Genomic DNA, 476,513 nt, shown 5'->3' on the forward strand with positions numbered 1-476,513 from the left:
AGCTATCATTACTAAGTTTAATTAATTAATGGATTGCTTGGTTTTGCTTCTGAAATACAACTGAAAATTCAGACCAAATATAAAAACAACAGTTAAAATATTCAGCTAGATGCTTTTCACCAACTGTGCTTTTCTCAGTTCTGTATTATGCTCAGAGAAGCTGTGGATGCCCCATTCCTGGAGGTGCTCAAGGCCAGGTTGGATGGGGCCCTGGGCAGCTGAGCTGGTGGGGGGCAGCCCTGCTGACAGCGGGTGTTGGAACTAGATGATCTTCAAAGTCCCCTCTGTCATTCTATGAGTCTATGTTGCTGTTTTATCATTTTTTGCCTACACAGTATCTTTTCCAGATTTCTATCTGATTATGTAATATGAAATCTGCTCATACTTTATGAGCTATTCTTTTTTTTTCTTTTTTCTTTTTTCTTTTTTTTTTTTTTTTTTAATAACCCTATATAGATAGTTCTGAGAGCTAGGGAGTCCAGCAATAGAATAAATCCAAATTGACTCTTCTGCAGGATGTGATTGATGGTTGAAATGAGTTCTCGGTTCATAAGCTTGGAAAGATGAGAGGGGTACGGTGTGATAATCATGAAGAAAAGAGAGGAAACAAAATTTTGGGGGCTTAACCACATTTTGCTCAGTCCTTTGCTCTGTTTGTCAAGGACTTGTACTGTAATGTAGGCCCCGAGGACAGAGCTTAAAGAATTTCAGTCCTGTACTGGTGTGTTACAGAGATGGTAGAAGAGATCACCACAGCTGTTACTGACAAAAAAAAAAAAAAAAAAGTATTGAAGTAAAGCGTAGGCCTCAGGTAATTAATTTCTATAACTCTATTAGTATAAATGTTTTAAGAGCTGATGGTAACTATTTGCATAGCTTTGTTGGCCTGTCTTAAACTTTTTACAAAATTTTCTCAAAGTGAACTTCCTAATTTAGGGGAGTAAAAGGATAATTTTTAGATAACCTCAAGCCTGTGTACTGTTGTTTTTAAAATATGCTAATGTAGGTTTCTACCAGCAAACAGTTGTGAATTATTTTTTTATTTAAATTTTCACATTACTATTGTTTCTCCTGGGCTACTTCAGATGAGTTCACTGCTGAAGAGGAAAGCTCTAAGGCCCATTTAGTTTTTGAAGAAGTGTCTTTAAAGCATCAGAAATGCTTGCCAAACCAAATGTCATCTAAATACTATTGCTTACAAATGCAAGTCTTTTGCAGATTGTTCTTCAAAGTTTTGCTATTGTGCTGTTCTTCAGGTAGTTCTTACTCAAGATTAATTTTGCAACTAACAATTAAGATGGGGGAAAAGTCCTTGTCCTTTACCATGTCTGCTACAAAGTATTGTTTTTCGTGATTTCACTGTAAGTCTCATGCAATCTGGGATGTTAAATGCCATGTCTCCTAGAAAAAATGAATATAAACACACAGTTTTAAGTGGTGCCAGATCTTAGTAAACTAAATGTCTACAAAATTAGGCTGCAAAATATGAACCAAGATCCAAGAAAGCTATAAAGCACATTAAACTAGTCCATGAATTCTGTTTTTAAAATTCACACATGACTTCTTGATGATTGAAATAGTACTATGGAAAATACATTTTTGCAAGTAAGCAAAAGGGATCCAGGAAAGATGACAGCTTTTACTATTGTCTAAATAAGACAGTAGTTCTTTTTCTGCCCCTTTGTGGTTACCCAGATGTTGGCTTTAAGCTTTTCATTATATTTCAGTCTAAGCAGATGGAGCTGAAATGGGCCATACCTTGGCTCTTCCCACCGTGATTGCTACTCAGAGCAACAGAGTAACAGCAGCAGGTGCCTTTCTTCACTGCTGCTACAGACCTAAAGCTGTCATTAACTTCTCAGAGATTCTGCAGGAGGGGTCCTGCAACTTACAGTACCTGTTGATGCAGTTTACATACATAGTCTGTCACATTCAGGTGTTTCTAGATGTGTTTATTTCTTTGCAGGCTTCACGCAGTTAGTCTTCCGTACAGTGTGATTTGCATTAACAGATCTCTTTCTGAATGCTTGCAAAACTACCCAACTATACAAGCCAGACACCTAAAAAACCATATTCTGCCTCTGCTAATTAATACTAACTGTTGCTAAAATTAGATCAAAATGATGCTCATTTACAAGGTGACGTCCATCCATCCTGTGCACTGGTATAGAGTCCCAGGAATAAAGTCATGCAACTGCTTAGCTAGAAGGTGACCTGAAGATACCCAAGGGAGAACAAAAACATGGTTTTAATTTTGCCAAGTGCAACATTGAACTGTCCAGTGTCAGCTCCACACACCTGGGGGCTTATGATGGTATCAAGGCAACTTTGTATGAGTGGAAGAATTAGGTAAAGAGGTGTCGAAGTATTAGAAGATTGATAATTAACAGATGCATCTGTACTACTTATTAATGTGTGGTGAGGAGATCTGTGAGCTAACACTGATGGAAATAACTTACTGGGGTGTACACTGAATTAATGTGTCTCTCAGAACTGCTGCTGGTGAATATCTCTTTGGAAATCCAGCACGTTCTCGGCAATGTGAACCAAGCCACAGTCCTTTCAGTGCTGTGCACTATAAGCCTTGTTTAACACAGGGTATACATTCAAAACTGGAAAGATATTTCTGCAAAGATATGTTCCAACCAGTCCTTCCACGCAGCCCCAACCTAAAGGCTGTTCTCATTGCTATCAGTTCAAATTATCTCTTCCATAATTTGCACAGGGAACTAAGTGAGCTTGAGAGGGAAGGGGAAAATCAACATGACCACAGTGTGTGACAGGATCACCCATTCTTGTTTTCTATGAAGTATATGAAACGTTGTGTAGGTTTTATCCTGCAGTCCATTGCTGCTGCTTCTGCAACTGCCAGAGGATGTTTCCCCACTCTACAAGCCAGCTCCACGCAGCCTTTTTTCCTGGCTCACTCTATTATTCTACTCACAGTGGTGATGGAAAAAACCTTCCTGCAAACTGGCAGCTGTGGTTGAATGCAGCAATGTTCTTTAATGGAAAGCAGCAATAAGAAAATAAAAAGGTTCATGGAGCATACCCCAGCAAAGCGTGACTTACTGTAACAGTCATTAGAGTCATTTCCATTTCTGTGTTTTAGATATTAAGACATAATATGCTGCTCTTAGTCATCCTGTTTGTGGAGATTAATAAAATACAGCTCTTAAATCACTAAAAATTGCAGTGCATTTCTGAGTTCCTGTGGTACAGAAAGTGTCTCACTACCACTGCAACTTGAAAGCTATCCGGCAACTTTGTTTATGATAAGAGATAAGAAGGCTTTGTTTGTGCACAAGGATATCTTCCTTTCTGAAGTAAGACCTTTTCCCATGCTGGTAGCTGAACTGCATGGTATTCATGAAGTCGCAGCACGCTGAAAAGGATTTAAAGCAGTTAATTTCTTCTCTACCTGCTGAGTTCCAGACTCTACCCTTACACTCATTTTTATTTTGGATAGAGAGTTTACAGCTAGTTAATAATTAACTGTCTGCTTGCTTTCCTGGGGGAAACAGTTATTTTATAGTTTCACAATATGCTGAAATCTACTGTCTCAGAGATTCAGCTGCAGGATGGATCCTTGAGATAAAAGTCATTACTTTGCAGCTAGGGGAGTAGGGAATTATGTTGTATCTTTCTAATCTGTATTTTCCTCTATCATATTCATGTGCAACAGGATCAGTTCCTTCATGGGAGTGACAGCCTTCAAAGAATTAGATCAGTGTAATGGATGACCAGGCAAAGTGACTGCCAGGCTGCGTATTGGACAGGATGAGGTACGTGTGTGTGTTTGGAGAGAAAGAAAGGAAAGCGCATGGGAGTGTCACAGGAAAGTATGTGTACAATAATCACAAAAAGTGGAGTGCTGTAGGGATACACAGAAGTGAATCCATGGTAAACAAGCTTTAAAATCTTCATGGATTTGCCTTGATATTACTGCATCACTTTATTTGTGGAAAACAGTGCTACACATCAGAGTTGTAGGACCTCATGCCATTGGCAGCTTTCACTGCTCTCTGTCTCAACACCAGTGACAGAACAACAGGTACATTTCTGCTTTTTTTTTCTTTGTGACAAAGCTATGTGCAATGTTTGCCTAATTTTTCACTGCAGTCAGACTTGTGTAGAATGCCTGCAAAAATGCTGGATTTAAATACAAGCCAAGTGCACCAGTGAACTGCAATTTTATTGACAAAGTTTCAATGCATTACTGATTTGCCTGAGAATTTAAGATATGTACAGGTGTTCCTTATTGTCTTTGCTGTGACAGACCATGCAGCTTTGGCAGCCTTAACTACTTGGTGGCTGTAAAGCTGTTCCTTTGTTCTCATGGATATAGTGAAGATGAAAACATACCCAGCACCCAAAATAGAGAGCAAACGGCTCCTTTTGTTGTCACTTGGCTGCTGCTGCGCTCCACCACCGCCATGTGCCATTATGCTGCCACTTGTCCTGCTGGCACATGTCAGGACAAGCCGTCTGCAATCAAGGCAGCAGATGGTTCTTTGGGTCGCCTAAAGCCAGAGTTGGCATGGACACATCGTTCCTGACGCTGCTAAGAGAGAACAACATGTTGGCATGGACATAATAACAAATCTCTGGATAATGAAGGCATCCCATACCCTGTTAAGCCATTCACTGAGAGCAGTTGTCCTCAAGTTTGTGAATAATGTTTTTTTTTTTTCTCAGTGTGCTTTCCTGTTTCATATCTGGTGGTACGTATGCATTCAGTCTGTAACTCATCCATTTAAACCCAATTAAAGGAAACTTTGGGGAATATTTCAGGTTCTGACAATGGCTGTAGACAGAACAACACAAGTTGCCTTGAAAACATCTGTGACTGCTGGGCCAGCAATAGAATTGCCAACACTGAATTAATGGCCAGTTCATTTCTTTCTGTTCTGCCAAGCTCAAAAGAGGGAAAACAAGACATTTCTGAACAGTGGTTGACACAACTGTTAAAGCAAGTCCCCCCAAATGTTTCAGGAATGCAGAAATTTCAGGAGCCCACTGCTAGCATATTCCATTTCCACTATGATATTTCCAGTAAAAAGGAGTGAAGAGGAGAAAAAGACAGACCTACTTTCTGTGTGTTAAACTCCACATCACACACACAAGTATTTTCAGGAATTTTTTCCCTGCCGTAGACCATTTCATGTTTTAATGTTTTAATGATGGGCTAGTATGTTGTCTGAGAGCGCTCCACAAATGTTAAGCAAAGCAAGGCAATGAATTATGGTAGTTTGCATTACAGAACACATGCTCTGTCAGCCAGATTGCTCGTTATGGCCAAGTGTGGATATAGAGTGCTGATACTGAGTGCTGCACTTACATTAATCATGCAAACTTTCCAATCAGTCCTCCATGCCTTAAATGATCTGCAGTTAATATCAAATGACTTTCAGGATGCGTTTTCAGTTCAACTCTGAGGGAAGGCCAGTTGTCAAAACTCAGATATGGCACAAGAGTGTCTTCTCAGAGAGGAAGGAAAAGGACAGCAGAGATGATGTTCAGTAGTTTTCTTTTCAAGGTCAGTGCTCCCTTTATTCCTGCTGTATTAAGGTCCTCTTTATAGTGGAGTCAGGTGGTCAAGATCACAAGGGTTACAAAAGAAAAGGGGCAATGGACCTAAATACATATGGCTAGCAATCTTTCTTATTCAAGGAGCAGAGATTTCTTTCTTCTACACCTTCTCCTGTTCAATACGTCTTTTGTTATCTCCTACTTGTAGGCAGACCAAATACTGCAGTCTATGCTGTGCCTTTGAAAGAGCTGCCTGATGGATCTCATGCATCTCTATCAGTTTACTAGCTGTTATATCTGGAGATGGGTAAGAAGAAAGTAAAAAATCCTTCTTTGCCTCTTGAAATACATTTTCCTTAAATTGCCAGTCCTTAGCTTTTAAAAACACCGAGTTTTTAGCAAAATAATGTATGTTGCATTACTCCTCCCTCCAAGTTTTCATCCTTTAGGAAACACTGCTTCTAGCTTGCATCTGCAAAATGCAAAAACCACAGGCTTACTCTTTGCAAGGGAGAGGTGAGGTTGTCATGACTTCATGGGGAAAACACCAAGGAAGACAGACTGAAAAAATGCTGGACACATCACAAAGATTCCATGAGATTGAGCAGCAGCAGCAATGCCAGCTATAGCACCTCTGTACCTAAGCCTAAGCACTGAAATAGATTCATTTAACCTTTCAACTCTGATGCTGTCTCATCATGTGTAAATGTACATGTACAACTACAATTTTGGTGAAGGTTTAAAAACTGATCTTTGAACTGTAGATATCCCAGGTTTTAATGCTTAGTAGAAGAGGGAAAGAATACTGTGCTTTAGAATGATGGAATCACGAAGTTTGGAAAAGACATCCAAGATCATCCAGTCCAACTGTTTGGATATCCATCAGTTTCCCACTAAACCTGTCCCTCAGCACAACATCTAGATCTTTCCTGACATCTTCTCTGAGGTCAGTGACCCCACCACCTCCCTGGGCAGCCCATTTCAGCACACGACCTGATGTTGTTTCAGGAGTCTAATGACTCTTGAAAAACACTGCTGTGAAAAGAGGATCGACATGTGACTGGATCTTGCAGGATATTTTCTAAGCCAAAATAGCTTTGTCATTACACTTGTGAGGTTGCAGCACTGTCTGAGCATAATTGAGACTTTGAGAAGTGTCTGCTGAAGGTCACATCTCACTTCCATACTCAAGTACCACTGCTGCTTTTTGGGTTTGTTTGTACTGAAAGTAAGTTTTAGGTGCTGAAAAGTTCATCTTTCCACACACAGGGAGGAAAAAGGAAGAACAGAGGGTGAGAGCCCCCATAATCTAATAGGGAAAATAGAACCCCTGCCAACGGTGGTTCCAGACATACCTGAGCCCCTTGTCCAGACAAGTCAGTGGGAGAAGTGCTCGTATGTGTGTCAGTGTGCAGCCAGGGTGCAGCAAGGACAGAGCTGGGGTGTGGGGCTTTGGCTGCCTCGCCTCATCTGGCTTGGTCGGCTCCCATCAGTAAACCCAAACTGTGGAGAGAAATAAGCCTTTCCTTTATGAACTACATTTCTCTTACTGTGCCAAAGATTCACCAGATATTCTCCAGCTTTGTAGTTTAATATGTGATAAGCTCCATCAAATGTTTTCTGTTATCTGTTACTGAAGGGTAGGTTGAATGGTTGCATAAGACATATAAAAATCACTCCATTCACTACTTTTTGCTTTTTGTAAATTACTTCAACTAAAGTATTTGTTTTCTTATGGATATCAATCAGTGTATTTTGAATGACTACTGCTATGGGGATTGGTCTCCATTAACAGGAAAAGAGTTTGTAAAGTGTTGTCAGCAGAACATATCTTAAAATCCACAAATTTCACAGTATTAAGAGCAAATTTTATCCAAGCTGTAATATTGCTAAGCTGGATTTCTTTAAAAATAGTGTTGAAGCTTTTATACAAGTGAATAACGAGAGCAACATATTCCACAGGTATCACTGCCTGTTTTGTTATGCACAGTTCTGTATTCCTCTATGTAAAACCACGAACCAAAATCTCTGATCCAGCTGTGCTGGGCCACGTTCTCCTGAGACCAGCAAACAGTTCCTGACTCATTTTGTTTGCTGATGCAATGATCTGTACTACTTCTTCACATCGACATGGGAGTAGGAGAAAGGTGGCAGGAAGAGGCAGCCCGGAGATTGCAGGATGACATGCAATGCCTCTGAGACTGTGTCAACAGTTGGGCACCTGAGCTCAGACACACACAATAATTGTGGGACTTGGCCATACCTCTTATAGTTTTTTGTTTTAATTGCTGTTGGTGATGAAGCTTTATTTATGCCCTTTGAACAATGGCATTTCGTTTAGCAGCAAATGGAAACATTTGCTATCTATCCCTTTCTTATCTTTTTTGGGCTCTAACTGCCTTTAAATTAATGATGATGCTCAAATTGGCTGTGGCAGTGCAGCACCAGCCTCTCACAAAGAAGGATGGATATGAGATCAGCAATTTGGAAAAGGAGAATCAGCCATCCATCATGTGTTAGACCCTCAGCACGCCCATAGCATTCAGCATAACAAGAGGAAGTACTTATGCAGTAAATATCACAGGCGATTTGCTCTGAGATATCTAAAGATGACTGGAGAACAACTAATTAGTTCTGCATTTCTCAGGCCGTGAGGCACAGCGCTCTGGTGAGGAGCGCTGCTAATCAGGCATGAGGCATTTCCCGCCTCAGACTCAGATGACACACATTGTAATGAAACTTGAAGATCCTTAATCAAGTGAGCTCTTTGGGGAAATGAAGCACAACTGAAAGGTTCAGAAGGCACTGAATTTACTCATTTGAGACTATTTATTAATGTTTATAATCCCCTACATCAAATACTAGCAATAATGTTGTTAATGACAGAACTTCGAGGTGTGCCCTCTGTCAGAATCCTGGATCTTCTTGCTTCTCTAAATTAACACAATGCAAAAAATGATATGTAACAGTCACTTTTTTTCCTGCCTGCCCAGGAAATAGTAACAATTTGGTAATATTTAACTAAATATTAGTGAAATTAATGGAATACAGTCTGTTTGTAACGTACTGTACTATTATTTTATATATTATTTTTCCAGGCCCAATGATAACTACTACTAGTCTACTCTGTGGTACTAAATGGAATTGTATAATTGTGATTAAGATATTTCCTCAAACAAATTATGTTGCAGCCAAATCCAGTGATGAAATTTTATCTGTGCTGTCGACAGCCCCATTTACTCCTGCATTCAGTCTCCCGCTGCTGAACAAGCCTGGACAGATCAAAGCAGCAGAAACTAGCTTGGGTTTAGCATGGTTAGGCATCCAGTACAGAGGAACACAGAGCATGTTAGGATTTGTGTCCTGCTCTTCATGTTGAGAACCGGCTCAGGCTTCATCCTTGCACAATGTTGTCTAGGTTTGTATGATTAAAGCATTTTGTGTCTAGATGGGAACGTTGTTACTGAAAGAAGTGATCTAACCAGAGTATGACCTATCCATGCTTAACTCTGGAGTCTGCATAGAGGTTTAGCTGCAGATCTGTATCCTTTCCAAAATCTCTACGTAAGAAGCTGCTGTGATCAACAGCAATATTTCACATGAGAACTTCTCACTCCATTTTACTGCAGTGGCATATATTAACCTAAATAATATTAACAAAGCATCTTTATATTAGATCAAACAAAGTAATGTCTTAAAATGTTAGCTTGAACTATTCAAAGTCATTTCTAAAATGGAGCTTCTGAGTGAAAGATGAGGAAATCTCGGGGCAGACCAGAAGGGTGGGAGCGTGCACCAAGGCTGTGCAGAGCAGAGGGCAGAGAATAGCAATCTATTGCACCCGGGCGGAGGGATCAGAAAAGAACAGCCCCCACAGCCATAGCCAGGAAGCATGTAGAAAACCCAGCTGATCTGGTCTGAGACAGTTTAATGTAAATGTATTTTTATGCAGTAAATAATTAATTCCATATGCTTCCTTCTTCGTACTGTTTTCCTTGCCTTTACTAAATCATGTCTCAGTTTTAAAAGCAAACAGAGTGAAGCTAAATGTCAGAAGAGTTTATTTCCAGATGAGTGATGCAATTATTAACAAGCAAGTAATCAAGCCCTTCGTAATATAAAATTCAGAGCATACCTTTAACATTTTGACTGGAAGTATAAAAAGTGCAATGAAATCAATGCACTTCCCTAATAGGGTTCTTACATCAAAATTGTGCATGGCTTAAACTAACTCATAATGATTTCATTCAGTTTTTTAAATTACATTTGATCACTGCTATCTGTTTCTACAGCAAATCAGTAATACTCTTTAGTGAAACTGGTTATCTATTATGAAGACTGTCATATCTTATTAACAAAACTTTTCAAGGAAATATGAATGTATGATAAATTTCAGAGGCAAAATTACACAAAGGTGTCATTAGATAATATACAAACCAATTTCAGTAAGCCTAGGTATATTTCATGCTCAAGAAGAGCATGCATATTTTTGTTTCAGGTTCATAGGCACAAATTGTATCTACACTGAGAACTCACAAAATGTAAATCAGTGCCTAAGAAATAAGTACATTTGGCAACATGATTTTTCCTCACCAATCACAAAGATTAAATTAAATTTAAAAGCTGCTGTAGTTTTCAATTAAAATCACACCCGTTAGTGTTGTTTTAAAACATCAGAAAGAAAATATAATCCAAGAGTTTAAATCCCTGTTTTCTCTCTTCTATCCTCCATTTTATTTTCACATCATCTGGCAGTTGAAGGAATTGACACACTACACCAGTACACCAGAAAGTATGTCACTCATGCTCAATTACTGTTGAGCAGTACTGCTATATTCTGCAAGTGCTGTTGGCAAGCTGAAATTCACTGAAATCTTATGCAAAACTCATCAATTTGACCTGCCGTTTTAGACTAAAATTTTACAGTAAAGCGACTGTTTTTTGAAACGAAGCTGACCATAAAATCATAGGATCACAGAATGGCTTAGGTTAGACAGGACCAGGACATTAAAGACAAGCTAGTTCCAACCCCATGCCTTGGGCAGGGCTGCTCCCACAGATCAGGATGCCCAGAACCCCAACCAACCTGGCCTTGAACACCTCCAGGGATGGGGCATCCACAATCAGTCTGGGCAGCCTCTTCCAATGCCTATCCCTCTGAGTAAAAATTTTCTTTCTACCATCTAACCTAAATCTCTCCTCTTTTATTTTAAAGACATTCTCCCTTGTGAGAGAGGAGACCATGAAACTTCCTACAAAACAGTCTGATTTGATCTCATTCTCCTGTTTCTTCCTGATGTTTCTCAAGAACAGTTTCTCATTCAAAGGTTTGATTGTAAATCTGAACAGACAAACTGAAGATGAAAAAAAAACAAATAGACAAAATGGCTGTGACACATTTGAGAAAGAAAAGCGCTTTCTTGTTTTCCAAATAAAAAAAATGTTTTTGAAATATATTGTTTCCAAACAGGCAGGCTTAGAAACTACAGTTTAAAAAAAGAAATGATTGTGATTGATGAAGGACCTTGACCTTGCTTTGATTGCTCTTTAGAAAGGTTTGATTGTTGGTGTTACAGGGACTGAAACCTGATTTTCCCATTGGAATACTTTGTCAGTAGAGGGGTAAATACTGTGGCTCTTTGTATCTGGACTATTTTTTCCTGCTGGCAGCCACCTCTTATGCTGTCTCCAGTAATACCTTTGTCTTTTTGTGTTTGCGTTTGAGAAAATCCCATGCTTAGATTCACCACTGCTGTAGGGACACGGTAGGAATATTTATTGATAGATATTTGGGAGCTGTAGTAAGAACAGAACTAATAATTTAAGCTGTTGGTCAGGATACTGTAAGTATATATTTGAAGTGAACTTGGGCAGAGGAACTTCTCATTGATCATACTGGGAGGAAGCTACCATCATTTCTGCTGTGCTCAGCTTCTCAATTAATATGTCACAGATAGGTAGTTTGATGGAGTATATAAAGCAGGGATCCATTAGGTCCCTTTTTGATGAGCATAGTCAACATTTGCTTGTAGAAGGAAGAGCTGAACAAACAGCAATTAGGCCCTGTTTCAAGACATGCTTGCAGGAAAGGAAAGTATGGCATTGTTTAGAGAATTGTCTTGAATCTTCCACTAATAAAAGGTTAATGAGAGGCTGTTTTCTCTTGTTCTGTCTTAATGTATTTCAATAAGGGAATAGTGACTATGGCATGAAATTGGAATTGCAACAATATTTAGGAGTGATGATAAATAAAATGATTAAAAGGCATCATACGGAGTCTATTAACTACTCTGTTATTGATATTGCTAAACCAAAAGTATAGGAAATTCACTTGCAATAACCACAGAAGTGATTATGCCTGTTCTTTAGTGACCATCTTCCTACCTTTCTAATGTCTTTTGTATATGTGATGCCTGGGCCCTAATTATAATTTCTCCGTGTTGATGAGCCTCTTATCAGAAAAGAAAAAAAACAACTATTTTGGCTGGAGCATCACCTCAATCCTGATGCTGTTATTTACCCTATGTGGAATTATAGACCCATGAGCCCTGGTGAAAGAAAAGTCAGAAGGACAAAGGAGCCCCAGGAGCACTGCCAGTAGGCTGGAGGAGCGTGCTGGGGGCCATAATGGAATGTGATGCAGGCATGAGGCAGCAGTGTGGAGAAGAGCAGTTTGACAATGCGCTCTGTCATATGGTCTGATTTTTGGGTGGCCCTTTGTGGGATCTGCGGTTGGACTTGATGATCCTTATGATTTCTTGGGATATTCTGTGATTCTGTGAGATACAGGGAGGTCTGCTTGCTTTGCAAGCACATATGCAATTCTATAGATAATATGCAACATGTAGCTTGATGGCCATAGTATAACTGTTTTGAATGGTGTTAGGAATCACTCCTGCACCTTTGTACTCCCAGCTGAGAAAAATGCAAGATAGCTTAGAGTTACTTCAGTTCCCTGATGCCTACTGGATCATTACATTCTTTATTATGCCTGAAAGGTGCACAGCACAGCTTATCTCCTGTGTCAAGAAAGGAAGGGATATAAATGTACAGCAGACTAGCTGTAATTCAGTGAGGATAGCATTTGCCCTGGAAAAGGCAATTCTTATTTGTTTAGATGCTCTTCTGGCTAATTCCTAAACTTGAATGCTGAGTGACCCGTGCAGCTGAAGCAAATCACTCCTCCTGACATGGTAGCAGAGCTGCAGAATGATGGCCTTCAGGGCACAGTGCAGGAAATATTGTTTTTTTAGAGCAGCTGACCGACTAGTTGTGGATATTTCTCTTGGTTTTGTTTGTGCCAACAGCAAATCTCATTTGTGACTTAATCTTTTTACTCGATGCCTAGCTACCTCAGCAGTCCCCTTTATGAACAAGCTTCTGAAATATATACATTGTCTGTTGTTTGCAATTAATCACCCATGATTATGCTGTGTAATTATCTATCCTATATAATTTAATATCAGTGATGGATGAATATTAAAGTTATTTCTGCCATCTGCATCTTTTACTTGCCAACTGCTATTCAGAGAGCAGCTTTTTAAGGAATTTTCTGAGCAGAGTAAGATAGCCATCTGCTAGCGTTGACCATGCACATGTTTTAAGAAGTGTTGATTAGATTATATAATGGAACTAGAAATAGGGAACATGATAAATGCATTTGAAGATTCATGCAATACATGCAATCAATCTATTGATCAATAAAAAATTAAGCAATTTCATACTGTTTTCAATTTCTAAGTTGTCAGGATTTCCCATTTCTCATTTAAACACTTTTGGAGCTTTTGTTTCCTACTCAAAGTAAAAATGGTAAAGAGTACATTAGTAAATTTCATCACTATGAAAGACACTTTAAAAACTGATTTCTGAAACATTACCCAGTAATCACTCAATTATTTATTCATTTATTTATTGTGTTCAACAAAAAACTGTTACAATATAATGCCAGTATTCTTAATTCAGGAAAGAAAGGCAATCATAGAATTATAGAATGGCTTGGGTTGGAAGGGACTTCAAGGATCATCAAGCTCCAACCCCCCTGCTGCAGGCAGGGCCACCAACCTCCCCATTTAATACTAGACCAGGCTGCCCAGGGCCCCTTCCAGTCTGGCCTTGAACAATGGCAATCAGAGAATACTGTAATTTCATACCCCTTTTTATCTTTCTTTCTTCCTTTCTTCCTTTCTTTTCTTTCTTCCTTTCTTTTCTTTTCTTTCTTTCTTTCTTTCTTTCTTTCTTTCTTCTTTCTTTCTTTCTTTCTTTCTTTCTTTCTTTCTTTCTTTCTTTCTTTCTTTCTTTCTTTCTTTCTTTCTTTCTTCTTCCTTCCTTCCTTCCTTCCTTCCTTCCTTCCTTCCTTCCTTCCTTCTCCTTCCTTCCTTCCTTCCTTCCTTCCTTCCTTCCTTTCTTTCTTTCTTTCTTTCTTTCTTTCTTTCTTTCTTTCTTTCTTTCTTTCTTTCTTTCTTTCTTTCTTTCTTTCTTTCTTTCTTTCTTTCTTTCTTTCTTTCTTTCTTTCTTTCTTTCTTTTCTCTTTCTCTCTTCCTTCCTTCCTTCCTTCCTTCCTTCCTTCCTTCCTTCCTTCCTTCTATCTATTCATTTGTTTATATCTAGGGAAGGAGAATGAACCATCTCTCATAACATTTGAGTTGTTTTCTGATTCTCTCAGCTTTGTTGAGCAGTCAGAATTCTGCCCAGAACTCTGCTGGCTCTGGATCCCTCCTGATACCCTGAGAAACCTGTCTCAGGTACTTGATCATGGATTTAGTCAAGATTTTTCTCTGGCATTTCATTTATCAGCATATAAAGAGCAGCAGAGAAAGACGGAGTCATTACTTGAACAGTCTATGCTGAGAAGGCCACTTGTTTCTTCTGAATGTTACAAACTACAGCTGCTCCAAAGAATGTACTGTATCTGTTTAATGCAATCATGAGTCATGATGGTTTGGTCTTACTGTACACATCTCTTTCATTAACAGAATCTGTGATTCAAACATAGCTTTCCATGGGTAATTACATGCACACATTTTAACCAGTTATCCTTTTCATGGAAGCATCTTGCTCTATGTTCACTTTTTGTTTTTCTTTTTTTGTGTGGATAATAAAGAGCTGTAATCTCATGAACCAGTTGCTTTCCCCAAAGACATACTATATCTTTATAAATAAAGTCTGCAAAACACCAATGAAAAGATTTAAGAAGCTACGCTCAAGAGCAAGGCTTGGAATGTTTAAGTACGTCATTATTTTTCCTTTACGGTGTATTAAAACTTCATTATTTTCCTTTCATTAGATTTGATTAATCTTCAAGTGGTATAACATATATGGAGCTGACATAAAATGCTACAGATGGGACAAGTAACAAACAACCTTTTTGTTGTTTGCCCAATTGTAACCTTCTATGCCTGTGTATGTGTGCTTTGTCTTTTCACCATTAGAATTGCTAATCTGCCAGGAACTGAGACCTAAACCAAATGGAGCAAAGTCAAATAAATAAATGAAAAACCGTGTTTGATTTTGAAACTCAGTTGAGCTGAAATAGCTCTGATTTAGGGGAAAGAAAAGGCTTATTAAAGCCTTCAGGAAAGTGAGCAGCATGGTTAAATAACTTCAGTATGCTGTACCGCATTCTGAGTGCATACAGAAACAAGATTTGATTCCTAGTGATACTTCTGTTCCCAATTCTAATATCTACATTCCAGTTAGTCTCTGATTTTCAGCACAAATGCTCTGGATTTCATGAGATTACCTAAAATAATAGACACAATGCAATGTGGAGATAAGCAAGGCACCCTATCTGAATGTTGGTAGTGTTGCCATATTTTAAGGAAGATACATTTAAAAAAAAAAACAACAAGAAGGAAGTAAATAAATGCACCAGAAGGTTGTCAAAGGGAACAGAAGTAAGGAAGAAAGGACATAATTTTATAAGAAGTATTTATATCATAAAAACTGTCTTCTAGTTGCCCATTGTTCCCATGAAGTCAAATAATATAAGAAAATCAAGACTAAGAGGATGACAAAAACACATTTTTGTAACATTTAAAAAAAGCCTAGTGTGGACCTAAAAACTACTGATGTCTGAGAAATGAGAGGCCAGAGCCACAGGGGTACTTCTTATAATAGAACAAGACTGCTTAGCATGAGTTGGAGAACATTTTTTAGCAAACTTCTTCTGTACCTGCCTGGGACTGGGACTTATATGGGAAGACTGCTAGCAGATCAGAGCAGTTTTAGATAACAAGACGCACAGTTCAGTCCAAAAAAAGTAACAATTATTAGTTGTTTCCTCAGGAACTGGTGAAAACAGACGTGCCTAAAGACTTCTGCACAAGTGAAAAGTGGCTGGGCACCAACAACTCCCTGAATTTAGATCTCTAAGTTCTCCTTAATCCTTGCATTCAGCCTGAAGGTGCTTATATAGATCCTAAAAACAGGATTGAAAGAATCCATCACGTTAAGAAAGAGGCCACCTAGACCAGGCAGCACAACTGTTAATAGCTGGGAAAACCACCAACACTACTTTGGGAATGACTTTCAGGTGGGCCATGCATTGAGGTGTGAGGAGGTTGGCCTGATTTGCAGCTCCTACTGAGTCATAGGTGCGGAGAGGAGCAGGGGACTGTATGAGAGTCTTAAGGACAGAAAATTAGGCACCCACAGATTCTAACAGAACAAATATTCTTTGGTGTGGAAAAAAAACTGAAGCAAAATTTGTTGTCAGAGAATGCTGTTGACTGAGTTTTGATATAGAGCATCTAAAGCTCCCATGGGTTTTAGACCTACAACCCCACCTCTTTACTGCTTTGTGCTTCTGTAATCATTTCAAGTTTGGCTAAGTGTCTTATTAACTTCTAGCAGTGCCTCGGAGCCAAAACAGCTGGTTCTTATAAATTAAACTTAGTATAAAATTGAAAGAACGCAGCTAGGTCAAGGTACTTCTTTACTGGCTTACATGCTTTAGACCCCAGAGATGCATTTTGACACATGTCCACGGATGTATATCTGCTTATTTTAATACTGGAGCCTGCCTTGTAAAAACAACAAACCCAAACTAAACCGCTCTGCATTACCAGTTGAACAGCTTGAGCTTTTAAAGAAGGAGAGTTTTGTTTTGTTTTGTTTTGTTTTGTATTCACAAGCCCATTAGTGTTCCCCTGAGGATTTTCAGTTTGGTTTCACTGTAGTAACGTCTCAGGGTTATTCATATAGACGGGGGAAAAAAAAAAAAAAAAAAAAAAAAAAGAGAAAAAAAAACAGCTGGTACTGTCAGCAGAAAAGTTAAGTTTAATGATGGCTGAATGTAATTTCAGGTAATCACTTACACTGAAGCAAATTAACCTGACCTCAGGTATGGCTGTTACATTTTCAATCTGTCTTATCCCCTCTCCTGAATCCATAAGTAGTACCCTTCACCCCACGCCACAAACATACTGGCTCCCTCCTGCTTCCATGGTGAGCTCATCCCAAAAAATAAATGATCAAAGAGCTCATCCATTTAAAAATAAGAAGCAAGTAATTTTCTACCAGTACTTTGAACAAATTCCTCATATCCAACAAGTGGTTCGCAAGCCCAGTACAGCTATGGCTGGCTGACACTTAAACTGCTATGAAAAATGTTTGCTGTCTTCTGAAGTCAGTCCCAGGTCTTTTTGACCTGCTGCAATGATGAGCCGTGTCATCGTATTCAAGCTGATGAGAATCCTGGTTTTATAATACCTGGTGGTGTTGAAGCGAATGAAGTTCATTGCTCATGTCTGTAAAATTAAGCAAGTAGCTGCTTGATCAAGAATCGCTGGGGAAAAGCAGTCAGCTGTATGAAGCAGATGGAAAAAAAGACTTCTTCCTCTCATCTTGTTCAGCGTCAGAAATCTTACAGAGTACTTCTAACATCTGTGTATAGAAATGTTTCAGGAACAACATCCAAGATTGTGTACTCTTCTGTTAATCAGCTTAGAAAATGCATTCTAATAATGCAAGATGTAGTCAGTTGCTTTTTGCTATCGTAAAAAGAGTGCATATAACAGCTATGTCTATGTCATGAAGACTTTCATGATCCGGTGGAAGAAATACCTAAAAACTGCAGGGAAACTCAGAGCACCCTAAGATATTTTCCTCAGACACAACAGAGGTGTACTATTTAGCATTATCAGCCACATCAGAAGAGTCAAGTAAAAAAAAGTAATCTGCAAGTGTGGCATAGATGGAAACAACCACCATAAACCTGTATAAGCACACGAACACTTCAAAAAGGGACTTGACCAGTGTGACAGGTGGAAAGTGGTGGATGTTCTGGGAAATGATGGGACTATACCAGCAGCTTTCTATTTTCTCTGTTGCTCTAATGAAATATTTTTACTTGCACACGACTTATCCCTAAACTTAGGTTCCAGCTGTGAGAGAGGTAGACAGGCTGGTTAAAGTCAGTGGAACTCTCCCACTGAAGACCAAGAAGGGGAAAAATGGACCGCAAAGAATATATGTGCAGCCAGCTAATGGAGATTAAATCTGCACTTCTGGGATTTAAAAAATATCTAACAAAGAGAAAGTTTTCAATAGACGTTGAGCAGATTTTGAGTCTATAACTTGCTTAAACAGCCTGATTTCTAGCAACTATTATTAGGGTTCGGTATTGGGTTCACGTTCCTGCCTTCTTTATACCTCAGGCCATGTTAGCAAGTTACATGCATCATGACTCCAGCAGAATTTTAAAAGATTTATGCAGCAATCTCATGTAAGATAGCCAGAAATAACCACTAAATTGATCCATGGAAGTATTATTTTACTTTCTCCTTTTATTTTGTTATTGAACTGTGTTCTGAAGGATATAGTTTTATGGAGTTGTTTATGAATGTATTTCCTAAGAAATGCTTGGTAAATAATGAGATTATTTTCTTGAGAGTACTGAGCCTTTGTGCAAGTCAGCCTGCAAGGTAAGCTTAGCTCTACTGCCTTCACAGGGCATGGCACCTCCTAGCCAGAATACTGCACACTATCATCACTCATCAGAATGAGCTAATTGTGCACATGTCATTCATGGGACCAGAAACTTTACTGTTGCTGCATGCTTGTTGTCCTTCACAGGCAAATTGGGATCAGCCTTCCCTGGAAGTACATGGCAATGTGGAGCAGTGTTGAGTGCAGTATGGAAACCAGGGCCAACTTCAGGGTCCTGCAGCAGGACCGAAGAACTAGCATGGGCGGGTGAGAGTTGAGGCTCCAGATTCTTGTACTCTGTGCAGCAGCTGTCCCCACATGCACCCATTCCGTCCCCAGGTGACAATGTTCCATTGTCAATCTCCAATAAAATACACAAGAATAAATTCTGCATATCAAAATCTGTGAAGTCACTAACAAAGAGCTCAAGAGTTCAGTCATTCTCTCTGCTGTCAACAATTTACCCTACCTTGGTACTTGAAAAAAGAAATAGGGTATTAATCCTGGAAGAAAAAGTCTGTTTAAACAGAAGAAAAGTCTGTTTAAACATCTACATTACTTCCACCTCATGCATCTAGAAGAAATCCAGCTTCCTGCTGTATCATATGTATTCACATTCTCTCTGAGATTCTTAACGTGCATGCAGATTTATTCCCTACTTCTTAAAGCAATCCACGCACTTTGATACTGTTACTAACATGATTTTTGAGAAATACTGGTAGAACCTTCAGGTCCATGACTCCTCCAGAAGGTTCCATAGCTTGGGCTGACTGGGCTGACTGTACCCCAGCTGTGTGCATAGCAGGTCCAGAACAAATAGATAAAGATGGCGGAGAACATGGCCCACAGTTTTGGTGGCCTCAGTAAACTTGTGGTCCTTTTCTATTTTCAGTATATCAATATTTCAATATATTAGTATTTCATGCATTTTTATGCATTATTATTGGATCATTTGAAAAATGTGAATATATTTCATAATGATTCAGCTACAATCCTAAATACAAAAACATGACAAACCCATAATTAACACCCTCAAAAACATTTCTTCGTACATTTCTTAGGAGGATACAGGTAAGATCTTGTCCTTATTGGTAGGTCTGAGATACCATTCCAGCTCAGAAACATACATTTTAATTATTTTACCTTAATTACTTTTTAAATTTTCAGTGCAATGAGTCAGCCATTGCTACATCTGATGATAATCCATTTCTGTTGCAATGTTTCACACATCTTTGATCTTTACCAAAACACATCTGGAGTGAAAGACTAGATTTACTAACATTAACTTACTGAACAGTTTACATTAATGCCTGAAGACTTGCAATGAGAGCCCAGTGAGTCATATCTTTGGTCATAATGTGAGAAGATTGCATTCAGAAGACCAAATCTTCCACCTCCATGCACTTCGGTTTACTCATGGGGTTGACTTGTAGCTACAAGCTCATCTGTGAAAGAATCTGGGTTTTGTAACATTTTGCAAACCATATGTCACAAGGACTTATTAAAGAAATTACATCGGGCACATTAAGAAATCAATGTTAGTCTTTGTAACAGGAAAAAAAAAATCATCCTTTACTCCTCCAATAAGGTCTGGATTAGGATTCTGCCACAGCAGAATCAAAGCCAGAATACAAGACTGATCGCAATTATAAAGCTACATGCTGTGGGCACTAGGATATAAGATTTCTCTCACCTCAGAGGTTCTTACCAGGGGCACTTCCAGCCAGAGGCACCGAGTCACCACTCACTGCATGTGTGCAATTAATCCTCCCAGTTGCTGTCCTTGCCCAAATACTACCTGGGTAGCTTGTACAGAATGACACATCCTCCTCCTGTTCAGCATGAGACATGAGGAGATAATGGAAAATAGAATGGAAAATAGAATGCGTGACTGAAGTCTCTTCAGTTCATAGGCCAAACCCACCTGAATGCCATAACTGCAAACAGTAACACAGCCGAAAGATAATTATGCATTATCATCTCATAATCTATGTAACTCGGCTTCTAACACTTCTTCAACACCTTGCAATTTGCACTTTCAACAATTTGCAATTTCTGTATTTTCTACAAATTTCTTCACTTTTGTTCCATTTTTTTTCTCCTTATAAGGTAGTAAAAGGAGATAGTTTGTAATGAAGCAAAATAATGTGCATGATTCTTACCAATCTGTGATTCAAAGATTTTTACAGCAAACCTCTTGTATCTTATCTGTACTCAAATGTATTAGAATGCATTAGATATATTGAGATGAATTTAAAATATTTGACTATAGGATGTGGCTGAATAAAAGGCATATTAGAATAAAAATAATTAGATGACTAATAATGATAAATCAATTAAGCTATTTGAATTTCTAATTGTCAAGAAAACTGTTAAGATGACTAATGTACAGGAGTATTACTGTTGGATGATTTACCATGTTCTTTTACTCACACAACAAATACACAGACTTGTGGCATGTTACCTTACACCTGTACAGAAAGGAAGTGGGGGGAGTGGGTAGGAAATGCATCTGAGCTGTAAGAAATAATATAAATAAATTGCAGAAAAAAGACAAGTTTTAAACATTCAAAAGTATTTTCAAAGTGAGTTTTTGTTGATGAATCCAGATGCCAAACTAGATATATTCCTGAGTCATACACATCAAAGCTATTCAAAATAGCTGCCAGTAATACCTACACATTTTATTACCCAAACACTTGGAACATATGAATAGTTTAGAGCTTTTTTAGTTTCCTGAAAATTCCAAATATGTTTATTCAGGCCTTATAGCAGGTCTGACTTGGAGCCAGCTTGGTTGAGGGGAGGATGCTTCACTGAGCCTAAATACAATGAGGATGTGTACCAAAGGTGGAAGTGGGTCCAGGCTACCCTGGAGGAGCGTAGAGGCAATGCCCAGGCATGCAGGGAAAAAAGCAACGTTCAGCTGGATTTGAAGTTGCTGAGAAGTGTAAGAGGCAAAAATGGCTTCTAGGGGTACATCAGGAGCAAAATGAAGATCAGCAAAAATGTGACTAGCTGCTGAATGGAGTGGGTGAAAAAGAACACGGAAAACAAGGTCCCTTCTCTGCGTCAGTCTTTAGTAGCTAGGTATTTGCTCAGGCATCTAGAAGTCTCCATGCTGACTGATTGAGTATGGGAAAGAGAAGTACTGCCTGTAGCAAAAGAGCACTGATATATGGAATGCTTATGCACATTGGATATAAGGAAAGCCATAGGTTTAGACAGTATATTGTGAGAACTGGCAAGCAATATCATGAGACTAGGCTTCATGGCCTTTCAAAGGCGATGATAATCAGTGGAGGACCTCAGTGACTGGAAAAAGGCCTCTTGAAAAGAGCAAGAAGGAAGATTTGAGGAACAACTGGACAGTGGCCTCAACTCATTCCCTGGGTGTTATGGAGCAAATTGTCTTGGAAGCTATTTCCAAGCACATAGACTGCAAGAAAGTGATTGGGAACGACCTGCATGGATTTTCCAATAGGAAATCATACATGACCAGCTTGATTGCCTTCTATAACAAAATGGCTGGCCCTTTGGAAAACAGGGAGAGCAGTGAATGTCATTGACTTGACTTTATCAAGACTTTTGGCACATTTTGCTCCAACAACCTAAATAGCAAATTGAGAAGGTTTTGTACCAGATGAGTAGACAGTAAGATGAGCGTAAAACTAAAATCAAGAGATATGTACTCTGATTGGTGGCTAGTTTTGAATGATGTTCTTCATGGACTGATACTGAGGTCAAAACTGTCTGAAATGGTCTCTGATGATGTTGATGGTGAGCTGGAACACACCTTCTGGTAGAATGAGGAGGAGGAGGAGGCTGAGGGAAGACCTTATTGCTCTCTTCCAATGCCTGAAAGATGCTTACAGGGAGAGTGGGTTTGGTCTCTTCTCACTGGTGACAGGTGACAGAACAAGGGGAAATGGCCTTAAATTGTGCCAGGGAAAGTTTAGGTTGGATATCAGGAAAAACTTCTTTACAGAAAGAGTTATTAAGCACTAGAATAGGCTCCCCAGGGGTGTGGTTGAGTCACCATCCCTGGATATATTTAAAAAACATTTGGATGTGGTGCTTGGGGACATGATTTAGCGGAGGGTTGTTAGAGTTAGGGTAGTATGGTTAGGTTGTGGTTGGACTCGATGATCTTTAAGGTCTTTTCCAACCTGAGTGATTTTATGATTCCTCTAATGTGCAGAAAAAAACAAGGGAGGGAATAGTCAATATGCTGGAGGGCAGGGCTGACTATGAAAGAGACACTGAAAGGCTGGAGAAATCCATATGAACCAAAACATCATGATGTTCACTGAAAACATATGTAAAGTCTTGCACCTGGGATACTAAAATATCATACAATTATACAGTCTAAGAACTTACTGGGAAGAAAGCAGATTAGCAGACAGGGACCTCACAAACAAGAAGTTGGACAGGAATTGGCATTTCACCTCTCTTGTGAACTGTCCTTGTTCCAAGACAGATATTGGCATACCTGAGTGAATCCTGGGGAGCTATTAAGATAGTTAAACTTCTAGAGGCCCACTGTACAATGAGTGGCTGAGGGAGTTGGGATTGTTTGGCCCAAAGGTGAGAAGCTAGGAAGCTCACCCAAGAGCATGATTGAACATGATAGAGCAGTGGAATAGAAGCTCACAGCAGCTGTGGACAGTCTCTGTGGACAATACCTGCCCTCAGAGAAATTCAAAACTTGACTGTACAAAGTCCTGAGCAACCTGATTCAGCCTGTGAGCTGGCTCTACTTTGAACAGGGAGCTTGGCTCACTAGCCTCCAGAGGCCTCTCTAATAATCCTGTGATTCTGTAGTACTCTAAAATTCTTATTCTAGATTTTACTGGTTTCAGCTTTCCATACGATTAATTTGTGCGAGAAAATCTATGTAAGCCTTGGATGGTGTGATTCACATGACATACTTGCATGAAATCTTCAGCTTTATGTTAAAAATACATTAAAAAAACAGACTCTGGAGGTACCTATTCATTTGTCAAGAGGCACTCCATAAATCTAACAACGATTTCCTCTGTGAAGAATGGGAAATCTCTGCCTTTCAAGATTTGGCAAGTTCTTTATCACAGGAAAGCAGTGGTTGACAGCCCTGGGGCTGACAGGGGTCTTGGGCACAGAGTAAGGTGTTGGGAGACCCAGAGGGGTGTTCACAAAGAGTCAGTGTTGGTGGTGGCCCTAGGGCCATGAAGCCTTTCTTCATGGCACCAATCTTACATTATTATCTATTCAAAATACACTGAAGCTTTTCTTGCTGAAAGTATTTTCCTCTGGGAAAATTTTGAAATCTTCTCAAAAGCACTGACCACTCAGTATCTTCTACCAAGGTTATTCATTATCAATACATGATTTGTATTCTTTTATAGAAATCATGTTTATTGAAATGTTTGAGATAGTATCTCTCTTTCAAGACCACACATGCAAATGTTGCATATCTCAACACATGCCACATAGTAATTTTTTGGTACTCTTATTGTGTGAATGAATTTTATGTATAGCATAGCAAGCTGCAACAGTGGTTACTAAGAAAAATAGCTATTTTTGTTTGAATATTTATATTAGCTGGGGAGTCAATTTAGCCAGCTGACATACTCAAGCCTTTAGCTTATACAACTCAAACAGAAATGACTCACATGACACCCACTCTTTTAAGAGAAAAAGAAGGTTATGATAAAAGGATAATGCATTCTTGAACAGCTACTTAAAAGTCAGAAACCATTAAACTGGTGAGCTGGAAGCTTTGCACGGGTAGAGTTATTTGGATTTATTTGAAACAGAATCTCAATTTAAAAATGTAAATCTAGCTCATTTGAATGCAGTTTAAAATAAGAAACTTTACTGAAAAGTTGATTCTTATGGTTTCTCTCACTTTCCTGTATCATAGGTAACATACACAGTCAATGAAGAATATATGGATGACGAACTATATAGGTTATCTGTGACGTAGCTAATAGTATATGTATTTGCATAAAAGAATTTATTTAGTCCTTCTAAGGGACATGGCTTAGTGGGCATGGTGGTGATGGGTCGACAATTGGACTAGATGATCTTAGTGGTTTTTTCCCCCAGCATTAACGATTCTACAATGCTATGGTTCTATAAACTGTTTTGGGTATTTATGTTAAAATGGAGATCTTCTTTTTATCTAAGGAACAAAGAGATTAGCAGTGGCCTCAGGACCAATAATTGGATTTCTGTCCCATCCTCAACTTTACAGCTTTTGTTCCACCATCTCCCCATGATGTCAGGATTTGCTAGGCCTCTTCAAGAACAGACACTGCATCAGTACTGACTTTCTACAGAAGGATATGGAAAAGAGGGAACTGTATATTCCTTGCAGCTCCTAATGTATAATTTCCTTCAATAATAAAACAATCATTTTAAGTAATGTTGGTTATGTTGTTTTTTTTTCAGTCACAGTAGTTTTTATATCCAGCAAGTAGATTGACCTGACAAAACCAGAGATACAACTGAAGTTCCAGAAATAAGAGCTTCCAATGGCAGCAGCTATTCCAGCTCAACTTGCTGCTTTTGTTTCTCTGGGACATGTATGTATTTTAGCTCCTTTTAGATAATTTGTGCTCTAATGAGACAGCCCATTTTGCCACACATTCATCCCAGCAAGTGAATTTAATTCTAGTCCAAGTATGGAAAGACAACTCTGCAATTTTTCCATCGAGAGTCATTAAACCTGTCTTTCCATACATCTCAAAAGGCAGCAGTCATGGAATGGTACACTACGCAAATACTAGGTTGGAAATATTATTTTTGTATTAACATTAATTTCTGTGTTAACTAAAGAAAAGCTAATCATGAGCATTTCTCAATGCATTTTCTCTTCTTTAATTTTTCCATTTCCAGATTCTCCAGCTTTCTAATCAATACTACCCAAGCAAAGATTGCACAGCGAGGGTTGCTTTGGAAATACCAACGTCAATTTTATTTCACCTAGTGGCCAATCTCAGTGATAACATAAGCATTCACCCAAAGATACGTTTAATCATTTAGATACTAACAAGACAAAAAATCTTGCTAAGCCTGCTGTATTTCAAATATATTGTATATTTGGTGAGCACTGATTTTTTTTTTAATTTAAATCATTCAGCATGTATGTATTTCTATAAATTTATGTATATTTTAAATAAGAAAGCAGGGAGCTGCCATAGGAGATCCATATAGGAGAAAGCTGGCTGTTAATCAATACTTGTTTAAATTGCCAACAGTACTGGCACACTTCTGCTAGAGAGAAGAACAGCAGCAGAAGACATATAAAAAAAAAAAAAAGCCTATTTCAGAGCTGCAGGATGCCACTGTACAGTGATAGCCTCAGCCCTGCTCCATGGATGTTACAAGAGAGGCAGTGGGCCAAGGAAGAAGTGCAGCACTCTGCAACTTGAGAGTGAGACTTCTGTCCTTTGCAACTACATCAGAATTGCACTTCCACAGTATGGGAATTAGATGTCCGGAAACACTTTAGTCATTAGGCAGTGCTGACAGGAAACTTTGACACTTTGAACTCTCCTGAGTGCTACTATCTCCTCAGAGTGTACTTTATTTGATCCCTTGCTCTGTCAGGGCAAGTCTTCTAAAGACGCATGGCTGTGTTCCCGGTAGGTAGCTAGTTAACTATGCGTCTCATTAGTATGCTGCACAAAGGAGCAAGGGGATCTTCAGCCAATGCAGTGAGTTCAAATAATAGCTCCTTTAGCGTGGAATCACCTCATTGAATGAACTTGTACATCTTGACTGTGACTCATAGGCCTCTTGTACTTCATGCATAAATCATCCTTTCATGGTTTCACTAAGTCACCATGTGAAGGGAAGCAAAAATTGGAAGTGGATAGGCTTTTCGCAGAGATAACACCCAGGTTTTATGGGGCCCTTTTCCAACAACGGTAGGATACACTTTGCATACAATTGCACTGGCTGACCTTATCACTCCTGCTCATCCTCCTGGCAACCGTTTGCAGGGAGGAGAACAACAGGACAATTTACTCCTAATGAAGCCAATATTCCAGGCTAATATTTCAAGAAACAGGTAGTCAGTTCTATTTTTAATCCTTTCTTTATATCCACACAGAACGAGGAACATTTCTTTTAACTTAAACACTTATACTGTGATCTATTCTAGTGCCCCTGGGCCTTGCCCAAGATTGTGAAATGACACCTCCTTCCTTCACACCCCTGCTGCTATATCACATCTTGGCAATGCCTTCTCCAGCTCTGAGCTTGTCTCTATATCTGCATGACTCAGCTGTAATTACTCTGGATTTTTATATGAGGACTTTAGTGCATGAATCAGTCATGACTTAACAGAGGAGTTGTCTGTTTCTTACACATGAGCTATTGTTTCTCGTTGTCCTGTGTTTATAAGACAAAACACATCTACCTTCACCTACACAAATCTACCATCACTGTCAACACAACTTTCCTATTCATGTTTGTTGCTTTCTGCATGTCCATGCAAGGCACACTTATTGATGCATATACATGTTTGCACACTGTGGTGAGGCATGGTAGGGACAGAGAAAGGAGGGAGACCAAGGACATGTTGTGAATGCATGAGGGACTATGTTCACCTCCTTCATACATGCTTCTTTGCATAACTGCTTTTCCATGATCTTTTCACATACCCATCACATAGTGTTTTAAAGAGATAAGTAAAATGCTCACATAAAAAGGTTTTCTACTTTCTTTGCACTGATGGAATGATTCAACAGGAGCATCCATATTCAGGTAGATCTAAAAGGAACATCTCAGGAAAGTCTTTTCTCTTGGTGAAACAATGCTCTTTTTTTGACTTTTATTGTACACTGAAATGCTGTTCTGCTGTTTTACTACCTCATCTTTTCATATGGAATTTGTATTTAAATGTCATTTGTATAGTACAAGTGAAAGAAAAGTTGCAGAATGAGAAAATAAATATTATTTGTATGGAATACAAATAATGACCACAATAATGGTCAGAAAATAGATAACAGGTACAGCCGTATTATCTCTTAAGAAGAGCAGTACATATGACACACAATGCAGAAGGCCTTGGGTCAGCTGCATACATCATTCCTTGCCATATATACTATGAAAGTCTCCTAAGAAGAGGTGTCAGGAAGAAGGATCCTCGGGCCCATGCCAAACTAGGCTGGATGGGGCCGCTTCTCCCTCGGCACCTGTTTTTTCAGTGGCATCATTTCAAAGTCCAGAAGTCCAGCTGTAAGATAAAGGGATAAGGGCAATCTTTACAAACGCTTTGTTCAGCAGCAAGGAAGAGGGGCATTTGGAGGAATGATGTTGTTTTTCCCAATAAATCATTACGCGTGATGAGCCCTGCTTTCCTGGAAGTGGCTGAACATCTACCTACCAATGGGAAATAGCAAAGGAATTCCTTGCTTTGCTTTGGTAGCACATAGGGCTTTTGCTTTACTTAGTAAACAACATCAACTCATGAGTTCTCACACTTTTACCTTTCTAATTCTTTACCCCATTCTAATGGAGCACAGGGGAGAAGTTTGTGCAAGTGAGTTGGAGGTGCTGAGCTGCCTCATGGGGTTAAGCCACACCAAGGGGACTTAGACAAATTTTGGATTGACACAGCAGTTAGGCAGCTGACCAGCATTCCCACAAATTGGGAAGTGGAAAGAAGGTGGGAGAATTCCTGCAACTTACAGTTAACAAATATCCTATCATTAAAGTGTCTCTTCAGATCTCTTCTTAGTTATATTAATTTTCTTTAAAATTCTTATTCACGTGGGAGTCTTTCCTTGGTTCTTGCTATTTTTGTCACCTACTTCTAAATTCTTTTCATTTCTGCTTGATTAAAACACCGTCATTTTATTCAGAAATATATCCCCATGTTGTTGACAATGTGAAGTTCTTGCCATCGGGTTTGCTAAAAGAAAAAGAGAAGTAGGTCAATAATTATTTAAATGAGAATACAGATTTCTTTAGGTAAATTAATTTCAATAAAATGCCAAGCAAAATGGTAATTTGCCACTGTGGAAGACATACAAAACAAGTTATCTATGAATCCTGTAATAACAAAGGCAGCAATTTAATAAACCTGTCTCCAAGACACTGTCTCAGCATTTGTATTCAAATTAACCGATCTCTGGATATTATAGATTAACTTTGGAATAATATACTTTAAAAGTAAGCTTGAAAAAATGTCCCTATTTTTGGAATATAAATGTAAGCTGTGGGTATTCTCATCACAGTTTACAGAAAACAATTTCAACCTCTTGTCTTAGGTAAAAAGAGTAATGCTAAATTCATTAGAAAACTAACAGCATCATCAGCTCCCAAATGACTTGTTTTCCAATGTTGGTACTGCATATTGTTTTTGGCTCAAGCAGGTAATCCCTCTCTTTCTTTGAGCAAGAAGTGTGCATTATACTCACTCATCTAGTAAAAGCATATCGAGATTATAAATGCCAGCTTCACTTAGAATAAGATTGCTAAGAGCAGAAAGATGCTCCAAGACTCTGCTGATAAAGCAGACTTTTTTTTTCAGTTTTTCTTCTTACCATATGATCTCCATAAGGATTTCTCTCAATATGAAAGCAAATAAGTCCCTTCAGACTTTGCACAGACTCCCAGGTTGTTCAAGTCCCCAGTCAACAGTGGCTCCTTTGAAGTGAATATTTGGGATGTGCAATGAGCTGAAACATAAAAGGTAACTTAAATGGGATCTGGAGCGTCAACCAAATTTCCATTCTAAAAATGTATAGAAACATTCTTCCAAAGATAAGGAGAATATTGCTCTGATGGATGACTTCTGTAGTCTATCCAACAACATAATGTGACAGCCTACCTTCATTGAAAGGAGAAAAGCAGAAGTACTGGGAGTTGTAAATCTAAAATGTCAGTTTGATAAAGGAAGCTTTAGAATGTAATTGAATTGCAAGATGGAAAAAGGACAGGCAGCAGTAAAATGGCTGGCAGTCTTCTGAACAGATCCTGGATGTAAGGCTGAATATTACACTGTGCAAAAGTGTAGTACTCTAAACAACACTGAACAACTTTCCTCACAATACAGATTTTCAGCAAACTCTAAAGAAGGGATATACAATGGACCCTGAAAACCTTTTTACTCTGTGAATTTAAAATTTCAGATCCTTTACGTCAGCACTAAATTAACAGAAGAGGAGGCCCAATGGGGAAGCGGGGTTATGACAGAGGATAAGTAAGTCTGTACTATTTTGTCACAGTGATTCAAACACTATATATTAACTGCAGTCTTGTTAACAAAAATCTTAAATACGCTTCTATGTGATGTAAATAAAGAGAAAATATCATATGGTCCTCAGTCTGTCTTCCACGTATCTATGTTGTGAATTTTACAGATGCATACCTTTTTAGTATCTCACTGTTCAGAAAACCACCACTGAATTGTTTATGATTCTTATAAAAGCAAAAAGCAGAACAATCTGTGCAGTATGACTTCTCAAAATACTGCAGGCTCTACAGGCGCCTAAGAGTTCAGCAGTTTTGAAAACTCTCCGTGGTAATGGTTTCATTTTCAGTCAGAAAGCATTGTGTATGTGCAGAGATCATAAGCATTTCTAGAAATGCCCAAAAGGCAAACTTGACTGAACAGATATAAAGCTCTACTTGAGTTGGCAAGGGCATTAGATGCTATCTTCTAGGAGCCTGCAGAGTAAGTGCAGGCACTAACATATAGCTTAATATCTAAAAACTGATGGAGGAAAGATATTATTAGATTTTCTAATTATTTTTTTAATAGACAGAAGTAGCTTACATGCTGATTTTTATTACATATATTGAACTATTGCAATGTTGTTACTGCTGTATACAGGAGTGCAAGGCAAAACAAGCACTGCAAATACACAGAGCCATCTTAGGAAAACAGTATTTAGAATCTACCCTATCTACTCCTCCTTTCCTTACTGCATGAGTGAAGGGCTTCACTTTCTAAAATTTTCAATATTTTATAAGATTACAAATGAATGGGTGGAAATCAGAAATTAAAATCAGGACATATTTCTTTCTTTCTTTTTTTTTAAATATTTTTCCATAAATATCATAATTAAAGGAATTTAAATTAAATGATTTTTTTTTCAATCTCAGAAAGAAATTACTCTCAAAGAACAATAATATCTTTTTCATAGGAGATTTGTGTTTACATTTCAACAAATAGAGTTAGCAATCAAGACTTTTTACAATTCCATAGCATGGATATTAAACGTGGCCTCACCTGGTTAATTAAAAGGGCAATCACAGAGAATAAGGCGTTTTGCTACCACAGTTGTATTCATCCAGCAAAAGCAAAACTATTGGGTATAAGCTGTTGCTTCCAAGACCACCTGAAGTGTGATTACAGCATATTCCTGCTTCAGTTAAATGGAGGACTGCCGGTGAGAAAATCAGCATATGATAGTAGACAAATAATATAATTTATTTTACTGAATTATACATTTGGTGATTCATATATAATCATCAATGATCACTATGAACAATGGATATTCATTTCTGAATTCCTCACACGGTATTTTGTTCTTTGTCTTTCAAAGTTATGATTTTTACCTTACATTGCATGCTGAGCTTATCTTTTGTCACAAAAACACATGATGGAATCTCCAATGCAAACATTAAAAAATGAGAAACAACCAATATTTGGCCTCAGTTTCAGATTTGAGTAGAGAGATGAAGGCAGGTCTATGAAACATGTTCAGTAATTCAGAAAATTCAGTAATTACAGAACAGTAACTTCTTTGATTTCTTTCTTTTACACATATATGTATACATATTTATAGAAGAAAAAAAAAAAAAGACTAAAATTCTAGTCCTGCTAAAGACTGGATGCTAAAGACTGGAGGTGTTCAACAGATTTCAGTAAAGTCAGAATTTAATCCAAAGGCATTTTAACTGAGAATAGAATCAGTCTGGCCCCAGGCTAGGGTAAGCTGAAATTCTGACTACAGACCAAGGTTATGTATATCCTGGAGAACTGGGGAACATTTCCAGGCTTATAAATTCAGTTGCATCCCCTGATTTCTTATGCCTTACCTCTATGACAGATTGGGATCTCACTAACAATGCTTTCCCTCACCTCCCCAATCTTTATTTATCATGCAAATCCTAATTTTTTTTTCATGAAGAAACTTAGCTCTAAGGGCTAGAAGGCAGTAGTGGCCTTTCCAAATGAGGGGCTGGGAGCTAGCTAGTGTACTATGTGCATCAACGTGTTAGAGTATCCCAATTAAACACAGCACTGCCAACTGATAGAGGGAAGGGATTGTCTCACTCTGACAGCGCAGCCTCACCTCTGCAGCTTTGTGGAGGTTTGGGTACTTCAGTATAAGAAGGCCATAAAACTATTAGAGAACATACAGAGGAGGGCTACGTATATGGTGAAGGGTCTGGAGGGCAAGACAGCTGAGGTCCCTGGGTTTGTTCAGTCCAGAGCAGAGGAGACTGAGGGGAGGCCTCATGGTGGCCTGCAGGTCCTTGTTATTCACCAGAGGACGGCGGGCATGGAACAGGCTGTCTAGGGCAGTGGGCATGGCCCCGAGCTGCCAGAGTACAAGGAGTGTCTGGACAACATTCTCAGACATAGGGTTTGATTTCTGAGTGATGCTGTGTGGAGCCAAGGCTTAGGCTCGGTGATCCCTGTGGGTTCTTTCCAACTTGAGATATTCTATTTTTCTAAGCCAGAGGGTCAGGGCAGTGTGTTGTATCAGCCAAGCAGTTGGTTTAGGTTAGTATCTCTGGCTCTATACTAGATCTGAGCATGAAGTTATTTAATAAAACAGTCAGCAAGCACTATGTGAACCAGTTATTTGCTATGTTTTCTTGATAGCAGCACCCAATTTTTCCTGTGGTCTGAAGTTCCACTACCACTAGAGTAAGAAAAACATGAAAAATAATGCTACTCTTTCACCATATGCATTTAACTAAATCTAAACAGGAATTGGTCTCTCCCTGTGCAGTCATCTGAACATGATTGCTTAATGAGGTTGTTTTGTAACACTACTTTTTCTAGCAACTAAAACTCACTTTCTAACCACAAGCCAGAGGATGACAAAATAGATTTATAGTACTGCATGATGTATGTAACACAGACTTGCAAAATTTTGCCACAATAACAGAGACAGCTACAACTACATATTCAAAGAAGCCTGTGATAATCTGACAGTCAAGAGTAAAAGGCAAAAACTGCAGAGTATTTTGTAACAACTGTCACCAGAGGCAATCTGAACTTTGACTCAGACTTTGCTACCTATACCATGCAGCATTTGGCTGTGTTGGTTTTGATCTAATGCACTACGATTTCCCTTAACATACCCACCTCCAGCTACACTGTTTAGTCCACACTAAATAGTGAGTATGCTTTTTTACCCTTCCTTTCATACAAATCATTATCTGCTGACCAATTTGAAAAGCTATAGGAAATGTATCTAATGAAAGTTGTTGGGAACTTTACATTCATCAATTAACACACAATGTATAGGTATTCAGTATAGATATCCACATTTTCTTGGGCCTTTCCAACTACTACTTGCATCCTCTTCATCATCAGATACTGTAAAGACCAGCATATCACCTTATCATATATCATATGTTCAAGATTAATTAATACATAGTATTAATTCCATGATTGTCAGGGGCTATAAACTTCAGTCCCACTCTCATGGGCAGTAAGTTGAGTTTTACTGTCCATACGAGGACAGGCTGAGAGAGCTGGGGCTCTTCAGCCTGGGGAAGAGAAGGCTCTGAGAAGACCTTATGGTGGCCTTCCAGCCTTCCAGTATCTGAAGGGGGCCTACAGGAAAGCTGGGGAGGGACTTTTTATAAGGGCATGTAGTGACAGGACAAGGGGAAAGGGATTTAAACTGGAAGAGGTCAGATTTAGACTAGGTATTAGGAAGACAGTCTTTTCTGTGAGGGTGGTGAGACACTGGAAGAGGTTGCCCAGCAAGGTTGTGGATGCCCCCTCCCTGGAAGCATTCAAGGCCAGGCTGGATGGGGCTTTGAGAAACCTGGTCTAGAGGGAGGTGTCCCTGCCTATTGCAGGGGGTTTGGAACGAGATGATCTTCCAACCCAAACCCATTCCATGATTCATCATGGAATCTTCATCACTTTTAGCTGTAATGGTCTCTATGATGGGAATTAACATTTAATGACTGATGGATCTCTTCCAGTACTAAATTCTAAGAATTGCACTGTTAAAAAGCTGCAACTAGAAGACCATATAATAGAGAATTGCAAAGCATTCTGGATGGCCCATTCATTGTAAAGTGCCATCACGTTATGAACCACCCTAGGAAAATAGAAGCCATAATAAAACATGCTACATTTTCTGAAATTGTTACAGACAAAATAGACAAGAGAGAAGAGATCTGCGGAAAGAATAAATCCTACAAGTGGTGGGACTGTATGGAAACATCCTCCTAGTTTCATGATCTTCTTTTCCATTTCCATGTGGAATGTATCTAGTGACCCACAGTTGGGAATGCCTGCTGGGCTGGACTGCCTTGGTCCCGGACCCAGTGCCAGGTGAAGTCCTGAATGGAGGCTGGAGGAACAAAATATGTGATAGAAAAAAGGGGAGAATCTTGAGGAAACTGAGTGAGGCTGAGCAGTGAGACTATAAAGAAGGAGTAAAGAAAAATGTATGAGTTTAAAATCTGAATTAAAATATACTCCTTTTTCAGCATGAGAGACTGTATGACACACTGGAGTATAACACAATGGTATGTGAACAAATGCCTGTGATTAAAGCTAACCTAACACTACATAGCTTCTGCGGGAAGAATTCAATGATCTGTGTGTCATTTATTTGCTAATGAAAAAGATCACAGTGAATGTCTAAAATTATTTTTGCAGTAACAGTAAACACGCTTACCATCCCACAACTTCTCCTCTCTACTTAACAGGTATACAGGCTGAAGAAAATATGAGCTGCTGAAATTGAATTGCCCTGTCTTTCAAAAAGCAGTGTACAAATTCTTTGCTTCATTTATCTAATTCACTATTGCTCAAGGTCACTATTTTTCAGTTCATAGAGTTTATTCACTTGTGAGAAGGCACAGCTAAGCTTCATGAGCATTACTGTAGTGTGTTTTTCCTTCTCAGAGATGTGGTTTTGTTAGGATGACTTTTGTTTGAGGTAGGTATTATTGAGAGATCACCAAACTTTTTAACAAATAAACTCAGTATCTTTTTCAACTGAGTAATCCAGTGCTGAAATTTATGCCATATTTTATCATAAAAATTGTTTAAGATTTTCACGAAACTTTTTTTTTCTGTTCTTTTCCCCCCAAAAGATATGTCACCCAGTAACCAGTAAAAAGTGTTTAAGCTTTGCAAGTTTTTCCTTTTTCCTTTTTTTTTCCATATCATTAACAGATTGGCTCAATGACTTCAGTTTTCACTGTTACAAACATATGTCTAACAGCAGTTTTAGAGTGGTGCTGATATTCCTGGTTAGGCTTGGGGCACTCAAGGGTACTTCGTGCCTCATGGACCATAACACTTTAAATGGTATGGTGGAAAATATGTGTGAAAACTTAATAGAATATCCATGTAGAGGGATCTGATTATGAATATAAAATATCAAGTTGGTACATGTTTTTTTTTTCCCTCCTTGGGAAATGAAAATTTTAAGATATTATAGAGGCTTGATCTGGGGGTAAATGATTTAATAATAGGGAAAAAGAAGCTGAAATGCTGAGCTTGTTTAGATGCCCAATGACAGGTATCCTGTGGTTGCAGATATTATATAGTATTTGGCACACAGCTCTTTCTGAAAAAGAGAATTGCACAGACATTAGAGAGTTCAAAAGATACATATACAGGGAAAGAATATCAATAATTAATTAAAAAGATTTGGAAAGTTATTAAAATAGTCTTGGCAGAGTGAATATTGTATGAACCTCCTCTTTCAAACTCATCCTTATGAATCAAACATACATGTGTACTTAGCTTTCACCTTCCTTTTGCAACATGAATCCAGATCCTGCATGATGTTCAGTCAAATGAGAAAAGAACAAGAAAAATGTCCCCATACCATTATGTTCACCAGATACTAAGTCTCAGGAAGCATTTGGACAATTCAGACACTGGGTTTGATTTTGGGTGATCCTGTGTGGAGCCAGGAGTTGGACTCAATGATCCTTGAGGGTCTCTTCCAACACGGGATATTCTATGATTCAGTGTTTTTTTTCTGACTTTAACAATCTTTCAGACTAGTCAGGAAGTAAGCATCTTCAGCATGGGAGACAGGAGTCCTGACAACTTGTAGCAAGGAAGTAATCATTTGTGTTGTCTCTGCATTATTCTACCTCTTCACAACATACATGACCATGTTATGAATTTGAAAACTACAATTCTCTCAACACAAGTTGTCAGGACTCATAGCTACTGTGTTGAATTTACTACTGATACACTGTCTGATCTTCCCTGTTGTTTTCATCTGTCAAACTAAAATAAAAATTCACTCCCCTGATGCACTATTTTACTGTTGTTATTTTCATTTGTAAAATTAAATTAAAATGGTTTATATCATAAGGAAGAAAGATGACGCTATTGATGGTCTTTTTCTTGTGCTTAATGTCAACAGTAACCAATGGTTTGAAAACCAGCTGTAAAAACGTAGTAGTATGTGATGGATACCAAATGCTTTCAGGATAGTGAACCCATTATCAAATCAGGTGGGATGTGTATGAAAATTGCTAAAAATTTGGATGAATTTTCTGCTTTGCCCATCAATATGAAGGCAACAAAGAATTTTAATACTCCATAGCAGATTTTAAATTGCAGGTGATTTGTTTTGCTACATTTTATTACTGATAAAGAAAGTGGAAGTGATGTAATGCTATTAGTTAAAAGCTAGTAAGCATCCCCTCTGGAAAGACCCTGTGGAGTTTAATAGGTAAGAAATCAATAAAGAAGTCTTTTGTCAGGAAGAGATAAGATACTGAAATTGATCGAGCTGTCTCTAATGCTATCTCTTCACAGAATCACAGAATTGTAGGGGTTGGAAGGGACCTCAAGAGATCATCAAATCCAACCGCCCTATTAAAGCAGGTACCCTACAGTAGGTTGCACAGGTAGGCGTCCAGACAAGTCTTGAATATTCATCTCTATAGAAGGATACTCTGCAACCGCTCTGGGCAACCTGTTCCAGTGCTCCGTGACTATTACTGTGAAAAAATTCTTATGCATGTTAGTACAGAATGCCCTATGGTCAAGTTTTAGGCCTATACTCCTTTTCCTATCATTACACACCACTAAGAAGAGCTTGGCCTCAACCATTTGTCTCCAGAGCACTTTCCTTTAGATTTTTATAAACATTTATCAGATTCCCCCTCAGTCTTCTGTTCTCCAGGATGAATAGACCTAGCTTATTCACCCTTTCCTCATATGGGAGATGCTCCAGGCCCTTTATCATCTTTGTGGCCATCTGCTGGACTCCTTCTAGGAGATCCCTAATTTTATAATAATAACTGGGGAACCCAGAACTGGACACACTACTCTAAATGTGACCCCACCAGGACAGAGTAGAGGGGGAGGATCACCTCCCTTGACCTGCTGGCCACGCTCTTTTTAATTCATCCCAGATACCATTGCCTTCTTAGCCACAAGGGCACACTGCTGGCTCATGGCCAACCTGATGTCCACCAGGACCCCCAGGTCCTTCTCTGCAGAGCTTCTCTCCAGCAGCTCATCCCCTAACCTGTACTGATGCATGCGGTTATTCCTCTCCAGGTGTAAGACTCTACATTTCCCCTTCTTAAACCTCCTCAGGTTCCTCTCTGCCCAGCTCTCCAGCCTGTCCAGGTCTTGCTGAATGGTAACACAACCTTCAGGTGTGTCAGCCAATCCTTTCAGCTTTGTATCATCAGCAAACTTGCTGAATGCGGACTCTATCCCTTTATCCAGATTGTTGATGAAGATGTTGAACAAGACCAGACCCAGAACAAACCCCTGGGGACCACCGCTAGTTACAGGCCTCCAATGAGACTCTGCACCACTAATGACAACCCTCTGAGCACGAGTCAGTCAGTTTTCAATCCACTTCACTGTCCACTCATCTATTCCATATTTGCTAAATTTCATAACAAGAATGCTGTGGGAGACAGAGTCAAATGCCTTACAGAAGTCAAGGTGCACAACATTCACTGCTCTACCCCCGTCTACCTAGCCAGTGATGACATAGAAGACTATCAGGTTAGTCAAGCATGATTTCCCCTTGGTGAATCTGTGCTGACTACTCCTGATAACCTTCTCTTCCAATTGCTTGGAGATGGCATCCAGAACAAGTTGTTCCATCACCTTTCCATGGATGGAGGTGAGGCTGTCTTCTTCTTAAAGGATTCTAATGAGTTCTGCAGCAGAGATACATATTTTTTTTAAATTTTATATTAAAAATTATAACTATTCTGATTAAACTTCATATATAAGCATACAAAGTTATGTAAGTGGGGATCAGAATCATGCATACTATAAATTATATGTGGCTTTGTCTGTTTACAACACTGTATAATTAATTTGAACCAAAAATACCCACTGAAAATAAATAGCATGAATTCCAGTTATACAAATTTGGAATCTGAACATAGATAAGTTAAATGAACCATTTCAAAAAAGCCAGAGAACCATACCAGGAACAGAATTCAGGCATGCCTCAATTCTAATCCATATTTAAACTGCTACAAAAACTCCCATGTCCAGAAGAGTGGTAAAAGAAAAAACAGTATTAAAAACACTAGCTATCACCAGTAGAGGGGAAGCATATAGGTCATCGTTTGTGGCCTTTACATCTGCTGATTGACCAATATTTTGTCCTTAAAAAAGCTGAGAATATGTATTTTATGTTTTCCGATACTAAGGGAAAGTTTAAAAGAAAAGAAAGACCTAACCATCTGACACATCAATACAGAAGGAATAAATATGCACTAAAAGTAGTTACAAATACAAATTATACCCGATGATAAGATACTTCAGGAAGAGCATCTCTTTTGGCTCATGTTTCTTTTCTCCTTTTCTGTGGTGTGTCGCTTTTGCTTATCTCTAGCATGCCCTTGCTGAAAAAACACCAAAAATAGCATACATTTATGGCCACTGACTAATGCTTAATGTGGTTCTGTGTGCATTGTTTATTTCAACTGATTTTTTTTTCAGATAAGTATTATAAAGTTTATTGAAGCATTTATTACTGAGGCCATTTCCAGCTGCCTGTTTGCAGCTGGAGATCACTGTTCATATGGACATCGTTATCCATTTTAGCTCTTATCCTCAGCATGATAAGGGTGGACGAGATGACTTTTACATGAAGATTGTTAAGTTTTTATGAAAAATTAGCAAAGTTCTTACTGTATTGCCTAGGCTAACAATAGAAAAGCATGTATTTCCTTATGTTATATGGGACGTTCATCCAGCATCATTTCATGCATTCTATTGCAGGTGAAGTTCAGATGTATCCTTTTCTGAAATGCATAAATACTGATGTTCTGGATAGATAAAATTATGAAGCTCTCATTTGGTTAATCAGAAAACAGGCACTATTCCCCTGTCTGCTTTTCCGTATAGAAGTTTTATACGTGCATGGTGAGGTGCAGTGGTTTCCATGGCAACTATAGGTTTGCGGAGTATTCAAGGAGCTGCAAGTTAAAATTAGCTCAGATGGTCATGCATAGATGATAAGGGCCTGGGGCTGCGCAAACTATTTTTGTGGAATTTAGTGGAAGATATTGCAATCCAAACCCAATCTATTGTATTGCCTGAAAGGAGTTAGATCTGGAGTGAATGTAAAAAGGTACAGAAAACATAGGCAGATTTGGGGGATCTAAAATGGATTGGCAGTTAAAAGATATTTTAAAATAAAACTCAAGTTTTAAACATGCTGAAGAATGGCTGAAAATGCAGTCTGATTAATTGGAGTTAACAAAAGTTAAATGGCTCAGGTGCCTCCTTGCTGTCATTAAGTTAAACTACTCTAACTATCATTCCTGTTTACTCCTGGATATTTTTCCCTTGCCTGGACATTGTTCTCACCCATGGTCTGTTGTAGGCTTACTCATTCATAGCTATAGAACTATATATTTGGAAAAGGCCTCAAACAGAACACAGACTTTTGTCCCCCGGGTCTCCATTTAGAGTACAAACACAGCAGGAAGGCAGGAGGCTTCAGATAACATTTCTGTTTTAATGAATCTTTCTCGTAATACAGTTTTAATTGTGGGAATTGGAGTAACACTAAGGCTAGCTTGTTCAAGCTGCCTCTGAGCTAATTTATCAATAAAGCTGAGTATTTAAATGTAGAGTTAAGTTAAATTTATGGAATGGAATCATTTGTATTACATGCCTTTGTCTTATTTTCCATGTTTGTGCATCCTAACACAGGACAAAGTCTTGTACTCTGAAGACATTATATCCTGAGGAAATAGAGATAGGATGTTTGGATGTTTCTCTGAAACAGCTCAGGAAATATAAAGTAACTTAAAAGATATGATCTATTGCAGACACAAAGGTGTTGTTTTCTGTCTGGTCACTGCTTTAGGAGGTTCTACTTACAGAACAGTTACATTTAATCACCTGTTTTCTATCCAAACAACATATATATACATATAAAATCAGAATTTTAAAAAGAAGATGGGATATGTCACTCTCCCTTTCTGCTAATGAAAACTGTCTTTTAAGAATTCAGCTAGCTGATTGAAGATACTAACATTGGAGAGATGGAAATGCATGAAATACTGCAAGGAGAGATGTTCGTCGTCCTGATCTTATTGCTCTGATAATTTTGATAACACATGCATTCTAACAGTGGAGTTTACTCAATATATTTTTTTTTCTTCCACAATGATGATTTCTGTATTGCTTCAAAAATGTGTTCAGGAAACACTGAAGTTACACAACTGACTCCATCAAAATAAAACTACCTAGAATTCAGGCTGCATTGTCAATGTGGTATTGAATATTAAATTACAGGCTTGCCTACCGTCTTTTATCAATCCAGCAAGAGACTGACATCTCACTGTGAAAAGAACAACCTGTAGCAAAAGCTGCATCATGCTCACGAGCTGCTAGATAAGAAAAACAAAAACATATTAAGACTTTTTCTTAACATATTAAAAAAAAGGATGCAAACAAGAAGAGAAGCCAGCCATTAACCAAAGCAGTGATGCATCTTCATCCACATGCAGTATACTATATAGATCTACCTCTGAGATACCATACTTTATGCTCACAAAAGGATAAGAAGAAGGATAAAGGTCTTCAGGACAAAGACGAGCGTACACGATAAAAATGTTTGAAAAGTCCATGTAAAAGGGAAGTATGTTAGGATTTCTATTCTTGTAATATAACGAAAGAACAAGAAGACAATTCATTGCTTAATTTCCCCCTTTCCAGCCTACTGAAAGGAAAGCAGCATCTATCCAATCAGTGCTTTTTTATACCTTCTCTGTAGATTTCCTCACACTCTGTTGTGAGTGATAAGGAATTGTAACCAGGCAAACACTTAACAATAGGCCATCATCAATAAGAGTAGGTATAATTTTTCATCCTTCCAAAGTTATCTGCCTGCAGAAACAGGAGGAAAGGGCATAAATCCTGATCAAACCTTCATCTGCTCTATTAGCTCTGTAGGACAGCTACACACTGATATTCAGTTTCTATACCTAAAGCATAAATATATAGCAATTTTTTCCATTCTATGCCATGTTGTTCATATGCTATACAGAAACAAAAAAAAAAAAACAAAATTTCTTGAGAAGAACTAAGATGCTGCAGCAAAAAGCTGCATGGTTCAGTGAGTTGTTTGAGAAACAGTAATTGGAGAAAATGTGTGATTATATTGGCTGTGCACTTGTGTAGTGTTTTTTAAAATATTAAGTGAGCATTCTTAGGAAAAGATTGCTTTTGCACCAAGTATTATTTTCAGCAAGCTGTAACTTGGCCAGATCTAAACTGTTTCTCATCAGCAAATTGATATACTTTTCCTCTGTGAGGGCTATTTTGCTAAGAATCAATTTTCTGGCTAAGTACTTACTATTTAAAAGTAAAAATATGTCCTTATAATCCCTACCTCTCTCTGTCTTTCTCTAACCCTCTCTCTCTCACACACACACTTTTGCACACTTCTTTTCTCTGTTTAGATTCATAACTTCTTTGTTTTGGGCTAAAGATCCAGACCAAGACCAGCAGCTAAAAATTTCTGGAACAAATATCTGGAAAAATGAAGATTCCAGGAGAAAATGTTGACATCTAGAATATTATTGCTCAAAATAGCACATTGTTACATGTTTTCTGCCTGTAATGAGTTTAACTATTAAAACTCCAATTAATTAGCCTTCATTAGATCGGGTAGAACTTGAGAATATTACATACATATACATAGGTTGCTCCAAAAGTAATGCATTCTATTTTTTCCATGTAAACTATGATTCTCAGTAACAATACCACTTTTTGATAGAGCAAACTCTCATCTACAAAACTCTATTTTTCAACATAGTAATCATCTTAGCTATGCATTTTTGCTAACTATAAACAAGAGCCTGCATGCTATGCATGTAAAAATCTGCATATCTGTCTGGAACGTAGCTTGTCTTTCAGGTCATTGTTGCCACTGCTGAAACACATCACCACCACCTCACCAAGCCAGTATCTACTGTTTAGTCTTCATCACTGTTCAGAAAGCATCAATGAATATCAATGAGTGCCATTTTTCCCCATGGAGGAATTCAATGACGCACTTTTCCTTCATATGCACGTCAGGCGCCATGTTTGTCACACTGCCTCTCTGCTGCTATCTGTCATATGGCAACAACATGGAATGGAATATTGTTAGGAAGGTTCAGCCTTTACTGCCTTACCACCAACATCCGCCTCTGATGTTGTGGGCCAACATAAGAAAATAGGAGGCATTACTTTCAGAGCAGTCGAAAGTAGAGGAGAGTATCCCATACAAAGTAAATCAGATGTTATTTAAGATCATTTTACTTAATATATTCTGTCTGCATCAGCAAGAAAAGCACATGAGGATCTTTTTGTAATATTCTTTAAGAGGAAGCAAATGACAGAACAAATCCTAACAATTAGGCCAATTAAATCTGTATCTTAAAGGATGGTCTTGAGCGTACGCAAGCTGTACAGCTGCAAGGCAGTCATAAAGCAAGTACTGTCCACCTTAATAATAATAATGATGATGACTTAAGAAGAAATAGAATGTGACTTGTAGCAAAGAAAACGTGCATGATGTAGGGAAAGTTTCCATGGGAACACCATCACGAATTCTAAAATATCTCTGTCTTCAGCGAGAAAAATTTTGGTACACATGAGCTTCTCTCACAGTGCAGTGCTTTTGACAGTTAATGTGCTCATTGAATACGTGGCTGCCCAAGCCCTGCTGGTAATAAACCCAGTTGTGATAAACCCAGTTGTGATAAACTCAGTTGTCTACTATCCTTATCTTTCCTCAAGCAAATCTTTCAGTGTTTGCTGTGCAAGCAGCAGATGGGATGCACACGATCAGAGCAGACACACCCAAAGATCTTATTTTTATTCAGGGGGCTTTCATATCCAATATTAACAAGCTATTTTGAAGCATGTATTCCTGGGCCAAATTCTAGCTATGTTTACACATTGAAAAATCAGGAATACTTGAATTGAATTATATGGACATAGAGGAGACTAACTTGGGAACAGAATAAGAGACAAGCAGTGAAATGTCTAGGAATATTCTCTGAAATATATGCATCTATTGTAAACTGCACTGTTCTGGCTAGAAATTAGTATTTCTTCACCAAGCAACTGCAGCAGGAGCAATGCAAAAATTATGAATACATCTTCCTGGCTGGGTTTCAAGTGCTTTATTCTTTTTTTTGACTTTTATAACTCCAGACAGTTTTATGTTCCCTGATGTTCTGTCTTCCCATGCTTTGCAGGCTGTTCCCTTGAGTCTCCTTCTACCCCCTAGCTTTTCTTTTAATCTTTCTCATCATCCCTCAGAGTTTCATTTTTGTCCCCTAAACTATTTTTTGGCAATTTATGGCCATGAACATACAGTGGAACATGCTTTTCTAAGACAGCAATCCTAAAATATACTTCTCTCCATTGAGGGGAAATCTTCTTTACAATCTGGGTAGCACAGACATCTTAAACTCAAAGTGGTCCACTTGTCTGTGAGAAATGCTTTCTCCAGAGCTCCATTCTCTAGTACAAATCACTTTCTAGGGATCATATTAATTTTGTTTTCTCTTACTTCTCTCTTATTTGTGCTCTTCTTCCCTCTCTATAATGTGTTTCTTTGAAGTTTACCATATCCTTATCTCATCATCCTTGTGGTTCTGCTGTTTCAATCTATTAATCTTTTAGCTACTAAAATATATGCCTCATCACTATCTTTCCCAGATGCTGAAGTTGCATGTTTTTCTTCAAGAACACCCGACCTCTTTTGAGTCACGTCATACAGCTGCTTATTGAAATGTATCTGAAGTTAAATCTCCTCCTTGTTCTCCAGGTTTTAAACAACAAAGTCTACAAACTGCCATGATGCTAAAATGAGTCAGTACAATAAAGTCCCTCCTAGACAAGCCATTCCTTGTGGGTACTTTCCTTCATGTGTCACAAACAGGACTGTGAGGGCTTTATGGAGTCACACTATCCCTGTCCTGCCAGCCCTTGCTCTACCCCTGGCCAAGGACCCCACTTCACCCCCAGGAGTGTCATCACCTGTCCCCGCAAGGCTTCAGCTCTCCATAGCTCTGCTCTGCCCAGCTCAGCCGTGGCCTCTGCACAGCCAGGCCCACCCATAGGCTTATATCCTAGCCTGGCCTTGTCCTATCCCCGTTCCCACGGAGTTGCTCAATACCTGGGGCTGTCTTCGTTCCTCTGCCTGTTCAGCTCCTGGCTGAGGTACTGGGACAGGACATGTTGACAAGCTTTCCTCTGCAGCCCTGGGGTGCCCCCACTTCTCCCAGCCATGGCCTCAGGGAGCAGCCTTAGCTGCTGCATACAGACTCCTCAGAGGCCCTGCTCCCTTCATAATGTCAAGAAATCATCCTATCCATATCAGATCTCTGAGTTTGAAACACGTTAAAAATTCAACACCATCAATCTTTTTCTTCATTTTTAGTTGTAGTCTTTGGGAAAAGAAGTTGCTTTTTATGTTATTTCTACTTATCTTAAATGATGAGTGTAAAATTTATATGAACCCTGAATGCTTAAAGAATAACATTACTTTCTTCTTTCCTACTGGTGTGGAGATGAGCAGATTCCCTACTGGATGGATTCTCCTCTCTCTGGAGTCCACAGTCATTCTGTCTGCAACCTGTCCTCACTGCTCTCTGCCAAGCCCTGGCACCCAAGGGAGCAGTATTCAATATCCAGTATTCAATGCATATCATTGCCACTTCTCTTCCAGAAGTCCAGAGAAGTGAAAATCTCAGATGAATTGTGTAATGCTGAATATTCTTTCAAGTATCTTTTATGACCTGTAGGGTAATTGGTAATGTTATAAGAAATAATATTGACTGAATTTGTACAGAATCTGTTGAAGGTTTCTGTATGCCTTCAAGGGTAAAAAGTCAAGGTGGTTCATTGCTCATGGGATTCATTTGATATACCTACACTGCAAAGTGCAGACATAAAAACATTTCCTGTCCTAAATGCCATGTGTCCACTCTGCCTGGACATCCATCATCATTCTCAACGGTCAAAAAATGACTTTCAGGAAGTACTGGAGAAAACTCATACCCATGCTAGTCCTGAGTACATATTTATCTATAGCATAGATGTGCCACTTCACTGCTTTGCTAGGTTGCCCCATACATTCTGCATGCCCTTGTGACAACTGCTACAGAGCTGAAAAGAGGGCTTAGGTCTTTCCTACAAGAACTCGTGGTATATTCTACTGCATGGCAGATGAGTTTTGTTGGCAGCTTGAGCACAAAGCTGTCACAGATTGTTCAAATGCTTTGTAGCCTAAGAGCCACAGGCAGCAATCCCCTGTCTTGGTTAGAGAGTCCAGGGCAAGGAAAGGGTTGATCAATGCCATTGAGCACCCACTGCTTTTGAACTATCATAGAGAGAGCACTTCACCTACATGATCTCCTGTGAGATACAACATAAAAATAAGACAACCCTGAAATGCACCTAGGGGAATTTTTTTGTTCTCTATCCAGCCTAGTTCTAACAACTGCTGCACTATGGATCCTTTAATTTCAGCAGTTCAGTGAAATCCATATTTACCCAGGAAGAAAAATACTATGGATCACCATTTCACAATACTTGGCATCCTTCAGTTATCAACATGTTATCCCACCAAATAAGTAATGATGGACGCAGTGTCCATATATCCCAATATATGGACACTGTATATTATTTATACATAATATATTATTTATATAATATATTATACATATATTTAGTGCTGATAGAGTAAATAATAATAAATACAGATATAATTTAGTGAAGAAAATGTAATTCCAACTCCTTTTTGCTACTTGCAATAACATGCTAGACTACAGCATTTGGATCTGTATACAGTGTGGCAGGTGGTTATTAATTTTCTGACTTGCAGCATTTGCAGTATTTTAATGGTGTCTTTGCTATTAGATACAAATTTCTATCCAAGTAATTTCTTTTTCTAAATGTAAGAGAGATTTCTAAATTATTGCTGCTTGGGAACATGTGATAATTTACGGACTTGTCTATATCTGGCTTTTATCCAGATCAATATACCTGGTTTAAGAGAACACTCACAAGGAAGAAAACCTGCTAAAGTTGCAGTTTCTTAACCTTGGTTGCAAAAGGGAAAGACATGGTTAGTAATTGAACATTCATTCTTTTATTTAACATTTTTTTTTTACATTTTTAGTAGATGATTGAATAAACGTTTAGGATGAATTCAACAAACATTATAGAGAAGTTCTAGATACTCTACCTCACCTAATTGATGTTTTCCATCAAGCCCACTTCAGAGATTTTTCTTTTTTCCACACTACTTTAATGTATTTGTACAAAATGTAAAGGAAATAAATATCACGGGCAAATTCCAGAGTAAATGCAAAAAAATTATGTAATGACTGAAATGTCCAGAAAACTTAAAAAAGTAATATGAACTAAACAAAACTTCTAAATGTATACAAAGTTAACATTTTACTTTTAGGACCTTACTCCTGGAACAGAATTCATGTTTCAGAATTAGTCATCTGCTCATCCTAGGGCAGAAGGAGAGGCTTGCATACCTTAATGCCTACACTCCAAAATATCACGTTCTACATGGAGAACCAATAGGGAGTGGTAACACAGGAGTACATTTAAAATCCTCATCTAGAGCCAAAGAACCTGACTCAAGGCTTCAGGAATTTGCCTCCCTGCCTCTGTGATTCATAACATGGAGTCCACCCCAGAGATTAGATATTTATACCTTATCTTTAAAAGAATAATCAGGGCACAACCTTTTCAAATCAATAATCAGGATGGTTACTGATAATAGTACTGCCACACCTAGTTTGTGTGTATTTGTATCAACCAGCACATGTGTTCAGCTGCCATGTGATCAAGCTTCCGTTTCTATTTGTGCTGAGACTGACTGAGACTCTTGTTGCTCTAGGTGTGCTCCTGGCTACAGTGCATGAAGGGTGATGCAAGATTCATTAGGTCATATGGAGAGCACACAATAAAGAAACATGACTTAAACATGAGGCTTGGGAACTAAACCCCAAAGGAATGGATCTAGTTTCTGATAAGGCTGGGAGCGGCAGTCAGTCTGTTCAGTTTATGATCAGTCACCTCGTTATTACAGTTGCATTAGGTTTTAGGTAGTTTTACAGTTATAGTAAGAGGAAGATTCTTTGGCAAAGTGAATGAAAACTCAGTAGAATGCAAAGTGTAAAGCAAAAACACAAATAAGTTCTTGGCTTATTAAAAATATAAGACCACAATGTGGAAGTTCCTGAAATATCTCTGTATAGTTACAAAGTTTTGACACGTCTTACTAATTCTCCCAGTCAAAGGGGCAGAGAGTGCAGAACATTCTGAGGGACCATTTACAATAGATGAATAACAAGCACTGTAACTCAGGAACATAAACCTAATTAATATTTGATAGAACAAAGTGGTTTAATATTTTTACAGTACAGTTCTTTTTAAAAAAGGTGTCTGTCTAGATGATAATGCTAGAGTGCTTGAAAGCAAAAGTTTAAAAATCTTCTTGAATATCTCACCAGTGTAACTAAAAACAGAAATAGCTCTACTGACATTGAGTGTCTTAACAACCTGCATACTACATAAAGATAGAAAGGGCCAATAATACATTCATCTATGCATACATACATCTTGCATTATCAATATTAAATAGTACTAATACGTGGTTAGATATCATTTAATCTATAATGAATGAACAGTATAGCAGGAAAATCTGAGCATTGGTGATTGCAAAACTCCACCTATCGGACAGAAAAGTTACTTCAATAACCACTTTGCCACAGACATTATAATTGTGCTCAGTTAAGCTTGGAGAAAGATTAGCGAGTTTAGATCGTTTCCTTCAAATGAAGCTCTGCATTTCCTGGAATGGGTTATACCAGCTCTGCAAGTGAAATACACTGTGCAGATGAATCTCACTTATCTGACATAACTGTATGTATATGAAGACTTCTCCAGTATAAAAATGTCACGAGAAATCCCACATTCTGTCATTATTATGCCAGGAAATGTTTTTCGAATGTAGATTTGAACTTAACCTTAAAAAAAGTTTCCCATATGTGGCATTAACTGGATTACTGAAGAAGCTTTAAAGACAGAGCCTGAAAATAGGAAAGTTTCTGTAAGAAAAGAATTGAAATTTCACAGAACTGGAGACACTGCATCAAATTTGTACAGCACTACCTTGAAAATTATATTCGATGCCCTAGAGTACTCTTCCCAATTACATCAAAGAATATGAAGTTCCCTGAGAAATGTCCTAGGAGATAGCCTGAGTGACAGCACATTTAGAAAATGTTCTCTTGTATTCATAACACTGGAATTCTTTTGGTCTGGGAATACTACCTAGATTAGCATGAATACTGTAGATAAACATATATGCATTTTTACAAAGTATCTGTGGAAGAAAATAATCAAATAGTGGAACCAGTTGTCCAGAGAGGCTAAGGGATCTCCGTCCTTTGGAGATAATAATACCTTGCTGGGTTTTGAGCAACACGTTCCAATCTGCAGGCTGGTCTCCCTCTGAGCAATGGGTTGGATCTGATGATCTTCAGAAATCCCTGCAAACCAAAACTATTATATGAAACTCAGCTATATTTCTGATAAATTCATTAAGCACCAACATGAACAAGATATTTGTGCTATTAGGTCAAGCATGTGAGCTTTGTAAGATTTGGCTCTAGAGAACTCATTATTAAAATGGTCCTACAAATTCTTAAATCTAAATATTCTTAAGAGTAGCACTCAAACATTACTATCAGTCCTCTGATTTTCCTCAAAATCACTAGTGCTGGGGAAGCAGCTGCCTCCTCACCCTTCCCCACCATCTTCACCCTGGGAAGAACTTTGTTAGGAGAGACACTGTAGTTTGTTTTTCATGCTTGATTAATCTTAGGTTTTCCTACAACCTTCCAGAAGGGATAGTGATTTTGTGGTTGGATGCTTGCCTGCCAAGGGCAGCCCCGTGATCAAATCATTTTGCATGGACTAGCAGACACTGGATAGCAACAACTTTTGTTCAGCTTTGCATAAGGTGTGACTCAGAGAAATGACCTGGAAGTGGCAGAAGTCCTTTCCCACTGTTAATCCTCCATACTTCTGTCTGCCCTTGAACACGTGTCTGGCACTCTGAACTATTTAAATTATGCTGTAAATCTTTTCAGTAGCTGGCTGGCTACAGAGTGGCTGCAGTCTGCATAACTTGGGTTAGATTACATATACTGCGAAGAAATGTGACATTCAGAGCATTGTAGTTAGATTACTTAGTTCCCAATTTTTTTGCATAGCTCCCATTGACAGGGATGAGAACTCTATGTAAAAGGGACATTCCTAGTTAAATTTCATTGTGAATCATTTGGCTCTTGATTTGCCAGCTGCAATATCAGGCAAATTTTCATTATCACCTTCCTAAATGTCTGTTATTGGAAATTATTTTTTTTTATTGTGATTGGCTTTACAAAAAATTTTTATCTCAAAAAGGTATAGTTGTCTGCATTTATAAATATCATGGATTTATAAAGACATAATTTATAAAGACACAAGTTTTGGGAATTAACTGTAAAGTGCTTAGTTTTAGGAATGAGTATAGGTACCATTATAGCACTAAGCAAGGGGGTAAATAAAATAGTTCTGAGACTCCCAACACAAGAAGCACATTGGGCTATTGGAACAGGTCCAGAGGAGGGCCATGAAGATGATCAAAGGGCTGGACCACCTCTCCTACAGAAACAGCCTGTGAGAGTTGGAGCTCTTCAGAGAGAAGGCTCTGGGGAGACTTTATAGTGGCCTTCCAGTACCTGAAGGGGGTCTACAGGAAAGCTGGAAAGGGACATTTTTATAAGGGCAGGTAGTGACAGGATGAGAGGAATGGCTTTAAATTGGAAAAAGATAGGTTTAGGCTAGATATTAGGAAGAAAATCTTTACTGTGACGGTGGTAGAACAGGTTGCCCAGAGAGGTTGTGGATGATCCCTCCCTAGAAGCTTTCAAGGCCAGGCTGGATGAAGCTTTGAGCAACCCAGTCTAGAGGAAAGTGTCCCTGCGTATAGCAGAGGGTTGGAACTAGATAATCTTAAAGGTTCCTTCCAACACAAACCAGTCCGTGATTCTACTGTTCTATGATTTATCTTCAGATGAATTACTACAGTTGCTATTAAAAAAAATACATTATTTAGCACAACATACAAAAGTTAACCAAAAGAGATCCAGAAAAATGGATTGGATAATGCAGCAGTTCATTTTATGTGAAGTTCACTGGTGGGATTAAAAAAAAGAAAAAAAAATATGGTAGTAACAACAGGGTTCTTGGGCAACCAAACTATAGGATATACAAAAATAAATGAGAAGGCAGCAAAACAAGTTCTGTGACATTTACAGGAGTGACTAATTTGCAAATGACAACAGGAAATTTCTAATCATGTCTGATGAGATACACTTCAGAGCGTTGCATCAAAAGCATGAGAGACAGAAGCTGACGCTGCTAGATAATCAGCGTAAATTTATTTATAGGCACATTCCATTCCTTCTTAAATGAGCTACAGTAAAACATTTACCATTAAAAAAATAAATCAAGATGATAAACAGTATCCTGTTCACCCTCTATTTTTGTGGTTTTGTTTCCTAAAAACAGTTCTCATAGTTCACATTTTCCAGAAGTCCACAAGTTTTCCAGAAGAAATATTCCAGATATCACTGGGAGATATTTTTTCATTTCTGAATTCTATCTCGCCATACATTCCTCTTTATCTCCCTGAGTACTTGATTCTTGCAGCACAAATATCTACTTACAGCTATGCAAACTGGACAGAAACTAACTACTAAGTCACTTGCTTCTGATAGTGCAGGCCCTTCTCATGTTTTTTCTCAAGAACGAGATAGGGGAGAATGAGGCCTAAAAACTGAGTTCTAGCACAGGTACTGAGATGTTCATAAGCTACAGCAGTGGAAATTCTGTTTGAATGAGCAGAAATTGTCACCATGATAGTGGGTAAGACCATGTGCAGTTGCTCTAAGCAGTTCTGAAGCCTCTGACCTCGGAAACACGCAGATCTCATTCAGCAAGGCCCTGAGCAACTACTCTGACTTTGAAAGAGATACTGCTTTGAGCAGAAGTTGGAACAAGTGACCTTCGCATGTCCTCCCCAGTCTAAATTTTCTATGCTTTCTATGCTCCTTGGATTCTTTTTGAATGTACAGTCCGGTATGTGATCTCTGAGATTTCTCTACATTTAGAAGAACAAAGCTTCCATCCCAGCATCCTGCATCTTGGAGAAATTTAGAAACAGATGAAGGAGACTCCCTTCCTTCTTAGATCATGGCTAGTTTGGTTTTCATTAGTACTGCTTGATCTGAGTCTTCTGAAACTTGTTCTGATAGTACAAGGAGATATTTTCCTTTGTGAATTTTCAATATTGCAGAGTATTTTAAGTATTAAAATATAAGATCACCTGTATCAGCTCAAACCAAAAGTCCATCTGACACTGTATACTTCCTTTGGTATAGGTATTAATAGTAGATGCCTAGAAAAGTATGCTTAGAATGAGTAAATTGTAACTCTTCTCCAAAGTGCTTTCCAGCCTGCCATAACTTTTAGTCCAGTGCCTTTGTGAATTGGAGGTGGTCCCTAGTGGATTTTTCCTCCATTCTGTCATGTCTCTTCTTGATAACTTACTACCTTTTAGCATTCACAATGACTACCACCTATATACTGTATGGAGAAATACAGCCGATTGTTTTGAATCTCCTGGATTCAGTTGGTAACCTTAACCTTAGTCTTTCAACACCTGTTCTCTATTTGCTTTTTTCATGAAGTTCAGAATTTATTATGCATTTATTATCTCTCTCCTTTTTTAATCAAAGTTGAAGGGCCCTCATCTATTTAAAGAATTACAGAATGAGAGAGAGATAGGACTCACAGCATCTCAGAATGGTTGGGTTTAGAAGTAACCTCTGGGTCCATCTGGTGTGACTCCAGCTCCAGCAGGGACACCCAGAGCAAGGGGCCCAGGACCATGTCCAGGTGGCTTTTGAAGATCTCCAAGGATGAGATTCCACAGCCCATGGACAGCCTGCACCTGTGCTCCATCAACTGCACAGCACAGAAATGCTTCCTATAGTTCAGAGGGAACTTCCTGAATTCTAGTTTATACACAATGCCTCTTGTCCTAGCACTGGGCACATCAAGCAGAGGCTGGCTCCGCCTTCTATGCGCCTTCCCTTAAGGTATTTCATTGATAAGACCCTAGCTAGAGCCTCTACCAGGATGAAATTCTTATTCATATTGAAAGCAGCTCAAACCTTTGATCATTTTTGCTGACCATGGTTTATATAGCAGCAGTATGAAATTTTCTGCCTTTTTCACTTTTATTTTCCTAATTGCTCCTAATATTCAGTTTGCATTTTTGCCTACAGCTAAGCTGACCTATCTTTCTAAAAGAAGCTACCATGAATTAAAGACTCTTTTTCTTTTTTTTTTTAAATAATATATATATATATGATTATTTCCTGCTAATTTACAGGGATTATAATCTGATATTTTATCAAACACTTGCAGAATATTTTGATACTTACCCAGAACTTCACAGCCTTAGATTTCATCTTTATTTTTCTGATAACTTCCTAATTTCTGCAGGTGTTACAGTTTTTCCATATTAGGTAAGAATATGTTGAACAGTGAAGGCCTTTGTACCTATCTCTATGGGATCTGACCAATAAACCTCCCTCTGGTTTGAAAATGAGTGTTAATTCTACCCCTTGTTTCTACTCCACAGCTGCTATTTTGTCAGCATGTTGCTCAGAACGACGCTGTCAGTCATGACATAGTGGTGGACTCACTGAAAGGAATAATGAGGACAAGTTTTGCTGTTAGTTCCATCTGAATAAAATTCTGATCAGAACATATTTTTGCAACCCATCCAATAACCATGGGTAAGTGGAACTGCAAAATCAGTACAAAGGTTATATAGGCCCTGTTATAAATAATTAAATACTCGCAGACTGATGGAATTATATTTCATAACATTTTGTTATTGTGTGTCATAGTTATGTGCTTTATGTTTCTCATAGGAGAGGGAATAACTGTTAAATTTTGGCACAGTTTGTAATCTGCCCTAATATTACAACTTAGTCTGTAGTATGAAACAAATTCTCTGTCTAGCTGTCCTTATCCCAGAACTGTCCAGATGATACTAGAAGAAATGTGAACCTATGCAGTGATGCTCTAAGTCTGAAAAAAACTTGAAATATTTTTGGGAAAGGTCGTGGACTTTGGGAACATCCACTCTAGACAAAAAAATTGCTACAGAAACCTCACAGTCTTCAATACTGTAAAATTTGGCATTTTTTTACACCAGCTGTTACAGAAATCAGAATTTGTGCCATAGAATTTGCTTTTTTATAGTTAGCAGAGCTAGAGAGGTGATCATCCCTCTATATGTAGTACTGGTGAGGTTGTACCTCGAGTACTGTGTTCAATTTTGTGTCCCTCAAAATAAGAAGAACATTGAGGACCTGGAGCGTGTCCAGAAAAGGGCAAAAAAGCTGTGAGGGATCTGGAGCACAAGTCTTATGGGGAGGGGCTGAAGAAACTGGGATTTTTTATTCTGGAATAGAGGAGCCTCAGGAAAGACTCTTCACAATGACCTGGAAGGAGATTGTAGGGAGGTGGGTATTATTCTCTTCTCCTGCGTAACTAGAGATAGGACTAGAGTTAGTGGCCTCAAGTTGATCTGGGGAGGTTCAGACTGGATACTAGAAAAAATTTCTTCTCAGGAAGAGAGGTGATGAATTGAAACAGGCTGCCTAGGGAGGTGATGGAGTCACTATCCCTGGAAGTTTTCAAGAAATGTGTAGATATGGCACTGAGGAACACGGTTTAGTCGTGGACTAGATGATCTTAGTGGTATTTTCCTACCTTAATGATTCTATGATTCAAGGAGTATGTGGAAATGAGTATTCCTCGATTTTCCTGCCCTGTCAAAACCTCTCATGCCCTGCATGAAATAACCATATGCTTAATTTACTTTAATAAATATTTTCTATGAACTTTATTGCACCTATGGTTGTTTAAGAGAGGGAAAACCTGATACTGTGTAAATCAATTTAAATTTTATTTCTGCTGTTAGCAAGGACATGGCTTATCTCAAAGAAAATTTAATGACAATAAAATAAATAATTTTTGCTGCAGCAATTTGAGGTAAATATTAATGGAACTAGGTTCTCCCATGTGAACAACTAAAAAAGTTCTAGTTTTAAGATCTGTAACTTGTTATCAGATAACATAAGTTTGTCTGAAAAGAATCTGAAAATATTTAGAGTCATACTGTTATTTTCCAGCTCTGTAGAAACATGAAGGAACTTGTCTTCTATCACCTAAAATGTTGCAGTGGTGGGATAATATCTAGGTAATTTGCAGTAACAGGAAAAGCTAATAATGTAAAACAATATTGTTGAAACTTATTAAAAGTGATTGAAAATACATCCAACATACATACATAATATGCGTACTTGTATATATGCACATCCAGTTGGGTAGAAATGTGAGTTTTGGAAAACAGCTCTTAGTAATAATACTTGCTATTGCAGATTCAAAATTATTCACATTTTATGCTAAGCTAACTAATGAAATCCTACGTCTATTTCTGATCTTATTTCGGTTGTTGAGGATCAGTAAAATCAGTGTGATTAGTACATCAATGAAGATGCATGTTGTGTGAGTTCAGAACCATGATTTCTGTTGAAACACAACAATATTTATTGCAATATTAGCATGCTTCTGCTTGATGTCTGCTTTACTTTTTATTTTCTCTGCAATTCCTCTAGAAAATAAATTCTGCTATATTTAAGATAATTGGAATTACTGGCTGTAACATTAGGGGATAATGGCTGTCTGGCACCCCTGGAGACAAAGTACAAATCTTTTGACCTAGAAAGAAATCAAAATAGAAAAGATACCTTAATCTCGACTTTCATCCAAAGGTTTGGGAACAGTTAATCTTAAGTATAGGAAGAACTGCTGTGGCAAGGGGACATGGAGCGGTCATGCAAGTTTGCCTGGCCTGATGTCTACACCATCTCTGTTTGTGCTCCATGAAGACTCCACAGGGATTTGATGAATTTTAGAGACCGGGCTGGGAAAGCCTAGATGCTCACAAACTGGCTTCAGTGATGTAGTAATGATGTTAGGTTGGAAAGATGACTTGTACCAAGGAGATGAGAATTTGACCCAAGATGCTTCCAGATTTCTCTAAGCAACTTCTCCTGGAAAGAAATTGTTTGGTCTTTATGAAAAATGAAATCTGTCATCTTGGAAAGAAAAGCTGTTTTTCTTCCCATGCCAAAATTCATAAAATTTTGGACAGAAAAGTACATTTTTATGATGAAGGTAAGAATTTATTGGATAATAAATTACTTGTTAAATTGCAATGATGTGTTGGAGCCTGACAAGGATTACAGTATAGCTGTCCATTCAATTACCCTGCTCTTGTGGATGGTGGTTTAATTATTTGTTGTTGGTTTAACTAAAAGGCGCTTAAGTCAGTGCAGGTTTTGCCCCTGATGTCAATGAGATCAGTCACGGGTCTAAGTTGTCTTAACTCTTAGAGTGATTAATAAGAAATAGTCTTTCAAAAACACCATCAATCATAGCCACACACAGTTAATCTTCAGGTATCAGTGCCAAACACACTTCAGCAATGAACTCACATGAGATAAATGAGTAGTATGTGCTTATATCAGAGTCTGCTAAAAAGAGTAAGAGAAGAGGCAGCAGTGGCCTCTATGTAAGAATGATGAAGACTGAAATGTATAAAATAGATTTTATTATGAACTGAATAGACAATGTGACCTGAAGATACTGGAGTGAAATGGAAAGAATGAAAGCACAAATGAAAAGAGAACTGACCACGTGGTACAGAAGTAACATTCCATGGAGCATGAGATAAATAAGAAGTGACTTCTCTCTAGCCTTCCCACTGCCCCCTCCCTCCAGCTGTGTTCAGAGGTGTAGGGGTAAGCGTGGGGCCAGCAGCCACTGCGCCCTTGTGAGACTGCTCACTGGGGGAGAGGCCTCACTATAACAAAGCAGATCAGAATTTGGTTCTTCCAATTCCCAAAGACCATTTGTGAGCTGTCAGTATCTGCATGTATGCCTAAAATACTTTTCAGAGGAAGAACAAACTTTCGTAGTCCCTCATAAAAATCCTTCTTGAAAGTACAGGCCAGTGACACTGAGCTCTTTCGAGCCTAAACAAACAGTGAAACACTAGGAGATGGCTTAACTTAGCCATCCTAAACTGCACTCAGTCTGAGCCTGAACTAAGGAACCTTTTTCTCCGTCACATTTAACAACTCCTTCTGAGCCAAATTTGGTTTCTGTGGTTTGTATTGGATTGAAACTTCTGAAAATCTAACAACATCCAACTTACTAGAAGCTTTTTCATCGCAGAAAGCAAGGCTTTATACCTGCAGAAGCTAAGTCCACCTGATGTATTTGCTGTTTCCCTGAAATCCAACCACAGTCTTACTAGACAGCTGTACAAATGCACACTCACCAACACAAGCTACAGGTAAGAACAAGAATATGGAATCAGGTATATGAATATAAGAATGTGAAGTCAGGTATGTAAACCTTACATGGCTTGTCCTCAGGTGATATTTGATCGAAGTCACCATACCTTAGCTAAACCACAGAGGTGTTTTGGAAAATCCCATTCTGTGTTGTTTAATTAATCTACTTCCAAGGGTTTAGTATAGTTACTGTTTAGACAATGATTTCCTAAGTGTGTACCTAAACAGCAACTTCATGTGCCCTAGGATTTTCTGGAAAAAAATAAAAAAATAAAAAAGAGCATTAGCCTAATTCATTAAAAGACAAAATTGCAATCTATACATCACATATGTATATGTATCATCTAAATGGGAATGCTAGTTAGACAAGGACTGTCTCTGTGACATTCAGTTTACATTTACATTATATGTTTAATTAGTTTTTACTGGATCATGGTGCTATTAAATCACAAAACAAGTTTCACCCATGAGAATTCCACAAATGAAATGCAAATGAAAATAAATTATAAATTGTTCAGAAACTGAGTATGTGTTCTCTGAATTTCTCTGAACAAGACCCTTCTCTTTGGAAGGTATAATGTGTGTGTGAACAACAACTGAATAATAGGAGTTTTCTTAGTAATGTCTATGTGTATTCCTTGAAGAAGTTCAAGTTTAAGCAGTAAAAATCCTTTTAAATAATTGATTTTATTCAGAAGAATCAACTAGGACGCTACAGATTTCTCCTGAGACCATCTGATGGATAAATCAACAAGAAATGAAAATATCTTCTTTATAGGACTGACGTTCTCTTCTTGTGAAAGTTTTTAGCTTTAACACCACACTGGTGTTAAACTGGAAACTGGAAGCCACCAGTTTCCTCAAAATCCCTTGGTACATGTTATTCTTTTATCTGCCTCACTGAACAGCAGCCCCTGCCATTTGGTGACTGGCATCACTTAGCTCACATTTTCTTAATCTTTCTACCCTGATGCTGGCACAAGCAGCAGCCCTTTCTTTGCTCTCTTAGCTTCTTATATTCGGCTGGCTCCAGAGATCCTCCCTCAGACCCCATCAGGATACATACGTCTGTCCAGCCCCCACCTCCTTCCCTTTGCAAGATTAAAACCAGCCCAGCAGACTGCACCTCCCTCCCTGCTGAGTCCTGCATGGGGCAGCAGGAGCATTCTGCACCCATTCACACTCTCGTTAACAGGACTTATGACAGGGAACCAGAGAGTGTGAATATATACTCCAAATATTCCCATGTGAGAAGTGAAGAAAACCAGCAGTGAAGATGAAAAGCAACTGGTAAGAGAACAAGTGGGATTTAGAGAAATCTGTAAATAAGATATTAGAACAGTTGAAGCTGTCCTTGCCACTTGGCTTCTTTGTTGTTTGTATATATATGTTGCACTGTATGAAATAAATTATAAAGAAAGAGTCTTGCAGACATGTTTTTTTATAAGGACAAAGATAAAGCGTTCTCATAAATTGTCTTGTAATGTCTGCTGGTAAATCCTTAACTCGTGATTTTATACACTTAGTATGCATGACTGAGGAGAAAGTCAGCAGCAGAATCTGTCAGAAACTGTACATTCTCTATATTCACACTGGAGTTCTCTTTCTGTTTACAGGAAAATTACAGCTTTCTTGTATATGTGTAGTTTTCTGGGGTCTCTCATCTCGGCTACCATCCAGCAGCAATCAAGTAAGGACATGTTTCATCTTTCTGTAATTCTGACTGTCAAAAGAATTATTTGGAACTTCTTCAAAATTAAAATCCTGTCTAACTATCTAACACAGAAAGACAGAACTGTGTCTATGTATGTAGGTAGGAGTCTACATATACGTATAGAAAGAGGGAAAAAACAACAAAATGTGTATTATTTTAAGTATGCAATTAGATGTATTTTCAAGGTAAGAATTAAAATCTGCATATAAGTGATAGATACATGACACAAATCTCTCCTCATCTTTCAGTTCTTCTAGTTAGATATTATTCTGCTACATGTGGCAACAAATTGGTTTCACTTTATTTCCTGGGCATAAAATGTAAATGGCTGGATGTCAGCCATGTGTCCCATCAAATAATATAGAATGAGGCTATTTCTAAGGTGTAACATGTCAACATGAATGTTCTCTTTAAGTTTGTGTTTTTAGAAGGAAATCCACATTTATTTCAGTGTTGAACTCTTGTAGCACACAAGAGGCTCTCTGTAGGTTAGAAATGCATATCCTTCCAGTTTGAATTCTTCCCCATCCAGACTAACATTTTCCAGATTGACCTGATACTGGACTTGTGCAGAACTCTTAAGTTATTTGAATAAATGTTTATTTTCCCTTCCTTCTTCCTTAAGCTAGGGAAATCATATGAATCTTCTTATTCATTGTACAGCTTTCTAGCAGATAATATTCAGACAAATTAGATTTTTAAATTTGCTTTCCTCTAACAAAATTTCTTTTACTTTCTTCCTTGGATCAATAAAAAAATGTCAGTAAATCCTTCTTCCCCCACCCTATATTTCATGAATGACTATTCTCTGATCAAACATGGCCCAAGAGAAGGTGGGAATGCCTGAAATACCAGAGAGGATGGAAAAAGTGCCAGCAATTTCTTTTCTTAACACACTCTTCAGTTGGCAAAAACCTTGTTTAAGTTTCCTTGGGACTGGGGAGAGTATTGATTTAAGCACTGATGTTTTTTTTTAACATTTGCTTAAACCGCCACAAGTTCCAGACCAGAAACTTCTTACACTGCAAGCCTTATGCTGGTACAACTATTCCTCCATAGCTCTGATAGAAAAGAAGCATTATAAATTATCACCTAAAGGATTGAAAAAAAAAACAGGGTCAAGCTCTCATTTGTAGTTTGGAACTATCTAGAAACAGGTTTTTCTTTCTTTCTTTAACTTCTGACTTTACTGCATGTACTTTAAATTTATTGTTGTATACATATACACCTGTTATTATTTATAGTTCTGTTTAATTAATATTCTTAGAGTTGTTTCACTTACATTTTTAAGGTGGTCTCAAGCAGTGTCTGACAAATTCATCCCCTTTTTTTAGGATTACCAGTCATTCTGGGTGCTCGTCAGAGAACTGATCTCTGCCCAACAATCAGGATTGGCCAAGATGACTTACCAGGCAAGAAGCATATGACTTTTTAGGAAATAGCTGCTGTTTAGAAACTGCTGTGTTTAGGTTATATTCAGCTCTGTCACTGTTCAATGCTCCAATTAAATTAGAAGCTATACATCAGACATATAAATTATTTTATACATATATCTTTTTCTTGCAGGCTTTGACCTGATTTCTCAGTTCCAGATAGAAAAAGCTGCTTCTCAAGGAATTGTCCAGAGAGTAGTGGGTTCCACTGCTCTACAAGTGGCTTATAAACTGGGACCCAATGTAGATTTCAGGATTCCAACCAGGTAATGCTTTTTGCTATTTGACTTTAAAAGATACGCATTTCAAAATTTTATTTTGTAATGGAGAGATCCTCTCTACAGCTGGATGATCTCATTTGCAAAGTTTCTAGAAATGGAAAAATGTGTTAAACTTTTTTTTTTTTTAATTTTGTTATGTTTTGCTGATGCTATCAGACTAGGCTGATTCCATAACAGCAATTTCAGAGACTTCTACTTTCCTCTATCAATGGTATTGCTCAGAGTTCCTGAAGTTCTCCTGAAAGAGTGAAATCACATATAGGGAGTGAAGCCAAAAGTTTTAGTTAGGGAGGCAAAGCAAAGAAAATAAGAGGAGAGTAAGGAAAATTTTCTCAAAATACTGAAAGAGATCTTTTTGATCATGTAGGGATTGCAGAAGGTAGGAAACTTTCTGTTTGTTTTGTTGCTGTTTTTTTTTTTATATATAATTGGTACATTCTCACTGATCTATAATCATTTAATATCTACTGGATAATGAGCATTACTTAGCATGTCACCAAAAAAAAAAAAAAATAAAATAAAAAAATAAAAATCTAGTAATGGGGATTTAGGAATCAAATTGTGTTTGTTCTTTATGAGCCAGACTTGGAGCAAGAGAAGGAATAGATAGATAGTACAACAGCACAGAGAAGTCTTTGCCAAACTCAGACAAGACCGGATTCTGGTCCAGCATTTTATGTAATTAAGAATGCCTTTAATTAGCAATTAACTGGCAAGGCCCTTAATTGGAGTGCTGTTTCAGCTAGGAATAATTGGAGTGCGAAGTATTTCTGCAGCTATCACTGACAGGTTTCTTTTGCTGAGTTCTCCCTGACTTCTGCCTCCCTAGCCATTAGGTTAATCTAATTTCCAGTTTAACGGGCTGGCTACACTGGACTTTCCCTCAGAGTGGCAAATCAAGGTTACTTGTGAGAATCCAGCCATGGAGAGTAATGAGATCTTAATTTCATTGAAAACTGGAGGATCTCAGACCCTCATCCGGTGTTTCTTAGCTCAGAAGTCTGAGATATCAAGATTTTCATTTTTAAGAAAGCTGTGATGTATTGCTATAAATAGCTCTAGGGATATGTTTGACATACACAAGTAATCACTAATCAAGCCTATACCAGCTGTATTAATATGCTGTGACATCTAAGCTAACTACTGGCACTGAGCTTGTTGGTTTGGTATGGTGCTGTTGTATAATGGATTTATCACACTCAAGACATTGACTTTGTATTCTGTAACAGTCAAAGCTGTGTGGTTAAACTGCAACACTAGCAAATGTTATACCTCAGCTTTTACCCCGAATCAAATTAAAGTAATCTGCACTTGAGCTGAGCCTCTTGTCACATCTAGGGAATATGTTAATGCTTGAGTCCTGACAGTGCTACAGTGTGTTGGCTTGCTTCTTCTCTGCCACTGAGCCTGATCTGTGTATTCTGTTCCAGTATTATTTCACAGTGTGCCCCTTGGTAGTTGACTCAGGAAGTCAGTAGTAATTAACTGAGGCTAATAGTACAGTCCTAATAATTAAAAAAAACAATAGAACTTCACATAATCTATATCTAAATTATATCTATAAGGCACGTTAGCTGTTTTATTTCTGATATGAATTTAAGATGATTAAACGCCTGAGAAGTAGGAGTTATTGAGTTATTCGGGGCACTTCGAACACGAACTCAGCGGCCTTGGTGGCACAGCTTGGTTCTGGCTTTGCCGGAGGCTGGCAGCGCCGCTGTCCCGGACTCCCGCTATGCTTCCTCAGGACTCTCCATCGCTCGCCCTGGAGCTGTCCGCGCCCGTGGTACTGAAACCCCTCCTAGCTGCAAGCCCCTCAGGCCAAGTCTGGAGGGCCGCCCGCACCGCTGCGGGGATCCCTCCTGCATCAAGGAACACTTCTATTAGTACAGAGTTGCCCGTCGGTCATGGACAGTGAGGTCTCCTGCCTCATGAAGCAGGAAGGAATTATACTAATCCAGACTAGCCAATGTTACCGTTACCATGATATGGGAAGGGGAACTCAATCAGATGGGTATGGCTCAGTGTATTTATTCACTCTTTGCGTAAGTTTCCCTAAAAAGCTGCTAAGTTTCAGCTTGGTCTTTTTGTTGCTTAGTACATTGCCGAGGTCCAGAAGTATATCCCAGAATGAGTAGAAATGATTGCACAGCCTTGACTTAAGTTTCTCTTGTAACCCAAATAAATTCCCATTGGCCTATGATGCTTCTAGTGGAAAATCAGCTAAAGAATCAACATAATGTTCTCAGCATAATAAGACCTTGTGAGAATGCTGTGACTCATACCCATTTTCATTGAATACAGGAAACTCATCGTTTTTCAGTGTAATTTATGTATTTGATGTAGGTGTCCACCAAATAGTAAGTAAAAAATTAATATTGTAATTTGGGATAATAACTATAATAACTGTATTTTAATTTCAAGCTTAAAAATATACATATATTAACATAAGGGAATATACTCACGATATATTTTTAATGGAAGGAAATGCACTGGATGAAGTCTTAATCCTCTGACTTCACAAATGGAAATCCCATTGTAGGTAACATGACATAAAGCCTCTAAGTCAACACATGACTAGATAAATTAATGAAAATAATGCATGGCATTTACACATTATCATCTATGCTGTTAGATTATTATACAAACTTTTGGAATGATTTTGGTCCAGAATAATTAGCACTCTTTAAATGACTCCTAGACACAGCTTGGAAATTAGCACAGGCCATAAGTGCCCTTGCATGTGATCACTGTGTTTCGGAAGTAAGAAGGCTTAAAATTCTTATTGCCAGGTGAACTTAGTATCAGAGAAAAAATTCCAGGCACACTGAATTTTGTAGTAGGAAGGTAGCCTATGAGTCTAGACATGACATGTTTTTGCCTGTAGTTTCCTCTCAGTAGAAGTAGAGCAATGTAAGAATGTAAGATTTCTTTTGAACAGTGTTTGTATTTGGCATAGTCATGTACTGTGGACCACTTTAATAGGTGACTTGACAAACTTCAGACAGTTGCTTCTAAAAATGCAAAATGCTTAGCTGATTTTCTTTTTTTTTTTTTAATTTTATTTTTATATTTTATGTTTGCCAGATAGTTCTTGATAGGTCACCTGTGACTCTAGGAAGCTTCAGGATGTGCAAACACTGAATATCCCATAGCTGTGGGTATATCTGATGCTGCATTACCATGAAGTTGGCCAGAGGGATTTCTGCAGCCATTTCTAGCTGTTTGTATTAATGTTTCTGAAAACTTTATCTAGAAAGGAATGTTATCTTACAGGGAAATGGAGCTCACCTAATAAACTCTGAAATAAATTTACTTAAAAAAGCAAGCAGTTATTTTGCAGTATTCAAATCAGTAGTTAACATTTAAAAATACTCTGCTGCTCTTGATGAATTCTGAAGACAGCAATACTATTCAGTACTTCTATTGCCTAGTTGGACTCATCTTTGAATTCTTAAAGAAATATTGCTGATAAGCACTCAAGTGTTGGGATTAGTAAAACACTCCTAGGTACTCATGGGAGAAAAATAAAAGAAAAAAGAAAAAAGGAAAAGGAAAGAGCAGTGGTTCAGAAATTCCCTTACAAATGTTTCCAGAAAACGAAGCAAAACTAAATAAATAAATAAATAAATAAATAAATAAAATCACAGTTGTATTTAAAAAAGAAAGAAAGAAAGAAAAGCAAGTACTCAAATATCTGATAAAATATTGATCTGATTTTACACTTATACATTCATTTCACACTTAAAGCATTAAATAGTAGTTCTCAATACACAAGGGAAAAAATGAATGGAAACATGATATCCCTGGCCATTCAAAGTAGCTAAAAAATAGGTCAGGACTAAATTCAACCTGTGTGCTTCGAGTATTTTTGTGTATTAGCTTTTCAACTACTTGCTCCTGTGTTGAAAATTGCTTGATTCTATTCCATAAATCAGTGGAAAAGCATACATATATGTTTGAATTATTTACCTATTTTATTATGCAGTTCTCCACGGTTCAAGAAGATTACAGAATCCAACACTTGACTTTACAGTTAGACAGAGGAATAGCTTCTCAACAACTGTTTATTTAAGTATAATGATAAATTTGCCATGGTTTCCAAATATTTAGCATTTTAAGCTGATGACTTCAGTAGGTTTTGCCTATGTAAACATCACAGGCTTTGAGAAAAACTGTACTGAAGCACAGTGATAAGACTGAAGCCAATGGAATTGCTCTTCATTATTACTGGAATAGCTAAGATGAGAATTTTTTTCTCTGCTTTACTTGCTGAATTATAAATCTTACACTGTTACAATCTCATGCAGAGTAGCTTTCTGATGTTGGGTCACGCTGCGTTTGGTTAGGCTGGGTCACCTTACTGATATTTGGTCTTTAGTCTAATGCCAGCAGCTTTTCTGTTTTGTTGTTATTATTTTTTTTAATATAAGTATTTGTTCATATTTGTGTACTGATTTTTTTACTGTTGTATATACAGTTCTTATAATTCAGTTTTCTTTTACTGATGTCACAGTAACATCTTACACATGTTCTCTTCTTAGTCTAACATTTGAAAAATATATTTCTTTTCTAGTTTAATCTTCTAGAAAGAAGGACCCATGTGATGGCTTGTAAAGCACTAATTCTACAGCTAAATATGGTGCATAGAATCTTTTTGCCAATCTGGCATAAACTACTTTTAATACATATTTAAAATAATAATAAAAAAGTAACTGTGTTTACTTACTAGTTTTTTTTTTAATTGAATTTTTATTTATTTATTTATTTATTTATTTATTTATTGCTAGTATAGTTATGGTGGGCCGAGAATGTGCTATTCTAACCAGTATTGCCACGACAGTAAAACTTACCAGTGCAGAGAAAGAATGAAAGACTCTTCTCAGAGGACCTGGGATTAGTAATGCTTTCTTTAGCTGTAGAGCTGGGTGAATCAGATCCCCTAGAGCCCTAAACTTGATAGTAAAAAGTCATGTGGTTAAAAATTACTTAAAAATAATGCCTTCGACACAGTAGTAGCAAAAACATCTGTTGTGCAAGAACAAGAAGGGGATTCAGCAAATGAAGAGATAAATCATTCAGATGTGCTAAGGTTTTAGCAGTAGAGGAGATTGAAACGTTTGCTTAGGAGATATTATAGAAGAAAGACACAGAGGTCCGTGAAAGATGTGCTGAGTGTATCAGGAGTTTAATGTGCATCAGAAGAAAAACAAGAAGTGCATTTCCAGACAAGGAAGAATATGCAAGTATGATGTGTAAGCTAGCTAGAAGCCCAACAAAAGGAAGAGCAGTGGATAGCAGTAAGCACTATAAAGTGCTCAGAAAAAGAGGAGAGGTAAAAAGTCCACACATTCACATTTGCATTTAAGATGGTAAGAAAAAAAAATCATAGCAAAACAATGAGAGAATACAACAAGTTAGATAAAATGCTATTGAACAAAGCCAGCTGAGACAGATTATTGCATTTGTAGTCAACAAGGAAACAAGTCACAGCAAACCACAGACAATTCAAAGTTAACAGCAAAAAGCCCCCTCTCCCACCTTTGAGTATCTCTATGTGTAAGGAGATAATCTTCCATCAGAGCATTCCCATTCCTCGTACAACAGCTTTGCCTGCAGCTGCATTACATAACAAAATTCAGACTCAAATGGAAGGAGCAGAAACGCTTGCAGTCTGGGCAGATTATTCTTAAAATGAAGTTATTGCTACTGCTGCCAGGCTTTCCTGGTTATTAACCTGAAGAAATCTTGGTAGGGCTGTACCGTCGCCTGCTGGAAGAGGTTGGCACTACAGCTTTGGGCACCTTCGTACTTCAGACAGCGGAGATTCTGTTGTGCCGGCTTACAAGTCGGCAGTCATCCAGGATGCAGAATAAGAACCAGTTTATTCTGGTTAAAATTTTTTCTTTCTTTCTTTCTTTCTTTTTCTTTTTCTTTTTCTTTTTTTTTTTTCTTTTTCCTTTTCTTTTTCTTTTCCTTAGCCATAGAGATTCACTAATGGCTAAATTCTTCCTGAGATAGGATTGATCTGCTACTCAGAAATTCTTTGTTCAAAATGCCTACTTACCTGAGAAGTTCTTTGAGTGAATATTGGTAACAAAAAGATTTGCATGTCTCCATCTCTGTGAAATTTAGTCAAATACATACTTTTCCATGTGACATTCTTAAGAGTGGAGACATGGTAAATTATGTGTCAGTACCAACTCAGTTAGGATGCAACAATTTCACCACACAGAAAAACTGAAAAGACTTATTTTTAAAATATTGCATGGGATCCACCGGTACATCTGAGCTAAAAATGACATAATTATTTTAGACATTAATACAGCTGTGTTTGTGCTTTCAAATCTTGGATGTTATAGCAGTGGCAAAACAATGAAATATTTTATACGAGGAAAATCTGTTCTTTGCTACTTGTAGTCTTGTTAGCGTAGGTTCTTAATATCTGTATGATTATCAGTTAATGTTTTGTTGAGTGGTTTCTGCTGTAGTGACAGATAATAGATTAACAAAATGGATACTGTCAGGGTGAACAAGAAAATACCTTTAAAAAAGACATTCTTATGCCTTCAAAATTAAAACTCTGCACTATCTACCCAGTCAAGCAAAAGTCACACTAAGTTGATTGATTTTGTAAGTGTAATAAAAGCATCATAATTGTAGGATATACTTTCTAAAGGTAAAATACTAGTCTGCTGTTCAGTCTGCTGTTCATTATTTGTAGAAAGGGTTATCATAAACAATTTACAACAGAGGAAGAAGAACCCACATAGTTCCTACAAAGCTAATGCCTCCAAAGGATATGTCTTCTTCAGGTAGAAAGCACAGATAAAAGAATGTCTGCAGTATGGCTCTACTGAGGAACTGATTCTGTGTGCAGTTTTACAGAACAAATACACAACAAATTTACTGTATTTTGATCTTACACAGTGCAATATATTCCAATGGATTGCCTGATGAATATTCCTTTCTTACTACTTTTCGGATGACTGGAGCCACACTTCAGAAATACTGGACTATTTGGCAGATTCAGGATTCTTCAGGAAAAGAACAAGTTGGAGTGAATCTCAACGGTCCAATGAAAAGTGTTGAGTTTTCTTATAAAGGAGTGGACGGAAGTCTCCAGACTGCATCATTTTTACATTTGCCTTTCTTGTTTGATTCCCAATGGCACAAGCTTATGATAAGTGTGGAAACAAACAGTGTTACACTTTTTATTGACTGTATAAAAGTAGAATCCCTAAACATAAAACCAAAGGGGAAAATCAGTGTTGATGGCTTCGCTGTGCTTGGAAGACTCAAAAATAATCCTCAAATTTCAGTTCCGGTAAGTTTCAAAATCTTATATTACTAAAAAAAAAAAAAAAAAAAGTTTCGTACTTAATCTTTCTATGGAACACATCTTCAGATACTTTCTTAAAACACAGATGGCAGAAAATAACCCCTGTGGCAGGTAAGTACTAACTCTTAATTTCAAATTTTGTGTGTATACAAATAGTGGCAGGTAAGGGATGATTCAGGCTATGTCTAAGTTTCATCAGTGAATTTTCTTAAACAACCACACATCTGTCATTGGTCCTATTCTGTTTGGATATATCAGCTCTATGTTCCCTTGTTTGTATCATATATGGAGCTCAATCTAGAAGGAAGTCTCAGGACATGGGCTTGTGGACTGTACCTCACATCAAAGAGACCAAAGCATTCATTGAGCAGGAACTGGGATCTCTCAATTGTATGTGCACACAAACTATAAGCTAGAGATGATTAGTCCTGTCTCAGAATATTACATGTAGTTACTACAAAGGGAATATCTCCTACATGAGATCGATCAAAACTCACTATGGTGTGTTCCTTCATTCTGTGTGACAAAACAGGCAGTTAAACGGTTATTTTATATCCTGTTCGTTAATTTTATCCTTAAAATATCCTCTTCATTCTACTATAGTGAGGAGAGAGTTGTTTTGGTGGAGAAAATCACACTGAGAGTAACATATGGAAAATATTGAATGCTTTTGTGCCTTTCTATCAACAAAACTGAAGATGAGAAACCTCAGGGATTTTATTATTTGACGATCTGATCTAGTACCCAATGATTAATATAAAACACAGAGAAAGTGACATAGTCATAACTTCTGACTTAAGAAAACTGCTTGTAGCTGTTAATCTGCATTTTTCCTTCTAGACATCAATGAAAGTTTCTTCTCAGCCAGAGTTTTTTCAGCTAGTGAGTCATACTGCTTTTTATGCTGAATAATATGTTTCCTTTTTTTCAAGGATCCTCTTTACATGTCTTAGGAACACATAATATGAACAGCAAGGCACTCATTTCAGAATGAGTTGAATGGCAAAAGAGAATCTCATATTTAATATTTAGTGAACATTTTCCTTATTACTACACTGCAGATTTGCATCAACTTTGAAGTAAAATGAGTGAAGTGAGATATATCTTGCATTAACTATATATATCTCACATTATTTGCCAAAAATGTGTAAAATTGAAAAGGCAAGTGTTGCAAGAAAAGTAACAACTCATAATTTGTCATATCTGTATGCATAGGTAATTATATTACACTGGATAGAAATCAGATTTTCTTGGAAAATGGTAACAGAGGTTTCTGAAAGTCGCTGCCTAGTATGTTGCTCTCAGTGTGGATTAGGATCTATCAGTATCTGAAAAGCAGTACTAATTCTGCTGAGAACAAAAATTGATCTTTGAAAATATCATTCAATATCATAATGCTGGAGTTGATACTGTAATGATTAACTGTACATTTACTGACTGGTCTGAGGAATATTAGTGGTTGAGTGAATGGATGGCATGATGAAAATATTACATACTCTAAAATATTCTACATATTTTAGCGTGAAAATCCACAGCCTTTGAAAAGATATCTAGATTAAATGCACAGAGAGATGTAGGCATTAATGTAACAGTACTGAAATGTCCAGTATGAAGTATTACAGCAAATCACGCCTTCAGGTTAGACGCATTTAAAAACAAAGAGGGTTCCTGTTGCATGATGAAATAGTGGTTTAAGGAGGCAGCACACAAACTAGGAGAGAGTTATGGTTTTAAGCCGATCTTGTCAAGAACTTGCATTTCCCTCATGCCAGCAAGCGTGCACTTACAGCCCAGAAGGTCAGTGATAACCTGGCTTCTATCAAAAGAGGGATGGCCAGCAGGTGAGGGAGATGATTATCCCCCTCTGCTCTGCCCTCATGAAGCCTCACTTGAAGTATTATGTCCCAGCACAAGAAAGTCATGGAGCTGCTGGAGCGGGTCCAGAGGAGGGCCACAAATAGCTGCAGCACATCTCCTGTGAAGAAAGGTTGAGGGAGCTGAGCTTGTTCAGCCTGGAGAAGAGATGGGTCTTGGAAGACCTTTTTGTGGCCTTTCAATATATAAAAGGGGACTTGTAAAAAAGATAAAGACTTTTTATTAGGGCGTGTAGTAACAGGACAGTGGGCAATGGTTTCAGATTGAAAAAGGATAGGAATTGGGTATAAGGAAGTCATTTTTCATGATGACAGCGGTGACACGCTGGAATAGGTTTCCCAGAGAATTTATGGATGCCCCACCACTGCAAGTGCTCAAAATCATATTGGACAGGGCTCTGAGCAACCTGATCTTGTGGAAGACGTCCTTACCCATTGCCGTGGACTTGGACTAGACGATCTTTAAGATTCCCTTCCAACTCAAATCATTTTATGATTCTGTGATTATAGCTACGATTAATGTAGTCAGAGCAGAAGAAAATTAGAATTTCATCCTCCTTCCTCTTCTGCCATTTTTGGGTGTTTTCAACTCTGTGTTTATCAGAGACGTGAGTTTTAAGTGAGGTATACAAAGAAAGAACAGCAAGTAGGCTGGACATTTCAGACATTTTGTGGGGAAAGTGTCTTGCATTAAGTTCTGCCTCATATATGTTCAAGCACTCACATCATTAAGCATTAATGTGAAGCTATGTGGTGTAGTGGGGAATGTTAGATATAGGACACCCTACTTCAAGGATGAAAGAGCAAGATGAAATTAAGTCACTTTTACAGTTCATCATTTATTGTGCAAAATATTTCTTTATATCTTTGAAATGTTTATGGAAGGATTCACGGTCAATGTATTTTTTGAAAAACCTCAAATCTTTTGAGTTAAAAAGTCTTTAAACTGAGGAATATGTTGTAGTTTTTGACAAAAAGAATAATGAAGCACTGGAAAAAATTGTTGAGGAAGAAAGAAGGTAAAAACCTCATTAAGTTTTTAAATCAAACCTAGACATCAAAAATGTATTTTAATTCAGACGGAACTGTTGGCTTGACATAGGACACCCTAGATAGGATTGCATGGCCTGTACTATGAAGTCAAAACTGACAATTGTGGTGGTCCAGCCTGATATTATAAAACTGTAGATTAAGGAAGACCATATACTTTGGAATTATGATAAAGAAAATATACAAGCAGATAAAATAGATATTTTAAAATGGCTTTATATATTGTACACATTTGTGGTTTAACTTGTGTATTTGTTTTCTCTTTAAATTGAGTAAAAAAAGCTATGGTTAGGTACATACTTGTCCTTTTACTTGCTTGACTATACTCAGTTTAAACATCTCATCAATCTTGGTTATTTAATATGTCCCAGGCATGATTTCTGATTTATTTCCAAGCACTGTTAAAGTATATTACTTCCAGCAGTATAATTTTTACAGGACATAAACTATGTTTCCTCTTCTTGTTTATATTTTTTCCTTCACTATTCTGTGAGTGCTCTCTTTATCTTGCAGAATAAATCAGTTTCTTATGAGTGCAAATAATACATATCATTTTAAAAGATATTCTTTATTGCTTGTTGTTACTATGATTGCCTTGGAGGGATTATATAGAGTTCCATTAGAAATAACGTCTTGTCTTTGAGCCTCTAAAAGGACTTTTTCCAAGATTTCTGGAATGTTTTATAGGGGGCAAACTTTTATACAGGTTTACAGCTTCATTTTATGTTTTTTAAATAAAAAACACACAGTATTTTTTTTTTTTAATCTAAAAGTAATTCAAATGGTCCACTATAAGCTCTAAGTAATAAATATGAGATTTATAATCATTTCAAAACCAAAAAAGAACCTACTTCCTGAATTCCATGCCTGTTATGAAAAGGGCATTAATTTCAAATTGCTCAAATATTAACTGTTGTAAGATGATAGAAATTACCTTAGTTTCCTTGATTTCAGAGGCCCAATTTCTCATAACTGACACTAAACACTTCATTAGAAGTGATCCTTGGTCATTATTTAATTGACATTTAATGTTTTTTACTAGACTATTGCAGTTATCTGACTTGTAACATCTGAGAGGAAAGTAATTATGAGTATTTGCTGAACAGGGATGAATTTACAGCATTGCACAGATTATGCCTGTGTAAGATAAAAAAATAATGTCTTATGTCTTCTTCACCCTGAGAAATCTCACAGAATAAAATGATGTTTTAAATACATGTAGCTTGTTACTTGAAAGCAAATGTACAGATAGTAAATGATAGAATTCCCTTAGAGCAAACATAGATATCATTGATTAAAAGTAGTAGAGGAACTCCCACCTGAAAACGGATCAGCTGAACTGTAATTTCCCTGAAGGGCTGTCTTTCCTTGAATCGTCCCTGAGGCACCAATTACCCAGCAGGGCACAGGGAGACAGCTTGTCCAGAAGGCAGCTGCAGACATGCTCTGATTTAGCCCCAGAAGAATGTCAGAGTTTTTCTTAAAGCCTAAGTACTGTTAAATGCTTAACTATGGACTTATGCTACTGCAGATATTTAAATCTTATTTAGATTTTAATAAACCTCCATATACCTAATCAAAAGCACTACTAAGACAATTGAATTGCATAAGCAAAACTGTGAGCAGATATGAGCATTTTCATAAAACTTAAGAGGACAAAACAGTAAACAGACAAACACAACTAATTGAATTATACCTGTTCTATGAAATTAAAACTGAACTGAAATGCTGCAGGAATTCTGGAAAATGAATATTGAAATTATTGACCTATAGATCTTACACATCTACGGGTCTTAAAAGATTAAATTTTAATAGCTTTGCTTTATGATTACCCCTGATTTATCTGAGGTTAATTTCTAAGATCTTTGTAGCTGCATTTCATCCTTAATGACACTTTGCACTGATTTGATAGATGATGTTAGATCTTCAAAATGGTGGCATTCTTTTAATCAGCTCAATATACTCAGAAAGATCATTGTGAAATACTGGCAAGGAAAAAGGTACCTTGATAGTAAGGCCAGGTCATATTTGCCTTTCTCTCTCCTCCCCTAAATGAACACGAGGTGAGCCCCACCCTTTTACTATTTTTCCAATGAAATGGTTTTATTTCTAATTTTAAGAAGTCAAAGAGGTTTCACTTCACTTTTTGTTTTACATAACCTTAAAGCAATAGAAAAAGCAAATTAATTACAAAGCAATCTGACTAAAAAAATGTTGCCTGATCAAGTAATTGTCAAAGACATGTTAAATTATGATGGCTGCTCTGAAAGTAATACCTTCTATTACTGTGTTGGCTCATGACATCAGAGGTAGATTTGGTGGTACGGCAGTAAAGGTTGAACCTTTCCACCAATATTCCATTCCATGTTGTTGCTGTGTGACAGATGGCAGCAGAGGGGCAGTGTGACAACATGGCCTCTGACATGGAAGTGTGTATGAAGGAAAGGTGTGTCACTGAATTGCTCCATGGGGAAAAACACGGCACCCACTGACATTCACTGATGCCTGCTGTAATTTATGGAGACCATACAACAGATATTAGCACAGAGAGATGGAGGGTGATGCATTTTAGCAGTAATGAGAGTGACGTGACAGACAAACCACATTCCAGATGGCCATGCAGAATTGTATAAGCGCAGCATTCAGGCTCTTGTTTACTGCCTGTGAAAATGCACAGCTAATGGTGGTGACTATCCAGAAAAATAATTTTTTGTAGGTGACAATTTGCTTTACCAAACTGTCTTATTCTGGTCTTCTCATTTGTTGTAGTTTCCATGGAAATAAATAGGAGGCACTACTTTCAGAGTAACCCACATACTTGTGCATGTTTCAAATATTTTAACTCCTTTCATATTCACTTTATGGTACAGTGATTTGTAAACAATGCTAGGTGTTTTTTCCTGTATGGGATGCCTCCCTCTCTTGTTCAGACTTATTTTTGTTGCTTTTTAATCTCATGAGAGTACCAGGTCTTACATAGTGCTCACCATTCAAACTCCTTCTTGATCAAAACAAAATGGTCAGTTTTCTTTAGCCATTCAAGAATGTTAGAAGAAAACATGAGGCATTAAAGGGATTTCCTGGCTCAGAGAGGAGGCTCACTGCCTGCAGCAAGTAATCCCATTTTAGAACCTCATTATAAATTTTCTGTTTTAATATTGACTTTGTTCAAAGTTGAAAAATTTGGTTCCAACTTAAAAAACGTATAATACTCATTTGCTAGTAGTATTCTCTTGAGATGGGTTTGTTGGCACTTGGAGAGTCTTGCATTGAAGTACAGCCCAACCCAGTAATTAGCATTTTCTCATCTCACATCTTTCTCACCTTAATGCAGAAGCAAAAAAAATAATAAAAAAAATAATAATAAAAAATCAACAACAACAAAATACCACCAGTCAACAGCCCCGCCACAAACACACACAAAGAAGTAATTATTATCTATATATGAAAAAAAGCAAAACAATGTGTTGATGCAGATATGAGCTACTGGTATGGTTTTAAAGTCATTTTTCACAGTGTTTGCAGATATTGTAACTCTTTGCAAGTTGAAAATACAGCTCAAGACTATTGATTTCAGTTACATTTGTTGTTGATCAGACTTTCTGCATAACCTGTACCAAGGTACTTCTATTCAAGCAACCAGTCTTTCCTACTATGGTGCAGAATGCCATCTAAACCAGCTATTTTGATTTTAATAGTCAGTACTCTATAAGAATTATGAGACAAAAGCAGGAGTATAAGCCACTCATCCAGCAGTATCTTTCTGCCTTTACCACAGAGCAACCCTTTCTTTTTCTGTCACTTTTTTCTCTTATTCAGTCCCAAACTCCAATTTTTACAGTACATGAACTTGCTCATTTGATCTGGTGAACGAAGCAGCAAGCATTCTGAGGGAAGAAGAGTAGAATCACACTCATCCTGGTCAGATACAGTGGAAGTGTTTATAGGCAACCTTAATTTTAGTATCTCTGAGCTACTGAATGGATTACCCTTTAGTTTTAGTACTATTAAATGTTACTAAATTTCATTTTAACATTAAGACAAACAGTAAAAGAGGAAATTGTCCCTTTGTACCATGTCTATCCTTTTAAATGAGGAATAGATTCTTATTTAAATCAGAAATAGATTAAGTCCAGCTTAAGCATTCATTAAGAGCCAGTTACAAACTCCTCAGCCTCTGCAAGTGAGCTTCAGGGTGAATAATTCAGAGAGTCAGGACTCAGAACTGAGTAGAATGTGATGAAATAAATTATCCAGGGGTCATTTGGTATATTTTATGCTTTTTTTGTGAATCTTCAGATTCCAGATACACTTATTTTTATTATTGTATTGCCAGCTATTAAATTACAATATACACTCAATACTTTTATGTATATTCTGTCATTCGGTTGTCTATTATCAAGGATTGGGAAAGGTTTTAAAATGAGAATTGAATAAAGAAGATAAAGAATGGACTCAGATAATGGTGTCAGATAACACAACAGGTAAAAGAAACTATGATTCTGCCTCCTTTGTGCTGTTCAGAGCACTCCGGAGGCTGCAGTGACTGCAGTAAATAGAAGAGTGGAGATGTGATAGCAAGGATTTCAGGAGTGGCAGCACTGAAGTGGAGAAGGTGAAAGGAAGAACAAAAAAGCGACTTGTTTGGACAAGTGGACAAAACTTGTGGGTGTTTTGCAGAAATCTTACAGGACTTTAAACATTTTTTAGCTACAGCACTCAGTATGCAATTAAGTCAATACAGGGAAAGTATCAGGAGAGGAAAGCACCTCAGTTCTCTCTGCATCAGCCACAGGCTGGGACTGAAAAGAGCAATGAAATATCCTAGCAGGAGCGCAGGAGGTAGCCAGAAGAAAGCACGAATATATTATATTGTGGGAGGGATGGTGGGAAGCTACTTCAGCTCTATAGAATAAGGAAGATTCAGAGGAGCAAAGAAATAAGAAGTGAATGCCCTTGGATGCTCACGTTTCTATTTTCAGCTTCTCAAAAACAAATCACAGTCTTTGCTACACAGAACTCTATGCTGTTACAAGGTAAAAAATAATCCTTCTTCCTCAATTTGTCAGCCATTCATAATGAAATGAAAGGAAAAAGCCTGTGAATTTTATCATTAAGTTAAGGATTCACTGAACAAACCACTCATTTGTGAGTCAAAAGCCAAGCTGGTACTATATCAGACGGAAGACATTAAACCTTGAACATAATAACTATGCACAACAGTTATTATTGTAATATACTTTTGGTACTTAAAAATCTACTTGAGGCATGATATATCAGTGGATATGCCTCTGAAGATGTATTTGAGCTACTGAACAACTTTTAAGAAAGGCTAGGTAGTATTTAATCTACATATGCAAATCAAGAAAGACTCACTGACATTTTCTGAGAAGAGCTTGCCTTAATCTGATGTCATTTTCCAGTGCCAAATAAAAATTCAAGGAATATGTGAAATTTCACAGATGTGTATTACTCAACTGCAGGGTTTTGCTAGTATACATGTGATCCACCTGTCTGTACTCCTACACTTAGACCATCTGTTTCTGTTCTTGGACCTATCACTCCTCATGGACACAACTGTTTAGTCAGAAGAAATCTTTTTAGGACTGTGTGTCCTTCAATAAAACTGTCAGTATAACATAATATGAGATAACTGCCTGTGTACTTATCAACTCTTTAAAAAGGAATGATGAATCTCACCTTCTCTTTAAATCTCTCAGCAGGTTTATGCTCCCTCTTTAAAATGCCTCCAGACGTTGTGTCTGCAGGCATGCAGAGTGGTGATCTGCTCTAGAAGAAGCTCCAGAGGTTGAGCTAGTCCACTCCTGTGGCCTGTGCTGAACAGCAGCACCCCATGCACTCACTCATCACTGCACCAATTAGTGTTAAATGCCTACCTTTCAAAATATACCGTTAGCTGATCAGTCTTGGTCCTATTAAAACTTTGTCAAGTGTGAGCCCCTATTGAATTAACGTTGTTTTGTCTTCCCTACCAGTTCGAAGTCCAGTGGATGCTGATTCACTGCGATCCCCTGCGGCCCCAGAGAGAAGGCTGTGGTGAGCTCCCAGCCCGGGTGAGCAGCGTTCCCAGCCTGACAGTGATGAACCAGGCTGCCACTGAATCTATGGAGTTCACAGGAGCTTCATTTTTTCCCCCTCTTTGTCCAGAGAAGTCTATTTCACCATACCTGACTGAAATTTGGTGCCTTTAGCAACCCAGCCCCCTGGAGTAGCAGCTTCACTTTAACTCTTCCATGCCTTCCTATCTTTTCCTTCTCAGCCAGTGCTAGGGTCAGAGGCTTTTGAAACTGTCCCTGACAGTGAAGAGAGACTGCTGTCTCCTTGCAGACTCCTGGTCAACCTGAGGGAGGGAAACCCTGGGTGGGAGGTGAGGGAGGGTGCCCAAAGCAACAGTGAGCAGGGCAAAGGGTTAAAGGAACTGCAGTCATTCAATCCTCTTCCTCCCAGCCTTCAGCTCTCCTCCAATCCCACGACCCTCTCCCAGGCAGTTAATAAGGAGCTGTGAGGGGTGCCTTGCAGCCCAGCTCACCTTTTGGCTGTAAGGCACATTTTGGGTTTCTGTGTATCGTAGCACCTAGGTGGCTGCAGAAACTGTCCCCACTATGGCCTGGGCTGCATGGGGCCCCCTGCTTCTCGTGCTCTTCTTACAGACTTTTTGCCTCTGCTTTGCTCAAGTAAGTTTATTCTGACTTTATCCCTGTTTTTCTCCCTTACAGATAAGCCAGACAGTGATTGAGGTGAGTGTGAGGGAAGGGATGGTGCTGCATGCTAAGGGAAAGGGTCTGTATGAAGAGGGGCTGAAGGCTGTTTTTTGTCATGCCCTGGAATTGACTCGCTGGACGGTTTTTGACCCTTTTCTCCTCCATCCACAAATATCACTGGATAGATTACTGCTGGAAAGTCTGGTGTGGGGAGGCAAGGCAGTCAGAGCAGCAGCTCTGTGAGGAGCAGGGCCCCAGCAGGCCCTGGGCTGGCCTCCCTCTCAACAGAGTGCCTTTGTGGGGACAGCCAGAGTTGGCTGCGGGTAGAACAGAGACCCTCATTATGGGACGGAGACCTGTAAAAGCCTTTCTCTCAGTTTCCACATGCCGCGCCTCCTGCTTCTCCCCTGGGAGCCTGGCACTTGGAGAAAGTTTCTCTGTAGATGCTAATGTAATCCTGTGGAAACAGGGCAGCCTCTGAAGCTGCCACCGAAGTAGCGAAAGGGTTAGTTTTAAGCTTCCTTCCTTAGCACAAACTCTTGGGAAGACTGTCTGCTTTATACTGGCTGGAATTAGAATAACTCAGTGAATTTTAGTGCTTGGTTTGCGAAGATCACTGTCTTTAATTTTGCCACTTTAATTTTTGCCACTCTAACATTAGCACATGGCTGGGGCAGGGAGTTAAGTCCCCCTGTGCCAGCACCATGGGAGCAACAGGGCATCCAGACTGAGGAAGGGGTTTAACATATCATCCCTGTGCTGACTGTGAGAGGTGTGTGCTGGTATCACCACAAAAGCGAAAGCATAGGGCCTGCTGGTCCTGACATGGGTGTGGGGAGAACACAGACCACCAGTGCTGCTATGACCCCCTGAATAACTCAAAGAAGCCCTCACTCACAGATTGGCTTTTACAGATTTACCAGGATCTAATTGCTTCTTCTTTTACTCCTTGTCAGAGAGGTCTCCCTGGTCCACCAGGCCCCCCAGGTCCACCAGGGCCACCAGGAGTTCCTGGCATTGATGGCATTGATGTAAGTATTTCCTAAGCATTGCCTAGAGAACAGGTGATGCCTCAAGATGTACCTGCTTTGTCCTCTGCATTTGATTCTGGGGAGAACTGGCAGGAGAACTGCACAGGAAGTGATGGATATTATATTCTGTAGCAGGCTTGAGGGGTGGCTTTTCCAATTCTCTCTGATATTATAGAACATCATAGGAATTTTTATTTTATGTAATCATGGTCATATGCTGTGATTAATTGCCTTAAATAGGGTGTAAGGATTTTATAAATCAAACTGCAAAAGGAATTATGTAATATCACCTTACTAAAGCATGCTAAGAAGTGGCATTATTTCTGATAGCAGCCACTTTGTATTTTCCATTTCCTGACAGAACTTTCTTTGATTATTTCTGTTAGACTGTAGTAGAATTCATGCAAGTTTATTATTCATTTCCTACCAAAAAAAAAAAAAAAAAATCAGTTTGGGAATATTCCCATTAATCTGTATTTCTCACGAGGGTCCACAAAAGGTCCCTGTAAGTCTAATACCTTCCCTTTTGTCCCCCGTTAGGGAGAAAGAGGACCTAACGGCCCCCCAGGTCCCCCGGTAAGTGCTTTCAGTTATTTTGTGTTTGCTCCTTGAGAGGAGAGGTACAAGGTTTTGTTTCTGCCTCGCTTTTTGCAATACGCAAAATGTCTTCTGCATTTAAATCCCAAAGGGTCCGGATGGGGATGCAGGCAAAGCAGGATCCCCAGGCCTGCCTGGAGAGCCGGGAGCTGATGTGAGTATGCTTGACTTTATGGAATTTCTTTAAAAAAGAGCGCTTGGTTTTAGTCTATTTCTGTAGAAGCATGACCTTCTCCTGAGGTCTCTGGCTTCCTCACAGCTGCCAGCTCAGCGCCAGCAGCACAAGTTAGGGAGAGGCACTTCGCTCCAAGCTAAAACGTGCTATCTGGAAGGAACACAGTTCTGTGTCCTCCCTCCTGGAGTGAGACAGACGAGGAGCAGCGTTGGGTGCCGCCACCCTGCTGAGGAGAGGGGCGCCTGTGCTGCAGGCAGGCAGAGCGCCATGCTGTGCCGCGCGGCCCGGGCGCTGAGGCGAGCCGGCTCCCCACGCGGTCGGCCGGCAGGGGGCGCTAAATCTGCCTCTAGTTGTCACCGCAGCGCGGCCGCGGGTCCCTACGGGGCGGTTGGCTCCTGAGGAGGGCGAGGCGGGTGGCGGTAATTCTGGGTGTCGTCAGTTTACTGTGCCCTAAACAGGGGATGTGATCACTTAGATCTTAAGCTAGGGTGCACGCTAGCTGATGCGTGGCTTGCACTGAATGGTTTTATAATTTTAAACATAAGAAGTACAGATAAATACAATACATTACCATATTAAAGAATACTCCAATAGAAATAAATTAAACCACTTAATTTTATTGATGATTGAAATACTGTTGCAGGATTAGGGTTTTTATTTTTTTTCTTTCTTTTTTAAGGTATTAAGTGAACATGGAGTTGGAGAATTCTTTAGTTAGGCTTCAGAATTTAAGTCTGAAGGATGAAATGGGCTCCCGTTACTTTCAGTATTCATTATCAGCTTCCTTTCTTCCTGATAGCAAAACAGGACCAAGACCCACTTGTATATGTCAAAAACCCATAAGAAGAGCTGCAACTTTTATAATTCTCAGTTTAGGCATGATTTTCTCTCCCTTGCCAGGATTCATGGTAACACAATCAGGTGAAACAGAACTTTTAAAACTCAAGTCAGCTGTTAACACTCATTCACACTTGCCTGTATGCTTATGTTTATCAATGAGTGAAACTAATACTAAAACAGTATATTCTGAAATGGTAATCCTTTTTCATTTCCAGTAAAAAAAGGAAAGAAAAAAAAAAAAAAAAAAAAAGAAGAAGACTCCCACTGAGCATTCAACTTTTTCAACTTTTAATTGGGATTTTAGGTTTATAATTCCTTTTTCCTTTTCTAATTGGTGAGGCGGTTCTGACTTCTTAAGTTCTTGCTTTTCTTTCACAAACTGTTTCAGTGTCAGGTTTAATAGACTGAGTTAAGATACTGTACAGTAATTGCCTGTAATGATCATGTAAGCTTTAGAAAGAAAATTAGCAGAGAATACATCCCTCTGGGTGAACGTTGACTTGCTGGAAGTGAACCAAAAGAGGAAATTACTGGACAAACATAAAAGCAAGGCATTTCTTATGGCTCTCTGGAAATTTCTAAACTCTCTAAGCTGATTAGAATTTTGGAAATGAAAGTAAACAAAAGAACCCCAGATGAATTTGCAGTTATAGTATCATTATGGCTTTTTAATTTTAGCTAGGTAAACAACCTGCTTTTTTTGTTCAGAGTGATTAATATAAGTGTGTTCCAGTTCATTTAGACAAGGCAGTCGCAGTAGCTCCTTTTCCTGAGAGGCGGAAGTTTGTGAATCAGTTATTCCTGAGTGCTGTAGGTGGCTATCAGGAAGCTGGGGAGTGACATTTCCTTAAGATCCAAATTACAGGGAACAATTGTTGATAAAGTGAACCAATGTGATCTTTAGAATCAATCCTTCAGTCACTGCTGACAAAAAGGAAGGAGAAAAACTATCTCCAGGGTGGTCTCTGGTACTAATATTGAACTGCTACTGCTTTCGTCCTCAGAAATTAGTTTTTCTCTTGAATTTGCAATTCAACAGAAATGATCAGTGAAAGTACATAGAATCTCCATAATTATGTTTCTACAGATTGACTTTAGTAATGCATGCTTCTCAGGGAGACTCTGACAATTTATTTTAATTCCTTTTGAAGTGCACATGATTAGAAAGTGGAAAAAGGTCTCTATAAAACTAGTCTTCCTTCTGTTATTTCAGATACCAACTTACTAGTTTGAGAGTCTCGATGCTTCTTTCAATTTGTAGTTATGAACAATTCAGTTGAAATGGAAAACACAGATGGTTGTTTTTAACTTGAGCTATAAACGGAATTTGTCAGTCTCCTATCAGAATAAAATATGATCATTTAAATTCAAACGTGAAGTTTAATTATAATTTAACAGAATCATTTTTGAAGGACAGTTTTTACAAGCACTGATTATTTGTCACCAGAAGCTAGTGCTTTAAACTTAGGCAGTGTTTAAACATACACTGGAATTGTATCTTAATTCCACCTGAACATGTAAATAGGCATTTCAGTGATAAGTCTACTGCATTTACTCAACTCATCTAATAGCTTACTTATTGTATTGTTTAGATGTTTTTTTCTGTGATCAAGAAAAGCGTATGTAACCTGTACATCTTATACATTACTCCCAAAGGGGTTAACAGGTCCTGATGGATCACCAGGTGCCACAGGACCGAAAGGACAGAAGGTAAGAATAATATTATATATAAAACGACTTAGGGGTCCTGGCTGATGAAAAATTTAACGTGAGCCAGCAGTGTGCATTTGCAGCCCAGAAAGCCAATGGTATCGTGGGTTCCATCAGAAGAGAGGTAGCCAGCAGCATGCGAAAGTTGATTGTCCCTGTCTGCTTTGCTCTTGTGAGGACCCATCTGGAGTACTTCATCCAAGTCTGGTGACCCCAGCACAGAAGAGATGTGGAGCTTCTGGAGATGGACCAGAGGAGGGCCAAGAAGATGATCAAAGGGCTGTAGCACCTCCTATGAAGATAGGCTGAAGGAACTGAGTTTGTTCAGCCTGAAAAAGAGAAGGCTGCAGGGAAACCTCATGCGGCGTTTCAGTATTTAAAGGGAGTTTGTAAATATGAGAGAAATCAACTTTATACAAGGGTAAATAGTGATAGGACAAGGGGAGACGGTTTTAAACTAAAGGAAGGAAGATTTATATTAGATGTCAGGGGAAATTCTTTGCGGAGTGAGTTACAGCACAGTGAAATGCTGGAACAGGTAGCCCATAGAGGCTGTGGATGCCCCATCCCTGAAGGTGTTCAAGGCTGGATGGGGCCCTGTATAATGTGATCTAGTACTTGATCTAGCTGTTGGCAACCCTGCCTATGGCAGGGTTGGAATTTGATGACCCTTGAGGTCCCTTCCAATCCAAGCCATTCTGTGATATGATAGTTATTTTAGTAGGATTTTTGTTTGTCTCTGTGCAACTAATAAGATGATGCAGCCTTTCTTACAGTATTAAAAATCTGTAGGATGCAGTTTCATAGGCCCCTTTCCCGCAGTCCAAAGGAACTCCCATTCTCTCAGCAAGCAGTAATGAATGGTGATGTTACATAGATGGCATAAAGATTGAGCATCTTCAGTAGCTATGAAGCTCTTCACCTCCTATTTGATTGTAATAATTTCATAATCATATGCAATGGGAACAAGAGCAGAGAAACCTGACTTCATCAGCAATCAGACAAATGAAGAATACATCAGAAATTATAGTAACTAGTATGTTTGAATTGATTTTCCTGAGAAAAAAGACCCAATACCTTATCTTGCAGAATGTGTCACTGAATTATACCCATCAAAAGATTATTTTCCTGTGTGTTGTATACAAAACTTTGTTCTAATTTCTCTTGAAAAACTCAATTTTTTATCTTTTGAAGGGTGAGCCAGGACCTCCAGGTGCTCGTGGACTTCCGGTAAGTCTTAAGTTTAGTACCTGAGGAGGCTTTTTAGACCTGAAATCTAAAAAGCCAAAAACTATTTGAGTTTTCAAAGAACTCCTAGAAAAATAAAGTAGCCTGAGGAACCTTTTATCATTACATGAAAATGTGGAGGTATTAGTGAAGAGGACGCATTTGATTTGTATATTGTAGAAAACAAAGGTATGTCCTTGACGTGGTCATAGTTTTGGAAGCATTGCCACTGTTGATTTCCATCTACTTGTCAAAATGCTGTAGAGACAAGATAGCCCATGATTTATTTGGATAAATTTATTTACCTACAGTCATACTATTTCAGCTCTTCATCATGTCTTTAAATAGCCTCACTGAACTTTAAATTATGTATAGGACTTTCTGTGCCATTCCATATGAGAGCAAGACAACATATGAGAAAGGACATGCAAAAAATGTTGTTCAAATTGACATACAGATGAATTTAGCATTTATCTTTAGGGTTTATAAAGAATTGTGAATTCCAGAAATTTAATGAGGTTACAGAAGTGAATAATGTTTGGTGTCTAGAAACTTAGATGATGCAGGGAACCAGGAAAATGTGTACTGGAACAACGTGAGTGGTGTAAAACTGTAAAAGGGCTACACATAAAGAAAACTTAATTAAGGTTTAGATTCCTTTTGGAGATTATACAAAGGGGATTATCTAAAGGAGGCATTATTTTCCCACATAATAATAATTTTCATGAAATTCTGTATCTTTTTTTCATTTTGATATTTGTCCATAGAGGAAATAGCAATGCTATTTTTGAAGAGGTTACATTATAGAAATGTTCAGACCTAAGATGAATCAATCTATCTGGACATTTGCATTTGATTTTCATGGATGCTGTTTCTTGCCTGAAAATATGAGCCCGATTTAAACATATAATACCTTTACAATGGCTGGAAAATCTGTAGATTTGATGTTTAAGCTAAACTTAGTCACAGATAATAGCAAAACTGGGATAGCTTTTGGGTAAAATGAAAGGCCTGAGTTTCCCTGTTAGTTTTTTGTTGTTTTCATTTTTTGCTGTCAAATAGTTGGTGAAACTATTTGCTGGTAATTTTCAGTACTTTTAAAATAAATAGCTAGGATGGAGAGTCAGATTATCAGATTTGTTATTCAGATGACATGGGAAAAAGCATACGTGAAAAGAAATATATAAAAGAAAAAGTAGGGAACTGTAAAGTGAATTAGGGGTTAAAATACTGTAGTATGAACATGTTCAGAGGAGGACCACAAAAATGATCCAAAGGATGGAACAGCTTCTCCATGAGGACAGGCTGAGAGAGGTGGTCTGTTCTGACTCGATAAGAGGAGGTTCTGGAGAGACCTGAGAGTGGCTTTCCAGTATCAAAACGGAGGCTATGAGAAAGAAGGGGACAGGCTCTTTAGCAGGGTTTGCTAAAGGTGGTCGGATGGAGGGAATGGTTTCAAACTAAAAGAATGGAGATTTAGATGGATATAAGAGAAAAGGTTTTTACAACAAGGGAAACAGGAACAGGTTGCCCAGAGAGGTGGTGGATGTCCCATCTCTGGAGACATTCAAGGTCAGGCTGCATGGGGCTCTGAGCAACCTGATGTAGCTGTAGGTGTTCCTGTTCATTGCAGGGGAGTTGGACTAGATGGCATTTAAGGGTCCCTTCCAACTCAAATGATTTTATGATTCTATGAATTCAAATAAGAAATAACTTGAGGAAAGTATGCAGTATTTCATCTTATAATTAACAGACTAATGTGAGATGGAATCATTTATGAACCTTTAGAAAAAATGGATATGTAAAATATACATAAAGAAGTAGAAATAGAGATGTTACTATGAGAAAGCAGCAAACTGGACAACTTAGCAAAGTGAATGCTGATTCCACTCAGAGTACTGACTCGATTCAAGTCCATATTCTGACCATATTTTTTAGGCTGTAAAATCATAGATCTGCTGAGATTTTGAACCACTGTTGAAAGTTCATCAACCTTTAGAGCATCTCTCTGCTTTGGTGACACGCTTCAGTGATCATCAGTAGAGATTGCCTCCGGAGTTGTTCTGCCACTACTTAACAAGAAGTTGGACACTGTATTTAAAGATAAATCTGCAGGAATATTTATAGTGGTGAGAATGAGAATTGTCAGTCATATAAAGGTAAAGCGAAGACGGTAATAACACTGGAAACTGTCATTACCCTTGTAATGAATAAGGCTAAGGTTAATTCTTAGTCCTCTGATTTTAGGAAGGAGTCCAGTGTTTGATTTTCTGGCTTCATGATTAGCTTCCATATGCTGAATCTGTATGGAAAGTTTAATGCTTTTAGGGAAATTCCACATATATGGGCTTTTGTTTTGATGAATGGCTTTAAGCTGCTGTAGAAATAGAACTGTTAGTGAAATTTTTTAAATGCCAGTCGTCTTGCCTTTAGTGAGATTTAAACTTATTTTGTGCTAATGAAACCTAGAAAGAAAAGAAAGCAGGGTTGTCAGAGTGGGAGTGCTGGAGTGTGATTATTCTAATTCTCAGATTCAGATATTTTTTGAGAAACTATCATCACATGTTTGAAGCTGGTTTTACCTTCAAGGGTTTTTGGCTTGATCTGAGAGAGTTCATTTAACAGAAACATAGAAATGAGTCTGCATACTAGTTGAATGATTGTGTGTTTAAGTGTAATTATGCCCTTTTTGAATTCACTCAGTGGTCTTTTGTAAGTAAGGGCTGGATCGTTATCCAAAGACCCCATTTCTCACAAGAATAAACTGTTTTGCATTAAAATGCTAGGTGCAAACCAAGTCAGAAGTCTTAGCTGTAACATTTATTACTTATGCTTCAAGCTTAGCCAGTGGAATTTGTTGTCAAAGTCAGAACTGAAATAAAAAATATGAAGTATCTGGAGTTTTAGTGATAGCGTTTCCATTTCTGCTTCTGTCACATTTTGTTTCTGGCAATCTCAGTTTCCTTTTATTCTCCCTTTCCTCTGTTCTTTTCCTGCTTCATCATTTAATTTTAACATACTCCTCTTGTCTCATCTCTTTTGCTGATAATCTCTCAAATGACACATTTACAAGCTAAGTAGAATACTTTTGATCAGTTCATAATTTACCACCAAATATACTAATACCTCTAATGTGCTCCTTGCCAAGAGACATGGGGGGTGTGCTAGATTCAATGCATGTATTACACCCTTTGGTTCACTCTCTCTCAGGCTCCCTCTAACTTTTCTACTAGTTGATGTATTACTTTTATTTTAGAGATACAAAATACTGCTAGGACTGTGAATATATAGTGTATTAAAAATATTGTAAAGTCTATCAAAGCACAGCTTCTTGCACTGATTGCACATACAAAAACCAGTCTGTGATTCTGCGGTGGGTGGCAGCAATGTGGATGCACTTAGCAGATCTGTGGGGTATTTTCTTCTGAATAGGCAGTTACAGATTGGAAATTACTGCCTAAGCCCATGCACTCCATGTGCCCCGTGGAGTGTGCTCCTTTAAAGCTGGTGGCAGGGACCAGACTGTGTGGATGTAAAGGGGCTTCTCTTTAGGCACAGGCAGAGGCATGAATGGAGGCAGTTGTGAGAGGTCACTGGTTGCTGTGTGTAGGTCCTTACTGGCTGGAGCTTTCAACTCCCTAACTGGCTCTGCTTGTAGGGAGTTTATGGCCTGAAGAAGCAGGGCAAGGGGAGAGACATGGATTGCTGAGGGCAGCACTGGGCCCCTGCTTCTCCTAGTTAGTGGGTAAGGAGATACAATGGAATGGGCAGCATGGGAGCAAGTGGCTTCTCCTGGGCTTGTGTGCAGCTCACACAGTCAGTAGCCATAATTGTTTTTCTGTATCACTGCCTTTCACTGTTACGTTATGAAGGTGATAATCAAATTGTCAAAGTGATGCTCATTAGGAACCTGCATGTACTTGTCTTCTTTCTTGCAGTGGCAGGTGGCATAGTGTAATACCAGGTATGCGAAGCATCGAGGGTAGGATTTGTATAATTAAATATAGGCAATGTAATAAATTGCAGGGAGTACTAAGTAATAGCAAAGGAATCGTGTACATTAGGCTAGATGAAAAAGTTTATTTTCTGCTGTGTGTTAAGTGAATAAAATGAAAATACTCTCTTAAATAATTGGAATTTTCCCTGTGTTACATCAGTATTTCTCAAGACAACGTTGCAGATGCAAATTCAGTTTGGTATTTATGGACTTTTAAGTGCCACTTAGCCCAGGTGCTTCATTATATCAAATCTACTGAAGCAAGTTTATGATTTTTGTGTTCCAGTGTTTCGTACACTTTATTGACACTGTTCTCCTTAAATATTCAGATTTCTTTAGAAATGCAAACTTAGAGATCTGTTTTTGCAGAGGAGAATCATTTTCCAAATAAGCAGAAACACGTTTGTTTGTTGGATATTTCTCATTAAAATGACTCAGAGCAATACTAATAAAAAATGTAAACATGAGAAGTTCTTTCTAGCTACCAAAAAGCACCACTTCAATCAATTTAGACCTTGGGGAAGTACAGGCAAAAAAAAAAAAACAACAAAAAAAATCCCAAGAGTTTATTTTCTTCCCTATTATCAATTTAAATGCCCTGTTAGTAGAATATGATTATATCATAAATGTGTCTATTTTGCTGTTTGACAATTAGCTAAGCTCAAAGGCTTTCATTTCTACATTCTTTTGATGATGCGTGTGTTTATAAATATGCACATAGAAATACTAGCATGCTAGTGGAAGGAAGCTTAATCAATAATTTATTTTTTTCTTCAGATGTCGATTACCTAATGATAAATGCCTAACAACTGGTTAAACGAGCTTTCAGAATCATTCTGCAGAATCAAACACCAGGGTTTTCATGCTTTTTACTGCCACGTATTTTCTTTTTCTTGGTAAACAGCACAACTAGGTGTGAAAACCTCTCCACATTTCTGACTTTTTTTCATATTTCACAGGGCAAGGGTCTTCTTGGACCACCTGTAAGTATCATCTTTACAATTCATAAATATACTGTTTATTTTTTTAAAATCTGTTAGATAATTATTCAGTTTAAATAAAGTAATACGAAGAAAAAAGGGACTGGTTTATTTCTGGTGTTCTATGTCTGCTATATATACTTTCTTCATCTGTTAATGTCATTGGGCAAGAATAATGGTGTCTGAAGGCATAATTTGTTGTTTGAGAAAATGCTATGTTCACTCTCCTCAAATGCTTGTTGTACAGGTATTGTATGATATAAAATTACTATTTAACTTGGTTGTTACAGGGTCCAGCTGGTGCTGCAGGACTGCCTGGTGAAGTAGGCCGTGCTGGCCCGCCTGTAAGTACTGCTGTGTTTGCTAAAAGTTTTAATTTTATTTCTTCTGTCCTTCTGTAGTAAATTCATAGATCATTTCTGTTATTTGGTATGAATATGAGATTATTTGTTACCATTATGACTATGAATCAATAGAATTTTTTTAATTTAGGGAGATCCAGGAAAAAGGGGGCCGCCAGGACCACCGGGACCACCAGGCCCTCGAGTAAGTGTATTTAATATGTGCTAACGTCTGAGTTATATACTATCAATGCTGCTTGAATGAGTCTTCAACTTAAGTCCCACAACACAGTACCAACTTAAGGATTTCAGCAAAATACGTCAAATCATACATTCTTGTGTTCAAAATCTGCAGTACAACTTATGTAATGATATCAATTTGTCTGCTTCCACTTAGCATATTTCTAGTCCTTCTTCTTATGAAAAATATTTTGAGATGCAAACACTGCAATTTCTGTGATCACGTATTCCCATTTCTGCAAATGGTCTTAAACTGTAACTTTTGCAAGTTTTAAATTTCCCTGTGTGTTATAGTACATGTACTCTTTGTTGGACTTCAGCAGTGGTAGTTCTGGTAGAGGCAGACTACTCTCTGCTAGAAAAGAATTATTTGGCTAAAGAGTTTGAGTAATGTATGCTTACAGGTGCTACTTATTTTTTCTGTTGCCCGCTACTTGCAAGAGATGTAAGAAAACTACATCAGTTTTACCTCTCTAGGAAAATGGTTGTCCTCTCTGAGCCTCTTAGGAAGAGGAATGTTTGTTATGCCTTTATGTTGTGGCTAGTTACCTGCCCAGGGAGCATCTGGCAGGCACAATTGGAGGCTGCGGGCTGTGAAACGCAAACTTGAAGAAAAGTTTGTCACACTAATACCTCTTTTAAAGCTGTACTGTTTCTCTGCTGAACAAACTCTTAAGTCTATAAGCTTTATCTAGACCTTGTCTCTTGTCTTCATAAAAGTTACCAGAGTGTTGAATGAGACATGGTTTAAAAAAAAAACAACAGTGAATGATAACATGGAGAGGGGTATTTAGGAAACATAAAAAGACAGTTAGAAAGGAACCCTCAGTAATTGTGTATGCTTCCTCTATTCACTGATAATTTTGTCATCAAGGTTTCTGAAGTTACACAGGTTCAATCCAGTTACTGATCCCTATCATACCTTCATTTTTTTTTTTTTTTTAAAGTCCTTTTGTATTAAAAGACAGTAGTTCAGTTCTTAAACTCCCCTGCTCCTTTCTGAAATAGTCTTCCATTCTACTGAGCTTTGGAGAATCCAGCAGCTGCTGTGAAGTCATATTTCTCCCTGTTGTGTCTCATAAGCCTCCTATGAACTTCCATCAATTATTTGATTTAATATGAGAAATGGCCTTTCTCCCCCCAGCTGAATCCATCTGGTTGTACAGAGGTCTCTAGTTTACTGCAGTTCCAGAAACTGGCAGGCATGTCACTCACCTACCAGTTCTTGCATTGTGAGATTATTTTCTCTGAAAAGATATGTTTGTTTTTTTTTTTTTTCTTCTTGAATGGTAGTAAGCTTGAAAAATAAAAGTCATCCTGACCACAATAATTGTTTTGGATTCTGTTTGAAATCTACAGAGTTTGTAACTTCACCTTGTAGTACTTGCCTAAATACTGAAACTCAAATTTTGCTTTTCATTATATAAAAATTTTAGGAATAATCTACCATGGATATATAAAACCTCTGGGACAAGTTACCACCAGATTGACTACAGATATATTAGTAAATCAAACAGTAGGTCTGTGGAGTTTGCTATTTAAAGGAAAAGATGGACAATCTAAGTATGTTTTAAATAGCTTAAGAAAAAAAAAGAAGCTTTTTCTTCAGAAAAGATGTTACAACTTAAAGGATGAGATTCTTGGACTTGGAGTCTTACAATAATATTCTACAGTTTAAGTTGTCTTCATATCAGAGATCCTTTGGTTAATTATACTTCTGATTCCAGCTTCAGATAGTGGTATTTTCCATTTTGTCTGATGCCAAATGGATCAGGGCTGTTTAATTTTCTTTTACTAATTTTGATTAATTTCATCTAATTTAGGGAACAATTGGTCTGCAAGATGGTGACCCATTGGTAAGATTTATCCACAATTTTTAAAAAAAACATTTAAAGACAACCTTATCCAAGCTATCTGGTGCTGACAAAGTGAATGTTTTTCCAGTGTCCCAATGCTTGTCCACCTGGCCGCCCAGGACATGCTGGCCTGATGGGAATGAAGGTAAGAGGGAAGTCTTCAAACATTCCTTACAGAGATACCATTTGAAAACACTAGGGAGAGTACATTCTGACTTTGAAGAAGTGCAGTTTGCTAATTTAAAAAACATTTTAACAGAGTGAAGGTATTCTGAATATTTAGTACATAATAGCCTCTTGTCAAAATCTCTTACTGATGCTCTAAATTTCAGAGTAAAATTTATATGTCTTGAATATCTTGAAAAGGTTAGAATATGTGAGAGATTTCTTCATTCACTTTCCTGAGCATTTGAAGTCTGGCTCCAGTCTCTACATATTCTCCCAAAACTTTGTCTTTTTTCTGCTTTTTTTTTTTTTTTTTTGGTCTCAACTTTATCAAACAAATTAAAAGAAACTCTCTTTGATTCTTATTCTATTAAGACATTTTATGTATTCTTTACTGGTTTCTGAAAAGACTGATGACTCAAGGAAATTGTTATGTGGTAATCTAATAAGAAACACCGAATCTGTTGAGAAATACAGTCTTGTTAGATCCAAGAAATGATCTTTTTGAGCATGGTGATACTTTATATATAGTATTAAATGTATAGATGAGGAAGTGTTGGTGAATGAAGATTTGCAGATGAAACAGAAGAACAGAGTCTGTATCTGTTTTGTATAACTCTGTATTTTTATCTGAATAATCTCTAATTTCTCATTTTTGTTTCTATGTTTATTTTAGGGACAGAAAGGCTCAAAAGGAGAATCTGGTGAACCAGGAAAACAAGGTTACAAGGTAAAAAGGAAAACATAAATATAAATATAAAAAAAAACTACTGCTGTTTTTAACATAACGGTAGTTTAGCCCATTCTTCAAAAAAGAACATGAGATTTCATTAGAACTACCAACAATTTTTATGTATGAATGTATGAGGAGATACTGCATATCATAATACTGCAGAGTAACTAAAGGCCCATCTCTATTCTTCATTCTCTGACTTCTGTATTTACTAGAATGCAGAAATCAGTGATGCTACATTGTTATTGCTTTTTTGTTTTGATCATTCAAACTTAATTATTATGGAACTTGAAATCTAGTTTATTAATAATAAAACTTTCAAGCATCTAAATGTACAAGAATTCTGTTGGCTTACTGTGTAAATTGCTCTGTGGCACAGCTGAGTCATAACAGGAATGACAAGGAAAAATATATTTGAGAGGTGAAGTGTAAGATCAGAGGGAAGGACAAATTATTACTGTAATAAAGTGGCCAAGTATGATTCAACTTGAAGACTGAAATGTGAACTTTCTAAAGATGTTTAACCTTATTTGATTTTGGAAAGTTTATATCAAAGTTGGGAAATTTTACATTGCCTTGGTGCATGGTTCAGTACTGGTTGAAAAGAAAAAAATTAGAAAAAATCCTTTCTTGAAACAGCAGTGGCAACAAAAAGCTAAACAAAAGAGCACCCAAGCCCACTCTGTTCTTAACTACACTGAAAAAAATATTAGTTTATTAGATCCTTTTTCCCCCTGGATCATTTCATGCAAATTGAATTAGCAGTAAATACTAGTTTGCTAGTGTGCACCACTATTGCATGAGAGAGGTTATCATGTTACCAAACTGGAGCTTAACCAGCTGGTGAGATGTTTTACCATTTCCGTTTTCAAAAAATTCTGAAACACAACGTGGTATTGTGAGGCAGAGCTACTGGCATATCCAGTCCTTTCACATTTATAAGTAAGCCTTCATTACACATTTTATCCAGAAGAACAAAAAAGTCTAACAGGATTAACACTGAAAGTGAAGGAAAAAAAAAAAAAAAAAAAAGAGCTCAAGAGTACAATATTATTTTACTTTATCCTGCAGTGTCTTTGAAATTACTTTTTTGGCTAATAGTAAAATGACAAGCTTCCTTCAAATAGGACAGAGTTTCAGAAAACACTAAGTAGTAGATGAACCTTCTGTGTTGAGAAGACAATATCCAGGGTATTGATAATCAACAGTGTATTCATTTTGCTTTCCCAGGGTGAAGAAGGGGATCAAGGACCCATTGGTGAAGTTGGAGCTCAAGGCCCTCCAGTAAAGTATTTCCTTTTTGAATAGTGCTATGCATTTAGTTTATTATGTTCTATCTATTCTTACTGTAAGAGAATGGATATCACAGATACTTCATGCAAGTTTCTTTTTGTCCTGTCATACTGCTTATGAGTGACAGTAGAATTAGTTAAGTTCATCCAGCATTGTTGCATACTTATTTTAAAAAGTACACCACGTCATAAATTTTCTAATGTTTGAACTGTACAAATAGTATTTTCCCTTGTTTTCCTTTCCATAATTTCAGTGATGCTTACTTCAGCCTTGGAAAGGTAGTATTTATGTTTAACTGTGAAACTTGGACCTTGCTAAGACTTGGGGATGAAGTGTCTGCCATGGAAGAGCAGATATTTTCAACTTTCTGTCTTTTTCCATTTCAAGGAAGTAGCCTTTGGTCATACTTCAGGTTTTGGAGTAGCTTCCTTCTGTTCCTCCTCACTTGTTTGTTCTGACATATAATTCCTCAGCCTGTGTTCTCATGAGGAGCTTTTATTATGCTTCCCACAGTTCAACAGGCAATATGTAACAGACATCAAGGGATCATTTTAAATAAGAGAAATAGACATTAGACATAACACATTTAATTTGTATAGTTTACTTTCTAATGAATTCTTATACTTCCTTCTTAGGCATTAAATTATTTCTTTAATTCCACTGGTGTCCAGATATGACAGTATTCAGGAATTTACTTTGATGTACATGACATCCAAATCGTTGATTACAGAATTCTCTATAAGCACATGGCAACAGAACATTCTATATTAGGACCAGAGAATTACTCATTCTTCTTATACTTGCTGCCAAAAAAGCATCCCTGGGTACCTGACCCAGAGAAAGCAGCTGCCTAAGATGCTGCTTCTGCTTCCTGAAGGGCCTATGTGGTCACAAGTCACTTTGGAAAGGTTCTTATCACTGTGAAAAAAAACCCACAATGGGATCAGAAAACAATTTGGGACTGATTTGGCTTTCATTTCACTTCACTGTTTCACCAGCTGTTGACTTCACCAAACAAGCTTTAAAATTCTTTATTTATTTTTTAAAGTTCCTTCTTAAAATATGGGATTTGTAATCTACAGAAAATGATGTCATATAGATGCTGTATGGAAGAGTGTACGGCCACACTTTAGAGAGACAGGCTGAGAGGCTGTAGAGTTTATACATTTTTTTTTTTCCTGCATTTTCCTTGCACAAAAAAATATAATGTTATGCTATAGAGAAAGAATTAGGAATCTGTTCTCTGCAGCAGCACCTAAAATCTACCACATCTACATGATGCATGGATGGGAAGTCTTAGATAAGATATTCCAGTCTGGGAGAGATGGTTTTTTGTTTTTTTTTTTTGATAGAAAACTGTGGATACTGCAGTGTCCCTACCTCCATATCTGGTCTTGGAACAAGTTTTAGACACTTGGTCTCTCTCATGTTGGGCTGCAGTAACTGCTGTTGCAGTAACATGCTTTATCTCATGTTTCAGACTGAAAAAGCTCCAAATATTCTGTTCAGGACTCTATCTAGCTTTACTAAGAGCAAGTAAAATGACTCCCCATCTATTCTGTTCAAGGATTAGGTTTGCTTATGCTTCATTCAAGTGCCTGTAGTTTTCTTGTTAACTGTTTTAGTGCATTCTTCCTGTTGAAAGGCATGCATGTTACAGCTCATGGTTTGGTCACCTTGCAGAAGGAGAGGTCATGTAGTTTCTCTCTCTTGGGAAGAAGAATAAGTTGAAAACAACTTTCCCAACTGACTGTATTTTGATGGAAATTAATGATAATTATGATGCATTCTGCTGCACTAGAATGTCTCTGAAGTCCAGGCTCTCAGATGGAGGCACATAAATTGAGCACTTGTTCTTAAAAAAAAAAAAAAAAATCATGCCCAATTCTTTTCTACATTTAGATTTCTATAAAACCTTCTGGAGCTTTTGCCTATATCTGCCCTATATCCCACTTCAGACAACATCAGCCTTTTCTCAAATCAGGCCTTCATGTATTGCTCTTGTACAGACTGCACAGCTTTGTTTCAGCTTTGTGGTAATTTCAGTCCTTAAAGCATATTTGTGATTGTAGCATTCAGCTAAGTCTTTGTGAAATCTTAGATTACTTTATGAATTTAATATTCAAGTATACTCTTTCTTTTATGCTTAGTAGTAAAATATAATGTACGTGGAACTATAAGGATACTTCTGTCTGAAAACTGGAGTGGATATATAAAAAGATTTAATCATGATTTGAGTGTACTTTTCATTTTCAGGGCATCCTAGGTATCAGAGGTATAACTGGAATAACAGGACCTAAAGGTAACAAAGTGAGTATTAACCTTTCTTGTTATAAAATGAACTGGATACAAAAATACATCCATTAATGTTTTCAACCTTAATTAAATTTGTCTCTTTTATTTTTTTTTTCCTGCATTTTCTTTCTTATGTCAGCTGTATTTCCATAGCTTCTGTAGGAAGAAAGGCAGCGTGATCTTTCTGATTAAGTGCACATACTTTTCCTGCTGTTCATTAAACTATTTTGATCTGTTAATCCAAAACTGTTGTTACATTTCTACTGTTATCATCTTGCTAAATCAATATGATAAAAATGCTGGGAAGGAAAAGTATATTGCAGTCATGCTGTATCTCTTCCTTCAGAAGTGAAGCCATGGAAACCTAATTCTGTGGCCTTTTATTTTCAGAAACAACAACAAATTTGTCCTGATTATGACTTCTCATGCATGATCCTTTCTAAAATCTCAGATATTTTCTGAACTATTACTATCTTTACTTTTCTGGGTTTCTTTTTGTCCTCTGAGTCTTTAAAGTTACTTGCTTACTTTTTTGAGCTGTCCTGCCTATTTGAAATATTTACTATGTTTGCCAAAGGAATTTATTATTTTCCGTAAACCCTCTGAAAACTTTTTTTGCTCTCAATTAAAAATTGTAGGGTAGCAATTATATTGTTTGCTTGAAACAGTAGAGATAATAATCTGTAGTGCACTTCAAAAGTTCTCCGATTTTGATTCTCTTCTATTATCTGATGATAGAAATAGTATTGTTAAGGACAACAGAGGCATTTTCTGAAGCTTTTAATCTCTCAGAGCTTCACTTTATTGTCTGATGTTATTGTCTTGTTTTGTAGGGAGCTCGTGGCCTTGATGGTGATCCTGGTCCCCAAGGTCTTCCTGGTGCACCTGTAAGTAAAATGTGTGCTAGCCAAATGCTTCCCAAGGTCTACCCAGTCAGGTATTAAGTCTGGCTGTAAATCAGATAAGCCTCTGATCATCCCAATTCAACTGATGAATAAATGACATAATGAATCACTGTTTTCAAAGAATTGCTATGCTGTTGTACACTTCAGCTTTTCAGTATTGTAACCTCTTTGTTTTGAGTGCTACTATGTGCTATATTTTTTAGGGTGGCTTGAAATTCTTCATTATTTTCTCATCTGGAAAATATTCATTTATTAGAATGTAACCTGTACTGGATTGTTTGGTGACTTCCCTCCAAACTAGCTAGAATTCATACTTGGATTAGTCAGTAGCTGAACGGGTTAGAGAAGTGAATACAGCACACTTTGCTTAAACACTTCTGGATTTCTAGAGAATGGCTTTAGCTGAGTTTTAAAACATGCCTGTCAGATTAGGTTTTAAAAAAACTGCAATTTTAATATAGATTGAGCTTAAGATGCTTAATTTAATTGAAAAAAAGCACCTATTTTTCTGTTTCTATAATTGGAAAGAATATTTGGGAGGTATTAGTTATCATTGTAATTACTGCTACTACTGTAATTGTTAATGTATGTCTATCAGTATTTTGAGCAGCTGATTCTTCAGGCTGCCCATATTAATTGACAATTAAAGAGAATCCTTTGTGTAATGCAGTACAAAATGTACATTCCCATAACATCAACCCAAGGTCTGGTTTGTCCCTTTCATAGATAACCATACAACCATATGCTCTTTTATGTGAGAAGAGCCAGCAGTGCTTTTTGCGAAGTAAGATAGCACAAATGTGGTGTATGTTTTTCTGCCACTCTATGTTTTTGATCCTGTGGGGATCATGGACTAGACTCAAAAATCAAGGAGTAAACTCTAAAGTTACATCCAACATCAGTGTGAGTTAATTTTTTTTTTCCATTTTTTAGTGTTTTTTTTTTTTTTAATAAATACATTACCTCCTATAAGAAAAACATGACACAATTAACTCCTTAGATCAAGTTCTTTTTGTAATATGCAAAGAAGGAAAGAAATATATGCAGTTCTTTAGAAGAGCTCAGTGCAGATTAAGTATCTAAGTTGTCTGCTCAGCAGTGGTTTAATTCTGATTGATAGATCTTGTAACTAATTCTCTGTGCATGTTTTGTGTACTGCACAGTGCAAATCCTCAGTGCTGCAAATACTGTAGGTTGTCTGAAAGTTCTAACTGTGCTTGTGTGAGAAAGGTTTGGGATCCTTCTGTGAAAATGCTGCAAAACAACTTGTCAGGTAGTGCCCTTGTCCCCATAGCTGCTGATGTTCCTGGTGGCTGTTATATGCACTATGCTATGTCAGTCTGCATGGTGATAGATGCAGAAGGCCAGTGTAGATTCACTTTGTCTTGAATAGTATTTACTTGTGCGTAAAAGATACTGCAAGTAAATCCTATTAAAGGGATGAGGGATCTCTGTGCAGATTCTAAAGCCCAGCTAAACTCTGAATTTGAGTAGCCACAGGACCAAGGAGACCACAGAAAGATTCTATTCACTAGAATGAATTAAACTGTTGGTTTAAGTTAACGAATCCAAGTAATTTTACACTGATTTATTGCTCAACTTTTTTTTAGGGGGATCAAGGACAGAGAGGTCCACTGGGAGAAGAGGGTCCAAAGGGAGAAAGAGTAAGCACAAATTTCAAATCATGTTGACTTGCAGATGTCGAGAGTGCCAATTGTACTTTATAAGTTGTATATAACCAAACATGCATATCTGAATAAATATAGGTTGATATTCTTTGAACCTATCATTTCAATGTATTTATTTTCATTTTCCAAAATTATCATTCTTAGGGTCCTCAAGGGACAAGAGGAATAAATGGTCTCCCTGGGCCTAAAGGAGAGTCTGTATGTATATTTCTTCATTTATGTTGTGTTACACTGATTTGTACAGCAAAGTAGTTGAGTGCAATCTCTCCAACAATATGATTGTTTCCTTTTTCAAGGGCTTGCCAGGAGTTGATGGCCGGGAAGGTATCCCTGGAATGCCCGGAGCAAAGGTAGGGTACAGCTGGTATGTAGGTTTATGTAGGTTTGATATTGCACTAATTTGTGTAGGTTTGATATTGCACTAGATTTGTTCAGTCACATGGCTTTTTATTGTGCCACTGCCTATGATTTTATGCACATATGGTTATTAAATAAAAGTTCTCAACCTCCAGTTTGAAACGTATTTCAGCTCTGTGTTCCAGAAGCAAAGTATTCCCTTAGCTTTGATTTGCATAAGTTACAAGCTAAAATGTTTTTCAGGGTGAACCAGGAAAACCCGGTGCTCCAGGTGATACAGGACCTCAGGGTTTGCCAGTAAGTGTCTAGTGTTTTTCTTTTGGAAGATTCTACTGAAACCACAGAAAAGCTGAGTTTGGTACTCCTGCTGGAGTAACTTGAGTGAAAATCTGATCAACTGATGAAGGAAGAGTAAATCTAGTGCAGGGCTAGATTCTGCTTTGTGTATCCAAAATTGCTCTGCACAAAAATTTTAATCTCCTTGTGTTGCTGTAGTGAAGAACTGTGTACAAAAGTTTGTGGCCGGTGTGCAGTTTTCCTATGTTTTCTTTTATCTGAGACCTTTTTGATATTTTTATGTGACTCACAATTAGAGCTGGTTGAGAATTAGAATTGCTCAGGTTGGAAAAGACCTTCAGGATTATAAAGTCCAACTGCAACCTAACCACACTACTCTAACTCTAAAAACCCTCTGCTGAATCATGTCCCTGAGCACCACATCCCAATGGTTTTTAAATACATCCAGGGATGGTGATCCAACTTCCTCCCTGGGGAGTCTATTCTAGTGCTTAACAACCCTTTCTGTAAAGAAGTTTTTCCTGATATCCAACCTAAACTTACCCTGGCACAATTTGAGGCCATTTCCCCTCGTCCTGTCACCAGTGAGAAGAGACTAACGCCACTCTCCCTGTAAGCACCTTTGAGGTATTGAAAGAGAGCAATAAGGTCTCCCTTTAGCCTCCTCTTCCCCAGACTAAACAGCCCCAGTTCCTTTAGTCACTCCTCATAGGGCATATTCTCCAGGTACTACACAAGTCTTGTTACCCTTCTTTGGACAACTCTTTTAGGGGCACACAACTTTCCAGAGTGAGCTGGAAGAGCTAACCTACTAGTCTAGCATCCCCCAGTGAATAATCACCTTATTTTTATTCTGCTGGGCCAGAATATCTAAAATGCATCACGTTTTTTTCCAAAGAAATATTTTCCATTGTACATCCCTACAATGTGGTTGTAGGGAATTAGAAGTGTTTTTAGACTATTTTTGAAGATACTTCTCTTATGTTAACTGATTACGCTTGAAAACTGTGCCAGTTGTCAGAAGCCAGATAGAAACTTGATTGAAACATTATGCTATTTGAGTAATTGCTGTGAGGATATAATGAAAAGGATGTATTAAAACAGAATTGGAAGTAGATTTATAAAATGACATGAACTCTTCAGTTTGGAAGAAAATTTGGTGAAAGCATACGAGCTCTTTCTCAAGTGAGGAGGGCAAGAAATGCGTACAAGAAGTATCTGTTAGACTCTACACCTCTAGTATTAGGTCACCAGGGTGAAAAACTGTTTCTATTCTAAGCCAGAAAAAATCATGACTCTTCACTATTCCATGCTATTTTTGCCAATTTATGAAGTTCCCTTTGACTGTTACTCTCTGAACAGGAAAAATTCAACCTTTCCATCCTTGGATAATAGTGCTTTGATACAAAGTAAAAGGATTAGGAATACATCGTTGTGAGATACCAATTATTTAACTGTTTCCAATCCCCTTAACAACAAAAAACCACATGAAATGTTATTTCCTTTAGGGTTTACCAGGCTCTCCGGGTATGAAAGGGATTCCTGGCCCAAAGGTAAACCATATTGAGCATTTACTTTCTTATAAGGCTGTAATTGTGTTTATAAAGTTTTAAAGTACTCAGTTAATTTTTCATTGTGATAAGTGACAAACTTTTGGCTAGAAGAATCAAGTAGATTCTTTTGTCATCTGTAGTTTCATGTTTTTTGATTATTCTTTTCTTTTGTATGATGTTTGTGATGATTCCTGGTGCTAAACAGTAATAAAAAGACCAATTCCTTTTAAATCATGGAAGTCATTGCTAGAGGATATGTGTGACATGGGTAGCTCAGAACATTTTGAAATGAGGAATCTCTGAAGGATATTTATAGCTGCAATAAGTTGATTGAATCACAGATACTGTGAGTGTGTCTATAAAAAAAAATGGCAGCACCAATTCCAATTTTGCTTTAAAAAATCATATGATTGAGAGTATGGAATGTTTTAGATCAAAAAGTTTCAGTCAGTTTTTAGCAAATGAGAATGAAAACTAGATTAAGACCTAAATTTCAACTGAAATTACAAGGGGTTCTGTTATCCATTTGTGATTTGAGAGCAACTAGCAGCTCTATTTGGCAATTGTCAGTACAAATACAACAAAATAAGAAAAAAAATTGACTTCTGAAAAATTATACAGAAGGCATCACGTGAAAGTTAATCTAAAACCAAAATAAAGGTGAAAGTTAAAAATTAATAAATACTGGTGTTTTTTGTTTTGTTTTGTTTTGTTTTTGAGCTTATTCTTGTCTTTTGTCCAACAGGGTAATAGAGGTCCTCCTGGAGTGCCAGGTGTGATGGGAAATTCTGGCAAACCGGTAAGACCATTGAACTTATTCAGAAGATCTAGAAAAATGAAAATCTTGCATTATGTAAAGAACTGTTTTTCAAATTTGTTGCATCATTCCTATCCCCAAAACAGGGTGAGCAGGGACCAGAGGGAGAAGCAGGTCCAACAGGACCCCGGGGACCACCAGTAAGTATTGAATACATTTCTAGCTGAGTGTATTTAGTACTGCAGTGTCCCAAATTACTGTTGGTGCACCTAACCACCAGTTACAGATATTACTCAGTTCAAGTAATAATTTTTAATAAATACTATTTTTTTTTTTTAAACTTTGACCTATAGCAGGTGGATGGGCATTGTCCTGCAGAGAAATCCATAAACAGATGTCTCAGAACTATTTTTGGCTTTGATGATAAATCCAATTCTAAACCTTTGCTTACATTCTTCTGATCTTTCTTCAGCTAGAATGGATTTTTTTCTTCAGAGTCTCTGATATGGTGCTAAGTTTTTGGCTTGAGAAAAACAATGCTGCTAACACACCAGTGTTTATAATTTCTGCTTAGCAGTGTTGTACAGATCCAAGGTCATTCTCAGTGAAGGGCCCAAGGAGTTTGGAGGGAACAGAATTAGGACAGCTGATTTAAACTTGCCAAAGGCATATTCTATACGATATGACATCGCATGGAAGGAGTTTTGAAGGGAATGGAAGTGTATAATGCTCTCTTCCACTGTTTGGAGGCAAGCTGGGCACTGGTTGGTTTTGATGAGCAATTGCTTGTGCACCACTTGTTACATACATTTTTAAGTATGAATATATAAATTATATAAATATATATATAAGTGTGTGTGTGTGTGTGTGTGTGTGTGTGTGTGCATGTAACTATATAACTGTTATACTAGTCTGTTTTTAAATAGGCTGAGCTAAAGCCTGAACAGAGGGAATGAGGGTGGTTTGTGACAGAGAACTAGAACTGAACTGCTGTTCTTTCACTGCGACTGTCAACTTCCACCACTAGCATTGAAAAGTTTGTATGCATTAGCTATCAGTAGATCACTTACTCTTTTATTTGACTGTTACAGCTATAAAAAGTCAAATGCTGAGACTATATGTTACAAGATAATGAACTTTGGACTAACGATTCAGAATGTGGCTACTGTTGCTATTACCAATTTTTAGTACAAATAACATGAACAGTGAGGCACAGCATGGAGGAAGGCTAGTTGCCTGTCAGAAATGCCAGAAAATGACTGGTAACTTCTTTGGCCCTTTGAGTTGACTGGCATGACTTATCTTCATACTGCTATTATCTCTAAATACCAACCCTCTCATATTCAAGAGCAGGCTACATGCTCTCAATTTGCATGCTGGAAATATTCTCATGCCTGTGTTCCCAGGACTGTTCCTGGGCATTGTCTAGGAAAGTGTGAAGGGGCTTGAGCCAAACAGTTTTATCATCGATGATGATGGGATGCTGCTTGGGCCTGTGCCTTGGCCTTTCTGGTTTGCATTATGAATGAAACAGATGTGAAGTATAGCGTTTATCTCTGCTTAGAAACACTTTTGTTTTACTGGCATGGATTAAAGTCACATGAGGCTGTTCTAACTTCCCTTTTCTGATAATCCTCCTGTGGAGGATGAAGTGATCAGGGATTCAAAGAAAATTTTGATATAGCAAAATTCAATCTGACTGCACTGACAAGACTCACAAAGTTCAGGGCTCTATGAGCTATTGCTTTTCAGGTTTCTTTCTTACCACTGATATTATAGGAATGCTTTCCTGGAATCTGCTGAGCTTCTGGTATTGTACTTAGGTGATTAACACTCTTGCAATTGTAGGAATATCCTCATACATGGTTTAGGGAATTACTATCTGGGATGTATTTGTAAGAGTATTTCATGTCTCAGGAGTATATTTTCTGAATTAACACTTTTGTGTCTTTAAACATGCAGTAACAGACAGTCTTGGTTTTCTTCTATTTTCTTCTATCTTTGCATTATTATGTGACAATTAATTCATGAGATCACATGGATTTTAGATTGAATCTTTGCACGATTCCTGCTGTGCCCACATCTACTTAGGAGAGGTATATCAAGGGGATTATAGAAGCATATGCTCTCCAGAGTGGAATACAGTATCTCGATCTACACATATCTCCAACTCATAAACATTTAATTTTGTTGTTTGTGTTTAAAAGTGTTGCATGTACTCAATTTTTTTTTTTTTTAATTCTTCTTCAGTTAGTATTTTGTGTACTTGTAACAGGAATTATAACTGAATCAGGCCAAAGTAATTGCCCACTCTGATAATGCAAGGTAATCTGCTGAACTATGCTTTTAATCCTCTCAATGTGAACATGAATTTACAAAATCAGCAGTCCATACAAACAGGAGCTGACATGCAAGGTTAATTATTTGTAACCCTGTAGTCAGACAAAAACACCTAATGCAGATTAAATACAATGAAGTTTCTGTTTATATCTCTAGAGACCAGCAAGACATCTGGATAACTTACCATTACTTTCTCTGTCATTACAAAGTGCATTTGTTTCAGAAAATGTGAACATCTGAGCGAAGTCAGAAACTAAAACTTTTAGTCAATACAAAAAGAAGAAAGAAACTGCATTACTGATAATAATGCAAATTTGCATATAGAGCATTAAGTAGTATTCTACTCATCTGTAGTTCCTTTGAAGTTAAAAAGAGCCTTGAATCCCCCTTGCAAGTACAAGCGATGTATTGCTAGAATAGCTTTGTTTTTCTTTGGGCATAGAGGAAAGACATCTCTTCAATGCAGAAAACTGAAACAAAGGTTTTTTTGTTCAGGAAGAACAAAATGTTGGATTATTGAATCTCATTAAGGTCTGGTCCAAGTTGAGTTTGTATTTACTTTCAGTGCAGAGTAAAGATTATTTTCCTTCTGTAGTAAGTATATGTAGTAGGTGTATTTAAGTCTCTGCTTCAAGGACTCTGCCCTTACATTTCTAGGGAAAAAAAAAATATGTCAGCTAAATAATTCTGCACCCCGACTTTTTTGAGTTTAGAAAACTGGAAATTTTGAAAAGAAGCTTAGAAAAGCTTTTATAATTACTCTCAGGAGACATTTTTTCTTGTGAATATTTTTGTAATTTTTCGGATTTTGAAATTTGCTCACAACTTCAAAGTTTGCCAATTTCTGACCAGTTTCATTCCCAAACACTTTCAAAGCCCGAGGATTTTATGGTTACTCTTCCAGTGCTTTCCCTGTCCTTTTCCTTCCTATTTCAAATTATTTTCTGTAATGCTCACCTCAGTTCATTTCTTTCTCCTTTACCCTCTGCTCTATTTCACTCTTGCTAGTAGAATACTCTGGCCGAAGTCAAGAGAGAATGGACTTCTTCCTCAGAGTTGGAAAACTCTTAATATTTTGCAGGTTATGGAGAAGAACTTCAGTTAATTTCTGTAGTGCTGCATGGTGGTAGCCACGTAGGGATCCTCTTGATGCTCTCATTTCACTTACCTCTGTTCTCTATTTCATTACTGAGGAATGACAGTGTGGCTGGTGGTTTCTGAATGGCCAGCACTCTGATGTGGAGATCTGTGGAGGCAAACTGGTTATGTAGGGTATAGGGAAATATGTCTATATTTATTTTATGTTAAAACTTTGCTTGGCTATTCAGCTGCTTGCAAAAGACAACTTTTTGAGAGAAAATTTAATTTCAACATGATGGAGCTTTAAACTTTCATCAGTGACTCAGTTTGTGGGGAAAATATAGTACTTATCTACTGTTTTCAAAATACTCTGGCCAAAGCCTTGCTATCTCAGTGTAGCTTTCATTATTAAGCAACTGTTGTAATACAATCAAAATGTTAAAATTTGGGCTTTTTGCAAGTCTGTAAACATTTGCAATTTCATAGAGAAGATAGTAAATCACAGAAAACAAGGTAGGTAGATGTAACAAAAAATAAGAAAACTCACATTAGGAAATCCTTAGCTGACTACTAACAACTTTCCTTAGAAGAAAAATGCTTTCAGAAGTACCATTTTAGTCAATCTTTCCTTTTCCTAGGAAAAATTAAATTAGTAACTAAGGGGGAGGGGAGGGAGGGAAAGAGTTTTATATTGTTTCTTTAGTTTCATATTCATCAGTTCAGCAAAACAGAAAAAGAACTAGAGAAACATGGAAATTTTGCCTTTGTTTCTAAATCAAATTCCACTCAAACTGTTTGTCAGTTAGCTTTGTTTCATTCATGTTATAGTAGCCAATCCAAGTAATTACCAAATTCATTTCTGATTTCAATTTTTCTAAGCCAGTTATCCTGGCAGGTGGCCTGAAGGAAGCAAATCTCAAACATCAGTGTGTCATTCCTAATCAGTGGAATATAGCCATGCTTCCCGAGCTGCTTAAATACCTCTTTTCTTTTTTTTTTTTTTTCTTTTCTTTTTTTTTCCTTCTCCTTATTTGTTGAGACGTAGTAAGATTTAATTTGTCACGTTTTTATTTACAGGAAATACAGGCACCTCCTCTCCTCTCCCCTTCTTCATCCTTTGTTTCTCTTCAACTACTTAAGCTTTAAATCGCTTGTATTAAGAAAATATAAATCCCATCCTATGGTCTTGAAGTGAAAAGAGAGCTTGAACCACTTAAATTCAGTACTTGCTGAGTAAACTGAGCAGAACATTGCTGCATATGCAGACAAACGTGTGTTTTTGCAAAATTTTCTTGATGTGATGTGTATTCTCCTAACAATAGCAGCAGAGTTTGTATGTCTAGGTTCAGAAAACTTTATACCATGCCTGCTAATGAGAGACTTTAGAGTGTGAGTTAGAGTGAATATTCAGACTGCTTGGGTTGACTTACTCTCTGGAGATGCTTTTGTTTCTCTCTTCATTAAGAAGGAGCTTAGAAAATAGCTTGATTTGATGCTGAAATGTTGAATGACCTAAATGGAGATCAGAATACTCTTCTCAACATCTTAGATTACTTTCAACTTAATCATTTTCTAAGTCTTAAACAACAGTTGTCTTTGTCTGACCTATCCTGAAATGTGTATTTCATTATCTTAAAAATTATAATTAAAATCTGGTATTACTGGGCATGTTTTGTACATATAATTTCAGTGGTGTTTCACAAGTGGTGAGTCATAATTTATATTTAAGGGAGTTAACATTGCATGATTTATTGCGCAGTCAAAAGAACAATGTAGATTTCCATCCTGCCAGATACACTTTGTAACAAGTAAACCTGAGGCATTAGATGACTGTAACTATACCACTCTGGAAGCATTCAGGGCCAGAGTGGATGGGACTTTGGGCAACCTCTTTCTTACTTGAAGGGTGGTTGTGCTGATGGGGGGGGTTCGGCCTCTTACTGGTTCTCCCAGGTGATAGAACCAGAGGGATTGGCCTCAAGTTGCACTGGTCGGGGTTCAGGCTGGATATTAGGAAAAATTTCTTCTCTGAAAGAGTGGTCAGGTGCTGGAATGGGTTGTCCAGGGCTGTGGTGGAGTCAGTGTTCATGGAAATGTTCAAGAAATGTTTAGATGTGGTACTAAGAGACATGGTTTAGTGGATATTGGTGGTAGGTGGACAGTTGGATGAGATCTTGGGGTCTTTTCCAGTCTTGGTGATTCTATGATTCAATGAATAGCTCTGTGAGAATCTCAACTCAGGGCCATTTCAGTCAGGTATAGTAACTTGGGAGAAGCTTTACAGTCTTAAGTTATGCCATAGGCTGGGGTGATTCCTGTTTGTTCTTTGGTTTACAGTTCCTCTACTATATAAAACACATCACCTGTAGGTCCTCCAGTGTTGGCCCTTGATTTGTTGTAATCTGTCCTTACAGACATAATGTCAACATTTAGGAGAAACATGCCATTAACTATATGCTATACATTTGCTTTGTGGTTTTCTGTTCTTTACTATTTCAGAAAAACACTGTTGTTTGCAGAAGTACTTACAGTGTCTGTTTAACAAAGGATTTTTTACATTTGATGTAAAATGAAAGATTTGATTGTATTCTTTTTGACCTGCAGAAACTTTGGGGCGCTTGAGATGCTTATTATGAGTTAAATCCTGTGGAAGGAAGATTTTGTTTTTATGGTTGTATAGCATTCAGACATGAGTGCTATGACACACACAAGGAGAAAATTTTTAATACCGATCATATTTTTCATCCTTCTCTTTCCTGCAACAGTAACATAACAGTATTCTGGGTCAGAGATGTACTACTGAGCTATGTGATTAAAAAACAGATTTTCAAAAGTGCATTTTCTGAGTAGTAAAATGAAGGTGGTTTGAGGGGCTTTTTTCTTTCTTTTTTCTTTCTTTTGTCCTTTTTAAAAACAAAAAAACACTTGAAAAGGCTTCTAGAAACTGTACAAAAAGTACTTGAAAAGGATAGTGACTTTAGCATGATCGGATATTTTGGAGGAGAAGAATGGAAGTCTGTCTGTGTTTTGTTCTCTGATCTCTCCAGGATACCTAATTACTTCTGGAATTGTAGGGTTCAATTCTTCATTTGTGACCTGGAGTAAAACAAATTTTTAAGTCCGCCACCTCCTTCTATTGTTTTGTATGTCACAATATTTTCCTTATTATGAAGAAAATAATTAGATTTGAAATTATGCATTGTATACATTACTAAAATTCTTAGATCTGCTTTTATTCAGTTTTCTAAGCTATATATACCAGGTTATCTACATGCATACCTAATAACTTTTATTCTTCATATTTTATGATCTTAAATTATACATTATGCTTTTATAGCAAGTACTACTCATGTATTTACTAATCATGTGGAAGTCAGAGGAGTGTCTCAAGTGAGATTTAGGCTTGAATTGAGTCAGTTTTTGAGTTTATCAGTACAAGTGAGAGTAGAAAGCTTATTAAGCTGACCTAAGAAATTTTGTAATAAGAGACAACCCTTTGAGAAAGGTACTTTATTTCAAAAATACCTTAGAAAAATTGATTCAATGTCAGGTTTACCCATAATATATATTCAAATGGCTGTATTAAAGGATGAAGTTTTAGCACAGTGTGTATGCGATGATCTGAATGCATTCATGTATTTGAAGTGAAGATATAAAGTAAAAATCCAGATAAGAGCATATTTCTATGTACCACTACTGTGTGAATGGGAATTTTAAGTTTTCACTTCCCTGTAACAGTCCAGACTTACATAGAGAAGCATTTTTACCTATGTGCATTTGCTAAGCATGACTTCTGCGTACTTTTGTCAGATTTGGTAATCACAATGTGGGATCATGGGACCTCTCAGATTTTAAAGATGGCTTTTAAGAGATTAAAAGAAAAATATATGCTCATCTGATGTTTTTTGACTGAGTGTAGAGCTTGTAAATTATGCTTAATTGTGATCATTTGATGGAATTAAGCATAAACTTAAAGCTGTGTTCACCTATCGGAATGCCCATTAGAACTGTCTTAGTGAGATATGTGCATTCCTAACAGGTAACTTTCATGTGCAGATCCACGAAGGAGACTCTATTGTGAATAATCACTCATCAGAATTAATTAGGTGAATTGTCTAATGCTAACTAAATATTATGTGCCATTGTAACAATAATTTTTGCATTTCTCAGTCTTTCAATATTTGTAACGCACTTGATTTTTTTTTTTTTTTTTTTTTTAGTAATAAACATAAATCTTGATTAAAGCCAACTGCTAGGTAGTATAACTCACTAAACATTAAGAAAATAATCACGTTGTATTCTGAGTTTGCCAGAACTATTTTGGGAGGTAACAAGGTCCTTCTGTTTCCTATAAGGGCAGCAGAGGAGAGCCAGGTCCTGCAGGTCCTCCAGGTTTACCAGGGAAATGGGTAAGCAGTTTATTTCCATATTCAGTGCTTGTGTTTACTTCCAAGAGGCTGTAGTATCAATTGGAATTACACCTAGCCATTATCTATGCAGGGAGCTGAAAATAATGTTGAAATAAGTGATTGCTGAGTTTCTTATTCGGTCCTCTCCAACTGTGCTGGTATTAGCAAATGTTAATTTGAAGCATATGGTGATGTGGTGACGTGTGACTTTTTCTACTACTTAAAAAAAAAAAAAAAAAAAAAAAAAAAAAAGAGAGATCTCAGTGATGTGAGAGGTTGGTCAGTGCACCCCTGTGTGGTCTGTGTGCAGTTGGGGAACAGGAGCAGTGAAAGTCAGTCTTTCTGCTAACAGCTAAATGAAACTATCGAGTGGAGCAGATTATGAATGCCACCTTTTACTACTGCTCCAGCAGTATTTATACAATAACTGTCAGAAGCAGAGCTGGGGAGGTTTTGGCTGAAAGAGCCTGCTGTTACAGAGGAATGCATAAATCACAGAGTGTAAGATCTTAAAAAGTATCTTTAAGGGAACCGGGCTGCAGTTGAGGGACTGAAGGGTGGAAAGCTCTGTTAGCCCTTTCTCTTATGTTTGCAATAAAATTATAATAAGATGCTGCTTAAAAGGATGCATTTTGGATCAGCTCTATTTTGATCAGATAATCATCTTCAATCAAATTGGCACTGTACTGGGAATAAGATTCTACCCCATCTCTATGTAAGGGTATGGCTCTCAGTTGTTTATTCTAGAACAAACTGGGTAAGTTTACATCCTTAATTTGTTTTCACAGGGTCCCCAGGGTGACATAGGACTTCCTGGACTGCCAGGTCCTCCAGGCCTACCTGGTGGTAAGGGTGACCGGGTAAGAAAAGTGCTCATATACACCACCTGGGCTTTGACATCAGAAGTAAATACAGTAATCTGGGCATAGTTTGCAGTTTTTTACATGAATTCATGTCTTGTTGCTTCTTTTGAATGTAGATTTGTTAGGTGCTGTTTAGGGCCCATTAAATACTTTCAGATCATAAAATATGTAGGGAATTACATGACAGTACTTAAGAGATTTACTTACTATTATTAGTGTGTGTTTGTTTGTGTATTTAGAGTTTGAAACACTCAGGGCCTTAAATTACACTAAAAATCATTGACTCAGTGGCTCAGCCAGATCTGAAGTCTGTACAATCAGGCTCTCTAGCCACTAAAGAACTATGTGGAATCTCATCCCAGTTCTACAGTCGATACAATGTCTTTTACACGTGTTTTAGGATCTGCTATAGTAATGTGCTGAGTAATGCAGTAACTGCGACACCTGTGTATGCAGGCACAATTACAGCATCTAAATAGCTCCAGTAGTATTTTGTTAGAAGAATTGGGCTTCAGCAAGAAGGTATCCCAATTTGTTGAACAAATGCCAATAAAGACTTCATAAAACTAAAATGTCATTGATCTTCCCTTGTTAATAGGAGTCTAGAGAGGATGTAATTCATCCTTCCTATTTCAAGCATCTACATCACATGAAATGAATTGCACTTTAATGTTCCTCTTACTCTCCCCTATGATCAGGGAAGCACAGAGCTCTTAGTCAAGTGTTGGTGTCACTGCTCTAGATATTTTTTCTTGTACGGAGGAATCCTGCCCTTGGATTGCCTATATACAGTAAATCAGGGCTTGCAGTTGCTTTTGTCAGGTTTCTACAGCTGCTCAGGTACTTACAAATGCTTCAAAGCGGTCTGTTCTCCTTAAAATATCTTCATGTGGATTTTTTTTTTAATGTTTAGATCAGAGACATGTTTCTAGTCAAATGTAAGTTGATACAAATACCTCTTTTCTTATTAGATTGGCAATGATTCATATGTTAACCTCTTGTTGAGGGAGAATAAAAACACTTAGAGAAGCAAATATGGAAGGAATTTATTATCTGTTGCAATGTTGACAATCTCCTTCCAAAGATGCCTGTTTCTCCTCATCAGTCATATAAAGGGTCTTGACTTCTAGGATAAAAACAGAATGTAAATGCTCTGTATAGACTCGTTCAGATTTAGGCTACAGCCAGGAGATTTCTTTTATCTTCCTAGCAGTTGACAATATCTTCTTCTTGGAGTTTTGGTGGTGTTTTTTTTTTTTTTTTTGTTTTTGTTTTTGTTTTTTGTATTCTAGGGTTAGCTTCATGCCCAGTGCAAGCATCTTAAAGTCCAGAAAGCTACCCTACCAGTGGTCTCATTCTATAAGTGATTTTTACCTTTTTTGTTTTGAGATACGTGTCAACTGAATTCACTTGTCCTTGGTTCAGTTTTTTTCTTCATTCCCATAGAGACTGGAGTGAATATTTTGAATCAGGCTTGATGTGGCAGGAGCTTTGCTAGGATGTATGCCAAGTCACAAGCCTAAAGAGTGATCAGACCATGCCACTCTATTATTTCTCTACCCTGTTGAAATTGCAGCTGCATCTGGTTCTGCCTATGTTAGTAAATTAAATAGTACCAGACCAAGACCCAGAGATTGGTGTTCCTTGATATGTTCCCCAAATATGTTCCTTGATGCTATTAAATAACGCAGCCTCTGAAAAAATTCTTAAGCAAGATTTGGGAGGGATTTTTACAAATAGATAAATAGTATGTCAAAAAAGTAAGAACTTTCATATTCTGATATCTTACGCTATTGCCTCAATTGAAATTTTGGGAGACAATGTAATAGGCTCGGATTGTTTCAGCTGTGATTTTTATGCTTGCTATAAATATTACAGATCATGTTGCACAAAAACGAAAGCTTATCTCATTCTCATCATCTCTTTGCAGTTTTGTTTCTCAAAGGAAAAGTAGAGAAAAACAACACAAAGACCAGTATGTTAGGTTGGAAATCAGTGTCTTTTTGTTTGAGTAATTGGAAAACCTTAATAAGGTGTGATTTTGAGAATACTTTAGACAAAATGGTTTCTGTGTTGCTTGACAGAGTCTGAATGTTAAATAGGTCTGTGGTTTCCACTGCTTAGCTCAGTGCATAATTTAGTATTGGCTCTTCATCCTTGTCAACAGGAGGACAAATCTGAATTTGAGAAGTTGCAGATGTTAAACCATATCCTCTGCCTGTACCTTACAGGAATTAAACGGATCTCTGAAACTGCAGAGAAAGTACTGCATCTGCCTATTTTAGGGGGAAAAAAAAAAAGTACAATTTTTGTAATTTGGAATGAAAATTTTTGAATGTACACAGTTTGCAAACAAAAGTAAGGACAGTCTGATTGTTTTTCTAACAAAATACAAATATTAACATGTTTTCAAATGGTACATTGTTCTACAGATGAAGTACTTCCACTATAGAAAAGAAACTATTTATTCTCAAAATGAATAAGGTCATTAATTTGGTTCATGCCTGTCCAAATAGGTACATTTTAATATTTTTTGCAGGATTCTAAGATAAAGACAATTTAAAAAGAAAAGGAGAAGGGGATGGGCAGACTGTAAATTTTAAGATGCAGGTAATTTGGTTTTTGTTGTGATAAAAATTCTACAGATAATGCTGCTCAAAACCACTGAAAATTAAATAGCAAGCAAGACAAGATTATGACAGAAATTGTGGGTGTCTGGATGTGTTTATTCCACAATACCAAGGCCCATATGCCTTACACTTACACAGAACACTTCAATAGGGCTGGAAAATAGGATACACTTACTGGGTTTTTACTTATAACTTCAACTTTCAGAGTGGTGTTGTAGCATCTGCAAGAATATCTGCCATATGAGGGAGAGATCAGCTACTGCTTGACAGTTAGAACCTGTACTAAGCAGTGTGGCAGCATATTGTATGTTCCATGCTATTACTTTCCTTCAGTCTGCCACCTTAATCATCTAGGAAGATTAAAGTTCTTTCGTTATCATTCTTAAAAATTTACAACTTTAAAGGTCTACTGCATTAATGCTAGATAGTTGGAAGGACTGAAGATAATTTAGTAAGCTTTTAAGCCTGCTCAACATTTTTTTCTACCTGACAGTTTGCACCAGGAAAGTGGCATTAGAAGTTTGGTTGTGAAGAATCTTTAATGTTTTCCTTAGTAGTGTATGGAAGTCCTGAAGGCCTGTTATCTTTCCCAGTAGATATTACTAGTGAGCAGATCTAATTTTCCTCCTAAATGAGTATGATTTATGAAGGCACTAAAATATTCCTAACTGTGTTACTCATGATATAGTATACGACTTCTGAATTGCCTGTTCTAAATGCATTCAGTAAAAGGAATTAAAAAATAGAAAATGGAGACAAAAGTTGTTCTGAACAGACCGTGACCAGTTTAATTGCTGCTTAGTCTACTGTACAGAATAGAAGAAAAACTAATTAAATCTTTGTGTTTCACATTGTAAAATATTTTTGTATCTTTAACCTTTTAGGGTTCAGCGGGTGAACCAGGACCTAAGGGTGAACAAGTAAGTCATGTTACAGGTCATAGTACTTTCAATTTACACTGCCCAATGCTGCAGTACATTGCACTGACTAAATTTGAAGACTGATAGCATGTTTTTATTTTATGGTTTAGGGTGCACCTGGATCAGAAGGAGATGCAGGAGAAAAGGGTGACTTAGTAAGACATTCTTTCTTCACTGGATCTGATGTTTCTTTGTTGTTACTTAAAACATCAAAATATTGTTGGAGCACTTCAAACACAAGGTTTGATCGTTGGAAATACAATTTCAGTTGTGTACTAAATGGGCATCTTGTGGTGCACAGCAGTTCTATTAGTCTGATCATATATTTCAGCTGTTTTAAAGCTCTTTGAAATACACATATTCTTGGGATCTGTTTATGTGCATACTCCGAGTATTTATATACAAAAAATATATATGCATATTCACACAAATGTTTGTGTGTATGTTCATATATAAATATATATAAATTCTTGGTTTTTGAAGCAGTAAGGATGAAGAGGTTGTTTAATTCTGGTGAAGCAGGAGCACAGGTAATAATTAACCTTAATAACATAGATTTGACTGAAATGCACTGTATTCCCTTCATCTGTGATAACAAGCAGAAGCAACTGGCTGTTAGAGGAAGATTGGTCTGAGAAGAGGCAGTGGCAGTGTAATACTACTGAAGAAGTGAGGCATGTTGTGAATTCACATGGGTAATGTCTGTGGCATGTGCCCTTGGGTATTAGTTTTCCTAGAGAAAGAGAAGTGCACTAATACAGAGTCTATTGTCCCTTGTGAGCCTCTACCTGAAGTAATGTGTCCAAGTCCAGGGACCCCAGCTGTTGGAGCTGGTCCAGAGTAGGGCCATGAACATAATCAGTGGGTTGGAGCACCTCCCTTACAAAGAAAGGCTGAGGGAACTGGGCTTGTTCATCCTAAAGAAGAAAAGGGTCTTGGAAGATCCTTATTACAACCTTTAAGTATTTAAAGGGAGCTTACAAGCAGAAGGGAGACTAACTTTTTTGCATGGTTTGATAGTGATAGGACTAAGGAGAATGGCTTTAAACTAAAAGAGGGAAGATTTAGATTAGATATTAGGAGGAAATTCTTTAGTCAGTGAGTGGAGAAGCACTGGAACTTGTTGCCTAGAGAGCTGTTGGTGCCCCATCCCTGAAGGCATTTGAGGCCTTGTTGGATGGGGCTCTGGGCAGCCTGATCTGGTGGTTGGCAATCCTGCCCATCCAGGAACTGGATGAGCTTTAAGGCTCCTTCCAATCCAGGTTAGTTTGTGAATCTAAACTGATAACTGTCATTTCTATTTGACTTAAGACATATTAATAGACAAGGTGACCTTTCTGGCCTTTCTAAAACTACTTATTTTAACAATGCCATTTAGGAACTGGTAGAATATAATTTTCTGAAATATTTACAAGGGTAATCCAATAACATCAAAATGGAGGAGTTAATGTTTCATAGGTGAACCAAGATTTTGAACCAAAACTCTTTTTAATTTTAATTTTTTATTTTTCTAATTCAGAATGAAAGATGTAAACTTTTCTACAGTGAGATTGTTATTCTCAGACAAAATGTCCAGGGGTTGCTGGAAGCCAGGAGCTATGTTGCTGGGAATGGAAATTTCTAGGGGTTTGATTTCCCTGTAGCACTCTGAGTAGACAACTGCCTGGTTTCTGTTAACATCTTTTCATGCCTAACAAACACAACATAGTAAAACATCTGTAATTCTGACAAATAAGCAATACAAAGCCAGTTGTAAGAAAAATACTTTCTTGTTTGTGCCATACAGAAATTCTTATAAGAAAGGAATCTTACAGAATAATTTAAGATTTAAGTTTTATTTCCTAAATTGTAATTAATTTGAATTATTTTGAAGTGCAATTTTACATAATCAACAAGTGCCTTGGATGTTAAATATGTGAGCTTTTTTACTTAAGTGGGAAAATAATGTGAAGTTTACTGCATTTGTGATGACTGTTACAGTGGGTACTCTTTCCTAACAAAGTGTGTGCTATTTTTGTTTAGGGTGATATGGGATTACCAGGTGCAAAGGGATCTGTAAGTATAAAGAACTTCACTGTTACAAATATACAGATCTGGTAGATAAAATGGATAGTTTTCTGATGAGCTCTCACAATTAAATCAAATGTGCTCCAACAGCATTTCTTCTTTCTAAATTTTGAGTACAATTAAGATGGAAATAAACATGTTCTTTGTGTAGTAGAGGAGTGGTGCAGCAGGGTGCCCAATGTAATGGCTGCAAGTAGGGTATAGTCTTTACACTGTAGAAGAGTGGCAGTAGGACTGTGTTGTCTATGTGAAAGGACTTCTGGCTCTGATTCCTTAACTGCTTTCACATGGAAGGTGAGCAGAAGCTTGTATGTCGCATAAGAAACAAAATCTGAGAGCTGAATGGGTTCTTTTGTTTTGGAGTCACTGAAGAGCGAGATTATTGCAGCAGCTGACAGCTTGGGCTATAATATCAGCAAATCAGCAATTCTGCCTATGGGGAATTGAGTCTGAATGTTACAAAATGAGCTGTGCTTGTGTTATTGGTGCCCAGTATGCCTTTGGGGTTAAGAAAATGCATGCTAGACAGCAGTTACTGCTAGCTAAGATGTTATAGGAAGGACACAAGGAAGAGATGGAGTAGGAGAGGAATTTAGTTTTCTCTCTTCACTGCATGAAACCCTAGAATGCTCATCATCCTGGTGAGCACAGGGATGAGTAAACCCGACAGCTTGCCAGACTGGGGAAGAAAGAAGTGATGGCTTCCTGGTTGTGTAGCTCTCAAAAGGAATTTTGTTCTTATAACAGTGGAATTATATTCTCATGGACTTCTGGTGACAGGGCTCGAAGTGCAGCATAGATGGAAAGGAAATGGCTCCATCTTGTGGATTTAACCTATACTAATAGGCCATGGTTTTGAGGATCACTTTCAGCGGGTGGTTGCTTTGTGTGTTTGTTTTTTTTTTCCTTTTCTTTCTTTTTTCTTCTTTTTTTTTTTTTTCCCTTTTTTCCTTCTTGACTGGGAGACTTGGGGAGCTGTAAATACATACAGATTTTGTTAAAAAAACTTTTTTTGTGGTTGTTTTTGTTTTCACTACTGTTGGTTAACAGTATTACAGTAACTTATACAGAAAGTAACACAGAATTGGGCTAGGTCTCAACTCTGCATTCTATTTAATCACTTATAGCTTTTGCTCCAGGAAACATTTTAGCTTATTTACTAGATTGTACTTCTATGCTGATATTAATGTAGCCATATCAACCCCTCCATTTCTCTGGGAACAGGATGCTTATACCAGTAAAACTGCTCTTTATATCCATTCCCTCAGTACAGTAAGCTGGAAGTGCATCTGTTGTGGCACTGTGCCAACAGCACTTGGAGTGAGGGTGCTCCTTTCCCTATGACAGCACAATGAAGCCTAGGCCCTCTAACCTGTGTGCTTTGAACTCCGACACATAAACAAAGCAAAAGTTTGTATTCCAAAACTGAGCCTGGGACTAGATGATGCAAGACCATACTGTGGTACTCTGTGAGGCATTTGGAGCAAGAAGGGAGATGAAAAGTTTCTATCCTAAAGAGCAAGTAATGTCCAGAGAAGTCATATGTGACATGAATAAGGGCAGAAGTACAAACCAAGAGACTGTTCTGTGGTAAAAACATTGTCTTGCACATGTTACTACAATGAAGGCTCAGTCTTTTTTTTGACAGAGTATCTTATTTTCCCAGATCCTTTCTTGAAATGAAAGGAACTCTTTTTAATTTTATAAATTGCACAATCACTGACTCTAGATGCTTATATAAAAAGAATCTACGCACCAATTTTCTGCATGCCAGTGGCTGTTACTTTGCATTCATGAATAGCCCTTGTCACTATTTGGACGTGTCAGAATAAGTCTACCACTAGCATAGCAGTCATTTAAAATTCTTTCATTGCCAGGTTGGTAATCCTGGAGACCCTGGTTCCCGTGGGCCAGAGGGAAGTCGGGGACTGCCTGGCATGGAAGGGCCACGAGGTGCACCCGGACCACGAGGCTTGCAGGGTGAACGGGGTGCTCCAGGACTGCCTGGTAGCCAAGGTCCAGCTGTAAGTACTGCTTTCATGTAATTGATTTCTTTTTGAACTCTTAGCTGTCACTTGCACCACTCCTTTTCTCACATCAGGAGATGCATGAGAAGCCGAAATACTACAGTAGGGTTCAAAATACACTGTACCTTGCAATACCTTGCAACTGACATATTTTAACAAAGGAGAAATGTTAGGTTTGTATATAATTAGTCCTTTGGACCTCAGTGTTCAGTTTACTTGTCTTTTCTTATGCTCACCACACTCCTGTGGTGTGCATGTACCATGTCTTAGACATGGGCGCGTCACACACACGCAGTACATACCCGCCTGCCTAGTCAAATTGATTTCAGCTGGAGTAGTGCAGGGACTGGAACACCTTTTATTGAACAGCCACTGTCTTTAGCATAAGTCATACTTTCAAACTATACTGTAATGTCAACTGTTTTTAAATTATTACATTTTAATCCTAGGGAAAAGAACCAACCGATCAACACATTAAGCAGGTCTGCATGAGAGTTATGCAAGGTAAATATGCTAAAATGTATTTGATGTTTCTTCAGCATTTATGTTACAAAACTCAACTGCTGTGGCAGCAAACAAGATTTTGCCAATTTCACCTGGAATAAATAGTCTGTCCTCAAAGGGCATGCTGTGGAAAGTTTCTACATGTGAATGGGCTTGTTCAGGAAGAGAAGGCTGTGAGGAGACCTCATTGCAGCCTTCCAGCATTTAAAAGGGGATTATGAAAAGGCGGGGAATCAACTTTTTACAAGGGTAGATAGTGATAGGACAAGGGAGAATGGTTTTAAGCTCAAAGAGTGAAGGTTTAGGTTGGATGTCAGGGGAAGCTCTTTACAGAGAGAGTGGTGAAGTGCTAGAACAGGCTGCTCAGAGAGGCTATGGATGTTCAGTTCCTGGAGGTGTTCAAGAGCAGGTTGGATGGGGCCCTGGGCAACCTGGTCTAGTGCCAGATCTGGAGGTTTTTGGCCCTGACTGTAGCAGGAGCACTGCAACTTGATGATCCTTGAGGTGCCTTCCAACCCAAGCTGTTCTATGATTCTGTGATTGTAGACACCATATGAGAAACTAGTGAAGGATCTGGAGCGCAAGCCTTATAAGGAGCAGTTGCGGGAGCTGGGATTATTTAGTCTGGAGAAGAGAATGCTCAAGGGAGACTATATAGCTCTCTACAACTATCTGAAGAGAGGTTGTGGTGAGGTGGGAGTTGGTCTCTTGTCCCAGGTAACTGCTGGTAGGACAAGAGGGATTGGCCTCAAGATGTGCCAGGGGAGGTTTGGGTTGGACGTTAGGAAACTTGTCACTTTAAAGACAACCATAAATGAAACTCAACTCCTCAGTAGGCCTTGTCCACAGATTGCTATACCTAGCCTTCCTCATTTTTCTGCTGGCCATAGTTCCGTTTATTTCAGATTCTGTTATCCCCTATTATCTTAGTATTTCTGGATTGTGGATGCGAAACAGCTATTCTTGTCAAGTCATGCAGAATTTATAGCAAATGTCATATGGGACTGTGTGTGACTGTATCCACAGGAAGTTTTTTCTAATGCATACTGGAAAGATGGATTTGGAGTCTGGAAGATCTTCAAGGAAAGAGATGACAGCTCCGTACTGTTATAGAAGTGGAGTGAAAGGGGGAGGAGGAAAAGGAAATAGCTAGCGTAGGTCATCCCAAGGAATAGCAAGTTGATTTTATGCCTAATGAATGATTTGAATTCTCTTTGTCAAAAACTTCTGCTATGTTGATTCACATGATAATGTCATCAATGTATTGCTGGTGTTCAGGATCTTCTCCATGTTTCAGTGCGGTCTGTATCAGCCCATAACGAATGGTAGGGCTATGTTTCCACCCTGGGGTAGTTGATTCCAGATATACTGTATGCTTCTCCAAGTAAAAGCAAACTGTGGTCTGCACTCTGCCACCAAAGAAACTGAAAAAACTCACTGTTGATATCAATTGTGGCATACTAGTTGTCTGTCTTTGACTTCAGTCGATATTGAAGTTATAGCATGTCTGCTACAGTAGCACTTGGCAATGGTGTGACTTGAGTCAGGCCATGGTGGTCCACTGTTAGCCTCCACTCTCCAATGAACTTTCGCACTGGCCATATGGAACTATTGAAGGGTGAGCAAGCCTTGCTGATTACTCCTTGGTTCTCCAGCTGGTGAATCAGCTGATGAGGAGGAATTAGGGAGTCCTGGTTGGTGCGATGTTGCTGCTGGTGCACCACTGTAGTAACAACTGGCGCTTGCTGTTCTTCTACTCTTATCAACCCCACAACAGAAGGCTCCTGCTGATCTGCCTTAAAATCTACATCGTAAGATGATCAATTATTTACCAGATTTGAGTTCGTGAGCACAGATTTGAGGTGTGTCTTTCTTTTGAAAAATAATGCCTGCACTTACTTTACAGGCTCACTGCAATGAGAGATGATTGTCCATGTGCTTTTTAGCTGTTCTTTCTTTCAAAGATCGATCTTAACAACTATTAACAAGTAGTAATGAAGAAAGAGATTTGCTCTTCTTAGGGACAGCAATTGAGTAAGTTTTCTTATAGATGGTTGAAAATGAAATAACAAAATTATAAAGACATTTCTAAATAAACTGCGTACATTTAAGTTATTTTGGACTGCAAACATTAAAAGATGTAGCTTCAGATTGACCAGTTCCACAGTGCCTCTGCAGTTTACCACTGGTAGGTCTGAGATAGTAACTTATACATAACTTACTTTATAAATAGCATTTTACATAAGGAAAGTTCTGTATTGTAATCTGTCAATTTCCATAACAAAGAACATACATTCTTTAGCAAACTAGTATTTGTTTATCTCCTCATTCAGGTCCCACTTACAGCTTAATTTTGTCCTTTTGTTCATTGCAGAACAACTCTCTCAGCTGGCAGCCAGTCTTAGGCGGCCAGAATTTGGTGCTCCAGGTCTTCCTGGCCGACCTGGACCTCCAGGTGCTCCAGGGCCTCCTGGGGAAAATGGCTTCCCAGGACAGCTTGGACCCCGTGGCTTGCCTGGCCTTAAGGGTCCTCCTGGTGAGATTGGTCGTAAAGGTCCTAAAGGTAAGTAACTCTGTAACTGGCTTTTGGTTATTGACTGGAAATGCTTTTCTTGTATCTGGGGATATTTATATATAAACGAAGTTCAGCATTCTCACGTTACCTGAATTAACATCAGTCTTGGCCTTCAGAGTTTTCTGTGATGTATAACAAATGCTTCTCAATGCCAGAGGAAGTCTACATGTAAACCACCCGTTATTTACTATCGACAGCTGAACTACAGTGGAAATGAAGTTTTTCTGACCAAGTTATGGAATAAACTTCCTGTTTATGTTATTAGATTGTCTCAGTGTAAATCCTTTGAGCTAGAGATTTCAACATCTAAATTGAAAAAAAAAAAAAAAAAAGTTGAACCTTGGGAATGATTTAGTTGTTTCTGTTTATTTGTTTTTCCTTTTTTGATCACAGGTTGTAGATGAACATTGAACATTGAACAGGTTGTAGATGTACATGCACAAAAGACTGCATTAGGAACCTAAGTTGTTTTTCTGTAGTTTTCTCCTCAGTTGCCCCAGTAACTTAAGGACACATTTGCCTGGACTCAGTAAAATTTGTTTATAGATCTGTATTTTATTATCAAATCACTTACACAATATGGGGAAAGGAAGAGCACCTGCCTGCCTTGATTTAGAAATAAACAGTTGAATCAATTTCCTAATATTAACTGCCCTCCTCTCAGAATTTTGAAGTTTTTCATATGCTGAAAAGTTTCAGCAGTAATTCTCTTTTCCTCTGCCCTCTCTCAGTCCAGTTCTGAACTTTACTTTAGCAAGAATTCCAGTCCCAAAGGTGACAGAAATGGTCAAATCCATTCACTGCTGCTTTTCTAAGTCTATCCAGTTTTTATATTACAAATGGCTGATAACAACGTGCCTCATATTTGGGCATAATACTTGAGCCATTCTTATGTTTAACAGCCTCACACCATGTAATTCATTGGTCCTTTGTAAAAGACAACTCTGTAAGAAAATTGACTTGACTTACCTTGTGCTTCACAAAAAACATCAATTTAAGTTAATCTCTTTTGTTCCTGTCTTAGAGGGTTTATATGCATCCAAAGGGTTATACAGTACAATTTTCTGCAAAGCCTCCTGTGCACTCTGCATGTATTATTCTTTCTATTCAGCAGTGGTTTCAATTTGTTTTCCTGAAGGGAGGTTTTGGTTAAAAAATTGTATTTCAGCACAAAGCCAGTCTGTTGTTGGATTAGAGCACTTACTTTTGTCTCAACTTTTGTTTGAAAGAAAAATTGGAAAAATCTTTGAGAGAGGGAATAGAATACAAAGAAAGCAAATCTTATCTGCATTGTTGCCGTAGCTCTGTTGCTGTTTTATTTAATGTGGTGTCATCTATACTCACAGAAGCAACAAATATGGAAAATACAAAGGTGGTCTGATCTGCTGATACTGATTCAGCAGACAGCAGGCTGTACTGCGGTGATATTTTTAAAAAATATTTACAGAGCACATTAAGAAAAACTACCTTAAAACAAGCAAAAGGCTTTGTTTCCTATCATAATTGCCATCAAATTTCAAGCAACCTTATAGAAAACCTTGAAACAAGATTGCAGACACCAAAGAGGTGTGTGCTCTCAAGCATGACAGTTTTCATGATGGCACTTTAGGATGCAGAATAGAAACTTTCTAGCACTTCAAACAACTGCCAACAGGTATAATTAGATTCTTTACATTGCACTGCTAGGTTAGTTGGGTAATTTTACAGTCCTCGTATGTGAGGCTGTTGGCATGCTCACTTCAAAGTAGTCTAGGCATAGGACTGGCACCTGAAAGAAGTATTCAGTGCTTTTTCCAGCCTTGTTGACACCAATCATTATCCACTTTCGTGGTTACCTGGTGAACAGATAGTGTGGGCTATTCAGTTCCTCCCACAGTCAGGCCATTCCATGGCACTGCCAGAGTACGAGGCCGAGGTAAGATGAGAGACAGTGGTGGAGTAAGTTGTCATCAGGGGCTTTGCTGAAGCCAAATGACTGGACTAGGAGAATTAAATTACTTGTTTTACGCAGAATCCACTTTGATACCTTGTGAAAGATACCACAGACAGAAAGTCTGGGATTATATTATTTATGATCTTGATAGCTGTGTGTTTTGTGGCATGTGGCAGGAACCCTGAGAAAGATCTTTATTACCTCTCCTTGGATTCCTTGTAGTCACTACAGTTCCACAGATCTATTAGAGATGAACTGACATTCCCCATCCATTTGGGAAGCTGCCTGAGATGGGAGTTAAAGGGAGGGTACTTAGGACGTGTTAAAAATGGAAGGAGGAGGAAGTTGAGAATGGTTTAGGTCATGATAGAGGAAATAGAAACACAAGAATGCGTGGCCATGAGATGATAGAGCAGCAGAAGATACAAAGACACAGTGACTTTAATAATATCAACAACGACAAAGTCGAAAAGACTTTGGATCACAGAATAAGAATCAAATGAAGAGTTTAAGTAGGGTGTGCACAACTGTAAACACGTGGACTGTTGAGGAGTGTATAGAATTAGACTTTACAACTAAAACAATAACAAAATCAAAGCTTCCTCTTACTAAGATGCTTTCTGTTTGGAGCTATGTATTAGTTTGAAGGAAAAATGGGCATCCATGAAAGAAAAGTTTATGTAATAGCAGTGTGTGAGAACAAAGTAATTCATTTTTACTGTACCCAGTATCTTATGTGGATGTCAATAGAATACTGTATTCTGAGCAAATCAACTTCTCTGCAATAGCTGTCTCAAGGAACAGCACTTGAGAATTTTTAGCTGTTAGCTGAGTTCACTTGGTCTTTCAAAAGCCCTCTGACAGTAACCTCAGGCCATAATCCAGAATAGCCCTTGTCATTCTTGAGCTTGGTTTATTTCTGCTATATAGGTTATGGAACATTTCATGCAGTGCTTACTGCCCTGTCCCCATTTTTTTACCCCCCCCTTCAGTGTCTGAGTATAACTCAGACAGAAAGAGGGAAAGAAGGCAACTCAAATCCCAGATCTTTTACAGGTGTCAGGACATCGTTCAAAGGTAGTAAGAATATAGTAAGAATATATACAGCCAGCTGAATTCTCTCCTTATTAGCTGTTTACTTTGGAGGGATAGCTTGCTGAAGATAATACTCCAGGCAGGCTCTAACTAACGTTTCATAAATTTACTTTAGGTGAAGCAGGAGAAAGGGGAGAAAGAGGTTTTCCAGGCAGAGGAGTGAAAGGTCTGCCGGGACCAAGAGGTCTTCCAGGTAAGTGTAAAAGGGTGAGGATAAAGAAGAAAATGAAGATATTTGTAATAAAAATTTATTCAGAACTGATACTTCAAGCTGCCTTGAAAAAAGGTGTCCATTAAGCAATTAACTTCCAAATAACAGTACTTCATTATTTTTACTTTGTTGGTAATGATAAAATCAGCTCTTTCCTAAAGTGCTACTGCTCCACTCCATTTATGTCAGCATAGAAAGATTAGAAAAAAATACATAGAGAGCATTAAAATAGAGGAAATTATTAAAAAAAGAAAAAAAAAGAGCAATAGAAAGACAAGATTCAAACATCAGACAATCTTACTAGCAGGTCCAGCAGTCTTCAAAATCTCCATTCGTAACTTAAGACATTCAAAACACAATTATTTATTTCTGTTGTAATTAATTGCAGCGATAAGCGATAGAGGTCCAGGATGGATACCTACTGACCTCTAGTGGCCAACAGTGAAAATAAGCGTTTCCATAAGCGTCTTTGTACGGCCTGTTTCTGTATATACATAGACAGAAGCTATCAACATTTGTTCTCTTTGTAAAAAAGGAAAACAATTTCACTTGAGTATATACCGATACTCAGAATGTCCGTGACACTCGGTGTTCTCTCCTTTGGAAATTTATGGTTGGAAGAGGCTTACTAAAATCACTGCATTGTTTAATCTCTTCATTGAAGTCCTAGAAAGAAAACATTAGTGCTCAACCATTCCACTCTACACATCAATTCTTCAACATATCTGAATGGAGAATAAAAAGAAGTTTTTGATATGTATCTTTCTGGAGTGGTAATATTAGTCTGAAATAGTGAGTAGCGTTCATGAACATCACCAACAGTTCTGTCTGCAGTTCCTCCAGTCAGCTATGTGGTCTTGATTCTTATAGTGGCAGATCTGTACCAATGCAACTGGAGAGGACTGTTTCATTACTATAGATGTGTAAACACAGTCTGGTTCTCTGTTAAAGAATAACTGTCCCTCTGAGTGGTCACCTCTTCTGGGAAGATACTGAGAACGCTAAAAAGGGAACCCCATCTTCACACAGCTTTTAGTAACAGTTTTTAGTAAAGCTAAAAAAGTGGTGAAGCCAGGTCTGTACCGACTACATCATATGCTCCCAAATTTAGACCCGCATCCGCTTTTCCAGGTGAACCAGGCAAACCCAGCTATGGCAGGGAAGGCCGTGATGGTGTACGAGGTCCCCCTGGGGTGGCCGGTCAGCCTGGGATTCCTGGCCCTCCTGGCCCTCCCGGCCCTCCTGGGTACTGCGAGCCGTCGTCTTGCCGAATGCAGGCTGGACAGAGAGCTGCTGGTAAGAACATGAAAGGGCCATGAATGGGCAACGCGAAAGCCACAGAGCATTAGCATCAATTTACATCCTGCACAGACAGCTGAAAATAATAATAATAAAAAAAAAAGGAATGGAGGAGAAACACAAGCTTGCACCCAAGATTTCAGTAAGGCATACTGAACACAGTGGTTGTACATTGTTTGTAAAGGCGTTCATAGCAACACAAGTTGGAACAACGGTGCTTACAAAAATACACAGGAGGTCTTTTGGCTCTTTCTCCCTTTGGGAAAATAAAGGCGCTTGTTAATTTAATATTTTTTTTAAATAAAGAGTTGCCCTGAACACTTCTTTACCCATACTTAATTTCTTTGTGTGATATAAAATGAAAGAACATGTCTTCAGCTATAAAATAAAATAAAAAAAAGAATAGTTTATTTCCTTTGGTTGTAGCTTTTTTTTTTTTTGTGCTTGTAAAATAAAATCTAGAGCTCCCTTGAGCAGATTACATCACTTCATTGCATGTATGTGCTGTACAGGATATGCTATAAGCCTCCCTTAGCTCTTTGGGTCCATTGTAGAAATGCAATGGGAGACTGTTCTCACAGAAAGCTGCCACTGCTGCCAGCTTTTATGCTGTAAATCTGTAAATGTACGATCACTGGGTTCTTGTGAATAAGCCACATGGAATAACCTCCTCATTTTCCACTTCAGTTTGTGTTGCATTCTGAATTTCAGATGAAGTCTATTCCAGCTTGACTCCTTCTATGTGAAATTAAAAAGAAAAAAGGCAGGAAGCCCCTGTCAGGGAAATGTCCCAGAACTGTACCAGTTTGGTAGCCAAGGTTACATATTTTGAAGTCACTTCTGTGGTTGTACAAAAACCCAAATAAATAATGTCTTAATTCCCTGTATGCTTTGGTATGTATGTTTACTTCAATACCAATAAACAGAACAGCTAGACGACCACCTGAGTTGCCTTTTTTAGAGAAACTGAATTTTAGAGAAAAATATGCAATGTGGATATTTTGTTTCTCTCTGTATAAATTAAAGTGTGTTTTTGACTTACCTTCTCTGAAGCGTGTTCTTTCTTAAAGATGACAATGAAACAATCCTATGGCATTTTTTTTTCATTTTGCTATTAGCCACCCGAATTTTAAAATACAAATTTTATCACTCTTACTTCGGGAGTTTTTTTCCTAGCCCTTCGTTGTCTACTTCTATTCAAAATTGCTGACTCGTAGGCCATGTGAAAATAGGAAGTAACACAAGCAGCTGAGCCCTGCCTGTACCACACAGTAGAACATTTAGGTAGAAAAAATATGATGTATGCTAAAGGGAATTATTGAAAAAGGAATGCATAAACCTTCCCCCAAAGAAACCTGATGCTCTTGCTGCTTTGAGTTGCTTCCCTGCAACTCACCTGTTGACAGAAAGTGCCTAAATAGGATCATGAGGGGAAAAAAGGTGTCTGATCACATTAGTAACTAAAAGAAAGTACATTTGCACATCTATCAGAGACTCTTTGGCCAAACTTTCACATAACCAACATCTTCTACTTCAGTGCTACAGGATTCATCAGAACAGATGATTGCAAAGAATTTCAGTCTTAAGAAACAAATCCGTTCAATTGCACACCCAGTGATTAACTTGTTCATAAAGAGCAACGTTCCACAAGGTTTCCAAATCACAGAATAATAGGGGTTGGAAAGGACCTCAAGAGATCACTGAGTCCAACTCCCCGTGTGCTGGTACCCTACAGTGGGTCACAGAGGTAGGTGCCTAGACAGGTCTCAAACATCTCCATTGAAGGAGACTCCACAACCTCTCTGGGCAACGTGTTCCAGGGCTCTGTCATCCTTAGCATAAAGAATGAGGTTGGTTCTTACTGATTTAGGTCATGGTCTCCAAAAGCAGATAACATAACAAATAAAACACCACTGTTATCGACAAATTGTAGTTTCACCAGCAAACTTTTATTTTGATTATAAAGTGTGTAAAACTGTTAAAAAGAAAAAAAAAACACCTGATAACAGAAAGAATGAAAATATTATTTTCCATATGTAATGCATAAACAGAATGAATCAAAAGAATCAAACCCCCCAACATTTAAATAGAAATGTGAAGTGCTTTAAAAAATATAGCCTGAAAATGCATGGAACTCCACAATGGAGAGAAAACATTCATATGTAAAAAAACAAATCAGAACTATTACAATCAAAGAGATTTAACACTGAGGGTCAATTCAATGCAGATGTTATGTAAGTGGATAGCTAGGGATTGTGTTCATTCAAAAAATGACAGATTGCTTACCAAAAAATATCAGAAAGTGGATTTTAGTACCAGGATGTTCAATTGAAGATTTAATTGTAGAATTATGAAGTTGAAGGCACATCAATGATGGTGATACAGGGAAAAAAAAAAAAAAAAAAGTAGTGGTAATTTAAATAAAAATACTTTGATGGCACAAAGCAAAGAGATTGAGAGGTACCACAAGCCATTGGCAGTGCTGGCAGTTCTGAGCAGACGCTCATGGATTCTCTCTTGCTGAGATCCCACGGAAATATTGTTCTCCTGTCTTCCTGGTTCACCATCTGAAGACACAATGCTGTTTTAGGAGGGAAGACTCTGAAAGCCACTTTCACCCCTCAGGATCTCTGCTGCCACTTGTACTTCTCAAAGTGGCACTGCACTGTGACAAACACGTGTTTTAGCTTCCCAGTTATTTGGCTCAAATGTGGGCAGGAACCATGGGGAAAATATTTAGCAACTGTCTGCAAAACGACCACCAATTCCTCACAATCCAATACAACACTTAAAATGTTGACTGCAGTGCTTTCCCTACAAGGCTACCAATAAGTATTAGGGAAACTGCTGCTGCATGCTACGCTATGTTCTTATGTACTAATGTATAGCATATAAAAAAATAAATTATATATATATATACATATATTTTTATATATCACATATATAAAAATTACATATATATATTTCACACACACACATATATATACATATTTATAGTTTATATGTGTGTATGCATTTTAAGTTTTCTGTCACAGCCATGACTGCGCTTGGGCAGCCTGGAATGAACTGGTACCAAAACCCTTTTCTGAATGCCTTATGAAGGCTGAAGTCTCTCTCCAGAGCACAGTTTGGAGCAACAAACAGGGAAGACAGCAAGGCTGTGGAGGTTACCCCAGATCTGGCTTTCATGAGTACGCCAATAGCAATCTGAGTCTACAAAGGGCCAAAATGAACTTCCTTCATAAAGGGATGGCCAGCAGGTGTGACTTCAAGGTTACTTACAAGACAGAGCCAACAAGAAAGTGGGTCCTATAGTTTCAGAGACAGCATAGCAGAACAGCACTCCACACACAAACACATGCCACATTTTTGTAAATGTTTTAAGATTGCTGAAGTAATTGGGCAATGCATTTGTTTGATCTGGTTGTTGGATGCATTGGGAAGATGACGACTGTCACTATTTCTAGTATTATCATATAGCCATATAGTTTCTGCTTCCTTTGCACTTATGGTGCAGTCCCTGTACCTCCTCTGCTCCCAGACAACAGGCAAAGAAGGAAGGGCCTTCCTTTTGTAGTGCATGTAACTCTCATCTCATTTGCTGTAACCTCAGCTTTATTCCGTTCCCCTCATACTTTCATTTTTCTGTGTCTGCATTCAAGAGGACCAGTAAAACTCTGCAGCTTTAGCAAATATATTTACCAAGCCCGCTGGACCCACCATTAAATTTGAAGAAAACAAGTTGTGCCAGTGGTCAAATTACTGCCTAGCATTCTTTCAAGCGCCACTGGTCTGGGAGGTCTGTTTTTCCCCTGGGAGAATTAGACAGTAAGAGAATAACAAAAATGCCCAAATTTACCTGAAGTTAACAGTTTCTTGAATGAGACTGTCTTATTTTATACTGGAGCTCAGTATAGCCAAAAGCAACTCCTGCTGGGTTCAACAGCCCTGGACTTGCTGCCCAGGTGCTGAATGCCCACTGGGCTCACTGCCATGACTTCCTGCCCTTGTTTTCTCTTGCGGTTGCGTGGGCCTTCTTGAGATAAGAAAGGAAAGGCCACCATACATGATAGAGCCACAGTTCCTTTGGATGTACAGGAAATATGGGAAACATTCCCATTTCCACCTGGAATCCTATTTTGCAGATATCAGTGGCCACATAGTTAATGTAAAAAGCTTATTTTCTATCCACTTAATACATCCTCATTGAATTGAACCTTAAATGTTGCAAACCAAAAAGTACAATGAAGAAGCTACCAGTGTGCATGTACTGTGATTAATTCAGTGACAGATGCGTATCATTCAGAAATGAAATAAAACTAAGGTATGCCATCAAAAATCTTCAAATATATCAACTGAAGACAGAATATATACACATTGAAACTTCAGTAAATAATTAAATGTATTTTAAACCAGCAGAATTAAAGATAAACTGCTAAAAAAAACACATGTAGACTACATTCTTTTTAGCTACAACTTATTTTGGTCTAGAATCTGTAATGTTTGTTAGCAATTATTATTTGAAAACCACATTTTCTTAAAGATTGGTGAAGCTTGAGTTTGGCTTTGTCAATTTCAGCAACAACCAAGGCAAAGTAATAATTAAACTTGTTTTCCATGGTCTACACCAACCTTTGTGTATGGAGATGGATTTACAAACCACCCAGCACAATCTGGTTGTAATGATCATGACAGACTTCAAGGAAGCTCTGCATGACTCCATATATTTTGAATCTATCTAAAGCAATAATTAAAAAAAAAAAAAAAAATCAAGAAAAGCTAGGATTGTTTTGTTTCCTGAGATACTTGTTAGGTTTTCACATGCTAAGCTGGAGCAGCGCTTCTACCAAGCTGGTAAAACAGAAGGTCAGTGGCTGGCTTTATGCCAGCGTATTTGGAGAAACAAGTGTATAAAATGCCAACGTAGCCCATGGGGTTTTCACAAGACTCCTATGTAAACATTACAGAACAAGAAAAAAAAAGCATACACCAACAATAAAACATAGCATTTCACCATTGTGAAAAATAAGTGCCAAAATATTTTGTGTGATTATCCATTAATTTTAAAAATATGCATATTTAACAAAGCTGTGCATATCTAACATGTCATAATACACAACAAAGGGAGGATTGACAATGGGCTCAATCCTGTTTCCTTATCACAGTGCTTTTTTAGTATTGAAACCAAATCCAGTTTAAGACAAAAATATTGGATCTTAAAACATTACCAAGCAGGCTGCACTGCTACTCGACTGCACAACCGTGTGATTGTACAACTGTGTGATTGCACTGCTTTGATTTTTATTAACCTTGCAGACTTGCTGCTCCCCTACAGATACTGGCAGAAAGGAGGCCTGGGGGCAGCAGGTTCTGCTACTGCTTGTTCTTCTGTTACATTTACATAAACAAAACACAAATAACCTAAGCAACACTATTTGAAAATAATTATTCAAGAAAGGCAGTACTTCTGCATAAACCACCATGTAAAAATAAATGGATTTTAGGATAAAATACCAGGCTCAAGAAGAAAACCAGGAACACAAACTCTTGTGCTGTGCACCTGCCCAGCACCGCGTCATTTCTTGTGCTGCTGGACTCAGCCTTTGCCTCCTCATCTGTGCTGGGATGGTGTCCTGAAGCCCCCTGGAGGGCAACAGCACTGAGCTGCAGCCTCAGAATGCTTCACCCTGCCTACATTTGTTATTGCTTTCTTCAGGCAAACTGGGTAGTTTTGTCCTAGGCTTCATTTTTAAGAAAGATTTGAACTATTTAAATACCTTGTGCTACTGAAAAAGTAATCATCCCTGTTTAGTCTCTTGAAAAGTTTACTGCAGCACAGACTGCTCAGAACAGATACAAAATTGATGCCATGGATGCCCCATCTCAGGAGACATTCAAGGCCAGGCTGGGAGGTATAGAGTGAGGTGTACCTGTCCACAGAAGGAGGGTTGGAACTGGACGGTCTTTAAGATCCCTTCCAGCTCAAGCCATAAAAAAGTGAATCAGAAAACAGATGAACACCTAGTTGCCCTCCCTGGCTCCCTGGCTCAAAACCTAAGACAGCATCAGTCTGAAACTGCAAGCAAATTTCAGGAACCAAACACACAAACCACCCAGACACATGTTTCCAGATACAGCCTGCTTTCAGTTCTAAACATGCTGTGTTGGAGCACCCAGTGTGATGGGAAGTCATGCCAGGAAGAACTCTGTTCACTTCAGGTGAGGAACATGGTATCTTAAGGAAAGGTACTGAGATAGCCCATATCACAAAATACCCGTTTTCTCACATGAGAAAATTGATTTAGGCTTTTAGAAAAATAAAAAAAAAAAATACATCAAGTATAATTACCTAAGCAAATTCAAAGTTTAAATACATTTTAAAAGACCTGTAGCTTTGAACCCCAAGAAAAGAACAAGGCATCTGTAGGAAACAAAGATGAAAAAATAAACTTCTTCAAATACAAAAAGTGATCTACTTTCTGATCAGTTCAAGTAAATTAACAAACAGAAGTAGCATCTGACAAGTAACAAGTGCTCAGTTTCAGCTAGCCAAAAGCCCCAAAATATACACATAACCCAATAGCACGTGGCAGCCTATGTACAGCATTCCAGGAAGAGGGCTGCGCAAAGACCTTTCAGTCCTGTGATGTTCCCTAAAAGACAGCACCCTTTTTGATATTGTCACAGAAAATGAAGTTTATAATTAATGCATAAAGTAAAAAAATATTTGGATTTCACATAAATTGGAATTACTAGAGAATTGAAAAGAAGTATTCATGCAGGACACTTGACCAGCAGTTCTTTTGAGTGGACTGAAAGCAGTGTGCAGGGCCCATTTCAGGACCCAGCAGCTGTTGGTGCACACAAGAAGCCTCTCAAACTGCCTGACCGCAGTGGCCTGAGAACAGGAGACCAGCCCTGGAGCAGCTGTAACACTGAAGAGAAAACAAATCACGCTCTCCAGGCACAGGAGATGTGACAGAGAAGCAGTGGGTGCTGAGCTGCACAGCAGAGGGATGAGCCGTTTCTTGTGTGTCTCCACAAGGGTTGGGCACCCACCAACTGCAGAGCAGGCCTGGGCCAGCCTCTATGGAGGGATGAGCAAAAGAGGAGGCTGAGAGCTGAAGGATGTCCATAAGGCTTTGAATCGTCTGCCTCCATGCTCACCAACACACATGTTGAGCCCCTCAGACATGCCCCAAGCTGTTGGCATGCTGCAGTTCACGGATTCCCTTCAGAGAATGGTTTCATGACATGCCACAGGTTTTCTGGCACCCTCCTTCTAGCCAACCTCTCCTGCCCGAGGTGACCACGTGTCAGTGTTCCATTCCCAATCATTTAAACATCTCCCTTGTGTCATTCCCTCAAAATATCTGACTGATTAATAAACTAAGTAATACCCAGAGGCTGCTCTTAGGGTTAGTTCTCCTCAGAAAGTATGCCTGAAGGCTTGCCATGTTCTCAGGCTATCTAACATAACACATCTTTCTCCTCTTGGACTAGATACAAGTGCTAGGAACTCTATTCAGAACAAATGCCAATACAATTTTTTTAAAGTATCTATTAATTTCTTACCGTTTTTAAGCAAAAAGAAACCAGATGTTAATTTCTCAGAAGAGCTTCTCCAGAATCCATCACTTCCAGTCTGGGAATGCCTCCCTAATGGCTGATGCAGAAGTTGGCTCCCTCAGCACTTCTGCAGCATGAAGGTTATCAGAACCACTCAGTGACCTACAGTGGGCCAGCACGGCCACCTCCCTAGCAACAGCGCAAGAGGCTGCAGTGCTGCTTATGTGCTATGAGCTTGAACTGTAGCTGCCCAGAGTCTCTTAATAGCACTTTCCATTTCTATTACACTGTAGCCAGTTCCTTAGGACTAAATTAGGAAACAGACAAACCTAGACATCAAGAGTGAAACTTAATCCAACTCTTCTCCCTCCTTTTCAGAATCTGCCTCTGTACAAATCGGTTTTCTCCAACTTTTCTTTTTTTCAGTCCCCTGAGCTCCGTAGGACTCACATTTTCTTCTCTTATGTTCTTTTTCAATAGTGTCTGGTCTTGTAGGATTTATCCTTCCAATGTTTGCAAGCTGAATGCAATCAAGCTCTACGCATGACACCTGTCCAAGGACAGATTCCCAATCTTTCTGAATCTCTCCTGAACTCAAGTTATTTTTGCAGCTAGTTACCAGGAACTGCAAATTTTGTATTCTACTGTTTTCAAGTTCTTCTCAAGATTATTTCAGCATGTGCTTATAGCAAGAGAAAGAGGAAAATTCTGCCATTAGTAAGAACAGGGGTTTCTGAAGGCTCATCCTTTCACTGTCTCACTGCTAATAACTGTGCTCTTGCTAAAGCCAGACATCTTTTTTTTATAAGCAGACATAATGGCAGAATAGCTTAATTGCAGGCAATGACAACATACTTGCTAAGTTCATATCACCATCAGAAAATGTGCCAGATGTTAGTTAAGGACAACACCATGAGTTCTTAGCAGTTTTACACCTGGAGTTATGCAACCATGACTAAACCAAAGCTCAAGTTCTCAGATGGAATAGCATTCACCTTCCTTCAGGTCGCATCTTGTTTACTGCCTGTCAGTATGAATCTGAATTGGATGGGAGAGGAGAGGTCATAAAAATATATTTGCTTCCTTCTGTAACCTCTAGAAAACTACAGAAACAGTAGGTAGCATTCATGACCCAAACCTGGTTCAGAGTGGGTGCTGGAGCCTCCTCAGATCAGTAACATTGAGTTAAATAGAGTTCCCAGCACTCCAGCTAAGATCCTACAGTCACCACTGAAGGTTACTCTTTAAAACTTCATAACAGCATTCTCTCCACCAGTAAGGAACATAAAACCAGCCTATACATTGAGGCACACATTCTGTCTTATCTTACAATAAAACATTTTTTTTGTTGGAAGAAAGAAGCTGATAAAAATTATTTGGGCCTATTTTCTTCTCTAAGCAAAATAAATATGAGAAACATAACACATGGAATGCACTCTGGAAAATAAATGTTATCGTAATTATGACACTGCAAATAGAAGAGACAAAGGCTCAATTCTGTGCCTTATAAATTATCTATAGATCATGTAGTGTCATGGGGACAAAAAATGCACCAACTATTTCAAAGATTAAATTAACTTATCAAGAAAAGTGAAAAGTGATTGTGAACCCAAGCGTCTATGGGAGAGAGTTTTATTTCCCACTGGTGCGTGGCCGGGTCTGTGACACGTGGTAATAGCAATCTGCTGGATTGCATCTTCCATTGGGTCCAGGTGGCCCCTGTGGTCCGGGTGACCCTGGAGTTCCTGGAGGGCCTGGCAGGCCAGTAGCTGGTAAAATAAAGTCAGAATTAGCACAGTCCTCTCCAGAGCACATGCAGTGTCCTTCCTGCAACACATCCCTGAATGTTAGCTTCATACCAGCTCGTGTGCAAGAAAGTGGGTGTATCCAACCCCATGCTATAGCAAAATCAGAAGGAAATTCCCTGATGTAAAACTGGTGTGAGAACCAGGAGAAAGGCATGTTAGTTCATAAATAACAATAGCATAAAATATATCTGCAGACTTGTACCTGCATGGCCAGGAGGTCCAGGATTACCAGGCAGTCCAATTCCAGGCTCACCTCTTTCCCCTTTCTGTCCTCTATAACCTACACAGAAGAGAGATATGAAAATAAAAGTGTCCTCTTATTATAAACAGTAATCCTCTGTAGACTTTGTTAACAAGAAATTATCAAGAGAAACATAATTGTGAAAACACTACTCACTTCACTTTTTTTCCCTGATACTAGCAATGTTTTCTGAGACACTTACTCCATTCCTATATTCTTTCTGGAAAACATGACAATTTCTAGCTGTAACTGTTACATCCTCTGCCAGAGGACTCTTGCTATGTTTACTAGCCCTTTCTACTAACCTTTCCCAAAGATTTTAAGTTACCTTCCTGAAGTTCCTGTGAAAAAAAGGTAAGAATGTATATTCTGCTCCAGTGTTATCTGTTTGATGATGTGATACAAAGCACCAACCAGAAGGACATCTGAGTTCCAGCTGGAAGCTGTGTGCTTGGATATTCCGCTGTATGTGCGAGACAATCTTCTCCATATCTATTGTAATGCACCTGCCCTTAGAAGTTGTTTTTGGAGCTTGTGCAAATTACGGGTTCTAGTACAGAAAGCCTTCTTTGACCCAAGTACCTATCACTGTTAACAAGGTGTGACTGTGTTCCTTCCCAAACACCCCAGAATTTGGCATGTAAGGTGACAAATATTAAAGATTATTTTGCCAACTTCTGATCACACTTGGAATTAAATTAGCTCTGGTTCCAGGACCAGTCTATTTCCTGTATCCCATATGTCACACAAGAAACTTCCTCTTGTGAAGAGATGTAGCTTATTCTGAATTAAAAGAGAAGAGGCACAGCTGACCAGTCAACATAGTGGAGTCAGTCCACCTACTGTCTCATGAATGACCAGCAGATAGAAGGCAAAGGTTGTGTGTCAGTGTACTGCAGTCTATGCAACAGTGGTACTTTACACGGCAATCTAGAAGGAAACTATTTCAGTTGCTGTGGGTACAAATGCAGGCTTGTTACAACAGACACAATGCAAGAGGAAAGGTACACAGTACTCAAACTTTCTGTTAAATGCAGGCTTACTACAGATTTTGGTAGCAGGTGGCATTCTGGATTTCGAGATGGTGTATCAAGTATCCTTTATTATCTCAGCACTCCACAGAGGCAAAAACATTATGAAAGGCATGCAGGGTGACATGCACAACACAACAAATGGAAATAAAGTGTTTAAAAACATACAGAGAAACAAACAAATCATGCATTCTGGTTACTCAGTTGTGTTAAACAGAAGTGCATAAAGCATATAGGCACACAGGCTATAAGAACTCAGAAAAGCCAATGTGAATGTGTTTGTACTCAGCTGTGACCACTGATTTTCTCCTCAATGACTGTAGCAGTGTTTATAACTACAGCAAGTTGGTTGGTTTCAAAAACCTTGTGTAACACATAGTAGTGGCTACTGCTTGAGAAGCTCAATCACACAACCACAGGATCTATTACATTTCCTATTTATTATAGATCTCTGTATTTCTTAGTTTACAATAGATAATTACAGTACATTTCTCACTACAAACCCAGTTAATTGTAATTTTACAAAGTAGTGCTGTCACTAATCATTGTTTTGGGAAAAAGAGAGAAATCACATTTACGATGCATCACATTTACAAAGTCCATGATAACCATTACTGTAGATATCTGACACAATGCAGTTGAAAAGGGATTGAGATAGATAAAAAGTTTCTGCAAACAACAATGGAATTCAAGACAATAAGGAAAAAAAAAAGTAGTACAAACAGCAGCCTGACTATGCAAATGTATGAACAAGGGTAGTGTAAACAATTACTGGCTGTATCTGAATATATATGCAAAGTTGTAGGTGATACATACTGGCAGATGTTCTGTTGACACTGAAAGTTAATACAAAATTTCCAGGTATGTTTTCTAAAAATAAGGCTTTATTTAACAAAATATAAGCATATTAGTAAACAGGCCTGTACGTAAGCAGTCTAACAATGCAATATGTAACCTTAGCAGTAAAATATTGGATTTTAAATGAGGTATATTTACTCAGAACTAGGTCCATGATTACTCTTCTAGAAGTAATATCACCTTCTCTCTGAGCTTAAAGTGACAAACTCATACATAGTTAAAGAAAAATATTACCAAACACTTAAATTAGATTTTGATTTATTGTTTTTAACGTAAAGGCACATGTCTATTTTTACTGGTAGAATTACAATTCCAGTAAGAGGAACTGCTCAATTCAAAAGATCTTAGCAAAGCCTTTCACTTAGGTTCTAAAAGTTTTGTTATAATTTCTGCAACACAAAAGTTGCATGTAAACATGTACCCAGGATGGGTAATATGGTAAACACTTGGTAGTGGTATGTAGCAAGGATGTATGTTAAGAGAGAAGCATTCTCCTTGTGTTCATAGATTGAGCGGCCACAGCTAAAATAAAGCTTTTGGTTCAGTGATAACAGAACTATAAATTTGACAGTCAGAACGTCCCTGTCGTAACACTCTCAGCTTTACTTGGAAATGATGCAAGTTTGTGTCTATGCGTTATGAAAGTAAAAAGCCATCACATTTAAACAGCTCCAAAAGTGTTCTAACTACATTACTGAGACCTTGTTCTACAGAGAGCTGAAACCAGCCTGCCAGTATCTAGAGAAATCAGAGGATTTTTGATACAAACATAAGCAAACACACTAATGTGACAAAGAACATTGGTTCTGAAGTATCCACAGTATTACACTGCACAAATACTCTGCATATCACTGCAATCTTAAAAGCAAAAAACTGCAAAGCAACCTTGCAGCTGAGAGGTAGCAACTGAATGTCTAGTCAAAGTAAACCAAGTTAACTTCACCCCACAAAACAAAAAGCAGTTTACAGGAGGTAACAAGTTAAATCAGTGCAGCTATTTCAGAAGAGTGACTGTGCCTGGACAACATCCTCTACAAGGGGTTCATGATGTCAACCACAATTTCTAGATGCTTCCAACATGTAAGTTAATAACTGTATTAAAATACATACATTTTATAACAGGGGTCAACAAAAAAGACAAGGAATTTTCACTATTTATCAGACAGTATTTTTCTTTCCTGTGTGGGGATATTCAATTCCTTGGTGCTATTTTGATAGAAATAGTGAAGCTTAATTAGGTTGAACGTGTCTTTTTGTTTGAGAAAAAGCACCAGATTAACATAAAAGACAATACATCTCTGGGCTGCAAAACTCTCACAAGGAAGTTTTCTCTAAAGGACTGCAATTAACATATAAATTAGGGTTAAAATATCCAGTTAAATAAATGCAGTCAATTGAACAAGTTCCTGTAACACAGTCTTGTCTGCTTCGTCCTTTGTGGTTGAAAATGAACTGAAATATGCAAGGATGCTTTTCAGTCTGCTCAGAGATGTGAAATTGTTGTAGCTGTTGGTGGTAACAATGACACGCACAGGCACTACTGGGAAATGCATGAACTGTATTTGTAAGTGTGCTTCTCTCACGGTAAGCTCTCTTATAGTGTAATAAGGAGGTAAGACAAATTTTTGGTTTTCTTTCCTTCTTTGCAGTACAGTTTCATATATCTTTTGATATATCAAATGGAAAAAAGTAATTTTCTTTTATAGTTATAGAAAAAGAGAGGTAAATGCTTCTCACTTAGTTTAACTCTCAGTAACGTAAGAAGAGTATTGAGTATATTGATAAAAGAAATGGGAATTCTGTGTACTACCTTTACTTAAGCATAAGGCACAAAAAAGCAGCTTTATTTTCTTTTTTTTTTTTTTTTTTTTTTCAAGCATAGCTATCATCTTTACTCTTGATGCTCACTAGCTGGAAATGAAGCCTAGTACAATGCTCTACTTCCCAGAAGCACCTGAGACTATTCACCACATACATTATCACTGATAAATCTGCCACTGACATAAAAGTCTACTGTTTACAGTGATCTGAATATTCAGTTAATGATGAAGTCAGTGTTGTAAGATTCTAACACTTTTACTGTTTTCCTTGATCCTTTATTCTTGTTCTTCTCATTCTGAGCTTCTGTCAGGGGTTTGCGCTTATCAATGTTAGTAAGTCCTTATTCTTCTGATAGCTTTAGGATCCACACATCTTCAGTTTTGCTTTCATGTTCTTCATTCCAGTCTGACTTGCTCTGACTCCAGAGCAGACCAAACTAACAAAAGATAATAATAAAGAACTACCTACAGATAAACTGCAATTTACATATTGCCCACAAAATATTATTAATCTGTAAATTATTTTTTTCTTTTATTCTTTTTTTCTCTTTCTTTTAATTGTGGATAAGCTGAGCCTACATTAGAACACAGTTATGATGATCTTGGATTCCTTGAAGATAAGTTTGCAACGAAGGACAGTTCAGTGGAATGAGAATCCTATACTGTCTTGTCTGACTGCATTGCATTCTACAAATTACCATATGGGGCAGAATGAAAACCTGATCACTCTGAAATTGATTTGTGAAAATAGATTACTTCACAATAAGAAGAATGTGTATTGTAATATTTCAGTTTTCACTGCTTGTTAAAGAACAGTAATTGCCTTCAATTTTTCCTCCCATGTGCTGTCTCAGGATCAGAGCTGAAAGCACTCAGAAATCAAATTTTGTTTCTTAAATTAAATGGTCTCTCAATATGGGACATAATGTAAATAGTTACAACAGAGTGCTGGCTTATTTTTTCTGAAGTGTTCAATTATTTTGGAGATTTCTACACTACTCCAGATATCTGCCAGTTTTAGACATCTGTCAGTGATTAACTTTATCATTTATTAGAATAAAATGCACTGATTAGGAGTTTTAAATCAGTAAAATCCACACATTTACTATGGGTTAATACTTAGATCTAGTCTGGAAAAAAATAAGTACGGTTTTAAAAGTTAATCATTAGAAAGCTAGGTAGGTAATCTTGGCTTATTTAATAATCATTAGCAAGTGTATAAAGATTTCAAGATATAATTTATGAGGCCATTATTTGGAATTCCTACCTTGAATCCCACGTTCCCCAGGTGGTCCTGGCAAACCATCCTTTCCTGGGGGCCCTGGTAAGCCGTCTTTTCCTGGGGGTCCTGGTTTCCCATGAGCTTGAGAGGCAAGCAATGCAGCAGGCAACTTCAACTGGGACATAAACTGAGCCATCCTTTCTTCAATAACAAAGGACACAAAAAAAAAATGGTAAGAAATCTGTTCACAAAATACATTATAATAAAAAATTCCCAAAGCTCCAGCCAAGTAAATTTCTGGAAGTAAGATGTTTAATTCTCCTAAATGTCAATAGTTCAGGGTATTAAATGCTCCAACAAGTACCAGTTCCAACTGACTTCATATTTGAGTCCTCACCCTTTGCGATAATCTCAATGAATTTGCACAAAATTTGTATTGTATTCTGTTGATGTAGTTCAGTAAGGACTTCTAACTACTGTTTGTGGAAGTATTTAAAACATGTGAAGACAGAATAATTAGCATTTAACATCCCTATGACAGGGTATCTTTATAACTCATATCAAACCCCAAGGTAGATCTCGAGTAATGTGAACAGTTCTTGGGATGTGCTTAAACCCTAGAAGAAGTTGTAAAAACAAATAAACAAAACAACAACAGAAAAAGAAAACAACTCAGCAAACATTACTACTGCAGAGATTTCAGCATGAACAGTGTGAAAGCATTTTAGTGCTCCTTGGATGTAGACCTCCATAATTAACCTGGAAACCTAACTAAGCATTCCACACCTGATCTGGCATTTACTCTGGTGGAATTTTAAGATTTAAGATAAGAATTTCAGTGAAAAAAAGAGTGTGAGTATCAAACAAAGAAAAACAAAGTAAGATGACAGAAAACAGAAAAAATGAAACAAAGCCAAAACCAGAAGATATCTGGCAACAGCTGGTGAGATGTACAAAATGGAATATGTACCAATGTGTAGTTGGAGTGACACATGCTTATCTTTGATAGCAAACTATCTTTTAATGCAAATCTTTTACATAAGGAAGCACTGCGTAACATATTTCAACTTATAACTGTTTGAACATAACTGTACTAAGTAGACAAACAGCAGCCAAGCATACCTATAGCAACTCAGCAAGTACTATGTACCATGTAAATTAGATGATGTAAAGAAATGTATAAAAAAGTTATTGGAAAGTAAAAACATTTAGAACAGAATTTAAGATTTGCATCTAGCTACACAAGACTTCTTTGTCTTACCTTCAAAAACCTTAAGAACCTCTTGTTTGATATATTTTTTTAGTTCTTCAAGTGAGACAGTATCAGTCTGATGAGGAAACAAAAAGGTGATATATATTGGAAGATACATGCAGAGAACACTATATGATGCTACAAAAATAATAATTAAAAAAAAAAAAGCTGAAATCAGCTCCGAGCTGATTTTTATTAATTATTAAATTAAATATTAGGCTAAAATTAAGCATGCTAACATTTATTTTACTCACTTAGGTACAAAGTTGACTTTACTGCAAATAAATTACAATATTATAAAGGCAGTCACCTATCTGGATGACCAGCATGTACATGTTATGAAAATAATTTGCATAGGACCGTAAGGAAGCCCAGTGACGTTTCTTTACCTCAGCAGCCTTTTGTATAACATTTCCCAACTTCTCACCCCCACTGGGACAACTTTCGTGCAAAGACAATGAAATAAAACTGTATCACAGGACCAGTAATTTAGTTAGAAAAGATTTCTAGACCTTTATTCCATCTGATTCAGGGCCTCTTAATAACTGAAATGAATTCACCACATCTGTGCATACATATGCTTACATGGAGACAAACCAAAGTATATACAGCTGACAGGAAGTACTTCACTGTCTTTTCAAATGCCTGTTTCTCTGACACCCAGAATCACATTTTGTGACTATTTTTCTTCGGCATTTGCAAATATTAGTCATCTCAGTGATATCTTATTTTTTTATGGCAATGTAGCATTGCTTGATTGAATTCCCACTGCTCAACACATGCTACCTTCATCTCTTCCGACTTCACAAGCAACTAACAACAACTTTTTATTTTCTTACCAGGAAACCTGGGGGGCCTGGTGAACCTGGAGGACCTTGATGACCTGGTGATCCTGGATGGCCTCTGTCTCCTGGTGGCCCAATAGGCCCCATGGCCCCCTTTTCTCCCGATGGGCCAGGCTTCCCTCTTTCACCTTGTGGACCTTTGTCTCCTGGAATACCCTGATCTCCCTGAGTAAAATAAAATCATAAAGAAAACCACTGCAAACACTGGAACTAACTGGGAAGAACTGCCAAGAATCCTAAAGAGTAACATTTTTCTTGTTTAGAAATTGATTTTTATTAGACAACTAATGATTTACAGGCTGATCCTTGTCTCTGAAAACACAGCAAGTGATGTTTTGTTTTCTTGGACTTTTAATGTTGAAGCCAATGACAAAATGTAGCTAGATCCTGCAACCCAGATTTCTAGTAGAGAATTTTGGTGGGGAACATTTATAGACTTCATACATCTAGAGATGTCAAATATGGTACAGGCAGAATTTGGGTGCTCAAATTCTCCCAGGCATAGGGTATTAGTTGTTTTTTTTTTTTTTTCCTTCAAATTTCCCTAGGTGCATAATATTTTATTTTTGCCTGTATTCAAACCTGTTAATCAAAGAAACAATAGATATACACATGCACTTCAAATGAGTAACTTCTCTGCAAATAAAATACACTAAATGTTGATGCTCTGGCTAGCTTCTATCATGGGCTGAGATGTAATTTAAATTTGTTTTATTTGCAATGAATTAAATCTTTTAGAAGGGCTTAATATATTAGCTGTTAGTTCACTGAGCTATATCTGTGGAGCAGAGTGCAGCAAGTCATACATTCAGATAGTTAACAAACAGCTGACATCTCTTATGGGTCACCGGTTGTCCTTGCATCACTTAAGCTATGTCAAGTTCCACCATAAGGAGCAAACAACAGTAGGAAAGGCCTGCATTATTACAAGATAAATCTAGAATCCACATTTATGAGGAGTAAATAAATGGCATGAATTGGATTTTTAATCTACAGCAAGTACTGGTAAACTTTATTTAAATCTGAAACATCACTAACTGATAAAATGATAAAAGTGTAGTTACAGTCACAAGTTGTATTTACATGACATGCTAAGATTGAAAAAAAAAAAAAGAGATGGAGAGAAAGGTAAGGATGAAAGCAGGAAGTTATCTACCATTTTTATCACCCATCTGTCCTCCAAATCTGTACTATTTCCAGTGAATCAGAGCTTATTAACAGCTATAACTAAACTGTGCTACAAAGACCACTGTCACTTGAGTTGCTTTATTGCATTTGCATTTGTGACATGCAAAGATACCAGGGATGAAATGAGGAAAGCTTTATAACTTTCAAAGTTTGACTACATCACACACAAGGGGATTATCTACTTTCTAACTTTCATCAACAATTTACACTGCCCAGGTCATCTGCATTAGAAGGTCTGTAAAGGTGTTTTTCTCTAAATGCAGAAAGCAATTCAGTTTCTCACTGTGGTTCATGGGATGCTTTTGTCACCTATAGTTCACAGAAAATTAATATGTTGGTTGTGACTATAAAACATGTGCTAATGAGGTGTTTGGATACTCAGACAAAAGGAAAGAAGTTATTAAAGCAAGGGACTTACACGTTCTCCTTTGGGCCCTCGGTCTCCTGGCCTCCCCACAGCACCCTGAAAAATTGTTTTTGAAAGAGTTTAAATATATTGCTTAAAGGCTTTGTTGTGTGTTCATCTATCAGCTGAACTGAAAACAACTACTAGGATTAACAGCTGCATTATTTGTGAACAATTAAATATACTAAAATGCAAAAGCACGGTTTCCTACCGGAGGACCTGGCAGTCCGTCTTTTCCATTGATTCCCTATTAAAAAAAAATATCATATTTTAATAATTATTTATATGTATTTTGAAAACAAGGTGTAAAGCTCACTGGTTAGAGATGGTATCAGTACACATTCTAAAGCTGCAGTCAGAAGTTTGCATGGTTACAGTGTTGAAACACTCACAAACAGTCTTCAGGAATGCGTTGCAAAAAAGCTTGGGGCCATGCTGAACGGCAAGCAGATTACATTTGAACTGAGAGAGCAGTGCAAAAAATATCTTCAGTGACAAGACAAGTATCAATTACAATGAACATGCAACTTTAAATGACCAGCTACAGCAAAATTCTGCAAACATGTGGAATATGGAGCTGTACAGATACTCTACAAGTCCTAGTTCATTATACAATGACAAGAGATTCATTTTATGGTAGACATTAGCCCTAAATGCCCTATTAGCCCCTGCTGTTACAGAGTTTGGACCTCAGTAATAAGTGTCCAGATCTATTCATTGGCCATTAGGACTTGTGACATGCCACAGCTTCCACCTGCTGGTCGAAACGTTTTTTCCTGCCCAAAAGAGGGCAGTCTTATTCAAAATGCACACTGAAAGTAGCCTCAGGCTCACGTTTTCCCCCAGCCTGGAACATGACATTGTCTCAGAATGTGCTGGGTGGCATGGGCCAGATAATATCACAGAGTAATTTAACAATTGCTCAACACCAGGTAAGTGCAGGATAAATGCTCTGTCACTATTTATTTTGATGGGATATACAAGGCCAGAACCTGAATACACAGAAAACTTAGAGCTGTGTTGCATGAGTGAAAAAGAAGACCTGGATAGGCAAAGAAACCAGCAATATTTCCTTCCCTTTCATACTGCAAAACATGGTTTTGAATGATTAAGGTCATTGTGGACCTGCATCTCTTGCCGGTGTGTCCATGACCCCATCTTGTTCCTGCCCTCAGCTCAGTCACTTTCTCTTGCAGAGCAGCTCACTGTTGTAGCATTCTGACAGAGCTCATGAAAGCAGGCACTTTAAAATTTTATTAGTGATACAGATTTTCAAGATGTTCCTTAAATTGGGCCACTTTGCTGCAGAAATTACAAAAATTGTCTCTTTCAAGACAGAAGAATAGAGTGGAGATGTGGTTATAATCCAAAATGGTGCACTTCTCATTGCTTGTCACTGCAACACCGTGCTCCGGGGAAGATAGTTCTGAGCTATCCTAGCTGAATTACTTCTGGAATATGAAGTAGTCTGTTTTAAACTAGCTCAGACAGTGCTACAATACACTGCTGACTACAGTGCATTTTAAATAAGGAGGTCAGATCAAACATATTCTCAGAGAATAGTACGTGCTTCAGACATGATGTTGCATTACCAGTAAAAGAACAATAATGTGTATACAGAGTCATGAAGCCAACAGTTCTCTGCATAATTGAAACCATGAATGCATTTTGTTGCCCTGTACTCAACAGAGTGTGCTGAGCTCTTGGGTTAATATTCTCATTTTGAAAAACTGCTAAAGGAACATTCAAGTCAACAGGATCCAAGTGACATTCAAAATGATCTCAGTTACCTCCAAAGGATCTCAGTAACATTGGCTACTAAAACATAAATACATCACACTCTATATGAAAAGAATTCTTGACTAGATGGTTATATTGAGCACTGTAACTCTAGAATGTTCTTCAGAAGTTATCAAGCCCAATACAAAACAGGACATACTCTCATTTGAAACTTGTCATAAACTAAGATGCATGTTTTCTTAATGAATGTAGATAAAATTGCTTACTGGTTTTCCTTGTGGTCCTTCTGGCCCAGGGAAGCCTGTGTCTCCTATGGGTCCTCTTTCACCCTAAGTAAAAAGAAAACACAAATGAATCTGCATGTAAAATCTTGCATCCAATATTCAATATATTTTTGTATTAGCATGGTAGTCTAGAACTCAAATCTGTACTCACAGGTTCTCCTGGCAACCCTGGGGACCCTGGAGATCCTGGCTTTCCCTGCAAGAAGAGAATATTAGAAATTCAAGTTGCTATGAAGTAAAACATCAATTTATCTTAGGTCAAAACTAAGACAGGATATACATTTGAGTGAAATGCTCACGTTACAGCTCAATCAATGATTTAAAAGAGAAAAAATAAATCTTAAAAAAACGGAACTTCTTAGCATAAAATGGTAAAGCAATTTCTTTTCAATGGATCTTACTAGAGTTAAATGTAAGCAATAGAACGCAACTTCATCAGTGATGAAAGAAAGTCAATAACTATTTCACATTCAACTAGAATAGAAAGCAACAACAGTAAGACCTGAAACATACCCAGTGGGAAATACACAGGGAATGAACAATTATGATGAGCCTAACTAGCTAATGCATTATTGATTCACAGTGTATGTATAATACATTACAGAGCAACAAACTTTGAAACTCTTACATGGGCTATAAAACTCAGAGAAGTACTTATCTTCTTCCTTTAAATGTGACTTTTTACCTTGTTTTAGGAGAACTTAACTACATTAAGCTACTTAAGCTAATGTTCTCTCTTAGAAATCACAGTAAATACACTAAATTAGGTGCTAACGGAAATGGGAGTGCATAGATACAGACTTCTCTTTATTTCATGAAACACATTTATAATTTAAACACAGCTCTTGAATGGATTGGTAGCTGTCCAAATTTAATAATGAATGTATTTGAATATAAATAGCTTCATACTGCCTCCTGAAATACAAATATATATACATTGATTAAACTGTGAATGCAATCTAAAGCAAATTTATCTTTATTTCCTTTAGGAACACAAATGAACAATTATAATTTCAATTTATCATTAGTTACACTTACTTTCACCTACAACAAAGCTTCAGGATGACTTTCAGAAACTTCTTGAATACAACATGTAAATAACTATCAAAGTATGTCCCTTAAAGCAAATGTTTGATTGATCTGAAATGCAGATTGTTGTGGATTGCATTAACTAATGTTCATATTTTTTCTTTGTGATAGAAAGATGCCTGGAAATTTATGTATGCCCAGGAACACAGAAAATGACTTTATAATTTATCTCTATAAAGCTGAGGCAATGAGAAGAATCTTTCTTAAATGAGAATATGCAACTTCAAATTCAAGCTTTATCACGTATTCACTCCATTTCCGAGCCCTCAGAAGTCTTAAAATTCTAATTCTTTTAGGAAAAATATGCCATTTTCATATCTGCCCATATGTCACTTGTTAAGAGCTCCCAGAAACAATGAGTAAGATTACAGCTAAGCACCTTGCTTGACTTTTTTTCAGGTTCTTATAACAAAATGAGATTTCTTTAATGAATATACATACTGGTATCCCTGCTACTCCTGGTGTGCCAGCTGGTCCACGGTCACCCTGAAGAAAAGATAAATCATTGTTTAAATGGTAACACTGAAAACAGGAGTTCATTCATGGATCCTGATTAAAACCTTAGGAAGAATTATGCAGTGAACTGAAATTGAGGACAAGAGCTAGGCTCTGCTAAACGCTAGCATTTAGCTCTGACACTCATTTTACAGACTTGAGCAAGTAACAGAAATCCTTTGTTTAGCTTCTTTTGTCATAACGTACACCTTATCCTTTACATTCTGTTTGAGCCCTTCCTTGAAAAGGGATGATTTATCTGAGGCTTTTTAAGTAATAATCATTTGTGGTCTTGACAAGGAGCAAAATTAACACATTGCAATTCACTATCCTATCAAGACCCTCCTATTTAAGATTCACCTTTTAAAGAAACTTTTGCCTTCCTGCTATGCTCTCAGCCTTTTCATGCAACTCAGTATCCTTGATTTGCTTGTGCTGTGGTCTTTTAAGCACAAAGTTTCCTTTATCACAGAGATACCTTCATCAATAATTTAAGCTAAGATAATGGATTTTGTGCTGGAGTTGATGAGGTGTGAGTGCAAATTCATCTTTATCTCCTGTGAAGACTATAAGTCAAAGCAGATGGACGGAGCTGACCAGAGGTGAAACTCTACAGCAAGATTTACCCTATCCCATTGCTGACATGCACCAATCTGTAAAAATGCACTTTGCTAGCATTACGTTGTTTAAAAATGTAAGAAGATCAGACCCCAGGTTTCTATAATCATGTCAGGAAAGCCCTGACACAGCTGAAGCCATACAAACAGGAGAATATTTTCTGAGCTGAGTTTACATTGCCCAGATATTTTTTGTTTTGCAAAAGCTCTGCCAGCATAGCTATAGTCACATTGTTTTGAGTAGAAAAGCTTGAGGAGATGTTTTGTGTCATTCTCATCATTTTGTTCAGGTGATAAAGCAATAATGCTTGTAATTGGAAACACTTAACTACATTATAAATAGCATAGAGAGAAGACAAGTTAATGTCTATAAACAGTTTTGAGAGCCTCACATCAGAGCTACAGTATAGGGAAAGATATCAATTCTAGGTAACAATAACTTCTCAGAGTTTTCTAAACTCTGACTAAACTCTGCAGCACTAGACTAAGAAATGCAGTGCAGGACTGTTCAAGACAGATGAATACAAATTCTGTTTTGTTTTTACATTTAGGGTTTTCAGACCTCATGACAACAGCAAGGAACATATTTCAAACCTTGCCGCCTATTACATTTGTGACAGAACAACTGCAGTACTAAAAACTTGACACTGCCTACATAACACCTAACTCTGAACCAAATAAATTGAACCTGGCTGAGGAGCTAGAGGCTGGCAGCCAGTTTCCCTGCACTGGCAACTGGGAGTAAGCTCTACAAATTAGGAGTGCTCTCCGATTTGCTTACCAGCCCAAAGGGATTAGTTAATGAAAAGTGCATGGCCTTGCAGGGTACATTCACTCTGACACACTGCCCATGTAATAAAGCAGATCAGAGCAGTATCACCAAATGAAACCAAACCAAAACAGATGAGACCTTGGGTCCAGAGGGAAAAGCTTGCTCACAGTTCAACCTCTCTTGCTCAGGAGACAAAGAGAAGTCACATAAAACAAGTTTCCCTCTCAGTGAAAAATTTATGAGCACCTTTAGAGCAGTCAAATACTTGTGGTACTTAGCAGGGCTCATTGGCTTCAGCAGTGCCTCCATGCTGCATGGTGATTCCGTAACCAGAATTTATATACACAGTGGGGTTCATTAGATGCTGGCAGTGTGTGAGAGTTAAGCCAGAAATCCTCAGCACTTCCCTTGATATTTTTTCCCCTTGCCCTGACTGCATTTAGCAATGTGATGCACAGCACAACTGCAAAATCACTGTGTCAGCATAGCTGAGGGAAAGCTAATTTTATCCTGAGGACACAAATGTTTTCAGCCAGCTCATGACATTATCACAGAACTACAGCCAGCACTGTCTATGCAATAAGGCGTTCTGCTGCACTGATGTATCTTGTAGCTCTAAATTAAAAGCCAGCATGCACTGTACTGTTGGGAATGGCAGGCAGACTCGGATTCTGTTAATTTATTTGCACCAGAAGTGTGGAATTCAGACTAAATTTAGTTAAAGAAAGGGTATTTTGGCTTTGGGAAATGGCCAAGCATTCACTTAGCTTGTTTATACAATCTGTTCTGTTACATTTTCCCTTTATTTAATTCTTGTCCCCATTTTGTCTCTGTTAGGTTTGTAATACCTTCCTGTGTTTGTTCATGCTAAAATTAGGTTGTCCTTAATTGCTTGTAAATTGTAGTCTTCCAGAGCAAGAATTATCTAATTTAAACACCTAGTGTAGTCACCTACCTTGGTTTGTTATCCTATAATCTCTGCAGAAGTAGTAGAAACACACAGTAATAGTATGGATAAACTTTTGATTATATGGCTTTTTGATGAAAAATGTCACAGTAAACTATATTTATATTAAGTATTTTTTTATATTATTAAAGTATTAAGTATTAAAGTATTAAGTATTATATTCATATTAAGAATAGCTTACAATTCCCAAAAATGGAGTGTTTGAATTGCCAAAAGATTACTATTTCTTCTTATACTTAAAAGATACGGGTAAAATCAAAACAAAGTGTCTTCGCTGACAGAAAACATGTTTTCAGGGCCTTTTTATTTCTCTAGTGGGCTTTTTATGCTTTACAAAAAGCTTAATTTTTTTAGCATTTCATAATAACCTTTACTCTAAGTTTGTATCAGCCTACATAACTGATAAGTGAAATGCTGAGACATTGCCAGCTCAAGGAAAAAGTAATTTCCTAGGACCAGAATGCACACTTGAACAAGAAGGCTCTTGAGATTGTGACACAGTTCAGGATGAGCTATGATGGCTTCATACAGGCAGTGCAATAAGAAAAGTAAAATAGAAACAAAGGGTCTTTTTAGAATAATGAGCAATAGAATTGAGAAATCAGTTTTGCCTTTGCCTTCATAGGGCCTTCATATCAAACACTGTAGGGAATAGGGAATCAGTGTCTTCTATTTCTAGCATTTCCTCTATCTTTATACTCAGCTGAAATAGTCTTTTTTTTTTTTTTTTTAATGGAAGTTTTTCACATACTTGGTCTAGACTAACTCAGGTACAAATTTCGATTCAGACCTGTAGCTATGCCCAAAGTGTTAAAACAAGCAGACAGACTCTAAGCATAAGATGATGCTCAGGGAAGAACAAGAATTAGAGACATACTACAAGGCTTTCTACACATTTCCATTTGTGGAAAATGGAATTTTATATCAGGTGAGTAAATGATTTAGATGTATATTTAAGGAAAAAAAAAAAGGAATGTGGATAAATATACAAATCTTTTTCACACAGAAACATTAATTTTCATAAAAAATTCAAATAAGGTTTCAGAAATCAGTTAGCTGCAGACAGACCCATTAAAAAGCCAGAACTTCTCCTTTAATAGTCTTACCTTTTCTCCTGGGAGTCCTTCTAGACCTGGTAATCCCATTGGTCCTGGATCGCCCTGATTTTTTTTAAATTAAAATGGATTGCATAGATTAGAAACTCTAAACTGTTCAAGAGAAATGTGGAAGAGTAAGCAAAAGCAGAATATTTAACTTGAGATTACCAAAGTAGCTAACAGTTGTTAGGTGAACAGATTTTACTATACTGTTTTAATTTTGACTAAGAATTAATCTGGAAGACTCCCCTCCTGTGTTTTTTCAAGCCTACGTCAGCTCTAAGTCACCACTTTCAAGCTCTAAGTCACCACCTTCCAGGAACAGCAGAGGCACGTGTTGTGAGCATATTCTATCCACCACAGAACTAATATCCAAGCAATTCTGTTCAACCTCCAATTTACTGTATCAGAACAGAGCTCTATTCCTTGCACAAACCTTTCTCTGCAACAAGGGGCACACAGGCGAAGTCTCTGTGCAAGTCTTCAGGCTTTGAATGAAAACCAGAAAACTTCTGCACTGGAGAAATCAGTTTAACTGGGAAGGTTCTATTACTCTTTTTTCCTTTTTTTTTTAAGACAGTTTATCACAGAAATCTGAACTACTGTTAATATTTTCAGTATTTCAGCTATCTCAGTTAAATCAAAAAAACACAGCAAATTCCTTCTGCAGATGTTGTGAATTCTTTGACAGATTTCACTTTCCAAAGCCTGTACAGGAGAAAGTACTTCTTGAGTAGAAAGTGGTTGCTGGTATAGAAAGACATATTCAGCTTGTAGGCATTAAGAGCAACTGTAAGCCCTCTGTAGGCTGGCTGAATGGAGATTGTGTGTCTTCACGGTAGATTAAGTCTTAGCTAAATCTTCAAAATGTTAACTGCCCCATCTATTTGGGCTTGTCTGAGTTAAACTGAGTTAGCTGTGGCTAACACTACAGCTATTTTTGTGAGTGAAGCCAGATACTCTTAGAGGTCAGCAATTAACTCTCTTTATGTATTTCACTCAGGAGTGACAACCTGAAGGCAGGACAACAGCTGGAGAGATAAAGAGTCAGCTTAGCGGCTGAATGAACTCCTGAAAGCCCTAAGGAAACACTTGAAGATGTCACTTGTTTCATTAGTAGCAGACATAGCTGTTTTCTCACTTTGTCTGGTGAAAGGGATGTAATATTTTAAAAAAAAATGATCTCTCCAATACTTCGCAGGGTTTCCCAATCTTCATCAATAAATCAAGGGGAATCGTACTTAGGCAATCTCTATTATGACCAAAAAGTACATACCACTGTGCCAGGATCTCCTTTTGGACCCTGCAAAGCAAACAAGAAACAGACATACATTTAGAGAACTACGCAGTGACATGGTATTTTTTTCTATATTAATACATTATAAATGTAAATTGGCAATGCAGTGCATTTACAATCAGTACTTAGTCCAGTCCTCTCAGCTGATTAATTCTGCCTTAAAACAGCTGAACTTGCTTATGACACTAGTAAGAAAGAGGATTTAAATAAGTACAGCACACCTTGGGCTTTAAAGAACCAAAACAAGCTGGGATATCTGCACAGGGCAGCTACTGCCTGGAAAGACACAATCTCTGTACTGCTGCCATATTCACATATCGTTCTACACTGTAGCTATAGGCAAGGAATCAGTCACAGAACTGCGAATTCATGAGTTTCTAATTTCCAACAAATAATTTAATCCATAGCAAGATCATCACTAACTGTAAGGAGTATATTGTGCAGTTTAGGACATTAAGTTACTTTCAGTCAAGCCCAATACCAAGTTATGCACTGTTTTTTGCAGATTTTACTTAATATTCAGCGTAGCTTTAGAGCGAAATATTTAAATCAAAATAAGCTACTCTCCCAGGCTAAAATGTTTGATCAACACATAAAACTACATTTATATATGTTACTATTTATTACATTTATTACATCATTTCCTAGATGAGTTATAATTTCTATCTCTTACATATAAAATCCAGTTCCATGGTACTCGTCAAAACTACATGCAGTTAAATGTCTGTTATCCTTCTGTTACTATTTTAATTAATATTAGAAATTAAGTTACTATCAAATACTTACTGGAGGTCCTGGTGGACCTGGATAACTTGCGACACTTGCACCTCCCTGTAACAGCAAATTTAAAAGTTGAGTTGGACCAAAATTAGGTGTTGATTGAAAAGTTATGTATATAAGAAAGAAATACCAGAAATACCTGGAGTTTATATAAGCTGCTCATTCCATTTCTTTCATTGTAAGGCACACCCTTTAAAACATAAATAGCAAGTAAGCACCACAACTACGAACCACAGAGGCAGAACCATTGCCCTGTTTTACGTCCCATGCATCAGCAAAACCATGGTTTCTAGACGAGTTTTTCCACATTTCCAGGCATTTCAGTAAGAACTTAGGATACACAAGTATGTAAGCTTGGTACTTCATTTTTGCTTTGTTACAAAACCAGATACTGTAAATTCCCAGTGTACATTCCATTTCAACATTCTTATATAATAACTGGTCAACAGATAGAAGCAATGACAGCACTGTTTTCATCTCCATTTGAAAATCTGTGTTAAACTAAAAAGTAGAAAGCACCTAATTTGTTTGCCTCAAGTGTTTTGAGAACATAAAAGCTTGAATGGTAAACCTAGGTTAATACTCTAGTTAAATGGATAAGACTGTAAAGAACTAAGAAGAAGAGTGATTCAGTAGCTGAACTACCAACTTACATTTGCCCCAATGATTTTTAGTGCACAAAAAGCTCAAACTACACAACTGTGTTCAACTTATTATTAAGTGGAATTCTTGTTTTAAAAAGATATCCAGATATTTCCTCAAATTCAAGCCAGTTAATATTTAAAGTGGACTTAGTAAACATGAGTGCTAGCCATTCTTCCTGTACGAACGTTTACAAATCATGTGTGTAAAAATGAAAACATGAAAACCAAAAGAAAAGAGCAGACATTTAAACTCAAAATAAAGTCCTAAAACATGTTTCCAGCATAAATTAACTTAGCCGATGCTCTAAAAACTTTACATATTTCAAGACTTTCAAGACTTCAAGATGAGAAAGTTCTCATACATAATTAATGATGCAAATTAATACAGTATGCTTTACTTTAGTTTTGCTCTCAAACTTCTTTTATGTACAAAACCTGGCAGATACAGAAAGCTTGTGCTGCAACAGAAAGTCACAGATCTAGCTGGTTATTCTTGCATTACTAGCTACAATTTTTATCCTGGTATCCTGCTATCCTTATACCAATTTTCTGAGAATGTCCTGAATTCTAAACCATCACTTGCTCTAGAGTATTTTCACGAGATACAGATTGAATTTAGAGAAGCAAAGACTGAAAAATGTACAGTCCTCTAAGCTAGAGTCAGCTCTCGGGTTAAATTTGGGGCAGAAGCGAATGATTTTTTTTTCTACAGCAGGCTAGAAGTAGGATGCAGTTGAGGCTGGAGTATGTAAGAATTATTAGAGTATAGCTAGATTCTAGAACCAAAGCATTCCGTGAATTATGGTAAGGAATGAGATTTCTAAGGCTGTATATAGAATAAAGGATTGTAGATCATCCAGTTATTAATTCTTCATAATTAATTTTGTGTTAGGTACTGTTCCAGTTAATCTCCAGTTTAAAGCCTTCCATGGACTTCCCCGGGTTACTTGATCTCAGGTATCCAAAGTGAATAAATTAACCTCAGTGCTCAAGGTTTTTAGAATAATTCATTTGACCAGATTTCTAAGATGGCACTGGTGACTTGGATTTAATGATGAATCACAAGAAAAAAAAAGAATACTGAACTATTCTGCAATAAGACTTTGCTGTCTTCCTGCACAACTAATATGTCTTAGAGAGACAGTCTACTTCTTGATATCATAGAATCATAATCACAGAATGGCCTGGGTTGAAAAGGACCACAATGATCACCAAGTTTCAACCCCCCTGCTGTGTGCAGGATGGCCAACCACCAGACCAGGCTGTCCAGAGCCACATCCAGCCTGCCCTTGAATGCCTCCAGGGATGGGGCATCCACAACCTCCTTGGGCAACCTGTTCTAGTGCATTGTCACCCTCTGTGTAAAAAACTTTCTCCTAATATCTAACCTAAACCTCCCCTGTCTCAGTTGAAAACCATTCCTTCTTGTCCTATCACTATCCACCCTTGTAAACAGCCATTCCCCCTCCTGTTTACATGCTCTCTTCAAGTTCTGGAAGGCCACAATGAGGTCTCCCTGGAGCCTTCTCTTCTCCAAGCTAAACAAGCCCTCAACCCTTCCCCATACGTGCTCCAGCCCTCTGATTATCCTAGTGGCCCTCCTCTGGACCCACTCCAAGAGCTCCACGTCCTTCCTTTATTTTACTTATATCATTCTTAACATATCACAAAAATGTAAGCCAAAATCTCTTACCGGAGGTCCAGGTGGTCCAGGCTTCCCTGGAGAGCCTTCACTACCCTAGCATAGTGAGAGATGTATAGCTCATTTAATATAACTGTTGTTCAGATCTATTCCATTCCCAAATTGTGATGGCCATTATGACAATAAACAAGAGATACAGTCAGTAGGACTAGTAATGTCAAGAATGAATCATCCTGCTTAAGCTTTAGGCAAATAATTAATAACCGTTACTTTATCCTAGTTCTTGTTTTGTTAGTTATTGATGCTTTACGCGTAGTTACTTCCTCATGGCAAAATAGTAGTGGCAATAGGGTAGTGAAATACTTCATATAAATTCATATAAATTTCTAAGCAATCAATAGATAGAAGCTGTAATTCATTTTATGCTTTGAATATTGTTTTGCTAAAGACAATCCTCAATTTGATCATTCACAGGTAAATAAAGAAGAACAAGTTTATTCAGAAACATGTTGGGTAAAGGAAAGATCTTTATTAAATGTTATAATGAATATCTTCTCGACTTTTACTTCAAAACACTTATCTGTAGCTGTAGTCTGTTTTGCTGAGATGCACTGAACTGCTTGTATCAGTTTCTTAGTTTTTGCCCCAGCAGAATAGTGGGTGCTCTGAGCAATACAGACGTTTTAATGTCAAAATTACCAAGCAAGATCTTTTCAAAATTTCATCACAAAGATTCAGTTAATAATTCTGTATAATTTGAAATAGGTCTATCCAAGTTTTTCACTCACTTCATTGGATTTTAATAACATACTTCGTTGAGACATTTAGGCTGCAAATTTAGAATTATTAAGGTGGAAAAAGTCAAGCTGAGCATACGACAGTAATGATTAACTCACCATAAGTATATACATTTTTAATTACAATCATATTCAAATAATTTCCAAATCATCTTGTGAATGAAATGTCAAGCTACAAATTGAAGGATTTATAGTGTTTCATTAAGAGAGAAAATACTCTATTTTAGAACTTTTCAAATGTGGTCCTCAGATAAAGGAAGGAGAATGTACTGGCTATGGCTATGGTTCAGTTCATCATTCTTAAATGATCTGACTTCTGGCCTTTTCACTCAGTGGCACACTAATTATGGAGAACTGACTTTCTGACTCTCAAATGCAATAATAAGAGGCTGCCTTCCCCTGATCTTTATGATGCATAATTAAAGAAACAGCTATGATTAGGTCTCAGCCAAAGATAGAGATGTACATGCTTCAAGAAGCTGGTCAAACACTGCATTTCTAGAGACTTTACTCAGTACTTTGAAATTGTAAACATGGAAAGAACAAAACCTTAGGGTTTTTTTTTGCAGTTTATTACTTAGAAAAGAAATACCTTCAGTAAATTATTTCTATCATGGCCAAGAAGGAGATAGTTCTCAACTCATATTTTTATGCTGAGGATATTTCATAGCTTTCCGAAGTACAAGTTCCTTTTCTTATTCATACCACATTCAAAGTTTTATAGAGTATTAGTATAATCACAGTCTATGCACTATGGCTGGAAAAGCCTGAGCCATAGCTAAGAAAAAAAAATTAAGAAATGTATCCATGTAAAAGATGTAGAAATTGTCTCAAAATATATTTTGATAAATCAATTTTTCTGCTGTATTTCACTGACCTGTGGTGCCCAAGAAATTAATTTGACCTTTTAGTTATAATGGAAGCACTTGATAAAAGAATATATATAAAATTTATAAAAAAGCAGTACTATGACAGTGTAAATTAATTATAAAGGAAGCTTTAATACTTTTGCAGAATATTTGTATTGTGTAACTTTTGAAGCTTTTAAGTTTGACTAATACATTGGAAAAAGAATGAGAAGCAGAGCAAGTAGTAATTCATAATACACTACTTAACAATGTTTTTTTTTCAATTTCTTAATTTTATATAACATATTACAGTTGGAAAACATTCCCTGAAACTCATATATACCACAAGGTTTATTCTTCAAAATAGAAGCCTGTATGTTTGTTTGGAGAAAGAATTTGTAATCCAAGACAAAAAATACAAATTCATTTGAAAATGTATGTCAAACTCATGTCTGCATTGTGTTAAAAAAAAATCAAAAACACAACAATAAACCAAAATAAACAAACAAACAAAAAAAAAAAACAAAACCAAAACATGGTAAAAGGATCACAAAACCTACACAGATCTTTACCAAAACTAAAAAGAAGGAATACCTTTTCGCCTTTTGACCCAGCAGGACCAGGATGCCCAGGTCTTCCCATGGCTCCCTGCACAATACAGTATCAGTTTATATTAGTTAAGAAACATCCCAAAACTGCAATTTGCGCTGTAGCTTAGTTTTCAAAACTTGTACTTTCTGAAGGTCATTTAATACTAATTACACTTTTCCTCTAGGTCTCAGTATTTCTCTTCTCTGTCTGATGCAAAAGCTGTGTTCTACTTATAAGCTCTGTGAAGGGTAGAATTTGTGTTTGTGGTTGTATTTTCACCTTGTACAGACTAAATGCTCTGCCCCTAATTGGTAACTCTTGATACTGTGAAGAATCATGTTTTTTTTGCTAAAATGTTAATTTATGTATTCCACATTAAGCTTCCAAAATGTGTTGCAATTGGGGAAGCATTAGTACTGCCAACAACCCAGCATTAAGCAATGATCACACTAACTAAAACAGTCTCATTGTGCATGTAGAAAATTTAAAAAAAAAAAATCCTAAGAGAAGTTTTCCCTAAAATACCAGTATTTTTCAGGATTAGTTTTTCAGTGACTTCAAATAGCAGGTTAGTGTATTCTCAGACTTTATAATTATTTGGTTTCTGCATTTAATGTTTTGAGAATGCCCGGTCAGAAATATTTTTAGATTTTTATTAATAACATTATTACAGTAACTAGGGTATAAATACTTAATTAACTGCTAGTTTGTCCATCATGTTTTTCAACCTCATGAAGTCTCTAGTAAGGTCAAAACACTAAAAGCATTTGAGTTACATAAAGTTTGAAACCAGACAATGATCGTATTTTCAGAGACATCAACTCACAACATAATTTATTTTAATACAGCCACTGCGGGTAAGATTTTATTGTCACTCTCCTAAAAGCCAAAAGGAGGTGCAAGAAGCTAAGAAAAAGAAGTTCTGATATGTAATTATAGCAACCTTTGTAGAGAGAAATTAGACAACAAATGATACCACATGCTTACAGACGGTCCACTGGGTCCTGGTACACCAGGCAGTCCAGGAACACCTTGAAGGCCCTGAAAATGAAAGGTGCATATGTCAATTTCCTCTCTGATGTTATAGCCTCAAAAAACTACTTATATTTAGCACGTCCATTGCTATTACAACAATACTGAAGCACATTTTCATCTACTAGGATATCATTATTTTTTGGAACAAAAACAATATACGTGAGGACTTCAGACAAGTCTGTGCATTGCAGAACACTTTCCTCTGATCCACTGGGCTTAGTCAGATGAAATTTTAGCTATATGACAGCCATGTATATATATCTCTAAGCTAAATTGCTCTTGATTCCCCTTATATTCCATAAGGAGAAGTAAGCTCCACCCAACAGTATATAATGGAAAATACTGCATGTATTTTAAATTCAGACTCCAAATATTTTCTTATTTCCACTTAAAAGTAATTGCTGAAATTACTATTCCCATCAAACTATTTGCCTTACAGAATATTTCTCAAAGTGAATGCTAAATAGGAAGTAACACAATCAAAGCAAATACCTTATAAAATTAAATATTTTGTGAAAATATTTGGCATTTACTTTTTTATTGCTTTATCTCATACTCTTAAAAATTAGCATTTAGATTTATGCAAGGCATTAAAATATACAAATGAACATAAACCTTCACACAAATATGAAATAGATTTTACTTATTTTAATAATAGTGCTTAATCTTGTTGAAAACTTAGATTCAAGGGCTATCTGCAGTAATACATTATTATCCCAGCAGTTTTAAATAAGCAGTTTAATATTCTATGCACTTTCATCTTGGTCTAGATTCATATAATAGTGTATTGGCTACATAAATGAAGTAATTTTACCTCATCACCCTTCTCTCCAGCAAGTCCAGGAAATCCACGTTCACCTTTGCTTCCCTATGAAAACAACATTCACACAAATGTTTTCTATTAGAAAACAATGAATTTCATGCTATGGAGAGCATGAAATTTTATGACCCACATTTAATATATACGAGTACAAACATAAAGCAATAGTGATTAAAACAAGAAAAAAAAAAAAAAAGCTCAGTACTACCCGTGAGTTTTAAAATGGATGCCCACGAAGGTGAAAAGAAAGTAGTATTTTTTACCTGATAGGTAAACTGGCATAAAAAGACTGATGGAGATAAAGTCTTGTCTTACAAATACTAAAGAGTTTAAATGCTTGCCCCGTGGAGAATGTATACATTCAATTAAGTTCTACTACAGGAAATTTATTTGCCATGCCATGAGGTATTTTATCAGATTACAGTAAAAAGAATTTTGATTGACATCAGTGAAAGTTCCAGTCCCAGTGAAACTGCTGAGTTAGTCCAACAGGGAATAATTTGCAACGGCACAGAAGATCCGGTTGTTACACACTTGAGAGAGAAGTTTCCTTCTTTACTGCAAGATTCCTGCATGACTGACTCACTTAAGCCAATAGATGGCAATGCACTACTGGACAATTAAATCTGAGCTAAGTTTAACTAACAAGACACAGAAAGCTATACTGGCTAGGGATTCAGTTCCCAAGCTGTTTAACTCACTTCCCAGAGAGAAAGGGCACACTAAGACATGAAGAGGACTAAACTGCAAAAACTGTCTGAACCTTTAAGCTGCTCAGATGCTACAGGAACAGGGACCAGACGAAAAAAAAAAGTTAAGACTTCTCTGACAGAAAAATCTGGCTTTTGATTTTTAACAGCAAAGCAGAGTAAAATAAGTTCTTCAAAAACTTACCTTTGGCCCCTCCCTACCAGGGATGCCTGGAGGACCTCTTGTGCCTGGATCACCCTAAGGAAAAGACACAAGGCAAAGTGATAAATAAGCATTTTAGTGACAGGGTCAGAAGATCTGATCTTTGCAACCACACTTTCCTGCCTTTGTTACCATCCAAAGGTGACTCTTCCATTTATTCTCATGGAGGCCGATTCAGGTTCACTAATTCAACCATTTTTTCCAAACATTTTATATGCTAGAGATAGAAGCTTAGTATCAATAGTTAAATCAAAGCAAAACTTTCTAAACAAATTGGAAGAAACTAGTTATTAAAAAAAAAAGAAAAAAAAGAAGATAAAATAAAGCAGATATGAGTTTTGAACATGTAGACTTGGCAGAATAATGTTTGAATGCAGAATTTTAGTTTAACTGTTTCCAGAGCTCTTGGTGAGACCATAGAGATGCAGGAAAAGGAAATAAAATTTACAGTACGTTAACATAATTATTGTTATTGCTAATCCTTAACTTTCCAGTCTAAACCAGTTTTATGAAACAGTAACACTATTTCTTTCAAAAAGAGACACCAGTGCATTTTCAGAAATTGAAAATGAGGTGTTCTACTATCGTTTCTACAACTGAAAGTGGATAGATGTAGACTGAACACAAAGAGAAAGGTTTTGTTGAAGAGGCACTAGAACAGGTTGCCCAGAGAAACTGTGAAAGCCCCATTCCTGGAAGAATTCAAGGCTAGATAGGATGGGGCCCTGGGCAGCCTAATCTGGTGGCTAACAATCCTTCCCACAGAAAGAAGGGGTGGAGCTTGCTGATCTTTAAGGTCCCTTCCAACCAAAACCATGTTATGATTCTATATTTCATTCTATAACCTCTGAAAATGTTTACCTTCAGTATAGTACCCATGTCTCCCACTAGTGGCAGTGCAATCTGAAATTACAAGAAACACTTGCGGTTAATCTTTTACACAATGTTACCAATTCAAATAGGTGCTGATTTTTTTCGGAAGTTTATATGGCAACTCATACAGCTGATCATACACATTGGCTGAGATAATTTTTCTATGAGAACTCTAAAAATCAGGGCATTCCACATAGTTTTAAAATATTAAATATCACTGTCAATCCAATCTACCAATATAATTTTTTCTTGCAGTTTGAACAAATTTGACATAACACTTATCCAAAAACCAGTACATTCTATTTTCAAGTAATAATATGTAATTGTCTTTATAGCATACCAACAACAAATCATCCTCACTGGAAATTCTCACAGCCTCTTGTCACCTATTATTTTTAATGTTTTCCTTCTGCTTTCTCCTAGGCTTTGACTCTAATCTGAACTAAATTCTGAATTGTAAAGATGCCAAAGCTAACTTCATTAAATTAGCTAGGTACTGGAAATAATCCAGCTGCGGTAATGTGAGCAACATAAGTAATTTTTTGTCCTGCCTTTAAACATTAAGAACCAGTGCAAGAGTCTGTGATGCCACAACCAAATTACTAACAATACTAAAGATAACCCATTTAAATCTGAATCAATAGGTAAACACTATGCTGCAATATATCTGTATCCTCCGATTCCCAAGTGCTGTTATTAGACTTACATTTAAAGACTTCCTATAAAATCTGATTGAGTCGATTGCTCACAGACTTCAATTATCAGTGCTCATTTCTTTTTGCAAGTGCTAAAACAAAAATAGCCCTGGGCATATGATAAAATTAGACACATTCAAAATTTGTCACTGCTTTTGTTCATCTATGGGAATCAAACATCAGTTCAAAACAAGAACCACTAAATATACCCAATTTAAGTATAATCAGGAATAGACTATTTACCCCATTTGAAAGCATGTTGAGAACAACTATTCTAACTTCTGTTCTGTTTTAAGACACAGGACTCAAGAAGTGCAGTTTGAGAGGGTCCTAAAATTCAGTTGCCAGGGCACACCAGTTAAGAGACTAGGTCTACTGCACTTGTGACATACAGCTCATGTGCTCTGTGAATATAGCAAGTCCAGTGTAACTGCACACATAATGTAAAGCCACAGCTGCATATGTGGAGCTCTGAGTAAGTGCATGATATACCCTGGGCTTTTAAAAATGTTAAAATGGCCTTAATTTTTCTGGTTGCTACATCTTCCTTGAAAAAATGTACCCTTCAAAGAGAAGAGTATTCCAAGTGCAATAAATGCCATTTGTATGTTTTAGCATTCAGATCTGTTGTTTAGTAGTGGCATCACATTTTTTACTTAGTTTTAGTTTACAGTGCACTGTGCCTTCCAAAACCTATTCAATTTATGGATTTTGTTTTTCATATTAAGCGCTTTATACTCATCGTCTCAAGTTTCATCTTGTTGACTTCAGAATGTCTCTGAATTTTAGACATTGATTTTATCTACAAAAACCTAAACAATCTTTTCCAGTTCAATGGCAGTTTGTATCTACTTATCCAAATAAAACAAAAACACTGAAAAGAACCATGCATGGGAGAGACCTCTCTTTCAGAGTTCTACAAATGTCTGCTGATAGACACTGATATCTATATTTTTGATAAGCACTAACTATATGGCAGTTACTTCAGAGCACTTTTTGCTTCCTTATGAAAACATCATGAGGAAAGTTTCAAAGTTTTAAGCAAGTCAAGATACACAATAGCACTATTTCCGTGTCCTTCCCAAGAAAGTTAACCTTTCAGAAATTGAATTTATTCCATGATTGATAACAAAATAATGCCAGCATTCTTGTATTTCCATGTAATCATTCTTATTATTGCTTAGAATTAAGAATACATATATCTAAAGCAATCAAGCTTGTTTCATCTTATCTATTATAGTTAGGTTCCTCTCTCTCTCTCTCCTTTAATGAAGATATGCTCTCTGTTCATACCTCTCCATTCCTCAAAAGCCCCATCTTTCTTAAAATACACAGAGGTAACTGCTAATCACTTAGAGACTTCTTTGTTCATCCCTCAGGTGAATTTCACCAGCTATTCATGCTGTAACTAAAAATCTTTAGTTAACTCTTTTTTCTATTAAATTAACTAAAATTTAATATAATGTATTTTCCAAAACACAGGGTTTTTTTTTTTCCAGTGGATTGTGAAAAGCCACTGAAATACTTGGCTTTCTCTGCAGAGTCTGTAATTTGATCTCCTTGATTATTAACTATAAGACTGTTCTAACAATTGCATTCAAAGTGCATGTTTCTTGGTTTTACATCCATTCCTAACAGTAGATCAGTTATATCTCAATCTTTCTGACTTGAGTTCTATTTCTGTACTCACTGCTAGTATGAAACCTGCTTTTGCTTGATGATCTTTGTCCTCTGGGAGCTACAGATGCTGTCAAGTGCCTTTTAAAGCACTGGAACTGTTGCTGCTGTATGCTCAAGGACTGCTTCAGACATGATTTAAATGGGGAGAATGGTCCAGCCATGTAGTCAAAACTGTATCATACAACCAGAAAAGGCTTGTTCCATTGACTGATGATAATATAGGAGCCAATGGCACCATTCCGAGCCCAGATGATCAAAGCATGCATAATGGCTAGATTCCCAGTCTGTCTATTTATTTATTTTTTAGAAAGCTGTTCTCTCTGAGACAAAATCTTTGTGTGATTTTGTGTCTAGTTTACTCTTCAATAAGCTTCCTGCTCTCAGTTCTTAGGCATTGTGGACTGCTGTGCATCTGTACCATCAAATGCTTAATTGAAAGCACCGTTTATTTTACTGCCTAATGCATTCCTGCAGCTGTTAAAAGCTCTCAGCTCTTCACAGGCTGTCAGTAGTCCGCAGACCAGCTTGGAAATCCCTGCATGAGATTTGCATGACTGAACACTTGGAGATGTAAATCATTCCTAAGACATAACGTAAGTCTCTGCATCTGAAGAATACGTACGATAGTCAGGTATATGAAGAACTGTTACCTCAAGCCACAGACAGACTGAGGCCACTGCCTTTAATTCAATAAGAAGGCCAAATTCATGCCTTGGCTAGGAAAGGAGACTTTGCCAAAGGGCAAATATTGAAATGTGAAGTTTAATTTTCTTTTATATATATATGTATATATATAAGCATTATTATCACTGAACATCACTGTTTTAGTTTTTTTTGTTTTAAATTATGTATTTAACTAAATACTAAATCATACTAAACCAAGATCACAAGTGAGTTTAGTAATCTTTTTTAAATATTAAACTCTAGTTTTGATTTCTTCCAACTAACTGTGGCTTTTATTCTGCTAATGAAATATATTCTAAAAATAGCCCAGGAAAATTGGAAAATGTTGTTTGGCATTATAAAAGCTTCAGCAAGCATTTGTTTCTAGACAAAAGTTTGTTTTTTGAAAGCTCTAATGTAGCAGTGAGGGCTCAAGATAGGAGCAGGAATAATGACTGAAGAGTCTCCATTTGCAAACTTAGCAAACATGCACATGGGACTCTCTTGACTCCCATATATAATACTCACTAATCTCTAATGGTACCATTTGGCCTGAGGCATATGTAGATCTTTTGGATTTTGCAGTGTTAGGCTTCACAAAATCATAAAGCTAGCGAAGTTGGGAGGATTGGCTGACACGCCTGAAGGCTGTGCTGCCATTCAGCGAGACTTGGACAGGTTGGAGAGCTGGGCAGTAAGAAACCGGATGAGGTTCAACAAAAGCAAGTGTAGGGTCTTACACCTAGGGAGGAATAATTGCATGCACCAATACAGGCTGGGGGATGAGCTGCTGGAGAGGAGCTCTGCAGAGAGGGACCTGGGCGTCCTGGTGGACGACAGGTTGGCCATGAGCCAGCAGTGTGCCCTCGTGGCCAAACAGGCCAATGGCATTCTGGGGTGCATTAAGAAGAGCGTGTCCAGCAGGTCGAGGGAGGTGATCCTCCCCCTCTACTCTGCCCTGGTAAGGCCTCATCTGGAGTACTGTGTCCAGTTCTGGGCTCCCCAGTACAAAAAAGACAGGGATCTCTTGGAAAGAGTCCAGCGGAGGGCCACAAAGATGGTGAAGGGCCTGGAGCATCTCCCCTATGAAGAAAGGCTGAGTGAACTGGGTCTGTTTAGCCTTGAGAAAAGAAGACTGAGAGGGGACCTGATCCAGGTTTATAAATATCTGAGGTGTGGCGGCCATAGTGGTGAGGCCAGTCTCTTTTCAGTGGTACGTGGAGACAGGACGAGGGGAAACGGACATAAGCTGCAGCACAGGAAGTTTCGCACGAATGTGCGTAAGAACTTCTTCACGGTGAGGGTGACGGAGCACTGGAACAGGCTGCCCAGGGAGGTTGTGGAGCCTCCTTCTCTGGAGATATTCAAGTCTCGCCTGGACGCCTACCTGTGCGACCTGGTGTAGGGAACCTGCTTTGGGTTGGTCTCGATGATCTCTGGAGGTCCCTTCCAACCCCTACAATTCTGTGATTCTGTGATTCTGTGATAAAGCTGTAACACTGGTGCATATTATATCCAAGAGGAGACGAATATCTAAAGCATATTGTAGGATCAGAATATTTTTTTCCCTAAAACTTACTTTTTCATTATTGTTAGAGGGAACTTATCACATGAAAGACTGACATCTCAGAATTTCTTTGAAAATTATTATCTTCTGTAGCATAGTAAAGTTAGCTTCAGAATACAAAACTTCTTTTTTTCTCATTCTTTTAAAGGAATTAATCAAGGTCTGCTTCTGAAAATTTGCATTATACACATCTCCTTCTGAGGCTGAGGAACATGGTGCCAAGTTATGGCCCAGCAGAACTGCTAGTATACAAACATTCAGATAAGACCTGAAACAGGGCATTTATCCCATTGAAGTCAACATAACATTAATTTATACAGCAATAAACCACGTAAAAGTAAACAACAACAACAACAATGGATATAATCCTAGATTAATCAAATTAATTTAATAAATTGGACTTTCAGGCTTTACCCGGTTATCTCCTTTAAAATTAAAATATTCTCACCAAAGCAACTATACAAGCTTTCCACATATACATACTGGATCGCCTGGAGGGCCGGGTAGTCCTGGCTTTCCATCTCTTCCTGGAGTGCCCTAGAAATAAATTGAAAATGTGTCAGCCTTAAATCATTGACAGGGGGAAAAACTACTTTTTACTGCACATAGGTACTTACATTAATACCGGGGGTACCTGGAGTTCCTGGCAATCCTGGAGGCCCTCTGGGGCCCTAAAAGCAGGAAAAGTCTTTTAAGATTTAAGAATACTTTCCTTTTACTGTAAATCTCTTTAAAGTAATGGCTTTGTTTTGTTTTGCTTTCATGTTAAAGAGAAAGCTTGTATCCTACCTGGATGCCTGTAGATCCAGTTGGCCCTATAGGACCCTATAATAAAACACCAAATAATAAATAATCAGTACCTACCCTTTTTGGAACAAGGGAGATAAAGCTGATTAAAAAATACACTCAGTATGGGATAATGGCTCAGTTCACATTGCAAGAAACACTGTTTGTAAGGTTTGGCTTTAAATACAGATCTAATTTTACCTAAATTAGAGAGATCATGATTTTTCTGAGGCATGATTTTAAGGGCAAGTAATGGCAAATAAGAATGATCTATAGTAAAATGTGTTTTCAGCAATTCATAAGATAAAAAATTGTGGAGTAAAAAATATTTAGATTATTTAAACATAATTGAGAATGAAAATACGTATCTGAATAAATTATTTTAAATTGTATTTAAATTCAAATTTCAGCATAAATCTCCAATCTCTTTTCTCAAACCTTTCCTCTCTGAGTCCTGCTAATAAACTGAAATGTACTGCTTGAGTGTACTGGCCTAGTCTAATGAGAGATTACCCAATTCACCACAGTAGAACTCATGTAATAACATCTTCAATCTCTATGAGTACTTTTTTTATTGAATAATCCTCAGACAGTGTAGATGTTATATTACTTAAAGGCACTAGAAAGAAAGAAAATCGAGAAACAAACTAAATACTTGAAACAGTTATTACAAGTTTTATTTAGTTTGAATTATTTAGATACCAACTTGTTTCGTGTTTGAATTTAAACTGCATAGAGATGCATAAGGAAGGTTGTACAATATGAGAATTTCACTATTTCCTGACATAGTATCTGGACACTGTAAGGTTCTTGTTTATAAACAGTAGATTTAAGCTTGTAATTAGCAGTTATCACAAGTGCCAAAGCTTGAAAGAGCTGATGTAAAGCCTCCCACATCTTTTCCATGTGTATTTGCCTCTTCCAGTACTGGCACGGGTTTCAAAATGCCATCATGTGCAGTGTAGAATAAACCTTTTTTCTTGTACCACTACTCACTCTGGACTTTGCTGACAACTGCAACCTATGGCTGCTTAGAAACAAACACAATTAGTCTGAAGGTGTGTCAACATCATTACTGGTTTGCCAGTAATACACCATTGATTCTCTCATTTCTTTAGGCTTATAGTTTTCAGTGAGCACTAGATTAATGTGGGTCTAGATAAAAGGAAAAGTTGCTGAGCTGTGAATTGAGTAAGAATGGAGTTCATGTTATAGTTTCTCAGTGATGCACAGTGAGAAGCCCAAATTCTGGGCACCTGGTATACTTACTGGTGATCCCTGAATGCCTATTCCAGGAGGCCCTATCTCTCCAGGGGCTCCTTGTAGACCAGGCAGTCCTCTTTCTCCCTAAGAAGATTACAAGGCTTTCAGTTAAAACAGGCCTGAAAATGCAAACTGGTTTATTATCCTGTATTTACAGAAACAGTAATAACTTTTTATACCTTTGGTCCTCGTGGACCTGGGTTTCCGGGAATACCAGTGGAACCCTAGGGGGAAAAAAAAATCAACAAAAACAAAACAACAACACAGCAAGAAAACAAGAAAACACAAATTATGTTTTGAAGTGAAAGAGACCAGGTGAGTTTTATTGCCAAAACTAGTCAGCCTTTATGAGTAAACTATGGTAGAGTTATATATGCCTTCCTTGTTAATAGTACTGTCACTAGGATCCCTTGTAGGTCTTCTGCTAACAATTACTATATATTTTAATGTACTTACAATAACACTATAATGTATATTTCAAGTTTGAAATCACATCTGAATATTTCTTGTTCTTATTGCATTACTTTCACTGCACAATGAAAATTCTTTAACAGTTATCCCTACAAGAAATAAAGCCACAAAAACTTTTTCAAATCACAGACTTACTGGTCTTCCAGGCAGACTTGGTCCAGGAGGCCCCACCTCACCTTTTGGACCTGGGTGTCCAGGAGGTCCCATGATCCCACCAGGGTCACCCTACAAGATAAATATGAATCATGAATCAAAATTATCAAGATTATCCTAGAATGTACCTTGAGAAAGTACTTTGAGAAAGAAAATTTGCAAAGCTTTATACAGTCCTGCATTTCATAACCTACAACTGTAAGTAATGAGGCTGTGCGGCTATCAAAATCATTACCATAGATTTATCAAATTTATCACATTTAATTCCACAGAGGTTCTGGTCCCTGCATCTATAAGAACTCAGCTCTCAGGAGGTAAGGAAATTCTGTGTGTTATTCTCCTAGTGCATTATTTGCAGCTATTAACAAACTTCTGAAAGTGCTACATGTGCACGTATGGAAAATATAGTCAAAGCCTCAATTTTCTATCAAAAATATATTTCCTTCAAAAAGTTACAGAAAAAGAGGCATGGACCATAGCACCCATAATAGTAACAACATTTTCTCAATTTTCCATGCTTGTAATTTATATGATCTACATTTCTTATGTCCCTAGCTCCCCAGAATGCAGGTTGTCACTAGGCCCTGATGATTTCTCCAGGGTAGGAATGTCACACTCACTCCCTCTTTCTCTATCCCTCTTCACTGTACTCCTGTTCACACTTCTCATTTCAGTGCATGCAGCACATCTCGTTCCAAATCTCTACAACTTCTCCTACTTACACATGTAAATCTGTGCCCTTTATTATGTTGTTCATGTTGCTGCATAATTGTCTGTGGTTCTTTCTGATTCCACTACTTCCCATTTTGAAAGATTAGTATGCTTTTTGTAGTTATTTCCACAATTATTTTTCCTCCTGCCTTTTCATCAGCTTGCTTTTTTTTTTCTTGAAGCTGTTAAATGATTTTATTAATTTCCTCTGTATCCCAAGATGTATAAATATCATAACACTTCACATAGCTCACAGTGTGCCTGTACAGTATCTTTTCTCCCCCTCCCCACATACAACATATACACACATAACTCTTGCTGATGAAGCTGAATTCCAACCAAGAGGCTGTCTACCCAGCACAATACAATGCCATAAAGAGATCCCAGACTTGGCTCAGGTCTGCCTCAGTGCTCTACCAAGATAAATAAGTCTGGCTGTGAAGCATGATTTTAGACATTAGCCTCGTTAGGGCACAACACTGAGAGGGTATCCTATTGTCAGAATTTAAACTGGTATTTCTGCATGGCACGTTTTTATTGTAAGAGTCCAACTTAACCTCTCTTGAAATAATACTTAAATTATGAATCTGAAGAGCAATTGGGTTGACAAACTGGCCTGCAATATAACCATGGAGACGGCAATTGCTCCTTGTACACTTCTAAATCAATTCATTAAGCTGCTGCACAGATGCATTACAGATGTATTGAAACAGTCTTCACAAGACAGTCTAATAGCCTCTAATATACCAATCTTAATTAGGAACAGTTAGAATATACCTTTTCTCCTTTAACTCCGGGCATTCCTGGTAACCCATGCTCTCCTGGTAAGCCCTGGAATTAATCCAATAATAATAAAAATGATAAAATATTTAAGTGTATATATATAAATAAAATTGAACATTTTTATATCTATACTCTTCAAATCTAAAATTACAGATGAAAATGAGCTTAGACTAGATTATTTACCATACATTAGTACTGACCCATAATGCTGAAGAGTACAAATTAAATAATGCTTCATTTAGAAAATTTCTGAATCATTTCTTCTTTAGATCAATATTTAATAACCAACGTGATTTCCTGGACCCTTTCAGGACAGAACTGCAGAGGCTTTTTTTTTTTTTTCTTTTACTTTTATTTCAAAATGTTCCCACGTCTTGAAACCAAACTTTTTTTCAAGGGAGCTGGTTGTAGATACCAACTTGAGTTTTAAGTAACAGATTTGTCTTATCTTTTTCGACCATGAAGAAGTGTGTAGTCCATGATGCACTCTTATCTCTTAAAGCCTCAGTAAATTAATCCTGCATATTCTTTCATAATTTCTAAATTTTCTTGTGACTTTTCACATTTTAACTTCAGTATCTTCTGTTGCCCTTTTATGAAAGACTTCTTATAAATACAGTAAAATGAGATGAAATAAAAAAACCAGAAACTATTTGAATACTTTGGAAGGTTAAATCAATAGCAGATTCTCTTACTATGCTTGAATAGATACAGGAAACTTCTGTCATAACTCTTCTATTTTATTCAGCCAACTATTGTATCAAACTTTTTTATTTCCATAGTAAATGTCAAAAACTGATGAAATCAAATAGTCACATCTAAGAATGGTGTTTAAATGCAGATGGAAAACAACCTTTCTGAGAAGGACACAGAAATACATATTGCTTTTACTGTTTTCACAATGGAATAAATAGATTTATAAACATCTGTATATGAAGTATGATGACATATCCATGCCAACAATGAGGATTCAACAGCTGTGTTCACTCTCTCTGTTGTATTCTGTCTTTAATATAGACACCTACTTGTTACAACCAGTCTTTTAAATTAAAAGAAAGAAAAAAAAAAACCTGAAGAATATTCTGCTTATACCAAATCACTAAAAAAATATATGCAAGTTTAAATTTATTGACTGTAGAGCAGATTCCACAGGCTGTGGTCTCATGGTTCAAAATGTCTGTATCCTGCTTGTGACATCACTTGACAGCCTGTAGTGAATCTGGATATTGGAGTTTAAGTACAGCTGAGATGAGAGCTTTTGTCCTTCTTGATTATTTCACACTCTCACTCTCTTGTTCCTCTCTTAGTGTTACATTCATTAGTTGTTGACCTTCATTTCCATCAAGGAGAATGCTGTTCATTCAAGGTGGTTGGAAAGCAAGTTGCCTTCATTACCAGTCCTAATGGTTAAGTTCCCTGAGTGTTTGCTAACAAATGTTTCCATGCATCTCCCTGATCTCCACAGCATTCACTGGCTTCTAGAACCATTATTCCAGCCAAGATCTTCCATCTGAGCACAGCTCTTCTCAGGAGCTCTTAATTTTTGACACTACTTCTTCTTTCCGGTACTCTCACCCCTTGATTGTTTCTGTCCAAGTAGTATATATGTGTGCAACTGATGATCAGTCTCCACACTGATGAGTCTCTCTTACGTCTCTATTAACTGAAGAACCCGTTTGAGTAACTTTTATTTAGTACAGGTGCTATCAGAATTAAAAAGCAGATCCTACCATTGCATTAAGCAAGCTGTACCTTTCTGATTTGAGAGGTTCAGGTTTTGACACTCAGGCATACAAACACGCGTACTATCTGCCACCTGTCAGTGTTCCCTATTTAAGCTATTTTTCACCAACAGCAGCCATAAATGGCTTTCAGTGCTTTATGACTGTCAGCAAGTCTCTATACATTTCATTTGAAATACCAATTGGCAATCGTAAAATTAATCTCTTTTTTTCCACTCTACAGGAGTATTTTAGTAATTTACCAGTAATTCAATAAAAGAGTTTTCTGTTAATTTCTTCCCAAGTAATATCTCTACTCTGTTTAAACATTTAATGCTGCTCCTGTTTTAAAAGAATTAGGTAAAGGATGAGTCCTGTTCTGAATGAGTTTTGCTCGTAAACTTGGCCTAAATGTTAAGACAATAAACACATTTTTTTTTTATTCTGTTCCTCTTATTAATCTTTGCCCTTTTTTTATGAGAAATATCCGGATATTTGGAAAATATAGATAGAAAAAATAAGGAACACAATGTGCTTTAATCCTTGGAGTATTCTTACGTTCCCTACTTATTCTCGTTTTGCTCTACACACTGTTTTTCCAGCTCATGGTTATAATACGTTTTACATTTTGCCAGAGATTTTCAGTTTTCATCTTATCTTGTGAGGTAAGAGAAATTTTTGTAGAGTTAGCTAACTGTGAATTAAAAACAAAAAAATAGTATCACCATTCTCACATACTCATGCAGACGGTAACACAAGGACAGAAAGAACATAAGCAAATCAAAGAACTTTATGCTGAGGTGCAGAACCTCACTGTGCTTTGGCAGCTGATTTCTATAGTGCCACTCAAGAGAGGAGGATCTATAGTCACTGTGTGACTAGCTAATTGCTCACATGCCACACTTATACAGTTCAATGAAATTACACAATACATACAACTTCTCCTGGCTCTCCCCTGGGTCCTATAGGTCCTGGAGGTCCTTGCAGTCCCTGTAAGATGATATTGTGCACACTTGAGATAAAAGTCATCACTTTGGAAGTCAACGTGTACTTTCAGGTACAGCTACTGAAATAATTTGTTACTGTTATGGAAATCCAGATCACCATCATATTTTATACCATCTAGAAGAGGCTTGTAGAGATCCAAAGGATCATGACAGTTTGCATCAAGTCATCTTTCTATCTCTGCTTTGCATTCCCATTTCTTCCTATATTCTGGAGTCTTTTAGTGCTCTAGTCTGTCTCATTAGCTCTTTTCCGAGAAGAGAATGAACATCTTCCACGTAATTCAAAAACCACTTCTCTGTTTTCTGGGAAGACTACAACTTGTTTTGTCTCTTATAATGCATATACTTATTATTATTTATGCTTATACTCCAGTCTAAGGAGTTTACTTAGTAAGAAACATTTTTATGACTACAGGGGGCTACAGGTCTGTGGACTCTCATTTACATCACCTGTGATGCTTTTTGATGATCTAGGGAGCTTGGGTATCAGCATATAATGAAATTCATACACAGCATACAATTAAGTCTGTAGTTACTATGTTAATTCTACAAAGATATTTTTCACATACCTTAGATCCTGGATTTCCAATGACACCAGGTGGTCCACGGTCTCCCATTTCACCCTAATGATATTTTTTGAGAAAATAACAACTTTATTGTTACATCTCTCAGAACCAGATATGTATACTAGAAATGTACTTAGTATGTACTAGTAAAAAAAAATACCTTATTTCCTTTAGATCCCTCCATTCCAATTTCTCCCTGAAAACAGCAAATATGACCATAAGAAGTAGAAACTTAAACTAAGATCAACTAGTAATTCAACTCTCTACCCTAAAATATTACAGTTGCAAACTTAAGAATTATTGAGAAGAGAATTAAAGAATTTCTGATGCCTTGTGGAAACTTTCCGCTTTCAAACTAATTCTGCCTGCAGGTTTTGCTAGAGGTTTCAAGAACAATTGCTTGAATTGTTCACTTGAGATTTTCTCCAGTCTAAAGCTTATTCTTTCCCAATAAATCACTACTTGTGACATAACATTCATCTCCAAAACAATGCATTATTACAGTGTGCCTTATTTAGGTTATTATAACATGTTTATCAGAAGTATCTAAGCAACCTTCAGTTGTGTATGAAAAAATATAACAAGCTTCTACCCAATGTCACAAGAGAGGACGATAGTTAATTTAAAAAAGCAACACATGTAAACAGTTACTTAAAGAATAATTGTTCTTAAAATAACACCCCCAAATAATGAGAAATTATGAACACATAAAATGGCTATAAAAGTACTGCCCACTGTTAAATGCTACACTATGGGAACAATTAAAATAATGGCCCACACATAGTTTTGTGAAATAAATGGAAGAGAGAAAAAACCTTCAGGAAACAAGAAAAAAAAAGTGTAGTTTAAGCTCAGTTCAGGGACAGTAACAACTGACAATCCATGTGTCTCAACAGAAATGGTGAAAAACTGGGTACTGTGCCACATCTCATTGTTTTATTTATAACTGGTTTGAATTTGATGCATGTGTAAGGAAACGATAAACATGCTATGATACAAAATCACTGAATCTAATGGAAGCGTACAAATAAAAGAATTACTATGTGAACACCATACAAAAAAAAAAAAAAAAAAGCAACAAAACTCATGAAATGTAAATTATTCCCATAGACAGTTAAAAGTGTAGTTATACTCACTGGATCTCCCTTGTACCCCTTTTCTCCCTATGAAAAACAAAACATAAAGGAAGTGATAACATAGGGTTATTTTCAATCAGTAAACAGTGAATGTGTGTCTGTTTTTGGTGAACAACTCTTGAAACAATGTTGTCTTTTTTTTTAACCTATATAAAATATATAAAATATAAATATATGGACTGCAATAGTTTCTGTGAGAGATACACATCTATCTATACACATCTATTCCTCAGTAAAAACATTCTGAGAACTTCAGCTGAAATGAAATGTTATTGAACTAAAGATGTTACTGAATAGCAAAATTAGGACTGTTGTGAGCTGTTGGAACAGTGAAATTTACTTGCATTTGTAAATATTTTCTCAAGGTAGAACTTGAGAAAATTACTAGGGGCATTCAGAAGCTGACATCTTTTCCTAAGCTTAAATAACTTTCTCTTGACATTGAGTACATTCTCCAAGATTTGATCCATGCATTTAAACCGTTCTAGCATGACACTGAAGCACAGAAATAATGAATTAACTTACCTTTTCACCCTTTGCACCTGGCATTCCTATTTCTCCTTTCTGACCCTTTAAACAAAATATATTATATTTAAAGTCTTTCTATTCTAACAAACAGAAAACCCCCCCGTTTGTTTCATTGGTACTCTATTTTGTGTAGGGCACAAAATCTTAACTTTCACTGCAATGGAAAATTGTGATTGAAACATCTCTAAATTGATTTAAACAACTACATTGTACAGCAGATCGGTAGGCTTCTGAATATGAATTGCTCTCAGCGCTGTGACAGTCAAAGTGCTTTTATTTCTTTTCTTCTTCCAAATTTAAAAGCAGACAACTGACAAAAAATCCTTCTACTGATTAAACAGGACAAATGCCTACAGACAATATAATGTCATATGGTCAGAATTTGACCTCTACGTAATTCTTATAGGCTGATAGTGTTTTTGGTATAGGAAATTCCATTATTACAGAGAAACTACTTTTAATGGTCATGATTTACTATTAAAATATTACCTGAATTTTGAGTTATTTGGAGGCTTTTGCCCCTAGCAGGCAGGCCATCTCATTTCAGTTCTTCTCAGACAGGGCTATGGAAGCCACACATAATTCTTCCTGTGTTTTCCATTTTTGGCTATCACAGGTTAGAGGGCAGAGGTTTACATGCAGTACCTGCAGGACGGCATACCATCTGGACATTGGACTACACCAATCAAAGAGTGACATGTCTAAAATCTATTCCTTCAAGGACCACTGTGATTAGATATACTATCGTAAAGGTGGCACAGGTTAGATAGCAGCTTCAAAATCTCTCCAAATTTCACCCGAAATTCTTACAATTTCTCCCTTTTGGCCTTCAGATCCAGGAGTCCCAAGTAATCCTATTAGTCTTGTATCACTCTGGGAAGAAATATCATAGCAAAAAACATGTCAACATTGATGTAGGATTTTGTTACCATAACAATTGCATTCAATTTACCAGTACATAAACCCAGAAGTCCTTATTTACTATCAAAGAAGAGTACTAAATTCCCATACAGTACATGTAAGTAACGTACTGCAGCAACACATACTTTTTCATGCATTCATATTCCACTCACATTTGCAGATCACATACAAAAGCATAAGAGGCAAATATCTATGCTGAATATTGCTATGTAAATTTGTGATTTTTTTCCTCTTAAATTAGTTCAAATAATATATTTTTATGTTAATTATTACTGTTCTTTTCTCAAGTATGTTTGAAAAGAACAGCAAACAGAACTATGACAAAAACACAAGTCTTTTTTGTCTGAGCAGCATGGACTTCTATTACAGCAATGAGACAGAAAGAGGGAATTAATATGTTCAACAGACTGCTCACACTGCTTCTCATAGAAAACAGATCTAAGGAACAGGAGTTCAGGTTGTATGTTTATAAGGTACTTTTGAACTGCACCTATTTATTCTTCTGCACAAGGTAAAGACACAGTGTAAGACAAAATAAAGAATTACATCTTTACAAAGCTTAGTCTCAAATTACCTATAGGGAATATGTTTTCTTTTAATGACAATGAAAAAGCTACAAAAATAGCGACCCTGAAAAATGAGCCTTGGTTAGGACTGAAGGAATCTAAGCCTTAAAACATCTGCCACTAAGCTGAATGGGAATACTAAGCAAGTCAATTTCCCTTGCTATTTTCTGGTTTCTTTGTCTGAAAAAAGGGAATTACTACAATGAACGCAAATAGATTTACACTCTATTAACATTTTTGAAATATAGCTGAACATAAATTGAATACAATTCAGTTATTTAATAAACATTAAGGTCCTGATGGATCTTCTGCAGTGTTAGGGTTTGTAACAGCTACTAAGCTAATTACAAAAAACAGCTCCAGAGGAAGAAGATACTGAGAGAACATGAGTACTGTTGAGTAGAAGCTGACTACTGCTTAACCTCGAACAGCCTAGGTGTCTGCCATTATGTAAGGAGTAGGCTATAAGTTATGATTTATTCTGACCTGTGCATTTCTTTTGCATACATGGAGAAATATAAAAGGTATTCCAACAAAAAGCTGCTTTTATGCTCTTTGCATATTTATAGTCATTCACTCTTTATAACAAAATGCAAGAAAAGTATGCTGAAGAAAAAGCCTTCCGAAAGCAAAGATGAATTATTCACAAATCAATGTGTAATTCTGAAAAATTTCCAGAGCAGATTGTGATGTAGTTTCAGTTGCTTTGCTTTGTTGTTTCATTTTTGTATGCTGGCAAACATTTCAGATTAAATTGATCTGTATGCCCTTTCCAAAGATGTTTAGAAGCAGGGCTGACTGAAGTGACCTTATACCTGAGTATGGTAGAAAGTAAATTAAAAAGATGACACAAAGAGGCCTTGAAAGCCCAAGCGAAGGATGATAACAGGCCCGAGAGCATGTAAACACACAGCATGAATCATCGTTCACAGGTCACCACAGAAGAAACATAAGGTATAAAGCAGGGCAGAAACAGTCTTTGGCATAACAAATGAAAAAAAATGCAGGTATCAAATGCATGCAAAGCATCTCTCTAAATACAGTGAAAGCACAGAAGGAAGGAATATAAAAGCACAAGAAGAAATATGAAAATAAGAACAGTCACACAGAAAGAATGAAGAGGAAAAAAATGTTCCAGCACTGTCTCCCACCCCACTAGGGATCAATGCCTCTACTTATCTTCAGCAGAATCCCCCCACCTTCATTATAGAAAGACTGATGTATTCAGTTTGCCATTCAGCACAACTTGCTCCTGTAAATCAGGAATTCTATTCATAGTGCTCTTTTACTATATGCATAGCTCAAAAAATTACACATCTGAAAATGTGGACAATAGCCTCCTTACTTGGTACATTGATTAATATTAAGCCAGAAAAAGCTTAGCTGCAATGAATTGTACAAATACACTGCAATCATGGCAACTCATTGGTACCACACAGAAATCAGAAGAAATGCAAAAGGCTTAAGAACCAGATAATATGCTCAGAAATAGAGAAAAGACAGAAAAAGATTATTTTAATTTATGATGAGACTTCAGATCATCTCTCATTGATTTCCCACCTTTCTTGCTGGTAGTGTTTGTAATGACTCCTAGAAATATCAATAAAGGAAGCTGTACTAACACTCTCAGAAAAATCTGATTTTAAAGTCTCTATAGCTATAAAAATATGGTCGCAATTAAAAAAAACTCCACAAAAAAATGCCTGTGAAATCTTTGAGAATATGCATAAAATGTTACAAAAAGACAAAACTTCCCTGTGGTGTAAGAAAACCTCAAAAAACCTCTGACTGAAATATCATCTCATAAATGCTAACAATCAAATCACACTGGAAATTATATACTTGAACAAGAAAGATTGCTTGGTACCTTTGAGATTCATTGAACAAAATCAACGCTCACCACAGTATGCAACAATGTAAAAAAAAAAAAAAAAAAAAAAAAAAAAAAAAAAAGAAAAGGGAAGTTAATGTTGCATACATCTGCCTAAATTAAAAATCGTGGCAAAGTAGACATGTCTCTGATGACTTCCCTGATGGGAATATCCCGTTCCATCGTAAACTGTATAGAAACTAACATGTTTGCTGTTGCAGTTGGAGACTTCAGTTGACCCTAGCAAGATCTGAACACGTAGTAGTAAAAAGCCTGTGTATTTAAAACCTGTTACTTGAATCAAAAAGCCATCATCTCTCCCCTCTGAAACGAAATCTTAGCACTTTCTTTTAGAACAGTTAATTGCTCATGACAGAGTCATTAAAATCTTTAAACTAGACAGCTGAAGGAAGAGGAATGTTAGTTAGTGGTTCAGAATTTATGAGACAATTAATTTACAGACACAGAGCAGCTGGTCTACATTTTTCCAGAAGATTGTTAATTAGGAAATGTAAGACACCTTAGGAACATTATAGCCATGCAATGACAAGAAATGGGGTTCTTGGAGACAGATGCTCACGAGTTCCTGAAGATCCCCAGGGTTTGTATTCCCTGATACAGAATTAACCTTAAAGGGTCTCTCAGGGTAAAAAAGATTAATTAGACCAGAGGTAGAGAATGAGCTACAGTAAATATGGTATTGATAGAGAAAACAGGACTGTTATCAGCAAAAGCTGTTTTTGGAAAGAAAAAGAAACTAGTGAAAAAAACAGAAAGTATAAATACAGACTAAATAAAACTTAGCCACATACATGTGAAATGGTAGATCAAATCTAGAAAATAAAAATATCCAAAATAGCACACAAAATCATACCTAATTCTTAATCCAAGCTCTATATTTATAGACTGATAAGGAATGGAGTAAAAGCCATAAATACCAGAGATATCAAGTCAGTGACAAAAACAAAAAGGAAGATATGTTTGACATGAATTTCACTCCAGAATCTTTTTGTACTCATCTGGATATGTTATATAATAAAAATAGTCTGATTTCACCTGCTTTTAATAGTTACACATTTTAACATTGAAGGACTTGAATATCTTCCAGGTTTGATATGCACAACGTAAAGCAGGAAACACACATTAGCCTCTGTATTAAGCAATTCTTACAATAATTCTTTATAAACCTTTGAATGAAATATGACTTCTTATTCAGATGAATTACGTACTCACTTCACCACCAATTAAGAAGGCTTGCATGATCTGTGAATCACAGTGCTATACAATGGCAGATACTACAACTACATAAATGATCTGAAATATCTGTGTAAGAGTTTAAAGGAGAAAATAGCAGCTCGTATGCTATTTAACATCTTTCCATGAAGTGCTTCTAGTTGTGAAATGTCATGTAATTAAGACAATATTCTCATTAGTCTACAATATATACATATGGACAATTCTTACAGATCTCTAGTAGACCTTATTTAATTATCTCCTTGCCTTTCTGTTCTATTCTTAGGATCATGTCAAGTTAGGGAAAGAAAGAGGAAGTGTCACATATGATTTAGATCAATTATGTTTAGAGCTGGGGAGCTAGTGCTTCATACTAACAGCTGGGTGGTCCAGCTTCCTCCTTTCTGGGTTACAGCAGTCAAAAATAGAGGAGTATGAGACATGGGAGATAAGACATATGGCAGCAGGATAGATGACATAGAAGGTATGCAGACTGAACCTATGGAGGGGTGCAGAAGAGGAGTAGGGAGAAGTGGAAGGATTAACTTTTCAGATGAATTCGGAATGTGGTTTGCAAAGATCAAAATTGTGGTCATTTCTATCTTAGATGCTTCTTAGCCATTAAGCACACAAACATGGACAGACAACTCAAATTTCCATACCTCATTGTAATGTTTGTTCAATGAATCCAGAATTCCTTCTAGTCCAGAAGGACCCTGTAAGGAAGTAAAATGTATCAGAAGATCATTTTAATTTAACTAACGTTATGTTTACCTACCTGTACTTGAAGAGAGCTCTGTTCCTGTAAAGGGATTTCAATTTTTACTTGCCTCCACAATAAACCATTTTCTATAAACTCATTATATCCTTTTATTTTTTTTTATTTTTATTTTTTCTCCAGGCACAATGAGAAACACAATCAGCTTCAAATTCTTAGAGTTTTGAAAACTGGCAACTATTTTGTAGAGAATCCATCTGTCAGAGAAGGCAGAGATGACATTCACATCAGTTCTAATAGGAACCTTTTCTGCTATGAACTGAATCTTCTGCAGCATTTTAAAAATTCTTTTCACTAACTCAAAGCACAAATTTTGATGTGGAAGCAGCTTCAGGTTTGACAAAACAGTCAGATTTTTTAACTCCGAGTACTGAAAGGGAGGGAAATTGAGGAATGACAGATTTCTCTGAGAGATTTTCTAGTTTTATTGGCTATGCAAGTTTAAACAGACAACTTTCACCTAGAATTTCAAAAAAGGAGAACATGCTTCTAATATAATGCAGGCTTAGGTTGGATATATATATACTTATAATATACATATTAAAAAAAAAAGAAAAAAGAAAAAAGACACATTCTGCCACAAACCAGGCCCTTAATAAGATTTTTAGGTCTTGTGAACCAGGGCAGAACACAAAAAGTTGAGTACAGATCTTATGAAGTAAAACTTTGGTAAATTTAAGAATCAGAAAAGTATCTCTCTTAAAGCTGTGGTTTACACATCATTCAATAAGAACTACAGCCACTCATGGTGCTGTAAGAAACATTTGGATACATTAATGAGATAAAAATATCTGTTCAAATCATCTGTCTGAATGAACAGCACTTAACTGAGACAAGGCACAAAGGCAACTCTTGTTCTGTTGTGTTATAATTACAGACAATTTACAGGAGCCTGCAGCTTTTGTGTTAGTAGGAAAAATGTAGCTGGCATAGTGTAGGTGTTCCCTAAAGATTGCTTCATGAAACTGAACTCTGTTCAGTTTTGGAAAGAGTTGTTCCTTAAGAAAATAGAGTCTGCTTATCAGTAAGACTCTGTGTCAGACATTAGAGATTAGTCAGAGAATTTAATCACAGATTTATACTTTTATAAGGTCCTTGTTAATTGTTCTGTAAGCCTTGTTATTACACACACATTGCATTCGCTACAGACGTACTCCGGAACGCCTTCTAATAGGAAAGCAGCTTTCTATATTCTCAGAATAAAAATCTGTTGACATTTTCTCCCATTTTCAAGCTAAAGGCACTGTAAAATTCTTACAAGAAGTCAGAAGTCAAATTACATATCACCCATGACAGCAATTTGTCAAGATGAAAATATAAGACTTCTTGAACAAGAACTGCTGCCAAACTCACAGCAGTACGGGACCAGGATTCCAAAGTATTTCTAGACAAATTGAGAAACTGTCCACTGATTTCATGTAGAGACCCAAGGAAAATACTGAAATGCTAAGAATTAATCTGTGCAAATACTGCTGAAAGTTTTACTGCCGAGCAGTAATAATGGTGTATTTGTTACTTCTACTGTATATACCACATGAAACCTTACAGCTGCTTCATTTCCTCTTTGCTCACTATCATTGGAAAATACATAAGCCCATCTTTGTTTCTATTCATTTTATTTTGGAAGTGAGTTGTCACTCTTGATTTACAATGAAAAATAATATAAGTATTGTGATGATGTTTTGACTGAGATGTTCCCTCAATTCTGATTTCTACAATTAGTGGCAGAATTTATGCTCTGATATCCATATTAATGATGACACTCTATACTTATTCGATGTCTCAATCTCAACACTGGAAGGTTTTAACAGTGACTCTCTAATGTGGCAAATGGTCAAAAAATCAGAATTTATCATCCCTTCTCATTTGCTACCGTGTTGTCTCCTTCAATTTTTTTTTTTTTTCAGTGGAAAACCAGTAAAAATGAGTCTGCTGCAATAATAAAACAAAAGACGGATCACATGCTCTATCTACCACCAACTCCGACCTCTCAGATATTAATTGTGCATCATATAAATCATTTCTGACAAAATCGGAACCCTTTTGACATGTCATTGTTTTGAGAAAATTACATAACCTCAAGAAACCCCAGAATTATCTTGTGACTGAGGCAGCTGAGGGGAGCTCATTGCATATTTAGGTTGCATTCTTGACAATGTCACAGGTTTTGGGTTACCAGAGGTAAATCACCTCTCTTAGTTTTTTCATTTCCAAAAATTGACATAAATTTAATAATTCCATCAGCTTCCATAATATAATGAATAAAAAGAATAAAATTTTTCTACAGGAACAGAAAATTGTTTCATTCAAGGGTCTCTTCCTAAACTCTAGCCTCTGTATTTCATTCCATACTGTTTCACTCTACTAATGTAGCTGCATAATCCACTCTTGAAATCTCCACAGGAGATAAACAAACCAGCAAAACTGGCTTGCAAGTAAATAAGCAATAAAATTAACACAGACTGAAGAACTACTGTGCAGGAAACTTCTGCCTTTCGAATGAGAATTTTGCACATCTGCCATTTTGGATGTTTTTCAAGCTTTCTCCTATGGAAATACCAATTACAATCTCACTTGAGTAGGGTTTTTTTATTTTTTTATTTTTAATATTGTGTATCATGTTCTGTAATTGAGGTAACTGAAGCACACAGAGAATACACATATATAGATAAGAAAAGAACTGAAAATATCTCCTAATTATTTATGAAAATTACAAACAAGTTTCAGATGTAATTTCCATTGTCAAGGTGGGAACAAACAGTGAAATTACGTTGGTCTATAATGTATTTTCTTTCCTTAACTTTTGTATTTTGTTTGTGTTCTGTGATTGCTGAGAAGTGTACCCATTCTCTCAGTCTACGTAGCAAAACATGTAACAAGTGAATTGCAGTGGTCGCACCTCTAAAACTGGCCATTTCTGAGAATGCAGCACTGAAAGTGACTCAGTGTAATCTCTTTATTCAATTATTTCAGGTCTACACCTAGTCCTGAAAATAAAATACCATTTTCTGATGGCTATAATGTAAAAAAAACAGAGAACTGATCAGTGTAGGTATGTAACATTGAAAAATTATTCCAAAGATCAAAAAGAAAGAATGATGATGTTTGTCACAATAGAATATATTAAATAAATTACATTTTTATATGAATGTTAAAAACTTAAATGCATAGAAACAAACCACACGACCAGTCGTTGCCAGTTACTCCTCTGCTACCATTTAGGCATTTATAATATTTTTCTAAAATGCAGCAGAATGTCCAGCAATACCAGAAATGCTACTGACAATTTTCGCTTACCACTGCTTTGATTTTCTGTTTATTGTAATTAAGTGATAACATTCATTCACTTGCAAAATATTGGTAGAATGACAGTACTTCCTGAAGCAGAGGAAATGAGATTTCCAACGCAAGCTGCTGGCTTCTTACGATAACTGCTCTGGTGGCACTGACATACATATTGAATAAGAGGGACCAAAATTGTATGGAATTAAATGAAGGAACTCAAGTAGGCTGTGAACTTCTCCACTGCCTCATATGGAACACAAACAAAAAATAAACCTTACTTCAATTTAAGACTTTAAGGAGACTTCATGCTAATCTTTGAAGAATGATTTCATTGATAAAGACAGAAAGTCCAGCCCCTTGTAGAGAGAGATGAACCCTGCTGAACCAGTTCTTGATATAAAGAATTTGACGTTTCAGATCCCTAGTTAAAGAAACTTCTGAGAACACAGGAAAAGTGAAGTATACTCATTCTGGTTGCAAACAGTAACTTTGAACATTTTGATAGAAAATAGCAGAGATATAAGAGGATGAATAATCTAGATTGCAGTGTGTTAACCTATGATTTAGGTGACTCAACATTTATTTGCGTGCCCTGCCACATACAGCTTCTTAGACAAGATGACACTTGGCCAAATCATATGCTTCATGGCTTTAAATAATAATGTTGACGGTATTTCTCTTCTGCCAAACAGTTACACTGGGCAGAAATCTTACTCTGACTCACCCCAGAGAATATTGCTATGCTTGTAGGAATATGTAGAACAATTCTAGCTTGTTGTTCTTTATTTCTGAAACAATTTGATGATCTGCTGTAATTGGAACTATTTAGAAATGGAACTTATTCAGTCCTAAATGTTCCAGCAGAGACAGAGAAAATTGGAACAGAAGAGATCAAGTTAACCCTTAGTGGAGAAACCAGAAAAAAATCTTTTTCTGTCCTACTTACTGAAATAAAACAAAAATATAAACTCTATACCTTAGAAAGGTATACCTTAGAAAGGTATTTCACTAAATTCATAATGTGTCCTATATTATCCTGTTTCAGTGTCAGTATCTCCCACGAACAACCAAAATATGTAAAACAATGCCAGATGCCATGCAATTTAGAAACACAATAGAATCTCTAGTTCGTAATAGAAACACAAGTGACCTTCCTTAACAGAACTCTGAACAGAAGGCAAACAGTGATTCTTCAGGCCTTGATCAGAAAAGCACTTTGCCTAAGTCTAAGAGAAGGTCACAGAATTTGGCCAGTGAATTACTAGGCCACCAACATATAAATGTTAAGTTCATACACCTTCCATACATTTAACTACTGAAAGTACTGGTGCTGTAACTAGAAAAATTATGAATTAAACACTTCAAAAAACATGTATGCTATACCCCCTTCTGTGATGCTAAGTCCTGCAGATATTTTTGTTAGCAACTACTACAGAAAGCTCTCAGTTCAGCTCTGCCATAAGATCGAAATGCTGTACTTAGACTCTCATAGCATCCTACCAAGAGAGTAATTTTTTTTTGGTTTCTAAAATCATTGCTTTCAATTTAATATAGAACCATGCAAAATAGGATTTTAGAAGAAAATGTATGTAGGAAAATGTATGAAATAAATTTGAAATGTATTGAGATTTTTATTTCACACTCATAATATCCAGAATGTTTCTGAGGGAGAAAGGAATAGCATAATTTACAGAAGCTTTAAACAGTTCTCTAGACTTTTTAAAAGGGAGAAAGCAATCAATAAGCACTAGAGGGAGCTGCAGTTCTACTTAAATCATTTGGTCTCCTTGTTTTCAGCTTAAATTGTTACGCACCGGAGTGTGACATGTGAGAGCATACATCTCAGCTTTCCAGTAGTAAAATGATACGTATGATACTCAAAAACAACATCAGAAAGCATGAATTCTGAACCAGAAGGGAATAACAGTAGATTTTAAAAGTCTACAGTGTCCATCAACTGGCTTTTGTGGGCACAGGATTTATCATAGAATCATAGAATCACAAAGTTGGAAAGAACCTACAAGATCATCTAGTCCAACCATCCTCCCATTACCATTGCTACCACAAGCCACTAAACCATATCTCATAGCTCCTCATCCAGACGCCTCTTCAACACTGCCAGGGACGGCGACTCCACCACCTCCCCGGGCAGGCCATTCCAGTACCTGACCACTCTGAGAGAAGAAGTTTTTCTTATATCTAATCTAAATCTCCCCTGGTGCTACCCATGGCCTTGTTTGCACCAAAAGAAACTTGTTTGCACCAAAGGAAAAAAATGGCACACATAAAAGGACTCCTGGAAGAAGATGCACAGAGAGTCCCACTTAAACCAAGTAATTCAATCAACACTTGCCAATAGATCTACATTTCTGGCACAGTGATGCAAGTTTTTAACCAAAGATGTGTAGATGATAGTAAGATGATAGAAACTCACTACAAACATCAATTTTACTAGGGGGAAAAAAATCCCCAGAAACTAGGCTATCAGAAAAAAGAAAAAAGAAAAAAGAAAAAAAAAAAGGATAATTGAGAAAGCATTAGAAGACTTAGACTGAGAATACAAAGCAAACCTTTATTGCTGCAATGCCAGAAGTAGCTGAAAATTAATTATTTTGATTTATCAAAATACATACCCCTTAGTAACATCCAATTTATAGCCCTTTGGGCTGCTCAGAATGTGGTTTATACCCTTCCCCTCCCTCCTTTTTTTTAGCACTGTGCTTTACATCAAGCCCCTTGAGTATCCTAACATCTGTTCTCCGCTGTCCTCAAGGAGGCAAAATTTTCCATCTCACAGGGTTTTTTTGTTTGTTTGTTTTGTCATTCCTGAGCACCTGGATGTTTTTCTAATATTTAAGTACCACATAACATGAACAGATAACACTCAGCATTTACCTGATCTAAAAATTAATAATTTAATCTTCCTTTTCTGAAATAAAATTTTCTTATTTTTCTGAAATATCAAACACCAAGTTTACGTTTTTGGAGAAAACTACAGACTGTATTGAGCTTAATATTCACGTTAAGTCAATTTGTTAAGCATTTTATACCCTATGCAGGCCAAATTTATGATAGCAACCAGCCTGTGGGAGTGATAGTTCTGAGGCCAAAGCAGAGGCCATATCCATATTCATGAAGAGGCTGCCACTACTGTGTGAAGCAGAGGGGTAACAGTAAGAACCATACAGCAAAATCCAGTGTGTTCTGAGCCTTGAAAAAGAGAGGACAAATGACGAATCCTGTTAAAGTCTTTTGAGTATGTACAAGTTTCAGCACTTTAAATATGGGGATACTGCCAATGCATACTAATAAGCATTGTACAGCTTGCTTTTCATAGATTATTTTCTCAGTCATGGAAGAAGAAGTCAAGATGCTGGTGTAGCTGTATCTAAAATAAGGACTGTATCAATATGGTTATATCAGAAAAAATTATCTTTAACCAAAATCTAGGCCATGAGTGCTTGAGGAACGCTTGCCTGATAAAGCAGTGCTAGGGTAGTTCCCATACAGCTCCTCAAATGGATCCTACTATGCTGAAAAAGGGGAGCTTTGCATTGCTGTAGGAAAACCTGAAATAGGCTTAAATAATAAAAGTGCAATTTAGCATCCACTAATTTTTTCTGGTGAGACTATCAAAGGCCACACATCTTCCCTGATCTGCAAACACGCCTATGATGGCAGAAATCTGTAATAGACCTACAGTTTTTCATTGGTTCATAAAAAGTTAAGCATCTTGTCTCTTCTATGCTTTTATTTTATATTTGTTTTTATTTTAAAGGCTATTTAATTGTATTTGTATTAAGAAAGATTCTGCATCACTTCTTCTCTCTGTTTGGACACCACTGAGTCTGCAATATCATTTTAGCAATAGTAGCCCCATGGTGTATAAAACACTCAAACAAACAAGGCTTCAATATGACAACGAGTAGCAGAGGAGAAGCAGGAATTTTTAGCTATTAAACTGTATGCAGGATAAATGAACATAATTTTCAATTTCTTCCTGAGCACTCTTTTTTTTTTTCCAATGAAAAAGGGAAATAAATGTGATTTGTAACATTTAAGGAGTTGTGTTTTTAGATCATTGTAAATGGTATCTATTTCAATTTATTAATTCTATTTAATGCAGCAAGATTCTATTCTCTAGAAATAAACCTAGAAGTTTTCACTGGCTGTAAGCTTGAAGTACACAAATCAAATGTTTTGACATGCAAACTGCTGACCTTTATCTATTTCAGACAAGCATAAAAAGGAATCATGAAATCCTTGTTTGATACTGTGAATGTGAAGCAGCAGCTTACCTATTCCACAAATTAACAGCTGTTCTATATTTGTGCACAATAGCGTTTTTACAATATAATATATAGGGAATTTTATAAATATGACCAAGTCTTTCTCTACCAAAAGAAGACTGCATTCATTATGGGTTAAGATAGCCCAGATTTATGCTTGATTTCAAATTTGAAATCATGTATCTCTTAAAAAACAAATCCCAAACCTCTTAGATCTGAGTTAAAACCGTTAGTGCATCATATTATAAATCCTTTCATAGAGTCATGTATTTCCTAATCTTTTTAATTCTTCAGTAAACTCATCTGAACCACAGCTGAGTGCTCATTCCAGTGCCGGGTATAATCCTCCCTGCCATTCAGGCAGTTGGCACATACTTCACAAAGTCCTTCATCTTTCAAATTACCCCTCTGAGACAGAAATTATCCCATCTTCTACAGAGCATCACATGTTCTGTAAAGTGAATGAATGCACAGTATTCCCATTTAGTATACATGGCTGGTCTTTCTTTGAAATGCCAGACATCTTCTGTTTCCTCCACAGCAGTTAGCATCTTGGTTATTCCCTTCTGTATTGTTCTGTGCATTCTCTCATGTTTGTGGACACAGTCCTTTTATCTCTACTGTATAAAAAGGCTGGGTCTAGTAGCCATCTGATACAGCAGAGCACTGATCAACTGTTTTCAATATAACAAGGCTTAGGCAAGCTGTTTAAAAGCACTAGCAAAGATTACTGTTCCAGGATGGGGTGGATATTTCCAATCCCCTTGCTTGATACTCACGGGAGGTCCCGGCGGCCCCGGTTTTCCAGGGAGGCCTGGCTTGCCTCTTCTTCCCTGGAAAAAGAAAAGAGCAGCAGATGTTTATAAATGTTACTGCTAATGACTGATCAGTAATTAGAGCTTTGTTTAAAAGAAAGATTTACTGCCTTATTTAGTAGCAAAAAGGTCAAAAATTACCCAGACTGAATACTTATACAAGTCACTGCAACACCACCTAAGTCTACAACTTCCAGGATTGTTTTTTAAAAATTACAAGAAACGGTGTATTTGCATCTCTGCAACATTTACTGTCACGTTTTAAAGCTACGTCTCAAATGTGACTGCACATTGATACAGAATCCTGATGATGTGTAAATGAGTTATATTTCATCTGAATGCTCCAGAGTTTGAGATGCTAAATTATGTCACAGCAGTAGTCTCCCTGACTCCCACTGTCAGTAAAAATGTGCAACATAACCCTATTTACAAACACCCCCACCTTTCTCCAGTATGTGAGAACAAGCAGAAAATGCTCAGAGATTTACCTGGAAAAACAGTTCATCTTCTTCATGCAATTAGTACTAGCTGTATACATACTGCAAGTGCAACATCATTTGCATTAAAACTTAAGGTCCATAAAAATCTACTTAAGTTAACAGGAGACTTTCAACCCAGTCTGAAAAACATGCACATGTAACTAATATGATATTTTAGCACTGAGCTCAATTGGACAACTGCTGTTTTCACACACACATTTCTTTTTAGGAAGATAACACAAAAATGGAAATAATTCACAGTAATTTACATCCTCATTACCAAGCTGAAATCCAATGCACTTTTTTAGAAACAACAGCTGGGAATATCCAATATCTAGGTGTGATGGAAAAAAGAGAATTATATACACACTGACTAATTTTTCCCTTGCATATAGCAAACATAAATTAACAAAAAGATTAGGGGGATGTCCTAGTGAAAACTTGGCTTAAGAAGCCAAAAAAAGGAAAATGCTTGTTGACAGCTCACAATTAGCACATAGGGGATATTTCTGTAACTGATGTTTCCTACATCTAACACTACTTCTGTATCTTATTAAATGATATCACACACAGTGCAGAATGAAACCTCAGGAATGGAAGGGGAAACCTCAGTCTAACTCTCTAAAGGTGAAAACCCAAATGTGTAGAAACCCCTCACGCTCTGCCCCTCATTAATCATGAACTATCCTGTCATCATCTTGTTCACCCTCAGTAACGGTGGAAAATCCCGTTCCTCATAACCTGCAGCTCACCAGCATAGTCCACTGCTCAGATGTCAGAGGTGCTTCTAAGAAGCAGGACACGAGGGTGTGAAGCCCTTCAAAGTGAAGAAAGAACCCAGCAAGGACTGTGGGGACATGCTTCGTCCGCCTGGTTGTGACATGGACAAGTGCTCTACCACCAGTTTTATGAGTCAGTCAGTGTGTTTTAAGGGCAGTGTGAAAGAATAAATAAATTAAAAAATCAGCATATTTGGAGTGCCAAATTCCTGGTCTTAACTAGCTGAGACATATGCTATGTACTGAGCTGTTTAATCCTGTCAGCACTCGCACATGCAGAGCCACAACTGGGGCAGCCCAGGGTGAACGTTCAGAATCAAAATATGGCACCAGGTGTCTATATTGGGTTCAAAGCTCAGCACCCACCCCATGATATGTCCTCTGTTGGCTGGTAACATAGACTGTGCAGCCATGAGATGAACCAGAGCATGTAAGTCAACTGGGTTAAGGACAGCTCAGAGAAAGCCCACTAATTTTTAACTTAGGTCAGGATTCAGCTCACTGGAGCAGCCTTGTAGTCAGCCCAGTATGAGAGGATACAGTTCTGGGAAAGGTGTGCATATACACTCCCCCCAAAAGGGACTGTTAGCTATCAATGCCACTAACATCGCAGTGTGCTTCTTTGGGCCTTCACCCTGCATGCCAAAATCCCATTTAGATTTTAAGTCTCACAGTTGAGATGTGTGACTGATCTCTACTTCATTAAAGACAAATGGAAATTAATATTTCCCAGCTCTCTTGAAAGACAGTAAACTTTCCTGGGAAAGTATGAAAACCAGCTTGAGATAATAATGAGTAATAACCAAAAAGGAACTGCTTCGTACTTTTGAAATGTTCCTGTGAGTTATTACAATCTATACTGCTGACTTCTTGAAGCACCTTCCTTTTCCTGTTTGGTCTTATTTAAAGCATCCTGAGGAGACGCATAAAATCACATCAGTATAAACAAAGTATCAAGGAAGTGTCTCTGGGAAGAAGGCAGGGCTGTGACTGGCAGACACAACTGTGAATGAGGTGTTAATTACACAGGAAAACACCAAATATGCTCGGAAGGCAATTCTGCCTTTATTTACAAGATGAGCTAAAATGTGATTTATGACATATTGCCAAGTCAAGACTTCAAAAGCTTTCTGAAAAAAGAAATCAGTTATAAAAAATAAAATAAATAGAGACAGTTATTTTTCACTGCCACTTACTGATTGCCAGAATGCTTACGTGCTGCTACGCAGAATAAATGCTTGCCCTACATTTTGTCCAATCACTTTAACATCAGTCATTATAACACGTGCCATGTGTACACAAAACATGTAAAACAATCATGCATTTGTATTTTTAGCATTCCATTTTTGCATATTTAAATGAAAATACTGAAAACTAAACATGAAATGAAAATGCTGACATTCTCCCTCTTTGAGAGGATGAAAATCTGTAAGAATTCGAGTCATAAGCTTCCAGATTTATTTTTTCATTTTTTTTAAATGATATCATGCATTCTTCATTTTCCTTCTACTTTCACAGCCAGTGTCAAAGGTAGAACTTTTTTTTCATTGCTTCATAATCATAAACACACTTTTATTAGCATGAGCACTTCTGATCGAGCTGTTCTATGGTATGCAAATAACACCATAACACCATGGATATTAGATCATTCCTCACATCTTAAGAACCATTATAGCCAGTGCAGTGATCATCACAAATTTACAAAATAAAATAAAATAAAATAAAATAAAATATAGTATTTCTGAAGTGAAACATTTTCTAGAAACTTTTTCTAGCTTTTTCTAGAGAAACACAAGTTTTAGAGATGCACACACCTACTTCTTTGCAGTCCTGCTTCTCCATAACTTCCCTGCATCAGTATGGGAATAGTTAGTAAAAGTAAAGACAAATAGTTATCATTTTTTATTAGAATAATGTGATTTAAAAAGTTAGAAGAATTTCTTTTGATAAGTCAATTATGGTCCTGCTTTGAGCAGATCATGACCCAGTCTGTGATTAAATATTTACATTTTCATTCTAAATCTTCCTTCTGGCAAGAAAGAACTGCAAATGCCTTGGTGCCCTCTCGGGTTCACAAAGCGGGCAGAGCTTCAGCTCCAAACTCCCTTTCAGAAGCGGGTGAAAGCCATACCCCTTACTGTGTTACTGTGTATGGGGCAGAGAGCTGACATATGCAGCTGAACAAACCGTTCCCCTGCTCCTTTGCAAGGATGTGTAGAAATTAAAATGCACTTAAAAAAGCATTAACTAGCTGAATAGTGTTATTTTCTGCATTCAGACACTACCTACAAGTGATAAATTTAAAGTGAAATTCATTATCTTTGTTGAGTTTATCAAGCAAACATTCAGGTTATAGAACAATTAAAATATAAATAACCATCCCAGCACCACATGGTTCCTTTAAATTAAAAAATGCAATATCATCTACACCGACTTAGAAAAATAAAAGAGGTAAGCGGTGTCATCAGTTGTCTCAAACTATTTAGAAAAGCACATAAGGAAGATAAAAGCAAAAGAGATCCTGAATTTCATGCTATATACTTCTTTGTTGTTGTTGCTATTAGCAATCGGTACGATAAGAAGCTATCTAAATGTTACTGATATTTTTGCCCATCCTCCTGACTCCTGAAATGCCTTTGGACAGTTTGGACAGTAGGCTCCTTTCCTCTTTTCTTTAGGACTAACTTCAGCTATGATACAGACATAAATCATTTAAACAACAACTGCTTGGTCAGGGACAAAAAGAATGAAATATTAAAAACAGAATAAATGAGAAATTATATGCTCCAGGAAACCCCAGCTGAGTGCCTAGCTGAAGAACACAGTCAGCTGAACTCTTTATTCCTCTCTTCCTTTACTCTCTCTGTTAATCAAAATGACTTGACAAGTTTTGCCTCACATTAGATTGAATGCTCTTCAGAAGTAAGGCTCTGTGCATCCTTGCACACGTCTGTACCCTGACTGCAGCCTCTGGGCAGGCTGCAGCTCCAATACACAATGGAAGAATTCTAAATCTATATCGCAGCTCCCTGCTGTATCATATTACATCCATCTATTCATATATCTCTAAGTATAGAAGAGTAAGACCACTAATCCTAGAGCCTAAAATAAACGGCAGATTATTTTAGGATAAAATCGAGCAGAGTTATGTAGGAATACTGACAAGACTTATGAAATGGAATTAATAATTTAAAGAACCTACACTTGAATATGAAGGCAAAAGTCCTTAATTAAGCCTGTGTGAATTTTAAAGGAAACAGCTAATTAGCATTCCCTGAAACACATCATCATATTTCAAAACAGAAACTGGTTCTAGAGAAAGTAGGAAGCTGGGCTTTAAAGCCCTTACTACTACAGTTATTGGACAAGATTAATGAGGCTTATGTAACTCGTTTGCCAGGATAAACTGAGATCCTCTTGCATAAACCTTAAAAACAGACAAAGTGGGACAGATATAACCAAAGCAGAAAGCAGGTGCAAAGCACAGACACTGATGTTAGTGTCCACTGCATGAACACCTCAACAGCTTCTCAGGTACCTAAATGTAGTCATAAAGGCAGGCTCTGAGTAGATGCTGGATTGTCTCTCCATGCACCCAAAGCTGCCTCCTAGAAGCCTAACAATCTGTAGTGTCTGCAGTAATTCAACACAACTTTCCTTCACTTCAGCCCTCTCAGCTGATAAACCTAACCCTTATAAACTCTCCTATTTTCCCTCTCTGTAGTCATTACCCTATGCTTCCAGCTGCTTACTGAGTCCACCATAAACCCACGCTGATCCAGGGGAAGAACAGGTGGAACTGCAATAGCCCTCTACTGCATGGTTTCCCATGGGCTTGCCAAGCTGCCACACCAGGGCACAAAGACAGATGTCACTGTTGCTGGAACAGGCTGCCCAGAGAGGTTGTGGATGCCCCGTCCCTGGAAGAGTTCAAGGCAAGATTGGATGGGGCCCTGGGCAGCCTGGTCTAGTATTGAGTGCAGAGGTTGGTGGCCATGCATGTGGCAGGGGGGTTGAAGATGCATGATCCTTGAGGTCCCTTCCAACTCTGGCCATTCTGTGATTCTGTGATTCAGTGATATCACACGGCGATATCAGTAAGAAAGCTGGTTCAAGAAGTGCTGAAAAAGGAAGAGAACTAATCACAAAAATCAGAGCAATCACAGACTGAACCCTGTTTGCATCTTCAACTGTGCCATAACACAATTTCAGCATCTACCAAACGGCTGTGTGACAGGAGGCTTCCCTGAGGTGTCAACAAGCTATTTAACAGGTCTCAGTGTGAAAATATGAAATCTACAACAAATGTGCAGTCCCAGTGCAGTCATTATTTCCTAGTGTGCATTTAAGCAAACTTTTAGTAATATTTAAAGATGTCTTTGACATTTAATCATCGAACCATCCAAAAGATGGACTTAATGATCCGTATGGGTCCCTTCAAGCTTAGGATATTCTATGATTCTATGAACTCTTCACAATGCTGTTAATAGTTTAGTCAGTAACTTTGATAGTGCTGCAGTTATATTTATTTTTAGTCCTTAGAAATCTTATGGTTTGAATATTCTATTTCCTTAATAGGAAATCCACCTTCTAATCAGTGAAACATTGGTTACTGCAGTAATATAATATTAGGACCTGAATATACAATTTCTTCACTCCTCTTAACCTTGGCCATGAGGTTATATGATGGTAACTAGATTACAGAAAATTAATCTCTATATTAAATATTAAATGTAAATAAACTCACAGGAAATAAGAAAGCTGTTTGCAGAAAACAAGAGAAAGCCTACAACTCACATCCCACTAAGTCTTTCACAGAAACATGGCTTACAAAAGCACAGAGCTCACAAGGTCCTAATTCTCTGTTTCGGAAAGGTAGTCACCAGGGAACGCCTTGCTAATGCATTTCTTCATTTGACGTTGTCTTTCTAATTTTAGGCATGATTTCCAATAAAGACTACTTTTTTTTGTATTTATAAAATGCTAAAAGAGATTAGCTAGTATTCTCTAATGTGTTTAATAAGCACCGAAGTAATACTTAAACAAGCACAGCAATGCCAAGAAGTAAAATGCTACAACCTAAATTCTGTATTGCTTCTAACAAATCTCTACACGAATCAGTCACAATTGTTCAAGTGTACCACAGAAATGCATTTTCAATACAAAATCACTTGTAGAGGTATTTTTCAACTACATTTAGATTTTTTATAATGAACACCTTAATTTTTAATTATAATAACTTCCTATTCTCTTGTTATACCTCTTGCTAAGAAATACAAAAGAACTGATAAAAAGTATTTGGAAAGTAGTTCAAAAGTTCTAACTGAGATCTTAAAGCTGAAATAAATTCTTTCCACTGTTCTCTGTACTCTACCTTAGTGATTCCTTATTCTGCTTTTAATTCAGAAACACCCCAGAAAATGTCTCCCTCTTTTACATTAACCATTTCAGAATGTTAAATAGCTGAGTGAAGGAATGTACATGACTCCAACTTATAGAAAGTCAGACCAAAGCATTACATACTTAAAAACAACTTACATCAAAGTCAGGAAGGACTGAGAAGATTAAAAGAGATTTTGAAACTCCAGAGCTATAGCTGTGAAAAATGTTGTTTGTGCTGTGCCAGGAGCCTAACCTACTATGCAGTAATTATCATTGCTCTGTAAAGCTTGTTTTACAATTGGTTGAGTACAACATTTATTCACTGAACTAGAAAACAAATTACGTCAAAGAAAAGTTTAAGTTCTATAAATCAGATAAATGCAATCTGAATTTAAATTCATTTTCATATTTGTATGCCATTTTAAATAATTAAGTTAAGAAAATCTAATAATTCTCCACCCAATTATTTATTTAGGAAGATGTTCCCCTGTGCCATAATAATTTTATTCATATTTGATTAGAGAAACTTGTAATCTCAGACAGTAAATTGATTATTTAATAGGGAAATATTGCAATTTCACAAGGTCTCTCTAAACACACCATTTTAGTGAGATCACTGTTGACACAGGAGATAGCATAGCTCTAAGGATTCTTGGTTTTATGATGCATTTCACTTATCGCTGAGCTAATGCTAAACAACATCTTCCCTAAAGTATTTCATTCTATAAACATACAAACTGGAAATAAGGGAAGTTGTAAGGAAGTTGCTTCAAAAACATTTACTTCAAGACACCTGCAATTTCCTAAGGAATAGAGTCAATAATATGGTTGTAAAATAGATTTGTAAATGTTTGAACTGAATTCCTCACTGGAACCAAGGCAACCACCATGGTGGAGAACTGGTCTGCTTAAGTACACCTGAAGCACTTCCAAAAATCTTGTTAATCTATAAAAATGAAGATGTTTGTCAACTATGCTGAAAGTACTGTTTAGAGATTCTCCAAGGATGGAGGCTCCACAACTTCTCCAGGGAATATATTCCAGTGTTTGGCAACCATCACTGTAAAAAAAAGTATTTTCTTTTTATTGAGATGGAATTCCCTGCTTTTCAATTTGCACCCACTGCCTCATCCTATCTGTAGGTACTGCTGAAAAGAGTCTGCCTCCCTTTTCTTCAATGCCTCATGTCAGCTATTTATACCCATTCAAGGATTTATATACATTGATAAGCTTCTCCAGAACCTTCTTTTCTTCAGGCTGAAGTCCCACCTTTCTTTGCCTGTCCTTAGGTGAGAGATGCTCCAGTGCCTTTAACCCTCTTTGTGGCCCTTTGCTAGACACATCGCAGAAACTGTATCTTTCTTGCTATGGCCTTGCCAGTAACTAGTAGAGGGCAATGATCTCAATGATGGCCTACTAATGGACTTTTTTTGACATGTACGTGGATTGCTGATTCATAGTCTGCTTGTCCAGCAGTCTGGCATCAGTGTGTGCTGATGCCATCGGTTTTTACTCTCCAGATGCAAGATTTGTTGAACTTCAGATGATTTATTTTTATCCAATTCTCTGTCAACTTGCTAAGGTATGCTCTACCCCATTCTCTAAATGAATGTCTTAATGAAGACACTGGCTCCAATATTGAGCCGGGGGGTATACCATTATCGACTCCCTCTGACTGCACTTTGTGGCACTGATCACAAGCCCCAGGGCCCAGTTATTCCCCTGGTTTTCCATAATCATTGCTGCTCCCTTTATCTAACCTGTACTTTGTCACCTTGTCTATAATGAAGATACAGAAGAGGACATCAAAATTTTTACTTGATAGCAAAAATACACACTATTCTCCCATTCATCAAACTAGTCATTTAACTGCAGAAGGCAATAGGATTGTTAAGCACTATTTCCTCTTCTCAAATCCACACTAACTACTTCCAGTCACTTACTTGTCCTTCATATGTTTGAAAATGGTTTCCGGGAGGATTTTCTTCATCACATCATGCCTGTAGATCCCTGGATTTTCTTATGCTTTGTGAAGATACAAGTGATATTTTTGTTCTTAGTCTTCAGGATCCTCTACCATCTGACACAATCATTTGAAGACAATCAAGAGTCACCTTGCAATGATGTCAGCCAGCACTCAGCACATGTGTGCAACCTTCAGACTCTAGTTACATTCACTTTACTTAGGTGCTATCCTCAGACTGGAGAAGTCTTTCCTCCTTCAGACACTCTAGCTTTCAGGAGCTGGGATTCCTCAAGGCTGGTTTTACTGGTAAAAACTGATGCTGTGCAGACCTTGTCCCACAGCTTTTTCACTGGATGGCACAGTTCTGCAGCATGTCCCAGCTTCAGTGAGAGGCCCCAGGCATCCTTTCCACCCCAAGGTTCATTGAGCTGCATCCTCCTTTTGGAGCTGCTTGCGTCCAAGAAACTGACAGCAAAGCAACAGCTACTTCAACACTACCTGGGTCATATGACCTGTGGCCATCATCTAAGAATGTGTATGCTGGGCAAGGAAAGTTTGCTAGTCACTTGCCAGAAGTCTCCAGATTCTAAAAGGTCAGGAAAACATCAAGAAGATCTCAAAAAAGCAGAGCACAGAAACTGCTTCATGAGCTGTGGTGTCTGTTAGTTATATTTTGGGCCTGGCTCCTACATATGAAAATGAAAAATGACAATTTCTGGATTTCACAGTAGAGCTGTCTGACAAAATTGCATTTATGTTTTCTATTAAGAGAATTTTTGGAATTAAATAATGTATTATATATAAAAAAAATCACTTTCAGGAAAAAAAATAATTAAATGCATAAAGTTCAGGGAAAATTAGTGCCACCAAGATACCTAACTGAAGCTAAATGTTAATTTATAACACCACTGTCATTATATTTTGCAAATATACATTTCATTACATTTAACATGGAAGATGGACTATCCATGACTCCACAGTATATATTTACAAAAGTAGAAACTTTGGAGAAAGTACAGCAACATGTCAAAATTATTTGGAGACTAAAGAAAATTCCTTACATGGGGAGCTAAAGAACCTTTGTTTTCTCATTTGTTTTCTCATTTTCTCTATTTGTCCTCCATGGTTTAAATTCCATGCTGAATGCTAGGATAGCATTCATACTTTCTATTTTTTTCTTGATGAGGGACTTTTCTGAGTAACATGTGACTGCTTTCTGAAGCTCCTCATGTAATTTGAGAGATGGTGTAATACTATCAAGTGCTATAGCAGTAATATACTACTCCTAATTCCTGAAAGCAACAAAAGGGAGATTGAAAAAATATTCCTATCACACAGGAAGGAGGAAGAGGAAATTGTATCTATTGGTCCAATTCTCCCAGTGACCGGAGCTACAAATGACGTCTCTTCCTTAGCAAGGCCTCCTAACTAACACAAACTACTTTGTTAAAAATTAAAGAAAAAACAAAAAACACATACAAAGTTACTAGTGGTAGAGCAAAAAGAACTACTGGCCATTTCACAAGCAAAAGTTTGTGATGACTGTTGATGACTTAACTCTGTTACTTGGGTTCACTCAAAATAATTTATAAGATTAAAATTAGTAAGTAAAAACAACATAATACAGGCAAGAAACATATATAAGTATTTTTTGTTACTAAATTCTAGAAAGCATGAAAAATTCTAGAAACAGCACAACATAGAGACAGCAATTTTTGAGGAAAAAACAGTTTTACAATTGATCAGATTTGAAAGAAGTGCACCTTGAATATTAAAGAAGGGCAGAAACATAAATTTGGGGAATACAATGAATGAGAATGATTTTTCAGAATAAGATAATAAAAATGAAATCATTTCAGCTCTCAAAAAAAAAAATCAGTAGAAAAAAAATCTTTTTTTTTTTGTTCTTTCACTTGGTGTCTACTTCATGATCAAATTAGATCCTCTCCTAGGAAAGTTCATTAGCTAGGCTTAAACTATGCACCTCAAATATAAATGGAATTTGTGCTACATTTTATTGCAAAGACTAATGATCTGACAACCTCATAGATGCTTAACATCTTCCCTTTTTATTATACAGTTTGGTTTCTATGGCAAGAAACCAAAAAAAAAAAAGAAATACAAACACTTTAATTACTGTTGACAAAAACCCCACACTTTAAATTGATAATGGTTTGCTTGAATTTGAAAGTGCCTTACAGATAGCAATTCAAATGAAGATGGACAATATCATAGAGATAAGATCTATCTATTTTGGATAAGGTTACTTTCCTGGATCTTTTATAGCATACCAAAAAAAAAAAAAAAAAAAAAAAAAAAAGCTTTCTATCAAAGTATTCTTGAGCAACAAAAAATAACAAAAACATAAAAAAAAAAAAAAATAGTAGATTAGGATGAATGCTTCCCGCTTCCCTCATCATAAATAGATTTTGCACCTCTCCTTTAATTTTGCAGTTTCTTTCCATTATATTTACTGTCAAATAATTGTTATTCCATGATTTTATTTTTATTTTTACTTTATTGGATGGAAGAGCATGAAATATACTTAAAATACATGTACACTGTACCATATAATTCAGCTCACAGAGGAAATGAGAAGGTCCATATGAGCTGCTTTAAAAAACAGTGGAAAAGGAAAGGGAAATTTAAGAAAGTCCTGGAAATGAAACATGAAGGACGTTACTGGTTTTGGTAATCAAAGGGAAAAGCAGAGGCTGAAGGAACAGGTATAACAAAGGAGATGCAAGAAGAAGGTCCCGGTACGTGGAAAAAAAATGGGAAGTAACAAATTTACTCTCATAAACATAACTAATACATTTAAAAATACCAGACTGCTAGTTCTTTTGTGTTCTTTTGAGTTCTTTTACTGAGAAAAATGTATATATATTTTTCTACTAAAGCAAAGAAATAATATGCAAACAAATCCAACCTTTATTTACTATTGCAATAGATTTTCATGGCTGTACCACTTCAAATTTTCAGTGGGTTTGGAGTTTTTTCTTAAGCGACCGCAAAGCACTTTCAGAGTCTCACCTCCCCCATTCTCAACGATCTCCCTATGCTTCATTTCTGTAAATATATTATATTAGTGTATACCACCTTCTGCAAACTCCTTCATCATTTGGGATACCTGGAAAGCATCCAGAGAAAAGAACTTGAACAGAAGGATTTTGCACACTTCTGTCATTAAATTCCATTGTTGAGCTATGTTTGTACCATCATTTACAAGCCTAAGTCGCTTACCTAAAGCACCAGCTCTGCCACGGATCTTTTACATGTTTCTTTGAGTTTTTGACATATAATTATCAATAATGTTAATTTTCCTCAGTTCCTTAGATCCTTCTAAGTAGTCAATGATCTCTAGCACACACACTTAATGATTCTCAATTTGCTATTAATAGTAGCTTAATTTGCAAAAGAACTGAGCATTTAAAAATACTGCTGAGCTGGGAATTAAAACTGAGTATGACAATGTACAATGAAACTGGAAAGTGTAAGAAGTACAGATTCTCAAAGTTGGGCACTCAAACATGCTTATTTTTAAATCTTTTGAGGTGCATTATTTATCCCTAATATGTTTTAGTTGTAGCCCATAAAATGGGCACAGCAGCATCTTTGCAGATGAACAGAATGCTGAAAAAAAATCATCAAGTGTTCCATTTTTTGCTTTAATGTTCAAAAGAGAGCCCATGACTAAACCAGTTCTTCATATAATGTGAAAGAATTGGAGTACCTGCTGGAAGTAGAACGGAGGAACATGACATCCATAATTAAATAACAAGGAATATTTAATAGCCATTAGATATGTACTGTCCTGTTTATCATTAAATAGAGCAAAGTTCTTGGTACAAACAATACGTTATTGTGTAATTAAACGTATTGGAAATGCAAACGTACATGGGAGTTGAATGAAAACTGCAAACTGTGTTATTAATGGTTGGGTGGGGAAGATCAGCAGAATGAGTATTGGGAATATCTCACGGGCAGTAAGATAAGGATGGATGCTGAGATTCTGAAGTCTACAGTTCCTATTGTTTGGATCAAGGCAACTATGTGCATGGCTTAGATTATAAAACAATCATCACTCCTGTTTTTACATCTCCTGGAGTGAGACAACAGTTCAATTTTATGTGTGGATAGGAAATAGCCACGGTAAATTTACCAACGCCCTAGTTTCCTCTGCAAAATAATAATAATAAAAAAGACATCTTGAAATTCATTTATACACAATTGTAAATAATAAAACATATTTGCTCTGAACGTTGGCCACAAAAGATGTAAAATTCAAACAGAAATGTCTCTAAAAACAATTATATTTACAACTGTTCCTAAATGAGAAGCAGCAAACTGTGCATATCTGAAGATTCAACACTCCATATAAAAACATGCTAAAGCATGCTAAAACTGAGTATCTGTAGCTTCCTAGTATTCTGAATATCTAACTGGGTAACAGTAAGACTTGTAGAAATTATAAAATCCTGAATAAAAAATCCATAATCCCATGTTTATATTTGCCATGTAACTTTTTATTCTGCCTTACTCTGTTGACTTTTTCTGAGAGGACTCACTAGTCTTACTTTGAAGTGTAAACAACCTCAGCTTTCAACTTCATGTTTAACTTAATAGAAAGTCAGTGCTATTTTTATAAATTAAAGAAAATAGCAATGTAAAAATTTGAGTAATGGTCTGTAGGTCTCAAAACTCCCTCTTCAAGAACTGATCTTACATTATTATTACCATTACTAGAATTATTAAACTAGCTTTTAATATTCATTGTGTTTGACTAAGGTCAATGATGAATGATATTAAAGCCTTCCACTTTAGATAACTTAACTGAAATACTAAATATTATGATACCAAAATTAAATATTTTCACAAACTTTTAGGAGCAGAGTAGATTTATAAACTCTCAAGACCAAATAATTTCTTCATATATTAGCATCATAAATATTCATTATCTGTTTCACTGAAATACCCAAGTCAGTAAGTACGGGAAAGAAATGCTTAACATACACATATAAATCCGTCAATTACTCCATTATAATAAAATTCTCAATAACCAAACATTTATTTAATGAGCATAACATTCAGTGTTGCTTTTTTAGCTCATAGCTTCTTTTTTATATATATATATATATATATATATATACACACACTCAGCATGGACACTGGTACAGTAGCATCTACAACAAAACTTGGGTCATTAGTTCTGGTTTCTAATGTTGTAGATAATACCCCTAAATGCATATACCCCAGAAGTAGTAAGATATGGTCTATTCCTGCAAGAAAACTAAAACTCCTGAGAAACGCTAATATTCTTTCACTTAAAATTACAGTGGAAACGTTGCACAATGACAATATCCACCTCGGTACTGTCAGTCATTAAAGCATTTTCTATGGTTTAAATTGTTAAATCTCCTTCAACTGAAGAGAAACATCAAATGTCAAAGCTCAGTTCACTGTCAGCATGCTTCATACTCAGCTGCTACCTTTCAATTTTTTATCAGTGCTTAGAAAGAAGTCACACATCAAGGTCAGTAAGCACACATAACAGTTGTTCACAAAGTTTACTCACCCTTTGGCCTTCTTTGCCAGGTGGACCTTGGGGACCCTCCAGCCCTGGCAAACCCTGAAAATGCAAACATTAAACAAATATAACATTCACTGTTTTCTCTCTTTATTATTCAATACTAAGCCAAAGAGCCAGATGTCAATACAAAGCATTTATTTCTAATAATAAAAACAAATTATTTGTAATAATTTCTTTCATGGGAAGGTTGTATTCAGGTGTGAGGAAAAAAATGCAACAGCAATCATTAATCATATTCCCCCATACAGAATCATTTGAAAACAAGGAGATAAATCAGCATTACTTAAGCAGAATTGTAAGCACAGTTATCTACTGTTTTGCATGAAGATCTATTTATTTGGTGGAGTTAGAATGCTATAAGAAAGCAAACCATTTATATTAAGTCAGTGACAGCTTTATAACTCAAATTCAAATATAGGCACTGGAAGTGGGGTGAGGGAAGGGAAAAGAGGGGAGGGAAAAGGGACTAAATATAGCAGGCAGCCTTATGCTTTCTTTATTGTAAGAATTGGTTCTATGCAGTTTCCTCTGTGTGCCTGGGCTGGGCTTTTCAAATCATTCAAAGCCACTTCTGTCTTTCCCTCTCCTTAGAGGAGGTGCAGGAGTTTGGAGTATCCTGAATATACTCTCAACATCTGAGCCTTCCATCCAAACTTGCGCAAGAGCATGCAAGAGTGACTGCAGTTACAGAATCACAGGCTGCTTCTGAGGGATGAGGGTTTTAATTTTGTATCTGATTAATGTACAATATATCATAAAGCCTTGTCGTAACAGCTTTGTGCTTAGAAGGCTGCCCCTCCTCTTAATTTATGAGTCACCTTGGAACATTTATATATTTTTTAAATGACTTCAAGGAAACTATCCAATTTCCATTATAGCAACAAGAAATATGAAATGAATTTCAATGTAATCAGCAAAGAGCACTGGACATATCTACTTCCTATAATTTAAAGAAAATTGAATTTAATATATTGCCTATTCTTATAGGGTATCAAAAAATCAAGATTTTGTGTTCAGCGTAAGAGTTTGAAATAGTGAAATACTTAATTCTTAACTATTTAAATTACTATTACTTGTGTATTGCTTCAATATACTTCAAGTTGAAATATTTGAATGTTTGTATGTTTGGCCAAATTCTGAAGTCCTGTAACTATCATAACTTTAAAAAATGCCCAGATTTCTAGAAAAGAATTAGAGAATTTCATTTATGATCTCTAATTCCCAAAATAAGCTTGCAAAAAAGTGGACATGTAAAAGTTGCTAGCTTATAATACTTTAAAGGATATTTTCAGCCAATTTGAAGGAAGGCTGACAACAGTCATAAATGAAAGCAGTCTGTTCAATAGTTATTTTTTCTCTTATCTTTTCTCTACTCTCAAACACTGAATAGTCATTATTTCAATTCCGTATAATAGAAACAAGAAAAGGTTTAGAATCTCTTACAAAATTTAGGCACGCTATTTCCTAAAAGTTTATGGAAGTAGAATTTGCAAGACAATTTTGTGTCCAATAAATCCCAGTAAATTAAATACAGCGATGTAGCTTACACAGGCACAAACACATACAGCAATACATGAATATGAACTCTGTAAGCCTTTTCTACTGTCTCCCAAAGATAGTTTAAAAATTTGCTGAGAATTCTTCCTACCAACTATTAGCAATATTCTGTTTTGCAGAGAAATTCTGGGAATTCAGGAAGAGCTGAAGTTCTGTTTTGTTAGTACTTCACTTTTAGTGGCAATTTTATGTAGGGGAACGAAATGAAAGCCTGCAATGTCAGTTTTATGAAGGAGGAAATAATGAGCCTCACATATCTGTACAATAAGGTTCCAAGGGAATAGGAATTATACAACAATATAACTGCACTATAACGATAATTAACAGCCAACATTTTTGTTCTAGGCCTACTTTAATTCTTTTTCTTCTTTCTACAATATTATCGTAATAAAAAAAGGAACCAGATAAAAAGGTTTATCTGCAAGGAAAGGGAGGAGATCTGCTTACAATTGGTAAGTAGGCAGGGAGGACTACTCTGTACAAGGAGCCATATCCTGACATTGAATCTGAGGTAAAAGTTCACACTACCTTCAGTGGGATCTTCGGTTTAAAAAGTGATAGGACAATATGGGCAATGGCTGTAAAGCTGCAATAACTTAGCAACAGTAATGTCTTAGCAATGCTTAGCATTCAGCATTCATTGGATGAGATCCTGGAAATGTAACTGAAGAAGAAACCCGCAGAAGGAATGAAAATAAAACTTCTCAACGGTGAAATCTCTCTAATGGGATGAATAAAAAACCTTGCTAAATTCCTAAGAAACCTGGCAATGAATTTAACAGTTTAGCAGAGAAAAGTATAATTTTTATGAAGGCAGATCACAGTTTCTATTTAGATCTTTATCCTCTTCAACTTCTGGCTACCTCCCTCTGAAGACTAAAGGGCATATTCTTCACTCCCTCAAATTACAGGGGGCACAGACAGTTAACAAACTCTACTGCAGACAGAAAGGAATAGGTTATATATTGTCACGTGGCTTCAAAGGACATGCTTTGATTGTGTGGAACAGCATGCAAAGTAATTAAAATGATACATTATGTATCAGCTTTCAATCTAATAGTATTGCACTGGTAACAGGATGGGTATGGCAATGAAGAAAATATAATGTGTACTTACAGATGGCCTAAAACATATTCTTTTTCCTGACTCCGTCAGGCCACCATTGAGCTCAGAATATGCTGTCCTTTCAACTATTTCATTGAGAAATAAACTAAATATATGCAATCTATAGGGCCTGTACCTTTCATTGACCACAAAAGTCTCTTGGAGTTGTCTGCCTGAAGAAGCTTAAGGAACATGGAGTGGAAATGTCTCAAACATAAAATAAGCCTTGAGGGAAAAAAAACACCAAAAACACAACAACCAATAAACTAAAGTGGGCTCAGATGCACCTGAAAACCTCTTCTGGCAGCCCAATGGGCCAGTTGTACCCTGATCACTCTCTGATCCTTGTGGGCCCTTTCCAACTCAGGGTGTTCTGTGATTCCATGAACTCATAAAATCCACTATAATGAGTAAAAATAGCTACAAAAGATAAAACATGATATACTAGCAGACATTAAAGAATTATACAAGATCCAGTGGCTCTGGGCAGCCTGCTCTAGTGGCTGGCGACCTCGCCCATGGCAGGGGGGTTGAAACTAGATGATCTTTGATGCCTTTTTCAACCCAGGCCATTCTATAATTCCATGATCCTGGAAATGAAGTTAAGAATGGAAATCTGTGGATTTCTTTATAAGAGCTAGATCTATGTTAACGTTGGCAAAGATGTTGGTTGTAAAGCTAAAGAAAAAGCAAGTAATATGTAAAGCACAAACCCACAGACAAATGGCCTTTAAACAAAAAGATCAAAACAGATAAAGGTTTAGTCAACAGAAGAGAGGAAAACTACTGTATTTAAAAAATTATACAGTAAAATAAAAGAACTTTTAAACGAACCAACATTTAATAAAAAATGTCTGTAGGAACTAGCATTTTAAAACAGTATTTTTGGCCAGTAATGGGAGATAAAACTAATGAGAATTATTAACCTTGAGATGGTAGAAGAAAAAATATGTTTAGAAGCGATAGAAAAATCAACCAGTAAATTCAGTCAATTAAGCAATTTTAAGTTTCATAAGGTATCACTTTAAAGTGTAACACGTGACACGTAACCGTCAGAAATTGCTCATCACAGAACTGAAATCCTGTCACGTGACCATGCAGGTACAAAAACATGTTAAATTACCTGTTATATCAAGACATGTTTCTACAGAGATATATGGTGGAATCCTAAATGATATACTTAACAGTTCAGAGTAACCGCTTAACCAAAGAATATGATGAATAAAAACAAAGTTTTTTACCATGTTCTCCTGGTGAATTGAAAACCAAAACAAAATGCAACAGCTGAAGTGGAAGAGTGAAACTGAGGTTGTTATACTTATTACTTCCTCTGGAAGCTTATGACTGATACCAAAAGAATACTGTAAAAATATTTCACAAGCCAGCGTATTTTTGCTATTCTGAAAGTTGTCTGAAAATGTAGCTGATTGTTTCTGAAGCAGGCCTATACAGCTACCTCATGCACTCTTAGGTAGGCCTGCTGAAACAGATTTATGTGCACAGCAGCCTTTCTTTCTCCTTAAAAATGAAAAATACTATACAAATACTAACAATAATAAGAAACGTCTAATCATGGCACAAAAATGATAGTTCATTATAGACCTTTATAGACTTTCTGTCTTGTGTACACAAACAGCTTTCATCCATTTTTTCCTTGCTATGTACTTCAGCAAACATATAACTTAATTTTTATGGAATAAATGCTGCTAGACAGGGAGAAAGTGCATGAGACAAGTCAAGCAAAGACACAAAGCCTGAATTAGGTATGCAGAAGAAACATGCGGCAATATAAGAATGGCTTATTTATTGCCATTTGAATACGTGAGCTTTTTTAATGAAAAAACTTGTTACTTTAAAAAGACTCAGCTATAATAGACATTATTTGGCGACTATAGTAGGTATAGTTCTGCTGAAATAAAATCAACAATAGAATTTTTATTTATTTTTACAAGCAAGTCAGTAGGCAATTCCCACGGCAGAGACTTGACCTAATTCTTCAATACACAGTTCTCACTAGGATATAGAAAGGCTGCCAATCTGATGGATTTAGGTACATAATGATCCCTTTTAAAATTAACAAGTAGAGCAGCATAAAATCACAAATCAATACAGTAAGAAGAGACTACCAATCTGACTTTTTAAGTAACTGAATGTGTGATTGTGGTAAGCTCCTGCAGTCTGAAGTAACCAAAAAGCATTGGTCACCTGCCAAATACTGCTTTTAGGATCATAGAATTACAGAATGGCTTGGGTTGGAAGGGATCCCAAAGAACATCAAGTTCCAACCTCCCTGCCACAGGCAAGGCCATCAACCTCCAGATCTGGTACTAAACCAGGCTGTGCGGGGCCCCATCCAACCTCATCTTCAATACCTCCAGGGATGGAGCATCCACAGCCTCTCTGGGCAGTTTGTTCCAGCACCTCATCCCTCCCTCTGTAAAGAATTTCCCCTGACATCCTCTTTTGAAGGATGTTACTGCTTTTGGTGCATTCATGCAAAGATACAATTCAACTAGATCTTAAAGTCAGCTATGGATCTGGAGGTGTTAGCAGCCAACAAATTACTCCACAGCTCATGATTTTCACTGTGGCCCCGCAAAGCTATTTTGAAGGTATTTTCCTCCTTGGCTTGCTTCTCTGATACGTAGTGGGGAAATCAGTGCTTTCTTCTTGAAAGAATGAGCTATTGCTCTCAGTAAGCAGAAAAGCTAAAATACAAACACCTTCCTAACACCTTCAGTTTTTTCTCTGTCAGAACTGCCACCAACCTATTTACTTCTCTGGGAAAGGAGACGGCATTTAGGAGTAAATTTCAGACTGCAAGAAAACATGTTCAGACATATTTTCATGATAATTGAATAGTGATTCAAACAGAAAATGGATTCTCATCGATCTCATTACTTTTGGTGTTTGATGACTTCTGTAATTCTCTGGTAACTTCCCTTGAAATTTACTTCGCTTCAGAAATGATCATTTCAAAGAAAAATTGGAAGTCTAATTTCACAGAACTTCACACTTCATGAATCTAGTACTTTTAATAGACTCGGGCTTAGAAAAAAAAAAAAAAAATCACTTAAAATCCTGAAAAGCAATTTGAAATTACTCTTTACATTGATGCCTGCTGTGAATAGAAAAGCATATGGGACTATTCTCTAATCATTCCTCTAATGAAAGACATATAAATCACATTCATGAAAAAACCTGTCTATACTTCATTTAATTACAAATAATTAAAAATTAACTAAAAAGTAATTAAATAAATTTAATTACATAAATCAAAACTTTACAAAGTAAAGTTTTCCTTAAGCTTATAACATTACCTGAAAAGAATGAGAGGATAATATTAGCTGGGATACCTATTGGGTATGAGTCTTTGTCCCTTCTCAAGTAACACGAGTCATCCACAGGAGATGAATCAATTGCAGAAGTCAAGATAAGCAAAATTTGGTACACGAATTTTCAAAAAGTATCACCTGAAACACTGCAGCCAATTACAACAGGAAAAACAGTACATTACCTCTGCAGAAGCCAAACAACTGTAAATGAATCTGTGTAGGTATTTCCAAGAAAATATTTTACTAGGAAAAAAAATGAATTACAATTTTAGCTTTACATAAGTAATTATAGAAGCTACAAAAGGGAAGATGACTAATCAGTCACTGTTGTTTGTTTACCAAGGAAATAGTTAAAAGTGACCGCAGTACTTGCCTGGGCCTGAACCTAACCTGCACCCTGCAGACAGCTCCATGCTGCACTTGTACACCAGCTCCCTTCAGCTCGATTTAACCAGCCTCGGAAGCCAACATTCCAACTATCTGTTTAGTAAGCAAGTCTTGGGAACTTCTGTCTGTGGTCGACTTAAGCCTTGGCTTCTGCGTAAACACTTGGTGCCATCTGGACGACTGTTTCATAACTCTTGAAAGGGATAGGTTCACAGGAACGTACAGACGGACACTCATTTTCCTCAGGAACTAAAAGCAGCATATCGAGTGTCAAGAGAAATAGTTATAATATATTTTACAAGAGACTGCTGCACTACCTTCCCTCACCTGTCACTTCTCTGACACGGCATGCACAGACTTAAGCTGTGGATACCAGAAAGAGGGAGCTGCTTAGCCAGCTGTATCATTTCAGAAGACAGCCACTAGCTTCTCAAACCAAATGCCACATTTTGACGAGACTGACCGACAAAATAGTACGGTCCCTGCTTTTTATTCTCTGAAGAATCCTTGATTATGGTACAATTTATCAGAGAACATATTCCTGAATTATACCTACATGAAGTGGGTATAATTAGGGAGAAAATTTCAAAATGTATTCCCAAGTTGCTCCATAATAAATTTGAAAAATACTAAAGAAGAGAGATCTAGTATTTATACATCGCTACAAAAAGTTAAAATAACAGAGAAATAAATGTTATCAGAAATAAAGGGTGAGACTCAATCATGACTTCGGACTACTCCTATAAAACAACTACCAGAACTAGTGAGATAAATATATATCTCAACTTATGTAATGTTAATTCATTTAATGGAAGCATATACAAACTTAAATCCTTACTAAAAGTACTTAAATATACGTGTTGTAATTAGTAATCTGAGTCATTAAAATGTGTTTGTATTTATAATGCATGAATCAAATAAACTTAAAATTTCCTGTGATTACTGATTTCAGTAAGATTCTATGTAAAACCTCTTTTTATTATTATTATTTTTTGCAGCTAAGCATATTTTGCACTACAGTACTGTTTCCTTCTTCTCTACCTCATCATGCCATAATGAAGAAATTGTATTAATGAGTTTCCATATCTGCCTTAAAAAACATACTGAAACACATGGGCTGTAAATCTAATCCCAACTCTACTAACCATAGAAACAGTCAGGCATATATCTCAATTCTGAATTCCTGCTATTGTAAGAAGATATTTTATTTGATGCACAAACTTTGATTTTAGTAGAGATTTACTATTAAATGACATTAAACAAATTCGGTCAGCTCTAAGTGTATTTTTCAGAACAATGAACTTTTGATCTATGAAATTCCTCCTTGAAACTGATAACATAATTTTTGCTTCTTAAAAGCCACAGTATTATTTCCTCTTTCATAGCTTGTCATACGCACATTCACTTGTCAGGTTTTTACGTTTATTGAGTATTTCTGATTTCTGCCATATACACTAAACTGGAGTAGCCTTCATTCATTAGGGAAGCTACAGTTGCTACACCTGTCAATCAAACTCTTTTAAAAATACTGTCAGATTTTTCCTCAATGAACTGATAATTTCATTCTCTTCTGCATGTTCTCACATTGGAGGGCAGAGAAGTCTTACTACGCTTCTAACAGGATTTCTCCTCAGGATTTCCTGAGCCCTTTTAGACACAGGGTCACTCACATCACTTAGACTTTCACAATTCCTGCTATCTCTGACTACAGGCTTCTGTAGATTAACTCTAGACAACTTCATGTGAACCCAAGGACTACCATGCAGCTGTTTGGGAGTCACTGCAGTAAAGCATTCTCAGCCTTTTTGTAAAGCTCATGCTGCCCATGATGAGGACAGGACTACAGTGAAGGTCTGTGTGAGGGAGAACGCTCTGGCCCTGCACAGGACTGCGGGCATTTTGGTTCCTGCTGAGATCAGCAAGAATATTTGTCCAGCTTGTTTCACTACTTGGTGATTTCTATGAAAATACATACAAATAGTAGAGCTGCACAGGGCAGCAGAGCTCTGTAATGTCCTTGTGATGCTCTGGAAGGCAGATGACCCAGGCCCACTATTTCAGCTTGACCAAAGCCAAACCCTTTTGAGTATTTCCTCCCTCCATGTCCCAGTGCATTTCAGAGTTAGCTCTAACAATGTTAATACAACATTATTTTCACCTCTCTTCCTTCCCTTCCCCAAAACAAAATAATTCATTTTCATTTTGATAAAAAGAAATAATTTTAAAATTAGAAAAACATTAAAATTATGATAATATATGGCTCATATGTTTATGACAGTACAGATGAGAGAAACAAATGGAACATTTTATAACTTCGATTTAACAAGATTCATAACTGAAACACTGATGTCATGTTTTGGCTGTAACAACATGAATGGTCTTGACAGAGTTTTTGTTCACTGACATATGAACCTTGATATTATCTGACCTATTACTTATTTTCAGCAAGACATCTTCCTTTCCTGGTCGTATATTCTAGAAGTCACGACCACACAGAAGTCACACAAGTAAAACAACTCTGAAGACTGGATTTTCCCCTCGCTGCCACAATTCATGTCATTTATCTTCTTAAGTTCTTGCCAATAGAAACCCATGACTATTTACAGTGGCAGAGAAAGACTTCCCGCTGGGCCATATTTCCCCAAAGTGTTGTAATCTGTCTTCAGATTGCTAAACTAATTCATACTCAGTCTCATCCCTTCTGTCAGTTAACAGCTACAAAAATGTTTCAGTGCTTCAGTTACTTCCATCTCTCTGAAGACTTATGTCTCCTTTTCTAAAATTTAAATGTTTCACTTATATTAAAATAAAACATATGCTAAATATGAAGACAAACATCAGCGACAGTATCAATGTACTGCCATCTTGCCATGCCAGAATCAACTGACCTGAAACATTTGCATAGCATTTTATAATCAAAGAAGTGTAATTCTTTGACAGTCTACTTTACAAAATGTACAGAAAGCGTGAATTCAGTCAACCTGAAAACTGTTTCTGTTTTTCAGTGCTACTAGCCTCTGAGTATGTCTTTCAGGAAAGCCAAGTGAACACAGTTGGAACCAGAGACAACAGACTTATTTGCATTCAGATCCTCTAGAAACAGGTGTAACATACTCAGGTGCTGCTACAAAAATAGGTATAGTTGCTTTTTCATCAGTTACACAAGAAATGTTCCAAAATACCATACAGGCATCATTAATTGTTTTTCTTGTGTCTTATCCTTGAGAGTATCCTATTCCATTTCAGTGATCTCTTTGAGGTCTGTAAGAATCTATTTGAAGTAAAATCTACTTCAACCTATTTCACTAATTCAACATACATTTTGACTGAAGAATACAACTGTAACTGGTACTGTTTTTCTCTAGTGAGACATGAGCTTCATTAAGAACTGATCTTGGGTCATAGCACTAAATTACCACAGGATACTGGATATTTAGATTTATTCAACCTAAAACAAATACCATAAATAACATCATTTAATTTTGGAATCTTAGAAAAAGGGTATTTTTATGGTATGAGTCAATAGTTACATTCTTCAACGTAAAGGAAATCTTTGCAGCCATGATCTTGGATATTAAGAGAGTGAAAAGGTACAGATTAATCAATAATGGTATGAATGATAGCTCTTTTGATGTATATTTGGGACGTAGGTTTATTTAGAAGTAGTTCAAAATACTGACTCTGGAATAACTATGCGTGTGCTGTTGAATAACAGCCTAGGAATTCAAGAGTTTTTGTCTTCATTTTCATTTCTGCCACTCTCTTTTGCAATGTTTTCACCTGAATGAACAGTCCATACAGAGATGTTCCTTCTCATTTCAGTTTGTGAGTAAAATTACTTGGATTGAGACACAATTTGTTATTTTATAAAGCAAAATGCCCTGGAGAGTAATAGGGAGAATTTCTCGCTAGGCTCTGTACATTCTTGGGGCAAAATCATTGGAAGAAAATTAAGAACATCTATTGTCTTCATGGCACTATCTAGCCAGAGTACAACCAATATACAGGTCATGGAATCATCAAAATTTTCTTTTCTACTGCACAGGTACATATCAGATCCTTGCAAAGAAGCTGTGTTAGATCCCTACTCAAGAAATCTTTTTTGTTTCTTGAAAGTCAACTAACTGTCATGTCTGATATCATTCATTTTTTTTTTTTTTTCTGGTGAGTTACAATAAAGGTAATAAATGAACTAGTAATAGAATTTGCAACACTTCCAAAATCTGATACACAGACTACTTCTATAAACAATGAAAAGAGGGTACTTCACATTTTTTTCCCCACTGTGAAATATGTAGAAACAGTAAAAGAAACTAAATGACTTAAATGGTGTGTTGTGTAAGAATCCTGTAAGTGGCTTTCCATCATTGTAATATTACACTTTTTTCTTTCCAGTCTGTGTTGCTATGCATATCTGGTCATTATGTAAGACAGAAAGATTACATAAATGTCAAAAGCATGACATATAAACACCTAATTCTGCAATGACAAATTCCAAACAGCTTTCTGTATGAAAAGAACTTTGCAGTCATCAAAATTCAAAAGGTGTATCACTAAGCTGTTAACTAAAATTATTTTAGTAACTTTTATTATCAGTAGCAGGATCAGCATGAAAACAAAAACAAAAAACAAACAAAAAAGAAGCATATGATGTGCTTCATGAAAGAATCAATTCAAAATGAATTATACAGAACCCATGTTAACTTCCAAGTGTTAACCTATGAACTCTCAAACATTTCTGTGTATGCAGTAAACTTCTTTCTATGGTATTTGCCTTGTTTTGATAAGAAGGTAGTTACCAAACGTTCAAAACTTAAAAAATATACTTTGAAATGGATGGTACTAGATGAAGAATAATTCACATTTTTCAAGAACTGATGAAAGCACTTAACTAATTTAATATAATGACTATCTAACTACAGTGGCTAACAATGCACAAAGAATTTGGCATTTGTTTGCACCTAAGGGGATAAATTGCACTCCTGATTCAAAATACTTTCCTTTGCTTTATATGCTTTGTAAAAAATGAAGACTTCACCCTCTCCTACAGAACAGTATTTGAACACATGAACTTCTGTTGTTACCGCTTTATCACTTAAAATCTATGAGATGGTGAAAATAGTATTTTAATGGCAGCTAATTAAAGACTCTGTCTGTCTTCACAAGGGAAGACACTACAATACAAATGGCAAGATTATGTGATCACAGTAGAATTAGAAGAATATACAGTGACAAAAATCATTTACACAAAATATTTGGCAGCTAAAAAAGGTTGGAAGAACATGAACACACAATGAGGCAAGAAGAGCATGTGTGTGAAGGACTCATCCTACTGAGGGGCGTTACTATGTAGAGGTATTGGATACTTAACTGGATGCAGTGAAATAAAATTTTTGGGATTGCACAAGAGTTAATATGGGATGTTTAACGGCAGAAACAAAGGCAGGGAATGACTGGGGGCTAGCAACTGGGTAGAGACCAGAATTAGGGGCAGTTAATGTGTAGGCTGTGTCAGCCCATCTCCTGGAGAGATGCACATCATGTATGTATTTCCCATTACCATGGTTTATCCACTATTATGATTTACCATCATAAGTCAGTCAACGAATAACAGTATAAGGCTGCTGATGCTGTTTGTGGAAATGCTGAGTGCCCATCTGTGCTGACTTTCATGGCCACACATGTATGTGCATTATATGGGTTTTTATGTGCCTACTGGGACTGCACGCTCAGTCTAGTTACCAGCTGACCTGGGTACATGAAGCTGTGACTGCCTCACCTCTATCCACCTTCTCCACCCTTAACTTTCTGACAATAAATTCCTATACATCATTTGTTTTCCAAACTATAACTGAAAAATGGTTTTCAGTAAAAATAATAAGCTAATTTTACCCTAGTATTTGTTGGGAAACACAATATTTTAAACATGCTTATTTTCTTTGCATTTATATATTTCCCTTTTTTCTGCTTCACAATTCACATAGACATTCTTAGTAGAGAGGCTGGACTGTTAAATTAAATAATAAAAGTATTTACATGGCAAATAAGCTAAAAGCGGCAGCATTTCTGAATGATTTCTTCTGTTATTGTTGGATGTGTACTCACTCTTAAGGCAGTTGGTCCTGGAGGTCCTGCTTCCCCCTAGTTAAAACAGGAAAGTGAATAAATGAGCAGTCTCTTTAGTTCCAATTTTTAACCTCTAAGAGTTTTAGAGGATACATATCATAGTATAAGTAAATTCAGTAAAACTATCAAACATGCTCTTTGTTACAATAATATATGGGTAAAGAATTTTTTTGGGGGTAGTAATTTCATAGGTGTACACAGTTTACCACAAGTTAAATAGAAAAACAAAACAAAACAAAAAATAGGCAGGCCTCTGCATAAAATGACTAGGTTAAAAAAAAAGCAATTCTGGAGAGACATTTGTGTATGTGAAATTACAAGCTAATGCTTACGTGCTTAAGGTGGTCTCTGAAGTCAGTGTGACTGCTCCCACATAGTAAAGGTATCTGACTATGTAAAATGTTCACAGAATTATCTTGTTGAGTTCTGAATTTCACTGTAAGACCTTCAATTGCAGTCCAGCAAACAAATCATAGAGCTCCAAGAGAGCAATTCAGAACAGCTAATTTAGGCTTCTGATCTGAACTGCTTTCAAAAGGAAATTCTGCCCGTTTTATAGTGATAAGTGTTCATCTTGTGTATTTACAGTTCATCTCATATGTACTCATACTATAATCATTAAAGTAGACAAATGGCAGCAATGAGTGGTTCACCACACATAGGTAAGGTAGTGTATTACTGAAGAAATACCACACACACATATCAATATAAGCTTAGAAGTAAAAATGAGTACCTTTTCTCCTTTAGGACCAGCCACACCAGGACTACCAGGGTCACCTTTTAGTCCCTGAGCAAAAAAGAAGAATGTATATTTGTCAGCATCCAAGGAAAAGTGTTGGACAAATTGCTCTACTGCTGTGAATCAGAATATACATAAGCAGCTCTGAAAGCAATTCTTCCTATTTATTTCCATGGAAAATACAACAGAAACAAAGAGCACAATAGCACTGTTTGATAGACAGAATTCTCAGTTACAAAACACTATTTTTCAACACAGTCATCATCATTACCTATGCATTTTTGCCAGCAATGAACAAGAGCCTGAATGCCATGCTCATAAGTATCTGCAGCAGTGGAGGTGACTTGCTGTCACTACTGCTGAAACATGCCACCCACCACCTCACTGTGCTCACATTCACTGTTTGATCTCCATAAAAGTTCAGCAAGCATCGATGAATGTCAGCAGGTGGCATTTTTTCCTTATGGAAGAATTCAATCATACTCTTGCTTCATATGTACTTCCATGTCAGATGCCATTTTGCCAGACCGTCCCTCTGCTACCATTTGTTGTATGGCAACAAAATGTAATGGAATATTGTTGGGAAGGTTCAGCCTCTACTGTCATACCACCAAATTCTGCCTCTGACATCATGGGCTGACATAATGAAGCAGGAGACACTCCTTTGGGAGTAGTGCTCAAATAAATAGGCTTGAGAGTATTAGGAAATTCATAATAATAATATCTCAGAATTCTTCATTTTCATTTTCCCCGTCTACTCAGCTCTTGTCCCCCTCTACTTGGCTACTGTGAGTCCCCATCTGGAGTACTGCGTCCAGGCCTGGGGCCCCCAGTACAAGAAAGATGCAGAGCTCTTGGAACAAATCCAGAGGAGGACCACTAAGATGACCAGAGGGCCGGGGAACTGGGCTTGTTTAGCTTGGAGAAGAGAAGGCTCTGAAGAGACCTCACTGTGGCCTTCCAGTACTTGAAAGGAGCGTATAAACAGGAGGGGGTACATTTGTTTACGAAGGTGCATAGTGATGGGACAAGGGGGAATAGTTTTAAACTGAGACAGGACAGATGTAGGCTAGATATTAGGAGGAAGTTTTTCACTCAGAGGGTGGTGACACACTGGAACAGGTTGCCCAGGGAGGTTGTGGATGCCCCATCCCTGGAGGCATTGAAGGCCAGGCTGGATGTGGCTCTGGGCAGCCTGGTCCAGTGGTTCACAACCCTTCCCATGGCAGAGGGGTTGAAACTAGATGATCATTGTGGTCCTTTTCAACCCAGGCCATTCTATGACTTCATGATTTATTCTACGATTACGAACAGTGAAATAGTCATTGAAGATTACATACATCTTCAACAGAACATTAAATACCCAAAGACAAACTATCGACCTTGACTGTGCCTCATTAGAGCAAGTAGCATGCAGAAATGCAAAGTTCTCAAGTGTCAGTAGGTACGTGTCTTGTGTGGTCAACAAATATAAGTAGGATGCCAGCCTCATACCAGAAGTAAAGGTAGACAAAGCTCTGTGGTTTCTATGTTGCAATGAGCAACGTTGAGCTGGTGAACTGCAACAGGGTACAAATCAGAGAAGCTGCCCCACACTCTAACACTACTTTTTACCAGTTTGAAAAAGGAGTTACCAAAATAATCAAGTCCCTCATAACTCTCTCTCCAGTTTTGTTTTCAGTTGGAAAAGCAGAAAACATTATCTACCCCTATGTTTTACAAGTACAGACAACTATTTCACTAGCATGTCTCACCAGAAGCATCCTAGAAAGAAATATTTTATCCCTCATAATCTGTGCAGTCTTTTTGCTGCAAAGTAAATGGAAGAGCGGGAGGTTTTGAAATATATTCAACAAATTCAAGTCACTCTGAAGTAAGGAATGACTTTGCTTCTGATGTTGGAAAAAAGCTATGAGGAGCTGCTTAAGGCAAGAGGTCTCTCTTGTCCATTCTTTCTGATCACTATTTTAGAGACACGGCACAGAACACTGATGATGCGAGTCAGTGAGAGCTCTAAGAGTTCAAAGATTTTACTTAGAAGACAAATAACAATAATGTAGGCAGTACGGGCACTACAGATCATAATTAGACACTTAACAAGTAGGCCAACATTGTTACTACCATGGAGATTAAACGAGTCTAGGATAGAAAAGATTCATCTACATCTGAATTAGGGTTTACTAACTTAACTTCTTCCCAGCCCCCTTTTTGCCCTTGCAAGCTCTGTTCCTTGCTTAGCAATAATTGGAAAGATAGAGACAACTGGCATGAAAATGATAAGCAACATCTGTGCCTTAGTGGGTACAGAAACATTAAATCAGTGAGTGTTCTAAATACTGCATATTTGTGCAACTTCGCTTCCTGATAAAATTGCATTAATTCACCATCTGGAAGGAACATCATTTGGAACTGTATGAGCATTTAAGTACCCACTTTGGATTAAATTTGTGGTTGTTGTAAATACCCCTGATTTAGCTTTGATTTGTCCTTTATTAAGCTTGCCAAATATGTAATAGTTAAACCAGAAGTAGTTTTGCTGTTTGAACTTAAAAATGTAACAAGCAGATGGATTCAAAAACCAAGCCAAAAAAATTTCTTTCTTGTTATGATTTGTGTACTTATGGCATAGTCTTGATATTGTCTCCATTTACCACATTTTACTTTTCACCTTCTAATGAAAGATGGCATGAAACACTCCATGTACTGAAAAAGCCATCAAAGGATTCAGGTATGCAAAACATGTGGATCTTGTCAAAGTCAGTGTTACAGCAGTGCAACAATAGATTTGAGCCTAAGGAATAGTTCTGAGGCTGTATATTTACAAAAATATATATATATATATTGGAGAAGATAAAAATAAATCTGCATCTCACAGGAGATATAATTGTATGTGTCTCTAATGAAAAGACAACTCCAGGCAAAAGATACTGAACTGAAGCCATGTGTTGTCAAACTATAAGCATCATTTTTCCCTAATTGTTATGTTTATAGCTTTTAGCAGTGGACCTTGGTGAGATATGCACTTTGACAGCCACTGCGGAGCTGATGACCAGAGAGGTCATCCTCACACAAAAAGGACAAGGGGAAACTACATATTTGACAACAAGCCTTACAGTGGAGCACAATTTTTCAGTAAGGTTTCAGGAAGGTTTCTATGTAATGTATTTATTCTACAATATTTGAATTAGTTTTCCTTTGCAGTTTATATCTCCAAAAAAGATAAGTAATATTGTAAAAAAAAATTTCTCCTGAAGTTATCCCATTAGAAGGGTTTCTTGTTCTTTAACACGTTATATATCTTTTAAAGATATTATTATCTTAGTAAGTTCCAGACATTGTGAACACTTGGAAAAACACATCTGGTACTATATCACGCCTGTTCTTCTCTACAGCCACCCTTTTAAAGCTGCTCCAAGGTTTAGTTGCTGCTGACTGTCTCTGAAATGGCATAAGAAATAAGAATTCCCATAGTATGTAATATCTGTAGCCCATTCTAGTACAGTACAATACAGTATCCTGTCTCTGGCAGAGACCAGAACAGGATGCTTCAGTAAAATGGGCACAGCTATCTGAACAGATATAATTGGGATGATTTTTATTAGGCTTTCAATTAGAAAAGCTCATTTTCTACAATATTTTAGGAGACAGAGTTCAGCCTTGAAAGCCACATGCTAATTTCTATTGATCTAAGATTAACAGATCTGTCAAATTCAAGAACTGAATAAAAATTTCAATAGCTCACATAAGAAAGCATAAAGGAATTACTGAAGTCTATCCTCATCTAATTCTATCTTTCCCAGAACACCGCAACAATGAACATTTGCAAGTTCATGAACTTATTAAAACTTCTCATGAACAATCTTCAGATGCTACCTTTTTATCTGCTGTAAGGACTGAAGATTTGTATTTCTACAGGTCAAAATAAACATACATCAAGGTTCCTAAATGGATGCCAAAAAGTACAGTAAGTGTTAGGACATGCATGCAGGAGGCTGACCCAATGGTAACAAGATAGCAACATGAGAAATGGCAGAAATGAGAAGCATTTGATAGAACAAGACATTAGATAGAACAAGACAGGGAGTGAGTGTAACAGAAATGCTGGCCAAAAGAGAAATTACCGGAACAAATATTTCACAAATATCAATAAGAATGTAAAGTCAGTAAAATTGAGTACAATAAGGGAATGAGAAAACTAGAGGCTCTTTGTATAGAAAGTGAAGATGGTGGTACTTCTTCTGAGAGAAGAAATTTAAAGGAGAAGTCATCATATTGATTGACACTACTTTTGATAAACCTGTAATTAGATTTCTTTCTGATACTATCTTACTCAAGTGTTGACTAGCCTACTAAATCAACTGGATTAAGGAAAAGAACACACACAAAACAACAACAATTCTGCCCTAAAACTGTAAAAAGGAACATGGCTTTATGAATTCTTAAAATCGTGAAATGTTATTAATGGTATCACAGCATTACTGGCATAAGATGCAAGAGCTTTTCTATACAAATTTTCCTTTTAGACCAGTGACAATCTCATACAATACATGCTGTGCTCTGGAGTTCCATGGAGAAAAGAAAATAACTTAGTGATCTGACAAATGTTTTCCTTACCAAGTCTGAGAACATTTTATTTGTTCAAAAGAAGTGTCAGGTATAACTGGAGCCAGAACACTAAACAGTTTTTCAGTTCCTATGGTTTTAGTCATTTGGATAAGATCAGAACAGTCAAAGAATTTGAGAGAAAAAGGAACTGAATATTTTCCTCTATGCCAAGTGGCCTTGACTGCAATTCTTTTGTGACAACATGATGATGCACAAACCAATACTCCTAACATTACTGGCAAAAAGGACAAAAGATGAACAAAATGGAGGATTCTTAGCTTGCTGCTTATATTTGGGATTTACATCTTATATGCCTGCAGTGTCTGAGAAACCATATGATAAAGGAATTCTATCCAATAGTAGTACTATTTAGCCAGCCCATCAAACAACAGGATCAACTTAAAACACATACTCTTGTGAATACTACAGAGGGAAACATGGCTCTTGATACTTGCACAGGATAAGGAAAATGTCACATAATTTAAGAGTCTGCTTCTGTAAATTAGATTTTTGTGCAGACTTATTTGTTCCTGTTAACCTTGACACTGTGATGTTCATCTGGGTTTGAAAGCAACATTGAGGGTTTATAAGAGTTTAATGAGCAGGCAGTTCTGCAGCTAAGACCAAGCAGCTGGAAATTACTGTACTAAAAACTCTGCAGTCCAAATGAGGGACCGGAATTGCAGGCCAGGACGGTCTGAAGTGTACTTTCAGCAACCGACTGAAAATGAGCTACTCTGGGAGCAAACCCAGCAACCTGAAGAAAGTCAGGGTAAGTAAAGAAAGTTTACTGGGGATCTGTTGCAGTGAAACTGGAGTTTCTAAGGTTTATGCTGCTGGAAGCAGACAACTGGACTGAAGAGCATCCACAAGGACTGGAGAACCAGAGGGACCGAGCAAGTGATGAGCCAGGGTTCTGTTTAACAGTTCATTGGTGATACACTACTAGGATATAAAAAGAGTTATCAGAAACAATGCAAACTTCACCAGCAGCATTATATGACAAGGGCCTGCAGCCTTTTCTCAGCTACCATTATTTAGTTATCCACAGCTGGGAAATATCTGAGAAATCCATTAAGCTTTCACCCTGAGACAAAAGTTTACAATAATAACAGACACGAATTTGATCAGAGAAGTCTGAAAAATAATGTCAGGATAACTGAATAGTTAACTTTGCATGAACTTATCAATAAGAAAACTCTTTTTTTCAGAAATGTTAGAAGAATTGTTAATGTTACATTAAGTGTTCTCTCCAAGTAAAACATGCTTTTGGTTCCCTAATGCTTTACTTGATGAATTCTGACTTACTCTTATCAGGCTCACTAAGGGCCTGAGAAAAGTGTATCATACATTGAAAATCTTCTCTGAGTTCTCCACAGCTAATGCTTCTACATCATGACAGAAAACAGATGAAACAGGTAAAATGCATTTGCATCTGGCAATAGGTGCTCTTGTCTGAGAGCAACCAAGCTGTTCTATAGCAGCCACATCCAGCCTACTGGAGATGTACTCATTTGTCCAAGAAGTATTGCACTGCATGCATGAAGCAATGAAAAATTCTTCAATACTGCCATCATCTTTTGAGGAGAACAAATCTTTCAGTCTACAAGAGAACTATTTGGGAAGTACCTCCAGTTTTATTTTTATTGCTGGATGAAGAAAATGTTTTCAGATTTTCTTGCACATAGTCCCTGGCTTGCATGAAATTCATTTAATCTCACATCAGGCTAAAATCTCCTAGCACACCACATAATATATAGAGTGCTGAAAATACAGTAATCAATCCAACACACTAACAAAGAGTGTCAAACCAAATTATTATGGATCAAATCAGAAACTTTTATGGAGAAGTAAAACTTGGAAATACTCCAATTAGTAAGACATCAGAACCACATTTTCGCCACAAAAATTTTAATTCAAGCAACAGCTTCAGAGTCAGCTGTACAACATCAAGCTGTATACACTGGGATAACTTTTTTAATCTAAGAGGCATTTTCAGAACTTCAAATAATAGAATACACCTTTTTTCATTTTATACCTCAAGTACTTTTAAATGTTGCCATTGGTCTTTTCCAGCTAATGTCATTCAAAAACTTCAGATGGCTACACTATTCAAATGTTTAGATCTTAAGTCTACTGTTTCTTCATACTTTTGCTCCTAACAGAATCAACAGATATGAGATTTAAGTAAATAACATTAAAATTTTCACACTTCCAAGTAGTAGGATTCTTCTCTTATCATTTCCTTATTTCCTTACAATGCTAAGACAGTTCAAGATTACAGAGTAAGAGAAAACCCATGAGAGTTTGAAGGTAAATGACTGTTACTACCACATCAAGAGAATAGGTTCTTTTGAAAATGTTCATATTTCTGTTCATTTTTACACAGAAGCAAATAAAATGACCCAATATGTGTAGATTTCACCTTCTTTACACTGAAAACTTGTGATTTTCTTATTGATCACTTAAATTCATAGGTCCTTTGATATTTATTTATGTAAAGGAAAATAGTATTTTATGTGGAAACGTTTTTATACAGTAATTTAGAGTACCACCTTTCCCAGTAGAAGAAAAATACTTAATGAACTAGCTTGTTAAACTATGTAGAGATTATACACTAGATTTTTTTATTTATTTCTTTTCCTTTCTTTTTTTTTCTTAACCAAATTACACTAGAGTCAGGCTTCCCCCAGCTATGCATGACACATGCTGAGAGATTTGATAAAACTTCCTGGGCCTACTTACTGTTGCTAAAGTACTTCACTTATGTTAGCAAAACATCAAGTATCACATGGTATTCATTTTTGCCTGCACCACTGATCAAGAAAATTACATGATTCCTAAAGGAGTCTAGAAGTTTCAACGACTAAGACTTACTTTCAATTCACACTCAAAAGAGTGTGAATATCACACTCATCTTACTCCATGGTAGTAGCAGATGTTCATATTGAAAATTTGTCCTTATTCCATACGTAATATGACCATAAGTAATTGTATTTAATAGGATTTCTCTCAGACAGTATGTGCATGAACATCCATTTGTTACTGCAATAAAAATGATGGCATTATTAATGTCAAGTGGCTATAAAAGTCAAGGAATATAACTTAAGAGAAGAAAACTGACTGTTCATATTATACAAATGGCTGCTTACAGATGTAATGTGAATACATACCACAGGAGGACTATATTAGTAACGTGCAAGTTATTTATAGCTGCTTCTTAAGAAGCTAAAAACAATGGCAGCCACTAGTACTTATAGTATTTATAGTGAGTATTTGTGTTGTCAGATGGATTTTTAAGTCTCAGATGGGGATATAGCATGATAGACCTTGGCTCAGATTTGCAGAGTGATAATCTAGGAGGTGTGCAGAGCAGTTAACATTCCTGCAGTTCCTGCATCCAAACCTGTTTCTGAATGAGATTCTGACTGACCCAGTTAGCACAATCTGCAAGGGATGAGAGAGAGGGTTCATCATTCTGGATAACCCATCAACACTGTACAAAGCTAATCTCCAAATCAGTTTTGACTTCCCCTGTTATCTGACTTTATTCTAGCCAGAACCTTTTGTGCAGTTAAGAAAACAAAAGCAGTAACAGGAGAGAAAAAAAAAAAGGAATTTGTTTCTGACACCTCTGTTTCCTGATTTTGATTAAAATAAATTCAGATTTATTTCTACCGAAATGTTCAGTCATCATTTTTCCTGTTCCTCATCTATGAGTGCAGAAGCCGTCTTTCCCCCAGGCAGAGACAACAGCTGCCAACAGCCGACACCACTAGCTTTGAGTGTTTTCAGCTTTCTTTCTACACCACTGCAGATTATGCCCATGTAAGCAGATTAACTTGATTATTTCGGAAATATCAGATGCTACATTTATGCATGTGAAATGAGTTCAAGAAATACTGATAGCAACCAAGAGTCAATGACACAAAGTACTTTGCATTTAAACTTAATGACTGGCATCTCCATGCACTCTTATAGCTGAATCCAAAGCATGTTTTTTTACGTGTTGTTGAAAAGGAATCACGTGTGATTCAAGCAATAAAGTGTTATATTGCCTTGTGCAATTCCGTTTCAAAAACATTTTAAAGCCAGATCCCACGATGATGATCCACCAGTTTTTTTTTTGACACATTAGAACATTTCACTAAATATTCTGATTTATAAAGGTTTAATATTTTACACTTTCAGTGCCACAATTTCAAATATGTTCTAGAGTTCACCAGATACGTGGTATACCTTACTCATCCTAAAAAATCTGTGGAACAAGATGCCATGTAGTAAAGGAGATCATGTAAGACCAACAGAGAAAAGTCTCCACAGCTATGGAAAGAAACACAGATGTGTTTTTCCATGCTGTCAGCAAATATATATGCATGACAGAAATATATGGTTCACCTTCACAGACAAGCAGGCTACAAGAGAATACCTCTTTGAATAACTAAACACAGTTTCAGCTCAGTACATAGTATATGTTTCCACACAGAGGATATCTACCAGTAGCCAAAAATAGCCTGATTTAACAAGCATTAAATTATAATAACCTAAACTAGAAAAAAATATTTTTTATTACTTTACTACAGTGTACATAAAAAGTCACACGACAATAGAAGTGTCAAAATCTTGTAGATGGTCTTAAAAACTGTATCTGTAGCTCAATGCAAATAATTATATGCATTGCCTGTGCTCTTAGCAAGTCCAGCAAGACTGTCACAGCATTTAGGTGTCAAAAGCTGAACCATCCACTCTTTTGGCAATGCTGGCGGAAAAGGCTTGCTGAAATTTGTTTTCCCCCATCTCATTTTTTGTCTAGAATTCCAGTGATAATGTGAACTATTCCTCAAAGATTTAGACAGACTCAGTCCCTCTGTGAGATACTTTCTGCCTTCAGCTGTGATGTTTTGCAATTGGAGAGCAACATTATGCTTTAGTATCAAAGCCTAAAGCCAGGCTGACCTCCAGCTAGGTCAAGAGGGAGACAGGAGGGGACAAGGGAGATTAAAAAAAAAACTGATAGCTTTCTTTTTGTTTTTAAATGTTTATGTCCAAATGATACTACTTTGCCATTTCTGTAACACACTGACAAAACTCTTAATTTCTGCCCTCTTGTCTTAGTTTAATATGTTTGAAGATAAATAAAAAATTAAATCAGGCAGAAGTGAGTGTTAACACTGATCAAGTCTATAGTGCTAGCTCAGGTTCAAACATGGATGTGAACCCTATCACCAGTACTATTTTTAACTTAGATTCATACAACAGCTCAAATATGGACCAGGTCAATTAACTAATTAGGAAGTGAAATCTACTGGAGAAAATAAGTAAAAATTTAACTCAAATTCTCTATTACATGAGCCACATAGAACAATGAATGTCCCATGGCTCTTATCCAAAAATGGTTAACAGCCTGTGCACTTTCTTTTCAGAAATTAAGGCTCCGGGCCTAGCCTTTGCCTCCAGAAACACCCTCTTTTTTAATCTCTGCTGTGCTGCTTTATCATGGAGGGTACCATATGCTTATCTGCAGCTCTCTTGTCCAAAATTAAGACCTAAGAATTCATACCTCATCCGAACACACTTCTTTTTCTTGCCCATCATATTAGCTTTCCAAGCACATATATTTTCTAAATCCATCGATCTGGCATGAATTCTGAAATTCACTGCTTGACTATTCCCCCAAAAGTCTGCAACTTCAATGTTTTATAATCTTCAGTTTACCTCTCTTCCACGAATGCCTTCTGGTCCTGGTTCTCCCTTTTCTCCTTTTTCACCCTAAAAGAATGAACATGCAAGATAAATACTAAATGATGACTCTTTTTTAACAGGAAAAATATTTTAAGACTCTTGTATGTTCTACATGTAATGCTACAAGTACATTGTTGACTGCACAAGGAGAATTATTTCTTAGATTCCAAAAGAAAGAACTATGAAAGCTAATGAACATCCATAAAGACTTATCATAGAAAAACATGCTTTAAGAACAATGTGGTTAAATAGAAATTTAAGGTGGGGGATATGTAGCATATTTCATTTTGTTACTGCTTTTCAATAAGTAAATAATGTTTTAAACATCTGATAACAGAACTGTCATCAATATTATCTTTGACTCGTACTGCTACATGGTTCCTTTACTGTAGTTGAGAAAGATTGAAACAATTTTTGTTATTTTTTAGAAGGAGAAATGTGACATACATCTAATTTATCTAATTTACTAATGAATAAAAAGGAAAAAAAAAAAAAGCAGAAAGGAATCTTCAGAATGAATGATATAGTTTAGTTTTTGGACTTCCATATGAAACATAACATTATTTGTAAGATAGAAGAAAGGATTCAGTTCTGTACTATCTCTACCTACCATGCTATTCTAGTTAGTACAGATTCCACTAGAAGTTACCAAAATACATCTGTTTATGAAGCATAATTTAAGGGGAAATGCCAGAACCAGCAAGTATAAACAGCTCTACAATTCCATCTGTGCCACTAGACTGAAATTTACCAAACTATAAAAATAACATCATTCTGATAAAAGTGTGAGGACTGACTTATACTAGAGTCCAAGCTCTTCATTAATTAAGCAAAGGAACAGCCCCACACTGTATTTCAATGATCTCCAGTGGACTACATTTGTTTGAGCAGAACCTATTCATTATGTCAACATAATCTTCATAATTCTGTTAGGTAAATGGTACTGAACTGAGATCAGTCAGCTAATTCCATTTGTGACACAACACTGATTCAAAGCTATTCCTCCTGTGGCAATGACAGAGGGCATTTCATCTAATAATCTGCCTTACAAAACGAGTTTGTATGAGCTTTCTCAAACAAATAAAGCCTACTAACAAATTAGCAAACAAAATGTAAATTTAATAATCCCATGCAAAGGATGGCTTTGGTAGTTTGTTGTTTCAATTTTAATATGTCTTGTCGATAACAAACCAAATGCTATATATTAGCTTGAGTGATTCTCTTTTTACCTCAAGTATTGTTTTATTCCTTGTAAAAACTCTAACATTTTAAACACGATAAACCTGATCGCAAGATGTTTAAATGATTCCAAAAAGTTGCAGAAATATAGCACTGGTTATTCTACTATTTTTAATCTATCATGATCTCTTTGTTCTCTGGATTAAAACTTTGTTTGAGATAGTAAAAATCTCTATGAGTTTAAAGAATAATGGTTAAAGTTCCAAAGTTCTTATTCTTTTATTTTTTTTAATCCCCCAATTAAAACTTTTAGAAGACAATGAAATAAAATGACATTTTAGTTTTCATCACTGTGACACAGTGGGCAATCAATACTTATTTCAGTACCTTCCAACTGGTTTCAGATCACATTGCTACAACTCTGCAGTACCTACAAAGGTACAGTTATATATTTACCTCATGTATTTAGCTATATATTTAACTCCTAATAATAAAGCATTTCTAGGAGATTTTAAAATATTCCAATTTATGGAGCTTCTTCCTTCTATGGTTTATCTGCCTACATAATCTACGAGAAAATGGTATAACTATTCACAGTTACGATTCAGAAGTAGTGATAGCAGCTTGTAAATTCTTTGATGTATATGTAGAAACCTCAGTTAAAAGTAGCTTTTGATAATTTATTACAATGCATCTACATTTACATAAAAGCATGCATTTACAGAGCCTTAAACAAAAGAAGCTCGCCCCTTGCCCTTGGTTGTCATTTGCCTTGATGTTAGATTAGCAGCACATGTTGGAAATCCTGCCTTTTCCATCTTCAACAGGCAAACAGCAACTCTAAAACGTTGGCAAGTTATTTTAGGCACATACAAGCGTAGCTGGTGAAGGCAGGGAAGAAAGAAAATCTTCATTTGTTATGATTTATGAGATACTCAGATTTAAAATGTTTGTCAGTAAGACAAAATGATAAAAAGCACTCTTTTCTAATGAGCCCAGAACTGCACAGAACCCCAGCGCCCTCAGGCTTCCTGCCATGTATGCCATTTTACAATGAAAATATTCTGATTATTTATTAGAGTAAATTATCTACACTTGCCAAGACTATTGTGTGGAATGTTCATGTTCCTTGTGAAGCAAAAATTCAAATCTAACAGAGATCCAATTCTTACAATTTATTCTTCTGTGAACAGAGCCAAGTCACGCTTGTTTCAGTGAACTACTCTGCATAATTAACAGCTTAAAATGTAGCAATTTGCAGAACTGCTGAAGCCACTCTGCAGTGTAGATGAGGCTGTTAATAATCAATATTGTGGGTTATCTCACAGATTAACAAAAAAGAAAAGAGAGAAAAATGTGTCAATGCCATTTCTGTCTGCATTCCTGCCTGCATATACTGTATTCAGATGAGACAATAGAAGACTATTTGGGAGGTAATTGCAAAAGCAGGCTGGCAAAACTCTGGAAGTGCCATGTCTTGTTTATTAGCTTACTAAAACTAATCCAATATAACACTGAATTATTTGTGTTGCTTTGGGTGCATTCTGCTTTCAATTTCCCCAGTGGAACAAGCTGGTGGGGTTGCTGCAGTGTGAGTACTGGGAGGGATTCAGACTCTGGCATGCTATGCTGGATACAGTGAACTCAGTGGTAACATTCTTTAATTAGAGCCGGGGGTTTGCTCTTGGTTTCTGCAAGACTAAAGCATCAGCCTCAAGCCACTTGGCAACCTTAAGGGTGCCAATTTTCCTTGCATACTATTTTCTTCCTTATTATAAAAGCAAAGTAATGTATTTGGAAATAAAATGCATACATACCTAAAAATTACCTAAAAAGGTAAAGTTTATTTTTGCAGTGCTGCTCTGTTAATAATACTAATCCTGAACTCCTGATATCCTTTGTTCCAGGCATTTTTCAAGTACCATTGTTCGCAATAGCTGAGATATTCTCCAAAGTATGCAAGGCATACAGTATCACTAACTCAGCACTGATACTTCATAAAGTTTAACTTCTGAAACTCTGTGATTTTACCCTACTCAGTCTTTAAGATAATTAAATTTTCATACATACACACCCATATGACTACCTCTCTTTTTACTGACGGGTTTCTAATAAAGCTGGGGTTACAAAGGGCTCCATCCCAGTAACACTGTTTCTGACTGACCTGTGAGCCTTTGTGTAAAAATAGGATACCATGCTACAAGGAAGCAGCAGCATTCAGGGAGAAGTACTGCTGAAGCATTATGCCATTTCAGAGAAGCAGTTATGAAGGCAAACTAATGATCCTGTCTCAGTTCAGTCTGGGAGGAACTATGCAAGTAAATGGAAGAGTCACAAAAGCAGCTTATTTCCAAACAGGCTTTAACTCACATTAAGCTGTTACCTAAGCAGGGTCAGAAAGAGACTGTGCTAAAACATGACAGAAATATACATGAAGATCAACAACTTTGACCTGGAAGGATGTCATTGTGAACCCTGTGTCTTCCCAGACCCACCTGGGATATACAAGCACAGCATAAAAGCGAGTATGACAAAGCTTCACAGGCACCAGCAATATGAAGAGCTGCACAGATACACTTATCTAGAAACCGTGACCAAAACACTTCTGGTTCCAAACTGTGACATCACTGTCTAGTGCAAGAGCCACAAACAACAGGTGTCGTGACTGGCCAAGTAGGATAATGTGTCAGGAGAAAGATGTTTCCTTCCTGCTTCGCTTAGCGTACACTGGGCAATACTGAAGCACATACTGGCTGACTGCTGCTTGGTGTCACTCACTACATTTCTAAGCAAGCTCCCTGAGAAGCTATATAAAGACAAACTACTACGTCAATTGAGTTAAAAATCTTAGGCACAGAATGAGCTGAAGACAAGCCAATCCATGGATCCAAACTACACTGGTGAGCTCTCTTTCCCTGTCAACAGGCACGAGGCAGTCATCTATTTTTATTCTTTATAGGAAAATCTTAAAAAGCATAATGATCTCAGTCAATAAGGACTGTCATGAAAAGAAAATCAAATTCAACAAATGCTACAGTTTAGTGCTCTCTAGCTGGAGAAATCAGATGCACGAGTAACAAATAACTTGTATATCATTTGCCGCAGAAAAGGACACACGGATTACTGCAGATCATACAGTGAGTGGGAGTCTGTAACACAAAGCTATTTTTAAAAGGCCAAGTTCCACTTTGGGATGAGCCAAAAGCAAATTGAAAAAAATCCATACAATTACTCTAGTTTACTTGTCACTGATGAGAATAGTGAAGGACAGTGTCCAGTTCAGGGCATAATATTTTGCACTGAACGCTGCCAGCTTTCAGATACCTGCTCTTCTCCATGATAGAAAGTATGAAAAAAGTCTTCTCCTTCTCCATGATAGAAAGTATGAAAAAAACAACCACATGAGAAAAGAGTGAACAGAGGACGAGCTAATGACTATGAAATATGGAAAAGAGTGCTGTACATGACACAAGAAGTTTTTCACAGTAATTCCAGTAAAAGTTTTCATTTGTATTCAGAAAGTTTAAGGTTTAAGGATTGAAAACCTAAAGTTTAAAAAGTAAAAAAAAAAAAAAAAATTATGGTAGCAACTTATTTAGGAGGATAACAGAACTGCCTTCATTGCAGATTTTTCATAGTAATGCTCTAGATATCCTTGATGATATCTACTGTATTTGCGTGTAGGAGTGAAGCAGGTACAACACTGTACACACTTCCAGCCTAACATTTCCTTTAGACTGCTCCTTGATGCTGGTATCTTGGAAAATATGACAAAGCAATGCGTTCAAATAGAACTCACTCTTGGAATAACATACTTGCTAAGTAATGTTTGCAGGAAGCATGTCTTAAGGAGTTCAAATGCTTTCATTTAAAAAATACATTCTCGCTATTTTTTATTTTTATGAGGGTACTGAAAGATAGGCAACTGATTTGAATGACAGCAATATACATGGTAATAAAGTGACTTCATACACCATGCCAATACCTACGTGCACAGTGCCTAAATAATTCAGAGATGAAGAACAGCAAAATAAAAATCAAACCAAAGGACACTAAGGAAACATGAGAGGACAGATAGAAGTAAACAAAAAGTAAGAATGAGCAGCCTCTTTAGACTGAAGGAACACATTCACTTTCAGTCAAGTCACGTATTTGCATCACAATGTTACATTCTTTGCGAAAGCTAAACTCTCAAATTACAACATTGACAAACACCAATTTCTAAAATAGTTTAACAGATCCATGGCATACCAAGTGGCAATAAACTGGCCTCAGCTGACCTTACTGAAATCCCCATTTGGGTGACCTATAGAACTGTGACATACTTGAGAACTAGGCCTTCAGAGAACTCCAATTCTATGTATTCACACCTTGAAAATACTACAGCATGTTGCACCAGCAACACCTTACTGAAAACACTACTAAGGAATCTTTTGATCTCTTAATTCATTTCTCACAGATCTCTAAATCTAATCTCAGTCCTTACTGACAGTGTGACATTATCTTACCGAAATCAAAAGGACTTCTCAGGTTTCTTGATGAGGGCCACAGCTATTAGTTGAGATTATTAATGAACACTGAAAGGTACTAAATAATATTGTAATGAGCAGAACAAGTAATCTATGTGCATGGCATAGTAGGTCTTTTCATCTAAAAGACTTATCAGAGTGAAAGAGACAAAACCACAACTTCAGCCTTTTGGGTGATATCAGCCAGTGCACGAAGAAAAACTACTGAGATTCCAGATAAATCCTACTTGCTACAATTTATACAAGACTCGTCACAATCTAACACAATCAATGTCACTTTGATTTCAACAACAAACGCCCCAGACTATCTCTGGTCAGGCTCAAGATGCTCATGCTACCTTTGCTTTTCACAATATTGAATTTTGAAATTGTGATTTGAAAACCTTGTTCTGTATGCTATCATTGCTCATCCTTCCATCACCATTGCACTTTTTTTTTTTTCTTTTCTATAAGCCTTTCAATGTCAATGAGAAAAAAACAAAACAAAACAGAAAAAGAACACTGCAAACTATATCCTTTTTAGTATTATTGTTTGATCATATATTCTCAGAATGTAGTGAAAAAATTTTATCCCAAGGTTAAAGTTTTATTCACAAAAATCAGGCAAGGTGAAACATTATATTTTATATTTTTTACTTTTTTTTTTTTTTTTTTTAAAATCAATCAAGTTTGCTCTGTAGGAATCCATCTTCTATCTTAAGTTCTATGTCTTAAATATATCTCTGTACTGTCCCTAGCAGAATGGGATCATAATACTTCTCCTGGACTTTCACAAGTATTTGCACTTTTACAAAATTCTAATATTTTAGTACTCTAAAGCAGAACTAATGGTTGAATTTGGCTCCAAGATGCCAAATACACTATTTTTTTAAATTTTATTATCTTGTGTGTCTATCAGTAGAATAAAAACTGAAAAGAAAAAGCTGTCTGATTTAATTAGCACTCTATTTTTTCCTTCCTTAAGTAAATACTACAAATGGCTTTGACTTTCAGCTGCAGTTGTTTAAAGCTCTGTCTGCCTTTCAGTGGGGAGGTTTCTGTTTATACAGCCTTAGTGTTAGTGTTGAATGAAGATTTTTCCGTAGGAGGAATAAACCAGCTTCTTTTCAGGGACTGTCTCCTAAGGAACCTAAAGCCAATCTGTTCTTGTTAGCAGCTGACAAATAGTATTGCTCTCACAGAACATAGTATTTTTTAGACACCCATACTTTCATGATTTTGGCAGGCTACTGCTATTGTTATTTAGATTCTGAGAGATGTTGTGCAGCTGGTTACTGTAATGTCAAGTGTTTGCACAAGTTGATGGACTGCTATGTCTGTTCTGGAAAGGCTACATTTCTATTTCTACCACATGACAACCAAAATAATGTCATTTTCTGTAGCTAAGATTATTTCTGAGTTGTATTCATCAGACCCATAGAGACAGCAGTAACATTTAACTCCATTTTCTCAGGCTACATTAAGTTTATTATGATCACAGTAATACAAACTTTAGACCAGGAGCTCCTTGAAGTTTCAATAAAGTTTGCGTGATATTTTCAGTCTTCTGATAGATACATATCTGAGAAGGAGGCTTGATATGTACTCAGAATACACATACCTTGCTCATACATTATTAAGGGTAATTCAAAACACAGCTAGAAAAATGGTTGTCTTTGGAAAAACACATAGTAATTACAGCTTTCATGTAAGAACTTTACTCCCTTGTTGGGAGGATCAAAATCCACAGCTATCACATCCCTGGCAACACTTGAATAAAACTATCCCATAGGATATTGTGCGTGAAAACAACTGTCATCTTTCTATTCTAGCTAAGTTACAATGAACTGTCTAGACCAAATGTGCCACAGGAAGCTTTGTAGCCCATTGCAGGGGAACAGGCACATTTAGAAAGAGCATCCTGGGAAATTTGATCTGCATCTGCCAGACAGCTATTGACAACAGAAGCAAGTTTAGGTTAACAATGGCATTCTATAGGTACTCATACATGAACGCATGTCAAACTGTTTCTGCATGTGTATACTGGCCACGTCATATCAGGAAGATCAACATCATTCCTTCCCTCACCCCCAGAGACATCTGAGACAGCTGAGTCACCATTTACTGCCACAGACTCTCTGAACTTTTGTGGTAAATTAACTACTCTTCTAAGCTAGCTTCTTCAGTTTCTTAAATAAAACACAGTCAATGACTGCAGTGTACAAAATAGAGGCACAAAGCTGTGGATGGAGTTAACTACATAAGACACATTTGCATACTTCAGCATTATTTCCCATTTTTCTGCTTTTGGACAAATGTCTGATAACATCCTCACTATATCCAAACAGCACTATTAGCAAACAGCACTGCATGACAGAAAATGATTTATGGAGCAAATGACGCAGAGAACTAGATTTTCACACCATACATATTTTGGAGGAACTATTCCAAATCTACTTCAGGGTCACTTTAGTCTGTTTTCCTCAACCCAACAGCCATTATCAATTGCGGCTCCTTAGGCTGCAATGGATCTTTCAGTTTAGCTTAACTTAATCATGTTGTTCTTCTTCAGCCCTTAAAAACATCCATAGTACTCTAGTATCTCCTGGTCATTCAAATACATTTGTCCTTCTGAAGGAATTGTTGCTGAAGAAAAGCTAGAAATCAGTCTGAAGACACAGAATCTGATGAGATACAAACCAGTACACAGAAGCTGTTTTCCAGTCAAGAGTTCCTTGATTTATTTGCCTTCCTAGGTGTCACACAGTGTTGTAATAGCACTGTACAGGGACACTGAAGGTAGGAAAAAGCAGCTGGAAAGGAGATGAAGGAAGAAGTCTGTTCTTCTCATTGACACTATTACCACAACAAACATGAACTACTGGTAAAGGGAGAAGAAATAAGTACTTTGGAGATTACTGAACATGCACATTGCTGACTTTTCAACAGTCACAGACATATCTGTCCTTGCAGGTTGTGAAAAGATTTCCCTACTTGCATGAAATTTTATTTTTGTTATATTCACGAACAACAGTCCTCTTCAACAGTGACCAATGTGATCAATCATTTTCTCTTTTTTCCTTTCACCACTCTCTCTTCTTGAAGTCTGATTTGTATCCTAACTGTAAAGAATGGTCTAATAAGATATTCATTCAAAACTACAGGCTTGATATAAATCTACAGAGTTCATTGATTTAACTACAAGTATTTCATCTGCAAATTTTCTTTTAACATTCATGTCTATTGTAGAAATATCACATCAGAGAATTGTTTAGAAAGCTGTTTCAAATGAAGCTAAACTTAATAATTACAAGGCTACACATGCATATGTGTGATTCATCATAAAATGATTCGGGTTGGAAGGGATCTCTAAGATCACCTAGATCCAACCCCCTGCTATAGGCAGGAACACCTCCCACTAGACCAGGTTGCTCAAAGCCACATCCAGACTGGCCTTGAATGCTTCTAGGGAGGGGGCACCCACAACCTAGCTGGGCAACATGTTGCATTGTCTTGTCACTCTCACAGTAAAGAATTTCTTCCTAATAGATAGTCTAAATCTGCCCTCTTCCAGTTTAAAACCATTTCTCCTTATCCTGTTGCTACCTACCCTTATAAGAAGTCCCTCCCCAGCTTTCCCGTAGGCTCCCTTCAGGCACTGAAAGGCCATCATAAGGTCTCCTTGGTGCCTTCTCTTCCCCAGGCTGAAGATCCCCAGCTCCCTCAGCCTGTCCTCATAGGGGAGGTGCTCTAGCACCTGCTCCAACAGTTCCATGTCCTTCTTGTACTGGAAGCTGCAGAACTTGATATAGTACTCCAGCTAGGGTCTCATGAGAGCAGAACAGAGGAGCAGAATTGTCCCCCTCAACCTGCATGTCACACTTCTCTTGACGCAACCGAGGATATGGTTGGCCTTCTGAGCTGCAAGTGCACATTGCCAGCTCATGCTGAATCCTTCATCAACCGACACTGTCAAATCCTCCTCAAGACTGCTCTTAAGCCATTCTCCGCCCAGTCTGTACCTGTGCTTGGGATTGCTCCAACCCAGATGCAGGACCCTGTACTTGGACTTGTTGAACTTCATAAGGTTGGCATGGGCTGATCTCTCAAGTCCGTCCAGGTCCCTCTGAATAGCATCCCTACTCCCCTCATGTGTCAGCTGCACCACTCAGCTTGGTTTTGTATGCAAACCTGCTGAGAATACACTCCATCCCACTGCCTGTGCTGCCTGCAAAGATGTTAAATAGCACCAGTCCCAACACTGATCCCTGATCCACTTGGAAATTAAGCCATCGATCACAACTCTCTGAGTGTGACCATTCAGCCATTTCCTTATCCAGCAAGAGATCCATCCATCAAACACATTTTTCTCCAATTTGGCTATCAGGATGTCATGCAGGACAGTGTCAAATAATGTTTATAGACATCATGTTTTCTAATATTGCATCGATACTGTGCTTTATTAGACTATTCTAGTGCCTCTTCTCATTAGATACCTGTAAGTACTCTTCAATAGTGCATACATTATCATCTTGCTGATAGGGGTAGCTGCAGAACACTGATAACCTTCTCCTGTGGAGCTCTGCCAGCTCATTCGCATAGCCCATCCTTACTCAGAAATTCCCAAGAACCGCCTCCAGTTTGAAAGCACTTCCAGTTTAAAAAAAAAATCCTTTTCTCCAAATATGCAAAGGTATTAGTGAAGTGTACACAGCTTTTAGAAAAGAGAAATGAGGAAAACAAATGAATAAATTTGTGTGTCTGTGGGTGTTTTTACAACATGAAATCTAAGTTATGAGCCAGAAAAAATGGAAGGGAGAAGGCTCAGGTAACCAAGAGCCAATATGGCATTAAAAAAAAAGGAAGTAGACTAAACAAATGCAGAAGCAGAGATATGAAAAGAAGTTTGAACAAAATGTCTGGATGTCGAACAACAGTCAAACATATTTCTCTCAGACTGCCTTGGGGGAACACCCATATTTATGGGCCCTTTCTAGTTCTCTCTTGAATCCAACTCAGGCCACATCTTACTCGCAAAAAAACTCTATCTATATACTCTGGCATTTCTTATATTTCAACTCAGTATTATTTTTTTTAAATTGAAATTGTTAATAAATACTCAATAAATACTAAGCAAAAATCATTCTGTCACTGAAGAGATCTATGGAATCAGAAAAGAAGACATTTTAATTCACCATAATAAGCTTTATCACTTAAACTAAAAGGCTAACTAGCTGCAGTAGAGAATGTCTCCTGTTTCTGGTGAACCAAAGGCACAGGCTGAGCATGAGTCATATTCCACTCATTACAGAACACAGTTTACTAGCCAAGTTAATAAAAAGCAGTGAAACCATAAATTCTATACTCTACTTTTGACTCCAAAATGGAGTAAGATTTACTTCTTACAGCCCAAATACAGGCTTGTACCTTCTGGAAGGCAGGGGCACTCAAATGGAAGAGGTTCCTCCATTAAAGCAGTCCCATTTCAATACTGATGTAACTCCTGAGTTATTCCTCCTAAATTATTCTCAACTTCCTCCATCTTTCTCAGAAATGTACTTATATATACCCTCCATTCTCATTGTTTTCCCTAAGTATTCCCCTCAAAGCCCATGCCCACCCCTACCCTCTCTTCCATAAAAAAGTGCCCTGACTTTAACATTCAACTCACTGGTAATATTGAGTTATTAAATGGAAACTAGGACCTTAACATATCTGTGCAGACAGAAGATGATGCTGTGCTCTCTACCACTACGGGTGGACATTTCTTGGCACCTCCAGAAAACATTCCTAGATGCCAAATGTGTAACATTTCTTATAGATAAGATTGTTACGCTACTTCTATATTAATTGCCATTTATCAAAAATGATGTTGAAAAGGTTTACAGTCTTAGTAATTTTCAAACTATTGCATGTTTCTGAGCATCAATAGCTGTAATGTTATCCAGACTTCCATTCATAGACATCTTCATAGAGACAATCGGGCAGCACAGAAGTAACACAGAAGTGTTAACAGAAACAGTACATACAAGTTGCCTGGCACTCTGCTTTTGCTATTTATTAAACTTTACCTCTCAACATTACAGAATCTACAGTGCTTCTGACACCCCAGCTACTTGTTCAGAGCAGCCTGGCTGTTTCTGCAGAGCACTACGTGTTTCAAAGACACTATGAATCTTTTTCAAGATAAATATTTTAATTTTACAAATTATGAGATCATGACTATGACTGATAAAAAGATGTTTTCATTTCCACTACAATTCTACTTGCATATCACAGACTTTTACATATGGAAAAATATATTTGAGCTCAGAGCTTGGTTGTGTTTCAGGAGGTAAAAATCTTTTAACTTATAATGAACAAATGAATGTGTTCTCAAGTCTCTCTTCTACTCTTCTATCAAGAGTAAATACAATTGAGACCAACAGCTCTCTTTTACTGCAGCATACCAGAACAGTAAAACAGAAAAAGTTGAGAAGAAGAAATAACGGAAGGCTGAAGATTATTAGCTTCTGTACAGATATGCGACTTCCTAAACGTATACATAATGATCTCAGTTACTTATGAGAGTTATCTAAAATCAAAATTTCATATGAACTGGTGTACTAAAAATAAGTTAAACGTCTCAAAACCTTGCAACACTACTAGAAACCATCCAGATGCAACTATTAGGAAGATCAAACATGGATCAGTTGTCAAAGCAGGCAATACTAAGTATATTGTTATTTAATTGGGAAGGGACAGTTCAGGGATGCATACTAGATGCTTATTGATTTCTGATTGATAAAGAAAAGGAGAAAAGGAATCTTCCAACAGAAGAAGCAGGGGACACTGAATTAAATTAACAGGATGCAGATTCCAAATAAGCAAAAGGAAGTGATTCTTCAAACACAAAGATAAACAGCATAATTCCTCACCACAGGATATTGCAGATGCTTAAAGTTTACATGAATTTGAGGGGAAACTGCATACGCTAATGGAAGATAAGCCCACTGAAGGCTACTAAATTCACTGGAACCACATCTGGCTGAGATTGCAGTCAGAAATAATTGGAGGCTGGAAGAACATACTGGGAGAAGCACTGCACTCACTTTATTTTGTCCTCATGCTTTTCCCTAGGCACCCCTTCTGGCTACCATTAGCAGCAGGATGCTGAACTAGATGAGTCTTTAATCTGACCAAATGGGTATTTGTAAGTAAATTAAACAGTGATATAGCTTGGGACCTGGAACTTGGTCATCTGTACCAATAAACTGATAGACCCCAGCTGTGAATGTCTCTTGCAGACATTTCAATCAGGCTAATTAACACTTCCCTGTACAATTCCCAGGCACAGTTAAAGAGTTATGATAATCTATGGACTATTCCCAACAAGCAGTACTGATGTAGCCTGTTTCAAAGAGAAAGAGTGTTAAACAAGCAAGCCAAATGCCCCAGAACTACAGGACAAGCTCTGGTAACACTGAGTTTAGTAGGATGAAAGTCAGTAGGACTGCTTTTAATACAGGTAGGAACTCGTAGAATTAAAAATATGCTTCTCTTCTTCCCCTAAAATATCTGTGTACAGGCTTCTCTGTGATTGTATATAATATGCTTTGTGATAAAAATGAGTATGTCAAATAAAAACACTTTCATGCCCATTAATTGAGATGATTGTCCTGCAGAAAACATCTAACTTCATTTGACTTAATGAAAAAATATTCTGAAGTGCCATTCAAGATCTCATAGCAAAACAATAAGTATAACCCAAAAAAAGAAAAATATTCTCCCCCCAAAGTTTAAAAGATGTGAATTGTAAGCTAGATAGTTACAAGATCAGAGGGAGAGAATTCTAATACTTCCCTCCACAGCATTAAGAGATGAGTATGAAAAAACTCAGGTTATGTTTATATACAACTGGTAAAGTGTTCAGCCTTGATTGCAATAAATATAACTTAAAGGACTTAAATCAACATAGTTATAAATAAATAAATAAATTCAAACAAAGTAACAGGTTTTATGGATATCAAAGGCAAGGAGCCATATTTTCAGCAAATTGGGACAGACTGCATCACCATCCAAATAAAATGAGGGAACTGGAATCAGATTGTAATGCAAAATGCATTTCCATTCCTCCAAAAAATCATACCGAATAACAGATTTCTATATGCAGCAGCCACATTTATATCCAGATTTGCAGCTTATTGAATTTAGTATATTCTATATTAAGTAGTATATATAGGAATACTGAACTATTTGAAGTAGAATCTACTACAGCTGATAAATAGCAGCATTGTAAGTATATGCAGGAGAGTTAATAACTGTTCCTCTTAATTGTCATTTTTTATTTTACTATTTTTAATTATAAACTTTCCAGGTCCATTGTTGCCTTCTGTCCCATGACCAATAACTTCTATTTTTCAAGTAGGCTGCAAGCTTCTTCAGTACCTTAGCTGTCTCACGTGGACTGGTTTCATCACTGAAATTTATGGTACCAACATGAAAATATCAGCAAGTAAAAATAAATGTTTACTAACATCAACTAGCATTGCAGAAGGCTGACTCCTTCCGTATTTACTTATGTTTATTTAAAAAAAATGTTTACTGAAGACTGGGGAGAAAAAAGAAAGACTATACTACACATGGAGACATACTGGAAGTGTATAGCCGTGTATTTTCTGAATGAATGCAAGATAAAGGAGTATTTTATTAGGTGTGATAGAATGAAGTAGAAAATGTTAACCTTCAGGAAATCTCCTGACACTAAGGTCTGTTAGGAATTTTCTTTTAAAGGAAATAGAGGAAGTCCTATTTCCTGGAATAATTCAAATTGAGCTTCACAAAATAGTAAATATATACAAAGAACATCCTGCGTTTAGAATAAAATGAAGCAGATGACAATTTTTTCTACACTTAGATTGGACAAGCCCCAGATTATCTCTCTCTTCTTGCACATATACAAAGGCAAAAGCAGAATCAAAGCATACGAAAAGTAAAGACTGAAGGATGAAACTTCAGAAATAACATATATAACTCTCATTATGGCTATACTCCCAAAGGTTTCCTTAGTCAAATACATGTACATTTTCTACTTATTGAAAAATATCAAAGAGTTGCAGTAAAATAATCAATTTACTAAAGTGTTCACAAGTGAACAGTATACAGTAACTGCTTCTCTGAGTTAAAACAGAAATAAGGAATGTATACCAGTATTCTGAAGAAGCTGAGTGAAAGAGGAATTCAGGTTTCCTAGCTCTGTTTAATCAGTATTGTCTCTTAGCAAGAATCCTGTTATACTTGCTTGGCTATAGTTAACGTATAAAATGTGCTGCCTTTTCAGCCAACACTTTTCCTAATAAAACGGATCTGTTATACACAGGATTCCATATTATCACAAAATTTATGTGGTATTCAGGTTCCAAGTGTTCCTTAACACTGGAGTTTCAGGGTTCTAGTTCAATTACAGAAATAACAGTACCTATGAAGTATGCTGTAGTGAATATTTATTCTAACCAAGAAGGAAGACAAGAAGATGAAAAAATGAGGAACTGAAGAGTACTAGCTAGAGTGACCAAAAGAAGCAAGAACCAGGGGATTAAAAAGGATAAATTACAGACTTAACAAAGGAGGAAAAAAAAAAAAAAGGTATTTTAGAGATTATTTATCTGACTAATTAACAGGCTCAGGACCATCTCCAATTCCCACGTGATACACATACATCAGCTACCAAAATAAATAATAACAATAATAATAGTAAATAAAAATCCAACCCTATTTCCTACTATGTGCTACTGATGCCCATAATGGTAATAGGATATTGAGATAATGGCACCAAGGACAAGTCCACTGGTCTCACTATTTATTACCATATGAACAGTAATATTTTGACTTGTGTGGTTTTCAAGTTCTCAGACCTTATGGGTCCATTTGGGGTTTAAATTAGTAATTAAGGTGAACTGAAGCACTTAAACATCTTGCCTCAGTAAATTAAGAATTTGGCAATTGCAGTATAGAAAGTGACTGTCGGAGACACAAGTGCTACCTTGGTAAAACAAAATATTTATAATTAGGTACTGAGATTGTAGTAATTCTTTTTCATGTTTCAGCTAAAACTGTTTTAATTTATTGGACTTCAGTTTTTCTCCACTTAGAGTAAGCAGAGAATCATTAAGTGATGCATCAAATTTTGTGACATAGCTTTAAACATACGTTTCTCCTGGCTTTAAAAACTGTGAATCTGGGTTTTCTGTGCTTTTTGTCAAACTTAAGAGGATTGTGAGTTAGTTGATGTGGGAACACAAGGAACTTTACTGCTATTCCATATGGCTCAGATTCTTGTATTATATAGATATTCTCTGCATGTAATACTTTTCATAAGCCTGTATTCCATTTCCTTTTTAACATTTTTTATATGCAGTACTGCTTGAAGATTCACCTTGTAAGTAAAAATGTATTTGCACAGCTTGCATGAATGAGCTATGACAACGCGAGCATACAGAAGCATGGTAATTATTGTACTAATAAACTTGTAAGTTTAACCATGTCCCTTGCTCAGGGACATGATTTAGCTGAGAGTTGTTAGGGTAGTATGGTTAGGTTGTGGTTGCACTTGATAATCTTTAAGGTCTTTTCCAACCCGAACAATTCTGTGATTCTATGAAGATTATCCTTTTATCTTTTTGTGCTTAAATTTTTGAAGAGACTTTTAGATTTTATGTAGATCAATTTACTTTACAACAATTTTTATTTAAATATGAACTGTTTCATACGGTTCCAGCAAACAAAACTAAAGCATCTTAGAGAGTGCATACATTCCCATCATCCAAGCAACCACTCACTACTCAAAGAGACAATCCAGCTTCTATGAGGAAGGGAGCACCAGCTGACAGGCGATCAGTTATTTGAGCAAGAGCACTGATCTCCCCAAGATATGACACTCCAAACAAGTACTAAAAGTGAATCTTCAAAATTTCTGCCTATAACTTATTCTAGTGAACAAGTCCAGTTCTCACCTAAAATTGCAAAGCATGTGCATAAAAATCACTGAGTCATTTGACAGCTTTTTTTCCTAATCCACTGTCTGAATTAAATATATATTCACAATCCACCCCCCGCAATATTTTTTAAAATTATCACTTTCTAACACTTCTTTTTTTTTTCCCCACATAGATTTATATTGTGAATACACGTCCAAATTCAGAAAAACATCATGTTCCTGGGCATTCACATAAAATCACCAGATAACTGAGGCTGAAGTGACCGCAGGAGGCACCTGGTCTATATTCTTGTTCAGAGCAGAGTCAGCTGTGAAGTTAGACGAGGCCCCTGCAAGCTCCAGGGTCAGAGGCTGCACAACGACTGTGGGTAACCTGTTCCAGAGATTTACTGTCCTATCATGGAAAAGCATTAAAACCAAGCAAGAATATATATTGAAAAAACAAACCACCTAACTGCTCTCGGTGCTGATCTAATTAGAAATCAGTGTAAATAATATACTGAATAGTTTTGATACTATTAGCAGAAAATAAAAAAGTCTTATGAGACAATCTGATCTCCTGTAATAAATAAGTCTTTCTATTTATCATTCCTTTTTCTAGAACTAAGGTTAAAAGTGCAAAACAATATAAGAGGAAATGACATCTGTAAGAAATCAGTGTTAAAAGTAAGAATTCTTTCCTACTGGCTACCTAGTATCTTCCTTGCTGCACCTCCAGCCTGTTACTCTGCATGTTACCCGTGTCAGGAATAGGAAATATGCCATTCCCTTCCTCTTTACAGCAGTTTTATGTATTTGAAGACAGTTTACACGTTTCTCTTCAGCTGACTCTATGCTAACTAATCTTCCTCCAGCACTATGTGTTATAAAGACCAGCTATTCTTGGTGATCTCCTTTCAACAACCTTTACACTGAAGCCTTACCAATAATATGTAGCACAGAACTACTTCACTAGTATTGCAGACAATACTTTCAAACATCTTAGTTTCTTTCATTCGCAACTGCCTGACTTCACTCCCTCACAGCCAAGAAAGCCATCAGTATCCTGGGCTGCACCACAAGAAGCGTGGACAGCAGGCCAAGGGAGGTGATCCTGCCCCTCTGCTCTGTGCTGCTGAGGCTTCACCTGGAGTACTGCATCCTGATGTGGACTCCTCAGTACAGGAGAGACATGGACCTGGTGGAGGAAATCTAGAGAAAGGCCACAAAAATGATCCAAGGGATGGAACATCTCTCCTACACGGACAAGCTGAGAGAGCTGGGGCTGTTCAGCCTGGAGAAGAGAAGGCTCTGGGGTGACCCGATCAGTATCTAAATGGGAGCTACAGGAAGGAAAGGGACAGACTCCTTAGCAGGGTCCGTGGTGACAGAACAAAGGGAAATGTTTTCAAGCTTAAAAAGGGTAGATTCAGGTTGGATGTAAGGAAAAAGTCTTTTACAGTGAGGGTGGTGAGGCACTGGAACAGGTTGTCCAGAGATGTGGTGGATGCCCCGGTCCTTGGAGACTTTCACAGTAAGGCTGGATCAGGCCCTGGGCAACCTGACCTAGCTGTGGTGTCCCTGCTCATTGCAGGGGAGTTGGACTAGATGACCTTTAAAGGTCCCTTCCAACTATAAGGATTCTATGATTCACCAGTTTTGTATTCAAATAATCCACAGATTTTAGTTTGCAAGTGGATGCTACTTTTTTTCCCCTCAAACCATATATATTCTCCCCTACAAATAGACTTTGCACTTAGACCATTTTCTTAGATTCTAATCTGCTAGGCTATATCTTTGATGTGTCAAAAACATTCTAGGTTTTAAGGCTGTTTTCCAGCCACTAATAGTCCATACCGTACAATTACAGTTCTGAATATTATTGGAAGAAGGACAGATCCACTCAGTATAATCTTCCTTCCTGTCAGCAAATCAATTAAAACTGCTTTCAGTGTATATGATTTCAGTCATGCTATAGAAGAGTAGACCAATGCTTTTGTTGCCAGTTGTAACACTATCTTGTGAGACTATGACATTGACTGCCTAACACAAAGAAAATAGAATATAAAGGAGGATTAAAACAAATTTACACTGAGAGTGTATTATTTCCTGTGGCAGGAAAGCATGCAGCATTAACATCTGTACATGCCAGTACTGGTTCAATCTGAAAGGGAAAAAAAAGCAAGAACAAAAAAACCGCCAAACAAAATGAAGGCAGACCAAGAATTCTAGATTCCTGAAGGAGACCCATGTGTAGCAAAGAAACCTTTAAATAGCCTGAAGAAATCTCCCTTAGCATATTGAATTAAAGATACCTACAGTATCTTTGATTTACATACAACCAACCACTTTCGCCTCAGTTGCCTATGACATCCCCAAAGCTTCCTCAGACAAAAGAGAATACAATCAAGACCAAAGTCGACTGGTTTGATGTGGTGAATGGGCTCAATTGAAGGAATCTCCCTTAACCAACTTCCTACAAGAAGTGTTCAGTGCGACTTTAGGTTTCTCAATTGCTGATGGCAGCTGCCTCACTTCAAAGTTTTCTCCCATCAGTTCTGCACCACCTCTACCTGCGGTGAGTTAGAAATGGCAAACACCTAATGTTCAAGCAACTGTAATCCACTCAAGGCACAGTGCAAAACAATACACAAACACTGTCCTGTTCTTTGATGTGCAAGATCTGGCTGAGCTTTTTTCATTAGTAAAAATCAAATTTTACAGTCTTTTTACTGGAACTTTTTACTCACAAAGTAGCACAGACATTTTATTCTGGACAGTGTGTCACAACACAAGAGCACTGATACATTTTTTTATATCAGAATTTAACAACTGGAATATGCAAAATTATTTGAACTATGGCCAAAGTGAATAAATTACAGCCCAAACCGAGAGCTACTTTGTGTAACCTTAAAAGACACTCCCTCCTCACATATGAGGATATGAAGCTTCTGATGAGACTGTCCCAGATTATTTTTGGCAAACAAAGATTCTTCTCCGAAGAACAGCTGAATATATTATTAAACTGGAAATACATTTAAATGGAATCTTTTAATTAGATTCTGAATTTGAAGAAGAGGACAAAAGTCTAAAATGTGCTGACTCAGCTTCCACATACGAAAAATGTTGCTGTCAGTCATTTGGTCATTTTATCTCTGCCTTAGTGTTAGGGAAATCAAGCAGAAAGAGTGACAGCAACAGCCGGATCCATGTGCCTGTGTCCAAACACAATTTATTCATATAGCTCAAGGAAAGCACGGCACAGCTGCAGAGCAATTATGAGTAAAAAAAAAAAATCAACAAGCCCTACAGAACTGATGAATAATGATGCCATGGAGGAAATAAGATCTGTCTATGAAGCTAGAAACACTCAACCTTAACAAGTGCTTTTTTTAGACTGAATTTTCACGTGATAAACGTTAGTTGCTATGGATGCTGACTTTTACTTCTGATATTTCTTCCTTCCTGGTTACTAGAATGCTTCCTCCTAAAAAAAACTTCTGTAACTTTAAATCTGCTAAATTAAACCACAATAACACATTTTCTTTAAAATATCAACAATGGAAAGCTGGCTGACACTTCTAAAGAAGTATAGTGGGGAGCGGGGGGGAGGAGGGGAAGTGTATATATACCCATGTACAAAGCAGGAATACATTGCGTTTTCTTAAATTCAAATGCTGCCACCCACTCGCCGTTTTCTTTACTCTGAATATTGCCAGAATCTCAGCATCTTTCATCCCTCATCTTGAGGAGCATATAAACATCTGAACATAGAACATACATTGAGTGGAAGTGATTTTCTGCATCTTCTTCAGACAGTGAACTGAGGCACCGAGAGAAAATGCATTCTTAAATCACACTGCCTAAAGCAAATCAGCCAAAATACTACTAATAAATCAGTAACCAAGTAAAATTTGGTTAAGGAGATGAAGCTCAACTACAAACTCTTATTCTTAGCTCAATTCCTATTACACAAGCTAAGTTAGACCAGACCCTTCCACTTGTCCCTCAACACAGACTTGCATTTGATGATTTGTTATGCATCTGAAGTCATGCAGGAATATTGGCTTGAGCCATCTAGAGCAACCCAGACAGCATTCTGTCAGCTAAGGCAGCCTTCCAAAGGGCCAGTCTAATTCACAGTTTAACACTAATATTTTTTCAACTATTTCTGACCAAAGCAGAGCATCTGTAATTACAACAAACAGTTTCAGGCTCCATTTCTGATACACACTGCTGAAAAACAGAGAATGGTTTCTCTTAGAATTTGCACTTGGAATTTTTACGCCAGCTAGGAAAATAAGGTCCTTAAAAGAACATGTCAATCCATCAGTGAAGGGGGCAGAACTGGCAGACTAAGGAAGAGGTACATGTACCTGCATCCCGTGAGGCCAAGCAATCATGTCATTCTGGTTGAAGTCAGATATGTTCAGTAGACTAAAATCATGTTAACTACTGTATCGGTATGCAGAAGCATATCAATGAAAACTAACTTTTTTAAGCTATCTGTCAGTTATCATGCTATAAGAAATTGAAAAATTTTCAATGGTAATGAATTTATGTTATTAGGAGGAAAAGAATGGAAAACATTTGGTAATTACATTCAACATATTTCATTACATTCTTTATAAAGTTCATTTGTAATTTATAAAGGCAACAACCAAGTACTATAAATACCTACATCATCTCATCATGCATTCCATACAGTATAAATAAACATTTACTAGTTACCATAGAAATTTAGTAGCAGTAGACATCACTGGAGTCCAGTGGTTATGGTTCTGTAAGACTTCATTATTAAATATTTTCGTAAAAAACATGGTTCCAAAGAATGTGCTGATGACAGTAATTAATATTAAATAACTGCTTATTATTAAGCCTTTCAGAAATCACTGACACAGAAAAAAGAGTTTTATTTGTGAAAGAGTCAAAGAATCCCTTCCGGTTGAGGCTCCACTTAGTTTGTCATATACCAGAACATTAAAACAGAAAAATAAGAAACATGGACAGAATAACTTACCTTTTCACCTTCTTCACCTTTACTACCAGGAAGGCCATTTTCACCCTGGAACACAAAACAATACAAGTAATATCTCAAACATTCTTCAAATTATTGCATTTCTTAAAATTATTTTTGTTACATTGACCTTTTATAACAAAACACAAGAAACTATATGGGTAATGATAGTCTTGCATTCAAAAATGTATGAAACCTCTATAAAAGTTGCCATGGCTTTTTAATAACCAATCATTCTTTCATTCAACCTAATGGATATTCCTAGCTTTAAGAATTCTAAACTTTTGATTCTAAACCCATTCGTTACAGTCTTGGTATTCTGCAGAATCAGCTTTAATAATGTATTATTATTGTAATGTATTATTATTGTATTAATAATGTATTATTATCCCTATAAATTCCTTCATGTTAATTTTTAAATATGCCTAGTCAACCGTGAAGGTCTCAAGAACCTACCCCAATAGAGTAAAAGATCCAAATACAACTTACTGAAAGAAAACGCATCCCTTCCACTTGGTAATTTCCAATTAATTGAAACATTATAGAATAATAGGAGTGCAATTTGCAATGTTAACTCAAATTCAGCTTATTGCAGCAGACTGAATTCTTTATTAAATGATCTTACAATAGAAAGACCTATTGCAATGCTCCAATTTGATAACTTTTACCTCAGAAAAAGGTGCTAATACAGCAATCTTACTATGTCTCTGTCAAATGGTTTGAGGCCTGGAATGCATTACAAGAATAGTATCCAATTTTTTCAGATCTTTATTAACATATTTTTGTCTGTTTTTTAAGAGATACAACAGAAATACGATTAAAATTATATACTTGTAGTACAAAACCTACATAATTTAAACAACAACCAAAACAAAGCAAAAAAAAAGCAACCAAACCCCAACACCACCACAAAACAAACTCCACACCTATACTGTTTCTTCCTTATATCACCTGGCAAAGGACACTTTGCACATCTTCGCTAGTGTCACTAGCTCAGTACAATGTACATGAGTTCTACAGGTCTGAAAATGAGGAAACTGGATAATTTCTGAAGTAAAGCATATGGCTTTTTTCTAAATTACTTTAAAAAATTAAATTGAGTAATGTCTAAACATTCTTTCACCCTTCAGAGATTTTCATTTCCATATATAGAAGTCTGAGGTTTAAATGAGGTCAACTAAAACATCAGGCTACAACTTGCAAACTTTCTAGCAACAATTTGCCAAATTGTTTAATTGATACAGTATTGTGTAGTACACATCTGGGAATTAAATTTGAAACTTAGGAGACATGCAGATTTATGGATTATCAAACAGCTCTGGACTTTCAGGAGGTGCCTGCAGTAGCTCTTCCCTACTTTTTTTTTTTCCCCCCCAGCTGGAGTTACTGAGGCATTCATCACTTTCGAGGTCAGTTTCAGAAGCATGACCAAGACAAAGCATGCAAAATGTGATCTCGTAAAGTAACCTTCCAGATGCTCTTACCTAAAAATGTGTGGTTAATTGCTGAAATAAATTTCTGAATGTATGCAAATTCTACTCTGCTTCCCATTCCTCTAAACATAGCTAATTTCTACTTACTTTCAACAAACAGAAACAGAGAATTTCCTTCATTTAGCTTTCGCATTCGTAAGATCACAAATTCTGTCTTTACTCAATTCACAATCCATTATATAAAAATCAGCCTTAGATAGAGTCAAAATTTGTTTGGTTGGAGCTTGTATCCATTGCCTTGTCCTTTCACAGTCCACCTGTTTAGCTCTGGATACTTGCACTCTCATTACTTGCAAAGAGCAGTAAAAGCCTACTCCCACCCACCTTCCAAATTATGTCATCTTACAGCTGAACAGACCCAGCTTCCTCAGCCTCTCTTCATACACCGTGGTCTGCAGGCTCCTGGCCATCCTTGTGAGCCCCCACTGGGGTCACCTCAGTTAGCTGCTCTCTCCTTCTCCCAGTAGCCTCAAGCTGGACACAGATGCAGTCACAAAAGTGCAAAATAATCATCTCCCACGACCTGCTGGCCACAGTCTTGCTAAAGCAACCCACACACAGTTGGCCTTTTTCACTACATTGTCAAAAGCAGGACTTCTTTTCATAGAATTGTAGAATTGTTTGAGTTGGAAGGAACTTGTAAAGGTCATCTATTCCAACTCCCCTGCAGTGAACAGGGACATCTACAGCTAGAGCGTGGTCCAGCCTGACCTTGAGTGTCTCCAAAGACAGGGCATCCACCACCGCTCCAGACAACCTGCTCAAGTGCTTCATGACCCTTGCCATAAAAAAACTTCATTCTTATATCCAATCTAAATCTCCCCTCTTTTAGTTTGAAACCATCTCTATCAACAGATCCTACTAAAGATTATGTCTCATTTTTTCTATTTGTTTCTTTCAATGTTTCCATATTCATACTGGGTAGCTCAACTCTGCTTCCAGTTCCACACATGCACATTTTCTGGCATACCACAGCAGACCGATCTTCAGCTTTTACAATGCTGCTCTTGATAATCAATCAGCTCTCGTGGCTCCTTAAAATTGCAGGGCAGTCCTAATGCATCCCTTTGACAGACTAAACAAACTTAATGTTGTGACGCTCACCTCACAGGCCATGTTTTCCACAGTCCCTGCTGAACCCCCTACAGTTTTTCCACAACTCTCAAGTAGTGAGCGTGGAAGAGGTCCAAAGCACAACATTTCAGATCACCAATATTAAGCATAATGTTTTCCTTGTGTAGTCAAATGCACGGTTTACTTTATTCACAATAGCAGATTATTTGCTTATATTCACTTTCATTTCCACATTCAATTAGAAAAAAAATAAGAAATGTAGCAACAGAAAACAGAGAGAGAGCATTAAAATATTAGTCTGTATTAGCCAAGGGTAAGATGCTTCAAAACAAAATACTGATGTTGCAGAATAACACCTTTAAGACTGACTTGAATTCTCCTTTTTGTGGCCGAATTCTTATGTGGTAAGCTAAATACTTCACACAATGTTTTTAATGGACAACCACTGTTTTCCTCTTCATACTCAATACAGGACTCATAATACAATTTTTTATCACTATTTAAATACATTGCAAGTCAATAAGATCCTGGCTTTGAATACATAAGTTGATAATAGTAAGTCTGTTGTGAAACTTAATGCTAGCTACCTCATCTGCAGAGAATATGTTCCTTTTCTTATTGCCATATTGCAGGAAATATCTGCCCTAAAATACGTGAATCATCCCTTTGCATGATGGTCATGCTTATCAACACTTGAAATTCTAATATAATTAGGGTTTTTTTTTTCATTAGTCCCTTAATTTTTGGAAGCAGCAAAACCATTTTACATATGATTTTCTAATAGGAATTAGCCAGATAGAAAACCATGACATTGGGATTTCATTCCAAACACTTATGCTTAAACATAGCTCCTACTTAGAGAAAAGAAAATCAGATCATGATGAATGTCAGGCAACTTTAACAAATATTATCAGTAATGTCTGCAGTGCACAAGCATCTTTTTGCAGTTCTACAGTATTCCACCGCTGAGGAAGAGTAAAAGATAAAATTGAAGAGTGTAAGAAGCAGCACTTCCCTCATTTCATTTTGCTGAGATCATAAGGTTCAAATATCAGATTCTTGAATCTGTATATCTGGTGGCTGCAAAGATCCTGCACAGTACTGAGACAGAGGCAACTGCTCTTAATGCAAAGTAACACTGGCAGGCACATCATGTCCTTTCTCTTGTGAGCTGATAGTGAAGTTCCTTTGTTGTACTATGCAAGTTCAAAACGTTCAAATACAATGTAGGTAAATACTGGAGAGCTGGCAAAAACGATGCTGAAAGTGAAATATGTAAACAATTTTTTTTTCTTTTTTCTTTTTTTTTTTTTACCTTGGAACCAGTAAGACCAGGTATGCCAGGAGCACCCACTAAGCCAGTGTCCCCCTGAAATAAAATGTACATAACCATCATTTTTTTCAGATCTAGGTCATGACTAAGCTAAATCTAGAGAGGAAATAACAAATCACCACAATGTTTGGTAATGCACTGCTACTCATTCTTTTTTTCAGGAGCATTTAATTGATTTCTAGAATCATTTATATCTGTTGTCTTGTTTTTGGTTATAATACATTTAGTTTCCAAAATATCAGACAGTTAACAATCACAGGTGAATGTTTTGACAATGAAAAGGTTATGTTGTTAAATTACTACCTCTCCTACTTCATGTTTTGCAAAAGCACAGCAATTCCCCTATACAGCTGCTACAGTTGTAAAACTCTTCCTCCTCAAATAACTTTCCTCATGTACTTCTCATGAAAACTTAGAATTTGATTAGGATTTTTAAATTCCATTCCAGAAACTGGATGCTTAGGAGTAGTGCTGCAGCAACTGAGCATAGATAGAAACAAATTGATCATAAATGTTTTTAAAAGGCAACTGTCCCTGCTCAATGCCATCTTCAGCATCTGAATTACAACTACTTTAGCAGAAAAAAAACCCAAAGTAAACAAGCAGAAAAAGAAAACCCAAACAGAAACAAGTAACACGTACACTAAAAAAACTAGTAATATCGCATTTAGAATTAGAATTGAAATTGGTTCAACCATTTCCTTCTCCATTCCTTCTTAGCAAAGCTTGTTAGACAGTTATAGAGCTCGTGAGAACCAGGCTACACCACTGAAAGCTAAGAACTAATTTCCATTTACAGAACCATGAAAATATGCCACAGTGAAGTACATTGGTCTCAATAAATCTGAAGTTGTTAAGCTAAGTTCTGTTAGATAAATTCATCCATACTCCTGTGAATTCAAGTGGGAGCTTAGAAGACTTATTAAAGGAATCTAAAATCAAACGCTACCTGCATTCCATTCATGGGCCTTAATTTCTTGACAGAAGTTTCCCTGAATAACTTATATACCACCCAAATAGTCTTTTAGCCAAGCCAGAGCTCAGCAACAAAAAGTTCTGAAAGTTCACTATTTTGATTCCAAGCCAAGTGGAAGATAAATGCCTCACAGACACAAACAAGAACAGAGACAAAGGAAAAGCTCCAGTCTCTCTGAACAACACAAAGAGTCAATAAAAGAGCAATTACTCATCAAAATGATGCAAGTAACGAAGCAAATAAGTACAAAGCACCCATGACATGTAACAATTAAAATACAGCTTAAAATAGATTGTTAAAAATGACATTTTTATAATTCCATCCATGGCACAATGTCTAACGTCTTTCTTACATTTCCCTTCTGTAAAAATAAGTGCTGCCATGATGGGGAAAAATTCTAATTAATATTCACAAGTAATCCTTATTCCTTCATTTTCTCCAAATTCACAATATGAATACGTGATTTCAAAAGCATTCCTTGCAGCCTAACAGTTACCAGATAATATTTCATCTTCATTATTACATGGAATCACTATAAAATAGATGAAAAATTGCATATTCACAGCTTTTTTCTTTGCTTTTTTTCTATGAACACAAGGCATAGATGTTTCGTCTTGCACTTTTTAATCAGCGTGCTACAAATTGTGACTCCTTCAACACAACAATGCACAAATAATCTCCCATAGCATCAAGACTGATTTTCATTAAATCTGAAATGTTTGATGTTGTAACTGCTTTAACTGCTTTGGAAACATTTAGTGTACATATAATCAGGGTTCTCAATGTATTTATGATTTATTGATTCTGAAGTTTTCACCTGCATTTCAACTCCCTATAAAACCAAGGATACTGTTTCTAATTGAAAGTTTTCAAGATACAATAAGCTCCCTAATAGCTATCTGCTTAGCAACTATCCCAGAATGCATGCTATTTTTATGAGAATTTTTATACCTTGACTTCCACATTTTGCTATTTTTTCCTATAAAAAAAAAAAAAAAAAGACTTTCAAATAAATAAATAAATAAATAGAAAAATGAGAAGGTAATCCAAAATGCAAGTAACAAATATACTTCATACAGCTCAGGTATCTGTACTACACAACACTATGCCAACATGAATTAGGTACCACATTAACTAAGAATAAAAAAAGAATTGAGAAAAACTTTCATCAGTGACTCAGAATGTGCTTTGCTATTTAAATCTTTTTAAGCATTAGCGCAGTTTATAGTTAAATACATTAGAACTTTGTGAGATTCTCCTCGTGGCTGGAGAAGAGAATCACTTCAAAATATTTCAGATACGTATTTTACATACAGGGTTTTGCTAAAATAAAATAAAAAAGAAAACAGGCAGATGTTTCCTCAGCAGGAGGAATAAGCAGTTTTTCTTTTACAATTACTGGGGCACTGCAAGGAGCTTGATTTACAGAATAAACTTGCTACCTCAGAATTACTAGCAAGAAAATAATAGAAGCAAAACCAGGATGGTTAAGTGGTACTCTTTTGATAATTTATGGGTATGCACCTTCCATTATCCTGAGAATGCCCGACCCTTGGAATAATCTAATTGTTTGGTGTTTTAAAATGAGGACAACTATTTTTAGTATTGCAGAAATGGAGCGGAATGTTCAACAATGTACTATCACAAGGCTCTATCAACATCCTTCCCCTCGTAACAAGCACAGAGAGAGTCAAGAGCCACCAACAGGGCCAGACTTTTCCCTTTAATAAATTAACAATCCCACACCAATTATACTCCATTAGATGACATGTTCCTTAACCTACTGGAATATTTCCTTTTTTCTCTAAGCAGGCTCATGTTAATGGTTGAAACCACCTGATAAAATATTAATTATTTAAAAACATACTCAGTTGATATATGCAGGAGTCGCCCTGTGAAACTTCAGGAATGGTTACATCAGGAAGCTTGTGCTAAATATTATGACACCTTGGTTTCACTGCAACTATGATCCTTTTGTTCCTGCTTGGCCCCTTCTGAACTAACAAATGCTAAGCACTGATAGGCTGCAAAGGCCCTAATGAAAGGCCCATTTTTCCTTCATGCAAACTGAATCCATGTGAACAAACGTAAGATTCTCCCTTAAAATAATCCCATGAAGGAGGGGCTCAGACAATTCACTTCCTTTTCTCTGTTCTGCTTCCCCAGCAATTTCAGCATGCCAGGTATTCCACAGTTTGGCCAAGGGAGTGAGGGCTGGTCAGAGGGCTTGTGCATCCTTATCTCTCAGTGAGCAGGGCTCCTATGGCTTTTCTATGCAGTTGCTCAAGAGATGTCCAAATGAAAACAGCCCTATTAGAATGACATAACCTGATTTCAAGAGGCATTAATTTTCCTCATTTCCAGCCCTTTCTGTCTTGGGAAAATTCTGACATCTAGCCTTTCAGTCACCTAGAAGTTAACATACTGAAAATTAGACATTTAAAATTTAGGCCTCAGATCTTGGCACACAAACTAATGAATGTGCAGGTAGAGGCAAGCTCAGAGCTCCAGAAAATATGATCACTGGGCTCCTTACTCCAGACTGAACACTCAAATTGGCTTTATTTCCTTTTTAATTTTCTATTAGCATGTGCTGACAGTGTACGACTACCACAATGTCTATATTTAAATGCATAAAGCATGCATATTTTTCTTTCAAATAAATTGTCCAAGTCAGAGGTTTCTTTGCTCCAGAAATTGCTTTCACACACAAGAATTCAGAGTTCTGAAAATACGGAGACAAAAGGACTATCCCACTTATTTCAATGCATCGTAATGTAGGAAATAAGTAGGCCTGTACATCGCCTTTCCTTTTCTTTAAGAAATTGATAAGAAACTGCCCAAAACCTATGTCAAGGAGAAGCTTTTATACCATCAACAGAAGTAGCATCTGAAGCAGACTCAACTGTAGATGCCCTTTATGCTTTTGACAAATACAAGTGATATTCATTACCATCACACATCCTTAGAGAAGTGACAGCTGCCTTTATCTTCTTGACATTCCCCATCAAGAACTGACTCCTCAGCCTTGAAGACAGGCTACCAGTCCCCGTTCCTAAATGCCACTGATATCAAGGACAGGAATGGAATGCAAGGAACTTAACAGTAAAATAGAGGAGAAAAATGAAGGTAGAATGCATTACAAGTACATAACCAGGACCTCGGGTGGTTTACATTTAGTTCCCAGCTGTGCCATGGTTCTGTGCAACTTCCAACAGCTGATTTATGTCTTATTCTCCTTCCCCCTCTCCTACAGTATTTTTAGGATGAAATTCCTTGGTATCTGCAGTGCCTTCTGAGGAGGTGATAGTGGAGCATTACAAATCAGCGGGAAGTTCCACACAGTGTTAAAGAGCAGCAGAATAGGGCAGCTTCTCCGTATTCTGCCTCACTGTGTTCTAAAGCCTGACGGGTTTTTACCATTTTTATTTATCTACTTTTCAGACTGCATCTAATGACCCATCTAGCACCTTTTTCAAAGGCCAATCACTCTGTTACATTTCTTAGGTAAGAATGGTCAAAAGCACACTGCCATTTATGACTGATAAAATTGGATATTGTTCAATATATTTTCACATTGTTATTTAAAAATGCATGAATTGAACATGGTCTTGATAACAATCCAGCTCAGTTGACCTGTGACATCATATAGACAGCATGAAGAAATTGCAGATAAAAAGCATGAAAAATTTTTCTGTGGAGTAACAAAATGGGTTTCTGTCTGCAGAAGGTTCTGAAAAATTCATAAGGTCTTACAGACAAACAGTTCAGATAATTAAGTCCAGGCTGCTAGATACTTCGATCATCTAAAACAAGACAATAAAAAAAAAAAAATGAAGCGATCTTATACTCATGGACAACTGATTGATTTTATAACTACATTTTTTCCTTTACAGTGTGTCAGCCAAAAGAAAAATTGCCTGGACTTCCACAACAGCTATTGATTTATTGTTAACTCAGCCATAGCACAGTCTTAAAACAAATCTAAACCCTATTAAATTTTCAAAAGAACTGGAAATTCACCTAATTGACCTTGCTGAAGTAATATTTGAAATGCAATAATGTTAAGTGTCAGATAAAGTGCATTCTCCAAAATTAATGAATCATTGAGCTCTTTTTAAAATAAAATTTATTATGACTATTATATTTACTATAATAACTGGTGCACTGAGTTTATATTAGGAAGGTAAACTACATTAGTCAACCTCTTAAATATCAGAGACTGTTTTTTACTGCAGGAAATTTAATACTCATTTCCATAACCTGAAGATTCAGAAGACAGATTCTGAGCTGGTACAAACATCAGTTTACAGTAATTCAGGCCTATCTCACAGACCATGAACCACGATTAAGACTAACATCTAAAAATACAGCTAAGAAATACAAAAAAAGCAGCACAAAGCTATGGATTTAAGAAGGATCAAAAATAAACAGCACATAGACTGAAATTTCTAATCTAGATGTTAACTCAGATTAGTGTTTGTTCTGAAAAACAACACTGGGGTGCCTGTGTAGCTACACACGTCCTGGCACTACTGACAAGTAAAGCAGTTCAAGTCACACCTTCCAGCTTTCCCGCTTACACTCAGAAGTGCAATGTTTTCTTAAGAAATCTCTCCCCTTTTGACATTTAATATATTGTGGAGATGCTATTCGGACTAAGAGGTTTTACAGCCAATTTGGAATTCCAGCAGTTTGTTTACCCATCTGTGAATCCAGGTATCAACCAACCTAATTTCAGCATAGGAGCCCCAGGGAGCTGCTTCCTAAAGATAACTCCAGGTATGTCTTCCTGCTATCAGTTCTGTACATCTTTGTAGGGAACAGCAGCATCTTAGACTAGTAAAGTTGTTGGTTCTCCTTCCAAAATGTTTTCTTGATTACTGGGATGCTTATTAACCCAACCCTACGCCTGGGATGCCCAACAGGAAGAACGTACTCTGTGCCACTCAAAGGATATGAGTTCTTTGCATGAGGAGTTTTTAATCATTCCTATTAACCATTCACTAAAATACACTGTTTATTTAGAGGACCAACATTACTCCGACAGTCATTTCTCCTGCTACATTCCTTCCCCATTCTTTTGAAGTTCAGAAGTACTGCCAACACACAATATTCTACAATGTGATATTTCTCCTAGCTATTTCACAACACTGGCATTATAACTTCATCACTGCAAAGAGTCAGTATTTTTGTATTTTTGTTAACAATTCCTGAAGTCCCATCTTCCACCACAAGGATTGGATACTAGAAAAGAAAAATGCATGAAGAAAAATACAAGCAAAATAAACCACAACAAACTGGTCATAATCAGTGTTACATTACGCATCCTAGTGCCTAAGATTCTGAGAGTTCACATAATCAAAAATGATTTATAAGAGCTTCCTGATATTCTATTTCCAGTGTTGGTTTAGCTGGAAAAGTTGCTTGTTATCATGACAGCAATTAAAAAGTGTCACAAAGATCACCATTTCTTCCACTAACTGTTATAAAAAAAAAAATAAAATCAAAACATCTTAAAGTAAATTAAACAACAACGTCAACAACAACAAAAGAATCAAGCTCTTCTCAGTTACACAAAGTCCCGTTATGTAGCTTATAATAAAATAGATAAGAAATGGCATTGTACACTTTTTATTCCCATCTGTTAAGTACCTTCTGACCTTTGCTCTTCCCTTAAAGTCTTGGTTGTCTCTCTCTGTATGCCCTTCTAGACAAGAAATTTCTCTTACTCCAGGCTTGTGCAACACTCTGTACGTCCCAAGGCTTTCTCATGTTAAGGGAAGAGACATAAACACAGCGTGTAACAGCCATGCTCTGCAAGTCTGCCATTCTTCTTTCGTACCTTCTCTTTGACAGAATTTTCACTGTAACAAACGTACAGCTAAATAAACATTTCTGGAGAATTTATTGCCAATAGCTATAAAGAAAACGTGTGTTTTCCTCATGCAAAGGTAACAGGTTACAACTAATAAAGTTAGCTTTCCTCCCATTTGGCTTCTGAGGCAGATGCCTCCTTTTGATGAACTAAAGCAGTACTACCACCATTTGCAAAGAAAAACGGAACTGCCATTCAAAAAAAAACAGAGCAGTATAAGGGGCGTAAATTCCTAACAGAAAGCATCAGCTAACTAGATTCTCATGAAAAATATCCATCCTGTGTGAGGTACTTGTTAAACACAAATCAAACACCTGTCAGCCAGCTGGGCTGCGTGTGTCACTGCCGAGCCAGCTGCAGAAACACACCCTGCGCCAGTTGCTTTACTTAGCATAGCCTGGGAACAAGAATCCATTAGCCAGAAAGTCAACAGTGGAATTAGCAGCACTTTTTCTTTTAGTGCCCTTCCACTTACTTGTTTGACTTCTTACGTTTCTATTTTTGGGAACCTCATGCCAGAGCAACAGTGCTGACTGCTGATTAGACACGACTTGGCGCAGCCTCAGCACGTCACGTTGATTTGATCGATTCAGACTTGAAACACGCAGCATGAATCTTGGGTGTTGATAAATATTGGCTAGCAATGGGAATTTAAGAAGTACATCCTGTTCTTCTGTCCCCGCAAATGATTTTGCTGTATGAAGAGTTTGCCTATCCAGCAGTGAATGAAAAAGAGCAACATACACTGAATCTGGAATATAAAACTTACATTGTAACTTCTAAGTTTTTTGGGGGGTAAGTGTATCTATTGATGTTAAAATTTCACATCTGAGCTGGGTTTAAGATAGTTATATGACTAATTTACCTCTCTCACAAAAAAATATCAAAGAAGAGTTAATAGTAAGTCACTATTTATAATAGCAAACAACACTATCTAAAGGGTTGCTCTGAAAGTAATGCCTCCTATTTTATTATGTTGGTCCCCAACATCAGAGGCAGATTATAGCAGCAGAGGTTGAATCTTCCCAACAGTATTCCATTACATATTGTTGCCATGTGACAGATGGTAGCAGAGGGGCAGTCTGACAAAGTGGTGTCAGACACAGAAGCGCAAACGAAACAAAGGAGCCTCGCTGAATTCCACCATGCAGAAAAAATCGCACCCATTGACATTCATTGATGTTTGCTTAAAATTTATGGAGACCAAACAGTGAGTGAGAGAACAGGGAGGTGGTGGGTGGTATGGATCAGCAGTGGGGACAGCAACACAAAAGACAAACCATGTTCCAGACGGCCATGCACACCTGTCACCATGAAATGAAGAGCATCTCAATCAGCTCATCCACACAAATTCACTAATAGAGGTGACTACATTCAAAAATAGCATTTTGTAGCTAAGAATTTTCTCTATCAAATAGTGTTATTGTGCTCTGTTGTAGTTGTCATAGAAGTGAATAGGAGGCATTATTTTTGGAACTACCTATGTATTATCTCCATAAAATTTGTACTACATATAAATTTTCTACTACATGAGGTTACCAATTTTTAGTTATGTTTTTAAATTTAATGCACCACTTGTAACAGTTGGTAATCGGGGAGATTATACTTTGATATATAAACTACATTAACATAAGTTATTTGTTTCTAAGTTGTCCTAATTAATATAGATCAATAATTTATTGTGTTTAAAATGTTATATTTGGTGAACTTCACTAATTCCTCAAACGGAAATAAACACAACCAAGCAACACACGTCAGAAAAGTTGTACAGCACTGCAGTTCAGAGAGAAAGTTCTTTCCTGCCCAATTAGTCTCCTACAATACTCTGCTGCCAATGTTTGTGAGTTTAGGTCATGAAATAGCTGGTATTTGTCTTACAGTCTTAATTCTTTATTTTTTATGAGATGTAAACAAACAACAATAATAGTTTTAAAATTTCAAATTTCTTCATGGATCTGAATGAAAAGAAAATCATGAAAATGTAACACCTTATGCTACAGAAACCTCACAAAAAGAGTCCATTAAATGTAACTTAAGAAACAATGGAAGAAAAATCCTCAAACCATCCCCCCATTTCAAGCCAACAAGGCCTTGACTCAGGCTTTTCAAATGCAGTTAATAATACCAGAGCCAAGCAGACTCAAAGCTGCAGTATTCATGAATCTCTGATTAAGGCACAAAGAGCCGTATTTAATCACCGCATTATTTAACAACTGCATTATTTTTTACTTCCATGTTATGTAACAAACTAACAAAAGCCTCTTCTACATGGCAGCATGCCATAGGCCCTATTGCTCCCAGCAGCCCAGACCCCTACAAAATGGATGGTGACCTTTGGTTTCTTTGGCCACACCTCATGTAACAATAGCAGTCACTGCGTGCAGAGACCATGCAGCTGGCCACATTTCTCTGGTTATAATCATTTCCCTTCAAATATCAGAGGGCCCCCTCACCCCTATCCTCTTATCTCACCACATGACGTGGGCCTATCGCTTTGATGCTAAGCAACGCAAGCATAAGCATCTGGTTTCCAAAGTACATTTGTACTTTTGTCCTACTGAGACCAGCCTAATTCTAGGAGAAACTGTGAGAGGGCAGAAGATAGAGGGCAGAAGGCTTAGCTAATGGACCAAAGCACATTTCTCCTCAAGAAACGATTCTTCAGTGATAAATGAAGTTTGTGCTTACCAAGGGTGCAACCTGAGTACAGTCTCTAGCACTGTTCCATCCAAAATGGAAGCAGCAATTGAGTAAGCAGGGAAGCCGCACCCTCCACCAAGAACCAGGCCGTGCCGCTGCCTCTAAACTGCAGCAACTAAAAAACCAGGGAGCTCAACAGTTCCTGGAGCTGGGAACTGCAAAAATCACCTAATAAGGCAAAATCAGTCAGCACAGCAGACAGCGCTCTGGAATCAAATTTATGATCAAAGGCTATTCAAAACACATCCTTGTAATGTTAAAGAGAGAGCAGAGCAGGCAAGAAAGAAACACAGACACTGAAGCAATGAAACAAATTCTGGAAAATACAATGAAGTGTGATTTTTAGAGAACCTATTCATGCATCGGATATCTATAGAGAGCTACTCTTTTCACATATGTTCATGTCTTAAAATCAGGTGTGCATTAAATATAGACAAAGATATCACTGAAATCACAAAAGGAACACATACTAAATTTGTTGTTGCAATAGATGAGATTCAGTGGCCTGCTTTCTGGTGGCCAGCAGCTCTCAAAACTCAAAGCTTTAATATGGTGATAATAAAGTTTCTTTTTTTTCTTTTTTTAAACATTTCCCTGTTATCTCATTTTATAAAATTGCCATCTTGTTTTCTATCTAAACATTGTTTCAGCTTTATGTATTAGAGCTCGTGAAACTCCTCCTATTTTGAAAATGTTCCTGTTTTCAGAAACTGCTTTCTATAGTAGGTATATAATACTCTTCACTCTCTGTTGGAGACTGCGGAATAAAGGATTTTTCAAAGGCTAAGTGGTAAAATTTATCACCACATCTGATTGAAAAATTAACTGATCAGCACCAAAAGAAGCTTAGAAATTAGATGACACTGAATAACTGAGAGACAAATTGAGTACGACTGTAAGCTTTCCCAGGGATGCTGACAAGCTACTTTGGAAATATCCTAACCTTGGTCAAGAATCTATATAGCACGTGAACCGTGGAAGACACTCTGTCTAGAGATCTTTCAAGACAGCTGCAAGGAAAAGATTGTTTTACTGAATGCTCAACACCAATGTCTCTTTAGATTTGCATGCTTGCATGAGTGAGATGCTCTGGGAGCATATGCTGAAAAGGCATCATATCCATGACTCTTTTACAAAGTCAAAAGCCTTGGAAAATTCTGGACAGAATCTAGGTGGAACAATGGGAAACACAGGTCAAATACAGGTCACAGCACATGGATCTTCATGATGAGAGAATTTGATTTGGATGTACATTTAACAAGTGTCCAGTGTACAAGAGGCATTTTGTAAAATGCCCTTATTAACATGCTCCAAAAGGATGTTCAAACAATTATTACAAAAAGATTTAAAAAAAATGACAGGAATGAAATGATCAGTGTTTCATTTCAGGTTCAGTTAAAACTGAAGATAGCACACTGTTAGTGAACTTGAGAAAACTGAAATCATAAACACGCAAATCCATTAAATGAGAAAAAAAATTGCAAACATTATATGTTCTAGTCCTGTTGTCTTCTAGCTCATAAAATATGTAAGTTTGCATATTACTGTTGGTCATCATCACAAATACATGCAAGCATAAAAAAAAAGAGAACAATTATTTTGAAGATACCTACTGCATTATTTCATGTTAATCAAATCTCATCTTCATGACTCTCACACAGTTGGTGAAGCTCTTGAAATGTACTTTTAGTTCTTTTCTGTGGTCTGACTTTGAATATAAACCTAAGTTGTGTGATGATAAACATTGTTTTTATTCATATAAGCATTTCTTTCTCCTTTTAGTCTGTCTAAACTGTTTATTTTACTAGTATACTGTGGGAGTACCCACACAGTGCAGAAGCAAAGGCACAGCATATTGAATATTTCACTTCTTCTACAGGCTTAGTGTGCAAAACCAGCTATTTTGAAGAGCTTACTCAAAATATTAAATATTTTAGAATGTCTGTTCATAAACTAGATTGGAAAAAATAGTGCCAAAGAAAAACCACCAAACAAAACCAAGCAACTACAATAACAAGAAACAACACAAATAAAGATAAGCCATTGAAATGTCAGGTGTTAAAGATGAGCAGAGTGATGTGTATTTCAAAAAACGTGGTTTAACAAACATAGGTATAAAATCACCAACACCTATTAAAAAAAAAAAAAAAAAAGCAATTACTATAGAAGCTTGGCAAAAGGTGAGCAGACAAAAACATTGGTTTGGTAAGTCATCTGAATGCCCTGAATTACATTTTTGGATACTTCAGTTTTATTCTTCAGAATGTAGTGTCTGAGAAAGAAGGAAAAGTATTTTCATAATAGAAATAGACAGGCAAATATGGAATGGTCAAGAATAGAGCCAATTACTCATCTTCAGCAGTTTAAATCCTTTGTGACATGCTGCCATCAGCACTTCTCAGAAGTCTAAGAGCCTTTTGCCTAGCAGAAGCTATAACATACATACTTCCCAAAGGAAGTCTCAGAGTACACTCCACTTCATGGTGGCAGTCTCTCTCTCAGGACTGCTTCACTGCCTTTTTTTTTTTTTTTTTTAAGGCTTGAATACTTCTTCATCTGCTGATCATGGTTGAAAGCGTACACCTCTTTAAGTTATCAGACTATTTCGAAATGTATGACAGAAGATAAAAGGAGGATTCAACACACTCAAATGTGCTCAGTGCAGTCTGCTCATCTGCTGAAACGGAAGTGGAGGGAGACTAAACCTGTTCTTTTCCAACACAAAAAAGTGTAGCAGTAAAGTTTATCGTGCCTATCTCTATCCATCCCCCAGTACATGTTATGGAAAGATCCTGCCCAAATGCAATATTTTTGTAGGTAAGAAAAAAGCCTCAGTGAAGTTTAGGTGAAGCCTGTTGGTCTCACCAACAGGAAAGTTCTTTCACAATTTCAGTATGACATGAACACTAGAAAAATAACCAGTTTGGTTTTTTTTGTTTGTTTGCTTGTTAATTGGATTATTTTCTAGAACACATCAGCATTGCTCAGATTACACCAGTGGTGTAACCCAGCAAACACAGATGGTGCATAAAGACCATTCTTAACAGCAGAGCTAGTACTTCTTGTTTTAATGAGGTTAGTCTAACTGCTAGACCTGGGCTGCTTAATTTGTGGAACCTGATGTGAATCACATAAACAATTGTCATGCAACATCTTAGAGCACTCCCATCACCTCACAGGGACAGATTTAACTTCAGAACATTTACACTCAGGTCATGGAGCCAGCACTCTGGCTGCAATCCAATTGTACTTAATAGCTTCAGAACTATATCCAAAGAAAATTTCATTTGCTAATTGCCAAAGAATAAAGTACTCTAACACTTCTTCCCTGACATGTGTTTGTAGACTTTGTTGAACATCTTCAAACCAGACAAGGCATAAGAGTTTCACACACACACAGTGACTCTGATTTACCACTACAATCCATTTCTTCTTATATCATGATTAGACAGATCCACTGAAGAATTTTCCCCAGGAGACCAAGCATCAAATCAGTCCTGGCAGCAGGAAGGGGTCACAGAAACATATTCCATACCTTCTGGTAGCCTACAAATTAAGCCATTTTCCATAGAAGGACTATTGCCCTCTTACTTTTTAGGATTGTAAACTAACACCACAGAACTCTCTCCCCTGATGCTTTTAAGAATTCCTTCTGTTGCCCTCAATAAGTAAGAGCTGCTATTTTAAGAATATATCCTCGGAAAGTTCCCTAAAAATGGACAGGGAAGAAGAAATGAGGTAGTTTCACATCAAAGAGTGAGTCGTATTTATGATGTCTGTGATCTACTGTGTTGTGATTTTGGGGGCCTAAGGTAGGGCTCTCCAGGGATTTCATTTGATCTTTGAGTCTCTAGGCTAGGCATCATTCCTGTCAGGCTGACTGTTTCTACCCTGAAGGCAGGTGACATGACAGGCAAGTTCTGGTGTGGGATGCTGTCAGCCAAGGGGAAACCTGCTTTTCAATTTGGCAGCTTACAAAAAACTACAGCAGAAAAGCAGCAAAATTGCAGAATTGCCTGAACAGACACCTGTTTTCTTCAGAAAAGAGGTGTTAATGTTATTCTTACCCCATGCTGAAGTCATCGAGACTTAAACTTTGTTCTCTGTGCTAACCCCCAGCAGGTCCAACCTCTCAAATGGCAGAACCTTCTAGCAGTCTATGCCAGTTAGATCTGCAATTATTACCCACTCCAACTTCCTCAAAACCACCGCAGCGTTCAGACAAATAGGAAATTGTTCTGGTTGTCTGAAGGGCCACCTGCAAATTATTGTCAGCTATAATCTGTTTTACAAATGACAAAGTCAAACACAGCATTAGAAGAGAGATTGAAGATACATGAGTCTATTTTCATGCCTCAGATCCTTTAAGGTTCAGGACATGTATACAAAGGAAGTCTTACTGCCTAGAAAATCTGCAAATGTAGATTTTTTTAAGTGCAGCATATGACCATGGAGCATTTCCCTAGCACGTAATAAAGTCCATCGAATTATACTAACTTTAGCCAGTGCTACTATGATGGGTGAATTTGAGCTAATCACTTCTACCAAAACAGGCCTTCCAGTTTATATCAGTCTAAGGTAGATTTCCAAAATAGGACAAACGAATTAAGCAGCAAGATTAAGATCTGCCATGTATTTATTCTCTGAACCTTTCCTTTAGGAAAGAAGTATGAACAATGCAATATTGCAATTGGATAGTTTTGAGTGCCCTTTTCTCTCTGAAGCATCAAACAGCATTTAAATATAAAACAGCCGTATAATTTTTCTTTTTTTCCCCTCAAACATACAAATGGCTATAGTAAAACAAAATTACACCTCTGTCAATAAAAAAAACACATATTGAGGGATGTACAAAAAGGATAATCAGTGCTAATTCCTGAGAATGTTCCTTCAGCATTCCAAAATCTGTACCTCCACTTACAGAAACATAGGAGATGCCTCTGGACAGAAATCTCAGAGGATATTTCTTCCTTTACTTTGTTTAGGTGTTTTTGAGTATACATATATTCCTAGCATCTAGAACATCCCAGAAAAAAAGGAGCTCAAAAATAACAGACACAAATTCAAAAAGCTCTTAGTATACCAGCTGAAAGAGAGCTTGTGAACACCAGGCACAATATCAGGAAAATAAAGTGATTCTACCTCCAGGACAGAGCTAATAATAACATACTGTATTATATTCTGTGCAGAGATCACAACTCAGGCTAGCATAACCTGGTCATCTGTGTCTCAGTTTCTTTATCTAGCCATGCATGTACAAAATAAATACATTTTTAAACAGCTTTTGGCCTGGTCAGTTTCAGATTCCACAGAAGTTCATTTCTGACTTGCAACAACAATACAACTTTACTGTAATCTGGATTCAAAGTGTCATACTGTTCAAGAAAAGTACACTGTCTCAATATTAAACACAACCCCAGTGCTGAGCCTCATGTAAACTAACAGGAGCTTTTGGATTTGGCCTGACAATGACTCTATAAGGTGCTAAGAAAGAAAAAAAGCCAAAACACCCAAACAGTATTAACCATGGAAACTGCAATAATAACTGTTTTATTTCCATTGGGACAGAGTTGATTTTTCTTCACAGTGTCTGGTACAATGCTATGTTTTGACTTTAGGAAAAAAAACAAAGTTGATAACACATTATTTTAGTTGTTGCTGAGCAGTGGCTTCAGAGAGCCAAGGATACTTCAACCTCTCAGCTTCTTGTACTGTCTTGCCAGCAAGAGGGGATGAGGAGGCACAAGAAGTTGAGAGGGGGCAGAACAAGGACAGCTGACCTAAGGTGGGCAAAGGGAAATTTCACATGACTTCATGTGAAAAAACTTGAAAAGCTGTAGGGAGCTGGCTGGGCAGGTAGCTATTGGTTGGGGACTAGGTGGGCATCAGCTGTCAGGAGATGAGCAATTGCACTGCACATCACTTGTTTTGTATATGTATATTACTATTACCCATTACTATTATTTTTTCCCTTCCTTTTCTGTCTTAGTAAATAGTTTTAATCTCAACCTATGAGTTCTAGTTTGTTATTTTTTTTTTTCCCCCAGTTCTCTGCCCCATCTTACCGGGAAGGGGAAGTGAGAGAATGACTTTGTGGTGCCCAAGTGCCTGCCAGGTTAAACCACAGCAATAACTTGTACTACAAAAGCAATGTTGTTTGGTAATTTTAAAGAAAGACACCAAAGAAGGAGCAACGGAAAGAGACAAAGAAAAAACACAACTTCATTACAGATCAATCACAATCAATCTACTGTTTTACAATATCCCTTCCCACTATTTTACATGAGGGAGCACAGTAAAATAAAAGCTGTCTAAGCTGGATCAAATCAAAAGTTTCTCTGTTCAAGTATGTGTCTACAATTGTGGCAACAACAGAAGCCTATAGAAAAGTATAACAACATAGAAACTTCTCCAGGGGGTTTCCCAGACTTCAGCAATTTGAAGCCTAGAACTTTCAGAGAAGTAGCAGTGTCTATTTGACACCCTCCGGGGATATTTATTTTACCAACTTTAATTGACTTTCAAATGATTTCAGTCCTGCTGCAGAGCTCCCACTTTAATCGTGTTATATGAAGAAGAATCCTTTCTATCCTTTCCAAACTTGCTACCAAATAATTAAATGTTCGAGTTTTCATGCTGAAGGAGGATGAAAAAAACCAACCTATTAATCTTTTCTGTTTCACCCATAATTTTACAGAGCTTTGAACACAGCAAATTTCACCTCAATTGTGCCTTTTTCAAACTGAAGTCATCATTCTCATGCCTTAATTGGAAGATACCCAATGCTGTTGATCACTTTTGATGCCTCCTGTAAACCTTTCCAGGGCTACTAAATCCACTTAGAGATGAGGACCAGAACTGTATGCACAGATTTATGTACATGGTTTTATTAATAGCAGTGAATTTAAGATGTTTTCTTTTTGTTCCTCACTCTCTTCCTAATCTTTACTAAATTAGATTTGTTTATTTGACTAGTACTTAACAGTGAGCTTATGTTTTCATTGACCTCTAATTTCAAGATCATTTTCATGACCAATAAAAGTTAGTCCAGCATCCAATATGAAATACATAAATTTTGGATTGTTTTTCCTCCCCATCAGTTAACTAATAATTTCACTGAGTTTTATGTGCTGCTTTATGACAACACGTAACTCCTCAACACTGCAAGGTTTTTTGAAGATTTTTGCAGCCTGCTCTCCACTTTTCTACTATGCTTAAATAATGGATTTGCTGCTGATGCTAATTCATCTCTTTTCTAATATCATATATCTAGCTCTCATTTTTTAACAAAAATAAAGTTTAAAAAACCATGAAAGTAAAAGTGAAAGAGTTTCATAATTTTATATCTTACCATTAACAGATTCAAAACCTCGCAGTTGAGGTGAAACTCATAATTGTTTGAGTGCTTAGAAAACTGAATAATGGCTAAATGAACCAAATTAAGAGCATTGTTGAAATACTGGACTTATCATGGCAACAGCTGCCTTAAAGAGGAATATATGTTTATAGCCCTGAAACCACAGAAACTTGAAGTTCATGACAAACGAGAGCCTAAATTGACAGAACCTAGGGATGAAAGCTAATCAAGGCTAATCAAGATGTTTAATATCACTGGAAAACCAACAAGCAAACAAAACAAACACAAAGCCACCAGTGCAATAAACTAAAACACCTTTCTGGAAAACTTCATTCATTTATATATTAAGTGGCTTCCAGTTAATAACTGGAACAAAAACAACAACAAAAAAATCACAAGAGGGCAAATCATTATCATCTCCAGCAGCACACTGTTTCCTTACTGTTCTTGAGGGCTGTCATGATGATAGAATGTTAGTCTAGTGGGCTTGCTCTTAAGTCAGTAAATCTGTGTAGCTGCCTTAAATCAGACAAAGTGAATGGGTAACATCCTGAAATGAAACTTACCCTCTTGAATATGCAGGCAGGCTGATAAGCTTTTTTAGCCACAGCTACTCCTAAGTCTCTGCTTGGAGGTCAGTGGTCTTTATCTCAAAGCTCTATCAAGCAGTCTGCTGAGCACAAGAGCTCTTTTCTGGGCATCCACAGCCTGCACAGTTCAACAAATTGTCAGGAAGCACAGGTAGCAGTCAGTCTGCTTTAATCTGCTTCCTCTCCAAGGCTGATGTGTTAAAAAAAGCTTAGGACAGGCTTATCTGAGAAGAGCAGCAAGAGTTGGGGACCAGGTTAGGTCAGGTGTCCCCCATGATACCTGGACAGCAAGAAAACACCCCTACTGTGGGGCAGCTATGAGGAAGTTCATCTCCTGGTATCACCACCTGCTGTGGGCTGTGTGTTTTCAGAGGCGAAGCAGGCCTATCTTCTCCATCTCTCTGCATGTTGGGTATGAGAGAACATCTCTTTCCTACTCTGCCAGCTGGATAGGTTTCCCTTAGTTGTGTATATTCCCCTTCCCATTTTCTAGAAAAAAGATGAGCACGTCCGCAGAAAATACTATTAGCTAGAGCTGCTTTTTCAGTGTAAAACAAAAATATAGCAGCATACAAGACAGAAATTAGTTTTCTAAAAACAGAAATGTTCTGTCCTCACTTTTCTGTGAGTAATTACAGATGAGCCACTGTCACAGTGAACACTTTCCGGTGAGTCAAATTGTATGTTTAGACACAAAAACATACCTTTTCACCAGGAAGACCAGCAGCACCATCCTGTCCTTTTGCACCCATTTCACCCTACAAAATAAATTATTCATTTAGAAGTTTTAAAGACCACTGACTCAGAAAAGTACCTCCTTCCACTGCAGCCATGTTATGTCATACTTTGTAATATAATGATTGCAGAGGAAGATACCATAGATGTAACACTAAAATCAGAAAAAATAAGTACATTTTAAAATACTTACAACATCAATTAAGACAAATACTTGCAAATGTATGTTTCTAGAAAAAAAAAAAAAACTAACTCTGCTGATTTCAAGGGAATTCATTGTAACAGTAGACTTAGGCTAGGCAGGCGCAAATTCACTAGACTGAGTGCATTCAACTCTGAGAAAGCACATGGAAATAGGGAGATACTTTGATCTAAAAGTCACGTGCACACAATATTTTAAAAAGACATTTTGAGCTCAGTTACATTCTCCTTCCCTGTCTCAAAGAAACCAAAACCCAGACTGTAAGCAATCTGTTAGAAAATGTTAGTTTTAAGAGACTCTCTTGACTGATCAGGAGAGGTATAGAAGGTTCTAGCAGCTGCAAATTGGACAATGAATCTTAAAAATGATTGAAGAAAACACTGAACAAATAAATTTTGCTCAAGAATGTCAAGAATAAGGGCAACGAAATTTAAAATCTAAGTCAAGTGGAAAATAGAGGATGATAGAGCAATGAAACCCTATAGTTTTTCATTCTAAAAATAATTTAAAAAAAAAAAGTAAGCTTTGTTTACTTGTACCAAGAAATGAAAATTTTCTAGTGAACAGAAAACACTACAGTCTTTTTTTGCAGTAAACCAGCTCTTCGTGAAAAGAATGTCACTGATTTGAAAACGATTAATATTAATTTTTTCTTTGAGTTAAAGGAGTGCATGAAGAATGACAAGTGTCATAATTACATAAATAATTGCTTCTTATAAAAGGCTACAGAAATAAGTTGGGTGGTCAAATTCAAAACTGAAAGCCTAGAAGTTCCTGCTGAGGAATAAAGCCCCATAACCTCTAAACCAACAAAATGTAGAAATTTTTTAAAAAGTGAGATCCTAGGAACTTGTAATTCTGATATTCAGCATGAGCAGAAACTTACTTGTATTAGGATAAGTTTGTCAACTTTATCAGTAAACACACTCCATAGCAACAAACATCACTTTATCATTATCTTTACAAATGGGATACACATACAGTGAATTCTTAATTCAGCAGACCAACAGAAAGGCTTTGGACCACAGCAGATGTCCTGTGCCCTTTGCAGCCTATTGGTATGTTCAACCTGTGCGAGTGTTTCATTGTTATGGGATGTAGAGTTTTCCCAAAATTCACAAGTAAACCACACCCTAGCAGCCTGGTCTCTTTTCTGAGAGCAAGGAGAGCAGTCGACCAAATTTTTTTGTGAGACCATCACTATGTAAAGTGCCCAACTGTTTCTTATCTGACAACCTATGTCTCTCCATTAGGTTTAAAGTGACTTTAATTAATGTAGGTATAATTACATCAGCTAGGTATCTTAGAACACACTGTCAGAACAACTACTGTTGTAAAGATTAAAGAAAACACCACTACATAGACACACACAAAAAAAAAATTACTAAAAACAAAAACCTGAAAGCCTCAAAGAGAGAATACTGTAAGTACATTCAGTACATCTTTTCAGTGTAAATGTAGTACTTCTTTCACAAAATTATGAATTTTAACCTTTCTGAAGTTAAGAAAGGAATACCAAGATTGGCAAGAAAACCCTAAAGCATGCAGCAACACTGTTTGCTGCATCCCAGACCAGCCATTATTAACCGCTTACTTCATGTCAAAAGGAGGATTTATAATACATATTTTCCTCACTGTTCCCTTCAGGCTGCCCTCAGCAGCTGCTGACTCAGCACAGCATATTCTGAAGAGATGAGCTCTCCCTGATGCTCTACGCAAAGCCCCATCCAGCCTGGCCTTGAATGGTTACAGAGAGGGGGCAATCACAACCTCACTGGGCAACATATTCCAGTGTCTCACCACCCTCACAGTAAAGAATTTCTTCCTGATATCTAGTCAAAATCTACCCTCTTCCATTTTAAAACCATTTCCTCTTGTCCTCATCCTGTCGACACCTGCCCTTATAAAAATTCCCTCCCCAGCTTTCCTGTAGACCCCCTTCAGTTACTGGAAGGCTGCTATAAGGCCCCCCAGAGCCTTCTCCTCTCCAGGCTGCAGAGTCCCAGCTGTCTCAGACTGTCCTTGCAGGGGAGGTGCTCCAGCCTCTCATCATCCTTATGACCCTCCTCTGGATTTGCTCCAACAGCTCCATGTCCTTCTTGTTTTGGGGCCCTAGAACCACTGAACAACTATTGTTGTTACTTCTCAACTACCCAAAACATTTCTCTATATTCCTTGTCTTCCATTTTAAATTTCTAAAATCTATTCACAGAAACCATCATAAAGCAACTACATCTGCGCAGCCCAACTGAAAACTCCTCTGTTTATAATAGCAGCCCAGAGATTGCCAAATATGAGCTGAATCTGGTGAAGAGCACCACTCCACTGTCTGATATGAAGACACTGATCAGAAAGAGTCGTGTTAGAGTCATGTTATGGAGGAGTATACGAGACATTTTTCACATCCAATTTTTTTTCAAATATTGGTGTGGTCCTTAATATAGGTATGCTAAATTATTCTGTCTCATAAGTAGAACAAGGTGTTGAATGTGTATGTTGCTAGGAGCAGGACTGGTCCTTAGTTAGCTTAGCTTATCAGCAGAGTGACTGCCTTATCTATTCACACTCTGTTCCCTTAAGCCACTTGCAAGTATTTTAAGAAACCAGAACATTCAGTGGTGTATTTTTATAAGTGTGTAGGCAAAAATTACACTGCCTGGTACATGACTAGAAGACTTTAGCTGTATAGTTAACCACACTATGTTTACATTTCTGTTTCATTAAGTTCAAATGGATTCCTTGCCTTGAAGACAATTATTTTCCATGGCAAATTAGATTATTAAGATATGCCTCTATCTTATAACCATGATTTTAATAATCACACTCTGGTTTTTCATGCTTTTGTTCTATGAGTTTAAAGATCACATACTGCATGTTGTATTGCCAACAAAAGAGTTCACACAGCAGACTGATAGAATAAAAAAAAGGGCAAATGCATTTCTAAGAGCTTTTGGCCTGTTTTTACATAATAGACTTTTCTTTTGCTTCTGCAGATGCTGAAGTCCTTTACATGTGAACATGCATCATTTTCTCTTTCTCATATAAGAAATCCTAAAGATATAGAAATAAGAATTAAAAACAGGGTCCCAGACTACCACGCCTACATCTATCCCTAAATAAATCTCTTTTTACGGCTTAGCAAGGACATACGAACACACTGCAATTAAGCTTTATAAGTTTATGTAACTAAACTATTAAGAAAGAACAAAAATTTACATTTGCTTAGAACTACCAAAATTAACAGAAATACAGGCTGGTAGCCATGCAAACTAATAGTGTAATGCTAGTATTATAGATTATGAAGCACTCTATGCATAATAATTCAGGAGTAGTACAGTAAGCTGTAAGTCTACTGTTAAGAATTTCTGCTAAGAGTAGCATTGAAAATTCTTTTCAGCAGAGCACAAAGTTACTTAGTGAATAAAATATTTAAGCCATAGTACATTTTCCAGAATGTAACATTTTACAAACAATAGGACGGCTATTATACTTTTGACAGGGTTTATTTTGGTGAACTCCAGCAGACAGTGGAAATTCAGCAACCTCAGCCCAACACACACACAAATGTTTCTGTTAGCCTTCCACAAAGCCAAGCCAAGCCAAATTCTTAAAAAGAGATCACAGTCTCTTTCCAGTGATACCAGTCAGCTATCTGAAGTGGAACTAATTCAGCGCATCTGAGGCCATCTGCAGTACTAAAATTGTCATTATTTTATTACATTGATGATTCAGAGTTTCAAAAGCACCTGATCTTTACATCTTTCTGCCATTCAGCCATTATTCAGTGTTGCCATTGTAGAACTCAAAATCATACGCTAGTATCAAACAGAAAATACAGTACCTTTATCATATATTAGAGTAGAGTTTTGTACAGCAAAGATAGCAAAAACAAACAAACAAACAAAAAACAAAAAGAGAGAATTACAGAGATAATTAACAAATTACAGTCCTTTCCCTTTCCCACATAAAAACCCAAAAGCTTTAAGACAGCATTTTATTTAAACATATAAATTTGTAATTTAACAGACCAAATAATTTTAAATACATTTACACTGTGACGTGGAGTGGAATTAACATGACACTTTGATACTGAATCTAGAAAAGAAAGTCTATAGGAAATTTTGAAAGGAGGAAAATATTCTCAGCAGTGTTCTGATCTAACCAGGTTGTGATTTTATTACTCAAGTAAAAGCAATTGCATTGAATTAATAGAAAGAATGATACAAACATAGCCTAGAGCACATAATGCTACAGTATTGCTCTTGTCAACAAAAAGGATATATTAGTTCAGATTAAATGAAGAGCCTATATCAGTTCTGAAAAGACTCCTTAGCCAAAGTTTTATGAGACTTGAGAAGGAAAATTAGCTTTCCTGGATTTCATCTCTGCATAAAGAATACATGCCAGAAGCATCAAAAATATCCAGATAAGAAAATATATATCATTATCAGGAAAAATAACTGCAGATCCCAGAGAGTTGCTATCAGTAGACAGTGTACTGTAGACAGTTACTTCCAAAAATGATATAGAGAAATGCAAAGGGTGTAACATAAAGAATTGAACCTTTATACTACAACTGCTACCTGTGTAATTAATATCAGAGGTAGTTCCTGTAAGAAATTACATAAAATAGAAAGTATTAAAAGCACAGACAGATAAAAAGTTCTCATGATTATACATTGTTACAGAAGTATTGGGACTTGGAAAGTGCCAACTTAGGAACTTTCTGTTGATGTGTAGAATCAGCTCAAATTCAGAGATGCTGACAAAGATAAGAAAGAAAATTAATCCCTAAGAGTAGCTTGAGCAAAGATATTGAACCAGGTGATGTCAAAATCCTAACCTCAATAATTCTGTGAATGAACTGGGAATGTTCTCTTTCTGTGGCATCACTCTAGTGTTTCCTTGGCATTGATATAGAAGCTAGATTCCTCATAGAATGTGTGCTGACCTGGCAGTGAGGCTTAAAAGCCCTGTTTTGCTGGTTATCCCTGCAATGGGGCCCACTGACTGCTGCTATTCTGCATTAGCGTCAGCTCTTGGGAGGAGATGAGAGCCCTCAACTCTCTGAGCATCTCAGAGTGTTGAGCACTCATTACCACTTCTCCACATCTCTTGAGGAAGACTTGAACTGCCATCCTTAATCCTAATCAGATGAATACTAGAATGATGTATGCAATAACAAAGATAAGAGGTGAATATTTAAGACATTTTCTAAGAAAATTTTCATATCAGCTAGATAATTTGGACTATTAGACAGTTAAAACATTAAGTGGGACTGCCAAAAGATTCTATTCTCTGTGGCTGTGAAGCATTTTCTTCTGCCCATTAAAAGATTAAAATTTAATAAGTACTCTGACTTTGGGAAATTTGCTTTGTTATCACTGTCAGTCAGCCATGTCTTGCCCAAGAAATTTATCTTTTTCATGCATTTCAGCCTTGAGCTCCCTGAGTCTATCAATAACCTCTGCAATGAAAATCAGATCAGAAATGAACTATACTGAAGACTGTAATGTAATAGATATGCCTTAGATGGAAATAGATAAACCTGGGTTATGAGGAGTGATAGAGATTGAAGAAAGGAAAACTAGTGAAGAAAACAGGCAGAAAGAGCAGTGAGATGCCTTATTTGTTCTCCAAAAGTTCTTTTTTCTAATCATTCTGTTACAAGTATTTTCATATGCATAAATTTATTGCATAAATCTATTTCTATCAAGCCCAAAATAGCATTTTAAACATCTTTTTCTTTAATTAAAATACAAATTAATGAACCACACTTCAATAGCAATATGTGTGCATCAATAGGCACTTTAATGTTTGAAAGCACTTTGCCTCTGATTTTTTGCTCCCTACTGTACTTACAGCATTAACCAATGACCTATTAACACAGCTTGGAATGGGTTATTATTATAATCAACATTTTAATTCTCTTTGGGTTTCTATTTAAAATCTTCAGGAGGTGGAAGCAAAGATTATTCAATATACACTTAATTCCATAGCCTCCTCAAAAGAGAAAAATGGTCTGTATATTCTGTATAATTATTTCAATTACTACCATCCATATTCCACCTTTCTGAAGATTTTCTCCATATGGAGGATAAAACAGAACTTTGACATCATGATTAAGTGACTTTCACTAGCAATGAATATATTTTTAAGTAGCTATGCACCATGCTACAGTAGTAGAAAAAAAATGAACAGAAAATATGGTTCATTTCTCACCTGGCTCAGCAGCAGTGGAAGCCTACCTCTACAAAACATATATCTAAATGTATTAAATCACAGGATAGTTCCATCTGACTTTTAAGCACTTAAAACTTGTGAAATACACTGCGCTGAGAATTAAGCTACCGTGAGAGTAATAGAGAATACTGTTCAAGGGTAACCTAAGTTGTACACTTGACAAGTGTTGCCTCTCAGTTTTACGTGAAGAAAAAAGCTGAAATATGTTTTTTAAGGGCTTACACAAATAAACAGCAAAGTTGGTCCTTGTAACTTTCTAAGTCTCAATTATTCAGACATCACAGATCAGGAGGTTGTCCCCTGCTGCTGATAGCTGGGAAATACAGATCTCCAGGCAAGTAAAGTCCCATGCAGCAAACACTGCTAAATTCAAGCTTGCACAGGAAATAAAAGGGAGAAACTGCTCTGCTTCCCTTAAAGTTTTTTGTTTGTTTGTTTTAAATACGAAATAAGTGGTGTAGTACCAAACAGTCTGATCTTTCAGCAGGGAAAACAGACTTTAAATAGAGCAGCTTCTCCAGTTCAGAAGCACTTTTTCAAAGCCAGTTGGAATATCTGTATAGTTAAGAACTGTCCTTATGATGTCCCAGTGATTCATAGTCATAGAAACATGGAATGTTTTGGGTTGGAAAGGACCTTAAACACCATTTAGTTCCAACTCTTCCGTTGTTGGCAGTGTAGTCAACCAGATAAGCCAGAATAAAGCCTTAATGAAAGGTGAGATTCAAATAGGACAGTCTTTTAAAGAAGTGGAATAATTTTGATCAGTGATGCTGCTATAAATAGCTTGTAACTTATGCTAGAGGTGCATAAGAATTTGCATAAATGCCTATTCTAGTGAATAAACATGCACTAGTCTTTGTCTCTGATCTGTTCAAAAGTATTAAGATGAAATTTGTAAAGTGTATGGGAATGTAGAATAATAATTAAACTCAAAATGCCTAAACATGGCTTTGTTCTAGTGATAACCTCGATACTCCAGAACAGGCAAAACAGAGTCTGAAGGAACAATTACGGTAGACTGAAGAGCAATTTGAGGTGGGGCTTGAATACAGCCTAACACCAATTTGAGTCTGTAGAAACTTGCTTACAAATCCCATCACAGAAAAAAGCCATGTAAATTAAGTCGTACTTTTAATTATGGTGGGTGGGAAATTGGAATGAGATAAAATAAAAGAGCAAGAAATGTGAGTCTGACTGAGAGATTCCATCAATAAAAGAGTAACTTATCCTTGTCATTACAGCATCCAAGTAAGAACATTTAAATATAGCTGACTGGACGTTAATAATATGATCTAGAAGCAAAAAAGAAGAAAGTAAGAAGCAAAGTCTGAAGAACTACCAGTAAACTTACAGAAATTTCTTTCACTTTCCAATTGGTCTGGCCATCAAAACCCTCAGTAAGCTCCTATTTCATGTGAAACACATTACAAAACATCTGAGCACAACCTGCTACTCTCCTGTACATAATAATGCCTCTTGAATATCTGGAAAAGACTATAGTACTGCCTGTCCATCTTTAATTATTGATGCCACCATCAGGAGTGTTACTGAAAACCTGTACAAACGTAGAAGCAAAAACAAAACAAAAACAAAACAACAAAAAAAACCCAAACCAACCCCACATCTATTTGTTTAAATCTTGAAAGGTTTATTTTTCATTAATCTCATACTTAGCAGTTTTCAGTTCTATATCAGTTTATAAATAATTTGTACTTTGTACTTCCCAACCATGTCAGACATGGTCTAATGCAATTTGCTATCAGTGATGGATGCACAGAAGTTGAAGGGTTTCATTGCTTTTAAGATCAATGCAGTGTGGTTTGGTAACCCACACTGGCTAGCTTTACATAATTGTGCTATATATGAGACCTAGGATCAGCAAAACCCTGTGCTTAAGTATGGAGGCTATCAGCAATCCTTTTAGGCTCAGCTAGCTACAGAAACATATTTGAACTTTCTTCAAATATACAAGTAGTATCAAAATTGAAATGTGTACTGGAAGGGAGTAAAGGAGTTGGGAAGGGAAGACACTATCAAGGCATTTACTCCACATTTACTGCTGTGCAGATAAGCCCCTTCTGAACTGGACCGGTTTCAGCTGTGCAGTCTTAGGAACAGTGCTGGATGTCTTCACAAGTTATTTCAGATCAAATATTAAACAGCATGCTGTAATGCAGGATGGTGGATAGGACAACTCCATCCTAACAGCTAGATTAACACTCTTGCGGTACTGCTTGTACTTCTTGCTGACTTGCAGCAGTTTATTCAAGTTGGCACTTCTGTTAGTGCAATAAAAACACATTTCCAGACATTTCCCACCCAAAACATTTCAGACAATTTTAGGCAATGGAGTATAAAGGGAAAACTATACGATAGACTGACTTTCATTACTAGGAAACCCTCAAGCTAAATAGCACAGGAATGTCACAGTAAGCACTACAGTGCAAAAACAAGGAATATGCCCAAGGAAGGTGTATCAACTGGACTGCTCCAGAGTTTTCCAATGTCAGCTTTCTCTCTTTTTATAATTAAGAAAGTTTCAGTAATTAAGAGTGATGACAAAGAACATACAGTGCTGAGGTCACCCTAGTGAATTCTCAGCCTCCCCTACTGATCACTGAAATAATTAGTCCACTGCATAGGATTCTGGCCATCAACAATGCTATACAAATACATACATATCATAGGGAAATCCTTGTTGTGAACAACATACATGACTTCTCTGTGTTGGGGTAAAAGTAAGAGAAAGAAAGTATACTATTAGTGTTTTATCTGTGCTTGTTTCATGGCCACTGTGTTCCATGGAGTTCTTTAGTAGGAGTGGACCTCAGCGTGGAACAGATCTGGGCTATGTGGCAGAGAGGACACACTCCAAACCAGGCACCAACTGATGAAGGATTTAACCTCTATAAAAATAGATACCTTTCTAAATCTGGAAAGTTTCTGTCCAGTAAAGAGAAAGAAAGCCACAATAAAGAGAAAGAAATACAGAATGCAATCATTATTTACCTTTTCACCTTTATGCCCTTTCAGGCCTGGCAAACCTGGAACTCCTGGTAATCCTGCTTCTCCCTGATTTTAAAAGAAAACAAAACAAAAATAATCAACAAAGAAGCATATCCAAAATACATAATTGGTTTGATTACTTTGTCTTAATTACAAAAGCCTAACAAAACAAATGGGTTGGAATAAATATAGCACCACATTCAGGTGGATTTAAAACAAGCAGTATGTAAAAAGCAATCCATTCTGAAGTAAAAATGTTTACACTATATTTACTCTAATACATTAGTAGTAATTCTCATTTTTACTATTGATCCTTGCTTTTTGTTTATGTTCATTCTACAAAATCTTAAAGCCCCCTCAAACTGTAATTTAAAAATTATATCTAAAATGTACTGTTTCTTAACTGTAAAATACAAACACATGTGCATTATAATAGTCTAAGATTGTAACATTTTTTCATAACTATAGAAAGAAACTCAAGTGCTTTCTATTTTTATTATTATTATTTTTTAAATACCTAGCAGAATTAAGTAGAATGATGAATTAAAAATCAATGAGAGAATGTCATACTTTAGTTGGAAAGCAGTGGCATCTGTCTCTAGATTCTTGCTGTGTTCCAGGAAGAGAGTATATTTTGCTGGCATGAACAGATTCTGGTGATGAAGTAGTAGCAAGTAATCTGTCCTCATGTGGGCACTAAAATAAAAAGAGGATTTATCTGATTTTTGCTTCATTTTTGTTAATAGATAAATACCATCCAAATGCTATTTTAATTTACTTTGTTTTAATATTACTGCACATACCATGCTGCAGAAAAGCCACAACTGCCAAACAAAGGAAAAAGCTGTAACAAAATGAAGTCTAGACATTATGATCCTTCTGTACTGAAAACTGTACTGGTCAAAACAGAACTGACTGTCCCAGTTCGTTCTTCCTAAAGAGTCAAACATAGGAAGAAAACTTCCAGGAACTATAAAAAGTGAAAGCAAAAGATAAGGGGGAAAGAAATATTCAGAGGCTCTCATTAAGACACAATAAAGTCTCCTGTGAGCCTTCTTGTCAAAGAAATTCTGACATGACTTACTTCTTAGAGTAGAAATTTGTGATTAAGGAATAATTCCTTTCCCTAAATTACTGAAAATTTAGCTCTTATGATTGGTAGGGGAGGTAATGAAAAAGAATAAAAAAATGTGATGCTGATTTCAATATGAAAGTCATTAACAAGTGCTCCATTATTTTTATACCTTCAATATAAGACATGCAATTGAAACAAAGCGCTTTTATCTTCATAGCTGAAAGAACATTTAGGATGCTATCAATAAAGCATATCCTTGATCTTTTTGTGTTCATGTATAGTTGGGGTTTATTTTTTCTTTTCTGTTTCTGTATAATAACGGCAAATATTTTTTTCCATGTACAAAGTGAAACTTACAGAAAAAATTCATTCTTTTCAATTAGCCATGAGCCTATAAATTCAAAAGAAAGCCTGTACTATGAAGAGGAATATATTTTGAAGTATATTTGAACAAGAAGTTATTACTTAAAATTGAGATTTCCTTTGATAATTTAGATTCAGTCTCTTTTATGCTTCTGATCACCGATCAGTTGTCAGTTCCCACAAAGTATTCTCAATGAGTGAAGATCATAGTGCTCATGGTCTCAGAAAAGCCTATTTGCGAGACTGTTCATAACTAACAAACCAATATTTTAATCTGTTCATTGTTTTGTTTTATTTTGTTTTTCCCGAGGGATTTGCTTTTCTTTCCCCCCAACTCCCCTCCAAACAGGCTTAATTTAGCAAAACAATCACATATATAACCACTAGCATTCCTGTAAGCTAAATGAACATCTTTCATTATGTACTACAGTGAAGCTTTTGCTAATCACAATGCATCCTTTTTCCCCATGTTATTATATTGAAATAAGGGATATGCCCTTAACACCATCCTATTTTTCTTCTCTTCCATGTCACATGGAGTCTTTCACGGGCTTTCATTGTTTACCAGTTATAACGCTAGAGCAGATACAATAGTTATTAAAGTAGCCTAAATTACATGAAAGTGATGGCAGTGAATTTGTTTCCTGCTCTCTGAGACTTCCTCAATTACTAATTAAACAGTAATCAATGTTAAGATAGGCATTTAAAAAGCACTAGCAGCACCTAGTGCCTTTTAATGAAGTTCCACTAAGCCATGCATTGTGAGTCCAGATACATTCATTTTCAGAGGTTGAACACTTAGTTGGACACTTTCACTGAAATTTCTTTATAACATTTTAGTAAGAGAAAATTGAACATTTTATTTTATAATACCATTTTTAGTTTAACAAATAACTTACCAGGTCTGCAGATATTTCACAGCACGTATCTTCTGTTGCAACTTTTGGATTACAATAAACTGTTATGCGGTAAAGTTCAATCTATTAATAAATAGAAGAGAAGACATTAAAATATAAAAAGTGTGTTATGGCATGTATTTCCAAATTTTTGCACAAGAAACTTTCTCTCTGAAACAGTGCATATTTCTGAAAAACTGGAGAAATTGAAAAATCCCACAACAAATGCTTAATTCCTCACTTAAGGAACAAACCACACAAACTCTTACTTTCAACTGAAGCACACTTTAGATTTCATTTTTCTTCATGTAAACTGTAGCCCTTTGTGCTGCTCTTACTATGACTACATGGGCATTTTAGCTCAATGGATCTTCTCTGCAAATGTTCTTTTCAGGAATGTAATGCAAAGGTTTGACAATTTCTACGTAATATATAACTTCCATCACCTTGGACAGGCCACCTGGACCTTGCCACTGAACCATCCTAAGAGAAAAGATTCTGAGTGTAAGATTTCTACTTTATGAATTCACAGTGGATGAACAGTGTCTAATTTTAACTGGTTAATCTTGCACTGTCCAGCTTTTACACAAGTCTGTAAATATTAGAGACTGAACCAGCTTATTCACAGGAAAGTCTTGGAAAAGCCTAATGTCAGAGAATAGTTTTGTTACAATACGCCTCCTGGAATTCTCTTATTTTGTCACTTGCACTTGGCATTGAGAAGAATGACTATCAGTGCAGGATTTGCTTTGCTGTCTTCATCAGCTTTACGCCCACAATGTTTTTCCTGCAAGTGTGGAAAACTCTACTTCCAACTTCTACTTGGGATTATCCAGCCTCTGTCATTAAATAACACAAGCTAAAAAGCATTTATTTCTTTTTCTCCACGCTACTTGGAAATAAGGGGACAGTACATACATATGAAAAAATTTGAACTCAATTTTACAAAATAAATAGTAGTTTGAGCTTGGCCTGAGCTCTGATGAATCCAGGTCAAAGCGATCAGCACCTCACAGAACTGATTCCTCTTACAATGCTAGCTTATAGTTGAAGTGTACTGTTTCCATCTCAAACTGTATAATGCACATAATATAACTGAAGCATTCAAATAGTCACTTTAAACTTCAAGCCGAATGCTTGAATCTTGGTAATGGAATGTCAGTATACTTCAATCAAACTGTCATTTCCTGGAACTTTCCAATCACTTGCTCTGATCTCTCTATTCAAGGAAACAGGAGAATATTTATGGAGCAGAACAAAGCCCATAATATTAAGGGACTGTCTTAAGTAATTCTACATTGCCTCATTTATCTGCAGATGAGGCAACAGCTTGCTTTCTTCAGGAATACCCCGTAACAGCTTACTTTCCTTGCATTTGCATTTCATTCTGCAGATCTTGTCCACTGTCTTTTGATTAGGAAGGGGTGGAGGAGAGGGACTACTTCACAATTGCCAGCTGCACCTGCAGTCAGTTACTTGTAGCAAAGGCTGCAGGAAATGTACCTTTATCCACTTCCTCAGGTTTGTCTTAGCAGATACTACAGCACTAAATATTGTTTAGAAAAAAAGACCTAAGGACCTAAGGTAAATTAAGAATTCCTACTGAAAATTAATAACCTGTTTTGAATCCTTCCATCCTTTCCCTCAGCCCCCTGAATAATTCTTCACAATTGTTTCAGTAAAAGTATGGATAAAACATGACTTGAATTTTTGAGGTTTTTTTTTCATACTACTCACATCCACAGGCTTATCATCTGCAGCACGAGAAGCAATCAGAGTCCTTCCCTGAAAGTCAATGGTGAATTTTTCATCAGTCTGCTTTCTCTCAATTAAATTACAATCCAAATAGAGGGAAATGATCCCCGACTGCACGCTAATACCAAGTTTATGCCACTGCCGATCGAACAATGGATAAATTTCTCGACTCTTAAAAGTGTAATGTAGTATATTCCCCTGAGCAGATTTGGTCATATACTCCACAACCTTTTTTGAACCATCCAGAAGCACAGAGATCTGAAAGCAAGATGAAATAGAAGAAATGGTCATTTAAAAGTTAGAATAGGAGAGTTAAACACATTTACAAACTATATATAATAAAAATACTCCTATTAAACAGATTGAGAAGGAAATATGAAGCTTTCTTTTATGTAACTTTGTAAAAATATCAGCTATAAATCAAGTATGCCTTCTACCCTAGTTTGCAGTCTTAACAGAATAAATTTCCTTAATTTTTTGTCATTCCTACAATTAATTATCAACTATTTCAGAGTAGTCTGTCTATTCTGTATAAACTATAGCTAAATTCAATGGTAAAACATCTAGTAAGTTATATTTGTCATACTACATGGGGAAAAAAAAAAAACTACAAAAACTAAATAAAGGATAAATAAATCAAAGACAACTCCAACCTCGGGAGTATCGTGCCGATTTAAGATTTGCCATATATACCAACGCTCTTTCTTGGTATTTCGTCGTATCCGGAATGTAGCAACTAGAGAGTATTCTTCAGGTAGCCCATTTGGAAATACTTGCCTACAATAGAAAGAAAAAGAAGGGGGGAAGGTGGGGAGAATAAAAGAAAAAAGAATCTTCATTATTCTTATGTACACATGAGCATTCTTTAAGAGGAATTAACAGAAGTAATACCTGGTGAAATCCATGCTCACTCGCACTCAAAGAATTTCACTGGCTTCAGTATTCAGAAACGTCACTTCCTACTTACTCATGCTCAAAAATACAATTCAATTTATTTAAAAGAATGACTGAAAAATTACCTAATCATTTCTCTTTTTGTTTTTCTTTTTGAAATCATAAGATACTATAATTGGATGTCATAAAAGAACTGCTGCAAAATCAGTGCCATACATAAATAAACTTTAAAACACTACTTTTCCAAATTTTTTTTTATTTTTTTTATTTATTTATTTTTTTTTTTTACACTGGAATGAGTTCCCCAGAGAATTTGTGGAATAATTTGTGAAGGATTTGTGGGATGATCTCCATCCTTGGACGAGTAGGAGATAGCTCATAATAACATATTCTAACTTGTTGGTCCTGCTTTGAGTAGCAGATTAGATCCTGTGACCTCCATTGTCAATGACTTGGATGTTTTGAATATTAGAACAACTTGAGCAAAAATAAGGAATATCTTTCTAAATGTATGTCTTGCTATGCTCAATTTCATCATCCCATTTTTACTTGAGATATGCCTCTAAAAACAGGTCTAACTTGCTACCCACATCAGAGAATGTGGCAGAACACCACTTCTGTGAACTTCTGGAAAAGTTTGCATTTCAAAAAGATGTCGTTGAAATTACTCTGTAACTCAGCTGTACAGATTGGTAATTATTAAATACATACTAATTCTGAAATAAACAAATAAAGATGGTTTCATCAATTTTTTTAAATTTGTTTTTTGTTTGTCCTGATTATACAAAACTACATAAAGTGTTAACACTGAGGGTTTTTTTTTGTTTTGTTTTGTTTTTTTTTTTTTTTACATCTGGAACAATGAACAGCAACACTCTGTGTCGCTCAACTAACTACACTGCAAAAGATATACCATGGATCAGAATGAAGGAAACTTGAGGGCCCCACTCAGACAAAAAAAAAATTACTCTGGTTTTCATCCCCTGATCATTTGAAGTAAATAAAACTACAAATGGGATTATTATCACGCAGTAATGTGCTATAGAGGAAAGAGAAAAGCACCAGCTGACAAGACAATAACTGCCCACCCTCCTGGAAGGCAGTGCATTTCAGCTCACTTAGGATCTCAGGAAAAATGCCTTCTGTCAAGAGAGGCCTGCTTTAAATCCTCCCAAAGAGCTTCTTTATTGACTAACACCTCCTTATAGTCCTTTATCCTGGAATCACATTTCTTTGGCATATTTCCATCACCTGATTCCTGTTTTGATCCCAGGAACAAATTGGCTGCTCTCCCACATTGTCAGCGGATCCATATACATTGTTGCACAGTTACAGATGTTTCATTGTCAAAAGGCAAGGCAGAAGTGAACAGGATTTGCAGTACTTAAATCTAGATTTCATCCTACTCCATATTTTCTTTATGACGTGAGAATTATCTATGATTTCTTACAAAGTATAACTTCATTGAACATTACTGAAACACAAGTGCATCTCAGTAAACTATCTGGATGTAGGATTGGCCCTATGGTTTACCATATCCTGGGCAGGCTGAGGACACGGCAGCTCAGGTTTACAGCTGTAATCTACACAGGACATCTGGCTGCAGAAGCATCTGTTTAGCTCTCCAAAAGCAATTAGCATTCCCGGTTAAGTTCTTTATTAAGAGACACGTGGGAGTTCGTATTAATGGGCAAAGGGCAAACAACTGCGGGAGGGAAATAAACAGAAGTCTTCATCAAATGAAAGGAGGAGAAACCACGATTGGTATGACATGTCTACAAAACAGACGGAAGAATTTCTGGACTTGTTAGGTATTCTAGTAAATATGGAACACTTCTTTTCCCTTGTCTCCTATTACTGCAAGCCTCCCTGACACTTAAAGTATTATCTAAACAAGTAATGGTATTAATCCTCTAAAATTCTGTTTCTTTCACAATATTCTCAAAAAATGTGTGAGTGCAAATAATACAAAGTAATCTATGTGAAATTTTTATCAGATTATTTGAAAGCAGAAAAGTTCTCAGGTACAGATTAGCACTATTAAGGAAGAGTAGGAGTTGATTCACCAGTAGAGCTGGTAGAGAAATTTGCTTTGGGAAAAATGCAAAAATTACAAAAGGTTAAATTAATTCCCACTGGCACTACGCTAATTTCAGTGAAATCAACTGAAGAAGGTAAGAAATAAGTAGAAATAGAACAAGGATAAATTTAGATTAACAAAATAATTTACTAGCTCAGGAGGCCAATGGATCCAGTTACCTGCTCCAAGCAGGGCAACTTGAACATTTGCTCCAGTTATTATGAGCTCTGTCCAGATGAGCTTTGGAAGTTTCCACTGATGTAGACTATTTTACTCATCCTCTGGGAAACTTGTTCCAGTGCCTAGCTACACACAAAGTGAATTTATCTTATTTTAACCAATATCTAGTTGGAATTTCACTTGCTATATCTTGTACCTATTGCCTCTTGACCTTTTACTATGAACCTTTGATGGGAGCCTGTTTCTGGCCTCTCAATAACATAGATGTAGAGAGCAATGAGGATCCCTGAGGCTCCTCTCCCCCAAACCAGACAAGGCCAGCTCTCCTGGTCTCTCCTCACATACCATGGGTTCCAGCCCTGCAAAAATCTTGGGCCTCCCACTGGATTCATCCCAGTGAGCTCTTCTCTGCTTTCCTCTCCAGGGAAGCACTAAATTGGACACCAAACTTCTGATGCAGTCTCACAAGTGACAGTGATCTCTTTCCCTGACCTACCAGACCTAATCTGGAGGTGTTAGTCGACAGCTGGCTGAACATGAGCCAGCAGTGTGCCCAGGTGGCCAGAAAGGCCAATGGCATCCTGGCTTGCATCAGAAATAGTGCAGCCAGCAATACTAGAGAAGTACCATAACCCAGTACTGTTGAGGCCGCACACTGAGTACTGTGTTCAGTTTTGGGCTCCTCACTCCAAGAAAGACTACCAGGCCCTGGAGCATATCCATTGAAGGGCAACAAAGCTGGTGAAGGGCTTGAAGCACAAGTGATAAGAGAAGCAGCTGAAGGAACTGGAATTATTTAACTGGAGAAATTTAACTGGAGAAGAAGAAGCTCAGAGGAGACTTTATATATCTCTACAATTACCTGAAAGGAAGCTGTGGTGAGATAGGTGTCAACCTCCCAGGTAACTAGTGAAAGGACAAGAGATAATGGCCTCAAGTTCTGCCAGGGAAGGTTCAGGTTGGATATGAGGAAACAATTCTTCTCCAAAAGACTGATTATGCATTGGAACAGGCTTCCCAGGGAAGGGATGGAGTTACCACCCTGGAAGTGCTCAAGAAAAGTGTAGATATTGCACTTAGGTTTCAGTAGGCATGGTGGTGATGGGTTGATGGTTGGACGTGATGATCTTAGAGGTCTTAGCCAACCTTAATGATTGTATGATCTTATCTTCCTAGGATAGCTGAAAATGTAGTTAGCCTTTTCACCACAAGGGCACTCAGCACAGGCTGCAGCTCTTGTTCTATGGGGCCACTATCTGAGCAGACATTAATCCAGCATGTAACGTCCTATGGAGAGAATCCTTCACAGGCACTGGACTTTTTGTTTGCTTCTGCTGAACTTCATGAGGTCTCCACTAGCCTGTTTCTCCAGTTTGCCAAGATCTTTCTGAATAGCAGCACTGTCATCAATGCACTCACTATTTTCAATTTAGATTCTATGAAATGTTGCAAAGAATTTTAGATTACTAAATGAAATTATTACAGCATGGTTAGAAGTGATGTAAACAAATAGCAAGACAATACTGTTAAATAAACCTATACTACAGGTATATTACACTTCAGAAACAAACAACACAGAATACCACTCTTGGCATAGAGGACAGTCTAAGACCATCCTTTATAATTACCTGCACAGCATAATGCTAAATACCACATATTTTATATAGAACTACTGTATACTGAAGACCAAACTGAATCGAAACAATATCTTTATTCTCCAATTAGTGTTTTCATTGTTTAACAATGCGAACAGGCCTTGCTTAACAAACTAATTAAAAGATGTTTAAAATATGTGCTATACATTCAGCCCTCCAGTCAGATAGTGAATGCTATGAGGTAAAAAACCAAATGGTAAAATACTCAGAAAACACGCATGCTATCTATTACTATATGCAGTTTCCTCTAGGTTCTTCTTCCTTGAATTACTTGAATTGAATGTAATAAAACAAAAATCATGTATCTAGCTTTGAAATTACATAGGTAAAGATAATCAGTAAAGTAGTATAGAAAAAATTCAGTATTCCTCCCGTTATATCTTCTACTCTGTAAAGCTCAGTTATAGACTTTTCAGAAATACAGACAGAATGTATATGTTCTAAACAATAAAAATAAAATGACAACTGATAACAGGGGAAAAAAAAGCTGGAATAGAAACATCAATATAGAACCTCTTCCTCAAATATGAGAAAAGCAAAAAAAAATCTCAGAATATTGAACTTGAACTTCAGTCTTTGAATGTTTAATATACTGTTTCACCCGGTTGTATCTCTCAACATTTAAAAAGGATTGCCATGAAAAACTAACAAGACATCGCATGCAGGGTGAAAACGATAAAGTAGCATTAAACATTATTGAAAAAGACAAAATCAAGTTGTTCCACAGGTCCACAGATGAATAAGTATTTCCTCAGAGTACTTATTCTATTCTATGTGGCACAGGGCAAAGAACAACAGAAAAAAGGAGAGAATAAGGGTGAAAGAAACCTGAACCAAAGTCACCTCAGAGTCTACAGATGTAAAGCACAAATACAGAGACCACTAACTTAGGTTAACACTCCCTGTTATCTAAGCCAAAAAGCAGTAAGGTAAATAACAGGTCTTAAGTAAGCTTCAACATGTGCTCCAACGTTGCAAAAACATGAGTAGTATAGAAAATATCTAAAATAATCTATGAAGAAGAGGGCAAAAGAGAATTTACTGGTTAAAACAAACATGCAAATATGATCGTCAACCCAGGGGATGATTACAGGTTGTTTTTTGGATGCAAATGCTTGAAGTATCTGCATGATCAAACCTGAGAGAAAAACTTTCATAGGAAACATCCTTAACACTGAGACGAGAATCAAGTATCCCATTCCTATTGGGCTTTCACAGCTCAGGACAACCCAAATCAGGTATTATTCCTGCATGATCTGGACTACTTTAACCTTCAAGACTGCTTAATGGACCTTCTTCCCCTCTTCTACACTGAAGCTGATTGTGACTACTGGGACTGTTGAATTCAGTGCTGTCCAAGTTCATTATGTGTGATTTAAGCATAGACAATGGCTTAGGCACCTCTGGGATTACAGGCATAGCCAAAGCATCTCTATGCACTTCCAAGCTAGAATGAAATTTGGGTGGGAGCTAAACACCCGGCTGCTTTGGCCATGGTGCTTCTGAGCTTTACTGGAGCTTATGTCCAGATGCCTAGGAAAATTTTGTCCACAAATGATTCATTTTAGGTGCCACCAGGGGTTAGGTGGTGCTTCAGAACAGACATTTTGAATCATTCCCTGAGACTCAGGCGCCTGAAGTCTGACTAAATTATATGTTGGGTGGAATTTAGACAGTTTAAATTTCTCTCTCTCAGTCTGCATTGTCAGTAATATATAATAAAAATAGGAAAGTTGATGAATGGAGCACTCTGTTCTCAAAGCAAAGCACACCCTTAGTGGAAACTGCAGAAAACAATTGCAGGAACTGCACATGAACTGAACTCATGAACTGAATTTCTACCACCCTAGCTTGCTGGATTGAGGTGTACTGTAAATTACAGACAATCCAGCTGCCAGACTAGGGAGGCAAAAGAAAACAAGAAGGAAAATTGTTAATGATAAGCAGATATGTCGCAAATTCAGGTAGCCAGGTCTATCGTGATATTCCATAGGCTGAAGCATCAGGTAGATACATCTAGAGCAGTAATAAATACACAGTGATATCACAGCACCATCCATGTGCCGCTCTATCAAGGAGTTTGTATACTCTTAGTTGCAAAGAGTTTTGTTGCACTCTCCCCTTTTTAATTGAATAAATTTAGCTATAATTTTCCCTAAAAACAAGTACAGTGGTGCAAGTGCAGCACAGACCATAAATTATTAGATTATTAGAAAAGTATTTTACATGATCTTAGCAATCATTTTTGTGCATACCCTCTAATGTTTGTCATGATCAAGTATTGATAGATTTTTGGCAAAAATACTTGCTTGTTCATTCGTTTCCTCAAAAGTTCTGAAAATCTCTGAAACCATCTGGTTCTCCCACTGCTACCATACTAGATGAAGTAATTATGAATGAATTAACTGTATATTCACTGTGCTATAAACAGTTTTAGTTCTATATTTGTAAAGCAGCATTGAGTTACCCATATCAAATTTAGTAAGGCAATCCTTTATTTACCTTTTGTTTTTATTTTTAAAAAAGCACTAATGGAAAAGTAGCGTCTATTTTTAAATCTTATGAACGCTAATTGTTCCGTATCAAATGAGAATATACTACAGTATACGACAAACTTCCGTATTTACAAGTATCAATGAAACCTCCAGCCTGCTGAATATCTTCCAGGAAGAGAAAGATGAGCCAACTTACATTTCCTGAGATTGAAGTGAGAGATGTTTAGAGTTTATGGCAAGACATATCTTTTCCAGCTGACATATACCATTACCTGGTATATGTCACTTGTAACATGACAATGTTACAATAATTTGGAGACCAGAGCTCAAGGAGTTAGTTTAAACAACTTTCCTATCATGGGTGATGATTTATGTAGCACCACGTTCTCTGAGATGTTGAAGTCTTAACATTTCTTGCTCACTAAAGGAACTCAAGCTGAGATCAGTTGTGAAGAAAAAAGCAAAGTAATCCAATTAAAAAGAAATCCATATTATTCTCAGTATTTTTTACATCTAATTGCTACATTCCTGATTCACATTTTTGCCTAACTTCACTAGTACAATAGAAAGTGGAAATTGGAAATCACTATCAAAAAAAATTTACCAGTTACTGCCTAGAAAGGGTATTATAAATTCTTAACAAATAAAAGTTAAGGACAGCTGTTTGTCACCCAAAATAAGAAATAATTTCCCTCCCATCCATCTTCCTCAAATCACACTAAGATGCACTATACAGTTTCATGTTACATTAGGCCTCAAGTTGTTTTCATATGACACGTTATATGATGCAACTTAAGGGAAACTATTCAGACAGCTTAAGAGTTATTAATTACTTAGGCGGAGGACAACCCACTCAGAAAACGTACCACTGAATGCAAAGCTGCAAATTATTTTAACATTGAGAAAAGAGATTTATGTAAAATTTTATAAACTTTAGCATGTTTCTGTTTTTGTCTTCTGAACAGGTAGATCAACTGCCACTTCTAAAATACAGGTGGTTTAGATTTATTTATTTATTTTGCTGAAAGTCCATGTTGTTATTAAGGAAATTGTGAAGGACATTTAAAAAAGGAAAAAAAAAGTTTGAAATAGAAATATAAGACATATTAGGTCTACTCAGAAAAGGTTTTTCCTAGTCTTTCCAGCAGTATTCTGTAAGCTTATTTATATGAAATATCAGCAAACTCCTAGATCCAGTAGAGTCAAAAGTACTCTTCCAGTGATTTTAAAGAAGTCATGCTAACTACGTCTGCTTTCAAGTTTGATCAATTTTTCAACATTTCAATTTGTCTGGAAAAACATCCAGAAATAGTAATAACTACAGCCTTAGAAGTGGTAACATACAACAATGGAAGTGCAAAATGCAACAATTTTTTTTCTCATTTTCCCAAGTAGAATTCTGCAGACTGATAACGATTTGAGATTATTCAAATCAACATTTTATCTTTTGCAGTCTTGTGGAAAGCAACTTTCAACACTTCTAATGCAGTTATAAATGCATTTGCCTTGTTCACTTTGGATATATGTTTTAAGAATCAAATAGATCTGAGAGTAACACAATGAACTTTCCTTTTATCTGGAAAACAAAAATAACCCCATATAACAAGTATAGTATCTTATTAATAAATATTAAGAAATTAAAAATATGATTAAATACGTTCAGAAACTATACAATATTTTTTTTTCAAACAGCATGTTTCAATTTCAAAAATATAAATTAGGCTGCTCTAATCAGCAGTAAACATCTCTCTGTGTTAGAGGAACACAGGGTGACAAAGAATGACAACCGGTGAACATGGTGATGAGAGATGAAGAAGGTAAAGGATGAAAGCCAGAGCCTGACTAATTGAGAAAGCTAAAATCTTACTAAGAAAACCTCATAGCCTGAAGTCTGCACTGGCATAGACTCAAGAAAAACCAACGCAACAGACTGGATCCAATGCATATATCACAGTAAGTTGTTTTCTAATGTGCAAAGCCAGTAAAGGAAACATATTTTGTGCAGGCATCAAGATATTTCTCTAGACAATTTTGAGCTAATATAACTTTGAACAGCATAGTTCTTGTGATTCAGAAAGACTGAAGTCAATCTATATGATTTCCTCAGGTCTCATATTGACTACTTTTCTTGGGATATGATCAAAGACAAATAAACACACTGCTGTTGGTGTCCAAGGAATTGAAAATTCCCCCAAATCTGCTTTCTCCTACTCATGCAATTACATGACTCCTTCTGGTATCCCTCTGCCTCATGCTGCTCAAATCAGACTGGCTTTCAATCTGTCAGCATCACTTACTGACAAAGAAACATGCAGGGACTTTCTAATGTTGGTAGCAGAAAGCAACCAAACTCACTCTCTGTTGTTCTAGTTTGTTTTTCCATCCCAATGCCTTACATATATGTGCTCATAGCTGCGGAAGTGTGGTAACATCCCTGGAGCTGATACTGATGCATCAGTAATTTATATCTTCAGTTCCACCTGCCCTTTCTCACAAGGATGTTTCATTAAGAAGTTACATGCATCCTACACTTTTAGAGTCTTGACAGTAATTTTACAAACACAAAGTGCCCTTTCATTAGCCTGTAACCCAAAGATGCTAAATCTGTCCACATATCAAAATTAAAAAAGTTAGGTAGAGATTCCTCCAGTACCAGCATCCATCTTCCTACCACTGGGAAGCCACATAGAAAATATAAAATAATTCAAAAGAAAACTGTTCTTTTGCACCCTTATAATCACCTTTCAGAAATAATGTTCTTCTTAGGTATACATCTCGTTCTTCTTTCCTTTCTGTAGCTAAATGTTGAAAAAAAAAATATTTCTAAGTGGTTCACACATAGGAACACAGTCTTTTTGTCCAGAATGAACATCTCAGAAATCTTAAGTGCTTTCCTTAAAACGTTAGTAAACTGATAGTGTCTATAAGAGAAGCACTCAGGGCCTGACATATTTTTTGCAAGTGATACACAAAAACTGAATAAAGCTTTCATTTCTCAAGGTAAATATGAATGGTTGAATTTGAAGAAATTTAATGAACTATCTATTATCTAGGTGGATTCTGTGCTAATTTAGTCCTTCTAGTTTACTCCCAGAAATGGAACAAAGACAACAGATATAGTTATTAAAAAAGTCTATTACTTGGCAGACTTTGAATTGAATAAGAGATTAACTTTTTAATGTTAAATATGATTATCTATGGTGGACTTCAGTTATTCAGCTGAGCAAGAAACTCACTGAAGATGTCACAAAAAATAATAATTACTGTAACCTCTAAGAGTCAACTGGCAGCAAAAATTTTTCTGCACACATTGTTATGTGCTACCCACACTGAAGCTAAACAGATGATGCACATCATACACTAGAGTGAGGAAAAAAGGAACAATGTTCCTTTTTCCTTGGCCTAGACATATTTATATATTTTTCACTAGAGGACATAGAAAGCTAACCATCCATTTTTCCTTGAATGTTTTCACAGCCAATTTACTAGCACTGTACAGATATTTGCATTGGTATCTAGAGATACCGATTCTAGTATCTCTAGATTCCAGAAATAGAATGGTCTTCCTAGTTTTGTAGGGTTAATCTGCTCAAGGAGATCTTCACTCTGAGAATCTTGCATTCTACCTAGCATTCACATGCGAGCACTGTGAGCTATGTCATATTTCTGCATGACCTTGTGCTATCCAACCTAAAGGTGTTGTTTCTTTATAACTCTCAATTTCTAGCTGTTTAGTCTCTCTCACTTCCATCCCAAACTTGTGCTAGTTTTTAGCAGTGAATCAGTGGAATAAGTGCTAGTGAAGTGAGTTACTAATTACATTTGAAATAGGTTCACCCCTTCCTTTCCTAGTATGTGCTGCCAGCTCCTAGACAACCTGGGAGAGGAGGTAAGACAAACCATCTCATGGGCTAGGATGAATAATATGAAAACTGTGGGTGGTGGTCACAGTGAACATAATATGTTAGTTGTTGGTGGAAAGGGAGAGCTAAAAGGAATTCTGTGTGGAATTAAGCTGAGTGAAACCAAGGGATGTTCTTTTTCCTAACTACTTCAAATAATTTCTTGGATAACTATCCTCCTCCTCCTCAGCACTCAGTAATGCCTACTAATAAATTCAGTCCAGACTGCAGCCACAAACAGCTAAAGCGTTTTTTAAAAAAAGACACAGGCAACACTGGAGATACTGCAGCCTATGACATTGTTTGAGATGGATACGCCTGTCCATCAGAATTCTCCCAAAAAAGAAAGTGTAAGGGGTGAAGATTATATTACCAACAGAAGAGATTGGAATAGGAAAGGTTAATGATACCAGATACCAGAGGACTGACCCGAAATAAGTAGCTCTGTCAGCTGCAAGTGTGAAGGTACAGAGACAGAACATGCCTTTGCTTTAACACCCCCTACATACAACATGTCTAGTCTGTGAATATTTAAGCCTAGTGTTCAGCTTTTAATTTGAAGGATAAATAGGTAATGAGTTGTTTGTTTGTTTTTTACAGTCTGTAAAAAACAGTAATATTAATGGATTTTAAGTGAATGAATCTGAAAATAAAAATCAATGATAAATCTGCATCACATAGAGAGACCTAGAAGAATTTTAATAAACTGGAGATGAATATTTCTCTGAAGTCCCAGGACTGATTGAAGTCAAATAAATTAAAAATAACAACCACCAACATAAAGTACATACAATTTGTCCTACAACTCACACTTTCTGTAACAATGAGATTTCAGCAACTTGCAGATTAAATGAGGTTAAAATATATCAAGCAAAATAAAATCAACATTGCATTGCTATCTGCTGAGTCATAACTATGTTTAACGGGATGGGCTGAGGACTCACAACTTGCCAACCCTGTGACTATCTGACCGAGCTGGGAAATGGCCAGGTATTCTCTTTAAAGGACTAGGAGAGAAACCAAAAAAGCTTAAATAGTGAAACAGGGTCTTGCATTAGACCTGATACAGAAGTGCTGAAAGAAGACTTCATCCAGTGGTCACTGTGGATAAATGAAGCAGGTTCACTCTCTCCTTTATTTAGGTTTTTCTTAAGCATCACATTAAAAAAAAGCCAACACCAAACACACATTGAAAGAACACTGATGTTACAAAGAGCCCTTCTCAGACTGGGCACACAGGCCAGATGCCTTATATCCAAATAACTAAGCTTGAGATACTGCGTATTTACAAACTTCTCAGTGCAGACTCTGCAAAAAAAAAAAAAAAACCCTTTTTTTTAAACTATGCATGTTATTCCATTAATTGTAGCTTTATTTCATATTGAATCATCTATGCTACACCTGTGTGAAGTTAACATAACTAAAATAAAAGCTAATTTTTTTTTTAATAGAAGGCCAAGACTGAAATCTGTACTGCTGATTAAAATTCCATAAACACTAAATTATCTACTACAAACCAGTCTAAAATGTTAAAGACTTATAACAGTAAAGAAAATATCACTAATATTTCACATGGTAAAAAACTATACCATATAGGCATTTTCCAATAATGTTTTCCTAATTTTAAAAAAGAAATACTTACCTTGCTCATAGTTTTATGACAAAATAATATAAACATTATCACTATTAAATTACTTGGTTGACAATGGAGTTAAGTATCCAATGTTATGAAAATCTGTATTCTTCAGGTAAAAAAAATAAAGATATTTCTAACAGCATAGTCTACAACTGAAATACACATTTACTGCTGTACGTATTTACACTTTCCAGTACTTAAGAGAAACCCATGAGCAGAAGGGAGAGTGACTTTTTACACAGTCTGATACTGATAGGACAATGGGGATTAGCTTTAAACTTAGAGGAGAAAGGTAGATGTTAAGAATAAATTCTTTACTTGGAGGCAGAGAGCTCTGAGGCCCTCACGCAGACTGCCCAGCAAAGTTGTGGATGCTCCATCCCTGGAGGCATTCAAGGCCAGGATACATGGGACCCTGGGCAGCCTGATCTAGCTGTTGGCAACCCTGCCCATGGCAGGGGGGCTGGAACTAGATTGTCTTTAATGTCTCTTCCAACTCAAGTCATTCTATGACTGCATGAAAACAAAAATCAAACTATTCACAGAATTTGCAATTAATTGCAATAATAACCAGTAGGATACTATTAAAAAAATAATGTAATCTTACTTATTATATGGATTCATATTAGTAGCGAGAACTGAAGCAATGAAGTAAGGCTGTGTTGTAACTCTCCAGAACTATCATGAACTCCAAACAGTTAATGAGTCATGACTTTCCATGAAATCATATCAGCTATCTTTAATCACAAAGTGTTTTTTGTATTCCTCTTAATATTTTCACAACAAACCAGTCTTAAACTTATGTAATTTCCTGGCAGCATAGCCTGCTTAGCCTGCTTTCACACACTAATACAGTCATTTAACATTTCCTAAATCTAAAGAAACTTCTGTGGAGAAGGAATTAACTTATGAAAAATAAGAAGTCACGCCCCTTTTTGAGTAAAAACGCCCCTTATGTTCCTTTTTGAGTAAAAACAATTGTCTGATAGCATTTTTTGTATTTAACATTTTCAGACATTAATCATATGCAATTTCATTACTGAACTACCCTACATTGTATCTTCTATTTGTTTTTGGTCCTGTTGTGGTATATTTTCTACCAATGTCTCTGTCCACATGATGATTCTTTTGAGCTACCATCTTTATCACATGTTGTTCACATAGTAATCAAACTTCCTATGTTAACCTCCTATTGTCAGTTCCCAGTAATTAAACTCCACAAACCATACTTCCATACTTAAAAAAAAAAAAAAGCTACCTTCCACAAAAGATTTGTTTCCATGTAGTACCTTTACCCATGAAAACATTATCTATCAATCCTGCAGATGTCAGCTGCTAAATGTCTATTTTCCACATCAATAACTTAATGCAGCAATTGCAGGTGCTACACTCCAGCAAAAGTACATCCAGCACAACAAACGCCTGAGTACAAGGTTGGCGATGGAAGTACACTTCACATTTTGACCAGCAATTCCTTGTATAATATTCACCAGGAGCATGTCATAGAATCATACAATCCTTAGAGTGAGAAGGAACCCTAAAAGGCTACCTAGTTCAACTCCCCTGCAGTGAACAGAGACACCACAGCTAGATCAGGTTGCCCAGGGCGTGATCCAGCCTTGCCTTGAAAATCTCCAGGGATGGGGCATCCACCACACCTCTGGACAACCTGTTCCTGGGCCTCACCACCCTCACTGTAAAAGATTTTTTCCTGATATCCAACCTAAGCCTAGCCTCTGTAAGCTTGAAACCATTTCTCCTTGTTCTATCACCACAGATCCTGATGAAGAGTCTGTCCTCTATCTAGCTCCCCTTTAGATACTGAAAGGCTGGTATCAGGTCATCTCAGAGACTTCTCCAGTCTGAACAGCCCCAGCTCTCTCAGCTTGTCCTTGTAGGAGAAACGTTCCATCCCTTGAATCATTTTTGCATCCCTCCTCTGGAAGAGCTCCACCAGGTCCATGTCTCTCCTGTACTGAGGATTCCACATCCGGATGCAGTACTTCAGGTGAGGTGCCACGAGAGCAGAGGAGCAGGATCACCCCCTTGTCCTGCTGGCCATGCCTCTTTTGATGGTTGGCTTTCTGGGCTGCAAGGGCACATTGCTGACGCATGTCCAGCTTCCCATCCACCAGTACCCCCAGGCCTTTTTCTGGCAGGGCTGTGCTCAATCCTTTCATCCCCCAGCTTGTATTGCTAGTGAGGGTTGCCTTGACTCAAATGCAAGAGGTTGCATTTGGACTTGTTGAACCTCAAGAAGTCCACCCAGCCCCACTGCTCAAGCCTGTCTATATGTCCATACATATATACATGGATATGTATACCAGCTATATACAATTTCCTTTTTTTATTGAGGTTCATAGATCAGTTTAAATTGATACTCATTTAACCTTCTGAAGTGCATACTTAGAGATGCAGACAGATTCTGTAACAGAAGTAGGGCAATTGGAGATGTTATCTATATGGCCACTTCTCAAGACTAACCTAAGGCTGCAAAGGACTCTGTACATGTACAACTAAACTCCAGTTGATACCCAGGTCTCCAAGCAAAAAATCCATGGCATCAATCATAGAGTTCATGAAAAATTAAAATAGTATTTGTAAATATTTGGTTATTTATCTCCATCTGTATGTTTTATGATTAGAAACTGCAAAGAGCTAAGCACACAGAAATGCTAGAGGGCAAAAGTCTTTCACAACCAACTGGAAATAAAAGAAAATTAGTGTAATGATAAAAAGCACTAGGAGGTTTACAAGAGCCCATAAAGTATTTTTAGATAGGAAAGCTAAAAATTGAGGAGCAAGGTGGGGAAAGGGGATGATACTTTTTATGACATCTTTAAACACCAAGGCACCAGTGTAGACACAGCTGTATCAGCACAAATATCTTTTTGTAAGTACAATTTTAGTCACTGAGAGAAATGCCTGGCAGCGTAGCTTATGCAAACTACATTTCTCAAAGCATTAAATCACAAAAGTCACAGAATAAGCTCTGATTTATTACAGTTTTTTTTTTCAGTCTGCTGATAAATGACTTATGAAAAAATGGCACCACTGCTTCTGCTGAAGAAATTATATGCATTTGACAAAGGCACTTGAATTCTCTCAGTACAATCAGCCAAACCAATAAATTATCTTTCAATCTCTACTTCTATCACACAACATAAAGGAGAAATAATCTACCATCAGCTGCATGCATTATAGGTAGTATATTTCATTCAGTTTTGCATGGCTGCTTATAACACTGCTGTACATGCCGATATTTATTCTTGGTGTCAAAAAACTTTAAATTATATTAATTTTGCAACTGTATTTTTGGTCTAAGACTATTCTTACTGGAATTCCTATCAATCGCAGTTCTCTTTATACTTAGTCTGCATCCTCCTTATTAGTTCATACTATTACCTTGCTCTAGACTTTGGAGACTGTTTAAAAAAAAAAATCCAAAGGAAAAAAAACAAACTCAAAGCAATATCACAAAGGCTCTACAAGTAAACTTGTCTAGCAGGGAGAAAAAGATAAAAGATGAACTCTTCCAAGAGTTCCCCACAGTAAGGCTTCAGTTAAGGTTCTCTTTAGCTAGCATACCACTAAGTTATACTGCATCCAATTTTTTTAACAAAGGTCATGCAGAAGTATCCAGGTAAATTGCTTTTGTTGAATCTGAAAACTAATACCACAATAACTTTGTCTAGCAATTGCATCTATGACGGTATGCTTTAATCTTCTCTATCTGCTCCAAGGAACATTAAATGCAGTTTCAGCACTCATAGCAGATGAAAATAAAAAATACAGAAGTATATAAGAAAAATAAAATTGCTTGGATACTAGAGAGTTTTGCTTCTTTTAAAACAGAAAAATAGAGTTGTTTTCTACAGAGCAGATTACACCATTAATTAGAAGCAGGCTGCTGAGAGCAGGAGTTCCATGGAGTCCCTCTGTGCCCCTCTCCAGCACTGCATTCCCACTCCTTCCCCTGTGACTGACTGATTGAGATCTCACAGCCACTGTGACAACTGATAGCCTCATGGACCAGTGCAACTGATGCTGATGTAAAAGAAGACAAAGCTGAGAGCAGAAGAGAAGCGCCATAAACTAAGTTTATTTTCTGGCAAATAGTCTTGGCCAGACAGATCTTAGGAGGAAAAAAAAATATCTAATACTAATTCAAACTGAAATACATGCTTTTCAAATTAAGGAAAGCTTTTCATGTAAGGAAATTAAACTGCTTTTGCTATTTGGTCACTCAGTGCTTCTGTGATTTCCTTATTGCTTGTCCGAAGTTTCATCCTGAACTGTGAAGTACGTAAGTTGTATGAATCCACAAAAAAAAAAAAACAAAAAAAACTTGTTGGTCTCTAGTACACACACTGTGGACAAATCCCCTTGAGATCCACATTTTCCAAAGACTCCTCCCTTCATCTCTGAGAGCTTTCTGGCCTGAACAACATTGCTGGGAGATTTAAAAAACAAACAACAACAACAACAAAAAAAAACACACACAAAAAAAAACCAACACACAAAAAATCCAATCAGAACAGTCTGCTTCATCCAACATTGCCTTACTAACTCAACTGGTAAGATGCTCTTCTGCCTGGGGAATTTGCAAAAGGTTAAAAAATTCAGATTTGCTACAGTCAGTGGTAAATTAAAATTAAAATAGTTTTGCTGATCTTTGTTCCCTCACAATCTGCTTTTAATGTAAGTATTAAACATTTTTTATATATTCTTCTCCTTTGCCTGTATCTCTCTTTACTTTTGCTTTCCTGACTCTTCCTGCATAACAAATCATATGTTAAATTATATGATTCAAACTCAGCTCAGCATTTAAAATCAATTAGTGTCTGAAATTTAGTTTTGGAGTTTTTTTATTATTATTTTTTAAAGCTATTGGCAGAGATCTTGTAAATTGCCAGGTAGAAACAAGCCCAAACATGGGGAAAAAGAAAAGACATTGTGTTATTGTTCTTTAAAAGAAGCACAGTCCTGTCTTTTTTCATCTCAAGAGGCAACAGTTTTCTTCTTAGAAATGAAGATATGAAAAGAAGGAACTGGTGTTATATGATAGGAAAAGCTCCAATATGTTTTTTTCAATTGTTCAATTCAATTCATAAAATGCAGTAAGTTTTCATGTTTCTAGAAATGGACACAAAACATATTATTTCAGTACCTTTAAACAGAATTGGAAAAATTAGAAAAAAAAATAATTATGTCACCACAGCTTTTGATCCACTATTTTGGAAGACCCGAAGAAAGCATCAGGATTGATACTAAATTTAGGCTCCCACACTTGGGAAGTAAATTCCAGAGACAAGGCCCTTTTCTTGAAAATACCCTGCAACCAAAATACCAGACATTGCAATCTTAGCATTGTTGGCTCAAACAGCTCTAATGACCCCAAATAAATATACAATATAGGAAGGGAGAGGTGGTTTTTCTTAAATAGCTATTTAATATTTAAATAGACTGAAGGCTAACAGGACCTCAAATAAGTACAGGTAAAAGCTAGTTAGCATAACTATAATTACTGCCACCAAACAGAGGTGCCATCTCATCACCATTCTCATGCTTAACTGGATTACTATAGAAGTGTTTGATGAAACCTTTTAAAAACTGCCAAGTTGCATAACTAACCAATTTGTATCATATTTAAGAAATATATATTAAAAAGTAGCGTACATATATATAGGTATAGATATTAATATTTTTCAAGAAGATGGCTGAACCTGGCTCTGCTGACCAAAATACATGCCATACACAAAGCAAATCAGAAGTCATACCCATGTAGATGTTCACTGATGGCTAAATTCTATTGTGAATCACTGGGCTTTTTTTTTTTTTTTTTTTTTTTTTTTTTGGAGAAGGAAATCATAGGATCACAGAACAGCTTGGGTTGGAAGGAACCTTAAAGATCATCCACAGTTCCAACCCCACTATGGGATGCAGGGCTGCCACTCACTTCTTCAGGCAGTCACTCAGAGATAAGTGCCTTTGGGAGCAAAGTGCTAGCTATAAAAAGGCTTCTACAAGTGAGCACAGAAACTGACTTGCTACATGCCAGCTGGGTTCAGGAAATGTAACTCTGTAGTACAGATACTGCAATTTTAAAAGTTTCCATCGAAACCAAACAAAACACATTCATAGATATTCTTCCATCCTTGATTTCTGTTTTTAGCCTGGAGAGGACTGACAAAAGTGGTAACAGTATTTCTGCACTTGGTAACTAGACATCACTAAAGGGTGAAAATACTTTGTCTGAAATACAGCCCAAGTTACAGTCACTGCTCTTTCAGCAGCACTAAGTGACAGCAGTGCTGATAGTGCTCAGTAGTCCAAATACAGTCAAAATCCAACATCTTTTCATTATCTTAGACCAAATGTGGAAGGATTCCTAAAAAAGTCATGAGCAATTAAATTGCTGTAAATCTGAGAACATTCTATCAGCCAGCTCTGACAATCACACCAGTAAATTAATATGATTTAATCAAACCAAAATGTAAAATAAGAAAACAGTGATGCCGTTAAGATTTCGTAAGCAAGTGAAACCCATCTTAAAAACATTCTGAAACTCAGATGAAAGGAATTTACTATTTCCCTTTTTGGCTCTGCACAGAAATTGCAGAGCAGAAAGAATGGGCCCACCAGCAAGCCAGAGAAGTGGGAACAACCAACACCTGAAGCACTTTCAGAGGACAGTGAAACTACTTCAGCATCTCGCTAATTACTCTAAGACAACCAAAGAGCAAAGCCCAGTTTAAGAGGCCCCTCAGAAGTCCTGAATATTGCCAGCAAATCTGTGAGTTGCTATCTGCATAGAACCTTACATGGCTGTCAGCGAGCACAAAGCCAAGCTAACATACACTGCATAGGCAGCATGCATTAACTTCTAGCTAACAAAATGTGACTCCGTAATGTATTTATCGAAATAAAATTAAAACATTTACTATCATTATTATTGCATAATTAGATTGTTTGCATTTCTGTATTTTAGAGTTAATTTCTTTAGGATTCAGAGGCTCTTACTTCAGTCATTACTTCAGTCAGGAATAATGTGTACTAATGTTCACATAACAATAACAATATATAACTAACAGTATTTTAATAAAAAAAAAGTCACTCTTTCATACTGAAAATATTCACAGATTAGAATTAGTTACATATATGGAGCATAAAAAAGTTACCCACCTCCTACCTCAAGGCAAAACATGTGCAGAATTTCCTTTCCAGAAGAGATAAAGAAATTAAACTGAAATTCAGCATAAATAGACATAATCGTTTTCTCAAGCTGACACTTCATTGTAAGTTATTTACAACATATAAATAGGTGCAACACTACTCCAGGTCCATTGAGAAAAAATTAAAATGGCATCACACAAGAAAAATGGCACAGCATAGCTTTCTATTACCCACACTACGACTGAATGAATGAAATGCAAGAGGAGACGTGCCAAGTTACTTGATACTTGCTAGTCAGCTTAATCAGATACTCTGAGTTTCCTGCAAGATGGATAACAAACACTGCCCTGCTACTTACTGCACACCACGTCTACTAACATATTTTCTGAGACAGAACGATCCTAAAAACCTCTGAGCATCTAATAACACAACTGCCCTGGAACTACACAAAAAAAAAAGAACTAAGAGAGGATTTAAATAAAATAATATGTTTGAAGATATTGGACATGGATATCTGAGATAAAGTAAATTATAAAATTATAACAAGAGGTATTTGAGTTCTTGCCTCATTGTAAACCTACAATGTCAAAGACTGACTTTGTACTCCTAACTGCCATATGCCCTTATAAAAAAAAAACAAAAAACAAAAAACAAAACAATGTCTAAGTCCAGAAGAGAATCAGAAGTACTTTGAAGAAATACTTTAAAAAAAAAAAAGCCTGAATTTTTATCTCAGTAACAAAAAGCTGTTACATATACAACATTTTAAATAAAAAAGTAAATTCTTAATTATGAAATGCATTTCCCTCTAAGAACAGGTTTGAAAAAGCAAAAGCAAGGCTATGCCATTAAGAAATAAAATTTAGTGCAAATTCTGTAATATTTTCAGCAATGTTAAAACACTTTAGTTCTTTTATTTTTTGTTCAAGGTAATATGTACAAAAGGTGCCATTCCAAGGGAGCTGGCAGAATAGCTCGTGTTATTAGCGTCAGTAATGCAATATTGTTTTTTAGTCTAACTACATTCAAACATCAACATTTATGTTCATTTCAGCTTCATCCAACTTTCAGTTATAATTTCAGCTTCATCCAGCTGAAATATCTATTGGATACTGATTTTTAGGGGAAAGTGGAAAGACTTCCACTTCAGTTTTTCTCAAAATATATACACAGAAGAAAACAGTGGAGAGGAAGAGGAATATGAGAAGCACAATAGACAGTAGTAAGGCCAAACCACCTGCCCTCCAGGCATTCCTTTAACTTGGGCAGGGAACAAAGAATTTTGGTACTTGGGAAATAAAGGAAAACTAGCCATTTCCATTTTCCCTACTTCTGTCTCAAAGAGTCATCCTATTGTCAAAAAGATGAACAGGTAAACAACAACAAAAAATAATCTGTTAAATTCCTCTCCCACTCATAAGGAAAGTAAAAATAGAAGCATTCTTGCTTTCTAGAGTATTTCCTTCCAACTTCTGGGACTTAAGGCTTTGCTAAGCAGCAGCTATCAACCATAATATGACTTCACCATTTTTTCATTGCTTTCATTAATAATCGCTTTTGAAAGATGAACTAAAATAACACAGACATTGGTATTCAGGCTTATTAATAATAGCAAGTAAAGAACTTCACATTTTTCAGTCTTAACATCATGGATCAGACGGCTTCAAAAAATATCACACTCTTAGAAATGACTTTCCTCCAAAAAAGTAATATGAATTAAAAATAAATTTCTTTAATGCATTTTCTTAATTTTTATTTTCTTTTATTCCAGTTTTGTTATTTTCCTGCAGTTTCAGAAAAAAAAAAATCAGCTTGCAGTATGCATTTTTTGATTGTACACTTAGCTCTACTCAGTTTCCTATTTCTAAAGAAGAAAAATTGTCCCAAATTCTCTGTTACTGTCTTGATTTTCCACTCTTATTATTTTTATCTCAAATAATAGTCCCAGAATAAATCTGTAAATATCTGGGAGAGGAAGATGCTAATAAGAATAGAGCTCTGTCTGTATCAATTTTATGTAGTCATTTTTCCTTCAATAGAAAACAAAATATACTAGAAAATGCAGTTATTGTATAATTTTAAAGAATTACACAACCCACAAGTTTAATATTTACAGAATCCAATACCTTAAAAATAATGACTACAGTAAACTAGAAAAAAAAAAAAGTTATATTTCTTTAACCATTCTCTCCTGAGGATTACTTTAGTGTCTGGGCCTCTCCAATTCTTCTTTTGACTTTTTCTTTCAGTTCCTGACCTCATGGTGTCCTCATCACTTGTCCCAGAATCTAACCAAAGGGGAATTCTGAGGGCTCGAGCATATTTTTTCTTACACAACCAAGGGCCAGAACTCTTGCACCAGAGAATACCCAATACTCAACACAGTTGCTTCCCACATTATCACAGGAACACGCTGTACTGAAACTGCAGTACCATGACTCAGAGCATATCGCAACCATGAAGCTCGGAAAAGATTCTCTTCACTGTCCAAGGATGTGGAACTTGAAACTACATTCCTAACTGTATCTCACCATTTCCTTGTCCCAGTGAAATCTTAAATCTTTCCAGTTCCATTGTACCTTGTCCCTCTACACCCTCCTTTTGACTTTTCATGCAGTTTCAGTCTTTCATCCTATTCTGTGTCAGAATAGCACACTACCAAGTTTCATCTCTACACTGAGTACCAGCCATTCTGTTGGTGAACAAAGGAAAGATGTCAAAGTCACTGAAAGGATACAACCATAAAAACAGCATTTAAGGAAACAGTGACTCTTTTTAACCCTGCAAGCATCAAATTTCATAAAGGGAAGACTAGTAAACACTTCATGTCATACTATGAAAGTTACCTGTTTCTTTTGTTTTTGTAGACCTTTAAGTATAAACAGTGGAGTTTTCTGTATTCGAATCACAGGTTGAGAACAAGACACTTCCAATTGACTCTCTACTAGATACTTCTAGTTTTCAGAGAAGGAAACTTCTGAATCAGACTGCTTCCCAAAACAAAAACTATAATGGATGGAAATGCCTAAAAATTGACATACTTATTTTTCTGTGGTATCCTTTGATATATTGCTCAGTGTTTCAGATCACAAATAGTGCCCAGTTTGAGCTCCATCTATTAAAGACTCTAGGATGAAAGCAATACCTTACTTACTTCGTTTCTCTGATGAGAGGAGCGCTTCCCAGTTTAAAGCAGACTTTTACCCCTCCACAAGACGTTTGTCGCAAAGAAAAGCTTTCTGTGAGATCAAACCCTGCAAAAATATGATACACTGATTTAGTTTATTTTTGTTTTAATCAACGGAAGAAACTATCACTGCAAAATTCATACAGTAGTTGAAACTAACTTTGCTACCTGATAAATGATTAGTTATTTCCTTTTAATATTTGCAGTGATGTTAACTAAGACCGTTAGGAAAAAGAATGGAACTAAGCATGTCTATAGAACTTCAACCAATAGTTTCCAATTTTAATCTCACTTTCCTAACAACTGTTTTTGGAGCATGATGATAACCAGTTGTATGATGTTTTTTAAGCCAGCAGCATTAGAAACTATCTTTATTTCCACTCCTGTCAATGGATTTAGGTATTTTGCTCTTGATATTAACTGAAGCCATTTACCTGAAACACCAAGACTATCTCTGTTGATTTGTTTGAGATGATGAATAGCTGTTTTCATTAAAGGACACCAAGAACCTTGAAGAGAACACAATTTAAAATCATAAAATTCTATCAAATAAAAATGAATCAGAGCAAACAACCATGACAGTGACAGTCACAGTAACAAGAAAGATTACCTGGTTTCTTTATCTTTTAAACACAGAAAATAAATTACAAAATTTAAATGACAACAGTAATATTTCAGATTTCATTCTATACTTCCATTAATACAAGCAGACATAAATTTTACCCTGTTTTAATTCAGCTGTTTAGGATTGATGCTCACATGAATGACAGAAGCAGAAGTAAAATACAAAGTTCTTACTAAGCTCTTTCTTTTATAGGCTCAATGCCCTATAAAAGTAGAAACATCTAAGTTTTTGTTTAAGTTTTTTTCTCCTGGTTATATTAGAAAAATTCTTTTTCATTGTAATATTTTCCTCAATCAAGAAACATGCAACAGTAAAGAATAAATGCACAATTACCATGGCAATAATCAATTGTTATTTCAGTGAACATTAATTTCAAAATGTGGATTAACAAGGATATGAGCATATCGTATAATGAACAATGCAAGCAACATCTAGACTTTGAAAAAAAGTGGTTGAAAATTAAGCGGCTTTGCAGGGGATTAAGTCTGAACCAAAGTATTTAGGTAAACAAACATAACGTTCTATAAATTTGGAACACAGTGAATTCTAAGGTTATCTCCAGCCAAATGCATAGAATAAACAATGTGTTATTATACTGCATTCAATTTGCTCAAAGGGTTTTGTTTTTTTTTTTTTTTAATATTCACTTGGATACACACTTTTAAGAAGCAAATACAAAGAAACATTCCTTTAATGCATGAGTCAAAAATAGGGCTTTTTCTTCAAACTTTATAAACAACACAACTAAATTCTAACTATGAAACAAACAGGATTTGGCCTACATGCTTATTAAGCTCAGATCTCCGTGAAGACATTTTATGCAAGATGAATCAAGTGTCACTTGATACCACATCCTTGAACGTCTACACTACAATCTACAATTACAAGAAACATCACTTATAATTTGATTTATCTCAAAGGCGCTAAGGCAATTTATTCTTTCCTTCCTTCGTGCATATATGTACGTACAGAACTAAGCATTTTATTTATATAGATATATATACACATATGAAGAAAATTTTATGAGAAATAAGAAATATACATGTTGAAAATAACTGTAACTCCCATAATAAATTCCCTTCCCCAAGCAGAGGATGCAGAAGCATTAAAAATATTTATGCCAAAATCTCAGAAACTGAAATGAAATCTTTCATCACTCTTGGATTGTAGGGAGCTTTATGTAGTGTGAAATGCATTCACTGGAATTACATACTAACATAGCAATCTGAATACACCACTTACTATACACACGCCAAGGGTACAGAAACAGGTTCACCTTAAATACTCTGCAATATACAAATCTGATATTTCAATAATTCATAAAGATTATTAAGCTAATATTTTTCATCTATAGGTACTCTAGAGCAATGAATATTGTTCCTGTAGATTTATAGAAGTACAGCTACAATAAGCATGTTGGTGTAAAGAAAGCCTGTCATGGCTGAAGGCAAAGTAGCATGCATACTCTAGCCGCCATCTTGATAGGGAATTTTTTGTTGTTGTTGTTTTGTTTTATTTTTTTAAAATTAATATGAAAACTATAGGCAGGTTCAGTTTTCAGCTGAATTACTCTACAGTATTTACAAGAAAAGCAGCCAGATACAACCTGTTTTAGATTTTACTTCTAACTGCTATAAACTGTGCTCTTTTTCCTCCACCATTAACTTTCATGAGGGATGAGTGGCTAAGGACTACGGAATTTATGTTATTCCCACCAGCCACTTTCCTACAACTCCAAATAAAGAATCAAAGCTTAATTTCTATGTTATCCAGATGATAGCAATGATTCCTTACATGCCACAGACTGGACTGTGGACCTATTTTTATCAGTATCATAACAGTCCATAGACAGGCCATGTAAATGTTATTTATCTGGTTGTTTTCCATATCCCCAGAAAAACTGAAAGAGTTACTATCATTTTTCTTCCAGTTTTTTGCTGCTGGTATACTCCTTTTGTCTAATATTATTTTACCAGAGAGTTAAGACAAAGTCATAAAATATTAAAATCCAAAAAGCTCTCCATATCAAGACTCATAACGGTAATTGCTATAGATTGATGAAAATTCTTTCTATAGTTTGTGCAGTCAAAAAGTTAGTCTCTTCCAAGATTTTTAGTACTGCTGGCAGACTCTTAAATTCTTTGGCCTGAGACAAAGCAGTCAGTTTACACATTCAGCCTGTGGGTTACTGAATCAGAAGATTCACATGAAGGCATTTAGGAAAGAAAAAGAACAAGACAAACCCCTTATCAGGCATACAAACCACACACAGCTACCACCTCCATTATAATGACTGCAAAACTAAGATAGTAGTAAAAATAACAAGCTTATATTTATACAGTAGACTCCTCTACATGTGATAGAACTGAGCTTATATGGATCAGTCCACGATTCATATTATGAGAATGGTGAAACTGAAGTTGAAGTTAACATACCAATAACTTAACTAGATCTTCTTTCCATACAATAAATTGCAGACTTTCATCCTTAGAAGTCACTGAAGTCTACATAGAAAGTTATTATAAAATCAACATAATCATTTCAAAAACATGTATATGTGTGGGTCAGGCAGGTTTGTGATCGTCTTTCTCTCCACTGAGAAGCTAACAAGGAAAACATTTTTCTAATAGCTTTTTGCAAAAAAAAAAAAAAAAAAAACAACAAAAAACAAAAAACACCAAAACCTAAGTTCAGAGTAACGGGGTTACATCTGCATTTCTCTTCTGTAACATGCTCGTCATAGTCTGAGTTCTTGTTATTATGAGAGACCTTACTGAAGCTCAGGATAGCTTCCCCCTAGGTCCTATGCCGAACACTGATTTCTGTGTTTCTGTGAAAACTGGGACACTGGAGACTCTGTTACATGCTTCACACTTACTCTGACAGAAAGCACGCACTTCTGACTGGGAACTGTAGCTTCCAATAGGCACTCTTGTCTTCCCTAGGTCAGGAGTAATCTGAAATACCTAGATTCGCTTTATGATTAACCTAGCAGGTAAACACTTGTAAAGTTCATGTTTAAGTAAAGTTTTCAGCTGCTAACACCACCTACATGCACATTCTGAGGGCACTGATGTTTCTATCAGAAAGCAGAACTGATCAAATAAACGTGGCCCAGCAGCAAAAGCCCCAGTTAGCTACATACCTTTAGCCTTACATAAAGAGCTATCAGAAAATGAAATGTCATTTTTTTCTTTTTCTATACTGTAAGCCACTTACTACTTATTGCATGACAATAGAAGTATTAATTAAACCAGAGGTGGGAAGAGGACAATGAGAGACTGAATATATAATTTTATTCATACAGGAAAGAAGTCCAAGTCCTGGTGACTATTTAGACACTTATGTAAACAGCATCACAACTTTGGTAGCAGGAATTAAGAAACCTGAGTTCAAGTATTAGGATGCCTACACTACACCTTGGAAAACTATTCTTCTATGAGGAACTGAAGGTAGTAGAAAAATAAGACTATATTTAGGTGGATATCTTGGCTACAGGAGTTATTTTTCCTTTCTCTTGCTTTCCATGAAAAAATGGGCTGATCTAATGTACAGGCTTTTCTCTGAGGGAATGTGTAGTTGTTTCCCTTTATGGTTTCAGTTTCTCTGTACTACTTACTCACTAGCTGAAGTGTCTTTCCACAGCATGCAGGCTTACAGGAGCCACATCCTTACTAAATACCTAAAGCTCCTTCTTCACTGCCAAAGAAAGCTTGCTATCTACCCATGAGTTAAGGAATCCAAGGGCGGCATAGTCAATTTAAACTGCAACACTGAAATAGGTTGCGAATCAAACTTTAAACATTCAGTCTAAGAGTTTAAACACTCACGGTACTAAGAATATGAATACATTTCATATGAGAGTGACTATAGAGACTTTATCTCAATTTTGAGAATTATCTAGCTGCACTAAAATATGAAAACTGAAAAGCTGAACCAATTTGCATGCCTGAAACCATTCACTGTATTTGGGTTAAATTGCCTATCTGAAATTATGATCTAGAGCCAATAGTTTTGACAACACATTCCATGTCAAAAGGCAATGGAAATTCACCATGACTGGCAGTCCTAAGACTTTATTTATGCTACATTTTTCATGGGTTAGCAAGTGACTTTAAAAAGGATTGATTATAAAGCTGAAAAAGCAACGATGATCTGGGAATGAGACAGAGCATTAATATTCTCAATATGGAACATTTAGGAATGATCAGATTAGAACTTCACGTGTCATTCCAAAAAAAGCTCAAGCCAAGAACTCCCAACAATAAAAACTTAACTGTTATGAAAATACTCCTAAAGTCAGTTAACAAACCAGACTGTGGAATCCTTTACCTTCAGTTCACCATATTCTATCATTTGAATGTATTAAGAGCTTCCTTCTGATGAATGATTAGCACACCAAAGCTTCTGAAAAGTGAGAACTGACAGAAATCCTTGCTTAGAGCCTAAGGAGAACTACTCCAAGAAGGCCCGCTCTGATGTTTTTTCCAATGCTAGTATTTATTTAACAAAGTATTAAATCAACAAGACCCACAGTAGATTCAGAATGCCTTCTTAGCAATCTCTTCCCTATGTGTATATACAAATTGATCCTTTCTCTTGCAGGAGATTTCCTTCCATAAATATACTTATTTTTTTTCCTCTCTTCAAATCAAGATTAGTTTTTCCTCATTCTGAAGACTATCTATTAGATTCAGGATGATCCAGAAAGAAATTTTAGAATGCAAACACAATAATCCAAATATCTATCTAAACGAGCTTTGCCAGAAAAAAAAAACTTTCACATTAGCCTAGTGAGAAACAAACGTTATGCACACACTGCAGGAAAAAGAAGGAATCTGGGCAGGTCCTGAAGGACAGAAGCAAATCCATTCATAACTGGTACATGGGAGAGAATGAAGGGCCAAGAGTTGGTTAACGAGTGAAATTAAGAAATAGAGGAGACTGGATATTTCTCTCTTCTTCAAATATGCACACAACCGATTTGTAGGATTCAAAAGAGTTTTGCAATGCAGAATACTGAGTTCCACCGAATGGGGCAGATTTAACAACAAAGACTGCAAAGGCACCAATACGCTTTACCAATGACTTTGCAAAGGCTGTTCTTTCTCAACTCCTGCTTTCTGGTCTATAACTTACATTTCATTTTGTATGTTTTCTACACTTTTCAGTCTCCAGCAAAGTCTTTTTCCTGTTATCACCTTACAGCTTCACTCAAAGTCTATTCCCTGCTGTTGGCAGACCCATACATGCTGGCAGCTATCTACTCGTTATTCTTCACCATCTGCACATATCACCTCATCCTGCAGAAGCGTCTCTCAGTTGTACAAACTTAGTTGTTCTCAGGAGAGGTTCACCCCCTCCTCTCCACATCAGTAGTTTTATTGGACCCATACTTGATCAATTTCTAGCCATCAGGTTAGGCTAAATTTCCACCTCCCTTCTGGCTATACAAAAACAAACTTAGAACCCAGTTCATATCTACTGTTCACAAGTGGTTCGGTTTATCTGTTACAACTTGTATGAAAGGCTTATTTTTTCCTGAGATATCTTTTCATTAGAAAAAAAAAAGTTGCAAATGTATCTATTTACATCATTAGGGAGCGTTATCCACTCATTTTATCCTACTCTTATGTAAAACTTCCCTTCTGTAATGCACTAAGTAGCAACAAAAGAGAAGACAACCTATTTTGACTCTTCTAGATGATCAAAGAGGATAATCGTGTGGCCATTCTCACTCTCTTGCAGGGGTTAAGAATAACTTATTGCTGAAGAATTTAGCTTTGCTGCCCTAAACACAGAAGGCAAAAAGTGTCTAAGTTATATTCAGATTCTTCACAATGCATTACTGCAGTCCTGAAGCCTACACATTACATTTAATAGTTAATAAGTGTTAGTATTTATTATTTACTGGAGAAATAATGTGATTATGATGCTAGAAATCGACTTTTAAATTTTTGGGGCATGAGTTGCAAAGGTGTTGCAAAGATTTAAAACTACTGTGTATATACAGATCCTATTATCTTCCACCAGCATTACTATAAATACATTTCATCTTCTGCAAAAGAAACAATAACTTTTAATCTCAGTCTAAATAGTAATTAATATGTTCTCCTTCCCAGTAACTGAAGGAAAATTCTAGAAAGTTAAGGTATATGTTATGTTGAGCACTTCTAGAAAACTCACAATTCCACACACAATGTGCTTTTGAAACAGAAAAGCTCCCAAGTGTGGTGAAGTAGGAGTTTAGCAGAACAAGATAATGTTCAGAGAGAGACAGAGAGGAAAGTGGAGAAGCATGAGAGTATTTGCAGAAGATGGGCAACAGCTTTTACAGTAAACAATTTAATTATATTCTTCTTCCCTACCATTCCCTTTCTTAGGTACAAGATCCTGTCTCACTGTATGTCTGTGAAGCATATGACACGGTCTGAGGATTAACTTTAGGTTAGGTTAACATGAGCATTAGGTTGTTTAGATCAGTGTAACCACTTATCTACAATAAAGCCATGTGATTTTGTTCACATAACTTTTGCAAGCCCTGATTTAGAATCTTGCTTTCTACAGTAAGTTGAGAAATACAAATAAACAAACAAACAAAAAACCTCTTAGGAAGTACAACTGCTTCCAAATGTGAATCTTTCAAGCATCTGAAACAGAAAGACTGCTTTTGAACTGCTTCAAATTTAGACACTGTCACAAAGAATTGTTTTTTAAAAAAATCTTTTCTAGTTTTGTTTGTTTGTATTTATTTTCCATGTATTGTTCTTATTTATCTACAGGCTGAGTATCAGAATTTATGCCTTTGGGCAGTGATGTGAAAGAAAAACAGGAGTACCTGTCTGGTCACTGACAGCCACAGCAGTAGAAGCAGGGAGGAGCAGGATAACTGCCATGCAAAGCCAAATTGCGCTGGATCCAATGCACTTCATCTCCCCCCGGACACATGTGAACAATCAGCTACAAATCTGAAACAAAAGATCAGAAGATAATCATATTCAGAACAATCTCTGCTTCAAGAATTTCTTAACTGTAAGGAAAAGGGTAAACCGCTAGTCATATACAAAGTGTATGATTTATCTATTTTGAGGAGCTATAAAAATAGACTGAAGTAAATTTAGAAATATTCTATCAGTTCTCGCTGTGAAGGCAATCATTATTTATTTCATTAGCAATGACCAGTTTTACTTCTCCCCGGAGATCTCAGTTTAAAACACCCTAATGTCACCATGCTGCCAAGAGCCGCTGAGTACCCAACCATCACACTGAACAAGGACAACGTGTTACACCTGCACGTGCAAACAAACAGAAATACGACCCTTCTTGGCGCAGAGCACCCAGGTGCCTGGCACTACCTGTGCTGAGTTCACAGGTTAAACACCACAGAAGTACAATCCAGCTTTAACAACTCGTCCTTCAGGCCCTACGCGCATCAGCTTTTCTCCCAAGCCAACTAACTTCTAGAAACATATGAATCCAATGAAATACAGAAAGTGACAAGTACTCTTCTAACCACAGCTTGTGTTAAGAAAAGCAAATCCTATGCCTATACTTAAGAATCATCTTTGCGAGAACCCTCAGCAGAGCCACTCTCAGTAACATGCGCTGACACGGACCACACCACCATTAACTTTCCCAGCCTCCCCAAGAGCAGCACGGTGAGCACACATTCAAGCACCATTATCAGTTAAATTCCCGCACCTGCTTTACGAGCACGGAGCTGCGGTGCCAGCCCTCGTTCTCCGGAGGGCTCCTGCAGGTTCGCTACCTCACGTTCTCACCCTCCGCAGCTCCGCGTTTGGCCGCCCGCTCCCTCTTCACACGGGCGAGCGCACCTGAGGCTGCAGGACGAGCTTCCAGCAGCTGAAACTGCAACGCGACGGCGATTCAGTTTTTCTTGGACGAAGTTTGGTTCGGCTGAAGGAGTATCTGAACGGGCGGGCACCGGGGGCCAGGCCAGGGTTGACCGACGCCGCGGCGAGGTGGGCCCGGCGCAACACCGGGCAGCCTCCACCCGCCCCCTTCACCGTCCCTCCTTCAGCCCCGCCGGTGCTCGGCCCGGAATCTGCCCGTTCGCCCGGCCCGACCGGCGACGGGGCAGGCATCCGCCGACGCTTCCTCCCCGGAGCGCTGCCAGCAGCACGCTCGGGCCGCCGGAGAAGGTGGCGCGGCGCCCCCGCTGCACGAGGGAGCCCTCTGCCGCCGGGCCCCCGGCCCCTCCAGGTGCGAGCGGCGCACGGCACCGGGTGCCGGCACGCGAGCGGCGGCTCTCGCTCGCCCCGTCCCGCGCCGGGCACCGCGCCTGGCGACCGGAGCCGGTACCGCCGCGCCGCCCCGCGGGCAGCTCCGGGCGGCGGCCGGGCCCGCGACGTTCCTGCTCCGCGGCGGCGAGGGGCGGGCAGGTGGAAGGCGGCCCGGCGGCGGGCGGCGCTCCGCTCCCCGGCGGGGTGGGTCCGCTGGCGCTGCGCGGTGCTCCTGGCGATGGCAGCCGAGGAGCCCCGAGGCTGCCCGGCAGCTGCCCGGCTCCTGTATATTTACCGTGCCCTCCGCACGTGCTGCTGTTGGCGGGGACGGTACCGGTACCGGGATGCAGGCCGCCTCGTGCGCGCACAGATCAGAACGACGTACGCTAACAGATACGCTGAAAAATGTAAATACGTACCCGCGTGGTGTATATATAGTACTGTGCCGATTTACAACGGTTTATTATTATTATTATTATTATTATTATTATTTAATTACTACAAATATACCGGGACTGCTTTCGTTAGAACGCATCTGTAATCACCCACAAGCACCCCTACAGCTCAGGCTGATAACAGCACGTTAAACGCTTACTGTGCGCATTTCTATTGGATGTAGTTAATATGACTAAATCACCAACAAACTTAGCTAACAATTCTGCACGAGCACCAAAAGAGGAATATTGAAGCGTGCGCGCATAGGTAACTTGTTCAGACAACTCACTGCGAATAGCGAGCCGCTTACCTTTAGTTTCTACTCCAGCTCGTCCCCCAGCAGTACAGACATGCCCGTGCTGCTGCGTACCGAGGAGTTGCGGAGCGTCTCCGGAGCGCGGTGAGAGGATGCAGCGCTGCCCTTATCAGTCTCACGCAGCGTGACCCTCCCACTCCGCTCGGAGCTGCGGGACAGGACGGACCGCCACCCGACACACGCTTTACACAATCGGATATCCGAGGGGCAGCGACAGCACGAGAAGTGTTTTCTTTCTACCCCCTCTCCGTCAGTTCTGTGTAAATTAATTTACCAGAGTATGAACACGCGAATAAAAGGATATCTGGCTTCGGGCTGTAAAGAACAGATTACATACATTAGCATGCTGGCAGAGGCTGGCTATTATCACTTAAAGTATATAAAATTAATGACATGTGCTTATACTTACCATAAATTTAAAATTTGTTCAACCAAGAGAGCGTGCCTATTTACGGCACTGATGCTGCAAAACGCAGCAGATTACTGGCATTTGTTCTGCCTTTCAAAAGCCATCATTTACCAATCAGAATGTTCTCTCACTGCACTATCATCTGGCTACAATAAAGCAGTGACATTGAGTGCTGCCCCTGGTTATGCCAAACTGTACTTTTCTCAGTTCTATGTGTGCTTGTGGCAGTTTTCTCTATTGCATTTCATGTACGTAAACCAGACAGAGGGATAGAAAAATAAAGTGACAAGATATACATACATAGAACACAAATTCAGAGCTTATTTAAACATATTTCATTTATATATATTCAGTACATACATTATCTCCTATTGGAATCGTTTTGACAGGACAAAAAAAGAAAGTTGGTGTCTACTGAATGAGGGGTAGTGAACATAAGTTTAGATCAGCTGGTTTTGAGGTCAGCGGACTTTAATGGTTAACTTTTTTGCCTTTTTCTTCCAGCAGATTTTCACCAGTGTTCCAACAAAGACAGTGTGTCAGGATGCCAAATCACACAGAAAGACATGAATATCTTCTTGGTTTAAATTTCAAAGCAGTTGTCTTTTCCAACATAGCATCAGAAGAGAAAGATGAAATTGCAGCCTACGTGTGCCTTGTAGGGTGTTTGAATCCAGAACTTTGCTAGGTTGGTACTGTGACTTCGTGCACATCACACTTTTCACTTACTCCTTCCCTTCCTTCTGAAAGTTATGGAAAGTAAAGCTTCACCACCTCACAAGGCAAGGCTCCATCTCCCAGCCCTCAGTTGCAAAACTAGCTGAGTATTTCCTTTGCTTTGAGACTGCTCATTTGATAAAGACTGCAGTGTCAAGACCTAATTCAATGTTTCAAAAAAAAGAGTTTTGAGATCCCTCGTTGAAAGACCCATTGTAAAAGCTCGGCTCCCAGTGAAAGGCATTATCATTTTTTATTTGAAAAGAAATGCATTTCCCATTGCTCTTTCAAGTTATTAAAATTCTTGAAATCCTTTTTCTTTACTTCATTTTACATACCCTAAATATATTGATCCAGCTCTTATAATGTTATTAATCTCCATGATTCATATTCTAAATTAGGTAAGCTATCTAATTGTGTAATACTGGCACATACACTCCGTTCATCTTTTAAGGAAGCATTTTTGCTCCTCAGAGCTTTAGTATTGCTCAAAACTTCAAATTCTAGCTAAGTTTTCATTGCTTGTGAAGTAATAATGAAACATAACCCCTTAATCAAGGACGTTGTTCCACTTCGTAAGCCAGCAATGCTTCAAACATAAAATCAGAAATATCTTATTTGGACTATGTCAACTTCAAAACATCCACATCATTATGAAAGTATTAAGAAGAAGAAGAATTAGAACCTATTGTAATGTTCCCTGACTAATATTTCTTCCTGTACTCAGGCCCAGATTTTCAACTAAATGAGATTATGCCAGTTCACGTAAATCAAAGGAATTACCCTGATTTATACTGGTTAAAGAGGACTTGGGCACTGGAGACAGTAACTGCATGTATTTACAGAGAATACTTCATACTGACAGAAACAGTCCTGAACAGACATGAAAATTGGGATCAACAAAAATGTTGCTGTTTACAGAATTCTGTTGGGAACTAAAAAAAAATCTCTCTGTCCTGCAATACAAGAAGCAAAGTCACAACTCACAAAACTTTGTTCTCCTGTACAGCTTAAAAGCATGAACCGAGTTCACCTGCAAAGTAGGTAGTGAACTGCACAGGAAACATTGTCTGTAGGTAGTTTTCTCTCCAGGTTTGCAACAAGTACAGAAAATAGTTGATGTGAGAGTGTGATCTGCAACATCGTAGCAAAGGGATGCTCTACTATGTTACCTGTGTAGCAACACAATTTTCTTGATATCTCTGCTTAGCTGAAACTCTCACTGGCTTACAGAAGACAGGATCAGTCCCAGGTACAGACAAGAGCCGAGGCAAATAAACCAAGAGAACCTAAGCTTGACACCATACTTAGCACAGCCATGTAGAACACATTCCACCTCCTGTGCTGAGAGTGAACTGCTTCACTGAACAGCTTTAACTAGAAGTGCGGCTGCAGGCAAGATACAGAGGGAAAGGAGGGAGAATTGGGGTAGGGGAATGCAGGGACAGACTTATTTGTTCCAGAAAACTTTTCTCTACTACTGACAGTCACTTTCAGCTTTTGTTTCTTTTTCGGCACTCTTAGATATCCAAAAGAGCCAAGTCACATAGCTCACTCTTGTCTGTTTGGTGCTAACAGATTTGTCTCCATCTTGTTAGACCCACATTTTTTAACTTGTGTTGGTTGTGACAACACATATGCAGGAATGAAGCGTCAAGCTCTGACAATTCTGAAAGCAGCAGTACTTCACTTGAAAAGGTTTCTAAAAAGATTAATTTGAGCCTCTGCCTTACTGCACTATTTTTCTTTTTTTTTTCCTCCTTTGTTTTTTAAACCCACAAATTCCTTGCCAGATGAACCTTTCTGCCCTTTGCAAGGTTTGCCAATCAGTCACGACAGCTGCATAGCACTGAAACTATTAAAATGTTCATTCTTGAATTTGTTTGTAACTTCAGCAGCGAAGATAAACTCTCCGTAAGACTAAATGTCAAGTGTCACCGTCTTGTGTGCCTGACACAAGGCCTTGCTTTCTGCTATGGCTATTTAGGAAACTACGTATTCTACTTACAGGCATTTTTTTGTAAGAGTGGATTATTTTTTATTTATTTTTTCTCCTGCCAGCGGATTTAGTTTATTCAGCTTAAGCATTTTTTTCTTAATCTTGTTCTCCACTGACAGACAGTTTGAGTCCTGAAGTACCTGTATCTTGTATTTCAAGTTCTGGCAAATCGAGCAACATCACTTGAGAAGAGATGAAGGTTTCTAATGAACGCCTGAGCAAGTAGGGCTTAAAACTGTTTGAGCTCTTTGTCTTTAAGAATTGAGCCCTGTAGTTTTAACACATCCCAAATAGATTTGGAGACATGTCAAGCCATAATTACTCATACTGAAAAGATTTGTGTGAAAACAATTTATTACATAAAACTTTGTATGTTCCTAAAAGCTGCCTTCCTTGTCATGCAGACAAGCAGGGCCTCAATACATACTCTCTGAAAACAGGCTGATACCATCTCAGCAACACAGTAACCTTTGATAGATTTTGCATTTTTGGCCTAAAGTCATTTTTCTACTGTAAGATTTTGTAATTAAATACATTATTTATTATGTATCATTGTCAGATACCCCTATTCCAATAATTATAGACTATAACTGCTGAGAAAGCCATGAATTGTAAATGCATTTGAATAATTTTGCATGTGAAAATATTTCCTCACTAAGTAGTTGCAAGATGTTACTTTAAGTTGTTAGGTCATAATTAGTTCCAGTGCTAGTGTGGAGTCAACAACTAACTATCAAGATTAAGCTCAATAATCAAAATATATCTAGATTCCACTTATCAGGAAAGGGAAGAAACCAGAGCAGTTCCTAGCTAATCCAAGCTTCATCAAAATGCTGAATTGCTTGGCCTTGCTCCAAAATTAAATTAATCCATCGTGTCCAAACCACATTCAAAGTGCCAAAAATAAAACATTTAGAGACTGATGATAATGCTACACTTGATACACTATACAGCTAGGTTTGCTTTAAGAACCTTCTGTTATGTAAATGCTGGCCATTCTAGCAGCTAATGGTTAGTTGTGCAGTCTTAAGAAACAGCAAAATTTCCATGAATTGCAGTGCAGAAATACACTAATAGTCATGAAATAAAAGATTCCAATAGATTCTTACTGTCGACTGTCATTTTCCACATTTTCCATGAGTGCACAAGTTCCTCAGCTCCCAAAAATACATTTATATACAGCATGACATAGGATGTTGACTTGCAATGTGTATAGGTCAGTAGGTTATTTTAGAGGGCACATAACAGCTAGACTCTTGGGCTTGTACTTCTGTCCTGCTTCTAGCTGCAGCCTTTACATGCTATTGAATTGAAAGTTCTTTAACATCTGAGATCATATCTAGACAGTTTTAGGCAGACAAGCTTAATGAATCTCTAAAATACTGGCTTAAATATATAATGTTTAAATCCTGAAAAATCCTCCTAGATGAAAGGCAAAGTAGACAGATCTTACTTTGACTTTCCAGATTCTTGTGCCCTCCTATTCAGCAGGAAATATGAATAATTCAAATTATATTGCTTTGTTTCCTTACAGTGCTGAAATTGTGCATCCAAACAACAATGGTAAATTGCTCTGCATGAATTCAGAATCTTGAATATTAATATGATTGCAGATAATAGATTAAAAAAAATTGTCACACATCAGTCTTGCATAGGCAAATTTATAGAAGTTATTTTCTGAAAAATTTGAAATCATTGATAACACGACCTAAAATAATTTCATTTTTCAATGCAATATTCTATATTTAAATACAACTGTATAACGATAGCTGGATTGAAAGGACAAAACAGTGGGAGGCATTGACTAATAACGAGACTAGAAATTGCACAGACATTTGTTTAAAGCTAAAATGGAATTTTATCTGACATTTCTTGGGTTATCTATATTTCATCTTCCATGAAGATGAAGTATAGATAACAAAGAAAGTGTATAGAAACAAAGAAAGTGTAGCCTTCTGGTGTTATCTTTGCCTAAAATGAAGTTGCCCTATAAGCCTATGAAGCTAATAGAACTTGGTCTGTTTACAGAAACTTAAATTCAGCTGATATTTTTTGTTGTTGTTCTTTACCTTCCACTTTCTAATATTTGCATTATAGCAATTTTAAATTAGCACTTTTCACAGCTATATAGCTTGCACATAGGATTTCAGCATATTTATATGGAAAATTACAGCCCAAATCTGTAATTCCCACCACAGCTGTCTAAAACCTGGTCTTCATGTTTTCAATTGAGAAGCAGCTTTTAAAGCCTCATAGGTACTTCACACTAAAACAAGCTACATTATGTGGTTTACATTTGGTTTGTTTTGGAAAACCACTTTTCTGCTTTTCTCATCTCTAGTCAGCTGTTTGACTGCACGCATGCTTGTTTCTTATGCAATACAGATGTCACCAACATGCACATGCTTCCTCTGGTACAAATAGAGTGGATTAAATATGAAAGAAAGAACAAAAAACAGTATTAAGTGTTCAGATTATTTTTCATTGCCTATTTCTTTACAGAGCCCATAAAACAGAATGCATGGCAAGCTGTTTGTATCATGGCAGTGTGGTCATAAGCAACTATTTATCTAGCCACAAAAAGATGAACTATGCCTTTTAACAAATTAAGGACCTAAATATTTTAGCACTGCTATTCTTAGTGTTGTTTCTCTTAGCTTGTTCAGACTGAACTGATGTCATATTGAATTCTACAAATCAAACCTATTTCAAGTTGGAATAACTTCACTAAATTTTTTGTACTACCACATTGAGCAGTATGTGCCAAAATTTGTTTCTGAAATAGTTACAAATACTTTACAAATTATGTGATAAAACTACAGACATTCACCACTATTAAGTGTCAGCAATATATTAAGAATAACTTTTACTTTTATATTTTTATATATTGTAATCTGAAATATTTTAGGACCAGATAGCACTAAACATGCATGTAGTACAACTCCAGTACTTTTTTTCCTTTCTTTTTTTTTTATTGGCTTATCAATACCATAGGAGTTGAATGAAAAAATATATTTTGTTGTTGCTGTATCATTATATTTGTACTTGGTTATTTTATTAGTAATTTTTCTCTTTGCATTTCTTTGGCAGCTGTTTTGGCTCCTTTACTGAAAATGAGTGCTCGCACGTGCTCACCTACACACATAATTCCTCATTTACATATCACTTCAATTTTTTTATTGTTTTCCAAAGGCTAATAAAACATAATAAAAGATTATTTAAATGTCATATTAATATATAATATAGACCTAATATGTCTAAAAAATAAGAATATAAATTATTTAATATTTGCAATCTTTCTATGCATCATGTATTGATTGGTATGACAGTCAGGAGCTGAGGCAATAAGATATCAAAGTAATAGGAGCTATTGGTCAGATAGCAGAGTATCCTTTACACTGAGTAGCTAAATGGGTTGGTTTGAATTCCTTTCCATCTCTTTGACTGAGAGAGTGAAAAGTAAGCTAATTTTGATTAAATCAGATTATCATGCAATAAAGCTGTTCTTTAGAGGTCATCAATTTTAGGGTCCTTTATATTTTCCCCTTTAATAACAAATTGAGATAACAGAGACATATTATATGGTTATTTATACATATGTAACTGGGCATGGGCATTAAGCAGACACCACTGTAGTGAAAAGGAGTAAGCTTTTGATGCCTAAAGAATCAAGTAAAATCAAGCCATATTTTTCCTTGCAACTACTACAGAAATACCTTTTTTCTGTTTACTTGTTTGCTAAAATGTCTTATAACTTTGAGATAGTCGAGAAGCATCTTTAGCAGCCATTTACTGAAAACTTATCAACATTGATATGAGTAAGAAAACTACAAAACATGAAAACAGAAGACACACACTTCACTGATAAAACAATACAAACAGAAAAGCCCAGTGATCATAGCTTTATCAATATCCAAAAACTTGAAAAGAAAAAGTCAGTATGATAACTTAGTGAGACATTTTTTAACATCTTTTATAAGTCTCCTCTAGAAATGAAGTTTCATCATTTGCTTTCTTACTATTTCTCCCCAAAGAAATTTTCCCCTACAAGACTGATACTAGTCCTTTTAACTACCTTGCCTTCTGCTTTCAGATTTGCCTACTCAGCACTGAGTTGTTCTCTTCTCCATTACCTGCAGGAGACTATTGCTACACAGTTACGTTCTAGAGTCCCACTGGAAAGAATGAGGAAAAGAGAACTGGAAAGTTAGCCTAAGTAAAATGTTTCTGTCCTACTGCAGATCAAAGAAACACTGGTAACTTCCTTTATTTAGGTTGAATTATTGCTTTGCTGATATCAATGTGTGCTTTGCCATGAATTGCAGCTGTGACAGAGATTCACATTTGGTTTCTATAATGTCTCTTTTGTTGCTACCTTCTAGGAGGACTGGAGACTTCAGTGAAGCCAGGATCTCAACATACAGCACTACTAACATTTCCTGTCACCCTTAGAAGACAGTAAGAAACAAACATGCCAGAATTATAGTGCTTGCTAGAAAGGCTTTTGTGGATCCTTGTCTGTGCTGTATTTAGTGATAATAACAAGATGAATAATAACAAAGACAACAAATTTGTAACCCAGAGACTGGAAAAACATTGTTTAGAAGCTGTGGTCATGAGCCTCTCATCTCGATTACGAGTCATTAAAAATATGGTGAAGGGAATACTATACTATTATTATATTAATGTGGCTAAAGGTCTTACACTTGTTTTGCTTTCTCAACCATTTCCATCCTCATTGTGTGTAGATTACTTATATTCTTCTCCGACAGTGGTTGCTGGAGTTCTTGATCTCAGACCTCTAGACAGACCCCTGGTGATGTAACCAGCTGTGTACGGGCTAACTTATGCTTTGTTTAGCTACTACTGTTACTACCATTACATAACAAAGCACTACAAAAAGCTAACACAAGAGAGGAAATGCTTGCCATTTTTTTTTTTCCAGCAGTCTTTGGAAAAAACATTACTATGAATGGATTTTCATGTCCATGATCTCTATACCTGATCATACCTGCCAAGTTTATGTGGTGAATTTACATGCATGTTACTCAGAATTCATCTAATTATGAGATATCAAATCTGCTTTTAGATAAAAACTTTAATGAAATAACTCCTTAACAGAAGAAACTCAACCATATTGCATGAAACTGATAAAAAAAAGTTTGAAAATAAATTTACTCATAGCCTACTGTATCTTTGCAGGACAGATCTTTCTGGAAAACCTTGCAGTGTTCAGTTACTATGTAGATTTCAGGGTCTCCCAGGTCTTGCAAAAACTCTTCTCCCAATTGTCATCTCCAAAACTTGGGTTTCACTCCTTTTGCTGCTAGAAGCCTTCCTTGACTACACCTTCATATTTCTTGTGATTCCCTCCCTGTTCGAGCTTTATCCTAGTGAAGTTTCTAGATCTGTGCAATCAAAATTATTTCTAAAGAAGAATCAGGGGGTCCTGACTTGACAGCTTTTCTTCCTGATGTTATACATTTCATCAAAAATATTTTGCTTCTTCAGTGGCATCCAGTCATTTCTGAGAAATGCAGTACTTGTAGGTGAGTGATAACTTCCCCTCTTGAGAGAGATGTGATCTTGTTTCAAACCATATGGATTTACAAGGGTTCTAGGATGTTTCTAGAGTATGAGCTGCTGTATGAAGTGTATTTATGGGATTTTCTTTTTCTTTTTGACATGTGCCTTTCCCCCACCCCCCGTCAAGCTTCTTCTGAAGCCCCAGGCTTTAGGTTTTGGATCATGATATGATACTGTAATGATATTTAAAAGCATAAGTCTTATTTCCATGTACAAACTCAGGCTATCCCCAAATGTTCTACTGAATAATCAAAACGGATTGAGGGGTTTTATTTTGTCTTTAGTTTACTACAACACAAGATTGTTTATTTTGTTCTGCTTTTTTTCTGAAACTATTCCAATTCACTGACATCAAATACAGAACAGGATGCTTGGATGCCAGAAGCAAACAATAACATAGTTATACCATTAATACCATACAAAGTAGTAACAACTGCATTACTGAAACTTGCATTTCTTTCTGCTAAACCCTATTTTTTTTTTTTAAAGCTATCACTGTGTGCTGGAAGCTATCATTAGCTTTCAAAGAGTTTTCCAAAGTGCTGTAAGCCACTCACTAAGTGCAGCCCTGAAGTATTTGTTTCTGCACATGTAACCTCACATTTAATTTTACTGCATCACCTTTTTCCTGTGCAACTAAGTCACCCTACAAAAATGAACATTATTGCCTACTCAATCATTTTCATGTCAATGGCAAGTTACTTGCAGTTTTCTAGCTGAGTGAAGCAAAGCACTGCACTCTGTTTAATGATGTTTATCTAGAAGTAATGTGATAGTTTTCCAGCAAGCCAGCTGAGTAATCTCCAGTTCTCAGGGAATGTTCTAACCACATGCAACAGCTTTTTTTTTTTTTGGAATTGAAAAACTGGAAAGGGAAAAGTAGGACAAAGTTTTTGAAGTTGCTTAGCAATGTCTTCACTTTCAGCCTAACTTGTTAACTGCTTTATTCTCAAACATAGTCCATCAGTCATAAGTACCATTCAAATCTGTTTTCATACTAGTAGATGTACAAAGGCTTGTACACTGATTCTGAAGAATCACATTGGAGGCCCTCAAAAACCAGTACTAGTTTATCTAAAGTCCTTGTTGTAAAGGAGAAAATTGTTACTAACAACAAAAATACTGATTCTTTTAATAGATTTATTTGAAATTCTATCCTGTTGAATTTAGGTGCACTTAAGGAAGGTGCTTACATTTTAGACATTTGTAAAGCATACTAATTGTTTTAACTACACCAAGAGTCAGCAAAACTCATCAAAATAAAATAAAACATACTATCATCTACAACAGCTAAGGCTTTAAAAGTGATCCAAGTACTGTCAGTCTAAAACTGCATTGCACTCAAGCAAAGATGACAATTACAATGTATATGCTTACACACCTGTAGCAGTTGGACAGATCAATACAATGGGAAAATCATTCCAATAGAGGTGTGATGATGGAAGAACTGGCACAATAGAGAGGTGCTATAAAGGAATGGAATACTGCTCACCCATATCAGAATATTCTAAAGATTCTAGTTTGTAAGGGAAAGCTTCACCAAGGAGGGACCTTCAGGAAGAGTTCCCTGCCCAGTGGCAGTCAGCCCTTAAAAGTGAAGTCTAAGAGAGGTGCAGTCAGGCTCCACCCCTTCCTGTCACAGGTGAATTGCCCTCACCTGTGCTCCCAGAGCTGACCAGGTTCTTTCCCCAGGTGTTCAGTCAATGGTTCAGGCCATGACTCAATTACAATACAACACAAAATATATTTAAATATATTTACACAGTGAGTATGCTACTTAAAAGAGAACAGAAATGAAACAATTTCTGAAAGATCAGCAAGTGTAATTTGTGCTGGGCAAATCAAGGTGAAAAATATATGCCTCCTAGATGACCAATAACACTGTACATTATCTTCACCCTGAAGAATACTCAAAATACGTGAAAGATGGACTGACACAATATTATAAGCAAAATAAAAATAAACTGATGAAACTAGGTGAGGAAGGGAGCAGTTCGTCAATGAGTACTATTTGGTAGCATATGATACAATTAACATAGCTGCAGAACATCTCTGTCCTTAAGAGCTTCCAAGGACAGAGAATCACAGAATATCCCAAGTTGGAAAGAACTCAGAAGAAACACAGAGTCCAACTTCTGGCTCATCACAGACCACTCAAAATTCAAACCTATGTCTGAGACTACTGTCCAAGCACTTCTTGAACTCTGGCAGCTCGAGTCTGTAACCATTGCCCTGGGGAGCCTGTTCCAGAGTCCCATCAACCTTTAGTGAAGAACTTCTCCCTAACCCCCAACCGATGCAGCTCCATGCTGTTTCCCCCATGTCCTGTCACCAGAGCACAGACATCAGTGCCTGCCTCTGAGACACAACAGTACAAAAGATAGTATGACCTCTCCAGGCAGTTGCTACACTGATATACTGTCCTCATGTTGAGGAGGTTTCCCCTTAAATCCAGTTAGAACCTCTCTTTTCAGCTCATGCTGACTGTCATTCTCTTACCACATACTACTGAACTGCTTAGCTTTGTCTTCTTTATAACCTTCTTCTACATGCTGGAAGGCTACTTGATGTCCTGAAGACTTCTCTTACCCAGGCTGAAGATGTGCCTTCAGTCTTTAAAGATCTCTAATGTATTAAGTACACTGACACAGAAAGCAAATTCTTTAAAAATTGTATTTGCTCTACATCTTTTATGTAGCAAATAATGAACAACACTGATTTGACTTTCAACTCACATAGGTGAGTATTTTCAGCTCTTCTTCATGGCAAGATTTCCAGAGTGTTTGTCTTCTAATTGACTGAAAAAATATTTGTGAAATGCCTTGTTAGTCTCTGCAAATCAAGAGTTTGTTGTAGTCATAGGTATCTACGGAAATGGAGGTTTTGATGATGGCACTGAATTACAGGCTTGAATGGTTTGGAAAGCAATGGTGCCAACAACAGTAACAGAGCTTGACAGACAGATACTAAGATTTGGATCAACACATTTTAGTTTTGAAGAAATCAGCAAGACAGATTTCCTTTAAAGTCTCCACATACTTAATTGTAAAATCACTCGCGCTACAAACCTACTCCTGAGGTTATTGCTATTTTAAAACTTCCGTGAAAATGAAATATTTCTCGAAGTAATGACTTGCAGATTCAGCTTCCACTGAAGTCTCTGGCAAGTATACTTACTGCAGTGGGCACGGAAACGACTTTGGAGAACTACAATATGGGAGCCCTCTGGTGGTTAAAATACTAAAATGCCCCTAAAATGCCAATCACTTAAGTAAAAAGTATCATTCTTAGATATAAACATCCAGTTTAAGTGTTGAGATGCATCTTGTGATTATTTATTAGAAGTTTATTTAATTGAATTACCTTTAACAAAATAGCAGATTTATACATCACTCTTCTATAATTGTTTCTCCTCCTGTTCTCCTGTTTTTCTTCTGTTCTCCCTTGTAATACTCATGTTTGGCTGGAACTTGAAGAGGAAAAACTTCATTGTCAGGAAGGAAATGAAAGAAGAGGAACGTGTATAACTAAATTCTTGTCAACACCAATAATTAAAAAAATAATTTCTCATGTCTCCTGTTTCTATTGCCAGCGATAGGGAGCTTTAACACTTAGTTAATATTAACTCTTAGCTTGAAGCCCTAACATTTCTTTGAGTCTTGTAAAATAAAGATTACACACCCCAAAATTTTCAATACTGAGTGAAGACTGACATTTTCCCCTCACTTTTTATATACAAATTGCACATAGAGCCATTTGAATACATATTTTTTCTTGCCCACCATCTCACAACACTCATCTCCTAACAAAGGGATTAGTAGTTGGTTGTATTCATACTCATCCATAACCAAACAATACCTGATCCTCAAGGAAGGACAGAAATAGTAGAAAGTAAAATAGATTGCTTTTCTGCAAATTCAGAACTACAGTTGTAACTGCTCCTATGCTACTGCAGATCAAAAAGCCTAAATGATAAAACTTAAAAGCCAGCAGCCATTACCTCATGCCATTCCTCCTTTGTGTGAGGTTACCCTACTACTCAAATCTTGGTGCAATTCCTAAGAATAACAATTTCCTTCACACTGCCCCAAAAGTTATGTCCTATCTAAATATAGCTGCTGAGTGGCATTAATCAGTGACTTGTTCAGCTAGGAAGGGACGTTTGGGAGGGTACATCTTGTGCAATCCTCCTACTCAAAGTAAGGTCTCACTGAATCCAGATTGTTCAAGGTTTAAATCCAATCAAGTTAAGAATAAAGAAATCTCTGCTGCTTAATCTGACATTTTTTTCTTTCCATAGACCTGGTCAGATTCTCCTATTTCAACTGCTGTCTGCCGTTTCTCCTCGCCCAGACATGCACCACTGACTCCATCTTCTAGATGGCCTGTAGTTACAGCAGCCTGCAGCCAGATCTCCCTGTAAGCTGCCTCTTCCCAAGCCAAGTACGGTTCCCCAGTCTCACATGGCCAGACCTCAGCCATCATGGTCACCCTCCACTGAACTCACACCACTTTATCAACAAGTTTTTCATCACATAATTAGTCACAAACTCTTTCCATATGCAAGCATTAAACTTGTTTTTTATCACTGTAGGAAAAAAAAGAAACTTTCATGCTCCTAGACATAGGTTTAAGGCCCATTTTCATGGTTAGAGATAAAGCTCAACTCCTCACTGCAGTATAAAATCACCTTTCCCATGCTGCTAGACAAGCTTTATTTTTTCAAGATTCTTTACACAGACCATATGCTAGGTTTAAGTAATGTAAATGGCTTTGAAACAATCTTCTGAGCAAGGGGAAAGTCATCTTTATCACTAAGATTACCCTCTAACTTTGGTAAACGATCAAAACTCCAGCCTCCAATGAAGTCCCCAAGGACAGCTATACTGCACTGGAACTACTGAAAGATACTAATGGGAGTGGTTGAAAGATTGTAACTTACTACACTGACCCCCTCAGTGCCAACATCAAGCTCTTTGGAAAAGAATGAAAGCTGAAGAAGCTTCCTTTGCATATCTTTATAATCTCTGGAGCTCCCCGGCTGACACTGAGACAGGTTCAGTCTTTAACAGTGCTTGATGGACTTCTCATCCATGAGTTTCTCTATTATTTTTTAGAAGAAATCATTGGCATATTCTTGGCACTCAAAGCATCCCAAGTTAAGGTTGTATAGTTGTTAAATCATATCAAGCAGGGTTTTTGTTCCATTAACTATGCTGCTTGTTACTCTATTTTATGGTCAAATTTCTTGTTATAAGAATGACTAATTTGTCTTCTACTGTTCTATATTTTAGTCAGAATTTTTAAAATTTCTACTGTTTGTCCTTAAGTAGCATCTTTCTCAACAGATTCCAAATCATGTCTTGTATGTATAACTTACTCCTTATTTGTTATTACACTACCCCAAATTATCTCAAATTTCCATTTTTTGAGATGGACATTAAAACAACCTCACAATATTCATGAAGTCTAATAATAGTTTGGGCTGTCTATTCTCTCTGTTTCTAGAACTATTTACCTTCTAAACTGAACATTAATGATTCTGTAAGCCAAACCAATTAGCAGCTTTGCTATTAAATTCCCAGGGGCAGAATTGAATCCACTTTCTTGGTTGATCTCTGCCCAGTTTCCTCACTACATTCTGGAAAAATCCAAATACGTGTTCTTGTCTTGGTTGTTGTTCCTACATACATAGAATTAGAAGCACTTCCAGTAATTAAGTACAAATATGCACAAAACAACAGCTTGGATATTCTAATATGATCAGCCAGTCAACCTCAGTTCACCGATTAGGACAATGAGAAAAATACAGGGTGAAATCTTTCTATTCTGACTAAAAACAGCTGGCCAAGTTTCAGGAGAATTCAGTGGTTCATGCATTTCTGCCTATAAACCTCTTCTGTCTGTGGAAGTTCACATTGCCTTCACTGTTATCAGCTCACACAGAGTTGTAATTTGCATATGGGAAAGGCAATAAAAGCTTTTACATTAAAAAATAATAAATAGAAAGACATTGACCTTGGAAGTTCCTCATTTTCACAGCCCTCATTAAAAGGAATGTTTCTGACCTACACTCTATCTCAATCATCTCTTTTGCCCTCAGACTTTTTTTACCACTGTTTTTGTTCAAATTAAAAAAGTAAGGATGAAAATAACCTTTATAAGCATTACTGAATATTTCTTGGTATTACATTAAAAGAAAAACTGCTCCAAGTTCTTCCATATATTTATTCTAAGTTATAACTAAAATATGTATTTATGTTCATATAGCATTTCTTCAACCTTCTTGAAGATAATCCCTACACCAATTATAAAATAACAATAATAATAAAACCTATTCCCCTACTTCAGTACTACCACAGCAAAAAAACCCACATCTTAATGCACACATTTGTTATTACTTGTGACAGTCCTATGCTGTGGTAAGGAGTTTACTGATCCCAAGCTACAGCAGGTTGTTCTACTCATGTTAGAAACTCCCACACTTCGGGGACTTGGCTTCATTGAATGTTTCATCCTTTATATATATATATCAGCTATACAATTTTACATAATTATTTCATGGAATTAATTTTCAAAGAATTACAAGTGGATGGCACAGAAAGTCTCTTTAAACTCCAAGAACTATGATGCCCTTTGACTCGGGTTCCCTGAAACAACCCTGCCAGTAGCAATGGTTTTATTGGGAGGAGTACTGTACATTTACGTCTTTCTGAATGTTTTTCCTAGATTCCACAAAACATTAAGACTTTTTTCACCCAACTCAATGTAAACATTTTTCCTTAACGTGACATCATTTCAAAAGCTGTTCCTTTTCCTAGATTTGCCCAAAATAAGAACTGAGCAGACTTAATCCAAGTGTACAGTTAATGAGTATACCAATGTTATGATATAGCAGTGACAATTAACAAATATACAGATGTTAAGGTATAACAGAGAGCTTGGCTATGATGTTATTACACCAAAGCAGGAAACAGAAATGATAGGTACACTCACCCATAACCTGGGCTCATGAGGAAAACTCTGGTGGAATGAATCTCCAGAAGAAATCCTTCCCCACTGGCAGTCAGCTCTTAAATGAGTCTAGGAGGGGTGGAGCCAGGCTCCATCTCTTCCTGCAGCACAGGTGAATTGCCTTCACCTGTGCTCCCATAGCTGATTCATTGCTCACCTCAGGTGATCAATCAGAGGTACAGGCCATGATTCAGCAGCCCCATACATTAAGGTAAAAACTTTTGCAAGATTCATAAAACTACAAGCCTTGCCCCTGTTGTTCATTCAAATGCTCAGGCATTGGTACAACAGTATATAAGTGATGAAACCAAATAAAGCTTAAAGGGAAAATGAGATTTGTCCTGAAAAGCAGTCTGGAGACATAGCATGATTGAGGTGCTTACAACATTTTAGCATAAAGAAATAAGGAGCAAAGGACACATTATATTCTCTACTAATGAAAACAAACACTCTAGGCCATTTGGGGTTTTCTAAAATATTGTTTACTAGCATGCAGACTGACAAATTCTAAACTTATCCAAAAATGTTTTTCTTTCTGGGCAAATGGAAAATTATAGAATGAGAAATACCTCTTAGTAGTGTTTAGTAAAAAAAACAAATCTATGTAATTAGTTAAATAAAGGAAAGTAAGCACTTACAGAAGAAAAGCTGCCTAATATTCACCTAAACTTGAATAAAGTCATATTGTATTAAGAGCTTTTAAGAAAAATCTGACTATTTTTCATTGTCAGAGTTAATTGCATGTACTTGTACAGTATGAGGCTGAGTGCATTCTGTTCCATAGGGCTTACAGGCATTACTGGATTCTAAGCCATGCAAGACCAAGAATAATTATACCCTTAAGCACAAGACTGTGATACATTTTGTCAAATAGTGCTAACCCAATTTTTAGCAATTTTTAACATTAGAAAAATTACATAAAGTAGAGTTTCTCATTTAGAGGATTATAAAATACGGGATTCCCATTAGCCCCAACACTTTAAGCCCCCCTGAAACTTGTAGGATTATCAAGTGGGAGGAAAGCAAGTTGGTCAAGTGAGAAGGTGCACCTGTTCTCTTCTGGTATGTACACTATCTAGTTCAAGTATGATACTAATCCCTTGTCCTGGTCAAAATGAACACTGTATCATGTTTCATATACTTTTTCTATGATCTCTCCTCTTCTTTCACAGTCTTTTCACCACATGAATATTAATAAGCAGACTTGCTACTCAAAAGTAAATTTTACATATAAGTCATCTTGTGTAGTTTGTACTTATTTCTAACTACACAGAAAAAAATAATGGTTGTTTTTAGATAAAAAGAAATATAAAATTTTTACTCTTTATAAAATGAAATCTTTATAAAATACAACTTTTGCAATTAAGACTTCCAGTGAGAATTTATAAAAAGTCAGTTAATTATTAGCCTGCAGTAAGGATGAGAAGTCCACGCAAGCTTATAAACCATAACTAGCTCAAGAAAACCTTTCTAGAGATTATTCAAGTCCACTTCTTATACTATGCTCACCATGCAACCCCAAACACAATGTCTTATCCAAGTAATTCATAGAACAACAGTTCTTCAGCACATTCTCAGACCTTATTGCACCTTATGGTATTTTGATGATGAGCTTTTACTCTTCCTTACTCTTCCAAGTAAGAGAGGAAGAGGCAAATTTCTGAGCCTAGGCAGAAAGAAGCATATCCACTACTGGAGCATAGGGGAGAACAGTACTATGTGGATAACTACCAAGCTTATTTCATAAGCCATGCTAGTTTACACATGCTTTTGGAAACACAGCATGGACATCCACCAGTGCAGTTGAGAATAAGTGTACTGATCGTTAGATTCTAAACACTCATGTCACTGTCACTCATACCATCAGCTGTGAGTGAATCAGCAATTTGGGTATGACTGAAGCCACTTAACTGGCTGGTATGTATCACAATACTTTCTTCTCTTGAGTAGAAACACTCCAGAAAATTACATCTGGTCTCCTATTTGTATGTAGTGGAGATGTTTCCTCTCAGATTACTCAACTCATGGTAATAATTCTCTTGTTGATTAGTTTCTTAATTAGTCTTAACAATGAACATGCCAAACAGAGTTTTATTCTGTGGTTGCTTCTTTTCAGTCCTGAAATACTAAGGCCTAAACATTAGGCCTCAAACCAAAGTTGACCTCTAGATGAATCTCCCAACCCAGTGTTATACATATCATAAGTATCTGATCATTGCAATATACACATCTTGGACAAAAGATCTCATTAGCAAGAGACATAGCTTAAGGCATTATGAGAATGTATGAACCAACTACCTGGTTTCTCCTTGAGTTCTGGCCAGGCTCAAGGTGAAATCCAAAGGCAAAATGAAACCAGATATTTCTACCTAGTTGTCAGATAAACTTATTTATTCAACAAGACCCCCTTGTAGCAAAGTTGGAGACCTCACCTATGAGCTGTACCATTTCACTTATTATCTCATTGCTTTAAACTTAAGTAAACACACTCTGTTAACTCGGTGTCTGTGAACTTTGTGCTGACCTCATCCACTGGCAAAACAAGTCCATGACATATCGATGCAATTAAATTTTGGGGGTTTTTGCTAACAACTGCCTCAGCACAGCCTTAGGAATATCTTTACCTACATTACTGAATGTGCAAACTATGAGCAGAAATCAGTAAAGGAGAAAGCTAGTGTTCTTTCCTGGACAATTTAATCTTTGTCAGAGTTCAGTGAGAATAAATGAATGCATGCCTTCTTTTAGTTAGGATCTTCAAATTTGCAAAATTTAGCAAAATTACGATGTACAAGAAAAAACAGGCTACCTTCTGTTTTCTTGTCATTAATAATCCAAGATACAGGGGTGCAACTGAAATCACAATGAACAATAACTTTGATTTCCTGTCCTCATTTGGGTTTTGAATCCTGTGGACTACTTAACAGATTGTAAAACTCTAGTTAAATCTGTGAGACAAAACTCACAGACTTATAAAGTACAATGTATACAGAAGTATACTATCAATACAGCAAGACAGCAAAGAGGTATAGAGATAAAAATGATGCACAGTCTTCTGAAGTAAAATGTAGGTGGACTTCAGGCTGCACAAAAAGCAACTTGTCCTGCAAGCAACTAAAATGGCTGCAAAAGACAAAATGCCAATAAATGTTTAAGCAACGTGTCCCCAGAAGTTATCTTGTCAATGGGCATTGTGAACTTTCCAAAATTCTTCCTCAGATGTATCCATGAGCAGCCTTTTACAAAGCTCTGTGCGAATACAGCCATGAAGGTTTCCCTAGTACTGGTTTTGGCTGAGACAGAGTTGACTGAAGATGTCATACGGTGTTTGGGATTTATAACCAAACAGCTTTGATAACCTGCTGATATTTTAGTTGTATCTGAACAGATTACAGAGGATCAAGGTCTTCCCTGTCTCTCTCATTGTTCTGACAGTAAATAAGTCAGGAATGGGCAACTAATAGAGAGAGGACACTTACAGGACCCTGACACAAACCAATCAGAAGGATATTCCATATTATATTACAACACACTCAGTAACTACAGATTTAATCATTTGATGCATAGACATATGAAATCATTTTCACAGAATCCTTGAAAGCCTGTTCTGTTACCTAATTAATAATAGGTTAGTGAAGACAAATTACATTTTCTACTAGTGAGAAATACATATATATAACTGTTTGTTAAGAAATTACATACGCTCTTAACTGTTTAAATTAACCACATTAGAAAAGATTTTTTTGACCATAGTAAAGTTGCTTTTTTGGCTTATTTACTAAAGTATGTTAAATATTTATGTAACCACCTTGGTCAAAACACAACGTTGCATGGTAGGATGGACCTAAAGCATTTACTTTTTTACAACAGTCTTAATTCTAACTAGTTATGGGTCTCTGATGTTCACTATTTCAATATTTTATTGATAAAGGTATGCAGCACTATACAACTCATAAAATCTTTATATACCCCAAAGGCAGATTACTTTCCTTCCCATTTGGGAATAGTTTATTTTTAATGCTGTTCTTTAAGTTTTTAATTCTTCATGGGGCCTAAGTTAGTTTTGAATTATAACATACATATTTAATAGTAATGATATCCAGGGAAAAGAATATTCTGTGTTGGAGAGAATAGATACAAATAATTAGTAATATATATTAAATATATATATAATAGTACATACACAACATATTTATCACTTAGTATTAAATAGACAGTAAGGCATTATCCAAGATGATGTTTTCCTTCTATGTATTTTCATAGTTGAAAAGGAACAAGGACTGAAATGCTACTTCCTCTAAAATCCTATTTCTTTAAATTATAAATATTTCAATTATTCACAAGTCAGACATTTCAGTGCTATTTGCTAAAAAAAAGGAAGCTGATGTGATATTAGCTAGGTATTTTTTGAAAATTGTCTATGAGCACATACAGCATTCATAACAGTAAGGACTGAAGAGACATTTAACCTAACAGTACTTGTAGGGCTGTTTTGTGCTCTGCTTTTGCTACATTCAGACCAGGTGCATACTGACCATATGCACACAGAGTAAGGAAATGCCTTTTTGCTTTTAATTCCCTTAATCCTGAAGAATCTCTGTTTAAAAACAAATAAAAACAAAAAATAAATGAACATGCACTACCCATGACTTGTGTATTGACTCAGTGGAACTCATTCTGAAGTCTTTCAATAGTTACTACAGAAAACTCCTGAGTTCTGATATGTATTTTCAATGAACATTATCACTGTATCATGGATTAAGTCACCAAAAGCCTGACACTCTTGTTTCACTTTATGACTGCTGACTCCTTCCCCCAACATGCATGATGGTGAAGTGCTGTCTCCATCTTTCCAGTTACCTTTCTAGGAGCTGGCAGACTGATGTTCAGTCACATCAAAATCACCTCTTTCCCAGTCTGAACAAGCCCATCTCCTCTGCTGTATCTTCTCACAAGCCAAATGCTCCAGACCTCAGCATCCCTGGAGGCTTTCCTGAATTCACAATAGCTTATCAATGTTTTTCCTGTACTAAAAGCCTAAAATTGGATACAGCACTCTACATGGGGTCTAAGAAGTGCCCAAGGAAGAAGAGAGTAATCCCTCAGGTCTACTGGCTGTGCCTTTGTTGGTGCAGACCAGGATGCTGAGGGTATTCTCTGCCACTGGGTGACATTCTGTCTCTTGGTCTTCCCAGCAAAACTGATCTCTAGCCAGCCTGGATTGCTGCACAGGGTATTTTCTTTTCAGGTGCAGGCATTTGTATTACTGACTTTCATAAGATTCTTGTTTCTCCATCCCTTTGATCTGGCCAGTACTGCTGGATCAAGCATATAACTAGTTTCACTTAGCTAGTGTGCACAACAGCCTGTGTGCTCAAAACACAGGACTCCCAAAACAAAGATAATGGCTTTCACTCCTCGATACACCTGCTCAAGCTGCCAAGAATGGAACAGACTTAGCCTTCAACATTTCTTCTATCTCAAGGGAACATTAGAGTGGAATGATAAACACTATACTGAGAGTTATAGGAGTTTGGCTGGAGAAAATGTGGGAAGGCCATCTTCAGGAACATTGATTCTTTTCATCAGGAGATGTGCTAAGTAAGACCCCCCTGCCTCAGGTAAAAGAAAAAAGACAGAGGAAAAAGGATGGGACTGATAAGGGAATCCAGACGGATTGGCAAGCATCTTCCACGTATTTAAAACCCCATTAGAAACCTCCTACAGCTAATGATCCTGGGCATACTCTTTGACTGGCTTTAACAGATAAAAGCTGTGTGCACATAGATCACAGAATTATACTGAGTTATTAGAATTACACTATACAGAGTGAAGAAGCAGACTGACCTCTCCTCTTACAGAATCTCAGCTAAGCTCCTGATAGCCATTGATCAACACAGTGAAGAAGAAGTATGAGATTTATACCAGCAGAATAACCTTCTATAAGAGGTAGGAATGTAACAAGCAGTTGTAGCCCACTGACATGACATTTTTAGTGGACAGAGTCCTCCTGCTGCCACTTTATTTCACCTTTTTACCCATTTAATTGTAGCACACAGTTATTATATGTACTGTTAACCATTATAGTTACTGCCCTGCATGTTCACGTTTGGATGTTGTTGCAACAATATTTTGTAATTTCTACAGTGACTTCATATTGTTATAACTGCCTTTAAATAATGACAATACAGAAGCAAAGGTTAAGAGCATGGAGGCTTAGCCATAGAACACTTGAGAAATGAATGATGCTAGATGGACAAATGAACTGAATTAGAAAGATGTAAGAGGTCAGAATTGAGGCAAACGAGCCCCAGTTGTCCAGCCAGTGAATGTCCTGTGTGCTTAGACATGGATTAATCTCAACCTTATTACTACTTGATTCATGAATGCTGTCACATTAGTACCTTCCATACTGGCTTGATAGCAAACAAAAATGCAGCATTTGTCCATTGCTCTGGTGAAAGTTCCAGTTCTCTGGTCCCTCCAGTCTCAGGTCCCTCCTCGCAAAACTACAAGTCCACCTCTACCCCTGCTCCAACCACTCCATGCATAGTTGTGAACACTGTCACACCCCTCACAAAAAAAACTGGAGGCCTGCAAAAACGTCAGCCACTTCATGGGAAAGCTATGACACCAGGTCATCCAAGAATGCAACATCAGATGCCCTAGAAACAGTCTATAGGCACCACTACACACTACCGTCCCACAGTTCTCACAATAAACTATAGATTAGTGAAGACACAAGGCAGCTTTTGAAGCTCTCACAACTGGTCTTGGCACCAGATCAGCACTCACCGCGTGCAGTTTTGGGTGCCACCATATAAGAAGGACATAAAACTAGTGGAGAGTGTCCAAAGGAGGGCTGGTGAGGGTCTAGAAGGCAAGGTGGATAAGGAGCACTGAGGTCTCTGGGGTGCTCAGCCCAGAGCAGAGGAGCTGAGGGGAAGCCTGATGGCGGCTGCAGCTCCTCACAGGGAGCGGAGGGGCAGCGCTGAGCTCTGCTCTCTGTGACAACGACAGGGCCTGAGGGAACAGCATGGATCTGCATCAGGGGAGGTGCGGGTGGGGGTTGGGGACAGGGTCAGCACCAGAGGGCGGTTGGCATGGCACAGGCTGCCCAGGGCAGTGGGCACGGCCCCGAGCTGCCGGAGTTGATGGAGCGTTTGGACAGCACTCTCAGACACAGGGTTTGGTTTTGGGTGGTGATGTGTGGGGCCAGGTGTTGGATTCAGTGATCTTTGTGGGCCCCTTCCAACTCGAAATATTGTATGATTCCATTTTAAGGGCGGTTTTCTTTTTGATTCAAACATAGAATTTACTTGATACTTTGGCTCCCGCTCCGCTCAGGTACCTCATAGATCGCATCGCCCCGCAAAACATCAGCCTATCGCCCGCCCGGCCCGTGCTGGTCCCCATGGTGACGTTCCGGAGCCCCTTTAAGGGCCCCGCCCCCGGAGGCGGGCTGACTGCTGCTGACGGAAGCGAAGATGGCGGCGGCCACCTCTGAGCTGCTGACGGGATGGTGCCTCTTTGGCCTCGCGCTACTGGTAAGCGGGGCTCTCTCGGCCCGTTTTTCTTCGGCTAGACCTGCAGCTGCCTCACTCAGACCCTGCGACATCTCGGTATCTCCTTTCTTTTTCCTTTCCCGCCTTCCTTTGGGACAGGTTTTCCCTTCCTTACGTGAGCAGCAGCCCTCAGAGTTCCCTCTTAAAGTTTATTCTCACTCCCCTTCTCGGAGGGCTCCCCTTCTTCTCCCGTGTTGGCCCCGGCTTGGCCCCACTGCCTGCTCCTCATCCCCTGTCCTGCTGCCTCCTGGCCATGCCTCTGCCTCGCAGAGCTGTTGCTGTCTCAGGGTGTTCCTGATAAAGGTGATGTCGTAACGCTGTAAGTCAAAGCAGAGTCCAGAGGTGAGGGCGTGTGGCCATCCAGTTTTCTTGCCTGTATTACTGATGCTGCTTGGTGATGGTGGTGAAGGTAGAAAGAGTGAATTGCTATAATGAATCTGTTGCTGATGCTCAGATGAATGAGCATCCTGATTCTAGAAGTGTAGCAGTGTAGAATTGTTTGATTTGGAAGGAACCTCAAATATCAGCTAGTTCCAATCACCTGCTGTGGGCAGGGCTGCCTCCTACCAACTCAGTGGCCAGGGCCCCGTCTAACCTGACCTCGAATGTCTTTAGGGATGGAGCACTCACAGCTCTCTGGGCAGCTGTGCCAATGCTTCACTGTCCTCAAAGTAACAAAAACTTCCCTCTGACATCTAATCTAAATCTTCCCAACTTTAGTTTGAAACCATTCCTTCTTGACAGCCTATCACTGTCTATCAACATAAAAAGTTAATTTCATTATTGTTTGTATTCTCCTTTGAAATATTGGAAGGCTTCAGTGCGATCTCCCTGGAGCGTTCTCTTCTTCAGACTAAATAAGCCCAGCTCCCTCAGCCAGTTTTCATAGAAGAGGTGCTGTAATCCTGATAAAGGGTCTGACTTTAGTAGCTGCACTCTAATGTCCTTGGTATGCTAGTCATAACTATCTTCTGCTGTGTTTTTCAGGCTATTCTGATTTTCTCCTGGGTTTATGTGCGCAAGTATCAGAGTCGGCGAGAAAGTGAAGTGATTTCTACCATAACAGCTATCTTTGCATTGGCAGTTGCTCTAATTTCATCAGCACTACTACCAGTGGACATCTTCTTGGTTTCGTATATGAAAAATCAAAATGGTACATTTAAGGTATGCGCTTTTGAAGATGTCAGTTCTTTCTTTGAAAGAAGCAGCTATCTTGTGTTAAGAACGTTTCTTTTAAACATTTGGGCATATCAAGTAAACAAGACCTCTACTAGTGCTGGTGCTGTGGCTTCTGGGTACTAGCACTGCAAATACCATGCTCTCCTCTGTTTATTACTTGATCTGGATTTCACTGTTATTACTTCATGCGACTTTCTGTAAGACTTCCCAAATGCTATGTGCTTCTAAGTACTTACTACTTTTGCCAAAAAAAAAAAGAAATACGTATGCTACTCTTTGCCTGTACACATTTTGTAAATATTTCTTTTTAGTACACTGTGATGGGATGCTGTAAAATAGGACTTGTACTCCCCGTTATTTAAAAACTGATTTGCTTATTAGCAGCTCAAATTTCAGTTGTTTTTGCAAGAGTTATTTTATTTTGATACTGAAATGCTGACATAATGGATCTGTATAAGTCTTATTCTACCTGAAATGTTGAGTATGAGATTCTCTGTTTGTAGAGCTTATTAAGCTAGTCTTTCCAGGGAAAGCTGGAAAGCCCCTTAAGGGGAAGTGTGTTTGTAGGAGAGGGTGTCTTACTGATGTCTTAGTATATTTTATGAGATTTGCAATTACTGTTTTTATGCCCTTGTAGCAAGACAGCTGAGCAATTTTGGTACTGGAAGTGCTGCACAGTAACCATGTAGTCCTTTTGCAAGGGAGTACTAGTGCATGCATTTAGTTGTGATTATTCCTGTATATGCTGGAATACACTGACCAGAACAGTCACCTAGAAAGAACCTACAGAGATTGAATCTAAAAACCAACACCTAACACCTCTTCTGGAAGCAGCAATTACTTTTGTGTATTTATAGTGTTGCCAAGCAGGAAAACAGGTTTTTGATTCTAGTACTGGTCAGAGAAACTTGGGAATTGCCTTGTAAACTAAGTATGAGTAGTATTTAACAAAAATTACTCTTAAAGAGTTTGGCTGTTCTCTTTGACAGTATTGTATCTTCAGCAATAGACTATAAATACATACAGTTAGAACTGATCTGTTCTGAAAGCTTGTTTGTTTTGCTAGCGAGCATGCAGGAGCGGAGAACCGCATCCCAGTTTGAATACTTGAGATTGCAGCTGAGATGCAAGACCTCATGTTATGTGATTTACAACTCAAATATTTAAAGTATGCTTTTTTTACAGCAGTAGGACTACTTGGATGTTATCACTGATATGCTTTTTTATTCTGTTGCTGAGGCAGTACAAGACAGGGGGAGATGGTAAGAACTGTTGTTCTTGAAATGTGCACGTTCTTTCTGCTTAGTGAAATTAAAGGCTATGAGCTATCAGTTAACTTAGATTGAATATTTCACAAACCTTGCTTATCCTGAGCTGTTAAAATTCAGTCATCTCCTTAGTGAAGTCCTATCTATTTTATGGTAGATCCTTTTCAGACCATTCTGTTAAATACTTTTTTTTGCCTCTTGGGAAAATCATGTAGCTATTAAAAACAAACAAAAAGAGGGGGGGGAAAAAAAAAAAAAAGAAACCTACAAAGAAACAGAAGATAAACCCATCTTGAGATTCCAAGCCTTTTTATTCTAAGAAGGAGTTAGCTGAGATAATGCTTCCTGTCCTCAGTAGAAATTACTTGTGAAATAAGTTACTGTCCGAAATGTTCAGGTAGCAGATATGCCTGAGATGTTTGCTTCTAATGATACTTCTGTCAAAATTGTGGCTGTGGCTGTGTCTAACTTGTGGTAACACACTAGAAGATCTGCGTGGATACTAAGCTGGTTGTTTTTTTCCATCTAGCCATGCTGTGACTTGCATTACAACCTTTGGTATTGTGTTCCTGTTGCTGTCTAAGCTTTGGGTGAGACTAATGAGTAGAATGTCAGCTTCATCTGCCTATGATGAAACATCACATACTGAAACCTGTGATGTTGTGCCACTTTAAGCTCTATTGAGATACACTTGCTGAGAGTGGAACAATCTTCACTGGGGTACTTGTGAAATTCTTGCAGAGTCCAGCACTGACAGTAGAAATGTCCCCTTTGAGAGGGAAAATTGAAATTGAAAGCCATTCTCTCAGCTTGTACTCCTTTTGGGGAACTTAGCTGTTGTGGTTTGAGTAGTGCTATTGTAGTTGAATACATTAACATCAGGCACTAACTGAACACAGCTGTTGGGGGAGCAAGGGAGATGCTTCTGACTCATACTAGGGAGGGAAGCAAATGTTTTTCACTAAATTTTTGTGATTATAATTAATAAAAGCTCCCTCAAATGCTTTCTGTTTTAGTGTTCAGGGAAACTGGAACAGCATCTTCAAAATTGTCTTTACATGGCAACCTTTTACTAATTTGTTTACTTCAAATGTTTTTGGCTGTATTTAAAATTTCTAGGTTCTTCAGCATGGCTTCAGTTAAGGAGTAATTAAGATTTGTAGCTTAATTTAGGCCATCATACCCATTGCACATACTTAAAATTTGGTTCCTTCATCTTACAGTTGCTGTAAAGGTGATATGATGTATTGGTAAATATAAGGAACAGAATGAAGTACAGCAAAACGGTTTAGAATGTGTAAATTCAGCAGATCCTAAGGGAGCTTGTCATGGTTTCATCTTAAACTGCTCCTGAGGGAAATAGTGATATCTCACCTTAGTCTGTTGTGATTCTGATGCATTTGCTGTGTATCTTGTAAATGTGGGCCATAATGGATGGAGGAGAAAACAGGGTGGACCTAGAGGCTCTCCTGGTAAGTTAGTTCTCAGCAGAGTCCTCTGTGTGCTCATCCAGTAAATCTATATACCTTTCAATTTGACAAATACTAGTGCTTTTGCTAATAATGTCAGAGCTCTGATGCTCACTGGGTAGCAGTGTGCCTTCTGACAAGGATGGCTGCTGTCCTTAGTTTTTGAGATGTCTCAGAGGAAGTTGTTACTGCTTCTGAATTGCTGATGAGGTGTGCATATGGATAACTTTCTGCTGAGAATAAGAATTCTTACTTCCGTAGTTCGTGTGAAACTTTAAGTAGAGCTTCAGCAGCTGAGTGGAAGTTGATATAATAGCTATGCTGTATAATCTGGCTTGCATTGTAGACTCTTCTCGTGCAGCGTTGAAATTCAGGTGTATTTATATGCTGTTGTGAAGGAACTTTTTGTATCTTTACCTATCCTAATGTGAGATGGCATCTCTAATGTGGTTGCTCTGATGTATGCTTCCTAGTCTATTACTGTGGTCTGGTACACAACTTAATTCAAGCAACAAAATTGAAAATAATTATGTTTTAATGTTCTACATCTTTGTTATCGATCTCAGTAATTCTTCTCTGAAGTTAGAGGAGGAACTATTTTGGTTTTTAGCAGTGAAGTCCTACTGTACTTCAGTTAATAGTTAGCTCTTTTTGTACAGTGACAGGGTTACTTGAGCAATGACAGGACTAAAAGGTTTTCTTGGTCTTTTCTGATGTCAGTTTTGAATCTCGCATGAAAAAGCTTGCTCTTACTCTAAGATCCATTTGAAGGTAAGAGTGCCACTTGTTACTGCATTTCCCTGAGGCATAATTAAAGCAGCACATTTTCTTTTTAACACTTAGCAAATTAAACACATTCACATTCTGTGTGAATATTCTCAACTTATTACTGTCAAATTCTTTAATGATCATACAAATGCCTAGAATTTTTTTTTTGTACTGAAATGCTGTTAGGGACAGCCTCCAAAGACTGGGCTTATTGTGTATGCAACAAGCACTTGACATTAGGCAATGTTACAACTATCTCTTCTGAGAAAACATTTTTCATGCTTTTTGCTGATTAGGAAAAGTATACACCAATTTTTTACTAAAATACAATTGGTTAATCACTTAAATGTTCAGTGTCAGGTGGTTTACAAGGGATCTTAATATATTAACACAAAGGAAGGTGGTGCTGATTTCCTGAGATAACAGGCTGTCATCTGTAATGTGTGTGGTATGTCATCAAATCCACGTTGCATGGGAATTTACCCACTTCTGAGAGAACAGATAAAGTAACTGTTGACTTTGACTTAGCTTTTGCAGTCTTAAGCAGCATGCTCTCTTCTGTATTACATGTGTACTGCATCAGTACATGTGTTTTTATATTTACTGAAAAGACTTGAATTTTTTTCAGATTGAGAAATATGTACATATGTACAATTTAAAGTACAGGAATTTAACAGTTCCTGATTGGGTTTTTTTGAAGCTTGCTTCAGTGTTTATGGAATTCAAGTCTTGTATTAGGATTACATTTCAATCTTATAATCTTCACTTGGGTTGGAAGGGACCTCAAAAGGCCACCTAGTTCCAGTCCCCTGCTGTGGGCAGGGCTGCCTCCTACCAGCTCAGCTGCCCATGGCCCTACCCCAACCTGGCCTTGAGCACCTCCACTGCTCTCCAGGCAGCTGTGCCTGGGCCTCACTGCCCTCTGAGTAAAGAATTTCCTTCTAAAATCTAACCTAAATCTCCCCACTCTTAGTTTAAAACTGTTCCCCTTTCTTATTACCGTCAAGCTGTAAAAAGTTGATTTCTTGTTTTCTTAAATGCATGATTCTTTTGTAGCATTGTTAATTAAATACGGTAGGAGCAGATACTGTAGTACTGTAGATGTAGTCAGAAGTCTGCTAATATCTACTTGAAAAAATAGTTTTGGTACCTTAAAGCTATCATTACAAAATCAACCTGTTCTTCCTAATTTGAATTCCTAACAAAGTAAATGCTATGCAGATGTCACTCTGTCTTTCTTGACTTGCATCTAGAAAACACCTTGACTGCCTAACCTTTTTCTGGAAAGATGTTTCCAAACTGTGATGCCACTACTGTAAGTGTCAGCCCCATGTGGGATTTTGGGGCTGTTTTTTAGCAGTTCCCAGTCTTAGTAGTGTGAAACCTTTTTATTGAGGGGAAATAACTTCAAAATGAGCTTGTCACTGATTTGATTGCAACCTTCCCAGAGTCTGCTGTAGTATTCTAGCAGTGCAGAAAGAAGCTAGAACTGAGAATAACTGTATTTTCAGTTGGGCAGGTGGGATGCTTGTAGTGTCTGAAATGCAGTACGTTCTTAATCAGATTTGCTAGTGAATTAGTTAAACTTAAATTCCAAGGATTAAGATCAACCAACTGGGTGCTAAATTCTTTCTTCTCTTTAGGCATTTGAACTAACTCTGGGTTTTCTTTCAGTTCTGTTAAAAGGCCATTTAAAAAAATAATCTTCTACTTGATGTTAAATGCTTTTATTCTTTATTACTAGGACTGGGCTGATGCTAATGTTTCAAGGCAAATTGAAGACACTGTACTTTATGGATACTATAGTAAGTATTTCTAATGTTCTTCCTCTACATTTAATAAGATCCATCATTTAAAAGCTTCATGCCTTCACTTAAAACTATTAGAAGTCATACTGGATTACTTGTATTTGGTTACACAGTACCCATACTTTTAGACCATTTCGGTGAAGATTTTGCATTTGAGAGCCCCTCTAAAATTGCAGACATATTTAAGACCTATCCAGGAAGAGACTAATGGCTTCTGTTTTGTAGTCTGTTGTTGACATGTATTTTGTTTGCGTATTTAGAGATCCATTTAGGGAAAGCCTTGGCTTCTGTACAGTTTTCATGGCGCTGAATATATGCAGAAGTGTGAAACTTGTATCAGGTGTCCTGCTAGTGCAACTATAAGTAGTGGTACTGTTGTATTCAGAGTCAGAAACTACCATATACAAAACAAAGAGCTACTCTAATGTAGTGTATATAGACTACTTCAGAGATGGTAGTCCTAAGCAACATTGAAGCAAAAGGTTAAGTGAATCAAAATGTTATGAAGTACATGTTAACTAAACTTGTGTAGTTTTAAATCAGTGCTTTTAGTTTTCCTCAGGAAAAGCTGCTACCAGTAAAGATATTTAAGAGTTATAGAGAAATGCTTATGACAACTGGTTGAAAATGACTACCTTGGTCTATGATACACATTCAAATGAAGAATAATTATGTTTTTATTATTCAAATACTTGGAAGGCTATAGGTTGGCTATCTTGAGTACTTTTTTTACATCAGAAAATAATTGATTCCAAATAGATTTCTTATGTAACAGAATATGTATTGCCTGATGGATATGATCTCACAAACTAGAATCAGTAGTTTCATGCTTAGTGAAACCTAAAAGTAGAAGTTTTAAGAAACTCCTGTGTCTTTAACTGAGCTGAGTGAATAGAAACTTTGTGGAAAATTTTTTTACTGTAGAACAGTAGAATCACTTTCTGTATACTTCCTACTCCTGTTACATTGCCAGGGGTTTGTTTCATAACTGATCATGTGAATTGTTTTTAACTCTTCTCTGGCCTGTATGTATAGATTTGTAAAACTGATGGATGAATTTCCATAAAATAGTTTGGGCTAACAAAGGTATTAATCCTGGCTTGGAGGACTGGGGAGCTCTCTTCAGGCCAAAAATATCTGAAATCAATTATACGCTTGGAATCAAGTGTATAATTGATTCAGACTGGTTACTTTCGGTTTATTTTTATTACTGAGTAACTTAAAGAGTATATCAATCTGAAGCTTGGATGAGAATTATGCAAATATGAACTATTGCTTATAAAAGTTCACATGAGCTTTTTCATTTCAAAACAGCTAGCTAAATTGTTTTATATTTATAAAAATTGATTTTCATAGTTTGGTAACTGCCATTACTTGCTTTCTATTAGGATTTCAGCTAGCATTGTTCTCCCATGCTCTGTATTGCTTCTGCAGCAGATACTTAGAAGACAGGTAAACTTCTCACTAAAAGAGTTTAAAAAGCATCCTTTTTAAACTTTCTTGTTCAAGAACTTAAATATTATAGGTTGGCTTGTATGCTAATTAAGTTGATTTTAATTACTTTTATGAAGAAAGCTTAACTTTTTGCCTTCTATTACTTCAAATAGCACTTCAGCTACTAAGACTAAAAATCTGATTTGGTATATCTCTTAGGTTTTAGTTTTAGTCAATTAATAGTGACTACAGGTTGTAATATCCTTTGCTTTTATCTACATTAAGATACAATGTTCTTAGGACATTTTCAAACACTCCCTAGTTCAGGATTTCTGGGAAATTGCCTTTTTTTTAAAACTGCAGTGCAGGGAGCACAGTACCTGCTTAAGCAGGTGATTATTTGTAATTCATATCTCACACTGCTAAAGAACTTGGTTTATTTCCTTTGCATTTAAGATTACATTCATTAAAGCCAGGTATTCAAGGTGAAGCCTCAAGAACCTTGAAGCCTTTGATTTTTGGTCTACCTTGCACAAGTCTCCTTGAAGTTCTACAGGACTAATGTTTTATTTCATAGTATATCCTCCAGATGGTGGTAGAGATTTAAAGATGTTTTGAAATATTTTTCTTGAATGACCTCTTAATTTGAGGAATTGCTGCGTTTTTAGAAATACGACTATTTTGAAGTAGTAACTTCTCAGAAGATGGCATCATTCCTGCATAAAAACACAACCTAATGATTCTCTTGTCTATTTGGTCAAGTCCCCTGCTGTGCAATACAGTGAAATGAAAACTGAGAAGGATAAACTTAAACAACTCCTGTGACACAATTCCATTTTTCTCATATCTTTTAATAATGCTTGGTCTTGACATCTTTTAAAATAGAGATAACCAGACAGAAATCTCCTTTTGTACTTAGTCCTAGTATTATGCACGTGAATACCAGTAGTTCTCCCTCCAAGAAGTGCACTACTAGCTAGCTATATAGATCTTCTATCCCTCTTATAGCTCTACTGCATTTGTAATTTAAACTGTAGGGCAGTGTCTGAAGCCTACCAAATGACCTGTACTGATGGATATCAAGGACTGTTTCACTGTCTGAATTGCAACTTACAGAGAAACCTGTCACTAAATTTGTTGAAGTTTTTTTTTGTTACAGAACTGATAGCCTTCTTTTTCATACCCAGCTGATAGATTGCTTGGCTTGATTATTTCTATGAAAGTAGAGTTGTTGTGTACTGCTAGAGAGAAGAATGAGGTAATTTTGAATTGGGCTTTTGAATCACTTCTCTTTTGAAGTGAATCTAAAAGCCTAGCTTAGGAAAACAGTTCACTGATTGCTTCAATGCTGTAGTGGCTTAGTGTATTATTTCTCATAAAACCAGCAGCAGTGGAAAGGGGCTGCCAGTACTTCAGTGATTGAAGAGTGATCAGAGGTTGGCAGATGCTGTAAAACAGCATGTCAGCTTGTGTTTGGAAGCGAAACTGTTTTCAGAAAGGTTTATAGTTGGAAAGCACGTAATGGCTCTTTCCTCTGTACCCTAGGAATCGAGCTGAAACAATTCACAGTAACTTTAGAGTTGTTCTGTTGCTGTTCTTATAGTAAGTAAAGCCTGATTATTAGAATCAGCCTGGTGTTCAGTAGTGTTTGCTAAAGTATTCTGAATTGTGAGGGGATGACATCTCCATCTTCCTGTGAGACGGACTGCTTAACCTACATGTGTTAAGTGTCTGATAACTGTGGTGTGTTCAGGTCTGTCTACTAAATGCTACTGCAGTATCTGAGTAGGTTTTAGACCAGATATTTTTGAAGTGGTACTGCTTCAAGTTTTGGATACAACCCAGCAAAAATGTTTTGAAGCGGAAGTTGAACCTCTGCACAAGATAAGAGAACAAATACTGATTTAAAACTGTTGTGGAAAGACGTGAAATAAGAAGTCAGGCAGTTATGTCCCAAGGTCACATAGAAGGGAGTTGGGGGAAGGAAATATTTATCGCTTGCTTGACCGTTTGCTGCTGCAAGACTTCTGATTTTTTTTTTTTGAAGTTTAGCTTTCCAGGGAATAAATAGCCCTTTTAGTGGGTAGAACAACAGGCGATTAGTTGCTTGCCTTAAGTGACTTCTTTTGAGCTGATGAAAAGTTTTAATCTCTTAAAACTGTGAACAATAAAATCCAAATATCAGATCAGTCTGCTCTCCTGGGCTGCTAGGAACTTTACCAAATCTTCATGTTTCCTTTGTGGTGCAATATAAAGAAAACTGTTCTTCTGCTTTCACTAAATTAAATAAAATTGTATTAGGAAAAGAAGCTTTATTTTAGGAGGTATAAAGCTTTCTTCAGTGTTTTCCTCTCAGGTGTTTTGAATAGGTAGTTTTAAGGCTTTATCTGATAAATGAAGGGTCTTCCTTAAAATGATTTTGCTTTGGAAAACCAGAGGCAAAACTGCTTTTAAACTTTTCAATGTTATGGCCCTGTAAAGTTACTATGGCAACATGGCTTTTTGACATTGTACTGGTGCGTGTAAATAAAGTTAACTTCAAGTTGTAGTAACAAATCTTGTCTGGAAATGAAGGCCAGTAACTCCTGTAGAAAACATTTAGATGGAAGTTAAGGGCTACATGCCAGCAGGGAATTTGTGATGGGCCAGAAATTCTGAGTGTTGAACCTTGTGTATAGGTTATGTCTCAGAGTTCATAAGAAGTATATGATTAGTGTTTGCAGCCAGCAAATACTGGCCTCAAACTTTATTTTGATGAAGCATTAGTTGAAGAATGAAGGATTTAAACTCATGGCTGTGGGATAGAAAGCCGCTGCTGAAGTTGATTGTTACTCAGTGTAGCTGACTACTTGTCGGGTAGGCTTATAAACTGCCTGAAACTCTCAGTCTGTGCCTATGTGTTTACCAGTGTTTCCCTGTAGAACCCTCAGTGTGAGCCATTGTAGCTACATGGGGCTTCTTACCTTCTTGAATGAGTTGGCAAGAAAAGCTTTATCTGCACCTGGAATTAGCTCAGCTCTATTCTTGTTGTCAATAACATGTAGTGCAAGAAGTATCACCTAAAGCTAGATGTTGCCTTGAACTTGAAGTGTGCTATTCATGCCAGTAGGGATCCAGTTTCCAGCAGTGTGCTTTTTTTTTTTTTTAACCTCTCTGCTTGGGCCAGTGTTGGCATTTGCTGGATGCTTGTGCTTTGCTAGTCAAAATTTAGAAATTAGTTGAAAATTGCTTTGACTCATAGAAGTGCTGAAGTTAGAAAGAGGCCTCTGGAGATCATTTAATTCAACACCTCCCTTTGCAGCACTGTTTCATGCAAGTTGCCAGCTCAATTCAGAGCATCTCCAAGGATGGAGACTCTTCTATGCATTCAAATAGTCTGTCAGTTTTCTAAATCATCTTGAAGTCACTGCCATATTAATATCTTTTCTGTCAGTGTGGTGAGCTAAGATGAGCCAGCACAAGGTATAGCATACTGGAGAAGATGCAAAGGTACGTTAGCATGACAGGTGGATGGAGGAGAGAGGAACTGGGACTACTCCTTGTATCAGAGGTATTTTGCCATTTGCTGATCACTGAGGTTCTTGTAATTAAGCAGATGCTCATGATTCTTTCTTTTGCTATTGATGTGAGATGCTGATGTGCTTCTTTGTCTGCTTCAAGTGTTTGTCTAAAAATACTACTTTAGTGTAACTATTTTTAGCTTTACTTTTACAGTACGTAATTAAACTGTATTTAGTCTTTAACTGGGGAGCATGATCCAGCTCTGGAGTTTTTGCTAATTCCGTAAATGAGTCAGGAATGTTTTTTTTCAACATTATGTTATAAAGTGCAGGAGACAAATCTAGAAGCCCTATCCAGGCTGAATGGGGCTTTGAGCAATGTGGTCTAGTGGGAGGTGTCCCCGCCTATAACAGGAGATTGGAACTAGATTATCTTGAAGGTCACTTCCACCTCAAACCATTCTTTGATTCTAAGCAATTCATGTTGTGTAATTCTAAAGACCGGGGTTGATTACTGCAAAGAAAAATCTAAACTAGCCATTTTTCTTAGGTGAGAGAGAAAAGTGGAAGGAGGGTAAGGGAAATGACCTAGTAAAGGCAGATAAGTCTTCAGTGTCCATTAATACTTAATGCTTCTCCAAGTGCAAGCGTAGTTCACGGAATCACAGAATCACAGAATTGTAGGGGTTGGAAGGGACCTCTAGAGATCATCGAGACCAACCCCCCTGCCAAAGCAGGTTCCCTACACCAGGTCGCACAGGTAGGCGTCCAGGCGAGACTTGAATATCTCCAGAGAAGGAACTCCACAACCTCCCTGGGCAGCCTGTTCCAGTGCTCCGTCACCCTCACCGTAAAGAAGTTCTTATGCACATTCGTGCGAAACTTCCTATGCTGCAGCTTATGTCCGTTTCCCCTCGTCCTGTCTCCACGTACCACTGAAAAGAGACTGGCCTCACCGCTATGGCCGCCACACCTCAGATATTTATAAACCTGGAACAGGTCCCCTCTCAGCCGTCTTTTCTCAAGGCTAAACAGACCCAGTTCACTTAGCCTTTCTTCATAGGGGAGATGCTCCAGGCCCTTCACCATCTTTGTGGCCCTCCGCTGGACTCTTTCCAAGAGATCCCTGTCTTTTTTGTACTGGGGAGCCCAGAACTGGACACAGTACTCCAGATGAGGCCTTACCAGGGCAGAGTAGAGGGGGAGGATCACCTCCCTCGACCTGCTGGACACGCTCTTCTTAATGCACCCCAGAATGCCATTGGCCTTTTTGGCCACGAGGGCACACTGCTGGCTCATGGCCAACCTGTCTTCCACCAGGATGCCCAGGTCCCTCTCTGCAGAGCTCCTCTCCAGCAGCTCATCCCCCAGCCTGTATTAGTGCATGCAATTATTCCTCCCTAAGTGTAAGACCCTACACTTGCTTTTGTTGAACCTCATCCAGTTTCTTACTGCCCAGCTCTCCAGCCTGTCCAGGTCTCGCTGAATGGCAGCACAGCCTTCAGGCGTGTCAGCCAATCCTCCCAACTTCGTATCATCAGCAAACTTGCTGAGGGTGGCCACTATCCCCTCATCAAGGTCATTGATGAAGATAAATAGAAAACCTGTAGGTGTAATTAGTATCCATCCCTCTTTAGGGAGTTGAAAAACGAAGCTACAGAAGATCACCAGGCTTCTATAACTTCTCTAAATATCTCATGTTGTTTCTGCTATTGGATGATGGTACTGGGTTTGATGTACTATTGTACAGACCACAAAACAATGTGGTCAGGCCAGACTGTTACAGCACGACTTTTCCTAAAATTTGTATTGAGAATTGCAGAAACAACAATACTTAATGAGTTTCTATAAGGTTTTGCTTATTAGAGTCCTCCAGTAGTTTAATAGCCAGCACCCTCTTTAGAATGTATAAGATTTGAATTGGAGTTGTGTGTGAATAGCAACAATTTGATATAATTCAGAGTGAGACTAAGCCATTGCAGTCAGGCTTTCTCACCCTTCTATGGGTAACCTAGAGACTAGCTAGATAAATATTGTTGTTCTTGTTTGTTAACTATCTTTTTTCAGTTTTTATTAGTTTAATCAATTTGTCAAAAACTCTACTGTAGCTATGTCTTGTTTCCTTCTTTGAGAAGCTGTATTTTTAATATTTGTCTGAGTTCTCTGTCCTTAAAGCTGATCACAGCTACTGAGGTAACCTGTTAAATACAATTCCATTGCTACTAATTAATCTTCCAATTAGTCGATGGAAGTGTTTAAAAAGGAGATCGGTAGTACTTTACTTCAAATTACTTTAAAGTCAGCTTGACATAAGAGGGATTGTTAGGATCTTTAGAAATTTTATCCTTCATTATGCCCAACTTTATCTCCATTTTTCAGAACTCTACTTTAGGTTGCGTAAAAGCTAGACTTGCTAGCTTTTGCTTTGCTTAAACTGGCAATGAAGAGAATCTTAGATATGTGAACTTCAGAGTTGTGTAATCTAGGATGTTAGGAGCTTTTTAATATTCTATGTAGAGCTGCTTACAGTTGGATCTAAATTTGGTTTAAATATTCTGGAACACAAACATTATCTTAAATGTCTATATATTGTTTTCATGTAAGCCATTGGATGTGGGAAAGGAAGTGAATTTGAAGGAGTTAGAACTACTAGTAGCAATATATACATTCAGTAGGAATTAAATACATTGTCATCTTATTTGATTTTTTTTGAATGACATGGGTATCAACTGTTTATATCTTCTAATATATTAGAGAAATGATGTACTTAGAACTACTATAGGTAGTTTTTCCAACTTCTTTACTGTAAAAGTTGAATCTGATATTAATTCAGCTGCCTTTATTTGGTGCACAAACTACTCCAAGTATTCATGTGGTCATGAAGTTGAATTGAATTGCTGTGTGTTCAGTACAGGTTTCTGGTTTATGAAGTCTTCTGAAGCTTGTTACTTCACTGTTTTAGTTGAAAGGTAACACGTACACAGCTTGGAAGTCTGGAATAGATTAATCTTGGAAAAATGTCTTACTATCATTTTTCTGGCAACTAACTTGCCAAACACCTGTGGCAGTCCTTGAAGAAACTAAACATAATGCTGTTGATAGCAGTACTTGAAAATATTTTTTTAGGAAGTATTTTCTGTACTGAGTTAAACTTTGGCTGTCATACTGTGTGGTGCTCAGATGGTTGTGGTATGAATGGCTTCTCAAAAACTAGTAAAGACTGGATGAACTATACTGCAGTTCAGATTTAAATATCCAATTAAATAAGACTTTGACAAAAATAGTTTAGTTGATGATTAATTTAGCTGATTGTCCGTATCAATTGGTAATAGTCATTTGCTATGCACTGTAGAAGATAAAAAAAAAAAAAAAAGCTTACGAAACTGGATGTTGGTTGGAAGAATTACAAAAGAGGTCAGGAAACAGTTTTCATAACATAAAGCTTACTACTAGTCCCTTCTTTTCTGAAGACTAAATAAAAAACAAATGCATGATAGTTATTAAATAGAGGTCAGTCTCTAAACACCAGCAGTTCAAACTCAAAGGTATTTAAGCTTAGTGTCAGAAGCCTGGGCTGAAAATGTTACTAATGGCATTTTTTAGGTAGTACTGGTGTTTGTTGTAGTGGTAGCCTTAATTCACTTTGTTCATAGATAATTCTTTTAGATATGAATCTTTCTTTCTTGATCACATTCAAGGAAACCTGGTTAAGTTCAGCTGAGTGAGTTGTGGCCATATCATTCATATATATATATATATATATATATATGTATATGTATATTTACCAGCAGAGTGTTTTCTGTGCTTGCAGTGACCTCTGTAGGATGATTATCTTGATACTTAATGATGATTGTCAATCCAATTAGTTACTGGCACAGTGCAGCTTGTACTTTATATTAAAAAAAAAAAAAAAAACAACATTTTTTATTTGAGAGGCTTGGCTCCTGGAAGCAGTTACAATATTGAAGCACTTTGCATACTGCTCTAGAACATCTCTGAATGCTTTCAGGTATTTAGAACTGAATTTTGTTGTTGACGGATGTGAAGGTTTGTGAACAAACCAAAAGCTGTTTGTTACTTAGTATACTTAAGTGCTCTGAATCTAGAAGATCTGTAGGATCTGTATGTCTCATCTGTAAGGTGAGAGGCCACAAAATTAAGTTAGTACAAAAGACAGAACGTATAATTGCTGTTCTTAGCTCTTCCCTAGCATGGTAGTTCCATAGATCACCTGTGTTCAGGAGAGTGATTCCTTTTTATTTTTTTTTTTTTGTATTTACTGCATTGAAGATTAATCTGAAATGGTTAGCCTAAAAAGTTAACTGTGAAAATCCTTTGGGTTAATAAGGCAGCAGTAATTTACAGGCCAGACATTAAAATTTAACTTTTCAACATTTGAAATTGATCTCTAGAATGATAAGAAAGCAGTCTTTTTATTCTTTTCTTTGGGTTACTATGCAGTAAATGAAGTGTCAATCTGATTTTGTATTTTTACTAAAATCTTTCTCCTAGCCTTATACTCCATCATATTATTCTGTGTCTTTCTGTGGATACCATTTGTCTATTTCTATTATGAGGAGAAGGAAGAAGATGATGGCAACACATGCTCAGTAAGTCGTCTATAGCAAAGCACTATGGCAAAGGAAGTTAGAAACGTAAGATTTTTTTTCTGAAGTTCTGGAAATATCTGAATGGGTTAAGATGAGGATTATACTGCTTCTGGGGTAGAACTAAATCTGGGTATGTTGTTGTGTTTTGTGGAAGTAGGTGGTAGTAATTTAACTTAATCTTATACTTGGTGAAGTCAGTGTAATGCATGGAAGATTTTTGCCATGGATGGTAATCCAAGGAGCACAAATGCATGCCATAAGCTGTTATCTTCTAAATTAAAGCAAGTGTTTACTTAAATAATCTTTTAATCGGTAATTATGGTCACTTTCAGATGCATTCATTTGTAACCTTAACATGTGGGAAGGATTGTAATTGTGGTCATAATAAGCAACAATGTAAAATATCGATAGTAAGAGTTTACTGAGCTTGTTTTGAACAAGTTCACTGTGGCTTCTGGCCAAGTTTAAGATGGAAGGATGATTCAATGTCATTGTTAATGGTCCTCAAGTTACAAGCCTATTCAAGAATGTAGTTCCAAGTCCAAGTAATATACTTTATTATGTTTTGAATTATTTTTGTAAGTCACCTGTAGTGTTAATTATGTTTTGTAATAACCTGCTGGATAAATTCCTTTGTATTTATTTTACATTAATATATTAACTTTCTTTTTAATATACAGCAGGTTAAAACTGCGCTCAAATATACTCTGGGATTCATTACAGTTTGTGCAGTTCTTCTCTTAATTGGGTAAGTATTTATGTATTGTATAGTAACAGGTGATGTAATAGAACCCTAAATTGAACTTTTTTTCTATGCAAGATTAAAAGGGTAGATTATTATGCACTCAACCTTCATGATCAATATGTATCTTACCTCTGTTAGAAATTAAATACTGTTGTGCATCTGAAATGCAAGAGTGGAATGAGAAGCTAAAATTTTTTTCCTCAATTCTGGAGGTACTTAGGCTTCCAAGTTCTGCCTTCTTGTGCAGTATAAGCATATCTCAAGAGCACGATGGCTGCAACTTTTATTTACAACTGTATTGGCATCTTAATGTACAACAGGGGGCAAAAGAGACATGCTTTTAATATTTACTGTCTTTATGACCAAATGCTTTCCTGGATGTCCCAAGTGAGCTTTTTAAGAATATGGGTAGCAGTCTTCCAAATAGAAGTGCTCTGTGGAAAAACATAAATATACTGTGGAGTTGTACTTGACATAATTATTCTTTGTACAATGAAGGTTTTATTAGCATTTGTTTAAAATATAGTCACAATGGAATATATGTTAAAGTGATCTATACTGAAGTACTAAAATATGAGCTGGAAACAAGTTACTGCTTTTTGTTGCATGCTGTCTTATTTGAGAACTGTTTCTAGTTTGGGAAAAAACTTTGAATTAAGTTTCCAAGAATTCTAGTGTTTTTTCAGTTGAGGGTAAGTTATTGATTATTGTGAAAGGTGATGGAGAGGAGGTTCATCTAGCTTAACCGAAGTCTAAAAATATTACTATGTGCTCTGACAAAAGCTGTTTCTTTAATCATGTACTTGTACTATAGGTGTACTTATAGAAACTTTTGCAGTATTTTACCATACAATGTAGCTTAATTTATTATACAGTGTACCTGTAGTAGGCGTGTCCAGTCTCTGCATTTTTGGAGTCTGTAAGTAGGTTTGTTCATTTCAAGTAAATTGGATCTTGGTTCAAGATGTCCTAATTATCCTCTGTTCTTCTGCTTGTCTCTTTTAAAATATGCGGAATTTGTAAGCTACTGTGACTTCTGTAACCCACTTTTGGTGCTGTGCTGTGTAACAGTGAGCTTGTCTGCAAATTAATCACAGCCCAAGCACTATAGCTTTAAACTAGTTAATGAAAAAATGCTTCTCCAAAAAATTTGGATTCAGAATAGCCACTGATCTAGATCTGTTGCAGGGAAGAGGAACTCCTTTAGATTACAGTATGGAATGTAGAATTTCTGTTTTGTAATCAGAAGTTTTTTGTTTGTTTTTTTTTTGCTTTTTCAAATAAAAGGTTACACACTTTCTTTTAAGTTAATTAGATAATGATACCATCCTAATACCTTGGCAATGGTTAAGAACCTGTATTACTTGTTTTGCAGCAACATCCTATTATTGACTTTAAGGGAAGGTTTAAGTCTGAACAGCTCAGTTTCGGAAACAAATAAGAACTTTACTGAGGAAAAATGTGAACTTAGTCCCATTACATAGTAATTATGGGTGTCTGTAATCTGAATGTTTTATGTGCATATTGCTATGGAGGAGTCTTGGAGTTGATTCACTGCTTGCTCAACAAGGGCAAAGAGCAGTGTAGGAAGTCCCAGTGCCTTTGGAACGAGCTCAAATTGTGTTGGAGCTGAAGCCTCAGCATGAGAGGCTTTATTTAATGTGGGACTGAAAACAATCTGAGACAAACTGGTGATAGCAGGAGCATTGTTTTTACTGGTTTTAAGAGATAATCATGTGGTTAAGATCAGATCAACACTAAAGCAGATTGGAATCTTATGTATGGGATTTAACTTTAGGAGGCTAAGCTTAGTGGACTAGGATAGACTCCTGTATAGGTGCAGTAGCAAGAGGTGCTGCAGTATTTCCTGTTAACTTGTTAGTAAAATAAACTTATAGTCTGTATTGTTCTTGTGCTCATGGTTAGTGTCTTTTATGAGAACAGAAGTTTTCTTGATTGATTTAACAAATTGTCTGTATTATTGAGATCTACATGTAGCTTGTCTCTGTTAAAGACAGATGTCAAGTGAAGACCTTCTCTTCTTTTTAAGAGTTATTCCGAGAAACCACAAATGCTGGATTAAGCCTGAAATTTACGAACAGCTTAGTCTTGGATAATTACTTTGCTTCATTAGAGATCTATGTCATTGGTTTTAAAAATGTTCAGTTTCAGATAATCTTGTAGTTTTGATCTAAGTTGATGTCACTCAGTGAGAAGGATTCTTGTATCTGAATTGTTAACATGAATATTTGTACTCTAACTGTAGCACTTTGTTATGAAGCGTTTTATTATGGAAATGATGTGAAGTAGCACTCAATGTGTAATTTGCAGCATATCACTGAAAGAAAGGCATAAGGAAACAAACTTACTGGGGTACTCAGAACTCAACTTACTTGTAATGCCCTTCCTGTCTTAAAATTGTCTGCTTTTTAAATATATAGTTTATTTATTCCTGGAAGTGCTCATGGCTAGATATGTTGGAGCCATGGGCTGTTCTAGTGGGTGGCAACCCTGCACCTGACAGTGGTCTTAAAACTGGATGATCTTTAAGATCTTTAAGGTCCTTTCCAACCAAGCTGTTCTATATTATCATGTGCTGGAAGGTAGGGAGCTTGACTTACTACAATCTATGTTAAGGCATCTCTATACAGCAGCCTCTTTTGAATTAAAGTATTTGAGGCTAATGAATATTTCAGTCTAAAAATAGTTTCCTTGACTATCAGTGTTCAACATGAAACTTGTTACAGTAGCTTTCTGTAAGTTAATACTTTCTGAAAACTTAAAGAAATAATTTTATTAGAATTATGTAGGTTGCAGCAGAACTCTTTAGGAAAATAGTTTAAAACTCCTTTGTTTGAAATTGACTTGCTAGAAATAACAGCTAGTGATGATCTTGGATTTAAGGATCAAAAAAGACCTCTCTATACCTATGTGGTGCTAGTTCTGCCAAATGTTAATAGTTTTAAATCACTTTTGTTCTACAGCCTATACCTTGATTATAATATTCTCAACAAATGTTTTATGTTTTGAAAATTTCTTTTGTGCCTGGAACTCCAAGTGTAAGACAACACTGAGCAGTTTTGTTCAGGTGCGTTAGCTGAGTTCTCAGTTACACCTATGAAACTGTGTATTGGCACTTGTACTCTATCATCTCACTGTCAGTGGGCTGATGTAATGTGCTGGTGGTAGTTCAGTAGTTACTACCATATTGCCATCTTGTTGATAGCTACTATGATCCATTAACCATTTATGTAACATAGCAAAATAGACTTCTGTAAGTTTTCTTGCTTAATATTTGTGAAAAATCAGCCTAAATTGCTCTGTACTACATTGGTGTAATGCATGAGCTGTGTTTTAGAGTTCCTTTGGGACTAGAATAGATTCAGGTCTGTAGACAGCTAGGCATACTAACTAGTCCTTGCTTTTGCTGTGACCTGTGAAGCTAGAGCCCAGAAGTCCAAGTGGGATTGTCTTCTGGCTGGTTGGCTACTAATTGAGGGACCCTGTTCAGAATAAAAGCAGATTCCTGCTTATTTGGGATTGAAGTGTGTGAATTTCTTGCTACTGCGTTCTGTAGTAAGGCCTTTATTGCTGTATGGAACTTGAGATGGGGTAGAATTGTAGACATTTATCTCCTCGTCAGGATTTACCTGAATCTTCATTGTGGAGTGTGTAAAATGGGTTACTGTGGATTCTACTCTGCTTATTAACCTTTGACTTTCAGGTTTGTAGATACCAAATAAGAAATGGAATGCAGGAGCGTTTTGTAGTGGTAATAGGGAAACGTAGACAGGAAGTTTGTTTAAATATTTGGTGTGGGAGTCTTGAATTTTATTCTAGAACTCATAAATAGAGAGTTAGAAGATAAATTGTTTCAGTGATGCTTATTTGTAAAAAATACAAATGGGCTAAATGAGGAGAGTAAATCAGATTAATCTGTACCTTTTAATGATGCTTGACTGTAGGATCCTTTCCTCTCTTAGAAATGGTAAATGGAAAACAATTTGATCATTGACCTCATACCTGACTGTGCACATGATGTCTGATCTAAATTAACTGTATGTGTGGAATGTGAATTAAATGAAGTACTGACTTTAGAATTTGTTTAACTTAATCTTAAAACAATTTTTCTGCAGGGATAAATGTATTTCCATTTTCTGAAGCTGGAAGTAATTTTAATATTTGCCTTGCTAGGATAAATAAGACTCTCTCTTGTTCTAGTGCTTTTGTTCCTTTGGATATTCCCAACAAAAAGAACTCCACAGAATGGGAGAAAGTGAAGCTTCTTTTTGAAGAATTTGGAAGTAGCCGTAAGTCTGAGATGATTTGTTCTGAACTTTGCTTTACTTGCTACCAGCTTATTCTGGAATGCTTACTATTAACTGAACAAAAAAGTAACTTTTCTGATGGTGACTATTCTAATTTGTCTATCTGTTGCCCTATGGGGTTATTCTTCGTAGTAAAAATGTTCTAATTCAGACAAAAATAATCAGTACAGTTGTATGTAATGGAGGACTGGTAGTGTCAGCTTTCATTATTGTCTTTTCTGTTTAAGAATTTTAATAATTAATATCATATACTATAATATTTCACTGTGGAGGGACTTAGTGGGAAGTGGTACTTTCCATAGAGTTCTCACTCATCACAGCTATAAATGTTACTTGGGTACCTTACAATCAGTGAGCTTCAGTTCAGTCAATGTGTAGTGTGTGATATAGTAATCTTCAGTTGGGTTGAGATATTGTTGGTCACAGTAAGAGTCAGAATATTTCACAGCCAAGAGTCTTATGGATCTCATGAGTTTTTTCCTCTTCATTCTTCTAGGGTTAACCTTCTCTAAAAATTGCATTAGAATTGGAATAGTTCAGTTGGAAGAGACCTGCAAAGATCATTAAGCCCAATCACCTTGCCTCTTCAGGGCTAACCAAATGATAAAATATATTAAGATGATTATTGAGATGCCTCTTGAACACAGCCATGGGACATCAGTCACTTCACTAGGAAGACTATTCCAGTGTTCAAGCACTTCAATGATTAAAAAAAACTTTCTTAATATCCAGTCTAAACCTTCCTTGGTTCAGTGTTGATGACAGTATGAGTGGGAATTGCACAATTCCAAGGATTGTCAGTTCCTTGTCTGTTTCCTTTTCATGCTTGAGTTTGGCCAGGGGCTCAATGTTCATCTACACAGGCCTCCTGGCACACCTGTCTGACTTGCTTCTTGTTCAGGTGGACTGAGCTCAAAGGAGATAGTCTTTGAATACCAACCAACTTTCTTGGGCCCTTCTTCCCTCTAGGGCCTAAAATTTGCTCCCCTGAAGTATATAATTATGATCTTGCTCTTTGCCTTACTTTCCTCAGGATCCTCAGCTTTACTGTCTCATGGTCACTGCAGCCAGGGCTGCCTTCAGTCTTTGTATCACCAGTGAATCCTTTGTTTTCTCAGTATGAGACTTAACAGAGCACCCTTCTTCCTGCCTCATCCAAGTAAGGAGGCTGTCACTGGTGCTTTCCAGAAGCCTCCTGCTGTTATTTCTCTAGCAGGTGTTAAGGTGCTTGAAGTCCACTATGATGACCTGCACCTGTGAATGTGAGGCTACTTACAGGATGTCTGTGACATGCTAATTCTTATGATTGGTCTTGTCATCTGTAGCTATCTCCTCCAAAGCAAAATTTCATTGTTTTCTTAAAACTGAGGCGGAAAGGAAATGCTAAGGCCAGTGTAAGTAAGATGGAGTACTGATGTATGCAGGTGTGAAAGCAAGACTTCAGTATTTTTCTTAAAAAGTGAAGCTGTCTTTAGAAAACTGCTTCTCTCTGAAATAGATATGTTCAGAGCCTCTGTTTCTTAGCGAAGGGTCTTAAAGTTATCATGAACAGAACCTGTCCTCTTGATAAAGCATATTTGGAAGTAAAAGGGTTTTAATAATTACAGATTAAGGTATTGTCACCTTGCTGTATTCTTATGGAAATGCTTATCTAAAATCATGCTTAGAGTGAAGCTTGTGCTTTTTCATCTAGAACCAATAAATATTTGTTACTGATTCTGCAAGAAAGCTTTTTATTTATTCAGTGCAGTATCTAGTTCAATCAACTTTACCTTAAGAACAGTTAAGAGCTTTCCCTGAGAAAGCAATACACCATTTACATTTCTTTAATACAGTAGAAATAAGAAACAGTGAGCTTGTAGAGAGCACTGAATCTGAGCTTTCCAGCTACAAAAAAACTGTACCTACCTTCTGCTTTACAAGATTGAATTTGTTCTCCTGTTATTGATAAGGAGTCTCTAAGTCCTGTTCCTGTATGTCTTGTGCACTCCCTTTTATTTTGGGTATTCTGGATATTTCATATGCACAAAATGCGTAGGAGTGTCTTATTTTTATTTCAAGTACTTGTCTATGGACCAAGTAAAGTCTTGAGACAGCAGTAATTGAGAGTACAAAACTGTCAGCTGCTCTATTGCTACCTTAGGAGTACTACTGTGCGCACACATTGATTTCTTTACAAGCTTTGGAATGTTTTTGTATACTTTTGAGCTGCTGATTCCATAGCAGGAATAAAATGACAAAAAGAATAATTTTCACTTTAGGAGACACTTCAGATTGCTAAAGCTGATTCCAGTGTGCTGCATGTACTCCTAAACTTGTGTATCTACTGTATACCTCACCCAACAGTCGTCTCTGTTACTGCTTATGGAAATGTAGCTGTTAAACAGGTCTGAGGATTCATAATACTTAACAGTGTTCCTTTCAGGGTTGTTCATAATGAGTTCTATTATAAGCTGTTCACACAAACACAAGGAATAGGGAGGACAAGTCCATTGTTTTGTCATAAACTTTGCTGTCACTTTATTTCTCTTTCTGAAGCAAGAGAAGTATTCTGACAGTACAGAATGAAATACTGTTGCTACCAGCATAAACAGTTTTTAGGAAGTAGTTGAGCTCAGATACAAGCTAATTTCTCTATGCAACCTTGACATAACTGTCAATTAAATTTTCAAATCTGAAGCTGTTTTTGCTCTGAAAGTATAGTATAGTTAATGTTTATTTCTGGCATGCATATAAAGATACTGGATTGAGATGTGCAAGTTTGGATTTGGTTTCTGACTCCACTAGCATTTTCCTGTGACTAGTGTTCTTGGATTAAGCAATAGTTAAGACTGAAGGGACCTGAGATCTCAACACATCTACTTCAATCTTCTGCTGGAAGCAGGAAGTTCTGAGTTCACATTGGGCTGCTCAGGGATTCGTTAGCTAGCTTTTTTGAAATTCCAAAGGATGGAAGCTTTTCCAGTTCATGGCAGAAAAAATTTTCTTATCAAGCATGAGTATACACACTGTCAGCATTCAAAGAGTTTGTTGTTAGGGATGAGTTTAGTGCAGCATTTCTTTCCCTATTCCTTCTAATTTTTTGAGTGATAGCAAGGCAGTAGCAGCTCTTTGGTTCTGTGACTCTTCCAGTTTGTATCTGGATACGTGTGGTCTGAACCAAGTTGAGGCCAGCAGTCTGACTTGTTTGGTTACTTGGGGGAGCTGTGCTTGACTGATTCTGTGAATAATGCTTTATTATGAGAAAGAGGGGATGACAAATTTGAGATGAACCATCCAGGATGCGTGCTTACATTGTGGAAAGCTGTCACAATATTCTATGAATGCTAGAAATAAGTCTTGGATGGAGGTGTTCAGATGGTGGGAGCAAGTTTATCAGTGGCTATTTTAGCCATGTGACTGAATGTGTCATCTTCAAGCTTCTAGTGAAGGAGGGATTGCTGTCCTGCTTCTTGCAGCAGTGGAGAAAGAGCAAAAAAGCTATGCTAGGTGAAATTCCTGTCTGAATTAATATCTGGAAGTTACAGTTTTCTTGTTTTGCTTTTCTTGTTATGAACTGAAATGTCGAGAAATCACAGGAAAAGTTCTCCTGCCTCTATTGTAGGAAATTACAGCAGTTTCTTTTTTTTTTTTTTTTTTTTGCAGATGGCTTGACTGCTCTTTCATTTTCCATTAGTTCCTTGACTGTGATTGGAATGTTGGCAGCTATCACATACACAGTAAGTTATTATAGAAGTATATCAAGTCCTTATAGTAATAATCCTTGCCACTGTCATGGACCACACTCCTTTGGAAATCCATTGTTGTGCCAAGTAGCTTGAGCAGTATCTTCTAGCTGTTTCTGTCATTGTTTGAAATAGTACTTCTAATTTCTTGGAGCTAGAGAAATAACTTTTTTCAATTGCAGCTTAACTGGTTTCAGCACTTGAGCACAGCTCAGACTTGGTTTCAATGCATTTCTTTTGGGGAGATCATTCTTCCATACGGCTTATAGTACAAACTTGCTGGTTTCTGCTGTTCTAAGTTCTCTAACTTTTTCCACTCAGCAGTGGAGATCTATACGTTTGTTTTTATTCATTGTGCAATATGCTAGACTTGGTCTGGTCAGTCTGTATAATTCTGAATGTAACTTTACTACAACTATTCTACATCAGTGTTCTTGCCCCTACAGAGTTTCACAAACAGAAGTTTTGTAGAATAACTTGATGTGCAATGAAAAATTGGAACCTTTGCTTTTCTTGAGTCGCTGAATATCAGCCAGTTTTTAGTATTACAGTATTAAGTTGTAATCAAGATAAAACTTTGTGAGTGTGAATTTTCAAAGCCTAACATTAGCTGCAGGTGAGATTTAAAGCTGGTATGAATTCATTGCTTTCTTGATAGATATTAATCTTTTAAGTTCTTGCTAAAACAGTTCTTTCACTGCAGCTTGACTAATAACATAATAGAACTACATAGTTTTCCTAGTGAATTCTAAGTGGCTCAGTAACAATAGCTCAGAATAAAATTATTCAATTATCTTGAAGTACTGCTAGTCAACAAGATGTTCTGTGGCAGCTTGTCAGGTAGGTGAACAAAACTATTGCAGAATAAAGATAAAGGAGTGCTATTTATGATTAAATAACTGGATAATGGGGTGAAGTGCTTACTAATTACTATCTTTGACTCCTAAATAAGTCTAAATTTAGTATAAAAAAACCAAAATATTAGCTATGTTTCATTTTATCTATGTTCATTATGTTCAGCTGACATAAGTTACAGCAGGAGCATGGGAGTCCATTCAGTACAGCTGTGTAAGTGACTGTCAGAACGCTGATAGCTCAGTTACAATCAGGCTCTATGCAGTAGGTAGGAGAGCAATTTGGTTGACCAACTAACAGTAGTATCTAAGGTGAGCTGAGTTGCTCTTAGCTCTATTAAGTGCTTACTTGGAACTGAATCATACACCTAATTAAGCCTTTTTGTGACTAATACAGACCTAAATAGTTCAGACTAAATTGCTAACATCTAGATAATGTGCTGGTCAAAAAAAGACCTGGATCCTTGTTTAGCCTGTAATAACATGTCGGATTTTATTTCCTTTAGTTATGGAAAGAAAGAGTAATCTCTTGTGCTCTATGCTAATGTAACTCAACATGTAGACTTCTTGACCTTCAGGCAACTGAACTTAAAAATGAACTTGTTACCTGGGAGAATATCCTCAGTGTTCTGCTTCTTTTGAATACCCAAGTATGGGTTTATTAAATGTTCATGACATCAGTAAACATCTAAAGTGCAAGGCTGGTTAGTTTTAAAGAAGCTTATTATTGACTGATGCATATGTTTTGGTAAGTAACATTTGAAAGCTTTTGAGTTTATTTCTACTTTTGAGTATTTCTACTTAATTTCTTTCTTACTATGTCACTGATGTGGATTTATTTCTGAGTCCAGTTCTTAGGCTCTGTTTAGCTGTATTTCATGTGCTTCTTTCCTCAAGCCTGACTGAACCTGGAAATGTGAATTCTGCTTAATGTTCAGTAACTCCAGTGTGCTAAGCTGTCTGTGTAGGTTTTCAAATAAAGACAAAAACTTGTCCTTAAGGCTGTTGCCTAATTTTACTGTATTTAGGACTTGTAGAAATACCAAGTAATACATGAAGTTAAACATCAAACATAATAAATAAAATAGCTGTCTTTAATAATCTAATTACTGAGTTTTTCAGATTAGTTTACCTTAAAAACTTTGAGCTATGTGTGCAAATGTTTAGAGCACAGAATAATTTATTTTGCTTGTAACTGCTGTATTAGACTCCTAGAACCATTACTTTTTTCTATAGTAATGATTATGACATGATGGGAGAAATGAAGGAATTGTTTTAAAGAAGGCTTAGAGATGAGCTTACACAGTCTGTCTCCTTTTTTTCAAGAGTGCTGTTTAGCACTTCTTGAAGGCAATCATAGAATTGTATCAGAGATGGTGAATTTTGATACATGAGTGAACTGAAGTGCAAATGCATCGCTTTCACTGAAATTACCTAATAAAGTCCATGTTGTCAAAGTTGGAGTCGGAAATGTTTTTTGTCCTCTGGTGTTTCTTCATAGCACTTTGCTCACAGGTAGTTATGGTAACAAGTGACAATACTGAACTAAAGCCATTCTTTGGACAACGGGAGCAATGGTCTCAGTGACACGTGGGTGTGATGTGTCTAGAATTAGATTTATATTGTGGGCTGTGTTTTTCCCAGTGGAAGGACTTAATGTGAAATTCAATTTAGTGAAAAATTTGTTATATGTGCTGTTATAATTTCCTGAGCCTCGGAGATAGATGATATTCTCTTATTAGTCTTACCCTATACCACTTTGGATTACTCCAGACCTTATGATTGAAAGGAAAAGAAGCATAATTCTGAAAAGAACAACTGTTGTTCTTGCTGACTTCCCAGGTATGTTTTTTTAGGTTAGGGCTTTCTGTTAGTATTGTGGTAAATAACCTCTAGATTAAAAAAAAAAAAACATCACTACTCAGTCAAGTCTATGTGGCATCTGTAATGCTTGCCTGTGATTTTAGACATCTAACAAATAACTAGTTGAATACCTGTATTTTTATGCAGGCTATTTGTTACAGTTCTTGGAGATGGCAGGCCTTCATGGTTAGTCAAACTACTCCCTCGTAATTGGTGGTAGATTCTAAAGTCCAAAAGGAATATCCCCTTCTATAAAGGGAGCAGAAGAACAAAGATGCTTAAATAACTTGGCGCAGATGATGAGAAAAGGATGGAGAATAAGTGAGAACATAAGGGAACTCTGCTACCATGTATTTCTAAACAGAAGTGATCTTAGATGTTTTCATCCTCATTAAGAACCGAGGCTCTGCAAATACAGGTAGAAGCTTTTGTTCCCTGACTTCTGAAAATCCTCAGGCTTCTCTACTGCTAGTTATCTATTTTGTGCTGTTTAAAAGGTATGTGGTTGTAAAGAAAATCAAGTAGAGATGCTGATGCCCAGTCTTCTGTATACTCATTCCTGTTATTGTAGAGAAAAACTCTATTCTACATAATTATCTAATAAAGGCTGAAGTGTGTTAAGTGATAGGCTAGTAAATGTTTTCATACCTAATCTGTATTGTAACAAATTCTTAAACTAAGGATGGTTTTACATTAGAGACCTACTATTTTAATGCAAAACACTGAAGTGAACAGTAATGCTGTGCTTGCACTTACTGCGGCTGACTTTAATTTAATCTTGAAATGTTATTTCTTAGAGTGGTGTGAAACAGGCAAATTAAGTGAATGCTACTTAAGGTGTTTAATATACAATTTATCTGTTCTACAACTAATCAAACATTAACAGTATTGCTCTACCCTAGGTTTGGGTTATAGCTGTTCTAAAGTAGCACTTTTGTGCTGTGGTAATATGCAGTACTCAAAAGTTGAGAGTATTTTGTATTGGCATCAGGAAGCCATGAGTTTGCATAGATACTGAGATCCAAAGCTCACGTCTGCCTATGTATGCTCCTAAGCTTTCTCTCTGGAAATGCTTCCCTAGGAAGTAGCATTTTTCTCTAGATTGTAAATGACTACAGTTTAAATTATGTAATTAACAAACTTACTGTGATGACTAATCCACTTGAAATCTATTTTAATACTACTGTCAGTATTGATCTGGTGTTCTGGGCCTCCCAAGTAACTATTGATTTAATGTGTTACTTGTAAATCTATGGTGAGCTATTCATGCAGTAAAGAACAGACTTGCCACATCTGGGATGATGTTCTTTGGGGTTATGGGGGACACAAATTGAAGCATCACACTGGACTAGGACTGCTGATGGTTGCAGACTTGTGATGCTGACTGTGGTGAGAAGATGGATAATAATAATATGGTTTTATGGCTTTCATTTTGTGTCTTTGAATATCAAAATCAATCCAGTAAACTTACTGATGAATGTGTAGAATTTTTTTTTCCCAGTATGAGAAAGACTGAACATTCACACTGAACTGTGGGCTTCACCCAGCTTCTAAATGGAATATTATAAATTGAGCTGATAAAGATCCTTAGGTAATTTAGCAGAGGGAATTGCCAAGTCCTGCACCTTGGGAGGAATAACCCCCAGATACCAGAACCTACTGGAGGCCACCCAGCTGAAAATCAGCTTGGCACAAAAGGGTGGTGGAGGTCCTGGTGGACGCCAACTTGAATGTGAGGGAGTAATGGTTGTTTCTTGTGAAGAAGGCTAATGGTATTCTTGGCTGCGTTAGGCCAAATATTGCTAGCAGATTGAGGTGAAGGATCCTTCCAGGATCAGCACTGGTTAGATTGTACCTCAGGTACTGGGTTCAGTACTGGCTGCCTCAGGGAGAGAGATGTACTGGAGAGAATCCAAGAAAGGGCTACCAAGGTGATGAAATGACTGGGGCATTTCAGCTATGAGGACGGACTGAGAGAGTTGAGACTCTTCAGTCTGCAGAAGGGAAGGCTCAAAGGGTAATCCCATCCATGTCTATAAATACCTGAAGGGAATGTGCAAAAATGGTGGAGTCAGGCTTTTTTCTGTAGTGCTCTTTTCTGTGATGCCAGGACAAGAAGTAGTGAACGCCAGCTGAAACGCTGAAGGTTCTCTCTGAATGTTAGGAAGTGCTTGCGTACTGTGCAGGTGCCTGAGCACTAGTGTAGGCTGCACAGAGCAGTTGTGGAGTCTTTCAGCTTGGAAATCTTCATAATTTGTCTAGCTGTGGTCCTGGGCAACCTGCTGTAGGCACATCTGCTTGAACAGGTGGCTGGAGCAGAGAATCTCCAGAAGTCCCTTCCAATCTTGGGAATTCTGAGATTCTGTCTACATTATGTAGGACTTACAAATGTTCCGAAGGGTGGCAGCTGCTTTGTTAAGGCTAAAAGCCCAAGTAAATGAACTTGATAGGACAGTAAGTGTTGTTTTTTGTTTCACATAATAGTATTTGTTTGACTGATATAACCTCACCTAAACTATTTTGGAAAACTGTTCTATTTTCACAGCTGTTCTTTTATACAAATGATTTGGTTTTTTTTATCATTTCTCTCTTAATCACTACTTTGTATCGACTGGTTTTAAACTACATTGTGTGTTTTATTTATAAACAGTATTCAGTGAAGTATTCAGAGAAGTAGATAATTCTGTGTTCTGGGAGTCATGAGCTTTGCAGGACTATGTGCAAAGCTATTCTATGCCAGAAAATAGTAACAACTTCTAATATGAAATGCAGCAGTTGGTACGGGAGAGTTCTGAAAGAAATGTGAAGATTCTTACGGAGGCTCTACAAATCCGTGACCTTGATGATTTATACTGATAGCTTTCAATGTCTGTAGTGTGAAATATAACAAGAAAATGATAAATTAGGACTGCAGTGCTTTGTTTGAAATAGTTTCACAGATGATGTAGTTTAAATCTATTTTCATTTATATGTTTTGCATTGAAATGGTTTTACTTTGCCTTAGGTATTAATACAATAATTGTTGTCAGCTTCAGATTGCGATTTGAATTCAAAGCGAATAACATATTACTCACACAATGATAGGCAGATTAATTTTTGAGTGATCTTGTGCTTCTCATTTAGCATGTCCTTGAAGGATGATTATAATTGGCTTTGTAATTTTTCCAAAACATTTAATAAGCATTATTTGATTTCTCGTGGAGTTGTAAAGTGATCTCTTCTCCGTCCTGAAAGAGGAGACATTACAAAGCTTATTTTTGTCTGCTGACAAACTTAATGACCTTTTCACAAATGGTTTTTGTATAGAGTAAGATCCTCTTTTCTTTCACTTGACTTTTATTAAAGGGGAGAAAGCTTAAAGCCTTTTGTAATCTGTCTAACCTTAAAAAGGAGTTGTTTACTAGTGATTTTCTGTTACGTAGACTTCAGTTATTGAGAAACCTATGAATTAGTGGCATTTATGGTCATTGCTACTTAATTACTCCAATGCCACTTCTTAAATGCAAAAGAAATGTAGTTATTTGATTTGGTTCACAGAGAAGCAATCATGCATAAGTAGAATAGCAAACCAATTTGTTCTTTTGTTTTAACAACCTGATTGTTACTGTGAAAACTATAGAAGTTCAACTGCTGAATCAATGGCAGTTTTCTTACATTCAGATTTTTGAGAGATTACACTTAAAAATTAAGTTTATCTTATCAGGCAGAATACTATCAACCAAGAAGAAGTAATGCAGAATGTGACAACTGGGCATAGCAGCTATGTTGAGTATTTCAACTGAGTTAACTTTTTTGACAGTTGTGATATATCCAGCAAGAACAAGCTCACTGCATGTGCTGTGGTGCAGAGGCGCTGTTGTCTTTGAACATAAGTGTTTAAGCTCCTTGGGTTATGTATTGCATAAACCCTTCTTGTCTTAGAGTCACTCATTCTTCTGTAAAGTTTATCTTTTCAAACTGTGTGTTAATATGAAAAATGAAAGTGAGTATATTAAAGCAGAAAGATACTGTCATGATGAGTGTTGCAGAAATGAATGACCCTTGCATTCATCATGGGCAGTCTGTTCTGTGCCTTGAAATCTTCAACAATGTTTTTGAAAAAATTAATGTGCTATAGAAACTGAATATTGGATACTAAAAATTCCATGAGAGAGCTGAAGCTTACTGGGAAACACTGAATATTTTTGCAAGAATAGAATGAACATTAAAAAACCACTACAAAGCTATGCACAAAAACAGTCCATGAGAGCATAAAATCCTTAGAGTTGGAAGGGACCTTTTTAAGATCATCTAGTTCAACTCCCCTGTAATGAACAGGGACATGAACAGCTAAATCAAGTTGCCCAGGGCTTGATCCAACCTCTTCATGAAAGTCTCTAGGGATGGGGCATCAACTGCACCTCTACGCAACCTGTTCCAGTGCCTTGCCACCCTCACTGTAAAAGACTTTCCTTATATCCAACCTAAATCTACCCTCTTTAAGCTTGTAGCCATTTCCCCTTTTTCTATCACCACAGACCCTGCTGATGAGTCTGTCCTCTTCTTTTCCTGTCGCTCTCCTCCTGTCCTTGTAGGAGAGGTATTCCGTCCCTCGGATCGTTTTTGTGGCCCATTTCTAGATGCACTCCAACAGGTCCGTATCTCTCCTGCATTGCAAATTCCATATTTGGATGCAATACTCCATGTGAGGCCTCAACAGCACAGAGTATAGGAGATGTAGCCTCTTCAGATATATTTAAGTTATCAGACTTTCTCCTTTGCTCTTCACAACCTAGTGAAGAGCTAAACAGCTTCCTCTCTGCCTTTCCCTTGAGTTTCCTCGTAGAAATCTTGGAGTTCTTTTAAGTTATGGTCTATTCTCATGCGACTGTCAAATGAATTGGCACAGAAGGGGTAGAGTGTGAAGCTGGTACACTGAGGATACCAGGCATCTGGGAACCCCCATTGGTGGACAGCAGTCTGATGTTTAAACATGTTTAATATCACTTAAATGTTGTTGGCTCCGTGACTTGCCTGTGCCATCCCTCTGTCCTGTGGTAGACTTGGTTGAGAGGTAATGGCCTCAAGTTGCATCAGTAGAAGTTCAGGTTGGATTTTAGGGAAGGTTTCTTCTCAGAAAGGATGGTCAGGTGTTGGAACAGGCTGCAAAGGGATGTATTGGTGTCACCATCCCTGGAGGTGTTCAAGAAACATGGAGATGTAACATGGAGCACTGAGGATCATGGCTTAGTGGGCATGGTGGGGGGATGGGTTGACAGTTGGATGTGATGATCTTAGTTCTCTTCCAATCTTCATGATTCTGTGTATGAACCACTGTCACTGTTAGCCATGCCTAATAGTGGCTTGGAAATACAATGTATCTAGTTCTGATTTTTATCTTTAGAATGGTAAGGGTAAATAGCTAGATAGAGACAGAAAATACCTTACTGTTTCTTGTAGAATCAGAGATTACTCCGGGGAAGAAAAGTGCAATCTAAGTGTGCAGAAAAGAAAGGAACAGTTTAAAGGGAAGGTGCTGTATTAATGTCTTGTATACAAGCTTGAAAATATCGTTGTGATACAGCAGTGTATCATGTCTAAATCTACTTATATGTACTAGCTTGCCTGTTCCAAAAGAGACAATGCTGATGAGGCTGCTTTGTATTAATACAAAGTAGCATTATAGTTCAGTTGCCTGTACTTAGCAATTGCTATACAGGAAAAAAAAATCTCAGTGCAGCTTCCCTGGTCCTTAAATTACTTAATGTAATTCGAATAAAATGCTAATAACATAATATAGAATACTTTTATACCAGAATATTTTTGAAGTGGAGTTTTTTGTAGTATCTTCATACTGCAGAAATCTAGCTTATATTTAACTCCTCTGTCTCTAAAGCACTATATATCCTAAACTAAAGCTGTACGTCTTACGGGCATCTATTTGTGTTAAGACTGTAGAATTGCATGTTTTGCCTTCTGTGGTCATGCTTTCAGCTGATGTCTTGAAACAAGCAGTTCTGTGAAGGTGGTAACTTTGAATTCTTTTTGTCCATTTGAAATTGCAGTGAACACTTACCTAGCTTTCTTAAGCCTACTAAACGTTCATACAGTAGTCGACTCAAGTATTTTAATTTGGCTTTTTCATGCAAATTCACTAGAGGGCAGTGTTCTGCAAGAAATGTTTGTCAGACTAATTTCTGTGTTGTACACAAGATTCTATGTATGTCTATATACACACACCCTTTAAAACATCTCAGTGATATGAACCTGTAAGATAGAACATGTTCTTTCTGCTGTGCTGTACAAGTTCTTTCTTGTAACTTAAAATCACAAACTTAATTCTTAATATTTAATATATTGTACATATAATATATTTAATAATGTGTACGTAACAGTTATAGTGCTGTTCGTGTACTAAGGTCAGAATCCTTATTTTGACAGTAGAACAAAATAGATGTAGACAGTGAAACAATCAGTTTGACAGCTGCCTTTTTTTAGTTGATTTTCACAATCAGCTTTAAGTCCTTTGACTTTTCTGAAGGTAACTGCTGCATTCATTTCGGCTTTTTTTCCTATGCTTATGACCAATTTGTGTGCCTCTGGCTGCTTACTAGGTGTTTCTACCTTCATAACACGCTTCAGAAGTATTTTGATAGCTTGTGCAATTTTAAAATATTAGACTGGCAGTTATGATTTCCAATGGCAAACCTCTCTGGGTATCTTTAATATCTAGTATTTATCCTTGAAGTACTTGCTTGTTGCAACTTTTGTAAAATGGGATTTTTATTACTTAACTCAACTGCACTTTCTGTTTTGTGGTTATGAGTCACTATTAACTTATCTGATAACTAACTAGTAAGACAGTAATGCCTTATGTTGCCATAGTCTGTGGGATTTTGGCTGCTCTATGGTGTTGTAAGATGCTGAATCTGCAAAAGGCAGAAGGAGTAACAGCAACTGCTTATTTCACAGAATAACAAAATTGTAGGGGCTGGAAGGCACCTCCGGAGATTGAGTCCAGGCCCCCTACAGCAGGCTGCACAGGTACGTGTCCAGGCAGGTCTTCAACATCTCCAGAGAAGGAGAATCCACAACCTCCTTGGGCAGCCTGTTCCAGTGCCCCATCACCCTTACTGTGAAGAAGTTCCTTCACATATTGGTGCAGAACTTCTTTTCCATTTTATGAGCATTTCCCTGTGTCCTATCTCCACAGATGGCTGAGAATATTTTTTAATTTGAAAATATTTAGTTTTGATTATGCAATGTGAGGATTGTAGCTGGATCTCTTGTTGACAGAGTAGGAAGGAAGGGAATGAAGGAGGACTGAAGACTAAAACTGAAGTAATTCTAATGTAATCCCTGAAGTAGTATCTTAGTGCTCTCTGAAGTACAGAATAAATTTGCATTCTGTGATGCACTGAGGGAACGACTAGGATATGATTTTTATTGTTCTTCAGTGCCTACTGATATTACAATATAAACAATATTGAACTAATTGTTTCCTTGTGACTTGGAAGTTTCTAGCCTACTTTGAATACAGATTTCATTGCAAATTCAGATCTTGAACTTGCTATCACTCCTATGAATAACAGACAAGATGATCTTCAAAATTGTTCACTGTTTAGATTTGTGTTTAGAGGATAGATGTGCTAGGTTTTCTTTTGTATAAGCTATTCTTCTCTGTTAGAGCTGGAAACCACCTACCTCAGGAAATCTATGAAGCTTTAATATATTAATTTTCATCTATTTAAAGATGCAGTATGTATTACCTGTGGGCAGACTATCAAATCAGAGTGAAATGGCTCTTTAACATTGGTGCTTCTCTGTACTTTCTGGGTAGTAAGCTGTTAGGGTTTAAAACTTTTTTTTAGCTCTCAAGCAGATCAAAAGAGGTTTTTTCTTACATGAATCATTTGTGGGGGCTCAATAGGAGAGAATCTTCTCTGAAATTATTTTTAGCCATAAAGTTAGTTTTGTGATTTTTCCCTCCCCCCCGCTTTAAAATGAGATTTCAGTGAAATCAGGCATTATTTAACAGCTTTGGTAGTACTCAGACACACGAAGACCTAACCTTAAAGCATGTATTATTAGATGTCAAGTTTGAACAGTGTTTAAGAACGGATTCAGTTCACTTTGGAAAAACTAATGTGGAAATACCGTATGCTGTAATTACTGGTTGTATTTGGATGACTGCTTACTCATCTTTACTGCTTCACTCCTTAGGGCAGTTCTTCTCATCTAACATTTCTAGGCACAGGTTGTCTAAGAAGTCCTAGAAACTGTTGTTTCAGTGGTATAAGTATGCAAGAACTAACCATGTTTTATCAATTTGAGTGTTAATTTACATCAGCTTGTGAGTGTTAAAACTTTGTTCAGGGTAGAGTTATTCTACAGCCTAAAGAGAAATGCATCCCTGAAGCAGAATTAGCAGATCCTGCTGAGACTTGATATACCACAGAAGATGACTTGTCCTTCTGTCTTCATTCTATATATTGATATCCTGAAGGACCAGTATGTCTTACCTTCCCCCCAATGATCAGGGAATTTGATAATCGTCTGTCAATATCTATGACTAGAGTAAGCTTGATGTTCAAGTATATAATTCACATTGGGAACAAAACAAAAATTCCTTTAATTTGCTGTTGGCTTAGAAATGTAGGCTTAAATTTAGAATTCTGATTCCAATGTCTTGACCTGTAGCACTTTTTTGAAGAGCAGATGGAAGTTTTCTGGTGGAATCAACTTGTTTTTAGTCTTAGTTTGTAAAATTGTGTAGACGTACTATAGCATATAGCAATTGTGTAGACGTCATAGCAATCTCTAATTGTATTTCTGCAGACTGAATATATTTGGCTACAAAATACATGGAAATGGTTTGGATTCCACAGAGGGCTTTACTTAGCCTCCATTCTGGTTAGGAATTAAGATGGTATGCTTATATATTAACCTAAATTCTTGAGCAGCCTGACTTGAGTGGCATTTGCTAGGGCTGGTATGGATCCAATACTACTCACTGTCTTTGTAAATGATCTGGATTATGAGGTTAAGTATACTTAGTGAGTTTGAGTACATCAAATAGGGAGAAGGTATACTAGAAGAGGCCACAACATCAAAAAATTGTAGGGGTTGGAAGGGACCTCCAGAGATCACTGAGTTCAACCTTCCTGCAAAGCAGGCTCCCTGCAGGTAGGCGTCCAGGCAAGTATATCTCAAGAAAGAAGAATCCCCAACCTCTCTGTGCAGCCTGTTCCAGTGCTCCATCACCCTTACTGCGAAGTTCCTTCACATATTGAACTTCCTATGCTTCCATTTATGGCCATTTTCCCCTTGTCCTGTCTCCACAAACCACTGAAAAGAGTTTGCCATGTATCTTAAGTATATAGAGACATAGGCAGGTAGAAAGAGTAGGCTAATGAGTACAGCGTTTGTTCATGGTGAGTTCTGACTGACAGAGGAGTGGTTCTGCTAAAAGGACCTGCAAATCCTTGTGAATAGCCTGCTGAACATTAGCCAGTGGTATGGCAGCAGAAAAGCAAGCAGTGTCCTGGGCTGCATCAGCAATAGAGAGGTGATGACTCTATTGTATCTGGCATTTCTAAAGTCATATGAAGTCAGTATTTAGTGCCTGTTTTAGAAACTGGAAAATGGAACCCCTCTAAGAGAGTTTGGGGGGAGGCTGCTTTTCTGCTCATCTAAATGGCAGTGTAGTTTGTTCTCTAAGATTACAACTGTCCATATGCATGGCCCAGATTACCCAATGGAGCTGAGTCTAGCCTAAATCAAATTCATTTCAGAATCTGAAATCTTAATCTTGTGTTTTGACTTGTGTGGTCATGTAGTTGTGTTCAAACCAAAATGCTTTAGAAAGCATGAAATTGCTTCTTGCTGTTACTAGCCTCTGATAGAAGTTGTCTAACTGTATGTGTGTGTATGTATTGCTCTTATACTTAAGAAGCTTTAATATAGGAACTGAAATTGCTAGTTGCCTTCTGTGATTAAGGGGAATGAAATTAAACTTGACTTGCAAGTCTATAAGAAAATGTTTTTAATATTTGGTGAAACTTTCCTTGAAGCTATGGAGTATTGTTGTTTGCAGAGCAAAACTGAACTTGAGTTCAGTGGCAGATACTTAATGTGTAATGACTGTGGAATTAAATAGTTAATGTTTTTTGACCAAAACCCAGGAGTTAACCTACTGAAAACTTCTAAAGTTACGCTTATAGAAAGTCTTATAATATTCTGAGGGATTCTGGAACCTGCATAATGTTTATAATGCTTTGCTAAAAAATGAACAGAATTGATTGCTTTAGAATGTGTTTATGGAAGGGAGAGAACAAACCAGTGATACCTTACAGCTACAACATACAGTAAGCTTAACAGGTGAAAACATATAGCAGAAAACATGAATGTCTGTCTTTACTTTAGGCTTATGGTATGTCAGCATTGCCTCTAAACTTGATTAAGGGAACTACCAGTGCAGCTTATGAACGTTTGGAGAACACTGAAGATATTGAGGAAGTGGAGCAACGGATATTACGGATTAAATCAAAGGTATCAACTTTACTGTTCTCAGTTACCTAAGTATCTTTTTTCTTGATTGCTTACCAGTTTACAGTCATATTAAGTAAATTTGTGTCCCAGACAAAACTAGCAAGCAAGAAGTGATTAGCTTGCTATTTTGGAGTTATTTTGAAACAAGCATGCTTAGGTGTCTAGTAGAGATCCATGGTATTTTTTAGTCCACCAGCTGCAGTTGTTTGTACCTTGTTAATAATGATGCTGTGAAGCTAAACTCAAACTTGCCCAGTCCTGTTTAGATATATGGAAGACATACTTTGTGGAGGTTAATATTAACTTCACTTAGCTTGCTACCAGTTAGAGCACCTACTCAGTGCAGTTATCAATGCTGGATACTTGCCATGAGTTTAGGTTAGATTCATCAAAATATTAATCATTTTTATGAATAAGTAATAGCTCCAAATATTCTTGCTTCCCTGTTAATGTACTTTGCTGTTATAAAACATTTGTGTAATGTATATGAATGGAAATCTGTTCTGAATCCTAAACCTCTTCAGGATGTAATACCACTTGTAAACCACTGATGGCTTTGCAGCTCACTACAGTGTTGTGAATTATATGAGACACTGAAGTTCTCAAAAGCGGAGTGCAAGCTGAACAGGGAATATTTCTTCTGTATGTACAAGATCCCTTACCCTTTTTCAACCTGTTTCAGATAATGGTTTGATTAGTAATCTTCCCAATCCTGAATCATGGTTTGTTGTAACCTAATCTTTTCCATCCCAGCACTTTAATTCTGGTAGTCTGTATGTGCTGTTATGTGAATTGAAATACTGGATTCCTAGCAGTGTTGAAATGGTTCTGGCAGTAGCGCTTGGCTACCTCTACATAGTGCAGATCCCTTAAATGCTGTATGGGTATTGTGTAGTGAAATCTAAAAAGTAGCTTTCTATGGTATAACTTGGAAAGCTGTGGGCAATGACTGGGGCAAAGGCACCTCTCTTTACTGCAATAATGAGAATAGTAAACCCCTGGAAAGTCAACTAATGCTTGTTGCAGGCAATTGGATTACAGAAGTTTATCATTACCTTTTGTTAACTAGATTTCATCAGATAATTAGGATCAAAAAGCAGGGTGTCTTTTGTTCTAGTTATTTCTATATTTTCATCTAGTCTTTAGTAAGAACTAATTTTCCATTATTTGAGTTATGGTCAAGATTGTGCCTCTGTTTAGTCACAAACTTCATTGTGTGAATTTTATGTCAAAAATGATTTGTTGTAATTCACTAAGTAGAGTATCAAGTCTGTTTGTTCCATTGATTCGGTGTTCCCTGATCTTTTGCACTAATTTTCTGATAATTAGTGCAGAGACGGTCGACCCCTATCATCAAGGGATAGACGAGCTGTTCAACAACTAGAGGAGAGACTAAGGACACTTCGAAGGAGAGAGAGGCATCTGGAAACCATTGAGAAAAGTTGGTGGTTGAAGTTCTGTGAAGCTATCCGACCTCTGAAGGTAAAAAGTTGTTACACTTCCTGTGTGTTAGGTAGCATGTTTTAGCTTTCGGCTTCCTTCTTTTGATTGCTCTGAAATTAATGCCTCTTATTTTTGTGGAAACTACAACTACTAAAAAGAGCACAGTGGCGCTATTTGATAGAGCAATTTCTCAACTACAAAACACTATTTTTCAAGATAGCTGCCACCACTCACTATACATTTTTGCCAGTGATGAACAAGATATTTGCCATGCTTGTACTAAAAAAACAAAACAAAACAAAAAAAAAACCCAAACTGTGCCAGCGCACCAGCTACTGATGCACACCACCCGCTGCCTCACTGTGCTCACATCTGCTGTTTGATCTCCCTGTCTGTTCAGTAGGTGTCAATGAATGTCAGTGGTTGCAATTTTTTCCACATGGAGGAATTCAGCCACACACCTATGCTTCATACACACGTTCATGTCAGACACTTTGTCAGACTGCTGCTCTGCTGCCATCTGTCACACAGCAACAAAATGTAATAGAATATTGTTGGGGATGTTTAATCTCTTCTGCTATACCACCGACATCCACCTCTGGCACTGTGGGCCAGTGTAATAAAATAGGAAACATTACTTTTGGAGCAGCCCTCAAGATATAGGTGAAGTTCATCAATTACCATGCTGAATATCAACTGCTTATTATTAATATAATACCCCCGTCATAATGCTACAGAAAGTAGATGTAGTAAATCTATATTCATATAGCATTATAATAATGTACATCTAAATAAAAATTTAGGTATCTTATTTTACAGGTAATATTCCTGTATTTGCAACCTTTAAATACAAGCTTAAGAAATACAGGCATGTAGAGTTGCTATAGTCTTGTGTAGCCCTAAGTGATATTTTTAATATTGCAGAATGTAAAACTGTAAGAAGGCAAGCCACTTAATCACTGAAATATAAAATCTAACGTTCGGCTAAGCTAGTTAGTTTGGTTGGAGCTAATAGGGGCTTTGCTATTTGTTGTCAGCTTGTTCAGCTTTTACCATTATTGATAGAACATAAAACATCAATACTTGGACTGCTTCTAGATCAGACTTGCACATGCTTTATTTTAATCACCTTTTTTTTTATCCTGTAAAGAAAGCTGTTTCTTGAATAGATTATATGGTGTTGAAGATGGAATATAGCTGCTCTTTACTCCTCCAGCCTTCTCACTTAAGAGAATTCCAGTAGCATGAGTTTGTCTCTTTGTTTCAATTCTGCTTCCTGTTCTGCAGCTCTTAAAAAAAAAAAAAATAAAAAAAAATAAACAAACACACACTATAAAAACTGGATAGCTGCTGCTGATTTGAGTATTGTGATCACCAACTTCTGTTTCTTTTCTTAGGGTAGTTTCTTACAGCTGCCAGGCACTGACAGAACTTTTTTCTTCACTGTGTCTGCAACAGGATGAGTGTCCTGCTGTGGATCTGTTGGAAGAAGCTGTATCCATTTCTAGCTGTTCTTACAAAGTACACTTCTATAGTCCTCTGCTAGTGAAACCTTGCCACCTGCACCCAGTATACCAGTCTTATCTGTCACAGGCTTTGTGTAGCCTATGTGGATAAAATGATGTGTAATGCGTGCATATAGGACCTATTCAGAATAACAAGCATCAACAATTCTCAAAGTAGTTTGCTTTTTCTGGTGTGTTTACAGAAAGAAGATGGATATCTTGTGTGGAATAATAGAATAACACTTTGAATAGATCCCTGCAGACTAAAGCCTGTTTACAGTCTTGTTAAGGGTAATTGTATGACAAACCAGTTGTTGAAAACGTATCTTGTAGATGTATTCACTTGTCTTCTGGCAAAGGATGACTGGATTACAGAGGTGGTAAACATTCTGTGACCAGAAGACCTATACAGAACATGCATACATGTAACATTGTTATTTGTAGCCATGTTGGACAAACAAATCAAAGGACTGATACTTCTTACAGCTTGCATTATAGTCTGTGCTGTATGTGGGCAGTTAATGTTAAAGAGTGGTGTAGCATTAAAAACAAGATACGATGAGGGAATGTGAAATGTTGCACTACATTGCTATAGCAAATCTGGATATTGTTGTTTCTCAAGCATGTGAAAATAAAGAATCCTTCTTTCTTGATAACTGTCAGGTAGCTTATATTAATCGAAGTTGCTTGTAGCCAGCAGAAGTGAGATGTTGACAAGAATATATGCACTCTGATTAAGCATCCGGTGAAGTAATTGCTTGATCAGTAGTAAACTAGATATCAAGAACTTCTGTCTTGATAATCAGCCAGTATAAAAGACTGTCTCTGTGTTAAGTCTTTGATCTTAATCTTTTGATCTTAGTTCATATATACCTATTTTAGAAGAAAAATACTTCTGTGGAACAGGATTGCCACAGAGTGTTTCTTACCAACTGTAGGGTATAATTTTAGCATTATGTTAGCCTGTACTTTACAGAACTGAAGATGGCTGTAAGCATTTAGCTCTGCTGTTGCTGCTGTTAGTGCTGAGTACCAATGGAAACTAGATGAAATTGTAGTCCAAAAGCTTTCAGCTTGGAACTCATAGTGGATAACTGAAAAGCTACACCAAACCCTTTCATTTAAAACAAGTGTCTGTAACTCTTCACTTCAAAAGTTTTGGTTTCCTTTGATTGAAAGTAGCTTGTGTAGTTCCTTCAGCTTTCTACGCTAACCTTACATTTGAGAAATGCGATGGCCACATGTAGTGTCTGTAGTACTTCAATAATTGATTGTATTCTCATAGGATAGTTTACAATATCAGTAGCTACTTACAGATTATTGCTTATGAACAGGATGGTTTTCCAGTGTCTTTTATTGTTAGTGTGGTTTTATCCTGTGGTTTTATCCTCTTATTATCCTCAGTGAGTTGCTGACCTAAGAATCCTAGACTAAAACAGCAGAGCTGCAGATCAGTAATTCTTCCTGGCAAATTTTAATTTGAAATAGGGTGCTTTAAAGCATATTACAAAGCTTGTTTACTGTGACTTTTCCAAAAGCTGTCCTATGAAGGTTCTAACATCCATTATTCTATTATTAATGTCTCAACTCTTGCAAAACTGTTTTACTGTTACTTCTGTAGTAATTGAGTTGTCTCCATATAACTTTTGAATGATTCAATTAGTGGCTTTTATGAAGAGCAGGAAATATTTTTATAGCCATATGTAGTAGTCCTGCTCAGTGTAGGAGTTCTTTAAAGTCTCTCAAACTTCAGATGAAACTGCTCATGTCAAATACTAGACATGGAAAGTGCAATTCCTGCTTTGTTTGGGATGGTGAGACTTATGGGAGTTGTATTCTATCAATTTCAGAGGCCTGCGTGTTCAGAAATAACACTTGGGTTTGTTTTACAGCACTTAATGTCTTCACTCAGACTTCTCTAATTGTCTTTGTGTATTGTCCTCCTAACTCAATTATTTTTGTTAGATTTTAATATCTACACATTTTTTTTTACATGGACTAAAGAAAATTTTGCAAATCAGATTTGTTTTACTCTGTATCAAACTCAGAACAGAATATACTGAGTTGGAAACGACTCACATGAAGGCATAAACTTTCAATTCAGACAAAATGAAGACACTGGAAGATCCTGATGTGAGTAATGAATGGCATGAAGTTATGTAACATCAAGCTAGTCTAGTTTTTCTACAAATCTAACCTTTCCTGTCAGAAGAATCCACTCTAGCATGTGAGATCCCTGTAGGCTCATCTTGAAGGAGATAGGTGCCTTCTCTGAATGTGAATATCTGTTCCACTGGTCTTCTCTATAGATGGCAGGGAAATTTCTGTTCTGGTGCCTAGAGTACCTTCTCATTTTTTCCTCTTTCTGGCATTGATGTTTCTAATGCTGTTGCTCACTTCTCATTTCTTTCTACTCTGACATTTTCTCACAGAATCACAGAATGGTCTGAGTTGGAAGGGGGACAGTTAAATCATGAAGCTCCAATGCCTCTCCCCCAGGCAAGGCCACCAATCTCCCCATTTAATACTAGACCAGGCTGCCCAGGGCCCCATCCAACCTGGCCTTGAACACCTCCAAGGATGGGGCCATCTACAACCTCTCTGGGCAGCCTGTTCCAGCACCTTACCACTCTCATAGTAAAGAGCTTCTCCCTGGCATCAATCTATATCTCCCCTCCCTCAACTTAAAACCATTTCCCCTTGTCCTGCAGTTATCAACCCTTTCAAATTGTTGATTCCCTTCCTGTTTATAGGCTCCCTTTATGTACTGAAAGGCTGCAATGAGATCACCCCGTAGCCACCTTTTCTCCAGGCTGAACAAGCCCAGCTCCCTCAGCCTGCCCTCATAGGGGAGGTACTGCAACCCTCTGATCATCTTTGTGGCTCTCCTCTGGACCCTCTCCAACAGCTCCCAAGTTTTACCATTTCTGAAATGGTTTCCCAGAGGTGCTGGGTTCAGCTGTGCCCAGAAGTGAGACTGTTTGGAGCTGTCTGGAACTGGCCTCTTACTAGAAGCCAACCCTCCAGCCACTGCACTCTCAGCACCTTGCTGACAGTACAAATAGTTAAGTATTACCATTGAGAAATCCAGCTTTGTTTCTTGGTAACTGATTAATCATGTTACACTTGTGCCGCTGCTTTTTTTTAACTATGTTAATAGACACCAGCCCTGAGAGAATGACTGCTCCTTTAAATGTTTGTTTCTTTGATATTGGTTCAAAGTCATGGAACAATTACCATAAGCTGATTCACTATTTTTTTTTTTCCATTGATACATGAGTGCTACTGTAGGAAATAACTGGGCAGGCAAGGGCAAGTATTCTAGCTTTTTGTTAGGGACACCCACCTGTTCCCATGTGATCATGCCTACTCAGAATGAATTAGGACCTAAATTCCATGATCATCTCAGAAACATCTACATTTTTCAGAGACTAAACAGTTTAGCTTCCCAGACTTCTCGGAGCAGGGATAGGATGCAAAGAGTTCTCTGTATAATTTTAACAAGGATGATATGGGGGGGAGGGGTAAGCTTTAGGAAATTAAAGAGATAGTAAAGAAAATGATGTAAGCAGAACATGAATAGTGGTAAAAGAGCTTCAGTCTTTTGTGTACGGCAGAAGTAGAAAAATACATTAATTGTTAATAATATCTAAATTATTTGACCTGCTTAATAAATTTGAATACAGCTCAACTTTCCACTCAGAGCTAGAAATGTCTTGCTTTTACTGCTGATAGCGAGGATTGCCTGTTTCCAAGTTTTTGCTGTAGTTTTTGGCTGTGTATCTTTAATTTTGTGTGTTCAAATATAAAAAATGAAGCTTTGAATAAACAAATTCTTACTCTCCTCTGCTTATAACTGCTTAATTCCTGCAGTTGTCAAGTTTCATAATACAAAGAGGCTAGAGGAAGGAACTCACTTCAAGAAGCAGCATGTGCTATATACTAATGACTGTAATGTCTACAGTCTTGCATAAAAACATGGTTCTCTGCTTTTTGGCAGTTCACTGATACATACTCTAGGATTAGAAGATGCATGTAAATGCTTACAGTTGATGTGAGAAATGTAAGTGCAAGGCAGCAGATCTGCAACCTACAGTAGCAAATGTATTTTGAGTACAGGCAGTGGTGGGGTCAGTGTTTTTTGCACTTGATTGTTTTAGGAAGTGACCTGACAATGGAGCAGGCCTGATTAAAGTGAAATTAATAACATAGCTTGAGTTGAATAACATTAAGACCTTGCTTGCAAAAATACTATGGTGTAGAAATTAACCTAATCTTGTGTTGAAAGCTTTGAATTCTTTTAATATGAATTAAAGATTGCTTTTTTTTCTTTGGAAGATAACCTTCTTCAGTTCCTCTGTATGCTGTTTGGCTGAAACCCAGGTTGTTTTTTGCCTGATCTAGTAGTCAAAGCTTTTCAGTACCAGTTAATAAATAGGCCTGTTAAGAGAACAAGAGGTTCTGTTTAATCAAGTACTGTCCTTTGCTTTAAAGTAGAGTGTGTTCTCAGGGGCTTGGATTCCTTCTCGTTTGTGCTGTGACAGAGTGGAACTTAGAATCCTTGGCAAATGTTCATGGCTGCATCTAAAATATTTTAAGAGAATCCAGTTGGCTTAAACTAGTAGACAGCAGTACAGTTACACCAAGCTACTCTTAATTTAACTTCATCAGATTGATCTTCAGCTCAGAGACTCAGGCAAACTGTTTAAGTTGCAAGCTTGCCTATGAATCTGAGTGTTAGTGTTTATTAATCAGCTGATTAATTGAAACGAACCCTTGATTAGTCTATAGGGCAAGTTATAAGGTTTGGGAAGAATGTAGATAACATGAGGTTTCTTATGTAGAAGATCTGAGTCAATAGGTGCTTTGAAATTATATGAATGTAAGTTGATGTTAACTGTGATTTAGAAGTCTTAATAACCCTGTAGAAGCATAAAATGAACTAAGGAAGAATTGTAGATCTTGAAGTTTGATAGAAAAGGCTTATGTTAATGCAACTGAAGTTGAGGTTAAAGTGGATAAACAGTTGAGTTTATTCACTTAAGTGTAATGCCTTGTTTCAAAAGATGTATACCAGAGGAAGTATGGATATGTCTACTGCCTGTAGGTGACATGAAGTCATAAAGTAATGCAAACTTAATGGTTTTCTCGTACCTCTGTTTCTTGAACAGCTAATTCCTAGTGAGCGTTTACTGTGGAGAGATACAATCTTAAAACATTCCATTTTTAGTTTGTACATCAGGCAGTTTTATATTGGTCATCCAGATTTCTGAGCAAAAGCTTATCAAAAAAGCTTTCCACAACTTCAAAAACAGTAGCAGTAGCTGATGATTACAGTGCTCTATAGCAGTTATCTGTACTTAGCTATACAAATGATTTGTTAGCAAAATAAGTGCAGTGGTTGGCTTTTGTCTGTTTGAAACCGTTGAACAGGTTAAATGACTTCCCTTGGGCAGCTGAAGGAATATAGAATTTTGGTTCTAGAACTCTCTCTGGAGGAGAGGTTATTTGGTTATTTTGATGTGTTAATGCCAACTTTATCTTCATTTGTCCTTAGATGAAAGCATATCTAAGTATGGCAGTATTCAATTTGCATTTATATTTTCTTGAAACCCTTCTACTACTGTGGTAGTTATTTTCTTGTCTGTTCTCAAGCCTAAAGATCATCTCAAAAATAAATTTCTAGGTAACTTAAACCTATGAGTTAAAATATTCTGAAAGCTGCTTTCCGTAACTTGAGGTTTGAAAGCTACTTTGAAATAATAATAGTGGTGACTGAGGATGTGCAGGCAGAAGCAAGATGTGAATCTAGCATATAGGCCTGCTTACTTGAATTTTATATCAGTCCATCAAACTGATTTTTATCAGCATTCCTCCAGCTCTATGGAAGGGAGCTCTCAGCTTGTTTAAATGGAGCACACTACTGGATGTGGTAGTGCAGCAGTGGAAATGTACTTAATGCCTAAATGCCTTCATATTGTGAAGGTTTTCCATTCTGTATAACAAGCTGCAATGCAGAATGCATTGATAATGCATTCTGGTGAATGTTATGTTCATTTAATGTAACATCTGTGTTCTTAACAGCACTTTTTTTGACATTTCTAGACTTATTAAAAGGATGTAGTGCTAAGAGATTTAGCTTGAAGAGAGGGTAGATTTAGATTAGATCTAAAGAATAAATTCTTTACTCAGAGCTTGATGAGTTGCTCAGAGAAATTGTTGATGCCCCCTTGAAATGTTCAAGGTCATGTTCAATGGGACTCCAAGCAACCTGAAGGTGTCCCTGCTCATGGCAGGGGATGTTGGAACTTGATCTTACAACCCAGGACGTACTTCAACACTTACTCTGAGCTCAATGTATCTGCTGGACAGAAGTGGTTCTCATCTTGGGTGATCATCTTTTTTGAATGCTTGACATAAATCTTTTTACCTGAGTAAGCATTTCTAGTACTTCTGTCAAATCTTTACGAAAACTATTTTTAACTGCTTGTGCTCTGAGGTCCAAGATTGCTAGTCCTTTATTGGAACTCAGACAAGTTTTGTTATTTTATCAACTGCAGGCATTTTTCATTGTAAAACGTTTTTGCTTCTAGATTGTATGGGGAGTATTCTTCATCATTGTAGCACTGCTCTTCACTGTCTCTCTCTTCTTGTCAAAGTAAGTACATTTCAACACTTTTTTTTTTAACTACTTGAACTATGCACTTTCTCTTCTAACATTTAAGTCAGTTCAGAGTGGCTTGCTTCAGGAGTAGTTTCTTTCCTATGGTATGTTTCCATAGCTAGTGCTGCATTTTTCATTGTAATGCATATTGAAATCAAAATGTACTGAAACAATCAAGGGCACATCTCAGTTTAACTGCATGCTGCTGAAAACGATTCTGATGTGGTAGAGAAATCATGAACTTTAAGCAAACTTAAATAAGACTACAGAACTATTGAGTGCTTGAATGAACTTAAGTGTGTAGGTACTTGCTGGGCTTGTTAACAGGTGCTTTTCTTTGTGGCAAATGATATATGATGTGTAATCATGTGCATTATAATTGTTTCATGTAATTGAAAGTAATACAGACAGCTACAAAGTAGAGATTTTAATGAAGATTGTTACCAACACTTGAAACTTCTGGTTAAGTTTCTTTAATTTTTCAGACTGAACTAAGGAAGAACCAAAACATCGAGGAAATAAAGAAATCAATATAGATTTCCACAGAATGAGTGCAGTGAGTTTTGTAGAACAGTGGATCCATATAAGTATGAAACAACTCTTAATCTTTAGGCTTAGTTCAGCTTTTTTTGAGCTGCTGTTTTAAATTTAAGACAACTCTTGAATAACCATAGAGCTTACCCAATTTTTTTTTAATTTCTGCAGTTTAGACAAAGCTCTACATTCAGCTGGCTTTGACTCTGGATTTATAATTTTAGGAACCAATTTGACCAATCCACTGAATATGCTGCTGCCTGTTCTTCAAACAGTAAGTAAATTAATTGGTGATGTACAGATATAAGGATGTTCCTCTGATTATCGAAGCTGCTAAAAGACAAACTGCACTTCTAAATAACTTAAAGAAAATTGTCTAGATGTGTGTTCTGTAAAAGCAAGGCAGCTTTCCTACTGATGATTTGTTTTAGTTAATGGCTGTAGATATGAAGATCTTGGGTTGATGAAAGTCATTCCAACAAGAGAAAGGTAGTGCTGGAGGGTAACTTTGATTGGAAAAATGTAGTTGCAGTGTTGATAGTGGTTGTCACACAAGTTATTACGCGTTGAATAACAACTTTTTTCACGTCCTATTTATATTTGAGTTTTTTGTTTAATAACTTATCCCTCTTATAATACTGTATTACTCTGAAATGTGTTTTTTCTTCTGTATGAACTTGAGTAGATTTGGAAGACAACATTTCCACATGAATCTTACAAACATGAAACAGTAATGGGTAAACTAACAAAAGGGAAAGCTGTAATTGTTATCCCTGAATTCTGTGCATAATCTTTCTGTTATGGTTTGGTACAAAGCATTGCTTACTCAATAGTTTCAAAAACTATTAACCAAAACTATTAACCACTACAACTTATCGCTAGGAAAAGCAGTGTTCAGCAGCAGCGTTATCTCTAACTGTTAAATGCTGTACACAAGTATGTTCAAAAATAATCACATGCTTATATAGTTCTAAGATTAGTTTTGTTGCGGTGGGTTTTCTGTTCTGGAAGTATTTTAAAAAAGCAGGTATTTTGTGGCCTGAAAATATATGAAGTTTTAAATTAAGAGAAACACTTAGCTAGTTTCATAAACTGTAAACTCTGTTAACAGCAAGCCATACTAGTTCTATTTGGGGAGACCTACAAAGCTTTTAAATTACTTACTACCTCAGATCTTTTAGATAAAGCTAAGTAGTTTTTATCTAAATGGGAGAAGAGTATGTCAAGATTGTTTTGTCATTTCAAGTTCTTGTTTTTTTTTGTTTTTTAGGTTTTCCCACTTGATTATATTCTTATTACAACTATTGTTATGTACTTTATCTTCACTTCAATGGCAGGGATTCGAAATATGGGTATTTGGTTCTTCTGGATAAGGGTAAATATCGCTTAATTTTATAAAGCAAACTACTAATGTTTGAGAAATGTCCCATGGAATATTTTTAATGAATAGTTATGTACTGCTTCTTAAATACAGAGATGCCACATGTTATTTGTATCTGTAATGAGTGCTAAAAGCATACTGTGCAACTTCTACTGTTTTGGAAAGCTACTCTGTTTTGCAAGCTGTCAGACAAAACTGTTCTATTGTGATAAGCAATGGACAGCTGACTCCTTTGGCATATGAAATCAGTGGCTTCTGGCTCTTTGAAGTTGAAGCCATATGATTTTGATGCATTGATATATTAATAAACTTAAAATCAGAAAAGTGGAGTCAGTAAGGCTTGACTTGATTTTTAGGTGGCAAGCAAGTTTCTCTAATTTTATTAAGAGTACAGTGATATACCATATCTAAGTATGATGCAAATAGTATTACTGTAGTTAAAAAAAACAACAGCATAGCAATCATACTTACGATCCTTGGCTAAACACTTCCCGTCTTTTGCTCCTGCATTACTTTTACCCACTGACACCCTTTTCTTTGGTGACATCCCAAAACTGCAAATGGTGACAGTAAGTCCTGGCAGTGAGCTGAGACTTGCTGTTTTTGGTCTTCATCATTTACCAGATGCCAGGTTCTTTTCTTATATGGCGCTTCATCTGAGCCTGTGGGCATCACAGTGGAGTAGAGGTATCTACAGATAACAGCAAGGGATTATCTCGTTCCCTGGAGAAGAAAGTGGAGAAGATGCAGCTCCATCATGCACTGTTGTTTTCAGTACTTAAGAATACAATCGAATGATTCACCCCTCTGGTTTTGTCTGACTAGAGAAGCAATGACAGATGACATTACACCTTAGCCAGAGGATGCAGTACTTCTTGGCAAACCATAGCACTACTTAATAAATGTGATAAGCAATGCTATTTGTTATCTTACTATCTCACCATTAATTGTTTTAGGAAGCTTCCTGATCTAGAACTTCATGTAAATACACCTGAAAATCTGCTTTAACTCACTGGAATTAAGTTGCTGGAAGAGAATTTATAGCAGCTTTCCAGTAGAATTGTACTTGTTATTTAGGTTGAGGAGAAAATGGGATTTTTTTTACCTAAAACCAACTTGATTTTTAATCATTAGCTCTTGTATGTTTTCTATTTGTAGCTTTATAAAATCAGACGAGGAAAAACTAGACCTCAAGCACTCTTATTTCTCTGTATGATACTTCTGTTGATAGTTCTTCATACAAGTTACATGATCTACAGTCTTGCCCCTCAATATGTAATGTATGGAAGCCAAAAATACCTGGTACAGGTAAGATGTAACGTGGCATGTGTTTTTTAATTACAAGTTTAGTCACATTTATGCAGACTTCTCAAATTGGGCTCATTCTTAGTTTTTAAAGAATTTTCTAGTCAGGTTTCTTCAGCTGTTACTGAAACTGCTTGGTACTGCACAAGCCTAAAATGGCTATACTGTGTATAATGTCACAATTCCTTGATAATCTTTATACTGTGCCAAACTTTGAATTATGCTTGCTTTCTATTCATAAGAAGCTGTGAGCTTCCACTAGATTTTGGAGATAACGAGTGACTAAAAGTAACGCTGTTGTTCCACAGTTAATGCTCTCGTGTGTATTTGAGATGACAAAGATACAGCCTTGTACAATAGAGGATATTCAGAAAGCATCTGAATATGCACTGATTAATCAAGTGTAAGGATCAGTTTTTTCAAGTTGTAAAACAGTTTGAATTTGAGCAGGAATGTTTGACTTTCCAGTATTTTTCTTGCAAAACCATCTTCCTCCTATCTTGGATTTTTCTCTTTTGGCTATTTAAGTATATTGGAGGCTATCTGTGTGTAATGGATGCTATCATCTTACTCTTAAACCAGGTTGTAACTGTATTCAGTATCATTATTCAAGCCTAGCACTTCAATGGTTTCTTCATCACCAAGGATGAATTCCAAATTCTGTTTATGAAAACATAAGATTTACTTTTAGATATAATGTATTTTGCCCACGCTTTCAAAGGGCATAACTCATTCATTTCTTGTAAATGAAAGCAGAACTTTTCATGTGAAACTAGTCTTAAATTATAGCTTCTTAATGTACTGTTCAAAATCTAAATCCTAAATGCGTAAGTCATCAAAAGCTTCTTTTTTAAAAAAAAAAAAACTAGTACTGTATTGAAAAATGTTTATTTGAGGGAGTGTGGACTAACTTTGTGTTTATGTAGAGTAATAAGACAATTGATGGCCAGCCAAAGAATGTCACAGCATTTGTAGTGAAAGACTGTGATGCAGATGCACCTGAAGGTAAGAAACTCGTTTCTTGTATACAATATATGAAGTGTGTGCATAGGTGTAATAAGGAGCGTGTGTTCTAATGAGACTTTAACATACAGTTATGTCCAGAAAACATATTACTGACAACTTACTGAAGTTTAGTAGAAGCAGCTCAACCGTGTATTGCAGTTAACTTTAGTTTATGTATTTTAATATGTATGTATAAGATCTTAATAATAAACTCAAGGCTGTGAATAGCTTAGCATTTTAGCATCTGAAATGTCATTAGTGCATGTTTACTATCCAAACATTCAGGGAAATTTTCTGTCAACATTTGTAATGTACTCAAGAAAATTAAGATCTGAACTTCTCAGTGCCAATTTGCAAATAGAATTTTGCAGTTAAGATGTAAGTACAGGCTGTTCTGTGAGCAACATTACTTGAAGACCTTGACATTTTAGACTATTGTCCTGCAATTCTCAATTTTAATTTCTCTCTGGCATTCAGTGTTATTAACCATCTCATTTTGACTGCTGTTGTACTGTAGATAATATGGAGCTGTGAGTAGTGACTAGCAAGCAGATGAATGAGTGAGCTTTTCCTGACTTTCCTATCTTTGCAGTCAGTTTTTGAGACAGTTTCTGTAGATACTACTGTTCCTTGACACTGGTGTTGAGCTGGGAGTTTCTTTAAGAAACCAAGTTAGCCAAGCTAATAATCTGGATTTTTTTAAACATTTTCTTCTCTTTTTTTCTTTTGCATGTAACCAATTCTTGAACCATTTGAATTACACTAGCTGTTTCAATATTGACGCTGCAGTTTAAGGCCACTATCAATTTTTGATTGTTTTGACCTTTTTTTAGAAGAAATCAGCTCAGCCAAAGATGTATGGCCTTCAGTATGTTCATGTTTCTTTGTTGAAGTTCTCAGTTGTTTTCTCTGGCAAACTTTCAACTTCTGTGTAAATAAGTTGAAATGAGTATGCTTTAATATACTTAAAAAAAAAAAAAAAAAAAAATGTGTCTGTAATTGATACAAAAGACAAACAGTGCTCTTAAGTCTTCTATTCTCATCCTACCAACATTCTGTAAATACTAAACCCTGACTTTACTTCTGGAAGATCTTAACAATTCGTCAGCTTCTCTTCTCATTTGTGTTATTGAGAAGGATGTTGTATTTTAAATGTTTGTAGTAGTGGAGTTAACTGGGTGTATGATCTGTTCTCAAGTTTTTGATCTTTTGCAGGGTGTTTCCCATGTATGTACCCTCCTCAAATTTAGTATGTTGGTTTCTATTCATATTTCTTTTGTCATCTACCATGAGTGATGGATTTTTCTAGACTCCACTAGAATAAGTTGTTTATTCACATTTTTGATAGCTGCTTTTAGCCAGTCTGAGATGCTTTTTTTTTAATGGTTCAACTTGTATTGAAACTGCAATACTGTTAAAATTAACTCTTCTGTGGCTGAGTTCAGAAGAGTAACATAGTTGTCTTTCAAAATGAGATCACTTAGAAGGTTTTATAGATCTTTCTTGTAAGCAGCTTCTCAGCTTGGCTAATACTTGCTGGAAGAAGAATGTACTCTGTCATTGATAAGCTCATTAGTCTTGACTTCTGGAGAAATTTGGGTTTGATCTTAATCAGACTTCGCTGTTAAATTTAAGGAAGTGAGATTGGGCTGCGAAATAAGTTTCCTTAGTTCTACCTGGAATTGGTGATATTCATAAGTGCTTTAAGTACCTACTATGATTGTTTTCCTAGTTTTTTTAGCAATGGAAACGATATAGCTGATACTTAAAGCTTGTTTTCTGATGTGCTGAACACAAGAGATGGTCTGTGTAAATGAAATGATGGCTTTAGTTTGATAATATCATTGCAATAGGTATCTTTGAGTCATGCTCTCTTTCGTTAATTGGAAAGATGTGGTGTAGGTATTGACATGCTGTCCTGTGTGAGCCTAAACTAAGTAGAGGGTGAGTTAATTTTTTTAGTTGTGAATACTAGTGTGATCCAAAGGGTACAATAGAGTTCTATATCTATAGATGCAGTCAGATTGCTAAAGTCATATGAAAAAGATGAAAAAGTGAAAAACAGCAAATCTGTTAATGAAAGCTAGTTGACTGGGCTATGTTAGCAAGGTGAAATGTAATACATGCCTGTGAAATAACTGCTATTTTAATATCTGAAAGTAATTTAGTGGAAGAACTGGTTCAGATCTATGTGATAGCTAGAAAATGTTAAATGAAGTTTGTATCCAGTTAGGAACTGGATTTTTAATTTTCTTTTTATAGGGATACTAGATGCATATTAAGCACAGATGTAATGAACTTTAGAAAAGGTGGCAAGCACTTTTTTTATTGACCACTTTGCTGCTAGAGTTTTATCTTATGAAAACCACTGAACTAGAGCTAAGTGCAAATATTGATTTGTCTTCTCAGTGCTCATTGTATTTTGTTTTGCTTGACTGAATTCATTCTGTTTTTCCTTAAAGCTATAACCTTTTAACAGCTATACTGATTGATAGATACACCTATAGCTGTCAGCTCAGTTTTATTGAATACTTGGATACTGCAGACATCGTGACTACTATATTTACACTATTTCTGAGATGATAGAAAAGATTTGATCTTGTTTAAGCAACTAACCAACTAATACTAAACTTAAGTAATGTTAAAACTTAAGTATTTAATGGGGAATATTTTCTATACATGCTTGCTTCATACTGGTGTTCAGTTTGAGAGAGATGATTGTCTTCCAAAAAAACGAGACAGATGAAATACAATATTAGTACAGAAAACTCAAGTAGTTAGACTTAAGTATATAATTTATAGATTTAATTACTGTTTGATTTCATACATTAAATCTTGTTATTTCCTTAAGTTATTTATGAGGCAACTTGCTGTATACTGATGCCATAGGCCACAGTAGCACAACTACAGGAAATAGACAAACCAGAAGTAATAGAGCAGACTATCTTTTAACTTAATAAAACACTTTCTTAGTTGTGCTTCAATACTTTGTGCAAAAGGCTTGTTCTGGTTAATACAGAATTTCTTGTAAAGCTTTTAAAATGGTCTTTGGGACTGTGAATTGCCTATTTTCTTACATGCAAAACAAACATTTTTGTTTGCGATTGGGCAAAGATCTCATTTGATTGTTGGTCTTAAGGACTAATGCTAGCTGAAGTGCTGGGTCTACAGTTCTTTTAAGGTCAAAAAGGGCTTAACTATGTAATTAAGAACTTTGCAGCTATACTAATGAACTGAAAATGTGATACAGGTTAAACTCAACTGGTTAACAGGGCTTAATGTAAATAATGTAAATGAACAATGATTCAACTGAAAGCTTTAATCCCAGTCTTTTCCTAGCCTTGATTGTGTGATGTTATAAACGGTATCTGCCTCTTGTTAGATCAGAAGTCATGAAAGTGTTTGTATAATACTGGAAGCATTGTTCACTTTAAGTGTATAACATGCTATGGATAATCTTGATTTGGATTTTCTGCTTCACTTATTTGGAGAAATGAGGCTTTTCTGAGGTCTGTTAAATGCTGGGCGCAGTCTATCTGCTGAGATTTTCTATAGACCTGCGCTGACTTGAACTGTTATATATGGAGAGAAATGGCAAAAAAGATGATGTAAAACATCTCAGGCTTAATCTGAGCAGACCTTACTGTGCTAATTAAGTATGTGTTTTCTTCTCAGACTGTCCTGTCATCTGGAAGTCAATAAATGCAGATTTTATACTGGCCTGAATAAAGACTAGATTTAGACCATAAATTATAAAGAAGTTCCAGATGGGAATGCCAAATGGGAGTGTGTTCTGTTTATTATTTAAATATAGAAATCCAGGGGATGTGTGGGGTGGAGGTTGTGCGAAGCTTTCTCATGCGTATATTGGCACTTCTGAAGGATCCTAGACTATAGATGACACCAGTTGGTGGGTTTAACTGAATTTTTGAAGGCAAAAAGAAATCACAAAAAGCCTGTAAGACTTGATCCTTTCTTCTGTTAATTTTCTAAATGACCTAACTTACATCTTACGCTATGGAACTTCTCCATAGTCATGACAAATCAATTTAAGTAAGCACCGTGGTGCATGTTTGATTCCAGACAGTTCTATTTAGCAGCTGTAATTAGAAGAGTAGCTAAGAATTCAGATACTATTTATTGAATATCAGATAATCATGATTGGGCTAAAGTCAGCTGTATGTATGATGGAGACAGAAAATGTCAAAGGATGGGAACTTGTTTTTAGAGCATCATTAGTGACAGAATTGCTAATCACGTCCAGATTTTATTTAAAATTTGGCATTGGGACACTTAATTTCAACTTTTTAATGATATTCATAACTTCCTTTGTTCTCTAGAGAATAATAAAGGTATTCCAACACTGAAATTTGCTCTGCTTTTGTAGATGTCTCTATGTATTAACTGGCTATGAAGTTTTTCTAAGGACAGAAGTGTTTCATGTGAAGGCATTAAAGGATCAAGATCAGTCTGCTAAAATATCAAATGCTTTCTTCAAATCTTTTTCCATGTAGATGGAAAGGATAGGTAAGGTAGAGACAGTATGAAAATAAAAATAAGCGAAATGAGAAAAATTAATGTTGAAGGCAAAGTGGTGTAGTGTAGTTTCAGGGAATCTAAGCTAGTGCAAGGTGAAGCTTGTGCTAAGTTGATACTGTTAAAGGAGGTAGGTGGTTAATCAAAAGTGCTTTGATTAAAGCGAAAGTGATAGTTTATGCTGTTCATTGATTCCTTGCTTTCTGGAATCTTGCGTGTATGTTCATATCTAGGATGTTGCCTTCAAAGTTAATGCTTACCTTTATGATCTTTAAAGTAGGAATTGATAGCCGCAAGTTGCTTTAAATGTGTTCAGAGAAGACTTCCAGATAATAGCTCTTGCAAATGATCAAATTAAGTCTGTGATTTAAGAACAGGAAATTGTATGATCTGTGCACAAATACCACAGGACAGCTTTTGTGATTAATATAAATGTTATATACAATTTTATATCTAGTTTCTCTGAAACACAGAATGTTCCTTTCACTTCTGCAGGTTGATCGCAATGATTTACTGCTTCCCTGTAGAAGGATGTGATCTCTGGAATTAACATTGTTACAGATTTCAGTCGTTGGTTAATGCTGTCTTTTCACTAGATTCATGTCTATTCCTCACTTAAATGTGTATGTATTAACATGCAGTTAATGTATGTTAAATCATCCTTTAAACCTGGCAAAAGAGATTAATGAGTTTAGCTCTATGAATCTCTTTAAAAGGTTTCTCTCTATTCTGTTAAAGGGTGCCAAGATCTGCATATATTAAGATTCTGTGTAATCTAACTAAAATAGCAGCTGTATAGCTGGGTGCTGTTTTTCATTGTAGTACCACAGCTTTAAGATGAACTCCAAATCTAAAATGATGAGGAAAAGTATTCATAGGCTTCTTCAATGTGTACAGAAAAGAGTAATGAGAATTTGCCTATATTTAGTTAAAGCTTGGTCGTGTTTTATTCTCTAAGATCAAATACTCTTTTTCTACAACTGTCCTGAACTTCTTGTTCATATGTACGACTTTTCTTCATCAAAAGTCAAATTTAAGCAATGGCTATGTGACTCAGGTGATTTGATAGGACTACATTTTCAATATTAAGAAACATAACTGACTAGTGACTTTACTAGTCAACTCTTTTTTTTTTTTTTTTTTTTTTGCTTTTTAGAAAAAAATCCTGGAGGATCCTACTGGAAGCCTCCTTAATCTATCAAGTCCTGCTAGCACTGCTGGACTAGTAAGTTTTTGAACAGTTTAATAAAAATATAGTGTCTAATTATCAAAGTTGTATGACTGCTACAATTAGTCATATCAGACTGATTCATGTTTATTACATTTTCTGTTTTTGTCTAGAGTTAGATCAGGTTGTTTAATTTGCAGATATCCAATATAAGGTAACAGATCTATAGCTTGTGTTGCAGAAAAAGCAGAAATTGCCTTCTAAACGTTAAGGTGCTCTAAATAGTTTACTTGGCGCTTCAGTGGTGTGTTTCATTATTTCTTGGTCAGAGCTAATAAGAATTTTTAGAGGGAATGTTATTCCATCTGAAACAAGCTTTCTCAGAATTCAAGTATCTACTGGAACATTGCTAATTTCATTTTGAGTGTTTGCGAGAACTTGAATATCTTCCAACAGGAACAGGATTTACTACTGAGCAAATGCTTTTTTTTTTTTCTGCTGTGAGCCATGTTGCAGGTTCTCTATTAATTCCTGGTTTCCAAGCTGCTGACTCCTTAACTTGTTAAATTTTTTCTTTGACAGGGTTTGACTAGCTTTGGAATCAGCAGCTCTTTTTGAATAAAGTAGCTTTTGGACTAGAACCAAACCTGTTCTGCTAGACTTTTATGTGGTGTCCATGGTTCGCTTTTAGGTGCTATCTCACTAATGCTCCAGTTAAACACATGACTAGGTCTAAATTTTAAGTCTCTAGATGGCTGCAATTTGTTTAACATCTGGATGATTTGTTTTACACTTCTGTTGTTTGTTTGTACTTGAAAGTTCTCTCGGTTTGAGTAGTCAAAAGCCTTGTGATTCATGTCTTTTTAAATGGAGAGTTATTAGTACATGCAGTCTATGGAAAGTGTTTTCAGGTCTTTGCAGTATGTGAATGAACCGATTTCCCAGCATTCTTTTCCCTATTACAAGTAATCAGAAGTGTAAATTTGAAGTTGACCATGAAGTTAGTATAGTAGTGGTGAAGGTCTGATATTTGCATCAGTGTGAATGTTGAAGGAACAGTAACTCAAGTTTAAGCAATTTCAGTCAGCTGAGGGAAAGGGACAAGTGGTGTGTGATGCCACTAAAAAAAACTGTAGAAGGTTATTGTAGCAGATGGACTTCGCTAATGAAACCAGAGAAGCAACAGCAGAGGCACTGGACTGGATTGTGACCTGCAAGACAGTTTAACAGCTGCAAGTATTAACTGTATGTATGCTACAGAAAGAATAATAGGGGACTGATGGGGGTAGCTCAGATGAGACATGATAGCAGCTAGTTTTCATGTAGAAACTGCTGAGTAACAGGCAACAAAAAGCCACTTTTTCCTTATTTAACCATCTTTTGATAAAAATTGTAATATTTGTGACTTGTGGCTGCTGTTATTGCCACTAAATCTTTCCTTTGAAACCTGAGAAGGTGATGTATAAAACTAAGTTCTAAACATTGAACTTCAGCAGCAGCTTGAAGACCTGGAATAACCTTAACAGGAGCAGAAAAGTAGATGAGTCTGTTAAGTTGCTAGCTTATAGGTACAAAGGTGAAGAGGAAGCTTATAATTAGAAAGTTGTGATAGACTTGCTTAAATCTGAGGATGCCTGAAGCTTATTTTACCTTGTCTATCTGAATGCTTAGGTCTGTTAGCAAAGCTGGAACTGGAAGCAAGTCCACATTCTGTTTCTTTAGCGGAGTATTTAAATTTTAATACTTGGTCTCTATTTCCACTGTAAATGTTTTTGAACTGTGAGAAAGTGTGTGTCTCAAGATACTTTCCAGTGCTGTAGCATTTCTTCCATCTGGCGGTCAAAAGGGATTCTGATCACTCAACATGAAACCTCACCAGAAGTGAAAGTTTTGCTGTTCTCTTGAGAGAAATGAATTGGACCTATCACAGGATGACAAATACAGCTATGGGTCTCTTACACTGTTCGATGTTCCTTGATACCTTACATAGTTGCAATGTGTAAGATTATAGCCCACAAAAAACACAATTTCTTTCTATAGATTAAGGTACTTAGTACTTACTGACCAAAATATTTGGTCAGTTTGGTTATTATAAATTGACTAAATTTTCTTATTTCCCTAGTGAAATGCTGAGTTGCAAGACAAAACATAATAGTAGGACTTTCTCATTGCGCTTTATAGCCACAGATTAGCCTATGCTGCTTTAGTCTTTCTGTAGTTTTTTGCATGGTCTGAATTAAACCATACAACTTGTCTAAGATGAGATCCAATTAATAAGTTCTTTTTATTTTGGAGTTTGCAACACATTACTTATATTGCTGAGATATTGCCATATATTTAACAAAAAGTTTTTTCAGAGCCGTTAGTCTACCTTAGTGACATCCTGTAAGCAGTGCACTAAATGGATAGTTGGGTGATTCCAAGAAAAAACTTTTGCTATTATAACATTTTCAAATAAATCCACAGGCTGCTTCATTTTTCTGCTGCTGTACACTCTAAGTAAAAAAAAAAAAGTTTCTGAGACCATTTTTAGAACTGAGATCTCTGCCCTCTCCTACTCAGTTCATGGAATTGTAGTGTTTTTCTCATTTTTATCAGAAGAATGTTTATATTGATACAACTTGTATGTTCCAGGTAACACTCAGATATTTCTAGAAGTTCTATCAGGCGAGTATTTCATGAGTTACTGCATCCAGACCAACCATTCCTGCTGCAGTTATTTACCCTATTTGTCAAAATACAATTTAGCTCAGAACAAATCAGAACTTGACTGTGTGTAGATGACATTATCAGTCTCAACTTCAGTTTTCCATCAAAATGTCATGTAAAGTTGGATGTTTGTGGTGTCCTTGGGTACATACCTTGATGTAATATGGATTGTAATTCATTTGAGCACGCAAGACATAGAGATCTGCTCTAACCCTCCATCAGGGTTGGGCAGAGCAGGTTGCTCAAGTTCATCCACTTGCTGTGTTTCCACAGATGAACTTGGAAGCCTGTGTGAAGTTGAAAACTTCACCTGCTGAAGTGAAGTTTTACTTGTTACCTGACAGGGATATTTCTTGCTGCAGCTTGTCTGTCACCCATTGTCATTTTGTTGTGCTGGTCTTTTTAAGAGTCTTTCCTTTTGTTTTTAATCCCTTGTTACATAGCAGAGGTAGCAATAAGGCACACCTGCAAGCATCTTTACTCTAAGCTGAATGAACAAATCTTCATTATATGCCAGTGCTTTAGCTGTTGCAGTATTTCTCTGCCAGACTTGCTCCATTGTGCCACTGTTTCTCTTATACTGGGGAGTCTGAAGTAACACAAATGCAGTTCCAATTAGAGTAGAAAGAAGTAATCTCTTCCTTGGACCTGCTAACTGTGTTCTTATTAGTGAAGCATGATTTTTGGTAGCTTTTTCAGTTGCAACTGCACACTGATAACTGTGCTTCTGGTTTGTATACTAGGGCACTGGGGCATTTTCTTGTTGACTAAGTAGCTTTTGCAAAGTTGCAGACTTCATGCAACTGTTGTGTTGTACCTCAGTTTTTAGCCTGCATGGTGTTACTTTATTTAAGGTGACAGTACTTCCCTTCTTTGTTGAACTTCAAGGATTATTTCAAGGGGCTGGAATATTAGGCTCCCTCTGAACAGTGACCTTACTGTATAGTGTATTTGACCTCTGTTCTCTGCTACTCCGTAATTTCATCCAGACTTTTATTGTGGCTGTAATCTATCATTGTCCAGGCCATTAACGAACAAATGAAGCCAGTGTCTACCTCAGTATTAACTCCTCCAAAGAATTTCAGTGTTGTGAAGTTCTGTCTTCACAGCTAATATCTCTTCCCTAAAACTGTTTTTTAAATCGTCTTGTGAAAGCTCACTATATTTTTAGATTCAGAAAAGGTAGACTATTACAGTAACCTGTGCATTTCGTTGCCTAAAATAACTGCGTAGACTTCAAGGTTTGTTTATAACACATTTCTTTATCCTTGCAATTCACTTCTAAGAAAAAGCCTTTGTTCAAGAATGTAAGTAAATTGAGCTTGAGGGTTGAAAACTAATTCGCCAGGATCAAAAACTTTCAGTGGATCTGACAAAACATAGTCAATATGTAATTGTGGCTGTTAGCGGTGTTGCTGGGCATTCTTTGTTTAAGAAGCTGTTCTATCTTGAATCTTGATTTTTGGTTCTGTTGCTTGGTAAGCATTATATAGTATGCTTTATTCTTAATGATGAATTGCCTATCAGGCATGGTAGGTTTCCAACCTTTGTTTACAGTGTTCACAAAGATCAAGGAATTGTCAATTATTCATGAATATTACTATCATTCTTAACAACAGTGTTTTTATCCTAATTCAGGTTACTATCCACTTATTCTCAATTGTCATTACAGGAATTCAAATGTTGTTACATCAGCCTTTTCAGTGATGTTTTAGTTCAGAGGGAATTAAAAGTTAGTTGAACTTCTGACAGATTCCATTGAGATGTTTTTTCTCAAGGTCTAAGTGTTCTAAAATATTTATCATCATTTAATCCAGTTACTGGAGAGAGACATCTGAAAGTTCTTTTAGCTGTTTTTAATTGAAGTAACCAGCTGGAGAACTGCAGATGGTGTTGATAATACTACTTGCAATTGTGAAGCACCGTCATGCTAGCAGTATTTCTTACTTTATCAGTAATGCGCTAAATTATTACCATCCCTCCTTTTTACATATGTACTACTGAAGGGTGGTAAGAGGGAAATAAAAGAATTGATCTCTCATTCTTTGAAGAAAAATAGAGAACCAAGAAGGATTACTTCAGCAAAATTCCTTTTCCATTTGTTTGCTTTCATTTGATAGTGAAGTCTGCTTTCTCTGCAAGAGACGTTTTATACTTGAGATATTGGTAGAATGTGTCAGTGTTGTATGTCTAATGTTTAACAGCTGTGAAATCCCAGTTTAATTTTTTGTTAGTTAATGCTATCTCATAGCCTGTAAGGCAAGTAGAGATCAGTGTGGTGTTTAAAGTAGTAGTTTAACTTTAAAATTCTTCTGTTAGTTTTAATATTGTTAAGCGTAAGTCACTGAACTGTTACAGGAGAGGAATTTGTTGGTTTTGATAAAGGTATTCTAGGCACCACAGTTTTGGTCAGGGAGGAGGTCATCTTGGGGTGGTCAAGCAGCAGGCTTCTCTGATGAGGCCTATCCTTAACTCATACTAAAGAACTGTAATATGTGGTAGTGGTAAAGCAGCTTCTGGGGAATTCTGATTTGAGGTATTAAAGTGCATTTCTAGAACAGAATCTGCTTTGTATCTTCTTGTTACTGATTCCAATTCATTTAAAATAGAATGAGTGCAATAGGATCTGTCAGAACAGCCAGTAATTAACAGATCTGTCAAGTACCTGATGCTAATGGATTTACTTACTTCAGCTTCTAGTGCCATCTGTATTCATAGTCAGTATCTCAAAATCAAATATCCCTCTCCTGTACCTTTTTGAGAGGGAGTAGCGTACTTGATTTAAGAAGGTGGAGTTATTTTTAAAAGCTGAATACCCTCTGAAAGTGCTTAAATGTTGTCCTATAAGTAAACTGGAATTAGCTGACTTTTATTTGTTCTATGTTAATCATTACTATTTGCTTTCCTTTTAGATCAGTGTATTGTTACTCGTACGTACCTTTTTCTTCATAAATTTTGGTTCTTCAGTGCTGTCTATTACTTTGGGAATTGGGCATTCATTGCAGTAAGTATTTTGATCTTGAGATAAAGATCACTGAAATTTGCATACTCACACTGCCATTTAGTTTTCCATATGTTGTCCTTCAGTAAAAGTAATTTTACTAATTTGTGACTTGCAGGTCTTCTTAATTGGATTAATTGTATCATGCTGCAAAGGCAAGAAGTCGGTCATTGAAGGTGAAGTGGATGAAGATGATTCAGACATGAGTGATGATGAACTGTCAGCTTATTATTGTTGATAGCCTTTTGCCTTCAAGATAGGAAAATGCAACTTAATATTTTGTTGAAAGTAATATCCACATGGAATTGCTATCAAAATAAACATCCTTGCACCTGTAAAGTAGAGAAAATAAGTGTACTTCCTAACATGAGGTCAAAAAATGAATTCACTTTTAAGCATCACTGTATCGGAGCAAATTGTGAAACTGAATTTGAGTAATACAGAGAACTGTTTTGTCTGTGAAACTTTCTAATGTACAGTTTGATAAACTGACTGCTGTTATTTCATAACTCATGTTGTTTCCCTCTTGTGCTTTTTAAATATTTTCATACCAAACTTACAGAGCACTGTTCTTTTTATTCAAGCTTATAAATAAAATCAGCTAAAATCCTACAAAACAGCTGGTATAAACATTGCTAGAAAGACTTGTGTTGAGTTTTCACTTTCAGGTGGATGCAATTTCTGCATGGGCATTGACATTTCTGGAATTTCCTTTTAAAACTATAGCTGGTAAGAAACTGTACTTAAAATAGGCCAGAGCCGTGAACTTGAAGTAGCAAGTCCCTAGTATGTGAAGAATGTCCTTTTCACTGTTATCACCACTAAGCTACTGTGGAATCCTCTAACTATGAGCTGTCTTTTACCTTGTCAGAGGAAGTCATTAGTATAAATGACAATATTCAGTGTGGTTGTAGTGTGTTGGTATAGCTCAGTTCTGAAGATGCCAACTGCCAGGCTTATAACCAATGAAAAAGTGAAGATCTCTTAACTTCTAATATTGTTTCTTTGACTTTCAGTATTTAACATGGATGTTGCCAACTTGTTCACAAGCCTGTATTCATATAAACATAGTTCATAAACATGTCATTCATGTCTTTGTAAAATAAGGTTAGTCACACTTACTGAGCTGTATTTTTGAGGCTGAAAATGTATCTTTAGATGCTCATTGGTGACAAGTGAAAGAAAATATTAGTACAGATTTCTAAACTTCTAATGCTACCTGAAGTTACAATTTAGAATATCTCTTTATAAATCAAACTGACCACTGTCGAACTATGTGGAAATCAAGTTCTGTTTGTTTGTGGACTCTTCAAAACTCACAGCTTTTTTTTTTGAAGAACAGTATGCCTCCCATTGCAGTTTTTCAGAACAGTAAACTCCTAAGAACTGCTGAATTTGAATTCAGTTCCAGTATTGTAAGTCTTAAGAGAGTTGCTTAATTTGTGGATACTGTTAACAAATAGCAGACTCTTAGTAAAAAATTCAGATTTTTTTGTTTCTGTAAGTATTCTGTGCCAACTACTGCAATATCCATGTTGATGTGGCAACCTGGAATTTAGATCCTGATCATAAACTAAACATATGTAGTCAAGACTGCTCAACTAATAGCAACAAATTTGTTTGCTACAAGTGAGACATCTTAGAGGTCAGATGAATTCAAATGCTGAGAGCAGGTACTGAAGCTTTATTAGGCATTCTGTGCTCCCTTAAACTAGAATGAGCTGAACACTATTTAAACATGACCATGGGGAAACTTGCAGTGAATTATTTATAAGTAGTTCAAAGGAATTGAACAGAATATGGAGCCTGATGCTGGATGTCTGGAAGCTCCCTACAAGCTACATCAAGAGGATATCAGCAATTTACAGCAAATGCTGCTTTGTGGGAACCCTGATGGAAAAGTTAAGTGAGCTAATATAAATAAAGTGAACTGCTCAAATGTTCTCATTTTGTAGCTTTTGTTGATATTTCCACCAGCACCTTTAACTGATAACTCTTTGGCTGTATTATACACAGGTTTGTTTAATAGTATTTCTGAGTGTAAGACTGGGTTTTGCAGAGTTACATCCATTCATTCTCATCTTTCCAGTGGGGGAAGTGGCTATCTGTCTGGGGAAGATTGGCAGGAAGATGCTCCTTTCATGCCATAAAGCTGCTTGTGAGCTTCATGCAGTCTGAGGCCAGGATACCTAACCATTCCTAGACAATTATTGCTCTATTGATATCTCCTGCTTTCATGATTTTCGTTTCCCATTTCTAGGTTCTTCTCAATCTATCCTGCTTTCAAAGTAGTCTGTGTGTGGTAGTACATTGATCAGCCTTTGACCTTGTGGCATTCTTTCAACTCTTGGAGGATTCAGTAAGTACCACCTACTTGACCAGGTGTTACTAAATTTTTACAACTGGCCCAATATTACTTCACTTACAGCTATTGAGAAGCAGCCTTTCTCTCTCCATGACAATTTGGGAGGTTTTTCAGACACTTGCTCTCATCTACTGTCACACAAGCAACAAGTGATTGTCAGCACTCATAATCTAAGCTATTTTCATGTCATACAGTTTCTCAAGAGTTCAATGAATTTTTTGACTGTATGCGCTGCTATATTATGTGCTGTTGTAATTTTCATGAGTATACACTCAGGAATTCATTTGTCTAGCATTTCTTTCACGCAGTGGAAACTTGACATGTTCAGCAGTGCTGTGCCTTGTTAAATGAGCTGGAGATGCTGATGAAGTTTGTGGTAAAGTCAGCAGCTGGATTTGAACATCCTGTCACAGTCAGTAAAGAAGACTAGTAGTGAAATGCAGTGTAGCTCTGACTTAAAATACATATTATTGATCAACACTTGTGGCAACTTTAAGAAATAGAACTTCCAATTAAATTTTTCCTTGTTGTCTCATGCTGTTTTCAGTAAAATTCTAGTAAGTCAAGTGATGAATTGCTCTTCCACAAGTTTATTCCTTCCGTGGCTGCTTGTCTAATTTCATTGATAAAATTGACTCATTTAACTGTTAACTGAAATGACCATTCAGAGTTGGGTTTTTTTGCAGTTGAGCAAATTTAGCCACTTCAGACGTAACACGATATTTCATGTTAGATGTTTCCTTATCAAGTTTCAAAGATCAATTTTTGTCTATACTAAACTCACATAGTATCAGAATTGTTTTGCTGAGTATATGAATATTTCAGATTCATTTGTGTGAGCTTTTGATAGGTGTAGTGCGATGGTCAGACCTAGTTTGTTTTCATTTTTCTAATCATTTCTGTGTTTGGGGCTCGTGAATGTTTAAAAGCCACTAGTAAGCCTTAAATCATTCTGAAGTATTAAACAGTTGTCACCAAAATTGTTTAATAGAATTCGGCAGCACTGCCTGCTACTTATTCTGTAGTCTAGCTAGAACTACAAAACATAAATACAGTAAAGACTATAGTAGGCTGTTATTCATTTTAGCTAAAATGACATTGTCTAGCAGCTTTCCTGATGATTGTTAAAATCTAGTGAAAATATTTTTCTGCTTCAGAGTGCAAAGTAAAACGATACAATTTTTGTATTTTTGCTGCCTGTTTTGACTCCAAGTGAAGTTTTACTTTAATTGAAGATGTGAGGGTGATGTCAAGCCCTTAATGGATAAGAAATTGGTTGGGTGGTTGTACTTAGAGGTTTGTGGTCAATGGATCTACATCCATGTGGAGGCCAGTCATTATGGGTGTCCCCCAGGGGGTCTGTTTCTAGACCAGTGCTCTTCAACATCTCGCTGTCAGTCACCTAGATAGTGGGACTGAATGCATTCTGAGTAAGTTTGCTGATGAGTCCAAGCTGAGTGGGCTCAGTTGATATGACAGAAAGAAGGGATGCTGTCCAGAAGGCCCTGGGCATGCTTGAGAAATAGGCCCACATGAAATGAATTAAGGTTCAACAAGGCTAAGCGCAAGCAGTTGCTCTTGGATTGGAGACAATGCAGGGTATGCGTGCTGACTAGCAAAACAGCTCATTGAGAGCAGCCCTTCTGAGAAGGACTTGGGGGTTCTGGTGTGTGAAAAACTGGACATGAGCTAGTAGTGTGCACCTGCAGCCCATAAGGCCAATGATGTCCTGGGCTGCATCAAAAGAGGAGAGGCCAACAGGACAGTGGAGGTGATTGTCCCTCTTTTCTACTCTCACATAGCTTTATTGAGAGGGTTGCATCCTGGCCTGGGGCCCCCAGCACAAGAAGGATAGCTGTTTGAACAGGTCCAGAGGAGTGCTTTGAAGATGTTCAGAGGTCTGTAACAGCTCTCCTACAAAGACTGGCTTCAGGAGCTGGGCTTGTTCAGCCTGGCAGGGGCTCCAAAGAGACTTCATTGTGGCCTTCCAATACTGGACATGCTCAAGAAGTGGGCCTGAGAGAACCTAATGAGTGCAAGATCTTGCACATTGGTTGTGGTAATCTCCACTACTAATACAAGCTGAGGGATGAAAGGAATAATTGAGTACAGCATTGCCAAAAACAGGTACTGGTGGAGGGCAAGATGAACGTGAAACAACCATGTGCTGTCATCTCAGAAAGCCAACTGTATCCTGGACTGCATCAGAAGCATGGCCAGCAGGTTGATGGAGGTGATTCTCTTCACTGATGAGACTTCATATGGTGTACTGTGTACAGATGTGGAGTCCTCAGCTCAGGAGTGATATGGACCTGTTGGTGCATGTTTAGAAGAGGGCCACAAAATCAATCCAAGGGATGAAACAATTCTCCTACAAGGACGGGCTGTTCAGCCTGGAGAAGAGTCTATGCTGGGGAGACCTGATAGAGGTTTTTCAGGATCTGGAGGAGGGCTGTCAGAAATAAGGGAACAGATTCTTTAGTGGAGTCTGTTGTGACAGGACAGGGGAAAATGGCTTCAAACTTAAAGAGGGGAGATTTAGATTGGATGTAAGAAAATATCTATATTTTTAAGGGTGGTGAGGCACTGGAATAGGTTGCCCAGAGAGGTGGTGGATGCCCCATCCCTGAAGACATTCATGCTGGTGGGGGCTCTGAGCGACCTGGTGTAGCTGTAGGTGTCTCTGTTCAGTACAGGGGAGTTGGACTAGGTGATCTTTAAGAGTTCATTCCAACTCAAATGATTCAATGTGGTGAGGCATTGGAACAGGCTTCCTAGAGAAGCTGTGGATGCCCCATCCTGGAAGGTGTTTAAGGCCAGGTTGGATGGGCCCCTGGGCAAAACTGATTTAGTGCCTAAGGTTGTCAACCTTACCCATAGTAGAGGGGTTAGAAGTAAATGATCTTTAAGTTCCCTTCTAACCCAAGCCATTCTATGAACTTAAGGTTTTGTGCTTGAAACAATAACTCTGGTAGATAGAGTGCACCTGTAATAATCATTATACAGAAAACATTTACTTCATTCTTGGGCAATGTCGTAGTTTAATGAACTCCTTCAGTGCTCTTGTTTTGCTTATAAACTGTCAATGTAGACATAGCCATAATATTTTTTGAGATGTCTTCTACTGTTTAGAATATATTTTGAGGCTCATTGCTGTTTTGTTATCTTTCTTAATGCGAGTTCCTGAACTGTACAGTGGCTTAGAACTGAATTTGAAGAAACTTTGTCCACCTCCAAAAACGATTAAACTGATTATTCCAAAATACTGATGAGTACTGGCTTACAGTTGAAGTTTAAAAAATACATAGAGGTTGAGCATAGAAGGTAACTTGTCTGTATGTAAGTAAATGCTCAACCTGTTCTGACAGCTCTAGGACAGTGAAGCTTCAGTGTGAAAAGGAAATAAAACATAGCTTGTGACATTAAGTAGGGGAAAAAATGATTCATCCCTTCCTGAAATCAAGTCTAAAATGATTTGAAACATGCAAGCTGTAGCATTCTTCAGGCTCTCTTGGATTGAAATGTCCAGATGGAGACCAGTGGCAAGCAGTGTTCCTCAGGTTTGCTACCAGGACCAATGCTCCTTAATGCCTCCACCAAGTACACCCTCAAAGTTTGCAGCTGACACCAAACTGTGAGGTGTAGTTGACATATCAGATGGATGACTCAAGTGTGGGCCCAGGTGAACCTCGTGAGGTTCAACAAATTCAAGTGCAAAGTCTTGCACATGGATCGTGGCAAACGCCCACTAACAATACAAGCTGAGGGATGAAATGATGGAGCACATTCCTGCTGAAAAGGGCTTGGAGGGAGGTACTGGTGGATGGTAAGCTGGATATGAGGCAATAATGTGCCCTTGCAGCCCAGAAAGCCTGTTGTGCACCAGATAGTCTGTTGTGATAGGACGGGAAAGTGGTTCCAAACTAAAAGAGGGGAGATTTAGATTGTATATAAGAACGAATATATCTATATGAATATTTATGTTAAGGGTGGTGAGGCACTGGAACAGGTTGCCCAGAAAGGTGGTGAATGCTCTATTCCTGGAGACATTCAAGGTCAGGCTGCAAGCAGCTCTGAGCAACCTGATGTAGCTGTAAATATCCCTGTTCAGTGCACGGGAGTTGGTCTGGATGATCTTTAAGGATTCATTCCAACTCAAATGATTCTCTGAAATCATAGTTAAAGCAGAATTTTGCTATAAACTTCTTCAAAGTCAGCTTTCTTATAGATGAAGCAAAAAATTAACCGTTTTTCCTGTAAATGAAAACACTTCAGTAAGTCTGTTTTCTGTTAACATAACAGCCTGAATATCAAAAGAAATTGTGCTTCTAAATTAAGTTTGTTTCACTGGCTTATTTAGAACTGGCAAATTCTTGACCAACTTTAATAAGCTGTGATTGTTATATAAATTATCTGGAATTTGGGCTAATTTTAGCATCCTATCCTCTTGCTCAGGAGGGTTGCATGACTGATAGCACTTTTATCTAATATATTGCTCTGTTTAAAATAGTCTAAGCACATCTAACATACCTGCTTTCATATATTTCTTTCAGATTCACCTCTAAGAAAAGAGTAATATACTCAGGGAATTATAGAGGGGAATCTTAGTTTCTGGAGATCTGATCTCAGAGGTTGATCACCCAGATTGGCTAAGCTTTTGATCCCCCTTTGTTCACCACCTAGCATAGCATGTGGTGGCCTCCCTTCTAATATTCTATCAAGGTTGAGTTGTAATTTTGTTTATTGTAATAATGTCTGCTTTTTTCAACAGAGAATATACAGATAGGCTATAAAACACTGTAAAATATTCAAGCAATTTTTGAATTGAAGCAATTCAAAATCCTTTGTGTGAGAATCCACATGTCTTCTGTAAGGCTGGTCTGTGAACATTCAAAGCAAGCATAAAGCACAACATGTGCGTAGTTACTACAGTAACTCAAGTCTGTGGGCTTTCTGCCAGAATGTATTGAACTTTCTATCGAGGAAATAAAACATAGATCGATTTAGTAGCTATTCTTCTCTGCTGCTTAAACATAAATTGTGATATTACTGTGAGTTCTACAGAGTTTGAAAATACTTCCACAAGCTGGAATTGTATCACCTCAGCTGGGAGTATTTCAGAGTTAGGACAGGAAGAAGGATTTAATGTGAATTTTTCCAATATTTATATAATTCCACCACATGGAAAAAAAAAAAAAAAACACAACTTGCAGCATGTGGACTTAATTATTTTATTAAGCACTTGAAAGACTGCTGGGCCAAGACATTTAATTCTGATGTTTTATCTATGTGTGATCTAAAGATATTGCTTGGGTCTTGAATTTCTCCAAGTTGTACTTATTTTTCTCTAAACTGGTAGGCTAGAGCAGTGCAAGTTTGCATCCATATTGCTTGCTTTTTTCACAAACGTCAAGAAGTAATAGCGATAGCCTTTTTAATATCCTTGACTAGAAAAGTATGGCTTGTAAGTTGCACAGATACCAATGTTAGGATTATTTCATGGTCATATTTTAAAAAATGGTGACTAAAGCTGTTGCTAAATACCTACTGGATTTCATATCTTATGTGAAAGGAATATGCTGCTTTGATTTTGTATTTTCCCTAAGTGCATCAAATACAGTAACGTGTTTTCTAGTTCATGAAGGAATTAAAAAATAAATCTTTTGATGATTGGAGTTGAACAGGCCACAGATTTTTGTATATTTGAAAATACATTCTTGATATGTTAATACTTGACTAACGCATTTATTATTGAAGTTTTCATGCTTCACTAATCACACCCCTTGTTCTGGTAGGGAGTAGAATAACATGCAGGAGAGGTTGGTATTCAAAAGCTGGATTGCATCTATAGGAAACTTGATAGAGAACTTTTTTTTTTTAGATTTTTAATATGTGACTCCTAGTCCTGTGCTTTTTCAAGCCTACGTAAATGCTGCTTGACAGTATGTTGGAAGATGCCGACATCTCTAGGGAAAACTGTATTGAGGAAACAGCAGTTTGTCCTGGATGAGACAAAGGCAAGGCGAAAAGACTCTTCCATGTGCAGAATAACAGAATAACTTAATTTGCATTGTGGGGCTCAATACGACCTGCGTTTTAGACAATCTTCTGTCTAAAAGTTAGGTGCTGCTTCACTCTAGACTGTTTTTCTCTGCAGGGGCAGGTGATGCTGTTGAGTGCTGTATACAAAACCAGATTGCAAAGAAAATTATTTCCCTGTTAGAGATAGACAGGACCTAATGGCTCATACTTGGTTTCCTGGGTTTTGAGCTACAAAGAAACTTCTCTGCTGAATGGGAATCAGATCCTTCCTGATTATCGACAGCTATACCACTTATCTAGAAATATCACTTTGCATCTTTTATAGGTGAGAATTATTTGTCTGGGGGAAGCTGGACAGGAGCTAGTTTATTTAGACCTGACACTTGAATTATTTTGGATTCATAGCAAGGATTGATAAAAAAAGCTGTGGTCAGAACTTAGTCTGAGCAAGCTCTGTCTAAATTCTGAGCCATCTAAGAAACAGTGTAGATTTGAGCTACAAAGTGTCCTGAACATCTGTAGTGAAATCCCTTTCTATCTTCAGAGGTACTCTCTGCAGGTGTGTCCAACATCTGATTGTATGAAGTTTGAAATACAAGAACTGCACATTCCTTGCTAGCTGCAATACTTTTCCAACATAAGTAAACCATGGCACTGCTGAATTTGAATGGAACAAGCATTTGTTTTTTGTTTTACAGAGCAATCTTCATCACTGTGTTCTGACAGAAAGCACTCTATCCCCCTGCTGTTGAACATATAGATATCAAACAACTGTTGGCATCAGAGAGAAAAAAGCAAAAGATGCAGCTTCTGTAACCAATTGCTCTGCTGCATACACACAAGATAAGAGCAGGTGAGGTGCTCTGACTGCAGAGAGTGGAGCTCCTGGGTGGCAGCAAATTAAAATTTATGGTCTTGGAGGTACTCTGGGAGTGGTGATTTGTGCCCTATAGGATTGAAGAAAGCTGCATTGCAATGTAATTGGACAACATAGTCCTCGTTCATCCCTCATCTCACTATGTTACCCTGCTGAATGGAGGATTTATCAAGCTGTAGGACCAGTGCTACCCATGTAATGTGTGAGGTCCAGTGCAGATGTGCAAGACTGCTGAGCAGACAAATGGTGCCAGCTGTAAGTGGTAACAGTAGAAATCTGCATCCTGCTAACAAGAATGCTGCCTTCTTCCTGAGGTGAAGCACGTACATTTTTGCTTTCGAAAAAGCTTCAGATCAGCATCCTGACAAGCTGGCATCCTCCTACAGTGGAATGGAGAACTGTTTTAATGCCTTTCAACTGTTTCCTCAGATTTCCGATGCAACTGCAGGAGTCATGTGAGGATGGTTCTGTCTCATCCTCTTAGCTATGTGTGAACAGTCCCTGTTTTGACAGGCTTTGCTGGATGTGTCTTCACAGTTCCCAGTAAGGCTCCCAGGTCTCCTGCCAAAGACACAGTGATATGTACGTCATTCAGACTTGGCAAATCTGTGGCTGGGCTGGATGAGTAATGTGGAGAAGGGCTGTTCTTCACATACATGGATTTGTCTTAAGAAATGTACTCTAAATAGAAATGTTTCTGTATTAGTGTCCTTTTTTAGGCTACTGCCTGAACAAATCTTCCTAGCAGCAGCGGAATTGTCTGATACGATGGGGATACCATGAACTGAAGAGTTCATCTCTGCAAAATACAGGCACGTTGCTCCTGATAGTGTTACTTTAAATCTTACCCCATCTGTTTTTTTCTAGGGCCTTATGTAAAATTACCTGTTTATCTTAGGTTAAACATAGAGCTGCACTCATTATTCTCCAAGGAGGAATTTTTTAGGTTTTGATTTGCTGTGTTGTTTTTTAAGTTATTTTTAACTGCTTTTTCAGGATTGTAATCCAGTTCTGTGGGCAAATGTTCTCAAAGTGCTGTGAGGAATCCACTCCATTTTCTGTGATAATGTTGCCAAATTTATCCTCAAATCATACACCGATTGCCTTGTTTTGCTCTCTGACATGGATGCATCGTTTGGACTCTTCCCAGAACTGTTCTTAGAGTCTCTTTTGCAAATCTTCAGCTCTTTATCTGCAGAGATTATGCTGTGAATTGATGGATGTACTTTTTTTATTTCCCATACATTTTAACACAGTTCATGCAGCATCATTATTTTTTGAAATATGCCAGTACTCCCGAATCTGTAATGCTCCTATGTGAGCAATTGCAGTTATAAAACTTTACATATTGGACTTGACTATTAAATTGCATGCTGGATGAGAGCTATTCTCTGTAGTGTAATGGATTCAGCTATCGCCTCTTGTTCCCGCTGTTCTGGAGAGAATCCTACTTTGTAGCCACCTACAGTGACTGTCATACATATGTAGGAGAAAAACTATCTAATGTGCTCCTGTGGGGGTATTGGCATGGTACCTCTGGAGTTCCTCAACCCCAGAAAGCCTTATCTAGTTTTTAACTATTCGTAAAGCGCTTTTAGCTATTTGCCAATGTGTTACTCTCTAAAGAGCAGGTAATGAGTCCTACTGTTCGCATCTTAGATGTTCATTTGATCAGTTCTTCGTCATGAGAAACACTACTCTACTGTGATGATGCCGATCTGACTATAAAAAAATTCCTGGGGTGGAAACTGTGGTCCCATGTGCTGAAATGACTGTTTTGCTATGGCTCATCTCCATCAGGAGATAAGTGTAATTGTCATAATGTGGACTCTTCTATGTATTATTAACATGCAGGATGATGCGACACGTAAAGATGAATGTAAATTATTTTGCGTTTAATTATACTTTGTGTTATTAGAAGTGAAAGATATTAAAAACAGGGAGGGAATTCTCATTCTTGAAGAAAGATTTTTTTTATTACAAAAATATATTTAAGGAAGTGAAGCAGTGCCTATTTGAATTAAGAACAATCACATTTCCCTTAGGTAAGGAGGAAATAGGATGAGGATGAAACTGTCATGCTTCACTGCTATAGCAGCTGCTGCCAAAAGGGGCAATTCTTTTTTTCTGCCCCTCTCTCTGCATTTCTGCTGCATCTGGTACTCATCTTATCTGTTCTTGAGCTGATTAATTTGCTGCTGTAATAGCAAAAATGAACTGTGACTGGCAGATGCAAGGGAGCAGGAAGGGTGCATGGCAGGTGGAAAGAAAGAGCTGGGGAATGAGTGTGGCTGCCATTTGCATGATAGCCAGCAAGTTGCCTTTAAGAACATATTGGGATTGTCTGAAGAAAAAATTTCCATCTTTTAGAAGACTCCAGAAAGACATCTGTAAGAACTGATGCGCTCGAGCAGAGATAAGGAAGATTCTTTTTCAATGCTACAGGTTCAATTATCAGGGTGGATGTGATGCTCTTAGCCAATCTGGAGGGCACTTACTCAGCTAAGGCAGAGCTTTCTGATCAGCCTTAAGCTGCCTAGGGAAGTCTGATTGCCAAGGGCTTCTTCTTTTCTCATCCCTTCCCTCGCTCTACCTGTAAATCTTATCACGCCCTAATCTTACCCACTTTAGCTGCTGAACTGGTGACATATAGGTTTGGTGTTTCGTTTTTTAGTTTTTTGGAGTGTTTTACTGTAGCTTGGATTGAATATATTCTATAAGGCAAGCTGATAATGTGCTCTTCTTTGCCTGGAGCAACTCCTGTATGAGGAAAGGCAGAGAGACCTGGGACTTTTCAATCTGATGAAGAAAAGGCTGAGAGGGGGATCTCATCACTCATATGTTCTCCATGCAGGTAATGGTGTAATGGCTTATGCCATAATGGTAGCTGTTTTACAGAGAGACAGCCTGAGGACTCAAAAGGGGCTTCTTCCCAACTCTTTTGAGTCATCCTGGCTGCTGGCTTCCCTCAGAGGAACAGAGGGAAGATATCATGAAACCGAATTTATCAAAGGACTTTATAGCTACCATCAGGCATGTTAACTGCTTCCATACATTCCAATATGAAAGTTTGACCACTGTGTCTGGAAAAAGCATTGAGTATCTCAGATTTTGCAGGTGTAGAGTACATGTGTAATAAGATGTAATAGATGAAGTATTTAAGGACGTTTTCTGGTCTATATATATAAATATACAGGAATGGTCAGTTTCCATTCTGGCTGTTTGTGAAATCCTTTCTTCTGAAAGGTTATGTTTCAGATCATAATCCCCAAAAAACAGGGCTGGTAGAAATTTCAGCTGGTCGTGTAGACCAATTGGGACAACTTACCATACTAGACAACTATTTGTGCAGTATTGTATCATATCTGTTAAAAGTTTTGAATCAATTCCAAACTAGCTCTAGGTAGTTTTTCTCAATGTCTGTTATCCTTTCACACAGAGTTAAAGAGCTTTTCTGCAAATTAAGCTGACATCTTTTTGGTCTGTTGATATGGAAAATACATGCTCACTGTTTCCTTAGTAATCGTTATTTGCTGTAAAGGACTGTTTTCTTCTTTTTGCTTCCTGATTTGGTCTTTATTTATTTAGAAAATGGATTTCCTATAGTCCCGCCTTGTAGTATGATTTTTTGAATCACATTGTGTTCTTACTGCCCCTCTGTGGATTCTTTTGACTTTGCCTATGCCTTTGTTCAATTATGTTAAAAACAGGACATTCATCAAGCGAAGGGGATAAGCACTACAGTCTTTATTAAGCCCTCGATTTTTTTGGCTGAGTTTCTACTTACCTTCTATTTTATATTCCTGAATTTTTTTTTACTTTACTAAGATACTATGGGATAAAGAAAAAGGCTAACAAGAGTACTGCCAAACAGCTTGCAAGTTGTTTCTATTTTTGATGAAGTATTTCCAGTGAGGAAAAATGTGTAGTACAGGAAAATTCAGAGCTTCTTTTCTTATAAGTGTTTGGTCTGTCCTTTTTATGTCCTTAGACAACAGAAGAAGAAATTTAGCCAGCTACTAGAGTGCATAAAATGAAGATGTAATGTCTGAGTTGAAGGCTAAAAAGGGATGCAGAATGAGATTCAGAAAGGAAAGGATTTCAGTAAAAGTTAGTCCTTTAAACATCAGTAAGAAAATGGAGGGGGACTCCTCTGCTATTCAGAGTTTGAAAGATAATTAACATGGATTGCTAAGATCATCAGGAATTACACTGTTTTTTTTTGTGTGTGTGTGCCAATGTTTTCTGAAGGGGTTGTATGGCTAACTGATTTGGAACAGAATTTCTGAAGGTAAACAAATAATTTAGCAAAAAACAAGATGTGAGAATAAGCTGCAACTTCCCATTCCTATGTAAAAGAGCATGTGTGTTCTTGTTTTCACACTGTGGCACTAGTAACAAGAAGAAATGTTAATAAAAAAAAAAAGTGGAAAAAGTGGAAAAATGCTGTGAAGGAAAATGCAACTGATTTGACTTACTCTGCACAAGTTGAATATTGACTCTAGGATCCTGAAAACCCAAAGAAGGAGATAAAAAATAAAGGGGTAGGTTTAGTAATGCTTTCTAATCTTCTCAATATCCAGTGGTTCACCGGGGTCTTGTCTTTTCTCTCTATTTCCAGCCGGAATTCTTGCTGTCGTGGATACAAAAAATTCTTACTCATTTTTATTAGCAGAGGACAATATCTGTCTCATTCTGCCCTGATTTTTCTGCTTTGCATTTCTGTAATGTTCTTCTATTTCAAATTTTAAGCTGCTAACATGTCATGACTTCTTGCCTTTTATCTGTGGAAGAATCCCTTTTATCTGTGCTCTTAATATCATTCTTTAAGAATTGGAAAATCTCTCCCTTTCCTGCCATAAGCTTACCCTTGTCTCCTGAATATTCTAGTGAGGAAATTTCTGAAGACTACTTTCTTAAATTCTGTGCTCTCATTTCTTTACCTAACTAACAATGCATCAGCAGTATTAGTTCATAATCACTTGTGTTCAAGTTTACCTCTTACTTTCATGTTTTCTACCAACTTTTTTTCTGATTTATGTGAATGAATTGTAGGAGAATCTTCCTCTTTGTATTTTCTTCTACTCAAGAGTCAAAAATACTAGGTTACCTCTTTCAAGACTGATGAAGAGTCTGTATTTAATTGTACTTCTGCTCCCTCACCCCCAACAGCAGAAGTCTAATTACTAAATTATAATTAGATTGAACACTTTGGAATATTTCAAAAGATAACAAAAATAAAAAATCCTAATTTCTCTGGTCTGCCTGGTGGTCTTCAGTAGTTCCTAAATTGCGATGGAAAGCTTGCATTTTCTTTTTCTTTTCCTTCCTTAATCTCCCTGTTTTTGTTGACTTGGATTCAATGTCATTCCAGTGCAGCCACGTGGTGTTTGGTTGGCTTACAGCCTAGATGGAGGAAGGTTATTATAATTTCATCTACTATTTAGACAAGAGTAATAGTAAGTGGCAAAATAGATATGTAAGGATGTGGGTTGGGTACGATTTTAGGTGAAGCTCTCACCTGGAAGATTTGTTTTTGGATTTCCTTTTGGACCTATTTAAACCATAGCATTGTCTTCAGATATCTCAACTGTGTGTTCTGTCTTTCAGGCTGGTGGCAGTCTAAGCCTGATTTTCAGCCTCTGCTAATCTGAAATTATTCTACACTACCAAAACAGTCACTAAATGAGAAGTTAACACTTGCTTCTCTTAGTAGAGCCCCCAGCCACTTACGCCATTTTCTAGCCTAGTCATAGTGGGTTCACCACAGCTAGGAACTAAGCACCTACCCCTTTGCTTACTTTCTGTCTCACCCCTTCTATAGTGAGATAAAAAGGGTAAGGAATGAGAAGATCCAAAATGAGAAGATGTGGCTTGAGATAAAGACAGCTTAACAAGTGAAATAATGCAGTACCTTCAACCAAAGCAAAACAAAGAATTGATCTGTTACTTTTCATTGGTTGGTAGGTTCAGCTGCTTCTGGGAAAACAGGATTCCATCAAATTTAATGGTTTTTTTTGGGAAAACAACCACAATCACTGTGAGTGATTCTTCTTCTTTCTCCTTCTTTCCCCTCAGTTTTATATTTTGGCATGACACTATATGGTATGAAATATTCCATTGGCCAGTTTAGGTCAGCTGTCCTGGTTTTGTCCTCTTCTGACTTCTTGTGCACCTTAATCCCCCTCACTGGCAGGACAGCACAGGAAGCTGAAAAGTTTTTGACTTAGTGTGAGCACTGCTCAGGAGCAACTAAAACAATGGCTTATTTTTAACACTTTTTTTCAGCAAAAATTGAAAATGCATCATGATATGAGCCTCTTATTTAGAAAACTAACTCTATCCCAGGAAAAACCAGGGCAAATGAAATTGAGTTATTAATTTCTGAGTGGTCTGATACCTGTTAAAGACCAAAAGAAACGGATGTTGATACAAACATATGGACTGGCTGGCCATGGAATATACCTCATCTGTGCAATAAAACATAACTTGCAATGATTATGCGATAAAACTTTTGCTGGCAATAAAATATGCCTTGGGATAAAACAGTTGTTGGTGACCTGTTCTGAAACTCTCTATGATCAGATTCCAAGAATCCATAAGGCTTAAAAGTGCCTTTTAGCTGTTTTGTTAGCTTTCTGTATTTAGTGTTTTGCTGTCTGGTGACTTGTGGCTGGCAGGAAGGACGAGAAATGCTTTTCCCTTCAACTCTGGCTACTTATGCTCTACTGACTTTAGAGAACTGTCCAGGAAGTGGCACATTGCTTGCAAGCCCTCAGAGGAAAGAGCTGACCCCTTGTCTACTGTATCCTGCCTGAATTCATTAAATATTTTACGATGCTGATGTGTATACTTACTCTTTAGCCCCAGGTTGTACATAGCTAAAGTCTTCTTATGTGTCTTAATTAAAGTATATCAGATTTTGAAACTATTTCCTATGGGCACTCTGAGTTTTCTTACAGATGCCCCAGTAGGGCATCCTTGACCCTGGTCAGACTGCTTTATGTCCCATTCTTAAGTTACTGTCCCTATTGGCTTTGCAAGGAGCCAAATGCAATTCAACCCCATGTAAATCTGCACCGTATACTTGGTGCTGGAATGTTTGATTGTCATGACTTATTCTCTAGATGCAAAAGGGATTTAAAGCTTTTGATAACAGCAGGGTTGCACCATTAAGAATTATTAGTTTGTAAGGAAACAGTTGAATGGCAGCATTCCTTTGTTGCAGCTCCCGGGACTCTGATTTCAGAGCATTTGTTGGAGGGTCACAATCATCAGTGCAGAAATTAAATACATGCAGCCTATTCTACCATGACAACCCGCTCATCCATTTGTCTCTAGAGCTGCTGGATGCAGCAGATTGATTTAACTCTTTATTCTTAGTTACTGCAGCTACGAGGGATGAAAAACAGCAGTTGTCATATTTTCTGTTTGTATTCAAATGTTATAACCTCAAATGTAGACTCAACTGTTCATAGTGACAGTGTGTAAACAACACTTTCTTTATGAGTTCTGTTTCTTGAGCCTTTTGAAGGATTTATGAAGGATGACTAATAATGTTCTCATTAAAACTTTTTTCAGTCTTTGAATATTCACTTTGAAGGCTAGTATTATTTGCTTTGTTAGATGGGTGTTAGTCAGAATTGTTATGCTCTTAGGTGAAATATGTTATACTGAGAAACTATCAAATGTGCTCAAGACTTAAATCCTGTTACCATAGGAATTCACAAGTGGCAGAAAAGTATTTAAAATTTTAAGTCTTTTGTTTCTTCTTGGAATTACATTGTTTTGCTACATTTTTAAATAAAATGTTTTATTTCCAGAAAATATTGTCTGAAGGCTCAGAACAAGAGGCTGGCCTCACTGCTTTTGAAAAGTGGTAGCAGCAATACAAAGTTATCACTATAGGAGGAGAAAATGAGTCTGGCTTTTCTTTCTTTTGAGTCTCAGTTCTTTTCCTGAATGCTCTGGTCTGATTCAGAGATTCACAGTGATCTTAAAATGTCATGCAACATTATTCTACACAGAGCTCATGTGGGAATCCATTGCAAATGAAATGAAACTTCTATCAACTATTTCTGTTGTAGTTTCTGGATGCAAATCTAAGCTCCAGCTCCTCCTCACTCTGCAATAAGATGTGCTTGAGCTCATATATGTGCACTGGTTTATGGCCAGAGCTTTGAAGAGGGAAAACTGGAATAATTATATTTCATAGTCTATTTCAAGTCAGTTTTGGATGGATGTTGTATATCATAAAACAACAAAGCTTCAGAATGTCTGAAATCTAAGATATTTTTCCTTGACCATATAACTGGAAAATAGCATAGCAATTTGCCTTGCCAAATAGCTTCAGTTTTCAAAAGAAGAAAGAAGACAGAAAAATATCCCAAATTTTTTAAAGCATACAGTAAAATTTAAAAATAAACAGTAATGACTTGAAGGATCACATGACTGGAGAGGTGTGAAGATGATAATGGGACTGAAGTATCTTTTGTACAAGGAGAGGCTGAGTGAGCTGGAACTGTTCAGCCTGGAGAAGTCTCATCAATGTATACATTATATGTGTACAAATATATGGAGCCAGGCTCTGCTCAGTGATGCCCAGCACCAGAACAAGAGGCGATGGGCACAAGCTGGCACACAGGAAGCTCCCTCTGAACATCAGAAAGCAATTCCGTGCTGTACAGGTGACAGAGCACTGGCACAGTCTGCCCAGGGGCTGTAGTGTCTCCACCTTGCAGATCTCCAGAAGCTGCCTGAATGTGGTTCTGAGCCCCCTGCACTTGGTGTCCCTGCTGGAGCAGGGGCTGGGCCAGACAGACCCAGAAGTCCCTGCCAGCTTCAAGCATTCTGTGAATATCAGTTAACAATTGCTGTAGATCAGAAGCATATTTCAGAGGAAATTACTATTTTCATGTCACGCTATTTCTTGCTAAGCAGTAAAGTTCTTGAAAACTCCTCCTTTCTTTTCTCTGCTCATATTCTCTGTCATTTCTCACTTTAGACTTGGTTCGTCATCTGATCGGTCTTGTGTTTTTCCTCTGAGATAAATGGTCTTGCTGAGTGCTAATGGTTTCATGTTCTCTATTCCAATCCTTCATTAGAGGCAATGGGGAAATAAATGATTAACCCATGGCTGGTGGTTAAGTTCACATGACACATGCTTTTGTGCTTGTATGTGTGTGCATATATATACTTATACATGTAGGCACACAAGCATAAATATATATTCCCGTATATTTTAGCTGCTATACTACAGCTCAAATGCATTCACAGCCTTCCTATCCTCATCTTGTTCTAAATTTTTACTCCTGTAACTAGATTTAGTTAGTAGATGATTGTAAGTACTAGGAATAAGAGCTCTCTCTTTCTAATGGGTTTGTGAAATGTCAGCAATAATGGAATCCAATCAGGATCTACATCCCTCAGGATTCTTGTAGTATAGAAAAATAATCTTAGCTCCTGTGTTGCTCAGTTCCACAGTGTGGGGACTTTTATTGTTTTCAGGCAGAAATTAAGCCAAAGTCCATTTATACTTGGTTACTGTGAAGTAAATGAAACATTTGTTATTTAAATGTTTTTTTCACTGTGTTCATCTCTGTGTTGTAGCTTATCATAGCTTTTAGATCAAGGCTTTTGTGATACAGTCTTGTTTTTTTTTTCTGGTATGTAGGGAAAATAATACAAAAATATGGTGCTGTTAAAAAAAAAAAGGTAATCTGTTTGTAGTTTCTCCTTTAATAAGTCACATACAAGAGCACCGTGGTCATGCTGATGAACGCTATCTGAATGCTGATTTACTGAATTCTCCCCAGTGCATGTATTTCTATTGAGAATATAGTTGCAATTAAAGGTACCATTTTTATTAATTAAAAATACAGTAAAGACTGGTTCTGTTTTTCTGTTGCAAGTTTGCAACTGTGCCTCCAGTCATACTTCATGTCTCTGTTATTGTTCCTTACCTTCTAAAGTTCTATTATTGTTACTGAATACCATTTGATATTTTCAAAGTTCTGGCTTTTTTTCTTTTTTTTTCCTTTTTTTTCTTTTTCTTTTTTTTTTTAGAGAAATAAATGATCTGTTTGCAATAATCTCATTCACTTTTATTCTCCAAAGATGATTTGAGCACTTGCAGTTACCAAGCCACATGAAATAATCCTGGATTTCTTTTTTACAGTCTAAGTAATTTGTGTAGGCGTGTCTAAATTATCTCCTTCCCTTCTCCAATAGCAATCAAGCCAACAAAATGATGATTAACAAGGAAGAAATTTATTATGCGTTTACTTAAAAATTTAGAAATTCCCTGGATATTTTCTTTTTCAGAATTTCTTTTATGGAAGTTCATGAATATTCAATATTCTCTGTCTGAAGTGATTGGCATCTCTCTTCACTCCAAATAAACTATCTACAAAAAAGAGAAGAACTTCCACTATTTAATAAAGTTAGTATAGTTGAATCTATAGCAATCGCCAACAGATTTCCACAGTCCTTCCACAAAGTCATTACTAAGAAATAAAACTAGATGTGATGTTAGCAAGATGTGAACTTGAAACAATAATGGTACAACAATTGTATATTCAGTTACCCATTTATTTAGGCAAGAAAATTGCTTGTTCTTGCTGTTCCAATTCTGGAAACACAATGCTTCTAAATTCTAATCTGATACTTAGCTGACTGACTTTGAACAGTAATATTTGACAGTAACTTCTCTATGTGGAAAGTTAAATGTTTATTTGACTGGGCGGGGGGGGGGAAATCTTTCTATTTGAAGTTCTGTTCCCAAAATCTAATCTTAATCTGACATTTTTTCCTACAGTACAAGTCAGTATGTTTTCATTAGGTCCTGGAGATGATGGTTTTTATTGGTTTGTTTTATTAGCTGACTTATACTGAGGGTTTCCTATCAGTACATGCAAGTGCTCCTGTAGGAGTGGCAAGTTACTCTGTACTTTGAAAAATCAGATTTTTAATTTTTGTACATGAAGAAAATTAAAGTCATTAAAAAATAATAAATTTAAGAAAACTTTGATTACATGACATCTCCAAAGGGCCAAACTATCATGTATTTAGGGTTTTAATGTCTGGTGTGGCAGACAATCTCTTTTGCAAGTAAGGATGGTGACGTCTGTCATGAGAAGGAGGGTAGATGCCTTATGAGTGGCAAATGTTTCTTGTAAAGGCTTTGCAATCTGGTATTTATAAAGTGTGGATTTTTCTTAAATTTCATTTTCGGAAAGGGACACAAAGGCAGTTCTTAAATGAAATGGGACCTTTTAATTCTGGTCCTGATAATTTTAGAAAATTCTGGAACTCCTCTGAACAACTTCCAATGGCTAGTTTTAGCACACACAAGTTCAGGGCGTTTCTGAACTGGCAGTAATCCAAATCATTGACTCACAGTCTGAGAAATTGGTATGGATGATTTATCTAATGGCTTGGTATGGTGCGTTTACTCCAAAGCAGAGTAAATCACAACCTGCAAGACTTGGATTGTGACCAGTGTGTTTTGTGCACTCAGTCAGCAAGTAATTAAAAGGAAGATTCAAGACCTGGCACACAAAGCCATCTTGGGGAAGATAAATACCCCCACCATTATAAGCTCTATCAACCTTCAAACGTTTTCTGTTTGCTTCCAAGTTCCATCAGCTTAAAGTCCTGTATTAACTGGCACTGCTTGTTGGAGCTGCTCCCATTCATAGGTATGGACCCAGAAAGATATAAAGAGTTTGCACATCCTTTTATCTTGTATATCCTAGTTCCTCCATAATCTCTTCTTTTTGGCTTCTGTTTCATTTACTGATGTTAAAAAAAAAAATCTGAATGTATGTACACTTGTAGGAGTACTTGGACAGTCAAATGTGGAAGGTGTCAGAGAGAGAAAATTCCTTTTGATTAAGTATTTATTTTTTGAAAAATAGAAGATGAATTTCACTGTTCTGTACAGTTATTGAGTAAAGATGTCATCTGCACTTTTTCTTTTTGTAGAAAGATTGTCTGAATTTTATTATTATTTTTTTTTAATATTCTATTACAGGGTGATATCTGAACAGAAAAAGGACTGATAAAGGGTCTTTAATCATGTAAAGCCTGAAACATTTGTAGGAAGTTTTATGTGCCTTTTTGGCTTCAAGTTAAACAAAGTAATAATTTAGTTATGAATCCCAAGTACAGAACTTTACCAACAGCAGTAAATACAGACCTTACTTGGCTGAATGTTTGAAAGGATGGCTATGCTTTCCATGTCTTTTATTATGTGCAGGGATAGATTGATTGCTGTGTTAACTTTATGATTCAGGCAATATGTCTTCAGGCTAATACAGCAGGAATAACCTGCTGCACAAGTGGATTGTTTGAAATTAAATATATACAGTGGTCTAAAAGAGGTGACAGAGGGCTGTGTTCTTGCAGCTAGGTGTAATGTGCAGTAGCAAGCTGGTAAACGTCCAAAAGAACTTTTCCTGTCTGTGACAGGAATAGAGGAATTCACTACTCAACTAACCTTTTTTTATTTTTTCCTCACCTGAGTGCAGAGAGACTGCACTTTATACCTTGACATACTCCTGAGTGGGAAACCTTGCTTCTGTGTCCAAGAAAAGAAAGAACAAAACGTACAATGTCTAGTTCTTTTCCTGCTCCGTCCTCCCTCTTTTTGGATGCTTTCTGTTCCAGTCAGGTTAATCAGGCATTCCAGCCATGGGTGCTCTGAATCGATCAGATGCCATTTAATCTTTTCCTTTCACAACTGCTGCGAACTGAGCCTTTTTCTCTTCTCTGACACTTGCTTTGACCTGCAACTTCTTTTTCAGACCGAGCTCTTTTGGTTTCCAGGGAGAAAAATTACTTTGTGTTGGCTTTTCTTCCCTTTCCTAAAAAATAATGGCATTAGAATGACAAATAGCTGCCTTTGGAATGCATATTCTTGTTTTCTATGTTGTTCAGTCAGGAAAAAGGTCAAATTTTAATGGCGTTTTTTTACTCAGTCAGTAAGCTCTACGTGAGGCTTTATTTTGTCCGTTTTATTACTATTGTCGTCTTTTCCTCTGCTAAATAGAAACTTCCCACATGAAGGGTTTGGGACTGAGATAGAGCATAAGATGTTTGCTAACTTCCACTCAAGAAAGGCCTCTTGAGTATTGGTAGTGATACTTCAGAGAGCAATTTCTCAGAAGCGATACTGAGGAGGTACTGACTTCTTGCAGAACTGTCTTTTCAAAGGTGTGAAGGCTTTCCCATGATCTCCCGTCAATCAAGTTTTATCTCTCCAGCACTGTACACTGGGCAACCAAGTTGGATTTTAGCATAACCAGCTGTTCCTCCCTCCTCTGTCAGGCTTCAGTGGGTTAGTGTGGTAATTCTGTAGGTGCTCTCTCTTTACCAGGAGCCTCAGCTTGTAAGACCAAGCTACTTCACATGCCTATGTGCCTCGTTATCATATACCCAGTTCCTTCTACTTTGCTACGAGTTATTTACTATTTTTTGGAGGTCATAACACAACTTCTGAAACGCTATGCTAAAATTGTTTGCAGTTGTAGTCTGATATTTTGCTGGTATTGTATCACGGATGGCACAGGTCTGAATTATGATAGCATTCTGATTAAATGATTTGGCACGCTTCAATTGAAATTATTTTGCCATCAAAATGAAAAAAAATTAAAAGTGGAGAAAATTGTTTTCCTTTCCAGGAGCAAAGATCATTTTCTTTGAAACATTTTCTTAGCTCTTGCTCACTTGCACTCCTTCTGGAATTGGAAGTCATCCATTAAAAAAAATGAGAAAAATGTGAAAATTAATTCTGCACAGCTCCTGTGGATCCCTTTTATACTGAGGATTGTTAAGACAGGAATCTATTTGCTGTCTGAGTAGCAATCAAATCTTGTTGAATCTAGATACCCTTCAGTGGATACATCAAAAAGAAAATGTACTCATATGCTTCTCTAAGTGCCTCAGCATAATATTTAGTTCCTGCTAATGTTGACAGAATATCCATTAGACTTGGAAGACTGAAGCTGACTCTGCAACTAAATTTTACTCATCACTGCCTAATTCTTGATGACTTCAAGTCACTTAGTTCCTACCTTCTATATACTTACTGGCAGAATTGACAGAACAGACATTCATTCTTGAAAGAGTGAGGTTCTGGTTCGCACTCTGATGTCACCTAACGTAATTAAGGGCATCTTTCCTCCTCTCCCACTTGTAGAGACCACTGACATAAAAGAGTAGGGGATTTTTCGACTAGTCCCTAAGTTTTATCATCTTGTAATAAATCCACTTGGTACATACTAGTTAAGTATTCATGGGGTGAAAGACAGAGACCAGAACAGACTGGGGCTGTACAGGCTAGCAGTTAAGACACCCACTAGGGAAGCAAAACACCATCATTTTGTTTCCTGCTCCAATGAATACTTAATATGAAGTTCTGAAATATTTATTGGCAAGTGGAAATGGTATCTGACCACATAAGAAGAAACATCTTTGGTTGCATGAAGTTAAAATGAAGGCAATCCTACAATGAACCTGAGGAAAAAGGTCCAATGCCTGACATAACCTTTATACAATTAGCTGATTTACAGGCTTTCTGAAAGGAAAAGAACCTTTCATTCAGTACCATTGAGAAATTTACTTCTGGGGTTTTATTAGGAATTTGAAATAGTAAGTATTCATTATAATATAAGATGTAACAACTTGTTTCCATTCTATTAGCACCACAAGAAGAAACATATTTTCATTCATAATAGATCAGTGAGTACCAAAACTAAAAAAGATGCTGCCTATGAAATGATGCTCAGTTATTTTCTTTTCTAAAAGAAACAGCATTTTCAGTGTGCCATGAAGTGATGATCACCAAACTCACATACAATTGTTCAGAAATTCTTGTAATGCATGTGAATGTTTTGATGCATAAAGTCAGGCAATGCATCACAGCAAAGCAGTGAAGTCCAGGCTTTCTGTCAGTGTTGTGCAAATGGTGAGTAACTCATTAAAATGTGTTACTCAGAACAAAAAGAATGTTATGCAGTTACTGGGAAGATGTAAGTAATAGAAGGCCATAGACAGATGGGCATGTCACAGAAACTGCCACCAAAATTGCCATTCAGTGGAAGCCTTTGTTGGTAGCTTCAGCTGAAAGGTCAAATCCTAAACAGACACAAATTAATCTAGCATCTCTTTCTGGTCTGTTGGTAATAATTAATTTGAAGGATCGTTTCCCCCCCTTTACTGATCTGACTGAGGCAATTGCACTCAGTTGTATTTTAGGAAATTTGCATCCACTGTGACATGATGGTACACAGGTAAGCTGAACAACTGATCACTTGCTATCCGGTTCTTCCAAACAAACACATCTATTATTTTTTTTTTAGTGCAAAACACCGAGTAGAATGTTGTTCCTTTATAAACAGTTTTGGGGAAGTGCTTTATATAGCACAGGTAGTTTGCTTTTAAACATTACATTGTTATTTGGAAGTAATAGAGTCATTATCTTCTTATTTTTTTCCTCTTACAAATAGTTTGTGAAGGATTTAAAACACAAGTACTTGTCTAAAAATGTTGGAGGATGTTGTATAAATGTATTCAAAGTTGTGGCTTTTTGTGGAGTTGATTTTCTTTTTCTTTCTTTCTTTTTTTTTTAAAATTCTGTATTCAGATAGTTATTTGTTATGGAGAAATTATCATTTATTATTTGATATTTTTTGAGTGTTTGATCAGGCGATGTAGAGCTAACAATATGTTCTGCCCTCCTAACAAAATATGGTTATAAAATTAGCCTGTGTTTAGTTACCATGGCGATGAGTTTTTTATATAACTTTGTTCTTATACCTTTTTTTCATCTTAGTGAACATGTATATGCTTCAGGACTTCTTTTAAGCCTCCATATGAACAAAAATTGAACATATAAAATGTTCAGAGTTTTCAAATTAAATACTATATCAATTCATGCTGATAGTTCTCAGTTGGAGAAAAAATATTTTCAAATGTGTATTTCCTCTAAGCTATCAATCCAGGCAATACAGGGCTAAAATATGTGATACAATGAAAGACATTAAAACATGAGAAATTGAGAGGTCTCTTTAGTTATCCTGTGCTTCAAGGATCAACTCAATTACTCTAGGGGATAGCAGCTTCTTGCATTCCTGACAACCTTCAGTGATCAAAATTCTAGAGTCTTTTATTGAGAAAGGGCCTAGAAAGCAAGGAAGGAAATACATGTCAATGTGGTAATCTCAATGTTATATTATCTATAAATCCATGCATATTTTTAAGTTATGCATTCTTTTGCTCCAAATCCCATTGCGCATAACTGACATCTGCAGCAACTGTGCATGAAAAGACATTCTCAGAGACACCACCTTGGGACAGCAGTGGGGGAAGGAGAAGGAGAAAGGTTCCTCAGTGGCAGACACAGGTGTTGGGTGTCTTCTCCAGTGTGTTAAACTAGGGAGGTTCTTTTATGCTTTTATTTTGGGAATTGGTTATAAGAGCCACAGATGACAAAAGTAAGCCAAATTCAAATTAAGTTTTTAGTCTTATGTGCATTTTAAACTTGAAGAATATATAGGGATAGTACCAATGCATTCACTGTTTCTACTAATTAATTAATTGGAGAGTCATATGAGGTTACAAAAGCAAAATATGCAGTATTGTGGGAGTGGAGTTGTGTGGACAGAAATAGGAAATGACTGGCAATATAAAATTGCAGAAAAAGAAGTATTTAATTGAACTATTGTAATTAAGTGATGTGGCTATGAAAAATTAGACTTGGAAGATGAGAAAAAAAAATAATGTTTTAGGTAAAAATGAAAGGTCTGAGGTCTAGAAAAGGACGAGCACACAAGACTGTGGAGATGCCTTAGGTTTGAAGTACAGTTTTAATGCAGTCATTTTTTCTGTTAGATTAGGAAATTCAATAAAAGAAGCTAATAAGTTCTGTCAAACAAGATATTTAATAATACTTATATTTTTCTCTTTTTTGGGGGATAGACTTCAAAAATGCACAGATTACATAAAATTCTTGAATATTTAGCTTCATTTCTAAAAGATTTTATATGTATATGTATTTTCTTAAATACCAGATTGTGTTCATAGTCTGACACCATCTTTAAATTTTGACATGAATGATCTTCTCAGCTATAACAGCAACACCACAATTTTCTAACTTATATTTCCCTGAACACAGTATAGATTCAAGACCTTTAGTTGTTCAGTGTGTTTACTTCACTTTATAAAATAGTATTCTGGATTTCCAGAGTACTGCATACAACTATTCCATAAACAGAGTATCGCAAAATAAAAATGAGATGTCCTGTGAATATCCATTGTTTAACACCACTGGTTCTGCTCACAGTAGTGAACCCTGCAGTGATGCAGTCTTGAGGACTGTTGACATCAGGCACTTTTCTTTGTTTTTTCAAAGGTTTCACCTTGGACCCCTTTGTGTCAGAACACGCAACTCAATCTTAGACTGAAAGACTTTAAACCAAATTACACCTTGTTTCGAAGGAAGCTTACCTATTACAAATTTGACTGTGGTGTAATGTGCTTTCATGGCACAATATTTAAAAAAAATAAATTGACTTTCTAGACTACATTCAGCCATTCAACTTAATGTAAAAAATGTACGTCCAGTTGTACACAGGTCTAGAGTAAGAAAAACAATTGCACATTCTTTCTCGGTGCAGTTGAAAAATAGCACAGAGACAGCTGTTACAATACATTCCAGAACTGGTAGTCTGATCTTGCCTTGTTTTAGACTCAGTAGTTGAATGCCTTTAACAAAAGATGGTTTCTATTCCACTAAATCTTCAGCTCATAAGAATGTATACAGTGTGCAAGCTTGCTTTCATGTAGATCCGTTCTAGTAGTGATATTAAAACATTCACTGACATAGAATGAGGAAGTGTAGTCGTTGACTTAGGATAGTCTTATCTCACTTGTCCACCCTCCAGGGAGGCAGATGAGATAAATGGTATCTCTACCAAAATTATATGTCTGAGCAATAAGATTTTTCTCTGATGTGAAATCAGGTTGTAGGTGAAACTAATTCACGACAAGAGAAGTGATGTTAATTTTGTGGGTTTTTTTAAAACCAAATTAAAAATTGCCAAGAACAGATCTGCTTGGGCTACTATTTCGGAGAGTTCTGGAAAGTGTGGATGTTGTTCTGCAATAAGGAGCTGCCTCTTGCTGACTTGCCTGCTTCTGTGTTTACTTTGGACTCATTTTTCCTGGAAAATAGGCACTTGTGTGATTACTCAAGGAGTTAGGCTTGTTCATATATCTACCAACTATCATTTACAATTGTGAGGCATTTCAGCTGAAATTCATTTCAATACACTTCAAGAGCCAGGCATATCTTAGATTCTCTTAAGCTTTATTTTGAAAATGGTAATGTCTGTGTGATGGATAGACCTAGTGAAATAGTGCTCTACAGAAAACCATTTCCATCCTTTCTGAATTTTCTAACTCATTTGTCTCAAATTCTCTTCTTCATAAGCATGTAACTTCTGCAAATGCTAACCTGATCTTCAGTCCTGTGCATTATGGTTCTATAGTTCTGATTTTAAATTCTTTCAAGAAAATAATAGCACATTGCACAGATGCATATACTTACTGTCCTTTAGTGCTTAAAGTACTATCCTTCACTAAGCCTGAATGGATGTGGTCTGGCCACAACTGACTAGAAGTCTGGCTTCTAAATCAGAAGTAGTATTGGCTGCATCATTGAAGATGTTTGAAGAAATTCTCTAATGTGCCAGAACCTCTTAGTTGACAGAGTCTATTGTTGCATCTACATTAATGCTTAAGTACAAATCAAAAGCAGACTTCTGATGTGAATCTTCTGACCATACTTCGAGTTCCGTTGTGGTAAAGTCTCAGGATATGTGAACTGAAATGAAATCTAAAGTGTGCTGAGGAAAAACTCTAGTATGCTGCAGCCACTAGTGAATGTTCAGCCTGTGGGACCAAAACAGAAGTTTTCTCAATTTAATCCTTCAAAATGCATGTACTGTGAGTATCTACCAGGATCACCATGCAAAACATTTCCCTCTGCTAACTTTCCTGTTGTGCAGCACTACTCATTAGGGTAGGCACAGCCTAGATTCCTTTTTTTTTTTTCCTTTCTTCCTTACTTTTTTATTTTTTTTTTCTTTTTTATTTTTTCTGGCAGCTCTGTTACTGTTGAAGGAAGAATGAGCACACTAGGTTTAAATCCTTTTTGCAAATCACATTTTGTTCGAATTAACTTTCTTTTCAGATAGCCCTTTACCAGTAAATCACAACCTGTGCATATCTGTCTGTCTGAATGCCATGCTAGAATTTTGATGGCAGAATCTCACTTGACACTTCAGAGTTTTAACCTAACCTCAATCACAAAATCCTGAAGTTAAGTAGAAGAGAGAAAATATATAGGTCTTGTTCAAAATACATGAGGTCTTGTTAATAGTGATGCAAAAGAAAAAAGAGAAGTTGGCACTATAGATTTTTCCTGTCATTCACTAACATTTTTATCTCCTCTTGACTACTGGTCAGTTGGCAAGATAGCATTGTGCAAAACCAATATCTTAATTGATTTATGAGGAGACTATTCAGATGGTTTAAGTAGACTTTATTATCACCACATTAATAATTTACCCCTTTAGCAGAAAGCAGAGAATAAAGACAGTTTCCTTACCAAGCTTAGTTCTACCTTGAAGGCACAGGGAAACTCTTCAAAAATCTGATTGCATTTTGATGGCTTTTCCAGTGATTTTTCACAAACCATAGAAAGAGTGAAGATGTTTTATTTATTTCCAGTTCCTAATTCATGCACTGTATATAGCAATATTCTCACTGGTAACACATCTTCACATGGCACCTTGCTGTAAAAAGTGGACTCTTGCCCCACTTTAAAAATTTCCTGCAACTGGTACTCAGCATGAGACTGTAATTATCTGGGACCTCTCTTTCTCCTTCCAGATCCTCCTGGTGTGAGAGCTGCCGCCCTACTCTTTCCCATGCATCTTCTTGTGAAGAGAAGAACATCTATATGTAAAAAAAAAAGAAAAGTTGAGGTACATGAGAGGGAAAAAATCAGTTTCCTGCTGCAGCGTGTTTCAAAAATGAACTCCAGAAAAGGGGAGAAGAAGTAACTTGTGCCTTTCTCCAGAACAGCTGGAGTTCCCAGGGAACTCGTTGGAGTGCAGAGCAGAATAAGCAGAGAAAGACCCTGCAGTCCATGCTTTGCCTGCAAATATATTGTTGGCAGGGAGGATGTTCTAAACACTCTTAAGAAAATCTTTCTTCTCACCATTAGACGGGTTTTTGCTATTAACAGAGTTATTAGGTATATGTTAATTGTGTTCTAACCAGATCTTTTGCATCTAGCAGCAAATAAGAAAGGGCATAATTTCACTTCAAGGCTTTTTTTTTTTTTTTTTTTTTTTTTGGACAACCAAAGATCCTGGCACAGTGCCATAAAATCAGATATTTCAGACCCAAATATTCTCTCCATGTTCCTAACCCTGAAGGAGGAAGATCCCTAAAGAAGACATCTCATTTTTTTTCCACCCTGTATGGACTGCCCCTCCTCTGTCAGCATAGGGAAACTTAAGTCCTGATCTGTAGTCTCAGTTCTTGTACATATCAAAGAATAAGCTGACTATTTTTGAGAAGACAGCAGACAAGGATGTAAAAAAACATTTAATATAATACCAACAGCTTTTCCATTTCAGTTTGTGTTCTCCGAATCCTCAAACCACCAAGCAAGACAGGACTTTTGTACCCAGAGGACAGAACAAACCACAGTTATTTTTGTCTTAAGTGGTAAGTAGAAGTGATAACAGTTTGGCTTATCCTGTTAACATAAGCCTTGGGTTTGTGTTAGCATAGCAGGGCTGAAGTTAACTGTGCAGCACTGTGAGAACTCACACGAGCACTATAACTTCTTCCAATCATTCAAATTCAGACCTTGAGTGAACCTGCTTCTGAGCTTCCTTGTGCTATGTTTGAACGTATCTGCTGAGGATTCACATACACAGCTTCTAGCTTTACGCCTGATATGGTGTCTTTTTCAGTGGTTAAAGGAGAATATGCAAGAGAGGCTCAAAGCTGTGGTTGAAGGTTGTGTGTTTGATATTACAGGTAGTAAAATGCCATACACTGCTGCCCATAGTGCAGGCAGTGCTATGAGTTAAGGCCTGGTTCCTTATAGCACCATAAATCAGACTCGTATGGCTATCATGGGAGAACACCCTAGAACATTTTGTCACAAATTCTCACACAGCCTAACTCAGATCTGTTAATTACACTTACCCTGATCGAGGTTGTGTCCTGCCCAAAGGGACACACAAATGACTCTCTGTGGTAGAATCAAAGTCTCAACACAGTGAGCCAACACATCAGATCATACTGAAGGTGGCTGAAAATCTGTGGAAGGTGGGTTGGATTCACCAGCTGTGGAGCTGGATGGTCTCCAGCACAATTGGAGCAGCTGTCCCTGGCACAGCAGTGCTCTGGGAGAGATATAGCTTTCTTCATGTCAGTCAGCAGACAGTGCCTATTACCTTTGGCTGTTGGTTGGACAGTCAGAAGTGGTGGGGTCTGCAGAAGGTGTGCAGTAGATGTGGAGTTTTGGCCAAGTTACTGAACTGTAGAAGTAGATAAGCAGCCTACATAGTAAGTGTTATTTAACATCCTCATTGGCAACATGGACAGTGAGATCAAGTGCACCCTCAGCACATTTGCATGACACCAAGCTGAGTGGTTCAGTTGACATGCTAGAGGGAAAGGATGCTATCGAGAGGGACCTGGACAGACTCGAGAGGTGGGCCCATGCCAACCTTATGAAGTTCAACGAGTCCAAGTGCAAGTCCTGTACCTGGGTTGGGGCAATACCAAGCATAGATAACAGGCTGTGCAGAGAATGGCTTGAGAGATGAGAGGATTGAGTGTACTCTCAGTAAGTTTGCAGATGACACCAAGTTGGGAGGTGGTGTCAATCTGCCTGAGGGTAAGGAGGCCCTTCAGAGGGATCTAGATAAGCTGGATTGCTGGGCTGAGGTGAATGGGATGAGGTTAAACAAAGCCAAGTGCCAGGTCCTACACTTCAGCCACAATAACCTGACTGAATGACTGTGAAGAGGAAAGGGACCTGGGGGTGTTGGCTGATGCTTGGCTGAACATGAGCCAACAGTGTGCCCAGGTGGCCAAGAGGGCCAATGCCATCCTGGCCTGTATTAGAAATAGTGTGACCAGCAGGAGCAGAGAGGTGATCATCCCCCTCTACTCAGCACTGGTGAGGCCACACCTCAAGTATTGTGTTCAGGTTTGGGCCCCTCACTACAAGAAAGACATTGAGGCCCTGGGACATGTCCAGAGAAGGGCAACAAAACTGGTGAGGGGTCTGGAGCACAAGTCTTATGAGGAGCAACTGAGGGAGCTGGGATTGTTTAGCCTGGAGAACAAGAGGCTCAGGGGAGACCTCATTGCACTCTACAACTTCTTGAAGAGAGGTTGTGACAAGGAGGGGTTTGGCCTCTTCTCCCAGGCAACAAACAGGACCTGAGGAAATGGCCGCAAGTTGTACCAGAAGAGGTTTAGGTTAGACATGAGGAAAAACTTTTTCTCTCAGAGAGTGGTCAGGCACTGGAATGGCTGCCCAGGGAGGTGGTGGAGTCACTGTCCCTGGCAGTGTTCAAGAGGCATCTGGAGCTACAAGATATGGTTTAGTAGCTTGTGGTAGTAATGGTGATGGGTGGACGGTTGGACTAGATGATCTTGCAGGTCCTTTCCAACCTTGTGGTTCTATGGTTCTATGATTCTTTAAGATTTTTTTAGCTGTGAATCAGGATTCAAAAACTGTGGCATGATACATTTATATGTGTCATAACACATCCAGATGTATGCTTTCTGACAAAAACCCTTTTGCCCCTTCTGGCTTTGTAGCCCAATTTTAAGCTTTTCTTAGGAACCAGTAGGATAAGGAATGTAATGTGGTTGATTTTTTTTTCTCAGACTTTGCTTTTAAACTTCATTTAAATTGGTAGTAATGATCTGGTGTGTTCACACCATGATTAAGATAAAGGTCCGCGATAAGAATTTATGAGACGGGAACAACAAAATTAGATACAAATACTGTAATTTAGACATTTTAAATATAATTCTTATGTCTGTACAATGTAATTCTCATATCTGTAATCGTAATTCTTCTTAATTGACTGCTTAGCATGTGATTATCACAGTAATTTCTGGGGTTTAATACCTGTAATAGAAAAATGTTTGCTTTTTCTTAAAAAAATAAAAAAAATAAAAAAAATAAAAAAATCATTGACCAGAAATCGTGGCAAAAATTTCTCCCTAGCAAAGAAAAGCAGCTATCAGTGGAGAACTTGTAGTTTAGTAGCAGGCTGTAGTGTGAATTTAAAATTCTCATTTTCCAGGGTGAGTTATTATTTGCAGATTTATGCTTAGAGCTATACATTCAGTGTTTATATCTCATGCTAGGCTGCAGGGAAATATTCCTGACAATGTTTTCCTTGTGCCCTGCACTGACTGATTGAAATTTACAGCTGACCTCCCTGACAATAACTCTGTCAGAGGATTGGGCCTTCAGGCAACTTGCCAGCTCAGACATGAAACGCTGCAAATGGGAGAATGCAGAAGGCCTTTTGCATTAAAACTGCAGAGATGTAAATATTTCCTGACAAAGCTGGCATTGTGGTTTCTTTTGCAGCTTTTTCCATCATCATTTTTCTTCCAGCTGAAGAAGTGGAAATGATATTTTTCTTCTCTGAGGGACTTTCCAATCATCCTAAAACACAGTGAGATTAAATGCCAGGGACTCATTAGTGCTCCTGAAAATTGGGCTCGCTAATGGAAATTTGTGGCCTCTAAGAAAGTTTCGGTTAGTTCCCAATTCCAGGTATCAAAATGACCTTGAAATGTCAAAATAGAAGATATTAATTACGGATTAATCTAAGAGAAAGATTATTTTCCTTGCAGAGGTTTCACTGATAGATCATATCCCTTAAAAACTTTATGGCCATCAGCATACAATATGCTGTAAAAATGTCAGAGATTCAATTTTTTATTAACAAATTGATACATGAGACAATTTCACTGGCATTATGTTGCCGAAAGTGCTATTTTTGAGCTGGGAAATGCATTAAGCTATGTGACTATGTTCTGCTTTATGATTCACTTTTCATATAATTAACAATTTACTTCTTTACCCACACACTCTGTTGGATGTTGCTACGTCCAGTAGAATAACTACTGTGTTTCAGTAGTTCAGGAAGATGAATCCAGAATTAAATGAATAATTAACATGCAAATTTCATAGGTAAAGTGCCCTGGGAACCCCTGGGATAAAAAGTACCATGCAGAAGTGCTACACTGACAGTTAGGGTGAATTTATGTTGAGTGCAGACATGATCTCAGTTCAATTCCTGTTTCTTTTGGAGCCTTCCCAAATAGTTACAGGTAATTCATTTAGGCAGAGGTTTTTGTGCCTGGTCCCTGGAGCAAACCACTGCCCCCCTGAAGGTGTTCTTCACTGAAGCATTCAGGAAGCTGAAATAAGATCCGCATTGGCCAGAAAGCTGATAGAAAGTGCTCCCAGGCATTGAGAAGCAGATGATGCACTCCAAATCTTTTTATGGCCAGAAGGGAACACATTATGTATGTGCTAAGAATTTATTGTCAGGCCACTTTAACAATGTAATAAAAATACAGCAAACATTTATTGTTTGTTTATTAGCAGGAATACTAACACATTGTCTGAACTGATTAAGAAAGACTAAGAAATGTTTCTTTAATACCCTTAAAAATATTACCGAAGAAAGCCTTCAAATATCATCCCTTTTTCTTGGATGTCACGCTCATCCTTCCAACACAGCTTGGAGTCCTCAGGCTGACAGCTTCCTCCTTAAGCAGAAGGGGCAGGAGGCGTTATGACAAATCATCAGCATCCTGCAGTCCTGTCAAGGAAGGAGCATGATGCTCATGGTGGAAGTTTCTCCTCCTCAGTCACAGGACTGCTTGTTTTTTTTCTTTTGGGCTGCTGGTCACAACTTGGCAGCCCCATGCAGTTTTGTTTGTCATGCAATGACTGGTGGTGGTGGTGTCACCCCTTCAATAGAGTGCCCATTCCTTTCAAGCAGGGCAGCAGCAGTTACTTGGCCCCATTACAGGGAAGAAACCAGTGCAACTCTGCCAGGTTCTTCCCCTTCTCCTTTTCTCTCTATTGCATGTGGTTCTGTAGTTAGCTATTCACTGGTAGATATGGTCTCGAGCCAGAGATTTCTGATTAATTCAGATTTTGCTCCTCTGGTCTTACACTTCTGCTCTGTCTCTAGTTTGACAGCAGCAATGTTTATCTCATTGTCTGATTTAAATATTGTCAATACTTGATCAAGAGACGCAAGCGTTCCTTAGCTAGTTCATAAGATATGATTCCTATGAACATGAAGTATGAAGGTCATGGTACTAAGGTGAGCTATTTCGCTCCTGTCAACTCCAAAACAAAGAGTGCTGATGAGCAGTGACTATCTCCTTCCTGTAGGGAAAAATGCAATGAGATCTAAAATGATTCAGGAAGATTTCTTTTGATAGTTTAGTGTATACTATGGGGAGTCAAGTTGGATAGCAGGCAGACAAATACACAGCCATAGAGCACTTCCCAAGAAGCTTTCTGAGTTCCTGGTTCTAGCTAAGCTCTAGCCCCCAGAGTTACACTGTTTTCAGGGAGTCTACACTCTTCAAACTCTGATCTCCTGCAACTCCTACGTGCTTTTGCACAGATCATGCACAAGTGAAAGGTCCTGGTTATCTTTAAGCTCTGCTGTCACAGTGCAGGAAAATGAGAGACTAAGAGGCTGCTTAGACCATGGAGCCTGATGAGAAGCATTGGCCAGCGCTGCTCCTGAGGATTCAGCTCCACACAACTCCAGGGACACCATCAGATGACCGAACGAACACTCCTGCCAGCATGCACTGCTGCTTGAGCTCACTCTTGGATCTGTTTTCCATGATAGGGTGGACACAGCACTTTCTATGATGATAGCATTCAAAATTATCTCTTTTCTCCTCCTGGCCTAATCCTATCTCCATATGCATGGTGTGTTCTCTTCTATCCTTAAGCAGAGTTTAGGTGTAACAGCACACATCCTGAACTATACTATCCAGAGAGCTCCAGTGACTTGGAAATTGTGTCTTGAAGTTGGATGCTTAATTTCATTCTTCTAAATAATGAAAATAGGGTAACTTGGTTTTTTTTTTTTTTTTTTTTTTTTTTTTTTTTTTTTTTTAATGGCACAGAAAGGTCCAGACAATTTTCTTCCCTTTTATAGTTCAACTTTGTTTGTAAGACACCTATCCAGGTTGTATATGGTTCAGTTTCATTTCCCTTACTCAACTGAAAGAGTTTCCATTCCCTGCCTTCACAGTTTCACGCCCCTCCCATCTAGGAAAATGTATCACACGAGATTATTTGGGATGAAAAGGAAGGGAGAAAGAGTTCACTCTCCTTGAAGCTCTGTCAGCGAGATGAAATACAAGTCTCCTTGTGCCTGTAAATGTAGCATGACTGTACATTCTACTCAACCTTCAGAGCTTCTTTAATGGGAGAGCACCTAGCTTTGATTCCTTCTCCTGGATGAATATTACAGTTATGAAACATTTATCAGTTAAAATTAATAAAGAAACCTTCGGAGACCCAAAGATGTCTTTATTTTTAGCATCTTATTTGAGAAATTCTTTGTCTTGAGAAAAGTCTGAAGGGTGACATTATTGCTCTCTACAGCTACTGAATTTGTAGTGATGTGGGCCTCTTTTCTCAGGTGAAAAGGGGCTAGAATGTGAGGAAATTGACTCATGTTGCACCAAGGGAGGTTTAGATCAGGAGTCAGGAAGAATTTCTGGATGAGGAGATTGAGTGCACCCTCAGTAAGTTTGCAGATGACACCAATTTGGGAGGAACAGTTGACCTACTTTGGGGGAGGAAGGCCCTACAGAGAGATTTGGACAGGCTGGATCACTGGGCCGAGGCCAATGGGATGAAGTTCAACAAGACCAAGTGCCAGATCCTGCACATTGGCCATAACAACCCCAGGCAATGTTACAGGCTTGGGGCACAGAGGCAGGAAGACTGTGTGGAAGAAATGGATTGGGGGGTGTTGGTTCATGCTCAGCTAAATATGAGCCAGTATTGTGCCCATGTGGCCAAGAAGGCCAATGGTATTCTGGCTTGTATAAGAAATACTGCAGTGAGTAGGAGCAGAGAGGTGATCATCCCTTTGTACTCAGCTTTAGCAGGGCAGCACCTCAATTGCTGTATTTGGTTTTGGGCCCCTAACTACAAGAAAGACATTCAGGTTCTCAAGTGTGTCTGGGTATAGGCAGTAAAGCTAATGAGAGGATTGGAACACAAGTCTTATGACTAAGGGAACTGGGTTTATTTAACTCTGCAGAAGAAGAGGCTCAGGGGAGACATTATTGCTCTCTATAACTACTTGAAAGGAGGTTGTGGTGAGGTGGATGTTGACCTCTTCTCCTGCATGACTAGTGACAGAACTAAAGGGAACAGCCTCAAACTGCACCAGGGGAGGTTCCGGTTGGATATTAGGAAAAAATTATTCTCTAGAAGAGTGGTCAGATGCTGGAATGGGTTGCCCATGGAGGAGGTTGAGTCACCATCCCTGGAGATGTTTAAGAAACATGTAGATGTGGTACTAAGGAACATGGTTTAGAGGAGAAATATTTGGTGATTCTATGATTCTTTACGGAAAGCAAGGTTAGGCAGTGGTATGGGCTGCCCAGGAAAAGAGTGGAATCCTCATCCCTAGAGGCATTTAAGGGACGTGTGGATGTGGCACTTAGAGACCTGGTTTAGCGGTGAACTTTGTAGTACTATATGATTGTTGGACTTGATGATCTTAAAGGTCTTTTCCAATTGAAATGGTTCTACGATTCATGAAATATATAGCAACCAGAAGAAATCTCATATCTGAATTAACAGAAATATAGTTCAATTAAATATATGATGTTCAAAACAATTTCCATAACTTTCTTTGTGATCTACATAATAGCTCATAAAGTATGTGTTTTCTGGTTCTTCAATCATAACAGTTTTGTGTGATCAAATAAAAATGGATTAAGAGGAAAAGAGATTATTTTGTTTGTTAACTTCACTTTGCTATTAATCTTGCTAGAGTGAAGTAATGATTTGTTAATTAGTAGAACATTCAAAGTTACAGAATTCTGTATTTTGGAAAAACAATAAACAATGATCAAAAACTGTGCTAGCAGAAAAAAAATGAGTGGGATCTCAAAAAGGGAAATTCAGTAACAAAATTTGCTTATTTTCCTGTTCTAATGGTTCTACTTACTTCGCAAAACTACTGTAAAATGAAACTAAGGCATTCAATGGCACCAACATTCAGTTTCCAAAGAATTAATCTGCCTGAAAAAGACTAGTGCCTTTTCCTCCTGTATTATACAGTTAGTCAAAATCCAGGCCATGGCTGGGCCCAACAGCCAAGATAGTTGTGCCTCTGGGAAAAGAAAAGGTAGAACACAAAATCAAAACGTATCAAAACAAAACCAGAACCACAGAAAGAAGGAGCAGAGGGAACATCAAGGGCAGAGGAGGAGGAAGACGTGCTCCATGATGGAAGAGATATGTTTATTGACTCCTATGGATAGCCCATGCTGGAGCATGTTTGTCCACAGGACTGCAGCCTATGGCAGGGACTTGCACCGGAAACAGGAGAGGGGGAAGGAGCAGCAGAGAGAAGCTGTCATGCATTTAGCATTCCCCATGCCCTTGAGCTGCTCTGAGGTGAAGAGATCTGGGGAGCGAAGAAGTGAAAATGACTCTGGAAAAAGGGACTAGGTAATGGAAAAATCTTATTTCTCACTACCCAAACCACTCGCTAAGTATCTGTTTCAATTGCAAATAACTTAATTTTCCCAGAGTTGTTTCTGTTTTCCTATGATGATAGCTGGTAAGCATCTCCCTACCTTTCACTACCAATGAGATTTCTCCTTCCAATTCTATTTTCTCCCCAGTCCTGCTGATGGGTGGGAGGGATGGGGGCAATGATTGAGTAGCTGGGTGGGAGTTGGGCTGTTAGCCATGGCTAACCCACTACATGGACTAATTTTACCCTATACTTTAATAGCATTTTTTTGTGTGTGTTTAGCAGCTGGAGACAGAATGTGCTATCCTGAGGAAAGGCATTCGCTCCTATCAGTTTTAAGTCTGAGCTGGTGGGGAAGCAGTTACTGACCTTTTTTTTGGTAGGATCACAGGACAGCTGAGGCTGGAAGTGACCTCTTAAAGTCACCTGGTCAAACCTTGGTTTTTTTTTTTGAATGAAAACAGCATCATATCAGACACTCTGAAGAAAACAATTCTATCCCAGCTGAAAATAAGACACCAGGATGATGTCCAGACAGTTTATGAAGATCTCCAAGGAGGAGACTCTCTGGGTAACTGGACAGCCTCTCTGAGTAACCTGTGCCAATACTCAATCACTTGCACAGCACAGAAGTGTTCAGGCAGAACATCCTTTGTTCCAGCATGTTCCCATTGCTTTTTGTTCTGGCAATGAGCATTACTGAACAGAGCCTGAACTGGTTCTCTGCACCCTTCCTTCAGTTATTTATAGGCATAGATGAGATCCCCCCAAGCCTTCTCCAGGCTGAACAGTCCCAGCCTTTCCTCATAGGAGAGATGCCTCAGTCCTTCCATTGTCTTGGTAGCCCTTTATTAGACTCTTTGCAGTGTTTCCATGTCTCTCTTGTACTGGGGAATCCAGACTGGACCCAGTACTTGAGATGTGGCCTCAAAAGTGCTGGGCAGAAGGGAAGAATCACTTGCCTTGTCCTGATGACAGTACTATGCCTAATATGTCCCAGGATATCATCAGACTTTTAGACTTTTTTTCAGCAGTGGCCCATTACTGGCTCATGTCAAACTTGGTGCCCACCAGAGCTACCTGACCCTTTTCTTCAGTGTTGCTTTCCAGCTGAGTGACACCCAGCATATGCTAATGCCTGGGATTGTTCCTTCCCACGTGCAATACTTTGCATTTTCCTTTGTTGAGCTTCTTGAGGATCCTGTCAGCCTAGTTCTCAAGCCTATTGAGGTTCCTCTGGATGGCAGCACAACCCTCTTGTGTATTTTATGGAAAGGAAGAGGATCAAAGCTGTTGGAGACTTCAAATGAGCAGATTCCAGAGGGGGACCTCTCCAGAAGCCATGGGTGGAATAGACCCCATTTGCAGTTCAGTTACGTAGCATTTGGAGCGTTCTAGGTAATAAATTGTTTGGCTTTTGCAATACTAAAATGTTTTTGTTTGTGCTGGCTAACAAAAGCATCAAATGTTCACCTGGCAAACAGTCTGTCTAATCTATATCACAATCTGTCCAGTTGAGTCAGAGAACTTAAACAAGAAACTCAGTTCCCATCTCTACATAAATACAATCAGGGAAAATGTAGTCCTAAGAAACACACCTGTTATAAATGAGATGCTTATCTGGTAAGCAGGCACAGACGTCACTCAGTCTTCCAGAATAAGATAAGAGACATAGTTAAAGACAGACAAAGGCAATATGTTTATTTTTAATTTTCTTAGAAATGTTTCCATGTACAAAATTGCAAGGTGAGTTTCTTATAATGTTATTTGCATGACAACAGTTTAATGTGCTGATGCCAGATTGGTGAAGACAATTTGCAAAATTAATCATATCATTTTTCAATTATTTTAATTGGAATCAATGCACTATCTAATAAAATCAAGACAAGTTTATAAAATTAGCATGTTCGGGAGACAAATTAAGATCGAAATCTATGCAAAATAAGTGGCTTTATGGATTCTTTCCCCATCACTAGTTCTCGTGGACCTGTAATGTCTTCTTTTTGCTAGGACATGCCAAGGTAACCTCAGTAGCCAGCTCTAGTCTCTGAACAGTAAATTCACTACTTGATTCCTGCAGTGTTTGCAATAACTTTATTCTGCCTGGTCAGTGACAAACCCATCTGGTGTAACAGATGTTGTATGAGTTCTGTCTAATCTCATTCTAGTTGGAGGACAGTAGAGAATGAGTTTCCCTTCAGTTGAGGAAGTCTCCTGTTTTGAAGGAGTTTCATAAGTATTGTATGTAAATGTGAAATTTAGTACATTGCTAAGACAGTTCTAGGGTGATGACAGATCGGATGTGGAAGCAGCTCAAGGTGCAGAGCAGTATATAAGTGATTTGGTATGATACTCTTTGTTTAAGTAATTGAATTCCGTGTTAGTGTAGTGGAATATGTGTAGAATAGACAAGGGCTGTATAATAAACAGCACTACTTGAAAAGGTAGGTTAAGGTCCTAGGTAGACATGGTTTGATCTGGTTTTGTTTTCAGAGGAAACCCCTACATAGCTGGACCCAGATCTTTTTGGCTTTGCAATGAGTAAGGATTTCAGCCTTGATGTACCTATACTGGAATTAAAAATGTGAGGATGTGTCATGGTGACCTACCATATTAGAAATATTGTGATGGATCTATACATTGTGGGTGTGGGTTTTTTTAATGAATTTTTGAATTGAGCTCATCAGGGTTATATGTTTTACCTGCTCAGAAGCCAGCAAAACGGCACGAGATAATCACGGTAGGATGACACTAATTTAAAAGTATTAAATTTGAATTTTAGTTTTCTACTTTTCTCCTTTAGCCTGGCAACATATCAAATTTTTAACAGGAGAAGTAACTTTGTTCTTACCTGTAGTGAGCCAAATTACCAAGGTTTTGTGTAAAGAACACAATGCATATGAATCAGATTTTGTAGGAGTAAGAAACAAGAGCCGCAGTCTACTAGCCCTAATAGCTATCTGCGTTCACCTCTGATTTAAGTCCAGTGAAGTGAGGTTTTAATGAACCATGTACTCTAGTTTTAAAACACTAATGTAAACTCTTCCAGTTTGAATAACAGAGGCAGCAAGGTATTAATTTTTAAATGGGGTATTCTGTGCAGAGAAGCTTTCTGCCAAAGCATATTTTAAGTCTTACTTAAGATGGATATCTAAACAAGGTGTCAGATGAAGAAATGAAATAGTACTGTCATCTAAATTTTAACAGGAGTGATTATATAATATTGTCAGTAATATTACATTACGCTGAAGTCCAACTCTAAGAATTACTAATAAAACAATAAAACTTTTATTAGACTCAATTATGTATATCTGAAACCATTTTGTGGAGCTCTTTGTTTAGCCATAGCTTTTAAATGGGCAGCTGCATTAACTCCCTTATCCACTTCCCAAGCCTTTACTTTACCATTCGTTTTGCTAAACTGAAATCTGCTGTGTTTATTCTAGAAGCCTGCTCACTAAAGATAGATTCAGAGCTTGTTGTGGTCACCTCTCAGTCTGCACAAGGGCTTGAGACAGGAGCAATTGTGCCTCTATATACACATTTGCTGCCCCTGTTTTGTCTCTGACAGTGTTGGTTTGTTACAGGCTGTTTGCTCTGTATTGCAGTACAGTTCAGAAAAAGGATGATTGTTTAAAAATAATTTGAGAATTAATGGCCACCATGACAGAGATTAACCTAAAGCAACTGATGTATTCTTCAGTATACAGAATATCATATTTAGGAAGGGAGTCAGTGCCTTGAGAAAAGATGAATAATACATTTTTCCTCATGACTAGACAACTACATTTGCAGTTTGAGGAAAAAGTCTGCCTTTGTTTCAATTAGGATGCAGAATTTTATTTTGTTGGTTCTTTTATCAAGATTGCTAGCCCAATTCAGTTTGAAAATTCCTTATTGGTTTATAATTTGTAAACATCTGTCAGTGGCCTGGTAAGGCAAAATAACTGTCTCCTATTCTCAAGCATTAATACAGTTACTCTGAAACATCTTTTTCCTAAACCACACCAGTCATTATAATTTACCCTACATTCCACTGTGCTTTAATTGCCTGATCATCTGTGCAATTACGGTTCAGTAATAAAAAAATTAAAAGTAAAAGGGCGTCTGTTAGAAGGAACTGTCCTTCTCTCATTTTACCTGCTAGGTATGTTTGCTCCAAATTAAACTAAGGTTGGTAATTGAAGAAATGAAAGAGATTGTGTGGTTGAATTTGGTGTATAGGAACACATGGCACAAAAAATGCTTTCTTATGAGACATTCACATTTTTCACATTTTAATATACCTGTAATTATTTATTATAATTATACTAATTATAACTAAGTATCTCTTTTTACATGCCTACAAGAATGGAATTTTTATGTGACCTGCAAGAACAGAAGCTTATAAAGAACAAGTTAAAAATATAATGCTAGAATATAAAAGCTCAGTTATCAGAGCTTCCCACATCCAGGCCTTTATTTGTCCTGAAACACAGACGGTTCTCACTCCACAAAAGCACATTTGGTGTTCAGAGTAAAGGACTTGTATCTTCCAGTTATGTGCTATCTGGTTATATCCCCAAAAAACTTCATTTAAGAATACTTTCCTTTAGCTGAGTTTAAGCCAGATAGATCCTTAACTGGAGAAATTGTCTCTGCATCCACCAGAGTTAGGCTGATGCACCAGCTGAAGATCTTAATTTGTGATGAACAACTGAAAGCATCTATTACATATTATGGGGAGCCCTGTTGGTTGGGAGCCCTTCTCCCTCACTTCTGTGTTCCCTTGTTCTACTGTGCCAGCACTATATGTCGAAACAGCAAAATTTCAGTGCAAGATCCAAGCAGAATTCTTGATGTGTTTTTTTTTTTTTTTTTTTTTTTTTGTCGTGAGCAGAAGTATTCCATACCCAGAAATCAAAAAGCATCAGGAGAGGGATATTCTTTACTACTTTATTTATGAAACTAAGGTAATAGAAGTAGCTGAAGTAACATTGATCAAATAAAATTTTTACTTTGCTCAGGGCAATAACAGAAAGTACCAAAAAGTTGGTGTATTATTCAGGGTGGTGCTTTATTTTGCAGCTCCATCAATTGATTTTAGCTCTAGTTGATGGGGTTATGAAGTGTAGCATTATAGTAACTGCAACAAGTTAAATAAAATTATCATTTTTCCTGCTAATTAGGAAGCTGTGGGCTTTGATTTGCAAGTTCTGCTTTTCGGGGGAAGGGAAGATTGGAGTTAATTTTACCTGAATATTGCATGCTCACTTCACAGTATAACAATGACTGATGTAAATGCCCACTAACTGCATACTCACTACATTTTCCAGGCATTAACTGTGAGCATTAATTGTTACATTACCAAATATTTTTATTTTTTCCTCATGTGAACACTGATTATAGGTTGCCCAAGGAAGTTCTGGATGCCCCATTCCTGGAGGCATTCAAGGCCAGGCTGGATGCGTCTCTGGGCAGCCTGGTCTGGTGGTTGGCGACCCTGCACATAGCAGGGGGGTTGAAACTCAATGATCATTGTGGTCCTTTTCAACCCAGACCATTCTATGATTCTAGATGTATCCTTATATAAATGAGAGGCAGGGAGGCTATGGTCATGTTGTTTGAGACGGGTGTCACGTCAGATGAGGTCATGTGGCATAGCGTTTGTGGAAAGAAACTGAGCCAGGGCTGTGGCATGAAGTCATTTGCACTAATTGTTGCAATTAAATATATTGGATAATTAAATATTTTGGGTAATAGTAAGATTTATTGCATGCAGATTTTGTGGAAAATCCTGCAGATGTGGCTAGTGGAATATTTCTGACTCATTTATTAACTTCAATGCTAATATCATCATATAAAATATTAACAAATTTTCTGAGCACTTGATGGTTTGAGGACTGTGTTAAATGAATGAAATAATTCCTTTGACTGTAATGACTGAAAAAAATTTCACAAGCAAAAGAACTAATTCTTGACAGCCTTCACTATCAATCTGGAGTGATTCATGTTGTCATGTAAATTTAATTTTTATTTGTAGATGTATTTGTGGAGGAGAAATATCATGTGGTAGGCCAGTAGCTAATGTTATATACTAACTTCAAACTTTCTGGATTTTAGTCAAGTCACAGAACCACCACTGCCTTAGTTCTTCTGTTATAAGAAAGTAAAAAATTATATTTGTTTAATTAAAAATCAGTCTGCAAATACTATGGTAATGAGATATAAATATTCTTAAGATAAGGTTTTTTTCACCTTCTTGATCCAAGGATATGTGTGCACTCAGTTTCTCAAGTGCAGTAAAGACATATCCAGATTGGCTCTGCATGAGCCAGCTGGGACCAAGAAGGCAAGTATCTCTGTTTGCACAAGCACATACAAGCTGAGGTGGCCTGTTGACTTTGATAAATTATCAGATGGCATGTTCTGCCTTCAGATCTTGGCTGGATGTCCATTTTGTATTTGAATGGTACCTCACAGAGTTATAGCCTTGTCTTATTTGGAACAGGGATCTTAGCAACATCTTTCGCAGATGAAAGCAAGTTATTGAAAGTGTTTACAGGAAATGCGGGTTGTATATATGTCTTAAATAGTAGATATGTGCTAAGCAGAATATTAACCTGGAGTAGATTAGAAGTGAATAGATTCTTGTCTTTTCTGAACTTTCCTGAAAGTTGCTCCTTTTTTGATTCATTCATATACATATGAATTTGATAGCTGGCTGTATGATAGAGTCTGAATACTCAAGCCATACATTTAAATGTCTCCTTGGCTTATGCACCTCTGTATTGTGCAAAGATATTGGATCTTTCAGAGACACTTGTGAGACACAGTATAGTCACATGTTTGTAAGTGCCAGGTTGAAAGAATCTAGATTTTAAGAACTACAGTAAACTGACAGGAAAAGTTCTGTAAAAAATTGAATAATGTACTGAAGAACTAACCACAAGTAAATGATTTGTTTAGCTTATAATCCTTTGCTGTTGCATCTTATGTTTGTTTGCACTGTGTCTCATACTTTGCATTTACTGTCAGTACCATACACATGTAATTAATAGCAAATATGATTCCTGATAGTCCATGCTAGTCCTAAAAGTCCATTTGATGATGACAAGTAACTAAAATGAAGAGACAATTTCCAGATGAATTGCTTGCTAAGAAAAAATAAATTCATTGTTGAAGATGAAAACTTTTGTGATGATAAGAGTGATAATTTCTGTGACCCTTACTTAAGCATAGATCTATCACCTCCATGAGGATAAATAGCAACAAAAAGTCTCTAAGTTCCCTTTTAAAGTCTTCACCAGTATCAAGAATGTGCCTCAGCAGTGATTTTGTGAGGCTGAGCAACCTAAATGCTTTTGAAAACAGTATGCTGGAGATAACAAATGCTCAGTGCTTTGGTACACTTCTGAAAATGAGAACAGTTGGGACTAGAGTTAACAGCAACAGATGGGGAGTTCTCCAGCTTTGAATGTTCAGTAGGAGACCAGAGTAATGCTGCCAGGTTGCCAAAGAAAACACCAAGTTGGAGGAAATAATTATTAGACCTGCATCCTCCTAGACTCTTCAGTCTCCAAAGTTGCTGTTTGATACGTTTGTTCATGTTCAACTGACTATTGTGCCCTCAAAATAAAGGTGTCAAAACACCCTGAACCCCTCAATTTCCTACACCATTTCCCGTGCTACAAAAATAGTCAGCTGCATGTTGTCTTGGTTGAAGACTGGCTGAAGGTATTTCTGTGAAAGCCTCGAACTGGACCACAGAATCACAGAATCACAAGGTTGGAAACGACCTATAAGAACATCTAGTCCAACCATCCTCCCATTACCATTGCTACCACAAGCTACTAAACCCTATCTCGCAGCTCCTCATCCAGATGCCTCTTGAACACTGCCAGGGACGGCAACTCCACCACCTCCCTGGGCAGCCATTCCAGTGCCTGACCACTCTCTGAGAAGAAAAGTTTTTCCTCGTGTCCAACCTAAACCTCCTCTGGTACAACTTGCGGCCATTTCCTTGGGTTCTGTTTGTTGCCTGGGAGAAGAGGCCAAACCCCTCCTTGTCACAGCCTCCCTTCAAGAAGTTGTAGAGTTCAATGAGGTCTCCCCTGAGCCTCTTGTTCTCCAGACTAAACAATCCCAGCTCCCTCAGTTGCTCCTCATAAGACTTGTGCTCCAGACCCCTCACCAGTTTCGTTGCCCTTCTCTGGACACGCTCCAGGGCCTCAACGTCTTTCTTGTAGTGAGGGGCCCAAACCTGAACACAATACTTGAGGTGTGGCCTCACCAGTGCTGAGTAGAGGGGGATGATCACCTCCCTGCTCCTGCTGGCTGGATGGGGTGTTATATACAGGTTTATGTGGTAGGTGCTACTCATGGCACAATTTACGACTGTCACCAGCAATCACACTTATATTTTGTCCACTTCATGTCAAACTATTTGCTGAACATTCATCTCTGTATTGGGCCACAAGAGAGTTTGATGAGGCTTGCAGTGATTTTACTGTTGTACTGGCACACAGCTGTCAACATGACAGCCTACAAGACTGAACATTTAGGGCAGAGTCCAGGTGTGATGGGGGCATAATCTTTGTGACTCTGTGCTACTGGGAAATAGTTAACCCATCAGGGACTGCACTGGGCTCGTGCTAAGTGTTTGGAGAAAATATCCGTTAGGGAGGAGGAGAGTCTGAGATGAGACTTCTGACACTTTGATCAAGATCTGGCCATAAAACTGAATTCTTATTATCTGTTATAAGAACTGTTTTGTAGCATTCTGGGCAGTGTTTTCTATGTCTAGACCTTGCTTCATTAACTGTGAATCTACCACTTCAAGGCTTCGTTTGCCCTGGGGATGTAGCTGCAAATGTAAGTTGTTCAAAATACAAATAACCCTGACAAGTGCAACCTATACATAAAGCAGTATCTTGCAATGCTGATTATTATAAGGCTTCTCTAACTATTCAGTGATTTCCAGATGATTGCAAGATGTCACTTTTCTCCAGTAGAACACAGATGGGAATAGTCAACTGAGGACAAATAAGGCAGGATTCAGTCCATATTACAGGAAACCTAATAAATAGAGCTAATGAAGCTTAATATGCAATTTAGATAACCAAGTTCAGATACCTTCTTCAGTTGATTTGAATTAATTCCCTTTCTCCCTCTTTCTGTACTGGCTAGATCTTTGTTGATTATAATAGAAACTGAGACACCTAGTATGCCTCTAGACCTTCCCAATTGGACACCTAAGGGTAGATGGCTTAGATTGGTGATGATTTCCACTCTGCCTTTCTGAATTATATTCTATCATTGTTAGAATTAATTAAGATTGACGCTAGCAGAAAATAAAGGATTTTCAGCTGGAACTATTTTCCTTTAATTCTAAGTTTAGAATACCTGGTGTCATATGAAATTCCATACTTTTTACAGAAAAACACATAATTTAGTGGGTGCCACAAGAAGACTAAGACAATCAATAATGCGATCTTTGCTAATAGCTGCAGTGTCTGTGTGTATGCTTTAGCTTAAATATAACTTAAAATTGAAAGCTTTGAATTTAAGCTCAACTGTTAGAGCTAGCAAACCTTCATTTCTATTTGTGGAATTAATAACAACAGTAAGTCTGCATATGAGAAGCACAGCTGTATCCATAGCTAAGTCTTATCTAAATATAATTAGAGGAAAAAATACATAGTAAAACACACAGCCTCGATTAAACCTTGTTTTCCCCTGTGGTATTTTTGAAAAATATGGTATTAGACTTAACTGTGGCATTATAAAGGCAAATAACTTCCTTGTAAGGATCTTTTGTTTGTTGGTTAAGTGTTCCAAATGGCAGCATAAGCCCTGCTGTAAAATCTACCATAGCACTCTGCAGTGAGTACTCTCTGGGCATGTAACATACCTTGTCCAAAAGCCTGTTAGGCTGGATAATGCTTGCTGGGCACAACTTAGATGAGCAGTGAATTTTGAATCTCAAATTCCCCTCGTGATGAGGAAAGGGAGAAATATAAGGTAAGTCTCCCTGCCTGCCTGTCCCTCTCTTCACAGTCATGCACAAAGAGAAGTTTTTTCCTTGAAGAGTGTAGGACAAATGGTTAGGACATTTATCCTACACTCTTCAAGGACATAGTCAAAGAAAAAAAGAAATTTTTGTCTTTTGCTTATGCATGCAGCTTAAACAAACCTTTACAAGATCATAGAATCGTAGAATGTCTTGGGTTAGAAGGAGTGTCAAAGATCACTTAATTCTGAAGCTCTGCTGTGGGCACAGTTGCCAACCGCTAAATCAGGCTCTAGTCAGGCTTTCCAGGGCTCCATCCAACCTGTCCTGGAACAACTTCAGGGATGGGGCATCCACAGTTTCTCTGGGCAGCTCATTTCAACACCATACCACCCTTTCATTGGAAACTTTTCTCCTAACATCTCATCTAAATCTCCCTTCTTTTAGCTTAAAACTGTTCCCCCTTGTTCTATCACCATTAGATTGTGTAAAAAGTTGGTCCCCTCCTGCTTGTAAGTTCCCCTCATGTACTTGAAGGCTGCAACAAGGTCTCTCTGGAGCTTTCTCATCTCCAGCCTGAACAAGCCCAACTTCTGCAACCTTTTTTTCATAAGAGAGGTGCTCCAGCCCTCTGATCATCTTCATGGCCCTCCTCTGGACTCACTCCAACAGCTCCATATCCCTCCTGAGTTATTTTTCAGACACCAGGGACTTTGCTTGACAGCCATGACTTTCCAAATATGACAGAGATTTGCTTGACAACCACATCAGCCAGCTCCTTCTGGATCCTGAGATGCACGTCATCCAGCCCCATAGACTTGTGTATGTTCAGTCTCATGAGGCAGTCTTGGATTGCTCTTCTCTTACAGTGGGGGGATTTTTCTGCCGCAGACCTCACCTAAAGATTCAGGGATGTGAGAGACGTGAGAATCCTGGCTACCTGTGAAGACTGAGGCAAAGAACTCACTGAGTATCACAGCCTTCTGCATATCTGTTGTAGCCAGTTTTCCCTTTTCATTTATCAGAGGGAGTACATTCTTTGGTATATCTCTTCTGACCAGTGTTCCTTCTTGTTATGCTTCACATTTCTCAGTAACAGAGGAAATCTCTGACATAACTAGTAAATGACTTCTAATACCCCAAGTCACAGCTCAATGAATTGCCAACAACATGCTTTTTCTCCAAGGAAACTTTTCTCTTTCTCTGTGTGTATACTTGCTTGTCCTATAAAAGCAGTGTGATGTTTGTTCTGTTACTTTTTAATATTTCTGCTATTATGCTACTGCTGGTTAGGCAAAGAATATAAAATAAACAAAACCACCTCCGCATGCTGGTAATGAATTCATTTATTAATCATACTAAAGGTAATTACTTTAAATGGGTAAATATGAAATGGTGTATTTTGCTGTTCTTTCAAGTGATGTGGAAAAAAATGATTAATTCCAATATGGAAGAAAGGTAAGTACAGGATAAAAGTGATCTGAAATCTATATATTCCACAAGAAGTGAGGAAAATAAGCAAAAAGCTTGCCAGTTTCATAATGAGGCTGTGGGAGGTGGAAAATATCAATAAAGAGTCCAAAAAAAGCTGATCTAAGCAATGATCTAATGAGCTCCTATTTTATCGCATTAGACATTTTTCTTTTAAAGAGGCATAGTTAAATAAATACACTTAGACAGTATCTTGTATTAAAATCATTCTAATCTTCTGGAAATGTCCATAGTTATGTGATCATTTATTTCATTTTTAAAATCTTTCCCTTGGGAGAAATTTGAAAACATTATAACTGCTTGCAGGTTGTTATACCTTTATTTTCCCTGTAATGTCTGTGCAGGAGGCAAGAGCCAAGAAATGTTCCCATATTCCTTTTTTTTTTTCTTTTTTTTGAAGTTACCTTAGTAATTTTAGTATGATAAAATGAAATCAATTGCTTGTAGTCAACAGGGAATTAAATATAATTCAGAATTAACAATTTAAATGGGCCACATATCTTTCTTAAGATTTGCTAATCAAGAAAGGAGACAAATGTTTCATCTGGATCTAGTTAGGTGCCTGGAATTTCTGGTGTCAGAAATATCTATAAAACATTGATGATTATGCTTTGATTTTGCCTTATTTAGTGCTTGTTAACTTAAGCTGAAGCTGTGTTTGCTCTTACCATTCCCTTCCTCCCCCACTTTTCCTTGTGTCTTTACTTTGTTCCCCTCTTCTGTTTACTCTTTTCTTACTAGAATCCTGTTTTTCTGTAGGAAAGGGAGGAACAAAAAAGGATGTGGTCTAGAGAAAATAGTCATTTCTGTTTCAGTTCCAGTCCTTACTGCATAAGGGGTTTGATTACTTCTTACAGTAGTTCCTAGTAATTCCTTGTCCGTTCCCATCACTGCCTTACTAAAATCTGCAAGGTACTGCTTGCGTACTGTTCCATCCACAAAGTGAGTGTAAATGAACAGCGAAATGGCTCAGTCTGTCTTGGGGAAGGCCAGCCTCGTGTCAAGAAAGAAGGAAGCAAAGAAGAAATTCCTTTGGTGCTTCCGGAAGCAAAGAGATTTCTGGAGAGGAAGACAGGAGCTGGCAAGAGCATTTGATGCAGCTCTAGTCCACTCTGTCCTGAATGGAGGGTGTTGAGCACATGCAGTTACTATGAATGTGGCAAGGTAAAATAGAAATGGCCCAGAATCCATCCTCAGGTTACAGTTTGAACCTCATTTGGCATAGGTCTCATTAGTACTTCCATCTGCAGACCCAAAGGTAGTCCCAGAGGTGTCCAGAAAGGTTGGTGAGACATCCCATGAATGACTACTTGAGTTTCCTGTTTACTTGAAAAGATGTAATGCGCTGCCTTGAACTGACAAGTTGTATTCACAGAAGCAAATAGGAGATGCAGATGATTGCTTTGAGTTACCTTAACAGATCAGCTGAAATCTGCAGAGCTTTCCTGGTAGGAGTGTGCAGAGAGCATAGAGACTTGCAAGAGGTGACAAATCAATAGGAAACTTAACACAGGTGTCCGTGTGTGAAATCTTAAATTTAACAGTGCATTAAGTCACAGTTTTGTGCCAGGTTAACATCCCTTTGAGAAAGCAGTAAGTTTCAAAGAGAAAGGTTTATCTTTAAGTGGAAAAATCTGTCGTATATTTGGTCAGCTATTAATCTGAACTGAGCTGCAGTCTCCCAGACTTGTTGATTCATATATCAAAAGCAAGGCTGTGAGGAAAAGTTTTATGACTAAAGGCAAGGTAGGTTAATTGCTAACCAATGGGCTGAATCCTATGTACCCTGCAGTGTGATTTAAGATTTATATAATGGTGATTAATTAATAAGAGGCAGGATGGATTAAGAACAAGTAAAGGGGAAGGAATATAGTAGAAAAATAAAGATGATAATTTACCATGGTTGTATAGAAACATTCATTTTGTCTGTTTATTTAAAATGCATGGTAAGTCTCTGAGAACTTCTCCACTTTTTGAAAGTAAATGTGCTATTATTTCTTTTACAGTTTGATGTGTACTACATATTTTCTAAGGTATTTCAAACTAGCGTAAGGAAGTGGTAAAAGGAGCAATGTGTGAAAATACTAAGCCAGTAAGTCTCAGCCTATAAATAAAAACTTCTTCCTGATCATCTTCCTAGCCCTCCTGTGGACCTGCTCCAACAGCTCCACATCTCTTCTTGACTGGGTACCTCAGACTTGGACACAGTACTCCAGGAGAGGCCTCATGGAGGCAGAGTAGAGAGAGACAATCACCTCCCTTGCCCTACTGCCTCCCCCTCTTTTGATGCAGCCCAGGATACTGTTGGGCTTCTGGGTTGCAAGCTCACACTGCTGGCTCATATCCAGATTTCATTCACTGGGATTCTCAAGTCCTTCTCAGCAGGACTGCTGTCAATGAATTCTTCTCCCATTAAAAGTTAAAGATCATTAGCCCAACAGGAAAATCCCTTGCTTCATTTGCTATGGCTGAAAAATAAATTGGTGAGATACTGAGCACAGGTTATACTTTGTGAGTGGCTGAACTTACCCATTTCTGAAAATTTTGCAGGAAATCTGAAGAAACTATGACACAGGTTTAATTCACAGCAATCATGAATGCTTATTCCAGTGTATTCAAAAAGAACAATTCTATTCTAGTGCAGCTTTGAATTTGGCTGCTTTAGATGCTTGTATTTGTTTTATTCTTCTGGAAGAAATATCTGTAAATATTGATGAAACATACTTGGTGATTTGAAAGCAGTTACTACAACCTCAGGTGGAAATTTGCATCTTTCAGTGCAGCTGCAATCTGGGTAGCCATCAATAAATCAATGCAAAAGGGCCCTAAATTGTTGTAGGTATCTATAACTATTTCTTTCTGGCTAATCTATATTGAGAATATAAATAACGGCTTGTATGGCTTGTGTGAAAACCTCTCTTTTTGGAATTCAAGAAATATGATATAAAATCAAGCTAGATGAAGTAAGGTTGTAACTCACTCTCTGCCAGAGCAGAGCTGCTTAATATTGAACATTTATTGAAATTCTGGGCATTTAAAAACAGATTGAACAAAAGATAGAGAGTGCACTGTTTTTCTTGAGATGTGATTCCCCAGCCAAATAGATTTAAAAATCAGGGATATTTGCTGATTCTTTGATTTTTTTTTCCCCCCTACTTGGATTCCATTACTCCTAATTATATAGACTTTTACTACTCTAAAGAATTAATCTTCATTTAGGAAATATTCATAGGCATTAGCAGCAGATACATTTTTTCTTCAGTAATAAGCTAAACTGTTGCCAGTTTCAAATGGATGTACTGCTCAGTCTATAAAGACTAATTAAATATGTCATGCCAAATAATTATGATATTTGAAGAATAAAAGGTGTAACAATGGGATGTATCTGAAAACTTTAAAGAACAGTAAAAAAACATAAATCCCAGGTTGCTAAAGGAACTTTGCTCTGTCATTCATAATTAGCCCTGAGATTCAGGGCTAATTCAGATTAAGAGCTGAAATCATATGCGTTTTCGCCTGAGACTTGCCTGATTTCTTTGTGCAAAGCATGCTCAGGGACCTGCTCAGAGGATCCTTTTCCTATCTCAAAAACAGTTTTCAGCCCGTCACTTAAAGCCCCTTTCTTTTCCTAAGGGCATGTAGGCTCATTTTGAATGTTAATTGAATATTAATTGAATATTAGTTGAATATTAAAGGTTGTATTGGAAATACCTAGGCAGCTGGGGCGCCCTGTGTGTGAGGTGGCAGGAACTATCTGGAAAGTCAACCCTTTGGCTTGACAGTGGGTAGAAACTCCACACTCCATCCCCAAACTGAAGCCGGTGAGGGGGTGCACAACCATAAGACATGTTTAAGAAAGGGGAAGAGCTGTTAGAGACAAGGGACATGTGTGATGTCACCTGAGGTGTTATGTGAAGACAGAAATGAGCAAACCCAGGAGGAGACATGTAGGACCCAGTGGGACACAGCTAGAGATGCCATCTCGAAAGGAGGCATTCTTGTTTTGGCACATTCTGAGAGACTGCAGTCTATGGGCAACCCACAACAGAGTGAGAGAGGCAGTAAAAAACAAGGAAGCATGGAGGAAGTGAGTAAAAAGCAAGAAGGAGCAGAAAGAAACGTTACAGCCTCCTCACTGCCCATAGTCTCACCCAAGGAATTAGGAAGGCCTAATTGTGATGCACACTGAAAACAAAAGAGTTTGGATTAAGAAGGGTGGAGGTGTTGGAGGGAGGAGGGAAAGGTTTTTGACTGAAGTTGAACCTGAAGAAAGTAGAAAAAAAGAAGGGCTGTTGTCTGCTCCCTGCCCTGCTAGACCTTCAGCTCTGACTGGCTGCACTGGGGAGGTTGTGACTGCTTGACAAACAGCAGCCCTTGTAGGGAAGAGGCTGGGGACACTGCCAGGGTACAGCCTGCAGCCCAGGAGAAGGAAAATGATCAATCTCAGGGTGGAGGAAAAGAAACCCTCGTCAAATATCATGCTCCTCCTGATGATCTGTTTTAAAACCTCCTGCCCTTCTGCTGGCGGAAGAAGGAAGTTGTCAGCCTTGAGATCTCTGAGGTGCATTGGAAGGATGAGTATAACACTTAGAATAAGAGTTTGAAATCTCTAGGCTTTCCTATACAACAATTTTAAGTATATTGAACAGGCTTTGTAAAAATCAATTTTGACAATGAATGTTGTTATCCCTACAGCTGGGCTAACAGTAACTGTTATCTTTTTAGTACATTGCTAAAATACTTACTGTCTTAGAAGTAAATTCTTAGTTCTTCCTATAGAGAGTATTTACTTATACTTCTCAAAGTTTTTGATAGTAACAAAGGAGGGCAGATTGTAGGCAGACTTCCTGCTAGCACACTTGTCAGGTGAGGTCCTGAGGAACAGAGGTCAGCTTTTTCAGCTGGCCTGTCTCTGAAAGCCTGGGATTCGGTGCTAAGATTCTCTGTTTCCCTTGGCCTTATCCAGAGGCTGTAGTGCCACTTTAGATGTTAAACAAACAAACAAAAAAATAATAATAACAATGTTGTCCCCAGGGAAATACGGGTCTGGAGATGAGGGGATTAACCAACATAATCCTCTCTTGTAAAGCAGCATAAAGGTAGTTTGTCACAGATGAATATCAGAGTCATCATCATCCTTGAAAGAAGTCATTTCCACAGCTTTTTCAGGTGGCATTTCACTTCTCTGTCCTTTAAAGAGTTTGTCATTATAGCTGAGCTATTATTTTGCTTTTGAAATCTGGGGATTTTTACACATTTCTCCGGGCTTTCTGGGCTGCAGGCAGCCCCAACAGCACAGTAGTGCACTATAGTCTGACACAGATCAGCCATCAGATGTTCAGCCTCTTGAAAATGTAGACACAGACCAGTGTTCTGCATGTACATTCTGCTATGGTGAGTCTACTGCCCAAGCAAAAGTAAGCTCCTGTATCTTCTAATTGACAGTTGATGCTCCAACTTGTCTTTTAGTAACCATCTCTGTCACTCCAACCTGATACTCCCTACCTGCCCAGCCCTCTAGGTATGCTTTGAATATTTCAACCCTATCCATGATTTTTGCTTCTCTTCCTTCTTCTTATCACTCTCCACCTCCCACATCCTCTTTTTCCTCACTTAACCTAACCTCACTTCTACAGCCACATCTCCATCACACTGCTCTTGCAGCTAAGCCCAAAAAGCTTACGCCTGCTGCTTCTGGCTACTACTGCATATCACTTTGAAGTTGTTCATGCAACATTGCTGATATTTATATTTACGGTATGAGAGAGAACGATTGATCTAGGCAATATTTCTTCAGCCTTAGTAGAAGAATGTGTCTCAAGACTGTTTCTGAGTCCTTCCTAAACCGAGATACATTGTATCTACTGCTTCCCTTTAATCCATTATGCCAATTATATTGGCAGACAAGGACATCTGACATCAGCCCTTAGCACATTCATGTGAGCTGTCTTTTATCATTTTGCTATCTTCTATTGCTTTTGAATTGATTGTTCAGCAGTTTGTTCCAGAATCTTTCCGGGGATTGAAGTCAGTTCGGTGGATCCGTGACCCTACTCCCACCCCCTTTTAAAAATAGTTCAAATTTTCCATTTTTCCAGCATTTGGGACTTCTTTGGTTAAAATCTGGTAGACTTTTGAAAGCATTATTAAGCCTAAAGGGTTCAAAATAGTTTGTCCTAACTCTTTTTCCCTAGTGCATATATTGAAAGTCATGAGGCCCTGCGGAAATGAATACATTACCTCACTAAATATTGAATGTCTTTTTTTGGCTTACATTCCTGCTGATTGTTAAATTTAATTTTGTTAAGCCTCAGCAAACTAATTTTTTGAGGAGTGAAGCCCAGAATATAAACAAATTTTCTTCATCACTTGTTGTTCTTTTTTATTTTCCTTATGGTTCTCTAACTTTTCAGAGCAAAGGACCTCTTTCTGTCCTTTAGAAAAGTATTTTACTCACAGATAAATTAAATAGTATTTGACAGACTGTAATCTATATTCAACCTCCCTCTTTCAAGCCCAAATCCAAGCAGAGAAATAGCCCTTAGAGATATGTAAGACTATTTACCTTGAAGTAAGGCAAGTTTCTAACTGTCTGGATTATTAGGGATGACCACACAACCACTGGGAGAAAAATTACTGTACCAAAACCAGGTGATCCATTACCTATTAAACATAATAACTGGCTTTGTGACAGTAACTTTGAATCTCCCCTGTGGTTAGGTTGCTTCCATCTTTGTACCTTTCAAACTGGCATCTTTCATAAGCCATGAATTCATGTATGTATTTTGAATATTTCAATTGCGGACTTGAGGGAGATGGCAGAAATTGTTACAAATTTAATCTCCCAAGTGGAAAGCAAAACACCTTGCCTTGTATGAGCCAGTGGAGATTATTTTTTTGAAAAGTTCCAAGCCCTTTAAAATAGTCATTTAAAATATTCCTTTTTATATAACACCTTCCACCAAAAGATCTCCAGATGTGGAAATGTTAATTGATTCCACTTTGGTGAATCCTATGAGATAGAAAGGAAATGCCACAAATTTATATCAGGAGAATCAAGCACAGAGGATAAATGACTTATTTAGGTTTACACAGAAAGCCTTTGAAGGACCAGGATTAAAAATCAGGCTCCTAACCCACAGTCCTTTGTCTTCCTAGACTTCCTTGGTATAAATAACTGCTTATAGTAGAATTGCCTTCTTTACATGGGTTACTGCTTTGCTCTAGCAACATTAGAAAATAAGAAAAAAAACGCAAATCTCTTCTGTATCCATCTGTTGCAACCTCTTTTAATTCTGCTTTCAAGGACTTGGTCTACAGAGAGACTTCACCGAGTGTATAACATTCCTCTCTTTTAATTAGAACATTAATATTCCCACTGTTTCCTTAGCTTCTAAGACTAATTTTTATTCTTCCCCCTCCAGTCACTTGGCAAAGAACATGAAGACTTAGTATCAGGATGAGGTTCTATATGCAAAGCTTTCTGAGCCACAAAACACAGGGCTGTGTTGTTATACCTGTCATTTTTTTTTTTTGTATAGCAGTACCCATGCAGGCAAATGTCACGTTATCTCTGCACCACAGCAGGATTTATTTGCTTTGCTCCTTCACTCCCCTGAGCAGCGTTTCCCTGTATTTTAAACTGAAGGGAATTATGTCATGAAAGTATGTTTAAAATGGTTGCAATGCAACAAAAAGTTTACCTCTCCAAATAATAATAATAAGAAGAAAAAGCTGTTCTGATAAGCATGTTGCTTAGCAACTTGACACGAAAGCCAAAGCAACTGCTAGAGACCATTTAAATCAACACGGCATCTGCAGATGAGCTAGTGAGCAGCCCTCACTGCAGCACTGGCATGGGGCTGGAAAGAAGGAATCACACAAAGAAATAATTGCTGATGGACAGTGGGATAGCTTTCATGAGGACAGGGATGGTGGACTTTCACAGAAGGAAAGAATTAGCAAAAGGTAAGAAAGAGAAGAGGAAAAGTAAGATAGAGAAAAATGATGATCGAGACTCCATTCAAATGGTTTATGCAGCCAGAAAATATTGCTAATGGTCACCCCTGAGCAATTACATTAAGCAGTTGAGTATTGTAGCAGTGAAGTGACACAAATGGGAAAGATGTGGGAATACGCCTTGTACATGACCCCTGCTCAGATTTTTGTGTGTACTTGAGAAGGTGCTGGGAGCAGCAGGGTGGACATCCAGGCATCTGCTGGGCATGCTTTAGTGGGCTGTATCCCAGCTCCACTTCTCTAGAGCATTAGTGCTAAACAGAACAGAGATTGCTCCTTTAAACTCCATAAATTTGATGATCTTGAATACTTATGCTCATTTGAATAAGCATGAAAACAGAGGCTGTATCAGTAGCAGCCAGTGTGCACACCTTTGTGATCACAATTCAGTCATCAAACACTTTACACTGGGGAAGAACTCCCAGCTTTTCAGCTCCAGTCTAGATGCACAGAGGCAACGAGGGAGTGAGAGTTGGGTCAGGCACAGACAGTACTCAGAGCAGCTGTGGGAGTGCAGAGCATGCCGTTATTCCCCAGCACTGGAACTGAGGTGTACTATGTTCCATCTTATGCTCAGACCTATTACATAGGGAAGTATAATGGAAGTATATGTATCAGTAACTATTAACATATTTCACATATCCTTTCAGTACATCTTGCCTGAGATCTTTTAAAGTGCTTTCAAGTTTTAATAAAAAAGAATAGGCATTGTGGCCAAATTCTGCTTCCACTAATATCAAGTCGAGCTAGCTACATAGATTTTAGTGGTGATACCAGATTTACACCACTGCCCCTGAATGCAGAATGAAAGCTCCTGTGCCTACACTGGCAACTTTTTATGTACAACAAATGCAGTATGTTGTAATGTCTTCATCTTCTCCCCTGAAATATAATCATCTCTGGAGTCAAGTGCAGCAACTCTTTAACAAAAACAGGTTAGCTGTTTTAAATAGGCTATCATGCTTTGGGAAATGATTAGAAAAATGGGATGTTAGGTTGTCTGACTTCAATGAGCTTACAAGTGATGTATTTGATTTCAGATGATTAATTATAGCAATCCCTCTAGTACTTCTAAGGAATGACACTTTAAATCACATCTGTTATCATTTATAAGAACTGAAATTGATTTAGTATTTTGACATGATTCATTATTTAGATGGCATAAATTTACATGTTTCTGTGGTGTTGGTCTAAACTCTCTATCAGGGGGGAGAACACTTTCCTTTGCCTTCTTTTATGTTAAAAAAAAGGTGTTTTCCTTTCAAAATCACTAGACACATCTCAGTCAATTCTATATTCCATTAATTATCATAGCATACATGGCTCTTGCTATACTTTCTTTTGAATTTTCTCAAATACAAACTTATAGTATGAAATACTGAGAAGCCCACACAGAATACCAGGGGTAGAATGCAGGTAGTGCCAATCTCAAGAAATGCTGAGAGAAGATCAGCTTACTGGGGGCTGTGCTTTTTCAAACTTAAATCTGTTAAACTAAATTTTCTTTTACTTCTATCAAGTGTTGGACACAGTATGTGAATGTCACAGCCCATTTGTTTCCTTCTCTGACTATTCTCTCCTGGTAGACTTTGATCTGGATATTTCTGCCCTGATTAATGCTGGGTGGCTAGAGCCACCCGTGTTGTTAGGGTGGAAGTGAGGGAGTCTTCTAAAACTATTCTTTGCTGCTTTATGAGTGTGACCTATTGTAATAGAATATATTCAATACAAGGATATGTGTTTACTATTACAGGACATTCTGGTGCATGTCTTTGTTAATGTGGTTGTTATCAATGTCGTGTTACAGGCTTCCCATAACATTATATGAAGTTCACTATCCTGATTCCTACTCACAAAGCTCTATCGGTCTGAGCTCAGAGGATCTAAGGGTTTGTCAGCATTGAACAGCAGAACTTGCAGCACAGTTTGCAAAGAAATTGGCAAAGAGATGAAGAACAGATGTGTTAATGTGGCAGTATGTCCAAGATGATAAATTTCAGGACACCTGCAAAGGTGCATACCCTAGCATGGGTGTATATCTGCTCCTACAGGGAGAGGTATTCCTCCAAGAAAATACAGTCTGTGAAGAGCAAGTTATCAGTACCCTTCCTCAAGTACAAGGGAACACAGCTCTTTTGTTCAGCAGGTGAAAGTTTCTCAATGGTTGTTTGGAAAAAGGTCTGTTTGAAACAAGGAATCATGATTAAAACTACCGCTTTAATGTCCTTGACTTTCCAGAATGGCATGTGTATTTCTGTACAGCAACAATAAAAATAACTCTAAAATTTGGCAGTCTGGAAGTCTATTTTGCCTGTTTCTCCCTCTTCAGGGAAAATTTCAAATTTGACCTTGATGTCTGGTATGAGACACCGGGATGGCAAGAATGGAATGGACACTTCTGTAGAATTTCCACTGCTCACAGGCAGCTCACAGTGTCAGGTGTGTCTGGCTGCTGCAATTGTCAGCTGCCATGAGGGTTGTCTTACCAAGCTGGTGTCATTGAGTTATGTGATTTTCTGAGGGATAAATTTTGTTCTCTAACTTAAAAAAAAAGAAAAATGACTTTGTGACAAAATGTCTATGGTTTTTTTATGCATTAGTCAACAATTTTGAAGGGTGACAGCAATCATCTCATTCCATCTAAAATGTTATATTTCAAAGTTTACTGCATTTCTGGTCAGTTTTGAAGAGATGAGGCAATAAAATGTCCTTCCATTTCTTGGTCCTATGTCTTCTTTCCCCTTTAGTATTCTAACTTAAGTGCTAAATTCAGTGCTTTTCTCCATGAAAGCTAGTGCTCCTGGGGTTCTGTATGTGTTGCTATGATTATTGCACTCTCTAGTTGTTTGGGATGGGTCAATGCAGAGAACTGTAATCTTTGCCCATTGTATATTGTATTTTTCATAGGTCTTTAAGAAAAATAATTGGAGAGGCTCATGTAATTTTTGTTTTGTTGTTGTTGCTCTTTGCTTGTTTTAAACTCAACTGTCACCTTATTAGAAATGCTCTATTCTTAGCCTTGAGGGAGCTCTCAAGCCCAGACATGATGACAGGCCTAGGTGATGCCTCAGCTGAAGAAGGAGATCCTTGAATATAGTGGAACATAATAGCCTTCGCAGTTTGCAAACCTCTGCTGCAGCTTCCAGGCAGTAGAGGCACAATGTATCAGCCTCTTTGGAAGATATTAACAAATGAAGAGAATTGCAAGAGAGGGCAGAGAGTGCACAATTGGCATCAACTGTGTTATCAGAATACTCTTCAAATAGATAGTTTAAAAAAACCATCAAAGAAAATGACCTACTTAAAAAAGACACAAGAATAAAGCCAAAAACTGGACTTGTGCCAGTTTTGGATGATTATTCAAGAGAAAAATTAAAAGATCCCTCAGTGCTTTCTGAAGAGAGCAGAGAAAAATAGAGCTTTCCTGGCCCATGCTCTGTCAGGTAATGAAAGCAATTTTAAAGCCTAAAATTTCATGTAAGTTACGTCAGAGGTACAGCAGTTATTGCAGTTGCCAAAAGAGGCATTTACAACACTGGTATGTGAGTTATTCCTCTGAATCCCAGAGATGAGGACATCCGTCTGCATAACCTAACTAGTCTTTACTGGAAATTATGTTTATAGATACATTGTTTCATACAGCAATTCCTTTTTGTCCTCACTGTGATGTATCAACTGCTTCTTCTTGTATCATTGTCCTCTAGGGTTAGGTAGGATGTTTTTCTGCTGCCTCCTGTACTCTGAGAAATGTCATATCTTTTAGAGAATTTCTGATAATCCCATAACAGAATTGAAAGGAGTTCTTTCATCCAAAGAAATGGCAATGATATTCCAACAGCTTAATATAGTTGTAAGGAAACACTGCTGTATTTACTTTGTAGTATAACTTCTATTTTACTGTTGATTCATTTTCTAAGGTTTCTAAACTTTTGTGAATTGAATGAGAATTGCTGAAAAATCTAGTAAGAGATGTTTAATATGTTATAAAGCAGGCACATAGAGACACATTTCTCTTTTCAAATATGGATTAAAAGTCAAATGTAAACAGCGGGAATCAGATGTTATTATATTTTTACATTATTTAACATTTTCATCACTCTCAGTGCAAATGCATCAAACTGCAATAATAATATTTATTAGTACCAGAACACTCATTCACAGTGGCACATGTGAGCATGAACTTGCTCTCTTGGATGAGAATCGTGGTTCTGCCCTCCATAACTGAGCTCTGTTCACAGTTCAGCTCATCTAGCAGAGTTAATCTGCTAAATGAAAATAGCAGTTCAAACAAAGAGGATATTCTCCATGTTATAGCACACCTGAATGAAAACTGTATTCTGTGGTTTTTTCCCATATTTATTTGAAAACCTAATGATGTCAAGAATGGAATACTTTCAGACTTGTAAACATGTATTTATTCCCAATTTTCTGCAGCAGATAATGTTTGGTCTGCTGATACTCAATAATAAGCTTGTTAGGAAGTAGGTTCTTTCTAGTTTCTGTTTCCAAGGCTGCCAGAGCTACAGCAGCTATTTCAGTTGCCAAAAGAGGTACTTACAATGATGGTATCTGCTACAGAAGTTTGTGTTCTGTGGATGTAAAATTGCTGCATGCTGATGTCTGATGTAGACTGAAACATTAGCTGGGCAGTGCTCCTGACTCAGTTCCAAGGGTTTTCGACCCAAGTGAAACTTGGGGTGCTTGCATTCTCCCTGCAGCCTTGTGTCACTATCATCAAATGGGACATAGACACCATAGAGAAAACTGGATTGTCAGCTTGGACATGAATGGCTAAGAAGGAGAAGTGGGACTGAGACAGGAAACAAGATTTGGAAACCTAGCAGAACTGGGGTAAAGAAAAAAAGGTGAGGAAAAATGTCACTTGAAGCAGAACCGGCTGATGAAGAAAGGGATTGCAGGATACTCTGTACTACTGAACCAGACAGAGATAGGTTCAGTCCTTTGGCTGTAAAGCCAGCTAGTGCTGTCAACACATCTATTCTGTTTCATGCTTTCATGCTTCCAAATACAGTGGCTGCATTCAAACTTTTGCCTATCTCTGGCTGCTTATAAATCTTTCCATGGGCTGACCTGAGAGAAAGCTGGCTAGCCCAGATCAAGTTGCAGTAGGAGCAGTTCTAATTTATAAATATAGTACAGATAAACAAGTTTAAGAGACAGGTCCATGTCCTGGAACACTTTGTTTTGCTAATATGTAATCAACCTTGAATAATGCTAACCTGCTATTGCTATCAGTTATCCAATTCAGGCTGCATTTACTTCTTTCACTACATAATAGAAGCATCTTGTCTCATGCAATGGTTGAAATTGTGCCACTTAGAAATTAGGTTAAAAGAGCATTACCAAGGTTGCAAAATAAAACTTTAAAAAACTACAGAAATACCAGAGTACCTCACAATCTTCAACATGTCTCCAGTATGTATCCATTAAGACACTCTTCAACCCACAATCACAAGTTGTTTTTCTCAGATGACATTTGCCTCAGTGCACACAGTAGATAGCCTTGGTTTCTTGATGTATGGCTATCCATCACAGTATCTGCTAGTAAATAATTTCTATTATAGTCCAAGCACATCAGTCACTTCTGTTGATCATACTGGAAAAGAACTGAAAATGTTATTTCATTAGACCTGTGTAGGGAAAATAAGGAAAACTCAAAGAGAAGAAGAGGTTACATATTAAGGGAAATGAAGATCAATAACGGTTGTGAGTGCATTTAATTGCAAGCGTGTAGACGCTGGTTTGCTTAGCTTAGCTGGTTTGCTTTGCTGGTGTTTAGCATGGCCAGATGCAGGGACTGGAAGCCGTGTGCCTATCTGGATGGAGGAGTGTTAGGAGTGTTCAAAGCACAGTAAGAAGGTAGCCGTGGCTTGGACTCAGCACTGTATATGGCTATATGGCAGACAGGGGTTGACTTACATACACAAGGTAAACATAAGGCTGTCTGTCACTATCTGTGTATAAATATTCACAGCAGCTCTGAAGGAAGTTGCCAGTGTGGACTTGTCCATTCCACAGCACAGCCATGCTCTGTTTGTGCTCCTCTCTTCTTTTACCTGATTGTTGTTGGGAAACTAGGAGGGCAGAGTTGTGTGGTTTGCTATAATGAATAGTTATAGCTGACCGTGATTTGTATTTTGTGAGTCCTTTTCTCTTTATTAATTTTATTATTATCCTATATTTATTGTGGTATAAATATGGCTTACTGCTATGAAAGAAGTGGTTCTATTTCCAGTATCTGCTTGTGGGTTTCCAAGTGGCAGTTATTAGTGGATAGTAGCACTGCCACATTCTGCTTCTTTGATTCTACCAACATGGAATGATCATCTAGTAAGTAGAGTTTGTACGTGACAGTATGGATATTTGTTCAAATTGCCAGTGGCTAATTCGCTGGAACATGCTCTTAAGACTATTGCATTTGGTTATAGATCTGAACACTAGTGTCCTCCAAATTAATTAATTACTGACTAATCCAAGCAGTATCTTTACCCTATTAAATGAATCAGCTGCCATTTCTTCAAAGCTCAGCACGCTTTCTATGGTAATAACGAGATACTTAATGTAATATAAGCCCTTTTACAATGCTTATCACATTCAATCTCTCTACCAGACTATCTGTGAAGTTGACCTGGATTCTCAGAAGACTTCCTCTTTCCTTGGAAGTAATTTCTTAAATAATGGTTGACTTTAAAGGATATAGCGTAATTCTCCAGTGGTTCCTTAAGGAAGGTTTTTAAGAGAGAATTGGAGTAGTCAGGGCAGCAATGTCTTTGTTTAGCATCCTTCCATCCCCCATGAACATGCTCTTCTCCTGACGGTGATTCCACTATTATGATGACTTCAGTCTTGGCCTTTTCATGAACCTTCCTTCCATCTCTAGGGTGGTGTGTTTTAAAATCGTTTAAATTTCTGGTTCTTTGCTTGGCTGTCTTTGCTAAATTTACTGAGGCAAACACAGATGACAATTAAGTATATTAATGATTCTTTGTCCCTCAAATTTGCATAAGAAAAAGCAATACCGAAATAGAAATGCTTTTGAAGGAACGTAACAAGTTAGAGTTTTCAGATATTAATTTTTTGTTGCACTTTTAACAAAATGTGAAAAGCTCTCTGTCCTCCTGCAAAGCATGTGTATCTATTTAGTCCTTAGCAGACTGTTGCTAAAACTAGTCCTTAGTAATCGTACTCCTTTAAACACATTTTTTTTTTTCCAGAATCTGTCTCACAACTCTTTAAAGTTTCCGCAATGGTGATACTAAATTGAGGTAAATATAGCTCTTTAGAGAGTTGGTATTTAGAGTACAAAAATTCCTCACTTTAATAATACATACTGAGCAGCATTCAACTTAACAGTTGCTGGTATAGGTGAATAAAAACAGGAGCTGGTAGCTCAGTTGGAGTAAATTAGTGCAATATTGTTTCGGTCACCAGAGCTGTAGCAGTTTAGATCAGTGGAAGTTATTTATTTATTTATTTTAAATTCTGATATCCATATATTCATGTAGTAGATGGCAGTTTCATAGAATTAATTAACTAATTCACCTATATAGACCCTTTTAGAACTAGGGAGGTATGGTAATCATTTTACTGATGATCAGCTAAGGTACAAAGGGATGTTTTTTAAAGATATTTCCATTTCTAAAGTGGGAGTCTTTCAGTGGGAGTCTTGATGATTACCAAAAAAAAAAAAAAAAAAAAAAAAAAGCATTATTGAATCACAGAACCACAGAAATATTGTCTGGAAGTGATTTCTGAAGGTCTCAAGTACATCCCACTGCATGATGCAGAACTATTTCTGGAACTACTGCAGGTCAATCATGACGTTGTCCAGTCTGAAATCCTGAAAAGCTGTAAGCAAAGAGACTCCATATTCTCCCCAGGATACCTGGGGCAGTAATGCATTGCCCTTCAGGTAATATTTTTATTGCTCAGCTTGTGGCTGTTGTACTTCTTAGAAAACTTGCTGTTTCCAAGCAAGTCTTAGTTTGTTTCAAGAAGTGATCCACAGGTAACATACTGGAGCTCAAGGGATGGTTTGTGAGGCAAGGACACATAAAAAGATTTGTTGTGAGGAATATACAATGATTGATGGCTTGCCAAGTATTGTCATTAATGAATCCACTGTAGATTTGCTCCACTGAGCTTAAAAGGCTAGTTTCAATCTGAATATTTGCTAGATAGAACACAGGTTGTTAATATTACAAATGCTTATTCCTATGAATATTCCTAGAAATTCAGAAATAGTGCAGAGGTACTGTACAGTTTTTGAATGTTGTTCATTTTCTAGAACTAAGTTCTTAAGCTCATCACTATGATTAACTTAGCTTCATTTATTTATATTATTATTACATCTGGGATCTGTTTTCATTAATCAGAAGCCCTACCTGAAATCCAGACATTGTACAATAAGCAATACTTATAAAAACAAAGCAATAATCCCTGGCCCAACTTGTAGTAAGCATAAAAAATAAGCAAAAAAAAAAAAGGTGGCTATGAACTCAAGAGAAGTACAGGAAATAGTAAAATGACATTGATCAGAAGGATAAACAGGACTGCTCAGGGTAGCAGAGGGTACTATGGATTTTTGCACGCATCATGGTATCAGAAAATGAGTGAGTGATTTTTAAGGTGGGGATGAAATGGTCTCTAGGTTTCCCTGCTGTCTGGTCTGAAGAGAAGCTAGACATAGGTAAAATGACTTTTGTTTGGAAAGAAAGAAGTTGAAGCTATCCCTGAATACATGCTTCCTCTGTAATAGCAGACATGTTGAAACTACTGTATATAGGAGAAAACTAAGCATGTGAGGGAATTCACCTGGAATATTTCTTCCCAGAGTACCAGGATGGGAAACAGTGAGGATGGCTACTTTGTAAAATACTTCCTTTCTTTCCCTTTCCTTCCAACTATTATTACATTACTAGCCTTTTTCCCTGATGGTGTTTTTTGCAATATCAACTTGACAATACTTCTTCAGTGTTACCCCACTTATGTCCTAAAAAAAATTGCAAGGAAACCAGAGTCTTGCAGTAGTTTGGGTCTGTTTTGTAATGTAGATGATATACATTAATGGTGGTCATTTTCATTTTGTTGTTGACTGTTGAGATGGCACTCAAGTGTTCAGGAGCAACAGTGAAGTTTTGACCCCCTGGACAATTTTCTGTCTCATTAACCCTTTTCTTTGTTTCTCAGCCCTTAACAGCAAGAGGTGGGCAATGGGAAGATCACAGGCAAAGCAGCCAGTTAATTAACACATCAATGCACCATCTGCCATAACTTCCTGACTCATCAGAGGAGAACTCAGCTCTCTCTGTCCTTACCAAGAACCTTATAGAGAGCTGAGAGCTGGAGTATGTTAGGCATGAAAACTGGCATATAGAAAAAGAGGGATAGTAGAAGAATGAAGGCAGTGTCAGGAAATGAGTTATCCATAATGATCTATTACTCTCTCATACATATTGACAAAATATTCATTATTAGTTCTAATGTCAAATAGCATTAAATACAGCACAGCCATTGGCTTTGTTTTTGGCAGTATGAAGTGTTTTTGTTATGGGAACATATTAATTCCTGGATTCATCTCATAGGTTAAATTTAGAAATGAACAGATAAGGAAGACTTCATAGAATCATAGAATCATGAAGGTTGGAATAGACCTCCAGGATCATCTAGTCCAACTGTCCACCTACCACCAGTGCTTCCCCACTAAACTGTGCCCCTTAGTACATCTAAACATTTCTTGAACACCTCCAGGGACAGGCATTCCAGCTTCTGGCCACACTTTTGGAGAATAAATTTTTCCTAGTATCTAACCTGAACCTCTCCTGGCGCAACTTTAGGCCATTCCCTCTAGTTCTACCTCTAGTTATCTGGGAGAAGAGGCCAACACCCACCTTGCCACAACCTCCTTTCAGGGAGCTGTAGAGAATGATAAGGTCTCCCCTGAACCTCCTCTTCTCCAAACTAAACAATCTCAGAAATTATATTTCAAATTTTAAAAATTCTGGTGAGAGGATAAGAAATATGCCCAGAAAATTAAATGTGTCTTCCTTACTCAGGTAAATTATATAATTCCTCTGGTAGTGTTTAACTAAAGAGTCATAGAATCATAGAACATCCCAAGCTGGGAGGGACCCATAAGTACTATCAAGTCCAACTCCTGACTCCACATCATCCAAAAATCGGAACATGTGTCTGAGTGCATTGTCCAAATACTTCTTGAACTTCAGCAGTTTAGGGCCATGAGCATTGCCCTGGGAACCCTGTTCCAGGGATTTAAACCACACTTGTAAGGTGGACTCTGGTTTAACTACTGTACCTTTCAGGGGAGATCAATTTATTTAATGTGTTTCCTCTGAAAACACCAATAGGATCTGAACATCCAAATCTAGGTTTTGGTAACCAACCTCTGCCCACAGAGGATGGGTCTTTATCTTTAGGCATTTTTCGGAGACCAAAAGACTGAGACCAATTGCTGAACAGCAGTTCACTCTGAGCTTTGCTTGCATATCTTTGCTTTTCTCACTGCTCTGTTAGCTTTGACTTCTTTCACAAGCCCCTTACTGGCTGAGCTATCATACTTTTCCTAAGTTATAAAAGATGTTCTTGTTCAGATGCTCACAAGGTAGGCCCAATCGCCCTGCTTCCTCAGGGCATTTTATCTGACCCAGGATGGAGCACCTTGTATCATTCTGCCTAAGCCTATATAATACTATTCTCTAAGTGAAAGTGTAATACGGAAACATATTACAAAGAATGAAGACTAAGATACCACTCGCCATAGCTGTGAAGTAGTGTTTATCTGTGAAATCCTTTAAATATTACACAGTTCTCTTTGTCAAACCCACACATTTTGTAAATAAACATGAATGGCAAAATTAAAGAATAAATAAGCACAAAAGAACAAACTAAGCACCCCATGCTTAGTTTATACTGTTTAAAAATATTTTTTATTTAAAAGTAATGTGAAATAGTTATGGCAATAGAATTTAAAGCTCTTTGAACTTGAATAAGATGTAAAATAAAATAATATATATTTTAATATCCAGATATGAAGTTTTGTTTTACTCGTGTCACTCCAAAATAAGAGGGGCTTGGATATACAGGACAGCTTGCCTAGAATGCATTTCTGTCTGAAAAAAAAAAACATCTTATTCTGAAAGGTTATAAAAGATAAGTTTTCACCATTACGAGTAAAATATGTCTCCAGTGTGTGTGACATTTCAAATACCTTGAAAGAACTAAAAAATAGTTTCTTGTTGGATTTGCCTCATTTGTGTTGTTGAGTCTGAGACAGATCCACGTGACACCTCTGAAACAGTCATTGCTTGATCTTTAACTTAATTCAAGAAGATCTTCAGATTTTTTCTACATTTATTTTCCCTTCAGTGTAATGTCTCTTAGCCAAGTACAGCACAGAGCCTTAAGAAATGGAACCTAAACATACCTAATAATTCCTGCTCTACCTCACCCTTTGTTTTCTAAGCAAGTTCTGGCTCTCCTACTGCTCCTCTTCAGGTTGTGAGGGATAATGTTTCCTTGCCATCCTCAGGCATTCTGTGTGACTTCTGATGCTAGCAGACCTGATGTACTTTCAAGTCCCTGAAGCCAACATACAGTTTTAGATACCTTACTGTCGTTTCTTTTTCACCTACTCTATCTAATCACTTATTTCTTTGTCTGAAATGGGTTCTATTTTTACAGTCGAGCTTACCTCCTAGAGATTTTTACTAAATTTTCTACCTTCAAAAGAAAAAGTACTTTGTACTGAAGCTACATTTTATTTATCTGACTGCTAATATATTTTTTTTATATATCAACAGAACATAACAAATAAAGTAGTCTTCTAGATTCAGGGACATATACTTCTGAAGTGGAAACTAGTTTCTCATTCATTTCAAATGTAAATGCACGTCATTGTTAACACTCATTTTGAAATAGAAGGGTTAAGATAGAAGTCTTGCTTACATTCACTTTTAAGAAAGAGAGGTCTAGACGTTCTCAAACAGCTGAAGCTGCTCCTAGTTGAAACTATTTTTTGCGTCTGGGCAAAAAAATGAAAACGTGGATTGGCTGTAAGGTGTTGTTTTTTGCTTTCATGAAAATGGAGAATGGATATTATGAATGATCCAGTTAGGCCTTTTTACCAGCAGAAAATATTAGATGCTGTTTCTACAAGTGCAGAGAGAGAATTCCTTTGGGGATTTTGTATCAAATTATATTCCCTTCTGCATCTTTTAAAACCTCTGTTGTTTCCTTGGGCTGTACAGCAAGTCAGTGCAAGCCACTGTTGAATTACTAAACATTCAAAAGTACACTAATAAAGCATTTTGTCATATTCCAGTAAAAGCCACCATGATCATAAAAAAGCAAGTCTTTAAGTCACACAGCACTTTTTGAATGTCTACTGTAAATACTCTGGAAAGCAGTTCACACCGTTACCAAAGCATGAGAGATGTACATAGCCATTTATAATACAGTACATCAAGAACGGAGAGACCTCGTAGTACCAATTCTTGGCTGGGATGAATGTAGCCCATGCATTAGGGTACAGTGTAGAAGTCTGTTATAAAAGCTGGCTATATGGAAAGGATAATCATGTTTTCATTAATGATCCTTTGGAGAGGTTTTTACATTCTTCCATATATTGCACTGGAGAAAATGTCCACTTGATCTATTATATTCAATAAAGAGACCTTGTTTGCATTGACATTTCCAGTCTTAGAAATAAATACATAAATGAAAACCATCAAAATTAATGTATTGATAATGGTTATCTTTACACTCTTCATTTAGTATTTGTTGTATCATGATCTGAAGATAAAAACAATTTCAACAGATCTGAGGAAAAGAAAATCTTATTTTTTAATAGTTCTTCAATATACTGCATGGTAAAGTGAGTTGTTGCAAAATTATCAGATGTCTGCCAGTTTTGAATCTTTTTGTACACTGGGGAGCAGTTGATCGCTAGAGTAGACTTTCTGACTTCAGCTGATGATTGGTAATAAGCAAACCACCGGTGCCCATGAGTGTATGAGGACACAAGGAGGTCGTAGACATTCAGCTTGTCTGAAGAGCAATACCATAAACAATTTGAAGTACAATGCCAACCTATTGAAAAAAGATCAGTTGGAAAGAGTGCAAGCAGTGAGCAAGTCTGACCACAACAGAAATTCATAAAATGTTTTCTTAATGTTGTTTCTTCACTGTGACTGGAATGGCAGTGTGAACTGCTAAGTCTCTGGAAGTCATGTGGATTTCAAGCCTCACCTTTAGTTTTATATTGAGTGTGTCTCTTTAAGGTAGGATTTTTAAAGCCACTTAGAAGTGCTGGCCATGTTTTATTGCTATATTTTGCTTGTGCTGCCCATGAGGACTCAGATCTTTTCAGATCAGAGGCATCTTATGAGATACAATTATTGCAGATGTATGAGCAGCAAGTACAGTGGATATTCCCAGAAACTGCTATATGACAAACAATAGTAATTCAAGTTATTCCTGATTTACGCTACTTCAAGCAAGCCCAGAGCTATTTCACTTAGTCTGTTTGATCTATCTCCCAGCAGATCTATATCTGTTTGAAAAATTTTATTTAGACTGGTGCATGTACACACACAGTATTTCTTGAACAATGTGTGTGATATCTATAGGCAATAACAATTGACTAATGAGTATGGAAATTTAGAGTTATGACAGCATTACTCTCTGTGCTTGCCAGTTTATGGTGGTTCTGGTCAGTTCAAACATTTGGTGTTTTGTCTTCAACAAAATAAATTTATTTGTATGTGCTATTCTTGACTGCCAGATGTCACCATAGATCTGATGCAGAAATGGCTTTAGGCAAATGTGGTAGAGCGTCACACGCAGTATTCGTCATTGCAGTAATTAACGTAAGCAGTAATGACCTCCAGGTCAGATAGATTCTTATACTTAATGAATGTTTGAGCAGTGAATATTGCCTCAGACTGTTAACTCCTCCAGACTTTTAAGTGTGACTTAACTGTCAGGCATTCTTGTCCAATATTTGTAACTGCATGTAGCTGTTTTTCCTAAACTTTGAATGATAGGAGATGCTACAATTTCTTCAACAAAAAAAACAGTTAAAATGTATTAGTTTACCTAAAATTCCCTGAAAAAAGTGATGATCAGGCTAATAGTTGAAAACTGACTTGAGCTGTATTAAAGTGGATGAGACATTCAGCCATTTCCCAATAGTTATTTTAATTTGATGAAAAAATACATGCTGGAACTAAAAAAAATATTTCTTTGTGTCTAAATAATCTCGATATGACATTATAATATAGAGAATAGCTGCAAATTAAACTGCATCATGACAGTACATATCTATTCATATTTACCTGAGTTCACAGTTACAGAAAATTACAGTCATAGTATACGTATACCAGGACTGCTTGAACTCGTTTAATTGCTGTTTTAAAAAGTGAATTCAGCTACAAGTCTATATGCGGATTTAAAGAACAGTTTAGTGTGGTATTTGTTCCATTATTTTATCTCTGCAAATCTTCTAGAAATCCTGAAAAGGGCTAGAATGCATCAAAGGACTGAATTCTCATTCTGCAGCAAAGGCATTGAAGTTATTTCAATGGACTCAAGATTAGATGGCAAGATAGCATTTTTTAAGGTCACTCATACTATCTGACATGGAAGAGTTTACAACTGAAGGCAGTATTTCTCTTGTTACTCTGCCAGTTCAGATTCTACTAATCAGGATATGTACTTGTTACATAGTTAGTGTTCCTAACTAAAGATCAGTAAACAATAAATCGCTTCTGTGAAAGTGTTCTCCATGGAATCAAGGGATCAAACTTCTCATTTTTTCAAAATAGCTCTATTAGCCTGCAGAAATGTAGCTAGCATAGAATTCCAAAATGGAATTAGAAGACAAATTTTATCACCTGTTTTATTTCTGTGAAGTCATTACCTAGTGATTTGTCCTAATGGAGGTGGATAGGAGATGCAAGCAAAAATCAAAAGCAGTCATATTAACTCACAGAATCACAGAATGGTTTGGGTTGGGAGGGATGTTTAAGATAATCTGGTTCTAACTCCCCTATTATAGGTAGGGACACCTCCATCTAGACCAGGCTGCTCAAAGACACATCCAGCCTGCTCTTGAATGCCTTCAGGGAGCAGGCATCCACAACATTGCTGGGCGTCCTGTTCCAGTGTCTCACCACCCTTACAGAAAAGAATTTCATCCTGATATCTAATCTAAATCTACCCTCTTCCCCTTTAAAACCATTTCCCTTAGTCCTGTCACTAGAGGCCTGTATAGAAAGTCCTTCCCCACCTTTCCTGTAGACTCCCTTCAGGTACTGAAAGGCTGATATATGGTCTCCTTGGAGCCTTCTCTTCTCCAGGCCGAAGATCCCTAGATCTCTCATCCTGTCCTCGTAGGGGAGGTGCTCCAGCCCTCTGATCATCTTCGTGGCCTTCCTTTGGATGTCCTTCTTGTGTTGGGCCCCACAGAACTTTATGCAACTAGATACTTCAATTCTGTTCCAAATTGGAGAACTGATCAACTATTTAATGCTTAAAAGGTTCTTAGTAGTTTTGATAAAAAACTTAAATTGCTCACTGGCAATCTTAGTAATCTTAACTTGATTAAAGAAAAGGACTGCAGAAGATCTGGGAGAGTCTTGATAAACTTTTGGGTGATGATGAGGAAAAAAGTATTGAGGAAAATATCTACTATATTCATTAAGATATGTAGGTCACTCTGAAAGTAATGTCTCCTATTTATTTCCACGGAAATTACCACAGATATGCAAAGAGCAGAATAACAATATTTAAAAGAATGATTTTAAATTCTTGGGTACAAAATACTATTTTTCAACACAGTCACCACCATTAGCTATGCATTTTTATCAGTGATGAACAAGAGCCTGAATGCTGCACTCATAAAAATCTACACCAGTGGAGGTGACCAGCTGCCACTGTCATCACTGCTGAAACACACCACCCACCCTCTCACTGTGCTCACATCTACTGTTTGGTCCCCATAAATGTTCAGCAAGTGTCGATGAATGTTAGCGGTAGTCCACATGCTCTCTCTATTTTATCCACATTCCTCTTAAACTGGAACTGATAGGTGAGACCAAAACTAGGCACTGGAAACTAGATGCCCTTCACCAGTGCTGAGCTGATGAACCATAGCTTCTCCCAATCTGCCATCCATGTTCCTCCTGCATGCAAATTACTGCCCACTTTGTGAAGAAAGAATACTTTTAAGCTTGGTGTCCACAGTAGCCCTGCCCTTGGGGACATTTCAAAGATGGATACGCATCAGAAATACTCCTAAACAGTAGTCCTATGTCCCTGGTACTGCAAAGACCATTTCCCCTTCCCTAACTCACTCTTTCTCCTGAGCTTATTACTGCTCCATTTGTTTTCATAGACCTGAACCACAATTCTCTTCTGCGTCTGCCTTAGGTTTTCTTCAAGTTTTTTTCATCTGCAGGTTATTGAGACCACAGATTGCTTGAGGACTTGATTCCATGGGTTGAAAGTTGCTGAAATGTTGATTATGTGTTTGCAAACATAGTAAAATTGAAGAGTGACTGACCTACATAATAAAGACAGAAAATTGAATATTACCTATGAATACTCAGAGGTTTTTAGTACTTTAAGGTTTTTACAATGGTCTTAGACAGCTCCTATTTCTTATATCAAATCCATACAGGAAGTGTCTGGATGTAATTCTGTGGCAATTCGTATGGAAGTAATTGGATAAACTGATAACAGCGCCTCTGGCCTTCAAAACTTAGACAGACAAGTTTGTCAATAGAAATTAGAATCCTGTGTATGTTTGTTTTACCTGTGTTTTGTGAATTCTATCAGAGATGGGGAAAAATTAAGATTGATGCAGGATAACCTTGCAGGAAGCTATAAGAATGCTGCTTTTTTGTCTGTTGCTTTCTGTGGTGTAAATAAGGTCAAATCCTAAAGATATGAGCTTCAATAGAGTTGCCAAAGTTGCTACACTGACACCATCTTCTCATAAAACAGACAAATTTAAGCTAAGTCTCTTTTGATACAGGAAGCGAAAACAGTAGGGAGAAGCA

General features: G+C 37.2%; 4 protein-coding genes across 11 annotated transcripts; 3 read left to right on the top strand and 1 right to left on the bottom strand.

The window, feature by feature from the left end:
- Positions 1–57,888: 57,888 nt before the first annotated feature.
- Positions 57,889–125,134, top strand: COL9A1 (collagen type IX alpha 1 chain). The gene is made up of 38 exons (XM_010707760.4): positions 57,889–58,011; positions 58,338–58,411; positions 59,770–59,847; positions 60,002–60,134; positions 67,080–67,476; positions 76,412–76,489; positions 77,153–77,173; positions 78,094–78,168; positions 78,709–78,744; positions 78,857–78,919; positions 81,437–81,490; positions 82,685–82,720; positions 87,674–87,697; positions 87,985–88,038; positions 88,187–88,240; positions 90,099–90,131; positions 90,220–90,276; positions 90,973–91,026; positions 92,260–92,313; positions 94,579–94,632; positions 95,451–95,504; positions 97,133–97,186; positions 97,355–97,408; positions 97,507–97,560; positions 97,811–97,864; positions 99,373–99,417; positions 100,163–100,216; positions 100,321–100,374; positions 107,950–108,003; positions 108,792–108,863; positions 112,381–112,416; positions 112,527–112,571; positions 114,439–114,471; positions 116,361–116,507; positions 116,960–117,014; positions 119,389–119,577; positions 122,733–122,810; positions 123,960–125,134. The coding sequence occupies exons 1-38, from the start codon at positions 57,998–58,000 to the stop codon at positions 124,145–124,147; spliced, it is 2,763 nt and encodes a 920-aa protein (XP_010706062.2). The 5' UTR covers positions 57,889–57,997; the 3' UTR covers positions 124,148–125,134.
- Positions 125,135–126,054: 920 nt separating this feature from the next.
- Positions 126,055–315,307, bottom strand: COL19A1 (collagen type XIX alpha 1 chain). 7 transcript variants are annotated; one of them, XM_031552582.2, is made up of 51 exons: positions 315,101–315,307; positions 312,951–313,080; positions 305,922–305,996; positions 305,455–305,554; positions 282,936–283,059; positions 282,265–282,540; positions 280,531–280,611; positions 278,764–278,889; positions 278,197–278,259; positions 268,709–268,762; positions 250,486–250,539; positions 246,607–246,651; positions 224,919–224,972; positions 214,593–214,646; positions 213,839–213,874; positions 201,336–201,389; positions 187,119–187,172; positions 178,650–178,703; positions 174,208–174,270; positions 173,395–173,439; positions 172,870–172,896; positions 171,894–171,929; positions 171,737–171,790; positions 171,097–171,150; positions 168,434–168,487; positions 166,928–167,017; positions 166,501–166,545; positions 166,328–166,405; positions 165,062–165,097; positions 164,890–164,943; positions 164,756–164,809; positions 159,656–159,697; positions 158,777–158,830; positions 157,877–157,930; positions 157,015–157,068; positions 156,031–156,084; positions 153,843–153,887; positions 151,645–151,695; positions 151,512–151,556; positions 150,705–150,731; positions 149,438–149,491; positions 145,922–145,966; positions 144,543–144,587; positions 144,374–144,436; positions 142,579–142,614; positions 142,380–142,424; positions 140,768–140,938; positions 139,938–140,004; positions 138,722–138,877; positions 133,707–133,784; positions 126,055–133,465 (listed from the first exon to the last, which is right to left on the bottom strand). In XM_031552582.2, the coding sequence occupies exons 2-51, from the start codon at positions 313,042–313,044 to the stop codon at positions 133,329–133,331; spliced, it is 3,411 nt and encodes a 1,136-aa protein (XP_031408442.2). In that variant the 5' UTR covers positions 313,045–313,080; positions 315,101–315,307; the 3' UTR covers positions 126,055–133,328. The 7 variants fall into 7 exon arrangements, with proteins under 7 accessions (XP_031408442.2, XP_019468729.2, XP_010706060.2 ...); XM_019613184.2 differs by lacking the exon at positions 315,101–315,307 and adding an exon at positions 313,948–314,494; XM_010707758.3 differs by lacking the exon at positions 315,101–315,307 and adding an exon at positions 313,814–314,494.
- Positions 313,342–316,468, top strand: LOC146545069 (uncharacterized). Its single transcript, XM_085218447.1, has 3 exons — positions 313,342–313,403; positions 314,020–314,762; positions 316,023–316,468. The coding sequence occupies exons 1-3, from the start codon at positions 313,342–313,344 to the stop codon at positions 316,100–316,102; spliced, it is 885 nt and encodes a 294-aa protein (XP_085074573.1). The 3' UTR covers positions 316,103–316,468.
- Positions 316,469–338,269: 21,801 nt separating this feature from the next.
- Positions 338,270–403,671, top strand: LMBRD1 (LMBR1 domain containing 1). Of its 2 annotated transcripts, none has more exons than XM_031552584.2 (16): positions 338,270–338,378; positions 339,384–339,560; positions 344,825–344,885; positions 354,335–354,432; positions 355,113–355,180; positions 359,372–359,487; positions 363,151–363,224; positions 376,352–376,477; positions 377,807–377,959; positions 386,019–386,083; positions 386,795–386,897; positions 387,894–387,998; positions 389,163–389,312; positions 390,236–390,314; positions 401,640–401,731; positions 401,847–403,671. In XM_031552584.2, exons 1-16 carry the CDS (start codon positions 338,319–338,321, stop codon positions 401,964–401,966), a joined length of 1,647 nt encoding a protein of 548 aa, XP_031408444.1. In that variant the 5' UTR covers positions 338,270–338,318; the 3' UTR covers positions 401,967–403,671. The 2 variants fall into 2 exon arrangements, with proteins under 2 accessions (XP_031408444.1, XP_003204464.1); XM_003204416.4 differs by having other exon boundaries at positions 359,399–359,487.
- Positions 403,672–476,513: the final 72,842 nt, after the last annotated feature.

The sequence above is a fragment of the Meleagris gallopavo genome, chromosome 2 (assembly GCF_905368555.1).
Source record: "Meleagris gallopavo chromosome 2, MGAL_WU_HG_1.1, whole genome shotgun sequence".
Classification (NCBI taxonomy): domain Eukaryota; kingdom Metazoa; phylum Chordata; class Aves; order Galliformes; family Phasianidae; genus Meleagris; species Meleagris gallopavo.

Bases quoted from the DNA above. Each gene is read 5' to 3' on its own strand.
- COL19A1 (XM_031552582.2), bottom strand. From the start codon at position 313,044: ATGAAGTGCATTGGATCCAGCGCAATTTGGCTTTGCATGGCAGTTATC. The intron at 268,763-278,196 runs GTAAATAATGAT...TTTATTTTGTAG, and splicing joins AAGGGCATAAAGGTGAAAAG to GGTGAAATGGGTGCAAAAGG. The intron at 144,588-145,921 runs GTATGTATATTC...CTCTTCTTGCAG, and splicing joins CAGGAGTAGCAGGGATACCA to GGAAAGCCAGGATCTCCAGG.
- LMBRD1 (XM_031552584.2), top strand. From the start codon at position 338,319: ATGGCGGCGGCCACCTCTGAGCTGCTGACGGGATGGTGCCTCTTTGGC. The intron at 339,561-344,824 runs GTATGCGCTTTT...CTTTATTACTAG, and splicing joins ATCAAAATGGTACATTTAAG to GACTGGGCTGATGCTAATGT. The intron at 389,313-390,235 runs GTAAGATGTAAC...GTGTTTATGTAG, and splicing joins GCCAAAAATACCTGGTACAG to AGTAATAAGACAATTGATGG.
- LOC146545069 (XM_085218447.1), top strand. From the start codon at position 313,342: ATGCTGCCAAGAGCCGCTGAGTACCCAACCATCACACTGAACAAGGAC. The intron at 313,404-314,019 runs GCACGTGCAAAC...TCTTGGACGAAG, and splicing joins AAGGACAACGTGTTACACCT to TTTGGTTCGGCTGAAGGAGT. The intron at 314,763-316,022 runs GTAAATACGTAC...TTCTTCCAGCAG, and splicing joins TAACAGATACGCTGAAAAAT to ATTTTCACCAGTGTTCCAAC.
- COL9A1 (XM_010707760.4), top strand. The intron at 76,490-77,152 runs GTGAGCAGCGTT...TCTCCCTTACAG, and splicing joins GTGGTGAGCTCCCAGCCCGG to ATAAGCCAGACAGTGATTGA. The intron at 91,027-92,259 runs GTAAAAAGGAAA...TTGCTTTCCCAG, and splicing joins CAGGAAAACAAGGTTACAAG to GGTGAAGAAGGGGATCAAGG.